Source organism: Geotrypetes seraphini, chromosome 6 (genome assembly GCF_902459505.1).
Source record: "Geotrypetes seraphini chromosome 6, aGeoSer1.1, whole genome shotgun sequence".
NCBI classification, from domain to species: Eukaryota; Metazoa; Chordata; class Amphibia; order Gymnophiona; family Dermophiidae; genus Geotrypetes; species Geotrypetes seraphini.
In genome coordinates, this window is record NC_047089.1 from 59,094,454 (window position 1) to 59,657,027 (window position 562,574).

General features: G+C 42.5%; 7 protein-coding genes across 14 annotated transcripts; 5 read left to right on the forward strand and 2 right to left on the reverse strand.

Annotated features, from left to right (window-relative positions):
• Positions 1 to 8,110: 8,110 nt before the first annotated feature.
• VPS36 (vacuolar protein sorting 36 homolog) lies at positions 8,111 to 78,620 on the reverse strand. Its single transcript, XM_033948876.1, has 14 exons — positions 77,881 to 78,620; positions 68,512 to 68,580; positions 65,488 to 65,558; positions 54,613 to 54,727; positions 51,972 to 52,061; positions 44,562 to 44,648; positions 31,860 to 31,892; positions 31,667 to 31,744; positions 31,187 to 31,321; positions 28,008 to 28,073; positions 25,942 to 26,006; positions 20,207 to 20,291; positions 9,091 to 9,167; positions 8,111 to 9,003 (listed from the first exon to the last, which is right to left on the reverse strand). The coding sequence occupies exons 1-14, from the start codon at positions 77,974 to 77,976 to the stop codon at positions 8,910 to 8,912; spliced, it is 1,161 nt and encodes a 386-aa protein (XP_033804767.1). The 5' UTR covers positions 77,977 to 78,620; the 3' UTR covers positions 8,111 to 8,909.
• Positions 78,094 to 127,078, forward strand: CKAP2 (cytoskeleton associated protein 2). Of its 2 annotated transcripts, XM_033948875.1 has the most exons (9): positions 78,103 to 78,243; positions 78,586 to 78,776; positions 82,932 to 82,989; positions 85,354 to 86,138; positions 89,323 to 89,533; positions 98,769 to 98,939; positions 106,552 to 106,618; positions 120,385 to 120,658; positions 124,357 to 127,078. In XM_033948875.1, exons 3-9 carry the CDS (start codon positions 82,966 to 82,968, stop codon positions 124,601 to 124,603), a joined length of 1,779 nt encoding a protein of 592 aa, XP_033804766.1. In that variant the 5' UTR covers positions 78,103 to 78,243; positions 78,586 to 78,776; positions 82,932 to 82,965; the 3' UTR covers positions 124,604 to 127,078. The 2 variants fall into 2 exon arrangements, with proteins under 2 accessions (XP_033804765.1, XP_033804766.1); XM_033948874.1 differs by lacking the exon at positions 78,586 to 78,776 and having other exon boundaries at positions 78,094 to 78,243.
• Positions 127,079 to 141,385: 14,307 nt separating this feature from the next.
• NEK3 (NIMA related kinase 3) lies at positions 141,386 to 175,334 on the forward strand. Of its 2 annotated transcripts, none has more exons than XM_033950517.1 (14): positions 141,386 to 141,530; positions 144,052 to 144,217; positions 145,089 to 145,182; positions 149,631 to 149,728; positions 152,382 to 152,465; positions 152,937 to 153,004; positions 153,130 to 153,216; positions 154,026 to 154,080; positions 157,728 to 157,928; positions 162,042 to 162,114; positions 167,274 to 167,429; positions 168,304 to 168,438; positions 174,137 to 174,263; positions 175,152 to 175,334. In XM_033950517.1, exons 2-14 carry the CDS (start codon positions 144,101 to 144,103, stop codon positions 175,222 to 175,224), a joined length of 1,368 nt encoding a protein of 455 aa, XP_033806408.1. In that variant the 5' UTR covers positions 141,386 to 141,530; positions 144,052 to 144,100; the 3' UTR covers positions 175,225 to 175,334. The 2 variants fall into 2 exon arrangements, with proteins under 2 accessions (XP_033806408.1, XP_033806407.1); XM_033950516.1 differs by having other exon boundaries at positions 141,466 to 141,515.
• A 15,238-nt stretch (positions 175,335 to 190,572) lies between these two features.
• On the forward strand, positions 190,573 to 261,234 carry NEK5 (NIMA related kinase 5). Of its 3 annotated transcripts, none has more exons than XM_033947614.1 (22): positions 190,573 to 190,814; positions 193,856 to 193,996; positions 196,656 to 196,752; positions 199,869 to 199,966; positions 202,427 to 202,510; positions 206,383 to 206,453; positions 211,295 to 211,381; positions 212,333 to 212,387; positions 215,120 to 215,320; positions 219,405 to 219,501; positions 223,174 to 223,310; positions 226,879 to 227,072; positions 231,287 to 231,353; positions 233,828 to 233,935; positions 242,196 to 242,279; positions 251,121 to 251,225; positions 251,795 to 251,863; positions 253,026 to 253,152; positions 253,371 to 253,505; positions 257,119 to 257,253; positions 257,965 to 258,088; positions 260,459 to 261,234. In XM_033947614.1, the coding sequence occupies exons 2-22, from the start codon at positions 193,880 to 193,882 to the stop codon at positions 260,703 to 260,705; spliced, it is 2,439 nt and encodes an 812-aa protein (XP_033803505.1). In that variant the 5' UTR covers positions 190,573 to 190,814; positions 193,856 to 193,879; the 3' UTR covers positions 260,706 to 261,234. The 3 variants fall into 3 exon arrangements, with proteins under 3 accessions (XP_033803505.1, XP_033803504.1, XP_033803506.1); XM_033947613.1 differs by lacking the exon at positions 190,573 to 190,814 and adding an exon at positions 190,860 to 191,046; XM_033947615.1 differs by lacking the exon at positions 190,573 to 190,814 and adding an exon at positions 190,866 to 191,017.
• Positions 261,235 to 272,176: 10,942 nt separating this feature from the next.
• Positions 272,177 to 288,039, reverse strand: ALG11 (ALG11 alpha-1,2-mannosyltransferase). The gene is made up of 4 exons (XM_033948177.1): positions 287,894 to 288,039; positions 282,785 to 283,012; positions 279,031 to 279,953; positions 272,177 to 274,078 (listed from the first exon to the last, which is right to left on the reverse strand). Exons 1-4 carry the CDS (start codon positions 287,932 to 287,934, stop codon positions 273,807 to 273,809), a joined length of 1,464 nt encoding a protein of 487 aa, XP_033804068.1. The 5' UTR covers positions 287,935 to 288,039; the 3' UTR covers positions 272,177 to 273,806.
• A 10,231-nt stretch (positions 288,040 to 298,270) lies between these two features.
• Positions 298,271 to 458,876, forward strand: ATP7B (ATPase copper transporting beta). Its single transcript, XM_033948176.1, is given in 22 exon segments — positions 298,271 to 298,379; positions 317,115 to 317,318; positions 317,320 to 318,364; positions 328,577 to 328,825; positions 341,144 to 341,307; positions 343,128 to 343,289; positions 357,124 to 357,200; positions 360,279 to 360,453; positions 373,666 to 373,899; positions 379,640 to 379,731; positions 381,565 to 381,692; positions 390,926 to 391,080; positions 397,493 to 397,627; positions 414,458 to 414,652; positions 417,662 to 417,844; positions 420,952 to 421,147; positions 440,087 to 440,233; positions 446,797 to 446,939; positions 449,444 to 449,647; positions 449,806 to 449,923; positions 453,494 to 453,596; positions 456,443 to 458,876. Coding segments are annotated over 21 exon segments (4,296 nt in total). The 5' UTR covers positions 298,271 to 298,379; positions 317,115 to 317,150; the 3' UTR covers positions 456,666 to 458,876.
• A 31,606-nt stretch (positions 458,877 to 490,482) lies between these two features.
• TMEM272 (transmembrane protein 272) lies at positions 490,483 to 513,045 on the forward strand. 4 transcript variants are annotated; one of them, XM_033950103.1, is made up of 5 exons: positions 490,483 to 490,727; positions 494,888 to 494,966; positions 500,915 to 500,974; positions 504,717 to 504,799; positions 512,399 to 513,045. In XM_033950103.1, the coding sequence occupies exons 2-5, from the start codon at positions 494,909 to 494,911 to the stop codon at positions 512,762 to 512,764; spliced, it is 567 nt and encodes a 188-aa protein (XP_033805994.1). In that variant the 5' UTR covers positions 490,483 to 490,727; positions 494,888 to 494,908; the 3' UTR covers positions 512,765 to 513,045. The 4 variants fall into 4 exon arrangements, with proteins under 4 accessions (XP_033805994.1, XP_033805993.1, XP_033805996.1 ...); XM_033950102.1 differs by having other exon boundaries at positions 494,896 to 494,966; XM_033950105.1 differs by lacking the exon at positions 500,915 to 500,974.
• The last annotated feature ends 49,529 nt before the right edge of the window (positions 513,046 to 562,574 follow it).

Genomic DNA, 562,574 nt, shown 5'->3' on the forward strand with positions numbered 1-562,574 from the left:
CTGATGCACAGGGGGGAAGTGAGGAAGAATTGTTGAACATGGAGGAGTGCAACAAAGAGGTAGAGAGGGGTGAGAGAAATCCTGCATATATGGTGGAGGAGAGGGAGACATGCATGGAGAAGAGAGAGGGAGAAATGTTGGACATAGGGTAGAGGGCAGGGAGATATGGTACATGGGGAGAAATATTTCACATGATAATAGAGGGGAGGAAGGGAGAGATGCTGCATGGAGGGGTATAAAGAGGTTTAACCCAGAGCATAAGGCAGGGAGAGAGAGAAAGATGGTAGACAGTGTGAAAGAATTGTTGGATACGGCAGTGGAAGGAAAGATACAGAGATGGAAGATGGATGGTGAGCACAGAAAAAGAAGAAAACGTCAAATGGGCAAGAGACCCTGGTGAGCGTGTTAACAGACGACAAACAGAAACCAGAGCCTGGGACCAACATGATTAGAATAATAAAATGACCAGACAACAAAAGGTGGGAAAAATTAATTTTATTTCTATGTTGTGATTACAATATGTCTGATTTGAAATGTGTATCCTGCCAGAGCTGGTATTAGACAGCGAGCATGAGCTATGATGTAAACGAGAGAGGAAAAGTCTTTTTTTTTTATTTCATTTACACTGCAGCGCCAGCATGGGGTTGGAGAGGGCAAAGGGTGGGTGAAGAGGCTACACAATATATGCAGCAGGATGTTTGAAAAAAACACCCAATTGGGCAGGAAAAGCAAATTGAATTGAAAAAAACAACCCCCCCTTAATGTGTTTACCTTGAATGTTTCTTTGCTTTTAAAAATTGTAGTTCTTCCCTTTTGTTTCTTGTAAGTCAGTATCAATATTAGTATTGTTTAGGTTTTCTTTGTAAATTACTATTTTTTAAAATATTTTTAATGTAAATCACTTAGAAATTATATGAGCGTTTAATCAAATGTTTAATAAAACTTTGAATAGAATCAAAACATTTTTTCCCTGAATCAGGCAGCACTACTGCATATGTCTGGAAGTGCTACAGAAATAAGCAGTAGTAGCAATTCTGAACAAAACAGGACCAAATTTTGAAAAACCTATCATATGTACCTAAGCCAGATTTCCAAACTTCCCCCTTGTCTCCTATATAATTTATTTTTCGCTGCTTATCACCAGACCCTTAACTGTACTAAAGCGGCTTCACTGTACATTATCTAATGTTTTAAATTAATCTTTGGCAAACATGCCAGGTTTAGCACTTTCTAATCTGTCATTAACCTAGTACAGTGATTTTCAATCCGTCTAGTTTTCAGAATATCCACAATAGGCATGAAATATATGTGCATACTATGGTGTTTGAAAATTTCCAACTGTGCCCTATAACTGGCCCTGAAACAGCGGACAGACTAACGGTCCTCGAAATGCCGGCCGCGTCGGCCCTGACTTTAGTTCCTGGAGCTTGAAAAAACCCCGGTCCTGGCCCTGATAGCCCGGCACGGCACAGTTAAAATAGAAGAGTGAAAAAAACAGAATACTGAAGATAAGTAATCTCTTGTTGGCTCTTTTCAGACTTTTGAAGCGGTCTATAGTTAAAAGCTCATTAGAATGTTTAATAGTCACAAGCTAGTATTAAAAAAAAAAACATTAAAAAAAGCATTAAAATGATAAAATGATATGAATAAAATATTAAATAGTAAAAAATATAATGAGCAGGTTTTTGGCCAGTGATTGAAGTATGGAGTAGCTATGTGCATAGCGTCTACGCTGATAGTGAAGAGTCGATGTGACAGCAGAGCGTAGTACTCCTTGATTCTGAGGCTTTCTCCTGCATAGATAATATGACTGAAAACATGACTAACAACAGTTGGTAAAAGTCAATTGAATATAGACCCCCTTCATTTGAGTGGTTTATTTGATATTTTTTGGCATACTATGGAGAGCACATCGGCAAATCTATCTCCTGTCTTTCATGGTGGATGAGTTGTGTCTCAAGGCCTGGATTAGGAAACACTGTGCTAGTGTGTCTCTTGATTGTCCCTATCATGAGACACTGCTGCAGCCCATTTTTATATAGACAAACTCTTTACTATACAGTAGGGCAGGGGTAGGGAACTCCGGTCCTTGAGAGCCATATTCCAGTCAGGTTTTCAGGATTTCCCCAATGAATATGCATTGAAAGCACTGCATGAAAATAGATCTCATGCATATTCATTGGGGAAATCCTGAAAATCCAACTGGAATACGGCTCTCGAGGACCGGAGTTCCCTACCCATGCAGTAGGGTCTTCAGTCATACATCAGGTGTTTTGAGATCATTTTTTCCACTATTAGAAGTATGACGTTAATCTTCTAATCAGTACAAACCAGGGAATGCATGGCATAAATAATCCTGCTCCCAGTTATTTTGGGGAAACCACATCCCAGCTTCAAGGTTTTATAGCAGGGGTAGGGAACTCCGGTTCTCGAGAGCCGTATTCCAGTCGGGTTTTCAAGATTTCCTCAATGAATATGCATTGAAAGCAGTGCATGCAAATAGATCGCTTGCATATTCATTGGGGGAATCCTGAAAACCCGACTGGAATACAGCTCTCAAGGACCAGAGTTCCCTACCCCTGCTTTATAGGGAAGGAAATGGCTGATCTGCTGTAAGGATTGCAGATTCTGATGAGACCATTGCCCGTGCTACACAGATTATCTGCCAGTGTATGTTTACCAAAGAACAGCACAGTAGGCCATTGCAGAAACTTTCCCCCAGAAGTGGTTCTTGCCATTTTCTGACAGAGAATCTAGCAAGGTTTGATTATGCCTTGTCTGGGTTCTTAAGAGGGTTATAGCTGGTGCCCCCTCCCCACAAAAAGCACCTTCCTGGATTAAAGGGGCACTAGAAAGCTTGTCCGATTCCAAATGTTCCTTCCTCCTTCTCAAATATATTATGCAGTTTCTGTAGAAATAAGAGGGCATTCATATAATTTGGACATTTTCCTATCCTGAGCCTATGCTCTCCACAATTATAGCAGAAATGCACCTGTTTAGAATATCTACAAAGCCGGGGACTCTCTCTACCTAAGGCAGCTGTGCCACTCTGTTTTCCGATGGTTTGCTCACTTCTCTTCTGAAAATACTCTTACTGCAAATCCACTTCATGTTTATATATTTCTGACACGAGCTGCATGCCAATGTTTGTATCAGAGGCTTTGTTTTCACTATATCCGAGCACATGCTCCAAATTTGAAGAGCAGCTGCGAACTTGATGAATGCCAAGGTAACAAGTATCGTAAATCCAGCTGGGTAATCAGGTTCTCCTGCCAACAACCCCATATGAACTATGTCAGGAATCATCTATAAGATGAAAGTCCAAACAAATCTATGCTTTAAAAGCTTCTACAGTAGACTAAGCAATCTAGGGTGGTTGAGGATTTATCATCCATCTCTCCCTATTTCCCCCAACCTCTGAGGCAGGGGTCTCAAAGTCCCTCCTCGAGGGCCGCAATCCAGTCGGGGTTTCAGGATTTCCCCAATGAATAAGCATGAGATCTATTAGCATACAATGAAAGCAGTGCATGCAAATAGATCTCATGCATATTCATTGGGGAAATCCTGAAAACCCGACTGCATTGCGGCCCTCGAGGAAGGACTTTGAGACCCCTGCTCTGAGATTACCAGTGGAATGCTTTCATATTTTACTCCTATATTCTGATGTCATCTTTTGCTTACCCTATCCCAGGGGTAGGCCATTCCGGTCCTTGAGAGCCAGAGCCAGGTCAGGTTTTCAGGATATCCACAATAAATATGCATGAGATAGATTTGCATCTCAAGGAGTCAGTGCATGCAAGTCCATCTCATACATATTCATTGTGGATATCCTGAAAACCTGACCTGGCTCCAGCTCTCGAGGACCAGAATTGCCTACCCCTGCACTATCCAGACTTGAGGACGGTGGTTCTATAGAATTATATTCTTTTTATTTCTTTTATTGCCTTTACAGTTCTCTTACACAGCAACCACACTACTGTTTGAATGTTGGTTTCAACAAATTAAAAGAACATTGTTTACAATTCAACATACCTTGTACAGGTTCTCTATATACTGTGCTGCAGGGAAATACTTTTAATCTTCTCATCTTTGCACCAGTAGAGGTCTGGACCTTTCATCAGTTGTCTAATTGAAACTTCCACATCTCATAATCCCGCTCTTTGTTGGATTTAGGACCACAGCTGTCACTGATAAGAAAAGGGATGATTTTGGAAAGGGACATTGGAGATATGCAGTCTACTGAGCAGTGGGTGGGGGGCAGATTGTAATGATAGGAGAGAGGAGACAAGTACCAAGTCAAGGAATAAGACAAGGGACAAGAGATATGGGAGAGAGGGCGGATAGACACAAAGGGAAGCAGAGAGTGGACTTGAAATAGGAGAGCTAGAAAGAAGGGGGGGGGAATGAGAGAGACAAGAGATATGGGACAAAGGAATGAATGCGGGGTGGGGGAAGAAAGATGGAAACAAGGTTTGGGAGGAGAGGCAGAGGGACATCTTTCATCCTTGCTAGGGTTCCTCTCTCTTCAGTGTGGATCCTCCTCTCCCAGCTGTCCACTGCTCCTTTGCCAGGGTCACCTTAGATGTAAATTCAGAGCAGAGTATTCCACCTGTAAAAATGTTGCCGATCCAAAGTACAGAATTGGTGGTCATGAACGCTGCTATTTGTAAGGTGAGCCTTCTGGAAAGTCCAGGGCTCCAGTAGACAATAGCATGTCATCCTGTTCTAACCAGACACCAAGAAGCTTAGTGCCTTTAGAAAAGTGCCAATCTGTAGTTTCAAATAAGAACATTTTAATCATATCTCAAGAGCAGCTGCTGAAGGACCAGGAATCTTCCCCCCCATATTGTTGGCTTAACCAGCCAGTGACTGTGGCTCCTTGAACATGCTCATTGCTTGATTAAGATTTTGCAGCCCTTAAAAGAAACAGCCTAGTTTGACATTTAAGGAGCTTTGTGCTAAAGGTGGGTTATACAAGTTTACCAGAACAAGATAAAACTGATATTAAACTCTGTGTCGTTCTTAGACGCTAGACCTACTTTTCCATAGCACCAAGACATTTTGGGAGTTATTTAAGAAACAGGGCATCTACAGGTAATGTAAAAAAGCACTTGTTTTGTAAAGGCAATATACAGTAGATAGCCATGGGTCTTTCTGAAATATATCTAAGAACTTATATCTAACTGCACACAAATTCATACTTGCTGTAAAGATGCAAAACTGTATGTGTGCTCTATGCATGTTTAAGTGTATTTTACAGCCTCAGCTGCACCCCTGGGAACACTTACATCAAGATTGAAAATATAGCACCTACTTTTGCACATGCACTGACTTTTTATTTGTATATGTCCTGAACAATTTGATAATAGCCATTTTCCTCTCTCTGAATGGGTTTTTTTTTTTTTTTTTTTTCTAAATAGGGAGAGGAGTTTCAGCTCTGACTAGAGCAGTAGTCGCAAACTCGCAGCCCGGGGGCCACATGTGGCCCACCAGGTACTATTTTGAGGCCCTCAGTATGTTTATCACAATCAGAAAAGTAAAATAAAACAGTTTCTTGATCAAATGTCTCTTTAGCTATAAATTACAATATTATTATTATTATTAAGACTTAGCTAAAAGGAAAGATATATAAACTATGAAGAGTTTTACCTCATGCAAAATTGTAATTTCTTTAATAAGACAATAACTATTTCTTCTGAGGCCCTCCTAGTACCTACAAATCCAAAATGTGGTCCTGCAAAGGGTTTGAGTTTGAGACCACTGGATTAGAGGGTAGTTGCCAGACATCATTACTCTACAAAGCTGAAGTATAAAGACAGCGGAAGACATGGGCTCTTTTCTTCCACATCCAATCCAGATTTACCAAAATTTTTCCCCAAATGATTGTTCTTAAAATAGCTGGACTGCAACACACCAACAGGGCAAGATAACTTAACATTATTTTATTTGTCACACTTCTAGAAGTAATCAAGGCACCGTACAAGTAACCAAAACAGTAAAAACAAAATCCACACACACCTCACACATTTAGAAAGCAAACTAGCCCTTGTCCATTTAAGTTTACTTTCATCTCCTGGCTGAATGAAAATAGTGATTTCTTAAAGTCCCTTAACACCACAGCTGTAAAATATACTCTGGCTGGGTCCTTTGGGGACGACAGCCACTTGTCATAACATATTATAGTCAATAAATCATGGAAAATTAAATTGGACAAATAAACAGATTTGGCATTAAACTGGTACCATGTTGAAACGTTTTCAAAATCTCAACATTACACACATGATGACATGAAATGTGGTTTCTGTAGACTTGATAAAAAAGCTCCCATACAGGGTCACTGAAACGTAAACTGAAAGAATACAGGTGCAGGATGCTTTCATTGTTTCTCGCAGGCAACATACAGATTGCCATGTCAAAAACACAAGTTTCTCTTAACTTCTTGGAAATAGGGCTGGGATATCACACCATCAGCCCTCAATAAGAACTACCAGGGGATTTCTTTCCCTATTTTGAATCCCCTCCCCTCAAAAATATCTAGTCTGGTCACTGCAGCGATGTTTCTGAATTGGGAACTATGCTACTGGACTCCCTCCGCTAGGTACAATTACCTCTCTGTGGAGGCTATTTATGCTGCCTCTGCAGCCTCCCCAATCCCAATAAGGCCTAGCATAAGGACCCAACTGGGGATGCTTCATACAGCAGTACGACCAAACCCATTGAGCCAGTTCTCAAAGTCTAAGGGCTCCTTTTACAAAGATACGCTAAGCGTTTTAGCACGCGCTAAGCACACACTAAACGCTAACACATGCACGTTAGTCTATGCACTAAAATGTCTAATGCATCTTTGTAAAACAGGGGGGTAAGTGTTTCTCATTTAAATTTCGGATGACATCATGGGAAGAATTCTATAAATAGTGCTCAAAATTAGGCACCACAAAGATCCGCACTAAGACATGCACATTTTGCAGTGTACTAGCTAAGTGCAGACTTTGCGTACCAGCATTTACACCTGCCATAATCTGGTGTAAATACTGGCACCCAATTTATGGCAGATAGATGCACAGTTGATAGTATTCCATAACACGGTGTCTAACCTCTGGGAAAGCCCCTTGATTCCGGAGGCTGTGATAGGAATGTGATAGGAATGCGCTTCCGGAGGTTGTGATAGGACAGAGTACACTAAGGGGTTTCAAAGAAGGATTGGATAAATTCCTGAAGGATATGGGGATTGAGGGATACAGATAGAGGTAGGGATAGGTTATGAAAGGGTACAGATAGAAGGATAAAGGGGATTAAAAGAAGTTGCCTCCGCTGGGTCAGACCAAAAGGTCCATCGCGCCCAGCAGCCCGCTCCCGCGGCGGCCCATCAGGTCCATGACCTGTAAGGTGATCCTTGTCCAAACCCTATGTTCTTATGATTCACCCATGCCCCCCTTCCATGGCCATAACCCTTGAGCTGTACGCTGTAAAATTTAGGCATGAGTGCCAATTAACACCAATTACTGATTGTTAACAGTTCATTAATTCCTTTGGTCACAGATGTCTAAACAAGCACAACTGCCAGAGGGCATAGACATGGGCAGAACATGAAGAGGTGTGTGCAGGCTGCCACTACAGAATACCATTATGCATAGCCCTGCCGCATTTGGGCACCTGCAGTTACACCAGAGTGCCCATATTCTGTTATAGAACAAGGGTTTCATTGTGTGGTATCAGGGTAGCTAAAAGGAGGTGCCCACCTTATAGAATTTCTGCCATAGTGTCAAACACAGGATTGTGGGGACATGATTAGGGTACTCCAAAGAAGGTCCCTACTATACAAGCAATAATATTTTACCCATCTATGTATGTATAGATTATACTTTTGGTTCAGAAGCAGAGAAAAACTAATAGAATTTGAGGTATTTGGTGTGTCTATTATACCTTATATGTCTAAAAATATTTACTGTATATATTCAGTAGCACTCCTTTATGTAGCAATAATTTGAAACATTTATATTTGACGTTTCAAATTAGTCCCTCAACTTTCTGCTCAATTCTGGGCTCAGAGTATGTAAGAGCTGCTGCTTATTTGGAGATAAATAATGTATATTCTTTCTGCATGCAGCTACCCTTATTTAAATTTCAGAACACCATAGGAGCCAACTTTTCACAATGATTGGGGGTGCTGAACCTATCACAAATAACCCATACTTGGACAAAGTGAAAGCATTTTATCAATATTGGGGGTGCTCAAGCACCCATAAAACTGGCTCCAATATACAGCACCATATTTGAATCACCATAAATATACAGAATTCATAAGACAGACTTCATCATTTGTTCCAGATTGGGAGCTTGCAGAATTTCTGCAGCTCGATCATTTTAGCATGCAATATCGTCCCCTACAAAGGCTCTTGGTGCTCCCTTGGACGCTGGTATTCTCATGTATCCTTGTTCACTTTTCCATGAGAAACATCACGAGCCAGTGATCTGAAACGTACAACAGGGAATATAACCAATGTAGGTTTTTATGAAGATCCAGAACTCTGGCTGTGCACACTTCTCTGGGAATGCCCGATTGGCACTCAATGCACTATCAGCTCAAGTACATGCTTGAACTAAGCACACCACTATAATTGTTATGGTCCTTCCTGCACAACCACTCACAGCATACAGTACTTGCTCTAAAAGATGTGTGTAGGCAGCTCTGACAAGTCTATTATGCCAAAACACACTCAATTTTTAAATTAAACTCGTGCCCTTGACCCTATGCTTTGTGTCATGAGATATCCAGATATTAGAATGAAACACTGGAACAGATTCATTTGCAGCTAATAAGCAAAGCAAAACCTCTCTTGTCCAAAAGCTTTCTCAGACTGCTTTGTATTGTAACTGCTATTTAAAAGGAGGGTAATCTGGCAAAGTCCTCAACTCTGTGTAATAAACAAATTTGGATAAAAGCGCAAGCCTTCTACGGAGTCATCTCTGCAGAGGTGTCCCATCTTTTCAGCCAGCAGCAGCCTAAAGAAAGCAATGGATACTGATGAGATTTCAACAGCAAGGCATGGACACAAGACAGCATGAACAAATAGAAACCTAAGAAATTACCTTTCTTTGGCCAAAAGAACAGACATTCCCACAAGCTTGGCAAACTCTTCTGATGTAAGAGAACCTTTCTCAGATACCTGTCACAGAACACAATAGTCTGTTACTATGCAGTGAAAGGACCAGCGAATGACTTTTTGCAGGAATCTAATTCCATATCACTATAAAAAGTAACCAGATGTAAGAGGTATGGATCCACACCAGAAGAAGATATGAACAGAAGATCCACGGATCATCAACACGAAGGCTGATGACAAAAAGACAGGTCCATTTTCCAAAATAATCTTTATCAGGAGTAATTGTAAGAACTTTGGTTTACGAGCATAATTCGTTCCAGAAGCATGCTCGTAAACCAAATTACTCGTATATCAAAGTGAGTTTCCCCATAGGATTAGTTCCACTTCCTCCCCCCCGCGGCCACCGGTGCTGCTCCCCCCCATCCCTGAGACCACTGGTGTGCTTCCACACCACCCCCCTGCTCGCAAATGCCACCCCTCCCCCCCCCTGCGAACCGGCATCATCCCCTCTTGCAAACGCCCGCCCGCCCAAACTGAAGCCTTACCCCCAACTGGCACCAGCACAAAACAACAAAAGGTGCCGGTGCCGGAAGATCGTGCTGCTTGCCGGACTGTGCCTTGAGCATCTGCACATGCTCAAGGCCTTCTGGCTCCATACAATACAACAGTTATTTATATACTACAAATACCTCATCAAATTAATTGTGGTTTAACATTAAAAGAAGTAGAGACAATGTCCAGAATTACAATCTTAAAATCAACATTGAATTTACTGCTCCTTTATCACATGTTCATTAAACAAATAAGTTTTTAAAGCCTTCTTAAAACTTTTATAATTATTCTCTGAAGTCAAATAGTCTGATTAATTTTTCCAAAGTTTTGCAGCTGTAGACGTAAACAATCTGGTATACTTTATTCCTCTAACCTCTGGAAATCAAAATGTAGAATTCTGTCTTAAGCCATACAATCATACTTCAGAATAGCATGGCAAGAGACATAAGGAGAAATTAGGTTCTTACCTGCTAATTTACTTTCTTTTAGCTTCTCCAGACCAGTAGAGGTTAACTTTACGAATGGGTATATATCTAATCATGACCAGCAGGTGGAGACTGAAAACAAAACTTTGGGACAGTATATCCTAGCCCCTCCTCTCTATTTCCCTCAGTCTGCCGAATAGCCAAGCAGAACCAAGAACTGGAAAACAACAGAGAGAAAAAACAATACTCCGAAAGGAGTAACAAATAACATACCCAAAATGCTGTTGGAAAATGCAGAGGAGAAATTCCCGAAGGAAGAATGTCCCCACAGCTCGCCAGATAAGCCAGCCGAGCCACAGCCGCTGTTCTTCAATTCTCCCCGGCCCTAGAAAAATACTAGAACCCGCAGCAAAAACCAAAAACTGCCCGCGCAACAGCCCCAACAACAACAACAACAGACAGGGTGGGGACCTCTACTGGTCTGGAGAAGCTAAAAGAAAGTAAATTAGCAGGTAAGAACCTAATTTCTCCTTCTTTAGCACTCTCCAGACCAGTAGAGGTTAACTTTACGAATGGGACGTACCAAAGCAGTCCCTCTCACGGGCGGGACCCCCGAAGGGCCGATACCAATACACGCTCACCGAACACCGCGTCCCGACGCGCCTGCACATCAACCCGATAATGACGAACAAAGGAATGCAAGGAAGACCAAACCGCAGCCTTACAAATATCCACTGGAGGCACGAGCGACGACTCAGCCCAAGAAGCCGCCTGACCCCGAGTGGAATGAGCCTTGAGAAACTCCGGAACAGGCTGCTGTTTCAGAAGATAAGCGGAAGCAATCGTCTCCTTGATCCAGCGCGCAATAGTAGCCTTAGAAGCGCCAGCTCCCCGACGAGGACCCGCCAGGAGGACAAAGAGATGATCGGACTTCCGGAATTCCTGGGTCCGCTGCACATAAGAGCGAAGGACCCGACCGACATCCAACTTGCGCAGCTGCCGTTGCTCAGAAGAGCCCTCCCGACCACCCAAGACCGGGAGAACCACCGATTGATTGACATGAAAAGGAGAAACAACCTTCGGCAGAAAGGAAGGAACAGGCCGCAAGACGACCCGCTCCCTAGAAAACTCCAAGAAGGGAGCCCTACAAGAGAAACCCTGCAGCTCAGAAACACGCCTAGCAGAAGTAATGGCCACCAAAAAGACCGCCTTCAAAGTAAGGTCCTTCAAAGAACAGACGTCCAAGGGCTCGAAAGGCGGACGCACCAAAACAGAGAGAACCAGATTAAGATCCCAAGAGGGAACCGAGGGCCGTAGGGGAGGCCTAAGCAACTTGGCCGCCCGCAAAAACCGAATCACATCAGGAAGAGCCGATAAACGCTGACCTGACACCAACCCTCGAAAAGCCGACAGGGCCGCAAGATGAACCCGGAGAGAAGACCAAGCCAGGCCTCTATCCAGGCCATCCTGCAAGAACTCTAGAATGTTAGGCAGAGAAGCGCGAAAAGAGGTCACTCCCCGCGCCCGACACCATTCCTCAAAGAGACGCCAAACCCGCACATAAGCCCGAGAGGTAGAAAGCCTCCGGGACCCCAACAGTGTAGAGATCACCTTGTCTGAATATCCCTTCTTGCTAAGGCGACCCCTTTCAAGAGCCACGCCGTAAGACAGAAGGGAGACGGGTCGAACATGGGAATGGGACCCTGCATCAGAAGGTCGTCCGAGAGAGGCAGAGGAAGAGGATCCGCTACCAGGTGCCTCACCAGATCCGCATACCACGGACGGCGAGGCCAATCCGGCGCCACCAGCACCACCAAACCCGGATGGTGAACAATGCGAAGAAGCACTCTGCCCACCAGCGGCCAAGGAGGGAACACATACAACAGCCCCTCCGTTGGCCACTGCTGGACCAGAGCATCCAGACCCTCGGCCAGACCGTCCCTGCGACGACTGAAGAAGCGGGGCACTTTGGCGTTGCCACCCGTGGCCATCAGGTCCATCAGGGGCTGCCCCCAAGCCTGCACTATCAACTGAAATGCCTCGGCGCCGAGACACCACTCTCCTGGATCTAGGAAGTGACGACTGAGGAAGTCTGCCTGAACATTTTCTACTCCGGCTATATGAGAGGCCGAGAGGTCCAGCAGATGGGATTCCGCCCAAACCATGAGCAGAGCCGCCTCCTGCGCCACCTGAGTGCTCTTGGTGCCCCCCTGACGATTGACATAAGCCACCGCCGTGGCATTGTCCGACAGCACTCTGACCGACTTGCCCATCAACAGGGAGTGGAAAGCCAACAGCGCCAGACGGACCGCTCTGGTCTCCAACACGTTGATCGACCAGGCGGCCTCCTCCGCGGACCAGGTGCCCTGAGCCGAGTGACCCAAACACTGAGCCCCCCAACCCAAGAGACTCGCATCCGTCAGGAGCACCGTCCACTGCGGGAGATCCAGACCCACCCCCTGAACAAGGTGAGGGGTCTGGAGCCACCAACGCAGACTGCAGCGCGCCAAGCCTCGCAGGGGAACCGGAACATCCATCCCGTGCCTCTGGGGAGACCACCTCCGGAGCAGAGCATACTGGAGAGGACGCATGTGGGCCCGCGCCCACCTCACCACGTCCAGGGACGCCGCCATCGACCCCAAGACCTGGAGGAAATCTCGCGCCCGAGGACACCGGGACGCCAAAAGCAGGCGAATCTGAGATTGCAATTTACTCACCCGGCCCTCTGGGAGGAAGACCCTCCCCAAGGAGGTGTCGAACAGCACCCCTAGGTACTCCAGATGCTGAGCCGGGACCAACCGACTCTTGGAAAGGTTGACCACCCAGCCCAGCGACCGGAGAAACTCCACCACCCGAGCAGTAACCCGGGAGCTTTCCTGCAACGACTTTGCCCGAATTAACCAGTCGTCCAGGTAGGGGTGTACCAGGATGCCCTCCGACCGCAAGGCTGCCGCGACGACCACCATCACCTTGGTGAACGTCCGAGGAGCCGTGGCCAGCCCAAAGGGAAGCGCACAGAACTGAAAGTGCCGACCCAAGATCGCAAAGCGCAGGAAACGCTGATGAGAGGCCCGAATGGGAACATGCAAGTAGGCCTCCGTCAGATCGAGAGAAGTGAGAAACTCCCCCGGCTGAACCGCCAGAATGACCGACCGCAGAGTTTCCATACGGAAAGAGGGAATCTTGAGAGCCCTGTTGACCCCTTTTAAATCGAGGATGGGCCGAAAGGTCCCCTCCTTTTTGGGCACCACAAAGTAAATGGAGTACCTGCCCGTGCCCCACTCCGGAGGGGGCACCGGAACAACTGCCCTGAGATCTAGCAAGCGCTGAAGGGTCTGGCGAAAAGCCTGCGTCTTCCCCGGAGTCTGACACGGAGAAGCGAGGAAAAAATCCGGCAGAGAGCGGGCGAACTCCAGGGCATAACCGTCCCGCACCACCTCCAGGACCCACCGATCGGACGTGATCTCGGCCCATTTGGGGAAAAATTCGCGCAGCTGAGCCCCCACCGGAACCAAAGGGGGCGCCGGCAAGGCGTCATTGTGCAGGACGGGAAGCGGGGGAACCGGCGGAGGGATTCCCTGCCCCCCGACGGGCCCCCCGAAAGGGCTGCATGCGCTGGAAGAACCGACCCCGGGAAAATCCCGGAGACTGAAAAGAAGCAGCCCCACGCCCAGGGCGATACTTGCGAAAATCCCGCAAACGCCCCCTGGCCGCACCCCCCCGAGACGTCGGGCGGGCACGGTCCTCCGGCAGACGGGGAACTTTCGAGTCCGACAGAGTCTGAATCAACTTATCCAAGTCCTCTCCAAACAAAAACGACCCCCGAAAGGGAAATTTAGTAAGCTTAGCTTTGGACGCAGCATCCGCCGCCCAAGCGCGCAGCCACAACACACGCCTTGCGGCCACGCCAAAAGCCATAGACTTAGCCGATATCCGCACCAAGTCATATAGAGCATATGAGAGGAATGAGGCCGCCATCTCAATCTTCGCAACCTCCTGATCCACCAGAGACCAGTCGTCAGACTCTCGATCCAAGACCCGCTCCGCCCACCGAAAAACGGCGCGAGCGACCAGTCCCCCACAAATAGCCGCCTGGACCCCAAAGGCAGAGACCTGAAAATTTTGCTTAAGGATGCTCTCCAATTTGCGCTCCTCAGGGTCCCGCAAGGCAGAACCGCCCTCAACAGGCACGGTATGCCGCTTGGAAATTGCCGAGACCACCGCATCCACGACTGGCGAAGCTAACGTAGCCCGATCCCCTTCAGGAATGGGATACAGGCGAGCCATGCTGCGCGCCAGCCGAAACGGCGTCTCCGGCGTTTTCCACTGCTCCAGAATAATATCCCGAATATCCTGATGCATAGGAAAAGAGCGGGAAACGGAACGGATCCCCCGTAACAGGGGGTCCCCCACACGCGGAGTCTCCGGCGGCGCGTCCTCAAAACGCAAAACCGAAGAAACCTGTTGAATAAGGTCAGGCAGCTCATCTTTCTGAAAAAGGCGCACCACGGACGCCTCGTCACTGGAGAACGGGAAATCCGACAACCCGCCGCCAGCTTCCGTCCCCTCCAGAGAGTCCTGGAACTCCTCAGAAGGGTCCAGGTCCTCCTCCAGACCGACCCGTTCCTCCGACCACAAATTCTCGTCCCACGACACCCGCGGACGCTTGGACAAGGGAGGCGGCGGAGGGGACGTCACGCCAGACGAAAGAGGCAAAGCCGCAGGGAGCGCGGAGGAAAACCCACCCCCCGAAACCCCCTGGGCGCAACCGGGACCCCCAGCTGCCTGAAAATAGGCTCTGCATAAAGAAAAGAAAAATTCAGGAGAAAAACCCCCCGAGGGTCCCAAGGGACTCCCTGCCACAGCAGGGGACCCAGCAGAACCTTGCCCCTGCATAGTCAAAACAGGGGGAAGGTCACCTGAGGTGGAAGACAAAATGGAGGGGCCAGACAGAGAAGATGGCGGTTTTCCCGCCAAAAAAGCTCCCTCCATAGCCTGAAGCGGCTGAGAAACCTGAATAGTCTCAGCCGCTAAAGCAGGCAAGCCGGCATCAGCTGTCAAAAAATCAGCTGAGAGGGAATCCTTCGGGGAATCCCTCCGTGGGCGGTTGTGGAAGACCGGGCTTCCCCACTGCTCCAAGCCGACTCGCGAGGCACCATCGGCGGGGAGCTCTGGGCGCCTGCAGCCGCTGCCGACGGAGCTCCACCACCTCACCGACCCAAACCGCCGAGTTCAGGCCGGCCGCGAGTGCCTCGCGGCTGGACTAAAATTGTGTCCTACTCCCCCGGAGAAGGGCACAATTGCTCCATACGCGACCTAGCTATAAAAAAAGTGCTGGTTACATGAAAAAATACAGTAAAATACAGTTTTCTTAAAGGGAAACAACCCTTCAGACCAGCACTACCTCAGGATTTTTTTTTTTTTTTTTTTTTTTACAGAACAGACTCCACAGGCTCTCGAAGCAATATGCCTTGCTTGACTTAGGGGGCAAGGCTTACTGCTGAGGCTCCTCTAAAAAAATGTGGGGAGGTGGAGGAAGTGGGGGGAGGGACCCCGCTCGTGACCCGCCGGGTTTGACACCCCCGAGGTCGGACGAACCCCCAAACAGAGTCCGTCCAAGCTCCGTCCGGCTAAAAACAGGGACAATAAACCCCCTAAACAAATTCCAACAGCCCTACCAAGGGAGATGGGTACAGATCACTCAACACCTGCTGGAGACTGAAAGAAGACTGAGGGAAATAGAGAGGAGGGGCTAGGATATACTGTCCCAAAGTTTTGTTTTCAGTCTCCACCTGCTGGTCATGATTAGATATATACCCATTCGTAAAGTTAACCTCTACTGGTCTGGAGAGTGCTAAAGAAGATGGTACTTCTCCTTGTTATATTTTAATCATCATACAAAAATCTTTAAACCATATTCTGGCTTCTATAGGAAGCCAATGGAGCTTCATCAAATAGGGTATAATTCTATCTCCTTTTTTCAATCTAAAAATCAACCAAATTGCAATATTTAATTAAAATAGATTTTGGACAATTCAAATAAATGATGTTACAATAATCAATCATTGACAAAAACATAGATTAGACTAACAGTTGAAAATAATGTTGATCAAAGTATACTTTCTAATTCTCCTCAACTTCCAGAACTCGAAAGATTTTTTTATCAGTAAACTGACATGAGGTTCCAATGATAATTACTATACCAAAAATCTTAATTGCTATATTTTACTGGGTAATCCATATTATCAACTAACAAAAGATTATCCTGATGGGAAATTGTGGGAGGATCTGCTATGAACAATTTAGCTTTTTCTTTATTTAATTTCAATTGAAAGTCAACCATCCACCGATCTAATATATTCATGCAATGACTTGCATCTCTCCTTATTTGATTTGTAGTACTTAAAAAGGGAGCAGTATCGTTATATCATCAGCATATATGAATGTAGAATAATTTAACTTCTGTAATTCAAAACCTAAAAGTTGTAAAAATACATTAAAAAGTGAAGGGATTCCATATACTGCTGCCAACTTCCCGACAGCATTGAGTGGATCCTAACTTTATACGATCTGAATAAAAAACCCTGAGACCTTGTTACAATATCCCCCATAATTCCAATATAAATCTAACAATCTTAATAGTAATACATGATCAACCAGATCAAGCGCACTGGAAAGGTCAAACTGTAAGATACTTGAGATCTTACATTATCTATCATTGTTCCTAAGACTGTCTCTGTATTATAACTAGCTCGAAACACAGATTGTGAAGAATGAAAAATATTAAACTTATCTAAATATGATGTAACATGTCCTTCCATAATCTTTATCAAAAATGGTATAGATGCCACTGGTCTATAGTTTGAAATGTGATCTAATTTTCCCTTTGGAACCTTCAATATGTGAACACTGTATAACCATGACCAATGGAGTCTTTACTGAAGGACTATAAAATCAAAGTGAGACTTATATAACATTATGAACTTTGGATTAATCCCTATTCTTTAGAAAATTATCAATTTATAAGTCAGAGTATGGGAGTCATATCCTTTACAGACCTATCCACTGCACTGCTTTATTTTGTGGGTGAACATGTACAGTACTTTAAAGTTATTATATTTAGACAAATATATAATTGATAATTCTATGAAATTATTTTTCTTGTGATATGATTTTTTTATTATATATTTTATGTTATTGTATTTAGTTGTATTCATAATTGTTTAATATTTATTATATTTTGCATACAATTTTTAATAATGTCTTTTACGATTATATATTTATTGATAAATCTGTATTTTGATTCTTATAGCTTCCCTCGACACCAGCAAGGTTATTTTTTTTACCTCAACCTTGATGTTAAATTATGGATCTTCTGTTTCATAACTACAATAAGCAAACATCCACACGCACTTTCATGTTCAGAAGTCAAATTGATTCCAGGCTCATCTGGTCCTGGTTTTCACCATATGGCATGAATGGACTTTTAGCGTGTAGAGAGAAATGGAAAAGGCTGGGACTGGAACAATCTATCTTTAAAAATATTAACCTTATGCTACTCTGATTCACTGAAAACTGTGGAGCTCTTTTTATAAAAAGCTTCTTTCCTTAAATTTAATAACTAACTAAATATAAACCTTCAAACATTAACCCAGCCCAAGTACAGAAAGCCCAAGGAGCTCATTCTCAAAGCACTTAACTCCCTTTTACAAAACCGTAGCGTGGTTTTTAGCGCCGGCCACAGCGGTAACAGCTCCGATGCTCATAGGAATTCTACGAGCATTGGAGCTGTTTTTGGTTTCCAATTCTTTATTCATTTTTTTCATCATAAATCAAGCAAACAATATTACATCAATTTAATTTATACATCACTTGAATTTTTCCCATTATCTTAAAAACATAAATTTACTCCCTCCACCCCCCCATCCCACAGATATTATAATTAAATAATAACATATAAACATTACATTCATATTTATTGATTAAATCCTTAATATAACTATATACCACCCCCTTCCCCTAATTATAAATATACTTTCAGTGTAAAAAGGCGTCTAATCATTACAAAAAGTTATCAATGGTCCCCAAATCTTTTAAAAATTATTATAATTTCCTTTTTGTTGGCATTGGAGCTGTTACTGCAGTGGCTGCTGCTAAAAAACACGCTATGGTTTTGTAAAAAGGAGGGGGGGTTTAGACACACAAAGTACTATAAAAAAACCTATGGTACTTTGTGTGCCTAAGTGCTTTGAAAATAAGCCTCCATGTGGTCTGACACTCAGCACCATCCTCCCCCTGGTGCTCTGTACCAGGAAACAAATCCTTGGAATATAGCAAACCTCCCTCCCTTATGTCACTTGACTAGACAAGGTTGTGCAATTTCTTAGGACAAGCTTCATGCATCCCTCTTGAGGATATGAACATTGTTTATGATGGTTTCTCCTTTTGCATAAAATGTTAGCAGCTTTTTTGTTTTTCCATTCATTGTGAAAATGGAATTGTAAGAGACAGGAACCTAGAATCTTCTGATCTTCAAAGGATAGAAAATGGTGCTAAACCTTAGAGAGGCCAATGGAATACAATGGAATCCTTTTATGGGACTCCCGTAGGGAGCCCCCAGACTCATGGGACTCCCACGGGGATGGAACCGGGGTTCCCGAGGCCTGGAAAAAGAATTAGAAGATAGACAAAAGCAGAAACGGGACCAAGATGATGGAAAAACAAAATTTCCCACCAGTTACAGCAAGGGAGATGTTCATTTTGCGAGGGGGGGGGGCTAAGTTCAAAGTGGGAGGCCCAGTCCCCTCTCATGGTCATGCCACCAATTGTGTTTAGTACAAAATGAAGTACTTGCTGAGTTTGTTTTGGGGTTTCCGGTTCAGTTTTGGCACATTTTTCTTATGCAACCATTATCCTGAAAAGTGCCTCTCTCAATTCTGCTTTAAATGATTTTGGTGCTGTATTGTTTAATTCTTTACTCATTGCTGCATTAAAAACAATTTGCGGATATTGGAAGTTATCTATGCTAGATGGTGGAACCAGATTTGTTTGCCCTACAGATATGAGCTTTAAATTGCCAAAAAATCCAACTCTTATTTCTTTTAACAAGAAATGGTCGACCCTACAGTCACATGACCTAATATCTATTCTAATTCTTTCCAGTAATGTATGCATCTCTTATTTCTGTTCACTGCTATTTGTTTATATTGTATTTTAATAAATTAAGACTTAAAAAAACAATCAAAACTGTCATAAGTAATTGATTTTTATGGGGACGGGCGGAGACAGAGGAGATTCCTCGCAGGGTTGGGTGGGGACGGAGAGGATTCCTCACGGGGATGGAGGGGATTCTGGCGGGGATGGGCAGGATTTCTGTCCCTGCGCTACTCTCTAGCTTCCATGAGTAGGATTTTTTCTTTATATTCTGCAAGCAGGGGCATAGCCTACCTAAAATTTCATCTGTTTCAGTGTGGCTGGCAGGGATTCCCAAGCCCCACCTGCCAAAGACCTCCTCCCCGCTGAAGGAATTGATATTTTGGATGCCCACTAGCTCTGTTCCTAACTGCAGTCCACTCCCTCCTTCGTGCATGCTTAGTTTTCACACATGTGTAAAACTTAGCATACGCGCATGAAGGCTGGTGGTTGATGGCAATGGCTCTTGGACAGTGCCAGCGGCCACTCAACATGCCAATTCATTTGGTGGGAAGGAGGTCTTCAGCTGGCAGGGCTTGGGAATCCCCGCCAGCATAGGTATACCGTTTACCTAGAGGACACCAGGGGGAGCAGAAATTAAAATTGGATTTATTTTAATTGGGGGATGAAAGGAGATGAAATTTTTGGCTCACTCAGTTTGCTCTCATGCCCATCCTAAATCAGCTACCTGGCTACGCTACTGTTTGCAAGCATTCCTTAAAGTACTGTATTACTGGGAAGAATAACCATCTTAACTCTGATTTTGGAAAATACCTTGAATTTGAGACTAATATTGCAAGTAGGAAACAGAAAAAGCACTGCTTCCAATGTCAGAAGGAAATGCTGAACTCTGCTTTTTGCACCTATTGTGTGCCTGATCCCCAGCTGAACTAACCAGCAGAGGAAGGGAGAGGGGAAGTGAAGTTCACGCACCGTCTCGAGAGCCGAAGCCACCATTTCCTCTTCATTGTGAGACTGTAGCTCAATCACCATCACCCCACTGTCAAATATGCGCAACCTGTAACAAACAGCAATATGAGGTAAAAGAAGGGTTTAATTAAAGGCATGTCCTTATAGAATATATACTACTCACATTTAGACCCAAACATGCAAAAACCAAGATTTTACGCTTTACAAGTAAAAGGCAGGGAAAAATTCTTCTGATACAGGAAGTGGAAGTGTGAGTGTGGTTAGTTTCATCTCCCATAGGCATTTTCCTAAATTTATGCAGCCATGAAAGCGTTCGACAAGGTTCCACACGCAAGGCTTCTGAAGAAACTATAAAGCCATGGAATAGAAGGAGATATACTAAGATGGATAGGCAAATGGCTGGAAAATAGATTGCAGAGGGTCCCCTTCCCAACTTAACTCAAGGTAGGGACAAAATACAATTGAACAGAAAATAGGTCACACATTCAATAGACGGCTTCTCGCAAGTGGAGTGAGAGCTCCCCAAAAGGGCTCCCATATCAATCAAAAATGTTGTCCTGCTGCAGAATCATGGTCCACAAATCACCTACGTTCCAAAGAGGCCTGAATGATCATTGTTGATCTCCACCGACTATAGGTCAGGGGGGGTTCACTAGAAAGCCAGCTGGACAGGATCGCCTTTTTACCCAGCAGCATAACTCGTGCAACAAAATATCAAAAGTTTTAAACCTTTTATTTCCTAATAAAGACCCTCTTTTACAAAGCCATGTGGCAAATGCTCCGAAGCCCATTCAATTCTTATAGGCATCAGAGCATTTTTCACACCAGCCTGCACTACTGGCTTTAGTAAAAGAGGGAGAAAAGAAATTTAAAAAATTTAAATTCAGATAACTGAACTATTAGGACAGGCGTTTTCAAAGAAGTCCTAGTATGACCATCATATGTGCTAAAGCACTCCTAAGGCTTTCCTATGTCTAAGCAGCGTCCCATTTATCTATGAAAAGAAGTTCGATTCATTATGTATTCAACTACACACACTCAAGGGCCATTGCAGAAAGCCATGTGGCTTTTAATGAACAATAAAAAAAATTCTGCAGCTATGCAGAAAGCAATGGGCATTTAAATTGCTGCCGCATTAATTAAAAAACATAATAGTAATTCACAGCTCAGTGCAAAATGTTCCTCTTCCTGTCACTGCATGACTAGTGACATCTCCACCCCCCGACACTACCCGATTTCCCTCTCTTCCAAAATTTTAAAAAACGAATCCCTGCAGTCTAATGGCACTACCCTCCCCCCCCTATTACTTAATAAACAATTCTCATTTGATTCTCACCCCTCAATGATTTTCCCTCTTCCAAATTAAAAAAACAACAATCCCTGGTGGCTAGTAGTGCTGCACGATCCGTGAATTCAAATCGATTCACTTTGGTGAATTGATTTGAATCTATTTGTTTTCTTTAAAAAACTTATTCAGTGACCAACCCTCCTCCATGCGTGCCTTCAGGCCACCGCAGTTTTTGATGATTGAAGAATAAAAATTGCACACCAACATTTTCACATATCTCCACTTTGGTTTGTGTGTTTTCGTCTGGATTGTGGAGTGTTTTCCTGCCTGGAGAGTAGGGGGAAACATGCTGGCGAGAACTGGCAGCAGCCATTCAGTGAGCGGTGCAGGACCGGGCGGGAGCTCAAGAAGCTGGCTCCTGCATGCTGGTGCGCTGCAAGATTGTAAGGCGAGAAGGAGGGACGCAGGGCAGGAGCGCAGAAAGTTCGCTCCTGCCCATACACCGCTGGACCACCAGGGATGCGAGAAGAGGTATGTGGGGGGAGGTTTTTAAAAAAAATTGTTAGTATCGGCTGAGACAGGAGGGATCCCTCCTGTCCCGGCCTACCACTAGACTACCAGAGGGGGAAGAGAGTACAGGGCAGGGAAGGGGGATAGGGTGCAGAGCCTGGCAAGTAGTGAGGGGGAGCTGGCTACATAACCTGGTAGGGCAGGGAGGGAAGGTGGCTGGGTTCAGAGCTTTGCAGGGCAGGGAAGGAAGGGGGCTAAGTGCAGAACCTGGCAAGTATGAAGGAGGCTGGGTGCAGAGCCTGGCAGGGAAGGGGCTTAGTGCAGAGCCTGGTAGGGGAGGGCGTGAGGGAGGAGACACTGGGTGTAGATCCTGGCAGGGCATGGCACTTGAATATTAAGCCCCTGTCTTATATTCAAGTCAACCACTTTTCCTCCTTTTGGGGGGGAAAATAGGGGTCTCGACTTATATTCGGGTATATATTGTATTTTTAATGCTGAGGGAAGGCAGTCACTTATCAGGGACTGTGGCCAATATAGAAAGGTGAGGATAAATGGGGAATTGGGGCTGGGGGAGGAAAAGCTTAGCTTTCTTGCCCCAATGGTGAGCAAATCAACCCTTCTATGCGCCACCTCAGGCCTGGTGATAATTTTCTCACATTGTGCTTGCTTAAATCTTCTCTGCATCAGGGCTGAATAGCCAATAGCTAGCTTTATATTTATTTTGATGTACTCTGTGCCGTCTAGCACGAAAGCTAACTCCTGCACCCAACCTTTCTGCACTGTTTGGCAGGTACTGTGCATACCCTACTCCTTGTTAACCATGTGCTGCTGCCTGTGGTAACTTTCTGCATTGACCCCCAAACATAGAAATAGGGGGGGGAAACAGGGACAATATCTAAAAGTTACATACTTTGATTTAGGTTGAAAGAGGATCAGTTTTTGTGTTCAAATGCCCTTATTGCTGTTTCTAATTTTTAATGAATTTACACATGACTACATAAATTTAGGAAAATGCCAAACGGAGAGGAAACTAACAAAAAAAAGAAGCAGCATAATTAATACAATTTGTTATTGCAACTAGCCCACATCAAGAGAAGAGACATCTATACAGAAGGAAATTAAACACAAAGTACACAAATGTTAACTCTGAAGAGGTAGCCAAACCAATTACACTGGCACGAACTAAGATGTAACTGCGCAAGTGAGAAGTCCTCAAAGGCCTTTAAGGACTTCTCACTTGTGCAGAGTTACATCTTAGTTTGTTTTTAGTTCTTAATCCACAAGCTTCTGTATCAGGACCTTAGGAACCCCTGATGAAGACAGTATCTTTTGAGTAAGTGGGAGTTAAATAAATTGGAAACTGGCCATAGCCCATTAGAGTGGGCAGATTTGATGGGCTATGGCCCTTTTCTGCCGTCATTTTCTATGTTTCTATCGTCGAAACACGGACCATGTTGGGTCCATATCCCCCAACACCTTGGGTCCTAGATATTTTTATGTGGATTATTAAACTGTGATTTTAATAAAACCTGCATCTTGAACATCTCCTTCGCCACAAGTTTTATGCTCTTGTCAGTTTCCAATTTATTTAACTCCCACTTGCTCAAAAGACCATCTTAAGGTGGCAAGTTATCAGTTTGGGCTACTGTTAAATTGAGTATTTTAGCAAAGGGTCCCATTTTATACAATGAGACTCTGTGCTAAAATAACCTGACTTGTGGTAAGATAACCACAGCTATGTTGATTACTTCCCTACAAAGGTACAATAAAGTTCCAGATTTTTCAGATAGGAAATTTTGTAGAATAGGGTCCATAGCAATTACCTGCATATGTGACCATTTAATACAGGAAACTTCAGGAAATATGAAACACCAAGAGCTAAAACCCAAATGTCTATTACTTATTTCACAGTTTACAGAAAAATAAAAACCATTCAAAAAGCAATTCAGTGGTATTGTAAGCATTAAAATAACTCAAGTGGGTTTCAATATACAAGTTTAGACTTCTCCTACTTTGCTGCTTCACAAAATAATTACCTTTCTCTGCCTCCACTCTTTCATATAGAAACATAGAAAAAGACACATAATGACAGATAAAGGCTAAATGGCCCATCCAGTATGCCCATCTGCAGCATTTACTATCTCCTCCTCTCCCTAAGAGATCTCAAGTGCCTGTCCCATGCTTTCTTGAAATCATAGAAACATGACGGCAGATAAAGGCCAAATAGCCCGTCTAGTCTGTCCATCTGCATTATCTCTTTCTCTCTCTGAGAGATCCCAGGCCCTCTCGAATTCAGACACAGTCTCTGTCTCCCCCACCTCTTCTAGGAGACTGTTCCACACATCTACTACCCTTCTGTAAAAAAGTATTTCCTTAGATTACTCCAGAGCCTATCACCTCTTAATTTAATCCTATGCCCCCTCATTGCAGAGCTTCCTTTCAAATGAAAGACTCAACTCATGCACATTTACGTTACGTAGGAATTTAAACATCTGTATCATATCTCCCCTCTCTCGTCTTTCCTCCAAAGCATAGAGATTGAGATCTTTAAGTCTGTCCCCATACGCCTTATGACAAAGACCACACAGCATTTAAGTAGCCTTCCTCTGGATCGCCTCCATCCTTTTTATATCTTTTTGAAGGTGCAGTCTCCAGAATTGTACACAATATTCTAAATGAGGTCTTACCAGTCTTATACAGAGGCATCAATAATACATCCTTCTTCTTACTGGCCATACCTCTCCCTATGCACCCTAGCATCCGTCTAGCTTTCGTAGTCACCTTTTCAACCTGTTTGGTCACCTTAAGATCATCACATACAATCACACCAAAGTCCCGCTCTTCTGTCATGCACGTAAGTTCTTCACCCCTTAAACTATACCATTCCCTCAGGTTTTTGCAGCCCAAATGCATGACCTTGCATTTCTTGGCACTAAATTTTAGCTGCCAAATTTCAGACACAGTCTGTTTCTACCTCCTCTACTGGGAAACTATTCCATGCATCTACCACCCTTTCTTTCATTGTACAGGAAATGGATCTAGGTCACTGTTGAGGATATGTCAAAACCCTCAGCTCAGTGTGCGGCGGCTGGTAAGAAAGCAAATAGAATGTTAGGAGTTATCAGGAAAGGAATGGAAAACAAAGATGAAAATGTTATAATGCCCTTGTATTGCTCTATGGTATGGCCATACCTCGAATACTGTGTGCAGTTCTGGTCACCATATCTCAAAAAAGATATAGCAGAATTAGAAAACATACAGAGAAGGGTGACAAAAATGATAAAAGGAATGGGACAACTTTCCTATGAGGAAAGGCTAAAACAGCTAGGGCTCTTCAGATTGGAGAAGAGATGGCTCAGGGATGATATGATTGAGGTCTATAAAATAATGAGTGGAGTGGAAAGGGTAGATGTGAATAGCTTGTTCACTCTTTCCAAAAATACTAGGACTAGGGGACATGCGATGAAGCTACTAAGTAGTAGATTTAAAACAAACTAGAGAAAATGTTTCTTCATACAACGTTTAATTAAACTTGAATTCGTTGCCGGAGAATGTGATGAAATCAGTTAGCTTAGTGGGGTTTAGAAAAGGTCTGAGAGCCTGAATGTTTAAAGGCACTTAGGTGCTCATGTTGCCTTTATACAAGAATCATAAAATCAGAACCTTTTTGGACTTCTCACATAAGCATCCTGTTATAAACCTATCCTTTTAAGAGTCTGGCAATGAAGTAATGCTGCAAGGCCCAACAAAAGAATACATCACAGGAACACAACCAGAAACTGAAGCCTCACAGATCATCTTGAAGGGCGAATACAAGAGAATTCCTGTGTGCATGTAACATTCAGAATGAGGAAGGAAAGGTACTGTGGAATCTCTCCACATGCGAACCATCACTGGTCACATCACAAGCCCAACCTCAGGCTTTTTCAAAGACCCGTACCTTAAAGGCAGCTTCAGTGATTCCAACATCTTGCAGGCATTCACTAAATCTTCGGGTGAGAGCAACTGTTACAAATGAAAGTATGATTAATGAGAGGACACATTTGAATATCACACACACTTAGATAGGGAATATATAAATTATGATTCACACCAATCCATTTCTTTCTGCTAAAATTGCTAGCACTTCATTCACATTAGCACATTAGTACGCATTCATGCCAAAAAAAAAACCAGCTGGATGATTTACAGTCTACTGATAAATATATATACAGATACTGAAGCTGAAGTGTAATTGGGTTATGCAGCAAATCAATGATTTGGGCCTAGATGCACTAAACAGACCGCTTGGCTCCACTGCAGTCCGATTTTTGGCCAATTCCAAAAGAGCAACTGATGCTCAAACAAGTTTGCATGCAAATGATTTGAGTGGAGGTTCGTCCTAATCCCTGTCCGATCCTACCAATGAATCGCTTTTAGAGCCAGCAGGGAAAGCCCTGAAACAGCAGGAAACCTTTTTTTTTTCTTTTTTAAATGGACACAGATGTTATGCGTGTTACCCATTAAAAAACAAAATAAAATCATGCTGCCTCCCTCCCCTGACCACAGTTGTCACAGCACTCCTCCCTCCGATGTTAGCTGCTCTGCGATAGTGAAGCATTCCCTCCTGCCTCAGCAACTTGGTTGTGCATTCAGGCCATCTGGACACCACCCCCCCTCACGACACTCCTCCATGCTCCCCTGACACCATCCCACCAACAAGACCCCAAATGGCAGCCCTTCTATGGGACGGGCCTTAGGGATCTGAGCCAATCAGGGTCTTAGGCCACCTTCTTAGTACATCCTGGGATGCACTGGGGAGGGGCCTAAGACTCCAATTGGGGGAGTGCTCGGAGGGGAGGGGGGGTCCAGGTGGCTCATATGCTCAACCGGGTTGCTGAGGCAGGAGGGAGTGGGCATCCCTCCTGTCTCTCTGGATGTGTCGCTGTTGTGGGGGTGGCCGTCATTGTTGAGGGGTTTGGGGACCTGCGATTGTCATCGGGGTGCCAGTTCACATTGGTTTTTTTTAATGGGGCAAATATTGTGTGTGTGTGTAACAAATGCACAACATCTGTGTACATTTAAAAAAAAAAAGGTATGATATGTTATAAATATATTAATTTAAGGGCTGAACTATGGGTAAGATAGATAAACGACTGGTCTTGACCAGTCGCTTTTTCGGATCGCTAAGAGTGATCACTTTTTTTTTTTGTGCATCGGGAAACCATGTTAGAGCATCAATCGCTCTGCTAGTTTACATGGCATTTCAATATTAATGACCTTATTTGCATGGCCGGATCAGAGAATGAGTGATCATGCACAAAACCATTTTGTGCATCGGGTCGGTAAATCTGATCGTTGCTAACTGGGCCCCAGAACACAAAAGCAAGTCTACATCTAAATGGCTGAAAAGAAATAACATTAGCCTAGTCAAACCCAATAGAGATGATATGACGGGACCATGAATGTGTCTTAATTAAACCAGTTCTGCAAAGAAGACTGAGTTAAGAATCCTCAACAGTGATGTGAAAGACAAAATATTTGGTTGCAATTATTGATGCTAAAGCAAGTTCAACCAGTTTTAAGTTTAGAGGGCTATTGCTTTTTCACATGAGTGATACGGATTTTGGATAATTTTGTTCCTTAAATAAATGAAGTAATCATTTAAAAACTGTGTTATGTGTTTACTCAAGTTCCCTTTGTCTAATATTAACTTTGTTTAAAGACTGGAAATCATACAGTGTGACCAGTGCTCTTTCTAAAGATTGGCCAGGTATGGGCAAATGTTTCTCATGTGAGCAACAAGTTCTAAACTCCAACAATTTTCTAGATTTGCAAGTATTTTTGTGAGTGATGCTCCTAAAATGTATGAGCAAGTGCTCATGTGCTTTGCTTAGAGGGAACACAGAGTGATATATATGCAATAAGAGTGGAAATCAGGAGGGGGAGGAGAGCTTGTTCACATCACTGTATTCTATTCAAACCTAAGGTTTCTTTTCTAATAAGAGAACCAAGTTGGCAATTTACCTCCATCCCACGAGCTCGATTCACTAGACAGTACACCTCTGTGAGAGACATTATTCCCCCTCGTTCCTGTGCAAACATCAAAAAATCTATTAACATTTAATACAGATCTTCATGATCCATTCAATAAAGTTAACAAGACAAGTGTGTGCCACAATACTGAAACCAAGCAGGAGCATATCTGCTGATGGGAAGGTTTCCAGAAACTCAAGGGGAAAATTATAAAGATTTTGCCTTAATTTACAGACAAGTCATTTGCCTTTTCAAGGGAAAATGTCAAAGCAAAGCTGGACACAGACTTTTATAGCAATAGAAATATAGCTGTGAAATGAGGGATCTATGAAAGACCCACAAGTTCAAAGCGGCTGCACTTATCTACAATTTCTTTTTAACATTTTGTTCAGTAAGTGAAGACATCTTACGCATATATAGAGTGAAATTTAAAACTCTGCCTGATCTTCAAGGTCCTCAAAGGAAGTAGTCCAGAGTACTTGAAGAAAAGGATCTATCTCTACATACCTCCAGGCTCGCTAAGGTCCTCCGTAGAAATAATACCTAACCACTCCCTCTCCAAAGGACATCATTCGATGCAAAACTCACCAACGAGCCTTCCCTGGAGTAGCCGCCACAGTCTGGAATGCACTCCCTGAAAGGCTTCACTTAACACAAGACTAACTGTACTTTAGGAAACAGGTAAAAGCTTGACTCTTCAACCATGCTTTTGATAGAAGAAGTAACTAACTTGATAGACACACACACACACACACACAGGAGTGACACCGACTGCATACAGCAGGACATGTTTATCCACACCTACCCTAGCTGAGAATTCTCAAGCACCATTCTGATCTCATATGCAACTTCATTAAATTAGTTCCCTTATATTCTTACTCCTGCCACTCTATGCTCCATCTTTGCTTACACCCTATGCTGTCTATTAAAATGTTTTACAATGTATTGGATCAACATTGTAATGTAGCATATCATGCTGTACTTTGATTGTAATTTGAATATTTTTACTGCTGCAAATGTCTATTGCTTATGTTTAACTTATCCTTGCTATACAATGCCTTCAAAAAGGTGGTAAATAAATACTAATAAATAAATATGCATAACCTAAGGACTAGACCAGGGGTGTCCAATGTCGGTCCTCGAGGGCCGCAATCCAGTCGGGTTTTCAGGATTTCCCCAATAAATATGCATGAGATCTTTATATATGCTAATAGATCTCATGCATATTCATTGGGGAAATCCTAAAAACCCGACTGGATTGCGGCCCTCAAGGACCGACATTGGACAACCCTGGACTAGACAAATACCCCCGAATTCTGTAAATAGGCACTAAAACTTGTGCGCACAATTCGGGCATATGCCCAAATTAACTGAACAAGACAATTAGGCCAGGATTCTGCAAAGTGCGTCCCAATTGTAGGCAGCTGTAGGCATCCTACAACTGTCTAAAAAACATAAGACAGGTCTGCGAGATATTTGGAGCTTGGAGACGCAGTATAATATCACCTTTTATTTCAATGCCCTCTAATATTGATTTTTGGGAAAATCATATGGAGCAAGATAAATCTTATTCTTGAAGTTCCCATTCCATTAATATATGGAATAATTATGTTTGAAACTTCTATAATGAATAAGAACTCTCTTAAAAAACATAAGGACAAACTCCTTTTGATAATGGCGGGTGTGGCTCTACAAATGATAACTAGAAATTGGAAGCAATGTGATAGGTTAAATTTTCCATTTTGGTGGGAAACGGTATGGACATACTATAGATTTGAAAAAATTCTAGCAGAACATAAGGGCGATACCCAGAAATTTAAAGAAATCTGGGGTCCATTAGATGATTTTGTAACACACATTCAAGGTAACTGAAGTTGTCATAAATTAATCTATTTTACCAGATCTGATATTACAAGTTATACTTCCAGTAAAGGGAGGGAGGGTGGATGGGAGGGTTTATAAGATAGGTTTATTCTAATCAATATTTGTTATATATAAGTGCTTCTATGAGATTAGTTTATTGTATTTGATTGCACTTTCTGTATGTATGTTTTTCAAAATCAATAAAAATAGAACTTAAATAAAAAATATGCTCCCCAGGCAGGCCACCTATATTGAAGGCACCTCCGGGAGCCTAGAGAGGACTGCAAGACTGCCTAAGGCTAGGTGGTAGTCTTAGGTGAACCTAGGCGGCTCTACGCATCTCCCTAGTAGAATGGAAGACGCTTACAATGTAGGCCAGCAAAATGCTGGCCTACATTGTAAGCAGATGTGGCCACTATACTTATCACAGCAAGGGATCTCCCTGCCGCGATAGGTATAGCGACCACCTGATTTCCTCCCCCCCCCACATGGTCAACAGTCTTCTTCTATTTGGCACCTTCTCTTTAAAATAACTTTCGAATCACATATGCCTAAAGCCAAATTTCAAATCTTTTAAAACATTACTAAAAACCCCTTTTTTTCCAATTAGCATTTGAAGAGGAAGAGAGTGTGTGTGTGTGTGTGTGTTAGGCCTTACCTATTTTTTAATTGAGTTCTTCTCCCATTTAATAATGATTTTATTGTAAACTGCTGAGAATTGTTGTAAGCATCAGTGGTATATCAAATTTTAATAAACAAGCATAAACATAAATCTTCCGGTAACTTCAGTCTTGGGGTTGGATTAGGTTTATGGATCTATAGGTCTGTGAGGAATCTATTCCACCCCTCTTCCCCCAGTCCTGGTCCCACTTTTGATTTATTTTGAAGACTTGTCAATAACTTTCTCTTAGCAAAGAAACTGAGAGTCAATATTTGAAGTTCTATAAGCAGGCAAATGCATGCTTTTTAAAGAAAGTGCTTATATAATGTAGTTGTTGGTGAAAGTGATAGATAGTGAGAGAGCTGCATAGTAGTATATTTTGCGATCCACCCTAACATTCTAAGGCTTAATGTAAGCCAAAAGGGAAATATCAAGTTGAATAAATAAGCAAGCCATCAAAGTTTTTTTCTCCTATTTTATCCAGTGGCATTGCTGTCCCTTAATTCAAATACACAATGGAATGTGGGGGTGACATTTCACTTTCTAAATAAATCTAATCAAGGTATTCTTTTCTAAATAATCTTTTCTGACATCATTGCAAAGACCTCAAACTGTGGATTAACATAGAACAGAGCTGAACCTTTACCTCCAGTGGTGTCTGCAGTATTCTCGCAAGCTGTTTTGCCAGTTGCATGTGGTAATGGGTTCCTGAGCCATAGGTTTCTCTGGTGACAGGGTTAGCTATGCCCATGCTTAGCAAGTATGACTTGAATCTAATAGTCTAGTGTAACGAGAAAAGAAATAAAACTTAAAAACACTATACAACCTGAGAAGGAAGAATTCACAAAGGAATTCACTTTATATATCTTTTATCCTTTCTCTCTCATGAGTTGAGGCACCCAGATGTTCAAAGTACAACTGGAGAGCATACAATTGCATATCACATACTGCATACCCAACTTTTCCTTTGGTAGTCCAAATGCATCAGAATAACTTTCAAGTTGAAAATACATTCTTCAAAAATGAAGGCTTTGATTCCATCTGTGCTGGCCTTCACAAGGAATGACAGGAAGATTTATTTTAATGAGATCGTTTGTTAATCTATAAAACCCAAACTTTCATTTACCTCATCTTCTGTGATATCTCCTTGTTTGTCTTTGATTTTATTAGCAATGGATTTGGACAACTCGACCATTTCCTTAGCCTGCCAAAAAAACAAATTGCAAAAGCAATTAGCTAGAACTCTCAACTCCTCATCCATTACTGTGGGAATAACAGAAGGTAAAAGATCCATTTATACAAAGGTGCAGAAATCATACCTTGTCCATTAGGTTACTTAGGTCTTCAAAAGCCTAGGACAAAAAAAAAAAAGAAAGAAAATTGGTATACTTTGAATAAACCAACTATATGGAAAAACACTTTAGACATTCCTCTTTTGGGAGATTCAGAAATATATTCTGTTTGCTTTCTTAAAATACAAATGTGTACACACTGAAAATACTATGCTGGATTCCCATAACAAAGGTATAGCTAATACGTAAAGGGAAACAGGCTGCATCAATGGGAAGAGGTGGTGAAGGTTTTCCGTGGGAACTTTTCTTCTGTCATCACTGCTGTGCCTTATCAGTCGGTGCTGTAGTGGCGCTAGGAAGGTCATAAGTGCCTGGCTAAAGCTTTATTTGGAGTACAAGGGTGAGTTTTGGGTTAAGCTGTCAAATATTTTGTTGCGTCTAGTCAAAGTGATATTACAGATTTAACTGTAGGGAGAGTCTGCGATGGTAAAACAGACTCAAAGAGCTCAGGTTAGAAAAGAGGAGAAATGTTTTACAAGGAATGGCAACTATGAATATATCGAAAGCACTAGCACAAAAAAATAAAGGTTGTAACGTTTTCCTGATCGTACATGATGTATGAAAAAGAAATCACAACACATTTCAAAGGTTTTAAGTCACCCTGGAGACTCAGCTAGCACACTGAGTTTTTGCATAAGTAGATGTTGCTCATGCTATAATAAAAATATTGAATATCTTCTTGTACAGCTCTGAGTAGTGTCATAAAATAATTCCAGGGTTATCCCGCACCCAAGAACACAGGGAAGGTAAGTGATTACACTGCTTATCAACCCAGTCCTCGGGATACACTCAGCCAGTCAGGTTTTCAGGATATCCACAATAAATATGCATAAGACAGAAAAGAGACTTGGGAGTTGTGATCGACAAGTCGATGAAGCTATCCACATGAGAAGCCGTCCACGCAATGTGCAACGGCGGCGAAAAGGGCGAACAGAATGCTAGGAATGATAAAGAAGGGGATCACGAACAGATTGGAGAAGGTTATCATGCCGTTGTACCGGGCTATGGTGCGCTCTCACCTGGAGTACTGTGTCCAGCACTGGTCACCGTACATAAAGAAGGACACAATACTACTCAAAAGGGTCCAGAGAAGAGCAACTAAGATGGTTAAGGGGTGGAGGAGTTGCCATACAGCGAAAGATTAGAGAAACTGGGCCTCTTCTCCCTCGAACAGAGGAGATTGAGAGGGGACATGATAGAAACATTCAAGGTACTGAAGGGAATAGACTTGGTAGATAAGGACAGGTTGTTCACCCTCTCTAAAATTGAAAGGGGATAGATTCCGTACGAACATAAGGAAGTTCTTCTTCACCCAGAGAGTGGTAGAAAACTGGAACACTCTTCCAGAGTCTGTCATAGGGGAGAACACCCTCCAGGGATTCAAGACAAAATTAGACAAGTTCCTGCAGAACCAGAACGTACGCAGGTAGGGCTAGTCTTAGTTAGGTCGCTGGTCTTTGACCAGAGGGCCGCCGCGTGAGTGGACTGCTGGGTACGATGGACCACCAGTCTGACCCAGATGCGGCAATTCTTATGTTCTTATGTATAATTAAGAGAAGTGAATGCAAATCTCTGTCATGCATATTTGTTGCAGATATTCAGAAAGCTAGACTGGCTGGGTGTACCCTGAGGACTATTGAGAAGCACTGACTTAGAACTGTACCACTGTTTCCAGACGATCATGCTTAATTCCATTTCAGGATAACTTTGCTGACAGTTTATCTCTCTGGTTTCTGAAGGGATAAATAAAGGGTACATTTATTTTCTGGAAATAGTGTCTACTGACAGAATTAAATTAAGAGTCATACAATGCTTGCACTGACAGCTCTTTACCTTCAGCACTGCCCCTATATTTGAAAGTCTTTTGTTTTTCCTATCCCACCCTCACAACATGCACACATTTTGAAGAGAATTTTCCAACTCAAATTGCAGTCAGCCCCCACACAGGGATGAATTATCACTAAGACATAATTTACAAACAGTGTTGTGCTAGCCCCATTAGCGCACATATTCCTTAGAGCCTATTTTATAAAACGGGTGGTAAATGCATACTGTTAGAAAATGACCTCCCCCCCAAACTATCCAGCAGCCAGTTATTTATAGCCAGTTTACAAAGAAAAAACTTTATCATTATTTCAGGTTCTCTTTGATACTACTCTTTTAACCCTTTCAGGACCAAGGGACATATTTGTCCCATAACTTTAAAATCCTATAAATTTTGATTGGGATAGTCTACAGTTCTAAATTTGATATGTACGGATTCCATATGATACTGCCTTTATGTAAACAAACTGGTTCCGACATTCATTCATTAGCGTCGTTGCCAGATTGACGAGAAGATTCACTTGCCACACTGTCCATAAGCCAGAAGTGTGAGTTTTTAAAAAAAAATAATAATATTTCACAAAAAAAATCAATTTTTTGGCATCTGCAAGCCCTTTTTACAATAAAAATGTCGTCAAAACCACAAAAATTGGCCTACGATCCTTATGGTCCTGAAAGGGTTAACTAATGCCCTTAAACTATCTTAAATGTTTTTATCTTTTTAAATAAACCTACCCTAGAGAATGACACAGTGACAGAATTTGTCCAAGTCCCCATGGATAACTGCGGGAAACCATCCCATGTCATTCTTTAGTGCCTATCTCAAACTTAGTTCTTCTACACCAGCATTCTTTAATGCAAGCCTTGAGGGTCAGTGGTTTTGCCCATTCATACTCCGATTCTTCCCTCACTCCTTAAAGAATGACACGAGAATGGTTTCCCGCGGTTATCTGTGGAGACGGAGATGGTGACAAATTCTGTCAACATGTCATTCTCTACTCAGCTTCATATGATCGCCAGCCAACAGTGGAAGTTTGTGTGTGAGCTGCCTGTTTTGCAGCCTCTCAGCTACTTGGAATTTTGTGGCAAGTGCTATTTTTTTTTTTAATAAATCTTTATTAAGTTTTCAAAACTAACATAAGTGCACAATATACATACATATATTAATAATCATAATAAGCACTTATAAACAATCAATAGAAATACAGAAAAAATAAAACCCCTCTCTCATCCAACACATTCATCAAGAAATAAAACCAGACAAAAGAAATACTCCCCCCACCCTCACCCCTGGATGTGTGTATACTAAAACACCGGAAAATAAAAAACACAGCTATAACAAAGCCACAAAAGACGTCAATCTATCCTAAACTAATTTGAATAACTTATTATGCCCCAGCATGTCAGCATTCATCTTCTCATACTTGTAACATAAACATAATTTCTCCCGCCAAAAAGTATAACTAAGGCGATCCCAATTTTTCCAATTACGAGTCACCATTTGCATTGCTACCCCGGTCATAATTAGGAAAAGCTGGCATTTTTTGTGGTTAGTGCTGTTTTTAGTATTTTCCTGTTCTTCTTGCTGTACTTGCCATTTTTTTAACTCAGGCTAGGATTTGAGTACAATTTTGGCAAGCTTGTTTTTACTTGTTTCAAACAGTTTATTTCCAGTCATAACTGCTGCTTGTGTACAGCTGCTTGTTTGCTGGAATTCTGCTTTGGCAAAGTCCTCGTACACGCTTTTACGTTTAACTTTGTTCTTTAGTTTAGTTTATTATCATTTCTAGCCTACCTTTATCCAAGGCGGATTACAGGATAAATGTACACAATAAATTAGTTAAAAGTACATAGACAACAATTACCCTCAGGGCTCCAGTGCTGCTTTAATTTTTTCCTTGAGACTCTAGTGCTACTTTAACGGTTAGCCAGACATCTCACTGTCAAATTTTTAGGTTTAAATTAGTTTATGCATACTCTGGGACTTTTGGCCAGTAGTTTCCATTACTTTCTTTTGAATTAGTCAGATTATAACAACATTCAGTTAGCTTTGGATGTTTTAAAGTTTTCTGAATGTTTTCCTCAAGATCATTCTTTGTACTTTTTTACATTATAGTGTAGTGTGCTTTTTTTATTTTTATATATTTTATTAACATTTGTTACATCAATAACAAAAATCAGGAAAAGAAAATTTAAAATTTCAACAATTTCAAAGAAACAATTTAAAATTCAAAATTAAGACTTAAGCCAAGTCCACATTATGTAGTGTGCTTTTAATTCACATTATAAATATGTGGAGGGGCAAAATAAAAAAAACCGTCTAAGTCTCCTTTTGGCCTAAGTCCCTAAACGTTCAACACAGAAGCAGGGAAAGTGTCCATAACCAAAACATACGTCCATGTTTTGATTATGGCCTTCCTCTGCCTAAACGCCCAATCTCCACTACGTCTAAAAGTACCCCCACAGCACGTCTACACTTTTTAACCATAATGAAACAAAAACATGCCTAGGCCACAAACGTCCAACAGAAGGGCTTTTAGGCGAAGGAGGAGCCAGTCCTTCGCCTAAAAGCTGGATTCTGTAACCGGTGTCTGTCAAAAACAACACAAGCCCTCTTGCCCCGTTGAAGCCGCGACCCCCCCCCCCTCCCGATAACATCGGGGCAAGAGGGAGCTCAAGCCTTCTTGCCCCTCCGACTCCCTGACTCGTTCGGGCCAGGAGAGAGCCCAAGCTCTCCTGGCCCAGGAGACCCCCCCCCCAACGTTACTGTACGGGCCAGGAGGGAGCCCAAGCCCTCCTGGCCCAGGCGACCCCCCCTACCCCCACCCCGCACTACATTACGGGCAAGAGGGATCCCAGGCCCTCCTGCCCTCGACGCAAACCCCCCTTCCCCCAACGACCGACCCCCCCAAGAACCTCCGACCGCCCCCCCAGCCGACCCGCGACACCGGTTACAGAATCCAGCTTTTAGGCGAAGGACTGGCTCCTCCTTTGCCTAAAAGCCCTTCTGTTGGACGTTTGGGGCTTAGGCGTTTTTTTGGTTCATTATGGCCTAAAAGTGTAGACGTCGTGGGGGTGTACTTGTAGACGTAGTGGTGATCTGGGCGTTTAGTAGAGGCAGGCCATAATCAAAACAAGGATGTTTGTTTTGGTTATGGACACTTTCCCTGCTTCTGCTTTGAACGTTTAAGGACTTAGGCCAAAAAGGGACTTAGATGTTTTTTTTTTATTATGCCCCTTCACGTTTTTTTGTTCTTCAGTCAATATTCAATGTAAATGTTTTCTGGGCATGATATCAGGATTTTGGAATAAGTTGTATAAATGAATAAAGAATTAAAAAAAAAATGCACTTGTAAGTTGTAAAAATGAATAAAGAATCTTTTTTTTTTTTTTTAAAGATTTTGGAATAACCTGTTTCACGAGCTAAAGGAAGTGGGAAATTATTTGTATTTTCACTGTCAACTGAAAACTTGGTTTTTTTCCCCTACTTTTTGCTGCTCAGGTTAATGCAAAGGCACTGGAAGTGTTATCTTAGTAGCTGCAGTTTTCTTTGGATTAACTGTTTTTTTAAAATTGTATTTCATCTTGTGTTTTATTGATTTTCATTTTGTATTTTGAATATGATTTTCAGCCTCTTTTACAAGGCCGCGCTAGCGGCTGCCCTGCGCTAATGGCCCCAAAGCCCATAGAGATTTAAAGGGCTTTGGGGCTGTTGCCATGCGGCTTTGTGAAAGAGGCAGTTTGTATTTTAAGTTGAAAAATACACCAGTTATTGTAGAGAGGGGGGAGAGTATTATATTTTATTGTTCATTTTAGAAAATAGTGGGATTGGTGGGAGGGGAGAGGGATAAATATATGTATTACACGATATAATGGTAAGAATATCAAGTGATGTTTTCCATGTTGCTGTTTTGATATTTGTACACTTGATGACAGCTTGAAAATGAATAAAGATTTTAAACAGTAAGTTGTATTGTTTCTGTAAACTATATACTGTCAATAAATCCTGAAATTATATTAAATGAATCAGCATGGAAAAACAGCCTAAATATTTAAAAATTCAATATATATCTGAACTTGTCTGCAGAAATATCTTTTTTTTCATATTATACAGTTAAAACTGCTAATAAATCACTCTAAAGTGAAGACAAAATATGTTCAAAAAGAAATATCAAAGCAATAATGAACACAAAATGATAAAGGTGTTAACTATGGAAGGGAAAAGACCTCAAATGTCCCCGTGCCCAAAGCTCATTGTTGCCCATTGAGCATTTTTTGGTTTGAACAGCTTGATTTTTTTCTTAATTAGTCTTCTTGTATGTCTCCCATTTTGCTTTGGAAGTTTCTTTAAATGCAGCATTCTGATTGTTGTGCTTGCAAGAAGAAGAGCTTTTTGTGCATTTTGTGATTTTACACATGATTACTTAAATATTTTTTTCACTTAAGCACTTTCACATATATAACACAAAGGAGAGGTTTTTGACCCATGATAATACCCTTGTTCCCTGATGTGCCCTTGAATTAAGCCATGAGCTTTGGGCATGGGGACATTTGAGGTCTTTTCCCCCTCCATAGTTAACACCTTTATCATTTTGTATTCATTATTGCCAGTGGCGTACCTAGGGTATGTGGCACCCGGGGCCCATCATTTTTTGACACCCCCCCATGTAAAAAAAATATTTTTTGTAATGACCATGAAACGGAATAAATGGTCAGAATAGAAACAGGCAGTGAAAATTTTCTTATATTCCAAACATAACATAACATAAATTATGTCTGAATTGTCATGACATCAGAAGTACATATGGAGTAGTTGCAGGTGATGCTTGGGACAGTTCTGATTGTGTTAGTTCGGTTTTATGTGTTTTTTGAATAGAAGGGTTTTTATTTCTTTTTGAAGGTTTTGCAGTATGTGGTCGATGTCAATTGGTTGTAGGGTTGGGGGTCGAGTGTTGCAGCTCGAATGGCTAGGAGGTTGTCGAACAGTTTTTTTCTTTTGACGTTTTTGGTTGGAGGGTGTGTGAATGGTGCGTGAGTTCTCCTATGTCTGTTTGAAGTGGATTGAATTATTTAGCTGAAGAAATTAGTTACCCCCTCATCCCACACACATTAATTCTCTTCCATTTTTGTTCCCATTATAAAAAACACTGATAAGTTCCCAGAAAAAAAATACATTAAAATAAGAAGTGAAAACAAAGGCCCCTACAGATGAGAACATAACATAAGAATAGCCTAACTGGGTCAGACCAATGGTCCATCATGCCCAGTAGCCCATTCTCATGGTAGCCAATCCAGGACACTAATACCTGGTCAAAACCCAAAGAGTAGCAACATTCCATGCTACCGATCCAGGGCAAGCAGACACTTCCCTCATATCTTAATAACAGATTAGGGACTTTTCCTCCAGGAATTTGTCCAAATCTTTCTTAAAACCAGCTACACTATTTGCTTTTACCATAACTTCTGGCCACTTCATTTTTAAGTTTAGATCTTTCCTTTCAAACAGAGACCTTGCTAGATGTCAAATACAGCACAAGGTAACTTCACATGGACTTAGCTGTGCAGGAAATGTGAATCTCCTCATACACCCACCATATAGTGCAAAAATGTGCAAAGGTCTGTTTTTTTCTTTCGATCACTACATAGCCTAATGCCACACAAGCAGCGCTGTTACAAACATATTCTGTAGGTCAATGCTAAGGATAACAAAGTTTCCTTCCTTGGACCAGAAGGAGATACTGATAAACCACTGGAAGAGATCCCAACACAACACCCAAAGACCCACTCAGTGTGTGAACCAGTTGAGTGGAGTGGACTAACTGGTGGGTGGAAATGGGCCCGGTTTTGCTCAGCAGAATTTCCCAGACCACCTCTTCCTCTCAACACATTGACACGCTGCCACCACCACCACTAGAAACACCTCACTGGGTAGGCCAGCTATGCTATAAACTTTATAAAACACATTATTATATTTTCTTATAAAGCACATATTTTAACTGAACTCTCTGACATCCTCAGCCTTTCCATTCACAAAAATAGAAGGAAGAAAAGTTCCCATTTCCTGCTGTTTCATGTCCCCGGCCTATACAATATTTTTTTTCTGCAGACCCTTCAAAAGTCTGACCAAATCCTCGTTTCACTTGCATTATAAAGTACTGAGGATGCCATCTCTCCCCAATCCCAGGTCCTAAAGTCTAAGACAGTAGCGCAAACTAATGCTGCCAGATTCAGGAAAAAAATTTCAATTCGATTCAGCCTATTGAATTGGTTTTTCAATTCGATTTTCCTGCCCAGTTGGGTGATTTTTTTCAAAACTCCTGGTGGGTTTTATAGCTTTTTCACCCCCTTTGGCTTCTCCTAACCACACTGGCGCTGTGGTGTAAATAAAATAAAGAAACAAAAAGGACTTTTCCTCTCTCTGTTAAATCCTAGCTCACGTTTGCAGTCCAACACCAGCTCTGTCAGGATACACATTTCAAATCTGACATATTATAATCACAAAACAGAAAATAAGATTAATTTTTCTACCTTTTGTTGTCTGGTTATATTTCAAATCTTGTTGGTCCAAGGCTCTGGTTTTCTTCTGATAACTTGCTTGCCAGGGTCTCCTTCTTTCTTCTTTCTGCGTGCTAACCATCCATCTGCCAACTCTGTCCTCCCTTTCCATTTCCCTTCCCTCCCCAGGAAGTCTGGTATCTTTCCTTTTTTTCATCTCCCTCCACAGATCCACCTTTTCTTAACTACCCTTTCATCCGGCATCTCTCCCTCCTTCCCCCACCATCCCAGAGTCCACCATCTCTCCCTTTCTTTTCCCAATTACCCTCCTATCCAGTATCTCTATCCCTCCTCCACACCATCCCCTGTGTCCAATTTCTCTCCCTTTCAGTTCCTTCTCTCCCTAAATCCCATGGTCCATCATTTCTCTCCCTCTCCTCTATTTTCAGACCCATTATTTCTTCATCCCCCCCCCAAAGTTTGGCATATGCACGTCTCTTTGAACACCCCCTTCCCTCCGTGTACCTCTAAACCAGGGTCCCCCCCAAAGGCCTGTCCCCCCTTAAAGGTCTGCCTGTCCCCCCTTGAAGGCCTGCACCCCCCTTGAAGGCCTGTCCCACCCCCTTGTAGGCCTGTCCCCCCCCCTTGAAGGCCTGTCCCTCCCCCTTGAAGACCTGCCTGCCTGTCCCCCCTTGAAGGCCTGTCCCCCCCCTTGAAGGTCTGCACCCCCCCAAAGGCCTGCACTCCCCTGAAGACCTGTCCCCCCCTTGAAGGCCTGTCCCACCCCCTTGTAGGCCTGTCCCCCCCTTGTAGGCCTGTCCCCCCCTTGAAGGCCTGCCCCCCCCTTGAAGGCCTGTCCCCCCCTTGAAGGCCTGCACCCCCCGAAGTCCTGCACCCCCCCTGAAGGCCTGCACCCCCTGAAGGCCTGTCCCACCCCCTTGTAGGCCTGCCCACCCCCTTGTAGACCTGTCCCCCCTTGTAGACCTTCCTGACCCCCCCTTGAAGGCCTGTCCCTCCCCCTTGAAGGTATGCACCCCCCCCGAAGGCCTGTCCCCCCCCCCTTGAAGGCCTGCCTGCCTGTTACCCCCCTCCCCCTTGAATGCCTGCCTGCCTGCCCACTCGCCCCACTCCGAAGGACCGCTCGTCCCCCTGGCCTCCCCGCACCACCTATGAAGCAGCACTACCTATGCTCCCGGCCTTGCCGTTCAGTCCCCACCACCACCACCACCCCCGAAGGACCGCTCGCCCCACTGACCTTCCTGCACTACCTATGAAGCAGCCGCAGCAGAATTGCGACGTCAGCTATCCCTGCGCTGCTTAGGCGCTGCTTCCTGCGCCGCGTTCCCGCCCCTCCTCTGATGTCAGAGGAGGGGGCGGGACCGCGGCGCAGGAAGTAGCGCCCAAGCAGCTCAGGGATAGCTGACCTCGCGATCCTGCTGCTTGCTGCTTCACAGGTGGTGCAGGAAGGTCAGTGGGGCGAGCGGTCCTTCGGGGGTGTGGGGGGACTGAACGGCCAGGCCGGGAGCACCCCTTCAGGGCTGGCACCCCGGGGCGGACCGCCCCTCTTGTGAGCCCACCGGGACAGATAAGGAAATTGCTTGAAGTATCTGTATGTAAACTGCTTTGAGTGTGGTTGTTTAACTACAAAAAGGTGGTACAGTGGTACCTTGGTTTATGAGCATAATTCGTTCCAGAAGCATGCTTGTAAGCCAAAGCACTCGTATATCAAAGCAAAGTTCCCCATAGGCCATAATGTAAACCCAGACGATTCGTTCCACAACCAAGGTTTGCTATGGTGGCCCAGGGAAAGGTACCTGCCTGTGGGTGCCGCAGTCCCTTCTGCGGGGTGGCTTCCTTCAGGGTCCCCGTGCGGCTGCTTTCCTGCTTCAGGCGATGCCTTTGCCGTCCGCCAGCACCTCCCTATTCAAGCCAGCCGCCATCCTGTGCAAGCATGCGCACGACCTCTCAGCTCCCGAGCCAAGCCAGCCGCTGCCCCAAAAACGCGTGCGCCACATGCAAGCATGCACAACGTCCCACACTCATCGACATTGTACATGTTTGCATGTGGCGCGTGCGTTGTCGAGGCGGCGGCTGGCTTGCCTCGGGAGCTGACAGCTCGTGTACATGATTGCACAGGATGGCGGCCGGCTTGGATCGGGAGCTGAGAGGTGCTGGCGGACGGCAGAGGCATTGCCCGAAGCGGGAGGGCAGCTGCACGGGGACCCCGAGGGAAGGAAGCCACCCCGCTGAAGGGGCTGTGGCACCCACAGGCAGGTACCCACCCCTGGGCCCCCATAGCTGAGAGCTTATTTAGCGAGTCAACATTCGGTTTGCTAGTCACAAATTTAGCAAATGTTTTGCTTGTCTTGCAAAACACTCGCAAACCGAGGTTTGACTGTATACAACTTCCAGTCCCTTTCCCTTTTTACCTCCCAGCTGGTATGAACTTTCTAACAGCCAGATTGACCGTTGTAGCTCTCTAAGTTATATGGGTAGATCCTTTGAAAAGTGATTTCATAGCTGTTACATGCAATTGTCATGAAACTTGAGATAGTCACAGGTCATGAAACAAAACCTCACCTTCAATGTAGGTAATTTTCCTTGGGTAGAAGCATAAGGGATCAAAACACTACAGTACACCAAAATCAAGGTAGAATGTGAAATAACCTGGATAGGATTTTATTATTTATACTGGATTTCAGCAAGATGATTGTTGTAGGATCATGAAATAAGTCATGATCCTGATCTAAGAATTCTCTCTAGATTTGGGAAGGAATAATGGCTGGTGAATCACGATCCTAATTTTTCACCTAACCTCTGCGCAAAACACTGCCAAAGATTTAAGCCGAGGGGGGTCCTCTTAGAAACTTCTCAGCTCATGCATTAGAGGTGATAACTGGATTAAGCATTATGGCCTTTTTCTGGGATACACCATCTGAAGAAAAATCAGATCACCCTAAAATGCATGTTGTGTGTACTTCTGTTCACAATGGGCTCTCTGGGCAAATTTGGATACAAAGGGCAGTATACACACACACCTAACAGGAACTTCCTCAGACAAACAAAAGCTTAACCAGCTGGATTCTTATCAGCAACATCCAGCAGATGCAGGAAACTCTCCCTTGGGAGTCAGGCACCAGGTCCTAAATTAGGCACTAACAGCATTCCCAGTAAAAGCAAAGGGAAAAAAAAAAGTCACGGTGCAACTAGTATTTCCCATTTGCCTTTGAACATACATATACACAAGGAGAGTTCTTTTGCTCTTTTAAAGGATATTAAAAAAGAAAGATCAGACAAATATTACTTGAAGTTCATCCAATTAACACTGCTCTTAAGCTTTAATGATAAACAATAGTCTGGGGATATAATGCTGCTATGTGCAAAGAAAAGCAGATACACTATAAAAGAGAGAACTGAAGGAGATCTGAACTGCTCAATTTCCTGGGATTTCTCATCTTTCATAAGCCCTTTTTGCCATTGCTGGACATAGGGAGAATGACAGCGGTGTACCGCCAGGGGCGGAGAATAAGAGCAAGACAGAACAGCAGCAGCAAACAGCTGGGGAGGGGCCCAAGAGAGGGCAAAGGCAATGTACAGCCAGAGGGAGGGCCCAAGAAACAAAGGACAACGGTGGTGCACTGCTTGGATAGGGAGGGCAAGAGAACAGCGGTAGTACACAAACAGGAAGGATGGCCCAAAAGTGAGAGAGCAGCAGTGGGGGAGGACAACGGCAGAGTTCAGCCAGAGGGAGGGCTCAAGAGACAGAAAGGACAACAGTAGCATACAGCTTGGGCAACAAGAGAGGAGAACAGCAAGGTAGAGAGGGAGGATCTAAGAGCAAAAGAGGTCAACCTGGTAAACAACCGGGGCAGGGGGGCAGGAGCAAGTAAAGGAAAGGATTGGAAATTATCAGGTAAGACAGAATTTTACCTTCCTTGTTGTCTGGGGCCATACTATTCTGAACGAGTAGGATGCACCCAAGCAAAACTACTGGGCAGGGGAAGACAAAGAGTGGGCTTTAGGGGGAAATGATGGCTCTGTGAAACTCTGAGCAGGTCCCAGTTAGCATGTCTAACCCTTAATGCTCCACAAAGGAGTGGAATGATGACCATGTTGCCACCCTACATATCTCCTATGAAATCCGATCACCATTATTCTACTATCTTACTTGAAATCCAGGGAATGTAAAACTGGAAAAAGTCAAATGGGAGATCAGGCAAGAGTTCATGCTCTAGTTTCTGAAAAGCAACCTCTTGACAAGCCACTTCAGCTACATAATCAGCACATTTAAACAATGTTTTTGGCAAAGCCCCAGCAGACAGCTGCCCTTGAACGCTGAACCCAACTTACCTCAGAAATATTTTTGTCAGTCTCTTTTCTTTTCTCTTCCAGTTTCCTCTCAATGCCCACAATCCCCACAGCTTTTATTCTTCCTGCCTGTGAAGAGAAAAGGCCAGGAAGGAAGTTAGTAATCCCACTCACTGGGTGCAAAACATACGGTCACTTTCTATGAGCGATATAATGTCCTAGCCTCAAACTGCAATACCATTAATTGCTGTCTTTAACTTGTAGCCCTTTCAGATATTCAAGATATTTCGTGCTCAATTACTAATTTTTTTTTAAGGGGGGGGATACAGGGGTTTACTATACCACCTTCAGCAAAGACATCAAAGTGGTTTGCAATCTAAATTTTAATATTAAAAACACTAGAATTAAAGGAAAATTAAAAAAAAAACCATAAAATAGTAAGCTTTAAGAAATATGAATGTGCCATGTTACAAAAGTCCACACAGCAAACACCACTATAAAAAAGTTTCTGTTGGGGCATATTCTTTAACTTTAAATTTTCAACTGCCATATTGTAATACTTGAGTCCCCCCATAGCTGTCACAGCAACTATAGCTTATAACAAGGGGAAGAATTTAGAAGAGCGGCTACCAAAATACAGGTATATGGAGGATGAAATTGTGAATGAAGGTGATACTGGTCATGCAAGATGTGGCAGTTGTCAGTGGTGTGCAAAAACCATTGCAGAGGAGGAATGGGAACCGCCAGGCAGAGATCATTATTAGATCCAGAACATTCAGTGGCGTACCAAGGGGGTGGGGTGGGGCGGTCCGCCCCGGGTGCACGCTCCAAGGGGGTGCACAGCCGGCCGGATCCGGAACCTCCCACACTGCTTTAAACCGCACTTCAGCGCGGCTGTCCTACTTAGAGCAGAGTCGGCAGCCGCGCTGAAGTGAAAAAGGTCTCGCGATGACTGGGAAGAAGTCAGTGACGTCGGGGGGAGGGGGGGACCGGCAGCCGCAGTCATCACGGGATCTTGCCGCAACTAACTGCGTCTGCCGGCCCAGCCCCCTCCGACATCACTTACCTCTTCCATCGGAGCAGAAGCAGTCATCGCGGAACCTTTGGGACAGAGAAAGAAAGGAGGTCAGGGTGGCATGAAAGGGTGTGGAGGGTGACAAAGGGGGGTCAGAGTGTTATGGAAACATGGTGAAGGGTGACAAAGGGGGGTGAGGGTGCTATGGAAACACGGTAAAGGGTGACAAAGGGGGGTCAGGGTGCTATGGAAACACGATAAAGGGTGACAAAGGGGGGTCAGGGTGCTATGGAAACACGATAAAGGGTGACAAAGGGGGGTCAGGGTGTTGTGGAAACACAGTAAAGGGTGACAAAGGGGGGTCATGGTGCTATGGAAACACAGTAAAGGATGACAAAGGGGGGTCAGGGTGCTATGGAAACATGATGAAGGGTGACAAAGGGGGGTCAGGGTGCTATGGAAACACGGTCAAGGGTGAAAAAAGGGGGGGTCAGAGTGCTATGGAAACACGGTAAAGGGTGACAAAGGGGGGTCAGGGTGCTATGGAAACATGGTAAAGGGTGACAAAGGAGGGTCAGGGTGCTATGGAAACATGGTGAAGGGTGACAAAGAGGGGTCAGGGTGCTATGGAAACACGATAAATGGTGACAAAGGGGGGTCAGGGTGCTATGGAAATACGATAAAGGGTGACAAAGGGGGGTCAGGGTGCTGTGGAAACACAGTAAAGGGTGACAAAGGGGGGTCAGGGTGCTATGGAAACAGTAAAGGATGACAAAGGGGGGTCAGGGTGCTATGGAAACATGATGAAGGGTGACAAAGGGGGGTCAGGGTGCTATGGAATCACGCTGAAGGGTGACAAAGGGGGGTCAGGGTGATATGGAATCACGCTGAAGGGTGACAAAGGGGGGTCAGGGTGATATGGAATCACGCTGAAGGGTGACAAAGGGGGGTCAGGGTGATATGGAATCACGCTGAAGGGTGACAAAGGGGGGTCAGCGTGGTATGGATGCGTGGTGGAGGGAGAGAAAGGGGCAGATGCTGAAGGAATTTCAGGGAAAGAGACATAAGGGGGAACGATACTGCATGGAATTGGGTTGTAGGGAGCGAAAGGGGGCAGATGCTGATGGAAGTGGGGGGAAAGAGAGAGAAGGGGCAGATGATGGAAGTGGGGAGAAGGGGCAGATGATGGAACTTGGGATAGAGAAGAGGGCATATGATGGAAGGAGAGGGGAAAGAGAGAAGGGGCAGATGATGGAAGTGGGGAGATAGAAGAGGGCAGATGATGGAAGGAGAGGATAAATAAAAGGAGGGCACATGATGGGGGAAAAGGATTGAGTTAGGGAAATACTGGAGGGGGTGGGGGAAAGAGGTGGCGAGCTGTAGGTAGACAGTAAAAAAGGAAATTGATGAGAGGGTAGTAAGAACGTAATCTAGATGGATGCAGAAAATAAATTGAAAAGGAAAATGAGGGAAGAAAGTGATTGCAGAAGAGAGGTGTGGGAGAGGGAAGGAGAGGAGAGAGATGCCAGACAAATGGGGGTGAAAGGAGAGATGGAAGAGGGAGGCATACAGTTTCTGGAAGGGGCATTGAAGGAGAGACGATGCCATATAGGGGCAAAGAGATGGCAGACAGTGGATGGAAGGAAGAGATAACAAGAAGATGAGGAATGCAGATACCAGAGAAGACAAAGGTAGAAAAAAAATTTCTATTTATTTATTGCTTTAGGAGACATGTGTCACTGTTTCTGTGGTGTTGCATTGTATGCAGAGTCCAGCTTCTTGCTGGTTCAATTTAACCTTTGTCTATGTATTTCTATTTTATCCCCCCTTTTACAAAACTGTGGAGCGTTTTTTAGCGCCAGCCGTGGTGGTAGCAGCTCTGATGCCCAGAATTCTATGAGCGTCAGAGCTGTTACCACTGTGGCTAAAATCCACACTACAGTTTTGTAAAAGGGGGAGGGGTTAGTTTGTGATGACATATTCCATACTAGGCAAAGGTGTTTTCTGTGTTCTGTGTGTTCGAAAGACATGGTTTTCTGTTAGGATTGACAGTGTAGGATTGATCTGTATTAGTCTGGCTTGTTTAGTTTTACATTGGGTATATTGATGTTGTACTGCTCACTGCATATGTAAGATGCTGCCTTTTCCTAGGTACTCATGTGTGACGTGTGGATTGTTACTAAAAATCATGTTTTTCGTACAGATGGGGTGGGGGTGCCAAAAAATGATGGGCCCCGGGTGTCACATATGCTAGGTACGCCACTGAGAACATCCACTACATGTAAATCCCATAATGTAGTTTATGCCATTATATGTCCTTGTAATTTGATTTATGTGGGAAGAACGAGCCATCAGATTAACATTAGATTAAATGAACATAAATCTAGGATTACCAACCCAATAATGCAGGCTCCACTTACTCAACATTGGCAAGACCAGGCTTATATGGTGGATGAAATTAGATGGAGAGTGATTGACCATATAAAAGAAGGGTGGGAGGGAGGCCATTATGAACAAAGATTGAATTATAGAGAACAGAGATGGATTTTCACTTTAAATACCGTGCACCATTTGGTTTAAATCAGAAAATAGAATGGATGTCTTTGATCTGAGCCCTGATTCGCTGCAGTCACATCATTACATTATGACGTTTGAATGAGGGAGGTTTAAATAAATATTTTTTTAAAAACACGGCCATCTTGATTAGGAGAAACCAACATATCGGGATGGTTTGGAAAGTATTTCAAGGGGTAATTATTGTCCAGCAAGTTTGTTATGAATGATTCTTAGACCTTTTAACACGATAGATAAAAGAACTTTATTGAACAGTATTTAATACGTTTTTAATTATGTTGTAGGGGACTTTTTCTTGAAACAGCCTTAGGGCAAAACATGTGGAAGTGACAGTCCCTTAACTTTTCTAGTATTAAATAAATTAAAGTATTAAATATTTATTTGTAAGGAGCACAGAGCACAAAAGAGCACTAAAATAGAATTATGCATGTCTTATGAGGAAGCCAGTGCCAACAAGTTGAATATTAGCCATTGATAACACTTGGCTATCAGCTGGCACTTTTGAAGACCTTGCAATGACGCTAATGTGAACACTAATAATACTGTTTAGAATTGTGGAATACAGTAACAAGGAAGGCATAAATTATTTTGTGCTCACTGGACCTTACTGAGATTATCCAAAATGGATGGAATAGTGCAAAACTATCATTATGCCTCTTTATAGGTCCTTTGTGCATCCATACATTGAGTTCTGTGTGCAAGTATGGACACCCCATCTCAAAAAGGAAGGTTCAGAGAAGGGCAAAAAAAATAACAAACCATCTTCCTTAAAAAAAAATAGTTAAACAGGTTAAGACTTCAGCTTGGAGAAAAGATGTCAGAGGGGATTTGAAAGAAGTTTATAAAAATACAAGTGGGGTAAAATGGTTAAATAGGGAATGTTGTTTATCCTGTCGCACAACAGCAAAACAAGAGCATGCTCCATGAATAAATGATCAGCAGTGAAAACAAATTGTGGTAAATCTTTTTTAGGAAGCACATAAGCTGTAGAATCTGTTACTAGAGGATCTAGTCAAGGAGACCAACATAGTACATTCAAAAAAGGACTAAAAAATCCATTAAAGATATTACTCAGATAGACGAATAGCCATTATTTATCCCTAGGAAACTCAAACATCAGAAGGGCTCTTAAAGTTATCTTTTTAGCCTATTTAATAAATCTTCTTAATGAAGTATTGCTATTTACAGTAACTAATGAGATGGATAACCTAGACATACAGATGGATAAACTGGACATACTGGCCTCACTTGTGTATACTGGACACTACAGACATTTTTAACATATATTTTCCCATAGCCTAAACTAGCTTTCCTTTCAGATGGCCCAACCTGTACTTTGCTGTCTGTGAACACATGTATCCTTTGAAATGCTAACCTAGCTGGCCTTTGCTGCCCTGCTGGGAGGATACTTCTCCAAGGTTCTGCTGAGCTGTTATCAGTGCTGTATGACTTCACATATGCAAGGCACCTTGGAAAGCCATAAAACATTTATAACAAGCAACAATCCCTGCAGGATGATGGGGGAGTAGAGATGGAGAAGCCTGAACGAGCCTGGTAACCAGGCTGGCTGTCTGTCTGCAAGTTATGGGAATCAGGCACAGCTGGGGTGCTGGAGGTCACCCTTGCCAACTTTCTGCATAAGACTATCTACAAGGTCGCCATCCTGAAGATGTACAGCGTTGTAAAACCACAAATTAGCATCTGCAAGGTGATAAGAATCTCAGAGCTGGAGGAAGAAAGTTCACGAAGAATTATCTGTTTCTGGGAGAGGCGTGGACTGGGGGGAGGAATAGTTAGGTATACATTTTTGTACCAATAGGGAAGTACATGACCAGATTCGGGGATGTACTTTTTTGGAACGAAGGAAGAATTTCTCTGAATAAAAAAAAACGTGCATCACAGGTAAAACCAGAGAGATTCACTTGCTTATGCTGCGGGGAAGTGCTAGCCCCCTGCTAAGCATATGAGTGCAAGTTCTACTCTCCATTGCATATTCTGAACTGACAATATATTTCTTTCTGCTATGTTTTTGCTGCTGTAATTTTGTAATTTCTTTCTGCTATGTCTTTGCTGCTGTAAATATTGTCTGTTTTGGAAAATACAATGCCGTTTCGTAGTTATTCCAATGAGGTAAACGAAGCAGCATTTACTTCACTAATTAAGATTGAACTTTTCCTAGAAATACTCAGCTTCTTTAACTTGTAAGCTGTAATAGAACTTGTATGGGACTTTGCGGAGTAGAAGTACTTATTATATTGTATCTATGTTTTGGGATCCACCTGGTATTTGTGACCCGGACTAGCCAGTGTCAGACAGGATGCTGGGCTTGATGGACTTTGGTCTGACTTCATGGCTTCTCTTATGGTTCCATGACCCCGGAGCTAAAGCATTTCCACTATTGTGCAGCCACACAAAACAGAAGTCCATGCTGCTGCTATTCTATGTGCTGGGACAAACTTGTGAATGTTATGGGGCTGTGGTGCCTCTGTCTGCTGCTGATACTCACAAAATAGATGGGTCATTTGACCTTTATCTGCCATCATGTTTCTATGAGATGATGGCTACTGCGGTTGGGCAGACTGCATGGGCCATTGGCCTTTATCTACCATCATGTTTCTATGTAAAATGCTCTCTTGGGCTATTTAACTTCAAGATTTTTGGGATAAGACTCTAGATTTTATTCTCTCTGAAATTTATCCTTGGTGTCAATAAATGAGTCAGAGGTTATTTTTTCAAAGCAATTTATCTCGGTAAATTGAGGGTCTGAAAAGTTGCCTCCCTCAAACCACCTGCTTAGTCAGAGAGGATAATAACATTGGGACTGTATTTTCAAACTTATGTGAATTACAGTGTATTGCAATTTCACCAGCACATAAAGAGCAAGCGCTAAGCTCAAGAGTTTGTTTTGTAGCCGCAACTCATTTTCTAAGGGGAAACGCACCTTAGAAAATGAGGGACTTCCCTGTGAAAATGAGGGACTCCCTTTAAAACAGTGATCTCAAACTCAAACCCTTTGCAGGGCCACATTTTAGATTTGTAGGTACTTGGAGGGCCTCAGAAAAAATAGTTAATGTCTTATTAAAGAAATGACAATTTTGCATGAGGTAAAACTCTTTATAGTTTATAAATCTTTACTTTTGGCTAAGTCTTAATAATATTGTAATTTATTGGTAAAGAGACATATGATCAAGAAACTGTTTTATTTTACTTTTGTGATTATAATAAACATACCGAGGGCCATAGTACCTGGCGGGCCACATGTGGCTCCCGGGCCGCGAGTTTGAGACCACTGCTTTAAAAGGTCTGCTAGCAGCACTTAGGTAAGAAATTTGAAAACTGTCTCCACAACATTCGGGAAAAGGAAAAAGTCTAAATTAATTATACATAGTTCCCCTAATACACTCAAGTAAACATTACTAGTGAACGTTAGTTAGCAACTTTGTCTTCTCCCAGTCCTTGAGGGCTGCCAACAGGTCTGTTTTTTCAGGATATCCCAATGAATATGCAAGAGAGAGATCTGCATACAGTGGAGGTAGTAGCCATATACATATTCATTAAGGATATCCTGAATACCTGACATATTGGCGGCAACTCTATTTACCTTTCCAGTGAACTGCACTGTTTCTTCACTAACATAATGAAGCTAACCTTTGGATGTAATATCTAAGAGTAATAACAGAACAACCAGAATTCTGTGCCAAAAGAAGATCCCTGACAAGACTGTTCTTCCATAGACAAAAGACCAAAGTGCAACGCAGGTCTCGGGTTCCAATTTCTGTAGCAGTGAACATGTCACATGACCTTAGACATGGATCGAAATCAGCAAACATTTCCAACACATTCTTAAGGATTTCAGAACATACCTGTGGACCCCTATTAAGTGGAAGTGCTTGTGATACAGATGTGCGCTCCCACCTCCTCTGAGTTATTTCTTCTGATAAACGCCTGAAGAACTAGACAGAAACAGAAGTCAAGGGCAAAACCTGTCTTAATGGATTCTTTATAACTGTCCTTGTCATTTTCTTCCTGATCGCTTACTCCTGCACTATGCCTGTGGAAAAACTATACAGTCAGCCTTCTACTAGCAGCTGTTGTGGAATGCAAGGGGTTCCAAGACTGTCATTTAGTAGGCTATTGTGGATTACCTCTGCTCTTTATTTCCATTCATCCTGCCCTCTGGGCAAGAAGGGAAGGAGAAAACCTCACCCAATCTGCTCAGCCACTGGTGTGATCTGTTCCTCTATGCTGTATATAGTATACTATGACGGAACCTACAGAGCAAGGCCTCTTCTCAAGAATCATGTCTGTCCCCCACGTGCTAATGCAGTGTACAGAGTACAGTCACTTTAATATGTTCCAAATCCTACAAGACATTCTACCATAACACATTGTTAGGCTAAATATATCATTGACTAACTTCTATGGAGCATAAATATGTCTGATGAGTAATCTATAACCTTCTTGGACTATTTGTCTTTCCCTGGTTTGTTTGTAATGCCAGTCTACTTCTTCCACTCCCTCTACATTTATGGTGTCATATGTACTGACACTAGGAAATCATGACTACTCCTACAGCTGAAAGAACAGCACATTAAGTTCTCTTTCTGTTATCTGTTGCTATTTTGAGAGACTTCTATCAAAAGGGCTCCAAGGATCGCCACAATAATCTTGTAACCAACCATGAAAGGAAATCATAAAATATGTAAATTTATGGGGCAATCTATAAATTAAGTGCCAACATTTACGCACTCTGCACATGTAAATACTTAGAATACTAACGTGTGTGTCTGTGTCAGCATGCTACATGACTTGATTTGAATACTTGATATACTGCTCAAAATTGAGGTGCTAGAGCAGTTTACAATTCTAAAACATCTCTTATCATAGAGTAATAGTCACATCCATACAACCCACACCAAAATACAGTAATCTTACAATTAACTTACACAGCATTTATTTGCAAGAGGGGTGTGCCTAGAAATGGATCTGACCAAAAACACGTTTTCGATAGGATGTCCAAGTCTTGAGTTTGAGTGTTTTGGAAAGGACATCCAGAAATCTAGTAGAGAATGTGTCCATTTTCAAAACTTCAAGACATCTATCTTTTTTTTTTTTTTTAAATAACCTATCTAAATGTTTTGTCCCTCGGTATGTCTATCTTTTTTGGCCATTTTCGAAAACAAAGATGTCCAAATGAAAACCGCACAAAAACAAGCTATTGGGATGTCCAATTACCCAGCATTCTTAGCAAACTGGCCAGACAGACATCTTAGCAGAGCAGAGAGGCACTCTAGGGGATACTGCAGTGAATGTCACATTTAAAAAGTCCCAGGAACACGTCACTATAACCTGCTTTTAATGTATGATGAGCCCTCCAAAACCCACCTAAAACTTACTGTACCCACCTGTATCCACAATAATAGCCCTTATGCCTGCAGGTGTCCTCTTTACAGTAGGTACAGTAGGTTTTGGAGGGCTCATTATACAATACAAGCAGGTTATATTGATATGTGTGCCTGGGACTTTTAAATGTGACATTCACTGCATTACCCCCTAGAGTGCCTCTCTCTGCTCTTCTTGTTGAACATCTGAAGCTGTAATACACGCTGGAATATATTGGCTTTTTTCACATCTTTGGGTGGTGGGAGAGGGGGCGGTGACCACTGGGGTAGTAAGGGAGGTCACTCCTTAATCTCTCCAATGGTCAGTTTGGGCACCTTTTTGATTCTTACTCATTTTTAAAACAGGTCTAGCTCCAAACATCTAAATGATGCTCTGGACATTTTGTTAAAAGCTTGATTAACCCTAAGCCTAAGCCTAAGCCTAAGACCTAAGCCTGCCCAAAACACCCTCCCCCCCCCCCCCCCCAGATTTAGATGCACTGGAGACAAAACAACAAGAAAGACATCTGGAAAGTCAGTTTCGAAAATGCCCACTTGGGACGTTTTGACTAGTAAGAAGTCCAATTGCCAGTTTATGATGTCTTTTGAATGTCTATCCTTTTGGAAAATAAGCCCCATAGTTTACACGATACTGCAAATTAAGCAGATAGCTGCCACACTTAATTCCAATATTAGCAGTGTGTAATGAACTGATGTTAGTCATGGGAACCAATGATTATATTTTTTTATGATGTGTAGTTTAGGCATAGCTTGTAAATATGTCTGTGTCAATTATTTATGATTGTACTACTGTGCTCCATTTAGAAATGTTAAGATAATACCACATTAATTAATTTAAAACACCCAAAACAACAGCTCTGTAGCTGCGTAAGTTGTCATGCCTACCTGGTTATGCTAATACTCTATTAAAGGAAAGCAAGCATCTACTTTCTTTAAAGAATGATTGCCTAATGGAAGGTGCTCTGTTATAGAATTGTCCCTTGTTTTATAAAATACCTTCTATACTATCCAAATATGATCTATTTTTGTGAGAACACAGGCCCCAATAACCTATGAAGAAAGCACACAAGAGCCACAATCACTCATTTGTAAATAAGTTTACCTCAATCTGGCCATGTTCTCTGAAGGACAGTTTGATGTACGGGTATCTGCTGACCTGGTAGGGGCCAGGCTCCTTGCCTGGGGATGGGGAATGAAGATGAACCACTATCTTGGCACTAAAGAGAAGGAAGGAAAACATTTTACAAATTTACACAGAAATACTTATACTGAACTCTTAATAAAACTCAACACACTTCTCCTATAATCTCACTTTCTTCCTCAGGCAGTGAGCTCCAAGAAAGCACTGATCTCCCTTGTTTATGTATCATAAAAACATAAGAATTGCCGCTGCTGGGTCAGACCAGTGGTCCATCGTGCTCAGCAGTCCGCTCTCGCGGTGGCCCCTAGGTCAAAGACCAGCTCTACCTTCGTACGTTCCAGTTCAGCAGGAACTTTGTCTTGAATCCCTGGAGGGTGTTTTCCCCTACGACAGCCTCCGGAAGAGCGTTCCAGTTTTCCACCACTCTCTAGGTGAAAAAGAACTTCCTTACGTTTATCCGGAATCTATCCCCTTTTAACTTTAGAGAGTGCCCTCTCGTTCTCTCTACCTTGGAGAGGGTGAACAATCTGTCTTTATCTACAAAGTCTATTCCCTTCATTATCTTGAACATTTCAATCATGTCTCCTCTCAGTCTCCTCTTTTCAAGAGAGAAGAGGCGCAGTTTCTCTAATCTCTCACTGTACAACAACTCCTCCAGCCATGCTGGGTTAATCGCTTGTTGTAGACATGCACCTATCATTAAAACACTAGGAATTTAAGACATGGAACAAAAAATTAACCAACATCTAAAAATATAAAGGCATAGCATAAACAAATATTATAGCAACTCAATCAAATAAAATAAACAAAATACTACATAAAACAGGCTTCTCAAAAGTAAAAGGTCTGTTGAAACATCTACATTTTAATACAGTGAGAACAAGTTATGTTGCCATACACAAGTGCAAAGGCATTGAATCCCACTGCAGCCAAATATTGCCTGTTTAGTAACAAGACAAATTATACAGCGCGTATTGAAGACACAACAAATATTGTTAAGATGATCACAAGGCACATTTAAACATACATGGAATAAATACATTTGTCATGTGGCCCTGGGCCATCTGACAGTAATATTTTAAAATTAAGGCCAACATTTTAAATTGAATCCCCTACTCACCAGATAACCAATGCAATCCATATAATATGATAATGTGATACTTTGGAATGACTATGAAGAGATTACATTCAAAGATACAAAACGGCTTCCTAAAATACTCCAAAGCATACTGAAGCCTCAACACCAGCCTGCCTTACCTGATCAAAGCAGCAACCCCAACAACCATAGGAAAAATAACCCAATGGCTCAATTATCACCTAAAAATTGGCCTTTTCCCTCAAATCAGGAGGAGGAATTATTTCTCTGGTTCCAGCAGATGGTGCTGATGTGACCTAGTGCAGCAGTCATGAATAGTGAGCTCCCGGGAAGGCCATAAGACCAGATTCCCAGTACAGCATAGACTGAGTCTGGAAGATGCTGTGGGCAACAGTCTCCCTCCAACAAAACCAATATGTTCAAGACCCAGAACACATATTTTTAAAATATGGCAACAAAAAGAAAGTATCCAATACCCCTTGCAAATATTATAATGCAGCATTTGCGTAGAATATCCAGGTGGGGCTGAACCCAGGAGTTTCAGAAGAGTCTATGGAACCTAACCTAAGTACAGTACTCCCTCGCGAACTCGTGGTTCCGAGTTTGTGGCCCCAGTCATTTGCGGGTTTTTTCCGTCCTCCTATTCCGCGACCCGGGACCCCCCACTGTGTGCATCCTCTGCCCCCTCTCCCCCCGATCCTACTGCACCAATTCAAACTGCCCCATCTGCTAAAACAATGCGGGGAGTGAAGAAAGAGAGTGAGAGGGCTGCAGGAGCAAGAGGTTGTTGTTAGGAGTACCTCTGGCAAGATCCAAAAAAAAAGCAGCAAAGTGTCCTCTCCTGCCTCCGATCCCAGCATCCAATATTTGCGGTTTTCCAAAATTTGCGGATACTCCTGGAACGTAACCCCCGTGAATTTCAGGGGAGTACTGTACTGCTATCAAACTACACCACTCTTGCCACATACAAACAAAACAGTCTCAGTTACGGTCTGTTCTGCTTTTATCTCTATGCTACATATTATCTGACAGTACAAGAATAATGGCTACCAATGCCTCCAACAGCAATAGTTTTCAGCTGAACTAGTTGGAAAAATATTGCCCCTTCGCTCTAACATAGAAACATGGTGGCAGATAAAGGCCAAATGGTCCATCCAGTCTGCCCATCCGCAGTAACCATTATCTCTTCTTCTCTCTAAGAGATCCCTTGTGCCTATCCCAGGCTTTCTTGAATTCAGACACAGTCTCTGTCTCCACCACCTCTTCCAAGATGCTCCAAGTATCTACCACCCTTTCTGTAAAAAGGTATTTCCTTAGATTTCTCCTAAGCCTATCACCTCTTAACCTCATTCTATGCCCTCTCACTCTAAAGTTTCCTTTCAACTGAAAGACTTACCTCATGGGGGGGCGTGGCTTAACGCGAGCACGGATGGAGGTGTGATCGTGAAGCTCCTCACCATCCAGGCAATGAAATATAAAAAAAATTTTTTTCCTTCAAGATAACTACATAGAAAATATATATTAAAAAAGCTGAACAAATGATACAAGATAAAATCCTAATTTCCTGCAGTTGAAGTGAGGTATGTGCTGACAGGAGTCGGGAAGGCAGAGAGCCGTTTGTATTTTCGGCGGTTTCATGAAACTTGAATGCAGCGCTGAGACCGCGAGGTGTATGTGAGTGACCAATAAGTTTGATTGGGAAAATGTGAAGGAAGTTTGTAATTCGACCAGATATAACTGAAACCATAAGAAGGAAAAAATAGATTATCCTTTGATGAAAAGGGGATTGAATAAAGAAAACTGAGAGAGAGGAATACCGGCATTTTCTCTCAGTAATTAAGTGCCGAAGCGCTGAAAACAAATAAATATCAGCTTATTAAAATAAATAAAAATACTGAATTGAATATTACTTTCCTCTGACAAAGCTGCGATTGGGCTTGTGAGAGAGGAGACAGAGAAAAAGATTAACGGAACTTTTTTTTAAAAAACTGAAGCAGCAAGACATCGAGGCAGTTGAGAGACGCTGTGAATAAACAGAAGACAGTTGCTTCAAATTTGTCAAAATAAGGGAAAATAACTCGATGAAGTGTTGCTCTCCTCGGTCGGGGCTGCGATTGGGCTTGTGAGAGGAGAGCTAAAAGAAAGGAATACCAAAAATTTTTTGCTCAGCGCTGAAACGATGTCTCATTAAGTGAGAGTGAATGTCAGAGATAGTGAATTAAATCTATGAAAAGAATCGACTAATCTGAGAGAGATCTAAGGGAAGGAAAGGTTGTTGGACTGAATATTCCCCTCCTTCATTGAGACAGTGAAAGGACTTAAAGGAAAAAAACCATATAAAAGGATTTTTTTCATACAGCAATAGAACTGGAAACAAATAACTGACAATTACTCTAAAGAACACTGTAATAGAAAATTTGAATATATTTAAAGATTGAGAAGGTTTAACATTGATTTACCCGAAGAAAGTGAGAAAAGTAAAAAAGTTTCAAACTGACATAAGTAAAAAGTAGAAAAATATCAAAAATAACCCTCTTGCCAATATTAAAGAGATAAATACACTAAAAAAAAAGAGTATTCAAGATTGTGACAGATACTGAGGAAAAGAAAAGAAGAAAAGAAGGTCTTAAAAAGAAAATTTTCTATTTCAAAAGACAGAACCAAATCCTGGAAGAAAAGGGATTAAAAACCTAAGAATACCAAACCTAAACCTAAGAGACTAAATATAAGAAATAAGAACAACCAAGAAAAAGAAAACAACAACATGGCAAGCACCAGACAAAACAAAAATGAGGCTGGTACATCTGCAAAAAGACAGAAACAAGACCAAATAACACCAAGCAAGATACCACTTCCTATTGAAGAACCAGACATATTAAGCAAAACAGAAGTTATGGAAGAACTAAGACAAATCAAACAAATGCTTAAGGAAACTATAACTAATATGTCGGAAATGAAAGAAGAAATTTTAAATATTCATAGACAAATGGAAGTTAATAACAAAAGAACAACTGAACTAGAATCAAAAATGGAAGCTATAGAATGTGAATCAAAAAGATGTAAAAACGACAGCCTGGAATTAAATAAATTAAAAGATCAACTGGAGGATTATGAGAATAGAGGAAGAAGGAAAAACATTAAACTTTTTGGAATACAAGAAAATTTAGAAGGAAAAAATACTATCCTTTTCCTTGAAAATTTAATTCCAAAAATATTACAATTAGACTTGAAACAACCAATTGAAATAGAAAGGGCGCATAGAATCCCAATCAAAAATTTAGAAAACAAAGGCAGACCAAGACCAATAATTTTCAAAATGCTTAGATACCAACAAGCATTAGATATATTAAATGCTGCAAAAAAAGATAAAAATCTAAACTATAAAGGATCCAGAATATGGTTTTTACCAGACTTTGCCAAAAACACAGCAAATAAAAGAAAGAGACTATTAGACATGAGACCTCTACTAAAAGAAAAAGGATTTAAATATGGTCTATATTACCCGGCGAAAATGAGAGTATCATCTGGAGACAAATCCTTATATTTTGAGGATCCTGAAAAACTAAAAGATTTTCTCTCTAAACCAGAACCTATGATATTTTAACATAAAACATTAAGATGATTTTGATGACTCTATGAAGAATTATAATAATATAACATATTGAAATATCTGAAGAAAAGGAGGAAAACGATATAAAGAAAAGACAATAAAAATTATAAGAAAGAAAGAACAAGATATAAGGAAATTATTAAATAATACACTACATATATGTTTAAAATAATTTATGTTAGAATCACAATACTAAGGAAATATAAATTAAAATATTGTTAAATGGATAATGATACATTAATGAAATGTTATGGAAAAATGATTAAAGATATAAAAGATCAATATATAGAGATAGAAGGGAAATTTGTTTGAATATTGAATATTGATTGCCTGGAGTGGGGAGAATATTCGGGTTACAGTTCCAATGTGTATCCTTAAGCAGCCAATGTATTGGGTGGGAAAGGGAGGGATAAGGAGAATATTTACTAGAATGATTAAGGGAAAAATAAATAAGGGATTAGATACATTAGGGTCAAATATGTGTGTCGTGAAGAAAATTTTTTGGATATTAAATATGAAAGAGGAGAGGAAGAAAAATATAATGAAAAGTAATAAAATGTATAATGTCTTTTAAAATATATTCTATTAATGTCAATGGCCTGAATCATGTAATTAAAAGAAAAAAAGTATTAACATTTTTAAAAAAACAAAATGCGGATATTTACTGTCTGCAAGAGACACATCTTAATATGAAGGAATCACAGAAATTATCAGGTGGATGGATAAAGGAATGTTTTTTTGCTCCAGCAGTGGGTAAAAAAGCAGGGGTTGCAATTCTTATAAATAAAAAATGTATGGCCAAGATAAAGGTAAAAAGTTCAGATCCACATGGAAGATGGATACATATTGATATAGGTATGGGAAATGATACCCTGACGTTATTCAATATATATGCCCCTAATTCGAATCAATCAGAATTTTTCAAAAAGCTACAGAATATGTTATTACCACTGGCTGCCTCTAATTTAGTGGTGGCTGGAGATTTTAATGCTGTAATGGATCCATTATTGGATAAAAAACCAGGTAAAAATATTAAATCATTAGGTCTAGATAATTTAATTCAGTCATGTGATTTGAAAGATATATGGCGTATTCTTCATTTTAATGATCAGGAATATTCATTTTGTTCACAGGTTCATAAATCATTTTCAAGAATAGATTATATTTTTGTTTCAACAAATAAAGTGCAACAGGTGACTAAAGCCTCCATTGATCCTATTATTATTTCGGATCATGCGGGAGTATGGATAGAATTACAATTAGATCAATTAGAAAATAATAGACCTCTTTGGAGATTTGATAATGCATTGCTTGTGGATGACAAATTTTTGGAAAATTTTAAAACACAAATTAATGATTTTTTTCAAATAAATTTAGTGGAAGATACATCTATAGAGAATGTATGGGATGCATTTAAAGCAACTATGAGGGGTAATATTATATCATATTCAGCTTTTATTAGGAAACAGATTAAAAAACAATATATAGAATTAGAAAAAGAAATAAAAATATTAGAAGCTAAATTGGTAAATAAATGGGAACATGAAGTTTTACAAGCTCTTTTGAAAACAAAAGGTAAATATAATGAATTAACTTCAAAAATGATAAGAAAAGATTTGTTTTCCAAGCAAACAGTGTATTATGGAAATTCTAATAAGGCGGGGAAATTATTGGCAAATTATCTTAAGGCAAAAAAAAGGAGAACTAATATTAATGGAATAAAAGATGATAATGGTATAATAACAAATCAAACAAATATAATATTAAAACAATTTTTAAAATTTTATAAGGACCTGTATTCTTCCGAACCTCATTTGGAGAAACAAAAAGATGGAAAAAATTTTTTAGATTTAATTAATGGACCTAAAATTCCTGATCATATAAAACGAAGTTTAGAAGAACCTATATCATTAAAAGAATTAGAAACAGCATTGAGATCTCTTAGAGTTGGATCCGCTCCAGGTGGTGATGGTTACACAGTAGAATTTTATAAAACATTTCAAAGTATCCTTTCCCCACATTTATTAAAATTATATCAGACACAACTTATAAAAGGTAATATAAAAGGTACTATGGCTGAATCAATAATAATTGTTTTGCCTAAGCCAAATAAAGATCCTACTTTGGTTTCAGACTACAGGCCTATATCTTTGATAAATGTTGATAATAAACTTTTGGCGAAAATTTTGGCTTTGAGATTAGCTAAAGCTCTCCCACATATTATAGATATGCATCAAACAGGTTTCGTTGCTAAAAGACATTCCTCCAATAACTCTAGACTATTATTTCACATGCTAAATTTGTCAAAAAAAATGGATGAACCGGCTTTTACAGTTTCATTAGATGCTGAAAAAGCTTTTGATAGGGTAGAATGGAATTTTATGTATCAGGCTTTAGAATGGTTTGGAATAGGTTCTGGATTTATACAAATGGTAAAAACATTGTATAGCTTCCCGATTGCAAGATTAAATATTAATAATAAGATATCTGATGGTTTTCAATTGCAGAGGGGAGTTAGACAAGGTTGTCCTTTATCTCCTTTGTTATTTGATGTTGTATTAGAACCCTTATTGTTAGCAATACAGCAAACGAGAGAGATACAAGGTATTCCATATTCAGATATGGAATATAAAATTTCGGCTTATGCTGATGATATTTTGCTTTATTTGAAAAATCCAGAGTCTACCTTATCTTCTTTATTGGAATTAATTGATAAGTTTGGCAAATTTTCAGGTTATAAAATTAATTGGAATAAATCTGAAATTATACCCTTGAATGTTCATTGTGTAAAAGGATTATTTGATACTTTTCCATTCATATGGAAAGAAGAAGGATTTAAATATCTAGGCATTCAAGTTAAAAAAACAATTGAAGATACTGTAAAAGAAAATGAAAAATATGTATTAAAAAAAGTTACGGAGTTATGTGAGCAATGGAACCCATTACATATTTCTTGGTGGGGAAGAATTCAAACTATTAAAATGATGATGTTGCCTGTAGTTTGCTACCAAATGAGTATGATACCTATTTATTTTCAGGGGTCCTTTTATAAAAAGCTTAATAGAATTTTAACAAAATTTCTTTGGCTTGGTAAAACACCTAGAATAGCTTTAGTAACCTTACAAAAATCAATTAAGGAGGGAGGGGTAAATTTTCCAAATTTCTATAGGTACCATCAAGCCTATATTCTACGTCAGGGTATGTATTGGATCCTCCCAGAACTTATAGATAATGCACCAGATTGGTTATATTTGGAATGGCGCCTTATGTTTCCCCTAAATTTAGTTCATATGCCAAGTATTAATATACCCAGAAGATATAGAGAAAATAAAATAATAATGGATACTTGGAAAACGTTGAGATTTATTGATAAATTAACACTCATCCCAATATACAAATCAACTAATCAATCCATATGGATAAACTCCAAGATCAAAATTGGCGGAGCTCAAATCCTTTGGAAGAACTGGATTATTGCAGGCATTAGATCTTTAGACGATGTTATTTCAGAAGGTAAACTGCTGGATTTTACACAATTGCAACATAGATTTGGTCTTAATAAAACACAAAGTTTTAAATGGTTGCAATTGAAGCAGGCCATTCAGGTTGGGTTCCCTGAATGGAAAACATTAAACAATCAATATAGTTTAAAGTTCTTATGTTTTAAAGCAGACTTCCTAGGACATCAAGCCGCTTTGTGGTATAAATTAATATCTGGATATTTGAATAAAAAACCAAAAAATGGTCTAAGAGACATTTGGAGCATTGAGATTGGACATCAGATTAATGCATCTCAATGGCCACTAATTTGGTCTTGGAGAATGGGATGTACAGTGTCAGCATCTATGAGACAAACCTGGTTCTTTTTATTACATAGAGCTTTTTGGACCCCTACACGTTTGCAAAAATTAGACAGCTCTAAGTCTAATAAATGCTGGCACTGTAATCTGGAACCAGGGACATTAGATCATTTATTATATCATTGTCCCTATATTAAAATCTTTTGGAATTCAATTTGGCCACAAATTAATAAATTGATGGAAAATCATATTGCAATATCATATGATACAATTTTATTTGGAACAATGATGAGAAAAAAAAGTCAAATTTCAACAGAAAATAACAAGCTTTTATTAATTATGACAGGGGTTGCCATTCAACATATAACTAACAACTGGAAAAATTACAACAACCTAAATTATACATTTTGGTGGAATACGATATGTCATTTATTTAAAATGGAAAGAACAATAGCAATACAAAAGGGGACATATACTAAATTTATAAAAATATGGGGGCCATTGACAAAATACTGTAATGAATAAATAATAAAAATTTCTTCTTCTTTTCTTCTTATAGGGATTTTTTTTTATCTTTTTTTTTTTTCATGACACACATAGAGGGGGGGTAAGGAAAATAATTTATACATAATATATTATAATATATTATACAAAATGTAATATATGAATGAAAACTAATAGAAGGGTGGGGGGAGGGAGAAGGGATAAAATTTAATTAGAACATATTGTATTAGATATAAAAATGTTATTGAATATTTATCAATTCTATTCTAATATGTTGTATACTTTCTGTAAAATTTGAAATATTATATTAAAGTAATAAAAGGGTGGGGGGAGGGTAAGGGGGAAAATCAAATTTAGATATATAATGTATTAGATATAAAAGTGATACTATGCAATTATCAATTGTATTTTAAATATTATGTACACTTTATGTAAAAATTTGAAAATAAAAATAATTGGGAAAAAAAAAAAAAGAAAGACTTACCTCATGTGTATTTATAGCACATAGGTATTTAAATGTCTCTATCATATCTCCCCTCTCCCGCCTTTCCTCCAAAGTATACAGATTGAGATCTTTAAGTCTGTCCCCATACGCCTTATGATGAAGACCATGCACCATTTTAGTAGCCTTCCTCTGGACCAACTCCATCCTTTTTATATCTTTTTGAAGGTGTGGTCTCCAGAATTGTACACAATATTTTAAATGAGGTCTCACCAGAGTCTTATACAGGGGCATCAATACCTCCTTTTTCCTACTGGCTATACCTCTTCCTTTGCACCCTAGCATCCTTCTAGCTTTCGCCGTCACCTTTTCAACCTGTTTGGCCACCTTAAGACAAAACTATGATGGAAACAGAAAACACAGCTTTTAAATTACTAGCATTTACATAGAAACATAGAAGATGATGGCAGATAAGGGCCATAGCCAATCAGGTCTGTACTACTAGTTTCATTGCACAGCACTCATTCTTTACATCTCAGTCCAACTTTCAGGCTGGCCAAGGGACAGAGGCTGCCCTAGTGGTCTTACTAAATGGCCTACAGTTAGAAGCAAGAAAAGGACAAAAGTCCCTCACAATCTTGTTGAATCTCTTGGCTACTTCAATCAGGTTCTTTTAAATCAAATTAGTGGTCTCGATATTGGGGATGTACTCTTGACATACAAAAATGGAGCAAGCTTGCAGTTATCTAATACAGCAATATGGTTCTTCAGTTTGGAGAAGAGATGATTCAGGGGTGATATAATAGACGTCTATAAAATACTGAGCGGAGTGGAAAGAGTAGATGTGAATCACTTGTTTTTCTCTTTCCAAAAATACTAGGATTAGGGGGCATGTGACGAAGCTACTAAATAGTAGATTTAAAACAACGCGGAACAAATATTTCTTCACACATGTAATTAAACTCTGGAATTCGTTGCCGGAGAATGTGGTGAAATCAGTTAGTTTAGCAAGGATTAAAAAAGGTTTGAATAATTTCCTAAAAGAGAAGTCCATAGGCCATTACTGAAATGGCCTGGGGAAATCAACTACTTATTCCTAGGATAAGCAGCATAAAATCTGTTTTACTACTTGGGATCTTGCTAGGTACTTGGGACCTAGGTTGGCCACTGTTGGAAACAGGATACTGGGCTTGACAGATCTTTGGTCTGTACCAGTATGGCAATTCTTATGTTCTTAATAATGCTCTCTAGAATTCAATGAGAAAATGTTAGCTAGGGTTGCGAATGAGCATTACATGATAGTATAGGAGGAAGGTTTGGTAGACCAGCATCAACAGGGATGGAATTAAAAATAAATAAGAGAGCTGACTAGATATATTCTTACCTTTTTCCTATCCCCCCTGCCTGCTCTTCAATGAATACAATCTGAGAAAGTGGGATGCCAATACAACATTCCTACATAGATAACAAAATACAGGGGGAAAAAAACCAAACATAAGTGACTGAAAAAAACATGCTTTATGTTTATTAATGAACTTACTATACTATTCTTCAACAAAAGACAGCAGTTGACAATAATTTATAGCTGTTGTTGGTAGTTAGTGATCATAGTTGTAAGCCAACAGCTTATGTACTCCCAGTTCCAAAATGGCAGCTGCAACCTCTTGTGGCATTCTCATAAGGCTGCCTTGGAAGTCACAGTTTTCATTTTGAATATGAAGCCACCAGATGCTCCTGCCCTGAAGAAGTCACTAGACCAACAGGGTCTTTAAAAGTTAGGCCTGTGGAAGGCCTACAGGAGACGGGGAGGAGAAGGGCATGTGGAGCTAGTGAGCAGACCAAGTTTTCTCTCAGGGATGAGAGAATGGCATGGAGGGGGGAGGTCTTGAAATGGTAATAGGGCAGGGGGCATATTTTCAGTTTTGGTTCTGGCCAAAACTGAACTGTGCATTTGGTTTCAGTCATCCTTCCAGTTCTAGTTGATTTAGAAGCCAAAAAGGAGCAGGAGTAAATTGTTTGGCCTCACAAAAATACACAAACACTATAAAATATGAAATACCATTTAAAACACGGAGTTTTGTTGTATACTAGAGTGGAAGAGTGGCTTAATGGTTAGAGCAGCAAACTGACAAGGGAAGCACAGTTCAAATTAGAGAGTTGCACGGGGACAGAAATCCCACCCATCCCCGCCAGGATCCTCTCCATCCCCACCCATCCCCGCAAGGAATTACCTCCATCCCCGCCCGTCCCTATAAAAAGCAGCAATTACTTCTGACAGGATCATCAATTCCACAGGTTTTTTTGTGTTTGAGCTGCTGTTTTCCTTGTGGAATCTCTTTGGTGGAACCCTTTTTTTGTTTTCTGTTCAGGTAATTAACTTATAAACCCCCTTTTTTACTAAGGCTGACGTGTCCATTATATTATATGGACGAACCCAGCTTCCAAAGCCTTCCATCCCCGTGGGAGTCTCGTTGGCTAGAGGGGGGTCCCCATGAGAGTCCCGTGGGCCAGAGGGGGGTCCCCGTAGGAGTCCCCGTGGGTTAGGGGGGGATTCCCGCAGGATTCCCGTGATCCCCGTTCCCGTGCAGACCTCTAGTTCAAATCCCACTGCTGTTCCCTCACAATTAGATGTACACTATGAGAAGAGACTTGAAAATTTAAATACATATACCTTGGAGACAGGGAATATGATGCACAAAAGGGTTCTTCATGGCTGCCACCAAGAATGCTATGCTAATGTATTACAAGGAGCTCATTAATATTCTAAATGCACAGCAGGGAAATGTAATGCTCCTTGTAATGCATTAGCATAGGATTCTTATTGTCTGTTACCAATGATCGGTAGCAGCCATTAAGAACCATTTTGTGCATCGGCAGGAGAGTTTCTTTGCAAATAAGACTAGTTAAAACCAGTCTTACTTGTAAGGAAACCTTTTGTGCATTGGGGCCCCAGTGAACTGATGTTTCCACACTTCTCAAAAAGGTGTCAGCTTCCCAGATGCACCACCCAAAATCCAGGAGGTTTTATTTTATAGCGTACCAAAGCCAATTTACACTTCTAGCTAAGGACAAAAACATTAAGGAACTTGGGGCTAGATGAACAAAACACAGTCATTAAAACTTTGTGAATCACTGTTGGTGAATTTTTTGGCTGACTCTGGAACAGCGGTTGATGCATCAACAAACCTCCTTGCTCAGAGTGACTGACACATGCGCAGAGCCGGTTTGGGGAAGCTCTAACAGCTGAGTGGCAGGTGAAGCCCCTCAGCTGTTGGGGCTTTTTTCTTTAATGGTACAGATGCTATGCTGCCCTCCCCCTCCAGCCGATAATGGCCTTCCCCAAAGACTCCCCTATGAACTGGCACTAGAAGACCCCCCCCCTCCATGGCAGCGAAAATCGGCAAGAGGGATGCCCATTCTCTCCTGCCATAGCGACCCCCCCTGCTCAAACAAAAAATGGCAGGAGGGATGCCCACTCCCTCCTGCCAACGGAAGTCCCCCCATGCCAGGCACTCCTCCAAACCATCCCCTACCCTCCTCCTTCACCCCCTCTAAAAGGCAGGAGGGATGCCCACTTCCTCCTGTCACTGGATGCTCCTCCGATTCTCTCCCTCCCATACCTTTGTGATAAGTTGAAAGCAGGAAAGATGCTCGGTCCCTCCTGCTTTGAGGTGCACCAGTCCAAAATGGCGGGCCTTCCCAGTGCATTGTGTGATGCACAGGGAGGGGCCTAAGGCCCTGATTGTCTCAGATACCTAAGGCCCCTCCCAATCAGACTTTAGGCTCCTCCCTCTGTATCCTGGGATACAAAGTGAGGAGCCTAAGGCCTGACTGGCTTAGACACCTAAGGCCCCTCCCCCGTTGGCAGGAGGGAGTGGGCATCCCTACTGCCATTTTTTGTTTGTGCAGGGTGAGGCCTCCGTTGGCAGGAAGGTGTGGGCAACCCTCCTACCAATTTTCTCTCATGTGCGGGGGGGGGGTGGGGGTGGGGGAGTTGCCATGGCAGGAGGGAGTGGGCATCTCTCCTGCCGATTTTCACTGGGGGGGAGGCCATGCTGATTATAAATATTATATTAATTTCAGGGCTGAACTATCGGTAAGTCACATTAGCAACTGGTCTTGACCAGTTGCTTTTTTCAGATCGCTAAAAGTGTTCAGGTATTTTGTGCATCGCAAAGCGATGTTAGAACATCAATTGCTTGGCTAGTTTAGATGGCATTTCAATATTAATAACCTTATTTGCATGGCCGGATCAGAGAATGAGTGATCATGCAGAAAACCACGCAGTGAGTCGTTTTCTGCATCAGGTCGACAAATGCATTTGCCACTAAGCCAGTCAAAACTGGTTTAGTAACAATTGTTAGACAATCACTGACTTTAGTGCATCTAGGCCTTGGTAAGTACTTACATGATTCTTCTGATCCCTCCAAATCAGTCGGTGTGTACTAAGAAGCAGAATCCCAGTGTCAAGCTTTGCCTAGATGAGCAAAAAAAGAGGCATTATTTTCCACTCACATTACATAAAATTTTATTTCTAGCCTGCAAAACCTTACGGTTCGTTGCAGGTAACAATAGTAAGAAGAAACTATACAAGCACAGTGAATTACAATAATAAAATTCCCAAATATATACAATACATTTACGGATCCTTTTACTAAGTTGCGGTAGCCGTTTTAGCGCACACTAAATGTTAAGGCGTGCGAGCATGTACATTATATCCTATGGGCGCGTTAGCACGCCTTGACATTTAGCGTGCGCTGAAACGGCTACCGCACCTTAGTAAAAGGACTAGTCAATATCACAATCTCTAAACATCTAAAAATTTTGTAAACAAATAGTTTTAAGCACTCTTCTAAAATGATAATATATTGAAATTGATAAAAGATCACGCAGTTCATGTTCCCAAAATCACTGCCTGATAAGACAGAAATCTGCCTTGATATTTCTTAAAAACACAACCTCTAACTGAAGGAAATCCAAAGAATGTTAAATTACTTAAAAAAGATGAGAAGAATTATTAAAGCAGTTTATGGATTTAGTTCGCAGCTTTTTAGCGCGCACTAAATCCATGCTACGCAGCTGGAACTAATGCCAGCTCAATGCTGGCGTTAGTGTGGCCGGCAGTTTAGCACGCGCTATTACGCGCATTAAACCGCTAACCCAGCTTCGTAAAAGGAGCCCCATATTTTAAGCAATTGCTGATGTTATATTGTCCTGGAAGAGCACTGCATTCATAAAAAAACAAGCTACTTGAAACATCAACTAAAGCGCAATATGTGTGGCAGGTGTTAAAATATGGAACACATTGATAGGGCAATTACGCCCTTGTGCTGACAGACTGAAATTTAAAAAACTATTGAAAATGCAGCGAAGTGGTAAGAAAGGCTATGAAGACTCAGCTTTTTGTAATGTTGATTTTATGCTACGTATGTTTTATATGAAAACTGTCTAGATATAGACAGTATATAATTTTTAAAAATAAATAAATATTTCTGTTGGAGCTATGTATTTCAACAATTATGACAGCAAGCAAACTTATTTATTCGGGAGGGGAAGGACTGTAAATTTTGTATCCTTTTTTTCTAATGTCCATAAGAACATTTTTTTGTTATTTCTTTATATTTTGTGTTTTAAAAACACTGTGAAACAGGATCAGTATCCTCAGGTAGGCCGAACTATGGGTGATAAGACAAAAGCAACACCATGTCAGCTTTGAGCTATCAAGATAGCTGGACCTAGTGGATGAACTATGAACAGCAAAGAAGAACTGCACCAAACTGGTTTAGAAGTTGGAGCTAGCACAGTTCAAAGAGGGGGTTAATTTCTTCAGTTGCTCAACTCAGCAACATTGGAGCCTTTGATTGAACTTTGCAAAAAACTTGCAAAGAAAAAGATTCCAATTTTTGGTGACCTGTTAAGTTTTTCACTGATGAAGCACAAATTTCAATTTGTAATGATTTTTGAAGCTGCATGCGATGACTACAACTTTGTGACACCAAGGGCTCCTTTTACGAAGGCGCGTTAGGGCCTTAATGCGCAGAATAGCGTGCACTAAAATGCCGCACGTGCTAGCTGCTACTGCCTCCTCTTGAGCAGGCGGTAGTTTTTCAGCTAGCGCGCACTAATCCGGTGCGTGCGCTAAAAACGCTATCACACCTTCGTAAAAGGAGCCCCAATTGTCAAGTACTATATTGGTAATGTTATGGGGAGGAATTTTTGGCTTCTGGAGTTGGCTGAACATGTGTCCCTTCTATGGAGCAGAATTGTGCCCCCTACTGCAGGTCAAAAATGGTGAGACTGCATCAGACAACAGAGTTGATACACACCCAACTGGCCACATCAATCAACTGACCTCAACCCCACTGAAAGCTTGTGAGTTTTTTTGCTGAAAAGAAAAGATTTGGGAACAGACATTCACTAATTCAGTTGATCTGAAGGCCAAGCCAAACTATCATACAACTGTAACCACAACATTGATAATGAACTATTAAAGAGACTGGCCTTGTCAATTCTAGACTGCCTTTGAGCAGTTATCAAAGCTCAAAAAAGTACCAAACATGCACCAATGGAACACAAAAAAATAATAAAATTGATATCATAAGAACGTTTTAATTAGTTTTTTGCAAAATTATAATAGTATCTAGAATATTTTACTCCTAATCCAATTTTAACTTTGAGCTACTTGATAAGGAAAGTGATGTTCACAATATTTTGAGCACTATTTTATAATCTAGGCATGTACTTAAGAACTCCACCCTAATGAAAAGTATAAGAATGTAAGAACTGCTAAGCTCTCTATAGACTGCTTCTACTTTAACTTTTGTCACTGAATGACCTCTGCTGGAAGAATCATGTAAGTGAAATCACATATGGAATAATCATGTCATAACAAAATTATTTTCTGGATTTTCTACAACTTAATGAAGTATTATGTTTCCAGTATTACTATCACTAACAAAGCAAATGGTGGCAGATAAAGAAAAATAGCCCATCTAGTCTAGTCTATGGCAGAAAATGCTGCTCTGTTCACGTTACTCCCTCCCCACATACCTTCAACAAGCATAGGAGCCAATTTTTCAAAATGAATGGAGGTGCTAAACCCAGTGGAAATTACTTCTCGGATTCAGGCAAGGAGATTGCTCAATATTGGGAGTGCTAACACCTCTGTTAATTTGGGCTGAAACTGCTGCTCTTTGCAGGTCTCCTTCCCCCATACCTCCATTTAGTTATGTCAATTTTGTGCAAGCTTTCTCAGAAGCACAAAAAAGTCATTTTTGAAATGACACATCACTCCATGCAGTTACCCCAATGCTTGGCTTCCATCCTCTATCTTTATCCTATGCCTTTTTGAATTCTATCACTTTTTTAAAATCTCCTTCACATCCACTGGGAGGGCATTTCAGGTATCCACCGCCCTTTGCTCCTAAGTAAGCACAATTTGAAAAAATCTTTATTTTTTGTGGAGTTTAGAGTCATGTATGCCAATGCACCTAAAATATTTATGATGACCAATAAAGTGACCAGAGATTTTCATATTGCATAAGCTCAACCAATCCTAGTCCCTACTGTATCTATAAACTAGATTCTAGTCCTGATATTCTCAGAGAAATCAAACTCTAAATCTCTCTATCTGAGGGAATAAAATCAAGAACAACATAATATGAGTATCCATACTAGGTCTGACCAAAGGTTCATCAAGGCCAGTTATCCTGTTTCCAACAGTGGCAACCCATATCACAAGTATCTGGCAAGATCTCAAGGAGAAAAATAGATTTTATGCTGCTTATCCTATGAATAAAGTAATGGATTTCCCTAAGCCATCTTAATAATGGCTTATGGACTTCTCTTTTAGAAAATGTATCCAAACATTTTTTTAAAACCCTGATAAGCTAACTGCTTTCATCACATTCTCCAGAAAAGAATTCCAGCAGTTCTAGACTCTTGAAGCAGATTCTGTGAAACATAGAGCTTTTGTTGGACACTGCAGCAATCAACTCTGGAATACAGTCTTTATACAGAGATAAAATGGGATTAATAAACCTGCTTTATAATTAATACTTCTGGCATTTGTAAAAGTGTGCAGTTGCTGGTACTTTTATGAATGAAAAGATCAGTTCCCCTTTTCCCTTTCCTTTTGAATTTTTTCATGTTTTGATTTTTTGATTTTTTTTTTTAATTTTGTGGTCTTGGATTTGTTGATGTCTTTTTTTTCTCAAAACAGGATAGTGAAAAATATATATCAACAAAAATATAACAAGTACTGCACCAAGTTGATATAAGGAGTTTTACCTATCAGGAGGAAAAGATCTCAGATATTTACCACATAGGGAACATATATGTTTTCTCCCTATATTGCTGTGGCAAGTGGGTGTCTTTCATTGATCAAAAACCTCCTTTAAGTTTTTTTAATTTTTATCATAAATATTTTTAATATAATCTTGATTTTTTATCTTTTTCAAATATTAAAGTGAAACTAACTTCATAACTAAAATAGACTATAAAGTGCAAAAAATATTACTTATCTGCTTCTTTTATGAATGTAGAAATTTCTAGGGAAAGTGCTGAGTGCATAGATGAAAGTGCTTCAATAAAGGTGCTTCGAATAAAGTGCTTTATGCCTGAATGAAAGAAATATTGCACATTAGATAAAGTGCAAATGCTTTAAGCTGCCACAAAATATCACAATAAGCTGGCTAAAAAACAGCACTTATCTCAAGAAGCTATCACGCTATGGAAGTGCAGCGTGTTCAGGAAGTCACTCAGACGCCAAGAAAACTAAAGCGCCGGACATGCTGGAAAAAGCACTCGTAAAGCAACTTTCCACTATATGTTCATTTAGTTCATACTACGGGCCCCGTTTCGCCCCAAAAGGGCTTCATCAGGAAGCATACTTAAAACATAAATGAAATAAGAATTGTTAGAGAAAGATTCAAAAGTTAAAAGTCATTATAAACAATGAATATCATATAGAGTCAAGCGTACTTACTTAGTGTCTGCAAAGAATCAATTCAGTACACATCAAACCCTAAATAAAATGGCGCTTTTATCTAGAGGAACGCCTACACATGCGCATTAGAATCACTCAAAGCATGACAAAATTTAAAGTGATATTCAATGTAGTTGAAAATTAATGACTAGTATGCAGAAAAAAGAAGAAAAAGAAAAAGAAAATCACAGTTAGATATTAGATCAGGCCATCCATGATGTGATGTTAAATAAAACTTGACCATTCGACTTTAGAGTTCAAACCATATGGGTGCACACTATTCAATCTGAAAATCCATCTCGATTCACGTTGTTTGAGACGTCCAATGCGATCTCCTCCCCTAGAAAACTTGGGTTCTACATCAATTGCAAAGCAACGTAAATCATTAAAAGAATGTCTATTTGATTGACAGTGCTCAACAATCACTTCAGAACTCTTTCCCAACTTTAGATTGGATTTGTGTTCACGCATACGAGTTCTTAAATCGCGTGACGTCATGCCAACATAAATTTTGTCACAAGGACAAATGATTAAGTAAATAATGAAGTTGGTTTTACAGTTGGTAAAATGTCTTAAAGTATATCTTTTTTGATCCTGGGGGTTCATGAAATCCTTGCATTCTTTAGTAACCTGACAAATATTACAGCTACCGCATTTGTAATGTACTACCACAATGTCTTTTGATGTAATCTTGAATGGAGACGACGAAGAACTAAGAATTTCTTTTAGATTTTGATTTCTTGAAAAGGCAATACGCAATTTACTATTTCCAAAACACGGATGAAGATTAACAATCTCCCAATTGTTTCTAATAATATCCGCAGCTATATTACTTTTTGAGCAGTATCTCATGATAAATGTAAGTTGATCTTCATCTTGAGCAGGAACGCCTTTTAGTTGTTGCAGCAGATGATCACGGTTCAAATACTTGGCACGTTTTCGAGCTTGATGGAGTGTTTTTTTGGGGTATCCTCTTGCTTCAAGTTTTGATGTTAAATCTTTTGATTGAATATTAAAATCACTCAGAGAAGAACAATTCCTTCTGATCCTCACCATTTGAGAGAAAGGGAGGCTTTCTTTTAGTTTTCTTGAATGACTGCTATCAAATTGCAAGAAAGTGTTCCGGTCCGTAGGTTTGAAATAAACTTTCGTGGAAAAATTATATTGTAAATCCAAAAAAATATCTACATCTAAAAATTGAATATTATCTGTAGAAGATTTTAAAGTGAATTGAATGTGTGTATCACAAGTGCCCAACCAAAAATAAAACTCATTTAATTCAGATAGGGTTCCTCCCCATAGCATGAAAATATCGTCAATAAAGCGATACCAGCACAGAATCTTTTCTGAGAAAGGTGAATGTTGTACCCATTCTTTTTCAAAATTGCTCATGTAAAGGTTAGCGATGGAAGGTGCAAACGCTGCCCCCATCGCTACACCAGATGTTTGTAAATAAAGCTCATTATTGAACATGAAAAAGTTTTCGGTAACGGCTAATCTTGTGATATTGGTGAGAAATTCAAAAGGGATCAACTGAGGTCTGGGCAAATTTTCCAATGTATCTTTCACAATTTGGATTGCAGCACTCTGGGGAATAGAAGTATATAAGGAAACAACGTCCAATGTAACCATGATGCATGAAGAGTGTAAATGAATATTATCCAATACTCGTAAAAAATGAGCAGTGTCTTTGATGTATGAATCACATTGTGAAACTGCAGTTTGAAGAAAAAAATCAACAAATTTGCTGAGAGGTTCCAATACTGAATTCTTAGAGGAAATAATAGGTCGACCTGGGGGATGTTGTAAATCTTTATGGATTTTAGGTAAAAAATATAAGGTAGGTGTAACAGGATGAGGTTTGTTCAAAAATCTAACATCTCTTTTTGTTAAATAACCATATTTACATCCCTGTTCAGTTAATTTCCTGATGGTATTTTGTAGTCTCTTAGTTGGATCTAACTTGATTTTGTTATATACTGTGGAATCACTCAGTTGTCTAAATGCCTCATTCATTACAAATGCGGTAGCTGTAATATTTGTCAGGTTACTAAAGAATGCAAGGATTTCATGAACCCCCAGGATCAAAAAAGATATACTTTAAGACATTTTACCAACTGTAAAACCAACTTCATTATTTACTTAATTATTTGTCCTTGTGACAAAATTTATGTTGGCATGACGTCACGCGATTTAAGAACTCGTATGCGTGAACACAAATCCAATCTAAAGCTGGGAAAGAGTTCTGAAGTGATTGTTGAGCACTGTCAATCAAATAGACATTCTTTTAATGATTTACGTTGCTTTGCAATTGATGTAGAACCCAAGTTTTCTAGGGGAGGAGATCGCATTGGACGTCTCAAACAACGTGAATCGAGATGGATTTTCAGATTGAATAGTGTGCACCCATATGGTTTGAACTCTAAAGTCGAATGGTCAAGTTTTATTTAACATCACATCATGGATGGCCTGATCTAATATCTAACTGTGATTTTCTTTTTCTTTTTCTTCTTTTTTCTGCATACTAGTCATTAATTTTCAACTACATTGAATATCACTTTAAATTTTGTCATGCTTTGAGTGATTCTAATGCGCATGTGTAGGCATTCCTCTAGATAAAAGCGCCATTTTATTTAGGGTTTGATGTGTACTGAATTGATTCTTTGCAGACACTAAGTAAGTACGCTTGACTCTATATGATATTCATTGTTTATAATGACTTTTAACTTTTGAATCTTTCTCTAACAATTCTTATTTCATTTATGTTTTAAGTATGCTTCCTGATGAAGCCCTTTTGGGGCGAAACGGGGCCCGTAGTATGAACTAAATGAACATATAGTGGAAAGTTGCTTTACGAGTGCTTTTTCCAGCATGTCCGGCGCTTTAGTTTTCTTGGCGTCTGAGTGACTTCCTGAACACGATGCACTTCCATAGCGTGATAGCTTCTTGAGATAAGTGCTGTTTTTTAGCCAGCTTATTGTGATATTTTGTGGCAGCTTAAAGCATTTGCACTTTATCTAATGTGCAATATTTCTTTCATTCAGGCATAAAGCACTTTATTCGAAGCACCTTTATTGAAGCACTTTCATCTATGCACTCAGCACTTTCCCTAGAAATTTCTACATTCATAAAAGAAGCAGATAAGTAATATTTTTTGCACTTTATAGTCTATTTTAGTTATGAAGTTAGTTTCACTTTAATATTTGAAAAAGATAAAAAATCAAGATTATATTAAAAATATTTATGATAAAAATTAAAAAAACTTAAAGGAGGTTTTTGATCAATGAAAGACACCCACTTGCCACAGCAATATAGGGAGAAAACATATATGTTCCCTATGTGGTAAATATCTGAGATCTTTTCCTCCTGATAGGTAAAACTCCTTATATCAACTTGGTGCAGTACTTGTCTTTTTTTTCTCCCCTATTAATGCTTTTTTTGTCATCTTTTTGTTAATTTGATAGTGTGGTATCTGTGTTTGAATAATTCTGCAGTCTTCAGTTTCATCTTGTTCTGTTGGGCGTGTTTAGCTCTGAGGTCCACCTATTTATTTTTAATCCAGTCTGTTTTTGGGTAGGAAATTTCTTCTGTAGCTCATTTCTTTTTGGTATCCTACAGAGATGCCTCACAATAAAAGGATTGAACCACCCACACAATTACTAGAGCAAGCTCTCTCTCTCTCTCTCTCTCTCTCTCTCTGATACCAGAGATGACATCAGGATTCTTAACAGAAGGGTATCTAGAAGTTAAGGCTAGAGAAAGGTATGTAATAATAGCCTTACTGGGTCAGACCAATGGTCCATCTAGCTCAGTAGCCCATCTTCGGGGTGGCCAATCCAGGTCACTAGTACCTGCAAAAACCCAAAGAGTAGCAACATTCCATGCTACCAATCCAGGGCAAGCAGTGGCTTCCCCAGTCTGTCTCAATAACAGAGTATGGACTTTTCCTCCAGGAAATTGTCCAAACCTTTCTTAAAACCTTTCTTAAAACTGTTCTTACCACAACCTCTGGCATTGCATTCCAGAGCTTAATTATTAGAGTGAAAAAAGATTTCCTCGTTTTAAAAGTATTTCCCTGTAACTTCATTGAGTGTACCCTAGTCTATGTAGTTTTTGATGGAGTAAAAAAAAAAAAAAAAGATCCACTTGTACACATTCTATGCCACTCAGGATTTTGGAGCCCTCATTCATATTTCCCCTCAGCTGTCTCTTTTCCAAGGTGAAGAGCCCTAGCCTCTTTAGTCTTTCCTCATAAAAGAGGAGTTCCATCCCCTTTATCATCTTGGTCTCTCTTTGAACTTTTTCTAATTTCGCTATATCTTTTTTAAGATAAGGTGACCATGGAGCAATAGAGAGGCATTATAACAGTCTTGTTTACCATCCCTTTTTTAATAATTCCTAGCATCTTGTTTCCATTTTTGGCAGTATAGTATGTCTCCGATATGTGGCAACTGCTAGAAGCCTCAAAGGGAATGTCTCACGGAAGATCTGTATGTATAGATGCACAAGGGGTCGAAAGATTTAGTGTATCAGGGCCTAGAGCGTTGAACAGACAAGTGAAACCACAGAGACTATGGCCCCCACCAATATTTTGCCCAACACAGCAACGACAACAGCTAGAGAGCTTGAGGATGGAGATTGGTTTATTTGGTTCCTCCAACAGAAAGAAAAATGTTCTACTGCCCCTGGATTGTAAAGGAGTTTTGTAGCCTGAGGATGAGCACATCCACACCCCCTTTTCTTAAGCTCATACTGAAGGGAAAGAGGGACGAAACACCGGGCGGGGCCTACCTTCTCTTCTCCGTCGTAGAGCCGCACCCCGCGCTGCTGGATCACTAAGGTCTCACCGATCTCCAGTAGGCCACTAGTCCACACGAACCGATCCATTGTATTATCGCAGTACGGACCCGGCTCCGACCACACTTCCGCGAACAGGAGGAGCCCACCAAGCCGCCACTCCTACATGGGCAGTGCGCTTGCGCGAGTCACCCCATCCCACCCCCCAAAGCGCGGAAGTAGGCCGGACTGTAGGGAGACAAAAACAATTCTCGAGGTTGGGCACAAGCCAGAACTCTACGTTGGGGGGGGGGGTCTTTTATTATGCACGGTCCATAGGAATAAAATGGGTCTTATGGAAGGTAACATGAGAAAAAGGTAAAATTAATTAAAGAAAAAGATCCTCTTGGTGATTTGAAACGTAATCTACATTCTACGCTGCGTGCGTCTGGTAGTGCTATAGAAATAATTAATAGTAGTAGTACACTAAATGGAAGAATGCACCATGCAATTCCCTGTTAATTGCACTATTTTTCTTGACAAAATCCAAGAAATATTTGAATCTATAGTAGGAAGTTTGAGTAGGATTACTGTATCTCTGCATTGCAAAAACATTAGTCTGAATCTTTTTTTTCCAAACGGGGATTGCATTCAAACGGTTTAATCAGCCACCCGCCCTGCCCCTCAGCTAACACCACTGCCTTTCGAACCTCCTCGCAGCCTCCAGCCCACCACTTTAAACAGCTCTGGATAAACGTCTCGAAGCTCCTGATTGGCCTGTTCAATTAAATCCTAACCAATCCAGTCAAACTGGGAGAGTGTGTGGCTGTAACGTGCGAGCTGCAGAGAGTCTGCAGTGGAGATCACAGCTTGTGCCTACTGGCCGTTCACCGTGAAGTCGGCTATTAAAGGTATAGTAGTAGCCTTTCCAGGTGATCATTTTTTATCAAGCTCTTGTACAGTTGGTCTATTTTCGGGCCCATACTAATAGTAGTTCCTTTGTGCTTAAGGATCTTACATGTTTGTATTTAGATAGGTTCCTCGGGCATTCTGATTGCTTGTTTAGAAGTTGCATTTATTCAGAGGGTTTATGTAAGCCGGATTACAGTACGGTTTAGAATTATTCACCGTGTACAGTATTCGTCTCTAGATGGATGGGGCTTTTAACAGTATTTTCTGTTGCCTGAATTTTCGTTAGGGGTGTAGAAACATTGTTAACAAGCCAGTGTTTACTTTCTATTTGCTGACATCTGCTCCTGCTTGAAGTAGATAATCTTGAAGTAGATAATCGGTAAGTTAAGTATGAAAATGGTACACTTTGAGTTAGCTACATTTTATAAAATAAGATGAAGAAGGTCCAGTGAATAAGATCAGAAAAAGTGAAGGTCATACTTTGAATATCTTCTGGTACTTCTAGTCCAAGGATAGGCAATTCCGGTCCTCGAGAGCCGGAGCCAGGTCAGGTTTTCGGGATATCCACAATAAATATGTATGAGATGGATTTGCATGCGTTGCCTCCTTGAGATGCAAATCTATCTCATGCATATTTATTGTGGATATCCTGAAAACCTGACCTGGCTCCGGCTCTCGAGGACCTGAATTGCCTACCCCTGTTCTAGTCCAATAGGTACTGTACATCATTCCTGAACTCTTGGGTAGTCAATCCCTTTCTGTGAGATTCTGTGTCGGGGTTGCCAGATGGCAAAAAAATTTCCAGCCAAACTCATGGCAAAGAGTAGCCCAAACAATTGCTGCTGGAAACATCTCTATTTTATCAAACAAATGTGTCATACAAATACAAAATGTTTATTTATACACTAGTCCATAATGATGTACAAAAGACCAAAACCCAAATACAAAACTTTCAGGAAAAACACTAAAAACAAGCCCTTCATGTAAAAGTCCTTCCCAAAATTAAAAACTCTTCAAACTTCTGGACATGACGGGCTGGTTTTGTATAGGACGCCCAGTTCAGAAGCTGCTTAAGTGGTTTTTGAGAATTGCACATGGGCACCCTATATAGAATCACATCTGTCCTCGCGCACAGCCGCCTAAGCCCACCTAACCAACATGATTCTCTAACTAGCATCTATGGCACAGGCACAGGCATCATGTTGCTGCTGAGCTGATCGTGGCAAGAGAATCTCCCTGCTGCAATCAATTTAGTGGTTGTGGCAGGGAACCCGTCCCCCCCCTGCAAAGATGACCCTCCTGCCGGAACCCCCAAAGCCACCCCCCTGCCTCTGAATGTCCATGGCAGGAGGAGTGTCCTATTCCTCCTACTGTCATCCCTCCCTGAGACATCACTTGGCAGGAGGGATGCCCAGTCCATTCACTTAGGTCCCAGAGTCCCTTTTCTGCTTTCCTTTGTTTTCTTTTTTAAACTGTCTTCCCAGGATCACCTATTTTACATTTTGTCCCATCTGTCTGGCATCTGTCATCCCCCCCCCCCCCAATCTCTATCTTGAGCTCTCTGTGTTCCTCGCCATTCCCCTGCTTCCATCATCCCCTCTGTCAGAATCACCCCTTTTCAAGCAACGTCCCTGTGTCTAGCTGTCCTTTTATGCCCCCGTCTCAATTCTCTCTCCCCATCAAGCATTCTTCTCCAGATCTCTCCCTCTCTGCCCAGTATTACTTCAATGTCTCTCTATTTACACTCGGTCCCCTTCTAGGATCTCTTTTCTGTTATGTTCTTCTTGGTGTGTTGGATCTTCCACCCCTGAGCCAACATCATCAAGTCCTTACCTCATCAAGTCTGCATCTCTCACTCATCCCCTCCCAGCCAGTATCTCTGTCATCCCTGTGCCCTCCAACCAGTTTTATACCCCCCCAGCATCTCTTTTGTCCCTGTACACCCCCCAGTCAGCATCTCATCCCTGTACCCCCCCCCCCCCAGCATCTCTCATCCTTGTCCCCGTCCAATTAACATTTCTCACACTCCTGAGCCAGCATTTATCACCCCATCACTCCCTAGCCAGCATCTCCTACCATTTCTCTGAAGCGATGCTGATTTCACTGGCAACCTGCCACCAGCTCTGCAGCTTTCTCTCCAGTGTCTCCGAGTCCTGCTCTAAGCCTGCACATGACTATCTCCAGACCAATCAGCAGCAGCATAAGCCATGCTCTCACTGCGTGCGTGTTCACCTCACTGCTCAGGATGGCTGTTCCCACCGGACTGGTCTCAACGAGACTTGTGAATTATCATTGGTTCAGCTGGAGCACAATGGACCAATCACAGATGACCTCAGAGTTCCTAAGGTCATTTGTGATTGGCCTGTTGCAGCAGAACCAATGAAAAAAAAATCAACAAACCCCGTTACCCGCCCAATTAAAGAAAACAATAGCCCAAAAACCTGCCACCCACCCAAGCCCTTTATTTCCCACCATTAGGCTTAAAAACTAGCCCAACTGGGAACTGTTAAAAATATAGTAAAATTGTGGAATCTCTTCATTGTGCTGTGGCATACAGTTTGAGAGACACTGGGCTAGTATAAAACTACTTCAGTAACACATGAAATTGGCTGGATAATATATACAGCTAGTAGGAATCAAGCAATGTATTTTGGTTGGGTTTGATTTTGTTTGTTTACCGAGAACAAAGCGGTAAGTTAAAAAAAATTATGAAGAGATTCCACAATTTTACTATATTTTTAACAGTTCCCTTCATAAGTATACACTAGAATAGATGACATGTACTGTATATCACATACGCAAGTCTGTCAATGTTAGTAAAGTCTGTGTGCTTAAGGATACAACTTCCCAGATAAGCATCATTCTTTGACATGATTGGTCCTTGAAAATTAACAGCAAGTAATTTTAGTTCATTTTTTATGCAATAGTTATCCTAACGAGCAACAAAGCAATCAAGGCTTTGTGACCATTTGGATCTTCTTATCTTTGTGAACTTGGATTTTCAGCTCTGACAGAAAATAAATCGAAAAAAAAGAGGACGACTACAGATGGTGGATGATGAAATGTGTGTTTGGTTGTCGACTATTGAGCAGTATTTTGAGTTAATTTGCGCTCCAAAAGCAAGCATATTCATCGCATTAACAATTCTATTCTATCTACTTTAGTTTCACCATTGTTACAGTTTCCTGTACATAGCTTAAAGAACTTTAAATAAATAACTCTCAAATTTAATTTTTGTTTGTTTTGCAATTTTATAATTGTCAGTTATAACATGCTGCAAAAAAACATTTGCTCCATTTAGTGTGCCAGAGCTAAAAATGTTTGAGCCACACTGAACTAGACTGAGAATTTATTAGCATGTCTGTAGATAGTGCACTATTACACTGCGCAACAAATTTTAACTTTTTTTCTGAGGCAAGAAGAAAACGAGGTTTACTTTATAGAATTTGACCTCCTGTGTATGAAAATAGCCTCACTCTTCTATCACGTATAGTTTCTGAGCAAATCACAAATATTTATAGCATGAGAAGTCATAATGTAACGCATTGCGCTAATTTAAGAGTTCCTATAGATATTATTTTCTAGAATCGTTTTGTTGTTGAAGTGCATTTATAAATGAAACTAGGAGCATCTCTAATTAATGTCCAACAATAGTCAGCCAGCATTGATGAATTCCATCTGCCCTGATAGCGTTTCTCCATTGTAGCAATGTCCTGGTGAAACCTTTCCCCGTGCTCATCACTAACACTACCAAGATTATCGGGGGGAAAATCTAATTTGAGGCAAACTGTTTTAATATTTCAGAGATTATTATAATGTTTACTCCAAGCATTAGAAATATAGCGAAAATATTAATTTTTGCATAATAATGCTCTTTAGCCAAAAATCAGAGGGTTATACTGAAAAATTAAGGTCAGTTTTGAGTTCAGCGACCCCAAATTACTATAGAACACCCTCTACAATTCATGCCCCAAAACCTCTGTTGCACTGTTTTGCCAGGCCAAATATTTTCTACACTTCATTTCCTAAGCTATGTGCTGTAAGCTCTACTGAGCAGGGATTGTCTCTTACATGTTTAATGTACAGTGCTGCATATGTCCAGCAATGCTATAAAAATAAGGAGTAGTAACTTGTGTGCTTCTTCTTGATTTTAGAGGAAGAGTGAGAGCCATAAAACTCAATTCAACCATGAAACCTTTAAATCTGGATTTGGTAAGTTATTAGCATTTTATTTTCTGTGTACTTCTTAATTCTTCCTGGCTATGGATATGTTACATTACATTAGTGATTTTTATTCCGCCATTACCTTGCGGTTCAAGGCGGATTACAGAAGAGGATTTCTGGACCTGTCCAGAGGTGTTACAGAATAGAACGAGTTGCTTCAGAGGATTGAAATGTTTTATACGGTATTAGTTAGTCATCATGGATTTTTTGAATAGCAGGGTGTTTATTTCTTTTCTGAAAATTCTGTAGTCTGGGGTCGCAATTAGTAGATTAGAGAGTTGGTAGTCTAGTTTTGCTGCCTGTGTGGCTATCGTACAGTTTTTTCTGTTTGATATCTCTGATTGGAGGGTATGTGAATGGTGTCTGGGTTCTCCTGTGTTTGGTTGTGGTAGTTTGGATTAGGCGGTTGTTCAGGTAGGCTGGGCTGTCACCATTTAAGGATTTAAATAATAGACAGTAGAATTTAAATAGTATTCTTGCTTGAATTGGGAGCCAGTGTGATTCGAGGTATGCCTCGGTGATGTGGTCGTGTTTTCTTAGTGAATAGATTAGTGTCAGGGCTGTGTTTTGTTCTCAGTTGTACTGTGCTTCATTGATGTATTCAGCCACAAAGGTCTGATGATATGGTAGCAATGGTCTGATAATGGTAGCAAATAATCTAAGCTAGTTAAGATGCTGCTTGGTATGTCTTGTCATTGCTTTGTGAGTTAACCACCTGTATGGATACAAAGCAAAGTTATTCCTAATGGGATTTTTCTTTAAGGACTCATGGTGATCCCATCTTACAGTACTTGAGGACTAATGCAGTAAGCTGCACTGCCTTTTAGTGCTGTAGTTTCTGCTTTAGTTGTCCTGTACTAGTCTACTCCTTGATCCTACTCCTGCTTTGAAGGGTAACGCAATGAGCATGCAAACTACTATATTAAAAATGATTCCCCCACTAAAATCTACCACAGCATTTTTTTTCTGTGCTGAATCTTTATGCTAGCCTCCCTATTGTGGGTTACCTTCTATATATTCTTTACTTTTAATTTGTAGTTCTCCCAACTTTCCTATTGTTTTATGTCGGTCAAGTACTGTTTAGTGGGTATTTGTTTGTTTTGTCACCCCATTTTTAATATAAATTGTAAAACGCTTAGAAGCTTTGATTTGCGTTCAATCAAAATTTTAATAAACTTGAAACTAGCTCAAGTCTGGCAGGAGAATACGGCACAGGAGTAGAGAGTGATCTGAGGTGAAGTGCAGCACTTTGCCTTGGATCACCACATCAGTGAAGGTTGATGGCAAAAGTGAGTGGGGAGTGCCTCCCCAATTTTAAAGGTGAAATTTTGGGGCATGGGGGTCTTCTTAGGTTTCTGGGGTAATCTTTTGGTGGGGTTGGGTAGCCCACAAGCCATCGGGGAATCATCTAGTAATAAGGGGGAGTTCAGAGTTCATTGGGCCACAAAGGAACATTTGGGGGAGAGTCTGTGGGTTGGACTCATATTTTTTTTCTGTCAGTGCATGAGCTCATGCTCTAAAAGGGCAATATTGTGCTATAATGCATTTTTACTTGCGGGGTTCTGACAGCATACAAATTACAACTGCATTAAAAAGTACCCTATTTGCTTACAGCATTGTGAAGCACAATTTTTGCATTATGCTTGGGCTAAGCAACCATGTAGAGAGCTTCAGTGCACAGCTGTAATGCAAAACAACTGCATTGACCACCCCCTTCACTTGAGAAATGGCGCAATCTGATCCATTGCTGGTTCCATCTGGATTTATAAGATGGTCCTAACTGGAAATAAAAATGGTTTGTATAAACCAGCACTTAGTCTTATTTTGCAGGTTCCCATTTTTACAAAGCTGAGATATACACATCAAAAACCCAAGTGTGGACATTTGGAAATGGAGTGTGGTCTGGACATGACTATGAAATGCCTAGAAAATATACTTTTATTCCTCATCTTAGAAGGGAAATAATGGTGGCTTTACAACTGTTTCCAAACACATTTAGATTTTGCCATTTTTAGAAATATAAGCATATGCTGGTTGGTTTTCAATCTATTGACTTTTTTTTTCTATTGACTTATTTTTTTTTCCTGAATGGATGTTTATGCTATCTACTTCTCTTGTATTTTGGAACAGTGCTTACATCAGCAAATTCTGTTCTAAAAATGCTGCTGAAACTTGAGATAGATACCCTTTCTAAAATGGGGCTAAAATCAGATACTCTAATATCTAAATGTAGACTTTTCAATTACCACAGCTATTTAAAATGTAGCAGTTTCCATCAGAATTATAAGTGAAAATTGTATTTTGGATTATAAAAATAAGATCTCAATAAACTTTTAGATAATGTTTTTCCAGGAAGACAAAGAGAATGTTAGAAAGAGACCTCCCTGGAACAGGCTAACCAGCACAGCTCCAGCTGTGCGTTCCAAGACTGTCCTGTCCACCAAATCGACCACATCTGAAAAGAATGGAAATCCTCCATATTCTGCCTTGAAAGGTAAAACTGAAACTACTGTATTTGAAAGGAAACCTCAGCGTATTTCTCACAGCCAGTCCTTCATCCAGAAAAGAACTTTAACAGAGAAACAGCTAATAGCAGAGAAGCTGAATTCAAATGATGCCTTGCCAAAGAAACTTGTGCTTGGGGTATATCAAGGAAAAGTCATTCAGTCCAAAGTAAACTCTTTCCGAAATACTTCAGTTGAGGCTAAAAAGGGTCCTTTGCAGAGCAAACCACATCCAATTACAGCTTCAAAGCCAGAAATAAAATCTCAGTCTGCTAGTGTGGCAGTTAAAGGAGTCAAACCTAAAGACACTCTCCCTTCTAAGAGCGGGCATGCTCCAAGACCCAGTAGCAATTTAGTCTTCTCAAAAGGTACAGAAAAGCATGGCCTGCACACTACATCTCATGGTATCGTAGCTCAAAAGCAGTCTGAGAGAAATGGACTCCCCAAATCGATTCCTCCTTGCAGTTCTAGAACAAATACTGTGTCTGGAGCAAAGGGAGTAGACATCGTATCCAAAAGAATATTGGGAGCATCCGCAAAGACTGTTCCAGCTACCTCGGGTGTCAGTCTGAGTCAGGACCCTAAAGTTGTTGTCTTTAATAAAAGAGACAAAGAATCTGCAGAAGAACGAAGGTATGGGCTTATTTTTAATTATGTAAACCATGTCCATTCTATATGTCTAGATATTGTAAAAGTTTTGTTTTAACTGTTTTCTTCCATGGTTGTTGGATAAAATAAAACATTAAAATATGATGATGATTTTGCTCAGGGGGTTTGGTAGTGATGTGTCAATCTCTTTATAGGTTTGCGATCTCCTCTATAAAAATTTACTATCTTAGGTTGATATTAGCAGAAAATATATGGTTTATTTCATATTGTGTGAATCTATTTCTGTAATTTTGCTTGAAAGGAGTACAAGATATTGAGGTGCAACACTTCTACACTGAAAAAGCCAAAATGTTAACATCGCCTGGAAAAAGGTTGCATCCTTGCATTCTGATTTAGTCCCTCACCTCTAAAATCATTAATTTTTAGTCCCCAGTGTAGTTCCCCAGGCCACACAGCTGCAAAACCCTAGAAAAGAGCTTGTGAGCATCTGCAGGGGCCATCTGGACGTCCTGGTCAGGGGTTTCCCCTGAATCCATCAATACGATATTTGAAGCTTACATGATTAACAAGGGCCGCATGGAACCTTTGGGGTTTGCGGCCCTGCTGGCACCCCCTCCCCTCCCCCCCCCACTGAGCGCAATTCCCCAGCAACAGTTGTCAAGTGCAAGACGGGAAAGTTCAGTCTAAGGACGACTGGGATGAAATGGGCTCTCTTTCAAAGTCTTTACTGTCCCAGTCAGGATCCTCTGTAGCAGGTGATGCTGCTTTATCTCTAAGGGGCTGGATCCAGATCTGGTGGAGGCCCCTGATCTTGGAGAGAATCCAACTGTGCACAGGCTGTTGTAAGCCTTCAGTGCTTTTGGAAGTGATCATGGAAGCCTTCCAGGAATTAAAGATAGGCTCCACAGTCTCGCTTAGGTAGATGTTGCAGCGTGGCCAGACGCCAGGTTTGGGGCATCTGTGTTGCGAGCTGCAGCTCCAGTTTCCCTTCCTTAAGGTCTGTTTTGGAACATCCCACTGATCTAGAACAGTGGGAGGTACACTATGGAAGGAGAAATTGGCTGATTAATTTTCTTTCCATTAGTCCTTTGCACTATTCCAGAGGCACTCTCTGGCATTGCTCTATGGTCGAAGCTGTGCTTCTACTGCACTGTGGATTCTTTCCTTTAATGGTGAGGAGGGAGATGATTGAAGTGGTGGTTTGACTTTCGGGTTCTGTTTCCCTCTGCTTGTCTACGTTAATACTGAAGAGCTGGGAAGGAGGTTAGGACATAACTGTCCCACTGGTCTAGAATAGTATGAAGGACTAATGGAAATAAAATTTATCGAGTAAGACCTAATATCTCTTAGGCCATATCTATATTTTGGGGGAGTTTCAGCCTTTTTTTGGGACCTTTGTAAAGGGTGTCCAACTAAATGTGAAGAAAGAGATGGTGGTTTCTGGGGTTTTGCTTGGATTCTGCCCTACCAATTGGAAAACAAATTTTGAAGACCATTCAAGGAGGATATGCTCAGCTATATATTTTGCACAGGCTGAAATCTATGTTAACACCCTATGATTTCAGATCAGTAGTACAAGGCTTAATGTCAAGATTAGATTATTGCAACTTGCTTTATCTCGGAATAGCCAAGACAAAATATAAAGCATTACAATTGCTGTTGAATTCAGCTGCAAGGCTGATTACTGGGGTCTCTAGAATAACACATATTATACCTGTTTTGAAACAGTTACACTGGTTTGTGATACAGCAGAGTGTGTAATATAAGGTGTTATCCATAGTAGATCAAGTTTTATATCGGATGGCTCCAGTGTAGTTTCAAATGTTACAAGAAATATATCGACCAGGAAGAATATTGTGATCAGAGGGTGGGATGAGATAGACAGTGTCTAGGGAATTAGGAGTGCACTATGCTGTGATGAGGGCTGCAATGTTCTTAATAGCTGGTGTAAAAATGTGGAATGCATTAACAGGGAGCTTGCAGCTGTGCTGATCATGTAAATTTCAAGAAGTTGCTGAAAACATTTGTTAATGCATTTATGTAATACAGTATATCTTAGGAGTTAGTAATGAAGATGTAAAGTAAGATGTTCTTGTCTTCAAAATGATATTTGTCTTAATGACTGTATGTTTATATAACCTACTGAATCGGTGACTTGGGGAGCAAAGCAATCTTGTCTTTCAACATTCTCATTATTTAAATGCCACTTATAGCTAGATTCACTAGCAACTCAATCACTGTTGGCCGATTCTCTGGCTGATTTTTCCAACAGTGATTGATTCATTATTAAGTTTGCATGCAAATGATTTGCACGGAGGTGGAAAAAATTTGCATGCAGACCCACCGACTCAATCGCTCAGTGAGTGATTTGAGACATGCGCAGAGCCCTGATAGTAGTGACAGGAGAAGCAGCCTCCTGTCACTGCTGTCAGGGCTTCTGCTGGGGGGTTTAAAAAGCATTTTTTTAAATGGCACAGATATTTTGTGTGTATTACATATGCAAAATATCTACCTGAAAAAAGCGCCTCCGGACAGCGCGCTCCCTCCCCGAACCAAAACAATGGCAGGACGGATGCCCACTGCCACCAGATGTTCCCCCCTCCCCTGAATATGGCATGAAGAATGCCCACTCCCTCCTGCCACCATACTTCCCCCCCCCCCCCCATTGTCTCCTTCCTCCTCCTCCCCCGTGCCGAAGAACCTAAGTATGACAAGAAGGATGCCCACTCCCTCCTGCCACCCACCCCGTACCTTTAAGTCAGGAGCAGAAGGGGTGCTCAGTCCCTCCTACTCCTCCGCCAGCCGCCGTCAGCAATGCGGCCCTTAGGCCCCTCCCCGGTGGCTGTCTTCTTTTTTCTGTCAGCGTATACTTTTTTAAAAATGCTGTGGTAACTTGCATGCCAGTAGTTTACTGTATCAGGAGTAAGAGATTCTTTTAGCATGTGCCTTAGAATATTGTGTACTGTTTCAATGCACTGCTTATTATAATGAGCCCTTAATTAAGAGGCCCCTAACTATATCCATTGTGCTCATTCTGTGGAGAGTAAGATTGATAGCTGTGGTGTTTTGATGCATAAAATAAATGTTCAAATATGTATGTAATTTGGAAAACTTAGTTTAAGAATATTAAGAGGTTTAGAATTTGTACTTGCTCAGGGATTTAAGTTGGTTTGTTCTTTTTCCTTCCCCTCTTCTTTTTTACATTTAGGGCTCGTATAGCTCAGTGGAATGCTTCAAAAGGAAGGGTGATAAAAAAAACCCCTGTCCAAGCACCAGAGGTAGCTCAGACTCAGGAAGAGGTGTCAAAAGACCCATCGGTTCAGCCCTTCTGGATCACCCTTCTAGAGGAGGATGAGCAAGGACTATTCACAGAAAAAGTTAATAAAACAATTGCAGAATGCATTAAGCTAATTGACCAGGTATAATTTATCAGCCACTTATATAAACAGATAACAGTAAATGTGTGTAACTTCTCAATCACTACCATGTATATTGTCGAGGTTTTGAAAATTTGTATAGGACTTAGGTGGGGTGACAAATGCATGATATGTACCCACACTGCTGCACATACTCATCACTAATATGTTTCCTTCTTATCCTGCCAGACAGGTTCACAAGTTTTAGTTTTATGCTCTCCTGTCAACAGATGAAGATAGTATTTCTTTCCTTATGCAATAGGCACTGGTATAATAGGTTGATAAGATTTATTTGATTATACTGCATATCATTAAAGTATCCATAAAGTTTACAATGTTAAAAAAAATTCTGAGCATAATTTATGTATACAGGTAGTCCTCGAGTTACAGATGCCTGACTTAAGTACGACTCATACTTAAGAACACAGTTGTGGCTTCATTTGATTTCACTGAAAAGTATTTCTAGTGGCATAGACTCCTACACTTCTCCTGCAAAGAAGTTAAGAGGATTGTTGCTCACCAAGTCCATCTATTGGCACTTATACAATCCTACTCCATTACTGAACAAGTGGGTAGTCAATCCCATTTCATGAGATGTCTTGTAGGAAGCCTTGTTAGCATAACATTTTGCTCCTCCTCTCTTACTTCTTAGACTGCCCTCCAACTTCCATTCCTACAAATGAGAAGCATCAGGAATCTCTTTCCTCCCCCACCCAAATATCATTCTCCTCCTTGTCCTCCACCCTCGTCTCGTAATTGATTCCCTTGCTCCTGCCCCCAGGTGACCGTCTAATCTGCCGGTTCATAATTTGTGCTGTCAGCAATTGAAGCAGGGCACTGAAAGCTGGCTCCTGTCGTGCGCTGAGGCGCTTCCCTGCTCGGCGGTGTACTGCGCATGTGGAGGCACGGAGTTTTAAGTGCACATGCGTGCTAAGGGTTTTATTATTATTGATGATCCTTTTGTGCAAATTAAAACAGATCTATTACTACTATCACATTTTCTACTACCATTACTACTACATCTACTCTCTTGTTATCTGCGAGGAAAATCAACAGTACCGGGCTGTACACTTCTCCCTCCGTATTCGCTGTGATAGGGATTAACAGAACCGCAAATACAGAAAAACCGTGAATAACTTTTTCATATGTTGTTCACTGTTTTCTATTAAAAACCATCGTGAATATGGTGAAACCGCGAATAACATGGTGGGAGACTTGGCCTGTTCATGAAGGAGAGGCAAAACACGGTGAAGAAAGTGCTGGGATTCAGCAATTTCTCTATGCAAGCTGACATAATTTGGGGGGAGGATCCAGCAAGCTAAAAACCGTGAATGCTGAAGCCGCAAATATGGAAGGAGAAGTGTATAGTGAATATAAATGTTAATTTTTATCTGACCCTCACGGACCCCCTGAAACCCATCCATGGACCCTCCAGGTTAAGAACCCCTGATCTAGACCTCATCCCCTGGTCTAGATACCAACCGTGGCCTCGGGGCATCCTCCTACACATCTTTCCTTCCTGGCCCCTGATAGACCGAATCCTTCAATTCATCAGGGAAAGATGATTGCAATTCATCAGAGAAAGATCATTCTAGTGGCTCTCCCTTCAACCCAACTTCCCTGCTCTAGACTGCTTCCTCCATTGGCCCCATGCTACACAAAACACCCCCTCCCCCATATTAAAAAATAAAAGAAATCCTGGATGGTCTAACGGCCCCCTGACTTCCTTCCTCTCACTCACAGAAATCCCTGGTAGTCTAGTAGGTACCCCTGATCCCATAGGAGGGAGCAATGACCACTCGCTCCTGTCTCCAGGTACTGTCTTCTGTGCTCTGCCCTGTAGGGTGCATCCTGGGATGCACAGGGCAGAAGGCATGTCTACATATAAGGAAATTTCTCCCTTTTATGGTAAACAGGCCCTACCTAGTGTATCCCAGGATAAGACACTAACATTTTTGCATATGACACCTGGAGTGGACATCATTTCTGCCTCCTTCCAGGTATGATATCTAGGGGCCTTGGGTTAGGGGTGGTGTGGCCTTCTAGACTACCAAGGAGTGTTTTTATGGGATGGGGTGTGGTGGGTGGTGGAATAAGTCCCTAGACTTCAAGGGAATTTGGCAGGGAGAGAGAGTAGCCATTAGACCATCTGGGAATCACTAATTTATTTATATATATATATATATATATATATATCTTTTTTTTTTTTTTTTTTTTAAATTTTTATTTATAAATTTTCCATTCTTACAATATTTGATTCATATATAATATTATCAATTATTACATAACAAAATTTTATCGTTAATAATTCATATTATTTAAAATATAATATGATAAAGATTATACAATAACATATAGAATATAAATCCCTTTCCCTTTTTATATAATATGTTTCCATTAATTAATCAGTTCCCACCCCATTCATATATAATTTTTATCATTGTGCTAAGAAACTAATCATTAGAATAATTTGTCAATGGTTGCCAAATTTTCTTGAAATTAGGAAGATTTCCCTGTTGTAACGCTATTATTTTTTCCATTTTATAAATATGACAGACAGAATTCCACCAGAACGTATAGTTTAATTTGGTATAATCTTTCCAATTTTGAGTGATTTGTTGCATGGCGACTCCTGTTAATATTAGTAATAGCTTATTATTGTTTGCTGAAATCGGACTCTTAGTTCTCATTGCAGTACCAAATAATATAGTGTCATATGAGAGTCCTACATGATTTTCTAGTAATTTATTAATTTGAGGCCAAATTGAATTCCAAAATGCGTTTACACAGGGACAAAAAAAGATTAAATGATCTAACGTCCCAATTTCTAATTTACAATGCCAGCATCTATTAGATCTAGTACTATCTATTTTTTGCAGGCGCGTTGGGGTCCAGAACACTCTATGTAATAAAAACAACCATGTTTGATTCATAGATGCTGACCTTGTAGATCTTAATCTCCAGGACCAAAATCGTGGCCATTGAGATTCAGAAATTGTCTGACCAATCTCAATACTCCAAATATCCCTAAGACCTGTTTTCTTTTTTTTATTTAAAAATCCGTATAACAATTTGTACCATTTTGCGGCTTGGTGACCCAAAGAATCCGTCTGGAAACATAGAACCTGTAGACTATATTGATTATTTAGATTTTTCCAATCAGGGAACCCTTCCTGAATGGCCTGCTTCAATTGCATCCATTTAAAATATTGTGTTTTATTTAATCCAAATTTATTTTGCAATTGTGAAAAACTAAGCAGTGATCCTTCTGATATAACATCATTCAATGTTCTTATTCCTGCATTTATCCATTGTTTCCAGACGATTTTAATTCCGCCAATTCTGATCCTGGAGTTTATCCATATTGATTGATTTAGAGATTTAAGAATGGGTTCTGGTGATAGATTACTGATATATCTCAATGTTTTCCAAGTGTCAAATAAAATTCTGTGGTCTTTATATCTTTTAGGCATTGTTATAGTTATTAATTGTTCTGGATATAAAGGGAACAGGAGCCGCCATTCTAAATACAGCCAATCTGGTACATTTTCTAAAAGGTCTGGGAGGATCCAATACATACCCTGTCTTAAGATATAGGCTTGATGATACCTATAAAAATTTGGAAAATTTACCCCCCCTTCCACAATTGGTCTTTGTAATGATACTATTGCGATTCTTGGTCTTTTCCCACACCAAACAAATTTTGTAAGAACATTGTTAAGTTTTTTATAAAATGACCCCTGAAAAAATATTGGAATCATACTCAATTGGTAACAAACTACAGGTAATATCATCATTTTAATTGTTTGAATTCTTCCCCACCAAGAAAGATGTAATGGATTCCATTGCTCACACATTTCTGTTATTTTTTTCAATAAAAGTTTTTCATTCTCTTTGAGTGTGTCTTCAATTGTATTTTTGATCATAATTCCTAAGTATTTTATACCATCATCTTTCCAAATAAATGAATATGGTTCAAATAATCCTTTGGTACAATGAACATTTATTGGGAGAATTTCTGATTTATTCCAATTAATTTTATATCCAGAAAAAGTACCATATTTTTCTATTAAATTAAGCATACATGGAATAGTAGTTTCCGGTTCTCTTAAATATAGTAGTATATCATCTGCATATGCAGATAATTTAAATTCAAAACTGGTAAATGATATTCCCTTTATCTCCTTAGTTTTGTTTATTGCAATTAATAAAGGTTCTAGGACAATATCAAAAAGTAAAGGAGACAGAGGGCATCCTTGTCTAACTCCCCTATGCAAGTTAAATCTATTTGATAAATTATTGTTAATATATAATCTTGCTCCAGGAGAGCTATACAATGTCTGAATCATTTTAATAAAACCGGATCCTATACCAAACCATTGTAAAGCTTGGTATATAAAATTCCATTCCACTCTGTCAAAGGCTTTTTCTGCATCTAAAGATATTAAAAAAACTGGATCATTTATATTTTTTGCTAAATTTAATGAGTGGAATGCTAATCTAGTATTATTTGATGAATGTCTTTTAGCAATAAATCCTGTTTGATGTACATCAATAATGAAAGGGAGAGCTTTTGCCAATCTTAATGCTAATACTTTTGCCATTAATTTGTTATCCACATTCAATAATGAAATAGGCCTGTAGTTTGAAACCAGAGTAGGATCTTTGTTTGGTTTTGGTAAGACTATAATTATCGATTCTGCCATAGTACCAGAAATGTTTTCATTCTTTATTTGATATTGATACAAATTTAACAGATGTTGTAATATGATATTTTGAAAAAATTTATAAAATTCAACAGTATACCCATCTCCACCTGGAGCGGATCCAACTCTAAGAGATTTCAGTGCTGTTTCTAATTCTTTTAAAGATATAGGTTCTTCTAAACTTCCTTTTATATGATCTGGAATATTTGGTCCAATATATGAATTTAAAAAAGTTAATCCGTCTTGTTCTTTATTTTTATAAGAATTGGAAGTATATAATTCTTTGTAAAAATCAAGAAATTGTGTTATAATATCTTTTGTGTTGGTATGTGTGTTACCTTGTGTATCTTTAATTGCAATAATCTTAGATTTTCTTTTCTTTGCTTTTAGAAAGTTTGCTAATAATTTCCCCGCTTTATTTGAATTTCCATAATATTGTACTTGTTTGTTGAAAATGTCTTTCCTCACAATTTGAGAAGAAATCTCATTATATTTTACTTTTAATTTTAATAATTCTTGTAATGTATTATTTTCCCATTTCTCAATTAATTTATTTTCTAATAATTTAATTTGCTTTCCCATCTCAAAAAATTGTTTTTTTTTTTGTTTGTTAATAAATGTTGAATATGATATAATATTTCCTCTCATAGTTGCTTTAAAAGCATCCCATAAGATCTCAGCATTAATATCATCTGATTCATTAAATTGAAAATATTCTTGCATTTTTATTTTAAAATCTTCAAGAAATTTTGAATCCGTTAGTAAATCATTATTAAATCTCCATATTGAATCAAAGTTTTCAACATCATAATTTTGAAGGTTAATCCACACACCAGCATGATCTGAAATTATAATGGGATCAATTGTTGCTTTTAGTACACGCTGCGCTATATTATTAGAAACAAATATATAATCAATTCGTGAAAAAGATTTATGGACCTGAGAACAAAAAGAAAATTCCTGATCATTAAAATGAAGAATTCGCCATATATCTACTAAATCACAAGATAGAATCAAATTATCTAAACCTAATGATTTTATAACTTTACTTGGTTTTTTATCCAATATCGGATCCATTACAGCATTGAAATCCCCTGCTACTATTAAATTAGATGTAGCCAGTGGTAAAAGTAATTGTTGAATTTGTTTAAAAAACTCCATTTGATTCGTATTAGGAGCATATAAATTGAATAAATTCAGGGTTGTATTTCCCAGAACCATTTCGATATGCACCCATCTTCCTAAGGGATCATAATTAATTAATTTAAAATCTGCATTACATTTTTTGTTTATTAGAACAGCCACTCCAGCTTTTTTTTTTAAAGCCGGTGCAAATAAACATTTAGAAATCCAACCTCCAGATAATTTTTTTGATTCAATTTCTGAAAGATGGGTCTCTTGAATGAAGTAAATGTCCGCATTTTGATTTTTAAGGAACGATAATAATTTCTTCTTCTTAATAGGATGATTTAAACCATTGACGTTCAGGGAATACATTTTTATGTCCATCTAATTAATAATTATGTTGTAACCAGTATTCTATGATAATTTACAAGATTAGTTCCCAGCACATTCAATAAAAATTTATCTCTTATCCCACCCATAATTTTCCCTCCCTCCCCACCCATTATCATATTCTGATTTGGAACACGCATTGGTCATGGAAAACCTAAATCTCCTTTCCCAGGCAACTAATAATTCATTGTATCATTCAAAAACATATTTCTAAATTCTATATATTCTTTATACTTCCACCCTTATATCATTGTAAATCATGTCCATTTCATCTATAAAATTTTATAAATATATTGAGAGTTGTGTATATTTGATTCATAAAATTAATTCAATATCATGCATATATGTAATATAAAACTCTGAATAAATAAATATATTACAACTATAGCTCTTATTCTCTATATATTCTGTTATTCATCATGTGAATTAAATATATCCATTTTTATAAAAATATTATTATTAATAATAATGCATTTCAATCATTTCTTAGATCATTTTCATAATAAATTGATTTAAATAAATATTTGAACAAAATATACATTTTTATATCAATAAATAAGTTTTATAGTAAATTCATATTTTATTAATTATCTACCAATCATTATCTTAATTTCTTATTTTTATAATAAATTAATGTGACTGAATAATTGAATTAAATAAAAATCTTATAGTAGACATCTATTTTATTAATTAATCCTGTCAATAATCAAATTATTTTCTTGTATATATTTCATAAAATTGTAATTTTCTTACACAGAATTAAAATATTGTATTTATAATAAATTAATATATTTCATTTTTCTAACTTATTCTCAATATAGCAATAATAAAATTTCCTTTCTATATTTTTAATGATATTTTCATTATAATCATTTCATTATTCATTAATCATAATAAATTAATATGCTATATAATATGCTATATAATCGAATAAATTCTCTATTTTGATTAAAATGTGTACTTTATACAAATTTCTAAGTAAATAATTCATTTATTTATATTTTAATAATTAAAAATTTTTTTTATATATTTTATTATTATTTTTTTTTAATATTAATGATTGTGGATGTTAATATTTTATTAATCCATTAATTATTAATTTAATAAAATAATATTATATTATTGCATCCACTATATCAATGAATTATTTTCCAATTAATAACATTTCTTATGTCTTAAAAATTTTTTTTTTTTTAATCTTCTTTATTTTTCCTTTTTTCCATCTTCTTTCTTCTTTCTTCTTTCTTCTTTCTTCAGCTGAATTATTCTGTTTTTTATGTAAAGATAGGTTCTTTTTGTGACAAAAATTCTTTCAGTTTTGCAGGGTCTTGAAAATATATGGATTTATTTCCACTGGATACTCTCATAGTAGATGGATAATATAGTCCATATATGTATCCTTTTTCTTTCAGCTGCTGTCTGTATGTGAGGAATTGTTTTCTTATGTTTGCTGTATATTTAGCAAAATCCGGAACTAAAATCAGTTTTGATCCTTTATAGTTCAAGTTTTTATTTGCTTTTGCCATTTTTAATATTTCTTGAGCTTGTTGATACCTTAAAACCTTGAATATCAAAGGTCTTGGAGCAGCCTGATTTACTGGCTTTCTTGTGGGGATTCTGTGGGCTCTTTCAATTTCCAACGGCCATTTTGAATTGAGCTGAAGCAGTTTAGGTAGAAGATTTTCCAAGAATTGTACAGGATCTCCCCCTTCAATATTTTCAGCCAGCCCCAAAATTCTGATGTTCTTTCTTTTTCCTCGGTTTTCCATGTCCACCATTTGATTTTTTAAAGCTGCTAGTTCTTTTTTATCTTTGTCATATTCCTGTGTAAAGGATTCAAACCTCTCCATTTTTTCTTCCAGCACTGTCATTCTCAGTCTCTCCGTTTGGATCTCTTGTTTCATGTTAAGAAGCTCATCTTTTACCTCAGATATTTTATTGGCATTTTCAGTCAGCATTAGTTTTATTTTGAATAGTTCAGTCATAATATCAGACTTTTCAGTGAGTTCTTCAGTCTCCATCGGGAACGGGACACTCGATGGTGACAGGGGAGTTACTTTTGTTCTTTTTGCTGATATTCCCGATGTTGAAGGTTTTTCAGCTTTCCCCTGCTTCATGCTAGCCATTTCCGACGTTGTTTTATATATTTTTAATATCGATATGAAAAAGTAGAAGTTTTATTTTTGTTCCGTTTGTTGCCTGGATACGGGAGCGCTGCGGTTAGGCTGCCATATCGTGCGCGCTCCAAGCCACGCCCCCCTATATATATATATATCTTTTTAAAATATCTGGTGGGGGAAGAGGGGTCAGGATGAGTGCTACTAGAAACCAGGGATATTTTCTTAGAGGTGGTGGGTAGGGAGTAAGTGTGCCGTGTCATGTGTGTGTGTGTTTTTTTTGTGTTTTTTTTAAATGTCAAACTTTCCTGTCAGTGACTCAGCAGTGATTGGCTCAGGCATTGACAGAAGTCAAGATTTAGTGTTAAGCTGTAGTTCTGTGCTATTTTAACGTGGCAATAATTTGCATGCTCATTAGATTGAGTATGCTGGGGCTATTTTTGTGCTAATGTCATGATAGATTGAGGACTAGTGCAAACCTTTGGGAGTCGGCCTCTGCCCCTTCATCCAAATGTAGTCTCATGATCACTTTTTCCTTCTCTTTCCTGTTTCCTGTCGTCTGCTGCAGCCTTTTGTCCTTGCAGTTATTGACTGTGTGAATGAAGATGGTAGCATTCATGCAAAAAAAATAAAATAAAATAAAATTATGGCCTTCACAGTGTGCAGGCAAGCAGATTTTTCATACCCTGTATATTTGCTTAGTCTCGCTGGTAATTTTATATTTAACCAGTTTGGAATTGAAGAGTGCTTTATATTGTGATGACTTTTTCTCCTTACTGAGAGTGAAGGGGTGGTTTTTTTTTTTGTTTGTTTAGTTGTTTTTTTTAGGTATTCCTCTGTCTTGTTTAGCGCTACTATTACAGCAAGCAGTTTATTTCCATGTCCTTTCCTGCTTTCCAGGGATGTCCACAGGAAGAGATACTTGCCACCTTGGAAAATCTGGTTCAGAATGTTCCAGATGCAAAAAAACTTGCAAAATACTGGGTATGTCTTGCACGTTTGGAGCAACAAAAAGGTTCCATTGAGAATGTGATTTCAATTTGCGAGAAAGCAGTTCAGGAAGGTGCTCAGGTGAGGCTCTGAATTTTTTCCACTTTTGTAAGGTTTAAGCAGTATATTACCCTTCTTAGGATAACGCATCAATTAATTTAACCAATAATAAACAACTTTAAATAGCAAAATGTGATTGATATCCAATATTTTAAATCTTTTCCAAGTTAAAATGAGGATTTTGTTTTAATAACTTTTCTGATACACTTTCAATCTAGTGTTAGAATTTGATAGTATACAGTACATACCCATCCTCTAAACAGTGGTTCCCAACCCTGTCCTGGAGGACCACCTGGCCAATCGGGTTTTCAGGCTAGCCCTAATGAATATGCATGGAGCAGATTTGCATGTCTATCACTTCCATTATATGCAAATCTCTCAAATTGCATATTAATTAGGGCTAGCCTGAAAACACGATTGGCTTGGTGGTCCTCCTGGACAGGGTTGGGAACCACTGCTCTAATAGGCAGAGTAGTGTACAAATTACCCAGGAGGTGTTTAACCTTAATGCTATCATTATAACTAAGCTGCTGTTTGTTTTCTCCCTAAAACCTAGGCCCATTCTATAGCATTTTTACAGTTAGAACAAAGCAACTTGAACAGAGCTGCTAGTTTTCTGTAACAGTGCAAACATGAATGTGCTTATTGCTTCATTCTCCATTTTCAGTGCAAAAGGAACCTGAGTCTTGATCAGTGGGTTATTCACCTCTACCCATGAGTTTTTGCAGAAGGAATCATCTACAGCTTTTCAGCTTCGCCTCCTCATGTTAGTGGGCAGTCCCCATCTCCCCAGTTTTTCCTTCTTCTCTGCAGTTGATTGATTATTTTAGAGTTTTAATCCAAAGTGCGAGGCTTCACAGTGCATCAGAGGCTCCCAGGATTTCTGGGACAGCTCTGCCTGGGAGAAGATATAGCCTCTAATTCAGACGGCTGTAGCTAGGAGGGCAACCCTTTTGCTGGGCACCTACCTAGCTGGTCTTCACTAGCTCAGTGTGATTTCCCAGGAGCTCAGCTCACCCCTGATTATCAAGCACTTGAGTGCAGGCTGAGTTGCCCAGTGTTGGTCCAGAGGGCTGTAGCGGGTGCCGGCTACTTCCCTTCCCACCACCCCCAAGACCCGTAAGTTGCTAGTGGGATCGAGGGTTTCAGGCTCTCAGAGTCTATCTAAAAGGCAGCCCGAAGAGATGAGCTTCTGGAAGATCTATGCTTGTCTGAAGCAGGAATCTTCTCCTTTGTCCAGTTGCAGTGTGAGGTGATGCAGGCACGGCACAAGACAGTTCTGTGAATAGTCTATGGAAGACTTCAGGGTGATTCCAAAACAGTAGTTTTGAGGGACTCTGGGGCTTCCTGTAGGAACCCCCACATCCAAAAACCACTTCCCTGAATTTTTTTATTCAGCTCTCCTGGGTCATTTTCTGGTGCCAAAACAGAGCCACAGCGACTATCTTAGATTTCCCAGTTTTAATTTAAAAGCTTTTATCTGCCTCAAAATGCCTCAGTTTTACTAATAATCAATTTATGTGGACTCCCCAGGCCTTTCTACCCCTGTATCATGCCAGTTTTGTGCTGGATGGCCAGCTAAGGAATGACTGTGTGTGGGGCATGTGAATGGAGGGCGGGGGAGCACTGGGCTTAGCTCCCTCTAATCTTTCCAGGGTCTTGGTGTTGCAGGAAGCTCAAATGTTGGGCTAGGGCTCTCAAATTGCGACTCAGTGTCATCAGCAAAATGCAATTGTGCAGATGTCTTGGAATTCATGAGGAAACATCAAATGTCCATGGGAGTTCCGGTTCAGGGATTTCACTCTGATTTTGTAAGTTTGTTTGAAACTTATTTGAAATATAAAGGGTCATCTGCACAGCTTGGAATTACACCAGTGACTGTCCAGGGAGTTTCCCCTACAGAACACTAGTCCATTCCAGAATGGTATTCTGTGGGAACCATAGGTCCAGTTGGAAAAGGACTGGGATAACTGGGAGTCAGGATCAATTCCTTTACTTCCACAAAGTGAATCTTCAGGTTTAGAGATCTCTGGGTCACAAATGGGCATTACCAGCCAAGATTCTGTGGCAGCCCTGGACCAGGGAGAGGCCCCGATGGTGTGCAGACTTTTTAAACCAGTGAACTTAATGGAAGTCAATACAGTATCTCTGAGGGAATTAAATTTTGGAACTGCCAGAGGCTTCCACAGCTTTTTTGAGCAGTTCTAAGACCCAATCCACATTTTTTTCCTTCGCATCCAGAAGTCACCATGATGCTGACAAGAGTATTGGGAGGCACCAGAGCCATGATAAAATTATACCTAATGGTTTCTGAGGAGGAGAGTGCATACTCCTAGGTGGTATTTTTGGGGATTGATTATGTAGCAGACGCTTTATATAACTTGTTCAGGGACACGAGCAAAGGTTTGGCTTATTCTGTCTCCGCATACAGAATGTGCTGGATCAGACAGCAGGAGATTCTGCCTTTTAAAGCTCCTTTGACCAGGTTTCTTTTCAATGGACAAATACCCTTTGGGAAAGAGTTGGACGACCTTATGGCCAGTGTGACAGATTATCGTCCTAAGACACTTTCAAATAATACCCCCCAACCCCCCTGGGGCACATGGTTTAAGTCGTGGTTCCTTTTGTGGCTACAGGTGGTCTCACCAATCATTGGCAGGTTCTTCTGTTCAGAGATCATTTTGCGAACCTGGACACAGGTTTGTGGGCTGCAGAAGAGCTCAGATGTCAGGTTTCTGCTCAACAACCACTCCCCAGAAGTCCCAGTGATGCCAGAGCCTGAGCTACACCGAATAGGAGGGAGGCTCAGCGTTCAGGGAGGCCAGGGTGAAAATTTGTGCTGGACATTATGCCAGGGGATTACAAATTTGAATTCTCTCCACTTCGCAGTTTCTTTGTGAATTCTCCAACTGGAAGACCAGAGAAGGAGGTCGAAGTCTGAGAAAACAGTAAAATGGCTTTTAGAGATTCAAGCTGTAGAGCCTATGCCAGATGCAAAATCAGCCTCGGGCAGATACTCCATATACCGGTACTTTATTGTGCCAAAGAAAGACTTGGGGTTGGATTCTCAAAACTTACTATGCCTTTAACGATGGTGACTAAACTGTTTCCAGCCGGTTTAGCATGTCAGTATTTTACCGGCCGATTTATCAGAACTACTCACTGTGGTCTTTTCCAAGCTTTCTAGCAGTCTCTGACTCTGCCATGCAAATATACTACTATTAAAATGGTAGTAAATTAAGGTCATTAATATTTAAACGACCATTCTAGGTGATTCTTTAACCTTGTGTTACATTTGCAGGCAAATTTTCCAGCAGGATCTGAGCTGTTGTAGCCTTTCTTTGCTGGATGTCACATATCAGATCACCTTTTTGTTCTGACCAGTCAGGCTAAGAAAGGGAAGCTGGGGTCAAGGCCTCAATTTTCCAGATGGATTAAAATGGCCATTCCTTCCTCATATGTGGGCTGCGGTAGAGAATGACACGGTGGCGGTTTACCCGCGGCTACTGCGTTTAGTTGCGGTTAACCCGCCAAAAACGGGGAATGAAAATTAGCAGCCTCTGCGGGGACGGGGACAAGGCCATCACCGCCCTGTGGAGCGGTGAATGGTCTTGTCACCGCAGTGAGGCATAAAGGATCGTGTGGTTCCCGCAGCCCCCACCCGCACGCCGGCTCGATCGTTTAACCAGCTTCCTCTCTCCACCTCACCTTAGTTTGCCGGCTTTCTTTTTCGGCGACCGGAACGCTTTCAAAAGAGCCGCGCACGCGCAGCTGCTCAGTATTCAATCTTCTGCTCTGACCCAACCGGAAACAGGAAGTTGCAGCAGAGCAGAAGATTGAACTTTGAGCAGCCGCGCGTGCCGGTTGCCGAAAAAGAAAACCGGCAAACTAAGGAGAGCTGGAGAGCAGTAGCGTACCAAGGGGGGGGCAGGAGGGGCGAAAAAGGTAATGGCGCCAGGCCTTGGAGCACCGAGGCAGACCGCTTCTCCCCCCTCTCAGCCGAACCCCCGCTGACCCTCCTATCTCTCCCCCCCAAGTGAACCTTTCCGACCCTCCCAGCAAAAGCAGCAAACCTCCCTCCAGTAGTGTCGGCTTTCTCCTCCCTCTGCCGCATCACTGATGACATCATCAGTGACTCGGCAGAGGGAGGAGAAAGCCGCGAAGGAGGTTTGCTGCTCTCACTGGGAGGGTCGGAAAGGTTCACGGGGGGAGGGGGGAGATAGGAGGGTCAGCGGGGGTTCGGCTGGGAGGGGGGAGAAGCGGTCTGCCTCGGTACTCCATTACCTTCTTCGGGAGCAGCAGCGTTTACAATTCGCTGCTGTTGCCGGCTTCAGGCCTTGTTCTCTGCCAGGTCCTGCCTACTTCCTGTTTTCATGAAGACAGGACCCGACAGAGAGGAAGGCCTAAAGCGGGCAACAGCAGTGAATTGTGAATGCTGCTGCTGCCCGATGAAGTTCAGGACATCGGGGAAGAAGCAGGGAGAAATCGGCTGCTGGCTTGGGGGTGAGGGTAGGGAAAGAATCGTGGAAGTGGAGAAATTGGCACGATGGCTTTGTGGGGGCTAGGGGGAGAGAGAAAGGAAAAAATAAAGAGGGGGGGCCAGGGGGAGAGAGAAAGAAAGGCAGAAATAAAGAGGAGTCAGGGGAAGAGAGAAAGAAAGGCAGAAAGAAAGAGGGGGACCAAGGGGAGAGAGAAAGAAAGGCAGAAATAAAGAGGGGGTCAAGAGGGAGAGAAAGAAAGGCAGAAAGAAAGAGGAGGGCCAGGGGGAGAGAGAAATAAAGAGGGAGGCCAGGGGAAGAGAGAAAGAAAGGCAGAAATAAAGAGGGGGGCCAGAGGGAGAGAGAAAGAAAGGCAGAAATAAAGAGGGGGTCAAGGGGGAGAGAAAGAAAGAGGAGGGCCAGGGGGAGAGAGAAATAAAGAGGGAGGCCAGGGGGAGAGAGAAAGAAAGGCAGAAATAAAGAGGGGGGCCAGGGGGAGAGAGAAAGAAAGGCAGAAATAAAGAGGGGAGCCAGGGGGAGAGAGAAAGAAAGAGGGGGGGGCAGGAGAAGAAAGAAGAAGGATCAGAAGAAGGACCAGAGACTCATGAAATCACCAGACAAAAAGGTAGGAAAAATGATTTTATTTTCAACTTAGTGATCAAAATGTGTCCGTTTTGAGAATTTATATCTGCTGTCTATATTTTGCACTATGGCCCCCTTTTACTAAAACGCAATAGCGTTTTTTAGCGCAGGGAGCCTATGAGCGTCGAGAGCAGCATGGGGCATTCAGCGCAGCTCCCTGCGCTAAAAACCGCTATCGCAGTTTAGTAAAAAGGGAGGGGGAATATTTGTCTATTTTTGTATAGTTGTTACTGAGGTGACATTGCATAAAGTCATCTGCCTTGACCTCTTTGAAAACCCGCGGAATATAAATGATAATTAACATTTTCTCTGCGTACAGCGTGCTTTGTGTTTTTAAAATTTTATTGTTGGTAGATCATTTTGACTTGGCCACAAAGGTAAGGAGAGCTGCTGAAAGACATCTAGTAATCCTTGCAGGCTTGACTGTGCAGGGAATTATTTTTGTAAAATCATGTTTTGTTATGTGACTGGCATTATCTAGACTTTAATTTCTATGAATGAATAGAATGAAAATGATATAAAATTACTTGCTTGCGGGGACCGCGTGTTCCGGCTCACACAAGGAAGGAGGGGGTGAAAGGGAAAAAGTTTCTCTTCCTTGGAAATAGATTCTGAAGTGACCTCATCAAAGAAGACCAGCACCAAATGTACAAGAAATCCCTTAAACAATGTCAAAAGAGCCCAAAATAGAAAACTGCTACTGCCTTGAGACTCCATTATTGAAGGAATCAACTTGAAATCACAGAAGAGACAGGAAAAGGTTAAATGCCTCATGGAATCCTCAGGTACAAAACACAAACCAAATTGTGAATGAAATCAGAGCAGACAGTAAGAATTATAAAATTGATGTCATTATCCATCTGGAAAAAAAGGCGTACTAGAAATAATTCCTCAGCAATACAATTTTCAGAAGTTCTATTTGCTCATGGTAAGGGAGAAGAGAGACTGCTAGTGATGGTGGGGGGACTGATAGAAGATATGAAAGAAGGGTGGTAGAAAGGAACAGATGGTAAAGGAGGGAGGGAAGGGTGGTGGTGGAAAGGAATAGAACAGACATTGAAAGAGGGTAGAGAGGAACAGACCCTGAAAGGAAATGTGGAAGGCAGAGTGGGGAGAAGACGCTGGAAGGGAAGAAGACAGATGCCAGACTATGGTGGAGCGGAGGGAAGAAGATGGATGCTAGACGGTGACGGGGCGGTGAATGGGATGGCAGTGGTGGTGACGGGGCGGTGAAAGGGATGGCGGTGACGGGGCGGTGAAGGGAACGGCAGTGACGGGGCAGTGCAGAGGATGGTGGGCCGGGGACGGTGCAGTGACGGGGACAGATTTTTTCCCCGTGTCATTCTCTAGGCTGCGGTAAGCAGCTACTGATTGCATTGAAAGCGCACTCCACTAGAAGAGTTGCTGCCTCATGGGCGAAGACTCAGGCAGTTTCACCCAAGGCAATCCTGTAGATCAGCTACATGGTCTACCCTTCATACCTTTTTACCAGATTCTATCTAGTAGATGTAGTAGCCAGGAAAGATGCTGCTTTAGTTTCTCATTTTTGAAGGTAGACTCAGTGGGTCCATCCTAGATTCCAGGGGACTACATGCGAGTAGCTATGAGCTCTATATAATATTAGTGCTGGTTGCACATAATTTTGGTATCTGTTTTGATATGTTTGTTACAGAGCAGAACAGATTTGTAGTGTCGGGGAATTGTTTCCCTCCTTCCAGTTATATCTGTCATTACAGTGCTACTCGATTTGCTTTTGTACAAACTGAGGGGGCAGGAGCAGCTTCCTGAGAAGGAGGTGGAGTTCAGAGATGATTAACAGTGTTCTGCAAGCAACTTGAGTGTTCAGATGCATAACCCTATGGTTCAGAACCATTAGACACATCTACAAGAAAGATTATCAAGGTAAGAACCTAATCTTTCTCTTTAGGCCAATCCCTCTGATTTCTCTGCTGTGGCTGAAGATAACAGGGACAGATAGCACATTGTAAATGCCCTCTGCATATGTACAGTGGCCCTCCTGAAACATATATGGACCACCAAACTGGCTGTTATATAGAGATAACTGTACAGCTAGTAACACTTTTGGTATATAATGAAGTGTGCTGTGTTGGATTTTTTTTAACTTGTGCAGGGAGGTTTTTATTCCTACAGGAATGACTGAGTTTTATGCTTCAGACTTAGGCTACCATAGGAGACTAGGTAATTGAGGGCGGAGTGGGCCCAAGGGGCTGTGGCCCCAACAATGTTTCTCCCAGCACAGCATCAGCAATCAGACAGCTTGGAGCAGGGCTGGAGATCAGTTTGTTTGGCCCGCCTCCAACTAAAAAGTGAGATTCTGCTTAATTTGTATTAAATTTCAGCCAGTCTTGTGGCACTAGTAGTAGTGTTATTCTATATGTAAGGTCTGAAGTTGAAATGTGCAAATAAACTGTGTACATACTTTTGGTGTGGCCTTTAATGTAGGTACCAGAAAATATTCTGTTTTGTTAAATTAATTTTCTCTTGTGTTCCAGCCAGTAAAAGAGCTACAGAACATACTGGCTGATCTTGCAGAGAACAAGCTTCTGAAATCTGATGCTGGTAAGTAAAATTTCTGAAGCCTGTTAGAAAGAAGGATTTTCCACTTCATAAGACACGCCCTAGATTTAGAGGAGGAAAACAAGAAAAACATTCTGAACCAAATTCTCCCTGCCAGGCTCTGTACCCTGTCCCCCCTCTGGTGGTCTAGTGGTAGGCCGGGACGGCACAGGGCAGGCCTAGTGACAGGCAGGCAGGGCTCCCCACCCCAAGGCAAGCAAGCAGGCAGGCAGGGCCGCACCTTAAACTCCCCCCGTATCTTATTTTAGTTCCTCCGGCAGTCCTGCCCTTCCCTCCAGCTGACTCCCGACAGAGCGCTCCGCTCTGTCGGGAGTCAGCTGGAGGGAAGAACAGGACCACTTTGTCAGGAGTCAGCTGGAGGGAAGGGCAGGACTGCGAAAAGCACACGCCTGCCTTTTGTCGGGAGTCAGCTAGAAAAGCAGGACTGCCAGAGGAACTAAATAAGGTAACCGGGGGGAAGGGGGTTTTTTTTTTGGCGTATTCGCTCCATAAGACGCACCCTTATTTCCACCCACTTTTGGGGGAATAAAGTGTCTTATACAGCGAAAAATACAGTGACCATGTTTTTATAAAGATGTTTTCACTTTTGGATATTTTCCTGCTTGCTAAATTAAAGAAAAGCTTTAAATTAGCATCTGTAGTGCTGCTTCTTATCTCCAGGATCCTGCAGACTATCTTTTTATCTCGATAAAAGCAACCCGTGAAGAAGTTGTTGTTTTCTAGTAGTGCTGCCCGATTCAGGGAAAAATGTTTTGAATTAGCCCATTGAATTGATTTTTCAATTCGATTCGCTTTTCCTGCCCAATTGGGAGGTGTGTTTTTGGAGGTTTTTTTCAAAACAATCTGGTGGGTTTATTTTGTAGACTTTTCACCCACCCCACCCCCTTTTGCTCTCTCTAATCCCATGCTGGCGCTGTGGTATAAACAAAATAAAAAAAAATTTTCCTCTCTCTTTTAGGTCCTAGCTTACGCTCGCTAACACCAGCTCTGGCAGGATACACATTTCAAATCTGACATAGCGTAATCACAAAACAGAAAATTAAAATTATTTTTCTACCTTTTTTTGTCTAGTTAAATTATTCAAATTCTTTTTGTTGCATAGAGCTTTTTGGACCCCAGTTCGTTTACAGAAGTTGGATAGCTCTAGGTCCAATAGATGCTGGCATTGTGGTTTAGAAGCTGGGACATTAGACCATTTAATTTTTTTCTGTCCCTATATAAATGCCTTTTGGAAGTTAATTTGGTCCCAAATTAATTCATTGTTAGAAAATCATGTTGCCCTTTCATATGATACTATATTATTTGGTACATCTATGAGATTCAAAAGCCCAATTTCTGCAAATAATAATAAACTTTTATTAATATTGACAGAGGTTTCCATTCAAAAGATTACTGGAAATTGGAAAGATTATACTAAACTTAATTATACCTTTTGGTGGAATTCAGTATGTCATATTTACAAAATGGAGAGGGTGCTTGCCATGCAACAAAGAAATTATCATAAGTTTAAAAAGATTTGGGGGCCATTGATTACTTATTCTTTTTAGTGTAAACTCAAGCATTTTTCCATTTGAAATAACATCATTTAAAGTTCGTATTCCTGCATTTAACCAATGCCTCCAGACAATCTTAGTTCCGCCAATTTGAATCTTGGAGTTTAGCCATATAGATTGATTTGTTGATTTACTAATAGGAATTTCAGTTAAATTACTTGCATACCTCAGAGTTTTCCATGTATCTAATAAAAGTTTATTTTCTTTATACAATCTAGGCATCTTGATACTGAGAATGTGACAAAGATGTAAAGGAGACAGGAGTCGCCATTCCAAGTATAACCAATCCGGAGTGTATTCAATGAGATCTGGGAGGATCCAATACATACCTTGACGTAAAATATAGGCCTGATGATACCTATAGAAATTTGGGAAATTTACCCCTCCCTCCTTAATTGATTTTTGTAAAGATACCAAAGCAATTCTAGGTGTTTTGCCAAGCCAAACAAACTTAATAATTATTGCATTCAATTTTTTATAAAAAGAGTTTTGAAAAAATACCGGAATCATACACATTTGATAGCAAACCACAGGCAATATCATCTTTTTTATAGTTTGAACTCTCCCCCACCAAGATATATGTAACGGATTCCATTGTTCACATAATTCCGAAACCTTTTTTAATAAAAGTTTTTCATTTTCTTTTACTGTATCCTCTATTGAATTTTTAATCCAAATTCCTAAATATTTTAATCCATCCTCTTTCCAAACAAAAGGAAATGAATCAAACATAGATTTTATGCAATGTACATTCAGCGAAAGAATTTCAGATTTATTCCAATTGATTTTATATCCTGAAAACATTCCAAACCTTTCAATCAATTCTAACAAACATGGTATAGTTGAACCTGGATTGCGCAAATATAATAAAATATCATCTGCATAAGCAGATAATTTGTATTCCCATTCTTTCAGGGAAATACCCTGTATCCCCTTTGTCTGATTAATAGCTATCAATAAGGGTTCTAAAACAATATCAAACAGCAAAGGAGATAATGGACATCCTTTTCTAACTCCTCTATGTAGTTTAAAACTTTCAGATAAATTATTATTAATGTATAGTCTTGCCATAGGGGAGCTATACAAAGTTTTAATCATTTGAACAAAACCAGGACCTATACCAAACCAATCCAAAGCCTGATACATGAATGTCCATTCTACCCTATCAAAAGCTTTTTCTGCATCTAATGAAAGAGCAAAAGCTGGTTCATTCATCATTTTAGTTAAATTTAAAGTATGAAACGTCAGTCTTGTATTGTTAGAAGAATGTTTATTAGCAACGAAACCCGTTTGATGTACATCAATTATGTAAGGGAGAGCCTTTGCCAATCTTAATGCCAGAGCCTTAGCCAATAATTTTCCATCAACATTAATCAATGATATTGGCCTGTAATTTGAAACCATAGTGGGATCTTTATTTGGCTTTGGCAAAACAATCACCACAGATTCTGCCATAGTACTTTTAATACAACCTTTATTAAGTTGAAATTGATATAAATTTATTAAATAGGGTAATAAAGAATTTTGAAATGTTTTATAGAATTCCACAGTATAAACCATCCCCTGGAGCGGATCCAACTCTAAGAGACTTCAATGCTGTTTTTAATTCTTTTAATGATATAGGTTCTTCTAAACTTCTTTTTATATGATCAGGAAGTTTTGGACCCTCAAGAAAATTAAAAAATTCCATACCTTTTTGAACTTTATCAACAGAAGACTCGGAAGAATACAACTCTTTGTAAAAAGCCAAAAATTGATTTAAAATATTACTAGTTTGATTATGCATATTTCCTTTGTCATCTTTTATTGCAATTATTTTTATTCTTCTCTTCTTTGCTTTAAGATAATTTGCAAGTAAACTTCCTGCCTTATTAGATTTTCCATAATACAAAGTTTTCGAAAAAAACAAATCTTTCCTTGCCATTTTTGAAGAAATTTCATTATATTTACCCTTAGCCTTTAATAAAGCTTGCAAATTTTCGTGATTCCATTTATCAATTAATTTGGACTCCAGCAGTTTAATTTCTTTTTCCAAATCTGAAAATTGTTTAATAAGTTGTTTTTTAATATATGCAGAATAAGAAATAATATTACCTCTTATAGTAGCTTTAAATGCATCCCATAAAATTTCCGCATTAATATCTGCTGAAGTATTTATTTGGAAAAATTCCAAAATTTTTAACTTAATTTCTTCAAGAAAAGTTGAATCCGAAATCAATGCATTATCAAATCTCCATAATGATCTATTATATTCACTATTATCTAGTGTAAGTGTAATCCACACTCCTCCATGATCAGACAAAATAATTGGATCAATGGAAGCTTGTGTCACTTGTTGCACCATGGAATTTGATACCAATATGTAATCAATTCTTGAAAAAGATTTATGAACTGGTGAGCAAAAAGAGAATTCCTGATCATTAAAATGAAGAATACGCCATATATCTTTCAAATTACAAGTATTCACCAAATTATTTAACCCTAATGATTTTATATTTTTGCTTGGCTTTTTATCCAAAAAATGATCCATAACAGCATTAAAATCTCCAGCTACTATTAAATTAGAAGCAGCCAGTGGGAGTATTAATTTTTGTATATTTGTAAAAAAATCATTTTGATTCGAATTCGGGGCATAGATATTTAGTAAAGTCAAAGTATTATTTCCCATGCTCATTTCCGCTTGTATCCATCTCCCTAAAGGATCAAAATCTATCATTTTAAATGAAGCAAAACATTTTTTGTTCACTAATATAGCCACTCCTACCTTTTTCCCCACTGCAGGAGCGAAAAAACAGTGTTTCACCCAATTATCCTCTAGCTTCCTGGATTCAACCACTGACAAATGTGTCTCTTGAATATAATACACATCAGCCTGTTGCCTTTTTAAAAATGCTAACATTTTTTCCTCTTTACTGGGTGATTAAGGCCATTAACATTGAGCGAAAAGATTTTAATCTCCATCAATCCAAATAATTTTTACAAAACCTCTTCCATTTATTATATCTAAACAAAAAACTGAAATCACTTGAAATGAATAAACACCATCTTCATTTATATCCCCCAGTCTAACATCCCTACCCCAATTATCAATTCCCCTTAACCCCCTCCCATCCCTCCCTCTCCCACCCTTAATATTGACTGATAAAACCTGGAACTGCACATACAAGACCAAGTAAAGCTAAAATAAAAGCTCTATACAGACTTCAATTATAAAACAATATTGTATGTAATAATCATATGTTTTAAAATATTAAAAATCGAAATAAGAAACTAAATAAAGATCTTCCACTCACATTATAATTGACAAAAGAGAATGTGAAACTCTATATATCTGCTAAAATTATCAGGCTTGTAAGAAACCCATAAATAAAAGTTAAGTATTGATAATATATTTTCTCCCTTTTTTTTTTTTTTTTTTTTTTAATTGTTATTATTTATTTTTTTTTTTTTAAATGTAAATATTTCCCTTAAATATTCTCAAAGGAGCCTACTAAACCCTAAACTAGAGTCCCTTAAAAATCTTTGCAAACAGAAATCATTTGTACTGAAGTCTTATCAAAACCTCCATTAACTCCTCATAATCTATGAACTAAATCTGCCTCTATAAGCTCTGTATATTAATATCTTATCTTCATGAATATATTAAAATAACATATCAGAGATTCTAATATCTTTTCAAGATATGTAACAGCAAAGGAAAAAATCCTTTTCACTTTAAAAGTCATCCTTTGAGAAAGAGATATTAAAGGCTCATAGAGAAATAAACTGCCTTCTTCACCAACGTTCCATTTCACCGTTGTCATTCAAATTAAAACAGAGCCAAACTGTCATGTAGCAGATTCTCAAATATATTAAAGATGAATAATAAATAAAATCAAATAAAAATCAAGAAGAATCAACCAACTCCATGAAGTGAATAAGCCAAATTAATTTGACATCGGCTGCTCCCTTTGATTTAAAAACATTTCCAACTTCACAGGCTCATCAAAGCTCATAGTTTTGTTGTCAATTGTTATTTTCATAATCGCAGGGTATATCAGGCCAAATCTAGCTCCAATGTCTCTTAACTTCAACCTCATATCTAGAAATTTTTTTCTTTTATCTGCCGTTGTTTTAGCAAAATCAGGAACGATGTGCACTTTGGCATCCTGACATTTTAAACTCGCATGTTCCTTAGCCATTCTTAACACCTCTAAAACTTGTTGGTGTCTTAGCAACTTGAAAATTATGGGGCGAGGACCTTTTAAAGTATCAGGTCTTCTCATTGGTATGCGATGTGCACGTTCAACTTCTATCGGGTATTTGGATTTGAGGGGCAGGACTTTCATCAAAAAATTTTCAACAAATGAGACTGGGTTGTTTTTCTCCACCCCTTCCGGTACGCCCAAAAGTCTCAAATTACTCCGCCTCATGCGATTCTGGCAATCCTCCACTTCCCTGGTGAGTGTAAAGATTTTTTCTCTGTCCAGTTTATATTGTCTTTTTTCAGCTTCAAAACTGTCCATTCGCATTTCCAACTTCGTTGTTTTGATCTCCAGCACTTCTGTTCTTTTATTTAAAGTCGTTACTTCTTCCTGTATTTCATCCAGTTTTTTAGAAGAATTTCCTTTATCTCTTGTATTTCTTTCCAAAAATCGATGTCACTTTTCTCTCTTGACAACGGACATGTCGACGGTGTTGCCGGCTCCGGTTTAGATCTTTTAACACTGCCGGTATTGGAAACCCCCATTTCGGATTTATTTTGTTTTCCTGAAGCCATCACGTTGTATTTTCTTTCGTTTCACACTTTAAATGAAATTTTTATTTTCGTAGTTTAAGTCATTAATGTCTGTATATGCAGAGCCTCTGCCCTACCCGTCCATCCTCGTGCACTCAAGCCACGCCCCTTGATTACTTATTCTAATGATCAGACATCTTAAACACCTTGGTATTAGATAAGGTATAGGGAGGATGGGGTTGGGAAAGATAATAATTGCTAATTGTTTTATTATTAATAAATGGGTGGGTGGGAAGGGATTCTTTTATATTTATATATTTTTTTTTTTTTATAATTCTTTATTCATTTTTAAACTTTCAACAAGTGTACAATATAAGTAATACATAGATTTACTAACATCACTTGATAAATCTATCAAGATCATAACAAAGGTATATATATCTAAACCCTTCTTCCCCCCTCCCTTTCCATACAATTATTTAATTGAATCAATCTTTGTCATATTTCTTTTTTTACATTTTTCTTTTTTCTTTTTTCATTTATATAAATTTCCCTTCCAATCATAAATAATGTTAATAAAATGGTGTTTATTCATTACAAAACAATGTCAATGGCCCCCATATTTCATTAAACCTTTTATAATTTCCATTTTGTATTGCTATTGAACGTTCCATTCTATATATGTGACATAGTGAATTCCACCAGAAATTAAAATTAAGTCTTGTGTGATCTTTCCAATTTGTAGTAATATGTTGCATGGCAACTCCTGTCATAATCAATAAAAGTTTGTTATTACTTGCCGATATCTGACTCTTTTTCCTCATAGATATGCCAAATATCACAGTATCATAAGTTAATGCTACAGGATTATCTAATAAAGAATTTATTTGATCCCAGATCGAATTCCAAAAGGCTAATATATAGGGACAGAAAAATAAAATATGATCCAAAGTCCCTACTTCAAGCTTACAATGCCAGCATCTATTAGACATTGAACTATTTAATTTTTGTAATCTAACAGGGGTCCAAAATGCTCTATGCAAAAGAAAAAACCAAGTTTGTCTCATAGATAATGACAGTGTACATCTTATTCTCCAAGACCAAATTTGTGGCCATTGAGATGCCAAAATTTGATGATTAATCTCAATGCTCCAAATATCCCTAAGACCATTTTTAGGTTTTTTATTAACCAATTCACTAATAACTTTATACCACTGTGCGGCCTGGTGACCCAGAAAATCTGCCTGGAAGCATAAAAATTCCATGCTGTATTGAAAATTTAAAGTTTTCCATTCAGGGAACCCTGCCTGAATGGCCTGCTTCAATTGCAACCATTTATAAAATTGTGATTTATTCAGTCCAAATTTATTTTGCAATTGTGTAAACTCAAGCATTTTTCCATTTGAAATAACATCATTTAAAGTTCGTATTCCTGCATTTAACCAATGCCTCCAGACAATCTTAGTTCCGCCAATCTGAATCTTGGAGTTTAGCCATATAGATTGATTTGTCGATTTACTAATAGGAATTTCAGTTAAATTACTTACATATCTTAGAGTTTTCCATGTATCTAATAAAAGTTTATTTTCTTTATACAATCTGGGCATCTTGATACTGAGAATGTGACAAAGATGTAAAGGAGACAGGAGTCGCCATTCCAAGTATAACCAATCTGGAGTGTATTCAATGAGATCTGGGAGGACCCAATACATACCTTGACGTAAAATATAGGCCTGATGATACCTATAGAAATTTGGGAAATTTACCCCACCCTCCTTAATTGATTTCTGTAAAGATACCAAAGCAATTCTAGGTGTTTTGCCAAGCCAAACAAACTTAATAATTATTGCATTCAATTTTTTATAAAAAGAGTTCTGAAAAAATACCGGAATCATACACATTTGATAGCAAACCACAGGCAATATCATCATTTTTATGGTTTGAACTCTTCCCCACCAAGATATATGTAATGGGTTCCATTGTTCACATAATTCCGAAACCTTTTTTAATAAAAGTTTTTCATTTTCTTTTACTGTATCTTCTATTGAATTTTTAATCCAAATTCCTAAATATTTTAATCCATCCTCTTTCCATACAAAAGGAAATGAATCAAACATAGATTTTATGCAATGCACATTAAGCAAAAGAATTTCAGATTTATTCCAATTGATTTTATATCCTGAAAACATTCCAAATCTTTCAATCAATTCTAACAAACATGGTATAGTTGAACCTGGATTGCGCAAATATAATAAAATATCATCCGCATAAGCAGATAATTTGTATTCCCATTCTTTCAAGGGAATACCCTGTATCCCCTTTGTCTGATTAATAGCTATCAATAAGGGTTCTAAAACAATATCAAACAGCAAAGGAGATAATGGACATCCTTGTCTAACTCCTCTATGTAATTTAAAACTCTCAGATAAATTATTATTAATGTATAATCTTGCCATAGGGGAGCTATACAAAGTTTTAATCATTTGAACAAAACCAGGACCCATACCAAACCAATCCAAAGTCTGATACATGAATGACCATTCTACCCTATCAAAAGCTTTTTCTGCATCTAATGAAAGAGCAAAAGCTGGTTCATTCATCATTTTAGTTAAATTTAATGTATGAAATGTCAATCTTGTATTGTTAGAAGAATGTTTGTTAGCAATGAAACCTGTTTGATGTACATCAATTATGTAAGGAAGAGCCTTTGCCAATCTTAATGCCAGTGTTTTAGCCATTAATTTTCCATCAACATTAATTAATGATATTGGCCTGTAATTTGAAACCATAGTGGGATCTTTATTTGGCTTTGGCAAAACAATCACCATAGATTCTGCCATAGTACTTTTAATACAACCTTTATTAAGTTGAAACTGATATAAATTTAGTAAATAGGGTAATAAATAATTTTGAAATGTTTTATAGAATTCCACAGTAAAACCATCCCCACCTGGAGCGGATCCAACTCTAAGAGACTTCAATGCTGTTTCTAATTCTTTTAATGATATAGGTTCTTCTAAACTTCTTTTTATATGATCAGGAAGCTTTGGACCCTCAAGAAGATTTAAAAATTCCATACCTTTTTGAACTTTATCAATAGAAGACTCGGAAGAATACAACTCTTTGTAAAAAGCCAAAAATTGATTTAAAATGTTATTAGTTTGATTATACATATTTCCTTTCTCATCTTTTATTGCACTTATTTTTATTTTTCTCTTTTTTGCTTTAAGATAATTTGCAAGTAAACTTCCTGCCTTATTAGATTTTCCATAATACAAGGTTTGCAGAGAAAACAAATCTTTCCTTGCCATTTTTGAAGAAATTTCATTATATTTGCCTTTAGCCTTTAATAAAGTTTGCAAATTTTCGTGATTCCAATCATCTATTAATTTGGATTCCAGCAATTTAATTTCTTTTTCCAAATCTGAAAATTGTTTAATAAGTTGTTTTTTAATATACGCAGAATAAGAAATAATATTACCTCTTATAGTAGCTTTAAATGCATCTCATAAGATTTCCGCATTAATATCTGCTGAGGTATTTATTTGGAAAAATTCCAAAATTTTTAACTTAATTTCTTCAAGAAAAGTTGAATCTGAAACCAATGTATTATCAAACCTCCATAATGATCTATTGTATTCATTATTATCTAGTGTAAGTGTAATCCACACTCCTCCATGATCAGACAAAATAATTGGATCAATGGAAGCTTGTGTCACTTGTTGCACTATGGAATTTGATACCAATATGTAATCAATTCTTGAAAAAGATTTATGAACTGGTGAGCAAAAAGAGAACTCCTGATCATTAAAATGAAGAATACGCCATATATCTTTCAAATTACAAGTATTCACCAAATTATCTAACCCTAATGATTTTATATTTTTGCTTGGTTTTTTATCCAAAAAAGGATCCATAACAGCATTAAAATCTCCAGCTACTATTAAATTAGAAGCAGCCAGTGGGAGTATTAATTTTTGTATATTAATAAAAAAATCATTTTGATTCGAGTTCGGGGCATAGATATTTAATAAAGTCAAAGTATTATTTCCCATTCTCATTTCCACTCGTATCCATCTCCCTAAAGGATCAAAATCTATCATTTTAAATGAAGCTAAACATTTTGTGTTCACTAATATAGCCACTCCTGCCTTTTTCCCTATTGCGGGAGCGAAAAAACAGTGTTTCACCCAATTATCTTCTAGCTTTTTGGATTCAACCACTGATAAATGTGTCTCTTGAATATAATACACATCAGCCTGTTGCCTTTTTAAAAATGCTAACATTTTTTTTCTCTTTACTGGGTGATTAAGGCCATTAACATTGAGTGAAAAAATTTTAATCTCCATCAATCCAAATAATTTTTACAAAAGTTCTTCCAATTATTATATCTGAACAAAAAACTGAAATCATTTGAAATGAATAAACACCACCTTCATTTATATCTCCCAATCCAACATCTCTACCCCAATTATCAAATCCCTTTAACCCCCTCCCATCCCTCCCTCTCCCACCCTTAATATTGGCTGATAAAACCTGGAACTGCACATACAAGACCAAGTAAAGCTAAACTAAAAGCTCTATACAGACTTCAATTATAAAACAATATTGTATGTAATAATCATATGTATTTTTATAAATAATTTATGTAATATTCTCAAAATATTAAAAAATCAAAATAAGAAACTAAATAAAGATCTTCCACTCACATTATTAATGATAAAAAAGAATGTAAAACTCTGTCTGCTAAAAGTATCAGACTTGTAAGAAACCTATAAATGAAAATTAAGCATTAATAATATATATTCCTTCTTTTTTTTTTTTTTTAATTATTGTTATTATTTATTTTTAAATACATATATTCCCCTTAAATATTCTCAAAGAAGCCTACTAAACCTTAAACTAGAGTCCCTTGAAAATCTTTGCTAACTGAAAACTTTTGTACTGAATTTTTATCAAAACCTCCATTAACTCATCATAACCTATGATCTAAATCTGCCACTATAAGCTCTGTATCTTATCTTCATGAATATATTGCAATAACATATATCAGAGATTCTAATATCTTATTAAGATATGTAACAGCAAAAGAACAAATCATTTCAACTTTAAAAGTCATCCTTTGAGAAAGAGATATTAAAGGCTTACAGAGAAACAAACTGCCTTTTTCATCAACATTCCATTTCACAGTTTCCATTCAAAATAAACAGAGCCAAACTCTCAGTTAGCAGATTCTCAAATATATTAAACATGAATAACAAATAAAATCAAATAAAAACCAAGAAGAATCAACTCCAACTCCAGGAAGTAAATAAGTCAAATTAAATTGACATCGGCTGCTCCCTTTGATTTAAAAACATTTCCAACTTCACAGGTTCATCAAAGCTCATAGTTTTGTTGTCAATAGTTATTTTCATAATCGCAGGGTATATCAGGCCAAATCTAGCTCCGATTTCTCTTAACTTTGGCCTCATGTCTAGAAATTTTTTCCTTTTATCTGCCGTTGTTTTAGCGAAATCAGGAACGATGTGAACTTTGGCATCCTGACATTTTAAATTTGCATGTTCTTTAGCCATTCTTAACACCTCTAAAACTTGCTGGTGTCTTAGCAACTTGAAAATTATGGGGCGAGGACCTTTTAAAGTATCCAGTCTTTTCACTGGTATGCGATGTGCACGTTCAACTTCTATCGGGTAATTAGATTTGAGGGGCAGGACTTTCATCAAAAAATTTTCCACAAATGAAACCGGATTATTTTTCTCCACCCCTTCTGGTACGCCCAAAAGTCTCAAATTACTCCGTCTCATGCGATTCTGGCAATCCTCAACTTCCCTGGTGAGTGTAAAGATTTTTTCTCTGTCCAGTTTATATTGCCTTTTTTCTGCTTCAAAACTGTCCATTCTCATTTCCATTTTTGTTGTTTTAATCTCCAGCACTTCTGTTCTTTTATTTAAAGTCATTACTTCTTCCTGTATTTCATCCAGCTTTTTGGCGTTTTTTAGAAGAATTTCTTTTATCTCTTGTATTTCTTTCCAGAAATCAATGTCACTTTTCTCTCTTGACAACGGACACTTTGAGGGTGTTGCTGGCTCTGGCTTAGATCTCTTAACACTGCCGGTATTAGAAATCCCCATTTCAGACTTGTTTTGTTTTCCTGAAGCCATCATGTTGTATTTTCCTTCGTTTCTTCAGTTAAAATGAAAATTTTATTTCAGTATTTTATGTCATTAATGTCTGTATGTACAGAGCCTCTGCCCTACCCGACCATCCTCGTGCACTCCCAAGCCACGCCCCCCTATATTTATATATTTTAAGGATTATAAGTAAGATTAGAAACATAGAAATAGACGGCAGATAAGGGCCACGGCCCATCAAGTCTGCCCACTCCATTGACCCTCCCTATCTATCTTTGCGGATAGATCCCACATGTTTGTTTAGAAACATAGAAATAGACGGCGGATAAGGGCCACGGCCCATCAAGGGTCAAGTGATTTGTTAAAAATTTTTCTGATTGATTATTATACACTTGTTGTAAGATTTGAAAATGAATAAAGATTTAAAAAAAATAATAAAAATTATTCAAATTGCCAGGGTCTCCAGCCCATTTGACTCTTTCTTCTATCTCCATGCTCACCATCCATCTTCCATCTCTGTACCTTCCCTTCCACTGCCATATCCAAAATCTCTCTCCCACTGTCTACCATCTCTCTCTCTCCTCTTCTCAATCCCCCTTCCCTCCCAGTCAAACCTTTCTCTTCTCTTCAATGCACCGTCTCTTCCTGCCCTCGATCCTGTGTCCAACATTTTTCTCTCTTCTTCATGCAAGGTTCCCTCCCCTCCACCATATGCAGAATTTCTCCCTCACCCCTTTCTGCCTCTGTTGCATATCTCTCTTCCTCTCCTCCAACCCATGTCCAACAATCCTTCCTATCTCTCATCCCCCTGTGCAGCACTTCCTATCCAATCTCCTACCCCCGTGCAATCTGAAATACTATCAGGCTTCCTAAAGCAGCTGGCTGTGAACAGGCTGTCCTGCCAAGGCTTCCTTCTGTGACATGGCAGAGAGAAGGCCCCACAGGGCAGGCCACGAGCAGCCTGTTCAGAGCGCTGCCTCTGCTTGCTGTCCACCACTGCTTCTGCTGCTGATTTAGGAGGCCCGGAGGTATGTCAAGTCTCACTGGGGGAGGGTTGGTTAATGAATCAGTGAGTCCAATTTTGGGGGAAAACGAATCAATTTGAAACGATTCACTGAGTGAATCAATTTGAATCGATTCACTGAGTGAATCAATTTGAATCGATTCACTGAAGTGAATCAATTTGAATTGGTGAAATTAGACAGCACTATTCTCCAGAACTAATATAACTGCTTGAACTGTACACCATTATAAATTATTTGGACACTTCATTGTTATGAATGGGAACTTGGTTTATTAAAGCTGCTAAATTTTGCACAATTGCTTTTTTAACCAACGCCTTAGGAGATTGTGTTAAAGAAGGGAAGACTTTGAATGATGAAGAAAGGGTAGAGAAAGTGAGAGAGAATGAAGTCCAAAAGGATTCTGAGCAGACATCAAAAGCAAAATCTGAAAGAGAGAGGAGAAGAAAAAGAGGCGGTCAAACCAGGGAGTTGAAAGGTGCTAGTAAGAGAGGAGAGGAGGAAGAAGATATAGAAGACCATGTGTCTCCTGAAAAGGAAAATGAAGAATCAAGTGTGATCAAGTTCAGTGTGCACACCACACCATACTTGCAAAGGTAAGGACTGTTTATCATTAGTGTCTTTTCTATCAAATGTAAAAATGTGAATGTAGTCAAGATAATAGATTAGTATACGGCTGTTTGGCTGACTTAACCTATATTAAACAATTTCTATTTAGTTACTCTGTGAAAATAGTTGACTTTTTTGTTTCTGTATAAATGTAGACCATTTTATATAAATGCTTAAGTTTTATTGCCTGACTTCTGTTTGAGGAGAGGGAAATTCCTCTCCCCCTCTTAAGGCTTTTAGATGTAATTGGTCTAAATTTAGATCAGCTAGAGTATTTTTGTGCCATTATGCTTACCCTATTAATTGCATTCCTTTCTAGCAAACTAAATAGACAACTCATTGCTTTCCAAATCAGTCCTTGCGTCCTTATAGCCAGCTGTGTTTTCAGGCCTTCCATAGTAGACACATGCGGTAAAGATGGCATATACTAAATGCAGCCTCTACATCTCCTTTTGAGTTACTTTGTGTTGGAGCCAAACATTAATGAAAGGGCCTGAATCTAAAAATGTGGGGGGGACGGGGGACAGCAAAACACAATGATGCAGAGCATCTGAAACAACATAAAGGGACCTGTTGGATAGAAGGAACAAAGCTCAAGACCTTTAAAAAGCCAAACAGAAAAAAACGCAAAGGAGCACGAAAGGGGTCATTTTTATATACAATTTTTATTTTGATGACTGCCAAAATTAGCATTTATATTTTCTCTCAAAGTTTCAAAGAGAAGCACAAAATGAGGGGAAAATAGCAAAAAAAAAACCATCCCACGCTTTCTTTAATTCAGTCTCCCTTTCCTCCTCTTTGAAGATTGTCTCACATTGGGTTCATGTTTCTCTATTCCTTTTAATATCGTCTCTCTGGGTAAGAGGCAAAGACAGAGTTTCCCAAATGGGGTCACGGCCTGGGTGAACTCTCCATAGGTGGGGGAGGGTTTACACAATATTATTTTCATGGGGTCATGGCCACAAAAGAATTGATTAATACTGATAAGAACTAGGCATTTCTCCTCTCAATATAACCACTATCAGTGCAACACAACCTGGACACCAGAAACTTCAAAAGCTCCCTTTCATTCCTCTTTTAATACCACCCTCCCTCCCCAAAGCTGCATACTTCCTACCTGCTCACCTTTCCTAAGATGCATGCAATATGAATGTCAAAACTATGGCACTATAAGCTGAGGGATGTACCTGGGTATCTCGCTCCTCTTCTTTATAATAGAAGGAAAGGTAGTTACTTTATTTCCTGGTATTCCCAGTTCCTCTGCTCACTAGTACACAGGCTGCCTTGTCTGTCAGCTCCTTTTGAAATCTCCTACTTGCTTGATCAAACCAAGCTGGCTTGAGTGCCTGCTATCTGCAGTGTTAAAGCCTAGATAGTTACATGCTGACAACTATTGTTCTGGGCTGTATTGGGTTCAGCTATCCACTCTTCGCTCCTGCTCCATGGGAAAGAAGATACTGAATGCCTGTATGCCTTGCTATGCCTCCCACCAAAATTTACAAGAGGACACCTTCCCCTTGCAATAGAGAGGATCCTCCTTGTTAGTCATCAGTTAGGAGCAAGGACTCCTGCATGTTCTTCCCTCAAGCAAAAGGAAAAATGCTTTTTGAGGCCCTTGCTACACCAGATTCCAGTGTATGCAAACTTATCTTTTACCTAGTCATTTGTGTATACACTGAGAAACCAGGACAGATTTGTGAAACCCTGGCTGGGCTATTTTAGATCTGCATGCAACATGTACCAAATCTTCTGGTATAAGCTAGTTTTTTGGCCAATAAGCGCTGTACAGTGTAGCTAGGATTGTCACCTGGGATTCGTGAATATTGTATCTAAAGGTTCTAAGCCCAAGAAGACCTTTAGTCTACTAGGCCAATGTAAACTATTTCACTTTTTACAATAGCAGCACAAAACTAGCCCTATATTGTAAAGGTAGAATATTTCAAACAGTTAATTCAGAATCCACCCCCCTTCCTTCCTGATATTTTGGTCTCAAGCTCAGTAGCCAAAGATGGGACTGAAGGAGGGCAGAAAACAAAATCTACCCTCTTTCACAGAGCACTGCAATGTTCTGAAAAAAACAAAACACTACAACCCTGGAAAAGGTTTTTCCAGTAGGGAGGGAGCAAAATACACCTTAAGAAGATCAATATTTCAGTTACTCGAGTATCGCACATTAAGTTTTTCTAAGACCAAAGCCAAATACAGACTACATTCAATGATAACAAAATGAAAAATGTTTTTAAGTTTATTTAGATTAGATTAAATATAAAATCACAAGACCGTTCTTATGCTACTTGTTGCATAGATATTGGGATTTCAAGAGTTCCTTTCAGGCCCAGATGGAACAAATCTATCTTTCCAGTAAAGACTGACTACAAGGTCCTGCATCTCTTTACTGGAGATGGGGTGTGAAAGTTCTTCTGCTCCTGTCCTGACCTCCCTCTCCATAGTTCGTTACCACTTCTTTTTTTATGTACAAATAAGTAATAGACATCAGATACTATAAAAATTGGTTTATTTACAGCACTAGTTTCCAACTTTTCATGTAAAGGGCCATAAAGTAGACATGAGAGAGTTCCGAGGATTACCAAAAGATTTTAGATTTGCACATGTAATTTTAAATACCAATTTTGATTCATAAGAATAGCCTCACTGGATCAGACCAATGGTCCATCTAGCCCAGTATCCTGTCTTCACGGTGTCTAATCCAGGTCACAAGTTCCCTTTATAATCTGGTCACTTTTATTTGAACCTTTTCTAGTTCTACTATATCCTTTTTGACATAAGGCAACCAGAATTGAAAGTTGAGGTTGCACCATGGAGTGATAACAGAGGCATTATAACATTCTTAGCTTTGGTTACCATCCACATTATTCTTAGCTTCTTGTTTGCTTTTTTGGCTGCTGTCGCCCATTGAGCAGAAGGTTTCAGCATATTGTCTACAGATGTTTTTCTTGGGCGCTGACCCTCAAGATGGACCCTAGCACCTGGTAACTATGATTTGGGTGGTTGTTCCCAATATGTATGACTTTGCATTTGTCCACATTAAATTTCATCTGGCATTTGGACGTCCGGTTTTTCCAATTTCTTAAGGTCTGCCTGCAATTTTTCACAGTCTGCATAAATTTTGACAACTTCGAATAGTTTAATGTCATCTGCAAATTTAATCACCTCGCTCATCGTTCCACTTTTCAGATCTTTTTATACGATGCGATGTAATCTTATTTTAATTTGTTTTATTTAGTTAGTTTTTTATCCAGTTTTTTGTAGACATGTATGTGTTCAAGGCTATATATGTTAATCGTGAGCCGCTTTGGTTAAAAGCGGATTGTAAATGTTTTAAATAAATAAATTTATTTAAATAGCACCGGTCCCAGAGCAGATCCTTGCAGCACTCCACTATTTACCCTCCTCCATTAAGAAAAGGTTCCATTTGTCCACTCATGGTACACTTTAACCAAAACAGCCCATGGTTGCTATGTTGACAACTTGCTGACATCCCACCTTTACATACCCATGAAGTCTGCACAAAACACGTGCGTTCATCCCTAATGTCAGAGGTAGGCGGTGGTCATAATAATGTGACTCAACCATGTAAAATTTATAGAGATTAGTACCTCAAGAATTTAGCTCATGTTAGTGATGCACAGCTACTAAAACCCAATTTTTATTTTTCCCTTTGCAGTGTGAAGAAGAAACTGCTATTTCAGGACAATGATCCCACCATTGGGGAACTTAAATTTTTGACTCCAGTAAGGCGGTCTCAACGTATTGAGCGCAACAGATGTCGCCTACCAAAAATGCTACAAGATCATGATCCTTGTGTGTCTTCAATTGAGGAACTATCAAAGTTGGGAACTGAAACAGATGCCTTTATCTACAGACGGAATAGTGCGCTAAAAGAAATGATTGTAGTTGGTAATGAAACATAAGTTTTATTTTGTAATTTGCACCTTGCATAGCATTGTTTTGAAGATGTGTTTGAGCTTTCTTCTAGGATTCTTTTTTAATGAGATTTTACAGTATATTCTTTAACAATGGTGGTCATAATGACACTTTTTAATTAAAAAAGAAAAAATATTTTTTAAGCTGGTATTTATCTGGCTGGAAGTTGACTTTTGACTTTCAGCCAAGAAAATTATTAATATCTAATAAAAGCTTTATTTTATTTTATTTTATTTTACATATGTTTCTAAGTTCTCCATACTTAGCTATTGTAAACTTGATGGGTTAACCCAATCTGTTAAAAATTGAACACATGGAGATCTCCTGCCTCATCCAAACAATGGTGTCCTTCCAGTTAGAGGCAGACTTGGTGAGAGACAGCTGGGGTCCTAATCCTTTCAAAACATTTCACAAGAGCTTTTTCACAACTATCCTGTTGCTTATTTTCATCTTGGCACCTTGCAAAGCCAATTTTGTTGTCCATTCTGCAATCCAATACACTTTTTTCCAAAATTTTAATATCAAACTTCTTTATAATTCCAAAGTATTCTCTACTTTTATTCTTTGATTTGATTTAATTCTTCACCCATTGAAACATGTGGTTGTGTAACTACAAAAAAAAAGACGGTATACAAGTCCCTATCCCTTATCTAGGTTGCTCACAATCAATCCAACATTTTATACATTGGTCATGTTTAAGAAGAAATACTTCCCTCCCCCCCAAAAAACAAACCCAAAAAAACAACTACTACTATCTCCTCTAGCTAATACTTGGTTCTAAAATACCTGAACAAAAAGTTCCAAGTAAAAGTTTTGAAATAGTATATAATCCTGTTCAACTCCTTAGGAAAAATACTTGAAACTTGTAGATGTGTTTCTAAGCAAACTAAACATGTTGCTTATACTTTTTACCACATGATCACTTAACTGTACTTTTTTTACTTGGGAGGTTTTTATACAGTGCTAGGAAACATCCAATCCTCAAGTGTTATGCAGCTGTTGATGTAGCATTTTCAGTGTATGAAGATATCTCATTGTGTTAATCAAAGATATCCCAAATGCTCAACCAGTGTGTGGACCTCAAGGACTAGAAGTTCCCTGTGTCTGCTTACATAGAAATATGAAGACAGACAATATAGTCTATCCAGTCTGCCCATCCATGCCACTTACTATCCCTGCCTTGCTTCATGGTTTATCTCTAAACACAAGAAAATGCTTGATGTCATAGAACTTTCAAGTTACCCAATTCAAGGAATGAGATATGAGCCTGTCCTAGATTTTTGATAGACCTATTCTGGTGCATTATGGGACTTTGCAACTCCAATTTCATTAGATAAAACCAGGGACTATAAATACCCTCACACTGCTTGAGATGTAAGGTCAAAAAAACAATTTTCATTACCAGAATGTTGTTTTGGAAATTCTTATGCCAAAAAATCTTTTGTTTTAATTATATTAATTAAATGTTCTCAACTAAGTGGTTGGATATACTAACAATCCATTAAACTACTGCATACACAATACACTTGCAATGGAAGACACGCCACAGCTCTCATTACTGAAGAGCCAATTTGTAAGGCAGTAAGGGTGATCTTTCATGATTGTAAGCAGTGTCTGTACCACAGATTCCCTTTCTAACATAACAAATTTGGGGAAAGGGAATGGGGACTTGTATACTGACTTTTTGTGGCATTCAGAGCTGATATTCAAAGTGGGGGCACTAAAGGATTGAGTGACTTGCTCAGGGTTACAAGGAGCAGCACTGGGATTTGATCTCGCAACCTCTGGGTGCCTAGGCAGCAGCTCTACCAGTGAGCCACACCTTTTTGATATCACCATATATACTAAATATAAGCTGAGATTTTTTGGGCCAAAACAATGGTTCTAAAATGGGGGTCTCAGTTTACATTTGAGTCTACTACCATAGTTGTGGGTTTGTTTGTTTTTTAATTTAGGGTTTTTTTTTTCCTTTGATTTTCTTGGTTTTGTTTATATCTCCCCCTTTTAAATCCCCCCCCCCAAAAAAAAAAAACTCTTTAACATTTGTGCCCTTAAGTAGTTTGCTGCCATAACTGATGTTAGCTGACTTTGACACCGTTATGAAAGCCACTCTTGGCCGATTTTTATTCAAATCGGCATTCAACTTGTCAAATGCTGAGGGTGAAAACTTTTACTTTGTGTCTGTCTGTTTGACTTTTTCAGAGGGGCAAGATTTTCTTTTTTAAAAATTCTTTAGAGGGCTTTCTGTTTCGCATTTACTGCTCTCATTGTATGAAATCAACATCATCCATATTCATTGTGGAAATCTTGTAAACCTGACTGGGTTGCAGCCCTTGGACCGTGGTTGCCCACCCCTGACCTGAGCTTAATTTTATAACAATGATGATTCTTTATTGCTCTAAAATTGTCTGATTTACTTGTCAGTTGTTGAATTTTTCAATTAAATATTCCAGTTTAACTGATTTTGCTTCATTTCTCTGCATCATTATCAAATAACATTTTAGGCATAGGTATCTTCCTTATATTCTCCTCAGTAAAGACTGAAGGCCAAAATTTTTTCTTGTTTGTTTTTTTTCTACTATAGCCTTATGTCTTAATGCTCCTTTTATCTGGTTATCTAGTGCAGTGGTTTCCAACCCTGTCCTGGGCAACCACCAGGCCATTCGGGTTTTCAGGATAGCCCTAATGAATATGCATGGAGCAGATTTATATGCCTGGCCTCCATTATATGCAGATTGCTCTCATGCATATTCATTAGGGCTCTCCTGAAAACCCGACTGGCCTGGTGGTCCCCCAGGACAGGGTTGGGAACCACTGATCTAGTGATCCAGGAGGCTTCTTTCTCAATATATTTAAAGTGTTTGTTTTTAAATTAAAGTTTTATATATTACTTGCCTGTGTTTATGCACTTTCTAGTATGTGGTTTTTGTGGGTGGAAACTTTTTTTTCCAAGTTTTATCTGCTTTCCATTTGTCCATTTCCTCTTATTTTTTACCTTCTTGTGTAGAAGAACATGCAAACTGCTATACTAGTGGCTCCTTTTACTAAGCCGCGTTAGGGCTTTTCCTATTGTAATAAATTTTACGTTACGCTGGTTCCAGTCGTAATTATTTTAGCAAAGTTTTGTATTATTCACCATTATCATTTATGGCTATTGTAAACATAATGTAAATAAGTCATCGTATGTCTTTAAATTCAAATATTTTGTGTTCCTGGCTCTTTATTAGTCCATACAGACTGTTTATCCACGATGGCAATGATATTTTTGGAATGTCCTGTCATCCGCAACACACGATAGGAAAAGGTTAACATGCAGAAAAGCGCGCGCTACATTGCTGTGCGTGCTAGACTTTAACGCCAGCATTGAGCTGGCGTTAGTTCTAGAAGCATAGCGCGCGGTAATTTCCTGCATGCGCTAAAAACGCTAGCACACCTTAGTAAAAGGAGCCCTAAGTTTATACCCAGTTCCCCTCATATCTAACCACAAAGCTCTGACATACGAGGGGGTGCTGAAAGTTTTCAGCCCAATCAAGAAGAGAATGACGTGGATATAGTTCAAATTGATGATCTTGAAACAATGTCAAAACATAGAATTTAATTTCTGCAAATTGGCACTCTTTTCAGCTACAGTGACAAAATAACATTCAGAATTTAGGAAGCTGGTTGGTTGGGCTGGGAACTTTTCAGCACTCTCTTGTATTGGTATTTGCATGAAGGCCTATGGCTCCCTTGTCACCCAAATCAGTCTGGATGGCAGCCACTAACTTGCTGCAGCAAACTAACCTGCCAGAGGAGGCTAAATGAGCACCTGCTTTTCTATTAGCTCTTAGATTTTTCTGTACCGTATTTCCCCATGTATAGGCTGCCACTTTGTATAGGCCGCAGGAAACGATGATTCTCGTTTTAAAACTCATAGATAAGATGCGGCGCTACTGGAGTCCCCTGTACCTTTTAAACTAGCTGCCTGCTGCCTCCTCCAATGTCACGGCCAGCAGGGCAGGAGCGATCTTTTCAGCATCCAGTCTGGCCCCGCGTCGCTTCCTCTGCCTACCATCAGTTCTCACGGACCTTGTGAGAACTGACGGTAGGCATTGAAGAAGCAACGTGAGACCAGGCTGGATGCCGAAAAGATCGCTCCTGCTCTGCTGGCCGCAACATTGGAGGAGGCAGCGAGGGAGCTAGTTAAAAGATACGGGGGACTCCAGTAGCGCCGCATCTTATCTAATGGGGTGACTTATCTATGATGTCTGTAGATAGGCCGCCCCATATAGGGAAGTCGCACCCACTACACAGGTTTGGGAGGTATTATAAAATGAGGAAGAAAAGGAAAATCTGATCAAGTATTCTTGCAAAATTGCACATCAGCTAATTAAGGAGTAACTAATGGCCTCTTTTACAAAGCCGCACAGCAACAGCCCCGAAGCCCTTTAAATCTCTATGGGCTTCGGGGCCATTAGCACAGCGCAGCTGCTAGCATGTTATCCCAGGACAAGCAGGCAGCATATTCTTTACGCATGGGTGACGTCACCGACGGAGCCCCCGGTACGGACCTTTTTAACTAGAAAGTTCTAGTTGGCCGCACCGCGCGTGCCTTCCCGCCCGACGGAGGAGTGCGTGGTCCCCAGTTTCTTCGTTTCCGCGGAGCGAAGAAGACGCGTGTTTTTTCAACGGCCGTTGAAACTACCTTTTTTGCCTTCCCGCTCGCAAATTTTCTTGTTGTTTTACTTTTCTTACCTTCGGGTTCCCTTTTATTTTCTTTAAAAAAAAAAAAAAAAAATTAAATTAATTTTTACTTTCTTTTTTCGAACTAGCCCCGGCGGGGCCTGTGGCCTCCGGGTTTGATTTTGCGGAGGCCGTATTCCCATTCATGCCCCCGCAGACAGGTTTTAAGAAGTGCCAGCGGTGTGCACGCCCGATCTCCCTCACTGACCCACACAATTGGTGCTTGCAGTGTTTGGGTCCTGAGCATCGGGCGGACTCCTGCACCCGCTGTGCCACTCTTAAAAAGCGAACACTTAAGAATCGCCAGATTCAGCAGAACATCCTATTCGGCACCGGGTCTGCGATGGAATCCTCTGCGTCAACAGCGGTACCGCCAAAATAGACACCCACCACTTCGACGACACCCGATCCGACATCGGCGCCGCTGGCGCCAGGTAAGCCGGCTAAGAAGCCTTCCTCTTCCCTCGAGCGCCCGCCAGCCACAGTGGCGGCACCGACCATACCGGCTTCACGCCGGCCCCGGAAACGCTCCACCCCGATCTCGGTGAGTGCCTCGTCATCGGCCTCCTCATCGCCGGGGCGTCGAGCGGCACCTATGGAACCGAAACAAAAGAAAGCGGTTCCGGTGCCACCCCTGGATGACCGCATCGCGGCCATCCTCCAAACACAATTACAGGAACAGCTGCAGCATCAACTTCAGCACCTGTTACCCACTATCCTGGCACCGCTCCTTTCGGTACCAGACCGGCCCGAGCCCCGCGCCGAACAACCAGTATCCACCCCATCGGTGCCACTTAATATGTCCATGCCGATTCTCTCGGCTGAACAACTCCGTGCCCATCCTGTAGTTCACTCACATACCACTACAGATCCGCCTCGGGACCGGGCGGGGCACCGTTCTTCCCGAGACCGGGACCGACACCGATCTTCCTCTCCCGGTACCGTTTCGGTGCGCTCGGGCAAGTCTCTATCTAAGACCCACCATACCGAGCCTTCCACCCCGGTTTCTCGGCATGCGCACCCGGAGGTCCGGGACCCGGACTTATGGGAAGAATCCCCCCCCGGTACCGAGGAGGATGTCTCCTCATCGGACGAGGAACCCTCAGCGCCTGATACCACTTCCAAACCTGAGCAATCCTCGTTCTCCAAGTTCCTCAGGGAGATGTCAGCGGCTTTGTCTCTCCCTCTTGAGTCAGACTCCAAAAAATCCCAAGCCTTTCTGGAGGCCCTGGATTTTGAACAACCACCTAAGGAGTTCCTCAAGTTACCCGTGCATGACATACTATGGGAAACCTTTTATAAAAACTGGGAGAACCCTCTTAAGGTCCCCGGGGCCCCCCGCAAGTTAGATAACCTTTACCGAGTTATCCCGATCCTGGGGTTTGATAAACCTCAATTGCCCCATGAGTCTCTCCTTGTTGAGTCCACCTTGAAGAAAACTCAGGGCTCCAGTGTTTATGCCTCCACCCCTCCTGGCAGGGAGGGCAAAACTATGGACAAGTTTGGCAAGAGGCTCTACCAGAATGCCATGCTGGCCAACAGGGCGAACAATTACACATTCCACTTTTCATTTTACATGAAACACCTGGTTCAACAGCTGTCCGCCCTTCAAAAATATCTTCCAGAGAGGAAGATTCCATTTTTCCAGCAACAAATTTCCAGTCTTCTTCAACTGAGGAAATTTATGGTCCGCTCTATCTACGATTCCTTTGAGCTGACCTCTCGTGCCTCTGCCATTGCTGTCGCCATGCGCCGCCTGGCTTGGCTGAGAGTATCAGATTTGGACATCAACCACCAAGACCGTCTAGCCAACGCTCCCTGTCTTGGGGATGAACTTTTTGGGGAGTCCCTGGATTCCACCACCCAGAAACTCTCGGCCCATGAGACCAGATGGGACACCCTGGTTAAACCCAAGAAAAAGGCTCCACCTGCTCGACCTTACAGGCCACAGTCCTCATATCAACGCAGGTTCTCAGCCAGACCGCTCAATCCGCCTTCGCAACAACCTAGGCGGCCGCGCCAGCAACAACACCACACCCAGGCTCGTTCTCAGTCCAACCAACCTGCCAAGCCTCTTCCACCTTCCAAACCCTCTCAGCCCTTTTGACTCTTCTCTCCAGGGCAAAGCCAGTCTCCCGCCTTCATTGCCTCTTCCTCAACCAATCGGAGGCCGTCTCCACATCTTCCTCAGCCGTTGGGAGGTCATCACATCGGACCAGTGGGTCCTCAACATCATCCGCCACGGCTACTCTCTCAACTTCCAGACTCTTCCACCAGACAATCCTCCCGTAGAGTCTGCTTCTCACTCCTCCCAAACCCCCCTCCTCCTGAGGGAGGTCCAATCCCTCCTTCTTAATGCCATCGAAGAGGTGCCTCCGGACCAAAGGGGTCAGGGATTCTACTCCCGCTACTTCCTGGTTCCCAAGAAGACAGGAGACCTCCGTCCCATTCTCGATCTCAGGGACCTCAACAAGTGTCTAGTCAAGGAGAAGTTCAGAATGCTCTCCCTTGCCACGCTTTACCCTCGTCTCTCTCAGCACGACTGGCTATGTTCCCTGGACCTCAAAGAGGCCTACACTCACATCCCAATCAATCCGACGTCACGTCGCTACCTACGATTTCAGGTACAGCACTGTCACTATCAGTACAAAGTGCTACCTTTTGGCCTCGCTTCATCGCCCAGGGTGTTCACCAAGTGCCTTATTGTGGTGGCGGCCTTCCTCAGGTCTCACAACCTCCAGGTGTTCCCCTACTGGGACGATTGGTTGGTGAAAGCACCTACGTCTCCACTTGTGCTACAAGCCACTCATCACACCATCTCTCTCCTCCATCTCCTGGGGTTCGAGATCAACTACCCCAAGTCGCATCTACTTCCCACACAGCGACTTCAGTTCATTGGAGCAGTTCTCGACACCACACTAATGAGGGCGTTTCTCCCCTCCGACCGTCAACGGACCCTGCTCCACCTCTGCCGTCAGGTGCTCCTTCATCACTCCATTCCTGCCCGAAAGATGATGGTCCTCCTGGGCCACATGGCCTCGACGGTCCATGTGCTTCCTCTGGCGCGACTCCACCTCAGGACACCTCAATGGACTCTTGCCAACCAATGGTCACAGACCACGGATCTTCTTTCTCATCCCATCTCTGTGACACCGTCTCTTCAGCAATCTCTTCAATGGTGGTTGAACTCCTCAAATCTTTCCAGGGGTCTACTTTTTCATCTACCCCCCCACTCCATGATCATAACCACGGATGCCTCCCCCTATGCGTGGGGAGCTCACCTGGGAGATCTACGCACCCAGGGACTCTGGACCCCGCAGGAGTGTCAACATCACATCAATTTCCTAGAACTCAGAGCCATGTTCTATGCTCTCAAGGCCTTCCAGCACCTTCTCTGCCCTCAGGTTCTTCTCCTGTGCACAGACAATCAAGTCGCCATGTACTACATAAACAAGCAAGGCGGCACCGGATCTCGCCTCCTTTGTCAGGAGGCTCTCAGCATCTGGACTTGGGCCACGGCCCGCAATCTCTTCCTCAAGGCTGTCTATATCCAGGGCGAACAGAACTCCCTGGCCGACAATCTCAACCGCAGCCTTCAACCTCACGAGTGGACTCTGGACCCTTCCACACTCCACTCCATCTTTGCTCGCTGAGGCACTCTGCAAGTGGACCTCTTTGCAGCACCTCACAACCATCAGCTGCCCCAGTTCTGTTCCAGACTCTTCTCTCCTCATCGTCTGACCCCAGATGCATTCCTGCTCGACTGGAGGGATCGGTTCCTCTATGCCTTTCCTCCACTTCCTCTGATGTTGCGGACGTTATCCAAACTCCGCAGGGACAGGGCCACCATGATTCTCATCGCTCCTCGGTGGCCTCGCCAACACTGGTTCTCCCTCCTGCTTCAGCTCAGCTCCAGGGAGCCCATTCCTCTTCCGGTGTTTCCTACTCTACTTACGCAACAACGTCAGTCTCTACTGCATCCCAATCTGTCTTCGCTCCACCTGACAGCTTGGTTTCTCTCGGGCTGACCTCTCCAGAGAATCTGTCTCAGCCTGTCCGTCTCATTTTGGACGCCTCCAAGAAACCGGCCACCCTCCAATGTTACCATTAGAAGTGGACCCGGTTCTCCTCTTGGTGTCTACGGCGTCATCACGATCCCACCTCTTTAGCGGTGGAAACTGTACTGGACTATTTGCTCTCTCTATCCAATGCTGGCCTCAAATCTACCTCAATCAGAGTCCACCTCAGTGCCATCACTGCGTTTCATGAGCCTATCCTCAGAAAACCTCTCACGGCTCATCCACTGGTTTCCCGGTTCATGAGAGGCCTCTTCAATGTCAAACCGCCTCTGAAGCCTCCTCCTGTCGTCTGGGACCTGAATGTGGTTTTATCAGCCCTCATGAAACCCCCCTTTGAGCCTCTTGCCACAACTTCGCTCAAACTTCTCACATGGAAGGTGCTTTTCCTCATTGCCATCACCTCTGCCAGGAGGGTTAGTGAGATGCATGCACTGGTCACCGATCCACCGTTCACTGTTTTTCACCATGACAAGGTGGTTCTGCGTACCCACCCTAAGTTCCTTCCCAAAGTGGTCTCGGCTTTTCACCTCAACCAGTCCATTGTGTTGCCTGTCTTTTTCCCGAAACCTCATTCACATCCTGGGGAACAGGAGTTGCACGCTCTGGATTGCAAGCGTGCCGTTGCCTACTATCTTGATCGTACAAGGGCTCACCGCTTGTCCCCTCAGCTCTTCCTGACCTTCGATCCTAACCGTCTAGGTCGCCATGTCTCTAAACGGACGCTGTCCAACTGGCTTCCGGCCTGCATCGCGTTCTGTTATGCTCGGGCCGGTCTGTCACTGGAAGGTGCTGTCACGGCCCACAGGGTTAGAGCTATGGCTGCTTCTGTTGCTTTCCTCCGTTCCACACCCATTGAGGAAATCTGCAAGGCTGCCACCTGGTCCTCAGTTCACACGTTCACTACTCACTACTGCCTGGATGCATTCTCCAGACGGGATGGGCACTTCGGCCAATCTGTACTATAGAATTTATTTTCCTAATGGCCAACCATCCCTCCTCCCTCTCTGTTAGCTTGGAGGTCACCCATGCGTAAAGAATATGCTGCCTGCTTGTCCTGGGATAAAGCACAGTTACTTACCGTAACAGGTGTTATCCAGGGACAGCAGGCAGATATTCTTACGTCCCACCTTCCTCCCCGGGTTGGCTTCTTAGCTGGCTTATCTTAACTGGGGACCACGCACTCCTCCGTCGGGCGGGAAGGCACTCGCGCACGCGCGGTGCGGCCAACTAGAACTTTCTAGTTAAAAAGGTCCGTACCGGGGGCTCCGTCGGTGACGTCACCCATGCGTAAAGAATATCTGCCTGCTGTCCCTGGATAACACCTGTTACGGTAAGTAACTGTGCTGCTTTGTAAAAGAGGCCGTAAATACTATTCCTGCCTGTATAATCTGGTTAAGAGGAGATCTAACATGGAAATTTGTACAGCCATTTCTCATTGGGCCTCCACACGGGGCAGGAGCGAAAAAAAATCACTCCTTCACTGCTTGACCACCAGGGTTTTGTGTTTTTTCTTTTAGTTCAATCTTTATTAAATTTTTACATTCTCCAGAGAAGTGCAATGCACAAATATATTATAAACATATACAAGAAAATTCTTAACAGAAACATACCATCTATCCATCCCACTCTCCCTAACCCAAACCCCCACCCTATCCCCTATTTGTCTGGCCCATTCTCGAAAAGTACATCCAAGGGTATTGTTTATCCAGACCGCCAGTATGTCTATCTTTATACCACATTCTCGATCAAAATTTCATCCAAGTCCCAAACGCCCAGAACAAGACCATTTGGGAGGGACCAGCATAGTGATAGACTAGCCACCCAGACATGGCAACAGAGCAGTGGGGCACCTTAGAGGGCACTGCTGTGAATGTCACAAAAAGGGTGCCACATAAATATCTCACCAGAACTCCCTTATAGGTTATGCTGAGTAGAGGTCGGAACGGAGATTGCGGGAATCCCGCGGGGTTCCCACGGGAATCCCTCAACCCACAGGACTCCCACGGGGACCCCTCTCTAGCCAACGGGACTCCCACGGGGATGGAAGGCTTTGGAAGCAGGGTTCGTCCATATAATATAATGGACACGTCAGCCTTAGTAAAAGAGGGGGTTTATAAGTTAATTACCTGAACAGAAAACAAAAAAAGGGTTCCACAAAGAGATTCCACAAGCAAAACAGCAGCGCAAACACAAAGGAAACTGGAATTGATGATCCTGTCAGAAGTAATTGCTGCTTTTTATGCGACGGAGAGGATCCTGATGGGGATGGGTGGGGACGGAGAGGATCCTGGCGGGGACGGGTGAGATTTCTGTCCCCATGCAACTCTAATGCTGAGCCCCCTCAAAACCCACTTGTCTACAACCCCAATAGCCCTTATGGCTGCAGGTGGCACCTATATGGCAATACAGTAGGGTGTTGGGGGGGTTTTCTTGTTTGTTTGGTTTTTTTTTTAGGGGGGGGGGGGGGAGTTGGTGGCCACAGATGTTACACCATAAATGTAGTGGTTAGAGTGGCTTATGGGCCTGTGTCCTCCTCTCTGTGGTTCACTAGCCCATCCCCCAGGCTATTTAAGAGACTTGTCTGCAGCTCTACTAGGCATTCCTATACTAGGTATTGATGTTCTGGAGACAGGTATGTACTTTTTCTGATCTTTGCAGGGATGAGGGGGGTCAGTGAACATGGGAGTGTGTTAGGGTCTTTACTTTGTCTGCAGTTGTTATTTACTCACTTTGAATACCTTTTGGGCACTTATACCTGTTTTTACATCATTTAAGTCACAACGTATAAGTTCAGTCCAGGAAGTCTCGTAAAACCTTCAATTATCCCTGCAGGATGACTAAGTCTAGGTCATCCCACATCCTGCCTTAATCACACCTCCAGATATGCCTCTTTTAGCTCAGGGCGCACAGTGGCATTCAAGAGGCCTAAAAAGTCCCTGGATATGTCCAAAAAATAGGTTTGATTATTGGCACTTTGATGACCTGTCTTATAGGTTGTCTAAATGCCAACTTGGGGGTGGGTTTTTAGATGTGTTTTTAAGTTTCGATTATGAGCCCCAGAGCGCATATGTTACATGGACTTACCATGGAAAAACTGAAGGCAGGAGTTTTCGATGGGCCACAAATCAGACAACTTATAAATGACCCATATTTCATAGCATCAATGAATGAAATTGAATCATGTGCCTAGTCTTTGTTCTTGTTGTGAAAAATTTCTTAGCAACAAGAAGGCAAACAACTACACACAATTAGTAGAAGATATGCTCTTTCATTTCAACAGGCTTGGCTGTAACATGAGTATTAAAGTCCATTATTTGCACAGTCACTTAGATCGCTTTCCAGAGAACCTTTGTGCCTTAAGTGAAGAGCAAGGTGAAAGATTTCACCAAGACATAAAAACAATGGAAGCCAGATACCTAGGAAGAAAGGATGCACACATGATGGGAGACTTGTTGAAATCTTATATGGGATTGTCCTGGCAGATCCCACTCTTGGAAGTCTTACAAAAGAAACTTCTGTGTCGAATAACTGGAAAGTTTATATCATAAACGTGTGCTTTTGGTATGAAATAAGTAGATTTTCATGTACACTTTTAATATGTTTCATGCTTAAAAGATATTTAAACACTACGTTCAAATATTCTGATTTTTTTAATGGTCAAGCAGAGCGTGGTATATGGTACATGTTCTATATCTAAAAAATGAGCTGAGAGGAGAAAAACTGCCATTTTTGGAATCAGCAGGTCAAATATACCCAGAAACAGGTCTAACATTTGAGGCACCAAAATGAGTGTTGGCTAGTGTAATAAGGTGATTTTAACATGTCAGATGTTGATTGGGGTATCCTTGTGGGGTCTTGTAGAAGTAGGGAGATCCTAGATTCTCTACAACGAGAACTGTTCCAGCAGTTGATAATGGAACCCACTTGGGATGGGATCATACTGGACTTAATACTTACAAACGGGGAACATGTTAGTGGGTGATCATCTGGCATCCATTGATCACCGCATGGTGTGGTTTAATATTAAGACAGGTGTAGAGAGGGCTCAAGTTTCCAAGTTTATTAAAAAATGCCAATCATACATTCTAAGCGTTTAACAGTTAAAAAATTAAAATGGGGGACAATTAACTGATTTATTAATGACACGACAGTACTTAACATGGAAACAACGGGATGGTAGGGAGAAATTCAATTTTTAAAGAAAAGAGAACAACTAAGTTTAAAACCAATAAACAGCATTTGGCATGGAAGGACACTAAGATCATTTAACATTCATAAGCGTCTTTAAATAAGAAGCTTTTAAGACCACCTTTAAATTTATCAAGATTTTCTCAGACCTTAAATGTGGTGGTAACGAATTCCATATTGTAGGTGCTATTGTGGCGAATGAGGTTGCCCTGCATGTACTGACAATTTTTAAGGATGGGACATAAAGAAGGTGCTGAGAGGCAGATCATAAAGTTCTTGGAGGATCATGAGGAATGAGGAGCTTATGAATAAAAGAAGGTTCCTTGGAGTCCATAGAGATTAAGGCAATTTTGTAAGTAATGCGATGATGGATTGGCAACCAGTGTGCACCTTTCAGCAAGGGAGTGACGTCAAATTTTTTCTTGTTGGTTATAATTTTTATGGCCGTGTTTTGTATTAGTTGTAAGCATCTGATGTCTTTTTGACAGACACCTTTGAGTAGAGAATTGCAATAGTCAAGTTTGGAAATTATGAGTGAATGAATTAAAATGTTAAGAGATTGTGGATCAAGAATGTTAGCTAAAGATCTGACCATTCTGAGTTTCCAAAAACAGTTTTTGACAACTGCGCTAATCTGAAGGTGATAAGAGAGTTTGTTGTCAATTATTACTCCGAGAATTTTGATTGAATTGACAGAGTTTATTAATGTGTCTTTGATGTTGATCGGGGATGCTAAGTGAATATTTTCTTCCCAAGGGAAGAGTAGACAATTAGTGTTGGAGATATTTAGTGAAAGCATGTTATCGCAAAGCCATTGGCTGATCTTATTAAGTTTTAAATTGACAAAGCTGATGTCATTGGGATTGGATGTGGCAATGGGATGGATAATCTGAATATCATCTGCATAAGCGTATGCGGGAAGACCAATGGATTGACATAAAGTGAGCAGGGGGGACAAATAGATATTGAAAAGAAGAGGGGAAGTATAGATCCCTGAGGGATGCCAAATTTATTTTTGAATACAGTTGCTGATGTGTTATTGAAAGATACTACAGAGGTACAGTTTGAAAAATAAGAAGAGAACCAGTCAACAATTTGTTCTGAAATTCCAACAGCAGCAAGTCTTTGGAGAACTAGTGAATGGTCTCTATGGTATCAAAAATGGCTGAGAGATATAATGAAACAAGAATGACAGATTTGTGTTGATTCAGACGCCGGCCCCGGAGTCTTCTCTCCACTGCAGCCTGCTCTAGCGGAAACAGGAAATTGTCATAAAGGGTGGGTCGCAGTGGAGAGAAGATGATGGGGCCGGTGGCAGGTTGGTGCTGCACTTTTACAATAAATTAAAGGTAGACTTGCAGCGGGTGGGGGGAAGGAGTAGATGTCGGCGAAGGAATGCGGCAGAGAGTGCTGATCAGCAGGCACACTGGTCGGTAGCAAGGTGCCTCTTCCACTGGAGTGCCCTAGAAATAAGGCCCCACCTGAAACATTTCAGATTCAGGGGAGAAGTAGAAGGTAGAGAGTGAGCATATAAGACTTGGGGGAGGGAGTGAGGGGAGAGAGAGATGTTGGACTCAAATGAAGGCAGGAGGGAGAGATGTGAGGAATAGAGTAAGGGAGGGAGAAAAAGATATCAGATTTGTTAGGGACAGGGAGAGATGGACTTGGGGACAGCAGAGGGGGTAGAAGGAGGATAGAGATAGAGGGCAGAAGTGGGACAATGAGAGATGGATTTGGAGGAGGATGGAGCAATAGAGGGAGATGGACAAAAGGGATAAATGGGGGTGGAGAGGGCAAAATAGGGAGGGGGAGAGATTTGATGGAGAGGGCAAGATGGGGAAGGAAAGATTCAGGGAGGCAGCAGAAGGGGGAGGGAGAGATGGACAACTTGGGGAGAGCAGAGGATGGAGAGGAGAGATGGACTGGGAAAGGTGGAGGGGATATGTATTGGGGGCTGGGAGAGATGAAAGATGTCAGACTTAGGATGAGGGAGTAGAAGGGCAGAAAGGAGGGATGTTGGATTTGGAGAGAGAAAAAAAAAGAAGGAAATGCTGGGTTACAACAATGGAGTAAGCAGCATGGATGGGAGATGCTAGAAATGGTGAATCCATGTGAGAGTTATCAAGGACATGAGGAAGCAGAATAATGCGTATACAAGGGTAGAAATATGGTAATGGGAAGCAGATAAAAGGGAATAGGAGGATGAGAAATGTGAAAGCTAGGGGATGAAAGAAGGAGATCCTGTTTGTCTTGTCTTAAGATTGTAAGCTCTTTCAAGCAGGGACTGTCTTCTTTGTGATTTCTTACAGCGCTATACATCTGGTAGCGCTATAGAAATAATTAATAGTAATAGTAGAGATAGAAAGTTGTTTAGATAAAAAGTGAAAAGGTATAAAGAAATGTTCCCTCTAAGCTGCGTGGCTGCACACTTTGGTAGCAGACCGTGCAGCCAGCACACTAGTACCTCTGGCCACACTCTGCTGCTTCTGCCTGTGGCTTTGTGAAGAAAGAAATGCAGCTGGAAAGAAGGAGAAGGCCTACTTGGATATTTTAGAGCCAGCCAAAACACAGGTACATATTCTTAGAAGGGGGCATTAACTTGGGACACAGAAGGAGGGGAAGAGGGGTATATTGAGACACAAAAGGGAGCATGGACTTGGGAAAAAGGGAGGAGGGAGGGGGCATTAATTTGGAACACAGAAGGGAGAGAGGGGACACAAACTTGGGACAAAGGCTGGAAGGAAGGAGGAAGTGGACACTAACTTGGGACATGGGAGGGAGGGGATGTGAAATTGGGACATATGATGGAGGGGGAGGGGGCAAGATATACTGAGGTGGGGGAGGGAATAGAAAGGGAGAATTGTTGAGTATGGGTGTGAATGAGAGGGAAAGAGTTGGTGTACATGGGGAAAGGAGAATTGTTGGGCCTAGGGAGGGAGAGAATTGTTGGACATGATGATGGGAGAGGAGTGAGTTAGAGAGATGAGAGGAAGTTATGTTGGATGTGGTGGTGGAGAGGGAACAATGGGACAGATGGAAAGGGATACAAGAGGGAGGAATGTTGGACATGGTGGTGGAGTGAATAGAGGAGATGTGGCATGGAGCTGGAGAGGGGTGATGGAAGGATAAATGTTTGGCATGGGACTGGTGGGCAGGGGTGAAAGATGCTGCATACAGTCCGGGGGATAAGAGAGGGAGAAATGTTGGAGAGATTCACCCTTGATCCCTCTCTCTCTCTCTTCTCCCTACCTCCCTTTGCAGCAAGGGAGGGAATGAGAGAGAGATGGTGGACAGTAAGAGAGAGAGGGAGACGTTGCACATGGGGGTGGAAGAGAGGAAGAAATGCTGTGCGGGGTGGGGAGGGAAACAAGGGTGTGCTTTAATTTTGTTGTTACCATTATGTATTGTTAATAAATATTGTATGTATATGAAAAATGAATGGAAGAAATGGCATTTACTATTAGTATGGGTGTGGAGCTTTGGCAGGTCTAGAGCGGAGCTTCCCCCCCCAACATAAAAGCATTCCACTGCCTTATGTGAAAAAAACAAAGGATGGCATCCAGGTTTAACTTTAATTGAAAGTAATGGAAGTAAAATCTGGATGTCCCAATCCATCCTCCTTTTTCTGAAGCTACAGTATACGTATGGCTGCTGCAGAAAGCTGTAGGAACAGAGAGGCAGAAGGAACCCCACGATGATTTTTTGGCTGGTTGGCTGGCTCTCTGTGACTTTCAAGCCTCATTCTCGGGTTCCAAGAGCTTCTTTTGTTCTATTCAAGCCTCATTCTGGTGCTCCAATAGCTTCTGTCAGAGCGTTCAGACCTCATGCTGGCTGCTCCCCTACTTCCTTCTGAACACATTGACAACGTGATGTTTGCAGCCTCCCATCCACTCAGAAGCCGCTTTTGGAAGTAAGAAAACAAGGGGTAAGATTAAATTGACATCTATTGCTAGCTGTTTTGCTTTCAATCATATATCCCTAGTATCTTGTTCTTTTGTTCCATTTTGTTTGCAAGATTGGGAAACAGACTGATTTGTAAAAGTTTCTCTGACCTAACCTCAGGCAGGAGAAAGGTGGGGGTGATAAATCCAGGACTGCACTATAGTCACCATTCACCAGGCAGGAATGTTGTTTATAAAATAGGGACTCACTTATGAAGGCATTTACAAATATCTGTGCTTTGATGCTGGTGCAGATGTGACACCAGTGTGTTTAGTTTGTTATGAAGAAATAACAGGATTTATGTTTTTGGTTGCCTATTTTATGTTAGTTATTTTAAAAAATGCTTTGCACATCTGTCCCAGAATGCATTCGATTACATCTTGTTTTAATGTGACAAGGTGGGAAAGATTAACAGTGTTGGAGCCAATGCAATAAACTTGCATTAGATCAGTAGTGCACTGACATTTATTTATTGGGATTAACTGCTATTATGAAGGAATTCACACAAATCAGTGTACAGCATAGAGAGTTTGACATACAGTTTTGTTAGGCTTGCATTAGGAAGCTGTAAATCACAGCCTTCTCCCGTTAGTGGGGCCTTGCAAAAAAAAAAGAGAAAGAGAGAGAAACTGCTTACTAGTGCTGCCTGATTTCTGATTTGAATCTATTTGGTGTTTTTTGGTTTTTTGTTTTTTTTTTTTTTGGGGGGGGGGGTAAATCTTAAATTGGCCTCCCGATTCGGTGACTGACCCTCCCCCCTCACCGGCAGTGCTGCTTTTGCTGGCACTCCTGCTTTAGGGGGGGAGGGTCAGTCGGGAAGTGCTGCAATGTTCTCCGGCTTCCTCCCTGGCCTCCCACTCTTACATTTACCTAATTGCAGCAGCGGAGCAGCCTGCAGAGAGGATCGCCGGTGCTGTATCGATCCTTGCAGGCTGCCATCGGCCTCTGCAGCTGTCGTTCCCTTTGCCACGATCCTGCCCCTGATGTCAGAGGAGGGGTGGGGCCGCGGCACAGGGAATGACAGCTGCAGAGTAGAATTGTGATCTGGGAGAGATTTGAGGGAATTCAGATCTGCTTTAAAGACTTTCCTGCTCAGCATGCTTTTAATTGTTTTAGAGGACTTCAAACCACCAATGATAGACAGATTAATAATATTTTACTTATTTATTTAATTTTTTATACCATTCTCCCAGGGAAGCTCAGAACAGTTTACATTCATTTATTCAGGTATGCAAGTATTTATTCCTGTCTGTCCCGGCGGACTCGCATAGTAACATAGTAAATGACGGCAGATAAAGACCTGCCCATCCAGTCTGCCCATTAGTTATACACATTATAAATTAATAATTAAATTATTTCTGTACTGTCCTAGGTTCCATCTGTTGGAGTTGCCGTCCAAGCTTGCTCCAGCCTATCCAACTATCCCATTATTTGCAGGAAACCTATCATAAAGTCTGGCCAGTAATGTTCTCATGGAATCCCCATTGATGCCCTCCCCAGCCCATCCTACACTGAATCACCACATATGGGACACAGACCATGCAAGTCTGCCCAGTACCGACCTTTGTTCTTTAATTTATACCATTCGTTTTCTAATTAGAAATCCTCTGTGTTTATCCCATGCCTTTTTGAGTTCCATCACTGTTTTCTTCTCTACCACCACCCACCATCCTCTTCGTGAGAAAGAATTTCCTAACATTACTCCTAAGTCTTCCTCACCACAACCTCAATTTATGCCCTCTAGTTTTACCATTTTCCCTTCTCTGGAAAAGATTTGGTTCCATATTAATACCTTTTCAAGTATTTAAATGTCTGTATCATCTCTCCCCTGTCCCTCCTCTCCTCCAGAGTATGCATATTTAGGTCTTCCAGTCTCTATCAATCTGTCTAATGTACCTGGGGCCATGAAGGGATTAAATGACTTGCCCAGAGTCACAAGGAGCAGCGTGGGTTTGAACCCACAACCTCAGGGTGCTGAGGCTGTAGCTTTAACTACTTTAATAGTAACGAATTATGACTGCATATGTGATACGCTTGCTTTAGTATGTGGGGTTTGCATTGTCCTACTGTATGTTGTCATTCTCAAATACAGACAAAATCATATGGGGGATAGATCCCTTAGGAATGGGGACAAATTTATCTCCATCCCCGTTCCTGCAAGCTTTGTCCTCATCTGCATAAGCTGCAAACACTTAAGATTTTAAAGTATTCACATCTTGTGCAGATGAGGACAGAGCTTGCTGGGATGAGATGGGAACAAATTTGTCCCCATATCAGTCTGTACTGTATTTATGTTTAATGTAGTTTTAATTTCCCTTTCATTGTCTATGTCAATTTATTATCCACCTAGAATGATAAAGATAGGCTTAGGCTTAATCTTAGCTAATGTGATTTTTTTCAGTATGGCAAGTCTCACCTAGATAATTTTTGCCTCTTGTAAATACAGTTGTAAAATGAATTGGGAGAAATAATTTGGGTCGTGTTTCCCCCCTCCCCTTTTACAGATTGGAAGGTTGGAGAGCATGCAAAGTTACTGCTGCAGTGAAGAGAAACATGGAAGGGTACAAAGTCCTGAGGGTAATTGGAGAAGGCACGTTTGGGAGAGCTCTTCTAGTCCACCATGAGAGCAGCGGTCAAGAGTATGTCATGAAAGAAATAAGACTCCCCAAGGTACCGTATGTATGTTGGAGTTGGTCCAGAAGGTGGCTGCTGCAGCCTTTGGGACAGACTTTTAAGATCTAAACCTGTTTACCCTGGAAGACAGGTAAATACAGGAGATAATTTAAATACCTTTAAAGTACAAATATCCAAGGGTCAGGCCTGTGTCAGTGGAAAGGAGGTTCTGAGACAAGGGGACATAGAATGAAGGTGAAAGGGGATAAACATAGGCGAAATCTAAGGAAAAATGTCTTTATGGAAAGACTAGTGGAGATGAGGATTATAGAAACCTGATGGCAGATAAAGGCCAAATGACCTATCCAGTCTGCCCATCTGCAGTAACCATTATCTCTTCCTCTCTCTAAGAGATCCCATGTGCCTATCCCAGGCTTTCTTGGATTTGGATACAGTCTCTGACCCCACCACCTGTTCTGGGAGACTGTTCCACACATCTACCACCCTTTCTGTAAAAACATTTTTGCTTAGATTATTCCTGAGCCTGTCACCTCTTAACCTCATTCTATGCAAGACAAGCAAAACATTTGATTAAATTTTAACTTGATATACAAGCAATGTCTTGCAATACGAGTACATACAGTATACACATCACAACTGAGCCGATGGTTCCTCTCTGTCTGACGTTGTGGGAGTGTAGTGACTGTTCTAAATGAGCGAGGTCTTCCAATATGAGTATGTATAGTATTTTGTATTAAAGTTTTTGGGTTGTGGAATGAATTGTTTGAGTTTCTATTATTTCCTATGGGGAAATTTGCTTTGATATACGAGTGCTTTAGATTACAAGCATGCTTCTGGAACGAATTATGCTCACAAACCAAGGTTTTACTGTATTTGAAAAATAAATAAGAAAGCCCTTTCTGTTCAGTCTCCAGGAGCCATCCAGAACTGCAGACAAGAAGCTGTTCTTTTAGCTAAAATGAAGCATTCCAACATTGTTGCTTTCAGGGAGTCCTTCGAAGGTAGGTACTGTACATTTTTTTTTATTTTTTCTGTGTTCATGTTTAGGGAATGAGACTTGTGAGAGTATTAATGATTGAGCTCAAGTTTATAGGTAGTTAATTTTCAGTTATATTTTTTATGTGGTTAGTCTTTTCATGGAAAGTTTTTGAACTTTGCATTATGAGAACCAGGAGAACCTAGTTCAAATCTCACTCAGCTCCTTGTGATCTTGGGCAAATCACTTGGGCCTGGATTCTAAAACCGGCACCATTAGGAAGGCACCAGTAGGTGCTCTACTTGCACCTTAATTAATTGTTTTAATTGTCTATTAACAGCGTGTTAATTGACCGCGTGGTTAAAAACCAAATTTTTAAAAAAAATCAGGCGCCACAAGGCGCTTACAAAACATGATGCCAGAATCACGTCTACATAGATGCTTAGTTTTGCCAAACATAAAAAAGAGTCATGGTTATGGGCTGAGTTGACATTCAGCACTGTTAAGCATGATTCTATGTCGAAGGTAGGTACCGGAAATGTAGACCTGTAAAACGCAGACAGCGATTCTGAAAGCAGTGCCATAATCGGAGTGACATGCGACCAGTGCTGTTTTTTCAGATGCCTGCCGATTACGGTGCCACTTTCAGAATCTAGACTTTAATCCTTCATTGCCATCAGGTACCAACTCAGACTGTGCAATCTTCAGGGACAAAAAAAAAAAAAAAAAAAAAAAAAAGCCTATTACCGTATTTCCCCATATATAGGCCACCCCCTTATATAGGCCACAGGAAATACTGATTAGGTTTAATAACTCTTATATAAGCCATCCTATGTTACTAGCCGCGGCTTATCTAAGAGTTTTAAAACGTACATTGGCCTATACAATGGGGCGGCCGAAACATCATCCCCCCCTTAAATGCCTCCTGGACGGCCATGCCTGCCTCCTCTAAACACGCTGGCTGCCTCATCCAAACATGCTGTGCAGGGCAGGAGCGATGTTTGTGATCTCAAGCCTCGTCCCACGCCCTTCCTGATTGGCTGCCGTCAGTTCTTGGCAGACAATCAGGAAGGGTGCGGGGTGAAGCTTGAGATCCAAACATCGCTTCTGCAATGCACAGCATGTTTGGAGGAGGCAGCCAGCGTGTTTGGAGGAAGCAGGCGTGGCTGTCCAGGAGGTATTTAAGGGGGGATGATATATTGATCCATGTACAGGCCACCTCATTTAAGCAAGCCGCGCCCACTAGGCCAGTTTGCAAAATTGATATATAGGCCGCGGCTTATATATGGGGAAATATGGTATACCTGAATGTACACCACTTCAATAGCTTGCAAGCAGTGTATAAGACATTAACGCTGGGCTTTATTAAGCCATGGTAGAGGTTTCTACCACGGTTCAGAGCACTAAATGCTCTGATGCTGCTCTGATGCTCACAGAATTTCTATGAGTGTCAGAGAAGTGTCTGAGAATTTAGTACCCCGGGCCGCAGTAGAAACATCTATGCAGCTTAGTAAAAGGAGCCCTAAATAAATAAAATAAATAGGTAAAAGGGACATTGTGGGGGAAATTCTGTACAGGACGCCTGTTTTTGTAGCTGCCTAAGAAGCGGCTGAGAATCGCACACCGACGTCCTATACAGAATTGCACCTGCCCTAAGGGACAGACGCCCAACCCCACCTAACCGACTCAGTTCTCTAACCGGCGCCCATGTCACAGGCACTGGTTAGAGAATCACGCCTGATCCCTTTCCATCAGCTAATTGTGGCAAGGGATACAACCCACAACCCTCCCCAACCTCGTTAAATATTAGCACTCCGCAACCTTCCTTTATATACCAGGCATACCCCATAATTCAAACCTAAACAAACATATCCAAATACTAAAACCATTCTCTATATTTATCATAAAAGAATATTGAAACTAAAAAAATTCCTCTTCTTCTTCTAAACCGCAGCACAAGTCAACCCTTCAACACACTGTTCCTAAATATAAAGCATTTTGCTAGGGGTACTTATTTCCACCTGAGCACTAAGATTTTGGTTAAATCTTTCTTTTTTTTTTTTTTTAATCTTTATTCATTTTTAAACTTATAAGTGTGATAACATATCCATACAAATAACCATAAATATATCACTTAATAATCAACAATGATACATATAATATTCTCTTATCTCCCCCCCTCCCCACCCTTATCTATCATATAATCAATATTTATACAACATGTAACAATAAAAATACCCTCCCTCCCACCCCATAATTGAACTTGTAAATTTAAGGGAAACAAGATTTTTCTAATCATTACAATACTTTGTTAATGTCTCCCAAATATCTTGAAATTTCCTGAAACAATCCTGTTGTATTGCAATAAGTCTCTCCATTTTATAAATATGACATAAGGAGTTCCACCAAAAATTATAATTTAATCTATTCCAATTTTTCCAATTACATGTAATTTGTTGAATGGCAACCCCAGTCATTATAAGTAATAATTTGTTATTATTTGTAGATATCTGACTTTTTGCTCTCATTGCCATACCAAACAGCACAATAACATATGATAATGCCACAGGGTTATCTAATAAACAGTTAATTTGGTCCCAAATTGATTTCCAAAAATTCATAATCTTTCTGATGTGTGTCTGTCTGAGAGAGACCCTGTCCCCCCCTCCCTTTACCCCCTAAAACTAAAGTAGAAGGGTTGGTCTAGGAATGCTAGAAAAACATCCATATCTTTCTCTTACAAGTCGATGATCTTATTTGTAGAGTCATTTTCTTTGCTTCTCGTGACTGCTGCAGATGTCTTGAATTTATTTTTTTGCTGCTGGGAATTGTTTCCAGAACACCAGACTATTGCTAGGGACTCTAGGGCAACTCCACTCTTTGTGCATCACTTCTCTGGCATGACGTCACTTTAGTTATCAGAGAAGACATAAGAACTGGGCTCTTAATTTCTGAACTTCTTTAAAAGTCAGGTTTTGGTGGGCCTTGATTTTTAGCTCTTAAACTTAGTCCCTTTTTTTGGGTTAGGGAGAATAGAGAGAAAAACAGGAACCCTCAACAGATAGCCACTTTTTAAGTTGCATTCTGCATGCCATTACCATTCTCAAAACTGTGTACATTCATGTTGTCTAAGCCAGGGGTGTCGAAGTCCCTTCTCGAGGGCCGCAATCCAATCGGGTTTTCAGGATTTCTCCAATGAATGTGCATGAGATCTATTTGCATGCACTGCTTTCATTGTATGCTAATAGATCTCATGCATATTCATTGGGGAAATCCTGAAAACCTGACTGGATTGCGGCCCTCAAGTAGGGACTTTGACACCCTTGATCTGAGTGTGAATTAAGTTGTATGAACCAAATTTTAAAGCAGCAGGACCAACCACACTGTCAAAATGGATGTTATTTTTTTAATCATTTCATCTTTATTGAACTTTTCCATTATACAAAAGAACTGTGTAAATAAACCTTCTTCAGAGAAATATACACACCATTAACAGCTTGGTCAAATACTGTTGACTTCTATAAAATGTGAACTTGCAGCATAATGCCAAAAGGCACCAAGACATCATTCACTATTTGCACCCTTCTCCCTTCCTCTCCCAGCTTCTAGTTAAGGCCTTTTAACATATTTCACATTTTGCAATCCGTAACTAAGAAGCCAATGAGGCAAACATACCAGAAGCAGTTAGAGCAGGAGAACAGTAACTACCATTTTATATTAGAGGAAACAACAGCAAGGAGAATCTTACCTCATCCCTTGGAAGGTGGTTTCTCCCTCTTGTCTTTGATTTTTGACTGTTTTGTACTTTCAGGAGGCTCCTAGATAAGACCCTATCATTGCAAGCTGGTAAATGGAATGAATGTTTAAGCGAACTTATCTTAAATGCTCTAACTCATCAGATTTTCAAAAGATCAGTTAAAACTTATCTTTTTGATACATTTGTTTGATTCTATACCCTCGCTGGTGTATTTATGAATGTCCTTGTAACATTGCTGTCTCTTTTTTGCTGTAAACTACTCTGATCTGTTTGAGGTACTGCGGTATATAAAAGTAAAGTTGTTATTATTATTCAATTTTAATGTTGGATTTGACCTCCATTCTTTTCCATGAAGGTCTTAGACAGTTGTGCCTCTCTTTCTCCTAAATGGCTTAGTTATTTTCTAGAGCTCTCCCCTTGTCCTTGCTCTTCATCCAGTAGAAATTTATCTTTGGCCACAAATGGGGGGAAATCAGATCTGGTTACTAGTGACCATTTTAAAACGAGATGCTAAAAAACACATTTCTCAGAATTGGCAGAAACTATTTTGAACAAATGTTAGGAAATGTACCAGAGGAGGAAGGGTTAATGGAATTATATAATACTTTTCCACTGTATTCACTTGTGCTGCATGCATTCAAGGACTGATTAACTGTCCTACAGAAACATTAAGCCCTGGTTTGAAGTAATCTCTCATTAATGCTGTTTACCTGCAGCTGGTGGTCACCTCCATATAGTGATGGAGTACTGCGATGGTGGGGACCTCCTAAAGACAGTTAAACGCCAGAAAGGAAAGCCTTTTCCTGAAGAAAAGGTGAGAGTTAAACTAGAAAACCTCTATTCCTGATTGTAAGCATTAATTTTTAACACAGAATATACAAAATTGAGTCCTAATGACCTTTCCTGCTAGTGATTGTGTACTTTTCTTTTCAAGAATAATCATTTTTTATAAGCTAACTGATAGTAGCTTCTTATGGACTTGCAGTGTAGAGTAAATGGCGCCTTTGTGACATCCTGTAAATAAAAGTTGTTAAAACTCACAATTCTGTGGACTGTTTTTTGTTGGAGTTGAGAGAGACGCCTCCAATTGTGTTAAGTGTTGCTTCAAAGATGAATTTTGGTGTTTTCTTACATTTGAGAGGCTTGTTGTTTATGTTTATTATAATTGGATATCCCACAATTTTTTTAAATTCTTTATTCATTTTCAAAACTTTCAACAAGTGTAACATAAGATACAATCATTTTATACTTTAACATCACTTACTATACCATCAAAATGTAACTCACATCAAATATCCCCCCTCCCTTATACCCAACAATTGTTCTTTAATAAATCATAAAATATTCCCTCCCCCCCTTCCCATCCTGGACATGTATGAACAAAGGGAAAAAAGTAATATTCATTCTGTACAATATTTGTTAATGGCTCCCAAATATCCCTAAATTTCTTAAAATACCCTTGCTGTATGGCTATTACCCATTCCATTTTAGAGATTTGGCATAACGAATTCCACCAAAAATTATAATTCAGCTGATCCCAATTTTTCCAGTTTTTCATAATTTGCTGTATGGCAACCCCTGTCATGATGAGCAAAAGTTTATTATTATTAGAAGAGATTTGACTCTTGGCTCTTATGAAAGTACCAAATAACACAGTGTCATATGATAATGCCACCGGATTTTCCAGTAAATTATTCACTTAGTCCCAAATGGATTTCCAAAAACTAAGTATCAATAGATCAATACGGCCTACAAAACACAAATCGCCATTATGAGCCAATCAGATGCATTGGGAGGGGGAAGCCCTGTCATTTGCAGCACATGGCCCTAAAGGCAGGAAGGAGTGAGCTTCCCTCCTGCTGTTTTCTGATTCAAAGGTACGGGGGGATATGAGTATATGGAAGGGGGGCCAGGAATGTGGGGGAGGGGGCGGAGATATCGGGGAAGATCCGAGATGACAGCAGGAGGTCTGGGGATGTCTGGGAGAGGGGTATAGGACTCCATAGCTCAGCTGACTCTGGCAGAGGGAATCCCCAACAACTGAGCTGCCAGGAATCCCCCGAAACCTACTCATCTGATGGGGATTCCTCTGCCATGATCAGTTGATGGGAAGCCTACAAGTTTTAGGGGGTTTTTTTTGCTCTTTGAGTGGTGGGAGGGGGTCGTAACCACTGGGGGAGTAAGCGGGGGGTCATCCTCCAGTGGTCTTCTTGTCAATTTGGGCACTTTGTGGAACTTAGATGCCAGCAGTTAGACCTGTTTGAGTTGCATCTAAGTTCCATCTAGGAAAGCTTTGATTATGGCTGGGGTACGTCCAGGTTGATGCACACCTGATTCCCACCCATAACACATCTCCCAACACGCCCCTTTGATCTGTAGACACGCAGCAGCTTAGAAGTGCTGCTGCATGTCCAGAAAGTTGGTTTTGATTATTGGCACTTGGACGTCCCTGCTATTAGGACGGCCAAGTGCTGACTTAGGCTAGTTTTTGGGCATTTTAAAATTTTGATTATGAGCTTCATTATATGCAGGTACTATCTCTGTCCCTAGCAGGCTCACAATCTAAGTTTTGTACCTGGGGCACTGGAGTGCCAAATGGCCTGCCTAGGGTCATAAGGAGGCAAGAATGGATGCTTTAGGACAGTGGTCTCAAACACGCGGCCCGGGGGCCACATGCGGCCCGCCAGGTACTATTTTGAGGCCCTCAGTATGTCTATCATAATCACAAAAGTAAAATAAAACAGTTTCTTAATCGTATATCTCTTTAGCTATAAATGACAATATTATTAAGACTTAGCCAAAAGGAAAGATTTATAAACTATAAAGAGTTTTACCTCATGCAAAATTGTCAATTCTTTAATAACACATGAACTATTTTTTCAGAGGCCCTCCAAGTACCTACAAATCCAAAATGTGGCCCTGCAAAGGGTTTGAGTTTGAGACCACTGCTTTAGGACGAGGGGGTAAAGAGTTAAAAGCAACCTCAAACAAATGGACTTTTAGTCTGGACTTGAATCCTGCCAATGACTGAGATAACTGATAATCAAATTTGCGAGATCAAAAGAGACTCCCAGTCATCTTATGGTTTGTCATCAGTCCAATTTTTATATATTTTTTTTGAGATTTGAAGTAGCCATACTTGTCCAAAATAAAATCTTTGTGTTCATACATAAACATTCAACAAACGTATGTTAAGCACAGTAGAGGAGCCCCTGTTGGCATTGCTATGTTTCGTATTCTGCGTCTAGGCAGACGGTCTCCTGAGTGCTGTGTGGTATTCTCCTCCATAGCACGTTCTGGCAGTGATGTGAATTTAACCAGAGTTCTATATTGCAGTACAAAGAAGGAACAGGACTCTCAAATTTTTTTCTTACCTGTTCATTCAATAGCCTTACTATATTAATGGTCTGTATTTTTTTTGCTACAGTCACTCTTCAGAGCTCCCCCACTTTTTTTGTTTTAAACAGATACTTCATTGGTTTGTACAAATGTGCCTTGCTGTGCAACACATTCATGACCAGCTAGTGCTGCATAGAGACATCAAGTCCAAGGTATGTGGGGGTGCCTGGTACGGGCTTAGTTGGAAAGAATGAAAGATGAGGCCTTCTTGTTTTCCAGCCCATGCCCCGCTTCTCTACCAAATGATTTGGTCTCATATGTTGAATTATGGTACTTTGCCTGCCCTCACTATCTTAATGAGCTCTCCACCCTCTCCCTCAGCATCCCTGATGTTTTAACTTCAGGATAAGTGGGCTCTTTTTTGGTTTTCTTTTGAGGTAATATTTTTTGCGTGCCAAAGGGAACAATTTATGATCCTGCAATAGCTTCTTGCTGTTGATTAGCTCCCTCTGTATCAACAATACCCTCCCACCCCCTCATCACACACACACACACACACTTATTATTTCTGTGTATATGAATTGTTAGGCAATCTGTGTTTTCTGCTTCCTCTCTCCCTCTCAGCCTAAAGAATCCTTAAAAGGGCCATGTAGGTTCATGCTGTGCTTTTTTTTACAATGCAGAATATATTTCTTACTCAGAGTGGAATAGTAAAATTGGGAGACTTTGGATCCGCACGGCTTCTTCGCAGGTACACAAATCTCCTTGATGGCATCAGTGATACAGATTAAATGCTAGACAGTTAATGAAAAAGCCCTTTGTTGCTAGTAATGCAGTCAGCAATTTTTTTGTCTCCCCCCCTCCCCCCCCCACTAGTTCGGTGGCCTACGCTTGCACCTATGTTGGAACACCCTATTATGTGCCTCCAGAAATCTGGGAGAACCTGCCTTATAATAACAAAAGGTAAATGACCTATGTATTTGTACCCTGGGGGAAGAGGTGAGAGAGGGGAACGTTACAGAGACCTTCAAATATCTCCAAGAATAAAGAAAAGAGACCGACCTGTTCAGAAAAAGTAAAATAGTGAGACAAAGTATAAACACCAAATGGCTATTCGAGTGTTTTCCTTTCAATATTACTGTATGACATTTATTGTACAGATCCAAGCTATGAAATTCAGCTTACCTTTCACGTCTTTTTATAAGAATGCATGTTTGTTGTCTCTTTTAAATAATGTTTATTGAACAATCAAGTATGACAACAATAAAAACTACTATATAAACTGCACAATAAGATACCCATCCTATCAAATGAACATCAAGTAAAGCACCTCAATACAACCTCTCTAATATTGTCTTTATAAAATATTCCATTACTTTGATTTCCTTCTTAGGTAACCTGTTATAAAGTTATCTCTAAAGGACAAAAGTAGGCTCCAGTCAGTGAGCCTGTTGTACACGGTCTCTGCAGATTTCACATTCTTTCTTATCTTTTAAGGGAGCGTTTGCAGAAATCTTGTACATATCTTTATACCATTTCGTCTATCTAGGCACAGTAGGCAGTGATCTATTTTTATTTCTATCTAATGAATCCTTCTCCTTTGGTATTCAGCTGAGAGTAAGGTTTCTCTAGGTATCTAGATCTTTAAGATAAACATACTAGTGGAAGAAACTGATATCTTTGTAAAACTATATGTGAAGCCGATAACAAAGGGGACAATTATGTTTATGATCTCTCTACTCTAACAGATCTTGTGATTTTTAAATCTTCAGTGACATCTGGTCCTTAGGATGTGTTTTATATGAACTCTGCACTCTAAAGCATCCAGTAAGTGCATCTTAAATCACAAAACTAAAATGTTCTCCCACTTGTTTTTTTTCTACGTTTTTCCACCCCTCTACAAAATGCTAATAGCAACGCTCAACAATTTTGTCTTATGAAATTCACTTCCCGATCTGTCCAAGCTTTCTGCAAGGTGCAATAAAGCAAAAAGATCATTTGAATGACAATGAATAATGAACAATTTGGACCATTCTGCCTTTGAACTCCAAATTAACAGTTTATTTGAAAAGACATTTTTTAAGCTTAAACATATTAGGCTTGTTAGATTCTAGGTTTTTTTATTGACCATTCTCTTCCTTTATCTAATATTGTTGCAACTGAATTATTGTATTTCATTAATGGGTCCTTTTACTAAGGTGCGTTAGCCGTTTTAGCGTGCGCTAAATATTAGTACATGCTAAACGCTAACGCGCCCTTAAGATCTGTCAGTCTCTAGCTGCCATACCAGCAGTGATCCACACAGGCACTCTTATCCCAGCATTGGGGCCTTTGCTGTGATGCAACAGGAAATTGTGTCGGAGCAAAAGCCTTGATGGTGGCAGGAGATTGCCTGCATGGATCTCTTCTAGTACAGCTAGAAACTGTAAGAAGTAAGGAGGACGATGGGGCAGAAGGGAGCGTGGGAGATGCAGGACTAACATGGAAGGGGATGGGGGATTAAAGAGAGACAGACACTGGATCAGGACTCAGAGGGATAGATGGAGGAAAAGGTCCCAATGCTGGCAAAAAAAACCTACCAAAGTTTACACATAACACATGCACATTATATGCATTTATTTTTACATGTTCATACAATTTATGTACATTATGCAGTGTGCTTATGTTCCGTGGAACATTTAGTTAGCGCCAATGAATACACTACGATCTCTTGATGTTCTTCTTGTACATATAATCTACGTGTAGGTGCCAAATATTGGCTGCTATCCTCTAGCTGAGAGAAGCAGGGTTTTTTTTGTCTGCTGACAGCATTAAAACCAGAAATTCAGTACCAGGCTTCAGCACTGAATTTGTGTTTTTCAGTTCAAATATTTTATTGGTTTTTCAAAATAAAAAAAACAAAAATATGCAAATATTAACTAGAACATGAATTTGTTTTTAAAAGCTGGCTAGCACATGACTAGTTAAGTTAATATTCAGACTTAATTGGCCATGGGTTAGCAGATAAAGATAAGATAGCTATGTATGCAGTCTTATTTATCTGCTAAACCTGGCTGATTACGTCTGAATTCTAGGACATAATTAGACTCCGCCCCCAGAATGCTGCCGACATAACTGGCTTGAAGTTCAGCACTAACTAGTTAAGTGCTGCTGAAAATAACCAGATAGCCATGAACAAGCGAGTTAACCAAGTCAGTCGTTGTTTCCATCTGGTTAACTGGCTCAGCAAGGCATAATTTATAGATATAGCAGCCGATATTCAAAGCTACCTGAGTTAAACCAGAATTTTGGGTCCCACAACAAGATGTATAATCAATGGAGGTAGTAGTCGGCTGACAATGATCAGGACAGCTTTCTCGCTTTGTTGAGTTAACTGGATGGTTATCTGGGCACTGCCACTGAATATCGGCGATGTCCGGGTAGCTCCTGGCTCTGCTCTGAATCAATTCCAGGCCACTCTGACACTAACCAGATAGTGTTGTTTATTTTATTTGCTCATTTATTTAGCCCGTCCTCCCAAAGGAGCCCAGAACGGGTTACAAGGTACATTCACACTATGGTCGAGATAGGACAGAGGTGACACAACTTTCATTACAGACATGATAAAATAAAACATATTACTTTATGCAGCATCTGGGTGAGAATAGGTAACACAAATGCATCAAATGATAAACACTGAATGGCGTTTCTGGGTGGATGTCATTAAGGTGGCGATCTCTCCAAGTTTCCAGTGAACCATCCAGTTAACCTCCCGCTAACTGAGTGATCTCCAGATTCTCAGCTGGAAATAGCTCCCACTGAATATCAATTTCTATATAGCATCCAAATACTGTTGTTTTATACTGTACGTATAGACACTGTGGACTAAATTCAGTAAATGGTGTCCAAATTTGGATGCCGGGGAAAAAAAAAGTGTGCTGAGCACTATTTTATAAACAATGATCCGAGTTGGGCGCTGCTTAGCGCCAGGATCCATACCCAACTTTTAGGTGCGAGGATTTACACCAACTGAACCCTGGCATAAATTCCCATGTCTAAATTAGGCACAGATCTCCAACATGCTATAACAGTGTGCATGTTTTAAATGAACGCCCCTGACTCATTCATTCCCTTCCCATGGCCACGCCCTCTTTTCAGTTGCTTGCTAAAAGATTTGAATAGCACGATGCACACATAAATCTAAATTACCAATTAGCACCAGGAATTAAAATAATTAGCACCCAATTATTAGTGCTAATAGGCTTGATAATTTAATTGCACGCACTCAAATTTGCCTGTTTAACTTTTAAGTGCCATTTATAGAATTCCTCTGCAAATGTATAGTAAGCACCACCCCCTCGGATTGCCCCTCCCCCCACCCTTTATTATGCATATAATTCCAGAAGTATTATGCATTTTACATCTGGAATTATACATATACCTTTGGATTCTATATAGGCTGTCCAGAGCTGGGTTCACAAATTTGGCAAGGATCCCAGATCTGCATGTAAACTAATTAGTTAATGAGCCATTAACAGTCAATAACTGGTATTATTTGTCACTCATCTGCGTTTACATGTGGATCTACTCAGTGCCATAGTCTATCAAATGTGTCTCACTTCCGGCTCACCACATATTAGCTTTCCCACGTATTCACCATTATAGGACCCCCAGGGACCCCTGAAGAAGACTTTGTGTCGAAACGCGGACCGTTTTGGGTCCTGCATCCCTAGCAGATTAGGTCCTTTAAGGCTTTTATGTGGATTACTTTACCTTTATATGGATGATTTTATTTTATTTGAATGATTTTTGTGCACCTTTGGAACTTTGACATTTCCAAATAAAGTCCATTAAGGAACATTGTCATTCCACATAGTTTCTTTTGGTTTCTTCTGGATTTTCTTTTCTGTGGATATTTTGGGGTCTTTTTTTTTTTTCCACTAAATTTTATAGCAGGCAACTCAAAAGGGGACATGGCTATGGAAGGGGCATGGACAGGTCAGGGATGTTCCCAGAAATTAGATACAATGCTATAGAATAGGGTCATTTACGGGCCCAACTGTCATTAGTTTGCATATCCAGCATTTACACCAGGTACCAGCAGGCTTAAGGTACTGCGCCCAAAGTTAGGCTCAAGATCCATACTAAGCTAGTTTTTGGTAAAGGGAGTTTTGCATAGAGTGCCCTTTACAGAATACTAACTTAGTACTGTAGTGTAGTTCTTCCCACTGTCGCATATAGAATCCCCCCCCCCACCCTAATGTTGGTGCATTTTTTTAAATGACTTTGTTCTGCACTGTGCTGAATGTGTAAACATTCTAAGACTATCAGGTCTGTTAAGTTTAACGCTTTATTATCGGATATGTTTGTAATCAAACTGAAGTTGATGGAAAGGAATAATGCAGGCCCTTATGTAACATGGGGAATAAACATGTGAACTGTCCTCATCTTCTGGCATTTCCTTTAGCTGCTTTTAAATTGATTGACCTCTTTAGTTCCAGGCAAATGGTTGGAAGAATCTCATCCTTAAGATCTGTCAGGGCTCCTACAGCCCGCTCTCAACACAGTACTCCTATGAACTGCACTACCTCATCAAACAGATGTTCAAGAGAAGTCCTAAGCACCGCCCCTCAGTGAACACAATTCTCACCCGAGGCCATCTAGCAAGGCTTATCCGAAGATGCATGCCAGCAGAGGTATGGGACCTGAGGGCACCGTTCTTGAATTGGAGAGAGAGAGGGACCAATTCAACCTCCTCTCTCCACCCCCCCTCCCCCAAGCTCCTCATTGCTGATCCCATGTGAAGCAAATAATTCCTATGTACGGAGCCACAGAGATTATCACAGTTGCCTATTTGTGCAAAGTGTTCTTTTAAGCCAGGAGTTCTCAACCCATCAGAACCTAAGTTTGCCATACTGGGACAGTAGACCAAAAGTCCATCAAGCCCAGTATCCTGTTTCCAACAGTGGCAAGTTCCCAAGGAGTAAAACAGATTTTATGCTGTCCTTCCTATAAATAAGCAGTATTTTTCTAAATCAATTTTAATGATGGCTTATGGACCCTTTTTAATGAAATTATTCAACCAACCCTGCTAAATTAACTGCTTTTACCACATTCTTTGGCAATGAATTCCAGAGTTTAATTACACATTGAGCAAAGAAATATTTTCTCTTGTTTTATTTTTTAATCTACTGATTAGTAGCTTCATTGCATGTCCCTAGTCCTAGTATTTTTGGAAAAAGTATACTCAGACTTTGGGGCACACATAGCCAGTCAGGTTTTCAGGATGCTCTTGAATATGCATGAGAGAATGCAAGTATGTTTATCTCATGCATATTGTGATAGTCTGAAAACCTGATTTACTGGGTGTGTCCCAAAGACTAGGTTGAGACTCCTACTTTAAACTTATGATTTGTACTTTTCTTAATAACCTCAAAGGATTGACTAAGTTGAAATGCTCCTTGATGGGCCTATCATCCTAACAAACTCTACTGCTGAGGTCTTGTAGTCCATCTACATATTCCTCCCAGCATTTTCCAGGGCCTTCACTCCAGCTGCCGCATGAAACATTCCATTTCCACTACTTCTCCTTTCTTCTATTTCCATGACTCCAGTATATTTTCTCCTCTTAATGCTGACTTTTCCTAATCTCTTTCTCCATCTCAAACTTCTACATTTCTCAAGACCACATTGCCCACCATCCGAATTCATCACCTCGTTTTCCCTTTTATCTTTCCAAGTTTCCAAGTTTAATAAAGTTTTGATTTTGATTGCAAAATCTTAATTCAATGCGATTTACAAGTACTAGTAAAATTGGGGTAAAAAAAGAAAAAAACACATTACTCAAACAAGACAATTCACACACCTGTATATAAGACTAACACAAAAGGGAAAAATGAAAAAAGGATTAAATACAATTTGTAAATTAAATCAAAAAGGGCAAGATAATGAAACAAAAGGATGGGGGGAAAGGTTACCTGCTCAATTTTCACTTATCAGCCTTGCAATTACTTTAACAAGTATCCTGGGGCTATAAAAATAAAAAGCCAGCTTTTCAGGAGACTTTTAAACTAACCAAGTAATTTTTCTTCCCTTATATTAGTTGGGAGTGAGTTCCAGATTTGGGGGGCCTTGACAGAAAAGATCGTGTCTCTCCTAGAATAGATGACTCTTAATGAGGGGACTAGGAGGAGTGATTTATCTTCCGATCTTAAAGATTTTATAGGAGTATAAGGGATTAAGAGTCTTTCTAAAAAGAGGAGCTTTGCTTGTTAAAATTTTGTGTGAGAATAATGCTATTTTATATGTGATTCTATGGTTAACAGGTAACCAATGCTTTTCCTTCAGAAGGGGAGTCACGTGGTCAAATTTTTTCCTTTTAGTAATTATTTTTATTGCCGTATTTTGTAGGATTTGTAGTCTGCGTATTTCTTTTAGAGTTATTCCCTTATACAAAGCGTTACAGTAGTCAATTTTTGATATGACTAAGGAGTGAATTAAGATGTTTAGAGATGTTTCATCCAGGAATGAGAATAGTGATCTAATCAGCCTTAGCCTGTAGAAACAGTTCTTTTACCTTTTTCTCTGCTCTGAAGCTTCAACATTTTCTTCCTGTCCCCATTCTGTCTGGAGTGCATCTCACCTGCAGTGCTGTCGTCATGCCTTTCCTACTTTTATCTGGCCTCTCTTGCTCTCTGCTGGGGATATCGGTCCCAAGCCTATCATCAATTCTCACTCTTTTCATGCAGGTCACACTCTCCAATCTTATTTCTGTTCCTCTCCTCCCCCCTTCTTCTCTGCCTTCCTCATGTGCCCTTTGGAATGTCCGCTCTGTCTCCAACAACAATGACCTCCTTATTTCTCAAACTCCTCCATCTGCTTGAACCAACTGAGACCTGGCTCTTCCCTGAAGCATCTTCAGTTGCTGCCCTGTGTCATGGAGGTTACCTTTTCTCCCATACACCTTGCCCAGCTGGTCACTGAGATGGTGTTGGCTGTTAACTTGTAGATTTCAACCTCTTCTTTCACCTCAGTCTCGCTGCTTTTCTTCCTTCGAAGTCCACTCCATCTATTTGCTCCTCTACCTCTCTGAGTAGCAGTCTTTTATTGACTTACCCGATAAGTCACTTTCTTTCTCACTGATTCTGACTTTCCATCTTTCTCGAACCTTCGTCTCCTTCCCTCAATTTTGGCGATTTTAACATTCATGCTAATGACCCTTCTGATTCTTATTCTTCTAGGTTTCTCGCTTTAATATTCAATTTTCAGTTGTGCTCCACTACCCCTGCACACCAGAATGGCCACTGCCTTGATCCAGTGGCGTACCAAGGGTGGGGCGGCAGGGGCAGTCCGCCCCAGGTGCACAGCTAGCACACCGACTCAGGAACCTCCGGTCCTACTCTGCCGCTGCTGCTTTCCTGAACCAGCAGCAGCGGCAGTAAACTTTACATTCAGTTATCGCAAGACCTTCCTGCACCTCCCCATGGCTGCCAATCCACCCCCTCCAAAGTCACTTCCTTGTTCCGGAGCAGAGTCGGCAGCTGCGGGAAAGTGCAGGAAGGTCCAGCGATGACTGAATTTAAGTTTACAGCTGCTGCTGCTGGGATGCATAGCCAGCACACCGGATCCTCCCATCCTACTCTACCGCTGCTACTTTCCTGAACCAGCAGCAGCGGCAGTAAACTTTAAATTCAGTCATCGTAGGACCTTTCTGCACCTCCCTGTGGCTGCCGGTCCACCCCTCTGATGTCATGTCCTTGTTCCGGAGCAGAGACGGCAGCGCAGGGAGGTGCAGCAAGGTCCCATGATCAATAACTGCATTTAAATTTACAGCTGCTGCTGCTGGTTTAGGAAAGCATACAGCAGCGGTGAGGGGGCAAGATACTCAATGGCATTGGAGTGAAGGGAGCAAGAGACTGGTAAGGAAGGGTGGTGGAGGGAGAGAAAGAGGGCAGATGCTGATGGAATTGGTGTGCAGGAAGAGGAATAAAGAGAGACAGAAGGGGAAGAATACTGGATGGAATTGGGTTGGAGGGAGAGAAAGGAGGCAGATGCTGATGGAAGAGGGATGGATATAGAGAGAGAAAGTAGTGGCAGTCTGGACAATCAAATGCCTGGATGTACAGATAGACGATTTTCAAAAAACAGAATAGTTTAGACTTTTTGAGAATGGATATTTTACCCGTGCCGACTTTGGGTGACTAATGGCCTACATCCAAATCGGACTTAGATGTTTCTTTTGATTATGGCCCTTTAAATATATACAGTACTCCCCCGAAATTCGCAGGGGTTCCGTTCTAGGAACCCCCGTGAATTTTGAAAAACCGCGAATATGGTTTTTCTTGGTCCCCCAAGACTGGAGAGGGCAGCGGGAGAGGCAGGAGAGAGCAGCTGGAGCACCGGTGAGTGAAGGAAATCATTTGTTGTATGCTCCGACCGCCTCTTCTGCACTAAAGTTGGGCTTTGACATGCAGCTCCTGATTGGTAAGGCCCGACTTTAGTGCAGGAAGAGGCGGTCGAAGCATACAACGAGTGATTTCCTTCATTCGCCGGTGCTCCAGCTGTTCTCTCCTGCCTCTCCAGCTGTCCTTTTCTGGATGGTGGTCGCGGTCGGAAAATACCACGAATGACTGGGACCGCGAACCGCTGACCGCGAATGACCGGGGGAACACTGTATAAGCAAATTTTTAAATATAAATAAACATCAGACATAATAGGGATATGAAAGCTGAAAGAATATATGGGATCAGAATAATAATTCCATCTCCAGCAGTGACAAATTGTTATAAAAATACCGTTTATGTTTTTAGATCACAGCTGAGATAGAGCAACAAGTGAAAAAGGAATGCAGAGGACAAAAGGACAAAATTAAAATGAGAAAAGGTAATAAAGCTTTTATGAATCTCCTTTAGAAACAATTAATGTTATCTTTGATGAGCTAATAACAGAATTATGTGTATATCTAATTGCATTCATTTGCATAGCTGAAGAAGGTTGAGCTTAATAGAATGATATAATTTTTAAATTCACCCAAATTACCTGTGTTTGGGCACTTAATTATCTGCAGCATCCCAGAGGATATCTTACAGGCTCTATTCACTTCACCCCATAAATTTCCTCTGGCTAGAAATATTTTCAGACTACTAGACAACTAGCAACTTCAGTTGGCTCATTTTGCTTTGGCAAGCTTGTCCGATGTAGAGCATCCAGGATCCTAGAATATTCCAGGCTTTTTCACTCGGCACTGAAATGTAAACATGATGCTGTTTAGATGACTTCATAATTTGTTAATGGTCACTTCCATAGATATATGGATGCAGAGCATGTTTACATTTCATTCATAACTGCAAAGGTCCCAGAGGGTCACGTGTGCAGTATGTCACATATGCAAACATCATCCATCAGATGTGTCCCGACTGAAAAGAAGATGAGTTCCACTGCCATACTAATGTGTATTTGAGAGAGATTCTGATTTGCCTGCCTTTCTTTTTTCTTTCCTATCACCAGTTTTGATAGGTATGTTCTGATAACCTCGACTAGTCTTTTATATAATTCTCTCTCTTGTTGAAATGTCTATCTTGGTCTAAATGCAGCCTAAAAAGGACCTTTTTCAGTTCTACTTATTCTTTCTTTCTCTACACACATTCCCTGGTGAATACGTACCAGCATACCTGACATTGATCATGTGTGTAACCTTCAGAAGGATTTTATTGTACTTTGCCTTGCCTGTTCAGGGAGTGACAAAGCACTTTTAAAAGTTTCCAAAACATGCCTATGGAGAGGCTAGACCTAGTTACCTACATTCTTTACAGAAAACAAGTTCCCTGCACTTTGTTTAGTTCCTCATGTAACATTATGACAACAGAAGGCAGTAAAGACTTGCTTTCATAGTATAAGATGAGGTGAAACTAATGTGACTCCAGACTCTTGGCTCCTTTTTCGCCCGTCTGTTTTAATGCTTTTTCATTCTGTATATCCCACCCGTGAGAGCATTCCAGATGGGGATCACTCCAGTACAAAACTGCCCTAAATGTTCACAGGCTCAGGCTACACTGGGCCATATGTTTTGGTCATGCCCGTGTATCCAAAAAATTCTGGACTAGTTTGGGACACTACACAACTTCCTTATGGGGGAAGTGTTGGCTGCCCACGCCTAGAGCACTTTTTGGGTTTTACCAGATAACATCTCCCAAGCCTAAAGGAATGTCAGGGTTTATAGCTAGAGTGCTGCTGTTGGGGAAAAAAGCCATTTTGACAAGTTGGCTGTCCACTGACCCTCCGATGTATAGTCATTGGAGGTCTTTGATGATCGTCCAAGCCTCCTTGAAGCGTAGACACTTTACAACTCTGGATGGGGATCTGGGATGTCGCTTTCAGATGATCTGGGAAGATTTTTGGATGGATCTTACTCCGCATGCCCGGGGTAGACTTTTGAATGTCTGACTTGGAGCAGTGATAGTTTTGTAGGCTCACATTCTTGCTGTGTAGGGTGGTATGGGTGGGGGGTTGTTTACTGTGCAAATTTTAAGAAACCTGTTTATTTTGTTATTCTTGTATGCGTGCACTTTGATATTGAATAAAAATATTTCAACATAATGCTTTTTCATTTTAAGTTATCATATTCTTTGTTTTAGAGGCCCTCTTGGTTCAATAGTTAATGTAGAGCTAAAAATAAAAATTACTGAATGTTTTAGAGTGATACTTAAAAATTCAAGGTCCCTGGCATTTCTAGGACTGGTGGGTTCACCCCAGGGCTGTGGAGTCAGTACACAAAACTTTCAACCCCAACTCCTTAATTTATGGTACCTCCAACTTCAACTTCTCCAATTAAAGATTTTTCTTATACTGATCGAAAGCACATAACATACAAGGAGTTTCATCACTGCCAATGTGAATCATCAGGCCACTTTGTAGCATCCTAACCCATTAAAGTTTGAGTTTAAAGGCTATAGCTATGCTGTTGTGGCTTTTTTTAAATATTATTTATTAATATTGTAGGTGCTCTTGTAGGCGTATTTTGGTTAAAAAATTTCACCCTTCGCTACAACATTTTAGTAAAAAATTCACTGTTCACTACAATATTATATTTTACCTACCTACCAATATTGTAGTGAATAGTGAATTTTTGAAAAAGCCAACTCGTTCCGTCCAAATAAATAAAATGTAATATTGGTAGGTAGATAAAATACGAGTTGTAGGTGTAATATGCACTTTTTTGGAACCAGTAAACCTACTGAATTTTTCATCACATACTTTTTCACCATCATTATCTACAACACAATAACTCAAATATTTCCTCTATCTATTATGATTTTCAAGTGTTGAAAAACTGCTGACTTTAACACTTTTTGCCATTGTGAATTTGAGTTTTTGCCATCTTTACTCTTTTATATAAATTATTTCCTGAAAATAAAAAAAATGGTTACCGTATTTTCACGCATATAACGCGCGCGTTATACGCGTTTTTACCTACCGCGCATACCCCTCACGCGTTATATGCGTGAGCACGGTATACAAAAGTTTTTAAACATAGTTCCCACCCCGCCCGACGCCCGATTCACCCCCCCAGCAGGACCGCTCGCACCCCCACCCCGAACGACCGCTCGCACGCGCTCCCACCCGCATCCACGATCGGAGCAAGAGGGAGCCCAAGCCCTCTTGCCCGGCCGACTCCCCGACGTCCGATACATCCCCCCCCCGGCAGGACCACTCGCACCCCCACCCCGAAGGACCGCCGACTTCCCGACAATATCGGGCCAGAAGGGAGCCCAAACCCTCCTGGCCACGGCGACCCCCTAACCCCACCCCGCACTACATTACGGGCAGGAGAGATCCCAGGCCCTCCTGCCCTCGACGCAAACACCCCTCCCCCCAACGACCGCCCCCCCCAAGAACCTCCGACCGCCCCCCCAGCCGACCCGCGACCCCCCTGGCGACTCCCACGACCCCCCACCCCCCTTCCCCGTACCTTTGGTAGTTGGCCGGACAGACGGGAGCCAAACCCGCCTGTCCGGCAGGCAGCCAACGAAGGAATGAGGCCGGATTGGCCCATCCGTCCTAAAGCTCCGCCTACTGGTGGGGCCTAAGGCGCGTGGGCCAATCAGAATAGGCCCTGGAGCCTTAGGTCCCATCTGGGGGCACGGCCTGAGGCACATGGGCCCAACCCGACCATGTGCCTCAGGCCGCGCCCCCAGGTGGGACCTAAGGCTCCAGGGCCTATTCTGATTGGCCCACGCGCCTTAGGCCCCACCAGTAGGCGGAGCTTTAGGACGGATGGGCCAATCCGGCCTCATTCCTTCGTTGGCTGCCTGCCGGACAGGCGGGTTTGGCTCCCGTCTGTCCGGCCAACTACCAAAGGTACGGGGAAGGGGGGTGGGGGGGTCGTGGGGGTCGGCCAGGGGGGTCGCGGGTCGGCTGGGGGGGCGGTCGGAGGTTCTTGGGGGGGGCGGTCGTTGGGGGGGGGAGGGGGGTTTGCGTCGAGGGCAGGAGGGCCTGGGATCCCTCCTGCCCATAATGTAGTGCGGGGTGGGGTTAGGGGGTCGCCGTGGCCAGGAGGGTTTGGGCTCCCTTCTGGCCCAACTACACAAAGATACGGGGAAGGGGGGTGGGGGGGTCGTGGGGGTCGGCCAGGGGGGTCGCGGGTCGGCTGGGGGGGCGGTCGGAGGTTCTTGGGGGGGGCGGTCGTTGGGGGGGGAGGGGGGTTTGCGTCGAGGGCAGGAGGGCCTGGGATCCCTCCTGCCCGTAATGTAGTGCGGGGTGGGGTTAGGGGGTCACCGTGGCCAGGAGGGTTTGGGCTCCCTTCTGGCCCAACTACACAAAGGTACGGGGAAGGCGGGTGGGGGTGTCGTGGGGGTCGGCCAGGGGGGTCGCGGGTCGGCTGGGGGACGGGCGGAGGTTCTTGGGGGCGGGCGGTCGTTGGGGGGAGGGGGTTTGCGTCGAGGGCAGGAGGGCCTGGGATCCCTCCTGCCCGTAATGTAGTGCGGGGTGGGGTTAGGGGGTCGCCGTGGCCAGGAGGGTTTGGGCTCCCTCCTGGCCCGATATTGTTGGGGAGTCGGCGATCCTTCGGGGTGGGGGTGCGAGTGGTCCTGCCGGGGGGGGGGATGTATCGGACGTCGGGGGGGGCATCAGGCTTTCAGGATGGGGACAGACCTTCAAGGGGGGACAGGACTTCAAGGGGGGACAGTGCACGGAAAGTCAGGGGGGGTGAACGGAGAGTCGGGACAGCGCACGGAAAGTCAGGGCAGTGCACGGAAGTCAGGGGGGGTGAACGGAGAGTCGGGACAGCGCACGGAAAGTCAGGGCAGTGCACGGAAGTCAGGGGGGGTGAACGGAGAGTCGGGACAGCGCACGGAAAGTCAGGGCGGGCGAAAGGAGCGTCGGGCATCATGCGCGGTATACCCGTGAGCGCGGTATACAAAAGTTTTTGTACATATCATCGTGATTTCTGCGCGCTATACCCGTGTGCGCGTTTTACACGGGTGCGCGTTATTTGCGTGAAAATACGGTAATCGAATTAGTATCTGTGAAACTGAAATGAATGCATTACTATTTACATTTAGTCGAAGTTGGTACATTTTTTTCAACTCCAGTAACCCTATAATTGCTTCCAACTCCACGACTCTGACTCCAAAGCCTTGGTTCACCCTGTGGGACTTCAGAAGGAAATAATATATCCTGTTGGGTGGGTTCTGACTGTCCAGGTGTAAATATCTCAAGCAGAGCTCTATGTTTCACAGATAGTCTGTACATGTATTGTTATTAAATAACTTTATTTTCTTTTTAACTATTTCACTTTATTGGGGTATCAAGAATATTGAAGTTAAGATTCAGGGAAATCAGCCTTCCTGTTCCTAGAATCCCAAAACCCCATGTATTCAGAACGTGGACATATTTGGAAAGACCAATGTTGATTGTGTTAAAGCATGTTTAGAAGCAGTACGGTCCTTCTTCCCTGTACTGATATGAAAGGAATCTTATGAAAGCATATAAACATTTTTTTTACACAGCACCAAGACTGGCTAATCATTTTATTGTCTGAAAAGACAGGGAAACTTCTGCAAAAGACACAAATGTCCCAGGACCTGAAAAGCAAAACTGGGACAGGGGACCTCCTAAGGCAGTTTTGAATGTCCTGCAAAATGCTTCTCTCCTTACATCCAGCACAACAGAGGAGGAAGACAGTAACGAGACACCAACAGGTACTGTATATAGTGGAACCCAGGGCTTTGGAGTCAGTATACCAAACCTTCACCTGCTACTGGTATTAGGCTTTAAACTTTTCCACTGGATCTAAAGTGCTGGCCATATTTAAATTTAGTGAACATCTCAGGTCAAGGCGACATGAAGAAAAAGATCTCGGTAAACCCCTGCAAATAAAAGCCTCAATGTCTAACAATTTAAAGCAAGGGGGAAAACATCATAGGCCAAAAAACTCTGCCAAACACAAATAATGGTAAACTTCCAATAGCTCTCAAAAAAAGACAAACACATGAAAGAAAAAAAATTAACTTTCACATACTAGTAGGGTGAAAAGTCTCCATTGTATCTTTATCCAAAGCACACTTTTCTTTGTCAAAGCATAAAGATGGTAATAATGGTAGGCATCCTCTCAAAGATGCTCCACCTAACTAGCAGGATCTAAATTGTTAGCCATTGAGGCTTTTATTTGCAGGGTAGGTGTATGTCACATGCCTACAGAGAAGCATAGAGATGTTATAGGTATTGGGGACCTTGGTTTTAGAGGTGGGAGTTATAAGAAGAAAAAAAAAAGGCCTCACGCTGTGCTTTATGGGCAAGGATAGCAGTTTGTAAAATTTTAAAATTTAATATTTTGCTACTAGGGTGGAACATAATAATTTTAAGGTGTAATTCTATGCTGTTATTGAAAATGTTATTCCATGTTCTGTATTTATTTCTTAATAAAATAGATTCCAATAAGAGGCTTACAAATAGAAATGCTATGGTTTCCAGTTTGTCACTATGGTGAAAGATTATATTTTGTATTGCCATTTGAACAGTATTTTTAAAAATACATGGATCAACATACTGCTGATTCACAAATTTGTTATTTAGGTAGCTGTGTTAGAAAGTACGGTGACAATGAGATTCGGAGGCAGTGGGTTCGGGAGCCCCCAGAAACCTTGCTGAATATATTGGAGAAAGCAGACATTAGCTTGGCGTTTCAGACCTACACTGTGTATAAACCAGGTAAACATTCAAATATGTTCACTTGTGAGTCCAGGGTTTTATGAATAAAATCGCAAAGGATGAATAGGCTTTGCTATTTTTTTTTTTATCTGCTTGTTGACAGCTTAGAGAACAATCATCATCCAACTCAAAACATAGTTATAAAAAGAACAGTGGTACAATTAGTCCTTTTTACAACAACCCATTCCATAAACTTGGGTTCTCATTTGCTACATTTTCTCTGTTTAAGTCCCCTGTTTCCCCTTCCTCCCTACCCCCAAGCAGTACACTCCAAAAGAAACCCTCAAACTCTCACAAAATTTCCTCCACTCCCTCAAAATTCATCCAGAACAGACTCTAGCATACCTCACCTCCAAACGTGTTTAGTCTGATGAGCAGAAAGCTGGAGTAGAGCCAGTGTGATTTACTTTAATGAATAGCTCACTGTTGGGTAGATGTTTAAGGAAATAGTTTTCCTGAAGCATCTTGAAGTAGAGTGCTATAGTTCACACTAGAGGTCTGCATAGGAACGGGGATCGCGGGGATCCCGCGGGTTCCCCCCCTGGCTCACGGGACTCCCACGGGGATGTCCCCTGGCCCACGGGACTCCCACGGGGATGCCCCCCTGTCCCACGGGACTCCCACGGGGACGCCCCCTGGCCCACGGGACTCCCACGGGGATGAAAACAGCCTACCTAAATTCTGGCGATGCAGGCATGCAGCTTACAAGTCCGGCGTCGCGGCGGGAAATAGCCATGCTGAGCAGTGAGCTCAGCACGTACACAGATGAAAGCCTTGCTTGCTGATTGGTCCGGCGGCCCCGCCCCGCCGTGCCGCCGGACCAATCAGCAAGCAAGGCTTTCATCTGTGTACGTGCTGTGCTCACTGCTCAGCATGGCTATTTCCCGACGCAGGCATTAGGCTATTTTTGTCATTTCGGGTGGGGGGTGGCAGTGGCAGCAGCAGCAGCAGCCTGAAAAAGAAATCATCCTGGCCAGGGTCGGTTTCATACTCCGGAACTTCTACCTCTTCCAGCAGCCCTCTCCTTTCTACCTGCTTCCGGCCACAACCCTGCTCCGCGGCTCTCTTCGGCAACTCAGCAGCAGCGATCGACACAAGCTTCTGACGTCGAGGCCTACCCTCTGCGAGTCCCGCTTGTTTCAACTTCCTTTTTCCACAAAGGCGGGACTCGTAGAGGGAAGGCCTCGATGTCGGCAGCTTGTCTTAATCACCGCTGCTGACGAGTTGCTGAAGAGAGCCGCGGAGCAGGGGGGTGTTGCCAGGTGCAGGTAGAAGGGAGAGGGCCAGATGCAGGACTCGTGGGTGAGGGAGGAGAAGAGAGAGAGAAAGAGAGAGGGGAGGGAAACAAAAGGAAATATTTCATACTGGGCTGGGCCGGAGTGGAGGGAGGGTGGAAAGATTCTGGCTACCGGGTGCAGTAACAAAGGAAAAGGGGGGAAAGCTGAAAATGGATATAGTGACACAAAGAAGAGAAAGGGTAAGCAGGACCTACTGAATAAGAATAGAGATACAGAGGGGACATGAAGAGGAGGTGAAATAGAGACATAGAAGTAATGCTGAAAAAGTGTGTGGGGGAGAAGATAAAGACATTGAAAGGGCAAATGGTGAACATGGGGTAAAGACAAGGACAGAGACAAATGAAGATTCTGAAAAAGTGGTGAGATAGGGATATAGGTGAGATGGACACAAAGAAGGGTGATGCTGGAAAATAGGTGGAATGGTAATTCTGACAGACACAGAAGGGAAATGCTGGATCAAGGAGAGATGGGGCTCAGGCTGGATGAAATGAGGAGAAATGCCTTGTTGGCCTGGAACTTCCTCTCCTACGTCAGAATTGACGTCAGGGAGCGGAATGCTGGTCAGCGCAATGCTTCTGCAGGGAAAGCTTGGGACAGCGGTGGCTTGGGGGCTATTCCCCGATGGCGGTGGCAGCAAATAGAGTGGCTTTGGGGAGGGCATGGAGAAAGAAAGAAAGGGGGCAGACAGGGAGACAGAAAGAAGGGGGAACAGGGAGACAGAAAGAAAAAGTTGGGGGAGAGAATGAGGTCTGGAGGAGAGGAAACATACAGGAGGCTGAAAGATTGGATGCACAGTCAGAAGAAGAAAGTGCAACCAGAGACTCATGAAATCACCAAACAGCAAAGGTAGGAAAAATGATTTTATTTTCAATTTAGTGATCAAAATGTGTCTGTTTTGAGAATTTATATCTGCTGTCTATATTTTGCACTATGGCTCCCTTTTACTAAACTGCAATATCGTTTTTTAGCGCAGGGAGCCTATGAGCATTGAGAGCAGCACGAGGCATTCAGCGTAACTCCCTGTGCTAAAACCTACTATTGTGGTTTAGTAAAAAGGGAGGGGGTGTATTTGTCTATTTTTGTATTTTGTTACCGAGGTGACATTGCATAGAGTCATCTGCCGTGACCTCTTTGAAAAAACCCGGAATATGAATAATTAACATTTTCTCTGCCTTTCATTGTGCTTTGTGTTTTTTTTAAATTTTATTGTTGGTAGATCATTTTGACTTAGTCATTATAAAAGTAGCTCGCAAGCCCATAAAGTGTGGGCACCCCTGCTCTAAGTCTTCTTACTCTGGGGCAGCAGACCTCCTTCATACAAAGGCCGGGAATGCAGAGTTGGTTCCATTCTCGGTAGGGGATGCCTTGGTAGACTCACTGCTCAACCACTGGGAACCCAGATTCGGTCCTGTTCTGGGTGGAGGACACTTGTGGGGAGGGGGGCTAGTTTGCGCCATCGTGCAGGCTCACCACTCTGCCTCTGCTGGCAAAAGCACAGTCTGTCCCAATCTAGGGGGAGAAAACCTAGCAGGGACCAGGCTGCACCACAATACTGGCTTCTAGAAAGCACAATGGACTGGGGGGGAGAGGTCTAGCAGTGTGTGGCACCATTTGGACCCATGTAGACTTGCACGGCCATTCAGATGCTGACCTGAGGTCCCTTTCCATCCAGCATCTGCCCCTCCTCCTCTTTCCATCCAGCATCTGCCCCTCTGTCTGCTGCTTCCACCCAGCATCTGATCTGTCTCCTCTCTTCCTCCTTTCTGCCCCCTCTGTCATCCCATCCATCATCCTTCTTTCTCCCCCTTCCATCCAGCATCTGCCCATTTTTTCCCCCCTTTCAGCCCAGCATCTGCTTCATTTCTCTTTCTCCCCCTTCTATTCAGTGTCTGCTCCATCTTTCTCTTTCCTCCCTTCCATCCGTATCCTCCCCTTCTCCTTTCCATTCAATGTCTTCCTCCCCTCTCCTTTTCTTTACATCCATCATCTGTCTTTTTCTCTCTCCCCAGGCATTCCAGCTTGTCTTATCTTTCCCCTTTCATATAGTGTGTCTGATCCCTCCCCATTTCTATCTACAGTCTGTCTCCTCTCACCTCCTACATCCAGTATCTACCCCCTCCCACCTGACACCTCAGCCACCGCCAGACTGATGCAAAGCCTTCCCTTCGATGTCAGCTCTGACTTCGGGGGAAGACTTCTGGGTCGGCTACATATGGCTTGCTGCAGGCTGCCTCCAACACCTGCTGTTATCTGGACTCAAATGAAGTGGTGGGAGTGCATTTTTGGACACAGAAGTCATGAACTGGGGAGAGAGGAAGGGAGGGAAAGAGATGCTGAGGTGGGGGAGGGAATAGAAATAGAGACTTGGGTGTGGGTGTGTCAATGAGCGGGAAAGAGAGATGGTTGTGTACACACGGCAAATGGAAGAAAGAGGAGAATTTTTGGTCGTAGAGAGGAAGGTACAGAATGTGATAGGGAAGAAAAAGATGAGAGTGAGAAATGTGGCAAAGGAATAATGGGACAGATTGAAAGGGATGCAAGAGGGAGGAATATTGGACAGTGGTGAAGGGAATGGAGGGAGAGATGTGGCATAGTGTTGGAGAGGGGTGATAGAAGGAGAAATGTTGGGCATGGGGCTTGTGGGCAGGCACGAAAGATGAGAAAGAGATAAATGCTGGACCATGGTAGGGGGAACCAATGGACAGCAACAGAAGAATTTACAGAAGATGGGAAAGCGGAAAAAAGAAACTGGGACCAACTTTATGGAAAAATAAGTCTCCAGACAACAAAGGTAAAAAACGGAATTTATTGACTAAAATATGTTAGCTTTGGGAAATGTATATGGCAGATGTCTTTGTTTTGTGTTCAAAAGAAAAGGAAATGCATTTCTGGTTTTATTTCTACAGTGTTGAAGTACTTGTTGACCCTTGCTGTGACTGGTGGGGATCCCCAAGCACCGCCAGCAGAGGACCTCCTCTAGAGATGGCCAGAACTCCCCTCCACCAAGCGCAGCAGTCGCTGGCAGCATCCATGAGCCACTGAGGTGCCAGCATCTGTGACTCAGGGACGCTACTGCTGCCTGCCAAGCTTGGCAAAAGGGACCCCCGGCTAACTGCAAAGGAAGTCCTCAGCTGACAGTTTGTGGGTTCTCATCAGCTGAGTATTTATATTTTATATTTACATTAGAGGTTCTGGTAGAAACCCATTTACAAAGTATGTATTCTTCCCAATTAATATTTCCAAATTAATAAAGTCTCTTTGCTTATTTGTAAATGGGTCTCTACCAGAGCCTTTAATTCAGTAGCATAATTAAATAAAATAACTATTTCTGAAGTTTATAGGGAAGGATGGTGACGGAGGGGATTCCTCGCGGGGACGGGTGGGAACGGAGGGGATTCCTCGCGGGGACGGGTGGGGACGGAGGGGATTCCTCGCGGGGACGGGTGGGGACGGAGGGATTCCTCACGGGGACGGGTGGGGACGGAGGGATTCCTCACGGGGACGGGTGGGGACGGAAGCGTTCCTCACGGGGATGGGTGGGGACGGGTGGGATTTTGGCGGGGACGGGTGGGATTTCTGTCCCCGCGCAACTCTCTAGTTCACACTATAGTGCCTGTTCAGTGGTGTAGTAAGGCGAGGGGGGCGGTTCCACGAGTTATCGGCGGCCTCAGGGTAGGCGGGACAGGAGGAATCCCTTCTGCCTCCTGTGCCTGCTGAAATTGACAACCACACCTCCCTCCCACCTCCCCCACGTACCTTTTGGGTCCCTGGTAGCCAGCCGGTGCACAGAGCAGGATCTTCCTGCCCTCCTGCTCTGTTCGAGGCTGCTGACTGATTGGCTGCTGTGAGTTCTTCGTGGGGGAGAGTGTGGCACAGTGGTTAAAGCTACAGCCTCAGCACCCTGAGGTTGTGGGTTCAAACCTACGCTGCTCCTTGTGACTCTGGGCGAGTCACTTAATCCCCCCATTGCCCCAGGTACATTAGATAGATTGTGAGCCCCCCAGGATAGACAGGGAAAAATGCTCAAGTACCTGAATAAATTCATGTAAACTGTTCTGAGCTCCCTTGGGAGAACGATATAGAAAATTGAATAAATAAATAGACATTTGCCATTCCCCCAGTTCGTAGGATAGAACTGAAGAAGACAAGAGTGAGAACAAGGCAGGCTCTGAGTTGAATAACTGGAAGAAACAATTCGATTTTTGAATTTTGTTCTAGCCATTTGGCTGTCAAGTTCACTAAACTTAGATATATCTGCACAATTTCAGATTTCATTAGATTTAATTACACAGTAAAGGGATGAAAGAAAAATCTACTGTCTCCTAGGGTTTGACTTTGTCTAAGAGCATCTTCAAGACTTCAGAATATTAATATTGTTTTTCTGTTGGTATTCTGAAAAGGCTCAGGTGATTGCTTGAAAGGTCCACTTTCTGCTGATACCAAAGCACCAGATGCAGCAGATGGTATTGAAGGAGACCCTGCCATAGATCCAGAGAGATTTGAGCCGAGGTCTGATGAAGAGGACACGTAAGTTCTAAATCAAGCCAGTGGAACAGAAATTGGAGGATTTGTGTTTTGTACTTATAGTACATGTACATAAGAACATAAGATCATAAGAATAGCCTTACTGGGTCAGACCAATGGTCCATCAAGCCCAGTATCCCGTTATCACGGTGGCTAATCCAGGTCACTAGTACCTGGCCAAAACCCAAGGAGTAGCAGTATTCCATGTAAGGAATGGTATGTTATTTTCTATTGAAATAAGGAAACTGTCCAAGTACTATCAGTGAACACTGTTACCAAACACTTCAGGTATTAAAAAGGAGGGGACAATAAAGGTGAAATTAAATGCTTACTGGTCATTATTCAGCAGGTATTGCTCAGCTGGAGGAAACAACTAGATTTTTAAATTTTGTGTTAACTCTTTGACTGCCTCCAATCCTTTTAGCAACCCCTTCTTTGAGCCCCTGGATCCTGAGCTCCCTATTCCCTCTCCATAGCAGAAGTCCTGCTCACAGCCCAAAACCCACTTCTCCCCCCACAGACCTCTTCATAACTCACCAGGACTTACTGGGGGAAGATCCCTGGTATCTAGTGGGATGGGGCTGTAGCAGTCCCGTTTCTGTTCTGCCCCATCAGCTCCAGCTCTGAAAATGGTGCCCCTAGAAGTAGTCCTGCAGTATTAATGCTAGAGGTCAGTACTCTTAGAAGTAGTACCATGAGATTAGCGCTTGGGGCACCTTCATTTTCAGAGCCAGAGCTTTATAAAATGACAGAGTAATTACATAGCTACCTGATCTACTCTCTTCACGATTCCCCCATCTTTTACTGAGGATTCTCTAATTAGTAAAGAATGGGAAGAATGTGAGATGTTTGGTACTTTTGTGTAATAGAACTTTCCACAATGTTTTCCAGGGACTTTGAAGAGAACGATGTGGATCCTCAAGACTGGGTGTCAGACTTGAAGGGAATGGTTGAGATGCAATAAATGCTCTGCATTTAATTTAAGCAATATGTGTTATAAAATGTAATTGGTTTAAATGAGAAATGCCTGCTTTATAGAAACTTATTAAAATACATTTTCTCATTCTCAGATGATATTGCTGTCCCTTCCCTCGGAATATGTTGACCTTTAATTTTAGATTAGTACAAAATGTGGATATAAGATTAGGAAATGGGGAGAAGGAAAAGGAAAGGAGGAAAGCTGGGTGTAGGATTAAATATAGGACTCTGTCCTCATCTACCCAAGAGTGCAGTAAACCATGGAGGAAGAAAACAAACTGACTTTGGTAAGAAGCAATTTCCAGCAGAGTGGAATAAATGGTTGGATGGGCCAGTTCTTTTCTGTTCCTGGTCAGTCCATGTTGAAAGGAAGTGATTTGAAACATCTGGAAAGTTTTTAAACGAGTTGAAAGGGACAGAGAGCTTATGGAACAAGTGAGTGACAAAGGAGGTGGGTACAAGTCTTTGAAGGGTAGAAATAGATGGAGGTGGAAGCCTGGACAGCAAGACATAAGCAAGGGGGAACGTGGAGAAGGATGAGTAGAGGCTGGAAGTGGGAAACAAGTAGGTGAGGGAAGAGGAGGTTGGGGAAGGAATGAGACAAGTGAGGAATGAGAGGACTAAGCAAATAAGAGGAGGAAATGGAAAGCTGTCATGTGGGTGAAAGGTAAAAAGAGAGAAACCAGTTGACAGAGGAGGAATGAACCTTGCTAATGAGATGGCAGAATACAAATATTATATATCATATCAAATGAAATCTAGCTATAGCTAAAAAGAGAGAAATGAGCGGGGTGGTGGAGCTATAACAGAAGAATTACTCTTGGAGAGATATAGTGAAGGAAAAGAGAATGAAAGATAACTTGGTATGAACTTAAATAGAAAACCAACAGGAAGAAGTCATAAAGAGAGATCAGGACCAGCTTCTGCTCTTCACCCATTGTTGGGGGAGTTTTGTTGGCTAAATGTTCCACATACATGATTAATTATATTGTACTGGCCAGATATTCAAAAGTAATTGTCTTCACCAGCAAATGCATAATTACCATAGCCAGGTAGGCAAGGCAGAGCAAGGGCAGGCTAAAACATTATTCAGATAGGTACCCTATTCAGCTGTTATCTGAGCAAGTTGTATGTTTAGCAGAGGTGCCAGTTCCAAACTGGAAACTTTCGGTCAGTCCTAGTTTTGAACTTATATCCAAAACCAGTGTAGTGCCTGATCCTACCAACTGAAATTAGTGCTGCAAGTCTCATAATACACCAAGATGGGGTATTAAATCCAGGACTGTCCCAAAATCCCCAGCCTGGAAATAGGTAATTTAGCAGATCTTTTTTGTTTTAGCAGAAATAGATAGATAGTGCAGCAGTTATCCTGGTATGGTCTCTCTATTGAGCACTAATACTGATATGGATCCTAATGCTGAATATATGGATTAAGTTAAACCATATACCAGCCCATTATTTCACTTAAGCTGCTAACTTTTCTGGCTGAAAATGTACTCCTATCTGCTTGGCTCATATTATAAGATTGGCCCAATTATTCAGGTCTCAAGTTTATTTAGTCTTCATATACCACACATCACAATGCATCTGTGTGATTTCCATAGAATCGACTATAATTGATAGTGAAGGAGAGGGGATGGAAGATTGAATAATAGGAAAGAAGCAGAACTACACATGATAGGACAGATAGTAGATAGCAATCGTACAGTCAGCAATCCTGAAAGGGCACTGGGGAGGGGGGATACAAAGAGAATAAAGTTTTATTCAAAGGCATCCTTAAATAAAGTTTTTAGGGATGATATAAATCTATCGGTTGAGGATTCTAATCTAAGCTGTGAGGAGAGAGCATTCCATAGAAAGGGGCTGGTTTCTGAGAAAATACTTCTGCGGGTAGATTCGTAAGTAATCTGTTTGGTAATTGGAACGATAAGCAGATTTTGTTGGAGTTCTTATAAACATTTTAGAACTCAGTTGAAAACCTATCTTCTATCAAAACACTTGGTCAAATTATTTTCCTCTGTTAAATTGTCTATTGTTTATAATCTTTTGTAAATCGCATTGAACTTACGGTTACGCGGTTAAGAAGTACGATGTTATGGAGAGTTAGAAGATCGAGATTGACACGTTTTAAATACTAATAATAAGATTTTATGTCAGTCTGTGTGTCATGGGGAACCAATGTGCAGATTTTAAGAGGGGAGTCGCATGATCAAATCTTTTTTGGCTCAGTGAATTGCAGTAGTCAATGTGGCTGATCACAAAGGAGTGAACTAGAAAGTTAATTGCTGATGGGTAAAGAAGGCGCAATATTGAGTGAATCATTCGTAGTTTATCAAAGCACCATTGCATAACTGATATTTGGGGCTGAAAGTTCAATTTACTGTTGAATGTTACACCTATGCGTTAAAGAAAATGACCATGCTAAGAGGAGAATGGGAGTGGCCAGTTCCTGAGTACCACTGTTAGAGAAATGAAGCACCTTAAATTTGGTTGGGTGATGAAGAAGATGGTTATCCTGGAGCCATTTTGTGATCTTGGTTAGATTTTGGTTGATGTTATGAATTTGTTGGGTGTTAGAGGGGGCTAGCGAGTGCAGGAATTGCATGTCGTCCATGCAAATAAATAATGAGGTACAAAAGCAAAGGTTGGCTCCATGCATCACAACCCCTTGATGCTATGTTACATAGATGCCCCCACATTCCCGCTGCCCTGAAATCCTGGCCATGTGCCACATGCTCACCTCCTCTGCAGCGGGAGAGATGCCCACACTTTCGCTGCCAAGAAATCCCAGCCACATGGCCCCCCTCCCCTCCCCACCGGGAGAGATGCCCACACTCTCCTGCTTCCCTCCTTGTGCAGATGAGGACAGGAATGGGGCGGGGACTCGATGGGAAAATGAGTTCCCTTGGGGATGGGGAAAAATTTGTCCCCATGTCATTCTCTAGTGCTATTCCTTTTTAACCAAGAACTAGGAAGTAGTGCTACCTGATTCAAGATTTGAATCAGTTCACCGATTCACTTCGGGTGAATTGATTCGAATCGATTTAAAACAACAAAAAAATCGGCCTCACGATTCAGTAACTGACCCTCCCCTCTCACCCCCTAAAGCAGGAGCGGCAGCACTTGCTGGCCGGCCGCTGCCGCACCTACTTTAGAGGGCGATGAGGAGAGTCAGTCGAGAAGTGCTGGTGTCCGGCTTCCCTTCTGGCCTCCCGCGCACCATTTACCTAATATCAGTAGCCTGCAGACTCGCACAGAAGATCGCAGTGCTAGCAATCTTGCAAGCTGCCATAGGTCTTTGGAGCTGTTTCCTCTGCTGCGATCCTGTCTCTGATGTCAGAAAAGAAATAAAGACTTTACTCTTCAAGAAATTCCTGCAAACAACTTAATACCACTAGCTCCTTCCCACTTCCCAATACCCCAAAGCAACCTCATCTCCTCTAGAAATTACCAGACATCTTCTTCATGTAATACGTTTTTTGTAATTTGCCTTGAACCGCAAGGCAATGGTGGAATAGAAATCTCTAATATAATACTAATAGTTCTTGTATCCTGTCAATTTCCACATTCAATGGTTCCAAGCAGATAAAAGACAGGAAAGAAAAAAAATCAAAGTACCAGCAAGCAATTAATCATAAACCCTTTGAACTATATTTTTAAATTCTTGAAAAAATAAACATAAGAGGAAGAGCATAGGAGCTCAAAGGGCAAAGAAAGTCAAAACTGTACAGCTTAAAAATGAAGAGAATCCTTCAGTATTTTTTAATACTTGATCTAGACCTGCAGGCTGCATAGCATTAATAACAGCATCAATACCTATTATGGCAACTGTGTAGAAGATAATTGGGTAAAATGGGATTTGTCATATCATGTTTGATATTTATATAGTCTGTGTTTGGGGAGCCTTGATATGGGAAACAGATCATTAACACACACCAACTGCAATCATTTGATTGATAGATTGTGTGGGTAGTTTGCCCAAATAATGTTAGGATCCAGTATAAACTATGTAATCCTGGTCTTACTCGCACTTTTTTAAGCACCAGCTAGCTCTTTGCATCAGGTACTATTTTGACCAGGATCTATAAAACAAAAGTCTATCGAGCTGCACGCAGAATCATTTCCCTGGGGGTTCAATCACACCATACAGTCTCTTACTTAATTGAAATAAATCATGCTGAAACTGATGAAAAATTAATAACTTGCAGTTCCAAACTTTTAAACTCAAGACATTCCTTTTCAAAGATGCCTTTCAAGGTAAAATTATGTTCTTACCTGTTAATTTTCTTTCCTTTAGAAGCAGCAGATGAATCCAGAGACCAATGGGAATAGCCCACATCTACCAGCAGGTGGAGATAGAGAAACTGATTAACAGGTGGTTATATTGGCTGGCAATCCTCCTGTCTCATTAGTATAGCTCCTTGCCCAAGCACACGTAACCAGCAATAGGCATCACATGTAAAAAACTTCTTCCCAGGAGAAAAGGCAAAGATACCGAATACAACCATCAACCACAACAAACCGCGTAAGTTGCATAAGACAAAACCGATAGACAACTACCAGAAAGGGAGGGGCTCTGGATTCATCTGCTGCTTCTAAAGGAAAGAAAATTAACAGGTAAGAACATAATTTTACCTTCCTTAGCAAAGCAGCAGATGAATCCAGAGGCCAATGGGATGTAGCAAAGCAATCCTTAATTTGGGTGGGAAGCAAACGCCGCCTTCGCAACGACCGAAGCATCAAAAAACCCCTATCGCATGTGCCCGCACATCCATGCAGAGACGCGGAGAGAAGGTACTCTCGGAAGACCTGTTAGCCGTGAGACAAATCTCCTCCAAGGCAAAAAACCTCTGGGCCGAGCCCAAGAAGCAGCCATCGCTCCAGCGGAATGGTCATGAAGTTCAATCGCCACCCGCTCCCCCTCCAGTAGGCAAGCATAAAGAATGTTCTCCTGGACCTAATGAGTGAAGTAGGCATCGGACACCGCCATACGCCTGAGGCGTCCCTTGAAGAATATCAAAAGGAGATATAAACACTAACAGTTGATAGAACCGAGCTCGCGGAGAACTCGACATACGTATCAAAAAATGCAGTGAATAATGTGCTCCTTGTTGGAGCACGCATATTGTTGGCTTTGTATTTCATCTTTTATAAAATCAATAAAACTTTTTGAACTGAAAAAAAGCACTGCTACCAAAATCCCGTCCCAGGAAGAAGGAAGGAAAAAGCGAGCCTGACGGAAAAGAAAGGATGACACCCTCTTAGAAAGAAATAGAGTTACCAGCCGAACTGATACCCCATATTTTGGAAATCAGAAATAGGAATACCCGTTGAACAAGGCATGCCACATAGAAGATTGCAGAGCTGAGGCCATGGCCACAAGAACACCCTGTTCAACGGCACAGCCCTTTGGAATCCCCAAAAGACAAGGAGGAAATAAAGCCTTCGGTAAACTGCGAAGAAATACGTGAGGAATGTCCTCCAAATCGTACTCTCCATGAGGTGCCTGAACATACCGCACTCTGTTTAGGGACTGAACTACATAAAGCTGAGAAGGAAACGAAGAGCCACCTACCCAGTCCTTGTAACAAGCCAAGAAAGGCTCCAGAAGCGGAAGGGAATTGAACGCTAAGCCCTTGGCAATACACTTGTGTCAAAAAAGGAACTCTGGAGTGGTTCAAACGATAAGAAGCACCCAAGAAAGGAAACAAACAACCTCCAAAAAGAAGTAGAAGCCACAATAGAAGAAGTCCGTAGCACCCAGATAAGCGCAGAAACAACCCGCTTTGCCTAACCAGAACAAGTCGGCCAAGACTTCCAAAAAGCTAGGTCTTAATACTATAGTAGTCCCAATATCCATGATGATTGGACCCCAGGTGAGCAACGACAGAGATACCCGGAAACATCTGTAGCCCAGCTGTCGAAAGACTTAGTAAATCCTTCTAATAAGGATGGGGCCGCTCATCCAGAGAATATACAAATACCGCTCCCGGTAGGCGAGCTCGAGATGGCCAATCCAAGCCATCCTCAGCAAGAGGCCACCACTGAAACAGAGAAGGCGGAGGCGACAAAGGAGCCACGCATCAACCCCCTATCACTGCTCCTCCCTGGGTCCGCCGAATAAGTAAGGAAGCCTAGAATCGAGAGACTAAGCTATGCGGACTAGACCCAGGAGATATCACGTTCGTAAACAGAGCAAGAACGCCTGAGCCACAAATCTCACTATCCAGGATGCAGAAGATAACACTAGTACTAACATGCCCACTCTCCAGAGTGCACCCAGCACTCTGTAACATACAAGAAATGGTCCATGCTCAGAAATCATGGAGAGTCTATCTAAACTTAGACCTAGATCTACGAAAGGATCAGCCAACAGAAGATGAAGAAGAGAGAGCATCCAATGGAAGCCGAACAACTTCGCCTGCCAACTGAGTACAACGGCTACTGCCCCAGCTGTAGAGAAATACTCCCATTCCAAATACTGATCAAAAGGACCCCCAGCGTCCTTCCTGAAGAAAGATCTGATGCTCTAGCAAAGTAGCCTGACCCTGCTCAAGAGTAGAAGAAAGAACCACTACTGAGCTGCCTCCGAAGACCTGACTCCTGGAGCTGAGGACGGAAGTCACCGAGCCGCCCCAACCCGACAGCCCGGGATGGGCGGTGGGCATAAGCTAGTTCAGTAAAGAGCCAGGCATGTCTCGAAAAGAGAAATCGCGCCGAGCCACTAAAACAAACCGAGTGAAGCAGGAGGAGCATACCAAATAATTGGAGCTCTGAGATACCGAAACTCACCAGAACAACAATCGACTGCTGTAAAGAAAGAAGGGAAAAGCAAGCCGAAGTTCCTAGTGTAGTCAGCACTATGGATCCTAGAAACTGTACAGAATCCCTTGCTCATCGTCCTGGAAAGCGAAGAAGAATGCCAATCTGAAACCGAGACCCCACATCTAAGTCTGCGGAAGAAACACCAGAGTTTCCAATATGAATAAAAACCTCATCCTGATATACATATCAATAGTACCGGAGAAAAAAACGCTGTAAATACCTCATCTGTACGTGTAACGAACTGAGGAAAAGAAAACACCCTTTTCGCATCCGACCAATGTCAGGAAGTCCTCCGAGACCAGAGGCAGACTAGAAGAAATTGGATGAATCGTCTGGTAGCGTCAAAACGGTACCACCGTCCACCTCCACCAGCGATCGTGAAGCCAAAGATAGGTGAAATGGCAAGTGCCAAAACCGAAAGCGCTGCTCCAGGAGAGGCAGGCAAACCTAGTGCCGATTCTGAGCTCATAGAGAAAAGGTAAATCGACTCTCAGGTAGTCAGCAGAAAAGTATATAGCTGCCCAATGCCCCCCGGCTTGGCCACCATGTAGGTAGTAGAAACCCAAGCACTACCAGAACCGTCCAGAGGACGCGGAAAGCTTCAGAGAGAAACATAAAACCTGAGGAGGAGGCAAAGGTGGAAGCAACCTGAAAAGTGTACACAGCCCCCTGACGTTGAAGGATAGAGACTACTCCCCCATGAGACCTGACGAGGCCCGGAAGAATTCAGGATCCCCACAGAATGCCATGCAACAAGTCAGCAAATGGCAGGATGAGGAATGGAGGAACCTTAAGAAGAAAGAAATTCTCTTAGGGGGAAAAAAAAAATCAAGGTGCTTAAAGCAACCCATGAAATAGCTCTAACTTCATATAATGTGAGTGAAATACCTATGGCCTCTAAAGGGAATACGTACTGGATGTAATCAAGACGCTGTATCTAGTGGCCTTTGAAAAACAACAGCAACGCAACAGGTATGAGACAAAAGAGTTGTGCACTGCCCTTAGGACAGCTCTTTGTCCACGAGAAAGCTTAAAAAGCTGACAGCAGAAGAAAGGATCCTCACAAAATACAGCCGTGGTCATCAAAACTTAGCTGGAGAAGAAACCGAATTTCAGCAAAGTAGACCAAAACGGAAGACTGAGAATGAATAGAATAAAAAACTGCGGCAGGCTGCAGTAACTGAAACTGCATGCCAGGAGTTCCAAAAACCAAACGCACCCAAAAGGCAACCTTGATGTGAGGGTAAAAATTTTGTACCTGGGGCAATGAAGTGGTAAGTGGCTTTCCCAGAGTCACAAGGAGCTGTAGTGGGAATCAAACTCACGACCTTAGAGTGCTGAGGCAGCTGCTCTAACCACTAGGCCACTCATGGGCTAGGGTTTTTTTTTTTTTTACATCACAGGGACAGAAAGCAGCTCCGCAGCACTACCATACACACTGCGCTCCCAAACTGCACTCCCAAGAAGAGACACCGAAGGACGAGCAGTAGAGCTAGCATGAACATTAGAAGCCGCCGAAGTAGAAGGCAAGGAAACAGGCAGTGACGGCACACTCAAAGGCTGGGCAGACTGCGAGCTCTGCAACAGGAAAGCCCGGTGCATAAGCATCACAAATTCTGGCGAAAACGAGCTCAGCCCGAACGCCGCCGACCCTGCCTGGTCCGTGCCAAAGAGTGGCGCCACCCCGCCTACTGACTCCCCGACCGCCGCCGAATTCCCTTCAGCCGTCGAAGCGCCCTGCAACAGGGCCGAGTCAACCGCGAGTGAAGGGGAAGACGGATGCCTTTCCCCAACACGGGCAATGGCTAAGTCACATGCTTGCAGGAAAGAATCTTCTGTCGGTGCTTCCGTACAACCGGCAGAGCAGAATCCCGCCAGTGTTCTGCGCTTCCCACAGCGCGAACACGGCAGACCAGCCTCTGCCTCCATGCTTCGTGTCTTTTTTTTTTTTTTTTCAAATGAGAAAGCCCGCGAACAGCCGCCGATTCCGCCCCCCAGACACCAAACAAAAATCGGCACTCGGGAACGAACAAGAGTTAACTAAAGTATACTTTAGCCATAGTACTCACCACCAAAACTCACAACTGCCCCAAAGGAAGAAAGGTAAGGCTGGTAAGTGTCACTGCAGGCCGACTTAATAAGGCACAGCACAGACAAGGCAGGCTCTTGGTTCTTCTCTTTTTTTATTTTTTTTTCAACCTTCCGAGCCAAAGTGATAGCTGCAGCTGCCGCGACGCTACCGCCCGAGAAACTAATCCACGTTCGCGCTTCCGCGAGCGGGAACGGCTCGGACCTAAGTTAGAGGAGCCTCCACCAGTGCCAAGGAAAAAAAAAAATGCGTGCTACTGGCCCGTGGCAAAAGCAAAGCTACTACAACCTCCCGAGGTACTGCCGCTTCCTGAGCCAAATATATTATGGAGGCCACCAGCACTTGAACACAGCTTCACCCCCGCGATAGCTCACAAGCTCCAGCGCGCCTCCAACTCAAAAGAAGCATACTCACATACAGAGGCTAGAGCCCATCAGTGCCGGTATATGCCGGTTGCTCAGTACCATGAGGCCCGAAGAACCCTTCATAAACTGTGGAGTCCTGATTTTTATTTTTTTTTTATAACCATGGGAAGAAGAAAAAATAGGGACTCAATCAAACCCTCTATCAATGGAGGGAGAGTGAGGCAGGGACAAGGGGGGCCCAAGTGTAACCTCTAAAGCCGGCACCGTTCAGCCGGACACCCCTGTCTCACTGAAGAGAAAATCTCAACAGGAGCAACTGAAATTTCCAGCCAGAATCCAGGAGCTATTGGAATAGCGACTTTCCCCTGCTGGGAGATAGAGCATACTAATGAGACAGGAGGATTGCCAGCCAATATAACCACCTGTTAATCAGTTTCTCTATCTCCACCTGCTGGTAGATGTGGGCTATTCCCATTGGTCTCTGGATTCATCTGCTGCTTTGCTAAGGAAGTGTAAATATCCTTTTAAGGATTTTAAATTTTTTTTATTTTTTATGAGTCCGCTTGTATTGGACTTACTTGTTTTTAACCCCACCCTTTTGTGTATACCTTTATATCTTACTTTTCTTTAATCGTTGTAGTTCTCCCCTTTTTTCCACTCGTACCCATTTGTCCAGTTGTGTATGCTATTGTTTTATCTAATTGTGTATGTTTATTTTGTTAAAGTTATGTTAAATTGTATTACCCGTTTTTACCCTATTTTAAAATGTATGACCACCTTGAAATAAATGATAAGCTTGATTTACAAGGAGGATAAGCTTGATTTACAAGGAGAATATTTAAATCAAAATTTCAGTCACAGTTTCAGTACAAAAGTCATTTTAGCAAATCCCATCAATACTCGAGGTGAGCCATTCTGGGTCCCACCCTCTTTCCTCAGCCCAGGATCACACTATCTTCCCACCAAAATTAAACACTTGTGCTTTGCTGATAAACCCACTCAAGACTCTCACCCCACTGGCTGCTGATCTTTCTAGGATTCTCTGTCAGCACTTGTGCTCTGGCTGGAGGATAATCAAAACCCCCGCTTGTGTTCCACATCAGGGAAATAGCCAAACCTTCCAGTCTGGGTAGACCCAGATTTAACCTGAGTGGGTCCTGCCCACCCTTACCCTGTACATATATACCAGTTTTCTGTTTGTTTGTTTTTTACCTTTCCCCTCTATCCCTGCATCCATCTCTCCCTCTCTTCCTTTCCATCCCCCCTGCCCCTACTCATTTCTTCACCGATATCCTCTTCTCTGCCCCTAAGCAACATCTTCTCCCCTGGGGGGGTGGCCATTGCCCCATCGGTCCATCTTTCTCTGAAGTAACCCCCCTATCCTGGTATCCCTCAGAGCGGTCACTGGCGGTGATTATTATAGGCAAACAACACCGGTCCTGCAGGCTTTCCTCCAACACAATGTTTCTCAACTCAGTCCTGGAGTACCCCCTTGCCAGTCAGGTTTTCAAGATATCCACAATGAATATTCATGAAATACATTTGCATATAATGGAGGCAGTGTATGCAAATCAAGTTTATGCAAATTCAATGTGGATATCCTGAAAACCTGACTGGCAAGGGGGTACTCCAGGACCGAGTTGAGAAACGCTGCTCTACCACTTCCCTGCCAGTGAAGAAACAGGAAGTTTCCAGGGTGGGATGCAGTAATAGAGGAAAGATTATAAGGCCAGCACAGATTGCCTATAAGAATCACTGCCAGTGATGGATCTGAGAGACATGGGGGGAGTTGCATCAGAGAAAGATGCCACTTTAGGAAGGAGTGAGGTGGCACCAATGAGGTGTCTCATGGACCATTAGACTGGGCTGGCATGAGAAAAAAAATGGGTGATCCTGTGCGCCTACATATGCTCCATACCTCCCTTTTATTCACTGTTTTCCCTTTCGTCTCAGGTCAGGGTCCTCCAACTCCACCCACTTAAGCACTCTATACTAGTGCTGAATTTTTTTTTCTTTAAAAAAAAATCAGGTTTTCCAATTCATTGACCACACCCCGACAGCGAAAAGAATGTCCTAAGCGCTGCCTCCTGCTGGCCGTCCACTGCTGCTGTTCCTGCTTTAGGAGGCCCAATGTCAGAGCTCATGGTGGTGGGAGGAGGTGTGTTGGTTGGGAAGTGCTGCAAAGGTGCCAGTGCTATGGGTAATCTTAGCTCAGCGGCTGTAGAGGGGTTCTCTGAAGACCAGCATGTTTTCCCCTTCTCCCCACCATCATCTGCCTTCCCTCTAGCCTCCCAGTCTTACTTTCAAAACTAATTATGGCCTGCAGAGGATACCCGGTGATATAGCGATTCTAGCAGGCTGCCATTGGCCTCTGCTGCACGTTCCCTCTGCCATGGTCCATCCCAGACCAAAACAGGATGTGACGTCAGAGGAGGGGCGAGACTGCAGCAGAGGGAACATGCAGTAGAAGCTTTTGGCAGCTTGCTAGAATCGTTACATCACCGGCGATCCTCTGCAGGCCATAATTAGTTTTGAAAGTGAGAGCGGGAGGCCGGGGGAAGCTGTAGACGGTGAAGAGAAGGGGAAAACATGCTGGCCTTGGGGAGGGCCTCCTGGTGTAGCTATTAGAAGTACATGGAGGGAGGGGGTCCAAAGAGAGGGACATTTGCCAGACTGAGGGTGGGGGAAGGGGAAGAAATAATGGTTCTTAAAACAGAAGAGGGAGAGAGATGGTGGACAATGGGAGAAATCCAAGGGATGGTGTGGTGGAGGGGGGATAGAAATGCTGGACTGTGGGGATAGACAAAAAAGAGAGGTGCCAGATCTGTGGGGGAGGGAAGGGGAGGACAGAGATGGAAGATGGATGGTATGCATGGAGAACTTCAAATGGGCAGGAGACCCTGGTGAGCGAGTTAACAGAAGACAAACAGAAACCAGAGCCTAGGACCAACATATGATTTGAATAATGACCAGATAAAAAAGGTAGAAAAAAAAATCATTTTATTTTCTGTTTTCTGATTACAGTGTCAGATTTGAAATGTGTATCCTGTCAGAGCTGGTGTTAAGACAATGAATGTGAGCTAGGACCTAACAGAGGCAAGATCTTTTTTGTTTGCTTAAACAAATTCTTAAACAAACAAATTCTTAAACAGTATAAAGACTATACTGTTTAAGAAATTCATAAAAAAGACCTAACACCACATATATACTGCTCAAGAAATCCCTGGAAAAAGCCCCAACACCACAAGTCCTCTTCCTTCCCTCCACTAACTCCCCAACCCCCAGAAACAACCTACTCTACTCTTTATTCTCCCTGAAAATAACCAGATATCTTCTATAATCCACCTTCTATAACCCGCCTTGAACCGCGAGGTAATGGCGGAATAGAAATCCCTAATGTAATGTAATTTTGTTTACACCACAGTGCCAGCGGGGGTAGGAGAGGGCAAAGGGGGTGGGGTGGGTGAAGAGGTCACAAAATAAACCTGCCAGGACGTTTGAAAAACAAACAAACCAAAAAAAAATCCCAATTGGGCAGGCAAATCGAATTGAAAAATCGATTAAATAGGCTGAATTGAATTGCACATTTTTTCCCTGAATCGGCCAGCACTACTTTATATACACACAGCTCTCATTAACACGCAGAAGAATCTCCTTCTGTACAAACAGAGCCATTTGGGGGAGTAAGGGGGTCACAACTAAATTAAAATATTTTAATGCTATATTATTAGGGTTATATCACTTAAACAATAATGAAAAATTACAACAAAAAGAAAAAGTGATTTGTTCCAAATTTAAGGGGGGGCCTTTGCTTGTCTTATTGCGGCTAGGGTTACCGTACAGTATTTGTGAAGACACAAAAAAGGGACACATGGCCCCACCCCTTCTCTAGGCAGTTGCCAGCTGTGTGCAGTTAGGGCCATAGCAAGCTATAATTGCAATTATCCTGCTCTAGTTTCAGTGTTTCTAAAAACATGACCCATATCATACGGAACAAGCTTTTAATTGTTTACATGTATTGGCATGCACACCCTTTTCTCTCATTAAAAAATTAAACTTCTCATTACTAACTTCTCTGATCTATCCTCATACTCAAAAGTATCTGTACTTTTCCTTTTTTAAAAAGAGAATGCAGACCAGCTGCCCATTGCTTTTTTAGACCTTTTCCTTTTTAAGTAAATGTACAATAGCACAGCACAAGCGTTCCATGAGAAATACCAAAGGATCACCTTAGACTTATTTATTTGATTTTTTTTAGCCTGTCCTCCCAAAGTAGCTAAGAAAGGTTTACAAATCAGGTACTCTACCACTACTACTACTAATTATTTCTATAGAGCTAACAGATGCACACAGTGCTGCACAGAGTCACAAAGAATAAGAAAACAGCCCCTGCTTGAAAGAGCTTACAATCTAAAAAATTTATTATATTCTTGATACTGCCTATCGGAATTATCTGAGCAGTTTACAACATAATGTTCCAAATAGAGGAGAGACAAGAATGTAGAGAAGAAAAGTAGTAAGGGAAAAGAAGGCATGGAAGGGAGGAACTACAATTGATTGGAAAGAGCACTGGGGAAACAGGGATGGGAAGGCTAACCAGCTAAGTAACCACATAATGTTAGGACAGCAAAAATGATCTTTATTCCCCTTTTATGAAGCCGAGTTAGGCTTTAAAAAAAAAAAAAAAAAAATTGCTGGCCGCAGTGGTATTAGCTCCAGTCAACTTCATAGAGAATGACAAGGTGACAAAATTCATCACCATTCCCATTGCCGCAGGAAACCATCTCCATGTCATTCTTTAAGAAGAGAGGAAAGAATCGGTATAAATGGGCACAGCCACTGACCCTCAAGCCTTGCACTGAAGAATGCTGGTGTAGAAGGAATGAGGTTGAGATAGACACTAAAGAATGACACAGGATTGTTTCCTGAGGTTATCTACAGGCACAGAAACGGTGATGAATTTTGTCACCCTCTAGGAATTCTATGAGCGTCAGAGCTAATACCGCTGTGGCCGGCAATAAAAAAAGCCTAATGAAACTTCGTAAAAGGAAGTTTATGCAGAAATTAACCAGGTGCTGGTTTGAATGTTGGCCGACACCTGGTTAAAAATGACTAATGGAACCCATATATTCCATGACAGAAAGGAAGGGCGGGAGGAGGGGTTGGGACTTGTATTCAAACTTTTTGTAGTTTTACAACCACACTCAAAGCGATTTACATACAGGTACTAAAAGCATCCCCCGCCCATCTGTCCCGACAGGATTAGGTGACAAGGAGCAGCATAGGGTTTGAACCCACAACCTCAGGGTGTTGAAGCTGTAGCTCTAACCACTACAACAGACTCTCCTCGTGAGGTACTTTGTCAAATAAACTAGAAGCCCTCAGAGAGCGGCTCTAAAACCACAGAACAGAAACAGCCCACGAATTCTGAGGATCCTGGAAATCCTGGTTTTACCCAGACCCCACGAATTAATGGATCTGTAGAAGACAACAGACTCCAAGCTGAGCGGGATCGCAGAGCAGTTCTGAATTAGGAAAACCTGCGATGAGTAAAAGCAGAGAAAACGACGCCTTAGTTCCTAATCCACGAAGGATTCTAAAACCTGTATCTTATTTGCACGAACATCAAATCAAGCACTGCCCCTTCTTGACAGTACTCTGCTGGGCATGAATTCAGCAGTGCCTAAGGCCCCCGCAGCCCCACGGCTAGCCTTAAAGAACCAAAGTCTGCCTCTTGGGGGGGGGGGGGGGCTTTATGCGGGAACAGGTCTCCTTTGCTTCACCATGCCCGAGCCAGTTTACGGCCTCCCGCCACAAGCCGCTGAGCTAAGGTGGAGGAGGGGCCCGGCGAGCTGCCGGTTACTCAGCGAGTTGGCAACGTGCAACGGCGCTCCGTAGGGACGTGAGCCTTCATTGGCCGAGAGTGAAGCGAAAGCGCTGTCGCAAAGGGAGGGGGCTGAACTGTGCTGCTGGAGTTTCTAGGGGGCGGGGATTGCTGTCCTTTTTTTTTATTTACTGTACTACAGTAGTTTATTTTAAGCTGAACTACAGATCCCGGCATGCCGTCCAGGCTTCCGGGGACTTTCCTTCTCACGCTGCAGTCAGGGCAGTCTGTCCTTGGACTCTTCGAGAGAAGGGGACGCCGCTGCAGCCCTGGCAGCGCGCACGACGTTTGGAAGCCCTGCGCGGATCTCCGTCCCGCTCGGCCCCTGCTGCCTACAAGGCAATCGCGCGTCTTCTCAGGAGAAAAGCTAGGAAGTGAAGCAAACTGTGTTTGTGCAGCGTTCTATCTCCATGGTAACGGGGGCGGGGCAAGAGGGGGAGTGGGAGAAGAATGTGTGTCATTTGACATGATATTAAATTGCAAGCATTTAAGCCTATTGCAAACATATAAAAGTAAGGTCGAGGATAATTTTCAGACACTTTCCTGTTCGCGTAGTGTGAGCAATGTGGATTCTACAGATGACCATGGGAAATTGCAGTAGCAGTGATGTTGCACTGTGAGCAGGATAAGTTCAATTTTACTTTTGTAAGTAGAAGCAGAGTCTGCCTTTTGCTATTATTGCATTTTCAATGTGTTTTTGGAAATAAAAAAATTTAAATCTTAAAAGGAGATCGGTTGTGAGATCTTGGAGATTCAGCTGTACCTGATTGTTCATTTTTCTGGTTAGATTTAATGGGTGCATTGTAACAGGGATGGATGGAGGGTACTTGGAGAAAAAGATGAAACATAGAGAAAGAGAGGAGATGAAAGAAAGAAGACAAAAGAGAATCAGAAAATGGAAAAGAGACCGAGGGAAAGATCTACAAGAAGAATATAGGAAAAGAGACCAGAACAAATCCCATTAGAAAAATTAAAGGATAAAGCAACAAAACTACAACTAAAAAGCATCTTATTTTTAGTGATTAGAATATATCAACTTTGGAAACGTGCATGTTTTATGTCTTTGTATTTTGCTCAATATAGGACATATCTGTGAAGCTGAATGCTATGCTGTCAGTAGTTTCAGCCTGCCTCTTGGTGGACTTTATGTCAGACTAACAATGTACCACCCATCTGGGCAGCAGCAAATGGGCAGTATTGGAGGCGGAGGATTGGGTTTGATGTGACAACAGCAACAACATCGAACTTATACTGCGCAGAAAAAAGGCCCAGCAATCTAATTCTCTATTCTGCCACGAAAACTTGATGATTTTCATCAAGTCACTAATCCCTCCTTTTTACTAAACTGCGATAGTGGTTTTTAGCGCAGAGAGCCGTACTGAATACTGCACGCTGCTCCCAATGCTCATAGGAACTCTATGAGCATCAGGAGTAGCGCGGAGCATTCAGCGTGGCTCCCTGCACTAAAAACCACTATTGCGATTTAGTAAAAAGGGGGGGGGGGTAGGACTTGAGCATGAGTCGATGGCAACTAACAACAATAGGACAATATGTGTTTCTATTTTTTCTGCATTCCCCTTCTGAAAGAATCTGGTTTCTCAGTTTTTCCATTTCAGTTTTAAGTGTGTGCTTCTCATCCTGATTTTAGCCCTTTAGGCTGTATGAGATTTGGGTACAAGTGACTATAGTTAGGTCCATTTGTGTTATGCATGTGAAATATTCTGCTAGTTTGTGAATGGGGATCTGTAACAGACTGGCTTGTTTATTTTTCTACTAGGAAGTGTTGATGTTCTAGGTCCTGTGCTGCCTTTTCATTGGTAGGGTTGTTGCATTTTTTGAGTCGTGGGGGTTGGAGCAGTCGTGATACAATAAAATTTTTCAGAGGCCATTTTTGCAGGAATTTGTGTTCACAGTGTCAGATAGTGAAGAAGCTTGTGTTTCGGAGGTGACACCAGAGCTTGGATCAGAAATAAGCAAATGTTGACAAATACAAGTATATTTATTTATTTTAGTATTTATATACTACTTATAGCCTAAGTGGTTTACATTCAGGTACTCAAGCATTTTTTCTTATCTGTCCCAGTGGGCTCACACACTATCTAATGCACTTGGGGCAATGGGGGGATTAAGTGACTTGCCCGGGGTCACAAGGAGCAGCATGGGATTTGAACCCACAACTTCAGGGTGCTGTGGGTACTGGGTGCTGAGGGTCGCAATTTCCCTTACCCTCTTCTTTAGGCTTAGCCATGTTTTTAAAATTATTCTTTGTTACCCTCCAGATGTTTTTTCCCTAAATGTATCTTTATCTTCTTTAAAGATTGTAGTTCATCCCTCTCTCCTTTTGTATCGGTAATTATTTGTACGTTACATTGTACGTTTATTTGTATAAAATTGTTTCATTTTTTGTCTCCTAATTTTAAATTGTCATACGCATTGAAATACTTGAATTGTGTGTACAACCAACTTTTAATAAACTTGAAACTTGAAAACTTGATACAGGTTTTTTTTTCTTGAGTTTGTTTTAAATTTGTTTTACAAACAGTATTATTATATAAGTGAAACATCAAAGCATTCCAATGATAGTCTCACATGAGGAGGAGAGGTGGGTAAGGTGAAAGACAAAAAGGGTTAGGTGGGTGAAAGAGAGAGATATGGGTAGGTATAAGAAGGTGACAAAGCAGTACAGTGTAATGTGATAGAAGACCAAGGTCTTTGTTGAGCCTTGTCTGGTGGTTGTCAAAATATTTTATCATTTTGATGTCAAAAGTCTTATACATTCCTGGATTGTCTTAAAATTTCCTTTTAGTATTCTTACCATAAAATCATTGATCCAGTGTTGTGGGTTTTTAAAGTGTTGCCCACAGAAGTGATATCCTGGTTGACACTGCAATTTTTAATATGATATCTATGTAAATTAATCCTAGTTTTTAGTATCTAGCTTGTTTCTCCAATGTAGCACCCTTTGTTACACTTTTTGCATTGCGTGATATATAGCATATTGGAAGGTTAGCATGTGAAAGATTCCCTAATGCTGAATGTTTTTTTTCCCTTGTGAATTACTTTGAGCCCCACAGTGTGGAGTTCTGTGAAATGTGTTGGAACAGTTTTCATCTTGGTATGTTTAGTGATATGTGATATTCTCTTCCTTGTGAGTTTGTGTTGGGAGTTTTTGTTTTAGATTAGATGACTGTCGGAAGGCGAATGTGGGTGGAACTAAGACTATTTCGGCAATTCATCCTCCTCTACTAGTGGTTGTAGGTCTTTTATAATTTTTCTCAGTTTTTACAGCTTTGGGTTGTATATCACCACCAGAGGGATTCTTTCGTTGTTGTTTTTTTTTTTTGACTTTGTACTGTAATAGGTTTTCTGGCTGTTACAGAAAACATCGTAAGTGGTTGTTAATCCATTGTTGTCTGGCTGAAGCAGGTTTTTTTGTCTTTTTTTTAAATTTCAGGTTGTGTTGGAAAGCTGAGCAATAATGGATAATTACGATATTATTAAGATGATAGGAGAAGGATCTTTTGGAAAAGCATTCCTGGTGAAGAGGAAATCTGATGACCTCCAGTGTGTTATCAAGGAAGTCAACCTCACAAAGGTAAAATGAAGGAACTCTGTGCAGTGAGTTATTACCAAAGAGAGGTGAATAATATAGGGCTCCTTTTATGAAGGTGCGCTAAGCGTTGTAGCACACGCACCGGATTAGCATGCGCTAGCCGAAAATCTACCGCCTTCTCAAAAGGAGGTGGTAGTGGCTAGCGCACACGTCAATTTAGCACATATTATTCCACGCGTTAAGGCCCTAACGCGCCTTCGTAAAAGGAGCCCATAGTCTCCACTCGATTGACCTAGTTGTACTCGAATGTCATTTTCAAACCTACACTGACTCTGAATTATACCCTAAGCTTGGTCAACAGATATTCACAAGATTTATGCTCTTAACTTTAGGGCCGTTTTATTAAAGCTTAGTGCACACTGAGGCCCTGATTCTACAAACTTCGTCTAAGTCCTAGGCAGGTCAGGATTAATTCGTCGAGGGCCCCTAGGCACACAAGTACATTGGGCCCCCCTGCCCCACCCCCTCCCACCATGTGCCCAGGTAGGAACAGGAAGCTGCGTCAGAGGGAAGCTTTGGGCAAGCAGCACCGCTTGCACAATTACAGTTCCTGTTGCTTGCTTGTCTTATTTTACATCGATGTGGGGGGGGGGGGGGCGTGTTACTGATCGGGGTGGGGCCCACGTTGCCAATCAATGCTGGAGGGACCCATTACCGTTTGGAAAAATCAATGTTGATGACCTCCTTCATCGGGCCCCCCCTGACCATTTTGGGCGCTAGGCACATGCCTACTTGGCCTATTGGTTAATCCTGCCATGGTCCTAGGCGCTGTTTGGTGAAGTTGTCAGTCAACTACTGGGTGTCGTTTATAGAATTGTGCCTAGTGGCACCAAACAGTGGCATAGTAAGGGAGGAAGGGGCGGACCACCCCATGCACCGTCTTGGTGGGGGGCACTGGCCCCTTTCCACCCCCTACACCAATGGTTCCCAACCCTGTCCTGGAGGACCACCAGCCAGTCTGGTTTTTGGGATAGCCCTAATAAATATGTATGAGAGAGATCTTCATATAATGGAGGTGATAGGCATGCAAATCTGCTCCATGCATATTCATTAGAGCTATCCCGAAAACCCGACTGGCTGGTGGTCCTCCAGGACAAGGTTGGGAACCACTGCCCTACACTATGCTCACACCCTTCCCTCTATACCTCTTTAAATCTTCTCCAGTGCGAGCAACTACTGCAGTCTGCTGCCTGGAAGGAGTGGGGGTGTGGAGAGGAGGGTGCGAGAGGGCACTTCCTACCCTTGCTATGCCACTTACGCCTAATCATTCTTAGGCACTGGTAGGCATTGAATGCTTAGGTGCACTGCCATTTAGGCCAGGGTTTTCTTGTCCTAAATGATTGCATGCCGCCAGCCCACAAGCCTTCCCCCTGACGTCGAGGTGGGGGGGAAGGCTTGTTGGCCGGTGGCGTGCAATTGCTGCACGAGCCTGGCCCTTACCTACCTGGAGTTGTGGCATGGGATAATTAAATGGAGCTGGCGATTGTTGGTATTATACACCAGCACGATTGCGAGCTATGTATGGGAATGGATTGGATAAATGTTGAAGAGGATGTGTAGAAGTAGGCACTTTTGAACAAATTTGGTGGTATTGTACTAAAGCACAGGTTTATTGGAATAAAGTAATTTCCTTTATTGAGGAAGTTCTTGGTATTTCGATCTCTGAGACCATGGAGTGGTTGAATAAGGGGCCAGACGCCCTGCCTTTGAAACATCAGAAATGGATACATTTGATAATTACAGCAGGACAACTTGTTCTGGCATCTGCCTGGAAACAATTAGATTTACCAGTGCTACGAGTATTATTGGTTAAAGTTCAATAAATACAACAGATGTCTAAATTAACTGCCCTTCGGAGAAATCAGTTACAGAATTATAACACCATTTGGAGTGCATATGAAATTTGGATTAATTCCCAAAATGATAGTTCCAATTGATCTTTGATATATAATCTTTTGCCCACATTTTATGAATCCCCTGCACACATCTTCCACTGGGGTTGGGAGGAGTGGATTGTGGTATGGGAGGTTGGAGATATATTAGACATCATAGATAATTAAAAAAAATCTTAGTATTTATTATGAAATAAGATATATATTGAATCAATGTATTGTTTTGTATACAACTGTATAAGTTAGATGTTTTTAAATTGCATTATTTTTCAATAAAATAATTTTTTTTTTTAAAAAGGAGCTGGCGGGTGGCGGGCGGGCGGCAGGCAGCTGGTGGGTTGCGGCGGCGGGGGTTCTAAAATAAGTCCAGATGTATATTCCCTGACTGAACACAATAACTGGGCTGTGTGAGCCAGGAGGAAGATATACAATAGGGGAAATATCTATGGGTCATTGTGAAAGTTCATGATGCCATAGCCCAAGAGAAGCTGGTTCTGATTGAGTTGGAAGCACTACAAAGAAGAAAACTGCTAGATAAAAAAATCCCATTCTCAGTTACATATATATAACTGTTGTCCTTGATTAATAACTTACCTGAAGCCATTTTGACCTTTTACCACTTTACTGCACATACTGTACAAATCATGGTAGTATGAAGCTCAACCAAGTTCTTCAGTCACTGATAAATGTATGATAGTTACTGATTAAATTTGGTCAAACTGACAGTGATGTATTGTTACCTTTCTTAGATGCCATTAAAAGAAAAAGAAGCATCTCGTAAGGAGGTTATTCTGTTGGCCAAAATGAAGCACCCGAATATTGTTACTTTCCATGTTTCCTTTGAAGGTTTGTTGACTTGGAGCCGTTAAATGCAGATCTGTGCATAATGAGCTAAAGTTATTGGAAGAGCAGAAGACTTCACTTTTGGATCGACTGATCCTGGGATGTTTGGAAGCTAGCAAGGAGCAAAATAATTGAATAGGCTAGAGCTGCCATAGATGTTTTTGACCTTAATTCTAAGTATAATTTTCAAGATTATAACTAATATGGATCACGGTTATTTACACGACCATCTGTTTCAATATTTGCCATCTCAAAGGGCATAGCTACTGTTGAGCAAGCCTGGCAAAATGCCCAGGGCTGCCCAAAGATAGGGACAACCTGAAATTGCACCCCTTCCTCTCCTCTTCCCTCTACCCACCCTGTACCCAGATTTGGCTGTCTCATCACCTTCTCCTTCCCATGTGTCTACACAGATTCAGCATCTGCCTACCCATTCCATCCCCCCCTCCCCCAGCTGGTCTTCCAAACACGCTAGCAAATCACGGCAGAAGTAGTATTGAAAGACGCTCTGTCTTGCAAGGCCTTTCCTCTGCCCTGACCCACCCACATGAAGCTGTGGCAAAGGAAAGGCCTGATTAGACAGAGCAGCTTTCAGCACTGCCTCTGCCATGGCCCATTGCAGTGTTTGGAGGACCAGTGGGGCACAGTTAGACAAATGCCAAACCTGGGCATGAAGAGAGGAGGGTGTAGAGATGCTGGATTCAGGTGTAAGTAGGGAGAGTAGAAGGAATATATATATATATATATAGAGAGAGAGAGAGAGAGTGAGAGCAAGAGAGACTGGGAACAAAGAAGTAGGGGAAGAGAGGGAGAGAGATGCTGGATCTGGAAGTTGGAGAGCTGAGGGAAGGGGGAGAGAGAGAGACCTTGAACATAAGAAGAGTGAGAGATGGGACAGATGCTGAACATGGGGGGTACAGAGGGAAGAGAGAGAGAGAGAGACTGGACTGGGGGAGAGACACTGACCCAACAGAGAGAGGGAGACAGAAGGAGATGCCAGACTGCAGAAGGTGGATGGGGGATCAGGGGATACAGGAGGAAGGGAATGAAAGAGAAGCCAGTGAAGGGGGACAGGGACACAAACGATGGAGCAAAGGGACAAGAACGTAGAGGAGATACACTGGACAGGTTGGATAGAGACACACAAGAAAGATGGATGGTAAACATAGAGAAGAAATGTCAAAAGGACAGGAGACCCTGGAGGGAGTTCAGAAAAAAATGGAGAAAATCAGAAGAGACATGAGGACCAAAGCAACTCAGACAACAAAGGTAGAAAATAATTTTTTTTTTCCTGAAATTATTAATTATAATATGTCAGCTTTGGGAAATGTGCATCCTTCCTCCCCTCCCCCACCCCCCACCCCTCCAGGGTTCCCACTACCTTGGGAGTGATGGTGTTATAGAGGGGCCCATCTCAATTTTTCAGCCCAGGGTCCTTTCAGTCCTTGCCATGTTACTAGCCATCTCATACATTAAGACCAGACTGAAATGTCTTTGCAGTTTCCTTGCTTTCTGAGATGTGACCAGTGAAGACAAGGCTGAGTGCCTTCTCTTTGTAGAATTGCCCTGCACATGTACCTGTGCTAATTGTTATGTAAAATGCAGTAAATAACTTTTTGGTGTGATAATTTCAGAAGACATGCTGGCCGTGCCCCCCAACATACAGCCTTTACACTCACCGCTGTGAAGCTTTGTTGTTAAAGAGTGATATAAGTGAAAATATTTACTGTATTTTTAGTAAAAAGAACCCTTACCATGTTATTGGCTGATATATTTGCCATGTAATAAATATTTGTTCTGTGCACTACTTGCTGGCCATGTCCCCCTCCCCGGTAGTGGAGCTAGCACATCCTGTGGTAATTTTGCATTTAGAAGGAAAAGAACCAAAGATCCCACAAATTACAAAGTTTAAGAACAAAACATAGTGGAAATGATCAAAAAATGAGGAAGGGAAATCAAAAAACTGGAAAGTCCTTTATTGGAATAGGGTGAATATAGACAATTTAGCACGGGCTGTGTTTTGGCATTAGCACCTGCACCTGGACTCCATAAGTATTGTGATGATGTAAATGTGGTAACTGGTAAAAAAACCCAAATAGATGCAATTTTCCAATTCAATAAGGTTAAGAAACAAATAGAGTGATAATTTAATGAACTAGATGGAAGGAACAAATCCCAATTACAGGAACTGAAAGCCTTAGCATGACAGCATGATCAATCTAGTATAAATATGCCGAAACACGGTCCATGTCAAGTCTGTGGGCTCCTTTTATGAAGGTGCATTAGGGCCTTAACGCGCGGAATAGTGCGCACTAAAATGCCACGCTCGCTAGCCGCTACCGCTTCCTCTTGAGCAGGCAGTAGTTTTTTGGCTAGCGCGCACTAATCCAGTGCGTGCACTAAAAACACTAGCGCACCTTTGTAAAAGGAGCCCTATATGTATTCACCTATCTGGAATTGATATGTTTTATTCCAGTAAAGGGCGTTAGTGCACATATATTATAAAAATGAGGAAACCCCCCCACCCCCCCAGCTTTTCCCCAGTTGCATTAAAAATGGGGTTAACATGCAGGAAAGACCCATGTAAGGGCTTGCTTAGCCCACTTCTTAGCACAGCTTGGTAAAAGAGCTCCTAAGTTTTGCTCCTAACATGTGGTCAGTGCAAAAATTAACCACACTTTAGGAAAAAGGCCCCAAAATGTTCAGGCGCTCTTTTTATATTATCTTCTTTTGTGGTTTCATTATTGTACTTTGCATTTACATTTTTATCTTTTTGTGCTTGTGATTATTTTATCATGTATATTTTTATACATGGGTTTTGTTGGAATTTTTTTTTGTATATTTTTATACATGGGTTTGGTGGATTTTTTTTTTTTTTTTTTTAAATTTTTAATTCCTTTCTGCCTTCAGCACTGGTTTTAGAATCTTACAAATGCCAGAATTTAAATTACTTTTAAATTAAATTCTATTACATTTTAGTTTAGGGTGGTGGTGGTGATGGTATTGTTTTGCAGTGACCAGTAGAAGTGAAAAAAAAATTATCTAGAAAACGTGCTAATAGAGCACTGTTAAATTACTGAGGTTTAAAATAACCTTCAAATTGAGCAATTTCTTCACAGAGAAAAACAAGCTATATATCGTTATGGAGTACTGTGATGGGGGTGATCTGATGAGAAGAATTAATATGCAGCGCGGAGTATTGTTTGATGAGGATCGGGTAAGGGACTGCTTCCTAAAGAATAACATATAACTAATCAGTTCCTTGAGAATGTGGAATATTTAAACTGGGAAATCTTTTCACATTCATAATTGCTTGGAACAACCATTTCCTTTTCTCTGACAGACATCTTTCCATTTTAGTTATTGTGTACTACTCACCATTAAAGGCTTTTTAGTGGTTCTTTACTAAGCAGATCAATATAATTTACTTATTTATTCATTCAATTTTCTATACCGTTCTCTCAAGAGAGCTCAGAATGGTTTACATGAATTTATTCCGGTACTCTCACCTTTCCTCCAGAATATACATATTGAGATCTTTAAGGTTGTCCCCCATATGCTTTATGATGAAGACCACCGACCATTTTAGCAGTCACCCTCCGAACCAACTCTATCCTGATTATATTTTTCTGAATGTATGGTGGTGTGGTTTGGGCTAAAATATGCACATGTGTTCCCCATTTTAGAAAGGGAATGCATCGTATGTCATAAGAACATAAGCAGTGCCTCTGCTGGGTCAGACCAGAGGTCCATCATGCCCGGCAGCCCGCTCATGCGGCGGCCCATCAGGTGCAGGACCTGCATATTAATCCTCTATCTATACCCTTCAATCCCCTTTTCTTTCAGGAAAACATCTAATCCTTTCTTGAAACCCAATACCGTACTTTGTCCTACCACATCCTCTGGAAGCACATTCTAGGGGTCCACCACCCTCTGGGTGAAGAAGAACTTCCTAGCATTGGTTCTGAATCTGTCCCCTATTAATTTATCCGAATGCCCTCTCGTTCTTGTAGTCTTCTAAGGTTTGAAGAATCTGTCCCTCTCCACTTTCTCTATGCCCTTCATGATCTTGTAAGTCTCTATCATGTCCCCTCTAATCCACATGCAAGTCTTGATATATCAGTGTTAGGATTTACTGCTGCTCCCTTGCACACATAGGGCTCCTTTTACTAAGGTGCGCTAGCAGTTTTAGTGCGCGCTGAAGATTAGCACGCGTTAACCCTGTGCTACACGAAAAATACAAAGGCAAGCTCTATGGAGGTGTTAGCGTGTAGTGCGCGCTAAAACCGCTAGCGCATCTTTGTAAAAGGAGCCCATAGATTTGTAAAAATTGCTAATTTGGGCCAGTCCTTTACATGGGGGGGGGGGATTACAAGCATTCTTTCCTTTTATTCCCTGGTGCTTATTTCCCCCATCCAATTTAAAAACAAATAAGGATTTTGAGGCCTCTGTTGTTAATCCACTGCATGGTAGGCATACCTTTGTAGGTGGAGGCATAACTTAATGGTTAGAACAGCACACTGAGAACCAAGGATTCTTGATTCAATTTCCACTGTGGCTCCTTGTAATCATGGGTAAGTCTCTTAACCTTCTATCGACTCGGTATAAATGTAGATCAGGATATTAACTAGTATACCTGAATGTGACAAAAAAAATTCCATTCTGCATTCACACATACCCTGGTCAAACAATGGGTATTTGGCTGGAGTCAGGGTTTTAATGATACATTCAAGGACTTTGGGCTAGATTCACTAAGCCCACGGATCCGATCTAATCCGTGAGTGATCTGATCCGTGGCTGGGGGGGGCTGATTCATGAAGTGTCCCCATGCAGATTATTGCAGTCGGAGGTACGACCCAAACCAACCACACGGATTGCTGAAGAGTGATCCTGATACATGTGCAGGCCATCTTCATTGCCTGAAGATGGTCTGTACATGCGCTTTCTCTCCGTGCTTTTTTTTTTTCTGCCTTTTAGCTTGTTTTGTGCAGTTTTTTTTTTTACTTGCTGTGTTTTTAACTCGCGGGTTAAACGGACTGCACTGCGGCATTTTCTGGATGTTAACAGAACACGCTGTAGTGCAGCCCCGCTTTAACCCGCGGGTTAAAACCACGGAGCCAGGGCGGCAAGAGCTGGAGAACTGGGGCAGAGAGCAGGGTTTTTGCACATGCGACTGGTCTTCAGCAGTCGCTTGTTTTTCAATTGGCCAGCCCAGTCCGTGTGCCTGAAAATGTTTTGTGAATCACTGCTGGCTACATTTGCATACCATTTCCCCTCATTTGCATGCATGAATCAGATTGATTTGGAGGTTGATCGGCACCAAGGGGGTCGGTACACGATCGCAAACACAATCGGTGGGCTTAGTGAATCTAGCCCTTTGTTACACCCTGATTTTTTTGTTTTTGTTATTGATTGTTGGGGGGGGGGGTTCCCCCATCTTGGATTGAAATCCCTAAGACATTGCTTGAGGGCGAGGACCCCAGTGTTCAGTAACATTATGAATGTAACTCAAAAGGCTCAATTTCTTTTTCATATGATCTGTGATTATAACCTCTTTTTTTTTTTTTTTTTTTTTAACCATTGCATATTGCCCTCTGGTTTGCTCCCTGTAAATTCTGCTTGAAACAGCAGTTACCTTCATGCACTAACAGTGCATTTTTACTCTCTTGAATGATAGATCCTGGGTTGGTTTGTGCAGATCTCCTTAGGACTGAAGCATATTCACGACAGGAAGGTCTTACACCGGGACATAAAGGCGCAGGTAGTAAACATGTGCTTCTGAATGAATTAAACACAGTGGGCATGATTTTCTAAAACTTTTCCCCTGTTTTGTGTCTACAGAAATGCAGCATGATTATTACTCTAGCACTGTCAGCTACAGTATGTGATCTAATATTGTTAACACACTATTTTATTGTAGGTCCTATTTTATCCAGTAGGACCTAATTACTTAATGTGCATGAGCATTTTTAGCATGTTACTCATAGTAATTCTAGCTCAGTAGTTCTCAGTTCAGGACACACCTAATCATTCAGATTTTCAGGATATCCACAATTACTATACATGAGATAAATCTACTTTAGAGCCTAACTGAAACCAGGATCTTCCATTTCTTTCGAAACTAAATCTGCTACCACTTAGATTTGGTTGAAACAAAGACAAAAACTAAACTGGGCCCTCTCTTGGACTCACCTGCTGGCATTAACCCCCTTGCAAACCTTCTCCCCAGTGCCCGACAACAGTTCCTACGCGGCCCTACTGTGACATTGGTGGGTAGTGGGCGCAGTAGGATTGTCTAGAAAAGCCTAAAGTTGGAAAATCTGTGCAAATTGAAGCATTTCCCATGAATTTGATTGTGCTTAATCAGAAAATAATTTTAAAACATTTTTAAACCCATCCTGGGGTTGCTCAAAGCCACTGATTTCATAAAGCTCTGTTTTTCTTCAAATTTGCTATTATTCTTGCTTAATGAAGCAAATTTCTTGGTGTTACAGCTGTAACTTTTTTTTAATGTTTTCACACTCGGCAATGATACATTGATAAAAATACATTTTATGCAAAAAAATCTAGCAGTATTTTATTAAATAAACCTTCAATAGCTGCACTTCATTGTGGAAAATAAGAGATTTAACATACTTTGCTAATAGCTAAATACATACACTTTGGAGTAGTCATCTACCAATGGTGTTCCAAACACTCAAGCATTCAGGCCCAGGTTCTATAAGCGGTAGTGGTGGCCGCCTAAAAACAGCCACCAATTATAAAATTGCGGCTTCGTGAAAGGTAGGTTCCAGAAATGTAGATCAGGGTTTTCAAGGCCTACATTTTTGACACTTACCTTTCACCTGAATCGCAGCTACAGTGACTTTAGGCATCGTAAAGCACCTCCTTAGACATGATACAGGTGCCTACATAAAAAAAGCTGTTATTCATTTTTAAATAGTGATTTCCATTTAAGTTAGGCACCTAACTTAAGGCACTGTTTTATACAATCTGGGCCTCAATGTTTTCTTGAGATAGTCAGGATTAGAGAATGACATGGGGACAAATTTGTTCCCATCCACACAGGAATTTAATTTCCTGGTCCCATCCCTGCAAGTTCTGTCACTGTCCCTGTTCCTGCTCAATTCCTGTAAGTTCTGTCTTAACTGCACAAGCCTCAAACATTTATGATTTTAAACTGTTTGAGGCTTGGGCAGATGAGGATGGAACTTGCAGGAATGGGGCAGGGACAGGAAAAGAGCTTGCAGGGATGGGGGAAATTTTGTCCCTGGGTCATTCTCTAGTCAGGATAAAACCTGCAATGTTGGTCAACTCCTTGCAACAAGGCCTCATGCTGCCAGTGGCAAAGTCAGTTATCAGTTTAACTCCTCGCTTGGCCATATCGTCATTAACAAGTGTTTGGAATGCTATTGGTAGATGACTACATCAAAGCGTACATGTTTAGCTATTAGTGAATTTCTGTTATTTTCTCCAATAAAGTGCAGATATTAAAAGTTCATATAATAAAATACTGCCAGATTTCTTGCATAGAATGTTTTTTATTCATTATTTGATGACAGGAGACTGTTTCTCTATTCTTTCGTGGTTGCAATACTGTATTAGTGGGGTTCTAAGGAATCTGAGCATAAGCATAGTGGAGCCTCTAGTGTTATTTCTGTAATAATTCATTGCTCTTTTTCAGTAAAACAGACTTGACATAAAGGGGGATATTCTATAAACTGCATCTAAGTCAGGGGTGTCAAAGTCCCTCATTGAGGGCCGCAATCCAATCGGGATTTCAGGATTTCCCCAATGAATATGCATGAGATATATTAGCATACAATGAAAGCAGTGCGTGCAAATAGATCTCATGCATATTAATTGGGGAAATCCTGAAAACCCAACTGGATTGCGGCCCTTGAGGAGGGACTTTGATACCCCTGATCTAAGTTAATTGAGAAATGTCTTTTTAAAATGGTGAAAAACGGTAAAAATAAAGCACCTATTGGCACCTAAATAAAAGGTGCCAGAGTCACGCCTATGTAGGTTATTTACGGCACATAGGGGCCGAAATAGGCACCGTTCAGCGCGATTCAAGTAAAATTGGGTGCTGTTTAGTGAATCGCGCTGAGCGGCACCTATTTTGGAGGCGCCCAATAAATAAGCCAGCTCTAAGCACAACTAAAAGTTAGGCGGCCATGCGAGCGCTTAAGCACGCTTAAGAGTAGCGATTCTGTAACAAGGTGCCTAACATGAAGCCAAGCCCACGCCTAACATGCATAGCGCCTATTTTTTTGAAGGCCGCCTAAATTTTTTGAGGCACCTTGTTACAGAATCGCGCTTTCTTGATAAGTTCCTATGTTTCAACCAGTGCTGATTAAAAAGCTTAATTGAGCTTGTTATTCAATTTAGATAGGCGCTTATCTAGTTGGGCGCCACCAAAATAGGTGCCTAACTTTAGGCGTTGGTTACAGAATTTGGGCCTTAATGCTACAATGGGCATGGCCAACATCAGAAGTGGTGTTAGGCACTGTAAAGTGCCTATGTAGGCGTGATTCATTGCATACCTAGACATTGGAAATATAGGTCCGGAAAACTCTGTCCTACATTTCCAGTGCCTTTCTGTCCTGGACACGCAATTTTCTCTACAACATGATTGACATGTGATCGGCAACCGCTTTTTAGGCACAGATACCAATGCCATATAGAGAATCCAGGCCAAAATGTCTTTATCAATGTATCTTTGCTGAGTATGAGAACATAAGTCATAGCTATAATATCATTACATTTAGAAACATAGAAACATGACAGCAGATAAAGACCAAATGGCCCTTCTAGTCTGCCCATCTCTCTGAGAGATCCCACGATAGAAACATTGAAACATGACGGCAGATAAAGACCAAATGGCCCATCTAGTCTGCCCATCATTGCTCCATTAAGCAAAAATAGCAAATTATATAAAGCTCTGATTTTTTTAAAATTAGAGGCTTTGAGCAACCCCAGGATGGGCTTTAAAAAATTTTTTTAAATTATTTTCTGATCAAACACAATCAAATTCTTTGGAAAAACTTCAATTCACACAGTTTTTCCAACTTTAGTTTTTTTCTGGATAATCCTAGGGCACAGGAACGATCCCTACTAACTCTGCACACAGCCGGCTTCTTCTTCAAAATAGTTTCCGAGACTTCCTGCAGCAATCCCATAAGAGTGTTGTGAGATGTCCCATGAGCCATATTGAGATTGTTCCTGCTTCCACTAGACCACCAGGGTTTCTTAAAGTAGACCCAGGAATGGCTTATGGGTGATAGGGCAGTCTGGAAGAGGGGAGGGTGGGAAGGGATTGCAGTAGGGGTGGGGAGGAAGAGAGAGTTTTGGTTCAGCTGACAATCCACTGCCATTTATGACTAAAACTTGAACCTGGATTTCAGATTGGTTATGGTGCCAAATCCCAAAACAGAATTGAAATTCGGTCAGCCTCTACTCTGCATATAGTAGAGATAAATGTGCATGTAATATCTCATACATATTCATGTAGGTATCCTGAAAACCTGACAGCTAGATGTGTCCTGAGGACTGGGAGAGACCTCCTGTTCTATCTGTATGTAGTACCAGTTGGAAATGCCACCTTAACAAATGTTTCTATCTCTGCAGAATATTTTTCTTTGCAATAATGGACTGTTAGCAAAACTTGGAGACTTTGGTATAGCAAGAGTTTTGAACAAGTAAGTATTTTTTTGTCTTTGTGTGTCTTATTCTTTTATCCAGAAATTTAATGTTTATATTTTTTATTTTATTGTCTGAATTTTGTTGCAGGGTTTATACTTCAGTTTCAGTTATTCTCTTTGAGCCTGGGGCTTTTAATAGGAATCAGAGAGGCATCAGGGGGGTAAAGAAGGTATTTGGATTCAATGACAAATTCAGTCTCAATTTTTTTTTTTTCATTTTTCATGTGGTTGAGCTACATAACTAAGCATGCCTGCCTTGGACTATATTTTGGAATTACTCACAGACATTCCCTACTACCTGTATATTTTATGTAAGAAAAAATTGGTGTTGTGTGCCTGGTAAGTAAAGTAAGACAATTTAATTGTTAGAAACGTGCTATTTGCAATGTGCTTATATATAAAACAAGGACCTATTATTCCACACAGGGAAAAAACCAGTATAGGCTGAGACTCCTTTATTCTTACCCCTTACATACCCAGAGCTGAAGGAGGAATGGTCATCATAGAAATAAATTATACATATGGAGCTACTATCATAGGCCTCAAGGCCTATTTAACAGTATCCATGGACCCAAACCTACAAAAGTGTTGAATAAAAGTAAGCATCCAGAATCCATTTCTATCATTAAACTTGGACAGGCAGATCCTCAAGTATCAAGAAATGCAGTCCAAGGATAAAAAAAATGTGCCAGATGGATACAAAAATACTTCCCATGATTTTGGGTGCCACAGGTATGATTAAAGGAATTTCCAAGCACCCTGGATAAGTTATCTATATGTGTTACAAACTCCTAGAAGGAAGCTTTTTTTTGTATAACGCAACTACTACGATGAGTGCTCTTAATAAATTAGAGGGACTGAAGTCATACTTAGGAATGAAAATCATTACTGTCAGGGTATGCACAGAACTAACCCATTTGGAGACACTGCCTCAGTGAGCTTACTGAGATAAACTTCTACATGAGAAATCCCAGTGTTGATAGCTGAAGGCATGCTGCCAACTTCTGCATTAAGGAAGCAGAGCGAGGAGAAAGGGAGTGGCTCAATCGTTGTATTTATTTGGCTGGCAGAGCTTTGGCGTCCCTACCAGCAAAGGTAAAGAGGTGCTGCAATTCTGGAGGGGGCCCAAGCCCAAAGTTCCTCCCAAGGCTACACCCCTGCCATATTCTTGACTTGGTGATCGGCAAAGGGGTCCACATCTTTGAACACAAGGCTGGTGGCATTGAGATAACATCCCTGCCATGGACAGATCATTTTGTAACCAAATTTTCTATAAAGGATACCAAAAATATAGGGGTCTGAAAGTTTGGAAAGGAAATTCAAGACATTAGAAATCTGATTGCTGAGAATTTTTTGGGAATCCTTGTCCTACACCAGGGGTGGGCAACTCCGGTCCTCAAGGGCCAGAATCCAGTCGGGATTTCAGGATTTCCCCAATGAATATGCATTGAAGCAGTACATGCAAATAGATCTCATGCATATTTATTGGGAAAATCCTGAAAACCCGACTGGATTCTGGCCCTCGAGGACCGGAGTTGCCTACCCCTGTCCTACACCCATGTGATGAAAAGTGACTACTGTGTTGAAACAGGTTGACAACTCCAGACTTTTCTGCACCATATTCACTTGCACCTTTACTACCCATCTTGCCCCATTATATATATCTGCACTTGGTCCCTCAGCTACATAGTAAGATGTTTCATTGTATGGTATGAATAGCATTATACAGTAGACTCTCTATTAACCGGAACTCAAGCAACCAGCAAAAAAAAAAATCAAAGAAATACTATAATACTTTAAATAAAAATGAAAATAAAATCAATTTCTGGCAGAAATTTAAGGGCTCCTTTGACAAAGCTGAGCTAGCGGTTTTAACGCACGCACCAGATTAGCGCGCGCTAGCTGGAAATCTACTGCCTGCTCCAATGCTGGCGTTAGCGTCTAGCGTGTGCTATTCCGCGCATTAAAGCCCTAGCGCACCTTAGTAAAAGGAGCCCTAAGTAAATAAATATGACCAGATTTAAAATGCACTGATGAACATTTCAGCACAGGAATTCCAGAGAACATGTTGAACACACCCAACAGTTATTTCTAAGCTGCCTTACGTTTTGCCGATAAGACGTGGAATGTGCAAAAACAATGCACTCTGGTGAAAGACCCCCCCCCCTTAGCCATTAAAAAAAGTGAATTAAATTAAATTTCAAGGCATTAGAAACAGATATCTCAACAGCATTTTGAACAACCCCTTGAGAAAGAGAAGGCTACTTAAAATGCCATTGGAGTGCTTGTCTCTTGAATCTTGGTTTTTTGAAGGGTAGTTTTTCCACATTTTTAATAATTGTCTCCCCCTTTTATAAAACCGTAGCATGGTTTTTAGTGCCAGCCGCAGAGTGTCGGAGCTGTTACCTCCGTGGCCAACATTAAAAACTGTGCTACGGTTTTGTAAAATGGGGGAGGGAGTGTTTGAATAAAGGATATGCTTTTTAATACAACATCAATTAATTGTTTATTAGAAAACCCGGTGGCATTGACCTAAGATACTATATTATTTGGTATGTCAATGAGAGCAAAAGGCCAAATATCATCTAAGAACAACAGACTTTTATTGATAATGACAGGAGTCGCCATACATCAAATTATGAGCAATTGGAAGAATTGGAGCTGGCTTAATTATAGCTTTTGGTGGAATTCATTGTGTGTCATATGTATAAAATGGAACGAATATTAGCCATCCAGAAAGGGAATTTTAAGAAATTTCAAGAGACTTGGGAGCCATTAGCAAAGTATTGTAGCGTCTAAGTACTATTTTTCCTATAAAAAAGCACATCCAGGAGGGGGGAAATCTGTTAGGATAATGAATTTAAATATAATGTACTGAGGTTTATTATATAAATTTTATATGTTGGGCATTATGATTGTTTAGGAGGGAGGGGGGACTAATTCTGAAATTGACATTAATGATATATTAAGTGTGATATTGAAGTATGAAATGTTGTATTTATTGTAATACTTACTGTAAGTTTGAAAATAATAAAGAATTGAGAAAAAAAAATACAACATCATCTTCTCTTTGGAGTTTAGTGAGCGTGATGCACAGTAAGGACTCGCTTTACAAAGCTGTGGCAGCAATTCTCCCAACAAATGCACCGAAGCTCATTCAGTTCCTGTGGGCTTTGGAGTATTTGCCGCTGGAGAGTCGCTGTCGCATTTTAGTAAAAGAAGCCCTAAGTTTGGTCAGACAAGTGTAGAACAAAGTTTGCCTCTTTGGACAAATGCCTGTTCTTTGTCACTATTTCATATAACATGAAGCAAGCATATAAGGCTATGGAAATAATATTTGTAATTGAAATGGAAATAATATTTGTAATTGATGCTATTATAATGCAAAACAGATTTTTTTCACTTTATATTTGTATAATGTGAGAGTAAATATGTAGTTTAAAGGGTGTAGATATCAATGTGGGCTGCCATTAAGATGTGTTATTTTACCACAGACCCATTTTATGTAATGAGATCTACACTTCCCTCTCCGCATTCGTGATGATAGGGGAAAGGCAAGGCAGCTAATAGAGAAAAACTGCAAATAACTTTTCGTATGTTATTCCCGGGTTTTCTGTAAAAAAAAAAAAAAAAAAAGTCACAAAACCACAAATAATCTGACCTGTTCCAGTGAAGAAAGTGCAGCTGGGAGTAGCGATTTTCTCTGTGCAACACCGGGAGCAGCGATTTCCTGTGATGTAAATTTGGGGGCGGGGCCTTCAATTGAAAATCCGCAAATAACTGAAACCACGGACTGCGAATATGGAGGGGTAAGTGTAGTTACTAGTAACTTAGGTTAATAGTAAAATAACATGTCTTACAGGTACATTGATAACTTCTCCCCCTAAATCATGAGAAGTAAAAGCTTTGAGGAACATCTTGAAGAAATGTCCTATAAAATATTAAGACAAAAAGATCTTTATTAAAAATATGGTAAAATCTACAATCTTTGCTATATGTATTGTAATCCATAGTTATAAGGGGGCTCATTTTCAAAAGAGAAAAATGTCCAAAAAGTGGTATACACCGGCATTTGGACATATTAATTGTCAAAATGTCCAAGTGCCGATTTTTGAAAGTAATTTTTTTAGACTTCTTGCAGGGCATTCACCTTCCAGGATGTCTAAATGTTAAGGGGGTGTTTAAAAGGTATGTTTTGGGTGGGATTTGGGCAGGCTTAGCATTCTGATGTCTTGCAGGGATAATCAAATCTTTTTCAAGATGTCTAGGGCATTATTTGGAGTTGGACCTGTTTTAAAAACAAATAAGGACCAAACAGGGACCCAGACTCACCAGATGACCACTGGAGAGATGAAAGTATGGCCCTCTCACACTCTTCCAGTGGTCACTGACCACCCCATTCCCCAAAGATGTAAATGAAACAGTACATACCTATCTCTGGAACAGCAGCACCTAGTATGGAAAAACCTAGCAGAGTAGCACACAGGTGTCTTAAGTAGCCTGATGGATGGGATAGTAAACCAAAGAGAGGAGGACCCAGGCACACAAGCCACTCCCGCTACATATAGGGTGGAAAATGTGAGCCCACCAAAACCTATCCAAAACCTGTACTGCCATATAGATGACACCTACAGCCATAACAGTTATTGAGGTGAGTTTTGAAGGGCTCTTCACTAAAAGGGGGTTCTGGTGAAATGTACCTGGTTCCCTTTATATAAAGTTCCTAGCAGTACCCTCTAAAGTACCTCATTGCCTTGTTGGGATGTCTGCGTGGTTTTCTTTTTCATAAGGCACTTGCTCACAGTAACTTTCTTCCTGTGACCACTTTCTCATGGCAGTACTATGGAATTTGCTCGGACATGCGTGGGGACACCCTACTACCTTTCTCCTGAGATTTGTGAGAATCGACCCTACAACAATAAAACGTGAGTCTCCATATCTTGGTCCTCTCAGTACTAACACTTTTATCCGCTGGTGCTGTATGCTACATCTCAGTCTATGGCAGCCATTTTCAAAGCAGATGGACTGCTGCCACTGGTGCTTTGGGGGATGGGCTTTTTCCCGGTGGTTTTTTTTTTTTTTTTTTTTGCCGGTTGTGTGAGAGTGCCGGTTGGTTGAATACCAGTTAACTGAGTTTCTACTGTACATATACTGGCAGTTGTCAACAAGTGCTTATATTTGTTTATTTCTGATCTGATGAAGAAGGGTGACCTTCAGAAGCTAATCAAGCAATGCACTAAGTTAATCCAATAAAAAAAGGTATTACCTTTATTCTTTTTGTCTTATTTCTATATATCAAGTTTCAAGTTTATTTAAAATTTCTTATACCGCCTAATCAAACCTCTAGGCGGTGTACAATAAAAATACCATATTAAAAATTAGTAATGCTAAACGATACCAGGATATATTAGTACAAACAACAGTGGACTGACATGGCTGCCACACCATTTCACTCATATATTGTCTAAGGGCTCCTTTTACTAAGGTGCACTAGTGTTTTTAGCGCACGCAGGAAATTACCACGCGCTGTGCTTCTAGAACTAACGTCAGCTCAATGCTGGTGTTAAGGTCTAGCGTGCGCGGCAATGTAGCGCACGCTATTCCATGCGTTAAAGCCCTAGCGCACTTTAGTGAAAGGAGCCCTAAATTTATGACATTTGGGATTATGGCAAGTCAGCCTGCTTGTTTAACAAATATTGGTGTAATGGCATGTTCTTTCCTACATCTGTTGTGTTCAATAAAATTGAACAAATGCAGTTTGGTTGATGTATTATGCAATGACAGATCTTCGGATTTAACGCATTTTTTTTCTAATAAATCTAGGATCTTGATTGTTAATTGCTTCTCACTAATAGCTTTATTGCTTTCTCTAACAGAGATATTTGGTCTTTAGGCTGCATCTTGTATGAGCTCTGCACTTTGAAGCATCCTGTGAGTATGCCATTGACTGGAGTGATGGGTGACGTGAGACAAAGACATTTCTTAGGTTACTGGCAGTTTGGTGGAACAGAGGTTGCTACCAATTTGTTTGGAGAGTTAGACATAGGAGTGGAACAATGCCAAAAATGAAGAATAAGACTTACAAATAAAACCAAATAACTATTAGAGACCAAAAAGGCACCCATTAGACTGATATTTTATTAAGATTATTATACAGACAGCAGCGTCCGGGCGTTTCTCTGCCGCATCACCGATGATGTCATCAGTAACGCGGCACGGAACGTCTGGGAGTGAGAAGGACAGGCCGTGATTCAGCCTGTGCTGCTGCTGCCGCCGTTTGTTTCCAGGTATTTCGGCTCGCGGTCGAGGTTCGGATAGGGAGAGATGGAAGGGTCGGTGGGGGGCGGGGGAAGCGCTGCTGCTGGCAACTAGGGCTTATTTTCGGGAGTAGGGCTTATATTAAGACCTACCCCAAAAATCACGCTAGGGGCCCTAGAGATGCACATTCTTTTGAAGGCAAAACAAGAAAAACTGTAGACACACGTACAATGATGCAGGCTAAATTTATTATATCAAATAATTGAGTGCGGTTAAAAGTGCCACCTTAAAACAAACCAAGGGACCCGACACGGTCCGTGTTTCGGTTAACATGCTTTCATCAGGGGTCCCAGGTTGATAGAGGATCAAATGAAACCGCAAACAAAAAAACTATAGCCTTCTGCAACAACAAACACCGAAAAGCAGTCTGTGTGTGAATTCCTACGTTTGTTGTTGCACAGGCTATAGTATTTTTTTTGTTTGCAGTTTCATTTGATCCCCTATCAACCTGGGACCCCTGATGAAGGCATGTTAACTGAAACACGGACCATGTCAGGTCCCTTGGTTTGTTTTAAGGTGGTACTTTTAACCGCACTCAGTTATTTGATATAATAAATTTAGCCTGCATCATTGTACGTGTGTCTACAGTTTTTCTTGTTTTGCCTTCAAAAGAATGCGCATCTCTAGGGCCCCAAGTGTGAGACAAAATATAGAAGAATCAAACACACTGTCATCGGGTCACCAAAGTGTAGGTGATTAAAGACGCGCAGGCAAGTCACAAGATTTAGGAAAATCAAATATTTATTTAAAGCAACCCTTAGAAAAATAATTAATATTTAAATATCGTGGCAAACCACAGTGTTTAAATGATCCACTTATGTTTAGCACTTCTGTCCAAATAGATGGTGGTGTTGAATATACTTGGGCAGAGATCACTAATAGTGATTTTGTGGAGAGTGGCAATATTCAGCTTCTATCCATACAGTAAAGCTTGGACAGTAGTTTTTCTGGCCTAATTTAATCCACTTAGCTAATATGGATAGCAATTTAATATTGCCCCTGGCCATATAACTTGATGAAACACCTCACTCCACCCTGACACTGTCAGTGAAAAGTTTCATCTTCATTATTCTTATAATGGTGCTGAAAATTTACAGATAGGATTGCTGCTGCCACTATACAGATCAGGCCAAAGGGGCCTCAGTGCCTGGGCCCCCTCGTGTTCAGTTCAAACCCCCTTTCTTTAATGACTGGCAGGGATGTCAAGCCCTACCAGCTGAGCATGTCTCCTGCACGAGTCCAGCTTGTGTTATCTGAGCAGCTCTTAAGTCAGTAGGTGCACTTCAAATGCTGATGCTGACATACTCACGCATATTCAGTTTGACAGTGGACCTGGGCATAAGCGGGAACACAAATGTTGGTGGCTGAAGTGTGCTGCCGACTTGGGCACTGTTTCTGGCAGCACATGTGGAGGTTCTTGCAGGAGACTTCTTCAGCTGGTGGGGCTTAATATACCTGCAAGCAAAAGTATGCTTTAATGTGGCAGTGGAGGTGGGGCAGAGAGGGAGAAAATGCCTGGTCCCCTCAGTTCACCTTTGCCCCTCCCCCCCACCAAACTGGACTTGGAACCTGAAGTGTTATAATGTGTGCAGCATGTTTGCTGTGGAATTATTACTATTTTTTATTATTCAATTATACATATATTTCAAGTACAACTACTTGTTAAAGCAATATGGAATCATATCTAACATGAAGCAAGTTCAAAAAAAAGAAGAAAACAATAATAGCTTTTTTTGGACATCAAGAATCTATCCAGTGAAGTGGTTAGAAGCACAGAATAAAATACTGAGGGAAAAATATCAGTTAAAGCCTTTTTAATTTAAAATATACTTCATGTTATTCTCTCTTTAATTTGTAGATACTACCCCTTTAATATTGTGGGGGGTCTAAGGAAGAATCTAAGCTATTATTGTTTTTTTTTTCTTTTTTTTCTCTTTTGTGGAATTATTTTATATGTAACGTTTAACACTTAGACATGATGCTGTCTGACAAATCAAACAGCTTGATTTTTCTCAGGCATTTAGTAAGGCACCTCTGTGCAGTGCATAGTATTTCCTTAATGACTACCTTCTCATTTCAAAGTGTAACTCTATCATATGTTTCCTTGAAATGATGGAGAGCCGTATTTTTAACTCTGATATTATCATGTGCCAAATAACTATAATTACAAAGCTGGAAATTTATTCAAAGTTAGGAGCTGTAGTTCTTGTGTACCATTTTGAGCATGTGTGCTTTAAGCCTATCATACAGACATGTGTTTTAATTAAACTTTAAATGAAATGTATGATATTAAAGCAGCACTAAATATTTTAATATTTGATTGGATCCATTTTTCTTTCTCTCAGTTTGAAGCTAAGAGCTTACGCCTGTTGGTACTGAAGATTTGCCAAGGACGTTTTGCTGCAATCTCTCCAAAGTATTCTTATGACTTGCGCATATTAATTTCCCAGTTGTTCAAAATATCTCCAAGGGATCGACCGTCTGTGAATTCCATATTAAAGAAACCCTTCTTGCAGAAGCGCATAGCAAATCACTTAAACCCTGAGGTAATCCTTCTATCTACACTGATTTCAGATCATGTCCTCTGGCTCTTGAAATTCCTTCTTTTTTGTGGAAAATTTCTCCATCCAGTGATTTATTGAAGCTCGTCTAACATATATACCTCTTTACCACAGAAATTTAGCAAGGGGTCCCTCATCCAACATGCAGGCTCTATATTCTTCAGCTTCAGGTAAGCTGGGGGCCCCCTATAGCCTATGTCCCAGGGCAGATGCCCTGTTTACAGCCTCCTAAAGCTGGCCTTGATTGTATGGTAATATGAGTGTGTTAGTATGCATGCAAACCAGATTGTGCATAGGCATTTCCAGGGGCATATTTTGGGCACAGCAAGGATGGAGTTATGATGTATGTGTATATTTTATAAAAATTGTGAGTGCACGTGCAAATGTAAGGTATAAGTGTGCACGTGTACTCAGAGTTTTTATAAAATATACACATACATCGCAACTCCATCCTTGCTCTGCCCAAAATTGGAGGCAATGTAAATTTGTGCAAGAGAATTTATGTACTCTGTACTAGTTTTGGGTGGCTAGGTTGCCTTTTTAGACCAGGTGCTTCAATTTATTAAACCAAGGTTAAAATCTAAGCGGTTTACAATAAAAATCTTTTGAAAAGGGGTTTGAGCAGGCGAGGCTGAGCGGGCCAGCCACTGATATTCAGAGGCATTCAACTGGGTAGTGTCACTGAATATTGCTGCTTACCAGCCATTCCCTAACCGGTTAGGTTAAGTTAGGGGTTGTTTGCGGGTGGAGTTTGGGCAGAACTGGTTAGCAGCAATATTTGGTCAGGTAACTAGTTAAGTATGCACATAAGGTTAGGATAGTAAAAACTCTGCCCTACCTTTTTGAGGTCTTTTTATACTAAGTGCACTTTGTGGATGTAAATGTTTTGTACATCGCTTAGATTTAAGCGATTCATAAATTTTTTTTTAATAAATAGCTGCATTGAACATGCATGCTTATCACAGTTTAAAATGCCTTACTGTGGGGCCTGCTCAAGCTCCTACAGTAATTTTGGCATCAGTGTGCGCTACCCACATGCTAAAAATAGTCTTTATTTTTTAGCACTGGGGGTGGACAGAGAGTATGCATGTTCTGCACCAATTGGTTAGCGAAGCTACATTGCCACACTCTAGCCAATTAGCATGTAGTTAGCACATGAACCGTACCACTTATCTAATGGGTGGTGTTAGGGGCTCACACACTAATGGGAAAGTTAGTGTGTGGCCATTAATAGAAAAAAGCAGAAATTTGACCATTTTACCCATGCCATTAAAATTGGCCTTAGCTTGTGGAAATAACCCATGTAAGCATGCGCTGAGACCATTTTTTACTGCAATTTGATAAAAGGGCCTTTTTATGCACTGGTCTGAATAATCACACGAAAAGAAAATCCAACAGAATCTGCAGTGAACAAACAGCAAGCAAAAACCAAAACAAAAACTGCAGACCATGTACAAGATGTAGGCACTGTTTATTACAATATTAATGCAGTATGGTAAATATACCACCTTATTACCAACCAGTGGTCCACTGGTTGGTAATAAGGTGGTATATTTACCATACTGCATTAATATTGTAATAAACAGTGCCTACATCTTGTACATGGTCTGCAGTTTTTGTTTTTGTTTTTGCTGGTCTGAATAATCACCAGTGCCTGATTACCGTATTTTCACGTAGATAACGCGCACCCGTGTAAAACGCGCACACTGGTATAGCGCGCGGGGAACACAAATCTATGTAAAAAAAAATTTAATATAGCGCGCACACGCGTATACCGCGCATGCTAAAACCGGCATCCTTCCCCCTGCTCGCTTACCCGCATTTTACAACTTTTTTTTTCAATCCGATCCGGCATCCCCCCTACGAACCGGCATCCTCCCCCCCCCGCTCGCTTACCCGCGTTTTACAATTTTTTTTTTCAATCCGATCCGGCATCCTCCCCCCCCCCGCTCGCGTCACCCTCCTCCCCCGTGATCCTACATCCCCCCCAGCACCGCAAAACATGTCTTACCCGATTGGGCACCAGCACCAATGCACAGGATGTGCCTGTGCCAGTGCCCGAAGATCCTCCCTCGTTGGTTTGGGTTGGTTTGGGCTGGGCTGGGCTGAGCGGTGCGGTGCAGGAGAGATCCTCCTTCTTCCTGTGCTGGGTTGGACTAGGCTTTGAGCATGCGCAAATGCTCAAAGCCTTCTGGTCTCGCTCTCTCCGAGATTATCTGCGGTGCTGGGGGGGATGTAGGATCGCAGGGGAGGGGGGGTGATGCGAGCCGGGGGGAGGATGCCGGTTCGCAGGGGGGATGCCGATCGGATTGAAAAAAAAATGTTGTAAAACGCGCTCACACGTATAACGTGCACGGTTTTGCACGGTTTGTAAAATCGTGTATAACGCGCGCGTTATATGCGTGAAAATACGGTAACTTCTGGGTTTAGCACACATACCTGGATATTCAATGCCAGGAGCAGTTCATGTCCCGACATTGAATATTGGGGTTTAGTTCAGCCTCTTACCACCATGAGCTTAATATTACCCCACTGAATGATTTTTATTCAATTCAAATTCTATTGCCTGTTTACTACAGGGCTATGCCCCAATTTATCTGAACAATAGACTCGCACTGAAAGAAGCAAATGCCCTTGGAGAAACATTAATCCCTTTTCTTACCCCTCAACCCCAAAAAAGCAAAATGGCTAGCAAAGATAGGCCTAGTGTCATTCCAAGCAGCAAAACTAGATAAGGATGTTGTCAGGATCTTAGGTACCAAATCAGATTATAGAATATTATATATATATATTTATTATATATATATATATATATATATATATATATATATATATTTATTATATATATATATATATATATATATTATATATATTAATATAGATTATAGAATATTCCAGAAAGAAAACAATATTATTTAGGAAATATGTCTTGCAATGCTAATCCAATGTCTATCTAATAATAAGCTTTGAAATGCAATTCCCTGGGAATGTCCAGATACCTCTTATTGTAATCCGCCTAGAACTGAAAGGTTAAGGCAGAATAGACATCAATAAATGTAATGTAATAAAAAAAATACCTGCAGGGGAAAGAGATGCTCTAGTAGGGGTGTTTATAATCTGTTCAGCGCGGTTACTTCAGTTCCACTTATGATCATTGGGCTAGGTATTTTTTAAAAAAAAATAAAAAATCTGAGCTGCTAAATTTATGCTCATAAGTTAGACTTCTAAATCGGCCAAACTTTGGAGTCTAAATTTCCAGTTAAAAATGAATCTTAATCTTGGAGTTTAAAAGTTTGCTTATAAATTTAAGCCTGCCTTCATTTGCCTAATTTGTGAGCCTAGAGCTGAAAATCAGTGCTAAAGGCCTGATTCTATAAAAGGTGCCTAGGTTAGTCATCTACATTGGTGGTACCAAAAGGCACCTTGCCAAATTCCACACGCAACTCCAATTTTGTTAATTGACTTTAATTGGTGTTTTAATTGAAGGCACCATTAAAAGTCCATTAAAAAGACATGAATTTAACTCTTAATTGAAGTTGCTTGAGGATTTTAGCACAGTCCCTACTAACACCTACATCGAGGTGTCTACTGGGACCTAATGACACGTTCCTGAAAAGCAGATGTGGTTAGGATTGGTATGACTTAGGCACCGGTATATTAGGCCATGGTTTTCCTGGCCTAATTTACCAGCACCTAATACTAGGATGCCTACTGGTGCCTAAGTCGAGTTAGGTGTGATTCTGTAAATGACTCCAGTAGGTGTTATTCTGTAAAGTGGCACCTAGGAATTAGGTACCGTTCATAGAATCAATCCCTAAGTGCCTAAGCTTTATTCTCTGTTTAAAATCTGTTCCTGTGTACTTCTAAATGTAGGAGTTTAGTGAGATTATGATTATAAATTTAGGCAGTCAACCCTAGCAAACTTTCAAAGAGGCCAACCTCAGAGTATAACTCTGAAAGTAAGGGATTATAGCCTTTGGATATTGGGCCTGTTGTTCCTGAAGTTGCCTCTAAATTTTGTTTTTCATGTCTTGCTTAAACGTTCCTCTGCAATGTGTTTTACATGCAGTTGATCCAGGAAGAATTCAGTCATACTGTCATACACAGAAAGAAGCCTGGAATGTCTAAGCCTGCGTTTCACTCTCCAGCAGCACGGCCTGCACATGGTAAGACTTTAAAAACAAAGGGAAACCAGTTCAGTGGCAGTGCCATTTACAAGGCCCCTGATTTTTTTTTTTTTTGTTTAGCTCATGTCTTTTCAGTGGTAGTTCAAGGCAAGTTACATTTAAGCATAGAAGGTATTTTTCTGTCCCCAGGAGCCTCATAGTCAAAGTTTATACCTGAGGCAATGCCTTAACCTGAGGGTTAAGTGACTTGCCTAAAGTCACAAGTAGTATTGGCAGCATTTGAACTGTGGCTTCCTTGGTCTAGGGCGGGGGTCGGCAACCTGCGGCTCCAGAGCCGCATGCGGCTCTTTTCCACCTTTGCTGCGGCTCCGGTAGTGTGTCACGCAGGCATGCAGCTTAAGTCCGGCGTCGCGGCGGGAAATAGCCATGCTGAGCAGTGAGCTCAGCACATACACAGATGAAAGCCTTGCTTGCTGATTGGTCCGGCGGCCCCGCCCCGCCGGACCAATCAGCAAGCAAGGCTTTCATCTGTGTAGTGCTGAGCTCACTGCTCAGCATGGCTATTTCCCCCGCGACGCTGGACTTGTAAGGTGCCTGAAAAAGAAGTCATCCTGGCCGGGGTCGGTGTCATGCTCCGGAGATCTACAGCCTTCCTATCTCCCTCTCCCTTCTACCTGCTTCCGGCCACATCCCCTGCTCCGCGGCTCTCTTCGGCAACTCAGCAGCAGCTTCTGACGTCGGGGCCTACCCTCTGCGAGTCCCGCTTGTTTCAACTTCCTTTTTCCACAAAGGCGGGACTCGTAGAGGGAAGGCCTCGATGTCGGCAGCTTGTCTTGATCACTGCTGCTGACGAGTTGCTGAAGAGAGCCGCGGAGCAGGGGGGTGTTGCCAGGTGCAGGTAGAAGGGAGAGGGCCAGATGCAGGACTCGTGGGTGAGGGAGGAGAAGAGAGAGAGAAAGAGAGAGGGGAGGGAAACAAAAGGAAATATTTCATACTGGGCTGGGCCGGAGTGGAGGGAGGGTGGAAAGATTCTAGCTACAGGGTGCATTAACAAAGGAAAAGGGGGGAAAGCTGAAAATGGAGATAGTGACACAAAGAAGAGAAAGAGTAAGCAAGACCTACTGACTAAGGATAGAGATACAGAGGGGACATGAAGAGGAGGTGAAATAGAGACATAGAAGTAATGCTGAAAAAGTGTGTGGGGGGAGATAAAGACATTGAAAGGGCAAATGGTGAACATGGCGTAAAGATAAGGACAGAGACAAATGAAGATTCTGAAAAAGTGGTGAGATAGGGATATAGGTGAGATGGACACAAAGAAGGGTGATGCTGGAAAATAGGTGGAATGGTAATTCTGACAGACACAGAAGGGAAATGCTGGATCAAGGAGAGATGGGGCTCAGGCTGGATGGAATGAGGAGAAATGCCTTGTTGGCCCGGAACTTCCTCTCCTACGTCAGAATTGACGTCAGGGAGCGGAATGCTGGTCAGCGCAACACTTCTGCAGGGAAAGCTTGGGACGGCGGTGGCTTGGGGGCTGTTCCCCGATTGCGGTGGCAGCAAACCGAGTGGCTTGGGGGACGGCACGGAGACAGAAAGAAGGGGGAACAGGGAGACAGAAAGAAAAAGTTGGGGGAGAGAATGAGGTCTGGAGGAGAGGAAACATACAGGAGGCTGAAAGAAAGGAAGAAAGATTGGATGCACAGTCAGAAGAAGAAAGTGCAACCAGAGACTCATGAAATCACCAAATAGCAAAGGTAGGAAAAATGATTTTATTTTCAATTTAGTGATCCTGTATATAGCATTAAGATAAGAAACAATATATGCAGTGTTAGATTTGTTTTATAATGGTTTTGCGGCTCCAAGTTTTTTTTTCTTTTCGAAAACGGGTCCAAGTGGCTCTTTATGTCTTAAAGGTTGCAGACCCCTGGTCTAGGGGGTGCATCGGTGAGGGGTTGGGAAGTCCCCAATAGACACCAGAGACTATTTCTATTTAATTCAGGGAGGGTGGAAGTTGAAGCTTTATTTTTAGTGCAGAGTAGGGTTACCAGACGTCCGGATTTCCCCGATCATGTTTTCCTTTCCGAGAACATATCTGGGGGGGTCCGGACGGCTTTTCAAAACCCGACATTTCCTTTCTGCCCTATCCCCACGGGTCAGCATCTCCTCCCTAGCTCCCCTCGCACCTACTACCCGAATAAGTTCAAGTTTCAAGTTTATTAGTTTTAATATACCGACCATCAAACAAATATCTGGCCGGTTAACAGTAAAATTTAATAGATAGGAAGACTAAAAAATTAAAGATAAAATAAATTGGTATATTAAATATATAGTGTGAACATAAATAATATTAACAAGACAAACTTGAGAGTGAGAGTAGATGGGAGAGGAGGGGAAAAGTTACATATTTAAGAAGAAAAAGGAGATAGTGGGGTTGGGATAAAGCATACAGGGTGGGGTCGCTTTATTAAAGCGGTTGGTTGCTGGAATGAAAAGGAAAGATGATGAGTCTAAGCACTAGGAAATGCGTCACAGAATAAGAAGGTTTTTAGGCCTGTCTTAAATTTATCTAAACGTTGTTCATCGCGAAGTTGTTGTGGTAGGAGGTTCCATAAGGTTGGTGCAGCTAGCTCATTCGGGTAAGATAGGTGTCAGGGGAGCTGGGGGAGGAGATGCTGACCCTTAGGGAGAGGGGGTGCTGCCGCTTTTACAGACCCTGGTGCAATTTTTTTTTTGCCACGGCAATAAGCTGTTTACTGTTCCTGTGAGGTGATAGAAGGCCTTGTTCCTGCTATAAACAGGCCCCATTTTTTTCCGTTCCTTTGGACTAACTGCAGTTTGCCACAGTTTACCGCAGGAACCCATCCCCTTGTCATTCTCTAGTTTAGATATTATATTAACAAAGAAAATCCTGCTTTGCTGTTAATCAGGTTATGAATCGCAGCTGCTTTTTGCAACATTTCTCATGATTTGTAAACAAGTATATAAAGTTCCAAATAAAGATAAACTAGCTAACTACGTTGGCCAAAGTGGTATAGTGTAGCTGGGGCGAACCAAGGGATTCAACGCTTGTTGGACCTTTGTTTTCAAAATAGTTTAGACTGTCATATTGTCCTAGAAACAACCAAAGCAGTTAAGAACAAACTAGGAACATCATCTATCTGACCACATGATTTTTATGTATAAACTCTTTATTCAATGCAAAAGAAACTTACAAGTCAAAAATGCAGACAACCAGAATTTTCACAGAAGAAATATTCAAGGTAAACTGGCAAATAGACGATAACATGGACAAGAACAAAACCCAGGTCTTGGTTCCTATGATCCGAATTTTGGTACACTGGAGAATACCCCATAGACCCCCTAAAGACTCCACCCCAACCCCCTCCCTCCTTCCCCCCCTACCTCGACTAGTATGAACACATGATTTTTATTTATTGTTTGGATTTAGCTCACGCCTTTTTCAGTAGTAGTTCAAGGTGAGTTACATTCAGATATAGTATGTATTTCCATGTCCCTGGAGGGCTTACAATCTAGGTTAGTACATGAGGCAATGGAGACTTAAGTGACTTGCCCAAGATCACAAGGAACAGCAATGGGATTTGAACCTTGGCTTTCCAGGTGCTGTAACCACTAAGTTACTCCTCCACTAATGTAATGCTGGATAAGCAGAAAGAGTTATCTTATACCCACCTACATTTTTCTTTCTAGTTCTGAGAGCACAAAGAGGAAGAGAGCAGGAGAACCCTCCCTCAAGACGCAGGCCAATGACTCCTGTGAGGAAAAACGAATTTCCACGTAGAATTGAATGGAAACCTCCTTCAAGAGTCCAGCCACCACCTGCCAAAGTAAGGATTCAATGTATTCAATCTGGTGACTGACTAGTTTCAAAATACACAGCAGGTTTTAAGGTCTGGCTGGTTCCATAGAAACATAGAAATAGAAACAAGATGGCAGATAAAGGCCAAATGGCCCATCCAGTCTGCCCATCCATAGTAACCATTATCTCTTTCTCTCTCTAAGAGATCCCACATGCCTATCCCAGGCTTTCTTGAAATCAGACACAGTCTCTGTCTCCACCACCTCTTCTGGGAGACTGTTCCATGCATCTACCACCCTTTCTGTAAAAAAATATTTCCTTAGATTACTCCTAAGCCTTAACCTCATCCTATACCCTCTCATTCCAGAGCTTCCTTTCAAATAAGAACTTAAGAATTGCCACTGCTGGGTCAGACCAGTGGTCCATTGTGCCCAGCAGTCCGCTCACCCAGCGGCCCTTAGGTCAAAAACCAGTGTCCTAACTGAGACTAGCCTTACCTGTGTATGTTCCGGTTGAGCAGGAACTTGTCTAACTTTGTCTTGAATCCCTGGAGGGTGTTTTCCCCTATAACAGCCTCCGGATGAGCATTCCAGTCTTCTACCACTCTCTGGGTGAAGAAGAACTTCCTTACGTTTGTACGGAATCTATCCCCTTTTAACTTTAGAGAGTGCCCTCGTGTTCTCTCTATCTTGGAGAGGGTGAACAACCTGTCTTTATCTACTAAGTCTATTTTCTTCATTATCTTGAATATTTCGATCATGTTCCCTCTCAGTCTCCTCTATTCAAGGGAGAAGAGGCCCAGTTTCTTTAATCTCTCACTGTAAAACAAATCCTCCAGCCCTTTAACCATTTTAGTCACTCTTCTCTGGACCCTTTCGAGTAGTACTGTGTTCTGCTTCATGTACGGCGACCAGTGCGGGATGCAGTAATCCAGGTGAGGGCGTACTATGGCCCAGTACAGCGTCATGATAACCTGTTGCCTTTCTTACATAGAAACATAGAAACATAGAAAGATGACGGCAGATAAGGGCCATATAGCCCATCAAGTCTGCCCACACTATTTACCCACCCTCTTAAGTCTTCTGACCCCTTAAGTATTATTGTAATTATACTGTCACTCTACTGACCCGCTCGTTCAAGTCCTAGTGACCCTATCCCTTGGCATGACCTCGTAGGGATCCCACATGGGTATCCCATTTGTTCTTGAAGTCTGGGATGCTGCGTGCCTCGACCACCTGCACTGGAAGCTTATTCCGATTTTTCAAATTAAGGGGCACCACAAGTACAAGGGGGCACTCGGAGAAATTGAAAGGGGACAGGTTTAAAACAAACGCTAGGAAGTTCTTTTTCACTCAGAGGGTGGTGGATACATGGAACGCGCTCCCAGAGGCTGTTGTAGGCAGCAAAACATTAAATGGTTTCAAAGAAGGTTTGGATAGATTCCTTGAAGAAAAAGGGATTGAAGGGTATAGATAGGTATAGACCACTTCTCAGGCGATGGGCCTGATGGGCCACCGCGGGAGCGGACCGCTGGGCAGGATGGACCTATGGTCTGACTCAGCGGAGGCAACTTCTTATGTTCTTATGTTCTTAATATATCTGTTTTGATGTGCCCTGTTTATGTGGCACCTAATTAAATGTATTTTGAGCTTAATAAAGCAAAAATAAAAACTCAGAGAGCTATTTAGCAGATCGTATTAAGGACATCCAAACTGTGCCTAAGTTCTGTCCATAGAACTCAGGTCTATCTGAAGCCCAAACTATGCTCAAAAGTAGACCTGGTTTTCATTTGTCTACAATGTAGGCATGAGATGGACGCCCTAGGTTGCTCAGCGTTATGCAAATTAATCGAAAAATGCCCATATTGAAGCCTCACCCAAACCACCCCTATTCCATGTCTATTCCGTTAGGCGTGAGTTTCCCCAATGGGCGTCCATGAAATTGTGGATGCGCCTACAAAGTGACGTCCACATCCTTTGGACGTCCATATGCCAATTATCGCTCATTAAGATCCTTAAATGGCTCATTAACCACTTAGTTTGGATGTCTAAGTCCTGCTCAGCATTAGGCAGGATATAGGCGCTCTTTATAGACTTGGGGCCTAAATGTCTAACAAGTATAAAGAATGGAGTAGAATTTGTGTGTACATGATATTTACATGTGGAGATGCTTCTAAAATAAGGACCTTTATGTTTTCAAGTTCAAGTTTATTTGACTTTGATGAATCGCTTATTTAGTTTTACTAAGCAAGATACAAAAATTAATAAAATATAAACATATATTTTTACACACTATTTAAAATTTAAAATAATGGGGTAGACAATTAGACATATAGACCAACTAATACAAAAGGGGAGAGGGGATAGAATTACAATTAAGTATTTTTAAAGTTCAGAGGAGAGACATTAATGGTAAAAACAGTAGGACGGGGAATCTAAAAAAAGAAAGGAAAGGAAAAGAGAGAGAGAAATAGAAAAAAAAAAAAAGAGTGCAATTAGAAAAAGAATTTTTGAGTATCTATTGTTAACAAAATTTCTATAAAACAAACCTATGATGTGTAAGTTATCATAGGCTTCCATGGATGGTATCATGATTTATTTATTTATTTTAAAAATTTCTATCCCGCTTATCAACTAAGTGGGCAACAGTTAATACATATATAAGAAATATCAAACTTACATTAATACATTATCAAAATAAAAGCACTTATTAAAAACATCATCTTATCTTTTGTAAGAATTGAAAATTTAATAAAGAATTTAAAAAACAAACAAACAAACAAAAAAACCCCATCATCTTATATTCAAATCACATAGAAGTGCTCTATTATTGACTGATTTCAGAACAATCAAGTAAGAAAGGCTTTTAAAAATAGGCAAGTCTTTAACAGTTTCTCAAAATATTTAAAGTCTGCACATATTCTTAATGTCCCTTTCATTGAGTTCAAAGTCTACCAATAGAGCAGCCATACTGGTTATTTTGTAATGTACTTCCTGATTCTTTTCCTCAATTAATCTCATAGTTGATTCCGACCATAAATTTCGATTTGGAGTACTATATACTTTCTCAAAATTTGAATCAGGTGCCATGGTGCTGTTTTCTTGGTCTCGCCGTGTCTGGATAGGTTGAATCAACATATCAGCCATCATGTTGTGTCTTTCTTCAGGGTATGCTGTGAGGTCTGCAGTTTGTCTTATATATAGTGGATCCACTGACCTGATTGAGAACAGGGAGGTCCATTGGTCATGATGTGCAAGTTCCATGAGTAATCGATTATGTGCACCCAAACCTAGCTCATCAACAGATGGGTTAATCATTTCAAAATGGACAAGAACTGATTGTAATTCTTTTTGTTAACATCATTTACCTAAACCTTTGGAATTGTTCATGGAAAAATACTGAGTTAGCACAAGTGGGGACCAGACAAGGTTTGGCAGTAGGTGAGCTATCTAGAGGCTGATAGTGTAGAAGCAACAGTATTTAAGGAAAGCATATATGATCAAATGCTAAAATAATTTGCAGCCCAGGATCATCATATGGTTGGTTTGTAGAGCATAGAGCTAATGATATTCTGTCCTCTGCTATTGTGTTTCCAGTATTGGCGCCCAAGAATGGAGGCAGCAGAAAGGCCAGCAGTCGCCCGAGTCCACGGACATTATGACCACTATTATGATCAGCTTAACAACATCCAGAAGGGGCAGTATGAACATGGACATCAGCAGGTGTCTCAGATCAGCAACAGAGCCGAGGAATATTATAAGCAGAAAGAAGTGCACACTCCGGCTCAGTGGTAGTTATATCCTTCTAACCTACTGTAAATGTTCAAGTCCCTGGTGATTGTGTTTAGGAATGTGGACTCTAGCTGTCAGTTTTATGTCTTCTCCAATTCCAGTATTTCGTTGCTGAGGTGATATTGTTTACAGTATTCATTTTTAGTGACTTTGTTTTGATACAAACACATCATAACAGGTCTGGGCCTAGGATCAGCTTCCTCAAGTTTCTCAATAGTAGTTCCCTGTCTTACTGAAAGGGTAGGTTTTATATGAAAAGGAAGTAGTCACAAAAAACAAACCCTCCCTATCTCTGTCTGAATCTTATCTACACATAGATTTAGATAACGAAAAAAATTATAGGGCTAGATTCAGTAAAAGGCACCCAAAGTTATTTATTTGAATTTATTAACTGCCTTTATGAAGAGATTCACCCAAGACAGTGTACAGCAAGTACAGTTTAACATAAAACTTACATTTTTGCTAACAGCAAAACAGTAGTAAAAAGACCAAATATAAACAAATACAAAATCAGCAAATTGAAACTTAATAATAGGACTACCATTAATCGTTTTCAGAAATATATATATAACATCACTGAAATTCAAATAAGAACATAAGAATAGCCTTACTCGGTCAAACCAATGGTCCATCTAGCCTAGTCTTCGCGGAGGCTAATCCAAATCACAAGTACCTGGAAAAAGCCCAAATAGTAGTAGCATTCCATGCTACCGATCCATGTCTGTCTCAACAGCAGACTATGGACTTTTCCTCCAAACTTTGTTCAAACCTTTTTTAAAACTAGCTACATTAACTGCTTTTACCAAATCCTCCAGCAATGCATTCCAGAGCTTAACTATTCTCTGAGTGAAAAAATATTTCCTCCTATTGGTTTTAAAAGTATTACTCTGTAACTTCAAGTGTCCCCTAGTCTTTGTAAAACTTGATATAGTAAATAATCGATCCACTTGTACCCATTGTACACCACTCAGGATTTTGTAGACTTCAATCTTATCTCCCCTCAGCCGTCTCTTTTCCAAGCTGAAGAACATAAGAAATGGCTTCGCCGGATCAGACTCTAGGTCCATCCAGTCCGGCGACCCGCACCCGCGGAGGCCAAGCTAGGTGTTCTCTGCTGAGAAACCTTGTTTACTCGTATCCCCCAATGTGATTTGCAAGAAGGTGCGTATCCAACTTGCTTTTGAATCCCAGAATGTTGGTCTCCATCACGACCTCCTCAGGGAGAGCGTTCCAAGCGTCCACCACTCGTTGTGCGAAACAAAACTTCCTAATATTTGTCCTGGGCCTTGTGCCCCTCAGTTTACTTGTCCGGGTCACATTTGACAATGTGAATAACGATGTTTCTTGCTCTATTTTGTCAAATCCTTTTAGTATTTTAAAAGTCTCTATCATGTCTCCTCGCAGTCTTCTCTTCTCGAGGGTGAACAATCCCAGTTTTCCGAGCCCTATCCTCTCTAGTCTTTCCTCATATGAGAGAGTTCCATCCCCTTTATAATCTTGGTCGCTCTTCTTTGAACTTTTTCTAGTGCTGCTATATCTTTTTTGAGATAAGGAGACCAGAACTGAACGCAGCACTCAAGGTGATGTCGCACTATTAAGCGATACAGAAGCATCATAAAATTCTTACTCTTGTTAACTATCTCTTTTCTAATAATTCCTAGCATCCTGCTTGCCCTCTTGTCTGCTGCTGCATATTGGGCGGAAGGCTTCAGCGTATTGTCTTGAGCACTGACCCCCAAGGTCCGATATAATACAATGTCAGCACAATACTTATGAAACAATGAATAAGTACACATCAGAACATTCAAATAACAGATATGATGCTAATGCTGTTCCACAATATAGCTTATCCTTTAGCCAAGGGGCCAAGTGCAGTTATTAGATGTGGACAAGATGGGTAGTACAGAGTCCATTGGTTTAAACAGTTGAGAGGCTAAATCAGGCAAGCCAGGATCCCAGGGACCTTTCTGACAAGGAATCTGAAGATGAGGGGTCATACTATATAACTTTACTCTCACAGAGTGAGTCTTCCCTATTGGGAGATACAGGTTCATAGATTGAGGTGAGTACGCAAGAAATGGTAGTGGTCCTTGTCCAAGGGGAAGACCCCACAGTACGCTGGCTATTTAAGCCTACAAGGCTGTTAAAACTTATTACTGATACCTTGAGGGAGTTACAGTTAGACTCCAAGCAGGCTCTGTCCACTCAGTGTTTTATCCTGAGCGGAGTAAGAGTGCAGTCCATGTCTTTCTCTGGTATCCTGATATGAGTATTTTTAGTCACGGAGCACTGGTTTCTTTAAAGGTAGCCAAAACAATGACAAAGCTGTATCCTATGACACAGGAGTGTCAACAGATGTTTACTCGGGCAGAGGTGAATTCCTTGGTGACCTAGGTGACCAAGCACATGTCCCTGCCAAGTGAAGGAGGAGTAACATTGAAAAATATGCAGATTTGCAGAGTGGATGTGGTCCTGAAAAGGCAGCGCAAGGCGCTGGCCTTAGGAATCAAGGCAACTGCAGCGGCCTCCTATGTCGCATCCTGGCAAAGCAGGGATGGATTATGTGGCTGATGTTCTCTAAGACATTATCAGAGTCATGAGTAAAGTTTAAGCTTATTTGATCTCAGCCCATCAAGTGCTCTGGATCAGGCAATGGGCAGGAGACTCCACCTCTAAGGCTACGCTCAGCAGACTTGCTTTCAAAGGACAGATGTTGCTTAGAAAGGGTCTGGATTATCTGAGAACCAATGTAGCCTATTGTCAGCTGAAATCTTTACCTGAAAGTGCATTTGACAAGAAGCATGGCTTCTTCGTGGGCAGAAGCTCAGGCAATTTCACCCAAGGAGATTTGTAGGGCAGCGACCTGGTCCTCATTGCATACATTCTCCAAGTTCTACTGAGTGGACATTGCAGTACAGGAGGACACCGTCTTGGGTCCTTAGTGTTACGGGCAGTCGTCGAGGTCCCACCCTGGGTTTCTGGGACTGCTTTTGTACATCCCCACAGTCCAGAATGACATACCTATTGTAGTAGATAAAGAGATTAGGTTTTTACCTTGCTAATATCTTTTCTAGTAGATAGGTGTGTCATTCTGGAGCCCTGCCCTGTGAGTTATTTACTCCACCTGTCTCAGTCAGAAAGTTTGAGTCCAAACTGAGATGTGAATGTCAGTCAGACCTCATGGGCAATCTATTGTTTTTGAAATTTGATGAATATAGAGAAGTTCTTAACCATAAATCCCATAATCTATATATACTGTATATAGTGTAGATTTATGTTTATTACACTTCTCTCTCCGTATTCGCGGGGGATGCGGGCAGAACATAGCCGTGAATACTGAAAAACTGCTAATAACTTTTTGCATGTTATTTGCGGTTTTTCGGTAAAATAGACCTGAAAAAGATAATAAACCATGAATAACCCAACTTGCGATTTGCTCCGTACAACGCCGGGAGCATCGAAAAATCACGAATAAGCGAATCCGAAGATACGGAAACCGCGGATACAGAGGGAGAAGTGTATAGGCTGAAAGACCTCAAGTGTGGGCTTTATGGTTAAGAACTTCTCTATATTCATCAAATTTCGAAGGGATATTTGTCTTGGACTATATTTATAGAGGATCAGTGTAATCTATTGCTTTAACACATTGGGGAATGGACAGCCATCTCACATGTTTACTACATTCCTACAGCACTACTAGATATACACAGTGCTGTACTATAAAAGACCATGTCCTGTTGTAAAATACGTGTAAGGTAGATGTCCATTTCTTGACATACTGACTTGGACATCCATGTTCTGAACTGAACATCGTTTCAAAATGCTGCTCTGTGCATCTAGTTTTGAAAATTATCCCAGGGAAGTATGGACCTATGTTTACCCCTGCTCTTTGGCATTCACAAATCTAGTGAGTGAGTTATGCACGTATGTTTGATTTTCTAACGTACGCATGTTCAATGAAAACTTTTTCCCAGCTTTGCCCTTGGGGCTGCCTCTGTTCAGTTTGGGTAAATTGCACATATGCAGGCGGTACATACATTTACCCATATATTGAAGAGCAGTTTTATAAACCTGTTTTTATGGATAAAGCACTGTTATATCTTTAGAACTGCATTTGGAAATTACCCTCCCACTGACTACGTAGTAAAAGAGCATGAAAGTGTGGCTCTTCTGATTGTTTATCTTGCAGCTGAAAATTTTTCTTTTCTACTAGGCCTGCAGATTTTCTTCAGAGACGGTGGGAAGCCCAGCAATATAAAATAAAAGTGGAAAAGCAGATGGTAAGTTTGAGTAATGGAATGAAATGTCTACAGATGGGATGCAGACATGGCGACCCATTTTTGATAGGTCATTGAGCGTGAAATTGAGGCATCCAGATCAGGATGTGGATCAGTTTCCCCCTGTATTTTGCCAAAGGCTTTGTCAAAAAAAGGAGACTTTTATAAAATACCTTGGTGGGTGCTGGTAAATGCGCATTATTTATTGGGATGCCAAGTAGGAGGAATAAGTTTACAAATCTACATGTGGTCAAAACCACCATCTTCACTTAGGGCAGGGGTAGGGAACTCCGGTCCTTGAGAGCCGTATTCCAGTCGGGTTTTCAGGATTTCCCCAATGAATATGCATGAGATCTATTTGCAGGCACTGCTTTCAATGCATGTTCATTGGGGAAATCCTGAAAACCCGACTGGATTCTGGCCCTCGAGGACCGGAGTTCCCTACCCCTGACTTAGGGGATTACGCAGGTAGGTGCTGGCTTGTATATGTACATATACCAAATTTAACAGCACACATATACTTACTGGTGCATAGATAGTGGGTTTAAAAACACCTGTATATTCAAGTGGATCTAATTATAAGGAAATAATTCTTTCTATTCAGTTCTTGAGGTGCTGGGGGTAACATGCTGTGCAACTAACAGAAGAAGATGTGAGAACAGTGAGTAATATAGGTCTGATATTCACATGATCCTCTCTCATCTCACAGAGGTTACCATCACATGTCTACATATATATTTTTTCATTTCCAGGTTCACATTCACATGGTCCTCCTTTATTTCATCTTCTGATCTCTGTCTTTCATAAGAACATAAGAAGTTGCCTCCGCTGAGGCAGACCAGAGGTCCATCTTGCCCAGCAGTCCGCTCCCGCGGTGGCCCATCAGGCCCATTGCCTGAGCAATGGTCCCAGACTATCCCTATAACCTACCGCTACTCCTATCTGTACCCCTCAATTCCTTTATCCTCTAGGAACCTATCCAAACCTTCTTTGAAGCCTTGTAACGTGCTCCGGCCTATCACAGCCTCCGGAAACGCGTTCCATGTATCCACCACCCTCTGGGTGAAAAAGAACTTTCTGGCATTTGTTCTAAATCTGTCCCCTTTTAATTTCTCCGAGTGTCCCCTTGTACTTGTGGTTCCCCATAATCTGAGAAATCTGTCCCTGTCTACCTTTTCTATACCCTTCAGGATCTTGAAGGTTTCTATCATGTCTCCTCTAAGTCTCCGCTTTTCCAGGGAGAACAGCCCCAGCTTTTTCAGTCTGTCAGTATATGAGAGGTTTTCCATACCCCTTATCAGTTTAGTTGCTCTTCTCTGGACTCCCTCAAGTATCGCCATGTCCTTCTTGAGGTATGGCGACCAGTACTGGACACAGTACTCCAGATGCGGTCGCACCATTGCACGATACAGTGGCAGGATGACCTCCTTTGTCCTGGTCGTGATACCCTTCTTAATGATACCCAACATTTTGTTTGCTTTTCTTGAGGCTGTGGCGCACTGTGCCGACGCCTTCAAAGATGTGTCTACTATCACTCCCAGGTCTCTTTCAAGGTTACTTACCCCTAGCAGTGATCCCCCCATTTTGTAGCTGAACATCGGGTTCTTTTTCCCTACATGCATGACCTTGCATTTCCCTATGTTAAAGTTCATTTGCCATTTCTTGGCCCATTCTTCTAGCGTCGTTAGGTCCCTTTGCAGATCTTCGCAGTCTTCCATGGTTTCAACCCTGCGGTAGAGTTTGGTGTCATCCGCAAATTTAATAACTTCTCAATTTGTTCCCGCCTCCAGGTCATTAATAAATATATTGAACAGGAGTGGTCCCAGCACCGACCCCTGCGGAACTCCGCTCGTGACCCAATGCCAGTCTGAGTAATGTCCCTTTACTCCAACCCTCTGTTTCATTTTTGACATTACTCACTGTTCTCACAGCTTCTCGTGTTAGATGCACATGTTACCCCACAGCGCACATATAATTTTTACACTAACTTTTCGCATTTTCCCTATTATCACCTTTTAATTAGGACCCCTGAGGAAGGAGTATGTTCTGAAACACAGATCGTGTCGGGTCCTGTGGACTCACACTTGAGACCCATTTTTAATCATTTTTATTATTTATTATTTTTGTTATCCAGCACTGATTGCGACATTGAGGGCTCCTTTTACTAAGGTGCACTAGCATTTTTAGCATGTGCTACATTGCTACGCGTGCTAACACCGTGCTACACGCCAAAAACTAACGCCAGCTCAATGGTGGTGTTTGCGTCTAGCGTGTGCTAAAACCGCTAGCGCAGCTTAGTAAAAGGAGCCCTGAATCCTTTTCCAATAAAGATTATTTGGTCATACCTTACACATCATTTTCTGCAGTTTTTCTTTTGTTTTTGGCATAGCAGTAGTGGCAGCACTCCAGCACCTATCAAAATTTAGCCTTGCAGACAGTTGCCTACTTTGGTTTTCAACAATTCTGTTTATCTGTAGGGGCTGCGTCCATCCTCTGCTGACCATCGTTATAACCTGATCCAACAGCAAGAAATGAAGCCAGAGCAACCGGTTGCTCTTATAAGAAGGAATGCGGTTAAAGAACAGGTAAGAAGAGGTCCTTTTATGTCTCTCTCTCCTATTACAAATTGTACTTCTCCCCTAATCCTCTTGTTTTCTATATGTCATCTAAGTCTTATTGTCCAATGTCTTCCCCTTTGATTTTAATAGCTATGACCTTGTACACCACTTAGACAATTTTTTTAAGCGGTATATCAAATTTTAAATAAAACTTGAAAACTCATCCTGGCTTGCATTCCCAGTCAACTACTGAAGAAAATCATTCTTCATTAGTAGTTTCAGTCATTTATTAATGAATGAAAATCATTGATTTATCATTGAAACATACTTGTGTTTTGTGAGCTAAAGACATAGAAAGGATATGCTAATACGGCCTTATCATTAATATTTAGTTAGTTAGTTAGTTACATTTCTCTACCACCTTTATGAAAACTACTCAAAGTGATTTACACTCAGCAACATGTAAACAAAATATAATATTATACAATAGTCTAAAACACAAGTAAAAATCAAATGCATACATTTATAAAATCCACAAAGTAGCCATAAGTATAGGCAGACATGACAGGCCAGTTCTACAAACAGCACCGTTATTGGCGGCCGCCAATCGCATGCCAATCACACAACAGCACCATTTAGAGAATCACAGCTATGTGAAAGGTAGGTGCCGCAAATGTAGGCCAGTGTTTTATTTATTTATTTAAAACATTTATAGCCTGCACATCCAAAATTTCTGCGGGTAATACTGATTGATACATAATTAAAAGAAGACCCAACAAATCATGAAAAAATGACAATAGGCAGCCTTGAACATATATCTTTAAAAAGATAACAGATAATTGCTAAATATTTTATCATTTTGATTTCAATGGTTTTATGTTCTTGGATTGTCTTGAAGTTCCCTTTTAGTATTCTTACCATAAAATCATTGGTGCAGTGGTCAGTTTTTCCAGTGAGAAGGATCTTAAAGCATACAAACATTGGAATTTCCAAAGAGGTAGTCATGTTAGTCTGGTGCAGTAAAAATGACAGAGGGAGGTGGCACCTTGTAGACTAACTGATAAATTGGTTATTTTAAAACATGCCACCTGTCTATGTCATCAAGTTTTGCAATGTAGCTGGAAGCAATGTTTTTTTTACAGTATGAACCACACCTACAATGGCCTTAGGCGCCCTTAGGCGCCTCTTTAGTTGAAACAAAGGTGCCTAAGGGCACTTCCATCTGTTTTTAACAACATTTTAATTGTTTTTTTAAATCGGTGCTAGACGGTATAGAAATTTTAAAAATAAATTACTGTGCCGATTGAACCAAGTAGAGTGCCTACTGCTGTCTAACTAAAGGCACCGTTTTGAGAATTTGCTCTGAAAAGTATTCCTAACCTCAAAAAAATGAATTTTTGTATCTGTATAATAAACAAGTTAGAAACGCCTGGAGCAGCATAGTGCTGAGATCCTTTATATGCCTGTCATAGGGTTGTGCTTTTTGCTTCTGCTTTTAGCATAGCACTAATACTCACTCAGATTCCCAGAACGCTTGGGGATGAGTGTACTAAGAAATCTTAGAAGTAGTACAAGTATCATTTTAACTGGCTTGTCTGATAAGCCTCCATGGTAGAAGGGACTTGCAGCAAGGCCTGTTTTGTAAGCTGCATGTTCCTGTAATAACTGGAAGTCCTAGTGGAAATGGAGGTGCTCACATAGACAGGTCAGTCTGGCAGGCTAGACTGAGGGCCTGGGAGGCTCCCTATTAATGATGGCAATAAATCAAGCTACCAGAAAGGCACTGGGGTAACCTACACAAAGTGGCACTTACAACTGTAAATAGCAGTGGTACGCATCTATCAGTCTTCCAAGAAAGCTGGGGTAACACAGAAAATGAAACAAGATAAAGATCATATGGCCTATCCAGTCTCCTCATCCATACTAACTAATACTAACTACTATCCCTTCATCTCCCATAGAGATCTCAAGTTTTCTTGAATTCAGATACAGTCGTCCTCTGTACCACCACCCCCCTTTCCATAATGAAGTATTTCCTTAGGTTAATCCTGAGTCTGTTCCATTTTGCCTTCATTCTAATCCCACTCATTCCAGAGCTTCCTTTCAATTGAAAGAGACTTGTCTCCTGTGCATTTATGTCACAAAGGAGAGTGTGGCCTAGTGGTTAGAGCTACAGCTTCAGCACCCTGAGATTGTGGGTTCAAACTCCATGCTGCCCCAGGTACATTAGATAAAGTGTGAGTCCACTGGGACAGATAGGGAAAATGATTGAAATACCTGTATATAAACCACTTTGAATACTCAGTGTTAAAGACTGCAGATTGTCCAAAATGCTGTTGTAAAACTGATATTTGGTGGTGCCTGGTTTGAGCATGCAGCGCCTTAACTGATGAAATTACACTGGCTTCTCTCTAAAGCTAGGATCAACTTTAAATTGCTTTTCTTAATTTTTAAGGCTTTATATGGTACTAGTCTTTAAGCCCTTTACATTAACGGGTGCTAGAGATTCCTCGGCTTTCTCCCCCTCCCTTTCCCCTTCCCGTCCCGTCAACCCCCTTGTTTCCCTTTGCACAGTCTCCCTGCTTCATCCGCTCCTTCTCCTGCGCGGGCCACCGGAGCAGAGAGGACTGGGCAGAGGGGGCTGCCGCCGGGGCCGGCGGAGAGGAGCTAGGCGGCTGGAGGAGTAGCAGCAGCTGCTGCCGATTGCAGCCTCCGTCCCGCCTTCGCCTCCCTGGATTTGCTAGAGTGGCCTGCAAGGTTTGCTACAGTGGCTGGCGAACCTCAGCAGGCCGCTTTGAAGAGGACCGGCAGTGGGAGGGAGGAGTCGCTGGCACACGCGCTAGCGCAGGCGCCGTGAGCACTGGCATAGAAGCACAGCTCACGCCACCAGGACTCACGGATTTTCGACAGCGCATGCGCGCTTAGCCTTTTATTATTATGGATGGGCCCTGACTATCTTCAAAAGTTTGTTTATTTATATCATCCAAAAGAACCCTTAGATCAATTCATGATATTAAATTGACAATTCCCACAGAGTCTGTACATGTCGACTAAAGAAGATTTTTAATATTAGGAAAGTGCTCTGAACTTTGGAACTGCTTGCTGTTTAATATTAGAGTTATGTGAGTTTTAGACGCGCTGTGAATTCTTGGTTATTTCAAAAGTTCTGTGGAATTTTATATTGTAATTGACTTGTAATGGACTTGTAATTGACTTTTAATGGTCTTGTAGTAGACTTGTAATGGTCTTTTTTTTAAATATGATGTTTTGCTCTGTTTTGTTTGAATGATTTATTATGTTGTTATCTGCCTAGAACTGCATTTGGTTAAGTGGAATATAAGTGTTAAACTGAATATCTCCCTTCTCCTACCTTTCTTCCAGAGTATACATATTGAGATCTTTAAGTCTGTCCTTGTAACCTGCATGGAGTTGACATAAATGAGTTGAGTATGGGAAAGCCTGATATTTAGACAGTAGCCTCAGTGTTAGACAGAATCTCAGCTGTGGAAAATAGATGGGACAATTGGTCTTTATCTGCCATCATTTACTATTGATTCTGAAATTGATATGTTTGAAAACTGGGGCTTTGCGCCTACATTTAAAATGTCTGTTTCTACTGTAAAACTAATTTTAGGCTCCTACATGTATGATGGAGGGCCAAAGAGATGCAGTTTTGTTGGAGATAGATAGTCTAGCTCTGATTTTCAGTTAATCGTCACTTCTGTAAAATGGTTAAAGTCTGGGAGGGGGAGAGGCAGACCCGTATGACTTTCCCAAGCACTTAGTATTAAAGATTGAGTGGGAAGCAGATACCTTCTCTCCTACATGCCCTTCTATCCCTCACACTAAATCCAAAAGTTAATTCGGGGGTAAAAGAAGCTCCCCAACATCTAGAATCTTCCTACCATCCTGTTTCCTTAACAATTCATCTCTACCACTCTTCCTGTTCATTTTTTTGTCCTGTCCCAAACTGCTACCTGAATCCCTCTGATGGAGATTTACCTCCTGTCTTAGGGCTCCTTTTACAAAGCTGCGTTAGCGATTTAATGCACATAATAGTGCGCGCTAGCCGCTACCGCCTCCTCTTGAGCAGGCGGTAGTTTTACAGCTAGCGCGGGGGTTAGCACGTGCTAAAAATGTGCATACGATAAAGCTGCTAACGGGGCTTCGTAAAAGGAACCCTTAGTGTTCTGCATTTCCTACACTGTTTATTTGGTTCTAATACCTCTTAGTTGCAGATATTTCTGTAAAGGAGCATTGCTTCTAGACACATTCCAAAGCTTGAATGACATAAGCAGGAGGCATCTTTTAAAATAACCAATTTATTAGTTAGTCTACAAGGTGCCACTTCCCTCTCTCGTTTTTACTTCACCAGACTAACATGGCTACCCTTTGAAAATTCCAACATTTGTGTGCTTACACATTGGAAAAACTGACCACTGCACCAATGATTTTTTGGTAAGAATACTAAAAGGGAACGTCAAGACTATCCAACAACATAAAACCATTGAAATAAAAATGATAAAATATTTTGACACCTACCAGACAGGTTTTAGAGATCTGTGCTTTCTTTCCCACTACAAAGACATTTAAAACTGCTCCAACACATTACATTACATTAGTGATTTTATTCCGCCATTACCTTGCGGTTCAAGGCAGATTACATAAGAGGTTATCTGGACAATTTCAGAAGAGATTACACAGTTGAGCGGGTTACTTCGGGGGATTGAGATGCTTCCTGTGGAGTTGGTCTGTCTTGATAGATTTCTTGAATAGCAGGATTTTTATTTCTTTTCTGAAAGTTTTGTAGTCTGTTGTCATGATCAGTAGATTGGATAGTTGGTGGTCAAGCTTCGCTGCCTGCATGGCCAGTAGGCCATCGTACATTTTTTTGCATTTGACGCCTCTGATTGGGGGTGTGTGAATGGTGTCAGGGCTCTCCTTTGCCTGGTTGTGGCAGTTTGGATAAGGCGGCTGTTCAAGTGGGCTGGGATGTTTCCATTCATTGCTTTAAATAGTAGACAGTAAAATTTGAATTGTATTCTTGCTTGTACTGGGAGCCAGTGTGAGTCGAGGTATGCGGCAGTGATGTGGTCATATTTCTTGAGCGAAAAGATCAGTCTCGGCTGTGTTTTGTACTGTTTGTAGTTGTTTTATTATGACTGCGGGGCAGAGGAGATAGAGGATGTTGCAGTAGTCTAGAAGTCCTAGGACTAGGGATTGGACCACGAGCTGGAATTGTTTTCTGTCAAAGAATTTTCGGATTTGCCTTAGGTTTCGCATGACCGCGAATGATTTCTGTATTGTATTGTTGATTTGTGGTTGCATGGTACAACTTCTGTGTATCATCACTCCCAGAAGTCATAGGGTGGGTTGAATGGGGTATGTGATTGAGTTTATTACTAAGTTTGTTATGGTTGGAGTTTTGTTTGTTTCGAGAAGAATAAATTTTGTTTTGTCTGTGTTCAGTTTAGTTTGTGTTTTTTCATCCATGTATCCACCGTTTCTAGTGTTCTATGTTGTTTGTCTGTCATGGAGTGTGTTGGTTGATCAAAAGGAAGGAGGATGGTGATGTCATCTGCAAAGCTATAAGAAATTAAGCCTAATTTGTCAAGGCAGGTGCCAAGGGATGCAATGTAGAGATTAAAGAGTGTTGGGGATAAAGGCGACCCTTGGGGTACCCCGCAGGGATTGGACCATGGTTCTGATTTTTCTTTGGTTGTTTTTACTCTGTAGGTCCTGGATTGTAGGAATCCTTGAAACCAAATCTACACATTTCCTGTGATTCTTGTTGTCTCCCACGCCTGACCTGACTCTCTGTCTCCTGCTTATCCACCCATGTTTTCCTTATATATACTGATATTTGTCAACATTTGCTTATTTCTGATCTGAAAAAGGTTACCTTCGAAAGCTCATCACAAAATGAATTGAGTTAGTCCAATTCAGTGGCGTACCTAGCCTATGTGACACCTGGGGCCCATCATTTTTTGACACCCCCCCATCTATAGGAAAAATATGATTTTTAGTAACAATCTACATATTGCACAACAAGAGTGTACCTAGGAAAAGGCAGCATCTTAAACACTGCAGTGAGCACTAGAACACCAACACATACATTGTAAAACTAAACAAACCAGATCCTGCACAGTCAATTGATCCTGTACAGTTGATGCTATCAGAAAGCCGTGTCCCTTTCATATACACAGACAGATACGCCCTCGCCCAATATGGAATAATCACAAACTAAAAATAGAAATATGTAGACAAAAGTTAAACTGAACTGCCAAGAAACCAGACTCTGCATACAATGCAACACCACAACACCACAAAAACAGTAATACATGTCCTCTAATACTGTGCAAAATATAAAGACAGTAGATGTAAATTTGAAAAAAATGATACATAACAATCACCACTTTACAAATTAACAAATAAAAATAAAACAAATAATGAGAAATAAGAAAATACCATTTTATTGGACTAATTCCTGTAAGCTCGGTCCTCATCCCCACAAACCACCTGATAACATCCACACAAGCCTTGAATTGTTTTATATTGAATTTATTATATTAAAGTATAAAAAGAAACAATATTCTGTACAATTGTCAATTTATAAATCAGCGTCTTCTCCCCACTCTCTCTTCCCCATTTCCCTTCAGCGTCCTCAGCCCACTCTCTCTCCACTTTTCTTCAGCGCACGCACATAAAAACAAGCAAGTAATTTTATATCATTTTCATTCTATTCATTCATAGAAATTAAAGTCTAAATAATGCCAGTGACATAAAAAAACATGATTTTACAAAAATAATTCTCTGCACAATCAAGCCTGCAAGGATTACTAGATGTCTTTCAGAAGCTCCCCTCCCTCCCTTCCCCTTACCTTCGTGGCCAAGTCAAAATATCTACCAACAATAAAATTTTAAAAACACAAAGCACACTGTACGCAGCGAAAATGTTAATTATCATTTATATTCCGCGGGTTTTCAAAGAGGTCAAGACAGATGACTTTATGCAATGTCACCTCAGTAACAACTATACAAAAATAAACAAATATACCCCTTCCCTTTTTACTAAACCGCGATAGCATTTTTTAGCACAAGGAGCTGCGCTGAATGCCCCACGCTGCTCTCAATGCTCATAGGCTCCCTGCGCTAAAAACTGCTATTGCGGTTTAGTAAAAAGGAGCCATAGTGAAAAATATAGACAGCATATATAAATTCTCAAAACAGACACATTTTGATCACTAAATTTAAAATAAAATCATTTTTCCTACCTTTGTTTGGTAATTTCATCAGTCTCTGGTTGCACTTTATTCTTCTGACTGTGCATTCAATATTTCTTCCCTTCTTTCAGCCTCCTGTATGCTTCCTCTCCTCCAGACCTCATTCCCTCCAACTTTTTCTTTGTTTCATCCTGTTCCCTTCTTTCTTTCTCTCTCCATGCCCCCTTTCTTTCTGTATGTCTGTCTTTCTCTCTCTCTCTCCGTGCCCCATTTCTTTCTTTCTTTCACCCTGCCCCCTTCTTTCTCTGTCCATGCCCCCTTTCTTTCTCTGTCTGTCTTTCTTTCTCTCTCAGTGCCCCATTTATTTATTTCTTTCATCCTGCTCCCTTCTTTCTTTCTCTCTCCATGCCCCCTTTCTTTCTCTATGTCTGTCTTTCTCTCTCTCTCTCCATGCCCCATTTTTTTCTTTCTTTCACCCTGCCCCCTTTCTTTCTTTCTGGATCCCTGCCCCCCTTTTCTTTCTTTCTGGCTCCCTGTCTCCCCCCTTTTTTTCTTTCTCCCTGCCCTCCCCCATGCCACCGCCATTAGGAAACATGCTGCTGCCATCGCTGCTGGGGAAAGGCTGCCACTGGCCATCGGAAACAGGTCGGCGCCGAGTTCGCCCTGCATCTCTTCCCCACGGGCCGACCAACTCTCGCTGCCCGATGTCAATTCTAACGTCAGAGAGGACGTTCCGGGCCAGCCAGGCAGCGATTGGCTGGCCCAGAACTTCCTCTCCGACGTTAGAATTGACGTTGGACGGCTAGAGTTGGTCGGCTCACGGGGAAGAGAAGCAGGGAGGGAGAACTCTGCGCCGGCTTGTTCCTGATGACGGCAATGGCAGCCTTTCCCCGGTGGCAGCCTATTCCCCGGTGAGTGGCCAGCTGTGCACCCCCTTGGGCCATGCACCCGGGGCGGATCGCCCTCCCACCTGCTCCCCCCCTTGGTATGCTACTGGTCCAATTAAAAAAGGTATTACCTTATTTCCTTTGCTTTTTTGTTTTATTTTTTTATATTATCAACAGGAATACCTGAAACAGTTAGAACAAATTCGAGAACAGTATCGCCAAGAAGTTAAAGAAATGAAAGTCAAAGCAGGCGCTTCCAAGGTAAGATAACACTTCCTTAGAAATGCTGCTTTCCTACTGTAGAGCTCACATAATTTTCCCAGCCTGCTGAGTGGCATTGTAGTATGCTACAGTACAGCTTTTATGAAAGAAAAGAGAGACCTTGAAAATGTTTGAAAACAAAGCACAGAATAAGATTTTTTAATAAAATTTAACTACATTGCTTCATACCTGATGTAAACATGAAGATTTTAGATATGGCTATAGCAATAGATATAACAACAAGAGGTTATACTGTAATGATGAATTACCCATATTTTTACGCATATAACGCGCGCGATACACGATTTTACAAACCGCGCAATAACCATGCGCGTAATATCCATTTTTTTTTACATTGCTGATACCACATTCGGTGACACCCATACGGCAGAGACGGCATTTGCTGCCCCGATATTTCCGCCCCTGCCGTATGGGTAATGTTAAATGCCACCCGACTTATGAAAAATCTTAAGTTTTGACTAAAGTTTATCCTGGGGAGGGTCAATTTGAGTTCGACTAGGTGAATAGGGGTCTTACATTCATGGAGTCGGACGACCGACCAAACCAATAGAGGAATTAAAGACCCGGGATGAATAGAAAGACCCGTCAACTATAGCCCACAGAGGTAAAAGGTATAGGGAATAATTGTAATAGGGAGTCTTAGCTGCAAACTGGCGCATTTAGGTTTACTGCACCCCAGCGTCGCCGCCGCACTGATCGCAACAGCATCGACTGTATCGTTTACGAGGACCGCTTGTTATTAGAATACGTTTGGCGATTTTTTGTACAGGTTACATAGTCACTTTTAAAGGATATTTACACAGCAGTCCAGCGGGTTACTTATAGAACATTAGAATCCCCTTCACACAAATGGGGTGGCGGGAGGAGTTTCTAGTTCATTGAGGAGCATGCTCGGTATATGCGTGGGCGCGCTATAAGGAAATTTTTTTACATAAATGCTTTGTTCCCGCGCGCTATACACGTGGGTGCGTTATACACGTATGCGCGTTATATGCGTAAAAATACGGTATATCTTTCTGTGGCAGGAAGAAGGGTCCTTAGTGAAAAATTAAAATATATGAATAGGTTTTTGAACAAGAGGATATTAAAACCAATTAGCACCAATAATTGCTTTTTAAGATCCCAGTTATTGGCACTGACTCAGTTATAAACTTCTCCCTCTGAATCCGCAGTTTCAGTATCCATGGATTCAGTTATTCACGATTTATTTTTACAGAAACAATTTCCTTTTTTGGGCTATGTTTTAGCCATCTGAGCCTCCCTGGAACCTTACCTGATAGTCTAGCGGTGAAGTGGGGCAGGAGCGATCTTCCTAAGCTCCTGCCCCGTGCAGAACCAAAATGGCTGCCGTGAGTTCCCTTTGTAGGCAACAGAAAAAAACATGTACTAGATCTTAATATGTATCACGTTAGAAAAAAAACCGGTTAAGGGCTTTGCATACAGGACCTCTCTTCAAGATCCAGCACAGTGAAGGGGAAGGGAGATCGAGTCGTCCCCCTTCACTGCACTGGAGGAGCCTGAGATCGGCGGTTTGCCCCACCCTCCAACAGCCACTTCGGCACCGGTCTGCCGTTGCAGCCCTCTTAAGGGCTTTGCATACAGGACCTCTCTTCAAGATCCAGCACAGTGAAGGGGAAGGGAGATCGAGTCGTCCCCCTTCACTGCACCGGAGGAGCCTGAGATCGGCGGTTTGCCCCGCCCCCCAACAGCCACTTCAGCACCGGTCTGCCGTTACAGCCCTCTTAAGCCCTCTTACAGTCCCTCCTTCCTCCGCCCCTCGAGCAGGAGAGATCTGCCCTGCACTGCTCATTTGGGAGCCTTGCTCTCCCCAGCCCATCCGAGTGCTACTAAAGACCAATCTTCCAGCCTGACCCAGCTTTTTTTCAGCCCACTGCGGGCCGCCGAGGAGGAAGGAGGGAAGGGAAAGAAAGGAGAAAAGAAAAAAAAATAATAATTTTTTTTTTTCTGTTCCTCTTCGGCGACTTCAAAGCAGAGGAAGGAGGAAGCCTCCTACATCCTGTCCCTCCCTCCTCCGCCCGACATCACTCGAACAGGAGTTAGCCCTGCTCCTGCTTTTCACCTAAACTCCGCTATCCATAGCCAACCCAGGAACTGCCAAAGTCGAGGGGGTGTGGCATGATCGCCACGGAGAACACACGGATGGCGTAACGGCTCCTCCTGTACACGCCTAATTCAAATAAAACTGTGTTTTTATATTTAATTTTTTTTTACATAGTCTGTTAAATTTTTGCTGCCGGAACACTCAACTCCATTCAGACGGGCGACCCAGACAACCGTTATCCCACCTAAAGAGCTTTCTTGTATATGTGTAGCCGCTTAAAAGTGCGCATCAGATAGGAATGCCGATAAGATCGGCGAAAACGCCTAAACATAAATCATCCTGCTCAATACTTAAAATGGCGACGTCACCAACTCCAACTATAACCTCGGCACAATGGGGTGATTGGGCCCAAGAAATTTTGAAAATGGTTACCGCAGCCCTGGAAGATAAACTTCTTAAATTACAATTGGCTGTAGACTGTATTAACGATCGTTTTGAAGCACATGCTGGGCGTATTGCAGCAGTGGAACAAAGGGTGTCTGAAAATGAAGATGCAACATTACAAGATCGCGAAAAAGTGATTGCCTTGCAAAATCAAGTGGCAACATTGACAATACGTTTGGATGACCAAGAGAACCGTCAACGCCGCAATAACCTACGAGTTGTAGGACTACCTGATCTCCGTGCTGATCAAGATCTCTACCGTTTTTTTCAGATTTGGCTCCCAAAACAACTTGGTCTGGTGACCCCTGAGACTGGTTTTCTATGCGAGCGGGCACACCGCTTGGGCCAACGCATGGAGAATAACAACCGCTTGCGAGCAGTAATCGCTAGATATATTAACTGGAAAGACAAAGAACTCATCATGCAAGCCTATCGGAAATATGGTCGTCTTGAATACGAAGGTCAAAAACTACTATTATTTAACGACTACTCCTTACATGTATCCACCCTTTGCAAGGCGATGGTGCCGCTATGTTCCACGCTTCATCGTCGAGGAGTGAAGTTTGCACTTATGTACCCGGCATCTCTACGCATATGGAGAGATGGGAAACCACATACATTCACAGACAAAGTAGCCGCACAACTATTTATAAACTCAATGCCTGAGACTATGATCAATAATACCCCAACGATCTAATTCTACTTGACATCAGCCGTGCAGGTCCTTGTTTGATCAAATCAATTCCAATTTTGATATTTTAGACTGTGCCAATAAGCTCTTATCTCAATGTTCTATGTAATGAAATACATAATTTTTATAGTCTGCTAAGTTAAGCACACTAATCTCACATTTTATATCACTGATTAGGTGTGAACTCTGTTAGTTACTTCACATGTGTTATTCTTCTGTGCTCATAAGAGCACCCTTAAAATATTTTAAGATATGCATGATAATATGATTTATTTCTTTTCTGACCATATATTATGCTGACATTACTGACTTCTTCTTTCTTATTTTAATGCTCTTTCTATTTTTCTTCTTAGACAGGAGTGTCTACCTAACCTTACAAATATATCAGTTATTTTTTTTTGATAAAGGGGATATACCTCGTATTTCACCACTACATTTCATATATTATGGCTGACCTACATGTCTTTTCCTTTAATGTGAATGGCCTGAATCATCCCATTAAAAGAAAAAAGATATCTAATTATGTGTTTAACAAACATCCAGATATAATTTTCCTACAAGAAACCCACCTCCCACCCGCTGCCGCCACGAAATTTCAACTAAAGGGATATTCCGCTCACTTATACTCCCCTGCAACCAATCAAAAGAAAAATGGTGTTTCAATATTTCTTAAAGATAAACTATCTCCCACTATTCATTCAATTAAAACAGACACGGAGGGAAGATGGTGTCTGGTACATGCTGCGCTGCACTCAGTGGATTTCGTTCTTCTAAATATATATGGCCCGGTTAAAGATCACCCGGATTTTTTTAGAGATATTCAGCTTGTGCTAATTGAATTCAGTTCTTGTTCTCTAATATTGGGAGGAGACTTTAATCAAATCCAAGACTTATATATTGATAGATCTTCTTCTTGTAAACCCTCCAAATCCAAGTCATTCACAGCTCTTCAGGCTCTAAATGATGCCTTCTCCCTCATTGACCCTTGGCAATTACTTCACCCAAAAGGTAGAGAATACTCACATTTTTCCCCACCTCATAATTCCTACTCGAGAATTGATTTCTTTCTCATATCCTCTTCTCTCATTCAGGATCTTACAAATGCTATTATACATCCAATCTCTCTTACGGACCATGCTGCCATTTCTTTATATATTTCTATCTCGGCTCCGCGTAAAGAATCTCCTTCTTGGCTCTTAAACAACGCCCTACTCTTAGATGAAGAAACTGTTGAAAAAATCAACTCGTTCACAGTGGAATTTTTTGAAAATAACTCTAAAGATCCTGAAATTTGTCCTTCCATAGTCTGGGAAGCTTACGAAGCAACCCTTAGAGGTGAATTGATAAAAATTGCTTCTTGGGAAAAAAAACAGTCCATGATAAAAGAAAAAGAATTAGAAAACTCTATTAAAACATTAGAACTACAACATATGTCTAATCACTTACAAGACCCAATTATTCTCCAAAATATCCAAAAACTTAAATATGAATATAATACTTTAGTTTCATGCACAGCCAGACGTGATATCTTCATCTCCAATTCTGGCCATTATATGGGAGATAATCTTATGGGTCGCCCATTGGCCAGATACCTTAAAATTAAATCCAAAAGACTACATATCACATCTATCCAAAACCCAGCAGGACAATTAGTCAAAACCAGATCTTTAATTTCTTCTCAATTCGAAAATTTTTATGCTTCATTATACCAATCTGATTTTGCGGCTCCTGATTCAGATATAGACTCCTTTCTTTCCTCCTTATCTCTTCCGACCATATCGGACTCTGTTAAATTGGAATTAGATTCTCCGATAACTATAACAGAAATAGAAGCTGCCATATCTTCTCTACCGACTGGAAAAGCCCCTGGTCTGGACGGTTTTACTAACAAATTTTTTAAACAATTCCGAAACATCTTAGCTCCTCATCTCCTTACATACTATGATTTCCTTCATTCCACTCCAGATAAACAATTTAATTTCACTGAAGCCACCATTGTAGTAATTCCTAAACCTGACAGGGACGCCACCTTGGTTAAAAACTTCCGTCCTATCTCTCTCCTTAATTTAGATTACAAAATAATGGCAAAAATACTGGCACTTAGACTTACCAAAGTGATTCCACATCTTATACATAAAGATCAAACGGGGTTTATTAAACAAAGATATATAGGAGATAACCTGCGCCTCTTTCACCATATTAATGCTCACGCTAAAACATTGACAGACCCAATAATAGGCCTAGCTATAGACGCTGAAAAAGCCTTTGATCGAGTGGAGTGGCCTTTTCTTTTTTGTGTCCTGAAAGGGTATAATTTTGGCTCATTTTTCACGAAATGGATAGAAACATTATATCACAGTCCATCCGCTCGTATTCTAATTAACAATTCTCTATCCAATAAATTTCCCCTTCATAGAGGCACTAGACAGGGCTGTCCTCTCTCACCATTATTGTTCAATTTAGTGTTAGAGCCTCTTCTCTCTGCTATTCGACAAAGCCCCTTAATTAATTGTATTCCCTCCTCTGATCGAGAATTTAAATTAGCAGCCTATGCTGATGATGTCTTAATTTTTCTTAGGAACCCTCAATCTTCTCTTCCTCATCTTATACATATCATCAAACAATACTCTCGCTTTTCCGGATATTCTGTCAATTGGGAGAAATCAGAAATCTTTCCTCTGAACAATAACATTCTTCAATCAGATTTGGCTAAATTTCCATTCACATGGTCAAATGAAGCTGTGAAATACTTGGGGATTCTAATACACAAGGATCCGGTCCTTGCTCAAGATCTTAATATATCTAAAATCAAAAATTTAGTTCTTAACACTACATCTAGATGGTCTCCATTTTATTTGTCTTGGTGGGGTAGGATAGCATCCATCAAAATGACTCTAGCACCTCAAATAAATTACATTCTCTCTATGCTTCCTCTTCTATGCCGTAAATCATTCTTCTATTGGCTAAATAGGAAGCTATCTGAATTCATATGGAACAAGAAAAAACCTCGAATTGCTCTAGCCAAGCTGAAAGCCTCTAAAATTAACGGTGGTCTTAACATCCCGGATTTCTACCATTATTATATAGCTTCATTAACTAAATATGGAGCTTACTGGATTAATGATTCCTTTTATCAAGACCCTCCTACTTGGTTTGAAATGGAATGTTTTCTATGCAAACCTTTACACATCTCCTGCTTACTAACGATATCAATACCCAGACATTTGAGAAAGTATTCTCTGTTAAGTTCAACGCAGCATGCTCTCCATTATTTAGATAATATAGCTGAGATCTCAATTAGTGTTAGCCCACTCATGTCTCTTTGGAATAATCCCAAAATCCAAAACCAAGGCAAATCCCTTTCATGGAAACGGTGGCAGCGGGCAGGTATATGGTTTGCTCATCAACTGTCTACTCTCACTACGTCAATTCCTTTTGATATACTTTGTTCCACATATATGTTGCCCTCTTCTGCTTATTCACAGTGGATCACACTCATTGAAGTGCTGTCTTCTGTGCACATACGATATGACTTCATGTCTTCCAAAAATACTATCTGCCATTGGTCTTTATGGTCTCTAGCAAAAGGAAAAGCTATATCTTTTTTTTATAATATTCTGAGAGATCATTTCTTCACTTTTTCAAACCATTCTATGAAACACTGGGATAATATATACTCATCACTCCGCTTTCTGACATTGACTGGGAACTCTTTTGGTCTTCAACAAACCGCCCACTTTTATCTGCTAGAGTTTCACAATCAATGTTCTTTATTATGTGGAACGCAATATGGACCCCATTTCGCATGTGGAAAGCCAAATTTGAAAGAGGAGGGAACTCTTGATCACATGTTTTTACATTGTACTTTGGTCCGCTCTTTTTGGACCCAAATTTGGAACACCATACAATCTATCACTAACTGCTCAGAAGAGATTTCTATGGACATTATAATCCTTCGATCTCAACATCCCTGCTTTGCGCAATCAAATTGTCCTCCTAGACTCATTGATACCATGTTGGTAATTGCCCTCATGCACATTCTGAAAAATTGGAAATCATCTTCGCTATTAGATTTTACGTTTTGGTGGAACTCTTTATGTATGTATCATAGATTTGAATCATATGCATATGAGAATAAAATTACACACCGAATCTCTAAGAATTTGAAAAGCAAAAAATCACCCTGGTCATTATTAGATTCATATGTACGCTCTGACTTGTAGACACTCCTGTCCCCCTTTCCTTTTCTTCACTTTTCCTCTTTCTTTCCTTTTTCCTTAACTTTTATTCTGTTCTATCTCATCTTTTTCTCATACAATCTTCACAAATAACTCCATTACTCTGAGCTTTTCTTAATACTATGATCCTTTATAGTTTATTCTATATTTATAAACCATATATATATACAAAATGTTATATTATTTTTTATGTATTTGAATTGCTCTCTGTATTTTTTAAAATACTCAATAAAAAATTTATTGAACTAAAAAAAAAAAAAAAGAAAAAAAACTGGTTTCTAAACATCTTCCACTGTAATTATGGAAATTTAACCTGTAACTGTACATTATGTATATTGGTATTATAGTTTATTGATTTATATCACGCTTTATACAAAGCGGGTTCCAAAACGTAATACATAATAATATCACATCACATACAATTAACAAATTTAACAAACAAAACATTTCAGCGACCAGCGCCTACAAATATATTAAAGCTTCAATTCCCATATTTCATCTTACAAAACAAATACTTTTTCAGTATTAGATCCCTAATGTGTGTCTAGTTAGGATAAAAACTTGTATTGAAAAACTTCCACTGTTAAGGATAACTATGGCAAATTGTAATCTGTGATCTCTGTGTTTATTGATATTAGACCCCTAATATATATTGAGTTAGGACGCAACCTTGTATTGTAAAATTAAGAACATAAGAATAGCTTTACTGAGTCAGACCAGTGGTCCATCAAGCCCAGTAGCCCGTTCTCTAGGTGGCCAATCCAGGTCACTAGTACCTGGCCAAAAGCCAAGGAGTAGCAATATTCCATGCTACCGATCCAGGGCAAGCAGTGGCTTCCCCCATATCTTTCTCAATAACAGACTATGTTATTTTCCTCCAGGAACTTGTCCAAACCTTTCTTAAAACCAGCTATCCGTTCTTACCACATCCTCAGGCAACACGTTCCAGAGCTTAACTATTCTCTGAGTGAAAAAAAATTTCCTCCAATTGGTTTTAAAAAGTATTTCCTTGTAACTTCATCGAGTGTCCCCTAGTCTTTGTAATTTTTGCTAGAGTGAAAAATCGATCCACTTGTACCCATTCTACTCCACTCAGGATTTTATAGACTTCAATCATATCTTCCCTCAGCCGTCTCTTTTCCAAGCTGAAGAGCCGTAACCGTTTTAGTCTTTCCTCATACGAGAGGAGTTCCATCCCCTTTACCATCTTGGTCGCATCTTGTAACTGTCATATTGTAAACTGTTAACTGTATTTTATGTACCGTATGTTTAACCTGTAACCCATTCAGAGTTCCTTAGGGAAAATGGAATAGAAAACAAATTAAATAAATATAACATGAGGAGAAAAATTCATGTTGTTGATTGCGCTATACAATTTATTTTAGGAAGCCCCAAAGATGAATCTAGAAGAAACGTACTTAGTAAAACAAGGCAATGATGGAGAGCAACTTGTTGTCACAGATGGACCTGAAAGAGAGCAGTCTGATCAGGTACCAAGATTTCATTTGGTTGTTGTGAGACAAAGGGCTCCTTTTACTAAGGTGCGTTAGGGCATTAACACGCGGAATAGCACGCGCTAGACCTTAATGCCAGCATTGAGCTGGCATTAGTTCTAGCCGTGTAGCGTGCGGTAATATCCTGCGTGCGCTAAAAACGCTAGCGCACCTTAGTAAAAGGAGCCCAAAGTGGTCTAGTGGTTAGAGCAATAGACGATGAGCCAGGAAACCAGGGCTCAACTCTCAGTTTCCTAGCTGATGCTCCTTAGGGCCTGTTGCTATTTCTCCTGGGGTTTTTTCAGTGTTCACTGAGATTGTAAGCTGTTTGGGGTAAGAAATTATATCTGAATTGCTACTAATACCTTGAGCCACTTTGAGTGTCTTTTATAGAATCAGGGCTGAAACGTGTGGTAAGCTAGTTTTGTAAAGTCGTTCTGCACAGAGCACTGTATACAGCATACTAGTTTAGCACACATCATTGTGGTGCCTGTATGTAGGCACCTGTTTTTGTATTTTCATGGATTTCTGATTATGTTAATAGATATTTAACTTCTTTTATTCAGGCTGGAGTCAAATTTGAAATAAATTTAGATGGGCCCATTATTGAAGAAAACATTGGCCTCGAATCTGAGGTAATAATTCACTTTTAAGGGGAAAGGGAATGGGATTTGTATACTGCCTTTTTGTGGTTACACATTCAAAGTGGTTTACATATATACAAGTACTTATTTATACCAGGGACAATGGAGGATTAAGTGATTTTCCCCAGGGTCACCAGGAGCAGTGCTGGAATTCGATCCCATAACCTCTGGGTGCAGAGGCAGCAGCTCTATCACTAGGCCACACCTTTAATGATAGCAGGTCGTGTTTTTATTGTATATTCTTTGTTCCCCAGAACACACTGTTGACATCTCATTCAACCGAGGCAATATCTAACAGATCCTAGCCAGCAGTGTTCAAAGCACTGAAGGGGTTGGTTTTATTTTCTTACCATTCATCCTCCTGGTCTTCACCCAAGCAGACTTTGGCACCGCAGAGAGCCCTAGACATTCTCAGAGGATTCAGAGCTGTTTAGCTGTATGTTACTTTTGCTTGCCCTACCTGGAAATTCAGGAACCTGAACAAAGGACTCAAGTGCCTGCAGGGAGGGTCTATTTCAGGGCACCGCTGTTAATAATAGCAAAGTTACTGTCTAATTTCTTTGACCCTGATGTTGTGGGTTCAAATCCCACGCTGCTCCTTCTGACCCTGGGCAAGTCACTTAATCCCCCCAAAAATCCTATATACAGGAATGAGAAAGAAAATCAAATCTATATCCTATAACTTTCTCACTTTGTACTCAAAAATAAATTAAATTTCGCCACAAGTTCATTGGAAGTTTCATTCACATCAAAACTTAATCCCCCATTGCCCCAGATACATTAGATAGAGAAACATGCTTGAGTACCTGAATGTAAACCACTTAGGCTATAAGTGGTATATAAATACTAAACATAAAATAAAAAAATATTTCTTCTGTTAAACATTGTGTTCCCCTTTTCCTATGCATATATCTCGTGCCCAATGAAATAGGCACTGCTGCTAGACCTGAGGACTTGACAGAGTTTCCTACAAGATTTCCTGCAGTGCTATGCTGTGTCCCTCAGGGGTCACTGCAGTAGAAGCAGCTGTCTTTTTCCCCTCCTCACGCTCACTGTATCTCTTCTACGGTGCTCTGCCAGACCCTTCAGATAGCAAATTTGAGCACAGCTTTCCTCCTCCACAGTACTACATTTAGTTTTCCATTTATTTCAGGATATGGATATACTTAATGACACATTGACTTTTGAAGCTGGCAGGGAGCTGGAAGAGAAGGATTGGCAGAAGCTGTGGGAAGATCAAAGAGAGAGAGGTCTGGAAGAAATTCCTTACCAGGAATCAGGTACATCAGTCAGCAGAAATCTAAGTGCTTCCTTTAAATAATTCATGCTCACCTGGGCTCACTCTGCACATCCCAGGGCCAAATTTTCTGTAAGTTCCAGCATGCAAATCTGCAGTTGTTTATGATATGTCACCAGAGAAGGGAAAGGGTCATATTAAAAATACATTTAAGACAAAACAGCCAATGAATTTCCTTTTCATGATCTCACTTTCTTGTAGATGTTGACAAAATGGAAGACAACGCCGAAGGAAACAGAAAGCATTGGAAAGCAGGAGCTCCTCAGACTCTCCTTCACTTCCTGGCTGGGGCAGACTTGCTCTCTGCCTGCCCTACCATGGCTGAGGGGGAGCCCGGTATGAATTCAAAGGCCTCGTCTTCAGTGTTTGATTTCTTCAAGTTTTAAGGAGGTCTACCGGTTCTTGTTAAGAAGATATTATACACAGCTACAGTAGCATAGCGAGGGTGTGAGATGCCCCTCCCCTGCCCTCATGTCTGCCCCCTCCTACTGCGCACACGTGCCCCTTCCCTCATACCTATAGTTCTTCACTGCTGCGAGCAGCAACTTCATCTTGCTGCCCGCGTTGGCTCTCCCTTTGATGTCACTTCCTAGGCGCCTGGACCCGGAAGTGACATCAGAGGGAGTGCTGGAGTAAGAAGTTGCTGCTCGCAGTGGTGAAGATCTACAGTTATGGGGGTGGGGGTGAAGGTGCGTGCAATGGGGGAGGAGTGAGAAGGAGCAGGGGGAATGGAGAGGAGGAGGGGTGCTGGTGACCCCCCCGCCCCCCCTTACTATGCTACTGCACAGCTATGATTCCCAGAGAGCAAAATAGAATCCAATTCCTAACCTCCCCTTAGTAAAATTACTGAAGAAAAGTACTCAGTTCCTCTCTTATCACATTTTCTCCAGCAAAGCACAAAACAGCAGGAAAAATGCGATGGAGTCTGGCAGGAGTAAGATACCAATACATTAACCTCATTCTTTTGAAAGTTAACAGCTTTAGACAGGCATGGCAAAGCCACATTTATTGCCTTCCAGTCATGCTCTTTGCACTCGGCACCTAGCTCAGCTTTGCATTTAGCTCTATGAGACAGATCAGTGGGCAGTCTGAAGTTCATTTACATGCATTACAAAAATCTTCCAGGTAAATGTTTTCCCACATGACAATAGGCTTAATAGATTTAAAAGTTAAGAAATAAGTGAGCTGCAAATGCACAAAACAATCACTTGGTGGCAATTGATGATAACGAGCCAATTCTTCAAAAAGTATTAAGTCAGCGTCGTCAGAAAGTTGCCCCAAGTAACTAACTGCATCAGTCGTCACTGCCTGAAGAACCCAGGGCTTTGATCGAGTGAATAAAAAAGGTTATCCATAATAGGCGAAAACTCTGATAACTGAAAATCTCAATCTCATTCTGTGAAATCCCAAACCTAAACAGTATAACAAGTAGTGGAGTGGTAGTCATGTTCCCTGTCTTGTCCAGTTTCTCTCCTTTTTGGCCCTGTATCTATCTCCCCTCCCCCATGTTCAGCATCTGCCCTATGAGTCTCTATCCTCCCTCCATGTTCAGCTTCTCTTCTCTCTGTCCCCATCTTATTCTCTCTGTCGCCCATCTGTATCACTGTTCCTATTTTCCCTCCATGCTCAGTATATTTTCTCAGTGTCCCTGTTGCTTCCTATGTCTAGCTTTCCCTTCTCTTCCTCCTGCACCCACATCCCTGACCTCCTCCTTGCATTGGTCCATCATCTCTCTTCCCTTCAACCCCTATGATTCGGCATCTCCTCTTCCCCCTACTCTCTTCTCCAGGTCTCTCACTCTATCTTTTCCTTCTGCTTTCACTCTCCACCCCACACAAGTCCAGCAACTCTTCATCACCTCCCCCTGTGGGTCCAGCATCTCTCTGTAGGCTCTACCCAACCCCATCCTCCAACCATGTGACAGTTGGTTACCAGCAGAGGCAGTGATGACAACAGAATACCTTTGGTTGACTTTATCAAAGCTTTTCCTATGTGGTGTCCCAACCATAGGAGGTTGCATCAGGAAGGCAGGACACCATACAGGAAAGGCCCTTGTGGGGCCAGCTGGAGGCAGCCTGTTTTGGAAGACTGTTGAGGGTGGGGTGGGAGTTATAGAGAAATGCTGGACCTTTGCAGGGGGCACAGGAAGGAAGAGATTCTGGCCTGGAGGGAGAAGGGTTCAACTGCAGGTGCCCCTACCACTGGTAGCCCTGGGCATTTTGCAAGGCTCACTCAGTAGTGGTATGCCCCTGGCACAGAGGTATACTAGTTTTGATATATAAATGGATCACTGCAGCTCTGTCAAGATTTATAATATTTGTTTTAGTTTTGTGTTCATTTTTATTATACATCTTTTTATTAAATACTATAAACAAAACCTTTCACAATATTGATATTTGTATATATTTTATTTGAAGCTTTTATTTTATATACTGTAAGATTTTATTTATTCATTTCAAAACAACTTTGAATGGCTTATCTAGGAAGGATCAATGTTTTCAACTTTGAAGCCCCTGAGAACTGGTGTTCCATAGGGTCTGTACTGTCAGCCTGCCTATTTAGTTTTTGGCTCCGAGAGCTCAATGTATATTATTAGTTTTATTTTGATGTCGAGTTTTTCTTTTACTGTGACTTGACTATCTACGAAGCAAGTAAAGTTTAGTATTGTTTTAGTTCTGCTATATCTAGATTCTCATAATAGATTGTCATTGAATCTGGACAAGGCAGAAATTATTTTTTTACAGAGAGCTCTCTATGCAGAAATTTCAGGCCAGATTCTGTATAGGACTCCCAGTCTCAGAAGCCGCCTAAGGTGCTTTTGAGAATCACACACGAGCGTCCTATGTAAGCCCGCCTAACACCATCATTCTCTAACTGGTGTCCATGTCACAGATGCTGGTTAGAGAATCGGGTTGCTGCTGAGTTGATTGCAGCAAGGGAATCTCCCTGCCATGATCAGTTTAGTGGCAGGTAATCCCCCACCCCCCACGAAGACTACCAGCAGGAGGGATGCCCAATCTCTCCTGGAACCCCCGAAGCAACCCTCCACCCCCCCCCCCCCCGAATGTCCGCGGCAAGAGGAGTGCCCAATTCATCCTGCCACCACCACCCTAAGACATCCCCCAGTCCCGAGGGGGTGGGGGTGGAGTTCTGGCAGGAGGGACTGGGCATCCCTCCTGCCGGGGAATGTCTCGGGGGGAGGGAGTGGATGGGTTTCTTGGCAGGTGTCTTGGGGTGGTGGCGCAGGAGGAATTGGGCACGCCTCCTGCTGCAGATATTCAGGGGTGGAGGGAGCGGCTATTGGGGTTCCGGCAGGGGGGACTGGGCATCCCTCGTGTTAGTAGTCTTTGCAGGGGGCATGGGTTCCCTGCCGCAGTCACTAATCTGATTGCGGCAGGAGATTCCCTTGCCGCGATCGGATCAACGGCCACATCTATCATTTCAGACGCCTATCGCAGCCCTAGGGAGATTCCTAGGACCGCCTAAGCTCACCTAAGGCTACTTCCGGGCAAAACCATGCCCATGCCTAGCCTTAGGCGAGCTTAGGCAGCCCTCGGTACCTCCCTAAGCTTGCGAAAATGCCTACAATGTAGGCAACCCTCGGGACTTTTTTTTTCAAAAACATGCATCCCGTTGGCTGGCTAGACAGCGGTAGGACACCTACCGCCGCCTACAATCAGGACGCCGTTTATAGAATTTGCCCCTTCAAGTGTTGTGCTTGTGGATAACATCCCAGTAAAAGACCTAAATGAAGTAAGAATTCCAGGTGGATTCTACTCTAAATGAAACCCAGATCTATGCTATAGTTCTTTTTTCTGCCTTGAAGCCTAGGATATTCGGATGTCTCAAATAACTCCTTTTTGTTGAAGATTTCAGTCAGTTCTTTAGACTTTATTGCTAAGTAATGGAAATAATGAGTGGATTGTACCTTGCTACCTGTGTTATGCAGAGTGTCAGGTTGGTCTAAGAGAATCTCCAGGAAATAGGAAACAGTGGAATCCAATAACTCCAGGGACATTGCTGAATGCACTGGCAGAAGCAGAGTTGACTACGGACTCCTTTTTTCAGGCAGAAGACATCTTTGGTAATTTTTGTCACCTATATAGTAACTGGATATGTAGAGTATAAGTTTATTTGTATATTTGTTTTTCAGTGTTCTTACAGATAATTCTGATGCAGACTGGAGCTGAAACATGGCCGCATCAGGTTATATGATGGTTTTATTTCAGCCTACTGTGGTTTTTCTGTCTATTTGGTGGTATTTTCTATCTACCTCTGTGTTTCTGTTTTTTTTCTGACTGGTCATGTAGAGCAGTGGTTCCCAACCCTGTCCTGGAGGAACACCAGGCCAATTGGGTTTTCAGGCTAGCCCTAATGAATATGCATGAAGCAAATTTGCATGCCTATCACTTCCATCATATGCAAATCTCTCTCATGCATATTCATTAGGGCTAGCCTGAAAACCCGATTGGCCTGGTGTTCCTCCAGGACAGGGTTGGGAATCACTGATGTAGAGGACATATTTGAAAGCAGGAGACACAGTTGAATGTATTCGGTTTTTGTGACCATGTCTTTAATTCTCGGAGAGGACAGTTGTCTTCCCCCAAGTGCTAGGACCACAGCTGTTAACGTAATATTACCACTCACAGAGCTAGTAGAAATGTTAATACTGATCACCAAAATTTAATTATTTGCTGTAGTTTTCAGTGGCTTCAAAGATTACACATTTCTTTGATGTTTTTAGAATGGGCAATTTTGAATTTAGTAAGCCCTTCTTCATTTTCTTTTTAATAAGATGGGACACTATCACCATGGCCTCCCAGAGTAATCCCTAACGAGGAAGAGAATGAAACAGATGTGGCCTCTGATACTGAAATGGATAAGGAAAGACTGGAGCCCAGATCTGATGATGATGACACGTAAGTCAGTGACTGAAAATATTGAGATGTCTTATACTCAGCCACAAGATGTCTTATACTCGGACGTTTCAGCATGGCCCTTTCAGAGTGGTTCTTTCAACATGGTACAGTTCATCCCAGCTGTTTCATCATGGCCTTTTCAGTGTGGGCTGTATCATCTCTTAATATTAAGATGCCCTCTCAAAGTCAACCTTTTACCCTGGAAGTCTTACCTCTGGACAACTTTCTGTTCCAATATACTACTACTACTACTATTCATAATAATAATTATTATTTCTATTGCGCTACCTGAAATATGCAGCGCTATACTGTCATGAAGAAGATGGTCCATGCTCGAATGAGCTTACAATCTAAACAAGACAAGCAAATAGGATGCCATGGAAAGTTAAGGGGAATGGTTAATCACTGGTTTGGTTGGTGGGCAGTGGGGAGTAGGGTTATAGATTGAAGGCTATATCAAAAAGGTTTTCAGTCTGCTTGGCAGTGGTGAAGAAGGGTAACGCTAAGAGCGACTTATCTGAGGAACGGAGTTCTCTGGGAGGTGCATAAGGAAAAAGAAGAGAGGAGAGATATTGAGGGGCAGCAGAATGAACACACTTGTAGGTCAGCAATAGAAGATTAAACTGTATGCGAAGGTGGATAGGGAGCCAGTAAAGTGATTTAAGGAGAGGAGTGACATGAGTGTAGTGAGATTGGTAGAAGATGAGTCGTATAATATACAATATAAAGGGAAACCTTATGATGCGCCTGATCTGTGATGATGTCCCCCACTCCTTTCAAACCTTGAAATCACCAGATGATACGGAAGCAGGAAAAGAAGACCACAGGTAGGTGAAGAGAAAGGAAAGAAGCACCAGTGGAGGGGCAAGGGGGGGGCTATGCCCCACACTTTCAAACCTTAAAGTCACCAGATGATGAGGAGGTAGGAGAAGACCATGGGTGGGTGAAGGGAAAGGAAAGAAGCATCAGTGTGTGTGGGGGGGGCAAGCTAAGTCCCTCCCTTTCAAGCCTTGAAGTCGCCAGATGATGAGGAGGTAGGAGAAGACCATGGGTGGGTGAAGGGAAAGGAAAGAAGCATCAGTGTGGGGGGGGGGGGGGGCAAGCTAGGTCCCTCCCTTTCAAGCCTTGAAGTCGCCAGATGATGCAGAGGCAAGAGAAAACCACAGGTGGGTGAAGGGAAAAGAAAGGCTATTCCACCCCCCCCTCTCTCTTTCAAATTTTGCAGCTTCAGCAAGGTAAGCATTGCCAATACAGTGGCTGCAATTAAACAACCGTGGTTAAATGGTCATGCTGAACCGAGCTTGCTAAAACTGTGCTGAACTGGCCGTGCTAAATCATCCTAGACCTGACATGGAGAGCTTTGTGGACACTGAGCCCAGTTATAGCTTGCCACATCAAATGTCATTTTCCTGTTTGCATTTCTTTGCATCAAAATTCGTTAACATTATAAGATTTTTCAAGTTCTTCACTGTTCCTCTTGTCCCAACTCCACCTGATTATCTTTTTTAAGGTTCTCTTGCCTTTGTTTCTTTTTCACATTGTCTGTCTTCATGTTCTCTTCTTCTGGATTTGTTTTATTACTTCCACTTATCTTCTTCCTATGGATGTGGCGTTACTGACACAATCACTGTCACACCCACTTACATGTGTGTAGTGTGTCAGGTATACTGAGAAATAAATTAACAAATAGGTTGTGTGGGTGCTTGTTTGTTTTCTTGATATATAAGGGAATGCTAAAAAGTTATCAGCCCAACCAAGAAGAGAATGACGTGGATGTGGTTCAATCAATGATCTGAAACAATGTAAAAAACAGAATTTCCCAGCGTCACAAGGAGGATGCAGTAGGAATTGAACCAAATTCCTCTGGTTCTCTGGCAGCTGTACTAAGGTACCTTCTGGGACCCTGTAATATGGGCTCTACATCTGGTCACCTTAACAATGGCCATAATTCCTTTCCCCTAACCCCACCCAGAGCTTGTAAATGCTACATTTGTAGCATCCTCATCCCCAGTTTGCCCATCGTATGAAAATCCTAATCCAAAAATCAGATTAGGAACCCTCCTCATAGCAATAGGCGGTCCATACTAGCTTTTTGTTTTAGATGTTTGGATATTCTACAATTTCAATTTGGGGTATTGTAATTTTCTGGTGTCCCCTTAGACTGTACTTCAACTGAATGTGTGAAAAGCTGATGGCATATAATGTTCTAGCACAAAATGGCTGCTCCCTACTATCACACAGTCCAGACTTGAAGTCAAGTATCAACCAAAAAATTGTACTTGCCATCAAGTCTAGCAGGCATTTTCACCTGGCTGGACACCACGGCTTCAGGTATTGAGACTCTATTCTTTATGCTTCCATCACTTTTAGGAATTTTGAAGAATCTGAAGATGAGTTGAGGGATGATTTGGTGGAATCGCTAGAAGAAATTATCTCCTCTGAAAGTGAGGGGAAGAAATCACAGGATGAACAGGAAACTGCCACACAGCCCACAGAAGAAGCGGAGAAGCTTCCAGGAGAGAGGGTGAAATCAGCATGTGAAACATCTGTGAACACTAGTACTAACGTACAGAATAACCCTGTTTCACCTAATACCCAGATATGTGCTGTGGAGTAAAGGGTAGGAGTCACACTGAAAGCAAGGCTGATGTCCAGAATGACATGAACACTATGAACCGAAAAGATGCATTTCTGTTACAGTGTTCTTTTATTGTAAAACAAAAGCTGCCAGTCTCTTTGGCAAGGTTTTGGGTGAGTAAATCACTTTTTTCCAAATAAGTTTGAGTGGACAATTTATAGGAGCTTCCATTTCACTTCTGCCAAGGCTCCTCTTGAACTGTCTGTGGATGAGTCTACCTCTTGGTCTTAACTTAGCCCACCTAAATAGAAATGCTCCTTGCAGGCTGTGCAGTGAAATACCTACCAAGCTGCTGTCAGAGAAGTTTATATGGAATACCAAAGGCAGGGCGGTCTGCTCCAGGTGCAGGCATTGAGGGGTGGTGCTGTCCAATTTGCCGATTCATGGTGAATCAATTAGAATTGATTCGTTGTCTGATAAAATTGGACTCACCGATTCAGCAACCCCCGCCCTGATGAGACCTGCCATACCGAGGCCTCATAAAACAGCAGTACCTATCCTTCCACCATGAAACCTGACATACCTCCAAGGCCTAAAGTGGCAGCAGCGCTCTGAATGGGCTGCTTTGTGGCCTTCCCCACTGGGGCCTTTCCTCTGCCGCATCACTGATGATGTCATCAGTGATGCAGCAGAGGGAAGCCCTAGTGGGGCAGGTCACAAAGCAGCCCATTCAGAGCGCTGCTGCCGCTTTAGGAGGCCTTGGAGGTATGTCAGGTTTCATGGTGGGAGGATCGGTGGGGTGGTGCTGCACAGGGGGATGGGTGGGAGAGGAGGAAAGATGCTGTTCAGGGGGATGGGAGGGGAGGAAAGATGCTGCACTTGGAGGAGAGAGGAAGAATTGGGGTGGATGAGAGGAAGGGAGAGATGAAACAAAGAGGTAGAAAGGGGTGAGAGAAATCCTTCATACGGTGGAGGGGAGGGAGATATACATGGTGAAGAAAAATAAATGTTGGATAAAGGGTGGAGGGCAGGGAGAGATGGTGCATGGGGAAAGAGAAAGAAATGTTGCACATGATAATGGAGGGGAGGAAAGGAGAGATGCTGCATGGAAGGGAATAGAGAGGTTTGATCCAGGGCACAAGGCAGGGAGAGAGATGGTAGACACAGTGGGAAAGAAACAAAAGTTAGATACGACAGTGGAAAGTAGAAAAGAATAATTTTATTTTCTATTTTGTGATTACAATATGTCAGATTTTAAATGTGTATCCTGTCAGAGCTAGTGTTAGGGAGCATGAGCTAGAACCTAATAGAGAAAAAGTATATTTTGTTTCAGTTCAATGCAGGTTACATAGCAAAAAGAACTGTACATATACAATGAATTACAATAAATTACAAAGCCAAACTTAGGCCCTCTTTTACTAAGCTACAATAGAGGTTTCTGCCATGGTCCAGGACGCTAAATGCCCCCATGCTGCTCATAGGAATTCTATGAGCATCGAAGCAGCGTTGGAGCCTCCAGGCTGTGATAGAAATCTCTACCGCATCTTAGTAAATGGGAGGGAATTAGTCATTAGTAATAGTATCAAAATAATATCATTATTCTAAAAACTTCCAAAACAAGCAAGTTTCCAAAAGATTCCTAAAATGTAGATAAGAAGTAGATAATATTATTAAAGAATGTTTCTCTAGTTCCCAATGAGAAGCCTGATATGACAATGTTTGCTCTCTATATTTTTTAATGTATACTGTTCTTTACTGAAGGATACCTCAAAAAGTGAAATTATGTAAGGAATACTGGGAATTATTAAAAGATAAAAGATCTAGATTCTGAAGCTTGACCATGGAGCACCCTGTAACATAAATAACCAAATTTAAAAACAATCCTCGCTTCAAATGGAAGCCAATGTAATTTGTGGTAATAATGGGTTACATGGTCAAATTTTCTTAAATGAAAAATCAAACATACTACTGTATTCTGGATTATAGATGTTTTTGATAACATTCAAGATAAACAATATTATAATAATCTAAAACTGACAAAATTAATAACTGTACTAAAAACTGAAATGATAAATCATCAAAATATGATCTAACTGAATGTAACTGCCAAAGTCTAAAGAAGCTTATATGAGCTACAGTATTTACTTGTACACTCAGAGTCTGATTCTGTATAGGATGCTGGTCTCGGCGGCCACGAATCATGTGTCAATCATATAGCAGCATCCCATACAGAACTACATCTACCTTAAGGCATATATGCCTTACCCCTGATCCTTTAACCAGCACTAGTTAGAGAATCACACCTGCCTGATCACAAAGATAGGCAGCTCAGCTGCCTATTTTGCTGAGGGATCCCTTGCCATCAATTGATTTTGGCATGGGAATTCCTGATCACCTGAGCTGGCAGGACCCCCTGAAACTGTGACTTCAGGGAGTCCTGCCAGCTCAGCTGATCAGGGGGAAATTCCCCTTCCATGGCAAGCAGAGGACCCCCCGCTACCCACCCTCGAGATCAGCAGGAGGGATGCCCACTCCCTCCTGCCACCGGGTCCCCTCAAACCCCAACACCCTACCCCAAACCTCCAACACCCCCCATACCTCTAAAGGAAGACCAGCAAGAGGGATGTCCAGTCCCTCCTGCCAGCAGGCCCGCCTCTTCAAAATGGCAGACCTTTCTGGTGCATCCTGTAATTCACTGGGAGGGGCCTAAGACTTGGCCCAGATACCAAAGGCTACTTCTAAAATATCAGCCATAATTGTGACCTCTTCATTTTCCACAATTCTCTTAGGATCATGATCCCAATGCTTTTCTAGTACACTGATCTTGTAATGCTTAGAGTTTCCAATGAAAGATGCACAACCCTGTTGTGCCTTTCTGTATAATTTTTTTCTGCCAGTAGTACTTGGCAGCCAGCCACAAGATGAGTAACTATTTATAGTTCTTATGGAATCTACAGATATCTATTGTACCATAATATGTGGAGATTAGTATAGATGCACATTGGCTGTTTATCCAGAAGTGGGTAGGTGCTGGGTGTGACGTGGGTGGAGAGGTGGTTAGCTGTGACAGCTTGTGCACAGGTCCGAATGGTACCCTAGCTGTCAGGACTGCTAGTAGTATGGCCTCAAGAGGTGATAAGTGTAATTGTGCTAGCAGCAGTTGGGTAGTGCAGCCGCTGTCATGCCAGCACCCCTTCCTTTGTACATGTATCATTCCCTGACCCCCTTCCCAAGGACATACTTGAAATTCCAATCTAGAAAATGGCATGGGGACAAATTTCCTGTCCCATCCTCGCAAGTTTTGTCACTGTTCCTGTCCCATTCCTGTAAGCTCTGCTTTAACCACATAAGCCTTGAACACTTATGATTTTAAAGTGTCTGAGGCTTGTACAGATGAGGACAGAGCTTGCAGGAATGGGACAGGAAAATAATTCACTGGGACGGGACAGGAAAAATTTGTTCCCATGTCATTCTCTAGTCCAATCCTCCCTATGCACAAATCTTGTCTCCCAACAGCAAAGCCCTACCCCTGGAGCTCCCTGGGACCTATCTGGAATCAACATTGCCACCAGGGACTATTGCATCAACAGTGATTTACCCTCAGCTGCCACTTATGCCAGTGTAGGGATTTAAAATGACATCACTGACCTCCTAGTTATAGTCTCATGCTACTACTGCTAGGGAGTCATCCTTCCAAATCTCAGGATGACCCCTAGATTGTACCACAAGACTACTGCTAGGGGTTATCAGCGCCATTTTGGATCCTGGTGCTGACTCAGATGGCAGCAAAGAATTGCTGCTACTGGAGAATGCTGCACCAATATTGACCCCCCAGGTAGGTCATAGAGGATGGGGGGTCTTCTTATAGGTATACAGTTTTGTATGGGAAGGGTTGATTCAGACCTTCAATGTGGGTCATGGAGAGATCCAATGAGTGTAAGGAGGGTTTGTGGGAATAGAGTAAGTGCAGGGAAGATCACCTATGGAGGGAAATTGGATAAAGGGGGGAGGGGATAGTGGGCCCTGGATCAGGGATTGATAGGGGAGTGGATTAGGAATGGGCTGCAACACCCCAGGCAGTTGTCATTTTGACAGTGCTTGGGCTGATAGCATTGGTCCTCTGTACTAATCAGCTCAGGCATGTAATATGATGCCCTTGTGGATTATAAAGATATGTTTCATTTCAGGTAACAAAACTGGCTAGTGATCCTCAGCTTCACTTGCTTTTGTCTACTCTAATTCATAATAGTCAAGTTTCTTCGTGAGGGTGGCCAGACGTGAATTCCATTTAGAATAAGGGCTTCTTTCAGCTGACTATTATTGTAAGTAGCCTAGTGGTTAGAGTGACGAGCTAGAGTCCAAAATCCTGACAACCCTTGTGGCTTTGGACAAGTTGATTTAACTTCCATTTCCTCAGGTACCCACAAAAGGTATGCCTTCCCCCTTCAACAGAATTCACTGATTCTGCATCTATTGTATTATTTCTAAAGCTTAATTTAGACAAAAACCTAATATAGAAATATACAAAGTCCCTATTCCACCTCAGCATTAACCTAACCTTCCCCTCCGTTTAAGTCTTCCCTAGCCCTCTACCCCCTCTCCTACTGAAAGTCAAGCCCTCTAGGGCTACAGCGTGAAGTCCTTCCAACTACCTCCCCCACCTTGAGCAGTGAAAGATATATGACCCCAAACACACTCAAACCTGAGAAGTAATATATTTAGTTATACCAGTTCAGCAAAGTTGCTCAGCAAACAAAACCAAAACCCCATGATGCGGTAGATACACACACTCAGTACCTGACTGTCCAAAATGGCCACAAAGCCAGGCATTCAAATCTTCATCTTCATGTTGGCCCAGCTCTCGAGGTCTAGCCCATCCCAGAGTGACACTGGAGATACCGACCCTGATGCCATCTCTGGAATAATGGAGTTTGTCTGCAGATCTGCTGCTCTTGACGCTCATCCTCCATCTGCTCACTCCAATGTTTCACCTCACAACACATCTTGAGCTTCTTGTAGCTTAGTAACTTTATGCGTGGCTTTAGCGCAAAGGACAATCCAAAGGGATAGTGCCAACAGTATCTAATAATATGATCCATAACACATTTCATGACCGGTCTGAATTCCTGCCTCTTATGTAATAGCAGACATGGCAAAAATCTCCACCTTGGCACCGTCCTATTGAATGGGACCGGCTTTCCTCGCCGCTGCCAGGATGCTCTCTTTAATGGGGAAATATATCTTTTAGCCGCCCCGGGGTTGTAGGTCCCAGTGCTAAATGTACTCTCTCCAACTCCATGTGTGGCCACTCCACATCTGGATTTGCTAAACTCAAAAAGTACTCACAAATTGCCATCTTGCAATTGCGGGAAAACCCTCACCCTCAGGTTGTTGCGAAACACCTGTTATCCCAGGACAAGCAGGCAGCATATTCTTTACGCATGGGTGACGTCACCGACGGAGCCCTCGGTACGGACCTTTTTAACTAGAAGTTTCTAGTTGGCCGCACCGCGCGTGTGCCTTCCCGCCTGACGGAGGAGTGCGTGGTCCCCAGTTTCTTCGTTTCCGCGGAGCGAAGAAGACGTGTATTTTTCAACTCCGTTGAAATTCTCTTTTTGCCTTCCCGCTCGCGTTAGTTTTTCGTTTTATTCACCTTCGGGTGCTTTTTTCTTTCTGTTTAAAAAAAAAAAAAAAAAAACTTTTTCTTTTTTGCTTTATTTTTTCGTTCCTGCCCCGGCGGGGCCTGTTGTCACGATCCAGGCCTCGGGGTTCGATTTTGCGGAGGCCGTCTTCCCATTCATGCCCCCGCAGCCCAGTTTTAAGAAGTGCCAGCGGTGTGCACGCCCGATCTCCCTCACTGACCCACACAATTGGTGCTTACAGTGCTTGGGACCAGAGCATCGGGCGGACTGTGCCACTCTTAAGAAACGCACTTTGAAGAATCGTCAAATCCAACAAAATCTACTTTTCGGCACCGGCCCGACTATGGATTCGACCTCTTCACCTGCGGCACCGTCGAAATCGGCACCGACCACTTCGACGACGCCTGAAACGACATCGGCGCCCCCGGCGCCAGGTAAGCCGGCTAAGAAGCGCCCTCCCACCTCGGTGGCGACACCAGTCCTTTCGGCTCCACGCCGCCCCAAAAAACGCTCCGCTCCGATATCGGTGAGCGCCTCGTCATCGGCCTCCTCATCGCCGGAGCGTAGAGCGGCACCCATGGAACCAAAGAAGAAAAAAGTGGTTCCGGTGCCTCCCCTGGATGACCGCATTGCGGCCATCCTCCAGGATAAGTTGCAGGAACAACTCCAACAGCAACTTAAGCAGCTCTTACCCTCTATCTTGGCACCGCTGCTTTCGGTACCAGACCGGTCCGAGCCCCGCACCGTCCAACCGGTATCCACTCCATCGGTACCTATGGACTCCTCCATGCCTATTCTCTCGGCACCACATCTCCATACCCATGCCGAGACTATCGCCTTGACGACGACCGATCCTCCTCGGGACCGAGCAGGGCACCGGTCTTCCCGCGACCCTGACCGGCACCGTTCTTCCCGGGACCGAGACAGACACAGGTCTTCATCCCCCGGTAACGTCTCGGTACGCTCAGGCAAGTCTTTGTCTAAAACTCACCATACCGAGCCTTCCACTCCGGTCTCTTGACACGCACACACCGATGTCAGAGACCCGGACCTATGGGAAGAATCCCCTCCCGGTACCGAGGAGGATGCATCGTCGTCGGACGAAGAGCCTTCGGCCCCCGATACCACATCTAAACCTGAACAATCTTCCTTCTCTAAATTCCTCAGGGAGTTGTCGGGGGCCTTATCTTTGCCTCTAGAATCTGACTCTAAGAAGTCACAAGCTTTCCTGGAGGCATTGGATTTCGATCAACCTCCCAAAGAGTTCCTAAAGTTGCCCGTGCATGATATCCTGCGGGAAACTTTTTATAAAAATTGGGAGAACCCGCTGACTGTCCCTGGGGCCCCCCGTAAACTGGACAGCCTCTATAGGGTTATACCAATCCCAGGATTTGATAAACCCCAACTGCCTCATGAGTCTCTCCTGGTGGAGTCCACTTTAAAAAAGACTCAGGGCTCTAGTGTTTATGCCTCCACCCCTCCTGGCAGAGAGGGCAAAACAATGGACAAGTTTGGCAAGCGACTCTATCAGAATGCCATGCTTGCCAACAGAGCTAACAACTACTCATTCCATTTCTCATTCTACCTGAAACATCTGGTCATGCAACTCTCCGCCATGCAGAAGTACCTGCCAGAACACAAAGTTCCTCTATTTCAGCAGCAGATCTCCAGCCTGCTCCAACTAAGAAAATTCATGGTGCGCTCTATCTATGACTCTTTTGAGCTCACCTCCCGTGCATCTGCCATCGCTGTAGCTATGCGCCGCCTGGCCTGGCTCAGGGTCTCTGATTTAGATGTCAACCATCAAGACCGACTAGCCAACGCCCCATGTCTTGGGGATGAGTTATTCGGAGAGTCCCTGGATACCACCACGCAGAAACTCTCAGCCCATGAGACCAGATGGGACACTCTCATAAAGCCTAAGAAAAAGGCTCCACCTGCTCGCCCTTACAGACCACAGACCTCATATCAGCGCAGGTTTTCTGCTAGGCCGCTCAATCCACCTTCACAGCAACCTAGGCGAGCACGCCAGCACCAGCACAACCAGGCTCGTACCCAGTCAAATCAACCTGCCAAGCCTCTTCCTCCTGCCAAACCATCTCAGCCCTTTTGACTCCTCTCTCCAGGGCTTAGCCAGTCATCCACCCTCATTGCCTCTTCCACAGCCAATCGGAGGCAGGCTCCACATTTTCCTCAGCCGTTGGGAGGTCATCACATCGGACCAGTGGGTTCTCAACATCATCCGCCACGGCTACTCTCTCAACTTCCAGACTCTCCCACCAGACAATCCTCCCGTAGAGTCTGCTTCTCATTCAACTCAAACCCCCCTCCTCCTGAGGGAGGTCCAATCCCTCCTTCTTCTCAATGCCATCGAAGAAGTGCCTCCGGAACAAAGAGGCCGGGGATTCTACTCCCGTTACTTCCTAGTTCCAAAGAAGACAGGAGACCTCCGTCCCATTCTCGATCTCAGGGACCTCAACAAGTGTCTCGTCAGGGAGAAATTCAGAATGCTCTCCCTGGCCACACTTTACCCTCTTCTCTCTCAACACGACTGGCTATGTTCCCTGGACCTCAAAGAGGCCTACACTCACATTCCAATCCATCCAACTTCACGTCGCTACCTGCGATTCCAGGTGCACCATCGCCATTATCAGTACAAAGTGCTGCCTTTTGGCCTCGCTTCCTCACCCAGGGTGTTCACCAAATGCCTCATTGTGGTGGCGGCCTTCCTCAGGTCTCACAACCTCCAGGTGTTCCCCTACTTGGACGATTGGTTAGTGAAAGCACCTACGTCTCCACTTGTGCTACAAGCCACTCATCATACCATCTCTCTCCTCCATCTTCTGGGGTTCGAGATCAACTACCCCAAGTCGCATCTGCTTCCCACACAGCGCCTTCAGTTCATTGGAGCAGTTCTCGACACCACACTGATGAGGGCGTTCCTCCCCTCCGATCGTCAACGGACTCTGCTCCACCTTTGTCGTCAGGTGCTCCTTCATCACTCCATTTCTGCCAGACAGATGATGGTCCTCCTGGGCCACATGGCCTCGACGGTGCATGTGCTTCCCCTGGCACGACTCCACCTCAGGACACCCCAATGGACTCTAGCCAACCAGTGGTCACAGACCTCGAATCTTCTTTCTCATCCCATCTCTGTAACATCGTCTCTTCAGCGATCTCTACAATGGTGGTTGAACTCCTCAAATCTTTCCAGGGGTCTTCTCTTTCATCTGCCCCCCCATTCCATGATCATCACCACGGATGCCTCCCCTTATGCATGGGGAGCCCACCTAGGAGATCTACGCACCCAAGGTCTTTGGACCCCACAGGAGCGTCGACATCACATCAATTTCCTCGAACTGAGAGCTATGTTCTACGCTCTCAAGGCCTTCCAGCACCTTCTCTGCCCTCAGGTTCTTCTCCTATGCACAGACAACCAAGTCGCCATGTACTACATAAACAAACAGGGCGGCACCGGGTCTCGCCTCCTTTGTCAGGAGGCTCTCCGCATTTGGACCTGGGCCACGGCCCGCAGTCTCTTCCTCAAGGCTGTCTATATCCAGGGCGAACAGAACTCCCTGGCCGACAATCTCAGCCGCATCCTTCAACCTCACGAGTGGACTTTGGACCCTCCCACGCTCCACTCCATCTTTGCTCGCTGGGGCACTCCGCAGGTGGACCTCTTTGCAGCTCCTCACAACTATCAGCTGCCCCAGTTCTGCTCCAGACTCTTCTCTCCTCACCGTCTGGCCCCGGATGCATTCCTGCTCAACTGGACGGATCGGTTCCTCTATGCCTTTCCTCCACTACCTCTGATGTTGCGGACTTTATCCAAACTCCGCAGGGACAGGGCCACCATGATTCTCATCGCTCCTCGGTGGCCTCGCCAACACTGGTTTCCTCTCCTGCTTCAGCTCAGAGTCAGGGATCCCATTCCTCTTCCTGTGTTTCCTACTCTACTTACGCAACAGCGTCAGTCTCTACTGCATCCCAATCTGTCTTCGCTCCACCTGACAGCTTGGTTTCTCTCGGGCTGACCTCTCCAGGAAATCTGTCTCAGCCTGTCCGTCTCATTTTGGACGCCTCCAGGAAACCGGCCACACTCCAATGTTACCATCAGAAGTGGACCAGGTTCTCCTCTTGGTGCCTCCGTCATCATCACAACCCCACCTCTTTAGCGGTGGAAACTGTTCTGGACTACTTGCTCTCCCTGTCCAACGCAGGCCTCAAGTCTACCTCCATCAGAGTCCATCTCAGTGCCATCACGGCATTTCATGAGCCTATCCTAGGGAAACCTCTCACGGCTCATCCTCTGGTTTCCCGCTTTATGAGGGGCCTCTTCAATGTCAAACCGCCTCTGAAGCCTCCTCCGGTCGTCTGGGACCTAAATGTGGTTTTATCAGCCCTCATGAAACCTCCTTTTGAGCCTCTTGCCTCAACTTCGCTCAAACTTCTGACATGGAAGGTGCTTTTCCTCATTGCCATCACCTCTGCCAGGAGGGTTAGTGAGCTGCATGCACTGGTCGCAGACCCACCGTTCACTGTTTTTCACCATGACAAGGTGGTTCTGCGTACCCATCCTAAGTTCCTTCCCAAGGTAGTCTCGGCTTTTCACCTCAACCAGTCTATTGTGTTGCCTGTTTTTTTCCCGAAACCTCATTCACATCCTGGGGAACAGGCATTGCACACTCTTGATTGCAAGCGTGCCCTGGCTTACTATCTTGATCGTACAAGGGCTCACCGCTTGTCCCCTCAGCTCTTCCTGTCCTTCGACCCTAATCGTCTGGGTCGACCGGTCTCTAAACGGACGCTATCCAACTGGCTTGCAGCTTGCATCGCGTTCTGTTATGCTCGGGCCGGTCTGTCACTGGACGGCGCTGTCACTGCCCACAGGGTGAGAGCTATGGCCGCTTCTGTTGCTTTCCTCCATTCCACACCCATTGAGGAAATCTGCAAGGCGGCCACCTGGTCCTCAGTTCACACATTCACTACTCACTACTGTCTGGATGCTTTCTCCAGACGGGATGGGCACTTCGGCCAATCTGTACTTCAGAATTTATTTTCCTAATGGCCAACCATCCCTCCTCCCTCTTTGTTAGCTTGGAGGTCACCCATGCGTAAAGAATATGCTGCCTGCTTGTCCTGGGATAAAGCACAGTTACTTACCGTAACAGGTGTTATCCAAGGACAGCAGGCAGATATTCTTACGTCCCACCCACCTCCCCGGGTTGGCTTCTTAGCTGGCTTATCCTAACTGGGGACCACGCACTCCTCCGTCGGGCGGGAAGGCACTCGCGCACGCGTGGTGCGGCCAACTAGAAACTTCTAGTTAAAAAGGTCCGTACCGAGGGCTCCGTCGGTGACGTCACCCATGCGTAAAGAATATCTGCCTGCTGTCCTTGGATAACACCTGTTACGGTAAGTAACTGTGCTTTTTTCACCATCCTCTAGCTTTGCTAGGAGATCATCCTGCTTGGATTTCAATTGTTCGCACCTTTTCTGCAGCTCGATTAAGTCCCCATCATGGTCGATCACTTTTTCTTCAAAGTCGTTCATCCGTTGGCCCATATCCTCTACTGTTTTGTGTAACCCATCACAGTCGGCATACAAATCCTAATGCATCATTTGCAAAGCAGTTTTCAGTTCGTTAATCCATTCATGGAGCGCTGCACACAAAGCCTGTGAAGACCCCTCATCGGCAGGGTCAGCAGTTTCCATTGCGCTCCCATCGGCCGTTCCTCCTCGTGGCGCAGGGCCACAGTTTTCACCTGGGCGCTTGGAAGGCAAACACTTTCAAATTAGGCCGCTGTTTTTTGTAAGCCATCTTTTCCGGTATAAAACTGTCCCCCCTCGTATCTTTTGCGCCTATTTTATACCGCGCAATACTGTGTATTATTGCTTAATTAATCAGGGTGGCCGGGAGCTCGAGAATCAGGCTGCCATCCTGCCACTGACATCATCGGCACTCCCTGTATTTTTCAGTTATCATCATTATATAACAGTATAAAACAGATCTACAAGGATGGTGGAGTCAAATTTCATCCTGACAATAAACTTAAATTGTAAACCCTCAGGGAACAGGAGAACACCTACTGTACCTGAATATAATTTACCTTGAAAATGAGTGAGCTAAATCCTAATTGCTGCTAAATCTATGATCCTAGATATGCAAAATGTGGAGACATGAACAATAAAGGGAGTCAATCTATCACAATGCCATGCAACTCGTTCACTTACAGGACCAGAGACCAACCAAAGCTCAACAGAACATGACTGGGGTGTACAGCCTAAAAATGTTGGTTTGGTTTAGTTTCCCATGCTGTTTATAGGAATTTCTTTTCTTTTTTTTATCAGCAGCATTATTGATACCAATACGTACTCATCTGATACACTGTACATAATGCACAGACTGCATACTGCTGGGAAATAGTACATACTCTTTCAGAAAAGTGATCGCAGTTTTGTATATACTTTTTTATATTGTACCTGTCAATTGATATGATTTACATGCATATGTTTTTATATAGACCCCTGATACAGGCAGATATGCCGAAACATGATCCGTGCTGGGTCTTTCAATAAATGGAAGTTTGACTGCTCAGGACTTGAAGGCCCTTTGTGCTTCATGCTTGTTTTGTACTTTTGTCTCCCTCTCTATTTTGACTATCTAGGTAAAAAAAAAGTTTTTTTGAGGGGGGGGGTTTATCCTGTTGTTTCAGGCTAAAAATGACAAGTGCTGCTCATCTATATTGGCACAAATGATATTAGTGGGTATCCCTCTAGAAATATAAAAAATTAGTTTCATGGCTCTGGGAGAGAGGGAAGTACAGGTAACATTCTGGATGATCATCTATGTCAAGAGTAAAACCTGAGGAGAAAAGGTCTACATCCAGATGCCTCTTTGCTGATACCAGAATCTACAAAAATATATGCAGGATAGGGGCTGAGCAAACCCATACATAAAATTTAAAGAATGCCAGTGGAAATGTTTTGAATACCATAAGAATACATCTTCCCAATACTGAGAGGAAATAAGACTGTAGTGTACTACACCGTGTTACTTTCAAACTCAAATCCTGCCCTTTTGGTTTGACATTATTCTAGTTTTTTTTAAATTTGATGGTGACAAGCCAACAGTACCAATTTAAAAACTTTGTTGGGAACTGTTGATGAATTTTTAATGCAATATATACACACAGGTCTAGATTCTAGAACCAGGGGTGTTGACAATAGTCTTTCATTATACAGGGGATCCAAAACAGATTTCCAATACTCCTGCCTCCCAAGGAGACATTTCCAGACACTCATTACAGGAAAAGTTATTCGGTAATTGTACAGATTTTTCCATCCTGCTAACTGCAAAGAAAAAATTTAAAATTTATGAAAAAGTGATTTAGAAAAAATGTATCTATTTAGTTTCCCTTATCTCACTTCATAAAAAATATATTTTATATGTACACATAAATAATATCTATCTTCATCCAGAGTTGCATTCCATTTATATAAATAATTGTTCCACAGCAGCCAGAAAATTGGTTTCAAATTCCTGATCTGAAAACCTATCCACAGACTGGCGAGCATTTTGCCGGATGCGTAATCTCTGTTGTGGAGACAGTGAGAGAATGTGAGCGATAGCTGCAGCGTAGCTTTCTTCACTATCTGCCAGAAATCCAGTGGCACTGTCTTGATATGGCACCACGATATCCAGTTTTGGGCCTCCAGAATTGTGAGCCAGGATGACTGTACCAGCTGCCATGCACTCAACAATACCTACAGAGAAAGAAGAGAGGATACAGTCTTAAGCAAGTCCCTCCATGAGGAAATGTTTCAGTGGTCGCTATATTTCAGTTAACCATGCAGTTTCCTCCAATTTAAAAACTACTTAAAGAATCTGAAGCCATCCCTTATTGACTATAAATAAGGTTTCAGTCTTGCACAGACATGCCACAGTTGCTCTGAACTGGGTAAGCCAGTGCTGGTTCTTAGATATCCCTGAAGTTTGTGCTAACATTTTCCTCAATGCAAAAGTTTTCCTCCAAAAGCAAGGAAGACTAGAGTCCTTACTTAGAAGCTGTAAATCTGGATCCAATAAGGTTCAAATCTGACTAGTTGCATTTGTTGTGGCTAACCTTCCTTCTTAATCATCTGTTATCTCAACTCCTTATTCAATCTGTTCAGTATCCATGCTGTTTAAATCATTCCCATAATAAATGAAACTCCCTAATCCTTTATTTTTCCAGTTTATCTGTATTGACAGTTTACAATCTTTTATATGTTTGTATACAGTGTTGCATATGTCTAGTAACACTACAGAAATAAGGAATAAGTGCCAGAAGGCTCTTAAAGAAATATGAAACAAACCGCTCCACTTTGTTGTGCCTCAAACACTGTAGTCCAATATGAATTAGAGATATTCACAATCAGTGCACCTGGATGCCTTCTCTACCACAGTACATGTAATCTTATTATAAAATTCAAATTTAAAAAACAACTCTTTATTAATCAATCCACCAATATATCTGAGGATTCGCTAAAGACTATTGAAAGACTTTCCAGCATGAAAAGTTCTCTCAAGCTCTTCCAAAATGGAGACATCTCACCCAACTATGTAAAAGTGGATATGCCACAGCATTCAAACTGCCTTATCAGCTCCAGTTTCACCATCCACGGATTTCTTCAGGGAGCATCATACTAAAACAGACACATCAACCATTAATAAACAATCCAACCACTATGCTACATTGCAAATTTATAAAAACGTTGAATAGCACAAAGCAGCACTGCTAATTCCAGGTACTGGGGCAATACAGCAAAGATCCAACAAATGCTAGCACATGCACCTGCATTTTTTTAATCTGTGTCATATTACCCCAGTATGCAAGATGAGTAGCGCTTCCTTGTGACATTGTACATTTTTATAAACTTGCAATGTAACATAATGGTGGGAGCTGATCAGGCAGTTTGAATGTTAGGGAATATCTTCGTCCATATGGTGGGGCGAGACTTATCCTTTGTGCATATTAAAAATTTAAAAAAAGGAGAAGTCTTTACAAAGCTCACTAAAAAGCTGTATGCCCATGGACAAAACCAACCCAAGTGTTCATCATGATGAAACTTATTCATTTTATATTGTTTCACATCTAAAAGAATTTCAAAGGTTGAGAGATGAAATTTCAAACAGTTGCTCTTCAGCTGTTTCAGTTGAATGTCCTGAGAGCTGAAAACAGGTTTTTGATGCCCAAATGTGTACAATGACTATGTATGAAATTTATTTACATCCAGGGGCTTTAGTTTAAGAACAATTTTATACACTGCAGCCACTTTAAAACCATGTTTGCTTCAGTGTTCAAGGAATGGTGTTTAAAACTCTTACAATTCAACTGTAAACAGCTCTCGGTTATTAATTAGCTCAAAATCCCTTAGACAGGTTCCCTACAGGCAAACATATCTGCAGAAGAAAATAGAGAACATGATGGCAGAAAAAGATCATAACGGACAATCCATAGCATCTGTTTAGCTTTCCTCAGTGCTTGTCCAATGCCTTCTTGAGTTCCAATACTATCCCTGTCTTTACTACTGTTTCTGTAAAAAAAACATTTCCTTAAGGTGTAGAAAGAGCCTCCCTCCTATACTTTTATTTGCCATGATAGCTGGTAAGTTGGTTTTGACTAGGTACCAGTTAACAATGTGATAAAGAGAAAACAAAAAGCAGATGAAAAGTTGCATGACCTTGTGACATCACAGGCCATATAGTAGCTAGGACAGAACCAACAGAGGCAATGGTATCAGGCTGGTAGTAGCTCAGTACTGTCCTCATGGGCTTCAGCTGGCCAGCAGTGAAAGTCCAGAGACTGAATGCTATTGCTGAATAATTATGCAGCAGTTTACATGAACCCTTGAGAAAACCAGTAATTGTGGCGAAACGGGTCCCATCGGGCTGTGGCTTCCTGCAACATTTAAGATAAGTACCTTGAAGATAATGAACATCATTCACATGAATATGGTTTTAATGAAGAAGATTTTAAGATAAATCATTAATATAATTATTAAAATTACTATACACTTCCCCCTCCATATTGCGGTTTCCGTATCTATGGATTCATTTATTCCCGATTTTAAACCTAAAATTCCTTTTTCTTTTTTTCGATCTTCCCACGCTCCTGCCCCGTGCAGATCGCTCACAGAATATGGCTCGAGAGACTACGGGAGCTCAAGGTAGCCATTTCCTGTGAGCGATCGGCATGGGGCAGGAGCGTGGGAAGATCGTTCCTGCCCCAAAAACCCGCTAGATCACCATGTAAGGTTTAAGGGGGGCTTTCAGGGCTTAAAATAGATGGGGGAAGCGGGGGTTAGGGGTAAAACCGGCCCGAATATTATTTGCGGTTTTTTAATATTTGTGGGCCGGCTCTGCCCCTAACCACCGCAAATACGGAGGGGGAAGTGTAAGTAAAAAATAAATAAAATAGGAAGAAGGAGGTTTTTCAGGATTAATGAATGAAACATGGAACCTTGTCAGACTTGGCTGAGGTTTATTGCCCGTCACCAAGCAGGTTTGTGAGATCCTTTTCCTCCTCCTGTTTATACCCTATGTTTTGAAGAGTGAGATTTTTTTTTATCAATTTGGAGTTTTTCCGGTTGGTCTCACTCACCATCTTCAGTGTATATCGGTGTAAAATAAATTGGGTCGTAAAAAGTAATAGAAGAAGGAAGAAAGGTCCAAAAACAGCAGTTGAGAAATTATATAGTATAAAGGAAGGGTTAGCAAAAGAAGAAAGGAGCAAACTAAGATTTGTCGAGCAGCATGGGTAGGAAAACAAAAATATGTTGGGAGAGACTGAAATCTGCAAAAGGGGAGACAAATAGAGTGCCATTGAGGACTGTCAATGTGGAGATTAAAGTCACGAAGTATAATAAGGATGGCCAACTTGGTCACAACTTCAAACAAATGATTGGGTAAGATTGTCAGAGTTTTCAGAATTAAATAGCAGCGGGAAATGGATAAGAATATGTAAAGGAGGATTGGTGACACTTTGCCCTCCTTTTGGGCAATCGTCTGCATGCTCTGCTGCTGTTGGAGCGGAGGGACGTATGTCACAGCCTTTGCCGCAAACCGCAGTTTCTTCAGGTTTGGGACCCCTATCTCCAATCCTTATCACTGAGGGCTCGGAGTGACATTTTGAATACCTTGTAAACCTCTCAAGGGCCAAGGTTCTGAGGATTGTTAGTGCAGTGGTGTCCATGGTGCGTGAGAGGACACAATTTTCCCTTTTTTTTCTTCTCTCTCTCTACTTCCTTCTTTTCTTCCTTTTTTGGTCCCTCTGTTGGTCTGTCTTTCTTTTTTGGTCTGTCTTCTTGGGGGGGGGGGGCGCTGGGAATAAGGTTTCACTTATTGGCAGTGGGCTACTGCATTGTGGTTCATCTTTTGTTTCTGGGGCGGGGGTAGGGACTGAGATATTGGGTTTAGTTATTCTGTAACTGGTTTTCTTTCACGGTTGATAATATGTTGGTTGGATTTTTTTCTTGAAAATAAAAATTGATTCAACATAAAAAAATATGTAAAGGGGTCTGCAAAGGTATTTTTTAAAAAAGGAGATATTCTGGATATGAAATAGAATACATTTATTTAGTTGGAAGAGAATCAAACACAAAAATTGCAACCCCTCCCCCACGATGAGAATTTCTACAGGCAGAATATACTGAATAGTTTGCAGGGAGACACTGTGAGAATGGGTTTTCCACCCCTACTCATCCAAATCTGTAATACAGCAAAGAATTGGTTTGGAGGTTAAGAATAAATCATGAAAACCAGTAGTTTTCTGTCTAACAGATCAAGACGTCAGTTAACAAAAAAGTGATTTAGAGGGTGATGAAATAATGATGGTTTGAGAGGGAAGGGCAGTCGACACAGATAACTGGTGATAAGGGAGAAGGAAAAACCTTTTAGGAAAAGAATCTTTAGATATATAAGGAAATATACGATGGCCCCAGTGCAATGAGATTGGAAAAAAATAGAACAGAAGACATATTTAAAATGGTAACATAAGAATTGCCATACTGGGACAGACCGAAGGTCCATCAAGCCCAGTATCCTGTTTATAACAGTAGCTAACCCAGGTCCCAAGTACCTAGCTACAGCCCAAGTAGTAATAGGAATAAGCAGTGGATTTCCCCAAGCCATCTCAAAAATGGCCTATGTACTTCTCTTTTAGGAAATTATCCAGACATTGCCACTGAAAACTGGCTCTGACCACTATGGCTGTCTGGTTAGTGCCAGGGTGGACTGTGGGCAGAGCCAGTCTTAACCATTAATGACAATATTCAGTTTGCTAATTGGTTAAGTATAGGCAATGAAAACGCTATCCTAACTTTATCCATCAAACTAACAGCACACCAGTGTGAATGTCAACTAGTACTTGGTTAGCTTCCAGGTGACCTCTATAATCTGGATATTCAATGCAGGTGCCCAGACCTGGCCCGTCATTGACTATCTGGGTCAGTGACTTAAAACCCGATGGACTACCATGGGCTGAATATCGACCCCCATTATTTTTAATCCATTAAATTGAGCAAATAAATTGTAATTATATATTAAAATTTGCATCATGTAGCGATTGTCACACACAATTGATCTAGATGCCAAAACCTTTGCACATAACTGTAAATACATACATGCTATATGAGCAACAATTGATTCAATGTATCTGAGTATATAACCCACTTACCAATCCCAAAATGCTCATTCCACATGGTGTGTAGACCAATGGTGGAAGCAGCAAGGTACTTCTTGAGTTCTTCAAAGGGAATATTTATTTTAAAGTCCACACTGACACCTAACTCTTTGCAAAGGTTTTTAAGCTGAGATACCCTCTGCTCGTCTTCTTTGTTCCGACAGCCTCCAATTAAGATGAGCTTGATTCGTGCCTTCTGCTCGGCACTCTTCTCATTCAGAAAGGTGCTGAATGCTCGGATCTGCAGGGCATGGTCCTTTTCTGGCCTGAACTGACCCACAGATACAATGGAATGCTCTGTCTGAGTCTCCTCATTTAGCTCAACATCAAGGAACATCTGCACATCACAAGGTGGATATACAATACAAGTGCGATCTCCAGCCTGCCACAGACACAGAATGTGGTTCAGGGTCCATGTAGAATTGACCATGATGATGTCGCTACAAGACCCAACCCACCCATATATGTAAGCAAACATATAATAATAGGCCAGTTTCACTTTGCTAAGGACAGGATGGTTGGTAATGAAAGCAGCATTGTTAAAGCGGGCATCTTGATTTCGCACCACAGAGAGCATGTCAGTACTTATGGTAGGATAGTGAACGTAACAACCCACACGACAGTTTCCGAGATACTTAAAGAGAGGAAGTGTGAAGGCAAAGCCCATGGAGTCAATATATATGTCAGGTACACATTTTACAAGGGCCTCCCAACCAAGGAAGATGGAACCAAGGCTTTGGCCTAGTAAGGTGAAATGGGGGTAGAGCTGAGCTTCCACTAAGTAGCGCTTTTCTAGGAAAATGAATTTCACAGGCTGAGTCAGCTTTATATTAAATCTTCTGAATGCACCATTGATAATCTGCTCTCCGATGATATCTTTATCACCCGTGTAAACAACATAAGTGGCATCTTTGTACCTGTAAAGATTAAAGAAGTTTGAATGAAGTTCTTTCCACAACAGGAAAACTCAATGGCTATGGTAACAAAGACCCATTTTCAGATTGTTAGATTCAATAGGTAAAGCACCAGGAATACAGGTTTAGTTAAATACTTACAATATTTGCTAATTTATGCACTGCATGTATAAGTTAAAGCAGCACTGCCATTTACAGCAAGCGTTGCTAGAATACCCAAAACATTTCAGTGGATGTTACAGTATATAAACCTACGGTTTGGCTGATCCTTTCAATTCCAGACTACCATACTATCATCTTCATTTGCCTCACACAGTGTTACTCTGATCTTTGGGAGATGTTCCCACATTCATACTGTCCTGTCATGTAAATGAAAAGCTACATAGAAGCCTTCTGAGAAAAATGATCAAACGCTTTGGTAGGACTGAATCTTCCAGCTTTTCACTTTTGTGATTACCAAAGTCAGCTAGTTACAGAATCCTAAACTAATGCTCTAAGATGAAATGTAAATCAAAGAAACTTAAATGGCAGAAAAATAAACATTTGGCAGGCATACGCCAAAAATATAGGTTAAGACTCACATCTCCTCTACCTCTCACCATTCTATTTTGCCCTCCTCTCTACTATTTGCTTTTCCACCATTCTCTCCTCTTCATGATCTCCATTTCTCATTCCTTCATCTTTCTCTCTATCCATCTGCTTCTTAACTTTCCTATGTGTGAAAACTGTGGTATTAGCAGTTGACTCTGGGGGAGATTTATTAACCTCAGCAACCATCTGTGATAGGAGGCAATTAAAGTTAACATCATTATCACATCATAGATTGTCATGCCCCACTAAAGGTTTAAGAGTTAAGGAGACAGTTCAATGCTTTCTCAAGGTTGTGGTAAGAATGGATAACGTTGCTGGTTTTAAGAAGGGTTTGGACAATTTCTTGGAGGAAATGTCCATAATCTGTTATTGAGAAAGACATGGGGGAAACCACTGCTTGCCCTGGATAGGTAGCATGGAATGTTGCTACTCCTTGGGTTTTGGCCAGGTACTAGTGACCTGGATTGGCCACCGTGAGAACGGGCTACTGGGCTTGATGGACCATTGGTCTGACCCAGAAAAGCTATTCTTATGTTCTTATAAATCTACTGAAATCAGATTGTGCATACTTTGACAACTTTCCAGTCAGATGTGGTAGAAGGATGCCTTGGTGACCTTTCTCCCTAGACTCTTTCACAGTAATTTCTTTGGGCTGAACTCCACATTATAATCCAAGATTCTACAGTCTTCTTGCAGCAGACAAAACTTGACCTCAGAGCAGTAAAGCAGGCAGAGAAATGGAGAGAATGCAGTCAATATTTCAGCGATTAAGAACAGCAGCAAATGCAATCCCAACTTCACTCATTTTCCTACCCGTGAGATTTCTCTTTCTTCTACTAATCACATTACATTTTGCTGCATGCAGGAAACACTACATAGCAGCAAATCCTTCTGGCTTTTATTTTCTCTCTACGTTTTTCTAGATAAGAGGAAAAGCATTGGTCAGGGCCTTTTACCTGTTGAGTTTAAGCCAACTTCTATGAAATGAGAGTCTGAAAGTATTCTCTGACTGCAAGTAGGGGATTCAGGGGTTTCTAAGTATTCAGCCAATATTTTTAAAGAATATATGCACTGTAAACCTAGAGAATCAAAGGGTACTGAAGTTCTGCTCTGAAATGGATAAATCCAATGACTTGGTCATTTGCATTACAGAACGCTAAGATTTGCTTCTCCAGTTCATTATTACATGATTAAGGACTTTTAGAGGTAAGCAATCATATCCCAGGAGCAGGATATGCCTGATACTGCTTCTGCGGAGCTGCCCAACAACAACTTCGTGTGTTAAGAAGGCTAACAACGAAGACCACCAGACACAAGACTGGAGAGTTCAGGGGACTGGCATGAGTTCATAGAGCCTTTTACTTCTGGGTTATCAATTAAAATCCAGCTCACGCTGTCAGTGTTTTAAAGTCATTGCCACCTGGATGCCACCGGATGATTTAGTAATTGGGATGTCTCAGTCTAGCTTCCAGGTGATGAGTATGGCATTAACTGGCAACCCTGCTGCAGACTCAGCAGATAAGCCCCACAGAGGCTGAATTATCTGCTCAGCACATTAGGACAATAGTAAGGAAAAGTTTGTACTCTTGTTGCTTGTACTAAAGAGGGCTCTGTCAATCTGGTACCTTTCCCAACCACTAAGGGCCTGATTCTACAGTGTCCTAATCACGGATGCCTAGCGATGCCTAATTAAAATTTGGATACAATTTTTTTTTAATTGGCATGGTAATTGACCACACCATTAAAAACCGATTTAAAAAAATTAGTTAATTAGTGTTGCGCTGAATACCGCACAGCATCTACTGGCACCTACCTGAAAAGTTAAGCATGGTTAGGGGCAGGCATATCTAGGCATCTGTGTAAGGCACCAGTAAATTAGGCCAGGAAAACACTGGACTAATATCCCGGTGCCTACCACAAGAACACCCAGTGTTTACCACAAGGACACCTAAGCACCGCTAAGCGTGATTCTGTATGCAGCATCTAGCGGTTGATTGACAACTGCACCTATCAAGCTCTAAATTCATTAGAAAATAGAAACTGTCAATGTACCATCACTAACGGGCCATACGTTTTTTGTCTTTATGAGCAGATCTTGTGACTTCTCTCTGGCAATTAATCTGATACACACACCCATATGAAAAAGTGGCAAAAAATTAGATGATCTGAATCTTCCCCAGCTCCCACCACCACAATCTTCCCCCAACATCTCTATAGTATTTTGAACTAAAGTGAGCAGATACCTTTTCTGAAGGGTTCGTAAGGCGCACCACAGCACTCTCTCCCCTCCACCACCAGCATTGCAATATGGATGGAAGAAAGCAACCACTAATGGCGTTTTGCAATCTTTTGCTGTGGCTGCAGACTGTTCTTTCTTCTTTTGTTTTAGCCACAGTCGAGTAACCCAGATTAAGCACAGACAAGCAGCTGTACATACTAATAGCCCTGGGATGAACAAAGAAACCAGCAGACTAGAACAGAAAGAAGAAAAGAAAATGCACATAGTTACTTAAACAAAATACCCATAAACAGAAGTTTTACAGATTTTATAGTAACTTCAAACTACAGGGGTTTTTGTCCATTTACTTCAGTCTCCTACCAAATGCCATGTCTGTATTTAGCTAAACTGATTCAAATCCAATTACTATCTGGGACACCAGGGTTCAAATCCCACTGCTTCCACTGACCCTTCTTGTGACTATAGATAAATAACTTTACCCTCTGCCGCCTCATACTGAAATTTAGATTTTAAGCCAGTGGTCTCCAGCGCATGGCCCCAGAGCTCCTCTTCTGCAGCCCTCAATTGGCTGAAATGCTCTTCAAATCCAGTAAATGCATTAATTTCTATCTTATTCACTTGATATAGTAACTGCAAACAATCTCTTAAAAGTATGTTACTCAGGTATCTCGATTATGAAATTTGCAACTGTTGACAATCCAAGATAAAGTGAATTTTATAATATATCCTTGAAGTGTTGTAGAATTAATATTAGTATTAATTTTTAATACCTACTCTAAACAAGTAGGTCAAGGTGGTTTACAAAATTAGAACTATGTGGTAAGCTTCAAAACTTTTGGTGGCCCTTAAGAGCTTTCTCGTATTCACACTACAGCCTTTTACATGAAAAAGGTTAGAGACCACTGTTGTAAACCTTCCAGGCCAGAAAATACTATTGTACCTGAATGTAACTAGCCTCAAGCTCAAGTTTCAAAAAGGGTGTGCAATCAAATCTAAATTCAACTTATTTTTCACATTCTGTAAATATGGGAAAGGTCTAAGGAGATTAAACAGGTGCTGCTTTTCTCAGATTACGGTATATTTTGAGTCCAAAGTATGTATATAAGAACTCATTATCATTACACATGATTTTACCCGACAGACCCTGTAATTTGTTTTCAGGAACTTTAAATATATTTTGGTGATTATAATTAATTGCTAAGGGAAATAGCAAATTGATATCAGAGCAAGTAGTTGTGCTAATTATGTTGACAAGATTAAGAAAAATGCTCTTTGGATCTGGGTCTGAAATTCACTGAGAAAGCCTGGGATACTTTGTTAAAACATATGGAGAAGGGGGTGGACTAGTGGTTAGAGACATAAGCTGCAACCCAGAGAAATCAAGTCTCAAGTCCTGTATCTTTCAGTCACAAGCTTGGTTTTGGATTTAGATTTACGGCCTCTTTTACAAAGCTGTGCTAACGGCCCCGAAGCCCATAGAGATTTAAAGGGCTTCAGGGCTGTTGCCACCAGCTTTGTAAAAGAGGCCGTTAGTTCAGGCCTCTTTTGATGCAGCTCTAGGCAAGTTACATTCAGATACAGTGGATTTTTCCTGTCCTTGGAGGGCTTATAATCTTGAATGTTGTACCTGAGACAATGGAAAGTCACATGATTTGCCCAAGATCAAAAGGAGAAATAATGGGATTTAACCAGGATTTCCAGGATTTCTCAGCTTTCTGCTCTAACCATTAGGTTATTCCCCACCTACAGGAAGGGGGACCTAATTGTCTCTGTATTACTAATAATAGAGACAGGCTATAAACTCCAAATTATACATTAACATTCTAACCCCCTGCTTATTTAGCTACAATGAAGGCTGCATATTTTCTGTGGATTTTTTAAGTCCTTGTTTTCTTCTTTGGCAGACAAATGTTCCTATATTACTAACTAATAGCAGGATTGCTTTCAAAATACCTGATGACTTCACATGTTCTAGCTTTACTCAGATTACAATTAAACTGGCCTGTTTCTCTATAGGAAACAGTGTGCACATGAAACTGAGTTCTGAGTCATATGATGCAGGACTTTTATTGAAACTGGAAGGATGGTTCAAAAGTCAAAAAGAATTCCACATACAGATATATTTATAACAAAGTTTCATATTTAAAAGATAAATGAAGACAGTTTTATTCATTTAAAATTGGACTAATTAAACCAAATATAAGGGGTCTGTTTAGGATAGTGTCATCAATTTTTTATGCTACTGATTTATCAATGGACCCCTCAAGAGGAATTACCTTCTTCTACAGAGATAGCTCATTATTTTGATAATAAAGTAAAATCTTTAAGATTGACTTCTCAGATAATACAATATTTTCTTTCTCAGAGGTATCATTAAACTCTTGTTTGGTGAACCTGCATTGGGACTCATTTGCTTTTTTCTATTGGTCCCAATTTAAGACTCTCTATGATAAATATGTAAATTCTTCAAGTCGGTTGGATTCGTGCCCTTCTTTTATTATGAGGACAGCTAACCTATCTTTTCAAAAAGAGCTTTTTAATTGGTTAAATTACATGTTAAAAGAGGGTGAATTTCCAAAAAAATAAGGAACATAATTACTCCATTGGTTAAAAACAAAAAAAAGTATATTTCTGATGTTACTAAACTACAGACCAGTAGCTTCAATCCCTCTGTTTATGAAATTAATGGAGGGATCTGTTTACCAACAATTTCAAGATTATTTGGATTAGTATCCCTTTTTACATGAAACTCAATCAGGTTTCAAGTCTATGCACAGTTGCAAAACACTTATATCTCTTTTGAACTATCTTTATGTTCTGTTTAGCAAAGGAACAGGGGCACTTTTATTACAACTTGATTTGAGTTGCACATTTGATTTGGTCAATCATAACATCTTATTAAATTGCCTAGATGCAATGGGAATTTCTGGCAGGGTACTTAAGATGGTTTAAGGATTTTTGGAAATCGAACATATCAAGTCTTTCAATGGAGAATATTCTGACAAATGGGGTAGTCCATGTGGTGTTCCACAGGGATCTCTTTTGTTGCCATTACTAGTCAATGTTTATTTAGCGACATTGGGTCAAAGACTATCATCACATAATTTAAAATTATTTAGTTATGCGGATGACATCACCATTGTTATTCCAATTAATGCTACTATTTCTTCTTCCCTCAATCAGATTCAAGATATATAGTTCATGTAGTGGAAAACTGGATGAAGGAATTTAGATTAAAACTCAATACCGAAAAGACTAAGTTTTTTTTGCTGCCCCATTTAATCGTATATTAGAAAATCAATTTACATTAATAACATATCCAATAGTTTCCGAATTAAGAGTGTTAGGAATTTATTTAGATCAGACAATCCCTATGAAAATATTCACCAATGTGACAGTTAAAAAATGCTTCATATTATGGAAATTGCAGGCAATCAGATCTTATTTTGATCAATCATTATTTAGATTGTTGGTCCAGTCTTTGGTGCTCAGCATCTTAGATTATTGTAATTCTGTCTATTTGGCAGGTTATTATAAGAATCTAAATAGATTGCAAAGAATGCAGAATGCTGCTGTTCACCTGATCTTCAATATGAAGAAATCAGATCATATTTCACAATATTATAGAGTTCCTCACTGGCTTCCTCTTGAGGCAAGGGTTATGTTTAAGTTTGGAATTTTATGTTATAAAGCTCTTTAGGGCCAAATTCCATTTCTTTACTACAAATCGCCCTTTATGGTTTACTTCAATTTTTACTTTTCCATCGGCAAGAGGATGCATCTATAAGAATTTTTTGCATTGACTGATCTCTTTTCAGGCTGCTAGCTGGGATGTTGAATTTCGTAAGCTGCTATCGTTGGCATCTTCATATTTGCAATTTAGAAAGTTGTTGAAATCATCATTGTTTACCAAATTTATTGGTAATTGAAAATCTGGTAATTTATTGAATAACTGAAACTTTTTGCTATTTTATACAAATTATTTTGTAAGTCACTGTGGTTTTACAGTTTCTTCATTCATTAAACATCTGCTCCTCTCTGAGCAGGCAGAACAGTCCCTTTGAACTGGGATCTCTGACACCACACAAAAATTCCACAAAGAAGCAGAACCCCCCCCCCCAAAAAAAAAAAAAAAAAAAAAAAAACAACCCACAATAAAAACAGAACAGATCAGAAAGATACCTTCATGCTGGCTTTCAGAAGGAAGAACTCAACAGGGCAGCAAAGACCATTGGGAAGGAGGAAGAACTGAAAGCTATGATTGACATTTTCTGCAGTATGCTCACAAGCACAGATGGATAACCCTAAGGTTCAGCATACCATCCTATTTGCACTGGAATGGTGGCTGTATAGGACACCTGGACCTTTACAAAGTAATACAAGTATAATGAAAACGAGTGTAGGAAAAATAAGATTGGCTCTGCCTAGTTGTGATTCATGTGCTCTGGTTAGATAATCACACAAATTCCTTTGGTCAACCAGTTCCATACCTTTATGTCTTGACTTTGTCAACCCTTTCCCTACCTCTACCCTCTAAAATTGGTCCCATGCTAGACAAAGGATAATTAAAGTGCAGGCATGTCTTGCCCTGTTAGGCCATTTCAGGCCTTTACCATATTGCATTATGATTCGCACACTGAAGGGGTAGCTTACTGGTTGGAGCAGCGGGCCAAAGCAAGGAAGATCAGGGTTCAAATCCCACTAACGCTCCTTGTCACCTTGGGGAAAACATTTAATCCTCCACTATCTCAGCTAAATCTTAGGGGACAAAACTCAGAACGATTTAACTCCTGCTCATTTGACTCGTGATGCATAGGCCAGCTCCAGAATTTCAGCTGCAGTTATCCACACCAGTGATATTCAGTACCAGTGTCTGCAAAACAAACTTGATATTCAGGACTGCACGAAATCACCTGTTGAATACCGACTCGTTAGACTTAGTAATCCTTCTGGGACGAAGCCCAAATTACAACACCTATTCCTGCTGTTTACAAGATAAACCCTGCAAAAGCCACAGCTGCCGCTCACGTAGGCCCGTACCTGCAGGCACCCCAGAAGCCCAGTCGTGAAAATTCACACACTCAGGGCCCTCGTCCGACAAGTTCACACTTACCTAAACAGCGAACACACGCACGACGCCATTTTTGACAACATTGCTTAACCTTTGCCACAGGAAGTGATTCTTCTGAGCCCGTCTCTCATTGTGCCTTTAGCGACAGAACCCCATTCACACAAGCAAAACATGCTGACGTCAAAGTCATCAGGACTCACGCGCCTCTCAGCGTACTGCTGATTGGTTGCATCTATTACCTTAGGAAAGTAGGCGTGTTGGTTTACTCAGAACGTCGGTAACTGGGCGAAATGCGATTGGTTGAAGAACGAACCAATGAAGGTGCTGGTGACCGAGCTTTCGTAATTAGACAGAATCATGTGTGGGTTATTCGAGTGTACGTGGTTGTGCCGTCTCTGTGGAGTCATGCTGCAGAATTTTAAACAGACTAAAGGGGAAAGGGATGGTTTATTTGAGGAGGTCCTTGGAATTCTTGTCATACCCCCCCCTCCTGTAATGTGGCACGGTCCCAATCTTTAATCACAAGTGCCAGTGGCCACTGCAGTTTATAGTTGTGCATGTTCTGGCCGGCCACTGAAATGTGTTGTACTTTTTATGAACTATGGTCATTTTTTAAATTAGATTACGGTCAGCGTCCAAACTAAAGAATGTGTATGAAATGCACCACGGCATTACAAAAGTCAACACAACAGGCATTCTACAAAGGCAGTAAATACATGCTTAGGAAAAATACATAAAAACAAGGTATGGAGAGAAGGGGGGGGGGGGAACCTGCTTTTGGGCAAGGAAAGATCATGAACTCTATGTGGCTTGATATTGATTGACTCTGGTTCAATCGAGTCCAGAGTCCATGCTCTGCTGAATATCCTATACTATAAAAGCAACAGCGCGCTGTAGCTGGAACAGCAGGGGAGTTGACTAGGTAGTTAATCAACTTTTCTATCATCTTTCACATTTGGTACACTTAGATTCAAATATTTCTAACCCATTTCCGCATGCATTTAAAACTCCTCTTATTGACTTACAAGTGCATTCACGCTGCAGCTCCTAAAAATCTCTCTCTTTACTCCGCTCATCAGGTAAGTCCTATCTGTACCCCACCTTTAAGCTGTTTATATGTTTGCTGATCCTCTCTTGGGCAAAATATTGGTGGGGGCTTTATCCCAGTGACTCACCCCATTCTGCTACTTATGTTGACTTGACTGTGAGTTGTACAGGAGTTATAATATGGGCCATTGTACTTTGAACTGCCTTTTGTGAAGCAATATTTGTAAATCTACATTTGAAATGATTGACTTCAGTGTGATCAAGATTCAGTTATTTTTTCCTTCAGTTTAGGTGTGCAGGAGAAGAAGGGAACAACATTAATTGATTTTCATCTGCCACCACCCCCCAAAAAAAAATAAAAATTAGAACATAATTGTGTTTGAAACAAAAATAAGAAGTAATACCAATTGTCAACTATTACATATGTAATTATAAGTCAGTTTTACATACAATATATTACAAATTATTATTTTCAAAGCAATATATTCCAGTCTCTACAATGGAATGTATTGCCTTTTGTTTCTATTTTACTCCAAGCATATATTTGTTATTTTACAGTTCTCTTTCTCTCTTTTATTTTCTCCTAACTCCTTTTTCAGATTCTTCTTCCCATCTTCATATTGCCTTTCATCATCTTTTCTATCATTCTCTCTTTTTCATCTAATTCTCATCATCTCTCTAACCTCTCTCACCATTTGTTTTCATAACTTTCACCTCAATCCCTTTGTCTCCCTTTCTCCTATCCTTCTTACCATCATTTTCCATTTTGCCCTCCAATTAACTCATTCCCTCCTCACTATTTTTGGATTTACAGTACTTGACTTTTTTTTCCCCAAATCTGAGATCACGGTGAGTTACAAATAAGTCCAGGTGGATTTATAATCTAAATTGCACTTGAGACAATAAAGGATGTAAGTGATTTGCTGTAGGTCACAAGAAGCATCAGTGAGAGAAGCAGAATTTGACTCCTGACTACCCTGGTTCTCAGCCCACTGCTTTAACCAGCAGAATAGTCCTTCACTCCACTTGATCTTTCATTATCCTTCCTTTCTCTGTCTTCACTTTCTTCCTCACTCTGCATATCTCACTTACATATATGAAGAGCTGATTTAATGCATTTGGAGCATTTACTTAAACCTTATTTGACAAGTACCCTGCTAAGACTGTGCTGCATACTATGGGCTTGTTCAGGGATGTATTGCGGCAAAGAACCGCTGCAGTCCACCTTCCCTTACTCTTTTTCATCCTTTCTCCCTACCACCATCTCTTTTTCCATTTATTCTCCCTACCTTAAGGCACAGCCTGCTGTTCCTGGTATGTGAGTAGCAGCTTAGATGGAGTTGCGCCTAGTGAGTATTCCTGATAGAACATAAGAATTGCCATTGCTGAGTCAGACCAATGGTCCATCATGCCCAGCAGTCCGCTCACGCGGCGGCCTTCTGGTCCAAGACCAGCACCCTAACTGAGACTAGCCCCACCAGCGCATGTTCCTGTTCAGCAGAAACTTGTCTAACTTTGTCTTGAATCCTTGGAGGGTGTTTTCCCCTATAACAGCCTCTGGAAAGCCAGCTTTCTACCACTCTCTGGGTGAAGAAGAACTTCCTTATATTTGTACGGAATCTATCCCCTTTCAACTTTAGAGAGTGCCCTCTTGTTCTCCCTACCTTGGAGAGGGTGAACAACCTGTCCTTATCTACTAAGTCTATCCCCTTCAGTACCTTGAATGTTTCGATCATGTCCCCTCTCAATCTCCTCTGTTCGAGGGAGAAGAGACCCAGTTTCTCTAATCTTTCGCTGTACGGCAGCTCCTCCAGCCCCTTAACCATCTTAGTCGCTCTTCTCTGGACCCTTTCGAGTAGTACCGTGTCCTTCTTCATGTACAGAGACCAGTGCTGGACGCAGTACTCCAGGTGAGGGCGTACCGTGGCCCGGTACAGCGGCATGATAACCTTCTCTGATCTGTTCATGATCCTCTTCTTTATCATTCCTAGCATTCTGTTTGCCCTTTTTGCTGCCTCCGCACATTGTGTGGACGGCTTCATCGACTTGTCAATCAGAACTCTTCTTCATAGCCAGTGTTGGCCATTATGTCAGCTTTGTAGCCTGCACTAGCCTCTACATACTACTAGGCCTCTCATGGGACTTTACTTGCTGCTAAGATTCTCCTAGCTCAGCTAAGCAGAGGTGCATCTGGATAGATGCCATCATCTTAAAGGTGCAGAGGCTCTTAGGCTAGTGGCCATTCTAACAGGACCCAATGCATTGCTTGCATTATTGTATTCCCCACAATGGCTGGGGTAAGTTTGTTGTTATAAAAGGGTTGTACTTGTATGATAAAAAGTGGGTTATTAGAAATAATATATCAACTACAATAAAGAGGTTAGACACTAATGTGTAGAAAATTTATTGAAGTAGATTTTGTATAAATTATCCTTTATATCCCCTTTTTCTCTTTGATTGACACTGTCGCGAGCAGCAGTTTGGGTTTGCTGCTCATGCTGGGAATGTTAAAGAGGCACGGAGGAAGGGAAGGGGCACGTGCGCACAGCAGGAGGAGGTGGGGAAGGAGCAGATGGGGGTGGGGAGTGGAGAAGAGGGCGAGGGAGGGGCAATACTGCCCCTGGCGCATCTCACCCTCACTACACCACTACCCTGGACGTTTTCTAAAATGTTCAATTTTTGCAGAAAAATGTCTAGGTCATAAGCCTACCCTAGTCTTGCCCAAACCATGCCTCTGACATGCCCCTAAGAGATTTAAATGCCCTGCAGTCAATCGCCATAGACATCTGTGTAGAACAGTGTATCGCAAACTGTGTGCCATGGCAAGATTCCGGGTGTACCGCGAGATATCAGTGAGGAAGAGAGGTGCCGGTGCTGGCTGATCTGCCTACAGTGTATACCTCTCATAGTGAGTGGCATGTCCTGCAGGCAATCAGCTGGCACCAGCGCCTCTCCTCTCTGCACCTCTCCACCTCTTGCACCCCCCACTGGTATCGTAATGACAAGCTCAGGACCCCTTCTGGAGGAACTTCGCGCATGAGTGGATATTGATGTGATGACATCACACATGCACGCGACATCATTATGTCGACATCCGCACCCTCTAGGCACGAGTTTAGTGTGCCATGGCTTCAAAAAGTTTGCAAGACACTGGTCTAGAACATGGGTTTCCAAAATACCAAGTTGGAAGGGTTTATTGAGAAAAATATCCATCTGCCTCTTTATGCCACATTTTGGATGTTTTTCTTTTTTGAAAATGAGCCCCTATTTAGTGTCATTTTGGAATTGTATTAGCTATACTCCAGACCAGATTTTCATCTAGCTTCATTTTTTTTCTGTCTAGCTTCTGGTTTCTAATTTTTTTATCTCCACAATAGTTTTTGGCATGGGTGTCGGAACAGGAGTGGCCACAGGGGCCATGGCGCCCTCCCCCAAAAAACAAAAAAACAAAAAAACTTGGCTGTCAGAGGTCAGAAGAGTTATGGCTCTCCTGCCTCCCGCATCCACCTCTTCCCCGGTCGTTGTCATTTTAAATCTTCGGTCAGCGGCAACAAGTGAGCCTGCTGTCATTGGCGTGCCATGGAAGTCTTCATTTTGCAGCATGTTGCTGCTGATGGCTGCCCAAAGATTTAAAATGACAGCGGCCAGGGAGGAGGTAGCTGGGGGAGCCAGGAGCCGGAGAAAGAGGTCTAAGGCAGAGCTTTTGGGCCCTCCACAAACAAAAAGCATTCCGCTGCTTATGGTTTTTGGACTTTGTAGTGAGATAGCAGAAGTTGGTTTACTATGGTTTCCTTTATTTTATTGTTTATAATTTTATTATTGCTGATGTATCCCATTTTCATGAACAAGTGCATTCTTGTGAATTAATTTCAAATTTTATAAATAAAATAAAAAATCCAAATAACATATTGCTTCTAGTTTATTAAATATTGTTTGGCTTTCTTTGTTTTATAGGGCCTGGTGTAAGAGCTTCTTTTTAAACCCTCATATTTGCTTGAATGCTGGGTATTTAGCAAATGGAACACTGGTATCAAAATATTCAATATGTGATACATATTATTCAATAACACAAACTCAGTCCTATCACACCAATTCAAATTTAAAGTGAAAACAGGATCCTCAGATGGCCCAATGAGTTTGAATGCTCTTTAACACAAGAATGAACAAAATCTTCATCAATCCAATAACTTTTTTAAATTTCCTAAACATTAACTTATGTTTTGATAATTTGCATCAGGGTTGAGGCACCTAAAAATAAAAACAAATGTGAGAATCCAATTCCTATAGACCAGGGGTGCCCACATTTTTTGGGCTTGCGAACTACTTTAAAAATGACCAAGTCAAAATGATCTACCAACAATAAAAAAATTTTAAAAACCCACAAAGCACACTGTACACAGAAAATGTTAATTATAATTTATATTCTGGGGGGGTTTCAAAGAGGTCAAGGCAGATGACTTTATGCAATGTCACCTCAGTAACAACTATACAAAAACCACAATAGCAGTTTTTAGCGCAGGGAACTGCTCTGAATGCCCTGTGCTGCTCTCGATGCTCATAGGCTCCCTGCGCTAAAAAAATACTATTGCGGTTTAGTAAAAGGGGGGACATAGTGCAAAATATAGACACATTTTGATCACTAAATTGAAAATAAAATCATTTTTCCTACCTTTGTTGTCCGGTGATTTCATGAGTTTCTGGTTGCACTTTCTTCTTCTGACTGTGCATCCGGTATTTCTTCCCGCCTCTTGTATGCTTCCTCTCCTCCAGAACTCATTGTCTCCCCCAACTTTTTCTTTCTCTCTCCCTGCCCCCTCCCCTTTCTTTCTCCCTGCCCCCTTCTTTCTTTCTGTTTGTCTTTCTCTCTCCATGCCCCTTTCTGACTCCCTGCCCCCTTTTCTTTCTTTCTGTCTCCCTGTCCCCCTTTCTTTCTGTTTCTCTTCTTTTTTTCTGTCTCACTGTCCCCCCTTTCTTTCTGTCTCCCTGCCCCCTTTCTTTCTGTCTGTCTTTCTCCATGTCCTCTTTCTTTCTGTCTCCCCTTTCTTTCTGTTTCCCTTCTTTCTGTCTCCCTGTCCCCCCTTTCTTTCTGTTTCCCTTCTTTCTGTCTCCCTGCCTGCCCCTTTTCTTTGTCTTTCTTTCTCCCTGCCCTCCCCCAAGCCACCGCCTTTGGGGAATAGGCCCCCAAGCCACTAAGTTATGAGCTGTCCCTGCTTCCTGAAGCGGTAAATAGAAGCGCCGGGCCGACCAGCCTTCCACCCGACGTTAATTCTGACGTTGGAGAGGAAATTCCGGAACTTCCTCTCAGATGTCAGAATTGACGTTGGGGAAGGGGGGGGAAGCTGGTCAGCCCGGCGCTTCTGTTTACCACATCAGGAAAGCAAATGTCCATAGAGAAGCAGGTAGAATGCGAAGGCAACGCGAGTCTATCACGGAGCCCGGGATGGGCTCCACAATCGACTTGCTTTGCCTTCACGATCTACTAGTCAATCGTGATTGACTTTTTGGGCACCCCTGCTATAGACCATATAATGACATCTTCAGGCAAGCAAATACATTTACCAGAGGCTAAAATCAATCATTTCAGTGGACGATAATAATCTCTAGGTCCATACTGAGGTTAGTATTTTCAGTTATCTTTTAAACAATTTTTTAAAGAGCCAACATTAAACAAACACACAGTATGTTATATCACTCTCCACCATAACATGTACATAAACAAACAAAAGAAACTTACAACCAGACTGTTGGGGGCCAGACTATAGTTTGAAAATAAAAAACCATGAATGAATTCAAATGTACACTGCACATATAATAATAATAATAACAGCTTATATACCGCAATACCGTGAAGTTCTATGCGGTTTACAAAGATTAAGCAAAGGTACAAACTGATTGACTTTAAGAGGGGAGGAAGAAAGAGGGTTAATAGGACAGGAAATCCATTTTTGAGGAGAGAGTGATCAATAGAACAAGTTAATCGCTATAGAGGAGAGAGAGAAGAGAGGATCAGTTGTCCAGATACTTTAGGAACAGGTGTGTTTTCAGACGTTTCCTAAATTCCTCATAAGTAGTGGGCGAAAGCAATTGTTCTAGGTCTTTACCCCATGATGCTGCTTGGTGCAAGAGAAGATGTTCATGGTGTTTTTTCAGTTTACAACCTCTCACTGGGGGTAAACGAAGTTGGAATGTGAGCTTCTCTTGTGTCTGTTGGCTGAGAAGACGAAAAGGTCAGTTATATATTTAGGGGCAAGTCCGTGTAGTGCTTTGAAGCAGAAGCAGGCAAATTTAAACTTTACGCGCGCCTCCATTGGCAGCCAATGCAGCTGCCGGTAGTAGGGTATCACGTGGTCAAACTTCCTCAGCCCAAAGATCAGTTTGACCGCTGCATTTTGCATCAATTGTAAACGCTGCATGTTCTTTTGGGAAATTGCTAAATAGGCGATGTTACAGTAGTCAAGTAGACTCAGTACGAGGGATTGGACTAGGATTCTGAATGCCGCTGTATCGAAATAAGCTTTAATGGATCTGAGTTTCCAGAGAGTGAAAAATCCCTTTCTGATCAAGGAGTCCACCTGGTCTCTCATGGATAGGCACTGATCCAAAGTTACACCTAGTATCTTTATGGTGGGTAATTAAGATTATTGATACATAGTGGTGATTTGGTGTCAAGCGGATGTGGCGAAGCAACGAAGAAAGTTGTCTTTTCTGAATTAAGTTTGAGCCTAAAGGTTGTCATCCAGTGCTCCATCACGTTTATGGCTTCTGAAGCTTTAGGAATAGTTTCAGAGATAGAATTAACGAATGGGAAGATGATCATAAAATCATCTGCATAACTAAATAGTTTTATCCCTAACTGGGTTAGCTGCGTGCCTAGTGAGGACATGTAGACGTTGAAGAGCAATGGAGATAGCGGAGACCCTTGTGGCACACCGGATGGATTGCTCCAGGTATCTGAAAGTTCATAATTAAAACGTACTTGATATCTTATTTGTAGTGCAAAAAAACCATGAAAGAACAATACAATATTTAAAATGAAGAACAATTTTAACCAAGACAAAGAGGCACTTCTTAGGCTGTTTTTTAGGCTTAAAAAAGTGACCTTTATGGATGCTAAGATATCCATGTTCCCAGATGTTTCAAAGTTAACACAGACCAGAAGGAAAGGGTTCCTACAATTGAGACATTCTGTACTGTCGTTGGGAGCTAAATTTCAGCTTAGGTATCCCTGTAAATGTTTGATCCTTTTGGATCAACATTCATATTTTTTTTGACCCCTCTCAGTTATGGTTTTCCTAGAGGGGAAAGGAGTAATTCCTTAAAATATTGTAGAAGATGTATCACTGCACTATTGATATTATTTTTTTATGTTACCTTTGATATCTATCAGATCCCATGATGGAATATGAATTGCTTCTCCCATAATGTGGGCTTTATTAGAGAGACTGATAATCTCATATTGAGTTTTATTTTATCTTTTGTTTGTTTCCTGTTTAACCTGTGTGTAAAAAACCAAAAACCTTTCATGACAGAGTCCCACTTCAGTGATTTACAACACAGCTTTTGTTGGTGGATAAGGCAGTGTATGGCTATTGGATATGAATGGCTGTGTTTGTCCATCTCTTGGTTAATGCGTGCAACCACTCCTTCCATAGACCGCACCATGCTAGGAGTACCATCAATTGTCACACTGGCTAGTTTAGCCCAGTCCAGCTCCAAATCATTCACAGTTTGGTGAACCTTTTCAGAGATATCCTCTCCTGTTGTTGTTCCTTTGATGCTTTGCAGTGCAGCAAGCTCCTCTCTAACTTTGAAATGATCATTTGTCCCACAAATTAAAATTAAAAGTTGTGCAGAATCACATACATCATTGCTTTCGTCGAGTGCCAATGAAAAATAGCAAAGTTTTTTTGAGGAGTTTTGCAAATGCTGATGCAAATTGTCCCCATTTCTTCAGTCCTTCATGCAATAGTAGGTCCTGAAAGACTCGCTGTGCTAAATAAATCAGCCTTCTCTGGGCACATCTCTTTGGCAACAGAAAGAAGACATTCTTTAACAAATTCTCCCACTGCGAATGGACTGCCAGTGCATGCTATTAGCTTGACAACTTGAAAACTTGCTCATAGTGATGAAATAAGCTTCACAAAATCATTTTGCTGAGTTGTCAATCCATTTTTCAGTTTTAATATTTTGTCTTTTCTCACTTATCCTACTAAACAATCATATTTGTCTTTATGTCAAGTTTCGTAGTATGGCACAAATTGTATTCCTTGAACACAGCCACTGAATCCTGGCATACCAGACAAACAGCTCTCTCTCCTTGTACTGCATGAAAATGTAATCGTAGGTCCACTGTTCTTTGAATATCCTGGACTCGGAGTCAATTTTTCTTTTCCTTAACATAATTGTTTCCTAGGAATGCACAATAGCTACTACTTCTTTGGGATGGCTGTGCATATCTATCATATCTGCTGCTGGCCTGTGCTTCTGAGTACGGTGTAGCAAGTGGTAATGAATCCACAAACTTTTTGTTGGTGCTATGGGGCTCTGGTTTAGATCCAGGGTGTGGGCAACTGATCGATTTTGGCCTGCTGGTGTGGCCTGAGCTCAGAGCCTGACTGGTGGCATTGCTGGCCCGCTGTTGTGTAGGCAGCTAGTAACTGAGGGAGAGTAGGGGCCTTGCTCTGAGCCTGGCTACTACTTGTCTGCCTCAGCGTAGTGATGGTGGTTCGGCATGCCCTCGGCCCCAGCGCGTCACATCACCGCATCCCCCCGGCTGACGCTAATGATGCTGAACGCAGTGGTGCCCACGACTGCAGCAGGGGCCGAGTAAATGATCTTGGAGGACTGTAATTTGAGGACTCCCAGTTTAAAGAATAGCGCTAAAAGCCAATTTTTTTGATGATAATTGTTTTGGTGACATAAATAAAATTTACCCCTTAGTGCTGAAAATCAATTCTGTGCTCCTAAGTTTTCTTCCCTACTTTAAATTCATACTGTTGTCATTCAGTTTTTATGCTCCTAAATTTAGGGATGTAGTGAAATTTTGACTATAAACTTAGGCACTCAGCCCTAGTAAAATTTAAAACTCTCAAAATTAGGAGCGTAAATCCTTTGGGCCCAGAATTCCAGTGCATTTCTGAATTGTTGACAAGCATCCTGTCATGTTAGTCCTTATACAGGGGCCCACTCTCCTTCCAAATCTTCTTCCCAAAACTAGCCCTGGACATTTTCATTACTTTAATTAGTTTGTAAAGGTGATTCATATTAACAGAAACATATTTCAGCATAGGTATAACCTATTTTAAAACACATCTATGATTTGAATCAGTTTCACATTTCATTTTATTTTTCAGCCAATCTTGGGTGAAAGATGTCAGAAAGGCGGTTTGCCAAGGAGTACAAATGTATTGCTAATGAATCTCCAAAGTGGAGGCGAAATCATATAACTCGGGACTTTCCACAGGTCTGTGCTGGCAATAATGTAAGATGATTTTTGCTTAAAAATTATTTGAATCAGTTTATTATTATGTAAAAATGGAAAAGAGATACAAAAATTAAAGCAACCAAAGGAAATGTTAAATTTGTTTTTTCAGCAATTAAAAACTATAATTGAGAATGTCTTTCTGAAGGAAATGCAATTTAAGTTTCAATGTTGCATTATCAAGGCAATTTTATAAACTAAAGTAGATGCTAATTTTTATGCACATGTTACTAGCATGTATATGTGCACTTAGGTGCGTAATTGCTAGGATGCTATCCAAGCGCTATTATGTACCAATGTACATAACTTGCATTTTGCGTAAGTGCAATGTGACATACAGAGGAGCAGAGCACTGACAGAACATAGGCAGGGCTCCCAACTATGTATATAACTTATATAATACTCATAGGGCTAGATTCTTAAAACTTTGCGGTAAAAACTGATGGGCTGCTGTCACAGCCGTTATTATAACGATTTCAAAAAGGCGAGTCATTCTCCAAAAACCTTGCAAGCAAATGAGAATGACTGAGAGTAGCGAAGATTCAATAAATTTGCACGTGCCCATCGCTGGTGATAATAATAATTTATTTATATACCGCAAAATCGTGAAGTTCTGTGCAGTTTCATAGCAATGGGCACATGCACAGAATGAAAACAAACAACCAACCAAATTGAAGATCAGCAGGAGGGATGTCCATTTCCTCCCGCCACCGAAGTCAAGCAACCACCTCCCACACACATAGCAGCGGGAGAGATGCCTACTCCCTCCCGCTGCCAAGCAATGCCCCTGACATCCCTCCCCTGGCAGTGGGAGATATGCCCACTCCCTCCCACTGTCAAGCAACGCCCCCGACATCCCCCTTGCCTCTGACAACACTCCCTTCCCTTGTTTACGATAGCTGGCTGAAGGGATACCTACTTCCTCTGGCCAGCAGGCCTGTCTCTTCAAAATGGCGGGCCTTCCCCTCCCCGGTGCATCCTGATTGGCCCAGGTTGTTTAAGGCCCCTACTATAGGTTCCTGACAGAGGGAAGTTTCTGTCACAGGCCAGCAGAGGGAGCCTGAGCAGTGGTGTGTAGAGCTCATTTGCATAAAGATCTTACAAAGGCTGCTGGAAGAGGTCAATTCACCTTAAGTGAAGTAAAGTGCTAAAAAGGACAGTTCCAGAGCAGTGAACTGAGATGGGGGGGGGGGGCTGGTGCAGTAGAGGAGCTGCCCAGTTCTTACTGGTGCTGACAGGGGGCATGGTGCAGGAGAGAGAGAGAGAGAGAGAGACTCTGCCCTGTACTAGCCTATCTGGTAGAGCTTGGAGTGACTGGAGAGCGCTCAGGCTCAATGACCAGCAGAAGGCCCAGTGAAAGAGCATCTGAGGGCCTAGGAGAGTCCTCAAAGAGAGAGTGCCTGAGGGACCAGACCTCAAGGAGTGACTAGAGGGTCTGAGGAAGGTGGATTCCTGGCTGACTGTGGCTTGTGGAAAGACCAATGGGGAAGACTGGTGGTGACCAGCTGAGGAGTAAAGTAGCTGGAGGACCCAGTAGAGATGGAGAGACTGGAGAGCACTCAGGCTTGATGACCAGCATAGGGACTAGTGAAGAGCAAACAGGACTGGTGTGGCCCCACAAGCAGCTGGAAGAGTTCAAGGTACAAAGGCTGAGGGGATTGGCAAGGGACCAGTAAATGGTACCGGGATCTTTCAGAGGACCTCTGATAACCCAGAGAGGTAGACCGAGAGTGGGTGACCAGTGGTGACCAGAGGGACCGGTGAAGAGGTGGCTCAAGAGACCAGGGAGGTCATGTTTGAGAACAGTGTGACTGAAATGAGTCTGGAAGAACAGAGTGAACAGGAAAGAAGATTGGAAGCACCTGGGGAATGGAGAGGTGACGGGTAGTGACTGCTCGGCCTGATCACAGCGGGCTTGCGAGTGGCTCATATTTTTTAAAACTAGACAGACAAGCACATATTCTCTTAAATAGCTTTTGGAGGTTAAAACCTCCTTACATAGGTCAGGACAATCAGTAAAAAATGCATTGTTAGTACAATTAAAAAAAAGACAACCATAACACTTTATGCTAATAAATAAATAAATAAATAATTATATATATATATTTATTTATTTATATAAAATTATATATATAATTATTATTATATATATTTATATTATATTATATATATATATATATATATTATTATTATATATAATAATAATATATATATATATATATATATATAAAAAGAGCCACTACCACCACAATGTTGGATAGGCTGGATGCACAACTCAATCCCAAAACACTTCAATTCCAGTCACATTATTTAATTGCACAGTAATATTTTATTTTCTTATTTCTTTATCTTTGATGCATTATCAATGGGAGGCATTCAATATACTGTAACTACATTCCTTAAGAGGGATTTTATATTTCTCATGTCATTCTTTTTTTTTTTTTGGGGGGGGGATCTTCAGAGACATGAATCCATGTTTTAATCCTTCTTCAGGGTTGAGATGATTTCCTTAGAGCTTCACTGTTCCCACCAGCATGAGACAGCCACTGTGGAAATGTATTTCAGCATTGGGAGGGAGAGGTATTGAACCTATGGTCAGGAAAGAGAGCTAGTTTCCCTGGCTGTGCTTTGAAATAAAGCCCACAGAGCCTGCTATTTGGTGTTTGTAACTGCCCCTGATGCTTCAGATCTGTTATAACTGGAGGACTGTTTAATGTCGTTTCCACATAGTTATCAACTCAAGTATTTTATAGACTCTCAACTGAAAGTCTGATATATCATGGGCGAAGTACAAGAAAGAATAGGGAACGCCATGGAGGGCAAGCCCCACAGAGTGCAATTATACTGTAGCTTGCTGCGACCCTGACTGCACACAGCAAGCAATGGCCGAGGGGAGGGGGCCATGTGTCCTCTTTTTTTGGCTTCACCGATAACCCTAGCCAAAATCCCAAGCGGCATCTTATCTGTCTAAAAATTTTGAAAGTAGACTGGATTATGATTTTGGCACCCTTTATCATCAGCACCATGGGCCAGGCCCTCACCTGGTCCATAGAAAGCCATCATTGCAGTTACCGCAAGTTAGCTTGTCCAAAGTAAAGTACCATATTTGTATTCATTCACACAGTCTGGACAGCACTCGCATACGGAAACAGCCGTAAATCATGTGGGAAACAGCTAGGGACAAATGAACAGGGCGACAGAATCAATTAGGTAATTAAAGAAAACCAAGGTGTCATCGAATTGATACCATCTTCCCTGCCAAGTAATGAAAGAGAGCGTGTTTGTAAATATGGGTAATGCTTGCGCCTCTGCGCACAGAGGAACAGAGCGCCTTGTGCACAGCTGGCACAGCACCAGCCGCTGACAGTGGGACTCCCATCCGCGAGCCTCCAGGGGAGTGCTGTGTGCAAAGCGCAGGAGCAAGGGCGACGCTTATTGGTAGGAAGGCTTGAAGCGGAGCGCAAATCGGTACAGCCGGCTACGCTTATAAAAGACTGCGGCACGGGCGCATGCTTGGCAGTGAAACTTCTAGCGGGAGAAATGGGAGATGGGGAGAGAATGGAGCAGTGGCGTACCTAGCATATGTGACACCTGGGGCCCATCATTTTTTGACACCTCCCACCCCCATCTGTATGAAAAACATGATTTTTAGTAACAATCCACACATCACACATGAATACCTAGGAAAAGACAGCATCTTACATACTGCAGTGAGCAGTACATCAATAAACCCCTTGTAAAACTAAACAAGCCAGACTAATATAGATCAATCCTACAGTCAATCCTAACAGAAAACCATGTCTTTTCGAACACACAGAACACAGAAAACACCTTCGCCTAGTATGTAATCACAAACTAACTACTCCCCCTTTTACAAAACTGTAGTGTGTTTTTTAGCCACGGTGGTAACAGCTCAGATGCCAACGCTAAAAAACATTCTACAGTTTTGTAAATGGGGAGATAGAATAAAAATACGTAGACAAAGGTTAAACTGAAGCACCAAGAAGCTGGACTCTACATACAATGCAACATCACAGAAACAGTGATGCATCTCACCTAAAGCAAAAAAAAAAAAAAAAATAAATAAATATAATTTTTTTTCTACCTTGTCTTCTCTGGTTTCTGCTTTCCTCATCTTTTTGTCACTCTCTTCCTTTCATCCACTGTCTACCCTCTCTCTGCCCCTTTCGGCTCGGCAAGTGGCTGAGCAGCAAGAGGAAAGCTAGCAGGAGCAGAGAGCTAGCAGGAGTGGAGGGAGACAGTGGGCAAAACAAGGAGAGAGCAGGAGAGAAAGAGACAGAATCGGCAGGAGTAGCAGCGAGAGTTAGCTCCGCCCACCCACCACCGCGTCGGCAGTCACCACCCAAGCTCCCCCTTAAAAGGGGTGGAGCCAATGGCGTGCAGCCGTTCGGCACGCGTTGAGCGCCTTTAAGAAGGGCCGAGGTATCAACCTAAGGACAGCAAGGTAAGGACGCCAATAAATAACACACCTAAATAATCAAATAAGTACATAAAAGTCAAAACACAGCAAACGCAGAGGGCACACACATACGAAACAACAGCTGGATGCACACAAACTGCTGACTTAAAGTTAGGAACACCAGCACTGACCAACACAGAACACCACAACACTAGTCAACGCTAGTCAAACACGGCACATTGGGAATGCATACAGGGAAAAACATATAACTAGGGAATAGGGAAGTAGCAAAAAGGTACCAGTGTAATAATAGAGAGTACCCCAAAGAGGCGGACAACAATGGAAGCAGAGGGAATCCAGAAGATGAGTTTTCCAGTGTTTTGCAGTCTGCCATATGTATGACTACCTCCCCTCGAGGAGGCAGTCATATGTATGCGGTTGGTATCAGAAGCTGGGAAGCTTGAAGGAGGAAGTTAGGCAACTGAAGGACAGGATACAGGAACTGGAAGTATTTTAAATCGCAGAACCATTCAAGACAGCTGACAACTTCATGAGAGAGAGACACATTGAGGAGGAAGTCAGGGAGCTCGAGGAGTTCATGGAGGAGGCCTATAGGAGGAGGGTGGAAGAACACGAACATCAGAGGAAAGAAGAGACGACACCCATATGGAATGGAAAACAAGAGGAAGATGACGCCAAGGAAGAAACCCACAGAGGAATCCCACAGGAAAGGGAGGCAATGACTTGCTGATGCCTATGAAGAAGCAGTGAAGCACACCGAGGACATAGACCTGCGACCGGAGCAAAAACTGAAGAAGGGGAAGTCTGTGATCCTAGTGGGAGACTCAATCCTAAGGCAAGTAGATAGCCACATAGCAGGAGGAAGAGAGGATCGACTAGTGACCTGCCTCACAGGAGCGAGAGCAAAAGACATCATCGACAAAATTGAAAGGATCCTAGAAGGAGCAGAGATGGAAGAGACTACAGTGTTGATCCACATCGGGACAAATGATGTCAACAGGAGAGACTACAGTAGAAATGCACTGATCGAACAGTTCAAGATTCTGGGAAGGAAGTTGAAGATGAGGACTCAGAAGATAGTGTTTTCAGAGATCCTACCAGTACCGAGGGCAGATATGAAGAGACAGATGGAACTACAGTCAATAAATGCATGGATGAGGAGATGGTGTGAGGAAGAGGGTTTCCACTTCATGAGAACTGGACAACGTTTTGGGGCAAGAGCTAGCACTTCAGGAGAGATGGACTGCACCTGAGCGCGGCGGGAACTAGACTTCTAGCAAACAACGTCAGGAGAGGAATAGAGCAGGCTTTAAACTAAGAAGAAGGGGAAAGCCGACAGTCGACCAAGAGTCGACGATTCGGAAGAAGGTATCCCGTGAGGAAACTGAGTGGGAAAAATACTGGGAAGACACAACGGGCAAAAAACAAGAGCTGACGGATCAAGAAGATGATACCAAGATTGTAGCGCAGGAAAAGAAAATAAAGACAAAAAAATATCAGGTCTTAAATTGCATGTATACTAATGCAAGGAGCCTAAGAAATAAAATGGGAGAACTAGAAGTCATGGCCAAAAAGAGAACCTAGACATCATTGGGGTCTCTGAAAAATGGTGGAACAAAGAAAACAAATGGGACATAGCACTGCCGGGGTACAAACTCTATCGCAAAGACAGGTCAGGTCAGAAAGGAGGAGGAATAGCCCTATACATAAAAGAAAACATACACTTGAACAGAGTGGACACAGCAGCGACAACCAACAAACTGGAGTCACTATGGGTTAAGATACCGGGAAGGAAAGGGCCCAAGATAAAGATGGGCCTGTACTATCATCCACCTGGGCAAACCAAAGCAAACGATGAAAACATGAAAGCCGAGTTGAAGCGAGAATGCAAAAATGGTAACACGATTATTATGGGAGACTTCAACTATCCCGGGATAGACTGGAGTCTTGGAAACTCACAATGCGTTAGGGAGACCGAATTTCTGGAGGCTATACAGGACTGCTTCATGGAGCAGCTTGTCAGAGAACCTATGAGAGGGAATGCCACTCTGGATCTAATCCTTAATGGGCTAAGAGGACCTGCAAAGGAAGTGAAAGTAGTGGGACCGTTGAGAAACAGCGATCACAATATGATCAAGTTCAAAGTTGAAGTAAGAATATCGAAGGGAAAGAGAACCACAGCGACAACTGATAACTTCAAGAAAGGAAACTACGAAGCGATGAGAGTAATGGTAAGGAAGAAACTTAGGAACAGCTCGAAGAAATCGCAGACTTTAGAGCAAGCCTGGTCTTTATTCAAGGACTCGCAAAATCTGTATATCCCCAGATTTAGAAAAGGATGCAAAAAGAGCTGAACAAAAGGACCCGGCATGGATAACTAAAGAAGTGAAGAAAGCGATAGGAAATAAGAAAATTCATTACAGAAATGGAAAAAGGACAAAACCGGGGAGAACTGGAAAGAGCACAGGAAGCATCAAAAAGAATGTCGCCTCGTGGTTAGAAGAGCAAAAAGAGAATATGATGAGAGGCTAGCTAGGGAAGCACGAAATTTCAAACCGTTCTTCAGATATGTTAAAGGGAAGCAGCCGGCAAGGGAAGAGGTGGGACCGCTAGATGACGAAGATAGGAAAGGAGTGGTGAAGGAGGAAAAAGAAGTGGCGGATAGACTACACATGTTCTTTTTGTCAGTATTTACAAAAGAGGACACATCTAACGTGCTGGAACCTGAAAAAATCTTCAAAGGAGATCAAGCAGACAAATTAACATCCATAGAGGTAAGCCTTGAAGATGTACATAAGCAGATAGATAGATTAAAAACTGACAAATCCACCCTAGGGTATTGAAAGAACTAAAGGAGGAAATAGCGGAACTACTACAGCAGGTTTGTAATCTAACCCTGAAAACAGGCGAGATCCCGGAGGATTGGAAGATAGCTAATGTTACGCCCATCTTTAAAAAAGGATCGAGAGGTGACCCGGGGAACTATAGACCGGTAAGTTTGACTTCGGTTCCGGGGAAGATGGCGGAAGCGCTGATAAAAGACAGCATCAATGAGCATCTAGAAAGGAATAAACTGATGAAAACAAGCCAACATGAATTCTGCAAGGGAAGATCGTGCCTAACGAACTTATTGCACTTCGAAGGAATTAACAAACAAATGGACAAAGGGGACCCTATATATATACTTAGACTTTCAAAAAGCCTTTGACAAGGTACCCCATGAATGCCTACTACGGAAACGCAAGAACCATGGGGTGGAAGGAGACGTACATAGATGGATCAAAAATTGGTTGGCGGGTAAGAAGTGAAGGGCCACTACTCTGACTGGAGGAGGGTCACGAGCGGTGTTCCGCAGGGGTCGGTACTCGGACCGCTGCTGTTCAATGTAAACGATCTAGAAACAGGGACGAAGTGCGAAGTAATAAAATTCGCAGACGACACCAAACTATTTAGTGGAGTTGGGATAAAAGAGGACTGTGAAGACTTACAAAGGGACCTGAACAAACTAGAAGAGTGGGCAACGAGATGGCAGATGAAGTTTAATGTAGAGAAATGTAAAGTCTTGCATGTAGGAAACAGAAACCCGAAGTACAGCTATACGATGGGAGGGATGGTAATGGGTGAAAGTACACTAGAAAAAGACTTGGGGGTAATGGTGGACAAAACAATGAAGCCTTCGGCAAAGTGCGCAGCGGCCTCTAAGAAGGCGAATAGAATGCTAAGTATTATCAAGAAAGGTATTACAACCAGAATGAAAAAAGTTATCCTGCCGTTCTATTGGGCGATGGTGCGCCCGCATCTGGAGTACTGCATCCAATATTGGTTGCTGTACCTTAAGAAGGATATGGCGTTACTCGAGGGTTCAGAAAAGATTGATAAAAGGTATGTAAAACCTTTCATATGCTGAAAGGTTAGAGAAACTGGGGCTCTTTTCCCTGGAAAAGCGGAGTCTTAGAGGGGACATGATAGAGACTTACAAGATCATGAAGGGCACAGAAAAAGTGGAGAGGGACAGATTCTTCAAACTTTCGAAAACTACAAGAATGAGAGGGCATTCAGAAAAATTAAGAGGGGACAGATTCAGAAGCAATGCTAGTAAGTTCTTCTTCACCCAAAGGGTGGTGGACCCCTGGAATGCGCTTCCAGAGGGTGTGATGAGACAGTGTATGGTATAGGGGTTCAAGAAGGGATTGGATGATTTCCTGAGGGAAAAGGGGATAGAAGGGTATAGATAGAGGATTCCTGTACAGGTGAGTGGACTGCTGGGCACAATGGACCTCTGGTCTGACCCAGCAGAGGCACTGTTTATGTTCTTATGTTCTATATGGCATCTTCTCTCTTTCTATTCCCCTACCAGAAACTTTATACAACCCCCTTCCATTTCTCCCTTCACCCCAATTAGTCTGGCATCCATCTTCTTCCCTTCCCTCCTCCAATGGTCTGGCATCTCTCCTCTTCTTCCCTCTCCCACACCCACATGGTCTGGCATTTCATTCTCTTCTCTCCCTTCCCCCCACTTCCATCAGCATCTGCCCCTGCCCCCTTTCTCTCCCTCCAACCCAATTCCATGCAGTATCCTTCCCGCTTATGTCCCTTTCCCCGCAATTCCATCAGCATCTGCCTCTTTCTCACCCTTCACCATGATTCCATACCACCCTAACCCCCTTTCTCACCCTTCACCATGATTCCATACCACCTTGACCCCCTTTCTCACCCTTCACCATGATTCCATACCACCCTGACCCCCTTTCTCACCCTTCATCATGATTCCATACCACCCTGACCCCCTTTCTCACCCTCCACAGCCTTCCATACCACCCTGACCCCCTTTCTCACCCTTCATCATGATTCCATACCACCCTGACCCCCCTTTCTCACCCTCCACAGCCTTCCATACCACCCAGACCCCCTTTCTCACCCTTCACCATGATTCCATACCTCCCTGACCCCCTTTCTCACCCTCCACATCCTTCCATACCACCCTGACCCCCTTTCTCACCCTTCACCATGATTCCATACCACCCTGATTCCCTTTCTCACCCTTCACCATGATTCCATACCACCCTGACCCCCCTTTCTCACCCTCCATACCCTTCCATACCACCCTGACCTCCTTCACCATGTTTCCATACCACCGTGACCCCCTTTCTCACCCTTCACCATGTTTCCATATCACCGTAACCCTTCTCACCCTTCACCATGTTTCCATACCACCCTGACCCCCCTTTCTCACCCTTCACCATGATTCCATACCACCCTAACTCCCTTTCTCACCCTCCATACCACCCTGACCCCCTTTCTCACCCTTCACCATGATTCCATACCACCCTGACTCCCTTTCACACCTCCATACCCTTCCATACCACCCTGACCCCTTTCTCACCCTTCACCATGTTTCCATACCATCCTGACTCCCTTTCTCACCCTTCACCATATTTCCATACCACCCTGACCTCCTTTCTTAACCTTCACCATGTTTTCATACCATTGTGACCCCCTCTCACCCTCACCATGATTCTATACCACCCTGACCCTCCTTCCTCACCCTCCACACCTTTCCCTGCCACCCTGACCCCCTTTCTCACCCTTCACCATGTTTCCATACCACCCTGACCCCCTTTCTCACCCTTCACCATGTTTCCATACCAACCTGACCCCCTTTCTCACCCTTCACCATGATTCCATACTACCCTGACCCCCCCCTTTCTCACCCTTCACACCCTTCCATACCACTCTGACCCCCTTTCTCACCCTTCACAATGATTCCATACCACCCTGACTCCCTTTCTCACCCTCCATACCCTTCCATACCACCCTGACCACTTTCTCACCCTTCACCATGTTTCCATACCACCCTGACTCCTTCTCACCCTCCTTACCCTTCCATACCACCCTGACCACTTTCTCACCCTTCACCATGTTTCCATACCACCCTGACTCCTTCTCACCTTCCTTACCCTTCCATACCACCCTGACCACTTTCTCACCCTTCACCATGTTTCCATACCACCGTGATCCCCTTTCTCACCCTTCACCATGATTCCATACCACCCTGACCCCCCTTTCTCACCCTTCACCATGATTCCATACCACCCTGACCCCCCTTTCTCACCCTTCACCATGATTCCATACCACCCTGACCCCCCTTTCTCACCCTCCACACCCTTCCCTTTCTCACCCTCCATACCACCCTGACCCCCTTTCTCACCCTTCACCATGATTCCATACCACCCTGACCCCCCCTTTCTCACCCTCCATACCCTTCCATACCACCCTGACCCCCTTTCTCACCCTTCACCATGATTCCATACCACCCTGACCCCCCTTTCTCACCCTCCACACCCTTCCCTTTCTCACCCTCCATACCCTTCCATACCACTCTGACCCCCTTTCTCACCCTTCACCATGATTCCATACCACCCTGACTCCATTTGTCGCCCTCCACACCCTTCCATACCACCCTGACCTCCTTTCTCTCCCTTCACCACCGTACTGTGCTCCTTTCTTTCTCCATCCCAAATCAGCAAGGTCCCGCGATGACTGCGGCTGCCGGTCCCCCCCCCCCACGTCACTTACCTCTTCCAGAACAAAGGCGGTAGACGGCGCAGTCATCGCAGGACCTTAGTTCACTTCAGCGCGGCTGCCGACTCTGCTCTGTTATAAGTAGGGCAGCAGCGCTGAGGTGTTGTTTGAAGCAGCGCGGGAGGTTCCGGATCCGGCCGGCTGTGCACCGGGGCGGATCGCCCTCTCCCTCCCTTGCTATGCACCGCCCCCCCCCCCCCCTCCCTTGGTAGCCACTGGAACGGAGGCAGCGCGGGGTGGTCGCACCTCGGCTTGGGCTTCTTCTTAGTCGTTTCTTTGTCGTAACTTTTGCGGCAATGGAAAAGAAAACGGTGGACACGCCGCTGGGTGGTCGCCCGTCGTCCGTCGCTGGTTTAGCGGATAAAAGCATAGTCCTGCTCTCGTTTCATAAGCGCCAGCTCTCTGATGTCCCTCCTGAGGTTGAGGAAGACCAGAGCTCCTCTGCGGCTGCTCAGGAAGTCGGCACCGAGCAAGTAAGTGTAAACCGGGGGACTCGGCGCAAAACTCGGGGAAAGAGAAACTGTTCTTCTCAACAGGGTGTTGGGATAAGCAGCAGTTTCCAAACTTTAAAGACCACAGTCGCCGAAGCTGTCCAGAGCAGGGAACACGGTAAAACCAGGATTTGCAGGATTCTCAGGAGAGTAGATGTGCTGTAGTGTAGCGTAGCTCAGAAACAACCATTTTCAGTATCTATAGAAAACCAAAGCTACAGAATTCTTCTCGGTGTAGAATGCGAAACTGCCTAAATTTGATGTTAAAATATTTTCATTATTCTTTGATATGCCACGTGAGACTGTTGCTGCGGTTTAGAGCAGGGGCGTTTTTAATACTAATTATGAAAAAAAATTTTTTTAGTCTTTTAATCTTTTACTTATCCCCGTTCCCTTATGTTTTTCTATATATAACAGATGTAATCTTCCCCCCTCTTTTCCTCCCTTTTCAAGTTTGTCTTGTCTTAAAATTGTCGTTACTGAGTTTTAATTTGTATCTTTATATTTTATTCTTTTTTATTGATGTACATCGCTTTGTAAACAGATTCAGCGATAAATCAAATATTAATAAACCTTGAACCTTGATTTTAGTGCAGAGCATAATTTATTTCTTACCATTAAAAAGGAGCTGCTTAAAATCTTATAGTTCTGAGGGTAGGTAAAGATCTGTGGGGTCTGTTCGGTCTGCCCCAAAGTCCCATTCATTATTAAGGCAATATTGAACCAACAATCTGGTAAAAAAGGAATGCATACTCGTATTTTATGTGTGCGTTTTCTTTGCTGCTGTGCGAAAATCTTGTGCCCACAAATACAGGGGGGTTTGAAAAATTTGGTGTCAACGTGTAAGTTAAACAATGTAGTCTCCATCAAAGGCTCCAGCGGGTTTCCAGCCTAATACTGTTTTTCCTTTGATATTGTGCCCTAGCACTATTCACATAGAGGGGCATAACCAAAACATACGGCTAAACACCCAAAATCGGCACTAGGAAAACGGCCATTCTCAAAAGGCAAATCACTATATGTCAAAAAAAACATATTTTTTTTCCCTCGAAAATCGTCTGGACGTCCAGGCCGTTGATCATCCAGACCACCAGAATGTCTGACATCTGGAAAAACACAAATCTTGTCTAATAAAAGCAAATTCCAATGCATGAAATATGGTAGGTCTTCAATATCAAGTCTCTCTCCTTTTCAGGAGGAGAAGTTGCTATCAAACACTTTGCAATATAACAAATTATGGAAAAAGCTTCAAAACTTGTCAAAGAATTTGCTTCATAATTAGTTCAGCACTGCTTTTTTTTTTTCTGCAGTCAGACCTACAAAGAGCACTTGAAAGTGCTGTTTTCTTTAACTAACATCTTACTGTACAATACACAAAGCATTTTCCTGAAATAAAAGACTTTTACCAAAGCTGCTTAGAGTAATCCCTATTTAATTAAACCTTAGGGGTATATTCACATGTAACAAACATGTACAGTGTACTGCTCTATTTCAGTGTGAATGCACATATGTGCAACTTTTATAGGTAAGCATATGTTTGGATATAGATCAGAAGACTTCCAGTAGCACAGTATAGAAATAAATACATTGAAGATGAGGCAGAGAAAAAAAATTCCCTGATTATTATGGTTCACATTGTAGAAGCTGGACTGCTTATAGAATGTGTTCTTTTATGAAGCTTTTGTTTTTCTCTTCAATTCTCTACCAATCTGGATAGATAATCTTGAAGTTGCCATACTTAGGGGTTCTTTAAAGTGTGTTTACTGCAGGTTAAAAAGTCATTACTGTGTGATGCACTTAGGCATCTTGCAGTAGTTCATGGATTGGGCACACTTCTCATAATCTAAAAAAATAGATTTTATTTTTAGCATGGGGAATGAGTTAAGTGTAGCGTAGATGAGCCTGTGCTAATTGGTTATCAAATGGACCTTGCTGAGTGCTAACTGATTGGCATAGGATTAGCGCAGGAGCACCTACAAAATGGTGGTAAGGGCTCGTGTACTAATTGGGAAACTAGCATGTGACCGACCATTTTACAGCCACGTTAAAAGCATCCTCAGTGCGTGGGAAACCCACGCACCAATAATAGCACAGGCCACTTTTTAGCATAGCTTAGTAAAAGGGTCCCTTAGGAAATGTTGTGTGGCTTTTACATATTACATGAGAACATAAGAATTATCATACTGGGTCAGACTAATGGTCCATCAAGCCCAGCATCCTGTTTCCAGCACTGGTCAATTCAGAGTTCAAATACCTGACAGGATCCCAAAAACTTATTATGAAGCAAATTCTTTGATAAGTTCTGGAGATTTTTTTTCCCATAGTTTGTTATATTGCAAAGTGTTTCAATAATACAGTATTCCCCCGAAATTCACGGGGGTTCCATTCCAGTAACCCCCATGAATTTTGAAAAACTGTGAATATAGTTTTTCGCCTGTCAAAAGGCGGGAGAGGCAGGGGAGGGCAACTGGGGCGCTGGTGGGTGCAGAAAATCACTCGCGCTATGCTCCGACCGCCTCTTCCTGTTACTAAAGTCAGGCTACACCAATCAGGAGCTGCTTTGACATGCCAGAAAGCATGTCAAAGCAGCTCCTGATTGGTGTAACCATGACTTTTTAGTACAAGGAAGTGGCGTTTGGAAAATACCATTAATTACTGAGTTTGCGAATCACGACTTCGCGGGGGTTTGTTGTATTATTGTTGGTGAAGATTCTAGAATTTGTGTTCTGCTTTTGTTTAGACCAGTGGTTCCCAACCCTGTCCTGGAGGAACACCAGGCCAATTGGGTTTTCAGGCTAGCCCTAATGAATATGCATGAAGCAAATTTGCATGCCTATCACTTCCATCATATGCAAATCTCTCTCATGCATATTCATTAGGGCTAGCCTGAAAACCCGATTGGCCTGGTGTTTCTCCAGGACAGGGTTGGGAATCACTGGTTTAGACCACTATAAATAAATATTGCAGGGTGGGATAAAACAGTATTGGGGCAGACTCACCATTGTGATGATAGGGCTGTGTCTGAGGGACCACTACAGTAGGAGGCTCACTGTCCTCTAGCTTTCATCTAGTTCAGTCTTTGATAGGTGGTTAGGGCCTGGGGGTCCAGATCAGTGTTCCCTCTAAGGCAGTGATTCCCAACCCTGTCCTGGAGGAACACCAGGCCAATCGGGTTTTCAGGCTAGCCCTAATGAATATGCATGAGAGAGATTTGCATATGATGGAAGTGATAGGCAAGCAAATTTGCTTCATGCATATTCATTAGGGCTAGCCTGAAAACCCAATTGGCCTGGTGTTCCTCCAGGACAGGGTTGGGAACCACTGCTCTAAGGTGAGCGCATGAGCGATCGCTCACTATTTTCAGTGGCGTCGCTCATGCTTCTTCTGGTGTCGCTCACTCGAGCGGAGGTGAAAGGAAACGGCGGCGGTGGCGGTCTGCCCTGCTCGCCTAAGATGCAGCAGCAGCGGCTCCTTTCATGATCCCCGCAATCAGTGGCGTACTAAGTGGGGGGGCGGTCCGCCCCTTGTTTTCATTGGTGTAACGCCGGCCCTGCAGCTCCGGACTTCCCCACACCTGCCCCCCCCTTCGGATCGCTATTATTTTAAATGTTATAGCGGCGGCGCTGTATCCATCAGTGGAGACGTCTAACCTCGGCCTGCCCCGGAACTCTTACTGCAACAGTGACTTCCTGTTCCTGCCTAGACGGGCGGCTGCTGCAGTAAGAGTTCCGGGGCAGGCCGAGGTTAGACGTCTCCACTGATGGATACAGCCCCGCGGCTATAACATTTAAAATAATAGCGATCCGGGGGGGGGGGGGGGAGAAGGTGCGGGGAAGTCTGGAGCTGCAGGGCCGGCGTTAGAGGGAGTAAGAGTTGATGGTGATGCAGGGTCCCGCGGGGGGAGGGAGGAAGGAAGAAGAGGAACCAAAGCATGGCAATTTTGGGGGAGCAGGTGTGGGGAAGTCCAGAGCTGCAGGGGAGAGTGTTGCGGTACCCAGCTGGAGGGAGAAGGAAGATGAGGGAGGGAATGAAAGGAGATGCCAGGGCTTGGAGGGAAGGAGGAAGGTATGCCAGACTAAGGGAAAAGGAAGGGGGGAGATGTGAGAGCATGGAGGGGGAGGGAAAGATGGAAGAAAAGGAAAGGAGAGAGATGCCAGAGAATCAGGGAAGGGAAGATACCAGACTATTGGGTGCAAAGGAAAGAAAGGAGAAGAGAGAGATGCCAGAGCATAGGGGATGGGGTGGTGACAGAGAGAAAAAAATGGAGAGGTGGCAGAGCTGGCTGGCTTTGGGGGTGGGCAAAATCTGGAAGGCAGTGGGGGCACAAAGGACATGGGAAGGAGGCACTGGGGGCACTATGGACACGGGAAGGAGGCACTGGGGGCACTAAGGACATGGGAAGGAAGGAGGGAGGGAATAGAAAGGGACAATTGTTGGGCCTGAGTGCAGAAAGAAAGAAAGGATACACAGTCAATTAATAGATGTCCCCTTTTGATGAAAAAAATAAATGGTCACGTTACCACTGACTTACTTTCTCTTCAGCAGAGTCAGCATCCGCGCTGAGGTGCAGGAAGGTCCCGCAATGACTCGTCTGCTGGCTCTGCTCTGGAAGAAGTAAGTTACGTCGGAGGGGGTGGACCCGGCAGACGCAGTCATTGCGGGACTTTGCCGCAACTCCCTGCGTTTGCCGGGTCCACCCCCTCCAAAGTAACTTACTTCTTCCAGAGCAGAGCCAGCAGACGAGTCATTGCGGGCCCTTCCAGCATGCGGCTGCTGAGTCCGCTCTAGAGCAAGTACGTCAGAGTGGGGTGGATTGGCAGCAGGCAGCTACAATCATCGCGGGACCTTGCTGCGTGAAGGGAGAGAAAGGAGCAGGACTGCTGGAATGGAAGAGTGGTGGAGGGAAAGAAAGTGGGCAGGGTGGTATGGAAGGGTGGTGCTGATGGAATTGATGTACAGAGAAAGGGGAGAGACATAAGGGGGAAGAATATTGGAGGGAAAGAAAGGGGGAAGATGCTGATTGAAGAGGGGTGGATGGAGGGAGAAAGGGCAGACATTGGATGGTAGTGGGGAGCCTATGCTGGATGGAAGTGCAGATGGGAGAGATAAGGGAGTAAATGCCAGAAGGAAATGGGAGGAGAGAAAGAGGGGAGCAGATGCAGGATGATAAGTGGACAGAGAGAGGAGAAGGTACTAGATGGAAGGGTTGGAGAAAGAGGGTACATGATGGAAGGAAGGGATAAATAAAAGGAGGACACATGATGGGGAGAAAAGGATTGAGTTAGGGAAACACTGGAGGGGTGAGGGAAAGAGGTGGCAAGCTTTAGGTAGACAGTAAAAAAGGACATTGATGAGAGGGTAGTAAGAACATAATCTTTCTAGACAGATGCAGAAAATAAATTGAAAAGGGAAATGAGGGAAAAAAGGGAAAGGGATTGCAGAGGAGAGGTGTGGGAGAGGGAAGGAGAGGAGAGAGATGCCAGAGCCAATGGGGGTGAAAGGAGAGATGGAAGGGGGAGGCATAAAGTTTCTAGAAGGGGCATAGAAGGAGAGAAGATGCCATATAGGGGAAGAGAGACGGCAGACAGTGGATGGAAGGAAGAGAGTTACAAGAAGATGAGGAAAGCAGAAACCACAGAAGACAAAGGTAGAAAAAATTTCTATTTATTTATTGCTTTAGGAGACATGTGTCACTGTATCTGTGAAGCATTGTATGCAGAGTCCAGCTTCTTGCTGGTTCAATTTAACCTTTGTCTATGTATTTTTATTTTATCCCCCCTTTTACAAAACTGTGAAGCGTTTTTTAGCACCAGCCGTGGTGGTAGCAGCTCTGATGCTCAGAATTCTATGAGCATCAGAGCTGTTACCTCCGTAGCTAAAATCCACACTACAGTTTTGTAAAAGAGGGAGAGGTTAGTTTGTGATTACATATTCCATACTAGGCGAAGGTGTGTTCTGTGTGTTCGAAAGACATAGTTTTCTGTTAGGATTGACGGTGTAGGATTGATCTGTGCTGGTCTGGCTTGTTTAGTTTTACAATGGGTGTATTGATGTACTGTTCACTGCAATATGTAAGATGCTACCTTTTCCTAGGTACTCATGTGCGACGTGTGGCTTGTTACTAAAAATCATGTTTTTCGTACAGATGGGGGGGGGGGGGGGTGCCAAAAAATGATGGGCCCCGGGTGTTACATATGCTAGGTACGCCACTGCATTATGTAAAGATACCAGAAAGCTGGCGAAGCAAAAACTTTAAGTAAATTGTTATTCTTCTAAGTTTTGAGTATTTAACCCTCCCACAATCTCATTGGCACTCGTTTCAAGTTTATTGAGATTTTGATTTAAACGCAATATCAAATATTTTCAATGTGTATAACAAAAATAAATTTTGGGAAATAAATAAAACCATTTGAACAATAAACATACAAACATATCCATAGATGATTAAAAATACATAAGGAGTACAAGGATAAACTACATTTGTTTAAAAATGTGTCCTCCGTGCCTGCTCATAAATTTGTGGAATATGTAACTTGTCGCTTATTAATATTTTTTTTTTTGCACACACCTTATCAATCCTTAGAGGGAACATTGGTCCAGATCACTGTCAGCTCCCCCCCCCCCCCCGAGCAGTATAAAGCACTGAATGTATCCTAAGACACACAACATTTCTATCATTTCATAGCTGCAGCATCACTTTTGTTGTCCATCTCTAAGGCTTTTTGCAACTCGGATCATATGTTTTGGTCCTGTCCACATATCTTGAATTTCTGGTGCCAAATATATACTCATGTCTTGCAACTGTGGAGGTTTCAACTACTTGTCAAACCAGACCTATTTTTCACAATTTTGATGTCTCTTCTTCCATTTAGTTTTTGTGCCTCCTCTGCACTGATGACTACTAACTGCTTAGTGGTATACGGTGTATTACTAATAATAATATTATAGTGTTCAATGGGTTTCAGAACACAAGTGTCCCATACTCTTCTTTGTTCAAAACAGTTGGGAGAGTAGTGCTTCATATTATAAAATAGAACTTTAAAAATATTTGCTGCCCAGTGCAAATAACTTTTTTTTGCTGAATGGTGTTTATTTGCAAAGTTATCCGCTGATAGTAAATATAAAATAACTCTGGGATTACACATTTTTGCAATAAATTAAAACCTCAAAATTGTATGTATGTTGGTAGGATAGTTTAATACCTATCTTTTTTCTTTTTAGGTCTTGCGAGAAACTTCTTATGTACAAGAACAAACCATGCCAGAGAAGTGTGGCTTCGACAATGCTGCTTATGAGGGTAGTCTAGATAGCTTATACCCTTTACCAGTTGACATGAGTACTGCTGTGATCAATATTGTGGGCATGACGTGTCAATCTTGTGTTCAGTCCATAGAGGGCAGAATTTCCAAAGTGACTGGCATAGCAAAGTATAAAAGTGTCCCTAGAGCAGAACAATGCTGTGATAAAGTATCAACAGTCTGCAATCAACCCACAACAGATTTGTCTGGAAATTGAAGACATGGGCTTTGAAGCTGGCATAGATGAAGATACGCTGACATCATTATCTCAGAAGACTCCATCTGCCATTGGTGAAGCACTGGTTAAGATTAGAATAGAAGGCATGACGTGCCAATCGTGTGTCGGCAACATTGAAGGAAAGATTGGGAAGTTACAAGGTGTGGTGAAAATCAGAGTTTCCCTTAGCAGCCAGGAAGCAGTCATTGTTTATCAACCAAATGTTATTCAACCACTTGATCTCAGGAACCAAATAGATGACATGGGATTTGAGGCCACAATTAAGAGCAAACCAGACCCATTAAAGCTTGGAACCATTGATATAGAGCGTTTGCAGAGTACAAGCAAAAAGAGCAATTCTGTCCTCAGTCATAGCAAGGATGTCAATATCAGGCCAAGGACAAAGACATTAAATGGTGTCATAGCTATAACACTGGGAGTGAAAGGAATGCACTGCAAGTCTTGTGTCCTTAACATAGAAGGGAATATATCTGACCTTCCTGGGGTCCAGTCTATTAGAGTCTCCCTTGAAAATGAAAATGCTATTGTGCATTTAAATCCTGACATAATTACACCAGCCTCTTTAAAAGAAGCCATTGAAGCCCTTCCACCAGGTGACTTCAAAGTGTCTCTCCCTCTTGGGCTGGAAGAAAATCATAGGCTAAATATCTCAAATAACTTGTTATCCTCAGCCTCATCCCATGTTCTTGAAAAAAACTTTGAAAAAGAAACACAAATCGCAACTTGCACAGCAGTGATCCACATAGGTGGAATGACCTGCGGCTCTTGTGTGCTCTCAATAGAAGACATGATATCACAAAGGAAAGGGGTACATTTAATAACGGTATCTTTAGCAGATGGAACTGGAAATGTTCACTACGATCCCACCACAACTGATGCAGAAGAATTACGAGCTGCTGTGGAAGACATGGGATTTGAAGCCTCACTCGTTACTGGTACAGATGAGTACTTAAAAAATTATTTTAGTAGTTATTTTTAGTTAATATTTGCTTGTCTATTTGTCTTGTGTTGTAGAAACATTAAGAAAGGCACAATGTTCAGGTTGATTCCAAGTAAGATCTCTGGGTACTAATTCCCTAAACTCTTCTTGTTGTTATAAATGTACTAATTTTTGAAGCTAATTACTCCTGGTCTTGAAACTCTGATTCCTGAGACTTGGATAGTATGTATGATGATGGGACACATGCCTCTCCTTTTAAGGAACAGAATGTTTGTTTGGAATAGCAACACTAAAATTGTACAAAGCAATGGGCCTACATGAAATGTATCCTAGGATATCAATAGAGCTCAGCATTTCTAGCAGATCCTTACATGTCTGTATTTCCCCAGTAAATTATAAACTCTGTGGAACAGGGACCATCTCTACTAAACATCTGTACAGTGCCGCATACATCTACAAGCACTAAAGAACATAAGAATAGCCTTACTAGGTCAGACCAATAGTCCATCAAGCCCAGTAGCCCATTCTCATGGTGGCCAATCCAGGTCCCTAGTACCTGGCCAAAATCCAAGGAGTTGCAACATTCCATGCTACCGATCCAGGGCAAGCAGTGGCTTCCCCATGTCTCTCTGAATAACAGACTATGGTCTTTTCCTCCAGGAAATTGTCCAAACCTTTCTTAAGACCAGCTATGCTATCCCGCTCTTATCACAACCTCTAACGATGGTTCCAGAGCTTAACTATTCTCTGAGTGAAAAAATATTTCCTCCTATTGGTTTTAAAAGTATTTACCAGTAACTTTGTGTGTCCTCTAGTCTGTAATTTTTGATGGAGTGAAAGATCGATCCACTTGTACCCGTTCTACTCCACTCAGGATTTTGTAGACTTCAATCATATCTCCCCTCAGCCGTCTTTCTTTTTTTATTTATTTTAAAACATTTTATTGAAAAGATAAAGAAATACAAATACTTAAATAAAAGCACAAATCAGTCGTATCATGGTTCTTTAATACAATGCCTCTATACACATTATTCAAATGTAAAGAAACCCCTCCAACACCCATACCCACCCTTAACCCCTAAGGGTTCAGTGGAAGCACCACTAATACTCTGCCAATTACCCATGGGCTCCTTGAGAGTCGTACCAGGTAATATATGGCTTCCTCAAAGTTAGGAATATACCCAGTCTATGATGTTTCAATGCAGTCAGCTTAGACAGACGAAAAACATACTCAGTCTTACTCGGGACCTAGGAGCAAGATGGAATCGTCACTTGGCGCCAGGCTGCTGCTAGTACCAATCTCACTGCCTTAGCAATGGTTGCTATAATTTTATGGAACTTATTGGAAATACCCAATGGTTGCTTATTTAACAGAGCACATCCCGTATCCTTTTCAATGATCACCCCACATATATCGGAGAAAATCATATCGCAAAATACACCCACTTTGGAACAGGTCCACCAAACATGTTGAAACGACTCTTTTCCGCCACACTGCCACACTGTCAACAAGTGTCGGATGCTAGGATTAATCCTATACATCTATACAGGTGTGAGGTACCACTGATACAGGAGTTTATAGCCATTTTCAACCATATTGCTCGCTATAGATACTTGCGAGTAAAGAACGCAAAATACGCTGCCATTGTGGTGGTGCAATGGGAAAAGTAGCATTCAGATGGTCGTTCATAACATCACATCACATGATACATCTAGAGATACAACCCCTACCACTGGAAGCAGACCAGACTCTATCCCATTCTTTATTTTCCCTAAGCAAGTCTGGAAAGGCCTTTCTCTTAAATCAATGACTTGGTTATATTGTAGTACCTCCAAGGCAGAAAGTCTATATTCCTGTTGCATCACCTATACCGAGACCAATTGACCATCCACCAAAAATTGGCCCAGTGTCGCCAACCCACCAGCCACCCTAGTTCTATACCTATGATCTGTGTTCTGGTATGAAATACTCTGCCACTACCACTGGCATTTGGCCAAAATAAACCTGCCCTTTAAATAAGTGGCCCTTGGCAGAAATCCAGAGACTCAAAACAACCCTTATGAGTGGATTAACATGCTGCAGAATAGCCTGTAAGTGGGGCAGCAGAAGCCATAGAAGATGAGAACGCTGGATGTCTCCTATAAAACAGGCCTCCACCTGCACCTAATTTTTCTGGAAATCCTGTCATACCATGAGAGAGTGTAACTGCATAGCTAAATAGTAATAATAGAAGTGGGGCACCATCATGCCTCCCCTGTCACGCAATTGGAACATAGCTTTTTGGACCCGCAGGGGTCTACTTTTCCAAATGTATGAGAAAATTCTACGATGCAGAGTCAAAGAAGGATCTAGGAAGCAGGATTGATAGTAGCCATCTCTTTTCTAAGCTGAAGAGCCCTAACCTTCATAGTCTTTCCTCATACGAGAGGAGTTCCATTCCCTTTATCATCTTGGTCGCTCTTCTTTGAACTTTTTCTAGTGCCACTGTATCTTAAGATAAGGAGACCAGAACTGAACACAATACTCCAGGTGAGGTCGCACCATGGAGCGATACAGGGGCATTATAACATTCTTAGTCTTGTTATTCCTTTTTTAATAATTCCTAGCATCCTGTTTGCTTTTTTGGCCGCCGCTGCACATTTAGGTTGGTTCAGTTTTCTCGATAGTGGAGGGGATATTTGGGGAAGGGAGACAGGAGTCTTGTTGATCCTTGCTCTGTATTTGCGTTTATAAAATGACAGTTTTACAGAATATTGTTCCTTTTTATACTTTAATAAAATAAGTTCAATATAAAATCATAATTGTTTGAGGTTTGTGTAGAAGGGATCAGACAGTTTGCAGGGATGGGGACAAATTTTTTTTTCCCTCGTGTTCTCTAGTAGATGTGTCTTGGAGTCCTGATGCCCGCACCCTGTCGGAATTCTCCTGCTTACTGCCTTGGATAGAGTGTATTTCCACAGCTGGAGATCTTCTCAAATGTTAAACAAACAAACAATCCCCCCCCCTCTCAGAGCTCCATAAGTGTTATTGTTGGTTGCATTTTAACAGGTGGGTTGTTTGTTCCACCTGGGTTTATGTTATGGGTTGATTAACTTGGTTCAATTTTGTCTTACAGAGCAGAACAGAAATGTATTATTGAGGATGTTCCCCGTACCCCTCCTTCCTATTTCTTATGTTGTAGTAGTGATCAATTGCTTTGGTAAAAACTGAATGGGGTACTACAGCCATTGGAGAAAGAGCAGAGTTGAAGAATGTAAATTTCATCCTTCTGCAACACAACTCGCGATTTGGGGGATATTACCTTTAGTCAGAAAGAAGATTATCGAAGTGAGAACCTAATCTTCCATTATAGTATTAGCAGATCATCTTTCAGGGTGGAAAAGTCTGTTTTTAATTCCCTTAATGCAGGGAAACACAAGAATAGAGCAACAATAGAGTTCACTATGCCAAATCAATTGGCAACTAATGGTATATGGCAGCTTTGAGACACTGCCAACATAAGAGGTAATTAAGAATTCTGGGATAATGACAATCTGGCTAAGCAGCCGTACATTGTTTGTACACTGCAAGAAATAATTAGGTTTTTTGCAAGGGCAGAGCAAGTAATCCATGTGACATATTCACTATTCATGAGCAAATATGCTATGCAACAGCATTTCATGCACAGGGGGAAAATTAACAATTCTATGTAAAGCAGCAGCGGGGAGGGAGAAGTCTGTTGGGGTGGAGGATCCTTGGCAATTGGGCCATTAGTTTCAGTTTTCAGGATATCTGTCATGAATCTTCATATGGGATGGAGAAATACCTAGATAAGAACATAAGTGTTGCCATACTGGGACAAATGGAAGGTCTATCAAGTCCAGTGTCTGTTTCCAACAGGGGCCAATCTAGGTCACAAGTACCTGGGAATATCCACTGCTAATTTCTAGAATAAGCAGCATAAAATCTGTTTTCTTCTTTTGGAATCTTGCCAAGTCCACCTTAATTTCTTATGGACTTTCAGGAAAATAGCTAAACCTGCTAAGCTAACTGCTTTTACCACATTCTCTGGCAATGAATTGCAGAGTTCACTTACACATTAAGTGAAGAAATTTTTTTTTTCTCTAGTTTGTTTTAAATTTACTACTTAGTAGCTTCAATGTGTGCCTCCTAGTATTTTTGGAAACAGTAAATAAATGATTCACATCTTTCCGTTCCACTCCACTCAGGGTTTTATAGACTTCTGTCGTATCTCCCCTGAGCCATCTCTTCTCTAAACTGAAGAGCCCTAGTTCCTTTAGCTTTTCCTCATAAGGAATTCTTCCCACTCCCATCCCCTTTATCATTTTCTTTGCCCTTCTCTGTACCTTTTCTAATTCCAGCTATATTTATTTGAGATGCGATGACCAGAATTGTACACAGTGCAGTATAATCTCGTTATAACAGACTTGCTTATAACGGAATATCGTCTAGTGGACAAGGTCCACTGATCCCAGCTGTACGCCTTTACGAACATGCAGAAAAGCACCTCATATAGCGGACTTGCATATAATGGAATTTCACATATAACAAACAAACAATTTGGTCCCCAGAGTCGCTTTTAGCTGTAGTTTTGTTTGGCTATAACGGACATGCGGGCTCTGCCTACAAGGCATGCGGTGTGCCGGTGATACAGTATCAAAATGCGTACATCACTAAAACATACAAAAATGCAGCCCAGAAGAAAATGACAGATTATTTTTTTTTCCAGTACAGTACGACATAATGCTTTAAAACATCTTTTAGTGTTCTGGTTTTGCAATCATATCGTGCCATACCAATGTTTTGCTGAGTTTTGTTGCTGATATGCTTGTGCAGTGACTGTTGTTCATTGATTGTACATTGTTTCAAGTTGACCTAAATAAAGCTTTTAAAAAATGCAACTCTGGATATAACGGACTGTTTTTCCAGACCTGTTATAACGAGATTATACAATATTTGAAGTGCAGTTGCACCATGGAGCAATTATAACATTCTCATTTTTGTTTTCCATTCCTTTCCTTTCCTTCCTTGCATATTCGCATCAACGCAGGTGCCATAAAGCGGGAAAAGGGGCCAAAAGAGACTATGAGGAAAAAATAGCCAAGGAGTCAAAAAACTTCAAGCCGTTCTTTCAATATATTAAGGGGAAACGACCCACAAAGGAAGCGATGGGACCGTTGGATGATTGTGGAATAAAGGGAGTGCTAAAGGAGGACAAAGCCATCGCCGATAAACTGAACACATTTTTTGCGTCTGTATTTACCAAAGAGGATATACACAACATATCGGAACCCGACAGGCTATACACTGGAGGCGAAGATGGGAAACTGACAAGGTTGACAGTCAGTCTAGACTCTAGAAGAAGTAAGCAGGCAGATTGATAGGCTTAAGAGCGACAAATCCCCGGGACCGGATGGCATCCATCTGAGGGTCATTAAGGAACTGAAAGGAACTATAGCTGAACTGCTTCAAGTAATAGCCAATCTGTCGATCAAATTGGGAAAGATTCTGGAAGACTGGAAGGTGGTGAATGTTACGCCGATCTTCAAAAAAGGTTTGAGGGGAGATCCGAAAAACTACAGACCGGTGAGTCTGACCTAGGTACTGGGAAAGATGGTAGAGGCTTGACGGACATGATCTGATGGAGGACCAGTCAGCACGGCTTCAGCAAAGGACGATCTTGCATGACGAACTTGCTGCACTTCAAGGGAGTAAACAGGCAGATAGGTAAGGGTGACCTGGTCGACATTATATATCTGGATTTTCAGAAGAAGTTCAATAAGGTTCCGCATGAACAACTACTTTGGAAAATTGAGAGCCATGGCATAGAGGGTGAAATACTCACGTGGATTAAATACTGGCTAGCGGATAGGAAACAGAGTGGGGGTAAATGGACAATACTTGGAATGGAAGAACGTCACCAGTGGGGTGCCGCAGGACTCGGTGCTTTGACCCGTGCTTTTCAACATATTCATAAATGATCTGGAAATGGGTACGACGAGTGAGGTGATTAAATTTGCAGACGATACGAAGTTATTCAGAGTAGTGAAGACGCAGGGGGATTGTGAAGATCTGCAACGCAACATAACCACACTCGAGAAATGGGCAGCGACATGGCAAATGAAGTTCAACATGGATAATTGTAAGGTAATGCATGTCAGTATCAAAAATCCCATACACGAATACAAGATGTCTAGGGCGGTACTTGGAGAGACCCCCCCAGGAAAGAGACTTGGGAGTACTGGTCGACAAGTCAATGAAGCTGTCTGCGCAATGCGTGGCAGCAGCGATAAGGTCGAACAAAATGCTAGGAATGATTAAAAAGGGGATCACGAACAGATCGGAGAAGGTTATCATGCCGTTGTACCGGGCCAAGGTACGCCCTCATCTGGAATACTGCGTCCAGCACTGGTCGCCATACATACAGAAGGGCATGGTACTACTGGAAAGGGTCCAGAGAAGAGTGACTAAAATGGTTAAGGGGTTGGAAGAGTTGCCATACAGTGAGAAATTAGAGAAGCTGGGCCTATTCTTCCTTGCAAAGAGGAGACAGAGAGGGGACATGCTCGAAACATTCAAGATAATGAAGGGAATAGATTTAGTAGAGAGAACGTGAGGGCACTCTCTAAAGCTAAAAGGGATAGATGCTGTACAAACGAAAGGAAGTTCTTCACCAAGAGAGTGGTAGAGAACTGGAATGCTCTTCTGGAGTCTGTTATAAGGGAAAACACCCTCCAGGGATTCAAGACAAGGTTGGACAAGTTCCTACTGAACCAGAATGAACGCAGGTAGGGCTGGTCTCGGTTGGGGCACTGATCTTTGACCTGAGGGCTGCTACGTGAGCGGACTGCTGGGCGTGATGGACCACCGGTCTGACCCAGCAGTGGCTATTCTTATGTTCTTATGTATGTAAACTGCTTTGACTGTAGCTCAGAAAAGCAGTATATGAAATCCATGATCCTCTTCCATTTACCCTTCATTTGCATATTTATGTAAAAGTCTTGAAAACTCAGATCTGTCTGCAGGCCTCCAGGAGTGCAGTTGAAAATCCTTGGTTTAAAGCAGACCTGCACAAAAAATTGCCCCCGGGCCGCATGCGGCCCAAAATGGCTCTCACTGCGGCCCAGATCTCACTCCGTTCTCCTGCTCTTCCTTCCTAGTCTCACCTTTAAAAGCGCCACCGCTGCCTCTTTTAAGGACCAACAAGCTAATTATGGCAGCCTGCAGAGTGAACCTAGCAGGCTGCCATCAGTCTTCATACACGTTCCTTCTGCTGTGGTCCCATCCCTGACGTTAGAGGAGGGGCAGGACTGTGGCAGAGGGGCGTGCTTCGAAGACTAACGGCAGCTTGCTAGGTTCGCTCTGCAGGCTGCTGTAATTAGCTTAGCAGCGGACCGCGGAAGACGGCCTCTTGCTGTGTGCAGGAAGCAGTAGAGGTAAGGCCCTGCTCGTTGTGAGGGCCCCGGCAGGACACTGGATTTGGAGGGAGAGAGAAAGAGAGAGATAGACAGAAAAGGACCTTGAGGAGGGATGGGAAAATAGACATGAAGACAGGGAAAGACAGGGCAGATGCTGGACTATGGGAGGTGCAGACATAGTGGGAGAGACCCTGAGGAAGAACAGAGATAGAAGATCAAAACAGAGGAGGGAAACCTGGAACAAAGGTGGTGGTAGGTACAAAGAAGAACTGATACTGGATCTGGGGAGGCTAAGCAGAGGGAAAAGAGATAGACCTGGACTCAAAGGGGCTGGATTGTGAAAGAAATGTTGAATGCACAGTGATGAAGTCCAACCAGAAGCTAATTAAATCACCAGACAACAAAGGTAGTAAAATTGATTTTATTTTCAATTTAGTGATCAAAATGTGTCAGTTTTGAGAATTTATATCTGCTGTGTGTATTGTGGGTATATGAAAAATGAAAGGAAAAATTGCATTACAATTAGTAAAGGGGGCAGGATCTGGGGCATAGCTTGGGAGGTCTATGGTTGGGGGTACATAGCTTGAAGTAGTTGTGAAACACTGCTGTAGGCAATCAGTGGCTCCTCTCCTGCCCTCTTCCCTGCTGGTATCCCCTACTGGCATCTCGGGGCCTGTCTGGAAGGCCTCTGCATGCATGGATGTCAACGTGATGATGTCTCACATGTGCGTGATGTCATCATGGCAATGTCCGCACACTTCGGGTGCCTTGAGCTGTGGCCAGTACCTGCGGTTTTTGCCATATTTTCCAACTTCGTTTTGGCCCCGGATCATTTTTGAGTTGTGCAGGGCCTGGTTTAAAGCATTTATCATTTCTTTGTTTCTCGGCTGTTATCAGAGATCCATTTTGTAGAAACAAGCATGCCCTTGCTCATATGGTTACTATTTGGTAGTTTGAAGGCATTTTTACCTCTGGCATTCAAACTGCAACATAAGAAAGCACCACCTTTCCTGCTTTGTTTTTCATTCTGTATATGAGAAGACACTTGAACTGTTGAGAACATATTCAGTGAACCTAGTCTTATTGTTATGCAAATCCTGCATTTGGCAGCAAACCTAAAACTTTCTTGAAGTTTCTTTTTACAAGCAAGGGCTTGCCAAGTGCACAAAAGGTGCTGGCCAGTTAATAGAACTCGGTTGATCCATTTCAGGAAGCCTTTAAGTCAGCTTGTCTGGTCATACATATTGTACATCTTCTTGGAAGGGAATAGTGTGTTACACAAGTTTTTTGAAATGATGCTTTGATCATACATATTGTACATGACATGTTTTGTGTCCATCAGGGACTAGCACAACAAACATAAGAAATGCCATTGTATCTTGGACCAAAGGTCCAGCATTTTCTTTTAAGCAGTGTCTACTCCAGGTCACAAGCACCCAGGAGTATGTTTACCTTTCTTTGTGGTGGGGAACTCGGACGTTTCAGCTTGAAGGTTTCTTAAAATGGACATCCATAGGGTTCTCTTCTATAACTTGCAGGTGACAAAATGTGTTTTGTTCTTGGACCATGTTTGTCCTATTCATGATCCCTGGAGGGGATCATGCAGCTTCCAAGGCCTCTATTATGAGGTAGGTCGAGGTGGCTATTTAAACTGCCTACATTTCCAGGAATAAGGCAGCGTCTTTCAGGCTTCAAGCTCATTCAACTTGACATCGAGTGACTTCTTGGGTGGAGGCCTGAGGATATTTGTCACCAGAGGATAATTTCACCAGAGGATAATTTCACCAGAGGATATTTGTCAGGCGATGACGTGGTCATCCCTGCATTCTTTTGTGAAACATTACAGGCTTGATGAGCAAAACGGAGCTTGTTCAGACATTGGTAGTGCTTACATTCAGGGGACCTTGTCTCGAGTCTGCTTGGGTACATCTCGCTTGTTCAAGACAGTATGGCCCAGATGACTAGGAACGTGAAATAATGTCGTACATGTTAGTTTCTTTCCTTTAGTCAGACCATACTGTCCTTTGACCTACCCTCAGAAGACTTGGGCTTGGGGCTTGTTCTGCTTTCATTCCAGGTAAAAAATAAAATAAGGGAAAGGGATTGGGACATGTATACCACCTTTTTGTACAACCACACTCAAAGCGGCTTTACATACAGGCACTTCAAGCATTTTCCCTATCTGTCCTGGTGGGCTCACACTCTATCTAATGTACCTGGGCCAGTGGAGGATTAAGAGATTTGCCCAGGGTCACAAGGAGCAGCATGGGGTTTGAACCCACAACCTCGGGGTGCTGAGGCTATAGCTTTAACCACTATGCCACTGTCATGGATGTGGTGTTGAAGCACATATTCCAAATAAGGCTGCAGTGATTAATGGGGCATGGGTGTTCTCTATTGGAGAGACCTTGTGCTGCTTTCGGAGATGCATTCTGGAGTTTTCTACCGAGCACCAGCAGGTTATACTGGTGAGTCCACTGGAAAATATCAGTTTTCTCTACCTTCATTTGCTGATAGGAAGGGATAGCACCTGCTTGTTCAGGATGGTATGGCCTAACTAAAATTAAGAAAACTAACAGGTATAACATAATTTTACATTTCCCTGCAGCTGTAAAGTTTTTCAGATCATTCTGTGTCAATGGAAAGTCTTTATTGAATACAATCCCAAGTCATTTGGTTCTTTCTAAGGTTTCCCCAATAAAACTTTATGAATATCTACATGTATTATCTAATTCTGTTTGTTTCTTTATATCCTATATTTATTGATTTACTGTATTTTCTGTTCTAGATGCTCTTAGTTCTAAGGATCCCATCATAAAATCCAAAATTCAGCAATCATCACTCCAGAGGGTAAACAGTGTTACTTCTAAATCATCTCAGCAGGATTACATTTTAGAGTTTCTTCCAAAGAAAACACACCCAGATTCTCCTGCTTCTCCTACAGCAGTGCCCGCAGAAAAATGTTTTATACAAGTTACAGGCATGACATGTGCTTCTTGTGTTTCAAATATTGAAAGAAATCTTAAAAGAAAAGAGGGTAAGCTCCATTTTCACACACAATATGATATAAAAAAAAAGATTGATGCCCAGTGGCGGCCATGGTTATTTTTTATAACTGCTGACCACTGCTGGTTAATTTAGACCTGGATATTCCGGGCACCAAAACTGAATATCCAGGTCAGTGGAAGTATCTGGAAGTTACTCAGATATGGTTGATATTCAGTGATGCATCTGCATAGCTAACTGGGAAAAGATAAAAGTGCTGTTTATGTGGTCCTAGATGCCTATGGTAACTGTCATAGAATATCGATGGTTTCTGCATAAGTCCTAGCTCTACTCAGATTCTGTACTTGGATTGCTCTGGCACTCTCTGGACAGTGACGCAGTGGTCAAAATATTTAGCAGTACTGCCCTGTTAAATGTCATTGAATATTCCCTACTGCTCACTACAATTTAACTGGACAGGAACCTCTTGTTCTCTGTTAAAATTGTTTTGAGTATTGGGTTCAATGTTCCTTTATATAATACCCTGGTAATATGCACCATTGGTAATTCTGTATGTGGTTTATCTGTAAATGAGGACTTTTCTTCCTATATTTTCTGTCTACTGCTATGCTGTAACCCCTAATAACAGCTTTATCGTGATTTTTCTCAGCTTTTTAATAATAATAATAATTTTATTCTTATATACTGCTAAAGCCATAATAGTTTGAGGCGGTTTACAACAAGAAATGCTGGACAATCGGGGAATAAAACACAATATAAAATCATCAGTATATACGTACAATGTGAAAGTACATAAGAACATAAGAGTTGCCGCTGCTGGGTCAGACCAGTGGTCCATCATGCCCAGCAGTCCGCTCACACAGCGGCCCTTTTGGTCAAAGACCAACGCCCTGAGACTAGCCCAACCAGCATACGTCCTTATTCAGTAGGAACTTGTCTAACTTTGTCTTGAATCCCCAGGAGGGTGTTTTCCCCTGTAACAGCCTCTGGGAGAGTGTTCCAGTTTTCCACCACTCTCTGGGTGAAGAAGAACTTCCTTACGTTTGTACAGAATCTATCACCTTTCAATTTTAGAGAGAGCCCTCTCGTTCTCCCTATCTTGGAGAGGGTGAACAACTTGTCCTTATCTACTAAGTCTATTCCCTTCAGTACCTTGAATGTTTTGATCATGTCCCCTCTCAATCTCCTCTGTTCGAGGGAGAAGAGGGAGTTTCTCTAATCTTTCGCTGTACGGCAGCTCCTCCAACCCCTTAACCATCTTAGTCGCTCTTCTCTGGACCCTTTCGAGTAGTACCATGTCCTTCTTCATGTACGGCAACCAGTGCTGTACGCAGTACTCCAGGTGAGGGCGCACCATGGCCCGGTACAGCGGCATGATAACCTTCTCCGATCTGTTCGTGATCCCTTTCTTTATCATTCCTAGCATTCTGTTCGCCCTTTTCGCCACCACTGCACATTGTGTAGAAGGCTTCATTGACTTGTCTATCAGAACTCCTAAGTCCCTTTCCTGGGAGGTCTCTCCAAGTACCGCCCCAGACATCCAGTACTCGTGCTTGAGATTTTTGATACCGACATACATCACTTTACACTTATCCACATTGAACTAGAGAGTTGCGCGGGGACAGAAATCCCACCCGTCCCCACGAGGAATCCCACCCGTCCCCGTGAGGAATCCCCTCCGTCCTCACCCGTCCCCGCGAGGAATCCCCTCCGTCCCCACCCGTCCCCGCGAGGAATCCCCTCCGTCCCCGCCCGTCCCTATAAACTTCAGAATTAGTTATTTCATTTAATTATGCTACTGAATTAAAGGCTCTGGTAGAAACCCATTTACAAATAAGCAAAAAGACTTTATTAATTTGAAAATATTAATTGGGAAGAATACATACTTTGTAAACGGGTTTCTACCAGAGCCTCTAATGTTTATAAATTTTTATCAACACAACTAATATACTACTTTATCCTGAAGCAAAAAAAAAAAAAAAGAAATAGAATTCCTTTCCTACCTTTGTTGCCTGGTTTCTGCTTTCCTCATGTTCTCATTCAATTCCTTCCATCCACTGTCTCTCTTCCTTCTGCATCTTCCATTTGCTCTGTTACTGTGCCTCTCCCTTTCTTCCCCCTTCCAAATTGGTCTGGCACCCATCTTCTTCTCTCCGCTCCCCCCATAGTCTGGCATCTGTCTTCTTCCCTGCCAGCGTCTTCTCCCTACTCTCTCTTCCTCATTTCCTTTCAGTGTCCTTCTCCCCCCCATCTTTCCCATGTCCTTTCAGCGTCCTTCTCCCTCTCTGTCTTCCCCATGGCCTTTCAGCGTCCTTCTCCACCCCTTTGTCTTCCCCATGTGCTTTCAGCATCCTTCTCCCCCCTCTGTCTTCCACAAGTGCTTTCAGAGTCCTTCCCCCCTGCCCTTCCCATGGCCTTTCAGCGTCCTTCTCCACCCCTTTGTATTCCCCCATGTGCTTTCAGCGTCCTTCTCCCTCCTCTGTCTTCAAGTGCTTTCAGAGTCCTTCCCCCCCTCCTGTCTTCACCATGGCCTTTCAGCGTCCTTCTCCCCCCTCCTTCTCTACCGCCCCGGGTGCAGCACAGCCGGCCAGGTCCCCTTACTTTTGTGGCACTTCCCCGACCGACCGACAACAGCCCCGGTCCGACAAACCTCCCTGCCCTTAACCGCGAATCTAAATTACCTTCTTACAGCTGCTGTAAGAAGGTAATTTAGATTCGCGGCTACAGGGCAGGGAGGATTGTCGGACCCGGGCTGTTATCGGTCGGTCGGGGAAGTGCCACAAAAGTAAGGGGACCTGGCCGGCTGTGCTGCAACCGGGGCGGGGCGGACCGCCCCCCTCCCTTGGTAGCCACTCGAACCGCGAGGCTACTCTCCTTCTCCTTATCTGTCCTGCCTGCAGCTCAGAGCCGAACGGAAGTCTTCCCGACGTCAGCGCTGACGTCGGAGGGAGGGAGGGCTTTGTTTAAGCCCTCCCTCCCCTCCGACGTCAGCGCTGACGTCGGGAAGACTTCCGTTCGGCTCTGTGCTGCAAGCAGAGAAGGTAGGGAGAAGAAAAGCCGCGTACATCCAGCGTACATCCAGAAGACTGAGTACATCCAGCCCCGCAGGAGCCCCGCGACCCTCGGAGGCGTCCCCACGGGATCCCCGCGACCCTAGGGGGCATCCCCACGGGATCCCCGTGATCCGAAGGGGGAACCCACGGGATGCCTGCGGGTCCCGCGGGATTCCCGTTATCCCCGTTCCCGTGCAGCTCTCTACATTGAACCTCATCTGCCGTGTCGATGCCCAAAAAACCGTAAAACCTTAACTTACAAATCGATTAAATAATTTTGTTTTTACTAATTTTCTAAAACTGAAGTAGGATGAGGAATGCATAATTGACCATTCATTCAATTTACCTTCCTGGAAAGCAAGAGTTCTATCTAAATCTTTTATATCGACAGGCCTTTATTGTAGGATAAGTGAACATGTGAATTCCACGAGTAGGCCTGTTAGAACAGTTCAGTCTAAAATGAGAGACCAGATAGGGGTCAACCCAAATATTGATTTAAAACAAAGACAAGAGAATTTGAACAGAACTCTTGCTTCCAGGGGCAACCAGTGCAATTTTTGATAATAGGGACTTGTCCCATGTCATCTTGCAATTTGATATCATTCTGCCTCTAATGTTAAGATATGGTGGTTACCTCAGGACCTGCTCTCTTGTCGCACATCACATCACTTCCACTTGTTCTTGTATTTCTCTGTCAATAAGCAGGATAAATAAAGATGCCTAGTTCCAGGCTGGAGACTAAGGCCAGTCCTGGTTTTGAACTTGCATTCCAAAGTATTGTGGGATTTGTAGTGCCTGATCTCGCCCATTGAAATCAGTGCTGCAAGTCCCATAATGCACCAAGATGGGATGGTCAGAAACATGTGAGCAAAGAACACCGCAGACAAGCTAAACTAGCAAAAAAATGCTAAGGCTACTTCAGCTTGTCTGCAGTGTTCTTTGCTCACATGATTAAAGACAATAGACTGTTTTCAGCCCAATTCTTTATATGTGAGTTTGCAAACCATTGGACCCCTGAGGAAGGTGTGTTCGCTGAAACACAGACCGTGTAGGATCCGGTTGGATTTTTATCACTGTATTTTTTATCATTGTACTTTTTAAAATTGAATTTTCATGGTTTTATATGTCAGTGTTTAATTATCTCCAGAACATCTGTATCCACAGTTTTTTTGTTTTTGTTTTCATTGGTGGATTGTTTTCACTGTGGATCATTGGGTCTCCCCATTTTTCTTTGTTGTGCTACTCTTCTTGGATGCCATTCTTCTAGCGCCTGGCTTCTTCTGAAAATAACTCTTAGCTCCTGTTGTCTTCAGCTGAGCTTGGGGATATCCAGCTGATTGGTGCCAGCTTTAAGGGCTACACTTGGGCCCCTCCAGGTCCCTTCCCTGCAGTTGAGGGGTTCTTTGTGTCTGGGGGGGTGGGTTCTCCTTTCCCATAAATGTGAGAAATAAGACCAGCTTTTGGAAAGGTAGTTGCAACACTGTCGTTTCCTAAGGAACCTTCAGGTACCAGTGCTGCCAGGAACTGATTTCTTTAGACGGTAGCAGCAGTGTTGCATAAGTGGTGTGTTTCACTTTAAATTTTTTATTACTATCGGCAGTTATTTTTAGACAGTGTGTTTTTGCTTTTTGTTTTTTTTAATGATGGCTGAAGTAGTTAAGTGGGAAGCGGCAAACTCCGTTGGGGGTTTGTTGGGCCGGCTGCTTGGACGTATCTGCTTAGGATTCCATCATGGCGTTGGAGGGTTCTTAATTTTCCCGCACAGATGAAGCACTATCTCCTTCCCACTCGGCAGCTCCCTTAACTTCCCATGCCTCATCTCTGGTTGATGAGATAACTGACTCCACAGCTGTTTTCCCAGTGTTTAGGGATGGCTGTTTTTCAGGGATTGTCTGGCACATCTGTGGCTCAGTCTGTGGACTTGGCTATGGCCTTTTCTCCCTGAATTTGTGCTCTTGTTGCACAAGGCCTCTTTACTTCAAGCCTCTAAGCCTACTCAGCCTGTGACTGGTTTATTAGGGGACTTTTCACAGACTATTGCTGACCAGCCTTCTCTTAGCTCCAGGCAGAGTCAACAGGGGCCTAAATTCCACAGAGTGGTCTTCATAGCTGAGGGGAACCTGCTCTTGAGCCCAGACCTCTCTGCCTCACTCTCTTCTTTTCCCGGGCCTTCAGATGATAATTTGCAAGATTTGGATTTGGGGGAGGTACTGGTGAGGGAGCCAGATGATCCCACGGCACTTAGCCTATTCCATAGGGAGGAGCTGACCAGTTTTATTTCCAAGGCTTTACAGAGTCTTAATATTTCACAAGCTGAAAGTCTTCTACTGCTACTATCCCTCTCATGGCTGGCATGACAACCTCCCAAGACACTCCCTGTCCATGAAGCCATGCAGGAGCTCATTTTGGCCCAATGGTCCATGCCGGATGCGGGTCTCCAGGTGACTAAAGCTATGAAGCACTTATATCCTGTGGCTCAGGATGAGCTGGATACGTTTAAGCTACCAAAAGTGGATGTGCTAGTGGCTGCAATCACCAAGGAAACCACCTTGCCCTTAGAGGGAGCGATGGCACTGTAAAATACCCAGGATAGAAAACTGGAGACCGCCATGAAGTTGTCATTTTGAGGTTCCAGGTTTAACTTTGCAGGCTGCTGTGTGCAGCTCTTATACAGCATGTACTTGTCTTCAATGGATTCATCAGATTATGGATGGGATGGTGGAATCCAGAGCTCATCTTCCTCCTCGGTTCCCAGATATTGAGACAGGTTTGGCGTACCTGGCAGATGCTTTGTATAATATCATTTGCGCCTCGGCTAAACAAATATCTTTTACTGTGATTTCTCGGAGATCATTATGGCTATGCCATTGTGCCGCGGATACTGCTTCTAAGCAGCATCTGGTATGGCTATCTTTTAAGGGCCAATTATTATTTGGAGAGGACTTGGGGAAGTTGGTTAAGGATTTTGGTGATTCGAAATCACAATGGTTGCCGGAAGATAGACTGAAGGGTCCCTTTAAGGCTCCACCTCCCTGCACCTGTTTTAGGGACACCAAGCATTATAGGTCAGGTAAACTCACTTAAAATTCCAAACCTAAGTTTTTTGCAGAAAAATTTTGTCCTTCTAAAACTTTCCTCCCAGCCCATCCCCATGCTTTGTGAACCTCCCGGAACCCTCCGCTGACTATATTGGGGGACGGCTGTCTCTCTTCCTGGTGGAGTGGGCCAAGCTCACATCCAATGAGTGAGTTTATTCAAAGGTTGCAAGTTAGAATCTGCGACAAAAGAGGAGAATTCTTTCTTGGTTTCTCCATGTTAGGGCACAGCCAAGGAGGTATCAGTAAAGAGAACCCTCAAAGTGCTGATGAAGCTCATGCCAGTAGTCCCTGTTCCTCCAGCACAAAGGGGCCAGAGAAGATACTCCATTTACTTTGTGGTGCCCAAGAAAGGAGGTTCAATAAGGCCTGTTCTGGATCTCAGGAGGGTCAATCAGTTTTTCAACGTCGGACGCTTTCGGATGGAAATGGTGAAATTGGTCATTGCAGTGGTACAATCAGGAGAATTTCTCACAGCACTTGATCTCAAGGAAGCATACTTGCATGTTCCCATCTGGCCACCGCATCAGTGCTTTCTTTGGTTTGCCATTCTCAGGCAGCATTTTCAGATTTGCGCTGTGCCTTTCGGCCTCGCTACAGCTCCACGTACATTTTCCAAAGTGATGGTAGTGGTGGCAGCCTTCCTCTGGAGAGAGGGAATTTGGGTGTACCCTTATTTGGACAATTTGGTTAATTTGAGCCTCTTCTCATCAAGAGAGCTATCAGGTAGCCCAAAGAGTGATTTTATTTGCGACTGCCTACACCTTGCATGCATGAGGCCCTTCCTGCCTGACATAGGCTTGTGCTTCCTCAGTTCTTCATTCTTCGTGGAGCGGAATGTTTTCTGGATTTCAGTTGGCATGTCTTCAACCCACGTTTCAATTTCATGTACTGGCCTCTGGCCTGTTTTTCGTTATCTTTTCCCTTTTTCTTAAAAAAAATTATTTATGTTAATTTCCTCACTCAGGATCTTGCCCCAGTGTGGGTCTTTGTTCATTTTGTGTAAGACCCTTTTTTTTTTTTCTAATGGGCGGTTCAGCCTTAAGTTTATTTCCTTTTTTTTCCTCAATTCTAATCATTGAGTTTAATTTGGCTGATGCTATATTTCCATCCATGTTGAAGCCATTGACGGGTTTTAAAAGTGCTGTTGGAGCCAGTGACCTATTTCCATAACTGACCGCCATAGCTAGTGTTTAGTGTCTAGGCCCTGAACATTGGGTGGCATCCTGTCTGCACTGCTGCACCTTGTAGAAGTGCGCATTGGAAGCTCATCACATTCAACAGGAAAAACTCTTCGGGTTGGCTATGGAGCAACATTTTGAGCCTGCGCTACTGGTGGTACCAGCATCAGCTTCTATATCTAAGGAGATGCTAGCTAGGAAGCCATCGGGGAAGCTAGCTAGGAAGCCATCCTAGGTTGCAAGACTCTTCAGTATCAAGTCCCTCAATGTAGGCTAAAAAGCGATTTGTCATCGCTCCCCATCTTTGAAGGTTGTCTCTCCAGGGTGTGCATCCTCTTCGAGGTCACCAATCCTTAGATATCCGGCCACTCCGATGGTACCAGCTATTGAGCCAAGGATACTGGTGCAACTGCTCAAGGAGCAGTTAATGTTCAAGTTACATGCAACACCACTGCTTACATCAACTGCCCAACCTAAGCATAGGACGTTGATACTGCAGGGTACCACATCTGGATCACTGTTGAAGCATCGGTCTACTTCGCATTGATCTTCCAGTGGGCAGCGATGCTCTTCATTGATGCATCATCACTCTGCATCGAGACATTGAAGTACTACTTCAGGGCATCATCAGTCTCCATCAACCAGATGATCCTCATCGAGTCATCGTAAGTCTACTTCACATAGTTTTTCTGCTTCGGTACGGAAGAGACCTGATCATCGTTCTTCTTCGTCCTTATCGGAGTGGTACTGGAGACATTGTAGACCATCTTGTCAATCCCACCATTCTCCTTTTCACTCCTCTTCATACAGGGAATCACCTATGGTACCTGTAGAGCAGGTATCAAAGTCCCTCCTCGAGGGCTGCAATCCAGTCGGGTTTTCAGGATTTCCCCATTAAATATGCATGAGATCTATTAACATACGATGAAAGCAGTGCATGCAAATAGATCTCATGCATATTCATTGAGGAAATCCTGAAAACCTGACTAGTTTGCAGCCCTTGAGGAGGAACTTTGACACCCCTGTTGTAGAGGATTCTGACCTCTCATCACCAAGTGTGAGCCTACTCTATCAGCGCTGGAGTCATATGGGATACCATTAGATCCATCACTTCCTCCCCCATGAAGGTCTCCCCCTGAAGACTTTGTCTTTCACTAAATACGAGATATTAGACAGCTGGGGAAAAGCTCTGCCAGTCAAGCTAAAATTGGGCACTGAACCCATGGCATAGCTTCTAGATGCTTTAGACTATGATGAACTACCTATAAAGCTTTTAAAGTTCCATTACATTTGTTTCTTTTGTCATCTGAAATGACGGAGGTGATCAGTGGAGTGCCCCTAGGCTCGGTCTTGGGCCCGATCCTGTTCAATATCTTCATAAGTGACTTGACAGAAGGGCTCCGAGGTAAAATAACATTATTTGCCGATGACACCAAGCTAAGCAATGTAGTGGGCAAAAGCACAACGGACAAAAACTCAATGCCCGACAACATGATGCACGATCTAGTCTTACTGGAGTGCTGGTCTAGGACCTGGCAACTCAATTTCAATGCCAAAAAATGCAAAGTTATGCACTTGGGTAGCCAAAATCCATGCAGGACTTATACCCTTAATGGTGAGATCCTAACAAGAACGGTAGCAGAGCAAGACTTAGGGGTGTTCGTCAGTGAGGACATGAAGGCTGCCAATCAAGTGGAGAAAGCTTCATCCAAGGCAAGACAAATCATGGGTTGCATACGCAGGGGTTTCGTCAGCCGTAAGCCGGAGGTCATTATGCCATTGTATAGATCCATGGTGAGGCCCCACCTGGAATACTGTGTGCAATTTTGGAGGCTGCATTATCGCAAGGATGTGCTGAGGATGGAGTCGGTCCAGAGAATGGCCACCCGGATGGTCTCGGGACTCAAGGATCTCCCGTACGAGGAACGGTTAGAAAAATTGCGGCTATACTCACTCGAGGAGCGCAGAGAGAGGGGAGACATGATCGAGACGTTCAAGTATCTCACTGGCCGCGTCGAGACAGAGGAAGATGTCTTCTTTTTCAGGGGTCCCTCGGCAACAAGAGGGCATCCATGGAAAATCAGAGGCGGGAAACTGCGAGGTGACACCAGAAGTTCTTTTTTACTGAAAGGGTAGTTGATCGCTGGAATAGTCTTCCACTTCAGGTGATTGAGGCCAGCTGCGTGCCTGATTTTAAGGCCAAATGGGATCGACACGTGGGATCTATTCACAAGGTAAAGGTAGGGGAGGGTCATTAGGGTGGGCAGACTGGATGGGCCGTGGCCCTTATCTGCCGTCTATTTCTATGTTTCTATCAATAAAAAATGATTTGAACTACTATTACATAATCTCCTTAAAGAGGCTTTTTATCGAAACTGGGAAAATCATCTTTCGGTCACTGCAGCTCCAAGAAATATTGATTCTCTTCAGAATTATTTCTTGTCCAGGACTTGACAAACCGCAGCTCCAACATCAATCGCTGTTAGTAGAGTCAAGTCCACCAGCAAGATGCTTCATCTTCATCTCTATCATCAGTGCTCAATTATCTTCATCTTTCCAATTCTGGACTAAAAACTACTTCGGTCAGAGTTCACCTCAGTGCTATTGGTGCTTTTCACCTTCCTGTCAACAATAAATCTCTGGCCTCTCATCCTTTTGTTTCCAGGTTTATGAAAGGACTTTTCGATTCCAAACCTCCACTCAGGCTACATCCGATGATCTGGGAACTAATGTAGTAATAACCTCTTTGATGAAACCACCATTTGAACCAATGGCTTCCACTCATCTCAAGTTTCTCACTTGGAAAGCAGTCGTCTTAATCTCTCATGTGTGCCTGTAGAGTGAGTGAACTCCAAGCCTTGGTGGTAGACCCACTGATCATAGTATTCCATCATAAGGTAGTCCTCCGCACTCATCCTAAATTCCTTCCAACAGTGGTTATGGAATTTCATCTCAATCATTCTATTGTGCTACCCGTATTCTTCCCAAAGCCTCATTCTCATCCTGGAGAAACAGTTCTTCACACTTTGGACTGTAAACATGCCTTGGCTTACTACATACAGTGAACTAAACCATGTAGGACTTCACCTCAATTGTTCCTATACTTTAATCCTAACAGATTGGACTAACCATTTTTGGCTTAATTGACCATGTTTCTAGCAGCCCCCCAGAAACCCTGGAAATTCAAAGCAAGTCCAGCATTGAATTTCTGGGTTTGCTGCTGACCATGGGAGATAGCCGAGCTGCCTCTGGCGGTCTCATTATTGAGCCCCCATCTGTTGGATGTCATGATAGGGTATGCTAAATGTCAGTTCTATAATAGCTCTTATTAAATTTAAATCGATTTATTAAACACTATTTATTTAAAATTTCAGCATATACATAATACACATAACATCATTACATTCTTAAGAATGCAAGCTAAAATGCTAATTAAGATGCTGTGTGGGAGATCACTGGTAGCAGTGGAAAACAAATTTAGAAGCATTAAGGCTTCAGGAGAGAAAAGTTGTGTTTTTTTGTTTGTTTTTTTAAGTGGAAGTGGTTCACAAGCACTGAACACTGAGTACTTTATTTTTGAATTGGGACTTGGCTGCACTTAACAAGAAAAGTAATCCGGACAAAAGAAATTTCTGAGTGGTAAGACTACAATGGACTGTGAAAACTGAACCGTTGTAATTCAAGGACTGAAAAAAACTTTTTCTGTTAGTCTTACAGAAACATGACTCTCTTCTACCGACTGTGGAGAAATTAAATGAAATTGATGGCAGGTCTGAGATAGCAGCCATTTATAAGTATACACAGCACTTTAATTAACACTTCAGCTTGCACTTTATGAATGTAATGATGTTATAGCATTAACAACAATTATAGAATTAACAACAAAAATGGGATGATTTATCTATCTTTCTGACATTCATTACATGACAATAAATATATAATGCCCTCTTAAGGGCTCCTTTTACAAAAGTGCGTTAGGGCCTTAACGCGCGGAATAGCGCGTGCTAAATTGCGGTGAAATTTTATGGTGAAATGTGGTGAAATTTTAAATAAATAATTTAATAAAAAAATTGATTTAAATTTAGGGCTCTTTTTACAAAGGTGCGCTAGCGTTTTTAGTGCACACACTGGATTAGCGTGCGCTACCCGAAAAGCTACTGCCTGCTCAAGAGGAGGCGGTAGCAGCTAGCGTGCGTGGCAATTTAGCAAGCGCTATTCCGCGCATTAAGGCCCTAACGCACTTTTGTAAAAGGAGCCCTTAAGAGGGCATTATATATTTATTGTCATGTAATGAATGTCAGAAAGATAGATAAATCATCCCATTTTTGTTGTTAATTCTATAATAGCATCAGTGCACACAGTTGTCATTATAGAATATAGGTATAAGACCAAAGATGTGTTCATAAAGTTTAGCACACTTGCTTATGCCAGATAGGTAGTGCTTACGTGTGCACAATTATATCTACCAATCATCTACTTAGCTTGTAGTATTTAGTCTGTTACTCATTAACATGGACCATGCCAATGTTCCTTCCATGCACTGCCAACAGGCATGCACATACACACACAAATGCCAATTATGTTAGCACTTATGCGCCTAACTACATGTGCACCATTATAGAATTGCTCAGTAACCATTTAACTTTACTCAGGAGTAGGAAGTGGGCCTGGCAACCAGAGCTGTTTTCCTGGTTAAAAAAAAGCTGAACATCAGAGGACTTTGACAAAAGAAGTCATGAGTTTCTAGGCTACCCTTCCCTTGGACAGAATAGCAGCTTTGCATAGCACCCTGGAAGTTATTTAAACACAGCCAGCTTTCAATCAGCATTGGTAAAATGCCATGAATGGCAGAGTTCACAGTGAAAAGGACTCGGATGGAATGGTCTGGATTTGATGTAATAATACTACAATTGTAGTAGCTGTTTTTAGCCATTTTTATTTGATATACCTTATCACTGTTATAATAACACTTCTCAACATATTAATTTTCTTTCAGAAGTAACTCTGCCTACTATTGCAGGTATAATTTCAGTGTTGGTAGCACTGATGGCTGGTAAAGCAGAAGTAAAGTACAACCCAGACAGCATTCATCCACTTGAAATAGCACAGCTGATTGAAGACTTGGGCTTTGGGGCAACTGTCTTGGAGGATTACACAGCTTCAGATGGCAACATAGAACTCACTGTGAGTACAGAACATTCCAAGTAGCTTTTCAGACAAATATGCAAAGTGATTAAGCGGGAGGAGATGCTCCAGGCCACTTAAAATTTTCTATTGCCACCTTACCTCCGATATTCAGTGGCACTAAAGCTGGCAGTGCCATTGAATATTGCCTAGAAAAGGTGAACAGGTTAGGGGTGGTGGTGTTAAGGAGGAGCCTGGAGTTAGGCGAGTACCAGCAGTATTCAGTGCTGGCACCTGCGTAGCTAAGCAGGCAATTTAGGACAGCTCAAAGCAGTCCTAATTTGACCTGCTTAGCTTTGTGAATACTGGCACAGAATATTGGCTGGCACTCGGATAACACTTTTTTTTTATTTTAGTGCTGTGATCCCATTCCCAGACCCCCCCCCAGAAAACCCCTCTAGCCCTCTTCCTGTATCATAAGCCCCTACCACACCCCAGCACATTACTCTCAACCTCCCTGTCAGCCTAGGGGGTTGGGAGTAATGTACCTATCTCTGCTCCCTGGTGGTCCTGAGGGGGTGTTAATGGCAGAAGCACAGCCCCTGCCTCTTGTGACCCGCCTGAGGAAATGGTTGCTGCGATCTCTCAGGGCAGCCTCGTGGTACCACACAAGAAGCAGTTTAACTGATTTGGACTAAGAAAGGAACAGAATTTTACAGCAAGGAAAAGGAAAGGATCTGTTAAACAGGCAAAACAATGGCACACGAGGAAGAAAGTAAAAGTGAAGCATGAGCAGTAAAAGAATCGGGAAGTGGAAAGCTCTTTGGGTGCCAAGGCTCTGGAAACAAAAGATGCTAAAATTCTAGGTGTATTGCAAAACTAATATGTACATAGACGGGTATTTTCGATAGGATATCTAAGTCTGAGTTTGGATATTTTGGGAAAGACGTTGAGAAAATATCCGTTTTCAAAACAGCAAGACATCCCTTTTTTAAATGACTTATCCAGATGTTTTGGCCCTTAGTATGTCTCTTTTTGGCTATTTTTGAATACAAAGATCCAAGTGAAAAAATGCACGTAAACAAGCTTTGGCAGCCGAGAACAATGCTTGAATGTTTCTGCCTTTGGCCCTGAAGCAGTGGACCAATTGCTATACCCACGAAACGCTGGCCGCGTCGGCAGTTGTCTGGCAGCAGATAATGGCAGTTGTCTGGCAGCAGATAATGAAGCATACGACAGCACACGCAGTAATGCTGAGATAAGTGCTTAGCTGCCAGTTTTTTCAAACTAAGGAAGAAATGCATCCATAGTCATAAGAGTTATTTAAAGCATTTAAAATTATTTATATAAAAAATTATTTAAAATATTTATTATAAAAATTATTTGAATTATCAAAATTTATCCTCCAGGTTTTTCTGGCCAATGACTGGAGCTAAGGAGCAAATAAAACTATGCTGATGGTTCAGTCTGTGATAGGACTTTGCGTAGACTCCAATTCTGAGGCCTTTTCCTGAGTGAATTTTCTAGAAGATACTATGAACAAAAGTTTTTTTGGATGCACCCTTCTTTAAAAGTGGTATTATTATATATATATTAGGTGGCAACACATGCTACCATTGAATATCAGGTAATCTGTTTGTCATTCCCTTTATAGTCCTCTACACTGTCCGCCTTATCATTCCCCTTGTAAATCCATACCTGAACAGCATGTAAAGATTCACCCTTTTTGTCCTGTGTGTCAATTAGATTGTAAACTCTTAAGCAGGAATTGTCTCTTGCCTGTTTAATGTACAGCACTGTGTGAGTATGGTAGCACTATAGAAATAATAAATAGTAGTGGTAGTAATGTGATATTCATAGATTGTATTCTTCTCCCTCAGATTGCTGGGATGACGTGTGCTTCCTGTGTGCACAACATTGAATCCAGACTGATGAGGACCAATGGGATCTTATATGTATCTGTAGTACTCGCCACTTGCAAAGCACATGTCCAATTTGATCCTGAAGTTATTGGCCCTCGGGACATCATTGGGATTGTTGAAGTAGGTGATGGGGGGGGGGGTGAAAAATGTATGGCACTGTGTAATACATAATTCTGCAAAGACATCACTTAGCAGCAGCTATTGGTTGCTGGAAGATGCATTGAGAGCACAAGATTTCAGCATTCCATAAGGCTGAGCAATTTGTTAAAGACAATGTCAGAAAAATTTGAAAACACTAAGACGAGACTCTTGAGACTGAAAAAAAGCAAACATTTGTCAATGTAAGGGGAAAAAGATATAAGGTCCTGGATTTGATATATTGCCTTTCTGTGGTACAACCAATGAGTTGCCGTACAGTGAGAGATTAGAGAAACTGGGCCTCTTCTCCCTTGAAAGGTGGAGACTAAGAGGGGACATGATAGAAACATTCAAGATAATGAAGGGAATAGACTTAGTAGATAAAGACAGGTTGTTCACCCTCTCCAAGGTAGAGAGAACGAGAGGGTACCCTCTAAAGTTAAAAGGGGATAGATTCTGTACAAATGTAAAGAAGTTCTTCACCCAGAGAGTGGTAGAAAACTGGAACGCTCTTCCGGAGGCTGTTATAGGGAAAAACGCCCTCCAGGGATTCAAGACAAAGTTAGACAAGTTCCTGCTGAATCAGAACATACGCAGGTAAGGCTAGACTCAGCTAGGGCACTAGTCTTTGACCTAAGGGCTGCCACAGGAGCGGACTTCTGGGCACGATGGACCACTGGTCAGACCTAGAAGTGTCAATTCTTATTTTTGCATTTATTATATACAGGTACTTTCTCTGTCCTTAGTGAACTCACAATCATAAGTTTTGTACCTGGGGCAATGGAGTGTTGTGACTTGTCCCCTGTCCACTTCTTCTTGATACGCTTATGGTAGATTTTGGAGGGAGTGTGAGTCTGGCCTCTTTGCCTGAAGCCACTAAGAAAACAGAAAGAGGAAGTCTGAAGCCATTAACGAGGGACTATAACAGCACATGAGAACATAAGATTTGCAATACTAGATCAGACCAAAGCTTCACAAAACCCAGTATCCTGTTTCAAACAGTGGCCAATTATGTCACAAGTACCAGGCAAGATCCTAAAAATTGGCAAGATTCCATGCTACCAACCCCAGTAATAAGTAGTGGATTTCCCTGCATCTACTTTAAATAGCAGACTATTAATCTTTCCTCCAGGAACTTACCTAAATTGTCATTTTAAATTGCAATTGTAGAATTTTTTTTTTTTTTTTTTTGCAAGCTGTGGGATCTGTAGTTGGAGAATGTGATCAAGGCAATCAACAACAAGATTCAAAAGAAGATTGGACAAGCTACAATTATTAGTCAGGGAGACTTGGGAGACCCATTGCTTATCCTGGAAATGAACCATGAAAAATAGATCTACTTTTTAGGATCTGCTGGGTCCTTGTGACCTGGACTGGCCACTGTCAGACAGGATATTGAGTTTAATGGACTTTGGTGTAACTCATCATAGTTTTTCTTGTATAGGTCTTTGGGGTTTAGATCACTTGACCCAGGCATCCTGGGTATTAAAAATATATGTTGTACTAATCACCTTTGTTTTACTTCAAGCACAAATTACAACACAAGTTGATGTGGTTAAGTGAACACTCGACCCACAGCTGAGGTCCGGTGAAACAAGTTCACGGAGCAGCTATTAAGGAGACCATCATTGTTGTTCACAGTCCCAGCCCCAGCAGGATTAAACAATGATATTGAATGGTTTCAACTTTAATCTTTCACTCATGATGTAATGAGTGATGATGTAATAGGTAGTAAGGGGAGTGTATTTAAAGCGTGGCCTGCTGGGAAGTTCCTCTTGTCAGAAGTGCGTGTGTGAGCAGTATGGAGTGTTTGTGCCGGTAAGTTGCAGAGAGAGTGTTTATATTGAGTATTTCAAAATGTATTGTTTATTAAGTTAGCAAGCTGTGTGGTGTAGTGTTGATTTGAGTCATCTTGTAATTGTAGTACCCCTCCTGAAGAAGCCAGCGGGTGAAACCTAGGTTGGGGGGTCGGTATTGTGAATAAACGGAGGAGCCCGGAGCAGTTATGTGTATCATCCACACCATTCAAAGTTAAGTTACTGTCAAATTTATTTTATTTTCTTCAAGTTTATGTGCTGTTATTTAGTCTTTGTTTGGTGGAGGAGACTGAACAACAATGATGGTCTCCTTAATAGCTGCTCCGTGAACTTGTTTCACCGGACCTCAGCTGTGGGTCTGAGTGTTCACTTAACCACATCAACTTGTGTTGTAATTTGTGCTTGAAGTAAAACAAAGGTGATTAGTACAACAGTGATTTATAAGTATCACCTTGGATAAAAATATTCCCTTGCTGTTTTTTTATTAAAAATATATGCCTTCAAAAACATTTGGTTATCTTCAGAGGATTGTATTATATTTTTTTAGACAGTAACAGTTGGCATTCATATTCTGAGTCATTGAATCGGTGTAATAAGGCTTGTTTTCTAGGAGATAGGGTCCTAGCAAATTTTATATTGTTTGGATTCTAATTGACTATTGTAGGATATAACATAATAAAGGAAGTACGTGAAAGGGAGCATCTGTGTTTGAGTGAAGCTGAGTTAGACAGGTTACTTCAGGTTGCATGTGGCGTCAATATTGGCGCCTAACTTAATTGATTAATAGGTTTAATCGGTGACGATATCAGCACTCAACACTTCACAATCGGCTTCTGTTGGGACTTAAACTGAAAGTTTGACGCCTAACTCAAAAACCTTGATTCTATAAAAGTAGGCACCTAGCCCAAAGTGGCTATGCTAAAAGTGGGCATAGTTACGGTGGATAGTGGGTGTGTTTTTTGAGTTAGGTGCCTCTTTGTGAATTAAGTGCCATTAGGCGCTGATATCGGTACCTAATTTTAGGTGAAGAAAATCCTGGTATAAATTGGTAGCGCTATCTAAGCATGCTTAGGCAGTACTAAACGTGATTATTACATCTACTCCGGATATCGTCGAATGGTGTTCAAGCCCAACCCGCAAACCAGGGTGTTGCTGAAATGATGCTTACAGCTTTCAGCACCTCCCACATTGCAGTGTAATATAGTGCCCCCTTTTAGTTGTGGGTTTTTTTTTTCCTGAAAGTGAGCCATGCAGAGTTGTTTCTGATCTGCTCTGCTTTGTTTTTCCTTTTTTCCGTCAAAAGTTCATTCTTTTCGTTTGCTTTGGTGCCTTGAGACCCCTTTTTTCAGGGGATCTCTGATTGGGGAAGGACACAGGTTCTGTGGAGCTGAACTGCAGCTTCACAGAGCAAGCCTTTGGGTGGACCTATGGGGCCAGCCTGCTGTGTGCCACTTCAGTTCGGGGTCCATTCCCCTGGGAGCCAGCTTGCCTTCTGACTTCTTCAGAGGCTTAAGTGTGCAGGCTGGGGGCTACCCTGAGTAAGAACCCCCAGGGTATCAGGGTGCCAGCTATGCGTTTCCCACCCCCATTGCGCTGCAAGGTTCCGTGGGGGTGGAGTTTTCTGTCAGGGTCCGTCTGACTGGCAGCCTGAAGATTTCAAGGACTGGAGTCACTTGGTGAAGTTTCTGAGGCATTGCACAGAACTATGAGTTACAACCCCATTATTTCCTATAGGGAAATCCAGGAGAGGGGGGAGGTCAGTCATTTTTGAGGGTTTCCAGTTCAGGTCTCCCATCTCAAAAACCCCTATTTTTGAGGGCTTTTTTTTTTTTTTTTTTTAAATTTGATCTCCATGGGCTGTTTTTGGAACAATTTTTCTGGCAGTGGCTATCTTGGATTTTAACCCTTTAAAAAAAAAAAAAAAGCTTTTTTTGTGCCTCAAAACCCCTCAATTCTTGCAAAAATTAATAGGGATGGACTCCTCAGCATGTGCTAGCACAAATCCATAGTGTCCATGTACCGTATACCATGGCACACATGAGAAGGGGGCAGGAGCTTTGAGCTTGGCTCCTTCTATATCTTCCAGGGTCGTGAAACTGTCCTGGGTTTGGGAGGTGGGGAGAAAAACCCGCTCGGTATTTGAAACTTACGAGGGCGTGAAGCGACTGCACGTAGAGCCTGTGGATCCCACAAAAGCATCACCAGAGGTCAGTTTTGCCCCTATGCAAGGCTGCTTCTAGAATTCATCCATCTCACGTGGAGAGCTTTGTTAACGAACCCAAGCTGTGCTCTGCAGTCTCAGGGTGCATCAGTGTTTCCAGGATGAGTCATCTCTTTCTGAGCTCAGTGATCTGGTTTCCAGTGCCAATGGCCGGGTTGGAGGACAGATTCCATTCATCTTGGATGACTGATTCCTTTTTTGGGACTATCAAGCAGGAGTCCTCTTTTACCCTTGATCAGGGTGATGACCCCTCTATACACCTCAAGTCACTTGATCCACCATTTTATTCCGGATGCAGTCAAGGAATTGAAACTTGAAATCCAGCCTTTCACTTCTCAGTGTACCATCATAAGCTGCTCCAGTACTCGGACTGCCTTTTTTTCAAGCACACCTGGACATCACTGCTCTAGTCACAAAACAGTAGGAGACCCAGGAAGGATATTTAAAGGTGGCAAAAGCATGTCCAGATTTTCTCATAGCCTCAGAGTTTCAGCAACTGTTTGATTAGCCAAAGGTGGACTTTGCAGTGGGTCAAGTTACAAAGCACACAGCCCTCTCTAGTGATGCTGAATGATTTGCAGGATCACAAGGTCGACATAATACTTCAAACTGCTTCTTTAATACCATCTTTGGGCATCAAAGCAGCAGCCTCATTTGTTGTACAGGTCTGTCACACGAGACTGTGATGGGTACCCTCGGCGGAGGAGGATGCCTGCCCCCAGCTATTGCTGGAAAGGGTAGATTATATTGCGGATGCCTTGTATGACCTCATTAACCTCATTAGGTCCTCAGCAAGTCTCATCGTATGGGGTTTTTGCTCACAAGATGCTCCGGATTAGACAGTTGGTCAGTGACTGCATCTTAAGTGACCTTGAGCCCTTCAAAGTGCAGATGCTTTTTGGCAAGAGCCTTGATGAACTGATGGCCAGTGTAGCAGACTGCCACCCCAAGTTGCTGCCAGACAGCAGATTCTGCTGCCCTCCTGGGAGGAGTCAGTAATTTTCATCTCTCTCACTGGTCCTGTCAAAATAACTCGCTCTGCTGCCTAGAGATCCTTCCAAGGGTACAGACAGCTCTATAGCAATCCCAGATGCCAGGAAACTTCTGGGTCTTGTGCCAACCCTTCCAAAAAGTCACAATGACGCCAGGCTTGGAACTGCAGCTCTGTACATTGGGGGGGGGCTGGGAACTGATTTCCTCAGCCCAATGGGTGCTGGACATCATACAAGAGGGGCACAAGATAGAATTCTTTACCCCCACTTCCCCTGGAACTGTTTCTAGATTCTCCAGCTGGGAAACTGAAAATAGAGGCCAAGGTCTGAGCCATGCTTCAATGGCTCTTTAGACATTCATGCCATAGAACCAGGCTTCCACTGATACTCTTTATTCTTCATCGTGCCCAACAGAGGTAGGTAGTGCATTTATAAAGATTCCATGTTTCCACATGTAAACAGCCTGATTGGTGATTGGAGTGGTGGCTCCCAGAGAATTTCTGGCATATCTGGATTTAAGAGGCCTATTTTTACATTCCCATCTTCCTGGGTCACATGAAATATCTGAGATTTCATTTTCTTCAGCAACATTTCCAATTTTCAGCCCTTCCCTTCAGACTGACAATGGCTTCCCGCACTTTCACCAAAGTAATGGTGGTAGTAGCTGCTTACGTCTGTAGAATGGTGGTCCCAAGTACACCCCTACCTGGATTATTGGCTCATCAGATCTTTGTCCCAACTGGAGTGCGAACGAGCAGTTTGGAAGCTTGTGACTCCTGAAAAAACTGGGCTGGATTGTCAACTTCAAGAAGAGGCAGCTAGCACCAACTCAGAGATTGGAACCTACATTTATTTATTTATTCATTCAATTTTCTACAGCGCTCTCCCAGGGAAGCTCAGAATGGTTTGCATTAATTTATTCAGGCACTCAAGCACTTTTACATGTCTGTCCCAGTGGGCTCACAATCTATCTAGTATGGGGCAATGGGGGGATTAAGTGACTTGCCCAGGGTCACAAGGAGCAGCGTGGGTTTGAACCTACAAACTTAGGTTGCTGAAGCTGTAGCTTTAACCACTGCACCACACTCTTCCCCATATGGGCATTCTATTCGAAATGGCACAGAGCTGCATTTTTCTGCGCGAGTCATGTAAACAGAAGCTCCAGAAACAAATCTTAGACCTATTAGCTCTTCCGACCCCACAGCCTGGCACTACCTTCAGGTATTGGGCTCCATGGCAGCCTTGCTGGAGGTTGTTTCCTGGGCCAGGGCACACAAGTGGCCCCTCCAGGAGTCTCTCCTGTCTCGGTGGTCACCTCAGCATCATTCTCTTCAGATGCAGCTCCCATTGACAGACAGCAATGAATAACTTATGCTGGTGGCTTCAAGACACTTCCTTGTTGAAGATCACGGAGTGGATGACTTACAACAGATGCCATTTTTTTGGCTGGGGAGCCCATTGCTGAGACCACTCAATCAAAAGGGGTGGTCTATAAACTGTCTAGTGCTCCAAGCCATCAAGCTAGTGTTAAGAAATCTGGAGAAGACTCTGGAGGTAAAGGTGGTAAATGTTTTTCCAACAGCGCAACCGCAATGGCATATGTGAATGGCCAGGGGGACACCTGAAGTGCTCCATTGCCTCTGGAAGCACAGATGCTCTTCTGGTGGGTGGCGGACACCTTCAGGTTCTCTGACTGTGCATGTGACAAGAGTAGAAAATGTTCAAGCAGACTTTCTCAGTCGACAAGTCCTGGACCCAGAGGAATTTGCTTTTTCTCTTTCGTCGTTGGGACAGATCAGCAATGGACTTGATGGCTTCTGCCAAGAACTCAAAAGTCAAGCACTTCTTCAGTCAAAGAACCAAGCCCGGAAGCTTAGGGCTGGATGCATTGGTTTAGCCCTGGCCAAGCCAGAATCTCCTTTACGTCTTTCTACCTTGGCCCATGGTGGGCTGGGTCATTTTCAGGATCACAACTTATCCAGGTCTCATTTTAGTGGCCCTGGACTGGTCTCACTGTCCATGGTATGTGGTAGTGCTGCCTGATTCAGGAAAAAAAATTTCTATTCAGTTCAGCCTATTAAATCAATTTTTAGATTCAATTTTCCTGCCAAATTGGGTAGGGTTCCCCCCCCCCCCAAACATCCTGTGGGTTTATTTTATAGCCTCTTCACCCCCTTTGCCCTCTCCTACCCACACTGGTGCAGTGGTGTAAACAAAATAAACAAACAAAAAGACTTCCTCACTCGGTTAAATCCTAGCTCACATATAATAATAACATATTATAACATAATATATAATATAAATGAAGAATAGAGTTACCCAGATATCACTTTCAATATTTACATCCCTCCCTCTGACCCCAACCCCCAAAATTTTGAATGATATATATGTTACCTGTATAGATATTAGCATCAAGAAACTTATTTACAAGGGTAAAATGGCAGTATTTCATAAAAAAGATATTTCAGAACTCTCCATGCAATACATATAAACTATTGTGATAAAAAGTATGTGAGAGAATTATGTTTGTCTATAGGATTAACATTTGCAGGTATGTGCTTTGTATTTATATCTCTTGCATTTTCAGGTTTGTCAAGTTTACCTTACATACATACTACCGTATTTCTTTCATTTGTATGACACTCTTTTAGATTAAAAATCAAAGATTAAAAAAAAAAAAATCCTAGCTCACGTTCAAGGTCTAACACCACCTCTGGCAGGATACACATTTAAAATCTGACATACTGTAATCACAAAATAGAAAATAAAATTATTTTTTCTACCTTTGGTTATCTGGTCATTATTGAAATGTTGGTCCCAGGCTCTGGTTGTCTTCTGATAACTCGCTTGCCGGGGTCTCCTTTCTCCGTGCTAACCATCCATCTTCCATCTGTCTTCCTCTTCCATTTCCCCAGGATATGTGACACCCGGGGCCCATCATTTTTTGACACCCTCCCCATCTGTACGAAAAACATGATTTTTAGTAACAAGCCACACGTCACACATGAGTACCTAGGAAAAGGCAGCATCTTACATACTGCAGTGAGCAGTACATCAATACACCCATTGTAAAACTAAACAAGCCAGACTAGTACAGATCAATCCTACATCGTCAATCCTAACAGAAAACCATGTCTTTCGAACACAGAAAACACCTTCGCTTAGTATGGAATATGTCATCACAAACTAACCCCTCCCCCTTTTACAAAACTGTAGTGTGGATTTTAGCCACAGTGGTAACAGCTCTGACGCTAAAAAACGCTCCACAGTTTTATAAAAAGGGGGATAAAATAGAAATACATAGACAAAAGTTAAATTGAACCAGCAAGAAGCTGGACTCTGCATACAATGCAACACCACAGAAACAGTGACTCGTGTCTCCTAAAGCAATAAATAAATAGAAAATTTTTGTTCTACATTTGTCTTCTCTGGTTTCTGCTTTCCTCATCTTCTTGTTACTCTCTTCTTTCCATCCACTGTCTGCCATCTCTCTGCCCCTATATGGCATCTTCTCTCCTTCTATGCCCCTTCCAGAAACTGTATGCCTTCCCCTTCCATCTCTCCTTTCACCCCCATTGGTCTGGCATTTCTCTCCTCTCCTTCCCTCTCCCACACCTCTCTTCAGCAATCCCTTTCTTCCCTCATTTTCCTTTTCAATTTATTTTCTGCATCCATCTAGATTCCTTTTTTACTGTCTACCTACAGCTCGCCACCTCTTTCCCTAACTCAATCCTTTCCCCATCATGTGCCGTCCTTTTATTTATCCCCTCCTTCCATCATGTGCCCTCTTTCTCTACCTCTTCCATCTAGTACCTTCTCTCTCTGTCCACTTCCATTGTCTGCTCCCCTCTTTCTCTCATCCCATTTCCTTCCTGCATTTGCTCCCTTATCTCTCCCATCTGCACTTCCATCCAGCATAGGCTCCCCCTCTACCCGCTACACTACCATCCAATGTCTGCCCTTTCTCTCTCCATCCACCCCTCTTCAATCACCATCTACCCCCTTTCTTTCCCTCCAATCCAATTCCATTCAGTATCCTTCCCCCTTATGTCTCTCTCCCCTTTCCCTGTACATAAATTCCATCAGCACCACCCTTCCATACCACCCTGCCCCCTTTCTCTCCCTGCACCACTCTTTCATTCCAGCAGTCCTGCTCCTTTCTCGCGATGATTGTAGCTGCCGGTCCACCCCACTCCTACGTACTAGCTCTGGAGCAGAGTCGGCAGCCGCGTGCTGGATGGTCTGCAGGCTTTGCTCCGGAAGAAGTAAGTTACATCAGAGGGGTTTGACTCGGCAAACGCAGGGAGTTGCGGCAAGGTCCTGCGATAATTGCGTCTGCCGGGTCCACCCCCTCTGACGTAACATACTTCTTCCGGAGCAAAGACGGCAGATGAGTCATCGGGGGACCTTCCTACACCTCAGTGCAGCTGCCGACTCTGCTTTAGAGCAGTGTTTTTCAACCTTTTTACACCTGTGGACCGGCAGAAATAAAAGAATTATTTTGTGGACCGGCAAACTACTAAGACTGAAATTTAAAAAACACATTTCCGCCCCGGCTCCGCAAGCTCAGTCCCCCAAAACCATCTGATCCCACCCGTACAAGTCTCAGTTATGATTTTATATTGAACATATTTTATTAAAGTATAAAAAGAAACAATATTCTGTACTATTGTCATTTTATAAATATACAGAGCAAGGACCAACAAAACCCATGTCTCCCCTCCCCTTCACATATATCCCCTCTACTATCAACAAAACTGAAGAAGCTGAATTATTACAGAATGCTACACAGAAATATCATGCTAACAGAATACTGCAGTCACACATGACAGGAATAGTGTTAGGGGAGTGCCCCCTGGTCCGAGAGCTCTAAGCTAGCTGGAAGCTAAAGAAGCACTGCCTGGGCTTTGCAGTCCCCAGTTATGTCTCTAGCAAGATATATATTTCAAATCTGATATATTCTAATGACAAAATAGAAATAAAATGATTTTTTTCTACCTTTTGTTGTCTCTGGTTTCTGCTTTTATCTTCTTTTCACTCTTTTCCTTCCAGCGTCTGCTCTGTCTCTTCAATCCAGCATCTACCCGTTCCATCCACTGTCTGCCCCTTCCAGAAACTGTCTGTCTCCCCCTGCCATCTCTCCTCTAGACCCTCCCCCCCCTTTGGTCTGGCATCCATCATCTTCCCTCTGTTCCCTCATGGTCTGGCATCTTTCTCCTTTCATCTCGTTCCCTCCCCCCCTGTGGTTTTTAGCATCTCTCTCTCTCCATTTCCGCCGCTCAGATCTGATATCTGTCTCCTTCCCCGTTCTCTGGCATCTCTCTCTCTTCCCTTTTCTTCTCTGGTCTTCCTTCTTTATTTTCTGCCTCCGTCTAAATTAAATTCTTTCTTACTATGCAGTTCTCAGTTTCCCTCTTTTCACTGTGTCTACCCACAGCATGCCACCCCTTTCCTTCACCCCTATACTTTCTCACTAACTCTATCTTCTTCCCCCATCCAGCATATGTCCTTTTTCTTTATCCCTCCTTCCAGCCAGTATGTGTTCTCTTTCTCCACTTCCATTCAGCATTTGCTCTCCCTTCTCCCCACTTCCATCATCTGCCCGCTTCTCTCTCCCCACTTCTCTCCACTTCATCTACCCCTTCTCTTTCTTTCCCCCACTTCCATCATCTGCCCTCTTCTCTCAATCTCTCCATCCACCACAGGCTCATTTCACTCCCTTCCTCTCACCTTTCCGATTTTGGCAACAAGATCGGCAACGCCCCCCCCCCCCTTCCCTCCCGGATGACACTTAAGATCGGCAACAGGCCTCCTTCTCCTCCTGGCATCAACAGCACTTCAGATCGGCAACGCGGTACTCAATCCAAAGCTTCCCTCTGACTGAACTGCCTGGGTGGAAACAGGAAGTTGTGTCAGAGGGAGTTTTGGGTTGAGCATTGCATTGCCAATCTGAAGTTCTGTTGATGCTGGGAGGAGGAGGCCTGTTGCCGAACTTGAGTGCCGTCACAGGGGGGCGCGCCGATGACGCTCATGCTCATCGCTGTTGCAGCCCAGAGACTGTCGATGGCCCAATCCAATCTTGCCAGCCCTGCGCGGACCGGCAGGAATTTTCTGCAGACCGGACCTGGCCGGCTGTGCACCACCCCTAAAGCTGCACCCGGGGTGGACCGCCCCTGTATTTACCTTCCTTCTCCTGGAGGTTCCTTTTTTCATCTCCATCCATAGATCCACCTCTTCTCAACTACCCTATTGTCCAACATCTCTCCCTCCTTCTCCACCACCGCATGGTCCATCATCTCTCCCTTTCTCTTCCCAACTACCCTCCTATCCAGTATCTCTATCCCCCCTCCACACCATCCCTTGTGTTCAACTTCTCTCCCTTTCTCTTCCTTCCCTCCCTAAATCCCATTGTCCGCCATCTCTTTCCCGCTCCTCTGTTTTTAGACCCATTATTTCTTTCCCCCCCCATAGTCCGGCATATGCACATTTCTTTGAACCCCCCTCTTCCCTCCCTCCCTTCCTCCATGTACTTCTACACCAGGGCCCCCCTCCCCTGAAGGCCTGCACCATCCCGGCCTGTTCCCCCCTGACCTCCCGCGCATCCATTTACCTAATTCCAGCAGTGGAGCAGCCTGCAGAGAGGATTGCTGGTGCTAGCAATCTTTGCAGGTTGCCATAGGTCTTCGAAGCTGTCTTCCTTCTGCCGCGATCCCGTCCCTTCTCTGACATCGGAGGCAGGATTGCGGCAGAGGAAACAGCTCCAGAGACTAATGGCAACCTGCAAAGATCACTAGCACTGGCGATCCTCTCTGCAGGCTGCCCCGCTGCCGGAATTAGGTAAATGGATGTGCAGGAGGCCGGGGGGAAGCCAGACACCAGCACTTCCCGACTGACCATTGCCCTCTAAAGCAGCAGCGGCCGGCCAGCAAGAGGCAGCGCTGCTGCTCCTGCTTTAGGGGGTGAGGGGGAGAGTCAGTCACCAAATTGGGAGGCCAATATTTTTTGTTTGTTTTTAAATCGATTCGAATCGATTCAAATCGTGAATTGGGCAGCATTAGTATGCAGATCTTGTCATCTTCAGTGGGACAAGGGCCTCAAGTTCCCTCCTCATTGTGATCTTCTCAGTCAGGGCCCAGCTCCCATGGACAATCCCCAGTGCTTTGGTCTTATAGCATGGTTCTTGAGCACAAGGCCTTGTCTCAGAGGTTATTCAGATGTAGTCATTGCCACCCTTCTGTGTACAAAAAAGCTCTCCACTATAGCAGCCTGTGCCAAGGCTTTTCAACAGTGGTGTGAAAGGGACCAGGTGGAGCAGTTACAAGTTCCCATCTCGGTGGTCCTAGTGCTTCTGCAGGCCAGTCTGGCGAAAGGCCTGGCAGTAGCTTCCCTCAAGTTGCAAGTGACAAGTGTCTCATGCTTCAAGGCACAGTGGAACCTTTAACATTTGTTTTGAAGGGCCCTTACTAAAGCCCCTTTTGAGCTGCTCATACACATCCCTTTTGGAAATTATGATCAAGGCAGTGTTCCTAGTGGTGATCGTCTTGGCAAGACGCATTTCAGAAATGCAAGCTCTTGTAGAGAACCCTTTCTCAGGATCACAGAAGCAGGTGTAATGCTCTGTGTTGTTCCTTCTTTCCTTCCAAAAGTTGTTTCCAATTTCCATGTCAACTAGGTTTGTTTGCCTGCTTTTCAACCCATGGGGTTGAATAAGCAGGATAGGATATTACAGAAACTGGATGTGTGAAGAGTCTATCTTCACTGCTTAGATAAACCAATGATTTTTGTCTCTAACCATCTGTTTGTGCTGACTAGTCAATCCAGGCATGGTAAGCTAGCATCTTCCAACGTCCATGGCCTCTATTGCCAGATGGATTCGCATGGCCATTTGGTCATCGTACATTGCCTGTAGAAAGCAGCCGTTGGTCTCTCAAGGCGCACTCAACCAGCTTCATGGACTGAGTCTCAGGCAGTCTGTCCAGCTGAGATTTGTAGGGCGGCTACTTGGTCTTCTCTTCATATCTTTTACAAGGTTATATCAAGAGGATGCCGCCAATGGGGCCTCGGTTTTGCAAGCAGGCTTTTCTGTCCCACCCTAGCCATTGCTCTGGTATGTCACCATTCGTACGGAATCTGGAGTAGATGTAACAGAATGAAAGATTAACAGAAAGATTATTCAGGTAAGAACCTAATCTACAGATTCCATATGGCCCACCCTCTGTCTATTCTGTATCACCTGTCTTGGATATTTCTCATTTCAAGGCTTGAAATTCTTCTGCCAGCCAGACGGCCATGTATAAGTATATAAGTGCATTGGTCAGCCTCTGGCTACTTTGATGTTAGTGCTTGTTGCACACAGCAGGTTGGCTCTTATTGCTGCTATGTTCCTTGAATGTTTTCATGTTTATTACTAATTCTTTGTTCCTATGAGTTGCAGAGCAGAACTATTTGATGTTAGTGGGGAAGTTTCCCGTACCCCTTCGTGTTTTTGTTCCAGTGATGATCGATTGCTTTGGGACACAACTAAAGGGGGTACTATACTACAATGCAATGTGGGAGGTGCTGAAAACTGAGTGTCACTTCTGCAAGACCTTGTTCACGGGTTCACCATAAGTATTTTGTAGTGGATTAACAGAAAGATTATTATCCAGGTAAGAACCTAATCTTTCATTCTGTAATGGGTACCAACATTTTATAGAATTGATGCTGATTTTGGTGCCTAACTTTTAGGCAGATATATAGAATCAGGGCCAGTGTTTAATTCTTCTTTGTCCTTCTTTAAATAAAAGAGGCTTGGATTTCAAGCTACCTTAGCCAAGAGGAATCCAGCTACTCATCTCTTGGACCACAAAGAGGAAATCAAACAGTGAGTACTAAGCTCATTTCCTGCTCACAATTTTATATTGCTTCTGGAAAAGTGCTAGCTTTCCTAACAAGGTTGTTTCTCTTATTTCCTGATTCTCTTTTATGAATTCAATAATTTTATACATTTTCAGATCTGCATAATAATTTTATAATTCTGCAAGTCAAATGGATGTAAAATTAGCTGTTCACCATTGCTTTGTCATTTGAAATCCTGAAGACCTGAGGCACAATGCCTTTATAGGTGTTCAAGTAGGCTGAAGACTTGAATACCGAGGTCAAAAGAATTGCCAGAATGGATTCTCTCTCGCACATGATTGGGCTAGAGACTCCATTCTGTGAATTCAAATAACAGACGAGGAAAAGCCATGTAAAAAACAAATATGTTTTATTGACAGAGCTCCCATGGTCTGGGAAGAGCAAGCCCTCAAAATTTCAGTGCTCTTCAAAGAGAGAAAATAAGGCAAGCAGTGTCTCACTTCTGGCTCACCACACAATTGTTTCCCACGTATTCACCTTTATAGGACCCCTGAAGAAGACTTTTGTCGAAACACAGACTGTGTTGGGTCCTGTATCCCTAGCGGACTAGGTCCTTTAAGGCTTTTATGTGGATGATTTTAGTGTACCTTTGGAACTTTGACACTTTCAAATAAAGTCCATTTAGGAACATCGTCACTCCACAGAGTTTTTTTTTTTTGTTTTCAAACAGATTTATATCCTATGGGGCTCATAATCGAAAGAGAAAAATGTCCAAAAACCGGCCAAAGTCGGCCCTTGGACGATCATAAATGAAAGACGTCCAAGTGCTGATAATAATCCCGGGTTTTGGACGTATTTCTAAACGACCTAGGCCTTCATAGTGCTGCTGAACGACCATAGCTAAACGGGGGTTTCTGGAGGAGTGTCGAGGACGGGACATGGGCAGGCTTAGACTTGGTTGTATAGGATGTATAACTGAAAGTTTTACAACAGAGCCTAGACAGAACTTGGATGTTGTGACTTAGACCATTTAAAACATGGTCTAAGTCACAAAAACCCACTTAAAGTCACCAGATAAGCACTGCAAACACATAATACAGACCCCCCCACCCCATAAAAATTGAAATCACACATGTAAAATTCAGCCTCCAGAACATCACCTGGCAGCCTGGTATAAGAAAGCCTTGTCGTTCTGCACAGAGGCAGCTTAAGTCATCTTGGGGGTGGGTTAGGGACCCATAGAGAGGAGACCCCCATGCCCATAAGCCCCTGTAATCACTGCATTGTTACTGAAACATGTACACTCCCCTATACACCCCCAAAACCCTTTTGTACTGGCATATAAGTGGCTCCTGCAGCCATAAGGGCTATTAGGGTAGTAGATAAGTGGGTCTAGGGGATTCTGGAGGTGGTTTGTGGAGCTCACTGTGACCTATATGGCAGCTGTAGTGAGATGATGACATGGCACCCTTTTTGTGAAGTTCACAGCAGTGCCCTGTAAGGGACCCCACTTTTTAGGTGCCTTGTCTGGGTGTTCAGTCCATCACTTTGCAGACCCCTCCCACTCCAACAGGGCTTGTTCTAGGCATTTTTGACTTGGACAAAAAGTTGAACGAAAATGTGATATAAAGATAGACGATTAAACAGCTTGGACGATCCTATCGGCAGGACGTATAGTTAGACGATTTTCGAAATGAAAAAAAATTTGGACATATTTTTAAAAAATGTGTCCTAAGCTATTTTTTACTTTGGACGACTTGCGACTTGGACGAAAAAGGACTTAGACATTCCTTTCAATTATGCCCTTCCACATGACATCATTTCTAATAATTATCATGCTTTAGAATACATTGGCACAATTGATCACATGACTTCCTTTCCAAAAATGCCTTACGTCAATGTTAACATTAAAAGTCCATTCTGTTAAGTTTTTAAACCCAGCAGTTGGCAGTGTTTCACTTTTCTTCCTAAATCACTTTTTGATCTCTGATCTTTTTCAAATATCAATCATGTCAGTAAAAAGCCCTACTTCTGCAGATTCTAATCTACAAGAAACAGATTCTCTGTAAAACACCCAAATTTCCTGTTTCTCTGATAACCTTATCCCCATGGATGTATATGAAGAATGGTACATAAATCTATGGGGTCTTTTTATCAAGCCGCGCCAGCAGGGTTAGCGCGTCTGACATTTAATCACGCGCTAACCCCTGCGGCAAGCAAAAAAACTAACGCCTGCTCAATGGAGGCGTTAGCGACTAGCACGGCAGGCGGTTTAACGCACGATATTCCGCGTGTTAAACCCCTACCGTGCCTTGATAAAAGGACCCCTATGTCTCTTAAGAATCACAAAATCAACCAAATCAACCTTCTGAACTTCATAACATTATCTGAAATGTAGAATCAGCAGTTTAGACAGGGAATGCCAATCTGTGAGCTTAATGTCTTTATTACAAGTCCTCAAGGCTGAGTTTACAATGTAACGTGCAGGTACTGTATTTTTTTAATTTATTCACTTAAGTTTGATTCATTCACAATCTGTTTTCATATCATTGGTGACAAACTGTCACACCTGTAAATTCCAGGAATCTTCAACATAGGGTAGAGCCTATACTTTTTTAGCCTCTGTCTCTATCTAATAGGCATAACCCAGGGAGCATGGAGTGATCTGTTAGAACTAAAGGAAAGAAAATTATCTGATGACATAATTTCTCTTTATCAGTCTTATATACCATCTAAGACAAATCATCAAAAAAGTTATAATCATCAAAAAATAAAAAATGAATAACATATTTATATCCATTTCAAAATAGGAATGCAATAAGCAGGGAATCCAGTATATGTTAGGTTACCATTTTTTTTTTTTTTAATTAGTGCTAACTTGATTTGTCAAGATAATCTAAAAAGGGAACTAATTTCCCTGTAACAGTGCCACTGAATTGAAAAAGCTGGCATCTATTGTTCCAGTTTTGTTTTATTCAGATAATGTTTCATTGTCTTATACAATTGACCAATAGAGGAATGTGTGTTCTTTTCCCTACACACTAGGAAGTAGCACTGAGCAGGCCAGGTGTTTCAAAGTTACTATCTTTCTTTTGGTTTTCAGGTGGAGGAAATCCTTTTTGTGTAGTCTGATATTTGGCATCCCTGTCATAGCTTTAATGATCTTCATGTTAATTACCAGTAGCCATGAACATCTGTCCATGGTGCTGGAGAAAAATATTATGCCTGGATTATCTATATTAAATCTGCTTTTCTTCATTCTCTGCACCTTTGTCCAGGTAAGTGTACATTCCAGAAAGAACGTATTTTTTCTATTCTTTTTTTTCTTCCAGTTACATTAGTTTTTTAAAAAATTTTATTTATTTGGATATATGTATATTCTTAGCTTAGTGCAAAAACAGGTACCTCATTTGCCAGTGGTCTTGAATGCAAGGCCTGCAAGCCAATGGCAGCTCGTAGAGACCTTCACAGTTATCTGGAGTCCCCTCCCCCCCCCCCCCCCAAGATCTGGTGGGGAAGGGGAGAGAGAGGGAGTAGATGAAAAACAGGAATGAGAGGGGTAGGGAAGGGAAGAGATTGAAGAAATGCTATTTATGGATGGATGGGAATAAGGAAGAAGAAAGATGGAGGGGAAGGGCAAAGAGTGGGAGAAGAGTGTGCACATAGATGGGAAGGGAAAACATGGAAAAGTAGATTTGAGAAGGAAGTAGATAGATTTGAGAATGGAAGAAAGCTGAATGTTAATGCCAAGGATGGATGTAGGGCAGAAAGTGTTAAACAGTAAGGGAGTGATTCTATAAACAGTGCCTAAATTGGTTGGCTCCTTAAAAAAAATGGCGCTAGCCATGTGTCAATCACACTTAGGCACATAGAATCACAGCTAGTGGCACCTGAAATGTAGATGAGGATTTTAAAGGCCTACATTTCAGGTGCCTAAGTTTTTGGAAAATTACGCTTAGCGGCGCCTAACTCACACTCTGCATGTGGAAATGCCCACTTAGGCACTGGGCACTGCTAAGCGCCATGCGGTAGGTGTCTGTCGCCCAATACCTATATTAGCAATTACTGATCCTATTAAGGGTATTTTACCAATTAAGTTTGATGCCTAAGTGACACCTAACTTTAGGCACACTTCATAGAATCAGCCCCTAAATGGATAAGACTCTCAAACAGAGTTAAGAGCACAGACAGAAGGAAGTGCAACTAGAGACTTGGAAAATATTAGAAAAATAAAATCGGAAAATAACCCGATTTGTGAGGTGTAATCTCTGGGAACTGTTTGCTGTGCCTGGATAGCAGTGCTCATTAACAGCTGAGCAGGAGACTTCGGGTGCTGAATCTCGGGGGCACCCGCGGAGACAGATGCCCTGACGTCACTCGGGTCCTGCACCCATGAGTGAAAAGGACGCTGCGACTATAGCGCGTGGCCAAAGGGGTATGCTAGGCCCCTTGGAGACACTGGAAGACACTTGTATGAAATTTGATTTTTGATAAATTATGGGGAAAAGGGAAGGCAAAAGTTTCCATACCTATTATTGCTGGCCCCATAGATAGACACCTAGTGTTCACCAGTGCCTTAGGCCACAGCTGGGGCACCAATTCACTATCAGGGGTGTCTCTCAGTCCCCCAGAAAGAATTCTCCCCCTCCTACACCAAATATCACTGTTGGTCTGGAACCCAAGAATGGTTCCAGTTCTCAACCTGTGGGAGTATCAGAGCAACAGGTATTATCCTCATTAGTTAAGGGAGATGCCTAAAGCCTTATCCTTCCAGGAGGAGGCTTTAGTTGTAAGAGAAACCCAGGTAGAGCCACAGGAAGTTTCCTTTAAAGATTTATGGCTTATTAATACTAGAGTGGAGGGGGTTATTAATGTCAGTGGTGACTCAAACTGTAAAATTTTCACAGGAAGTAGTTAAGTTGGAAAATGTTGATTCAGATTTGAAGATTATGGAAAAACGTATCACAACAACAGAGTCTCATGTAGTTACATTGCAAGAAGTATCTTCATCAGCTGTTAAAGATTTTCATATTACCCATACGAAATTTGAGAAAATGGAAAACATTTTAAGGGCAAAAAACCTATGATTGATCAATTTCCCCAAAACTCATTTAATGTCCCCAGACATTTTAATTTGGAAATATTTTAAGGAAGTATTGGGACTGGCCGACGAAGAGAAATTACCTATAACAAATCTATACTGTATCTGACAGAAAAAAAAAAGTCCTGCAGACTTGGGTGTAGACCAGTTGGAACAGATAGTTTGATTTAACTGGTTTCCTGGAAGTCTCACAGGATATAATCCAAAACTAGATCTACCCTATTGATAACTTGTGCAAGAGAGATAGATAAATCTTTAATTATGAAAGCTTATTTTCAGAATAAGCTTCTTAAATTTTGTGGAGATAATGTACTGATCTTTCCAGATGTGGCCCAAGAAGAAAAGCTTTCTTAGCTTTGAAACCAAGGGTGTTGGCTTTGGGAGCCACATTTTATTTAAAGTTTCCATGCAAATGCCTAGTTAAATTTAAAGAATGTGAATATGTATACTGGGACTCTATTCAATTGGAACAATTTTTACAACTTCATGAAACTTGTAAGGCCGTCATCTGATTTACATTACGGTTCAAGGCGGATTACATCAAAGTTATCAAGAAATACATTAAAAGTTTAATTTAATAGTAGTTTGGAGTTTAGATTATGATGCACCATAAATATTTGATTTTTTGATCAGGATTATGTTTGAATGTATCGATTAGTTAATATCAGGATATATTCTTCCATTATGTGGATTAGAGGAGATAGTGAATTATATTTGAAATGTTTTATTTTTCTGTAATTTTCCTTTCTTTATTATTATCTGTAAAAATGATGATGAAAACTTGATAGATAAAAAAGAAAGAAAATCACTAGACAAAGGTAGGGAACATTTTTATTTTAAATTTATTGATTGACATATGTCAGTTTTGAGACTTAATATCTGTTGTATATCCCCCCCCCCTTTTTATCAAGCTGCACTACAGGTTTTTAGTGCAGGCCAGCAAGGTAAGTGCTCCGATGCTCATAGGAATTCTACTAGTATCTGAGCATTTTCCATGCTGGCTTGCACTAAAACCTTCTAGTGCAGCTTGATAAAAGGAGTCCTATATTTTGCACTGTTCAGGAAGAAATGCATTTCTTTCTATTTCTCTGCTGTTGTACTGTATGCAGAGTCCTGGCATCTTAGAGTTTAGTTTGTGTATATTATGACTTAATTTGTGGTCCTGTATTTGCATAAGGTTCATCTGTTCTGCACGTGTAACCAAGGCCATGTATGATGTCATGGCCCCAAGAAGGAAGACATTTGTCAAAATGGCCCTCGTTTAAAAATTAGCAAAGACCACTGTCATATGCATTAGATTTTTAGTTAAACATTGTAAAGGCAAATGAAAAATGTGAAAATTATTAATTTTATATTTTTTTAATTGATGAGGTACAAAAGAACAGCAAAATCACACTAACACATATTAGCCTGAAAAGGTTTAAGATGAAATACATCATCAGGTACCAGAATTAATTATTTTCTCCGTCCCCTGACAGGATCCCCTTCCTGCTTCCCCATCCTTCCCCCTCCCCAGAAACACTCCCAAGAAGCCAACCATTTCAAGATCTCTCTGGAGTCAAGGTCTGTACTCTTATAACCTCCACTCTGACTCTGGATCAAAATGGAATTTGCCCCATAATCCTCCCCACCTCTCATCGCCATCCAGTTTTCTTGCTCTCTTCATAAGGTGTTTAAAATTAAACTGCATGCCCTTTGGGGTAGAGACTGTAGGTGTATGTATTGGGTGCCATTGACTCTGGTTCAGGTTCTAGCGATTTGATGAGTTAAAGAAGTCTGTCAAGTGCTAGTCCAACAAGGTCCTCCAGCATCATTCCCATAGAAGTTATCAACGTATCCAGCCACCTAGTTGCATTTTGTCCTCTTCACCTTTTTACTTCAATCTTCCCAGAAACGCATCTTTCTTGCACACTTATTTAGAGACTATAGGTAGAAATAATATTTGTTACATCTACTCCGGATTCCGTATGTGTGATGATCAATTCTGGATTTGCAGAAGTGAGAATACTTACAGCTTTGAGCACCTCCCATCTAGAGGCAGAGCACAGTGCACCCTCTAGTTTTTCTTCTGCAAGTGAACTGTACAGAGGGGTGTCTACTCTGCTTAGCTTCTTTCTTTTTTTCAAAATTTTACATAATGGATGTGGTGGCTCCAGAGGATGCCACTTTGGGTCCTCTGTCTTGTGTGCAGGCTCTTCTGTCCTTCCCTAGATGTCAGCTACTGCTTTGGTGTGTCACCATTCATATGGAATCCGAAGTAGATGTAACAGAATGAAAGATTAGGTTCTTACCTGGATTATAATCTTTTTGTTAATCTACTACAGATCCCATATAATCCGCGCTCTGTATATTCTGTATCGCCTGCTTTCTGCCTCGAATGTTTTCTGTATTCTAGGCCTGGAGTTCTTGTCAGACAGATATCCAAGTGTAAAGAAATCTAATATAATTAAGTTTATTCCTCAGTCTCTGGCTCCTTTATTGTTAGTGCCAGTTGCATACAGTAGGTTGTTTCTCTATGGTTGTTTTTCAATTATTATTAAATGTTGTTCTAATTCCTTTTTTTCTGAGTTACAGAGCAGAACAGAATTGTTTATTGTATGCAGGGAGGCTCCCCTTACCCCTTCTTTATATTTTATTCCAGTGGAGCTCAATTTGCTTTGAAATGTAACTGGAGGGTGCAGTGTGCTCCACCTCTAGATGGGAGATGTTTAAACTAAGTATTTTCACTTCTACAAGACCAGTCCACAGGAACAGATAGATTATCACACATATGGAATCTGTAGTGGATTAACAGAGAGAAGATAATCCAGGTAAGAACCTAATCTTTCAATCAAGAAAAAATTGCTTTTTGTGCTTGTATTTGAGTCCTGCCTCTCTGGCCTCCCAGAGAAATTCACAATTAGTAGGCTATGCTTTAGTTGGCTCTGTAAACCTGGAAATTCAATACCGAAGCCCAGACACGGCCCAATATTGAAATTCCAGGTGTAATGCTGGTGGAAGTCAGCATAATGCTGAGCACCATCAACTAAATATTGACCCCCATAAAGTCTCTTAAATTACTAACACAAAATAATCCTGACACCATAAAATTTATCCTTTTCCCTCTAAGATACTGTAAGCCTTTTACCACAGCCAGTAAATATTCAGTGGAATAGAAGCACATAAAGGTTTACAAATTTATCCATATATCTGTATGTAGTAGACATCTCATAAAGGGGTGAAGCTGGTCCCAGAGTCCTATACAAAATAAGAAAAAGGCTGACAGGCACTTTAAAATGATAGGGAGAAAGGGAGAAACATCAATAAGCAGTATTAGTACATAAGATAGATTAAAAGGGATCTGGTAGATAGGATTTGCAAAAGATCAGGGTCTAGCCGAAATGACAGCAGACAAAAAAAGACAAAGGGACACTCACTGTAGGTGTATTAAAATAACATACATTTATTGATAGTTGGCACAAATGTACATACAGTTCAGAAAAGAAAAAAAATGGCAAATCCAGTAAAAAGCCCATTTTAGATAGATCATCGAGACTAGGGGCTCCTTTTACTTAGGTGCGCTAGCGTTTTTAACGCAAGCAGCAGATTAGCACGCGCTAACCCCGTGCTACGTGGCTAGAACTAACGCCATTGTAGCATGCGCTATTCCGCGCATTAATGCCCTAACGCAGCTTAGTAAAAGGAGCCCTAGAATTGAGAAGTCCAGGTTGGGGTGTACTCAGTTTTCCCTATATTACACAAAAGGCTTTACCATATGTGAATATTAGGATTGAACAGGTTAGAAATATGTATAAAAGGCAAGAGAGATGTGCAGATCAACCAATGGTTCTGTTTATTTATTTATGTATTTTTAATTATTCATTTTTGAAATGAAATACATAGTGCAAACAGTTGAACAATCAAGTAAAATAACATATTGCACTCTATTCCAACAAATAATATAGAAGGAAGAAGGTGTCGATGCCCCTGTGCAGGTCATTGGTGAGGCCCCACTTGGAGTATTGTGTTCAGTTTTGGAGACCATATCTGGCGAAGGACGTAAGAAGATTTGAAGCGGTCCAGAGGAGGGCGACGAAAATGATAGGAGGCTTGCGCCAGAAGATGTATGAGGAGAGACTGGAAGCCTTGAATATGTATACCCTAGAGGAAAGGAGGGACAGGGGAGATATGATTCAGACGTTCAAATACTTGAAGGGTATTAACTTAGAACAAAATCTTTTCCAGAAAAAGGAAAATGGCAAAACTAGAGAACATAATTTGAGGTTGAGAGGTAGTAGATTCAAGAGCAATGTTAGGAAATTCTACTTTATGGAGAGAGTGGTGGATGCCTGGAATGTGTTCCCGAGAGAGATGGTGGAGAGGAAAACGGTGATTGAGTTAAAAGAAGTGTGGGATGAACACAGAGGATCTAGAATCAGAAAATAATATTAAATATTGAACTAAGGTCAGTACTGGGCAGACTTGCAAGGTCTGTAAATGTATATGGCCGTTTGGGAGAGGGTGGGCTTGGGAGGGCTTCAGTGGCTGGGAGGGTCTAGATGGGCTGGAGTAGGTTTTGACGGAGATTTCGGCAGTTGGAACCCAAGCACAGTACCGGGTAGAGCTTTGGATTTTTTCCCAGAAATAGCTAAGAAGAAAGAAATTTAAATTGAATCAGGTTGGGCAGATTGGATGGACCATTCGTGTCTTTATCTGCCGTCATCTACTATGTTACTTTTAACCCCCCTTCCCCCTCCACAACCTAACCCTGCCCCTCCTGGATGTGTATAACAATCTTTCATGAATCAAAGGGAAATAATGTTAATAATAATAATAGATCAACCAATGGTTCTATTAAATGATTTAATAAAAGTCAATAAACAGTGCCATTGGTTGATGTGCGCAATCTCTCTTGCCTTTTAGATATATTTCTAACCTGCTGAATCCTTAATATTCTCAGTGGATGATCTGCTGAGCTGAAGCTAATGCCCAAACAAATCTCTTTTAGGAAATCACTAAAGACATACTTATTTAGAAAAGCTTATGATAATAGCTGAGATACTGTATAGACCACAGTCTGATACTGTATAAAAAGGCAGATATGAAAGTCATGTTAAGATCAGTAAATATATTTGCAGAGTGGGTTGTAATGTGTGTGTTTGTTTTAATTGTTAAAATGATATGTTCTATATTTTAGGTTTTAATCTGTATACGAGGGAGTGCTGAAAAGTTCTCAGCCCAACCAAGAAGAAAATGATGTAGAGAGATGGCTCAATCAATGATCCCAAAATGTCAAAATATAGAATTTTGTTTCTGCAAATTGGCATTTAACGAAATAAGAACACTATTTTCAGCTACAATGGCAAAATAAAACTCAGAATTTAGGAAGTTGGTTGGACTGAACTTTTTAGCACCCCCTCGTATGTATATTGGTACCAAAGAACTTGGGGGCATTTTCAGTATAACTCGCCAATCACACAAGGTAAACTTGTTAATGTACTTTAGTATACGAATACCCAATTCTGACAAATACACTAGATACTAAGGTGTATAGACTTAAAGCATAAAGCATGCCTAAATAGCACTTTAATATAAACAAGCCTCAGCATAGAAAGAACGGTACTAACACCAGGCCTCCAATATCAAACTGCTATACAGCTGAATCTTGCAGCAATTATGCTGCCCTGCTTCAATCATTGGCTCCTCTTACAACCAGTGGTCTCCACTGAAAAAACTCCACCAGGAGAAAAAAAAACCGTGAAACCACCAGGTGTAGAGACATTTAAATTTAAGAACTATGCACCGAAGTGGACTTTGTTACAGTACTTACTGGACGGGTTAGAAGCATTATATGACGCAGGCAGCATCAAATACTGACTGCATAAATGGGTCTGAGATTCCCTCTGATGATTATAAACACAGCCTCTAGTAATTTTATGGCTGCAGAATTTGATTCTCCATGCATAACTAGGATTTTGGTGCATGGGATTAAGCAGCAGCCGTGTTGGTTCTGGCTCTTGAATTTCTCCCCTGTCCCCCAGCTACTAATCCTGATCCAGACTTGATAGCCTAAGAACAGCAATAGCAGTAGTTTAGGATGCGCCTTCTTACTGTGCATCTGACCTGAGAGCTGCACATCAATTTGATATTGCAGTTTGGGCTGCAAGAGTAGGGATAGAGGCCCTAGGTGCCTTGGCAATTAAAGGATGCTTAGAACATAAGAACATAAGTACGGTAGTCGCCTCCGCCGGGGCAGACCAGAGGTCCATCCCGCCCAGCGGTCCGCTCACGCGGCGGCCCATCAGGCATATTGCCTGAGCAGCAGTCCCTGACTAATTTTATACCTACCTCTACACTTATCTCTAAACCTTCCACTGCTCTTATCTGTACCCCTCAATCCCTTTGTCCTCCAGGAACCTATCCAGGTCTTCCTTGAAACCTTGTACATGTACCATGTCGTGTCTACCATCACTCCCAGGTCTCTTTCCAGCTTACTGACCCCTAGCATTGATCCCCCCATTTTGTAAGTGAACATCGGGTTCCTTCTCCCTATATGCATGACCTTGCATTTCCCCACGTTGAAGCTCATTTGCCACTTTTTCACCCATTCTTCCAGTGTCGTAAGATCCCTTTGGAGATCCTCGCAATCTACCGTGGTTTCAACCTTGCTGAATAGTTTGGTGTCATCTGCGAATTTGATGACCTCACATTTTGTTCCCGCCTCCAGGTCGTCGATGAATATGTTAAACAGGAGCGGTCCCAGCACTGACCCTTGAGGAACCCCGCTCGTGACCCCCTTGCCAGTCCGAGTAGTGGCCCTTTACACCAACCCTCTGCTTCCTGTCTGACAGCCAGTTTTTGATCCATCGGTGGACCTCCCCTCGCACCCCGTGATTCCATAGTTTCCTGAGCAACCGCTCATGTGGTACCTTATCGAAGGCTTTCTGGAAGTCTAGGTAAATTATGTCTATGGGTTCACCTTTGTCCACCTGGCTATTTACCCCCTCAAAGAAGTACAACAAGTTTGTGAGGCACGACCTACCCTTGCAGAACCCATGCTGGCTCGACCTTAGCTGTCCATTTTTTTCGATATGATCACAGATGCCGTCCTTAATCAGCGCCTCCATCATCTTTCCCGGGACCGATGTGAGGCTCACCGGCCTATAGTTTCCCGGGTCGCCCCTTGAACCCTTCTTGAAGATGGGCGTGACATTAGCTATTTTCCAGTCCTCCGGGATCTCTCCAGTTTTTAGGGATAGGTTGCATATTTGCTGAAGTGTCTCTGCTATTTCATTCCTTAATTCCTTGAGCACCCTTGGGTGAATGCTGTCCGGACCTGGCGACTTGTCGCTCTTTAGCTTGTCTATCTGCCTGAGGACATCCTCCTGGCTCACCTCTAGTTGGACCAGCTTGCTATCTTGATCTCCATTTTCTATTTCCTCTGGTTCCGGAATGTTGGATGTGTCCTCCCTCGTGAAGACCAACGTAAAGAAGTCGTTTAACTTGTCAGCTATTTCTTTTTCCTCCCTCACTACTCCCTTTCTATCCCCATCATCCAAGGGCCCCACTTCCTCTCTCGCTGGTTGCTTTCCCTTTACGTACCTGAAGAATGATTTGAAATTTTTTGCCTCTCCCGCTAGTCTCTCTTCATATTCCCTCTTTGCTCTCCTAACCACTCGGTGGCACTCCTTCTGTTTTTCCTTGTGATCCTTTTGGTTGGCCTGCGTTTGATCCTGTTTCCATTTTTTGAACGATGCTTTCTTGTCACTGATCGCCTTTTTTACAGCAGCCGTTATCCATGCTGGGTTCTTTATTCGATTTTTCTTGCACTCTTTTCTGAACCTGGGGACGTACAGGGTTCCTTTTACTAAAGTGCACTAGCGGTTTTAGCGCTAAACGCTAACGCCACCATAGCGCTTGCGTTAGTATTTTTCATTTAGTGCGCGCTAAAAACGCTAGCACACCTTTGTAAAAGGAGCCCTTAGTAATGCTAATGTTGGCACCGCTGGTTCTTTAGGGGGTAATTTTATAAAGGCTTTCATGCAATGACAAGAACGTGTATACTTTTATACGACTTGGGGTTTAGGCGCATTCGTTGCATTGTTTGGGTAAGCATGGGTGGAGTCATAATTTACATGCATTGCTCATAAAGGGCCTTTTTAATAAGCTGTAATAAGCGGTAACACGTGCTTACCACAGTAAAAAAAAAAAAAAAGATCACCACAACATGCACTGAAGAGTCCCATAATAATTTTTGGATGTGTACGCTGCCAGTCTTTCCTCATATTCTCTCTTTGCTTTCCTGACCTCTCGATGACATTCTTTCTGGTGTCTTTTGTGCTCTTCCTGGTTTTCCTTTGTCGGTTCCTTTTTCCATTTCTGACAGAGATGGCAAAAAATAGTTAACAAAGCATGGTAAAACCATAATAGGGACAAAACATGGTATGGTGAGACGCAGCATAGCGAGCATAGTTCGGCAAAACTTAGCATGGTAAACATAGTATTACAAAGCATAGCTAATATAGTATGAAACAAGACCATTTGGACATGGGAGGGGCCAGTCCTGTAATGGACTGGCCACCTAGACATAGCAGTGGGACGCATTAGAGCAAGGGTCTCAAAGTCCCTCCTTGAGGGCCGCAATCCAGTCGGGTTTTCATGATTTCCCCAATGAATATGCATGAGATGTATGTGCATGCACTGCTTTCAATGCATATTCATTGGGGAAATCCTGAAAACCCGACTGGATTGCGGCCCTCAAGGAGGGACTTTGAGATCCCTGCCTTAGAGGGTATTGCTGTGAACTTCACAAAATGGGTGCCAGATAATCTCACCAGAATTCCCTTATAGGTTATGGTGAGACCCCTCCAAACACTTCCAAATCCCACTATATCTACCTGTCTACAACCCCAGTAGCCATTATGGCTGCAGGTAGCACCCATATGGCAGAGTAGGGTTGTGGAGGATTTTGGTGGTCTTACATTTTCCACCATGAATGTAGTGGCTAGAGTGGCTTATGGGACTTGCTACTCCTCTCTCTATGGTTCACTAGCCCACCCACCAGGCTACTTAAGACACCTCTGTGCAGCTCTATTAGGCTTTCCTATACCAGGTGCTGATGTTCTGGAGACAGGTATGTACATTTCTATTCTGATATTTGTGGGTATGAGGGGGTCTGTGAGCACTGGGGAAGTGTGGGGGTGTCTTACCTTGATGTATGCAGTGGTCATCTAGTCAGTTTTGAGCACCTTTGTGGCACTTAGACCCTTCTGAAACAAGTCTAGTTCCAAACATATAAGTTCTGTCCAGGATGTCTTGCAAAATGTTTGAATATTGCTGTAAGACGTCCATGTCTAACCTGGCCTTGACACTGCCCAAACCTCACCCATAACATGCCTCCACCATGCCCATCTCGTGCTCTGAACGTACAGAAAGACAGTTTTGATTATCGATACTTGGACGTCTTGGCGAATAGGACGTCTAAGTGCTGATTTAGGTTTCTTTTTGGATGTCTGTTTTTTTGATTGAGCCCCAAAGTATGGTAAATATGGTGTATAGTAGGACAAGGATGGCGAACATTATGACAGTGTGGTAGAACGTTGTATGACAAAAGCATGGCATGGTCAGACATAGGACAAAGCGCACCAGCGTTTGAGATTTGAGACAGTGGAGGGTTGGGGCCCTTTTGACAGAAGGTCTGGGGAATTTGGATTGGCGCACTCTCATAGAGGGTCAGGGGAAGAGGTGAGTTTTTATTACTGAAGTTCATGTTTTGTTGCGTAATTGCATCTAAACCTTTTCTAAAAGGTAAACCAAAACAAATCACAAAAACATGCCAGAGTGCATAATTTCATTTATCTAATGAAGGGTTCCTTTTACAAAGCCACAAGTAAGCAAGTACTGGCACAGCAAATGCAATGAAGCCATTCAGTTTCTATGGACTTCGCCTCATGTGCCATATTGGGAATCACTACTGTGGCTTTGTGAAAGGGGCCTGAAATTTGTAAGGGAGGGGTGATCGTATCAGCAGTCAGCATCGCTAAATATTTATAGGTATCTGCTCCGACCTGATGGTTTTGCCTGCAAAGGCTATATCAAGGAGCACTTTTGCAACCATGTTTCTTGATAAAGCTGTTGTAGGCAAATCCAATGGCCAGGCCAGAGCATATAGATGTTTAACAATGCTAGATGAAAATATTATCACCTCTCACTTTTGAATTTTATTAGATAAGTTATAATATACATTCTGTTTTACAGTTTATTTCTGCCTGCCCACAACAGGTAATCAAAATGGTTTATTAAAAGAACTTGATAGGACAGAAACATATCACACCCATATAAATTTTCATTTAAAAGAGAGAAAATGCATAAAAATAACAGCAAAAGTATACCACGTTGTCAATAATAACTTCTTGTATCCATGTCCTCTCTACACCTACCCCCCCAGGAAGCAAGATTGCAAAAGCCTTCTGAAAAAAAAAGTCTTAAGCATTCTTCTAAACTGTGGCATTGACTGCTCCTTCCAGAGCTCTTTTAAGCAAAGCATTCCATAACACTGGTGCCAAATGAAAGAAGGCCCCCTTTATGCTTCCAACTGGGCCTTTTATTGTGATTTTAGTTTTCTTGTGTGGTGTTACCTTTTTAGACATTTTAAAGTTCAATTAAAATATTAAACAAAAAACAAATAGGCAGGGACTGAGGCGGTGATGAAATCTGTACTACATAGATTACGAGGGGGTGCTTAAAAGTTCTCAGCCCAAATAAGAAGAGAACAACGTGGATATGATCTGAAACAATGTCAAAACATAGAATTTTGTTTCTGCAAATTGTCACTTAACAAAAGAAGATGACATTCTTTTCAGCTACAATGGCAAAATAACGCTCATAATTTAGGAAGTTGGTTGGTTGGGCTGAGAACTTTTCAGTACCCTCTCATAGTGTCTCAGATTTGGGTGTTTGAATGAGTGGTTCAATTGATGTCAAACCTCCTGCCCTTTGCTTAATATTTAAATACAATATATTGGTGCTTGTATGATAAGTATGTAACTTTATACCTGCCCCTGATCATTTTACCTACAATTTCTGAACGATTTGTGCTGGTATTTTATCAGGACACTTGGGGGCCCTTGGCATCTTTATAAAATAGGCCCAGAATAGTTGCTTGCTTTCCGTCACACATAGAAACATGACAGCAGATAAAGGCCAAATGGCCCATCTGGTCTGCCCATCTGCAGTAACCATTATCTCTTCCTCTCTCCAAGAGATTTATAATAAAATTGTTCCCCACTTGCTCATTGTAATAATGCCCCAGATATGAATGAACTGAACTTTTAAAGAGATTTCTTTCCTAACACTAATTTCTTTTCATGCAGGTTAAGTACCATGTCGTTTTGTCTCTCTTTATTGACAGTTTCTTGGAGGATGGTATTTTTATGTTCAAGCCTATAAATCACTGAAGCACAAAGCAGCCAACATGGATGTGCTGATTGTCCTGGCAACCACCATAGCTTACATATACTCTGTTGTGATCCTAATAGTGGCCATTATTGAAAAGGCTGAGCAGAGCCCCATTACGTTCTTTGACACACCACCCATGCTCTTTATGTTCATTGCTTTGGGGAGATGGCTGGAACATATAGCCAAGGTGAGCAGTGGACTGCAGTAATATGCACTCTCGAGTCAACATTCATTTGGGGTGATCACCATTTGTTAAACACAGGGTGCCACAGCTGAAATAAATCCAGATATTTAGTGCTGGTACCTGAATAGTAGCCAGCACTGAATATTCAGATTCAGCAATGACCATTGGCACTATCTAACTGACGGCAATATTCGGTGAAGGGGGAAGGTACTAATGTGCATTGTGGCAGTGCACAAAATGCACATTTTCCTCTTAATGTGTGTTAAATGGCAATGTGAATTATATAATCATGATGCATGCTAACTAAGTTACTGTGGGATACATAATGAGCTGCAAAGCATGCAAAACACCTCAACACTATGGGCTCCTTTTACAAAGGTGCGTTAGAGCCTTAACGCGCAGAATAGCGTGTGCTAGCTGCTACCGCCTCCTCTTGAGCAGGTGGTAGTTTTTTGGGTAGCGTGCGCTAATTCGGTGTGTGCGCTAAAAACGCTAGCACACCTTTGTAAAAGGAGCCCTATGTAACTTGAATAACAGCTTGCAGTGAACACTGCACGCTATGTCTATTCCAGAAAAAATAACTCCAGGTCAAACTGGCATTATTTCTCCTGCCTGGGAGCATATCTTAAATCAGGGATCTCAAAGTCCCTCCTTGAGGGCCTCAATCCAGTCAGGTTTTCAGGATTTCCCCAATGAATATGCATGGAAAGCAGTGCATGCACATAGATTTCATGCATGTTCATTGGGGAAATCCTGAAAACCCGACTGGATTGCGGCCCTCAAGGAGGGACTTTGAGACCCCTGTCTTAAATGGACTGGGGCTAGAAAAAAGCAGCAGCAGCTCTCCCTATTCCTTCCTCTCCCCCCTCTTCCTAGAGATGCCCCTTACCCCTCCTGTAGATAACTTATACCCCCTATGAAGATACCTTTGCACCATCCCTTGAATACACATTTTTCCTGATGGCCAAACCCTACCCAAACAGCAAGGCTTTGAACCTTTTCTCCCTTAATGACCTCTCAATTAGAGTTACCATATCGCTCCAGGAAAAGGAGGATGGATTAAGAAATTCGGGTTTTATTTCCATTGAAAGCAATGGAACTAAAAACCAGATATCTAGGTCCCTTTTTGGGAGCCATATGGTAACCCTACTTCAATATCCCTCCCTGTAAATCCCTCCTGGGCCTACTTTTCTGGTAGTACAGGACCATGTTTATCAATTTCTCCAAGCCATATACTTCCTAAGTCAAACTTCAGTATTCCCCCGTGCTTTGATCATATCTGACAAATGTACTGTTTGTTCTAAATAGCTACATGAACAGGCTTCCTACCCCCTAAGCTCTTATTCTATCTCTAGAGGAGGTCAAGGAAAAAACTACCAGACAGAAAAGTGTAGTTTAAATATTCAAGGCCTTGGGAGTTTCTTGGCATCCTATTAACTGGTAGGAATTCAAACCAAGAATCTCTCCGAATTACAAGTGACTGACCATTTTATTGAGATCAACATCATCAATTAATTCATTATTAAACATACATAGTTGTACATCTTCCAATTAGATTAAAATTGCTTCATTAAGATCCAATGATAACTTGCATACTCCAAGTTTCAAGTTTTTATTAAAATTTGATATAAATGCTTATCGGTTTTCTAAGCGATATACAACTTAAAAATAGGGGCTTAAACAATCATAGACAAATACAATCCGTACTTCACCATTGGGTCAGGAACTACAATATAATAAAGTACAAAAGAACATGTAGGGAAAACAAATTAGGAAGGGTAATTGGTTGGAACCATAAGTACGGGACTAGAATAAAAAGTGGTCCTAAAAATAGAGAGAAGTTTCTTAGTGTTCATGTTCAATTTCTTAAAGTTCAAATGCATCTTTAAAGAGAGAGCTTTTTAAAAGATCCTTTCAATCTCTCCAAAACTGTATCCTCCCTTAGATAAGCCGGCAAAGTGTTACACAGAGTTGGGGTGCTGTTGCTGAAAAGATACTATTAAGTCGTATACTGATCGCTTTCAATGATGGAACAGATAAAAGATGTTATTCATTTGATTGAAGTGTTCTGGATGAGGATAAGGAATGATAAATTTATCTAGGAATATGGGTGCTTTAGATCGAATTTTGAATATTATTAGCGCTGTTTTGTACATTATCCTATGGTTTATTGGGAGCCAGTGAGCATTCTTAAGAAGAGGTGTGACATGATCATATTTTCTTGTGTTTGTAACGATTTTAATAGCTGTATTTTGGATAATTTGAAGCCTTCATATTTCTTTTTGTGAGATGTCCTTATATAACAAGTTACAGTAATCTAGTTTGGAGATTACTAGAGAATGGATCAGGACATTTAATGAGTCTGGCTCTAGGAACTTTGCTAACGATCTAATCATCCTGAGCTTGTAGAAGCAGTTTTTAACAACTGAACTAATATGATCATGGAAGGACAATTTTTGGTCAATGACACCTAATATTTTAATGTTAGTGACCATTTTTAGTTGGGTGTTATCAAGATGAATTAGAGAAGTCATGGACTATCCTTATTTCCATGGAAATAACATGGCTCTTGTTTTTGATGTTTAGAACCAGCATATTGTCTTTAAGCCACTGACTAATTTTCTAGATCTTTTGGTTAATGCTCTTAATATCGTAGGGGCTTTCAGTGTCTAATGGGTGCAAGAGTTGAACATTTTCCACGTATGTGGAGAATCCGATTGACTCAGTGCCATTAGTGGCACCAAGAAGATATTAAAGAGGAGAGGAGATAATGTATAGCCCTGTGGGATTCCATATGTATTGGTATATGTATTGGATGATATATTGTTGAATCTTGCCTTGTAAAAGCAATTTGAGAAGTAGGAGCAAAACCAGTTCAAGACTTGTCTGGAAATGCCTATAGAGGTTAATCTATTGAGCAGTAATTGATAGTCTATATGGTATCAAAGGCAGCCGATAAATCTAGAGAAATCAGAATGACAGACTTATGGTGAAATAGGTGATATAAGATAGTAGTTGTCAATCCAATCATAGAGTGCTCTGTTGAGTGATTCTTTCTGAATCCTATCTGATTTGGATGACGTACATTAGTTTTGTATACAAAATCTGTTATTTGATTAAAAACTACCTTTTCTGTGATTTTAGCCAGAAATGAAATGTTTGCGACATGAAACTTGATTTTTCTTTTGGACATATTTTGTGATCGGACGGATGAGACTATAATCATTTTTTGTAAGTTAATCATATTTCATTAGTAATTTTCCCTAGCAACAATAATGACTCGGGTATCGCATGCTATTGGTTTTATCCCTTTTCAGAAAAAGAAAGGGGTAAAACCATGTTCACTTAGGCCATAATGATCTGAGACCTAGGACTCGTCTATTTCCCAATCTTACAGGAAATAGTAGCTGTGACAAACATCTAGTTTAAAACTTTAACATTTGCTAACCAAGCAATATTATTTTTACTGTAACTGTGACCTATAAGACCAAGGAATGGGAGAGGCAACTGGGATTTCTATTATGAGTCTCGGTCGCCAGTAATATGGTTGAGAACAGTTATAAGATGCTCTACCAATGATATTATATCCCAGTGCACCTAAAAGCTACTTTTGGAATGGGTTCTGAACAATGTTGGAGAACCTATAGGTCCCAGGGTTCTTTTCTCCACATTTGGTGGTCTTGCCCTAAAGTTAGTGTTTTAAAAACAGGTTATGGATTTTGTCTCTGAGGTATTGGGCTTCCCTGTGAAAAAAATTGATTGAATGCTGCCTGTTGAATGTTTCCCCTCTGGTATTACTGACCCGCCATCGCAAATGGATTACTCAAGTATTGACGGCTGGCTGCCTTGTATTGGCGGCCACCTGGAAAAAGTGAGAGCTCCCCCTTTTGGATGGTGTTCTTGAGAGAGTTACCACATAGCTTTGATGTCAAAATTAACTGCCCTTCGTAGAAACAGGCTCTTTCATTTCCAGAAAATCTGGGCTCCCTTTCTTGCTTTGAGCGAGACATTTTAACCCATGCTACTTTAGGACTTTCAACTATTGCTGACGCTCTCACTACCCCCACTAATCATTTTGAGATTTATACCTGCTGGGGGGCTTGGGTAGTGTTAGGGGGATGCTTTAGGAATTGTTTTGTTAGGTTTATAGGATCTCTCTAGAAGGCATTGTTTAGCCATGTACTGAAGAGTGACAGTACATCATAAGTGGAACCCATGGTGTTATGTTGGTTGTACTTTTATGACCTTTTGCTATTTTATAAGACAACATTGTTTGTTTGGGGGGGGTTTGTCTTTTGCTTTATATGGTTCAATAAAATTTATAAACTTGAAAAAAAACAAAACAGTTTCTTTCCCCTCCATGCTGCCTACCTGTTGCTTCCTGGACTCTGTGGCTCTAAGTAAACCGAAAGCAGGTGAGGCCATAGCTTTATATGCACCTCTGGCTCCTGCCAGTCCCGCTCTCAATGATGTAACTTCCTGTTTTGGAGGGGCAGGTCCAGCTTGTAGCTATGTAGTCCAGGAGACAGATATTCAGTTTTATACAGTAGGAACAGACAACCCAATGTTCAGCCAGGGTAGTTAGAATATTTATAAATGCTGGCTGCCATGGCTGAATTAAATCTAGATATTCAACTTTGGTATCCAGATAATGGCCAATGATGACTGCCAGCACCATCCAGATAGTACCTAAAAGCAGCCTGCTATCTGAATAACTAACCTGATGGAGTTAAGGCAGCCATTTTATTGTCCTAATGTTATTCAGTTAGCTAACCAAACAGCTCCACTATACCCACTGACCATCCTGTCAATAGTGCCAGATAGTCTAATAATTTTCAGCAACGTTAGGTAGTGCGCTGAAAATTGCTGACTGGCCCAAGTCAGTGACACTCATCTGGGTAACTGGTTCTGCTACCAGGATAAATGCTTTTGAATATTGGGCCAAAAGTTTATTTTCTATAATACAGTAGTATTATTTAGGGAAGCATAGTTATTCAAAAGCCCAATTAATTTTATTTCTATTTATGTAGCAACTTTTTTTTAATGTGCTGTGCCACAATATGAGAGTTTTTGTACAATATAGTATCCTTGTGTGATTGTATAATAGTCTGAGCCAAATTAAAAGGGTAAAATTTCTTTCCCCTCTTGATCTCTTGAATTTCCTCAATACAACTTTTCAGTAATATTTGAACTTAGTGGAAGGCTTCACTAATGTTTGCATTTGCATTTAAATTGTCTCTGGACACGCCTCTCAAGGGCTGTCTGGATGGATCTGACTGAAATTTGGTAACATAGTAACATAACATAGTAGATAGGAATAGTTCTTGCTGAAATTCCAGTATGCTTGCCAAATTTCAGCCAGATCATCCAGTGAAAGGACCTCTGAAAGTACCAGGAGAATAGGGCTGTTCTGTTTTTTCAGATGTAGCTAGCAAGAGTCAGTGCCATAAAACAAGGATGCTAAGAAGAATCTCTAAATGTGTTCCATCTCTAATATGTTACTTTTTATTTATTAGTTGGGGGGGGGGAAGGGAGGAGGAAAGAGTCTTTTCTGTGAAGGAAAACACTGAATTGTGCAATTATAATAAAACAACTGTGCTTGGTAAAACTACAACTGTGCTTAGTCCCAAGCATACTAAAATTGTAGGACAGCAGTGAAAAGAATGCTTAAGCACTGGGTTTGATCTGGTTAGAAATTGGATTTGGTCTGGTTATTTCAAACTGTTTCTCTGTCTTTTTGTAGAGCAAAACATCGGAAGCACTTTCTAAATTAATCTCTCTGCAAGCTACAGAGGCAACTATTGTAATACTTGGACTAGACCACTCTATCCTCAGGTACTCAATAGTTATTGAGTTATTTTGCCCCCTAATCTTATCTTTGTCCTGTCACTTTTTAGTGCCATATTCTTTTTCAACTTCAAAACAACCTTTTTTTTTTTCCAAACAGTGCCCTCTTCTACTTGATATTTGTCAAAAATAATTCATTATTTAGACAGTCATTTTCAAAGCCATTTCCACACAAGAGATCAAACCGGCTGTGTCCCTTGAAGCCCAAATGATGAAGTTATGACTGTCTTTGGTCACACCAACAGAAGAGAGTAATCGCTGGAGGAGGACATCATGTTTGGGAAGATCAAAGGAACCAGGCGAAGATGGTTGGACCCGTTGAAAACAACTATGGGGATGACACTAGAGGACCTTTCCGGACTAGCACAAAACCAAATTCTTTTTAAATCTGCAATTCCTCAAGTCGCTAGAAACTCAAACACGAGGCGATGGTGCCTAACAACAACAACAAACATGTATACCAAATAACACACATTAACTGGAGAAATTGTACATGGTTTGCCCTTAAAGCATGATATTTTAGTGCAAAACAAGTAAAGTAATGAGATGCAAAATATGGAAATCATGAGATGCAAAATATGGAAATCATGGAAAGCAAATTTGTTCAAAACGATTTATACAGTTTGTATTTGACCTCACAAGCATAATTATGCATGGAAAGAGCTGATGTTATCTTTTCTGACCAGGAAAATGTGTGGCCTGATGTGCTTAGGGAGCCTTTTAAAGGAACTGATTCTGTAACGAAAATAGCTCCCCACCCCTCAAAAGCCCCTTTGCAGAAACCCCCATACCCCCCAAATCCTCTTCTCACAAATCTCCTCATTCCCATAGTCTTCTCACCCCCCCCCCCCTCCCTCGGCACCTACAGGGAGATCCCTGAGTGGATAATGGAAATAGGGGCACAGGAGCAATCCCCATTTGCTCCTGCACCATCAGTGCCTGAATTCTAATTGGCATCCAAAGTCTCTAGTGTTAGTCTCACAGTACTATCAATAAGGGTCAAGTTGCTAAATAGGGGAATAGCAGGCATAAACTAAATGAATGGTGCCAGTGCAGTTATCGCTGAATACATATATTCAGTGCCACTAGTTATATGGATAGCAGCACCATAATACCTGGTAAGCTAGGCACTGGGGGCCAACACTTAAGAGACTTATGGTGCCAGCTTAAAATTTACCCCTCGATATCAAAATGGCAATTCAAACCTGTTCCAAATACTATTTGCAAAAAATGCTGAACCGCTCAAACTTATTCGTCAATTCCTGGTCAGTGTCAACCAGAAAACTAGAATTGCTTCAACTACTCCTTCCATCTCCCAAAGGGGTTAAATACAAACACACATTCGACTTGCTCTTCATTTACCTTGGCACCAAGACCTGGAGCAACCTCCCGACTGACAGGAAACTCTACAACAGGAAACACACTACAACAGGTTCCGAAAAAAAAATTAAAAACTCTTCCTTGGAAGCATACACACCGTAGACAACTAATGTGAAATACTTAATGTCACTAAATCATATACTCATCCCACATGTTATACCAGTGCAGTCATAGAACCTCCACTCTCCCTCCCCATTACTCCATAACTTAGCCCTCCTCAAATTGCTATAATATATACATTCTGCAATTCCTTACATTGCAAGTCATCTTGAGCCTATTTAGGCATAGCATGACTCAGAAATACTAGATTGAAAGCTATTTTGAGCAGGATCTTGTCTCTTAACAGGGTTGTGTACAACTGCACATGCCTAGTAGTGCTGTAGGAATGATTAGTAGTAATAGTTTCCTTTCACATAGATTTGCCTGTATTATATATTGCAGAGAAGAACAGGTGGCAGTAGACTTGGTTCAGCGAGGAGATGTAGTAAAGGTGGTGCCTGGTGGCAAGTTTCCTGTTGACGGAAAAGTCATTGAAGGCAACTCTATGGCGGATGAGTCTCTCATCACAGGTTAGTGTCTTTACTTGGTACTACTGGATACATTGGGGCTGATATTCAGACCATGGGGTGGGGGAGGGGGGCAGGCAAACAGGGCAACTGCCCTGGGCCCCAAAGTTCTGAGGAGCCCCCTGTGGGCTGTCATGTTATTTTCCTTCTATCTTCACAAGTCTGTCGGCCTCACTTTTGGTCATGCTGACAAAATCACTTTTGTTGCAGATGGAGGGCGATGTTGAACCAGCACAAATAAAAGGGAGAGCACATGCTGGGCCAAGGAAGCCCCCTGGACCAGTTATTTGTTGTTGTTTTTTAAAGTATAGCAGGGGAGGGGGGGTCAAAGAAGTGCCAGACTGGGGGTTGCGGAGGTGAAGGGGAAGAACTTATGGGGCTAGAATCGGGGGGGGGAGGGGGTAAGGGAGGAGGCATGGTGGACAATGGTTTTGAGGGAGAGAAGAAAAAAAAGAGAAGTTGGATGTGGGATGGTGTGGAGGAAGGGGGAAAGATACTTGAAGGGAGGACAGCTGGGAAGAGAAAGGGAAAGATGGTGGAACTTGGGGTGGTGCAGAGAGGGAGCGATATAAGATGGGAGGATAGGGTAGTTGGAAAGAGGGAGAGATGGTGAAGAAGGGAGGGGGAGAGTAGTTGGGAAGAGAAAGGGAGAGATGGTGAACCTGGGGAAAGGAGAGAGGCAGGGAGAGACATAGAAACATGATGGCAGATAAAAGCCAAATGGCCCATTTAGCCTTCCCATCCACAGTAACCACACCTCTCAGATCCCACACCTTCTTGAATTGAGGCACAGTCTCTGTCTCCACTACTTCCGCTCGGAGACTGTAAAAAGGTATTTCCTTAGAGTACTCCTGAGCCTATTACCTCTTAACTTCATCCTCTCATTCCAGAGCTTCCTTTCAAATGAAGGAGACTCGACTCATGCACATTTATACCACGTAGGTATTTAAACGTCTATCATAGCTCCCCTCTCCTGCCTTTCCACCAAAATCTACATATTGATCTATAAGTCTGTCCCCATACGCCTTATGATGAAGACTACGCACCATTTTAGTAGCCTTCCTCTGGACTGACTCCAGAATTGTACACAATATTCTAAATGAGGTCTCACCAGAGTCTTATACAGGGGCATCAATACCTCCTTTTTTCTACTGGCCAAACCTCTTCCTATGCACCTTAGCATCCTTCTAGCTTTCGCCAACACCTTTTCAACCTTAAGATCATCACATACAATCAAACCCAAGTCCTGCTTTTCTGTCATGCACATAAGTTCTTCACCCCCTAAACTGTACTGTTCCTTTCGGTGTTTGTAGCCCAAATGCATGACTTTGCATTTCTTAGCATTAGATTTTAGCTGCCAAATTTCAGACCATTCTTTAAGCTTCTCTAGGTCTTTCTTCATGTTGTTCACCCCATCTGGAGTGTCCATTGATAAGGGAGGGGGAGGAGAGAGCGAGAGTCCTGTGTATATACAGGTGAAGATTAAGTGCTCTATGAAACTAGAGGTGAAGAGCCCCCCTGAAATCCCCTAACATAATAGGCCAACATTATTAAAGGCCTAAGATGGCTGAAAATGCCCTGACTAAAGCTGTCAGCCTTTGCACAATCTATGCTTGCTGAAATCAGCAAGCCAAGCGAAACTTATGCTAAAATGAGCAAGTGAAACTAAACTTATTCTTTTACATGGCAACTGGTGTCACATCTTCTGTAGTGCCATAAGAACAGGGAAGTGAACATAAGGATGAGGACATGTTGTGACCAAGAATATAAAAATACATTATTTGTAAGACATATCCTGTAATGGGCAGAGCCTTATGGGACCCTTAGCTCAAAATTGCTGCGTTGATATTAAAATGACATTTGACGGGAATAGATAGTGATTTTAGTAAACAGGACACGCATACAGTATGACATAGATAATGTTAACCAATTAATAAACTGATAATGATGTTTGTAACTGACCAATAAAAGCTAACAATATGATATGCACCAACGTGGGCCAGGGCTATCGAAGCATATAAAAGATACCTCTTTTGGCTATAAGGTAGGACAGACATCCAGTTATACTCAAGCGCTTGAGGCATACTATCTGTCAGCTCCATATGCTGTAAAGATTTGCTCTTGTAACCTGTTATTGATAATAAAATATATTAATTAAACCAGCATATTGGGTTTCCATGAAGCCAGGTATTGAAGGCCGTAAACTGGCGGCTCTTCACTATTATATTGCAGATTTTGGTATCTGCCTCTCTACGGATCTTACCTGACACCCTTCAGAGATTTCACTTATAAAATTGTTAAAAAGAATAGGCCCAAGAACAGAACCTTGAGACACACCATTATTAATATCCCTTTCTTCAGATCGATCTCCATTGACCACTACCCTTTGTCGTCTTCCATTCAACCAGTTCTTGACCCAGCCTGTAACTTTGGGGGCCCATCCCGAGGGCACTCAGTTTATTTATTAGATGTCTGTGTGGAACACTGTCAAAGGCTTTGCTAAAATCTAAATACACCACATCTAGCGCACTCCCTCTATCCAATTCTCTGGTCACCCTATCAAAGAAATTGATCAGATTTATCTGACAAGACCTACCTCTAGTGCAGTGGTTCCCAACCCTGTCCTGGTGGCCCACCAGGCCAATTGGGTTTTCAGGATAGTCCTAATGAATATGCATGGAGCAGATTTGCATGCCTGTCACTTCCATGATATGAAAATTTCTCTTATGCATATTCATTAGGGCTAGCTTGAAAACTCGATTGGCCTGGTGGTCCCCCAGGACAGGGTTGAGAACCACTGCTCTAGTGAATCCTTGTTGCCTCTGGTCCTGTAATCCACCGGATTCCAGAAATGTCACCATTCTCTGTTCTGGCCTGTAATTCTCTACTTTTTTCTTACTTCCACCTTTGTGTAGAGAGACCACATCCACCCTTCTCCAGTCCTCCGGTACCACTCCTGACTAGAGAAGCATTGAAAAGATCAGTCAGCAGAGCCACCGGAACTTCCCTAAATTCCTTCAACACCCTTCAATAGGAGGATAGTTGCAAAGAGAAAGGGAGAAAAGTTGGATCTGGGGATGGAAGGAAAGTAGAGAGGAAGGAAGAAATGTTAGGTCTGGGGGTGGAAGGGTGAGAGAGATGCTGCATCTTTTCCCTTCCATGCCATTCAGCATTAAGGGGAGAGGGAAGATGAACAGAAAAGAGTGAGAAATGTTGGACCATGGGGAGAGGGCAGGAGAAATGGACCCATGGGAGGGCAAGAGAGATTGATTCATAGGAGGGCAGGAGAGAAGAGAGGTAGGATGAAAAAATGCTAGAGAAACAGACAGGAAAATATTGCCTGCCAAGAGTGGAGAGAGGGAAGGGGATTCTGAACGTGATGAGCCATGTGGAAGAGGGTCACAAGGGGGATGACAAGAAGATGAGTGAGAACAGTGAGTACAGTGGTAGAAATGTGGTAATGGGGTGTAGATAGAAGGAAATAGGAGACTGGGAAAGAAGTGAGATGAGAAATGGGAGAGCTAGGGGCTGAGGGCTAGATGCACAAAACACGGTTGCTAAGGCTGTGCAGGTCGCTGTGGGCCTTTTTTTTTTGGGGGGGGGGCGATTTCTAAACAGTAATCTATTTTCAAATGGCTGCTCATGCAAATTAGTTTTGCAGAGGGCATTCGTAATCTCATCCTATTACTTGCTTAGAAACCAGCTCTCACACAAGCGCAGACCCAAATAGTTGAGTGGCAGGGCAATCCCCAAAGCAGCTTCCTGCCACTCAGCTGTAGGAGCTTTTTCCTTTTTTTTTTTTTTTTTTTTTTTTAAATGGCACAGATGTGCATGTATTACACATACACAATGTTTGTCCCCATTTTAAAAAATGCAAGCTGCCCCCCCCCCCCCCGACGACCTCTGAAACCAAAATAAGGGCAGGAGGGATGGCCACTTCCTCCTGCCGCTGCAAAACCCCCATCCTGCATTTAATTTGTAGTGCTCAAGAAGGTAGGTACTTTTTGGCCCATCCTAAATCTTAAACAAGTCAGCTATGCTCTCAAGGTTCTGAGACTCCACATGGAGACTCTTAGATCTCTGATGTGGCTTGTCAGTCTTTCCACACATCTGTTCAGTGGCGTACCTGGCAGGGTGGGAACCTAGGGCACAGCACTCCCTTGTCTGCCTGGAACATCCCCAGTGCGCAGCTGTCTGCTCTGCTGGTTCCCTTCTCTGGAACAGGAAGTTGACATCAGATGAGTGGGGACTGATGGAGCCGGCGGCCACACACAGGCAAACTAGAGACCCATGACAGCTCTGGCACACCTGGGCTCACTGAACCTGGGGTGAACCGCCCTTCTGCTCTACCCTTGGTACACCACTGCATCTGTTTTAAATATTGTCTTTAAAGTCCATCAAGGTCTAGAAGCTATTTGAACTTGGACTGTCATGCTTTAATGAGAAGATAAGAATTTTTTTTTTTTTTTTCCTTTTGGGCTGTCAATGTTTTTTAATAAGAAGCGCCCAAATAGCTCTAATATTTGCTGAATTTGTCTTGGCATGAAGCCCCATTTGTTGTAATGAGTTACAGCACAAATATTTTTCTTGCCTGATACATATTTTAAATTTAGTTTTGAGTTTAATCACATTGTTATAAATTAATCTTTTCCATCAGCTTCGTATTCAATTATTTTTAGTTTTACTACAATTCATTACATCTGTCACACTTTACACTCAGGGGCAGATTCTATAAATGGTGTCCTGATTGTAGGCAGCGGTAGGCGTCTTGCTGTCTAACCAGCCAATTGGGATACATGTTTTCCAAAAAACAAAACAAACCAAAACCTGAGGCAGGCCACCAACACTTTAGGCATCTGTCAAGGGTGCAGGGAGATGCGTTGGGACACTTAAGCTTGCCCAAGGCTGGGCATGGGCATGGTTTTGCCCGTAAGTGGCCCTGGTTCTCCCTAAGGCCACGATAGATGCTTGAAATGTAGGCCAACAAAATGCTGGCCTATGTTTCAAATAGACGAGGCAACTGAGCTGATTGCAGCAGGGAATACTCCTCCCCCATTAAGTTAGCTGGCAGAAGAGATGCCCACTCCTTCCTCCTGCCACCTCCCCCCCCTGCCCATACCTTTCGAGATGAAAGTCCAGCCAGTGCAATGCATACTCCCTCCAGCCGGCAGACCTGCCACTCCAAAATGGTGGGCCTTCCCCTTCCCGAATCTGGTGGGGGTGCGCAAATATTGTGCTGCTTGTGGTCAGACTGGGATGACTAATTCAAATGCTTGATATACGACTGAGCAGGCATCCTCCAGCCGGGTCTTGGCTGAGATTAATGGCTCTGGTGTTGCTGTTATGGAGCAGTCGCTGCAGTTAGAATCAGTTTCCCTTTCCATGGCTCTGCTGGCTGGAGGAGCACAGTAGGAGCCCTCTGGGGTGTAATTTCCAGCTGATTTCATTTTGGCCATGTACAAGGCCTTTTGCTTCCTCAAGTCAAAGGCTGGCAAGAGCAAAGAGCATGTTGGGGTGGCCCCTCCCCCCTCTTCAAGAGATGATGTTTGGCATAGTAAAAAGGAAGAAATCCTGGAGACTAGCTCCCTTACTTTTGAGGAGTACCAGGAGTGGAACGAGGAGTTTGTGAATCAGGAGCAAGTTTTAGAAGAGGATGCCTAGATGAGAGTTGCCACCAGGGAAGGATTCATTGATTATTAACATTTTTAACAGAGAGGAGTTTCAGGGACATAAGAACATAAGAATTGCCACTGCTGGGTCAGACCAGTGGTCCATCGTGCCCAGCAGTCTGCTCCCGCGACAGCCCTTAGGTCAAAGACTAGTGCCCTAATTGAGTCTAGCCTTATCTGCATACGTTCTGGTTCTGCAGGAACTTGTCTAACTTTGTCTTGAATCCCTGGAGGGTGTTTTTCCCTCTAACAGCCTCTGGAAGAGCGTTACAGTTTTCTACCACTCTGGGTGAAGAAGAACTTCCTTACATTTGTACGGAATCTTTCCCCTTTTAACTTTAGAGAGTGCCCTCTCATTCTCTCTATCTTGGAGAGGGTAAACAACCTGTCTTTATCTACTGAGTCTATTCCCTTCATTATCTTGAATGTTTCGATCATGTCCCCTCTGTCTCCTATTTTCAAGGGAGAAGAGGCCCAGTTTCTCTAATCTCTCACTGTACGGCAACTCCTCCAGCCCCTTAACCATTTTAGTCACTCTTCTTTGGACCCTTTTGAGTAGTACTATGTCCTTCTTCATGTAGGGTGCCCAGTGCTGGACACAGTATTCCAGGTGGGGGCGTACCATAGCCCGGTACAGCGGCATGATAACCTTCTCTGATCTGTTTGTGATCCCCCTTTCTTAATCATTCCTAGCATTCTGTTTGCCCTTTTTGCCGCACATGTGCGGACAGCTTCATTGACTTGTCTACCAGTACTCCCAATCTCTTTCCTGGGGGGTATCTCAAAGTACTGCACTGGACATCCTTTATTCGTGTATAAGATTTTTGTTACCGACATGCATCACCTTACACTTATCCACATTAAACCTCATTTGCCATGTCACGACCCATTTCTCGAGCATGTTTGTCATGTTGCAGGTCTTCACTACTCTGAATAACTTTGTATCATCTGCAAATTTAATCACCTTGCTCATCGTACCAATTTCCAGGTCGTTTATAAATATGTTGAAGAGCACTGTCCAAAGCACTCCATTCATGATGCTCCACTTGTGACGCTCCATTCATAACACTTTTCCAGTCTGAGTATTGTCCATTTACCCCACTCTGTTTCCTATCCGCCAACCAGTTTTTAATCCATGTGAGTATTTCACCCTCTATTCCATGGCTCACAATTTTTTGAAGTAGTTGTTCATGCGGGACTTATTACATAGGTTTCTAATATATTGAAGTTTGAAGTCTAGACCAAGTAGCTCAGTGCTTGTGGTCACCGGAGGAGGCTTGTTAGTTAGTCAAACAAGCTGGAAACCAGAGCAATCTATCTGGAATTCTTGGACCTTCTACAGGCAAAAACAATTCAAGTCATATTGGATTATAGCACAAAAGTACCTACATAAATCATTAAGGGGGTACCAAAAGTCATCTGGTAGTGATGGAAGCAGCCCTACTCGTGGTCTGTGCAGATCATCTGGTGGATCTCTTCGCAGATAGCAGACTTGAGAACAACATTCAGGCAAATATCAGTAGTAGGAATGTTCTAGATAGCAGGGAGTAGAGCTTAGGACAGATTGCCTCCGACATCATGAGCAAGTGCCAAGGGTCCCTGATTCTTCTAATGGTGATTAATTTGGAAGGGAAAGATACTCTAGTTCAGGAATGGCCCTCTCTGGATCTTCTCTGTGTTCTCTCTATGGCCTCTCCTGGGCAGAATTGTTCAGAGGATCGAATGCTGTGGAGATCCAGATAGTGCTAGGGTGGTCTAGGATTGGAGCCTGGGTACAGCTGGGAGTTACCTGGATCTTCTTTGTGTTCTCTTTATGGCCTCTCCTGGGCAGAGTTGTTCAGAAGATCGAACACTGTGGAGATCCATATAATGCTGGGGTGGTCTAGGATTGGAGCCTGGGTACAGCTGGGAGTTACCTGGATCTTCTCTGTGTTCTCTTTATGGCCTCTCCTGGGCAGAGTTGTTCAGAGGATTGAACACTGTAGAGATCCAGATAATGCTGGGGTGGTCTAGGATTGGAGCCTGGGTACAGCTGGGAGTTACCTGGATCTTCTTTGTGTTCTCTTTATGGCCTCTCCTGGGCAGAGTTGTTCAGAGGATCGAATGCTGTGGAGATCCAGATAGTGCTAGGGTGGTTTAAGATTGGAGCCTGGGTACAGCTGGGAGTTACCTGGATCTTCTCTGTGTTCTCTTTATGGCCTCTCCTGGGCAGAGTTGTTCAGAGGATCGAACACTGTGGAGATCCAGATAGTGCTGGGGTGGTCTAGGATTGGAGCCTGGGTAGAGCTGGGAGTTACCTGGAGACCTGTGATATTCAGCACTGGCATTTGAATAATTTGGGAAAGCAAAAATGTTCTAAATTATCTAGATGGTTATCTAGGTAACAGCACTGAATACTACCATTATCTGGATAATCATGCTTTACCTGCCCAGATATTCAGTGCTGACTACTCAGGTATAACTTCAAATACAGCAGCTACTGTAGAATTTAAATGTAACACTGACCTCGGAGTTTGATTGTTGATATTGTAGTTGATAGCCTTTGCAGAAAAAAATACGAAACTGGCCTACAAACTTAGGGTTCGATGGGCTATGCTCACACAACTGAGGCTATAGCAATTGGCTGTTTTGAACAGCTGGTGCTTTAAAAAAAATTGTGATATGCAAAGCTGGAGCAAAGATTGTACAGGAGGCTATCTAGTGGGAAGTTGGACAATATAAAGAAGCATTTGGAGCCTCTCCAACTCTGAATTGTGAAATGCATTATCAGTTTCATGAGTAGGAGGAAATAAGAGAAATCCAATTTAGAGAAGAAAGCATGGTATGATTTTCAGCAGACATAACCCTGTCTGTGGAATTGCTAATGTGATGCGATGATGAGAATGAAAAACTGCCTTGTGGTGCAAACCATAGGGCTCGTCTCATCATTCTGAATAAGGCAGGGGTAATGGAAAGCCATTTTATATGGGGGTAAGGACAAATCACCCAACCTGTTCCCTTTCTCCTCTGTCTCTACTTCTTGCCCCCGCAACCTTCCTCTCAAGACCCTGTTTTTCTCTTTTTCAACATTCCCTTGAATCCTCTTTCCCTGGGTCATGCTTTTCTTGCCACCCTACCCAGCAATTATGTTGCTCCTTCCCTCCTCCTGACTCCCAATGAGCAGAAGAACCTTATGCTTTCCTTCCAGTAAATAAAAACTAATTTCAGTTCAGGTCTTTTCTCCTCCTTACCAGTGTACTAGTATAGGCCTTTGGGCAAGCAGGTAACCATATGAAGCAACAATTAGAGGAAGTAGTGATTTTCTGGCCAGCAACTGATATAATAGTGGAGAGGAGAGGCAGCATGTTTCATGCATATATTGCACATGTCCGTCTCCCATGTTCTACTACTGTTAATTTCTAGAGCACTATCAGACACTGCTAGACCTCTAATTTGCTGATCTGCCAAAAATTGGTTGGGCTATGGCCAAGGCAGCCCACCTGTGGCCTATGAAATAAGGAACCCATGATTACATTTGGTTATTAAATGCTTCAGAAGTTTTCACTCCCACTGTTTGTTTCTTTTCAGGAGAACCTATGCCAGTCACTAAAAAGCCTGGATGCATGGTTATTGCTGGGTCCATAAATGCACATGGCTCAGTTCTTATTGAGGCAACTCATGTTGGCTTTGAAACCACTCTGTCCCAAATTGTGAAATTAGTGGAAGAAGCTCAGATGTCAAAGGTAAAAATGGGCTGCTGAACATAGTATGTTCATAATAACTTTGCTTGATGCACCTCTTGGCGACTTTGTGCCTGTGGCATCTTTGCCTACTGTGATGCCAAATCTTGCAGATGCAGTAATCATAGTTCCAAGAGGGAGTCTCAGTCATCAAAAACAGTAACACCTCCTGGCTGGGCTTAGGACCCTGTTTAAAAAAACACAACAACCAAAAAACTGTCCCTGCAAAAAGACTATTGGGAGGAGAAATTAAATGAAACAAAAGAGACAATTTCATTTCATTTGTGACCTAATAGCATCTTGTTTTTTTTCATTCACTAAATCAAAAGTAATAGCTAACAGATTAAAAATAATAAACCTGTAACCTCTGGTACCACCTTCCATTCAGGACGAATGGAGGCTAGGGGAAAGGAGGAAGGTGAAGGGCTTTTGTGGGATGGGGAGAGAATTCTCTTCAACTTCAACTCCAGAGCCCAATGCTTAGTGGCTGTTTCTTTCTTTCAACAGTCAAACAAAGCACTTAATCCATGGAGGCTGCAATTAAGTCTAGGTTTCAACTGAATAACAAGTAAATGAGTCTTTGGAGTTCATTTTGCTAGTGTAGACCTGTGAGTCTTCCCCTTACCAGCATATGGAGGTAGCGAGAAGATACTTTTCAGGAACATCACCAACATAAATAGTGGTGCAGCCTGGAACTTTTCAGTATTTCTTTACCTCTAGTAGATAGTGCGGGTTGAACGGCTGTAGCTGGATTCTTTCATTAAGCCTGACTCTTGAGTCCATAGTTTATGGCTTGTGGCTTAGCGGTAAAGTCCCTTGTCCTAGTTGTCTCCTAGGGATTGGTCTGTGGACCTTAACCACAGTGGAACCTAGAGGGTTTTTTTTTCCTCCAGTACCCCAAGCCTTAACCCATAGGCTTTCATTTGGTAGGTTGGGCTGGCAGAGGTCCCATGGACACCTGCTAGTGGCCATGTGAATCCTGAAAGGTCCCCTTCCCTATCTCTCCTAGCAGAACTTCCTCAAAACCAAAGGGGTGGAAGCATGGGACAGCCCTATATTGCAAGACCAAGACTATCCAGATAATAAAGCTTACAAAAAAAACAAAAAAAAACCTGACAGAGGAGAGCCTTTGTACTGTGGTGGCTCATTGCAGGTACAGAATGTGAGACTGTGCAAGGTGAGGCAAAAAAAAAAGTAAACCCCTAGAGTTTTTTTTGCTGTTTACTCAGCAACCACTTGGAATGGTTTTTCAGAGATTAAAATCATCAGAGGACTGAGATTTTTTGGTATCTTCCAATTTTCAAATGGTAGTACTTGCCTTAATTTTCCCATTCGATTATTGAAAAAAAATATTTAGGAGCCTTACAAATTGCACAGTACACAGTAGCAAGGGTTCTAACAGGGACAGTGAAATTCGAGCATATTACTCCTAGTCTGATGAATTTACATTGGTTACCAATTGAACAAAGAGTTATGTTCAAACTTCTTTGCCTTGTTTTTAAAGCTTTAAAAGGATTAACCACCAATTTTGGCTGCAGTTTTGAAATTACTGTATATCAACCTTGAAGAGCTGTTAGGGCAGCAAATTCTCAGTTGCTGGAGTTTCCCTCCTTTCATTCTATGAAACTTGAATATTATAGGAAATTCTTATTTCAGGTTGTAGGATCCAGTTTATGCAAAAGTTTGTGAAAATTTGTGAAATATCTAATTATCCTAGAACAAACAGGCAAGATATTCTCACATGTGGGTGATGTCATCCACGGAGCCCGGTATGGGCAGTGCTAACGTGTAGTCACTTTAAGTTTTCGTGAAGCTTTGAGACTGCCCGCACCACGCATACATGAGTGCCTTCCTGCCCAACATCGGCTCGCGGTTCCTCAGTTGTTCGATTTTCCGTGGAGCGAAGAAGTTGTCTTTTGGACTCTGTCCAATCAAATTGCCTTCTCAACTTAATTTTTGCCTTTTCAGCTTGTTTCTTTTGTTTTATTTATAATTAACTTTTTTATTTGGCGAGGCCTTCTAGCAGGTTCAAAAAGTGCACTCGTTGTCAGCGGCCTATCTCCATTACTGACCCATACAACTGGTGTTTGGGGCCGGAGCACTTAGTAAACACTTGCATCCACTGTTGTACCTTAGAAAAATGCTTTCTTAAGGCTCGACGTATCCAGCAAAAGAAGATGTTTGGATCAGCCGTGGCCTCCAGTGATAAATTGATGCCATCGTATCGAAGCCGCCTTTGACGTCGGACTCAGTTCCTGCATCAGTTAAACCTGCTAAGAAGTCATTCTCTTCACATCCAGCATCGCAGGCATCTTCAGCATCAAGTCCCTCGATGCATGTCAAGCGTTGATGCCATTGATCTCCTTCTGTGTAGGCTGTATTTTCAGGGTGTGCTTCCTCATTGAGGTCACCCACCCCTTGACACCCTGCAGCACTGGTGATAACCTCGTCCTCTTCCAAACCCCCACCACAGAAAAGGCAAAAATCGCAAATGACTCAAAAGCCAACTCAATCTTTTTAACATGCTTCTAGAGAGCATAGCTGCAATTTCCCCATCGCAGCCACTTCCCCAACCCATCAGAGGCCGACTTCTCTTATCATCAGTGCTGGACTTTAATTACCATAGACACCTGGGTCTTCAGAGTCCTACAAGAGGGTTACTCTCTACTCTTATCACCATTCCTTCAAACAACTTTCCAAGAGAATCTTCTTTAACATCTCAATAGATTTCCCTTCAGAAAATTGAAGCTCTACTTCAACTGAATGCCATGGAAGTAGTATCCCTTTCTCAGGAAAATCAAGGGTTCTACTCCAGATATTTCCTAATTCCAAAGAAGATGGGAGTTCTTCATCCCATTCTCGACCTCTTTGCTCTCAACAAATATCTAGTAAAATAAAAGTTTTACATGCTATCTCTGGGGGCTCTATTCCCACTTCTAGAATGAAACAATTTGGCTGTGCTCTCTAGACCTCAAAGAGGCCTACACACATATTCCCATTCATCTGAACCACAGAAAATTTCTTTGTTTTCGTGTAGGTCATCATCTTTGTGTAGGTCATCATCTTCAATACAAAGTTCTGCCATTAGGCCTTTCTTCATGTTCAAGAGTATTCACAAAGTGCCTAGTGGTGGTAGCAGCAACCTTACATTCCTACGGGTTTCAAGTGTTTTCTTATCTAGACGATTGGTTGATAAAAGCTGCATCACCTCAAACAATGCACTCAGTTACATAAGTGACCATAACTCTTCTCCAGCTTCTGGGCTTCAAAGTCAACTTTCCAAAGTCTCATCTTCAACCCTCTCAAGTGATGGAGTTTATAGGAGCAGTGCTCAACATGACTCTTATGAACTTTTTTACCACAGCAAAGACAAAATGTCTTGCTGCAACTTTGCAATCATGTGTCCACTCTGCAACACATCTCAGCAAGACAAATGTGTCTCATGGGTCACATGGCATCCACAGTTCATTAAAAACTAAAAAACTTATCAAAAAAGACATCCATGTCAGGTAGCCCATTGAGCAAAAATAGCTATTAAACAATTGGTCTCAAAGTCCACAAGACAAATCAGCGTCTCCAGGTGCAAATAAATCTCCTATAAGGGGTACATATTTTGATCCTAGACCAGCTCCTTAGGTTGGTATTCTGGAGCTGGCCTAGGATCGAAATATGTACAGAATCGGGGGGGGGGGAGGGCGCACCAGTTACAGAATTGCACCTGCCTGATCGAGAGAGCCCTTGCCATCAGCTGATTGCGGCAAGGGAATCCCTGATCAGCTGGGCCAATCGGAATCTTAAGATGCATCGAGAAGGAGGCCTAAGGCCCCTCCTATGGCAGAAACCCGGAAGTGACGTCTTGAGAGAGCTGATACCGACGTTGGCAGCAAGTTGCTCGTGCGGGGGAAGGGAAGGGGCGCATTCGTGCAGCAGAGACTGTTGGGAAGAGGATGCTACAAAGACAGCACCAGGGGCAGACTGCCCCCCCTCATAGATCTTGAGAAGTATGCCACTTCATAGATCCATGGTAACCTATGAAATTTTGTAAGTCTAAGCACTTTGAAAAAGAGCCCCATTGTTAATTGTATTGTTTGAGTGACATTATTTTATTATGTTTTTAGCTTGAACATTTTTTTTTACGTGCAAAAATTGCTAGGTAGTAATGTTAAGATGGGAACAGGAGTTGGCTAAAGATTAGTGCCACTATCATTCATCTAGAACAATGGTTCTTAACCTTTTTTCTGTTGTAATATACCTGACACAGTGTTCATTTGTGTGACAGATTGAACATTAAAATTCATAGCTGAACAGAAAAAACCCCCACTTTATTTACCTTATATTTTTAACAATGAAACATGTAAACAGATTTTATTTTGATTTATAAACTGTTAATATTAAGGGCTCCTTTTACAACATAAAAGGAGCCCTTAATATTAACATTAGGGCCTTAATGCACAGAATAGCACACGCTAAATTGCCACGCGCGCTAGCCGCTACTGCCTCCTCTTGAGTTTTTCAGGTAATGCACACTATAGCGTGTGCTAATCCGGTGATTGCGCTAAAAACGCTAGCGCACCTTTGTAGAAGGAGCCCTAAATGTGTTTTTTCTTAGTTTTAATCACTTATCAGTGAGAAATCTGGAATTGATGTGTTGCAAACAGTTTTTTTTTATAGGGGCTTGAATGGTACACAAACTTACATTAAACTTACTGTCAACATCAAGAAGCTTTTATCCATTCTAGAATCAATACAGAGCATGTAGCTAGAATTTTTCCTTCGTTTCATGTAAAACAAATATATTTTCAAATTCTGATGCCACCTCAGTAACAGTAACATAAAATCCCTCTACTTCCAGACACTGAAGCAACACAAAACCTTTCAAATAACCGAACATATGGACAATAGACCTGAACATTTTTCATTTGGGACTGGTTGCACCAGTCGTCATTGGGGGTAGTGGGGAAACAGAAATAGGGACTAGTTGTGGATCTTTGATCTTCTCAGCTTGTTGGCACAGGAGGTTAAGGAAAGCACAAGCTTATTGTCTATGCCAAATTTTGGTCACAAAACTTCCAGCACTTTCTACCTCTTGGGGAAACACCAGTATGTCCTAACACGCTGGTTGAGAACTATTGGTATAGAAGGTCTTTATGGGGCACTGCAGCACCCAACAGTCAGAAGTAGTTCTCTTAAGAAGTACGATGAGATAGGTGTGGTGGGTGGCCACCATCTCCTTTGCTGTCCCTAAAGGACCCCGGCGGGCTTTTCCTGCCCTTGTACAGGTAGGAGGCAGGCTCAGCCTCTTTTCCCAGGAGTGGACCACTGGGTCTTAGAGGTTATCCAGCAAAGCTATGCACTAGAGAATTTACAGAACCAATGTACAGTAAAACCTTGGTTTGCGAGCATAATTTGTTCCGAAAACATGTTTGTAATCCAAACACTTGTATATCAAAGCGGATTTCCCTATAAGAGATAATGGAAACTCAAAAACTTTAATACAAAATACTGTATGTACTCGTATTGCAAGACCTTTATTGTTTAGAACAGTCACTACATTCCTGCAATGTCGAAGAGAGAAGAACCATCGGCTCAGTTGTGGTGATATGATGTGTGTATACTATATGTACTTCAAGACCTCGCTTGTATATCAAGCTAAAATTTAATAAAATGTTTTGCTTGGCTTGCAAAACACTTGCACACCAAGTTACTTGCAATCCAAGGTTTTACTGTATGTTTTTATGGTGTCCCCCCCTTTGGCTTGTGCCTTAAATATTGAGCAGCCAGGTAGATTCTGCAGCAGATATTGCAGTTGGAGCTTTAGAGTCTCCTCTGGCTCAGAAGCAGGGGCACTATTCCATTTACTTTGTAGTCCCAAAGAAGTCTATCTAGCCATCTTGAATCTAAAAATCTGGGCATTGTCTCTTTTCAGTCTTCAGTCATTTGTCTCCTCCTTTGACATTCGTAAGGGGGAAGCCATCTGCGTAGAACCACATAATATAGCCAACTGCTGCCAGGGATATGGTCATAACTCTTGCAGCACTTAAAAAACATTAGCATCAGATATCTAGATAATGTCTGAGGCCAAAATATAATCAAAAGATTTGTAAGACGCTTCTCTTGCTATCCCTTACATATGTATTCATTCTTATCTGGTATTTTTTTCAGTTAATTAAATGCATATTTTTTTATCTTGTTAAAATAAATTGTATATTTTTATATAAACAATTTTTTATTGATGACAACAATGAAACAGAACAAGTAATGCCAACGGCGGATAGACAAAGTCAGCTAACAGAAGAACATACAGTCCAGGTCATCCCCCCCTCCCTCCTAAACAGCATAAAGAAAACATCACAAAGGTACGCAAATCCCGAACACCCACCCCCCTAAATTGTATGGGTTTTTTTCTCATTTCTAGGCACCAATCCAGCAACTTGCAGACAGGATCAGCGGCTATTTTGTTCCATTTATCATCATAATTTCAACAGTGACTTTGATAGTCTGGATCATAATTGGCTTTGTCAATTTTGAGATCATTATGAAATACTTCCCTGTAAGTAACATCAGGTGAATTATATCAGTTTCTTGAGAAGTGTGTACTTGGGGCTCTTTTATGTAAGATGTTTGTTAAAAATAGTGACAGTTTATAAACTGTCTGCAGTGGGACATGCACTGTCTGCATTGCTCTATGCTTCTAAATGAAACTACATTCATACTTTCATTTTACAACTTTTCATAAGTACCATGTACCTATGGAGATTGCATGTGAGTTATTGCTTAGTTTATTTGGGAGCTCATTTTCAAAGCACTTAGACACACAATATACCATAAGTTTCGATGGTAATTTGTCTGTCTTAAGTGCTTTGAAAAATGAGTCCCTTTACATACTACTTATAAATACATTATCTAAGCCAGTGGTTCTCATACCCAGCCAGTCAGGTTTTCAGGATATCCTTAATGAATATGCATGAGACTGATTTGCAATAATGGAAGTGACAGGTAGGCAGTCTCTCTCATGCATATTCACTAGGGATATCCGCAAAACCCAGCTGGCTGTGGGTCCCCCCAGGACAAGTTTGAGAACCACTGATATAAGCGGTTTACAATATTTAAAAACCCAATGATTAAGATCTGAAAATGGAATCTACATGAGAGATTTCCCTCTCCTAAACAGAATCCAGTTGATACTCCAAATGATTTAACCATCCAGAAATGGATGTTGATCGTTTAAATGGCTTCTTCAGGGCTATCCACTAATTTTCATGGCACTTAACCAGTTATCACTACTGAAAGTTAGCAGTTAGTACCTAAGCACTTAACTGGCCAGAGTAAACATATAAATAGGACCACATAAACACAGTCCTATCTTTATGCAGTAAGCCATAGCCACTTAGGGACATATTCTATAAACAGTGCCTTAAGCTAGGCACCTAACTTAATTGGCAAAATCATTAAAAATGATTTAAACAATTTTTTAAAATGTAGGTGCCTACAAAAAATGGCACGTTCATCGCGTCTATGGAGGTGCCTTAGTAGGCGTAATGAATTCCAGAAACGATTTTAGGCGTTTTTAGACACCTCCCTAGATGTGATTCACATCAAATCTAATCTAATCTAAACCTTAAGTTTATATACCGCATCATCTCCATGAGAATGGAGCTCGACACGGTTTACAAGAACTTAAAATAGTGGGTAGAGAAGAAGAAAAAGGATTACATGAACTTATGTGTAGAAGGGGGGAGAGAAAGGGGGGAAGGATAGAGCTACAATTTGCTGAAAAGCCAGGTTTTCAGTTGTTTGCGGAATAACTGAAGGGAGCTCAGGTTCCACAGCGGGGTGGTGAGGTCGTTCCAAAGACCTGTGATTTTGAAGAGAAGGGATTTTCCCAGATTGCCTGAATAGTGGATGCCGCTTGGAGAGGGGAAGGCTAATTTAAGCCTTTGGGCAGTTCTGGAGGAGTTGGGACTGGAGGAGTTGAAAGACAGTGGGATAAGAGGAGGCAGGATTCCGTGAATGATCTTGAAAGCCAGGCAGGAACATTTGAAATGAATTCTGGAGATTATTGGGAGCCAATGAAGTTTGGCAAGGAGTGGGGAGGCATGGTCAGACTTGCGTTTTGAGAAGATCAGTTTGGCTGCAGTATTCTGGATTAGCTGGAGTCTTAGAATACTTTTTTTTGATAGATTTAAGTAGATGGCGTTGCAGTAATCTAGTTTGGAGAGGATGATGGATTGGACAAGGATGGCAAAGTGTTGTTGGCCTAAGTAGGATCTAGCTTTCCTCAGCATGTGAAGACTGAAAAAGCATGATTTTGCCAAGGAGTTGAGGTACCAGAAATATAGGTACCAGAAATGTATGTCCTCAAAACCCTGACTTACATTTCTGGTGCTTATGTTTGAGGTAGCTGCGATTCTACAATCGGTGGCTGTTTTTTAGGTGGCTGTTGATATTGGCGCTGTTTGTAAAATCCAGCCCTTAAGCTCTGAACCTAATTTCTTTGTCATCTGTCCAGACTGACACAGAACGGATGAGTTTTTGCTCACCTGCCAGCAGGTGGAGACTGAGATGTTGACCTTTAGCTACAGTACAAGTGGGCTAATCAGTCTGTTCTCAGTCTCCAGCACATGGAGTGGTAAGCTTGTGCAGTCTGTGCTGAGGCTTGTTAGGACCCGTTGGATCTGATTAGTGAATCTTTCTTGTCCCTTTTGCTGTCGGGACAGAGCTTGGGGGGACCCTCTTGGGGGCTCCTATTGACCTCGGGGATGCCATACTCGAAAGGTTGAGTATCTCCCCCCATTTCTCCCACCTCCCATTATGTCTTTGCTTTAGAGGAGCCTCAACTGTACACCTGACCACCTGTTGGGCACAGACTACAGTATAGAGAGCCAGTGGGGGTCTGCTCTCTTGAGACAGCTGTTGAGAAGATATTTAAAAAAATAAAAACCCAAAAAGAAATAGAAGGGGCATAAGAAGGGCCTGAGGCTGCCATTTTTATACTGCATTTTTGTGTGTGGGTCTTCGGCACATTCGTTATTGGCACTTCTAGAAAGCAAAAAGTATGGTGTTTGTGGGTGCCGAGCAGTGTTTGCAGCTGGCATATGCAAGAAGTGTTCGGCTGCCTTAAGGGAGAACCAGCGTCTGGTTCAGGTGTCAGCATGCAGGGCTCCCCCTGCTTCTGCTTCTGACTTCTCTCGACCTGACGGAGGCCTATCTGCATGTTCTGATTCGGGCCTCTCATCAGCATTTCCTTCACTTTGTGATTCTGGGAGAGCATTATTAGTTTTGTGCACTTCCTGTTGGTCTAGTCGCATAACAAGACTGTGTTTTATTTTGTACCCCACCTAGAATTGTAGGATAGAGCTGGTAATAAATATTTTAAATAAATAAATGAAGTGCATTAAACCATAATGTAGCTTCTATAGTGCATATAAATGGAGCTGTGGCTATGGCTGACAAAATAGTACATGCACAACAAAGTTGCATTTCCAATAGAAAATGTAAAAAGAAAACTCTAACAATGAGATCTTACAATAGAAAGAAGATCTCTGGCACCATCCCCAAAATGGCACCCCTAGAAGCAGTCTTATACAAATACAACCTGGTCAATAAGGAGGGGAGATTTAGAAAATCAGATATTTATCCAAGTAATATATGCTTATTCTTCAACAGAAGGAAAAGAAAAAACACATCAAGTAAAGTCTTGCCTTGGTTGCCTGGCACACTTTTGTGAAGAGACTTTATCCCACTGATTTCCAATTAGCTTGTAAGATACCAACACAAATGAAAACACCAGAAAGCACTCAAAATAAAATTGTATTCTTAATCAAGAAATTAAAACCCACAAACAACATTTCAAGGTATCATCAATACTAAGAAAAGTTACCAAATGCACATTACATTGCGTAATGGTCCTTTAATAGAAATGAGTTTTTTAAATTAAATAATACATTCCTGACCTTTTGTACCCAGAATGATACTGGCTGTTCCCAGTAAGTAGCAATAATATGCCTTGCAGCCTGTAGCAGATGGTCTACTATTTGTATACCTTTATTAGGTTTAAGGTCAAACCACTCCAAATTACTTTCTAAACTAAACTAAACCTTAAGCTTGTATACCGCATCTTCTCTATAACAGTAGAGCTCGGCAAGTTTTACAAGAAATTAGAAAGGAGAACAGATACAGTATGGAATTGGAATAGTATGGAGAGGAGCAGAATTTACAACTTTGAAAATAGCCAAGTTTTCAGATGTTTTTGAAATGGTTGGAAAGAGCCCAGATTGTGCAATTGAATAGGAAAATCATTCCACAGCTCAGTAATTTTGAAAAGTAGAGACTTCCCTAATTTGCCAATGTAGGTAACGCCTTTCAGCATAGGAAAGGACAATTTAAATTTTTGAGTAGATCTGGTAATGTCAGACAAGACAGGGGAATTAAAGGAGGAAGGATGCCATGCAAGATCTTAAATGTTAAGCAGGCACATTTAAAATAAACCCTGGAAATTATTGGAAGCCAATTAAGTTTTTGCAGGAGAGACGTGATCAAATTTACTTTTTGCAAAGATCAGTCTAGCAGCAGTATTCTGGATCAGTTGAAGTCTTTGAAAGCTTTACTTGGTCAAGCTTAAATAGACAGAATTACATTAATGCAGCCTCGAAAGGATGATTGATTGAACAAGGACAGCAAAGTAACATAGTAACATATAGTAACATATAGTAACATAGTAGATGACGGCAGATAAAGACCCGAATGGTCCATCCAGTCTGCCCAACCTGATTCAATTTAAATTTTTTTTTTTTTTTTTTCTTCTTAGCTATTTCTGGGCGAGAATCCAAAGCTTTACCCGGTACTGTGCTTGAGTTCCAACTGCCAAAATCTCTGTTAAGACTTACTCCAGCCCATCCTCCTCCAAACGGCCATGCACAGACACAGACCGTACAAGTCTGCCCAGTAACTGGCCTAGTTCAATCTTTAATATTATTTTCTGATTCTAAATCTTCTGTGTTCATCCCACGCTTCTTTGAACTCAGTCACAGTTTTACTCTCCACCACCTCTCTCGGGAGCGCATTCCAGGCATCCACCACCCTCTCCGTAAAGTAGAATTTCCTGTTGTTGATGATAGAAGCAGGATCTCACTTTCCTCAACATATGGAGACTAAAAAAACTTTTTTTTACCAGAGAATTAAGATGGTCGGTGAATATAGTAACATAGTAACATAGTAGATGACGGCAGATAAAGACCCGAATGGTCCATCCAGTCTGCCCAACCTGATTCAATTTAAATTTTTTTTTTCTTCTTAGCTATTTCTGGGCAAGAATCCAAAGCTTTACCCAGTACTGTGCTTGGGTTCCAGCTGCCAAAATCTCTGTTAAGACTTACTCCAGCCCATCTACACCCTCCCAGCCATTGAAGCCCTCCCCAGCCCATCCTCCACCAAACGGCCATACACAGACCGTGCAAGTCTGCCCAGTACTGGCCTAGTTCAATATTTAATATTATTTTCTGATTCTAAATCTTCTGTGTTCATCCCACGCTTCTTTGAACTCAGTCACAGTTTTACTCTCCACCACCTCTCTCGGGAGCGCATTCCAGGCATCCACTACCCTCTCCGTAAAGTAGAATTTCCTAACATTGCCCCTGAATCTACCACCCCTCAACCTCAAATTATGTCCTCTGGTTTTACCATTTTCCTTTCTCTGGAAAAGATTTTGTTCTACGTTAATACCCTTCAAGTATTTGAACGTCTGAATCATATCTCCCCTGTCTCTCCTTTCCTCTAGGGCAGGGGTCTGCAACCTTTAAGACATAAAGAGCCACTTGGACCCGTTTTCGAAAAGAAAAAAAAACTTGGAGCCGCAAAACCATTATAAAACAAATCTAACACTGCATATATTGTTTCTTATCTTAATGCTATATACAGGATCACTAAATTGAAAATAAAATCATTTTTCCTACCTTTGCTATTTGGTGATTTCATGAGTCTCTGGTTGCACTTTCTTCTTCTGACTGTGCATTCAATCTTTCTTCCTTTCTTTCAGCCTCCTGTATGTTTCCTCTCCTCCAGACCTCATTCTCTCCCCCAACTTTTTCTTTCTGTCTCCATGTTCCCCCTTCTTTCTGTCTCCGTGCCGTCCCCCAAGCCACTCGGTTTGCTGCCACTGCAATCGGGGAACAGCCCCCAAGCCACCGCTGTCCCAAGCTTTCCCTGCAGAAGTGTTGCGCTGACCAGCATTCCGCTCCCTGACGTCAATTCTGACGTAGGAGAGGAAGTTCCGGGCCAACAAGGCATTTCTCCTCATTCCATCCAGCCTGAGCCCCATCTCTCCTTGATCCAGCATTTCCCTTCTGTGTCTGTCAGAATTACCATTCCACCTATTTTCCAGCATCACCCTTCTTTGTGTCCATCTCACCTATATCCCTATCTCACCACTTTTTCAGAATCTTCATTTGTCTCTGTCCTTATCTTTACGCCATGTTCACCATTTGCCCTTTCAATGTCTTTATCTCCCCCCCACACACACACTTTTTCAGTATTACTTCTATGTCTCTATTTCACCTCCTCTTCATGTTCCCTCTGTATCTCTATCCTTATTCAGTAGGTCCTGCTTACTCTTTCTCTTCTTTGTGTCACTATCTCCATTTTCAGCTTTTCCCCCTTTTCCTTTGTTACTGCACCCTGTAGCTAGAATCTTTCCACCCTCCCTCCACTCCGGCCCAGCCCAGTATGAAATATTTCCTTTTGTTTCCCTCCCCTCTCTCTTTCTCTCTCTCTTCTGCTCCCTCACCCACGAGTCCTGCATCTGGCCCTCTCCCTTCTACCTGCACCTGGCAACACCCCCCTGCTCCGCGGCTCTCTTCAGCAACTCGTCAGCAGCAGTGATCAAGACAAGCTGCCGACATCGAGGCCTTCCCTCTACGAGTCCCGCCTTTGTGGAAAAAGGAAGTTGAAACAAGCGGGACTCGCAGAGGGTAGGCCCCGACGTCAGAAGCTTGTGTCGATCGCTGCTGCTGAGTTGCCGAAGAGAGCCGTGGAGCAGGGGATGTGGCCGGAAGCAGGTAGAAGGGAGAGGGAGATAGGAAGGCTGTAGATCTCCGGAGCATGACACCGACCCCGGCCAGGATGATTTCTTTTTCAGGCGTGCACCTTACAAGTCCAGCGTCGCGGGGGAAATAGCCATGCTGAGCAGTGAGCTCAGCACTACACAGATGAAAGCCTTGCTTGCTGATTGGTCTGGCGGCATGGCGGGGCGGGGCCGCCGGACCAATCAGCAAGCAAGGCTTTCATCTGTGTGTGCTGAGCTCACTGCTCAGCATGGCTATTTCCCGCCGCGACGCCGGACTTGTAAGCTGCATTCCTGCGTGACACTCTACCGGAGCCGCAGCAAAGGTGGAAAAGAGCCGCATGCGGCTCTGGAGCCGCGGGTTGCCGACCCCCGCTCTAGGGTATACATATTCAGGGTTTCCAGTCTCTCCTCATACGTCTTCTGGCGCAAACCTCCTATCATTTTCGTCGCCCTCCTCTGGACCGCCTCAAGTCTTCTTACGTCTTTCGCCAGATACGGTCTCCAAAACTGAACACAATACTCCAAGTGGGGCCTCACCAGTGACCTGTACAGGGGCATCAACACCTTCTTCCTTCTACTGACTACGCCTCTCTTTATACAGCCCAGCATCCTTCTTGCAGCAGCCACTGCCTTGTCACACTGTTTTTTCGCCTTTAGATCTTCGGACACTATAACCCCAAGGTCCCTCTCTCCATCCGTGCATATCAGTTTCTCTCCTCCCAGCATATACGGTTTCTTCCTATTATTAATCCCCAAATGCATTACTCTGCATTTCTTTCCATTGAATTTTAGTTGCCAGGCATTAGACCATTCCTCTAACTTTTGCAGATCCTTTTTCATATTTTCAACTCCCTCTTCGGTGTCTACTCTGTTACAAATCTTGGTATCATCTGCAAAAAGGCACACTTTTCCTTCTAACCCTTCAGCAATGTCACTCACAAACATATTGAACAGGATAGGCCCCAGCACCGAACCCTGAGGGACTCCACTAGTCACCTTTCCTTCCTTCGAGCGACTTCCATTAACCACCACCCTCTGGCGTCTGTCCAACAGCCAGTTTCTGATCCAGTTCACCACTTTGGGTCCTAACTTCAGCCCTTCAAGTTTGTTCAACAGCCTCCTATGAGGAACTGTATCAAAGGCTGCTGAAATCCAAGTAAATTACGTCTAGCATATGTCCTCAATCCAGCTCTCTGGTCACCCAATCAAAAAATTCAATCAGGTTCGTTTGGCACGATTTACCTTTTGTAAAGCCATGTTGTCTCGGATCCTGTAACCCATTAGATTCAAGGAAGTACACTATCCTTTCTTTCAGCAACACTTCCATTATTTTTCCAACAACTGAAGTGAGGCTCACCGGCCTGTAGTTTCCTGCTTCATCCCTGTGACCACTTTTATGAATAGGGACCACATCTGCTCTCCTCCAATCCCCAGGAATCACTTCCATCTTCATAGATTTGTTGAACAAGTCTTTAATAGGACTCGCCAGAACCTTTCTGAGCTCCCTTAGTATCCTGGGATGGATCCCGTCTGGTCCTATCACTTTGTCAACCTTCAGTTTTTCAAGTTGCTCATAAACACCCTCCTCTGTGAACGGCACAGAATCTACTCCATTTTCTCGTGTAACTTTGCCAGACAATCTCGGTCCTTCTCCAGGATTTTCTTCTGTGAAAACAGAACAGAAGTATTTATTTAGCACATTTGCTTTTTCCTCATCACTCTCCACATATTGGTTCCCAGCATCTTTTAGCCTAGCAATTCCATTTTTTATCTTCCTCCTTTCACTAATATATCTGAAAAAAATTTTATCTCCCTTTTTTACATTTGTAGCCATTTGTTCTTCTGCCTGTGCCTTCGCCAAACGTACCTCTCTCTTGGCTTCTTTCAGTTTCACCCTGTAGTCCTTTCTGCTCTCCTCTTCTTGGTTTTTTTTATATTTCATGAACGCCAACTCTTTCGCCTATATTTTCTCAGCCACTAGGTTGGAGAACCATATCGGCTTCCTTTTTCTCTTGTTTTTATTGATTTTCTTCACATAAAGGTCCTTAGACATTTTTATCGCTCCTTTCAGCTTAGTCTTTCCACTTCTCTTATGTCCTCCCATCCTAACAGCTCTTTCTTCAGGTACTTTCCCATTGCATTAAAGTCCGTACGTTTGAAATCTAGGACTTTAAGTATCGTGCGGCCGCTCTCCACTTTAGCCGTTATATCAAACCAAACCGTTTGATATAACTTCCCAGGTGAGCACCCACTCGAACATTAGAGAAACTCTCCATTTGTGAGGACCAGATCCAATATCGCTTTTTCCCTTGTGGGTTCCGTCACCATTTGTCTAAGCAGAGCCTCTTGAAAGGCATCCACAATCTCCCTACTTCTTTCCAATTCCGCAGACGGAACATCCCAGTGTTGAATCTATAATGACACCCAGAGCTTTACTTGAGAATTCAATCTGCAGTGAGGATCCTGAAGGCAACAGAATGGACGAAAGTAGCTGCTCTAATTTAGGGCCAAGCCAAAGTAACTTTGTTTTGGACTCATTCAGTTTCATTTGTACAGTAAGGGCCCAAGACTGAAGTTTCATTATACATTCTATTATATTCCCAACGAAGTTAGTGAGGTTCAAGTCAATCTCGAGGAGAACAAAGATGTCATCTGCATAAGTAAATAGTGTTTCGCAGGGGGATAAATGGAAAAGTTTCAAAGTGGTCATGTAGATGTTGAAAAAAATAGGTGATAAAGGTGATCCCTGCGGGACTCCGCAAAAAGGCTTCTAAGAGAATGACATGGTGCTGTTCATATTAACAGTATATGAGCGCGATCGTAAGAATTTTGAAAACCAGTCTAAGACTGTGGAATCGATACCTATCTCAGAAAGTTGGTAAATCAAAATATCATGGTGAATGATGTCGAAAGCCGACGATAGATCAAATTGTAGCAAAATTGCAAACTTGCATGCTTACAATTGCTAAACCTTAGAGATTAGTGAGATCAGTAGAGATTTGGTACTAAGATTAGGTCTGAATCCATGTTGGCAAGATAAAAGAATGGCAAATCTCTCTAAATATGATGAAAGCTGAGAGGATATAATGGACTCTGACATTTTGGTCAGTAGAGGAATATTCGCTATAGGTCAATAGCTAGACGGTGAGGATGGATCTAAGTCAGCTTTCTTCAATAGTGGGAACAGAACAATGTGATCCATCTCTGCAGAACAAAGACCTAATGATAAGGCAAAATTAATAAGTTTGGTAAGAGATGAAATGGCCTTAGTAGGAATTTTCTCATATAGATATGAAGGGAATGGATCCAAAGCACATTTGCAGGATCTTAATTTATGACACAGGTTTGCAACCTGGGCCTCAGATACAAACTCAAAGGCTTTCCAGATTCTATCGTCTGGAATTGCGATTGGATAAGTATCACCCAACAACAGAGAATTATAAGAAACTAATGATGGAAAAGAGTTTCTTATAACAGCAACCTTTTCGTTAAAAAATTTGCTAAGTCATCCGCTACTGGGGAGGAAGGGTGTATTGACGGTTCATTGTTGGTAGTTAACGAGCGCCAGATATTAAACAAGGTGCTACTTTGATTGTTGGATCTGATAATTTTATCACCATAGAAATTTTTCCTAGCTTTTTTTAATGTTGCATTATAAGACCTGATACTATCCCTCTATGACTGTCAGCAGGAGATCTTGATTTTTTCCAGCATTAGGACAGCTGAACTGACAAGTAATGAACAAGAGGTAATCTGATGTGTCTGAGATCAGTTTAGACCAGAAAATTTGGGGTTAGGGGCAGGCCCACTGCATGTAGAACAAGGAGCATGTCCCAGTCTTCAGCAGTGAAGGGATAAAATGCCTTTTATCCAAATATTTATTTCATTTTCTATCCCATTGTCCCCAAAGATCTCAGAATGGGTTGCAGGTTAAACATACATAATAAAGGTTACTATTTTGCTATAACTACAGTACAGTTTACGATACATCATTATATCCTACCAATATACATAATATACAGGTTATAGATTGTAATTTGTAATTGGCGGGGGGGGGTGGTAAATTTTCCAAATTTTTATAGGTATCATAAAGCCTTCATTCTGCGTCAGGGTATATATTGGATCCTTCCTGAACTCATGGAGAATCTTTCAGACTGGCTGATATTAGAGAGTCATCTCATGTCCCCATTACATCTGAGCCATATCTTGAGTATCAAGTTGCCTAGAATATACAAGGATAATAATATTTTTTTTCCACCTGGAATACATTAAAATTCATTAATATTTTAACACCTACTCCAATACAACAATCCACGTGTCAGTCATTATGGCTAAACTCAAAGATACAAATTGGCAAGTCTAAAATCCTCTGAAAACATTGGCTGCAGGCAGGTATACGTACTAGATCAGTGTTCTTCAACCACCGGTCCATGGACCGGTGCCGGTCCACAGAAATTTCCTTCCAGTCCACAGGGCCGGCACATGCATAAGGCCCAAAACAGTGTTCTTCAACTGCCGGTCCATGGTGCGATTGATACGGCGTTATCTTCGAGTCAGCTCCCTCTTCCTCACTGATTAAGTGCACAAAGTCATGGGCAGTGGCTCCTATGCACGTCCTGTGCCTGAACCAGAAGCCTTCTCTCTGACGTCACAACGTCGGAGGGAAGGCTTCCAGATAAGGCGCGGGATGCGCAAGGAGCCGCTGCCCGCAGCTTTGTGCACTGCATCATTGAGGAAGAGGGAGCTGGCCTGAAGATAACACCAGGGGTGACATAAAATGGCCAGGCAGGAGCAGGCCAGAAGGTAATGCATAGCATGAAGGGAGGGAGACAATAAAGGTACGGGGAATGATTTTATTTTTGAATTTTGCAATTGAATTATGTCAATTTTGAGAATTTACATCTGCTGTCAGTGCGCTTTGTTTAATTTTGTGGTTAACCAATATGTGTTGTTAATAAGATTATATTGTGTGTATCTATGAAAAATGAATGGAAAAAATAGTGTTACAATTAGTACTATTATGGGGCGGAGTCTGGGGTGGAGATTGGGTAGAGATGGGCGGGGTCTTGCCCACGACTTAGCCCAGTGTTCTTCAACCGCAGGTCTGCGGACCGATGCCGGTCCACAAAATAATTCTTTTATTTCTGCCAGTCCATAGGTGTAAAAAGGTTGAACACTGCTTTAGATGATATGATCTCAAATGGGAAAATGCTAAATTTATTACAACTGCAACAATCATTCGGCATATCAAAGTCTCAAGCTTATAAATGGTTGCAGTTGAAACAGGCCATTCAGAAAGGGTTCCCTGATTGGCGCAACTTTATTTATTTATTATTATTATTTTTTTTAACTTTATTGAATTTTAGACGATGGCAGTACATTACAGATATTATAACATTAAAAGCTTGCATAAAATGCACCTTAATACACAAAATATAAATGAAACAACCATTTTCCCCCCTATCATCCAAACAACTTTAAAAATCAGTATAGCCTGCCGGGCCTATGTTTCCAGACAGATTTGCTAGGGCATCAGGCCGCCAAGTGGTATAAATTAATATCTGAATATTTGAATAAAAAACCTAAAACAAGCCTAAAAGACATTTGGAGCATTGAGATAAAGCAGCAGATTTCTGCTACTCAATGGCCACAGATTTGGACTTGGAGGATGAGATGTACAGTGTCAGCATCTGAGACAAACCTGGTTCTTTTTGTTACATAGAATTTTTTTGGACCCCAGTTAGTTTGCAGAAGTTGGATAGTTTAAAGTCTAATAGATGCTGGCATTGTCATCTTGAAGTAGGGACACTGGATCATTTGTTGTTCTGTTGTCCCTTGACACTCAATTTTTGGAAATCAATATGGGGACAAATTACTATGATACTGGAAACATCGATTCCGTTGACCTATGATGTGGTCATTTGTGGGACATTGTTGAAAGCTAAAAATCCGTTAGTGTCCATATTTCTGCACTTGATAACGATCTTGTTGGAATATGGACTACATTATCTTTCCAGGTCCATATTTAAAAGGAATATTCTCCCTATATTTATTTGTTGTCTTGCATATCTCCATTCTACCTGGTTGATAGATTTTCTATTGCATCGTACCAGTGGCGTACCTAGGGGGGGGTGGGGGGGCGGGCCGCCCCGGGTACCAGCCCTAAGGGGGTGTTCCCGGCCTTGCCGTTCAGTCCCCCGCCACCCCCGAAGGACCGCTCGCCCCACTGACCTTCCTGCACCACCTGTGAAGCAGCCCGCAGCAGGATCGCGAAGTCAGCGTCAGCATCCCTGCGCTGCTTCCTGCGCCGCGATCCCGCCCCTCCTCTGACGTCAGAGGAGGGGCGGGACCGTGGCGCAGGAAGCAGCGCAGGGATCGCTGACGCTGACTTCGCGATCCTGCTGCGGCTGCTTCATAGGTGGTGCGGGGAGGCCAGGGGGGCGAGCGGTCCTTCGGGGTGGGTCGGGGCATCAGGCCTTCAGGGTGGGGCGGGCGGGCAGGCAAGCAGGCTTTCAAGGGGGAGGGGGTGACAGGCAGGCAGGCAGGCCTTCAAGGGGGGACAGGCCTTCGGGGGGGGTTGCAGACCTTCAAGGGGTGCAGGCCTTCAAGGGGGGCAGGCAGGCCTTCAGGGGGGTGCAGGCCTTCGGGGGGGGGTGTAGGCCTTTGGGGGGGTGCAGACCTTCAAGGGGGTGCAGGCCTTCAAGGGGGGGAACAGGCCTTCAAGGGGGGAAAGGCAGGCAGGCCTTCAAGGGGGGGACAGGCCTACAAGGGAGGGGACAGGCCTACAAGGGGGGGGGACAGGCCTACAAGGGGGGGTGCAGGCCTTCAAGGGGGGGTGCAGGCCTTCAAGGGGGGTGCAGGCCTTCAAGGGGGAGACAGGCCTTCAAGGGGGGGAAAGGCAGGCAGGCAGGCCTTAAAGGGGGGACAGGCCTACAAGGGGGGGGACAGGCCTACAAGGGGGTGGGACAGGCCTTCAAGGGGGGGACAGGCCTTCGGGGGGGTGCAGACCTTCAAGGGAGTGCAGGCCTTCGGGGGGGGGGGTGCAGTCCTTCAAGGGGGTGCAGGCCTTCAAGGGGGGGAAAGGCAGGCAGGCAGGCCTTCAAGGGGGGGACAGGCCTACAAGGGGGGTAGAAGCTACAAGGGGGTGGTACAAGCCTTCAAGTGGGGGACAGGCCTTCGGGGGGGTGCAGACCTTCAAGGGAGTGCAGGCCTTCGAGGGGGGTGGTGCAGGCCTTCAAGGGGGTGCAGGCCTTCAAGGGGGGACAGGCCTTCAAGGGGGGAAAGGCAGGCAGGCAGGCCTTCAAGGGGGGACAGGCCTACAAGGGGGGGGGGGAGAAGCTACAAGGGGGTGGGACAGGCCTTCAAGTGGGGGACAGGCCTTCGGGGGGGTGCAGGCCTTCGGGGGGTGCAGACCTTCAAGGGGGGGACAGGCAGGCAGGCCTTCAAGGGGGGGACAGGCCTACAAGGGGAAGGGACAGGCCTTCAAGGGGGGTGCAGGCCTTCAAGGTGGGACAGGCAGACCTTTAAGGGGGGACAGGCCTTTGGGGGGGGGACCATGATTTAGAAGTACACGGAGGGAAGGGGGTGTTCAAAGAGACATGCATATGCCAAACTTTGGGGGGGGGAAGAAATAATGGGTCTGAAAATAGAGGAGAGGGAGAGAGATGATGGACCATGGGATTTAGGGAGGGAAGGAACAGAAAGGGAGAGAAATTGGACACAAGGGATGGTGTGGAGGAGGGATAGAGATACTGGATAGGAGGGTAATTAGGAAAAGAAACGGAGAGATGGTGGACTCTGGGATGGTGGGGAAGGAGGGAGAGATGCCGGATGAAAGGGTATTTAAGAAAAGGTGGATCTGTGGAGGGAGATGAAAAAAAGGAAAGATACCAGACTTCCTGGGAATGGAAGGGAAATGGAAAGGGAGGACAGAGTTGGCAGATGGATGGTTAGCATGCAGAAAGAAGGAGACCCTGGCAAGCAAGTTATCAGAAGAAAACCAGAGCCTTGGACCAACAAGATTTGAAATATAACCAGACAACAAAAGGTAGAAAAATTAATTTTATTTTCTGTTTTGTGATTATAACATGTCAGATTTGAAATGTGTATCCTGCCAGAGCTGGTGTTGGACTGCAAACGTGAGCTAGGATTTAACAGAAAGAGGAAAAGTCCTTTTTGTTTCTTTATTTTATTTACACCACAGCGCCAGTGTGGTTAGGAGAAGCCAAAGGGGGTGAAAAAGCTATAAAACCCACCAGGAGTTTTGAAAAAAATCACCCAACTGGGCAGGAAAATCGAATTGAAAAACCAATTCAATAGGGCTGAATCGAATCAAAATTTTTTTTTCCTGTATCTGGCAGCATTAGTTTGCGCTACTGTCTTAGACTTTAGGACCTGGGATTGGGGAGAGATGGCATCCTCAGTACTTTATAATGCAAGTGAAACGAGGATTTGGTCAGACTTTTGAAGGGTCTGCAGAAAAAAAATATTGTATAGGCCGGGGACATGAGACAGCAGGAAATGGGAACTTTTCTTCCTTCTATTTTTGTGAATGGAAAGGCTGAGGATGTCAGAGAGGTCAGTTAAAATATGTGCTTTATAAGAAAATATAATAATGTGTTTTATAAAGTTTATAGCATAGCTGGCCTACCCAGTGAGGTGTTCCTAGTGGTGATGGTGGCAGCGTGTCAATGTGTTGAGAGGAAGATGTGGTCTGGGAAATTCTGCTGAGCAAACTCCGGGCCCATTTCCACCCCCCAGTTAGTCCACTCCACTCAACTGATTCACACACTGAGTGGGTCTTTGGGTGTTGTTTTGGGATCTCTTCCAGTGGTTTATCTCCTTCTGGTCCAAGGAAGGAAACTTTGTTATCCTTAGCATTGACCTACAGAATATGTTTGTAACAGCGCTGCTTGTGTGGCATTAGGCTATGTAGTGATCGAAAGAAAAAAACAGACCTTTGCACATTTTTGCACTATATGGTGGGTGTATGAGGAGATTCACATTTCCTGCACAGCTAAGTCCATGTGAAGTTACCTTGTGCTGTATTTGACATCTAGCAAGGTCTCTGTTTGAAAGGAAAGATCTAAACTTAAAAATGAAGTGGCCAGAAGTTATGGTAAAAGCAGATAGTGTAGCTGGTTTTAAGAAAGATTTGGACAAATTCCTGGAGGAAAAGTCCATAATCTGTTATTAAGACATGGGGGAAGTGTCTGCTTGCCCTGGATCGGTAGCATGGAATGTTGCTACTCTTTGGGTTTTGACCAGGTATTAGTGTCCTGGATTGGCTACCATGAGAATGGGCTACTGGGCATGATGGACCATTGGTCTGACCCAGTTAGGCTATTCTTATGTTATGTTCTCATCTGTAGGGGCCTTTGTTTTCACTTCTTATTTTAATGTATTTTTTTTCTGGGAACTTATCAGTGTTTTTTATAATGGGAACAAAAATGGAAGAGAATTAATGTGTGTGGAATGGGGGGTAACTAATTTCTTCAGCTAAATAATTCAATCCACTTCAAACAGACATAGGAGAACTTGTGCACCATTCACACACTCTCCAACCAAAAACGTCAAAAGAAAAAAAACTGTTCGACAACCTCCTAACACTCGACCCCCAACTCTACAACCAATTGACATCGACCACATACTGCAAAACCTTCAAAAAGAAATAAAAACCCTTCTATTCAAAAAACACATAAAACCGAACTAACACAATCAGAACTGTCCCAAGCATCACCTGCAACTACTCCATATGTACTTCTAAAGTCATGACAATTTAGACATAATTTATGTTATGTTATGTTTGGAATAATGGTTACATATATGAGGTTCAATAAAATAAAATTTTCACTGCCTGTTTCTATTCTGACCATTTATTCCATTTCATGGTTATTGCAAAAAAAAAAAAAAAATTTTTTTACATGGGGGGGTGTCAAAAAATGATGGGCCCCGGGTGCCACATACCCTAGGTACGCCACTGCATCGTACAAACACAGTCAATCTCATGCCTTGTTTAATTTTCCCTTTGTACAGGGTTGTAAAAGCTAAAAAATTTTTTGAACATACTTTGGCATTTTAGGTAGCTTCCCATGGTAAAGAATTTTGATCGTTATTACTTACTGCTTATTCCTATAAACATTTTAGGACTTTGTTGAAAACATCCTTTTTCAAAATACTTGGTTAAATGATTTATTCTGTTTCCAATAATATTCTTTATTTATAATGTTTTGTAAACCGCATTGAACTTACAGCTACGCAGTTAATAAGTACGACGTTATGTTATTTTTGTTTCATACTGTTTTTTATTTTTATTTTCAGAATCACAGTAAAAATATCTCCCAAGCAGAAGTGATCATAAGGGTTGCTTTCCAGACTTCCATTACAGTTCTCTGTATTGCATGCCCTTGTGCTCTAGGCTTGGCCACACCTACTGCTGTCATGGTTGGCACAGGAGTTGCTGCACAGAATGGCATTCTGATCAAAGGTGGTGAGCCACTGGAAATGGCACATAAGGTTCATAGCACATACTTCATTTATTCTGTGTTTGTGTTGATATAGAACAGAGGTGTCCAACCTTCTGGCTTCCCTGGCCGAAAAAAATGTTTCTGGGGCTGCGCAAACGCTGCAGCTAGACAGAGGAGGAAGCCGGCAAGATGATAAACACCCGGGGGCAGCAGAGGAAAACACTGCATTGCCCTCAACCAGGGCTGCACAAAATACTTCACAGGGTCGCATGCGGCCCTTGGGCCGCAGGTTGGACACCCCTGACATAAAACATTCTAATACGGTTATTTATTTTTCAATATGTCTAGATTTGGGGAAGAATGGACAACAGTACCTTTCCATTGTGATTACTTGTGAAGTATAGTAATAGGGGACATTATCAGGTGACAGTTCTCACCAAACAGGGACCCATTGTTACAGAGAATTGTTTTAAGAAAGGTAAATAGCATGCCGAGTGTGGGTACATAAATGGCTAGGAAAATCTTAGATATATACTTGCAAAACATGTTTTAGCCATTCCATTGAAGTGGAGAAGCTGGATTCGGTGCCATTGGTAGTGGCACTATATATTTGGGGTACTTTAATATAGATTTTCCACCTGTAAAGCCTGTCGTATATGCATTTCAAAAACTTTTAAAATCTGTGCAATCGTGTATGTTCATTAAAAGTATGTGCATGAAAAGTGTGCACTTACTTTTACATAATATGGGTTTAGGTGTCCTTGGGGGCACAGTGTGGGTGTACCAGAGGCAGAGTTGCAATACAACACACTTATTTTATAAAATAGGAGGCCATTCTATAACAGGGTGCCCAGAGGGTGTGGTGGTAGAAGCCTGTTCTACATAGTGTCTGGAAAAAAAACAGGACCTCTTACATAGTTTCAAAGTACTTTGCAATTGTTTAAACATTTAGTATAATCTTTGAAAATACATTGGTATGAATTTTTTTCTTAGTTAATTCATAATTTGTGTTTAAAGTGTTCTCCATGAAGTCTTCAACGCCACTGAACTGCTGGCTCAATGAAATATTTCTGAGTTCAACTCAGAAATATTTCATTGAGCCAGCAGTTCAGTGGCGTTGAAGACTTCATGGAGAACACTTTAAACACAAATTATGAATTAACTAAGAAAAAATTTCATACCAATGTATTTTCAAAGATTATGAAACCCTAGAAATATCTCAAATTTCAGACATAAGTTTCTGCTGCATTAGGATGTTTTTGGGTTATTTGGAAAAATGTTGGGGTTCCTGTTTTTTTCCAGACACCGTTTATAATGGAACCTAGGTACCTAGTTTCTATTGTAGAATGCTAGCATAACATCTAGGCACCTATAGAGCTGGGTAGACTGGATGGACCACTTGGCCTTTATCTGCTCTCATGTTCTACAAGTATAGGCACCTAAATGCAGCAGGGGTGCATGTAACTTTAAGGATTCTGTGTAAGTAAGAGCTTTGTCTGTGTCCCACCCATGCTCCACTCCTGTGTATGCCCTCTTGCAAAATGCGCTTAGTCAGAATATTGACATTTATGCATGTATGTACACAATTTATGCATGTATGTACACAATTATGTGCATATGTATCACTATTCTAAATGTTTGCACACCTGTGTGCGTAAATGTTAGCATCTAGTTTTATATAATTGCTCTTAACAAGGAGCACCTAGATTTAGGTATTGAGAAAGTGCCTATTTGAAGCCTATTCTAAAAGGGGAGTGTGTGGTGCAGTGGTTAGAGCTACAGCCTCAGCACCCTGGGGTTGTGGGTTCAAATTCCGCACTGCTCCTTGTGACCCTGGGTAAGTCACTTAATTCCCCAGTGCCCTAGGTACATTAAGATAGTGTGAGCCCGCTGGGACAGATGGGGAAAATGCTTCAGTACCTGAATAATTTGTAATCTGCATAGAATTGTAGGATATGCAGAATATAAATAAATAAGAAAAAGAAAAGTAAACTCTTAAATCTGTATAGAATACTGGCCCAAGTCACCTTACATGTTCCTCCTACCTTGTGTGCATGGCCATTTTACACTAGCCTTAGCACAGTATAAATACTCACACCTAGATTGCAGAATTTGCTTAGATTATAACATTTTATAATCTCTTTGTATGTCATACCTATGCTCCACCCAAGCTCTGGCCATGTGAAAGCCCACTTGCAAAGTATGAGCTATTGCATCTTGGTAAATACTTGCAGAATCCTGTAGTCAGAAAATTGATTTGTACACACATTTATAAATGATTAGAACATTTGCATTTATCTCTCTCTCTCTCTCTCTGTGTTGCAGTATATCTTCATATAGGATTACTTACTGATACATTAGCGCACGTGAACATATTTACACCAACTTTGGAGCATGTGTAAAATGTGTATGCTAGCATTTGTATACTAGGGGGGCTAATATTGGGTTTCTATTTTATAAAGTCCCTCTGATTGACAGTTTTATTGATCTCTGATCCAGGTTTACCAAATCATCCAAGATCTTCTGCACATTGTAAGCAGGTTTTGTTGCAAGTGATTAGACATGTAAACTTTCTAATAATGCACCTAGGTGTAGTATCTCTGGGTATTTTCAGCAGGAAAATTTTTCCATTTGAAAATTATGCCAGCAAAAGGAGTTGCAGAGATTTGCCCCTATTTGTGCAGGTACTTTTCCCATGTAAACTTATGCTTGTGCCACTGTGCCTCCAGGAATCTCCTGCCTATCTGTGAGTAAATCTTATGCATGCGGTGGACAACATGTATAAGTATACCCATAGATACAAGTAGTATGGGTAATTTTTATAGACTGCATGAAATTATGCTATATTCTTAAAACACCTGAAAGACAAAAGTAATATAGTAAGAAAAAGGGGTCTGCCAGATGAAAATTAAGGATATATTTATAACCACACCAAAAAATTCTGTATCCAGTACAACTCAGAATTGCAAAGGCATATGTGAAAGGTTCTTATAGAGTTGAAAAAAAGTATGTCAGGACCAAGCTGATGATAATACTAATGTTAAGTTTTTCCCTGCAGATCAGAACTGTGATGTTTGATAAAACAGGGACCATCACCCATGGTGTTCCTACAGTCACGAGAATCCTCCTGCTAATGGACGTGACTAGGATGCCTCTGAGGAGAGTACTTGCTGTGGTTGGTACTGCAGAGGCCAGCAGTGAACATCCTTTGGGAATGGCCATCACAAAATATTGCAAAGAGGTATTTTAAAAAATAGTTTTTGAACTGGCAGTTTCCTCTTGCTCTGTCACTCGGAACCAGGGCTGGGATCTGGCATCATGAGTCTTCATTTGCAACTACCTTGCGGTGTTTGTTCCCATGGCCCAGGAGCATCAGTTCACGCAAAGCCATGGCCCAGTGCTCCTGGTCTGCAGTGCTGGTTCTCCCCTCCATGGACCTACGCCAGCCACATTCACCGTTTGAGCACACAATGAACACTTTTTCCCCTTTAATGTGCTCATCGCAAATCACAACAAAGGAAAAAACAAAACCACAGGTTAGCAATAAACTTCTATTAAAGCTAATTAAAAGCTCCCCTTCAGATCAGCACTGCCTCAGGATGTTCCCTCCCTCCCCCAAGTATAACTTTAACGTACTCCCCTTTTACTAAACCACAATAGCGGTTATTAACGCAGGGAGCTGCACTGAATGCTCTGTGCCACTCCTGGTGCTCAAAGAGTTCCTATAAGCGTTGGGAGCAGCACGGAGCATTCAGCGTGGCTCCCTGCACTAATAACCGCTGTCACAGTGTAATAAGGGGGGGGAATGAGCAGACTCCACAGGCTCTCAAAGCTATATATCTTGCCTGAACTGTGGCAAAGCTTACAGCTGAGCACCTATAAGCCAAAAAATTAGGGGAGGTGGGGGAAAATAGGGGGAAGGACTCGATCAGTCAAGTGTGGCACTCCCGAGGTCAGACAGACCCCTGAAAAGGTCCCCCCCAAGCTCTATCTGGTACCCACAAACAGGGACAAAAAGGCCACTAATCACTTCTGACAGGCTCACTCTAAGCAAAAGAGAATCTGCACAGGCTTTCCACCTCCACCTGCTGGAGACTGAGAACAGACTGATTATAGATGGGACTGCACAGTCCACTTGTACTATAGCCACAAGTTAATATCTCAGTCTCTACCTGCTGGCAGAGTAGTGTAAACCCATCTGTTCTGTGCCGGTCTGGAGGGACTAAAAGAAAGAAAATTAGCAGGTAAGAATCTAATTTATTCTTGTACCTGAGGTTCCATCTCTAAGCTCCAGCAAATGTATCAGTGTAATGAGAAAGTGTAGAAATTATACATTCAATAATTTATCTACCCGAGTATGAAATAAAATAGCAAGTTGAAACAAGTCTATGCATGTTATGATGTGTCTTATGGTTACTCATGCACAGTTGTGGTTGAATGTGAGTATAACATTCCAAGAGACAGGATATCAGGAGAGTCCTCAGGTGATTCAAGTAAGAAACAGCTAGCTTTGAAGCACTGCTCAATGATAAAATTTCTCACAAAAGAAGGGGAAAAGCCAAAGGAGATCCATGAATGTATGACTGCAGTTTATGGTGAGTCTGTCCCATCATCCTACAAAGTAAAATTTTGGAGCAAGCAGTTTAAACTAGAGAGTCATAGAGATGATGCGGTATATAAACTTAAGGTTTAGATTAGATTAGATTAGATTAGATTAGTCCATTGAAGATGGCCCTCACACTGGAAGGCCTGTGGAAGCAACTTCTATAGAAATGTGCAACAAAGTCGAGGATTTAATTTTGTCAGACAAATTAAGGTTTCCAAAAAAGCTGAAGAAATTAGTATCTCAGCAGGTATAGTTTGGAAAATAATTCATAAGAAGTTGGGCAAGTCCAAGGTTAGTGCAACATGGGTTCCAAGAATGTTGATGCCATTTCAGAAGGCCACGAGGCTCTAGTGCTGTTAGGAGAACTTGGAGATGCTCCTTGAACACCAAGTGAATTTTTTTCATCGTTTGGTGACGGGAGATGTGACTTGGGTTTATCACAAGAGATCCTGAGTCTAAAATGGAAGTCAATGCAGTCATTCCCCATCCCAAAAATGTTTAAAAGACAGAAAAATATGCAGGCAAAATCATGGCAGCTGTTTTCTGGGATGATAAAGGAGAGGAATCGGCATTCAAAGCAGGAAGGATGTGATTCACTACCCTTCTGATCTCGATCCATGCATGCAAATGAGGGGAATCGGCATTCAAAGCAGGAAGGATGTGATTCACTACCCTTTTTTCTTTACACACCGACTGGCTGGCCGATCAAGAACAAGCGACTGGTGAGGACCAGTCGCTTGTGTAAAAAAACTGCTCTCTGCCCCGATTTCTCCTGCTCTGGCTGCCCTGCTAAAAGTGCTATTTTTTTTCTGTCTGAGGATCCACTTGGAGTACTGCCTGCGCCAAATTTCTCTCTCTGGCTCTTCCGACTCTCCTGATCTCTGCTGAGACCTGCTCTCTGTCTGTCCCGACTCTCTCTGGCTCCCCCGACTCTCCTGCTCTCTTGCTGCCCTTTCCTGCAGCATGAGCCCCATGGTTTAAAACCACAGGCTCGCACTGCGGGGAAGGGCGGCAGAGAGCAGGAGAGTCGGGGCTAGTAAAAAAAGTTAAACAAAATAACTAGACAGAAAACACATGCGCAAACCATCTACAGGCAAAGTAGATGGTCTGCGCATGCGTCAGGATCACTACCTAGCGATCCAGGTCAGTGGGTGGGGGCGTGCCTCCGATCGCCCCCCATTTGAATGTTCTTGGTTCCTGAATCAATTGGCCCTGCCCGGATCGGATGCGGATCGTCACGATTGGACAGGTTAGTGAATCTAGCCCTTTGTCAAGGAACTTGTATGTCAAGGAAGCTGTGATGTCCTGGTTTGAAAATCAGACTGATTAGAGATCTTCTGTGTTCATCCCACGCTTGTTTGAACGCTTTATCAAGGAACTTGTTTGTCAAGGAAGTTGTAATGTCCTGGTTTGAAAATCAAACAGAAGAATTCTTTTCAAAGGGGTTAGTCATTGTAGGAAAAGTGGATGAAGTGTATCAAGCTATCAGGAGACTATATTGGAAAATAAAACAAAATTTTGTTGAAAACTTTCCTGCTAAGGTAGATAAATTGAATGCCTCTAATAATTTGCATATTTACTGCCTTTCCTAAATACAATATCTTAAGAGATATAGCACATTTCCCAGAATGCATTTCTAATTTGATGAGAGAGTTATTTTTTTACTTTATTGAGAGTGTGTTCAAATGGACAAGTAGAAAGATGGACAGAGTGGTCATCAGCCTTTGTTGCTGTCTTTCCAGGAGCTTGGCACAGAAACACTAGGATACTGCACAGATTTTCAAGCAGTCCCAGGCTGTGGAATTAGCTGTAAAGTTCGCAATGTTGAAGGCGTCCTTGCTCTTAGTGAGCAGAGCTTGAATGAGCAGAACTTATACCTGAATGGTCTCAACTCTTCTTTGCAAGACAGCTCATTAATTATTCTACCAGAGTCCGAGGGTATGTCCATTATTTCTTTCTTGCTTTCCTTCAAAATTGCTTACTTGACATTATCAAGGCATTTGTGTACAAGACTATTCTGCTAAAAATGGCATTAACAGGAGTTGGAAGTAAAGTCTTAGGGGGTGTACTGGCACTGATGCATGTGAAGTATGATTAGTGCATGATTAACTGTAAAAGTCAGTATTGTGTTACTGCGTACTGATACTAATAATTTATATAGTACTACAAGATGTACAAAGACGTAACTATAATAAAAAGGAATATACCCTTTTCTCTGAGGATAATGAGGCCTGAATTCTCATGCATGGTGACGGAGTCTAGCATAGGAAACAAAACCCCAGCAACTTTTCATGAAGTGTTTGGGTTGTCCCACTGCACATGTACAACTGTTCTCACTTGCCACTGTTGTGCAGGTCCTCCTCAGTCTAATCTTTCTGAGTAACTGATCATACCTTTTTATTTTTTTTTTTTTTAATCACAGTTGCCTTGGTGTTTCACATTATTTTGCCTAAGAATCTGCAACTCATGTTGCTATCAAATGGCGTTAATTCAGTAGTGCCTTCAGTTTACTTCAAATTTTTAAGCTTTTTTCTTTTTTTTTTTTTTTTAAGGGCTACAGGATGATTAAACGTTTTAATTGTGATTAATCACAATTGATGTGTTTTCTTTAAAAATATCTTATATAACACCTAAAGTTCCTGGAATCAAGCATAAACCACTTGTTTATCTTGTCACAGGGAAGTCCCCGTGAGCACCAGCAGACATCTGGAAGAGCAGGCTGCTGGTAAAATAGCTGTGCCAACACCACATCCCATGATAATAAACCTGTGGCTATGTCTAGAAACCAGAAACATATGTGAATAGGCACACACTGGCATAATTAGCACCACAAACTTAGTGACACTATTTAGTGCTCAGAGAACCGTTTTTGCTTATGAAACCAATGGGTAAAGCACAATTCAGCCCACTACTAACACAGCTCAAATTCTCAATCATTGCACTATAGTCTATATGCTAAACCAGGGGTGTCCAACCTGCGGCCCCGTGAAATATTTTGTGCGGCCCTGGTCGAGGGCGATGCAGTGTTTTCCTCTGCTGCCCCCGGGAGTTTACCATCTTGCTGGCTCCCTCCTCTGTCTTGCTGCAGCATTTGCGCAGCCCCAGAAATTTTTTTTATCGGTCAATGCGGCCCAGAGAAGTCAAAAGGTTGGACACCCCTGTAAACTTTTTGATAAATTTCAGACTTTAAATTAATTCACCAACTATAAATAACTTTAAATCTTCAAATAGTTAAGTAAACAGACTTAGCTTTTAAGTGAAGGGGTTCAACGGGTTCTGACGCATTTCGCCGTGCTGCCTCAGAGAACCCACATTAAGAACATAAGAACATAAGCAATGCCTCTGCTGGGTCAGACCTGAGGTCCATCGCGCCCAGCAGTCCGCTCACGCGGCGGCCCAACAGGTCCAGGACCTGTGTAGTAAACCTCTATCTATACCCTTCTATCCCCTTTTCCAGCAGGAAATTGTCCAATCCTTTCTTAAACCCCGATACTGTTCCCTGCCCTATAACGTCCTCTGGAAGCGCGTTCCAGGTGTCGTCCACACGTTGGGTAAAGAAGAACTTCCTAGCTTTCGTTTTGAATCTGTCCCCTTTCAACTTTTCCGAATGCCCTCTTGTTTTTTTATTTTCTGAAAGTTTGAAGAATCTGTCCCTCTCTACTCTCTCTATGCCTTTCATAATCTTGTAAGTCTCTATCATATCCCCTCTAAGTCTCCTCTTCTCCAGGGAAAAGAGACCCAGGTTCTCCAATCTCTCAGCGTATGAAAGATTTTCCATCCCCTTAATCAGTCGTGTCGCTCTCCTCTGAACTCTCTCGAGTAACGCCATATCCTTCTTAAGGTACGGCGACCAATACTGGACGCAGTACTCAAGTTGCGGACGCACCATTGCCCGGTACAGCGGCAGGATAACTTCTTTCGTTCTGGTTGTAATACCCTTCTTGATTATACCTAGCATTCTATTCGCTCTCTTAGCAGCCGCTGCACACTGTGCCGTCGGCTTCATTGTCATGTCCACCATTACCCCCAAGTCCCTTTCCTGGGTACTCTCAGTCAATAATATCCCTCCCATCGTATAATTGTGCCTCGGGTTTCTGTTTCCCACATGCAATACTTTGCACTTCTCAACATTGAACTTCATCTGCCATCTCTCAGCCCAATCCCCTAGTTTGTCCAAGTCCCTTTGCAATTCTTCGCATTCGTCCGAGCTGCATTAAATAGTTTGGTGTCATCCGCAAATTTTATTATCTCGCACTTCGTTCCAGTTTCTAGATCATTTATGAATATATTAAAAAGCAGCGGCCCGAGCACCGAGCCCTGCGGAACACCACTCGTGACACAGGCACAACTCTGCCCCCACCAAGTCTTCAAAATATAAAAACAAATATCAACAATATTCTTACCAACTTTCTACCTATTTTTACACAACTTCTGTTTACTTAACTATTTGAAGATTTAAAGTTATTTAAAGTTGGTGAATTAATTTAAAGTCTGAAATTTATCAAAAGGTGTAGCATAGAGACTGTAGTGCAATGATTGAGAATTTGATCTGTGTTAGTAGTGGGATGAATTGTGCTTACCCATCGGTCTCAAGCAAAAAACGGTTCTCTGAGCGCTAAATAGTATCGCTAGCGGCTACCCTGCGCTAATGGTCCCAAAGCCCATAGAGATTTAAAGGGCTTCGGGGCTGTTGTAGCGCCGCTTTGTAAAAGAGCTAATTATACCAGTGTGTGCGTATTCACATATCTGTTTCTAGTTCAATACACCTGGGGTAATTAATTATTCCTGAATACAGTGGTACCTCAGTTTACGAGTGCACCGGTTTGCGAGTGTTTTGCAAGACGAGCAAAACATTTGCAAAATCGGTGCCTCGGAAACCGAGCATGGCTCAATTTACGAGCGCTCCCCCGCAATCCGGCACCCTCCCCCCCGCGATCCGGCACCCCCCACCACGATCCGGCATCCCTCCCCCTGACGCGATCCGGCACCCCCCCCCCGACACGATTGGGCACCCCTCCACCACGATCCGGCACCCCCCGCCACGATTGGGCACCCCCCCACCGCTTCTTACCCTCATCTGGGCATCCTGAAGATCGGCTTCCTCGTCTGCTGAGCCTTGAGCATCTGCGCATGCTCAAGGCCTGCGAGTTCACATGCCGGATCGCGTCGGGGGGGGGGGTGCCCAATCGCATCGGGGGGGGGTGCTGGATCGTGGCGGGTGGGTGCTGGATTGCAGGGGGGCCTTCGAGGGGAGCAATGCCGGTTCTCGGGGGGGGGGGAACGCATCAAAGCAAGTTTCCGTTATTTCCTATGGGGAAACTCGCTTTGATAAACGAGCATTTTGAATTACGAGCATGCTCCTGGAACGGATTATGCTCGTAATCCAAGGTACCACTGTATATTTGGATATGTCTAGAAACCAGCAGGGAAAGGTGGCACACTCAGCTGGGACATTGAGAAAGGAACATGCCTAATCAGATGCCTATTTGCCTTTTTCTAGGCAAGTGCACAATAAGCTTAAAGCCAGTGCAGGGAGACTCCTGTGAGATAGGAAAAGGTAAACCTAAGGTTGCTGACATTAAAGACTTGTAGGGCATGGACAGCAATCGGGTTTAAAAGGGCTCACAACTCTTAAAGCCAAGCTTCAGCCAATCAGGGAGAAGCCCTAGCCTTAATTACCTTAGCAGGGCTGGAACAAGCCGCTGAAACAAAAACCAGAAACCAAACTATGTTTGCTTTGGGAGCAGAACACAGTAGGGAATGGTCTGCAGGATAGCCTGGCTTCAAAACCAGAGGTAGTGTACCCTGAAAAGGAAACTCAGGAGGAAAGTATGTCTGTGTGCTTTGATAATGTAGTGCAAATGGCTAGTAAAGAACCTATAGCCTATGTTGAAGGCTGTTCAGAATATATTCCCATAGAAAATATGATGGAAAATTGTTAAACAATTGAAAATTTACTGCCTGAAGAGGAAGTAGTTTGTGCTAAAGCTAGGGTCCAGATTTTCTGGAACTAAAATCTGAACCCATGTGGAAATCCAAACGTCTGGTAACCCTAGCTAAAGCTATATTTCTGGTAACAAGTATTGAAGCTGCTAGCCAAGCCATAAAGCACTAGCTACAAGATAAAGCTCTCCTGAATGGATAAAAGGTCTTGATTTTGATTGCATGATGAAGCTAGGAAGCTGCAAGGCAGAAAACCTACCTCTTAAGGTGTGAGAGAAATTGCAAATGAGGCATAGCTTGCCTAAACAGAAATGTAATACAGAACCCTTTTGTGTTAAAAACCTGAATGGGATTGGGTGGGATTACTACATCTGGTCAATTTGGAGGGTATAATCCCACACTATAGTGATAAAGGTGGGAAGATTAAAGAAAGACAAAAGGCTAAGAAGGTGTTTGCTTGCCATTTTCTGAAAAGATTGCTGGACTAAATTGAGAATGCCAGAACCAAAGTGTGGTTGTAAGTGGTTCTATGAAAGAAAAGTGAGTTTTGTTTTAAGCATTGGAACAGTGCCTGGAACTGAAGCAATTGACATTAAGATCCAGTTATCTGAGTGGGTCCAGTTTTGTGTTGCTATGTTTGAAATGTTGAAAAGCAAGAGATTTACCTTAATAAAAGCACTTGTTTGAGAAGCACAGTGTTTGTGACATTAAAACTTCTAAATCTTACAGTACTATACTCTCTGCCACCTCCAAACATCCGCTAGGTTTGGAATTTGAGCTGGACAAAACAGGCTAGTCTCTTATAACTCAGCCCTACACCCAGTCACAATCTCTAATTTCCTCTCTATCTTTCACCTACTACCCGGTTCCCCATTTCTTTTCTCTATACTCACCCTCTCAGCTCTATCATGGTCTCTCCTTCTCTTGCTTCCAGACTAGCGTGTCTCCTTTTTTTTCTTGACCCCCTCATATCCATCCAGTATCTCTTTCCCTACCTCTTTGCATCCAGTTTCCCCCTTCTCATCCTCAACCCCCCCCCCACTGGATCTGTTTTCTCCCTGCCCCCTCCCTGAATTCAGCATATCTCTCCCTGCTTCCCCACCACCACCACCACGAATGCAACACCTCTCTCCCTCTTTGCTCGCTCTCTTTTTCCTTCTTTCCCCGATGCAGCACCTCTTGCCCTCCGTGCCCACCCTCGGTCTAGTGCTTCTTTCCTCCATACTGGCAGTGTTGGGCACCAGACCGCAGCTACTACTACTACTTATCATTTCTATACTGCTGCTAGACATACGCAGTGCTGTACTTTAAATATATATGAGGCGATCTATTTGAGGTCAAATCAATAAAATATTGGCAATTCCATTGGCACTGGCATATGATACAGTGCTGTTTGGTACATTTTTGATGGCCAAGAGTCCCATAACATCATATAATAATAGATTACTTTTCATCACGACGGGAGTTGCCATGCAGCTTATTTTGAAAAATTGGGACAGGTTAAACTATAGTTCTTTAGCACTCTCCAGACCAGTAGAGGTTAACTTTACGAATGGGTATATATCTAATCATGACCAGCAGGTGGAGACTGAAAACAAAACTTTGGGACAGTATATACTATCCTCCCTTCTCTATTTCCCTCAGTCTTCTTTCAGTCTCCAGCAGGTGTTGAGTGATCTGTACCCATCTCTCTTGGTAGGGCTGTTGGAATTTGTTTAGGGGTTTATTGTCCCTGTTTTTGGCCGGACGGAGCTTGGTCGGGCCCTGTTTGGGGGTCCGTCCGACCTCGGGGGTGTCAAACCCGGCGGGTCACGAGCGGGGTCCCTCCCCCCACTTCCTCCACCTCCCCACATTTTTTTAGAGGAGCCTCAGCAGTAAGCCTTGCCCCCTAAGTCAAGCAAGGCATATTGCTTCGAGAGCCTGTGGAGTCTGTTCTGTAAAAAAAAAAAAAAAAAAAAAAATCCTGAGGTAATGCTGGTCTGAAGGGTTGTTTCCCTTTAAGAAAACTGTATTTTACTGTATTTTTTCATGTAACCAGCACTTTTTTATAGCTAGGTCGCGTCTGGAGCAATTGTGCCCTTCTCCGGGGGAGTAGGCCACAATTTTAGTCCAGCCGCGAGGCACTCGCGGCCGGCCTGAACTCGGCGGTTTGGGTCGGTGAGGTGGTGGAGCTCCGTCGGCAGCGGCTGCAGGCGCCCAGAGCTCCCCGCCGATGGTGCCTCGCGAGTCGGCTTGGAGCAGTGGGGAAGCCCGGTCTTCCACAACCGCCCACGGAGGGATTCCCCGAAGGATTCCCTCTCAGCTGATTTTTTGACAGCTGATGCCGACTTGCCTGTCTTAGCGGCTGGGACTGTTCAGTCTTCTCAGCCGCTACAGGCCATGGAGGGAGCATTTTTGGCGGGAACTTCGCCATTTTCTTTGTCTGGCCCCTCCATTTTGTCTGCAACCTCAGGTGACCTTCCCCCTGTATGGCGAACACAGGGGCAGGTTTCAGCATGGACCCCTGCTGGGGCAGGGAGTCCCTGGGGACCCCCAGGGGTTTTTTGCCCCCAATTTATTTTCTTTCTTTGTGCGGACTTTTGGGGGTCCCACGTGCGCCTGGGGGGTTTCGGGGGGGGGTTTCCCTCCGCGCCCCCTATGGCTTTGCCTCCCTCTTTTCGTTTGGCGTCCCCTCTTCCTCCTCCCTCATCCAAGCGCCCGCGGGGGGGCTTGGATTGCGAATTGGTGGGCGGAGGAGCGTGTTGGCCTGGTTGAGGACCTGGCTGCTTTGGCGGGCTTCCAGGATCCTCTAGAGGGGACGCCTGTTGGCAGCGGGGCGGCGGGTTTCCCGTCTTCCAGAGCAGATGCGTCCGTGGTGCGCTTTTTTATTCAGAGGGATGAGCTTTTAGACCTGTGTAGCAGGTCTCCTTGGTGCTGCATTTTTGCAGTGGCGCCGCCGGAGACCCCGCGTATGGGGGCCCCTCTGCTTCAGGGGGTCTGTCCTGGTTCCCGCTCTTTTCCTGTGCGTCAGGATTTGCGGGATTTGGTGTTGGCGCAGTGGCCTATGGGCGCAGTTTCGTTTGGTGTGCGCCTTGGCTCTTGGGTATCCCGTCCCGGAGGGAGGTAGGGCTACCTTAATTTCGCCAATGGGGAACGCGGTGGTCTCGGCACTTCCTAAGCGGCATACCGTGCCTGTTATGGACGGTTCTGCTCTTAGGGTCTCGGAGGCGCGTGCGTTAGAGACTCTTCTTAAGTATGATTTTGATGTCTCTGCCTTTGGGGTCCAGGCGGCTGTTTGTGGGGAGCTAGTCGCTCGCGCCGTGTTTCGGTGGGCTGAGCGTGTCCTGGATCGGGAGTCTGATGACTGGTCTCTAGTGGATCAGGAGGTAGCGAAGATTGCGATGGCTGCCTCGTTCCTCTCAGATGCTCTTTATGACTTGGTGCGGATTTCGGCTAAGTCTATGGCATGGCCGCGCGGCGTATTTTGTGGCTGCGCGCTTGGGCGGCGGATTCTGCGTCCAAAGCTAAGTTTACTAAAGTTCCCTTTAGGGGGTCTTTTTGTTTGGAGAGGAATTAGATGAGTTGATTCAGACTCTGACGGACTCGAAGGTGCCCCGTCTGCCTGAGGACCGTGCCCGCCCTGCGTCTAGGTGTGGGGCTGCCCGGGGGCGTTTGCGGGAATTTCGCAAGTATCGCCCGGGGCGTGGGGCTGCTTCTTTCCCGGCTCAGGGTTTTTCCCGGGGTCGGTTCTTCCAGCGCATGCAGCCCTTTCGGGGGGCCCGTTGGGGGGCAGGGAATCCCTCCGCCGGTTCCCCCGCTTCCCGTCCTGCGCAATGACTCCTTGCCGGCGCCCCCTTTGGTTCCGGTGGGGGCCCGGCTGCGCAAATTTTTCCCCAAATGGGCCGAGATCGCGTCCGATCAGTGGGTCCTTGAGGTGGTGCGGGACGGTTACGCTCTGGAGTTTACCCGCTCTCTGCCGGACCTTTTCCTCGCTTCTCCATGTCAGACTCCATGGAAGACGCAGGCTTTTCGTCAGACCCTTCAGCGTTTGCTAGATCTCGAGGCAGTGGTGCCGGTGTCCCCTACGGAGTGGGGCACCGGCAGGTACTCCATTTACTTTGTGGTGGCCATAAAGGAGGGGACCTTTCGGCCCATCCTGGATGTCTCTCGATCTGACGGAGGCCTACTTGCAGGTTCCAATTCGGGCCTCTCATCAGCACTTCCTTCGCTTTGCAATCTTGGGGCGGCACTTTCAGTTCTGTGCGCTTCCCTTTGGTCTGGCCACGGCTCCTCGGACGTTCACCACGGTAATGGTGGTCGTCGCGGCAGCCTTGCGGTCGGTGGGCATCCTGGTTCTCCCCTACCTGGACGACTGGTTGATTCGGGCAAAGTCGTTGCAGGAGAGCTCCCGGGTTACGGCTCGGGTGGTGGAGTTTCTCCGGTCGCTGGGCTGGGTGGTCAACCTTTCCAAGAGTCGGTTGGTCCCGGCTCAGCGTCTGGAGTGCCTTGGGGGTTATGTTCGACATCTCCTTGGGGAAGGTCTTCCTTCCAGAGGCCCGGGTGAGCAAATTGCAATCTCAGATTCGCCTGCTTTTGGCGTCCCGGGGTCCTCGGGCGCGAGATTTCCTCCAAGTCCTGGGGTCAATGGCGGCGTCCCTGGACGTGGTGAGGTGGGCGCGGGCCCACATGCGTCCTCTTCAGTATGCTCTGCTCCGGAGGTGGTCTCCCCGGAGGCAAGATTTGGATGTTCCGGTTCCCCTGCGAGGCTTGGCGCGCTGCAGTCTGCGCTGGTGGCTCCGGACCCCTCACCTGGTTCAGGGGGTGGGTCTGGATCTCCCGCAGTGGACGGTGCTCCTTACGGATGCGAGTCTCCTCGGTTGGGGGGCTCAGTTTATGGGCCACTCAGCTCGGGGCACCTGGTCCGCGGAGGAGGCCTCCTGGTCGATCAACGAGTTGGAGACCAGAGCGGTCAGGCTGGCGCTGTTAGCTTTCCACTCCCTTTTGCTGGGCAGGTCGGTCAGAGTCCTGTCGGACAATGCCACGGCGGTGGCTTATGTCAATCGTCAGGGGGGCACCAAGAGCACTCCTGTGGCGCAGGAGGCGGCTCGGCTCATGGTTTGGGCGGAGTCCCATCTTCTGGACCTCTCGGCTTCTCATATAGCCGGGGTAGAAAATGTTCAGGCAGACTTCCTCAGTCGTCACTTCCTGGATCCAGGAGAGTGGTTTCTCGGCGCCGGAGCGTTTCGGTTGATAGTGCAAGATTGGGGGCAGCCCCTGATGGACCTGATGGCCATGAGTGGCAACGCCAAAGTGCCCCGCTTCTTCAGTCGTCGCAGGGAAGGGCTGGCCGAGGGTCTGGATGCTCTGGTCCAGCCGTGGCCAACGGAGGGGCTGTTGTATGTGTTCCCTCCTTAGCCGCTGGTGGGCAGAGTGCTTCTTCGCATTGTTCACCATCCGGGTTTGGTGGTGCTGGTGGCTCCGGATTGGCCTCGACGTCCGTGGTATGCGGATCTGGTGAGACACCTGGTGGCGGTTCCTCTTCCTCTGCCTCTCTCGGACGACCTTCTGATGCAGGGTCCCATTCCCTTGTTCGACCCGTCTCTCTTCTGTCTTACGGCGTGGCTCTTGAAAGGGGTCGCCTTAGCAAGAAGGGATATTCAGACAAGGTGATCGCTACACTGTTGGGGTCCCGGAGGCTGTCTACCTCTCGGGCTTATGTGCGGGTTTGGCGTCTCTTTGAGGAATGGTGTCGGGCGCGGGGAGTGACCTCTTTTCGCGCTTCTCTGCCTAACATTCTAGAGTTCTTGCAGGATGGCCTGGATAGAGGCCTGGCTTGGTCTTCTCTCCGGGTTCATCTTGCGGCCCTGTCGACCTTTCGAGGGTTGGTGTCAGGTCAGCGTTTATCGGCTCTTCCTGATGTGATTCGGTTTCTGCGGGCGGCCAAGTTGCTTAGGCCTCCCCTACGGCCCTCGGTTCCCTCTTGGGATCTTAATCTGGTTCTCTCTGTTTTGGTGCGCCCGCCTTTCGAGCCCTTGGACGACTGTTCTTTGAAGGACCTTACTTTGAAGGCGGTCTTTTTGGTGGCCATTACTTCTGCTAGGAGTATTTCTGAGCTGCAGGCTTTCTCTTGTAGGGCTCCCTTCTTGGAGTTGTCTAGGGAGCGGGTCGTCTTGCGGCCTGTTCCTTCCTTTCTGCCGAAGGTTGTTTCTCCTTTTCATGTCAATCAATCGGTGGTTCTCCCGGTCTTGGGTGGTCGGGAGGGCTCTTCTGAGCAACGGCAGCTGCGCAAGTTGGATGTCGGTCGGGTCCTTCGCTCTGATGTGCAGCGGACCCAGGAATTCCGGAAGTCCGATCATCTCTTTGTCCTCCTGGCTGGTCCTCGTCGGGGAGCTGGCGCTTCTAAGGCTACTATTGCGCGCTGGATCAAGGAGACGATTGCTTCCGCTTATCTTCTGAAACAGCAGCCTGTTCCGGAGTTTCTCAAGGCTCATTCCACTCGGGGTCAGGCGGCTTCTTGGGCTGAGTCGTCGCTCGTGCCTCCGGTGGATATTTGTAAGGCTGCGGTTTGGTCCTCCTTGTATTCTTTTGTTAGACATTATCGGGTAGATGTTCAGGCGCGTCGGGACGCGGTGTTCGGTGAGCGTGTTCTGGTATCGGCCCTTCGGGGGTCCCGCCCGTGAGAGGGACTGCTTTGGTACGTCCCATTCGTAAAGTTAACCTCTACTGGTCTGGAGAGTGCTAAAGAAGGAGAAATTAGGTTCTTACCTGCTAATTTACTTTCTTTTAGCTTCTCCAGACCAGTAGAGGTCCCCACCCTGTCTGTTGTTGTTGTTGTTGTTGGGGCTGTTTTCGCGGGCAGTTTTTGTTTTTTGCTGCGGGTTCTAGTATTTTTCTAGGGCCGGGGAGAATTAAAGAACAGCGGCTGTGGCTCGGCTGGCTTAGCTGGCGAGCTGTGGGGACATTTTCCTTCGGGTATTTCTCCTCTGCATTTTCCAACAGCATTTGGGTATGTTATTTGTTACTCCTGTTCGGAGTATTGTTTTCTTCCTGTTTTCCAGTTCTTGGTTCTGCTTGGCTATTCGGCAGACTGAGGGAAATAGAGAAGGGAGGATAGTATATACTGTCCCAAAGTTTTGTTTTCAGTCTCCACCTGCTGGTCATGATTAGATATATACCCATTCGTAAAGTTAACCTCTACTGGTCTGGAGAAGCTAAAAGAAAGTAAATTAGCAGGTAAGAACCTAATTTCTCCTTTTTGGTGGGAATCCTTGTGCCAAACTTATAAATTTGAACATATGAGTGCAATACAATTGGGACATAAGAAATTTAAGGAGGTTTCGGACCCATTGACAAAATTTTGTAAAGATTGATTGTTAGTTTTGCCCGTTGATTGTACACATCCAGGAAGGGGGTGGGGGGATATGTACTTCATTTTTAAATTTTAATTTGTTTATCTTGGTCATTTGTATTACTCTTGATTATTTTTATGCTGTATGAAAGGGGGGGAAGGGATATGTACTTATTATATTAATTGATGGAATTAAGTGCTGTTTATTTTGTAAACTGTTTGATAAACTGTTGCACTTGATGTTGGTTATTAAAATGAATAAAGGCATTTCTGCCTGATAGAGATTACAATCTAATCAAATAACACAAACAAGACAATAGGGGTTAGGGAATTTCTCACAGAGGGAATGATGAAAAGGAAATATGTATAAGATGGAAAGAATATTAGTCATGCAGAAAGGAAATTTTAATAAATTTCAGGAGGTTTGGGGACCATTAACAGAATATTGTAATGAGTAAATAACATTTTTCCCTAATTGGTACAATTGCAAAGTATAGGGTGGGGGGAGGGTTTTCTAATCTTATATTAAATTTTAGAAAAATAGAAAAGATTGTATATAAGTATTAAATGACATATGTAGTTACATCTAATATAATAAAACGGTAAGCGCGCATGCGCACTCGCGCCGCGTGTTCCCTGATCTGTCGCGGCGGCACGAGTGCGCATGCGCGCCAGACAAGCTTCCCTGCTCTCCACCTCACAATAGGGCCCTACCGGCCAAAGTGTCTTTAGACGCTGCCGCGGCAAGGCAGTACGGAGCAGCGGCTGATGGGAGGAGGCCGCGGCGGCTTGAGGCGAAAGGCGGTGCGGAGCGGCGGCTGCCAACCGCTAGCACCCCCTGCCCTCTTCGTCGCGGTTCAGGAGAGACGTGGCAGTGCAAGGCCTGGATGTCACCGCCGCGCGATGCGACGCCTGCGCGTTGCAGTAAGGACTCTAGAGGAAGTGGCTAGAAGTGCAGACACTTCCCGCCCAAGCCCCAGTGTATCCCAAGCACATGAAGAGAAGGATTTTGAGAATTTTGAAAGTATGTTTGCCTGTGAAGAGTTTTATGATCTTACTATGCAATTTAGAAGCAACGCAATGTTTTTAGCTTGATTTGAGATGGTTATTGAATGGGGAGGTGTTTGTTTTTTTCTGGTTTTTTTACTTTTTTTATGCACTTTTCCCAGAGAGGTGGTATTTTGAGAGAGGTTTTGGATTGTATAGTCAATGGCAGAACATCACTATGTATGTAACACAAGTACTAAAGAGGTTTTGTAATATTTTGAGATCGTGTATCCTGTAGTGTCTTCTAAAGATAGAGAAAAAGGGTATCCATTGAAGGACTGCAGAAGGGAGGAACTGATGGGGAGACCAGAAGAGTGTTCCTCAGAGACCTATTGAAAGGCCAGAGGAGTCACTGAGAAGACTGCCATGATATTTGAGCAGGAAACAAAACTGTTTGTGTGTGGCACTTACTACTTTTTACTTTTCCTACCTTTTGTTTGGAGATGCCTCATTTTTGACATACATTGAATGAAAGTGATTTTAAGAAAAATGTCCCTGGAGTGGCCTTGAGTATTTTTTTTGGTGGTGGTGGTTAAGGCATTGAGGCCGAGGCCGTGACCTTCCCCCTACCCCCAGCTTTCTAGATCCCCCATGTTTAAGATTGTACAACTTCTTTATTTACTCTCTAGCAAGACCATAACCCTCACCTCACCAAAAGAAGGTGGTGTATATATATATATATATATATATATATCTCATCATATATAATAAAACGCTAAGCGCGTATGCGCACTCGCACCGCGTGTTCCCTGATCTGTCGTGGCGGCACGAGTGCGCATGTGCGCCAGACAAGCTTCCCTGCTCTCCACCTCACAATACGGCCCTACCGGCCGAAGTGTCTTTAGACGCTGCCGCGGCAAGGCAGTGCGGAGAGGTGGCTGCCGGGAGGAGGCTGTGGCAACTAGCACCCCTTGCCCTCTTCGTCGCGGCTCAGGAGAGACGTGGCAGTGCAAGGCCTGGACCAGAGTGAACTCACGCTGCCACCCAGAGCTCCCCCACCTCTGCTGATCTTGCCCCTGCCTGTCCCACAGGGCACCCCTGGCAATCCTGGCCCACAATAGTCGGCCCAGACCCAAGGCAGAGGAGACACTGGAACACCAACAATGCAACAGGTACTTTAATGATGCTGGATGGGGTGGAAAAAGGTGGAAATAGGAAAGGTAAAAGGGGAAATGGGAATATTGGTAGGTAAAAAGAAGGGAGAAGGGCTACTGCTGGACAGGGGGAGGTAAAAGGAAGAGAAAAGGGCTACTGCTTGACAGGGGGAGCAGGAAAGGGGTTCTGCTGGACAGAGGGAAGGTAAAAGCAAGGATGAAGGGCTACTGCTGGACAGGGGGGAGAGACAGAAAGAAAGGGGGGCTGGGAAAAGAAAGAAAGACACACATACAGAAAGAGAGAAAGAAATGCCTAAGTCTACACATCTATTCTAGCACCCGTTAATGTAACGGGCTAAAAAACTAGTTTGAAATAATAAGGTTGGGAGGGAGGGTTTAAATATTAATAATTTAAATTATGATAGATAATCAAGTGATATTGTATAAATTCAAATGATATATTATGATGCACTTGTTGTAAGATGTTAAAATGAATAAATAATTTTAAAAGAGGACATATGTACTTTACAAGTGAGAAGGAGTTAAAAGCAGCCTCATTAAAAGTGGACTTTTAGCCTAGATTTGAATAGTTTTAGTTATATTAAAACTTGATAAACTGCTTGTTCTTATGAGGGGTCCAAATGGTTTACATCACTAAAATACAATAAAATACACAGAAAAGAACAACAATAGGACAGACCTAAATTAAGAATCGGCCATAACATTTACTCATTCATATACAAATAATTTTCTGATGTCAATATTTTACAAAATTCTAATGAAGAAAGAGCCTATTTCCATAATTCTTTATATACAAATTTTCTGCTGCAACAGAATTCTCTCCAAATACCTCTTGAAAGAAAAAAGTTTTTAGCATAGCTTTAAAAGCCTTAAAATTCCCCTCCAATCTCAATTCCCGTGGTAGTTTATTCCATAATCTTGGTACTAAAAGCTTTACTTCTTGCAGAGACGGAGCTTGACGCTGCAAGAGGGACGGAGCACATCGAACACAATATAGCAAAAAAGCACAAAGAACCTCAATAAACAGGAACTTGTCTTTGACCCAATACAAGCCATGTTTGTGTACAACACCTGCATCAAGGGTCAGCCAATGAGCAAAATGCAATTACCAGACTTTGGGGATCAGAATCGGTCCTTAAGGAGCCACAGAGCAAAATGCAATTACCAAACTTTTGGGATCAGAATCGGTCCTTAAGCTGGACTGCAGAAGGAAATCTCAAAGACCTGAACCCCAAAGTTTGGCAATTGCATTTTGCTCATTGGCTGACCCCTGATGCAGGCAACGTACACTGAAACACGGCTTGTGTTGGGTCAATAAAGACAAGTCCCTGTTCATTGAGTTTTATGATCGCACCATGCCAATGGTCGAATTGCAGTCCAAGACATCGGTTGCAAAACCATTTCCCAGTCAGTCCTCTGATCTGCCAGCAGATCGCTGCTAGTCCGGACCAATGTTCCCTCTAAGGACTGATGAGGTGTGTGCAATAAAAAATATGCATGAGCGACAAGTTACATACTCCACAAATTTATGAGCAGGCGCGGAGGACGAGTGCCCGTGAGATTGTGGGAGGGTTAAATACTCAAAACTTAGAAGAATAACAATTTACTTAAAGTTTTTGCTTCGCCAGCTTTCTGGTATCTTTACATACAGTGGCGTACTTAGCATATGTAACACCCAGGGCCCATCATTTTTTGGCACCCCCCCCCATCTGTACGAAAAACATGATTTTTAGTAACAAGCCACACATCACACATCAGTACCTAGGAAAAGGCAGCATCTTACATATTGCAGTGAGCAGTACATCAATACACCCATTGTAAAACTAAACAAGCTAGACTAGCATAGATCAATCCTACACCGTCAATCCTAACAGAAAACCATGTCTTTTGAACACACAGAACACAGAAAACACCTTCGCCTAGTATGGAATATGTCATCACAAACTAACCCCTCCCCCTTTTACAAAACTGTAGTGTGGATTTTAGCCACGGTGGTAACAGCTCTGACGTTCATAGAATTCTGAGCATCAGAGCTGCTACCACCATGGCTGGCGCTAAAAAACGCTCCACAGTTTTGTAAAAGGGGGATAAAATAGAAATACACAGCTTCAATGCTCTAGCTCAGGGGTGCCCAAACTTTTTGGGCTTGCGAGCTACTTTAAAATGACCAAGTCAAAATGATCTACCAACAATAAAATTAAAAAACACAAAGCACACTATACGCTGAGAAAATGTTAATTATCATTCCTATTTTGGGTTTTTTTCAAAGAGGTCAAGGCAGATGACTCTATGCATTGTCACCTCAGAAACAACCATACAAAAATAGACAAATATACCCCCCTTCTTTTTTATTAAACCACAATAGCAGTTTTTAGCGCAGGGAACTGCGCTAAATGCCGAGCGCTGCTCTCGACGCTCATAGGCTCCCTGCACTAAAAAACACTATTGCGGTTCAGGAAAAGGGGGTCATAGTGCAAAATATAGACAGCATATATAAATTCAGACACATTTTGATCACTAAATTTAAAATAAAATCATTTTTCCTACCTTGTCTGGTGATTTCATGAGTTTCCGGTTGCACTTTCATCTTCTGACTGTGCATCCAATCTTTCTTCCCTTCTTTCAGCCTGTATGCTTCCTCTCCTCCAGACCTTATTCCCTCCCCTAACTTTTTCTTCCTCTCTCCCTGCCCTTTCTTTCTTTTTTCTCTCTTGATGCCCCCTTTCTTTTTTTCAGTTTCCCTTCTGTCTCTCTGCCTGCCCACTTTCTTTCTTTCTCCCTACCCTCCACAAAGCCACTGCTGCCACCATTGGGGGAAACAGGCCCCAAAGCCACTGCCGCGGCTGCCCCAAGCTCTCTCTGCTTCCCACCGTCGGGCCGACCAGCATTCCCCCGACGTCAATTCTGCCGTCAGAGAGGAAGTTCCGCCCAGCCAGGCAGCGATTGGCTGGCCCAAACTTCCTCTCCGATGGCAGCTTTAGTGGGGGTACACAGCCGGCCAGATCTGGACCTGGCCGGTTGTGCACCCCCCCCAAGGCTGCACCCGGGGCAGACCGCCCCTCCCCTTGGTACGCCACTGAAGATGTGGCAGCGGCTCCTCACGAATCCCCACCTGCGTCGGAAGTGCGATGCAGTCGGGGATCTTGAGAGGAGCCACCGCTGAATCTTTCAACTTAAAATACACTAAGGCGAGCAGGGCAGACCGCCGCCGCCGCTTCCTCTCACCTCCGCCCGCCCTCGATTGAGTGACACGAGAAAACGTATGAGCGACGCCACTGAAAATAGTGAGCAATCGCTCATGCACTCAGCTTAGAGGGAACATTGGTCTGGACTGCAACTGAAGAGTAGCATGCCAGGTCCACAGTCTGAAAGAAGCTGTGGTGTCAGTGTCAGTATATTCCTGTTGCCCCTGGCTTTGTCTGACCAAGAAACAGTAAGCTACATCATAACTTGATGTAACTTTCTTTATCCAGGTCAGACAGAGCCAGTGGAGGTGAGCACATGCTGACACCGATAACACAGCTTCTTTCAGAGCAAACACCCCCCAAAAAATCCAACAAAGTCTGCAGTACACCAAGCAACAAGCAAAAAAACAAACTGCAGACTGATATGTACAAGATGCAGGCAATGTTTATTATACCAAATATTTAATGCAGTTAATGATACCACCTTATTACAAACCAAGGGACCCGACACGGTCCGTGTTTTGGAGAACATGCCTTCTTCAAGGGTCCTAATGGATATAAATATCAATCCTGAGCACATGCAGTTGATACATAAAATTAATACATAAATAGGTACAAAATGGTGTGCCAAAATAACCAAGTGATAATTCATTTATACCTCACAAAACACGACATCAAATAACCATATACAATTTGAACATATAGAGTTGAAGTATAGAATATATGGGAAAAAAATGGAAAGAGGAGATAAAGATAAATGTGGGTGTGAAAATTTAAGTGTACTTGCAAATCATGTGAATGGCCACTAGGATGTGCTTCAATAATATACAAAAGTACTAATAATGCAAAAGTGCTGATGACCAAGGGTGTATAGAAATGCAAAGACTGCAATCAAATGAGTGAAGTGAGCCAGAAGTACTAGTAATGCAAAAAAATATACTAATGGCCAAGAGTGTATAGAAGTGCATCATGCTAAACTTAAGTCACAGCAGAGACTGTTGCAGTTTGACCGTCGGCATTGTGTGAGCATAAAACTCGATGATCAGGGACTTGTCTTTATTGACCCAACATGAGCAGTGTTTCAGTGTACAAGGGGCAAAAAGCTGCTAATCTAATCAAGAAGCATAATGACGCCCTTAAAACCCTCTCCAGACCCACTTCTAGGAGGTATCGGAGGGCAACTGAGGTCCTATTACTCTCCATATGTATAGGTATCCTCCATAATACCACTTCCAGTCTTGACCGGGTTCTCCCATTAGAATTCATTTTAGCTAAATGGGCATTCCACTACTTCCTAGATTAGGACTCCTGATGTGACAGTAGCTTAGGCCAGAGTCCTCCAGAATCTATTTGGAGTTTAAAATCCAACTCCATCTCCAACTCCAGCCTCTCTAATCCCATCTCTTTCAATTTTAAAGTACCTGCCAAAAAATATATGAATAAAAATGAGGAAAATAATTAAATAGCCCTATTGTGCACCACTTGTTGTGTTGTATCCCCTTTTTCTGGTGAAAGCAACCTGTAGCTAGGGTGTCCCATGCATGAGGATTAACAGTCCTGCTTGTCCTCGGAGAATTTGAAATTATCTGTAGCAGGTCTTCAAGTTATCTGATAGCAAGACTTCAGTCCTCATAATCCTCCCATCTCTCCAAGATGCTGTGTACTTCTAGCTAGTAATAGACTAAAGAGGTCCCACGCAACAGCAGTAGGCAGGAACAAGTGCATATGCATTATGAGTCTGCCCAAATGCTTCTAAAAAAGTTACTGGGGAAGGTTCCCAGCTCTCGGTTCCATCAGTGACATTATACATTCTTGAGGATTTAAATTCTACCATCCTCAGGGAGCAGCTATTACAGGTAAGTCACTTCATTTTATTGAAAAGATATATTGTGACATAAAAATAAGAGACCTCTAAATAGCATCAAGAGGAAGCAATAAGACCAGGTTTAAAAGCAAGTTGATATTTTGAGCATTCTAGCCAGTGCCGTTAGTTTAAGAGTGATCAGAAAATCTCTAGCTATATTAAGATTGACATTGGACTTATTTATGCCCTGCCTACACTGTTAGTATCACTGAGCTGGGCTAAGTTCAAAGTATTTTTGATCACAGACCCCTGTAGTAATGTAGAAATAGTTGTAAACCAGGAAATAATGGATGGGTTATGCCTTTGTGTGCTTCATAAAAAAATGGCTCATTTTTGTTTTCTAAGTGAATATTGTTTGAGTGCTATATCTATTTTTGTGCTGTCTTTGAATGGCAGGTGCTGCTGTATCACCTGTGTACTCTGTTCTGATTGGAAATCGAGAATGGATGAGGCACAATGGTTTACATGTTTCTAATGATATTGATGATGCTATGACTGATCATGAAATGAAAGGACAAACAGCCATTCTGGTGGCAATCGATGGTAATATATTCTTTACAGTAATATTTACTTAGGACATACAGAAAACTTACAAATACAGTATTAACTTCTTGGTTCTTAAGTGAAAACTTTGTAGACAATAGACTTATTTAGCTACACGATATCTCATGTAATAAAATAATGAAGATGAAAATTATTTTTGCAACTTTGTGCTAAAAAGTTACTCCAAGGAGTTAATTCTTTACAGGCCACCTAAAGTATGTGCACTGAGGGCAAATTCTACAATGGCAATTTATTGCTTAATTTCTGTTATAGAATACTAGCATACATCCATAGTTATGCATATAACTTTAGGCGTGAACACAGATCTCTGGCAGGTATAAATAAATGCTTCTGCCTAAATGTAAGTGGCATTATTCAAAAGGATAGTTCATACATGCTTGGCATGCCTCACCCATGTCCCTTCCACATCTACGCCCCTCTCGCAGTTGTGCACGTAACTGCAAATTAGGGCTAATTAGTGCTAATTCACTCCAGTAATCACTTATTGCTTCATAGAGCCAATTCTCACCTAATTACTAAGCCTTTAATACATAGGGTGATTGACTATATTGTAGACTCATTCTGCACCAGGACTGCAAAGGGGTGCTGAAAAGATTTCATAGAAACATAGACTAAGACGGCAGAAAAGGGCCTTTGGCCCAACAAGTCTGCCCACTCAAATAACCCTCCCCCCTAAGTTTTTCTTTGAAGTGAACCCGCATGTTGATCCCATTTGGTTTTAAAGTCAGTCACGTTACTGGCCTCAACTACCTGAAGTGGAAGATCATTCCAACAGTCAACCACCCTTTCAGTGAAGAAGTACTTCCTAGTATCACTATGAAATCTCCCGCCCCTGATTTTTAGCGGATGCCCTCTTGTCACCGTAGGGCCTGTAAGGAAAAAGATGTCTTCTTCCACCTCAATACGACCAGTAATGTAGTTGAACGTCTCTATCATGTCACCCCTCTCTCTCTGCGTTCCTCAAGAGAGTAAAGCTGCAATTTACCTAGACGTTCTTCATATGGGATATCCTTGAGTCCTGAGACCATCTTGGTGGCCAATCGTTGAACCGATTTCATTCTCAGTACATCCTTCCAATAATATGGCCTCCAAAATTGCACACAGTATTCCAGATGTGGTCTCACCATGGACCTGTACCGCAGCATTACCACTTCGGGCTTTCGGCTGACAAAACTTCTCCGGATGCAACCCAGCATTTGTCTAGCCTTGGATGAGGCTTTCTCTACTTGATTGGCTGTCTTCATATCTTCACTAATGATTACTCCCAGGACCCGTTCTGCCACAGTTCTAGTTAAGGTCTCACCATTCAGAGTGTAGGTTCTGCATGGGTTTCTGCTACCAAGGTACATAACTTTACACTTCTTGGCATTAAAATTCAGCTGCCAAATAGTAGACCAGTGCTCCGGTAAAAGTATGTCCTGTGTCATAGTGTCGGGCACGGTACCTCCGCCCAACCAGCTTCCTAAATTCTGAGCATTAATTTTGCCACTGTAGCTGAAAAAAGTGTTTATTTTGAAAAGTTCCAATTTGCAGAATTGTAATGCTATGTTTTGACATTTTCAGATCATTGATTGAACCATGTCAATGAAAAGTGTGGAATTTTCAAATGTGGAATTCTAAGCTACCGATAAAAAAAAAAAATTAAAAAACTGGATACAGATGTTCTGGAATTGATTTATGGTACGCTGTCATATAAAACTATAAAAATACAATGAGAAAAATCCAAACAGATCCTACACGGTCCGTGTTTCGGTGAACACGCCTTCCTCAGGGGTCCAGTGGTTTGCAAACGCACATATAAAGAATTGGACTGAAAACAGTCTATGATCTTTAAATGTATGAACAAAGAACACCATAGACAAGCTAAAGTAGCATTAAAAACTCTAAGCTGTCATGAAGTTCCTGTTCCTGCAGAAGAAAACACCAAAGGAAATCCATGAATGTATGATGCAAACATTGACTGACAAATGCCCATCATACGCAACAGTGGTATGCAAACTTTCAGCGTGGAGATTTCAAGACCGAAGACGCATCAAGATCTGGGAGGCCTCGGTGTCGACTCCTGAAATTGTTGACCATATCCATGACCTGATTTTGGCAGTGGCAAATATCAGTTAAAACAATTGCTGAGACACTATAGATATCTAGGGAATGTGTTGGGTGTATAATCCATGAGCAGCTGGGTATTCAGAAACTGTCAGCCAAGTGAGTGCCCAAATGTTTGAATGCTGATGAGAAACAACATTGAGTGGACACTTCCAAGTTGATTCTGCAGCATTTTCAGCGAGCTGGTGCCAACTTTTTGGAACCAACTAATTACGTTTTTTGGGGTTTTTTTTAATTTATAACCTTTTCATTATTACATACCAAGCAAAAAACACTTGTGCAGAAAGTGAGGTAGTCTGAATACAACTTCATAAAGTGTAAATCATACCTTAATACAATTTACAAAGAAAAATAAAAACTGAGGGGAAAAAAATGATTAACTCACTCAAGTTCTCAACCTAGGATTCCAAGATTACACATAGGTGAACAGTAAAAAAAGAAAATACAACATTATATCAAGATGAGATGCAGATAGTGCTGGGGTAGGAGCAACTTCATTTACTATTGAGCACTTGATTTTCCTTCATCTAGCCGGACATTGCCAAAAAAGCACTTAATTGTTGGGGTTCAAAGAAAACATATGTAACTGAACGGTGGCAAATACACTCGCAAGGATGTCTCAAATAAAATGTTGCCCCCAGTGAAGTGATCCTTGGTCTCAAGAGAAGAAATTCTCTCCAACGCTTTTGAGTTTCTCTTGAAAGATCAGGAAACATTTGAATTTTACATCCAAGAAACTCTTTCTGTTTGTTTTTAAAGAAAAGCCTCAATAACCACATTTTATCAATTGAAAGAGCTACTGTTAATATCATCGTAGATGGTATAGCAATGTCCGAAGTTTCCAAAATTTCTGGAATATTTAATAATGTTTGATCAGTCAACTTTGTCTGTAACTGGTTCCTTCCTTTATTAGGCAAATAATACACTTGGGAAAAAGGTGGCAGAATTTCCTCTGGAACTTGTAAAATTTCCACCAGGTATCTCCTAAGCATTTCCCTAGGAGTTACCATTGTTAATCTTGGAAAATTAATTAATCTCAAATTATTATTCCATGCATTGTTCTCAAGTATTTCTAACTTCTTCACTTGATCCTTAACTAGGGACTGTTGTACTTGTTTATTTGATGATAAATCCTGGTCAAGCTTTTGAACTGAGGATTTTGAAACAGTCAGAGCCTCTTTTAAGGCTTTAAGCTCTTTAGTATGTTGAATCAATTTTGCTTCAACATATTGGAAATTGGGGCTAATAGTCTTTTGTAAAGTTTGTAATTAAATCCCATAGAGACACCAGAGTCACTTGTACTGGCTTATCCAAAATTAAAAGCCTTTGCTGTTTATAGAAATGCTCACCGTCCAAGGAAGGAGATTCTTGGCTTTGCTCCAATTGGATATCTTCTCCTCCGGTAGCTGGATCTCCCCCGGTTTCTCCTAGTGACACCCTGAACCTGGGGCTCTGTCTCCAGACTCTCCGATGGTGAACTTCTCGCCTCAGGTGAAAGTTCCTCCCCCATCTCCGGGGTTTCCTCTTCCCCTGGAGAGCTGGTAACTCGGGGTTGCAGAGATGGGGCTCTCATGTTGGGGCTGAGCGTGGTATCCAGCCCAGGAGAAGAGACACTGGTCTCACCCTGTTCAGGCGCCCTCAGCAGGCTAGCTTCCGGTGTCGCGGCTGCAGCTCCCTGAATCCGCCGCATCAACTCTTCAATGTTGACAAAGGTTGGCACATTGGATCATCGTAAGGCGCTAGCAGCACTCTTGCCTTTCCTCTTCGGCATTAGTAAAGATAGGCCTCAGGAGCCGTCAGTAAGAGAGAGAAAAAGTTTTGAGTAGAGTGGCTCAGATGCGTTCCTCTCAGCGCTTCTGTGCTGCGGCCATCTTGGAATTTAACGTTCCTGAAAGCATCGGAACAGACTAGTTACTATTGATGAAACATGGTTACACATGAGACAAAACTGTCCATGCAATGGTGGTACTCAAATTCTTCAAGGCCAAGGAAATTCAAGACCCAAAAGTCAGCAGGCAGGGTCATGTACATAGTGTTTGAGTTAAACAGACAAAACAGGAGAATCACCCCCACAAGTCAGTAATGCACAATCACTGGATATGTCCAAAGACAGTGGTATGCTCGATTTAATTCAGTATCACTGCATTATTGATTGTATGACTTGACATGCCTCCAATCCAACAGGGGCTTTGGCATTCCATATCGCTGCTCTTTCAGCTGTGAGATTCACCTACCATTGAGAGGAATTGATAATTCTTTATTCTTTCATCCAATCCAGACAAGTGGGTTATGTCCCTCTGCCAGAAGGTAGAGCCAGGAAAAGACAGCTCAGAGCTAAATTTACTCTCCTTATAGAGAGCTAATGTTATCTTCAGCTCTTCGGTATTTCTCTGGCTTCAGCATATGGTAGATATATGTGGCCTGGTGGAGGAACTACATGTAGGCCACTCCCAGAAAGGCTGTGGGCCCAAATCACTATGGAAGATTGACTAGGCTATGCTGCAAGCAACAGTTCTTTGGGCCTGATATCCCTCCCCCTTTGCGAAGAGATGTGGCAGCTAGTCCAAAGAGCCCTCTGCCCCCCCAATCCTTTTTGAGATTGTGGCTGCAGAATATATGTCTGTGTGTCTTTTTATTTCTGTCTCTCTCTCCCTCCCGCTGTCTGTCTGTCTCTCTCCCTGGCCCCCTTTGTCTGTCTGGCTTTCTGTGTCTCTCCCTGTCCCTGTGTCTTTCTTCTTTTCTTTCTATCTATCTGTCTCTCTCCCTGCCTCCTATGCAGCAATACTTCTCTCCCACCACTTCCCTGTGCAGCAACATTGTTTCCCCTACCCCCCTTTTCCTTCCCGCAGTCTGGCCGGCTCCCTTAGTCCCTTACCGCCCCCCTTCCCGTGTTGCCGACAAACCTTCCAATTCCAGCAGCGTCTGCAGCACTCTACACACGCTGCTTCAGGGCCTTCTACTGCCCAGCAAATCAGGGCAATAGAAGGCCCCGAAGTAGCGTGTGTAGAGTGCTGCAGATGCTGCTTGATTCGGAAGGTTTCAGGACCCGCAGCCCTTGCCGGACCCGAAACAAGCTCTGGAGGGTTTTGGGTTTTTTACGCGGGCCCAGCCGGAGCAGGTGGAGAAGCCTGGGAGCCAGGAATTAAAGTCCATTGGGGGAGGGGAGGAGAGCAGTTCCTCTCCCTTCCAGCTCCGGTCCGGCCCCCGCTGATATCGCCCTGGCCAGTTCACACTCCGAAGCCGCGGGAGACGTGGCGCTGTACGGCCTCTTCTTTCTGCTGCTGCGAACGTGGGCCACGCGCATGCGCACTCCTACCTGCGGGTCCCTACAGCGGCACGGAAAACGGGAGCACGCAGGTGGGAGTGCGCATTCTCGCTTAGGACTTTATTATATTAGATATAAATATATGAAAAACTCTCACTATTGTGGTATGGAGTACATATATGCTCTAAAGAATCAGCATGCCATTTTTGAAACTCGAAACCAACCAATGCTTATTTTCAATTCATCTGATTGTTCTCATTCAAAGTATCCTTTCATTTCATTTCATTTAAATTCTCTGACATTTCATTTCCCTTCTTTTTTCATCTATCCTACAGCTCATTCAATTTCCTCAATAGTTGAAAGTGCTTCGAGTGCTTAAAGTGCGTAGTAAAAAGTGCTCATGTGCTATAGATACTTCAGCTTTTCAATTCATTTCAACTTGTACTTCATATGCTATTTCAAGTACTTAGCTCAAATTGCTCATTGCAAAACCAGCGCCGTTGCTTGTAACTTATCTGATAAGGCCTTCGTTTCGCGGGACAAACTTATAACACCCGCTGCATCAGGGATGTAACTTAAGCAATGCTTATTTTAATCTCCATGACTGCGTTGGCTTTTCATATATTTATATTTTTAAAATAGTAAATTAGGTATTTAAATTATTTAAATAATGGAAATAAAATTTGTAAGTATTTATATAATAAGGTTGATGCAGTTTAGAAGATTAATTAATTTGGTAGGGAGGTGGGGAACAAGCTGGTGATGTTATAAGGAGGCAAGAGAATAAGACGCTTTCCTTCTCTTGAAGAAGTCCCAGTATGGGAAGATGTACTCCTAAGTCTGAGGCTTGTCCCCGCAAAATTTAAATTAATAATATCTAAGGAGTCTATGTTCATTTTTGATTTTTCAATGGTCTCTAATATATATTTATTATACAAATAAATGTAAACATAAACCATAAGTCCAGTTTGGAAGAGTGAGGTCATATTAGGGTAGGTATATACTGTATTCTGGTCCTCCATTTTCACCATTGTAGCACTATATGGTCTCCCTTTCAGATTTGAGAGTAGCAGAACAACAGCTGAGGTCCTTCTGTATGGGCTCACACATCATCCATCTTGGTTATACCACATTTTCAATTATTTTAATGCTTGATTCTTTTCATGGGTAGGTGTGCTAAGTGGTATGATCGCAATTGCAGACACTGTGAAACAGGAGGCAGCTCTGGCAGTCCATACACTGAAGAATATGGGTGTGGATGTGGTGCTAATAACTGGGGACAACAGAAAAACAGCCAAAGCTATTGCTACCCAGGTACACTTTTGAAATCTATGCATTATTTGGAAACAGTTGGTTCTAAGGGAGGATCCTGATATACAATGAATGAGTGACCACTGGAAATCTGATACTGTCACTAGCCACTGTTTTGATTACAGTTAATGATTCCATTCTTTAAAGCAGTGTTTCCCAAGTGGGTCCTGGAGTACCCCCTTGCCAATAGAACTTGACTCGGTTCACATATAATTAAGACTAGAGTACATAGCAGAAAACATAGGAGAAGGAATAACTAATTAAAAAAACTAAAGTACATAAGAAAAGCATAAGAAAAATAACTATAATATTATCATTTCGTTGAGACTGTAGTTAAACCACAATGAATATTAATAAGATTAATTTGCATACAGTGTCTCCATTGTACACAAATCTCTCATGTATATTTATTGTGGATATCCTGAAATCCTGACTGGCAAGGGGGTACTCCAGGACCCACTTTGGAAACACTGCTTTAAAGGATTCAGCTGGAGGTCCATGGGACAGGAGTGAACCCCAGTTGCTCCTGCCCCTCATGGTTTCTCTACAACAGTGTATTGCAAACTGCTGTGGTGAGATTCCGGGTGTGCTGTGAGATGCCAGCAAGGAGGAGAGGTGGTGGCTGACTTTTTACAGGATGTGCCTCTTGCAGCGAGAGAAACGTCCTGTAGGCAGTCAGCTGGTGCCACTGCCTCTCCTCCTCACCGCCACTTCTCCTCCTCCTCCAGTACCCCCCACCGGCATGATAGTTGCAGGCTCAGTGTCCATCTGGAGGGCCTCCACACATGTGCAGACGTCAACGTAATGATAACATACATGTGAATGACACCATCACGTTGACTTCCACGCATTTCCGGATGCCCTCCAGCCATGGCCCCGAGTTTAGTATGCTGCGGCTTTAAAAAGTTTGCGGGACACTGCTTTACAACAATGGCCATTCTGGAAGTATTGTGCTAGTACTGCAAAACTGCCACTAGAGATCATGCATGGAGGCAATTTTCATAGAGGAACTGCAAAAGGCTGGAGCAAAGTAGACCTGGGGGGATGATCTGCTGGGGCTCGAGGAGACACGAGGCAGTTCTGTGGCTGATTGAGGAGCTGGAGGATGGATATGTGGTCACCACGTATGCAGGTCTTGGCCAATGTTCAGCCAAGGCCTGTAGAAGTATGTAGATCTCAGCTGAATATCAACAAGAACCTGCTTAAGGCTATCTTCAGTCCAGTGAGACCTCAGTATTCAATGCTGGTGCCTGAACATGACCTGGTATTAAATATCATGGCCTAATTCTGCATGCAGCACTCAGTGTTTTTGTGTTTTAAAAAACACTGACCACTGCAAGCTAAATATTGACCAGTATGGACCCAATTCTATATATAACACCCAAAAAGTCCGCACCAGCTAGAACAGCGTTCAAAGTGATTCTATAAAAGGCACATGCCGTTCTCTAGGAGATGAGAATCTAGCATGTTTTTCAGTGGCACTGACTTATCTTATACGGTGGGTGGTCTTATTATGGACCTTGTTGGTTTACATTTGGGTTCCTTTGTTTTCTTTGATCTGACCTGCTCTATAAACCAAGATTGTACTTTCCTGGGTGGGAGGTGGAAGTTTCTTCAAGATAACAAAATGGATGACAAAGAGTGCTGTGGTTATGTTTGTTTATTGTTCTGTACTTGTCATCAATAAAAACCGTTGATACACAAAAGGCATATGCCATATATAGAATCATGCTTAACAGCTGTATGTTTCACTAACATTTAGGCCAAGGAAAGCCAGGCCTATATACCTGCATCTAAGTTAGCAGATTGGGCATATTCTATATCAGTGCGCTTAACTTTCAGGAACACCCATGATCCACACATGCTCTTCCCTTGGCCATGCCCCCTTTTCAGATTCACACATTAGAACCGACACGCACCGCTTTATATAATGCACCAAGCTGTGTGTGTAACTTCTAATTAGTGTCAGTTTTGGGTGTTAATTGCCAATTATCAGCACCAATTGATCTTATTAAACAAATTGTCCTGCAAATCAGCTGCATGTACAACATATTGACTGCATAGAGAATTTGGGGATATATATGTGTAGGGGTCTCACTTCAGTCAACCATGTGTATAAGTTGAGCCTATTAAAGAGCAAAGCCCCCGAAAGGTAGTTTTACAAATTTTCGAGGATAAAGGGGAGAAGTTTGTTTAATCACAATTACTCTCTCATTCACTTTCAAGCCCTGTCTGAAACAAGCACTTTGATAAAACTTATGCTCGCTTTGGAGGCTGAGCAAAAACTAACTGGGAAATTTATGTGCATTCCAGTCATTCCAATTTGTAAAATGGGAGATATATATCCTTTTTTAGCCCGACTTATGCCCCCTTTGAATGTGTATTCCAGGCTTCTAAACATGGAAATATTGGCATTTACATGTGGAGATTAGCTACAGATGACCTACTAAAGTCTTGGTCTTAGTATGCACCTATACCTTTTTAGTGATATGACATTTTTCTTATAGGTTGGCATCAAAAAAGTCTTTGCCGAGGTTCTTCCTTCTCACAAGGCTGCAAAAGTCGAGGAACTGCAGAGCAAGGGGATTAGGGTCGCCATGGTAGGGGATGGTGTCAACGACTCTCCTGCCCTGGCCAGAGCAGACATTGGCATTGCTATTGGGACCGGTACTGATGTAGCCATTGAAGCAGCTGATGTGGTTCTAATTCATGTATGTTCAACACCGCAGACTAATCCTTCTGTCAGTTTGCATTGCAGTGACCTGAACAGAGTGAAAAGGTTGCGCAGTGGTTTGGGGTGGTTGTTTTTTTTTTTCTCTCAAAAAAGGAGAATTAGCATATGGATGGCCCTGCATTTTCTGTTTTGCAGAATGATTTGCTGGATGTAGTTACAAGCATCCATCTATCGAAAAGGACAGTCCGAAGAATACAGATAAATTTTGTCTCTGCACTGATATATAATCTGCTTGGTGTACCCATTGCTGCAGGTGGGTAATTCTTTTCAATAGAGCAGGAGCTGACATTTACAGCAAAAGTTATATATCTAGGTGCTTTGTAATCAATATTTGGAACAAAATTCAATTGCAGTAGGGAGCATTTTTTTAATTGCTGGCCATGTCATGTAAAGTAAACATCTAGTTAGGCCGCGTCACACTAAGATCACCAACCGTGATATCTGTTCAGATAGTGGCAATATTCAGACATTTTCCTGCCTTAATTTAGACTGTGTAGCTGTGTGGATTAGTAGCTGAATATCGCCACTGTCCTTACAGCTGGGCAAAATTCTCTTGCTGCTCCCTAGCACATTTCCCTAATTTAGAAACTTGCATAGCCTATTTTACACTTAGTGCAGAAAATTGTACATTCAGGTTATAGAATACTGCATGTTGTAGGCATAAATAAATTGTTAAATTAGTTACTAGATGGTTGAGAGCTAGTGGGGTATGTGTGTGAGAGAGAAGGGCAGAGTGGCTGAGGGCTAGTGGTGTATGTGTGTGAGAGAGAAGGGCAGAGTGGCTGAGGGCTAGTGGGGTATGTGTGTGAGAGAGAAGGGCAGAGTGGCTGAGGGCTAGTGGGGTATGTGTGTGTGTGAGAAGGGCAGAGTGACTGAGGGCTAGTGGGGTATGTGTGTGTGAGAGAAGGGCAGAGTGGCTGAGGGCTAGTGGGGTATGTGTGTGAGAGAGAAGGGCAGAGTGACTGAGGGCTAGTGGGGTATGTGTGTGTGAGAGAGAAGGGCAGAGTGGCTGAGGGCTAGTGGGGTATGTGTGTGAGAGAGAAGGGCAGAGTGGCTGAGGGCTAGTGGGGTATGTGTGTGAGAGAGAAGGGCAGAGTGGCTGAGGGCTAGTGGGGTATGTGTGTGAGAGAGAAGGGCAGAGTGGCTGAGGGCTAGTGGGGTATGTGTGTGAGAGAGAAGGGCAGAGTGGCTGAGGGCTAGTGGGGTATGTGTGTGAGAGAGAAGGGCAGAGTGGCTGAGGGCTAGTGGGGTATGTGTGTGAGAGAGAAGGGCAGAGTGGCTGAGGGCTAGTGGGGTATGTGTGAGAGAGAAGGGCAGAGTGGCTGAGGGCTAGTGGGGTATGTGTGTGAGAGAGAAGGGCAGAGTGACTGAGGGCTAGTGGGGTATGTGTGTGTGAGAGAGAAGGGCAGAGTGACTGAGGGCTAGTGGGGTATGTGTGTGTGTGAGAAGGGCAGAGTGACTGAGGGCTAGTGGGGTATGTGTGTGTGAGAGAGAAGGGCAGAGTGGCTGAGGGCTAGTGGGGTATGTGTGTGAGAGAGAAGGGCAGAGTGACTGAGGGCTAGTGGGGTATGTGTGTGTGAGAGAGAAGGGCAGAGTGGCTGAGGGCTAGTGGGGTATGTGTGTGAGAGAGAAGGGCAGAGTGGCTGAGGGCTAGTGGGGTATGTGTGTGAGAGAGAAGGGCAGAGTGGCTGAGGGCTAGTGGGGTATGTGTGTGAGAGAGAAGGGCAGAGTGGCTGAGGGCTAGTGGGGTATGTGTGTGAGAGAGAAGGGCAGAGTGGCTGAGGGCTAGTGGGGTATGTGTGTGAGAGAGAAGGGCAGAGTGGCTGAGGGCTAGTGGGGTATGTGTGTGAGAGAGAAGGGCAGAGTGGCTGAGGGCTAGTGGGGTATGTGTGTGAGAGAGAAGGGCAGAGTGGCTGAGGGCTAGTGGGGTATGTGTGTGAGAGAGAAGGGCAGAGTGGCTGAGGGGCAGGTAGGATATGTGTGTGAGAGAGGTTGCACATTGTGACCAATTGTATTTCATTTTCCCAGAGAAAAGATGAAACTACATTGGTCACTAATGGCAAATTTTGTGGAGGTCTTCCTTTTCTTATAAATAAGCCCCGTCTAAGTGTCACTGTTTTAGTTTGTAAGAATGACAAATCACCTGTCAAAGGGCCAATTTATACGAGCAGAATATGTACTGAAATACAGCAGAATCTCAGTTAACCTGTACTCACTTAACTGGCATTCTCACCCAACTGGCAAAAAAATTGCTAGGGGGTGGGGGGAAGTTCCTTGAAGCGGCAGTGGCCCTGAGCCGCGAACCTCCTCCCTCCTTCAAGCCCCGAAGCAGTAGAAGAAGCAGCAGTCCTGAGCCATGAACCCCACCCTCCCTCCTGACTAGAAGCACTAGCGCAGCAGTGATCCAGAGCCGCAAATTCCTCCTCCCTCTCTCTAGCCCCGAAGCAGTAGAAGCAGCAGCAGTAGTTCTGAGCTTCGAACCCCCCTCCCATCCTGAAGCACCAGCGCAGGGTTCAAACCCACGCTGCTCCTTGTGACCCTGGGCAAGTCACTTAATCCCCCCATTGCCCCAGGTACTTTAGGTAGATTGTGAGCCCGCCGGGACAGACGGGGAAAAATGCTTGAGTACTTGAATAAATTCATGTAAACCATTCTGAGCTCCCCTGGGAGAATGGTATAGAAAAGTGGATGAATGAATAAATAAACGAAGAAATGTATTGAAGAGAAACGCCTCCACACTGGTTAACAGGGTGCAGCACACCTGAAAGATGTAATTAATTCCAAATGTTGTCAGCTCCCTTTAAAATTCACAAATATGTTGTGAGTTTGTATTTTAGCAGATCTCCTTTATCTTAGGTAGAGAATGACACGGGGAAAAAATCTGTCCCCGTCACCGCCCCGTCACCGGCCCACCATCCTCTGCACCGCCCCGTCACCGCCGTTTCCTTCACCGCCCCGTCACCGTCACCGCCATCCCTTTCACCGCCCCGTCACCGCCACTGCCATCCCATTCACCGCCCCGTCACCGTCCCCGCTGCATCCATTTTCCGTTTTCATCCCCTTGGCCCAGAATCCTTTTCCCTTTCACTCCCTCTTACAGTTTGAGCCGGGAACACGGGTGATCGCACGGTCCTCGCAGCCCCCACCCGCCTGCCCAATCGATCGTAATGATTAGCCAGCTCTCTCCCTTCTCCTCACCTTAGTTTGCAGGCTTTCTTTTTCAGCGACCTGCACGCTTTCCCAAAGAGCCGCACACGCGCGGCTGCTCAGTGTTCAATCTTCTGCTCTGCTGCAACTTCCTGTTTCCGGTTGCGTCAGAGCAGAAGATCGAAACTGAGCAGCAGCGGCTCTTTGATAGCGTGCGGGTCGCCGAAAAAGAAAATCTACAAACTAAGGTGAGGAGAAGGGAGAGAGCTGGCTAAACACTAGAATCGATTGGGCAGGCGGGTGTGAGCTGCGGGGACCGCGCGATCCTTCATGCCTCACTGCGGGGACAAGACCCATTCACCGCCCCGCGGGCGGTGAATGGCCTTGTCCCCGTCGCCGCAGCGACTGCTAGTTTTCTTCCCCGTTTTCGGCGGGTGACCCGCGGCTAAAATGCGGTGGCCGCGGGTAAACCGCCACCGTGTCATTCTCTAATCTTAGGTCTCTTGCCTAAAATTAGTTGAGAGCTAATAGAACAGTTGTGAAAATATAATTTTTATAAGACTTGCAGTATGCTTTTGGGACCCAATTGACTGTTTTCTTGTGTCATGTTTTCTTTATTTCCTAGGCTACCAGGATACTAATGCCTTTTCTGCTCCCTGTTTCTCATTCCTGCTAGGTGTGTTCATGCCTGTGGGTTTGGTCCTGCAGCCCTGGATGGGGTCAGCTGCAATGGCAGTTTCCTCAGTCTCGGTGGTGCTTTCTTCACTCCAGTTGAAATGGTAAGTGGCAAAGTGCTTTAAGCTCTGGCCAAACCTGTAAATGAGCCCTACACAATAGCAACCCCAATGTTGTCTGTTCAGATGAGTGGATCTGACATCCAAAATTTCCTTAGGTTCTGGACTGGTCTAGTGAGAATGCTATCTGTAGACTATATCAAGTTTTAATAAAACTAAAACTAATGGATAGAGACAGAAAAGCAAGGGTCCTGTGCTCTTTGTCCTATAAGGGCTCCATGCAGTATGAGTGCATTAGTATTTCTCTGGGCCAGATTAAGAACATAAGTAGTGCCTCTGCTGGGTCAGACCAGAGGTCCATCATGCCCAGCAGTCTGCTCACACGGCAGCCCTTCAGGTCCTCTATCTATACCCTTCTATACCCTTTTCCTTCAGGAAATCATCTAATCCCTTCTTGAACCCCAATACAATAATCTGTCCTATCGCACCCTCTGGAAGCGCATTCCAGGTGTCCACCACCCTTTGAGTGAAGAAGAACTTCCTAGCATTGGTTCTGAATCTGTCCCCTCTTAATTTTTCCGAATGCCCTCTTGTTCTTGAAGTTTTCGAAAGTTTGAAGAATCTGTCCCTCTCCACTTTCTTTATGCCCTTCTTGATCTTGTAAGTCTCTATCATATCCCCTCTAAGTCTCCGCTTTTCCAGTAAAAAGAGCCCCAGTTTCTCTAACCTTTCAGCATATGAAAGGTTTTCCATACCCTTTATCAATCGCGTCGCTCCTTTCTGAACCCTCTCGAGTATCGCCATATCCTTCTTAAGGTATGGGGACCAATATTGGACGCAGTGCTCCAGATGCAGGTGCACCATCACCCGATACAACGGCAGGATAACTTCTTTCGTTCTGGTTGTAATACCTTTCTTGATAATACCTAGCATTCTATTCGCCTTCTTAGAGGCCGCTGCGCACTGTGCCGATGGCTTCATTGTCTTGTCCACTATTACCCCCAAGTCCTTTTCTAGGGTAGTTTCACCCATTACCAGCCCTCCCATCGTATAGCTGTACTTCAGGTTTCTGTTTCCTACATGCAAGACTTTACATTTCTCTACATTAAACTTCATCTGCCATCTCGTCGCCCACTCTTCTAATTTGTTCAGGTCCCTTTGAAAGTCTTCACAGTCCTCTTTTGTCCCTACTCCACTAAATAGTTTGGTATCGTCTATGAATTTTATTACTTAGCACTTCGTCCCTGTTTCTAGATCATTTATAAATACATTGAACAGCAGCGGTCCGAGTATCGACCCCTGCGGAACACCACTTGTGACCCTCCTCCAGTCAGAGTAGTGGCCCTTCACTCCTACCCTTTGCTTCCTACCTGCCAACCAATTTTTAATCCATCTAAGTACGTTTCCTTCCACCCCATGGTTCTTCAGTTTCCCTAGTAGGCGTTCATGGGGTACCTTGTCAAAGGCTTTTTGGAAATCTAAGTATACAATGTCTAAGACTCTGACACAGGGTATAAAAAATGTCATAGTGGGAGCAATTTTTCTTTTACCGCTGATTCTCAATAGCATGCAAATTATGTGCATGCTATTTGTGCAGAGAATTGTCAATAAAGGGGAGAAGGAACTGTGCCTGCTCAGAGGAGTAATCGCTAGGTACAGCTCTTCCCTCCTGTCAAGGCTGGTCTCCCTCCTCTGATCAACAAAGCTGCGTGTCTCCACAAGTCCTGCTGGCTCAACTGATTGATTTGCAGGGAGAGCAGCAGAAGAAAAAGCCCCCCTCTTGCTACTGCCCAGCCCTCCTGACACCCTGTACAAGATCAGCAGATCAGCAGGAGCGGTACCCACTCCCTCCCTCCTCGATTGCTCCTGGCCAGACCCCCCCCCCCCATATACACACTCACATCCCTGTGCCTTGGCAGAAGGGATGCCCATCCCCCCCTGCTGCCAGGGTCGATCATCCCCCCCGTATCTTTAAGTTGAAGGACGGCAGGAGGAATGCCCATCCCCCATCCCCTCCTCATCAACATGGCGGGCCTTCCCCTTCCTGGTCATTTATAGAATCAGCCCCTTATTACTACAATAGTGGGATTTGAAAGTTCTAGGTAAAGAAAATTATATCATTAAAGGCAGATGGAATGCACTTACCCCTGTCTTTTACCAGTAGGGGTTGCCCAAGCTGTGAAGTACCATCAGATTTGTACTTTACCCCTTCTTCCCACCTCTTTCACTAAAGTACATTGCTATAATCCAGCTAATCCAGAACGCCGTGGCCAAGCTTATTTTTGCTAAAGGCAAGTTCGACCATGTCTCCCCACTCCTGTCCAAACTTCACTGGCTCCCAGTTCACTCCAGAGTCCTCTTTAAATGTGCCTGTTTAGCTTTCAAGATCCTACATGGCATCCTCCCTCCTGTCATCCCACTCTTCTGGAACTCCTCTAACCCTAATTCCACTAGATCCTCCCAAAAACTGAAACTATCATTCCCCTCTGCAAAAGGTATATCCCGTGTAGGAAAACTAGGAACATCCCTCCCCTTTAGAACCACAGAACTCTGGAACAACCTCATATCCCCGCTCAGAATTTCAAGCTCCCTCCAATCCTTCCTCAAACACCTGAAAACTTGGCTCTTTTCAAAAATCTAACACCTCCCACTCTTTGGTACCCTGTCCCTCTTTATCTTCCTAGCTCCTTTCCTATAACCCTTCATTGTAGCTCCTTTTCAACTTAACCCTGTAAACCGTGCCGAACTCTACACTTGTGGAGATGGTGCGGTATACAAACCTAAGGTTTGGTTTAGTTTAGTTTATAATACACTTTCAGATCATTTTGTATGTGAACATATAAAGTATAGTTCATAACCAATTTATCATTCTTGTAATCATATTTTTCTAGTTATCGGAAACCAGACGCTGAAAGATATGAAGCCAGAGCACAGGGTTGCATGAAACCACTTACTCCTTCCCAAATAAGTGTCCACGTTGGTATGGATGATAGGAGACGGAACCTACCTAAGTCAAGTACCTGGGATGAAATCAGCCAAGTGTCTTTTTCCTCTGTTACATCAGACAAGCAGGCTAGAAATAATGTGTTCCCATGCGATGGCCATGACAAGTAGTCACTACTAACCAGTGCCACAAATGAGGATCAGTACATGTGAAATCTTGCACATACATTTCTTTGTTCCTTGAACATAGACTGGTGATCATGCTAAAAAGGAAGAGGATCTTGAAGAGATAAAAGTACTTCCTTTACTGATGAGGTGTATCCTCTATCTGTTGTATGGTGTGGATTATCATACCTGTGTTGTATTGAGGGCCAGGCATGACTAGGCAGTTGCCTAGGTCAGCAACTTAGGCAGTGAATGAGGTGAATCATTTGGGACCATGGCCCGAGCATATTTTGCCTCGCACATCCTCAGCATCTAGAAAACTTGGGAGTGGAGCCAGAGATTTTGTTGGACCTCCCTCCAATCAAACGTGTGTTCCACTCTCCCTGAAGTATTAGTTGCCAACCCTACTGACATTGGTTTAAAAAAAAAATCCTCTGAACAGCAGTTAAGTGGTAGAGATCTTCACTACACTTGTTCAAACTTTATAGGATGTTCTTATTCAAATTATTCAAGTGTTCCTTGCCTGCTACAAGTGTTTTGAACCCAGTCAGGCAGAAGCTATACTAAGTCCAGACTGTTCCCAAGAGTCGGCATTAGTTGTGTTCAAACAAAAAATTGTGATTGTCTTGTTAGTTCAGATATATATGTGCACTCGGAGATTTCAGCTGATTCCTTCTTGTTGAATTAAATATATTGTATTTGCAGTTAGTTTCAGAGAGCCATTCCTGACTTCACAGGATTGGTATAGAATGAGCTCATCTGCCAAAACCCCAATAACAAAGGTATAAATCTGAAAAGCTGATCACAGATTAAGGGCCTCTTTTACACAGTCGATTAACGCGGGCTGGTGCGGTAACTGCGCTGAAGCCTATAAGGATTTAAAGGGTGTTGGAGCTTTTGCCGCATAGCACTCACTAGCATGACTTCGTAAAAGAGGCCCTAAATTAATTCTATGTATAGGCCATGCTTTTTGCCCTGTTTTCATACTTGCATTCATGGAAAAGGCAATTTTCCAAGACATTTTCTTGGGTAAAATAGCATTTTACCAATGGCAAATGGGGTCTTTAAAACTATCCAGATCTGCACTGAAATATTCACAAAAAGGGAGCAAACCAAACAAATAATATAAATGTCACAAATATGACTTGCAACAACAAGATGCTCAAAGTACCCAATAAGGAAATCTCCGTTTCGCCACCAAAGCTGCATCAGGGGATAGTATTTCTTCAATTCACACCATGTCAACTCACTGTCTTCTGTTTCTCACAACATGATGGCTTAGTGGTGAAATGGGGATTTCCCTGTTGGGTACTTTGAGCATCTGGTTGGATTGGACATGCTTTCTCAGCGTTTGACTGCAGAAATGGATGTATAAGAACAGCTGAGGATCCTGTTCACTTTTTGATGAATCTGCCTGCAGCTGAAAGTATTCAATTGGAGAAGCGGCAGAGTATTTATCACCTGTCTGTCATTAACTATTGTTTTTGATGTTGGTGACTTAGCTTTTTGAGAGTTTTCTCCTTGATGCCAGCCATTACTATTTTTTTTCAGGAGTGGAGGTCTTTTTCAGACCCATGAAACCTATGGTCTTTTTCTCCACATCTTAATTTTTGTTTAATTTGTCTGAGTGGTTTATCAGTGTATTCAAGTATGGCTTGTGGACAGAGTGAAAATACTCATAAGCTAAGGTTTACATAACTGAGAGTGTATGATATTTGTGAATTGTTGGTTGAACATGCTTGGGTCTCCAGTTATTATAGTAGTGGAGCTAAACAATCCCTGTGCCACAGGGACCCCCCAAAAAGCAGTTATGATTCCAAGACAGTTGCCATAACCGCTCAGATAGGAAGAAGGTTAACGGCTTATTGGGATGAATGGGTGAAGGTTACCACAGACAGCTGGGTGCTGGATATTATTTTTTCATCCCCTCCCAGACCTGTTTGTAGACTCTCCTGGGGGAAGACCGGAGCAAGCGGTCAAGGTCCAAGCCATAATGCAGAGGCTATTAGACCTGGCAGCTAGCAAAGCTGTCAAATAAACAAACAGAAGAGCACCTTGCCTTAGGCTATATACAATCAAACAAAAAGGTAAGGTAGGAGTTTTTCCAACCAGTGGGAAGAGCGATGCAGTCTACAACCTCAGAACCCTGGGGTTGTGGGTTCAAACCCACGCTACTACTTGTGACCCTGGGCAAGTCACTTAATCCCCCCGTTGCCCCAGGTATATTAGATATATTGTGAGCCTGCCGGGAAAGACAGGAAAAAATGCTTGAATACCTGAATAAATTCATGTAAACTGTTCGGAGCTCTCCTGGGAGAACGGTATAGAAAACTGAATAAATAAATTTATGATCAAATATATTTTATTGAGCTCAATGGAAAAACCAGAAATAGGCAAACAATACAAAAAACAAGCTCAAGATATAGAAATTATCCCACAACAGCCAACAACCCATCCCTCCCAACTAGTCCCTAAGAGAAACAGTATTACAGGATAAAGAAACAATGATATACAGAAAGGGAATACTGCAATGTAAGGAGCATAACAGTTAAGCAGGCGGTTAAGTACCATAAGGCGGTTAAGTACCATAGGCATCATGGAAGTCCAAAAGGGGTCCCAGGTGTGCTGAAACGAGCGCCCCGGGAGAGAGGAAAAATCCAACACATCTCATCGTTCCCTCATCAGAAGAGTAATCATCCGGCACCGCCAGAGAGAGTAGTCCGGCGCATCCTGGTCACGCCATTTGAGCAAGATACATTTCAGTGCAAGAAGAACTGTCCACTTGAGAAAGGCAGCTGCCCCCCGAATCCTGGGGGAAAAGTGGGGGATAGCGCCAAATAAAACTAAGGGAGAGTGGCGGATAGTTATCTAAGTTAAGAGAAAGGCCAGAGTAGAAGCCAAATTCAGAAATGAGGTCTAATGCCACAGGGAGAGAGTCTTCCGGCCTTGTAAGAATCAAAAACAGGTCGTCAGCGAAGGCCAAAGTCTTCAATTCAATCCTGGCGACAGTAAGTCCCCGCACCTCCCCAAACCCACAAAGAGTACAGAGTAAAGGTTCCAAAGATAAAAGAAAGAGCAAGGGTGAGAGGGGACATCCCTGCCTTGTACACCGAAGAATAGGAAAGGAATCCGTTCACATCCCATTAACCAACAAAGAGGCCCTCGGGGTAGAGTATAGAGAACGCACTGCATTCAGATAGAAGCCACCCAGCCCAACATGTTCAAGGGTACAAAACAAGAAGGACCAGTGGACCCTATCAAAGGCCTTGGAAGCATCCAAACTGACATACAGCTGGAATATCGTGAAACCGACAGTGAGCTAGGACTAAAAGGACCTTACGGATATTACAGACTGATTGATGACCATGAAAGAATCCCACTTGGTCCTCTACAATAAGCGTTGGAAGGTGCGGAGCAAGACGGTCAGCTAGAATATGAGAAAGAAGCTTAAGATCCATGTTAATCAAAGAAATAGGCTGATAAGAACTGGGGACATCAGCCTCTTTACCAGGTTTCAACAATAAAGTAATAAGCACCTCATTAGCATAGCGAGGAAAGGAGCCCCGGGTAATAGCTGTGTTGAAATAAGCCAACAAAGGGCCACAAAGACGAGGAAAAAGAATGCAATAAAATTCTCCAGAAAAACCATCGGGACCCGGAGCCTTACCAGAGCGGAGAGCCTTAATAGCAGATTCTAATTCCACTGCTCGAAAAGGACTATTAAGAGAAGACACAACGTTGTCGGGGAGACAGGGGAGTCCTGAGGACTGAAGATAATCCACCATGAATTCTATAGAAGCATCTTCAGGAACGTCATACAACTGCTGAAAGAAATCAAAAAGGACCCCAGAAACATCCGATGTACACGTCACCCGGCCCCCACCCGGGGTTCGAAGAGACAAAATCAGTTTCCTACTGGAATCAGTGGTTACTAAGCGTGCCATAAGTTGCCCCGGCTTGTTACCAAATTGGTGAAAACGATGTTTATAATAGGCCACCCATTTCTGGAAACGCAAGTGAAGAAGAGAGTTAAGTGCCTCCTGAGTAGACAAATAACGTTCCCGAGTTTCCTCCGAGGGAACCGAGTGGAAAGATCGCGTAGCAATACGTAAGGCTCTCTCTAAGGTGATAATCCCTCTAGAGATGCGTTTATTTCTCGCACTCAAAAAAGAAATAATCTGATCCCGAATCACCGTTTTAGCAGCCTCCCAAAACAAAACAGGATCATCCACATGAGTGACATTATTGGTAGAATAATCATCCCACTGAGGTTTGAAACTCTACGTCTTGTGCAAGATAAAACGGAAAGCACCAAGAAGGCGAGCGAAGATAGGCGACATCCAAATAAATGGCTGCCCATATGGGAGTATGGTCCGAAATATTCAAGGGACCAATTTCTGCCGATGTGACAGACGGAAACAACGCTGGAGACATAAAAATATGATCAATCTGAGACCAAGTGTTATGAGCCCGAGAAAGGTGAGTATAATCACGAACTTCAGGATGGAGCAGGCGCCAAGGATCCACCACAGAAAGGGTATCACAAAAATCAGAAAGAAGACTCCCAGGGAAGTAGAAGAGGTTCCCAATTTGTTCAAGGTGGGGTCTAGGACCAAATTAAAATCTCCCAAAAGAAGAAGCAGGTCCCCCAAATAACAAGAGCAGAGCTGTTAACCGCTGCAGAAAAGTAGATTCAGATGAATTGGAGCCATAGACCACCAACAGAAGATATCTCTGGCCACTCAATGTCAGATGTAAAAAAAGGTAACGACCATCAACGGCTTTATCGAGAATCTGGACTCCAAGCGGTAAAGATTTACGGAATAACACAGCTATACCACCATGACAGCCTGAAGATGAAGCAAAATAAACCTCCCCCACCCAAGAACGACGCAATTAAGGTGTTCTGCGTCCGTTAAACGAGTCTCTTGTAAACAGGCAATATCCGAACGGTATCGCTGCAAAACCGCCAGTATTTTAGATCTCTTTACCGGTGAGGTAATGACCCCCACATTCCAAGAGGTGAGTCTATAAGGAGTGTTCAGGTGAGAAAGTCAGAGAGAAGAAAGGAAAAGTACAGAAAAAGAGAGAATGGGAACCCCAGGAGCCCAGCCACCCCCCCCCCCCCGAGGCAGTAAAAACAGATTAAGCACAGAACCTAATAAACAGAATAGAAGCTGTTCAATCTCCCAAAAATCCAAAAGCAAGAACCGAAGGAGGACCACCCACCCCCCCATCCAACAACCCAACCCACAAACCCCCAAACCCCCCTACTCCCGACCAAAGCCCCACACAAAAACTCGCCCCGCTCCCCAAAGGCAGAGCAGAACGAGGGAGACACACAACAATGTAAACAGGACCCCAGGACCCCCCACCCGACTAAAGGAACATACAAAATAAATGGAAGGATACCAGCAAGCCCTGAGAAAAATGAAGAATAAACAGCCCCTTCCACATAGCCAGATGGACCGAGACCCCCCCCCCCAATACGCAAAACACAAAAACAAAGACCCTTCAACGGCAAGCACATTCTCAGTCATACAGAAAAAGAAAACCCCAAACCATGTCAGTCTAAAAAAAAAAAAGTCAACGGTGGGTAATCCAAAATGGGTTCCCCGCCCTAAAGGGTAGCACCCCACTCAAGCCTACTACCCACATACATTAGAAAGAGAAGAATGTAGATAAAAAGAAAGGAGAATCCACTGAACAGAAGTGGGGGTGAGCATCAGCGTTGGACTCATCACAGGCTCCAGGACAAGGTAATACAGAGAGAGAGCCCAGATGTAATAGAGATCCCTGAGTCATGTACCAATGAAGAAAATAGAAAAAGAAACACTCGCCAACCACACCACACAGTCAACACCCAAGTCACCTACATCATCTCACTCCCCCCAAAGAAACTATTCACCAGTCAATCACACCCAAAGAAAATGCCCAACACAAACCGCACACAAAAATAGAAATTCCCAGTTTACAAAAACCAAGCCTCAGCACAAATGGGGAAAATAAGCCCCCCAGCAGATTAACACAGAGACTTCAATGAGCCCCAGCAACTCAGCAGTTCAGGTCAATGATGCAGCTGCAGAGCTTGTTTCAGCAGATATAGAATCCACGTAGGCTTGAGCCGATTCCACCGAGTCATAGGTCTTCCACCCGGTGCCTGTCCAAATCTTTAGCAATGCCGGGTACAGCAGCATGAAGTGATGTTTGCGGGCAGCAGGTGCGGAGCACAAAGGAGAGAAGAGCTGTCTGCACTCCTGGAGGGATGGAGAATAACCCTGGAAGAGCTGAATGAGTTCCCCTTCAAAGGTCAAAGTATTCCTCTGCTGCTTATCTGTCGCATCAATTCAGCCTTATGGGCATAGTGGTGAATCTATAATATAACCACTCGGGCCTGCGTGCGATCCTCACGCTGTCTGCCGAGGCGGTGTGCTCGCTCTAAAGTTAACGGTCCCATACCCTCGGGTAATGGAAATTCCTTCCTCAGCCAGAATTCAGCACAAGAGAGGACTCCTGAGTCATACCATTTCCGGGAGACCCACCAACCGTAAATTGTCTCTCTGGGAGCGATTCTCAAGATCATTCAATTTCTCTACCTGCCTCCGGAGCATGACCAGGTCTGCTGAAGAAGAAGCATGGGCGTCTTCAACCGTGGAGACCCGGTTTTCCAGGTCTCCGGTGCGCCTCGTGGTGTCTGCAAGCAGATTCTCCAGAATAGTAAGCTGCCTCAATAGTTGGTCAAAATGAGCGTCTAGCGCTCGGACCACCAAAGCAGAAACAGTTTCAATATGTTCAGCGGTAAGTTGAATTGCGGGGCCCAAGTTCGCGGTCGCAATCTTGGGATCAGATTTTGTGGAGCACACAGTCTTTTCCTTCTCAGACCTGGTGGCTCTGACACTCTTCGTTGTCAGGCTAAGATGTTGGACAAACTTGTCCATACACCGCCCCTACCGTGAGCAATTCTAAGCAGTAAATAGGAAGCAGATTATGGGTGTAAAAGGGCCTGGGGCCCCGGAGCATGAGTTAGGCACATCCTGCTCTGCTCAAAACATCACGTGGTCCAATAAATAAATTTATTAGAAATACTGGTCCCAGATGAAGAATTAGGATTGGGCAGATACACCATATTCTTCATTGTACCAAAAAAAAACCTAAGAAAATTGGATGCCAATTCTAGATCTGAAGTCTGTAAACGCTGTCCTCAAGGTCCTATGCTTCTGCATAGAAACAGTCAGGTCAATCATTGCCTCGGTGATGCCTCTCTAGATCTAACAGAGGCTCCTCTACATGTTCCCATCTTTCCGTACCACAAGACATTTTGCTTCATTATCTAGAAGTGATTAATGAGTTTCAGCTGTCGGATCAACTCTTTTGTGTTACTGGGCACTAACCCCTGGGAACAACTGGCTTCAAAAGCGACCATTTCCAGATTGGTTTGAAAGTTCATTTATTTAGTTAGGCACAAATCATTATAGCCTGAGTGGTAAGATACCGTCAACTTTCCTGAAAGCCTACTCCACTAGGAGATTAGATTCCTCCTAGGCGGAGTCAAAAGCATTGTCCACAGAAGAGATTTGTAGAGCGGCCACTTGGTCTTCTTTTACAAAATATTACAGGTGGATGGAGTGGCAAAATTGCTTCAGTGTTGTCAGCAGGCTCATTTGTCCTACCTTAGATGCCAGGACCTGCCTTGATACGTCCCGCTAGTTCAAGACTGACATTCCTTGAACTAGAAGGGAAGATTATGTACCTATCTTGTTAATCTTCTTTCTAGGAGATAGGACAGTCAGTCTTGAAGCCCGCCCTGTCAGATGGTTCTTGGCTTGCCATTCTGTCTTGGCCTCTAGCAAGAGCTAAGAGAGGCTCACCTATCTCAAGAAAGCAGGGGGTCCTATAGAACCCTGTGCCGGTTAGTGCAGGCTACACTCAAGTAGGTGACTTGTGTTCTGCCTTGTTATGGGTCAAATAGTCAGTGAATAATAAAAAACAGTCAATTAAATTAAATCTTCTCAAATTCATAAGTTCATAAATTCATATCACCACTATGTCTCCGTTCATCAATCAATCAAAGATAAATAGTAAAAATCATGATAGAATGCTAAGGAACCAATAAACGTAGCTGAATCTTCCAATTCATAAGTTCATGTTGTCACCATATCTCCATAAAGCCAGCCTTCCACATCTAGCTCTTCAAATCAGAGGTAACCCAGACAGCAGAGGAAGCAGACCCAGCCACAGTAGGGTTGTCTTGAAAACCCTAAATTTGGGTAAAACTGTGCAAATTTAAGTTTTTCCCATGAATTTAATTGTGCTTGATCAGAAAATAATTTTTTTTAAATGTTTTAAAACCCATCCTGGGGTCCCTCAAAGCCACCGCTTACATAACTCCATTTTTCTACAAAAATTGCTGCTATTTTTGCTTAATGGAGCAAATTTCACGGTATTATAGCTATAATTTTATGTTTTCACACTTCTATACAAGTTTCAAGTTTTATTAAATTTTAATATACCGACCATCAACAGGTATCTAGCCGGTTTACAAGTTAAAATAGGATAAAAGTAATAGTAATATTTAGAGTGGGGACGTGAACATTGAGACTTTGACTACAATTATGTATAAAGCCAGTTTACAACACAGCAATGATGCTAGTATGCAAGAACCTAGCAATGGATGGATGCGCAAACAGAAGTGCCAAAAGCAGCAATGAATTGTTGTTAATCAGCATTAAACTGGAGAACAAACAAATCCCCTGTCGGGGCAAGCGCAGATACTCTTTGGATGGTCAAAGACTTGCAGCATTGGTGGCTGAGAGAAAAACATGTCTGGTGTTATTAGTTTTGACACCAGCCACAGTACTCCTAATTGAAGTATTATGTCTCGACCACAATGAAAATAAATGCAATGTCTTATTTCCAGGTCTTTTTGTGCAGGATTTAAAGATCTCTTCACCAGACTCAAAAGATGGAGGAAATTTGAAAAGAAAATGAGTAACGTTTTTTTTTTTTTCCGATGGAAAAGAAGATTTAGATGTGTATATTTGTCCCACTAATAACTTGATGCAGGGAAGTATGGATACTCTAGCTTCTAATGGTAGTCAATTTAAGGGGGTGTCATGTGAATATCAGGCATTATGGAACCAATACGTAGATGCCAGGCCTCTCCCTAAAGCTAGGTGAATAAATCAAAGCCCAAGTTTCAGGTTTATTAAAAATTTGTTCTACACGCAATGTCAAGTACTTCAATGTGTATAATAATTTTAAAATAGGGGACAAAAATAAAACAATTGTATTACAAATAAACTTAAGGTATAAACGTACAAATTTAATTACTGATACAAAAGGAGCCCTATGTAGGTTCAAAATTAGAAATGCTAATGTGTAATTATTCTAAACTAGGAGTTCTTAAGCCAGAACTTGGGACACACCCGGCCAGTCACATAGAAGCTTGACAGCAGATAAAGGCCAAATGCCTCATCCAGTTTGCCCATCCACTATCTTCTCTCCCTAAGAGATCCTACAGACCTGTCCCATGCTTTCTTAAATTCAGACAGTCTTTATCTCTACCAGAAGACTATTCTATGCATCTGCCACACTTTCTGTAAAAAAAGTTTTTCCTTAGATTACTCTTGAGACCATCACCTCTTAACTTCATTCCATGCCCTCTCACTTTGGATTTTCCTTTCAAGTAAAAGAGACTTGCCTCGTGTGTATTTATGCCGCATAGGTATTTAAACATCACTATCATATCTTCCCCTCTCCCTTTCCTCCAACGTATTCATATTGAGATCTTTACGTATGTCCCTGTACACATTATTACGTAGTCCACCAACCATTTTAGTAGCTTTCCTCTGGACCAACTCCACCCTGTTTATATCTTTTTTTGAAGGTGCAGTCTCCAGAACTGTACACAATATTCTAAATGAGATCTCACTAGGGTCTTATGCAGGGGAATCATTACTTTTTTTTTTCCTACTGGACATTCCTCTCCCTGTGCACCCAAGCATACTTCTAGCTTTCACCGTCATCTTTTCAACCTCTTTGGCTACCTTAAGATCATAAAGTCCCGCTCTTCGTGCACAAAAGTTCTTCACCCTTGCGTCCAAACAGTGCTGTAACCTCAGAGTTAAATGCATGACCTTGCATGTTTTAGCATTAGATCTTAGCTGCCAGATTACAGACCATTCCTCTTGCATGTTTGTGAGTATCCTGAAAACCTGACTGACTGGGTGTCCTGAGGATTAAATAGAAAGTGTCTGGATACATTTTGGCCCTTCTTCAGTTCCTCCAGGGTACTCATTTTAGATAGATAACTTTTAGCTGGATATCAAGTTGTACAACTGAAAGAGATGTTTGGTGGGCCCAAATTTTTAGCATGCTACTTGCATACATATTTTTGAACATCAGTGTTAATATTTGTACCATCTCTCGTTTTTGGCTCTAATATAAAAGGAAGAGCATCAAATTTGGTGTTCTTATCAAAGTCTTTCCCTCTCTAACATCTGTCCTAGATCTATTAGCATACGTGGTTGTCTTATCTATCTCCAGATGTGACCGTTCAGTTTGCTGGTTTTAGCTGGACTAGTTTTTCAATATCGCTGTAAATATTTTTGTAGGAACTCTTGCCACAAATGTGTTTCCTGACAGGTGCATATATCATTTCTCTAGAGGATGTTGTGAAGGTAAAAGGGCAAAAATTTGTGGTTTCAGTTTCAGCATAGTCATTCTCCCATGCATGCCTGGGAATTAATCTTGTACAAGCTTATAAAAGCCATTATTTTACTGTTCTGTAGATGGGGAGGGATATTTTCAATAGGATATCTAAGTCAGAGTTTGGATGCTTTGAGAAAGACGTCTAGAAATTCAGTAGTAAAAATGTGCATTCTCAAAACTGCCACCCATTGAGCAGCCAGGATTGCTCATAGGTATGTAAAGGGTACATGAAAAATGGCACATGACGCAAAAGGGTCCAAAAACAATTATTGAGTTTATTTCCATAATTAATTATCAAAAGATGAGTATTTGCGTCATCTGGGAGATCTTTACAGACGCCAAACGCTGGCAGTTCTAACAAAAATCTCAAATCCTATAACCGTTATTCATCAATATATATCTTCAGTCCAATTTGACATCATTGGCTGTCAGCCAATCCACTAACAGAGGCTGTCCTTTCATCCATAGATCCACACAATATATTTAATTCATATTTAATGCCAAGAAAGCTTTTCTTCTATGCCCAGCATTGAAATGTGAAATCAAGCTACCCAGCTCAAGCACATCTGTTATCAATTAGACCAGGGGTGTCCAACCTTTTGGCTTCCCTGGGCCGCATTGGCTGGAAAAAATGTTTCTGGGGCCACACAAATGCGCAAACGCTGCAGCAAGACAGAGGAGGGAGCCAGCAAGACGGTAAACACCCAGGGGCAGCAGAGGAAAACACTGCATTGCCCTCCACCGGGGCCACACAAAATACTTCACGGTTGGACACCCCTGAATTAGACCATGATGACCATGGCGGGAAACTGCACAAAGACGCAGAGAGAGAGAGAAAGAAACAAGGAGGCAGTTTAATACCTCTAGAAGTGATTTCCCTTATGGTCTTGCTCCACCGAACAATTCACATAAATATGAAATTCCCATTTTCCTATGCTACACATCGATTTCCTGGTCTTTTTCAAAGTTTTAAATGTGTTTGCATGTATATAAGACCCTCTGATCAGGACTAGGAAGGTCTCTGTCTCGCTCTGCTAATGCTTCTGCATACTGTGCGCCAAACCAGGCCTCTTCAACATCTCTCTTTTTTTTTTAATTAACTATGTTTTATCCCTTAGTATGTCTGTCTTTTTTTTTTTTTTTTTTTTTTGACATTCCCAAATCTAAAGATATCCACATGAAAAATGCATAAAAGCAAGCTGTTTGGATGTGGTACCCAATTGTCCTACCCTGTCAGAACAGCTTGCCATCTGCTGATTGCAGCAGGGGAATCCCCATCAGCTGAGCCAGTTTTGGGGATTCTAGCTGGTTCAGCTGATGGGGATTTCCCCCGGCCAAGATCAGTTGACTGGGCAGGGACATTCCCCTCTCCCTCCCTCCCAGGAACTGATCCCTCAGCCCTCTCCATAGATAGCTCCCCCCGCTACCTTCGGTACAAAAATTGGCAGGAGGTATTCCCACTTGCTCCTGGGCCCCATTGAGCACTGACACTCCACCCTAAACTGTGGCACTCCCTGAACCCATTGCACGCCACCTTGACATCCCCTGACCTTGTACCCCACTTTAACACCCCGATCCTATTCTGCCCCACTCTGACACTCTCCTACAACCTCATACCTTCAGTGTCAATCCAGCAAGAAGGACACCTCTTCATAAGGGTGGGCCTTCCCCTTCCTGGTTCATAAGGCTCTGATTGGCCCAGGTGCCTAAGGCCCCTCCCACCTGGGCCAATCAGAGTCTTGGGTCCTTCCCAGTGCATCCCAGGATGCATTGGGAAGGGAAAGGCATGCCATAAAGAGGCAGGCCTGCTGGCAGGAGGGAGTGAGCATGTGTGCCACTGGATTGACACTGAATGTATGGGATTGTGAGGGAGGGGGCAGAGTAGGGTGCTACAGGGTTGGGGGATGTCAGGGTGGCATGCAACAGGTTTAGGTAGCACTGCAGGTTTGGGGTGTGTTGCAGTATGGGGTGGTGTGTCAGGGTTCGATGGGGCCCAGTGGCAAGAGGGAATGGGCATCCTGTTGGTGTTTGCACTGAAGGCACAGGGGTGTAGGGGGATGTCAGGAGTATGTGGGGATGTTGAGGGAAGGGGTGTAGTGTGGGGGCTCTCTGTGGAGGGGGCTGGGGAATTGGTGCATGGGAGGGAGGAAGGGAGAGAGGAATCTCTGCTAGTTCAGCTGATCCTGGCAGGAGGAATCTCCATGAGCTGAACTGGCAGGAATCCCTGAACCTGGCTCAGCTGATGAGAAGCCTACTTGTGTGTGGGGGGGGAGGGGAGAGGGGGAGGTCCCTCCACAGGTGGTGAAGGGGTTATGACCACTGGGGGAGTAAAGGGGGATCCTGCTTTCAATCCTTCAGTGGTCAGTTTGGTCACCTTTGGAACACTTAAACATATGTAAAGCATATCTAAATAAGTTCTGCCTTGGACCTCCTGGGAAAGCTTTGATTATCCCTGTAGGCCATCCAGGTTTAAGCCCGCCTATATAACACCTCCCACCACATCCCTTTAGGAAAGTTGGTTTTGATTATTGATTATATGTCCAAGATATTAGGATGTCCAAATGCTGACTTAAGCTGATTTTTGGACTTTTAAATGTTTTGATATGAGCCTGATATTTATTCTGAACTACTATCATTAATAATTTGTATACAATTGTACATTGATTTTTAATATTTTAGCATTTGTAAATTATGAACCTGGATGGATGTATTAAAATTATTTATATAACTAAATAATTAACATCTAAAATGTGCAATAAACCTTCTAGTCTTTTCTTTTTTATTACTCAATATAATTCACAAAGATAACTTTGTAAAGGAATAATAACAATGTTACATATGATATTATTAATCCTCAATATATAGGCTAATAATAGAAAACATTATTATTGTCTAGGCCACATTAAAGGGGAGAACAGTTCCAACATACCAAGAGAAGACTAGTTTGATATAAGAAAAAGAGAAAAGCAAGAAATCTGCAAATCTTTAATAATGATAATGCATCATAATTTAACATTTTACACTGGTTGTGCTACTGCTGCTTTTGTAACTCCTATACTCGCAAACTGTAGCTGAGGAGGATAAAAAAAGGCATATTTAACATTTTCTAACAAAGTAACACATTTGCAAGGATATCTCAACTGAAAATTTACTCTAAAGATAAAACTTGATCTTGTAAGTCCAAAAACTTTTCTTCTTGTGTCCATATGTATCTGGAAAAACACTATGCCCCCCCCCCCCCCCCCCCATTACTAAGCCACATTAAGGATTTTTATAACCGGCCACTGCAGTGAATGCTCCAACGCTCATAGAAATTCTATGAGTCTTGGACTTTTTACTGTAGCAGCTGGTGATAAAACCCCCTAAATTTAAAGTAAAGAAGAAAGGGCTATCTAGATGATGTAAGACAAACCATTAAAATGCCAATTTTATAATTTGGATGTTATAATGACAATGTAGATTAGTGTTTTGAATATAAAACATTTTTTTCGTATATCTATTAATTTTGATTTTTATTCTCCCTGAGCGATTTTAACCTAGGGTGGGCATATCATCTCATACAGACATCAATCTTCAGAACCTCTTATGATATATATAACATTTCAAGTTCCTGTCTTGTTTATATTTTATAATCATCTATGCCCACCACCTCCTACCCTTTTTCTACCTCATCTTTATTTGTAACCCTTAAATTAATTACCCACAAAATAATAACTATAAATGGCTTCCTTCAAAATGTTATAAAACTTGTGAGACAAAATACTATAAAGCATGTGAGACAAATCTCTCCTAATTCTAATTGAAAGGCACCATCAAATTTGTGGTGGATCCTGCCACCATCAATGTTGACAATCAAAAACCTCCTGACATCCTCTGTTAGGACGTTTCAACCTAAATGGGTTTGCTTCGGGGGAATAATGGACATAAGCTGTCTTTCTAATAATGCTGGCATTTGGCTTGGAAGTGTTCAGAAAGGGTTATTCCATTTTAATGGTTTGTCTTACATCATCTGGATAGCCCCTTCTTCTTTACCATAAATATATGATATATGGGGTTGATGCTCTTAAGGCTTTTTTCTGTAATATCTTTATGATAAAACCCCCTAAAGCAGCTTGATAAAAGTGGGGCTAATTTTCCTCTCCATAGATCTACACTCAGTACGAAAAAAAAAAAAAAAAGTTTTTAACATGGCCTCTCTGTCTTGAAGAAAAACATGCAACAGGTAGTGTGGCTCTTTTTACTACTTCCACAGAACTTTCTACTAAATCTAAAATATTGAGACTGTCTTAAGAAACTTCCATGGGTTTCTGGGCCTTTTGCAAAGCCCCTTGATTAGTAGGAATGCAACATTTTATGCAAAGGAGGAAAATTAATTTCTTCATATTTGAAATATTCCTTAAAAAACCAAACACACCAATAGATTAATTGAGGCAACATCCCTATGAAGAAAGGCTAAACCACCTAAGGATCTTCATGTTGGAGAAGAGATGTCTCAGAAGCAGTGGCGTACCTAGGGTATGTGGCACCCGGGACCCATCATTTTTTGACACTCCCCCCCCCCCCCCCCATGTAAAAATTTTTTTTTTTTTTTTTTTTTTGCAATAACCATGAAATGGAATAAATGGTCAGAATAGAAACAGGCAGTGAAAATTTTCTTTTATTGAACCTCATATATGTAACCATTATTCCAAACATAACATAACATAAATTATGTCTAAATTGTCATGACATTAGAAGTACATATGGAGTAGTTGCAGGTGATGCTTGGGACAGTTCTGATTGTGTTAGTTCGGTTTTATGTGTTTTTTGAATAGAAGGGTTTTTATTTCTTTTTGAAGGTTTTGCAGTCTGTGGTTGATATCAATTGGTTGTAGAGTTGGGGGTCGAGTGTTGCAGCTCGAATGGCTAGGAGGTTGTCGAACAGTTTTTTTCTTTTGACGTTTTTGGTTGGAGGGTGTGTGAATGGTGCGTGAGTTCTCCTATGTCTGGTTGAGGTGGATTGAATTATTTAGCTGAAGAAATTAGTTACCCCCTCATCCCACACACATTAATTCTCTTCCATTTTTGTTCCCATTATAAAAAACACTGATAAGTTCCCAGAAAAAAAATACATTAAAATAAGAAGTGAAAACAAAGGCCCCTACAGATGAGAACATAACATAAGAATAGCCTAACTGGGTCAGACCAATGGTCCATCATGCCCAGTAGCCCATTCTCATGGTAGCCAATCCAGGACACTAATACCTGGTCAAAACCCAAAGAGTAGCAACATTCCATGCTACCGATCCAGGGCAAGCAGACACTTCCCCCATGTCTTAATAACAGATTATGGACTTTTCCTCCAGGAATTTGTCCAAATCTTTCTTAAAACCAGCTACACTATCTGCTTTTACCATAACTTCTGGCCACTTCATTTTTAAGTTTAGATCTTTCCTTTCAAACAGAGACCTTGCTAGATGTCAAATACAGCACAAGGTAACTTCACATGGACTTAGCTGTGCAGGAAATGTGAATCTCCTCATACACCCACCATATAGTGCAAAAATGTGCAAAGGTCTGTTTTTTTCTTTCGATCACTACATAGCCTAATGCCACACAATTACCCTCCAGGTACTTTAGTTAGATTGTGAGCCTTCGGGACAGTAAGGGAATTTTTCAAGTACCTTTCTTATTTCTAATCTTAATGTATATTTTCTGTAAACCGCTTAGAACCTAACGGATGTAGCGGTATATAAGAAATAAATTACATTACATTACATTACAAGCAGCGCTGTTACAAACATATTCTGTAGGTCAATGCTAAGGATAACAAAGTTTCCTTCCTTGGACCAGAAGGAGATAAACCACTGGAAGACATCCCAAAACAACACCCAAAGACCCACTCAGTGTGTGAATCAGTTGAGTGGAGTGGACTAACTGGGGGGTGGAAATGGGCCCGGAGTTTGCTCAGCAGAATTTCCCAGACCACCTCTTCCTCTCAACACATTGACACGCTGCCACCATCACCACTAGGAACACCTCACTGGGTAGGCCAGCTATGCTATAAACTTTATAAAACACATTATTATATTTTCTTATAAAGCACATATTTTAACTGACCTCTCTGACATCCTCAGCCTTTCCATTCACAAAAATAGAAGGAAGAAAAGTTCCCATTTCCTGCTGTCTCATGTCCCCGGCCTATACAATATTTTTTTTCTGCAGACCCTTCAAAAGTCTGACCAAATCCTCGTTTCACTTGCATTATAAAGTACTGAGGATGCCATCTCTCCCCAATCCCAGGTCCTAAAGTCTAAGACAGTAGCGCAAACTAATGCTGCCAGATACAGGAAAAAAAATTTTGATTCGATTCAGCCCTATTGAATTGTTTTTCAATTCGATTTTCCTGCCCAGTTGGGTGATTTTTTTCAAAACTCCTGGTGGGTTTTATAGCTTTTTCACCCCCTTTGGCTTCTCCTAACCACACTGGCGCTGTGGTGTAAATAAAATAAAGAAACAAAAAGGACTTATCCTCTTTCTGTTAAATCCTAGCTCACGTTTGCAGTCCAACACCAGCTCTGGCAGGATACACATTTCAAATCTGACATGTTATAATCACAAAACAGAAAATAAAATTAATTTTTCTACCTTTTATTGTCTGGTTATATTTCAAATCTTGTTGGTCCAAGGCTCTGGTTTTCTTCTGATAACTTGCTTGCCAGGGTCTCCTTCTTTCTGCATGCTAACCATCCATCTGCCAACTCTGTCCTCCCTTTCCATTTCCCTTCCCTTCCCAGGAAGTCTGGTATCTTTCCTTTTTTTCATCTCCCTCCACAGATCCACCTTTTCTTAAATACCCTTTCATCCGGCATCTCTCCCTCCTTCCCCACCATCCCAGAGTCCACCATCTCTCCGTTTCTTTTCCTAATTACCCTCCTATCCAGTATCTCTATCCCTCCTCCACACCATCCCTTGTGTCCAATTTCTCTCCCTTTCTGTTCCTTCCCTCCCTAAATCCCATGGTCCATCATCTCTCTCCCTCTCCTCTATTTTCAGACCCATTATTTCTTCCCCCCCCCCCCAAAGTTTGGCATATGCATGTCTCTTTGAACACCCCCTTCCCTCCGTGTACTTCTAAATCATGGTCCCCCCCCAAAGGCCTGTCCCCCCTTAAAGGTCTGCCTGTCCCACCTTGAAGGCCTGCACCCCCCTTGAAGGCCTGTCCCTTCCCCTTGTAGGCCTGTCCCCCCCTTGAAGGCCTGCCTGCCTGTCCCCCCCTTGAAGGTCTGCACCCCCCGAAGGCCTGCACCCCCCCGAAGGCCTGTCCCCCACTTGAAGGCCTGTCCCACCCCCTTGTAGCTTCCCCCCCCCCCTTGTAGGCCTGTCCCCCCTTGAAGGCCTGCCTGCCTGCCTTTCCCCCCTTGAAGGCCTGTCCCCCCTTGAAGGCCTGTCCCACCCCCTTGTAGCTTCTCCCCCCCCTTGTAGGCCTGTCCCCCCTTGAAGGCCTGCCTGCCTGCCTTTCCCCCCTTGAAGGCCTGTCCCCCTTGAAGGCCTGCACCCCCTTGAAGGCCTGCACCACCCCCCTCGAAGGCCTGCACTCCCTTGAAGGTCTGCACCCCACCCCGAAGGCCTGTCCCCCACTTGAAGGCTTGTACCACCCCCTTGTAGCTTCTCCCCCCCTTGTAGGCCTGTCCCCCCCTTGAAGGCCTGCCTGCCTGCCTTTCCCCCCCTTGAAGGCCTGCACCCCCTTGAAGGACTGCACCCCCCCCCGAAGGCCTGCACTCCCTTGAAGGTCTGCACCCCCCGAAGGCCTGTCCCCCCCTTGAAGGCCTGTCCCCCCCCCCCTGTAGGCCTGTCCCCCCCCTTGTAGGCCTGTCCCCCCCCCCTTGTAGGCCTGTCCCCCCCTTGAAGGCCTGCCTGCCTTTCCCCCCTTGAAGGCCTGTTCCCCCCCTTGAAGGCCTGCCCCCCCTTGAAGGTCTGCACCCCCCCAAAGGCCTACACCCCCCCCGAAGGCCTGCACCCCCCTGAAGGCCTGCCTGCCCCCCTTGAAGGCCTGCACCCCTTGAAGGTCTGCACCCCCCCCCGAAGGCCTGTCCCCCCTTGAAGGCCTGCCTGCCTGCCTGTCACCCCTCCCCCTTGAAAGCCTGCTTGCCTGCCCGCCCGCCCCACCCTGAAGGCCTGATGCCCCGACCCACCCCGAAGGACCGCTCGCCCCCCTGGCCTCCCCGCACCACCTATGAAGCAGCCGCAGCAGGATCGCGAAGTCAGCGTCAGCGATCCCTGCGCTGCTTCCTGCGCCACGGTCCCGCCCCTCCTCTGACATCAGAGGAGGGGCGGGATCGCGGCGCAGGAAGCAGCGCAGGGATGCTGACGCTGACTTCGCGATCCTGCTGCGGGCTGCTTCACAGGTGGTGCAGGAAGGTCAGTGGGGCGAGCGGTCCTTCGGGGGTGGCGGGGGACTGAACGGCAAGGCCGGGAACACCCCCTTAGGGCTGGTACCCGGGGCGGCCCGCCCCCCCCTAGGTACGCCACTGCTCAGAAGAGATATGACAGAGGTCTATAAAATACTGAGTGGGTAGATGTGAATCACTTGTTTACTCCTTCCAAAAATACTAGGACTAGGGGGCATGCAATGAAGCTTTTAAATAGTAGTAGTATAAAACAAAGCAGATAAAATATTTCTTCCCTCAACATGTAATTAAACTCTGGAATTCATTGCCTGAGAATGTGGCAAACGCAATTAACTTAGCAGGGTTTAAAAAAGGTTTGGATAATTTCCTAAAATAAAAATTCACAAGCCATTATTAGGATGGAAATCCTCTGCTTATTCTTAGGATGAGCAGCATAAAATTTGTTTTACTACTTGGGATCTAGCTAGGTACTTGGGACCTGGGTTGACAATAGTTGGAAACAGGATCCTGGGTTTGCTGGACCTTCGTTCTGTCCCAGTATGGCAACTCTTATGCTCTTACGAGAGCTGATGAAAAACCTGAAGATAAATTGAAAGCTTGTATACAAACTGTAGGAGTTGCTTCTTCAAAAAGCTAACACTATATTTCAGGATCCCCTGCAATGCGGCAATAAATTGGAAAGACGAAGTAGAAGAGGTATGCTCACTTAGAAAAATACTGTCACTGATATAAAAAAGAATACAGAGGCGATATAATTACAGTGATTATGTAATATGCACACCGCTCAATTCCCTTTATCTTTTTTTCTCCCTCTGTAAGGTAGAGCAATAGGGAAAAAGCTGCCGCTTCAAATATTTAACCAATGTTGCATTATGTGTAAAACAAAGCCTCTTTGATGCAGTTCTTAATTGCTATGTTTAGAGCTAATGTACCATGTTAGCATTTACTTAGTGGAAGGGGAATATTTTTCATAATCCTCACTAATCTATTTTTTTGGTCCAATCCATCTCTCTTTAAGCCACAGTGCTACCCTGATTAGCAAAGCGTAATGGCTATCATGTATAAAACCCCTTAATCAGTCTTATACATTAAAATTAATGCAAGAATTGCTAAGGATGTTTAACAGTTCCAGACACTTTACTGAAAAGAAAAAATAACCCAAACCCAAAATATTTGTGTTCCAGAATTTGATGTTCTCCATGTTTGTTCCTGCAATACTTTCGCTGTGTTTTCTAACAACCCAGCTTTAGAAATACACTTCTCCCGCAGTATTCACAGGGGATGGGGGCAGAACATAGCCATGAATATCAAAAAAATGCAAATAACTTTATGCATGTTATTCGTGGTTTTTTGGTAAAATAGACCTGAAAAAGATAATAAACCATGAATAACCTGACCTGCGATTTGCTCCCTACAACGCTGGGAGCAGCGATTTCCACCATGAACCACCGGGAGCAGCGATTTCCAATGTGAAATGCCAGGTTCAGTGATGAAAATTAGGGGGCGGAGTCAGCAGCCAAAAAATCGCGAATAAGCGAATCCGCAGATACGGAAACCGCAGATATGGAGGGAGAAGTGTATGTTATGTTTGCAAAGTAAAAATTCTGCATAGAGAACATATCCCTAGTCACTGATATCTCAGAAGCTGTGCACATCACCAAGCTAATTGAAGACAGAACCCAGGCAAGACCCCTGGCTCAATGGTTATGCTGTATGCTGTGATATAGAAAGTTCCTGGTTTGATTCACAGCTTGGGTCTTCTGCTCCACAATGCTGCATGGGTTTGGGGATGCCACAGACAAGAGGTGTAGCAAGCTATAACTGTACCCTTTGTGACTTGCCTACCATGGCACCTACAAGCCTTCTAGAGTATCCATCTCCCTTACCTAAAGATCCCCCCCCCCCATGCAACCATCTCTTTGCTCCAAGGTACCCCCTTTGAAGGATGCCCTGTGATTTATGGTACAGCAACAGCTGCCAACTGTATCTTAGCACCAGGAAGGGGTGTGGATGCTCTTTGAGGTTTTAATGTGGCCTTTGGGTAGGGAGCTTTTAGGAGAAGGATGGATGCCCTCAGAGAGGAAGGGAACACACAAGAACTGGTATCACTGACCAAGTTTTCTCTTGGTTTGTATCTTATTTCTCAGATCGTACTTCTTCTGTTATTTTTAATGATTCAAACTCCAAAAGTTCACTAATCGCACATGGTATTCCTCAAGGGTCTATTCTTTCGCCGTTACTTTTCAATATCTTTCTTGCCCCTTTGATGACTGTGTGTCAATCCATAGGTTTTCATGTATTCGCCTATGCTGATGACATTCAGCTCCTACATCCTTTGGATCCCAGGAATACTTTGGATATCATAGCAATTAATAATAAACTTGAACAAATTCATCAATGGTTAGACACTAATAGGTTAGCTCTTAATATTGAAAAAACAAAGACGATGCTTTTCCCATGGAAAGAAACTCCTAATCTTATTACTCCTATTTCCTTACAAAATATTCCCTTGCAATCGGTTAACACTATTAAAATTCTAGGAGTGATTTTTGATAATAAATTAACCTTTCATGATCATATTGGTAGTATTATCAAATCATCTTTTTATAGACTTCGTCAAATTCGATCCCTTTCGCAATACCTCTGCCCTAAATCACTCAACATTCTTATCCATTCCTTGGTGATTTCCAAAATCGATTATTGTAACACCCTTTTTAAGGGAATTGCACAAAGTGAAATTAGATGATTACAAATTATACCAAATACTTCCATTAAGCTTATAACAAAAACAAAGAAATTCGATCATGTAACACCACTTCTTAAGAATGCACATTGGCTTCCGGTATCTCATAGAATAACTTATAAATTATGTTTACTTACTTTCAAATCCTTACTCTATAAAACTCCTGCATTTATTTTCAAATTATTAATTCCTTACATCTCGAATAGAATATTACAGTCAAACGAACAACATCTATTGACAATTCCTTCTCTCAAGATCATCAATACTAGACGACAATATATTTTTTCTGTTACTGCCCCTCAAGTCTGGAACTCTCTTCCTATCTACTTGAGAGAAGAACACAATTTCGATAAATTTAAGACTAATTTAAAAACATTTCTTTTTAAAGATGCTTTTGATTGATAATTTTGCGTCTTTGAATTAGTTATTGAATTGATTTTGATTATGGAATTTTACATCCCTTACCTTGTGTTTTTTCCCTGTCTATTCTATTTTTAATATTTTGTAGTTCAATTCCCTCTTTCCCCTTTTTTCTTGTCTGTAAAGTTTGTTAATAGTCCTGTTTGATTTTAAATTTATGTTAAGTATTGTATTACTCCTTAATACTGTAATTTTAATGTTTATTATTTATGTTCATCGCTTTGAAGTGTGACTAAGCGATTAATCAAAAACATTAATAAACTTGAAACTTGAAACTTGAACTGCCACTGTTGGGTCAGACCAGTGGTCCATCATACCCGCAGTCCGCTCATGCGGCAGCCCCTAAGTCAAAGACCAGTGCCCTAACTGAGACCAGCCCTACCTGCATACTTTCCAGTTCAGCAGGAACTTGTCTAACTTTGTCTTGAATCCCTGGAGGGTGTTTTCCCCTATAATAGCGTTCCAGTTTTCCACCACTCTCTGGGTGAAGAAGAACTTCCTTACGTTTGGACGGAATCTATCCCCTTTTAACTTTAGAGAGTGCCCTCTCATTCTCTCTACCTTGGAGAGGGTGAACAACCTGTCCTTATCTACTAAGTCTATTCCCTTCATTATCTTGAATGTTTCGATCATGTCCCCTCTGTCTCCTCTTTTCAAGGGAGAAGAGGCCCAGTTTCTCTAATCTCTCACTGTACGGCAACTCCTCCAGCCCCTTAACCATTTTAGTCACTCTTCTCTGGACCCTTTCGAGTAGTACCATGTCCTTCTTCATGTATAGCGACCAGTGCTTGATGCAGTATTCCAGGTGAGGGTGTACCATGGCCCAGTACAGCAGCATGATAACCTCCGATCTGTTCGTGATCTCCTTCTTAATCATTCCTAGCATTCTGTTTGCCCTTTTCGCCGCCGCCACACATTGCGCAGACGGCTTCATTGACTTGTCAACTAGTACTCCCAAGTCTCTTTCCTGGGGGGTTTCTCCAAGTACTGCACTGTACATCCTGTAGTCGTGTATAAGATTTTTATTACCAACATGCATCACCTTACATTTATCCACGTTAAATCTCATTTGCCATGTCGCGGCCCATTTTTCAAGCGTGTTTATGTCACATTGCAGGTCTTCGCAATCCTCCTACGTCTTCACTACTCTAAATAACTTTGTATCATCTGCAAATTTAATCACCTCACTTGTCATACCAATTTCCAGGTCGTTTATAAATATGTTGAAGAGCACTGGTCCAAGCACCGAACCCTGCGGCACTCCACTCATGACACTTTTCCAGTCCGAGTATTGTCCATTCACCCCCACTCTCTGTTTCCTACCCGCCAGCCAGTTTTTAATTCACATGAGTATTTCACCCTCGATTCCATGGCTCGCAATTTTTCAAAGTAGTCATTCATGCGGGACCTTGTCGAACATCTGGAAATCCAAATATATACAATGTTGACTGGGCCACCCTTGTCTATCTGCCTGTTTACTCCCTCGAAGAAGTACAGCAAGTTCGTCAAGCAAGATCTTCCTTTGCTGAAGCTGTGCTGGCTGGTCCTCATCAGATCGTGTCCATCAAGGTGCTTGGCATCCTACGATAAAGAATTTCAATCATTATTGCTTACAGCTTATTGTTATTGCTTACAGATTTTAGAACTCAGTTGAAAACCTATCTCTTCTCAAAATACTTGGCCAAATAACTCTTCATGTTCTTCATAATATTAAACTACTAACTAAGCCTTAAGTTTATATACCGCATCATCTCCACGGAAGTGGAGCTCGACACGGTTTACAAAGCTTAAAAATACAAGAAGAGAGGGGAGAGAGAATTTACAAGAGCATATGAAAAGAGGGGAAGTAAGCAGGAGATGTTATATATTAGAGAAAAGCCAGGTTTTCAGTTGTTTTCGGAACAGTTGGAGGGAGCCCAGGTTCCGCAGCGGGACAGTGAGATCGTTCCAAAGGCCCGTGATTTTGGAGAGGAGGGATCTTCCCAGTTTGCCTGCGTGGAGGATGCCATGTAGAGAGGGGAAGGATAGTTTATGTCTGTGGGCTGATCTGGTGGTAGCAGGCGTTAGGGCAAGGAAGGATAGAGGGATTAGTGACGGAAGGATGCCATGAATTATCTTGAAAGCCAGACAGGAGCATTTGAAGTGAATTCTGGAAAGTACAGGGAGCCAGTGAAGATTGGTAAGTAAGGGGGAGACGTGATCAAATTTGCGTTTAGCAAAAATCAGTTTGGCCGCAGTATTCTGGATGAGATGGAGTCTGTGGAGACTTTTTTTTGTTAGGCATAGGTAAATGGCATTACAGTAATCAAGTTTGGATAAGATGATGGATTTGTACCAGGACGGTAAAGTGTTTTTGGTGGAAATAGGATCTAACTTTCCTCAGCATGTGAAGGCTGAAAAAACATGATTTTGCCAAGGAATTCAGGTGATCGTTGAGGGAGAGGGAGGAATCGATAATGATGCCGAGGACCTTGCTTGAGAACTCAAGGTGAAGAGCAGGACCTGTGGGTAGAGTGAAGAGGGTGCCCACTGGGCAGGTGTACTAACTTTGGGCCGAGCCAGAGTAGTTTTGTTTTTGTCTATAATCTTTTGTAAACTGCATAGAACTTATGGTTACGCGGTTAAGAAGCACGATGTTATGTTATGATGGCCAAGCAGAGAAGGCAATGGATTAGGTGCAATTTTGACTTCCTTCTGTGCATTCACTGAGGCCACACATATCTTGCTATGACCCTGGCCACAGAGACAGTGTTTTACAGCCCCTGGGTGGGGGAGTAATGGGAACTGTAGTTATTAATAAGGGTTGTAATTAGTGATCAGACTTACAGTTCTTGTTAGAGGATCCTGGTGTATGACTCCCAGCCTGATGACCAAACCAGGAACTAGAAGATGCTGCCAACTACTACTATTTATCATTTCTATAGCATTGAAAATCATATGCAATAGACAGTCCCTGCTCAGAAGAGCTTACAATATTTTTTTTTTTTGGGGGGGTGGGGTTTGGGGAGTTTCTTACAGAGAATGATAGGATGGACATAGGTAATTTTATGTTGAGTGGGAGTTGGGAGTTGAAAGCAGCATCAAAAAAGTGGGCTTTTAACTTGGATTTGAATACTGCTAGTGACAGCGCCTAACGTAAAGACTCAGGGATTGTGTTCTATGCATTTGGTGCAGATCCAGATGACTGGTTCCAGACTCATAGGACAGAGTTGATCCAGTTTACCTCAGTGCATGCTGGGAATTGTAGTCTTGCTTCTCCTAGGAAATGCAATGGAGAAATCAGAACTACAAGCTCCTGCTTGCAATGGGGGTAAACCCAGGCATGGATCAACCCCATCCTGTAAATCTAAATCTATTAAAATAGCAGAAAAATCACCAGGTGGTGACAAATGAACTCATGGCACTAGGATCCCAGCACTAGTTCTATCTGATGTGGAAGACAAATCAAAAATGCACTTCAGCCTTCTCTGTTCTTCCCACCCCCCATGGAAAAAGGGTCAATATTTTAAATAAATAAAAAAAATGTGTTCAAGCCAGGCTGGGAGACTTGAACAGTGGGGCCAACAGAATTACCAGAATGGACTCCCTCTTCCAATATAACTGGGCTAGGGATTCCGTCCTGTAAATTCAAATAATAGACATGAGAAAAAGCCATGTAATACGGTAATCAAATACATGTTTATTAATGCCTTTCATGTCTGGGGAGAGCCATACACATCATCAGATTTTCTGCTCTCCAAAGGAGAAATCCAAGTCATAGAATTATATACCATATGTTAGAATACAATGGCACAGTTGATCACATGACTTCCTTCCCAGGAATACATCATGTCACTTTACATTTAAATCCTAAATTTGCCAATATTAAGCCCAATTTTTAAACCCAGCAAGCGGCAGTATTTTACTTTTTCTATCTTTATAACTTCTGTATGAACTTTCCTAATTAACTTGTGTGTTTTAATCTATAAGGAAAACACTTCCTTTTTAAGGCCTAAGTTTCCTGTTTTTCTGGGAAACCATGCCAAGCCTTTTCCAATTCTGTACAGCTGCCTTCCTTACAGTGGGATCATATTATTTCAATCACTCCATATACCAAACACAAATTAATCCCTAACAGGTCTTAACATAAGCTTTTCCTTTGTTTTAACTTTATGTATGTCAGCATGTTTTTTTCCTTCCCTAACCCTGCCCTGGGCTTATTTTTCCTTTCTGAAAATTTCAGCTTACAAAACTTTAATATTCTTATTCAGTTTGATTCTATCATCGCCAATTTAAAATAGCCTTTTACAGACAGCCCCTAACAATTTCAGACCTGAGCCCCCCCCCCATACATGCTAGTGATGCACTAAGAGGAGCCTAAGACACTGATTGGCTCAGGCACCTAAGGCCCCTCCCCCAGGCGCCTACCTATGCGTGGCACCCAGAAGTGACATCAGCGGGAGAGACAATGTGGTCATGAGGAGCATGTTGAAGTTGTTGCTTGCGGCAGTGAACAACTAGAGGGATGGGGGGAAGGGGCGCGCATGTGGCGAGGGGAGGAATGGGAAGAGGCAGGGGGTAGTGAGGAGGAGGGGAGCTGCCGCCCCCACCAACATGGCGCCCAGGGCGGACCGCCCCATTCCCCCCTTACTACGTCACTGTCTGAAAACTTTGTAAGTCGGTGTAAAGAGTTTGAAAAGGATGAGTTGATTTGACAGGGAGCTAATGGTGTTTTTTTTTTATTGTATATTTAATTTTTCACATCAGAGAACAAAATACTTTGACAAAGAAAATAAAATGAGATAATAAAGAATACGAAACCCCCAAAAGAAAATTGGTGAGATAGGGAAAAACTATCCCACTCTCATTTACTAATACCATGAACATAGTCCACAATTGGGGAGAAAAACCATACTCAATCAAGAGAAGTTGAAATTAAGACTATTTATAACAAGAAATACAGAGATCTTTTGGATTAATTAATTAATAGCCTGGATTGCAGGTGTGCTGGATGATTCTGGAGTTCTTATAACTGCCTTGCATTCCAGGAAGTATTGCAATTGATCCGGATCATAAAAAAATGTATCTATTACCCTGGTATTTTTGAAGTAAAGGGGAAATGCAGTCTGATCTACTTGTATAAGTTAACAGTAAAATAGCAGTATTTTGTACTGACTGCAGACGTTTCAATTTTTTAGGGGGTGCAACCTAGGTAAACCATATTGCAACAATCCAGTCTAATAATGAGTAATGTCAAGATAAGGGAATGAAAAATATCTTGGTCAAAGAAACTTCTGACAGTTCTCAACTGCTAAAGAATATAGAACCCTGTTTTACATAGAAATCTGCGGTGTGAAAGTGAGCTTTGAATCAAGAGTGATACCTATTTATTATTTGTTTTGATTTCTATCCCGTCCTTCACGTAGCTCAGAACGGGTTACAACAAAACATGGTGTACATAAGAGGAATGATGTAAAGTGGAGAGTGTCTGCTAGTGTCTGTTCAGTTGAAGAGGAGGGTCTTCACTGCTCTTTGGAACGCCATCAGTGAATCCTGTGCTCTTATCTGTACAGACAGCTGGTTCCATAGCCGAGGGATAAAGTGGCTGTAAGAGTGTCTATGAGCCGTTTCCATCTTGAGAGATCTTCCTGAGGGGGATGCATAGTCGTCTCTCTGCTTCAGAGCGGAGGGGTGGTTGGGGGTGTACTGGTGTAGTTTGGATGTAATGTAAGTCAGGGTTATCAATATGAATAACACTGGTCAACAAGCATTTTGCTACTGGAGTTCTGTCACCTGTATCTTAACAAGGGCCACATGCTGACTCTAAATCTGAAAACAGTTTTCGTCTTATCACATTCTGTTTTTAAGTTATGCTTCAGTTTGTGTTTATATCATTTTCGTCAATAACGCTACCGTGAAGCGTCGGTATTTTACCGTTTCTGTAACACAATATTGCATTTTAGGACAGCTCATCGATCACATATACCAGGAATTTGAAAGTGATTGTGCTGCTTTTTCTACCTGTGAATTTTTAGATTTTGTTTGGTTTTGTCTAAGATATTATAATTATTATGAACAGACGAGGTTGTGTTAACCATCCTGATAATTTCTGTTATGCCTGCGGACAATTTACTGCACAAGATCAGCGAAAGAATCTGCCCAGCAGATTTCAAGGTGCATACAAGCATTATTTTGGCTGCAAAGTTGGCGGCCTAGATAAAGCGTGGGCACCTCATGTGTGCTGCGCAGTCTGCTATTCCAGATTAACACAGTGGCTGAATGGGAAACGGAAGATGCCTTTCGCTGTACCCATGGTGTGGCGTGAACCAAGAATCATCACTCAGACTGTTATTTTTGCATGACAAAAATTGCTGGATTCACAAAGAGGAATAAATTAAAAAAATTGTATATCCTGATTGCCTGTCAGCAATTAAACCTGTTCCTTATGACTCGGAGTATCCAGTTCCAATTCCTCCTTCCACGTCTGCAGCACAATGTGCCGAAAGTTCAGATGAAGAATGTGCCTCTGCTGCTGTGGAGGAGTTCTATGAACCTGAAGTGGATGGAAAACAACCTCACCTGCTAACTCAAGAAGATCTTAATGATCTGGTTAGAGACTTGTCGATGTCAAAGGAGAAAGCAGAATTGCTGGGTTCAAGTATGAAGCAATGGAGTCTTTTAAGGCAGGATACCAAAATATCTTTTTTTCCATGATTATCACACCATCCTGGCTTCCTTTTATCAAATGGATTTGATTCTGTACTGATATTAATGGTCTCATGTGTGAACTGGGATGTGAACATGTTTCTGATGAATGGAGACTATTCATTGATTCAAGAAAAGCAAGCCTTAAAGCGGTACTTTTACACAATGGAAACCGTTCCTGTTGCTCATGCAGTTGGGTTGAAGGAAATGTATGAGTCGATAGAGACACTTTTAAAACTCACACACTATGCAGATCACCAGTGGAACCTCTGTGGTGATCTCAAAGTTGTGTCACTCCTTCTGGGTCTGCAACTGGGGTACATCAAATACATGTGCTTCTTGTGTCTTTGGAACAGTCATGATGATGCCAACCACTACAGGCAGAAACAATAGCCAAATCGAGATGAATCCGTACCTTGAAGATACAATGTGAATCACCTGCCATTAGTACATCATGAGAAAATCTATCTTCCAGCACTTCACATAAAACTGGGTCTGCTGAAAAATTTTGTCAAGGCGATGGACAGAAATGGTGATGCGTTTCAGCACCTAAGAAGTGCGTTTGGTTTCGAGAAAAGTGAAGCCAAATTCAAAGAAGGTGTTTTGTTGGACCTGAACTCTGTGAACTGATCCTTGATGATGTGTTCAAACAGAAGCCGATCCCAGCTAAATCAGCAGCATGGGAAGCATTTGTGCTGGCTGTTCAGAATTTTCTTGGTAATTACAGATCAGAGAATTATGCTAAGCTTCTGGAGAACATGCTGACAGCATATCAGTTAATGGGTGTCAGAATGTCACTTAAAATGCATTTCTTACATTCTCACCTCGATTTCTTCCCACCCAATCTTGATGATGTCAGCGATAAGCATGGGGAAAGATTTCATCAAGATATCAAGGTGATGGAAAGCTCAATCCCATGAGAGACTATTGTTGGTTCTTGCAAAAAGAGACAAATGTACAGTGTAAGCGTAAAAGCAAGTGTCTGAAACATTTCTGAACATGCTGACATCACTTTTGTGCGAGTTAAGAGAGGCGTAAATATATACTGTAACATGTCTCCTTATTGTCTTCCTGTTTGTTTTCAGAGTAAACTTCTTAACACAAGTTTGGTGGGACACAATATTGTTACGATATGGCAAACTGTCTAAAAAGTCAGTTACGTGTATCTCAGAAACCTGATGTGCTAGCTGAATTTCAATTACAGATCTGAAATCAGCATCATTAAGGGGGTCTTTTACTATGGCACGCTATCCAATTTACCGTGTGCTAAATGAAAATGCGCCCATTATATTCTATGGACACGTTAGCATGTAGCGAGCACTAAATCAGCTAGCGAGCCTTAGTAAAAGGCTAAATTAACTGTGAAAACTTCTTAAGTTCTCAGTAGCAAAGAAAATCTTTTTTTTTTTGTCGACCAGTGTAATCGATTTTCCAAAGAGAGTTAGAGGAGAAGTTGGAGTTGGAAGATTCCTGAGAACCAACAAGCTGAAGCTTTTTCTTTATTTAGAATTAGTCGATGATTGCGGTGCCAATATGAGATTAGATTCTAACAGTCTTGAAGTGGTCCAATGGAAGGAGAATAGGGATTTTTTGGAAAGATCAATAAAATGTCATCCGCCTAAAAGTGAAAAGAAATACCTGTGGATTGAATGAGTGTAGCAAGTGGACTCAAGCAGGGCAGGATTAACCAATAGGCCAAGTAGGCATGTGCCTAGGGTCCGAAATGGTCAGGGGGGCCCGATGAAGGAAGGCATCAACATTGTTTTTTCCAAATGGCGATGGGCCCCTCCAGCATCGATCGGCAACGCGGGCCCCCCCCCATCGACGGAAAGTAAGACAAGCAAGCAACGTGGGTAAGAAAGGCAACGGGAACTGTAAATGTGCAAGCGCTGCTGCTTGCCCAAAGCTTCCCTCTGATGCAGCTTCCTGTTTCTGCCTGGGGGCATGGAGGGATAGGGCAGGGTAGGGGGCCCAGTGTACTTGGGTGCCTAGGGGCCCTCGACGAATTAATCCTGCCCTGGACTCAAGAATAAATTAAACCAGTGGTTCCCAAACCTGTCCTGGAGGACCCCCAGGCCAGTTGGGTTTTCAAGATAGCCCTAATGAATATGCATGACAGAGATTTGCATATAATGGAGATGCCAAGAATGCAGATCTGCTCCATGCATATTCATTAGGGCTATCTTGAAAACCCGACTGGCTTGGGGGGTCCTCCAGGACAGGTTTGGGAACCACTAAATTAAACAAAAAGGACAGGACTGTTGGCGGTGTAGATGGAGAGCTTGAAGAACCCGTTTCAACTAAAGTGCAGTCAGAAAGATAGGTGAACCAATCAAGAACGGTACGGGATAGAGTAGACCAGGGGTGTCCAATGTCGGTCCTCGAGGGCCGCAATCCAGTCGGGTTTTCAGGATTTCCCCAATGAATATGCATGAGATCTATTAGCATACAATGAAAGCAGTGCATGCAAATAGACCTCATGTATATTCATTGGGGAAATCCTGAAAATCCGACTGGACTGCGGCCCTCGAGGACCGACATTGGACACCCCTGGAGTAGACCAAGTGATGCTAGATGAGAAAGAAGGAGCTCTTGATTTAACAAATCGAAAGCCACAGAGAGATCTAGAGCAGGGGTAGGGAACTCCGGTCCTCGAGAACCGTATTCCAGTCGGGTTTTCAGGATTTCCCCAATGAATATGCATTGAAAGCAGTGCATGCAAATAGATCTCATCATGCATATTCATTGGGGAAATCCTGAAAACCTGATTGGAATACGGCTCTCGAGGACCGGAGTTCCCTACCCCTGAGCTATAGCCTCAACACCCTAAGGTTGCAGGTTCAAATCCATGCTCTGCCTTGTGACCCTGGGTAAGTCACCTAATCTCTTCATTGCCCCAGATACATTAGATCAGGGGGTGTCCAACCTGCGGCCCTGTGAAGTATTTTGTGCGGCCCCGGATGAGGGCGATGCAGGGTTTTCCTCTGCTGCCCCCGGGTGTTTACCGTCTTGCCGGCTCCCTCCTCTGTCTTGCTGCAGCGTTTGCGCGGCCCCAGAAACATTTTTTTTCCGGCCATTGCGGCCCAGGGAAGCCAAAAGGTTGGACACCCCTGCATTAGATAGATTGTGAGCCCGGACAGACAGGGAAAAATGCTTGAGTACCTGAATAATTTCATGTAAACCGTTCTAAGCTCCTCTGGGAGACCAGAATATAAATAAATAAATTCGAAACTATTTTCTCTAGGACCTTAGAGAGGAAGTATGCCTTAGACTGGTCAGTAATTTGATGAGATAAGCGGATCCAAGGATGGTTTCTTTAAAATAGGGTGGATCACTGCAGTAGCCTCGCCAGAAACTCCACTATGCACGGTGTGCAGTGCTGCTTCATACAGGAAGGACCCACTACAAGCTCGGTGAGTATGCACTGAATGTGTTTACCTCTTGCACTTAAGAATTTGCCTAGAGCTATGCAGGAAATGAAATCGTTGGACAAAAGCTGCACTGTTATATTATGTAAACAAATGGATTCTTCCCCCCTCCCCCCCTTTTATGCAAAACATAATTAAGCCCTATAGTTTTCATCACTCCTCAAACAGGAGGACAAGAAGCGTTTACAAAGCTTTGACTTTTGCAATGGTGCTTTCAGGGACGGACAGTTGACCAGCACCCTAGGTCTGAGTGAATGCAGGGAACCTGCCTATGATTTTGATAGTCCACCCTGTTACACAACTTGCCACTTTTTTAAGAACTCATAGACTCTTCCCTCTCTTTTTCTAATTGTGGCAGAGGTGTGCTTGTCTGTCAAAAGACATTTATTGCTGAATTACACAACTCCCTTTCTTCTTATACCAAAAACTTGGTCTGCGTTGTTAGATTATTGCAAGTCTGACCTTTGATATCTGCCTTATTGTCTCATTATTTCATGTTCTGTATCATTTGCTGAATTACCTATATTGGAATTCCTCTTATGTTTACTTCTCTTTCCATATACCCCTGGCATGTGTATTATGACAACTCTCATATCCTTTACCTTTCATCTTTTGTTATCCCCTACCCTTTGATTATGCATGTACCGGCATAAGATTATCACTTTATTGTTCGATGCACTTCACAAGTGTTAATGCTTGTTATATTATTTGTTTCCCCTTTAGGGAACATTCACATTGTATTTGGTTTCACATTGGTATTGTACCATTTTATTATACAAAAATCAATAAAACTTATTGAACTAAAAAAAAAAAAAAAGACATTTTCTTGGAAAAACAGAGAATGGTACTTTCAAACACTCCCTCCCCCCCCCCCCCCCCACGCATGCACACACGTGTGTTCAGATTTGTAACAAGTAAGAGAAAAGAAAGTTTTGTGCAGCTATTAGTTTTCACTTTGAGAGAGAAGGTGGGAGGGATACCCGGAAGCAGCAAGGGGGAGATAAGCAAAAGAATTACATTCTCCAACAGATCTATTTAAAGTGAAATCTCTATTTATTTATTTATTTATTTAGATTTTTGTCCCGTCCTCCCAGTAGCTCAGAACGGTTTACAAGTAAACATTCACAATGGAGTGAATTGGACATACAAGATTATACAGTAGATTTAAATACTTGGACATACCAGATTTTTGGCAGAATATTAGAATGGAGAAAGAAGGGTAGAGGTGGGGTTTAAGGGGTTGGGTGTAGACTGAGGGTGACCTTTAGTTGAAGAGGAGGGTCTTTACCATTTTCCGGAATGTCATCTAGCATGCTTTCATATAATGCCACACAAAAGGCAAAAACCAAGCAGGCAGCAGCTGTATTGCCTACAAACACCTGAATGAATTAAAGAGTTGGATGTTGCTGCCTCCTACTGGTAGTGCGAAACCCTGCCCGAGTCGAGGATTTTGCCTGGTCGTGAGGCGTCGTATGTGTGGGAGTAGGAAACAGCGATGAGCACTTTTCCTGCTTAACAGAGAAAGAGGAAATAACCCGCCGCAGAGACTGAAGAAGATGGATTTTAAAGAAATGAAGTTAAATCGACAGCCGACATCTAAAACCTGAAACCTGATTGCACCTTCCAGCATAAACCGTTTTGTTTGCATGCCTGAAGACAGTCTTTCATTGCTGCTTTGCATTACCTTAAAAAGGTACGTTGAAAGAAATACTATATCATCTTGACAGATGAGGGAAAAAAAAATCTATCTTGATCGGTGTCTTGGGTGAACTTTCTACTGAACGATTTGCAGGACTGTTTTCAGTTGCAAAGAAAAAAAATTTTTTTTTTTAAAGGACAGGAATTCTGCACTAAAGAAAGTGTTAAAAAGACCAGGGCAGTCTTGAAAAGATCTTTCCATCACCCTTTTATTGCTTTCTGAATAATCTTTGTGAATGTTCCCTGCTTCTGATCAGGGCATATATAACCTCGTTTTAGACTGATCCAGAGAGAGCATTGCTCAGTAAAAACATGGTCTGTCTGTCTTATGTCTAACTATGTAAATTAAGGCAATCAGACCTCATCAGCCCAAGTGATGTCTTCTATACTGTACATTGCATGCCTTTTTTTTAAAGGTGTATAAGAACTTTTAAAGTTGCTGTAGATTATGTGATAAAAACCAGGTCTGAGTTAGCTGTTCACACTGACATAAATGTTGTTTTAAGCCAGCTTGCCTGTTAGATTTAAGGCTTGCCTCCATCTGATTGATAAGGTGTATGCAATTTTTTTTTTTTGTAAATCTTTATTAAATTTCCAAACGACCATAATGCAAACAAACAGTTTCAATATACATATGTTTACACGAAATGCACATTAAACTTATAGACATTAATATACAACTATTTCCCCCCCCCCCACACCAAATAATCAGAAAAAGTACATACCTACAGGAAACCCTCCATATATATATTTTGTCTGCAATTTTTTTTTTTAAAGACTGTTTAGTGTCCACAGATGCATGTATGACTGCTTGTTTCACAAGATCTCGTAACCATAGCTGTGTGCATGGAATCTTAACCAGTAAAGCACACGCTCTGCAATCTCTGCTTTTGTTTTACCTGACGGACCTCGCGGATCTAAACCCGCACGTCCTTAAAAATCTGAGGTCCGTGCCACTTGTAGTTAGTTTCTGGCTCTGACAGACCTCGGTGACAATTTAGCGCTGACGGATCCGTCTCAGCATAGGGAGGGAAAAGAATTAGGATCCGTCAGCGCTACACTGTCATCGAGGTCTGTCAGAGCCGCGGACCTCAGATTTTTAATTTACTGGGGCTGCAGGAAACCGGTTTAAAGGATTCGTTTTAGAGCCGCTCCAGCACTAGTCTCTGGCTCTGACAGACCTCGGTGACATTTTAGCGCTGACGGATCCTAATACTTTTCCCTCCCTATGCTGAAACGGATCCGTCAGAGCTAAATTGTCACCGAGGTCTGTCAGAGCCAGAACTAACTACAAGCAGCACGGACCTCAGATTTTTAAGGATGTGCGGGTTTAGATCCGTGAGGTCCGTCAGGTCCGTATTTTACCCCTTCACTGATCTTATTTGTAAAAGTGGCAAGTGATGATATGCAGCCTGCAGCTGCATTGAAACCTGTGGAGCAGCAGCAGCAGTAGTCATGGCATCCAATGGGAAATAATTCCCGAAACCAAACAGTAGTTATTAGAGCGTTACAAGTGTTTCACGCCGGTCCTGGGGTCTGAGCTGCGGGGCAGGGGTGGGACACACTCTGGAAGGGATGCATGGGATCCCGAGCAGGGAGGTTATATGGTCACTGCTGCTATTGCATCCCCTCCCTTTCTTTTGGAACTGAGAAAAATATAACTCGCCTCCTTCCTCAACACTTACACTAGCTCTCAGAGACTTCCGGATATGCTCTCTGGGTTGGAGGGGAATACAAAGTCAAAAATACAGGTGCTACAGGTAGTGAAGAACACAGCTGCAAGAATGATCACCGGGCTATTCCCGATATCAACATATACCCCCAGCGTTCAAACAACTACGCTGGCTACCTGTAATGTTCTGCATTGAATATAAAATCTCGACAATTCTACATCAAGTCATTTATGGGAAGGTGCCTTGGTACCTAATGCAAGTCATAAGAAAATATTTCCCATCTTGTTCTTTGAGATCTGAATCTGCCATGAGGCTGAGCCTTGGGAATGTAGGTGAGTTACCCTACAAAAACAAAACAAAGCACGGAGGGCAGCAATTTCAGTAGCAGGGCCTCGATTATGGAACGAATTAAATGAGTCATTGAGAATATGGGCTCCTTTTATCAAGGTGCGCTAGCGGGGTTAGCGCGTCGGACATTTCATCCCGCGCTAACCCCTGCAGCAAGCCAAAAAACTAACGCCTCGTCAATGGAGGCGTTAGCGACTAGCGCAGCAGGCGGTTTAACGCGCGGTATTCCGCGCATTAAACCCCTACCGCACCTTGATAAAAGGAGCCCTATGTCAAGATCTGAAGAGTTTTTTTTTAATCTCTGAAAATTCACCTTTTTGTTAAAGCTTTTTTAAGCAGATAGCTTTTACGATGATGTTGAAATGTGTTTATGGTATCGTCTTTTCTACTTTGTATGCAAATTGTAATCCGCTTAGGTTATTAAGTGGAATAGAAATTAAAAAAATAAAATAAAATTGCTCAAGTACCTGATGGAAATATGTAGAAATAAACCAAAGTATAAAGGAAAAAAATATAATACCTTTTTATTGGACTAACTTAATGTAGCTTATGATTAGTTTTTGAAGTTAACCCCTTCTTCCTCTGATCTGAGGAGATTACCTTCGAAAGCTAATCATAAACTACATTGTTAGTCCAATAAAAAATATATTGTTTTTTTCCTTTATGTTTTTATTTCTGCATATTACCTTGAAGAGTGGATTAACACGGCCACCACACCTTTTCACTCAAGTTGCTGAATACACTTCCCCCTTCCCAATCGCGGTTTCTGCACTCGCGATTTCACATAATCGCAATTTTTTTCTCAGGAGGGGGAAAATTTTAAAAAAACATATTTTTTACCTCCCTGCCGCCTTCCCGGCCTTATCTGGTGGTCTAGCGGGCTTTCGGGGCAAGAGCAATCTTCCTACGCTCCTGCCCCGTGCAGATCGCCATGAGGAAATGGCTATATGGAGTTCCCGTCATAGTCTCGAGAGACTATGGGAACTCACAGCAGCCATTTCCTCATGGCGATCTGCACTGGGCAGGAGCGTAGGAAGATCGCTCTTGCCCCGAAAGCCCTCTAGACCACCAGGTAAGGCCGGGAAGGCAGCAGGGAGGTGGGGGTGGGTCAGAGCTGGATAATTGCATTTTTTTCGCCATTCGCAGTCCGGCTCTGCCCGTATCCCCCGCGAATAACGAGGGAGAAGTGTAAATTAATGTAAACCGTTCTGAGCTCCCCCGGGAGAACGATATAGAACAGTGTATCACAAACTGTGTGCTGTGGCACACAAGTGTGCCTCCTGAGATTTCAGGTGTGCTACGACACACTGGCGAGGAGGAGAGTCTTCCATGCCGTCTGACTGCCAACAGGACGTGCCGTCTCATCTAATATGCTTTGTTCCCCCTTCTCATAAATCCAATTGTATTCTCTTACAGTACATACTGTATGTGCTCTGTATTAGCCCTTCCCTCACCTAAATTGTCAATGTAAACTAGTTTTGACCTTTCGATTGCCTTGCTATGTTCTTCTTTTTTCAATCGCACTATATGTAATTCATCTATTTGTTGTGAACCGCCTAGAACTCCCTGGGTATGGCGGTATACAAAAAAATAAATTATTATTATTATTATTATTATAAAAAGGGGGGAGGGATGTGGTCCTAGCTTTATTCAGTTAGCTGTAGGGGCACAGCACTGAATATCAGCCATACCCACATCATTTCTGTGCGCTGCTCGGACCCAAATCTTTAGGGCCTCTTTTGCAAAGTCGCAGTAGCGATTCCTGCATGGCATCACATTTGCCATGCCGGGACTTGCTACTGCGGCTTTGTTAAAGGAGTCCTTGGGGGTCAATGCTCAGATGTGGTCGGCACCAAATATCCAGGTCTAAATTAGCCAATGTATTAGCAAGAGGTTGCGAATGCTATAACATACACCGTATGTCAATACCCTCGAGCTCTGAAGGAGGAAATGTTTTTACCATGCTATTAGATTTCACTGGAATAAAAAGTCTTTTAGGAGCAAAAGCAAAATGTTCAATTTTATTACCAGTTTAAAAAAGAATCACTTTGCTAAGTGCAGCAGGGAGAGCTGACATCAGATAAGTGCATTCCGTGTGAAATTTTAATGGATTTTCTATGTGTTTTTGTGCAAGCACAACAGAAGACGGGTCACAATGTCAGCCAGTTTGGAGAAAGCTTGTCACCGCTGCGTTTCCAAAATTGCCAGCAATGGTAAGTTCCTGTTCCAGCCACAGCATGCCGTCTTTAATTTGCAATTTATTGCCAGTAGAAATGATCATGTAAACTCTGTGTGTTCCATGTTCAGCGGTTTATGGGAGATCAGCCTTTAAGTCTTGAAACACTGGCGTTAGGAGCTTACACTTCCTCGCCTTTTCAGGAGCTCTAAATTCTCTATGTAGCCATAATTCCCTGCTAGCTCGTCCAGCAAGCCTGGTTAATCTGAGATTCTAGTTTCTTGGGTTGATATTGAATGGCAAATACATGCATGACTGCAGTACTTTACAGAAACATTTTATTAAATAAAGGGAGCTGGGGGGAACAGTTAAGGCTGATAGCCAGAATGGGGAGCAATGGTTAAGATTAGAGATATAATGATAGCAGATAGCCAGTGAAGGGGAAGATGCTGGTGATATTTTTTAATTAATTCTGTTAAGTTCAGATACAGAGGACATTTCAGCTAAGATCACTGATTGCATGAATAGAACTGGAGATTGGGCTTCTACTAATAAGTTGAAATTGAATGTACGAAAGACAAAGGTTCTTTGGTTTCATAATTCACTATCTTCTGTTCCATTTCTTACTCTATTATCTGCAAGTAGATAAAATGTCTAAAGTTTTGGGTATTCTTTTAGACTCTTCTCTTACATTTGAAGATCAAATTTCTAATTTATGGAGGAAGATTTTATATATTACTAGTCTTTAAGCCCATTACATTAACGGGTGCTAGAAAGCAGATCCCTTTCCCTCTCCCCCTCCAGTTCCTCCCTAACTGTCTCTCTGTGGCCCCCCTTTCTGTCTTCCCCCCCTAAGCAAAATGATCTGCCTCCCAGCACACCCCTCCCCCCGAAGCAGCCCCTTTCCCTCTACCCCTCCAATTCCTCCTTGACAGTGTCTCCGTGGCCCCCCTTCTGTCTCCCCTCCCAAGCAAAGCTGTCTGCCTCCCAGCACACCCCTCCCCCCCAAAACAGACCCCTTTCCCTCTACCCCTCCAATTCCTCCCTGACTGTCTCTCCATGGCCCCTCATTTTGTCTCCCCCCCCAAGCAAAGCTATCTACCTCCCAGCACACCCCTCCCCCAAAGCAGACCCCTTTCCCTCTGCCCCTCCAGTTCCTCCCTGACTGTGTCTCCGTGGCCCCCCTTCTGTCTCCCCCCAAGCAAAGCTGTCTGCCTCCCAGCACACCCCTCCCCCCCAAAGCAGACCCCTTTCCCTCTACCCCTCCAATTCCTCCCTGACTGTCTCTCTGTGGCCCCCCATTTTGTCTCCCCCCCCCAAGCAAAGCTATCTACCTCCCAGCACACCCCTCCCCCAAAGCAGACCCCTTTCCCTCTGCCCCTCCAGTTCCTCCCTGACTGTGTCTCCGTGGCCCCCCTTCTGTCTCCCCCCCAAGCAAAGCTGTCTGCCTCCAAGCACACCCCTCCCCCCCAAAGCAGACCCCTTTCCCTCTACCCCTCCAATTCCTCCATGACTGTCTCACCGTGGCCCCCCCTTCTGTCTCCCCCCCAAGCAAAGCTGTCTGCCTCCAAGCACACCCCTCCCCCAAAGCAGGCCCCTTTCCCTCTTCCGCTCCAGTTCTTCCCTGTCTCTTCGTGGCCCACCCGATTTTCTCTTCTCGCGGTCTGGCCAGATCCCCTAGTCCCTTGTCGCCGCCGCCACCCCCTTCCCTTCCCGTGGTCGACAAACCTCTTGGCTCCAGCAGCGGCCGCAGCACTGTAAACACGCTGCTTCGCAGCCTCTACTGCCCCGATTTGCTCTGCCGCGTCTCTGATGATGTCATCAGGGACACGGAAGAGCAAATCAAGGCAGTACAGGCCGCGAAGCAGCGTGTTTACAGTGCTGTGGCCACTGCTGGAGCCAAGAGGTTTGTCGACCGCGGGAAGGGAAGGGAAAGGGGTGGCGGCGGCGGCAAGGGACTAAGGTAGCCGGCCAGACCGCGAGAAGAGAAAATCGGGTGGGAGGCTCAACGGGGATTGGGGGGGGGAGGGGCGAAGACAAAGACGAAGACGCACTGTGCCCTTGCTTTCTCCCTAGCTCCCAGTGCCCTACCGGGCTGTACACCGCGATCTGGAGAGCAGGGAGTTCAACGCTTGTGGCTGGAAAGCAATGCAGCTGGGAAGCAGTAAGGCTGGGGACTCGCGCATGCGCACGTCTGCAAAGCCACGGACATACATCTCACAGATCAGGGATTCAGATCACTCAGGTCTGAGTGCGCATGCGCGGCTAGCGTTTTATTATATTAGATGAGGAAACTTAGGCTTGTGAAGTTGTGCTTTTTTGAACAACATCTTGCACTGATGGTTCAGATGTTAGTGTTTCCTCAACTTGATTACTGTAATTCTTTATATTTGAAGTTAACTTCAAAACTGATTTTAAAAAAATTGCAGTTACTCCAGAATACTGCAGTTAGATTATTTTTTGGTCTAAAAAGATATGAAAGAGTTGCATTGGCGTATAAAAATCTTCATTGGTTATCAGTTGAGAGGTGAATTAAGTTTAAATCAGTTTGCATAATTCATCATATATTACACACTGACTCTTCAGATAATCTGATTTTGCTTTTTATTTTTATTTGCATTATTCTTCCTCTACATTTTCCACAGATTAGAGGAGTACGGTATGAATGACAGCTCAACTCTTCTTTTGCTTATGCTGCTATTACAATTTGGAATAATCTACCTGTTCACATTAGGACTGATATTAATTTTGTAAAAATTTTAAAACTTTTTTTTTTTAAATTAAAATTTTAAAACTTTTTTATACGACTTGTAATATTCTTTGCATGATGATATTTTGATTATTGATTGCTTTGGTATTTGCCCTTAGATTTTATGACTTCTTTGGATATAAATCACCTTGAACCTTTTGGGTATAGTGCGATTAATAGATTGTGTATTAGATTAGAGATATATTGGTATGGGGTAGAGGAAGGGAGGGCTCAGACATGGGGGGAGGGGAGGATTGAGTGATAACAGGGAGGCAAAGTGGGGTTGTGGAGGAGACAAGAGGTGGGAGATGTGAAGGGGCTAAGGAAAGGAAATAATAACTAAGGGATGGGCAGGAGAAGGATATGAACTTGATCTATGTTGGTAAAAGAGTCTTATTTCTTATTTATTTATCATTTCAATACATCCAAAATACATTGATGTAAAAGGAAATACAAAAGTATAACATCACTTAGTTATTCAGACTAAGCACCATGAAATGAAATAATGAAATACTTATCATAATACAATCCACAATCTGGTGAGAAGGAACAAAATTAAGGAAAACCCCTCGGGAAAAAGAGAAATAAAGAATAAATAAAATAGAGCAGCAGTTGATGAGTTAGAGTAATGGGGGTGGGGTGGGGAGTGAAGGCGAGCGCATGGCGGGGGAGGAGTGGGAAGGAGCAGAGGGAGGAGAGGTGCTGGTGCCCCCATCAGGATGGTGCCCGGGGCGGCCTGCCTCCCTCACCCCCCCCTTGCTACATCACTGGTCCAAGTGCCAGTTTATACTTTCTCTTGGATGTCTATCTTATTTGAAAATGAGCCCCAGTGACTTCAATTTAAATGCGCTTGTATTTCTTTTAAAATTCTACATGGTATCTTTAATCCTCTTATTCCTTTATTTTGGAACGTTTACCGATTCTCCTTTGCAAGAGGTATCCAACAATTTAAACTCTCCCTTCCTTCTAAAAAAGGGATTAAAGGAGTCAAGATCTTCAGTCAATTTTTGGTCTTTAAACTCTCTCATCTCTGGAATGATCTCCCCCTTTTTTTTTTTTTATATTTAAATATATTTATTGATTTTCAAATCATATAATCAAGAATACCTTGTACAGAAAGCAAATTAGCAATTCTACATAAAGCAAGAAACATTCCAATAACATTAAATCATGTATTAACTAAAATGCTCAAGTCCTCAAATTGGATCCAAGATTTCTTATAAAATAAAACAAAAATAGAAGAATTGAACTTAATGTACACTCTTTCATAAAGTTAGCTGGAAGGCTGATTGCTGGGATTAACCAATAGTCATAGAGCTTATGATTTTTCTACCTCCAATCGGGAGAGCGCTAAAAAAGAAGTCAACTGATTAGGCTCAAAGAAAACATATTTAACTGATCGGTGATGCACTATACATTTACAAGGGTGTCGCAAATAAAAAGTAGCACCCAAAGATATAACACCTGGCTTCAACAAAAGAAATTCACGACGACGCTTTTGCGTCTCTCGTGATAAATCAGGAAATACCTGCACTTTACAACCCATAAATTCTTTCTGTCTATTTTTAAAGAACAGTTTTAACAACCATACTTTATCAATAGAGAGAGCTACTGTTATAATCAAAGTGCTCGATTCTACAACCTCTTTATCTGATTTTTTTTTTTTAAGGAGTTCCAGTTCATTTCAATTTTTCCGTAAATCTTTAAAAACGACTATTTGCCAAACATTTTGAAAATTAATTATTTTGAAATTTTGCTATTATCTTCTATTTATCATTTGTAAATCATTCCCTGTTTATTTAATTGCTGTAAACCGAGTCGAGTCTTCTCAGAATGATGACTCGGTATACAAAGTTAAGTTTTAGTTTAGTTTAACCATACCATACATTTTTCTTCTATACCGTAAATTTCAGCTGGGATTCAATACGGTTTACAAAAGATTAAGTACAGGACATGAACATTGAATAAAGGATAGGAGGTAGGCTCCTGAGATTTCATTATAGGTCCAAGGTAAAAAGATGGGTCTTAAGGTTCTTTCTGAAGATGTAATGTTGGCATGGTTGCCATTCCATTTCTTGGGTCACTGGTACACAAATGTTGATTCCTGCAGCTTCTTCCTATGTATGCATGAAGGAGGGGGGAGGCTAGTTTGTACCATTGGCGTGTCCTAGCATTGAGGAAGGAGTGCGTAGCTTTGATATCTGTGCTAAGTCCTGCAGAGTTTTCCCCATGGATAGCCTTATAGACCATGCAGACTATCTTTTATTGCATTGTTATTTAAGAGCTATAAATAACTCAGAGCGCTGTTTGTAAAATAACACGCCACACAGATTTTTTTGTGCCAAATTTTGAATGTGATTAGTGAATCCAGCCCAATATACATTATTGCATATGTCTCCCCGCTCCTGACCAAGCTCCACTGGCTTCCGATAATCGCCAGGGTCCACTATAAATGCGCCTGTTTAACTTTCAAAATCCTATATGGTATCCTCCCTCCCTTTATCCCTCTTTCTTGGAATTCCTCAAACCCTAATACCACCAGATCCTCCCACAAATTAAAACTATCCTTCCCCTCGCTAAAAGGCATTTCCCACACAGGAAAGCTAGGGACCTCCCTCCACTTCAAAATCACTGAGCTCTGGAACAACCTTACCTCCCCTCTTCGGAACTTGAGCTCTCTCCAAGTTTTCCGCAAACATCTGAAAACCTGGCTTTTCTCAAAAAATGTAAGTCTCCCTCCAACTTAGGAATCAAGGAAACTCTTATATCTTGGCATCCCAAGTCCTCTAAATTTTCTTCACACTTCTACCTCTAACCCTCTGTTGTAGTTCCTTCCTATTTCTCCTACTGTAAACCGTGTCGAGCTCTACGAACGTGGAGATGATGCGGTATACAAACCTAAGGATTAGATTAGATTAGTTAAACAAATAGACCCCTAACATTCTATCCTTATCATCTCCTGTGTTAGAATCATGTTCTATTATATTCTTTCCTTCTCATTCCTTTTTTTTTTTTTTGGGGGGGGGGGATTATAACACATCAGAGAAGTTACACTTTGCTCCTATAACATGCCTGTTAAAAATCCTACTGCTTATACATTTTTCTTTAGGGAAGAAGTCATTGGTGGAAGGCTATTTTTCCTTTAATAAGGGCATAGCTTTATTCTTACTACTTGTAAATTTCTCTACTGGTTAAGGCTTCCAATCACAAGATCACTTTTTTTTTCTTTCCTGCAGTTTGCTTTCTTTTTGCACTTGTTGGCTTTCTCACGCTACCACTGTCCATGGCTTTTACAGGTAAGGTATCCAAAAGTAGAGATGGTCTTTGGTCTTTCCTGAACAGCATAAGTTACACAACAGTGGGTCTTATTCAAACATGTTTTCTCTTCTGCGTCTTTGGGGGAAAATTCTATTGAGTAATACCAAGAAAGTTCATTGGCATTTTTTTTTTTGTAATAAAGAGTAGATTGCTAAAACAGACCTAGAGAACTTAATATGTATGCACTAGAGGAAAGACAGGAGAGAGAGGATGTGATAGAGATGTTTAAATATCTCCGTGGCGTTAATGTACAGAATGTTTACATATCTCCGTGGTGTTAATTAAGGAAAATTCCAGAAGGAGAGGGCATAGGATGAAGTTAAGAGGTGATAGACCCAGGAACAATGTAAGAAAATACTTCTTTACAGAAAGGGTGGTATGTGTGTGGAATGGTCTCCTGGTGGAGGTGATGGAGATGAAGACTAACTGAATTCAAGAGAGCATGGGCAGGCATGTGGGATCTCTTAGGAAGAGAAGATAATGGATTGTGGGGAAGGGCAGAGTGGATGGGCCATTAGGCCTTTATCTGCCGTCACGCTTTCTATGTTTCTAAAACCAAGAAATTTATCAATTAAAAAAACTTTAATTATAAGCTGTTTGGTTTTGAATGATCTACTGTTTGTTACAAAAAGAATGTCAATGCATTTTTCTTGTACTATTCAGTATAATTTTTCCCCAAAGGTGCAGAAGAAGAAAATATTATAAGCAAAACCAAAGATGCTCATACAGTAAAACCTTGGTTTGCGAGCATAATTTGTTCCAGAAGCATGCTTGTAATCCAAAGCACTCGTATATCAAAGCGAATTTCCCCAAAAGAAATAATGGAAACTCAGACGATTCGTTCCACAAACCAAAATCTGTAATACAAAATACTATACGTACTTGTATTGCTCATTTAGAACAGTCACTACACCCCTGAAGTGTCAGAGAGAGAACCACTATCAGCTCAGTTGTGATGATGCGATGTGTGTATACTGTATGTACTTGTATTGCAACACATTGCTTGTATATCAAGTTAAAATTTAATAAAATGTTTTGCTTGTCTTGCAAAACACTTGCAAATCAAGTTTCTTACAATCCAAGATTTTACTGTATTTGCATTTGGTAGAGTATAACAATCAAGTCAAACTTCCATGGTATACATCTCAGGGTACTAAAAGAACTCAAACATGAAATTGCTGAGCTGCTTTTAATGTTCTGTAACCTGAAGATTGGAGGGTGGCCAGTGTTACATCAAATTTTTAAAAGGGTTCAAAGGGAGATCTGGGAAATTACAGACCGGTAAGCCTGATTTCAGTGACAGGCATAATGGTGGAAACAATTATAAAAAATAAAATTATGGAACGCATAGACAAACATGATTTAATGGGACAGAGTCAGCATGGGTTCAGCCAAGGGAGATCTTGCCTCACCAATTTGCTTGACTTCTTTGAAGGTGTGAATAAACATGTGGATAAAGGTGAGCCGGTTGATGTAGTGTATCTAGATTTTCAGAAAGCTTTTGATAAAGTTCCTCATGAGAGGCTCCTGAGAAAATGAAAGAGTCATAGGATAGGTGGCAAAGTTCAGTTGTGGATTAGGAATTGGTTATCAGATAAAAAACAGAGGGTAGGGTTAAATGGTCATTTTTCTCATTGGAGGAGAGTAAACAGTGGAGTGCCACAAGGATCTGTACTGGGACCAGTGCTATATAACTTATTTATAATGATATGGAAATTGGAATGACGAGTGAGGTGATTAAATTTGCAGAGGCTCAGTGCTTCCTAGCTGTTAAGCTCATGTATCACGAATCTTGTAAATGTTTCCAGTGCCAATGCAGACTGTGTTGAGTGATCAGCAACAGAGGGTCAGGCTTCTGCTGCTTAGTTAAACAGGCTGATGGCTGCTTGGGAGTGAAAGAGAAGAGAGGAAGAGGATGAGCTGGGGGAAGAGGCAGAGGTTACTGGCTGGTTGCGGCAACGACTCTAATAGGAGGTTTCCTAGTCAACTTCAGGTAGTGTGTGAGTTGCTGCCACTGTTGCCAGCAACCCCTTGAAAGAGAGGCTGGCGAAGGGAACTGGGAGAGGGAGCTACAGGATCGCAGAGCCCTGTTTGTAGTTATACAATTGCTGAGTGGGCCCAGGCCCACCCATGCAAAGCCACCAAATTAGAGGACGGCTTTTCTATTGGCAGTGCCAGGCTCCCCTTAAAGGCAGAGCCCAAAGGAATTTTGGTCCCTGTGCACCCCCCTTGCTGAGCCTGCTATGATCTATGAACTGATTTCTGATCGGTCCTGGGTTCCGACCCTCTCCTGATGCATTGTGGTACTTGTAGTGCTAACAGCTAACAAATACCGCAACACACTGGAATGAAAGCTCAAAAAACAAATGTAGTTATAAAGTCTTCCTGCAAAACCTTGGTCACGGCATATCCCTGTGTTCATTAGTGAGCTCTTTCTGCACCCACTCTGTGATGTCTGGTGCGCAAACAGCTCATGTAGCAACGAAGAAAGAATTTCTCTCAGCACACTATTGGGTGGGACCATTTTTTAACAACACATTGGAATCTTTTGTGCCGTTCAGTCATTGCCGGGTCTGCAACAGCAGATCTAGGAGAGACTGAGCAGCACAAAGGATTTTGATGTGCTAAATGCTTTGCCTTTGGAATCTGAAAAGTTAATGGGGTTCATATTCTTATCCATTGACATTTCTATCTGTGAGTGCAAGTGTCTGCGCAATAGCACCTAACAGAATTGCCTTTTTTATGTTTATGATGTTCAGTTTGGATTTTGACCATGTCTCCTCTATACTTTCTCATTCTCAAAGTACCTTCTGCTTGGTCCCTTGCTGCTGTGACAGAGAATTAACCGCTGTTGTATGAACTTACCCATCCCCCTCTTTTACAAAACCCTAGCACATTTTTAAGCACTAGCGCGTTTTTAAGCATAGAATTCCTATGACCGTCGGAGCTGTTACCACTGCGGCTGGTGCTAAAAATCGTGCTACAGTTTTATAAAGGGGGGGGGGAGGGGTTAGTGATAGCAGGGCCCCCTTAATCTCTAGCTGGCATCATTTGGAGCTTCAGGTCTTCCTATGGGTAGAGGTGTTCTGTAAATTCCCATTTTCTAATGATTTGTAGCACTAACTAGTTTCCAAGTTTATTAAAATCTTATTATCCCGCTCCATTGACAGTTCTTCTGGATGACTTACAATCTAAAATCTGGTATTGCATATAATAGCATTCACATACAGAAATTTAGGATAACTTGAACTACAAAATTTTATAGTAAAAAGGGGTAGGGAAACACAGTTTGACCCTCAGTATGAATCTTAATATTTATCTTACATCTTTATGATTTATAAGCGTCTTCAAATAAGGTTTTAAGGTCGTTCTAGAACTTATCTAGAGTGGTCTAATTGATACAGGCAAAAAAATTCTAGAGTTTGGGACCTGTTACTGAAAAAGTAACAGATAACCGCTCTGAACTGCTTGTAGTATTGCGGTATACAGAAAAAGTTATTATTATTATCTCACATGTTCATGTACAATTTCTTGATATGATGGGCTTCTAAGGCAATTTTGGGATTCTGACCTTACAGATCTTAATTGTATGAATGTGCTCAATAAACGTATAAGATACAATGGCTCTCCTGTGTTTAATATTTTAAAAAACGATAAAAGGGTTTTATAAGTAACTATTATTATGGTTCTACGTAACTATTATATATTTTTTACTCTTAGGAATGAAATTTATGGAAGATTGCCCAGTTCAACCTCTGATCCCTTTGTATTTGCTGATAGGAGGAGTGGTCGGAAGTTTTAAGGTAACCTACATTGTCTCGTAAAATATTCTCACTGGCATGTGCTAAATGTGACCTGTGGGTCCATCCTCCATTACAAAACTGAATGGAAAAAAATAACATACAAGGCTGTTATATTTCTTTGCAATCCACTTCAATAAAGAATTGGGGGGGGGGGGGGGTGCATTCATTGAAACCCTCCTCATTGAATATTATTTTTAACCAAAATGACAGGAATAAGCCCTGCAACATTTCAATAAAGGGATAGGGATATATATTTGTTTGAAATCCTTATTCATTTCAAATTGTTACTAATCCAGAAATAAACCATTAAATGACACATTGATTTCCAGGGTTATTCAATTTCAGCTGTTTTTCCTATTGTTCATAGCAATCAGGCACCAGCCAGCCTTGAATCTATTACTTTCAAGTTGGAAAGCAGCTGATTTTCAGGATGATATATTATTTTACTTGAGAGTCTAATATAGCTAGCCCATTCTTATTTGTCTTGTATTTCTGGTAATCTTAGGTCCTATTTCCTGATTGGCTCTTTGCTTTCATAATAATTGTGTGTCCTGTTGTGCTGGATGCACTTCTTGGAGGTACAAAGGCATTAAAATTTACCTTGATCAATCCTAGTCATTGTTTTGTTCTAGTCTAGTATTCAAGCCTCAGGAGTCCTTGCTAGGAACTCTGGCAGAATGAACCAGTCAAAGTAAAGGTACTGAAAGACTGACTCAGCCATCCAAATATAAAAGTTGATAGAAAAACTCAGCTACATTTGAGTCTATCTGCAGTTTTTTTTTGCTATGAATTTCAGTATTTATTTCCATCATTAATCATTCAAAAGCCAGCCTTGAACCTATGACCACTGAGTTTGGAACCCACTAAATACTCAGTAATTAGGGGAGGTAGAAAAATCTCTCTATTCCAAAACGAGGCATACCCTATAATACTCAAGGACAGAATACAGATAATTGTGAAGTGAAGGAGGGACTTCAGGAAGGACTCATCCAACTCTGAAAGCCACTAATTTGAAATTGCTTCCACTGTTGCAGGCTGTTCGTGGTGCTCTCCTTACATCATAGTACCTTCCAAGTGCTTAAAAATAAATGTATTTTAACCCATAAACCATAAATATATCTATATTTAATCCATAATAACATCATAAGCACATCAAATCCTTCACAGGGATGCCATATGCATATAAATGTTCAAAAAGGAGGGCTGAAACCCATCTTAAATGATGATGGGTCACTGCTCAACAGTTTCGATAATATCTTCCTTAGGAGCAGTCCCCCAAAAGCTAATTCATTCTTGAACACAACCCACAAAACATCGGCATCCTCTAGTGGCATTTAAAGATGGAGTGCCCGGTTCACATGTTCCTACAACCTTGGCGGAATGATGTCATTAAGAGAACTTTATTCATATAAATAATGTCAAATCACTGCCGGCCACTTAATGCTGTCATTCAAACCTTTCCGTTTAAAATGAAAAATCCAGTATTCTTGTACAATCCCAACACGTTCTTGCAGTTCCTGGGACTGGAGGGTAATAATCTCCTGTGGGTTTAGTGCTGACTGCAAGCTCTTACAATCCCCAGTGGGCCTCGCTGGCTCTCATCCACAAAACTAAACTTTAGCGTTCGCCTTCAGTTTTGGCCAAAACCAGGTGATAAGTTTCGGCGGCAGTTTTGGTTGAAACTGTTCAGACAGTTCCAGCGGCGGTTTCGGCTGAAACAGAAAAAAATGCAATTTTCCTTCAGTTGGCCTCTAACTGAAGTCTTTCTTTCACTCCACAGTTTATTTGGCATGATCACTATTTGTCTTCTGTCCTTGGGTATTATATAGGGCAGGTCTTGTTTGGGAATACTTTAATTTTGGAAGGCAGCCACCTTTCAGGAAGACCTACAGTCAGCTCGTACCTAGATATAGCTTGTATTTCTAGTACGTTTAGTTCTTGTTTTTTCAACCAGCAGAAATCAGCTCAAGGCGGGCTTGAGCATTTCTGTTCAGCCTCTGGGCTTCTTTCCTTTTGGTTCAGTGCTGTTCTTCTCCAGTGTAACCTAAAAAAAATTATAAAAACAGAACTAAGCAAAACAAAGCACAATGAAAAAGCTTGCAAACGCCACAAGAAACTAAATAGAATGATGTTTTTTAGTCTGCACATCACTAGAAGGCATTCCTAAAAAATAAGATAAAGAAAAGATTCTGGCTAATTGGAACAGGTTTGCTATGGCTTAGTCTATATGAGTGTGGACCCCCTCCAACCCCTCTGCTACATAGCAGGAAGCACTGGATTCTTTGGTGGGGGGGGGGGGTAGCAGAAATCAGTGGGAGGAATTGGAGTAGGGTTACCAGAGAGACGTGAGTTAACTGGTCGACATCTATTCCCAGCCAGTTAATTTGTGCGTACTCTGCCCACTGTATGTTAATTTGTGCGTACTCTGCCCACTGTGTGTTGCTGTATTTAGGATAACAGCTTGGTCTAATATAGGCAAACTCAGTGGCGTAGCGAGGATGAGAGGCGCCCATCCCCGATCCCGCATGCCATGCGCACCTCCCCTTCCCCAGTACCTCTAGTTCAAGTTGTTGCTTGCAGCAGTCTACAACGTGCTCCTTGCGACCCCATCGGCTCTCCCTCTGATGTCACTTCCTGTGCGCAGCACCCAGAAGTGACGTCAACAGGGGAGCTGATGGGGTCACGAAGAGCACGTTGTTGACCGCCACGAACAACAACTTCAGCTGGAGAGGTATGGGGGAAGGAAAGGGGGACACGCTCACGGATAGGACGGGTGTGTTGGCACCCCCACCAATATGGCACCCAGGGTGGACCGCCCCCCCCCCCCTCGCCGCCTCATACTACACCACTGGGCAAACATACAGCTGCTTCAGAGCATAAAGGAAACAGTTCACTACTTACACATGAATTGCTGTAAGACATAAAAGAAGGGCAGTTTCCTGATGCAGAAGACATGACAGATAAGAAAAAGCAGATACAGATATAGAAAATATTACACCAGACTCTTAGTTCATCATCAGTAAAATAATATGGCTCTTGATATTAAGTAAGACCAAGATCAGTCTAGCCCTTCATCTTGTCTCCTATTTCCAACAGTGGCTCATCTGGATCAAAAATAGCAAGACATTAGATCAATTTCTCATAGCCTACTTCAAGCAGTAAGCAGTGGTTATGGAATAAACAAATCAAATCCAATGCCTTTTTGGACACTTGGGGAAAGAGTCCTGTAGAAGCAGGTGCTAGTAAGGTTGAGCAACAGACTTACATGCAAAAACGCCATGAAAATATCTCATCAATGCACCTAATGGCCACTATATGGCAGCAAATGAACACGCATGATCTTTTTATATACACTAGATTCCTTTCCTCTGTAGAAAACAATTATGAATATTGAAAATTACATCAGTTAATTTGTTGATATTGGAGCACCAAATATGATCTGTCAGATCAAAAGTGCTATTTTCTCATGTAATTATTGCTCCCTGGAAAGACTCTAAAGTAATTAGAGAATGCTAGTGCCTAGCATTTGTTAATATATGTACATTTAGCTCAAATTTTATTAAAATGAATATGCAAAATGAACCCCAAATAGTCCAAAAACCTAGGGAAAGCCCAGGTAAACCAAATCAAACTGAAATTTTTTCCCCTCTGCCCACCTCTACTTAGCGTCATGTAGAGATGCCAGAGATTTTATCCAAAGTCCTTTACAGAAGAGTCACATAATTATTCTACCCCCAGATGCAGCTAGTATGTACTTTGGGAGGATGAAAGACTTCCACCAGGATTTGGGATCAATTTGCATCGTACGTGCATGAATCAGAGAGCAGAGCTCCTGACTCTAATTACACCGTGCAGAGAGGAGACAACTTGAACACTTAGGAAAAGTTTATTTACTCATGTATTAACACGAGGGTCAATGCAAAGAGCCACACACTAGAGCTGTGTGCAGATGACTATAAGCGTCAAATTGCACTATGCAGATAGCAAATGTTATGAGTGCAGAACTTGTGCGCTGATTAGAAAATGCTTGCTGGGCACATGCGCTCAGAGATTCAGCTGCTGTTCTGCACATTAATATTATTTATCCAGTTTTCTATACTGTGCTCCCAGGGGAGCTCAGAATAGTACTCAAGCATTTTCCCTGTCTGTCCTGGTGGGCTCACAATCTATCTAATGTAGATGGGGGAATGGGGGGATTAAGTGACAAGGAGCAGTGTGGGTGCTGAAGCTGTAGCTTTAACCACTGCACCACACTCTCCCCTTAATAGAAGATATTCAAAACATACCTGTAAAAGGGGAAGCACTGATAATAGGTGATTTTAATATGCTGGGTGTTAATTGGGGGTATCGTGACTGCGAGATCTCCTAGAAGCAGGGAGATCCTGGATTCTCTATAAGGAGAAATGTTCCAACAGTTGATAATGGAAGCCATGCAGGATGGGGCCACATTGGATGTAGTGTTTACAAATGGGTAAAGTGTTTCTTATGATATAATGGGTGGCCACAGCTTTTACAGATCAGTTAATTTCCGACTGGCATTTTTATCCACGTATCTTTACCATAGGACTTCATAGGGATCCCTGAAGAAGACATTCTGTCAAAACACAGACCGTGTTGGGTCCAAGGTCCAAAGCTTTTCAGCGGACTGCGTCCTAGAGGTTTTTATGTGGTTTGCCAAGATTTAATATTATTTTAATATTAATAAAGTTCATCTTAGGAACATCATTTTTCCACATTGTTTTTTGTTTCTTCGTGGTTTAATATTAAAACAGGTGTAGAGAGGGTCTTTCAAAAGTGAAGGTTCTAGACTTTAAAAAAAACAACCCCAAAACTAACTTTGCTCAGATGGGAGATTACATCAAGGAATTGCTGTCTGGAAGGGAACATCTGGAAGTAGGAAAGCAAGGGCAACAAACCATTTTGTAAGTGAGAGGAAAAGAAAGCTGCTTTGGTTCACCAAAGCTGCAGTTGAAAAGGTAAATATTAGACTCAAAATAATTTATGTGCAGGACAACGGCCTCAGACGTATGTTGGCTTTATCTTTTTTGTTCAGACAAGCGCACATTATATTGCTGTTATCTCCTGTCTGTTTTAAAAGTTTTAAAGTTGCAAATACTGTTCTGGCTGGAGAGGGAAAAAAAAAAGGAAAAACGATGCATTTTAAATTACATAAAGGGCACAAAATCATCCTAAACAACTCTTCTCTGCTACCCCAGCCCTGATGAAAAATGTCTTGCATTGTGCATGCATCAAAAGTCACTGTTTCCTGCCTCGTTTACCATTCATTTTAATGTTGCATGCACCTTTGTCTTCCAAGTGAGTTAACATTGACGCTCAACTTCTCTCTGGGCTCTCAGTAGCACTCTGCATTGTCCTCATGGATACACATTTTTGTGCATATCTCTTGTTTCATGAGTAAATCGAGGAAAAGTTAGTTGTTTACCTGCAATAACATCACTTTTCCAGAGATAAATTAAAAAAAAAAAAAGATTTGACATCGATATGTGAACATTTCTTACGAAAGAACTGAATATTTCATGGGGATGTCCTCATTTTTTCACATGACTTTACATAATATGCAAACAAACAACATATAGCTCAGATTTTAACCAAAACAGTAATGTTTACATCTCTCAGTAACATGATGTTATGAAGTTACTGTATCAATTGTGAAATCCTCCTTCCTTTACCTCTCTCTCTTTTTTTTTTTTTTTTTTAGTTCAATAATTTTATTGAATATTATAAGAATTATAAACAGAAAGCAGCTCAAACACATAGAATCATAATAAAAATCATGTATCAAATGTTTGTATCTACAATCGTTTGAATAAAACTAGATTAATGAAAAGGATCCAGAGTATCTGGAACTGCTTAGAAAAGGAATAGAAAAAGACAGAGAAACAGGAGGGATAAGAGAAAGATAAAGGAAGAGAGAGAGAAAGAGAAATAGAGAGAGATAGAGAGAGAGAGAGAGAGAGGCAGAAGTGTCTATAGAGCAGAACGAGCATATAAATCTAAGAATGACCAAGGTGATTTGTTTCGTGTCAAGTTTGTAGAGGATCGAGAAAACAATCTCTTTTCATATGCATAAGATTCAAATTTGTGGTACATACTTAAAGAGTTCCACCAGAAGGTGTAATCTAGTAATGAGGATGATTTCCAGTTTTTCAGAATATGCATTAGAGCTGTCACAAACATGGTGTCAATGAGTTTAGGCGGGCAGTTTGATTGTGCAAAACATGGGTGTTGAGAACGAAGAATTATAATGTCCATGGAGATCACTTCTGAACATTTAGTAATAGATTTTATGGTATCCCAAATACGGAGCCAAAAGGAATGAACCATATTTCTCAATCTCAGGTAGGTAGTGCATGACTGCAGGCTGATGGGTAATCCATTCCATAGAGTGATAAACAGGAAAGAGCAAGAACGGAAAGCTTGACTGAACACCTTGAAAAGATGGAAAAGACAGCTTATAAGCAGTAGAAGATCTATGGCCAGTTTGTCGTGGCAGACCTAAAGGCCCATTCGAATTTGACGCTTGAATGAATAGAAAGCCAGTGTAGTGATCTCAAGAGGGGCGTGACATATTCCAATTAATTTTTGTTAAAAATCAGCCGAGCTGCAGTATTCGCCATTAGTTGTAGCCATTTCAAATTACCTTTACTAATCTCACAATAAACTGAATTCCCAATAGTACAACTAAGCTAATACAGTCCACTGAACAATTGTGGCAAAATGATGTTGATAAATAGAGCTATATTAGGAAGTTTCGGACAATCGGGCCTTAACCACAACAATTTAGTCCAATGTCTATTAATGTTGCGTGTATGTTTCTAATCTTATTTTACCACTATCTTTATTTTTAATTCTCTACTATTTACTAATTGTTCTTCTCAGGTACTTTAGTTAGATTGTGAGCCTTCGGGACAGTAAGGGAATTTCTAAGTACCTATTTTATTTATTTTATTTTATTGTATTCCTTAAGGTATATTTTCTGTTAACCGCTTCGAAACCTCTCGGTTATTAGCGTATATAAGAATTAAATTAAATTAATTCACAAACGATTTAACATGGTGCAGAACAGGATATATGGACTCCTGAGGAAGGTATGTTACCGAAACACGGACCGTGCTGGGTCCCTAGTATATCCATTCCGTCTGGATTTTGCTGCCTCATTCTTTTTAATAAAGTGGCTTGATTTTGGACTCCTGCTCTCATCCTATTTGTGGCCCTTCCACCTTTTGTATTTTGGGTTTGTTTTTTGTGGTCTGCCATTCCTTTGTTTTTCAACTTGGCCACTATTGGAAACAGGGTACTGGGCTTAATAGACCTTTGGTCTGTCCCAGTATGGCAATGCATATGTTCTTAACTGTTAGTGCAGCAGATAGCATAGAGCAGTTTTCATCGTCTCAAGAGATGTAGCTAACTTCATCACGCATTATCCAACATGCAGTTAACACATGGAGGATACTCTTTTCTCAGCATCAAATACTTGACAGTCCTAAAAATGCTGGTAATGTCCCAGTAGTTAGTGAAGTTTTGCATACATATTTAAAGCTAATGGTTGTCTTCTCTCTCTCTCTCTGCTATGTGCAGGTCATCTTTCTCTTGTATGACTCCACCAGAATGCGCCAGCTACTCTCCAAGTCGGTTGTGATTGACGACGATGACGATGACGAATATCCGTGGAGACTGAATGCCCATAAATACTACATCCACCTGACTCTCAGCCTCTTCCTCTCCATCTGGTTCATACTGGGCAATTATTGGGTGTTTTCAGTCTATCCACCTAACTTCATTCCGCCTTTCCGCCAGCCCCAAGATTACTGTGATAAAACCTTGTACATCTTTGCCCTCGTCGTTCTACTGCTGAGCCATGTGGTGCTGTTTCTGGTGCTGTTGTGCAGCTGTGTCTTGTATTGGTTTTCCAAGCAGATTTACGGTGCAGTGGAACAGGACTGAAAGCTCCATTTTCTCCCTCTCAAGCCTTGTAGCATGAATCCGCATTACCTGTCCAAAAACCCTGCCCTGACAAGCCAAAGGTTTAAAGTCAAACAGAAACTGAGATGAAGAATGCACAACACACATAAAGCGTTCAAGACACATTTCGATGTGTTGAACACACAACTCCATTGTGGGAATTTTGTTTGTGTCAGTGACGTACCTAGGAGGGGGGTGGGGGTGGGGCGGTCCGCCCCGGGTGCATGCCCCAAGGGGGTGCACAGGAGAGAGCTGAACGGGGACGACGGAGGACCCGCGGGGTTAAATATAACTCAAGCCGCGAGGCTTGTCTTCTGCTCCTACCTGCCCTGCAGCTCACATATAGCCGATTGGAAGTCTTCCCCGATGTCAGCGCTGACATCAGAGGGACGGCTTAAGCAAAGCCTGCCCTCCGCCGTCAGCGCTGCCGTCGGGGAAGACTTCCGGTCGGCTATGTGCGCGCAGCAGGACAGGCAGGAAATAGAAGACAAGCATCGCGGCTCGAGCTCCATTTTGCTGAGAAAGTTGCTAAGATGGGCTGGGAGGCAAACGCAGAACACAAAAGGGGGGAGGGAGTGTGCTTTGGACACAAGGCATGAACTTGGGAGAGAGGAAGGGAAGGAAAGAGAGGCTGAGGTGGAGGAGGGAATGCGATTTTGGACACAGAAGGCATGGACTTGGGAGAGAGGAAGGGAAGGAAAGAGATGCTAAGGTGGGGGAGGGAATGCTTTTTTGGACAAGGCATGGACTTGGGAGAGAGGAAAAGAGGGAAAGAGATGCTGAGGTGGGGGAGGGAATGCATTTTTGGACACAGAAGGCATGGACTTGGGAGAGAGGAAGGGAGGGAAAGAGTTGCTGAGGTGGGGGAGGCAATGCGTTTTTGGACACAGAAGGCATGGACTTGGGAGAGAGGAAGGGAGGGAAAGAGATGCTGAGGTGAGGGAGTGAATGCGTTTTTGGACACAGAAGGCATGAACTTGGGAGAGAGGAAGGGAGGGAAAGAGATGCTGAGGTGGGGGAGGGAATGCATTTTTGGACACAGAAGGCATGGACTTGGGAGAGAGGAAGGGAGGGAAAGAGATGCTGAGGTGGGGGAGGGAATGCATTTTTGGACACAGAAGGCATGGACTTGGGAGAGAGGAAGGGAGGGAAAGAGATGCTGAGGTGGGGGAGGGAATGCGTTTTTGGACACAGAAGGCATGGACTTGGGAGAGAGGAAGGGAGGGAAAGAGATACTGAGGTGGGGGAGGGAATGCGTTTTTGGACACAGAAGGCATGGACTTGGGAGAGAGGAAGGGAAGGAAAGAGATGCTAAGGTGGGGGAGGGAATGCTTTTTTGGACACAAGGCATGGACTTGGGAGAGAGGAAAAGAGGGAAAGAGATGCTGAGGTGGGGGAGGGAATGCATTTTTGGACACAGAAGGCATGGACTTGGGAGAGAGGAAGGGAGGGAAAGAGTTGCTGAGGTGGGGGAGGGAATGCGTTTTTGGACACAGAAGGCATGGACTTGGGAGCGAGGAAGGGAAGGAAAGAGATGCTAAGGTGGGGGAGGGAATGCTTTTTTGGACACAAGGCATGGACTTGGGAGAGAGGAAAGGAGGGAAAGAGATGCTGAGGTGGGGGAGGGAATGCATTTTTGGACACAGAAGGCATGGACTTGGGAGAGAGGAAGGGAGGGAAAGAGTTGCTGAGGTGGGGGAGGGAATGCGTTTTTGGACACAGAAGGCATGGACTTGGGAGAGAGGAAGGGAGGGAAAGAGATGCTGAGGTGGGGGAGTGAATGCGTTTTTGGACACAGAAGGCATGAACTTGGGAGAGAGGAAGGGAGGGAAAGAGATGCTGAGGTGGGGGAGGGAATGCATTTTTGGACACAGAAGGCATGGACTTGGGAGAGAGGAAGGGAGGGAAAGAGATGCTGAGGTGGGGGAGGGAATGCATTTTTGGACACAGAAGGCATGGACTTGGGAGAGAGGAAGGGAGGGAAAGAGATGCTGAGGTGGGGGAGGGAATGCGTTTTTGGACACAGAAGGCATGGACTTGGGAGAGAGGAAGGGAGGGAAAGAGATACTGAGGTGGGGGAGGGAATGCGTTTTTGGACACAGAAGGCATGGACTTGGGAGAGAGGAAGGGAAGGGAAGAGATGGTTGTGTACACGGGGAATAGAAGAAAGGATAATTTTTGGTCATAGGGAGGGAGTGAGGTACAGACAGTGGCATACCAAGGTGGGGGTGGGGGTGGTCCGCCCCGGGTTTACGCCCCAAGGGGGTGCACAGCTGGCCACCCTCCAGTGTTCTCCCTAGGCCGGCAAACTGCGTCTCTTTAGCCACTTGAGTGCCACTGCTGCCATCGGGAACAGACCGGCACCAAGTTCTCCCTGCTTTTCCCTGTGGAGCCGACCAACTCTCGCCACTCGCATCAATTCTGACGTCGGAGAGGACGTTCTGGGACAGCCAATCGCTGCCTGGCTGGCCCAGAACGTCCTCTCTGATGTTAGAATTGATGTCGGGTGGCAAGAGTTGGTCGGCCCCACGGGGAAGAGAAGCAGGGTGAACTCGGCGCCAGCCTGTTCCCGATGGCAGCAGTGGCAGCCTATTACCCAGTGGCGGTGGCAGCATTTTCCCAATGATGGTGGCATAGGGGAGGGCAGGGAGAAAGAAAGGGGGCAGGGTGAAACAAAGAAAAATGGGGCATGGAGAGAGAGAGAAAGACAGACATACAGAACGAGAGGGCATGGAGAGAGAAAGAAAGAAAGAAGGGGGCAGGGTGAAACAAAGAAAGAAATGGGGCACGGAGAGAGAGAGAAAAACAGACACACAGAAAGAAAGGGGGTATGGAGAGAGAGAAAAAGAAAGAAGGGGGCAGGGTGAAACAAAGAAAAAGTTTGGGGAGGGAATGAGGTTTGGAGGAGAGGAAGCATACAGGAGGCTGAAAGAAGGGAAGAAATATTGGATGCACAGTCAGAAGAATAAAGTGCAACCAGAGACTGATGAAATTACCAAAGGTAGGAAAAATGATTTTATTTTCAATTTAGTGATCAAAATGTGTCCGTTTTGAGAATTTATATATGCTGTCTATATTTTGCACTATGGCCCCCTTTTACTAAACTGTAATAGCGTTTTTTAGCGCAGGGAGCCTATGTGCGTCGAGAGCAGCGTGGGGCATTCAGCGCAGCTCCCTGCGCTAAAAACCGCTATCGCGGTTTAGTAAAAAGGGAGGGGGAATATTTGTCTATTTTTGTATAGTTGTTACTGAGGTGACATTGCATAAAGTCATCTGCCTTGACCTCTTTGAAAACCCGCGGAATATAAATGATAATTAACATTTTCTTTGCGTACAGCGTGCTTTGTGTTTTTAAAATTTTATTGTTGGTAGATCATTTTGACTTGGCCATAAAGGTAAGGGGGAGGGAGGGAGGGGAGCTGCTGAAAGACATCTAGTATTCCTTGCAGGCTTGACTGCAGGGAATTATTTTTGTAAAATCATGTTTTGTTATGTGACTGGCATTATTTAGACTTTAATTTCTATGAATGAATAGAATGAAAATGATATAAAATTACTTGCTTGTTTTTATGTGTGTGCGCTGAAGGAAAGTAGAGAGAGAGTGGGCTGAGGACGCTGAAGGGAAATGGGGGAAGAGAGAGTGGGGAGAAGACGCTGATTTATAAATTGACAATTGTACAGAATATTGTTTCTTTTTATACTTTAATATAAACAATTCAAGGCTTGTGTGGATGGAATCAGGTGGTTTGCGGGGATGGGGACCGAGCTTACGGGGATTAGACCAATAAAATGGTATTTTTTTTATTTCTCATTATTTGTTTTATTTTTATTTGTTAATTTGTAAAGTGGTGATTGTTATGTATCAGTGTTTTCAAATTTACATCTACTGTCTTTATATTTTGCACTGTATTAGAGGACATGTGTTACTGTTTTTGTGGTGTTGCATTGTATCCAGGGTCTGGTTTCTTGGAGGTTCAGTTTAACTTTTGTCTACATATTTCTATTTTTAGTTTGTGATTATTCCATATTGGGTGAGGGTGTATCTCTGTTCTGTGTGTATGAAAAGAACATAGTTTTCAGTTGGCATTGACTACAGGATCAATTGACTGTGCGGGATCTGGCTTGTTTAGTTTTACAATGTATGTGCTGGTGTTCTAGATGCTGCCTTTTCCTAGGCACACTCTTGTTGTGCGATATGTAGATTGTTACTAAAAATCATATTTTTCATATAGATGGGGGGGGTGTCAAAAAATGATGGGCCCCAGGTACCACATACCCTAGGTACGCCACTGGTTTGTGTTAATTTATATTTCTTAGAATAACAGCGAGAAGGTACGTACCAGTTCAGAAACAATAACGGAAAACAACATTAACATGCACTATAATACAAAGTGAAATCTTGTCAGGTGCAAAAACAATGAACAAGGAATAACAATACTTATATATTTTTTGAGACCCCTTATTCTTCTCTCCCTTTCCCATCCCCCATCTAGCCATTTTTAATAAAGCAATCACCCAGCAGCCTTATATGGGAGTCTGGACACAGCTCCATTATTTAAGGAAGTCCTGCACAGTTGGGTTTTGGGCGTAGACAGGAACCCTTACTTAGAAAAGTGTTGTGAATTTCTGTTCTGATAGATGACTATCTGCCCCTTCTAGCTGAGTTAATATTGAAAATCATGCTTACTGTATCAAATGATCTTGTTTACTCTTTCCAAAAATACTAGGACCAGGAGGCATGTAATGAGGTCACTAAGTGGCAGATTGAATACAAACAGGAGAAAATATTTATTCACTCAACGTGCAATTAAACTCTTGAATCAAGTGCCAGAGAAAGTGGTGAAAACAGTTAGCCTAGCAGGGTTTACAAAAGATTTGGATAACTCCCTAAAAGAGAACTCCCTAAGATGAATGTGGGGAAATCCACTGCTTATTCCTAGCATAATCAGCATATCATATGTTTACTTTTGGGATCTTGCCAGGTACTTGTGACCTGGGTTGGATACTGTTGGAAACAGGATACTGGGCTTGATGAATCTGAGGTCTGTTCCAGTATGGCAATACTTATGTTCTTATCTCAAGGCATGGCAACCTCCAGGCATATCACCCCTTTTCTTGCATGGATGGTTTTTGAAGTACAGCAATCAGTTTGCAGTGTACTTTCACATTCCTCACGTTTTATAAGGGAAATTGATTTTTTTTTCTTTTTTTACAAATTCAAAAAAATATAGCACACATACACACAGACCTTGTTAAAGTCTTTCCTCCCTGTATACACAAAAGTAGAATCCATTTCAGGAAAATAATAGCAAACTGGCATTTGTTCGACGAGTTGTTTTCAGATCATCTTGGAGATTTTTTTTTCTGGTGGGAATTTGGTATTTGATAATGCACTACTTAGTAAAGTAAGAACATAAGAATTGCCGCTGCTAGGTCAGACCAGTGGTCCATCGTGCCCAGCAGTCCGCTCAAGTGGCAGCCCTTCGGTCAAAGACCATTTTCCTACTTGAGTCTAGACCTTACCTGTGTACGTTCTGGTTCAGCAGGAACTTGTCTAACTTTGTCTTGAATCCCTGGAGGGTGTTTTCCCCTATAACAGCCTCCGGAAGAGCATTCCAGATTTTTACCACTCTCTGGCTGAAGAAGAACTTCCTTACGTTTGTACGGAATCTATCCCCTTTCAACTTTAGAGAGTGCCCTCTCGTTCTCTCCACCTCGGATAGGGTGAACAGTCTCACTACTAAGTCTATTCCCTTCAATATCTTGAATGTTTCGATTATGTCCCCTCTCAGTCTCCTCTTTTCAAGGGAGAAGAGGCCTAGTTTCTCTAGCCTCTCATTGTACGGCAACTCCTCCAGTCCTTTAACTATTTTTGTCACTTTTCTCTGGACCCTTTTGAGTCCTTTTTCATGTACGGCGGCCAGTGTTGGATTCAGTATTCCAGGTGAGAACGCACCATGGCCCGGTACAGCGGCATGATAACCTTCTCTGATCTGTTTGTGATCCCCTTCTTAATCATTCCTAGAATCATTCTGTTCAGCCTTTTCGCCGCCGCCGCACATTGCACAGATGGCTTCATTGACTTGTCAACTAGTACTCCCAAATCTCTTTCCTGGGGGCTCTCTCTAAGTACCGCACTGGATGTTCTATATTCGTGCATATGATTTTTGTTACCAACATGCATCACCTTGCACTTATCCACGTTGAACCTCATTTGCCATTTCGCGGCCCATTCCTCGAGTGTGTTTATGTCTCGTTGTAGGTCTTCGCAATCCTTCTGTGTCCTCACTACTCTAAATAAATTTGTATCGTCCACAAATTTAATCACTTCACTCATCGTACCAATTTCCAGGTCGTTTATAAATTTGTTGAAGAGCACGGGCCCGAGCACCGAACCCTGCGGCACTCTACCTGTGACGCTTTTCCAATTCAAGTATTGTCTATTTACCCCCACTCTCTGTTTCCTATCCACCAACAAGTTTTTAATCCACGTGAGTATATCACCCTCAATTCCATGGCTTGTAATTTTTCAAAGTAGACGTTCATGCAGGACCTTGTCGAACACCTTCTGAAAATCTAGATATACAATGTCAGCTGGGTCACCCTTGTCTATCTGCCTGTTTACTCTCTCGAAGAAGAAGTGCAGTAAGTTTGTCAAGCAAGCTCTTCCTTTGTGGAAGCCATTCTGGCTGGTCCTCTTCAGATTGTGTCCGTCAAGGTGATCAATGATGCGGTCCTTTATCAGCGCCTCTACCATCTTTCCCGGTACCGAAGTCAGACACTGGTCTGTAGTTTCCCGGATCTCCCCTCGAACCTTTCTTGAAGATCGGCGTAATATTCGCCACTTTCCAGTCTTCCGGAATCCTTCCTGATTTGATCGACAGATTGGCTATTAGTTGAAGCTATAACCCATTGCCTATTAGTTCAGCTATAACCCATTTCAGTTCCTTGATTACACTCATTGAACAGATTAGTCAACTCTTTGGTGTTCATTTCACAAACATCTTTTTCTGTCCGTAATTTTTATTTGATTGTATCTTGGTTTTCTTGGAGAAAACCAAAATGCAGAAGAATGGATAGGGTTAAGGTAAAGCAAAACCCTCTTGGCTTTAGATCAGGGGTTCTTCTGGGACAAGCAGGATGTGTCAATCACATAAGTAATTTCATCCAAAAGCTCCCATTAGACGGAAATGCTCTCCAATAGCTTAGATTTTTTTTAAGATCCCTCAGAGCATGTGCAGTAACTATCCCTGCTGGGCGAGTCCGGCCAACCCCACTTCTTGCCTCAGTATTTCCTATCTGCCTTCCCAGATAGATGGATCTTCCTTCTCTCCATAACCTTTTATTTTACATTGCTTTCTTGTGTTATTTTATATTGTTTTTCTTTATATTCCCACAAGCAGCAGCCCTCCAGGGAATTTCTCCCTGGAGACTCAGCAAGGACCCAGCTCACAAGCCACAACATGTTGCTGCAAGAGCGGGACATCACGTGATGATGTCATTGGAGCAGCACACCTCCGTCAAAAATTACAAAGACTAGGGAACACTTGCTGAAACTCCAAGGAAATATTTTAAAACCATTAGAAAGAAATATTTTTTCACTCAGAGAATAGTTAAATTCTGGAATGCGTTGCCACAGGTTGTGGTAAAAGCAGATGGCGTAGCTGGTTTTAAGAAAGGTTTGGACAAATTCCTGGAGGAAAAGTCCATAGTCTGGGGGAAGCCTCTGCTTGCACTGGATTGGTAGCATGGAATGTTGCCATTCTTTGGGTTTTGGCCAGGTACTAGTGACCTAGATTGGCCACTGTGAGAATGGGTTACTGGGCTTGATGGAACATTGGTCTGACCCAGTAAGGCTATTCTTGTGTTCTTATGCTCCCCGAACCCTTTAGGCCCTGGGCACATGCCTACTTTGTCTAAACCTGTCCGCCTGTGGGAGAGGTCCAAAACATGGCATGGAATTGCTCAGGATCGGGAAACAGGAGTCATGCTGAGACTGATCTGTGTTCAGCACTACACTCATAGCCTGAGTCTGCACTGAGCAGAATGAAAGTAGCTGAGACTGACATCATTGGAGTAGAGCAGAGTGAATAGTAAAGTTACTTACCTATAACAAAGGTTCTCTAAGGATAGCAGGATAAGTAAGCCACATATAGATGATGTCATCCAACAGCTCCATTTGGATGGAAATGCTCTCCAGTAGCTCAGAGAGATCTTTTTTTTTTTTAAGATCCCTCTGAGCATGTACAGTAGCTATCCCTGCTGGGTGAGCCCGAGAAACCCTGCCTTGGTCAATTCCTAGCTAGGGACAGATCATCCGAAGAAGGGAGGTGAGTGGGTTGTGTGACTGACTTATCCTGCTGTCCACAGAGAACCTTCATTACAGGTAAGTAACTTTCCTTTCTCCCAGAAGAAACAGGATGCTTCAGCCACAGATAAGTGACTCATAAGCCAAGGGGTGTATGGAGAGCTGTGGTAGGAGGATCCAGCCTGACCAGGAAATGCAGGGAGTGAAAGAAAATGTGCATTCTCCAGGAAGTAGAACGGATTAGGTTTATTGATATTCAAGGACCAATAAGGTCAGTAGTAAAGATGACTCTGTAGGTACATTTGACTTCAAGTGTAGCAGCACTCGATCAGAAATGACACTTATGAAGTGGTCTTGTGGCTTCCTCTGTGCCTTCCCTAGCTCTTAAGTTATACAGAGGAAGGGTGTGGTTCTTTGTTATTCAGAGAAGTGGAAAAGTCATCTCTCCAACTCAAATCTTGAGGGCTGGCACTTCTGGTGAGTGGTGATTAGTGAAAACAAAATTTTCCAGATGTGTTGTCCTCAAAACAAGTCTTTATTGAAGAAATATAGGAGTATCATAAGAAAATATCACCACCCTTATTTATTACAGGGTCTAAGGCTGGTTTGGTGCTTCAGAGCCTAAACCACACAGGGACTTAGGCTGTAGGCTTCTGGATAGTGGCAAGGAGGCAAAACATGAGCTGTTATACACTTCATAACATCATCTAATCTCTGCCCGTGACCTTCCAGATATGGAAGCCATGTGCAAATAATTAGTTAGGTGTCATCGACTCATGTTCAAATCCTAGCAACTTGATGAATTACAGATCTAGAAAGAAATTGGTTTTGTGCTAGTCTCCATATGGTCCTCCAGCGTCATCCCCATGGTTGTTTTCAATGTGTCCAGTCATCTGATTGCAGGTTGCCCTCTTCACCTGGTTCCTTCGATCTTCACAAACATGATGTCCTTCTCCATTAATCTTTCTCTTCTGATGGTGTGACCAAAATAAGACAGTCATAACTTCATCATTTGGGCTTCGAGTGACTTAGCCGGTTTGATCTCTTCCAAGGGTTTCCAGGCGTCCGGATCTTCCCGGATGTGTCCTCCTTTTTGAGGACATGTCCGGGAGTCCAGACGGCTTTTCAAAACCCGGCACTTTGTCCAGGTTTTGATAAGCTTCCAGCTAGCAGCGACGTCTTGACGGCATCTGTGCATGTGTCACACCAGCGCATGCGCAGATGTTCTCCTGTTGTTCGAGGCTTGGGTACCTTCTTTCCTTTTTCTTCCTGGCAAGCAACCAGGTTGAGGGGGCAAGGCTGGGGGCGGAACGGGATGTGACTCAGGTGGAATGGAGTGGGGCCACAGGTCCGGATTTTTGTTCCCGAAAATCTGGTAACCCTATCTCTTCTAGAATCGATTTGTTAGTTCTTCTGGTGGTCCATGGCATGCATAAAATCCTTCTCCGCTTATATAACAGTGGCAGATACTTAGCAATTGTGCCAACCTACTCAAATCTTGTATATATGCCAAAAATACTAGGTTGGAATGCCAGAAATTTTTTTCTCCAATAGGACACCTCAGCCCCACCACTCCACCGCTATAACTTTCTCAACAAACAAAGCGGGAGATTTATGTGGTGCCTCGTCATTGGTAGTCCATCTTAAAGTGCTGTGTAATAGTGCTTTCATTCACAATACTGTAATATAAATAATTAAATAGTTCAAATATAGAAAAATTTAAAGAGCTTGTATACTTAGCTTAAACACAGCCGAACCTGGGAGTCTGACCCGACAGGTTTCGCACATATAGTGCTGTCTCAAGGGTCTCCCGAGGTCGCTGAGGTCTTTCACAGAACACTTACTTGTGAGTCGGGTGACTACGGCGACCTCGGGAGACCCTTGAGACAGCACTATATGTGCGAAACATGTCGGGTCAGACTCCCAGATTCGGCTGTGTTTAAGCTAAGTATACAAGCTCTTTAAATTTTTCTATATTTGAACTATTTAATTATTTATATTACAGTATTGTGAATGAAAGCACTATTACGCAGCACTTTAAGATGGACTATCAATGATGAGGCACCACATAAATCTCCCGCTTTGTTTGTTGAGAAAGTTATAGCGGTGGAGTGGTGGGGCTGAGGTGTCCTATTGGAGAAATACATTTCTGGCATTCCAACCTAGTATTTTTGGCATATATATAAAATCCTTCTCCAGCATCAAAGCTCAAATGAGTTAATCTTTCTGTCTTGTTTCCATAGTGTTTTGCTTTCACATCCGTAATTGACCATCTCGATATACCTCCCATCTTATAATGCGCACAGCCACTAGGGCACGCAGCACAGAAACACATTATACCACCAGACACTGAGGGCCAGATTCTCAAAACTTTAATGCCATCACTAAACTGTTTTCCAACGGTTCAGCCTGCGCGCATATCAGCGGGGGATCATCAAAACAGATTATCTCTGTCTGTAGCGAGATTTCTAGCAGTCTCCGACCATGACATGCAAATGTGCTATTCAACACTGAAATGAGCACTCCGGTAGATTATTGAAAATCGCCGAGCCATTTTCTAAGAGCGGCGTCGGCTTTGGGGACAAAAATCAGCCACTGGTCCGAGGTTGCCAGTATTGTGCCAGCACTGTTAAAAATTCATCTTGTGTTTTACATTGTGTAATGAAAAAAAATAAGTTACATGATTCTCACAAACTGTAGTTTTGTTTTTTTTTTCGTAGGAGAGATAAAAGCACGCTTCTTGAGCGCGTGAATGATACCCGCGTCTTATGTGTTTCTGGCTGTGGTTCATGATAAAATTTTACATTAAAACCAAATTACAAGATTTACCTGAATTATAGTAGTTTTGGGGAGAGAAAGGCATGTTTTATGCGCGTTTGTTAAAAGCCGGCGTTGCTTTTCTCCTCCTCCCTTCCTTTCTTTCTTTCTTTTCATGCTGGACTTTGCAACACGAACTGCTCACGCTGTGCTTATTGCATTGCGTTGCTTTCCCGTCACTTGCGCACATTCTCGCCTCTTAACTGCACATGTGCCGAACACTATGGCAGCGACTCAACGCATGTAAATTTAGCAAATTTTAGTTACTGTCCGCCAACCTCATTTACATGTGTGATTTTTTGAGAATGACTCGCGCTTTTGAATTCGCTACAAGTGACAGAGCCTTGTCGGTTTTTAAAACATGATTTTTTGTGAGAATCCTGGCCTCAGTGAACCACACAGCTTCCTTAATGGCTGCTGTGTATACTGTCTGCTTATAACTTGTTGCCATGGGACAATGACACCTACGGTTAAACTGCGGTTTCTATCCTTTGAAATCTTTTCACATTGACATTACTACACTAGGTTTCATTTTACAGTCTTATTCTGCTTTCCCCACTTGTTTTCTTTATTGTACTCCCTCTTTTCAAGTGGACAGGCCACAAATCAAAAAGAAGGGGGAAGTCCTGAATTTCTTTACAATTGTGGTAATGTCTCTGCAATTGTTTATTAGATGTTCAAGCGTTTATCTGACTCACAGACTACAAAATGATCTTCCTGGGCAGGGTCACAGGGTTTAGATTCTGTGCTTTTGTGTACTGAGCAAAGCTTTCTTATATGAGCTGGTCTTTTAACTCAGTAAATTTGCTGGAATTTGCTCTATAAATTCCTAACCTGAACCATCCGGGTCAGTCCACCTATTAAGATTAGCAGTATGGTGGTTTCTCTTCATTGCAGTTCTGGGTTAGGATGCAACGAATGTTTCTCTTCCCGTAGTAACCCTTTAATCCTTGTATGTTATTTGTCTTCCTAACAAATGAAATGCCGGCCCTCTTGTCCATTTTTCATAATGGTAAACCACCCCCGTTTCCCCCTTTTTGTGGATCTTGAACAAACCTCGGCCCAGCCCCCAAACAAATCAGTAGAAATGTATCCTCAGGAACTTGCAAGGCTCCTCAGAACTCTCACACAGTTTCTTAACAGGTCAATGTTTTAGACCCTGTGATCAGTGGTTTTGGTAAGCACCAGCTGCGGTGTTAATCATTCAGAATTTCAGATATATTTTGCACCACTGTCCTTGCAGTCAGTGGCACTGTTGAGCTATATGAGTAAAGACAGTAATTAGCTCCTATCTGTATAGGGAAGTGCTTTAATTAGGGCAACCCATTCTAGAATAATATATAGAAATAAAATAAAACATAATGAAATAGTCCAATGAAAAAAAGTATTGCTTTAATGCATTTTTTGATTAAGAACATATAAGAACATAAGCAATGCCTCTGCTGGGTCAGACCTGAGGTCCATCGCGCCCAGCAGTCCGCTCACGCGGCGGCCCAACAGGTCCAGGACCTGTGTAGTAAACCTCTATCTATACCCTTCTATCCCCTTTTCCAGCAGGAAATTGTCCAATCCTTTCTTAAACCCCGAAACTGTTCTCTGCCCTATAACGTCCTCTGGAAGCGCGTTCCAGGTGTCGACCACACGTTGGGTAAAGAAGAACTTCCTAGCATTCGTTTTGAATCTGTCCCCTTTCAACTTTTCCGAATGCCCTCTTGTTTTTTTATTTTCTGAAAGTTTGAAGAATCTGTCCCTCTCTACTCTCTCTATGCCTTTCATGATCTTGTAAGTCTCTATCATATCCCCTCTAAGTCTCCTCTTCTCCAGGGAAAAGAGACCCAGGTTCTCCAATCTCTCAGCGTATGAAAGGTTTTCCATCCCCTTAATCAGTCGTGTCGCTCTCCTCTGAACTCTCTCGAGTAACGCCATATCCTTCTTAAGGTACGGCGACCAATACTGGACGCAGTACTCAAGATGCGGACGCACCATTGCCCGGTACAGCGGCAGGATAACTTCTTTCGTTCTGGTTGTAATACCCTTCTTGATTATACCTAGCATTCTATTCGCTCTCTTAGCAGCCGCTGCACACTGTGCCGTCGGCTTCATTGTCATGTCCACCATTAGCTGAGGGGGAGATTGGATTGAGGTCTACAAAATTCTGAGTGGTGTAAAATGAATACAAGTGAACTGATTTTTTTTTTTTTTTACTCTTTCAAAATTACAAAGACTAGGAAAAACTCAATGAAGTTACATGAAAATACATTTAAAACAAATAGGAGGAAGTATTTTTTCACTCAAAGAATAGTTCAGTTCTGAAACTCATTGCCAGAGGATGTAGTATCAGCAGTTAGCATAGCTGGGTTTAAAAAAGGTTTGGACAAGTTCCTGGAGGAAAAGTCCATAATCTGCTATTGAGACAGACATGGGGTAGCCACTGTTTGCCCTGAGATTGGTAGCATGGAATATTGCTACTATTTGGATTTCTGCCAAGTACTTGTGACCTGGAAACAGGATAGTGGGCTAGATAGACCACTGGTCTAACCCAATATGGCTATTCTTGTGTAACCTTTCTTCATATCAGAGTAACTGTTTACACATTTAGAAGTTAGGTGCCAGCACTTAATTCTAGCCATTGAGCTGAGGTAGTTGTTAGCATCCAAATGCTATTCTGTAAGTTGCATGTGTTAAATTTGTGCCCTGACCATGCTCCTTATGTGGCAGGAATTTGAATGAATTTAAATGAATATTTTCAATGGTACCATAAAGATAGATGTAGGACAGACAGACACATGAAGGTAGTATAAGGCTGGTTTCCCTGGAAAATTAAGCTAAAAATCTCCATTCTTTCTAGTACCATATGCCACTTTCTCTTTTCCCAACCATTAGTTTACTGTATTTTGCCAGTCTGCCAACTGTGGAATATTTATTTTGGCAAACATTTTCTGTGTCAAAAGAAAAAAATGAACAAAAAAACAGTGTATTATTTTTGGTAACTGTAACATCATCTATACCAGAGGTGTCAAAGTCCCTCCTTGAGGGCCGCAATCCAGTCGGGTTTTCAAGATTTCCCCAATGAATATGCATGAGATCTATTTGCATGCACTGCTTTCATTGTATGCTAATAGATCTCATGCATATTCATTGGGGAAATCCTGAAAATCCAACTGGACTGCGGCCCTCGAGGAGGGACTTTGGCACCCCTGATCTATACCCAGGGCCGGATTTAGATGAAAAGAGGCTATTCCACTTATGAGGCCCTTTCACCTCCCATTTTTAAGTTTGTAAATTACATGAGAGATAATAAAATACGTCATGACTGTGATATATATCAATATGTTAAATGAAACATGTTGTTACTGGTACTAACCTTTATAAAAAATGTGATAGGGATAATAAATTAAAAAAAAGTCGAGAACACTTATTTGGACATTTATTCTCAGCACCATATATAGTACTTGTAACAATAACTAATCAAACATAACACACAACATTGCCCCTTCCTATGTCCATAGTGCCCCCAGTGCGTCCTTCCTCACCTCACCCCCCCTCCGATGCCCGCCTGCCTCCCATCCCCCTTCCATTGAACACCCCCCATGCCATCCTGCCTTCCATTAAACCCCCCCCACCCCCCTCTGATGCAAGCCTGCCTGCCTCCCATCCCCCTTCCTCCCCCCCCCCCCCGATGCCAGTCTGGGCAGCCCTGTCCTGACAGATCCACGTTTTGCCTCTCTCCCCGCGGGGCTGAGCTTTGCCCAGCTGTTTCCGGACTGACGTCTTTCCCTCCCCGATCTTCCTCCCAGGGCGAGAAAAAGAAAGGGAGAAGCCGAGTTGGCGCCCCGTTGCGGCCGGAGCCGGTTCTGATCCCGAAGCGTAGAATTTCTCCTTACTTTCGGTTCAGTGTTTTAGTGTTCACTGTTTTTAGAATAGTGTAATTTTAATTTTGCTAACAATTTGAATGTAGGCCCCTCTTGATCTTGAGGCCCTAGGCTGAAGCCTAGTTAGCCTATAGGAAAATCCGGCCCTGTCTATACCAGACTCATTGGAAGATGAAGAATAGGCTGTTTACTGAGGCTCAAGGAGCAGAGACTGTTGTAGGGCTGGCAGTCTCAGTTGCTGCAGCCAAGTGGTCGTTTCTTTCAAGATATGTGCAGAGCTCTCAAGGACCACATTTGCACTCCAGATTGAGGAAGACAGTAATGTACTGAGTGTTGGAGACTGGTGTCTTTTTGCTATTGGATTGATACCTACTGCCATTTCTTTGGGCATCGAATCTGTAATTAATTTGCACCAGTTCCTTCTCTTTTAACTCTCAGTAGCTTGCTAGCTATGTCCCCTCCAGCACAGTAGACCCCCGTTGTTCCCACCCGGTTTACAATTTTTGTTCTACCTGCCACTCATTTATTTATTCAATTTTCAATACCATTCTCCCATGGGAGCTCAGAATGGTTTACATGAATTTATTCAGGTGCTCAAGCATTTTTCCCTGTCTGTCCCAGGGTCACAAAGAGCAGAGTGGGTTTGAACCCACAACCTCAGGGTGCTGAGGCGATAGTTTTAACCACTGGGCCACACTCTCCCTTCCACCAATCTTCTTTGTGGAGTAGTATCAAAGGCTTAACTCTAATCCATACAGGACTCATCAACTGCACCCCCTTGATCTACAACTCTGCTTACATACCGTAACGCAGCCCCCCCCCCTCCCCCCACAATTAACGGAAAGTAAGACAAGCAAGCAACGCGGGTAAGAAAGGTAACGGGAACTATAATTGTGCAAGCGGTGCTGCTTGCCCAAATATTCCCTCTGAGACAGCTTCCTGTTTCTGCCTGGGTGCATGGTGGGGTGGGGTGGGGCAGGGGGCTCAGTGTACTTGTGTGCCTAGGGGCTCTCGATGAATTAATCCTGCCCTGCTCATGTGCTAGGTCCCTGCTGCTTCCCTGGGTGTGAAAGGAGGCTTCCGATGGCAGGCAGAAAGCTCCGTTGTCTCCTGCTTCTGGGCTGGGTTATCACATTAATTCTGCTCTGCCGGCCACAGGGAACAGCTTTCTGCCATGTGGTGCCTATGTAGGAACAGGAATTTACTTCACAGGAGGTGGAACACAGCAGGATGGAGGACCTGTGGCTAGCAGAGCAGAAATAGTGTGAATAACCCAGCACAGGAGCAGGATGCTGCACCAGCCTGCCACTGAAAGCCTCCCTTCTCTCTCTATTGCTGCTGCAACAAGTAGAAGATGGGGGTTGGAAGGGAGGGAACGATGTTGGCATCACCTTGGAGGCCAGGCCTGGAGGAATCTTGTCACCCCCCTTCTCGGCAGACTTGTCCTGAATTAAGCCACAGCATGACAGCTGAAAGATTGTGTCCACTTATTTGGATGTGGTACAACCTAGACAGCTGCAACAATCTAATCTAATCTAAGATTTGTGGATCGCACTATGACTATACAGTATAGGTTCAAGGCGATTTACAATGCAAGAGCCCATACAATACATGGGAAATTTACATTTACATTAGTCAGTTAGGATTGCCTAAGTTATAGAAAAGGTTATTACAGAACAATATACCCAGAGCAGACACAAACAAATATCAATAGTCAGTAATGTAGGATATCGAATGTGTAGTATCAAGGGATAGTGCTATAGAACACTGGTTCCCAACCCTGTCCTGGAGTACCACCAGCCAGTCAGGTTTTCAGGATAGCCCTAATGAATATGCATGGAGCAGATTTGCATGCCTTTCACCTCCATTATATGCAAATCTCTCTCATGCATATTCATTAGGGTTATCCCATAAACCCAACTGGTTGGTGGTCCTCCAGGACAGGGTTGGGAACCACTGCTATAGAAGGTCTAAACCAGTCAGGAGACAAAATCTTTTCCAGTTTTCTTGCACAATTTTAATTGCAAAACACAGAAAAAGAAGCCATGGTTTCTGGGTGAGAACCAGAGCCCCTATAAGGAACTAGCCAAGCCAAGCCAATTTATGATATTTTCAGTGGTAGGAGGACAGCTCTGGAACTCTCTTCCTGGGGTTCTGAGACTATGCCAAGGTTGGGTGTGCTTTAGGAAACAACTAAAAACTCAACTTTTTGTTGATGCATTTAGGTAATAGGCATAGTTTAGAGATGTTTCTAGAATGTATTGAGAACTCATCTCTTAGTGCATTTCGATGATTCAGAGTATTTGTACATTGCTGTAATTTGATACTGCTTTGCACCTATGAGTTATTGAAGGGTCCTTGTAAAATAAGCGCGAGTTCCATTTTGGTAATTCTGCCATGTTGATGTAATTCTGTTTGATGTACAGGTAATTGTCGACTTACGACCTATCCAAGCTACAACTGTTTGACCTTACGACACGACTTCTGCTCTCCGAAGAAAGAAAATGTTGTTAACAGATTGCTTTAAGATGATTAAAATATCATTACCCAGTCTAATATTCTTGCCTTAATTTAACATAGGCCGACTTACGTCCTGATCCACTTACGACCTAGCAGTCGGAACCAATTGCGGTCGTAAGTCGAAGACAACCTGTATGTGCAGTTTGTTACTGTATTATGTATGTTTTGTACACCACTTTGATTTAAGGCAGTATATATATATTTTTAAAAAATAATAATAAAAATAGAACCAGAATAAGCAACTGAACGAGTGGGGGAGGAGAGAACAGAATAAGCTATTTACACACCTGGATAATTATCCACAATAAAGCCGTTAGCAGGAGAGCAGGCCACTGCCAGAGGGAAGACTGGAGTCCCAGTTAAGTCTCCAGATGCATGTGAAAAGCTAACACAAGCCCAACAAATATTTGAAGAGGAAGGCAGTCTGTTGTCTCTGATAATTGCTTTCTTAACCATTGCCAAACTGTTGGTCAGATAGTGGTATCATTGTAGAGATACCATAAGGCTTCAGAAAAAGGAGGATGGATTGTGATATCCAGGTTTTACTTTCATTGAAAGCAATGAAAGTAAGGAGGACAGATTGAGACATCTGGGTTTTACTGGGTTTGAAGGCATTGGAAGTAAAACCCAGATGTCTCAATCCGTCCTCTTTCTTTCTGGAGCCATATGGTAACCCTAGTTGTATGTGGAGAGTGTGTGGCGCAGTGGCCTCAGCACCCTGAGGTTGTGGGTTCAAATCCCATGCTGCTCCTTGTGACCCTGGGCAAGTCACTTAATCCCCCATTGCCCCAGTCACATTAGATAGAGTGTGACCCCACCAGGACAGATAGGGAAAATGCTTGAGTACCTGAATGCAAACCACTTAGGCCATAAGTGATATATAAATACTAAAACTCCAGAAGCTGACCAGGCCAGTTTTAGTAGATAATCTCACCCTCCATTAATTTATCCTCCTAAAAAAAAATTATTATTTTAGTTTGTCTGCCTTGCAACTATAGCCAAAACCACTTTCCACATGCTATGTGGTTGTTTTGGCTACTGTACAAACTTGAAAGAGGAGTTGACACCGCTGAAAGAATTCCTGCTTTTGCAAGTGGAAAAAAGTGTCACAAAAATAAACTGAAACTTTTATAAAATATTTGCAGGCATATTAATCCATTAGCTCAGAATAAGACAACTTTACAATGCCATAATTATAATCAATTACCACAAAGTTACATAATGACCAACAGTGTAGAAAGAAATATCAGAATTTAGAGACCTTTTTTTCTTTCATGAGTCATCAGATTTCACATAGGTTAGATATTGCATGGAGCCTGCCTTCAAAGTTTATGTTGGGCACAGGCATGAGCTCCCCTGGGAGAAAGGTATAGAAATTGAAATAAATAAATGCCTCTGTTTGGTTTGTAAAGACATACAGTACTTCCCGAAATTCACAAGGGTTACATTCCAAGAGCCCCCCCCCCCCCGAATTGTGAAAATCCGTGAAAAATGGATGTGGTCCAAAAATGCTCGATCTCTTTTAGGGCCCGCCTCCCCACTCCATTTTTGGCTTCTCCATTTTGGTCGCCGTCGGCTGGAAGGCTCCATCGCGTGTGCGCGCGCTACCGCTGCAGCTGCCACCGATCTCTCTCTCTTCCCCCTCCCCAATCTCCCTCGCAATGGCCACGCTAATAATAATTGATGGTGAAAGCAGCAGGAGGACTATGAAACCCCCCCACGAATGACTGAAGCCGTGAACTCCGAATTGTGAATTTGTGGGGGAGTAATGTATATATCATGTCAAGGCTGGCCCAGTACTAGCAAACTACATAGCTGCCTAGAGTCGCACAAGTGTAGGGGTGGTAATCTCTCCCATTCTTCCCTGGCTGCAGTTTAACATCTGACCATTCACGTAAGCCAGTAAATCCCCCCTCCCCTCCCAGTGCACCTTCAAATTTGTATTTATTTCTAAGTATTGTTGGCAGTGGCTCTGGAGACATTCCCTCTGATCTCCCACTGGAAACAGAAATTTACAGCATCAGTAAAAGTCCAGGGTGGCTTCAGGAATTGCTGCCTGCCACTGTCAGCAATATTTAGAAGTAAATGCATGTTGGAATGTACACCAAGGGGGTGACTTACTAAAGCACGGGGGAGGAGAAGGAGAAGGATGGACAATAAGAGGGAAAAGAGGCTGGACAATAAGAGCGAGGGAAGAGAGGAGTAGATGTTGGACCATAGAGGGTGGAGGAGGGAGAAGGAGAGAGTGAATAGGGAGAGAGAGAAAGAAGGAAACAAGAGATGGGGGTTTCTGATATGAAGTGGGAAAGAGTAGGGAGATGCTGCCAATGATGGGAAGAAGAGAGAGAGAGAGAGAGAGAAGGAGATGCTGCATTGTTGGTGGGAAATAGGGAGAGGAGAGAACAGGAAAAGGGAATATGAAATATGGAACAAAAAGATACAAATGTGGGAAAAGAAAGAGCGATGGATGGGAGAGGGATGGAAGAGAAGAGAGGCTGGACCCTGAGGGAGGGAGGGAGAGGCACTCCCACACAATAGGGGGAGAAGAGGTGGAGAGATGCTGGGCTTAGTCTCATTTTATAACAAATTTATGACACTCTTCTTCTGATGTTAATTTTAGAACAATTAATGAATGAGGGCAGAAAGTGTGGGGGGAAGGGTCACTTGGTGGGGTGCAGAATTGGGGGGCGGGGAGGGAAAGAGATGTTGATAGTGGGAAGCTTGGCATGGTGAAGGTTTGTCTGGGGCATCAGATCCTTTGGGCCAGCACAGTCCTGATGGGGGATAGAAGAAAAGAAAACATGTTGATTGTTGTTCATTTAGCTCTGAGAGCATAACTGGCTGGCAGGTTTCAGCAAGCTAAAAGGTCCTCTGTGTACAGAAAAAAAAAAAAAAAATCACAAATACTATTGGCACGTTAAATAATAGCAAGGAAGACACTGGTAAAGGTAGAGACATTTCCATCCATATGAAAATCCCACATGTTTGGGCCTCTTGTGGTTGGGCTTACTGAGGCTCTCCTCTAGGGAGCCTCAGTTGCTAGCAGCCCAGCTGCAACAAACATCTGGCTCAGAGGGAGATTGTGCCTTCAACTCAGTACAGCTTGCACTGCACCTATTTGCATAAGAAACGAGTGCAGCTGCTGACCTTTCCATTTTTCTATTGTAGATCGAAAACCTGTCCCTATATATTTGCCATTAGTTAGCATGTGGCCACCTGCTGGCACAGAGTAGAAGTTAGTTCAACTGCTGGAAGAGGTTTAAACCGAAATGCACCTAACTTCAGATTTTCTTTTAATTCAGTGCTTTTGTGAACAAAGGCTGCACTATATTAGGAATTTCTGTGCCCTATCTTAAAGGGCTTTATTTCTTTTTAAGTGAGAAAACACGCACCAGTGGCCTAGTTCTTGTGTAGTCTTAAAGGAAACAGCAGAAAACAGACATATACATACCAAACAATTGAGAAGAATTATTATTATTTTTTTCTTCTTCAAGGCGGTGCTTTAGGGCTACTGGAAATGTATGTGCCTGAATGCTAGGCACAATTTCTGCCACTTATGTTAGTATTTTATAAAAGTGAAAAGTCTAATGGACTCTCAGAGCGACTCACTCGGTCTACAGCACTAAATATTAAATCCAAAATACAATATAATATGTGAGGAAGGGGTCCTCAGTGTGAAGGATAAGCGAAGGGAGAATTCTCCATCGCTTTACACAAAGTGGTGAATGTATAATAACCTCCACCTCCACACCATCACTGGACCCCTCTGACGTGCTCAAATTAATCACACAACAGTGAATGAAATAATTAAGTGATAAAATAATCACAACACTATGGTGCTAAAGTAAGGACAGAGTGAGATGCTCTGAGAGTCCCCGCCAGAGTTAAGTTCAATTCGCTCTGGGAGTTCCCCAGCCGACTCCTAGATGAAAAAGCAGTAGACTTAGCTTGATGGCATGGTCCGAGAAGCTGGAAGCAACGGCGGGGCAAAAGAAGAACCATCGCCAGGGTAAAGTTCAATTCGCTCTGGGAGTCCCCCAGCCGACTCCTAGATGAAAAAGCAGTAGACTTAGCTTGATGGCATGGTCCGAGAAGCTGGAATCAACGGCGGGGCAAAAGAAGAACCACCGCCAGGGTCAAGTTCAATTTGATCTGGGAGTCCCCCAGCCGACTCCTAGATGAAAAAGCAGTAGACTTAGCTTGATGGCATGGTCCGAGAAGCTGGAATCAACGGCGGGGCAAAAGAAGAACCACCGCCAGGGTCAAGTTCAATTCGATCTGGGAGTCCCCCAGCCGACTCCTAGATGAAAAAGCAGTAGACTTAGCTTGATGGCATGGTCCGAGAAGCTGGAATCAACGGCGGGGCAAAAGAAGAACCATCGCCAGGGTCAAGTTCAATTCGCTCTGGGAGTCCCCCAGCCGACTCCTAGATGAAAAAGCAGTAGACTTAGCTTGATGGCATGGTCCGAGAAGCTGGAATCAACGGCAGGGCAAAAAGAAGAACCACCGCCAGGGTCAAGTTCAATTCGCTCTGGGAGTCCCCCAGCCGACTCCTAGATGAAAAAGCAGTAGACTTAGCTTGATAGCATGGTCCGAGAAGCTGGAATCAACGGCAGGGCAAAAAGAAGAACCACCGCCAGGGTCAAGTTCAGTTCTACCAAGCCCGGTTTCGGGGACTCTGGGTCCCTTCCTCAGAAACCTGTTGAACAAAAACGGACAGTGATCATTCAGCCATGAACAGCACAAAAACAAGCCAGCCGGCGGGAGAGAGGAAGAGCTAAAAGAGCAGCACGCAAAACGCGCTTAAAAACTGAGCAGGAAAACAGTATCATCAGAAAACACTGGCATATTTTAAGCTTTCATGATAGCTTCAAAGAATCACCCAGAATTGCTTTTTCTTACCCTAAGAACTTAGGTAATTTATTGAGTTAATCGTATGGCAATAATCCTCAGGTTCAAGGCAGTCATAAACCTTGTGGTCACTGCAATGTGTGTTTTAATTCTCTTTCTATCTCTACATGGTGCCATCCTATTACCCAGCACAAATATAAGCTAAGGCAACCTGCCTATCTCAATGGATGGTCTATGTTATTACCTGCCCATGTATATGTGAGACAGACCAGTCGCAAGATAAAAATCAGACTTGCAGAACACAAGAGCCGGCTTAACACCTCCACCATTTCTATCCCTATGGTCCCCCATTGCTTGAACAAAAACCATGCATTTTCTGATCTTACCTGGTTCATCATTGAACAACTTCCTGCGGACTTCAAAGGGGATAAATCTGACCACCTTCAACTGCGGGAACAATTTTGGATCTTTGAACTTAATGCTGTTCATCCCCACAGCCTTAATGAATGTATGGAGTGGAATACCATCGTGTAGTCTATTGGTTGGTGTCATTGGGGCTCTGATTGACTGTCTATTCAATACATCTTTTTCTTGCTCAGTTTTTAAGCGCATTTTGCGCGTTGCTCTTTTAGCTCCTCCTCTCTTCCACCGGCTTGCTTGTTTTTGTGATGTTCATGGCCCCGCCGTTGATTCCAGCTTCTCAGACCATGCCATCAAGCTAAGTCTATTGCTTTTTCATCTAGGAGTCGGCTGGGGGACTCCCAGAGCGTCTCACTCTGTCCTTACATTAGCACCATAGTGTTGTGATTATTTTATCACTTAATTATTTCATTCACTGTTGTGTGATTAATTTGAGCACACCAGAGGAGTCCAGTGATGGTGTGTAGGTGGAGGTAATTATACCTTTACCACTGTGTGTAAAGCGCTGGAGAATTCTCCCTTCACTTATCCTTCACACTGAGGACCCCTTCCTCACATATTATATTGTATTTTGGATTTAATATTTAGTGCTGTAGACCGAGTGAGTCGCTCTGAGAGTCCATTATTCTTTTCACTGCTGTATGTGGTTTCTATTTAGTATCTTTTTGCAGTATTTTTTTGGAGTTATTGTGTGAGTATTTTATAAAGACATGTGGATACCTACTCATTATAAATATACTGTCTGAGTAGGCACCTCCAGGCGTCACCATCAGATTTTAATAATAATAATAACTTTATTTTTCTATACCGCCAACACCCAAAAAGTTCTAGGCGGTTCACAGAATAAGAAGGACTGGACATTCCAGTGATAATACAAAGCACACAGAAAAGCAGTACAATATTTCAATATTGAAAAATACAGTATGAAACTATGACATAGTTATCAATCAAGTAACACATTTTTTAAACAAATAGGCCTTAAACAGTTTTCTAAAAGTGCAATAAGATGCAGATTGTTGAATCAGATCGTCTAAACCAGTGTTTTTCAACCTTTTTACACCTATGGACCGGCAGAAATAAAAGAATTATTCTGTGGACCGGCATCGGTCCGTGGACAGGCGATTGAAGAACACTGGGCTAAGTCGTGGGCCAGACCCTCCCATCTCTACCTAATCTCTACCCCAGACCACGCCCCCATAATAGTACTAATTGCACCTTGCACGTCCCGTGCCTCATCTGGAAGCCTTCCCTCTGACGTTGCAATGTCAGAGAGAACGCTTCCGGTTCAGGCACAGGATGCCCGTAGGAGCCACTGCCCGTGGCTTTTTGCACTGAATCAGTTAGGAAGAGGGAGTTGGCTCGAAGATAACACCGCATCGATCGCACCGTGGACCGGCGGTTGAAGAACACTGTTTTGGGCTGGATGCATGTGCTGGCCCTGTGGACCGGCAGGAAATTTCTGTGGACCGGCACTGGTCTATGGACCGGTGGTTGAAGAACACTGGTCTAAACCATACTTGACTTTTACCTGTTTGATAAGCCAAAGATCAATCAAAATACTTTTTATAACTGCAATTTTTGGGATTAGGAAAAGTAAATAAACCCGTAAGCCAAGTAGACCTAGTCGAACAGAGATAGATACTACAGTTTATCCACAAGGGTTAAACTGTAATAACTGAAATATTGTCATATTTCTCTACCAATACTTGGCAGCACACATGGCAACCAGTAGGAGACAGCTCCTAGACTGTTTTCTGACTGCCCTGGGTGAGGGAATTTGGCAGAGATGCTTTGGAGAAGGGAACAATATTGGATCTTTAAATGGCAAACTGTGGTGCCATGGGGCCTCAATAAAGAAGTTGAATGGCAGGCATTTTTACATCATGCATGATTCCCAGTTTGAAGTTCCTGCGTGTCATTTCTGGTGCAGCGGCTTTTTAATTCTGAGAGCGTTCTCTGGCAGTTAATTGAAAGAATTCCTAGAAACGCTCGTATTCCCATTTCATACCCAGATTATGGCACATCGTTCCCCCATCTGTCAGATATTTAAACAGTCTATGGAACTTCAGGAAGGCCTTGAAAACCTTCCTCTTTACAAATCCAGCTGCTTAGCTTACATCTGCATCCCTGACTGACCCTTATGTCAGACCACCGGACCAAAAACCCACCATACTTCAATGATGCACAAACTTACAAAGCTATTTTACCTTATGTTAGGCTATGTCCATATGGAAAATGATGTAATTTAAACCACCACAGGCTATGGCTTTTCGGAAAATGCTGCAATTTGAAACACCCTATGTCCACTAAGTCTATATTTCCAAATCTGAATGTATGACTATACTGTAGAAGCTGAAATTTATACCTCTAGCAGGAGTGTCCAACTTGCGGCCCCGTGAAGTATTTTGTGTGGCCCCGGTCGAGGGCGATCCAGTGTTTTTCTCTGCTGCCCTGGGGTGTATACCATCTTGCCAGCTCCTTCCTCTTTTTTGCTGCAGCATTTGCGCAGCCCCAGAAACATTTTTTTCAGCCAGTGCAGCCCAGGGAAGCCAAATGATTGGACACCACCAATGTTTGTCCTGCTTATACTGTGAATGTACTCTTGTAACCCGTTCTGGGCTCCTTTGGGAGGACGGGCTAAATGAATAAATAAATATGTCACTGTCTGTGTGCGAAGGTACTGCTTGGCGTTCCATGATTGTTTTGTATGAATTTTTGACTGATAGCTTTGTGTTATGTAGATTGTAACCTTTTTATTTGTGTTTTAGAGTCACATTTGAGCGTTGCTGTACGGGTTCTTTGATACAGCTTCGGCAAAACGCGTTAGAACCCAAAACGTGTTTCTGAACCTTTTTACATCCACTATTAAGATAAGTTTACACTTTCTATTTATTTTTTTTCTATCACAAATGATTTAAGTTACCACATATTTTCACAGTGCTATGATTAGAGGTGACCCTTCAGATGTTCATCTGTGCAGGCTTGTCCCGGAGTCTGAAAACTTTATCTATGAGCACAAAAAAAGATGCAAAAAAATGATTTGTTAAATCACCTATATTGCATTTCTGTGTTTTGCTTTGCATTTGCTACCTTTGGAAGTGGGCCAATCTAAGATATATTCTTCCCGTGTCTTTGGGTAACCAATAGAAGACTACACTGTATAGTCACTCATTACAAAGACTAGGGGACACTTGATGAAGTTACAGGGAAATACTTTTAAAACCAATAGGAGGAAATATTTTTTCACTCAGAGAATAGTTAAGCTCTGGAACGTGTTGCCAGAGGATGTGGTAAGAGCGGATAGCGTAGCTGGTTTTAAGAAAGGTGTGGACACGTTCCTGGAGGAAAAGTTCATAGTCTGTTATTGAGAAAGACATGGGGGAGGCCACTACTTGCCCTGTATTGGTAGTATGGCATATTGCTACCTTGGGTTTTGGCCAAGTACTAGTGACCTGGATTGGCCACCATGAGAACGGGCTACTGGGCTTGATGGACCATTGGTCTGACCCAGTAAGGCTATTCTTATGTTCTTATTGTACCTAACTTTTTTTAAATAGTTGCTATATCATTCACTATATCATTCTTATATAGGGATGCATACAACCTGCAACATCCCAATTTCACTCAGATTGCTATGAAGAAAGAACATAGCTTCCCCCTCCCTCCCCCCGTGCTGACCTTTTTTGTTCTTTACTATTACAATTGTAGTTCAACCGTCTTCCATTTGTTTCAATAAATTCTGTAATGTTTTTTTTCGTCTTAGTTATGTCTCCCCAACGTTTTTAAAAAAAATTTATACTCCAGTTTTGTGGACCTCTTAGATGATTATTTTAAGCAGTACAGTATATCAAATTTTAATAAAACTTGAGACTTTATTTCACAGTAGAATTTACACACGTGTGAAATGCACATCTGAATCACTGAAAATCAGCCTAGTAGGCATAAGTGTGTTGCAGGAGTGTGTGTGTGGGAGTGGACAGAAATTTTTAATTCATACAGGCACAAGATGTAGCACAGTGACTTGGCAACACAAAGAACACCATTGTAGACATCTGTAAGGAAGTTTAAATTTAAACAGTTTCTTGACATATCTCCAGTACTGCATATCTTCTCCATCTCCTTCATCAATTCTCTGTCTGTGTGTGCGTGGGGGGAGGGGGGAGAGATAGGAAATGTCTCATTAATATGGTGAATAGTTTTCTGTAGAGATCCCAATATTTCTTTGAAACATCTCCAATGAGAGATGCAAAAAACTGAAGGAAAAGGTAAAAACTCACATTTTAATATTGATATCTAGGGCTCCTTTTACCAAGCTGCTACAGCTTTGTAAAAAAAGTAGGGGGAGAGGGGCGGATAGTTTTCCAGATTGCCATTCTCTTATGTAGCATATTTTTAGAAAATAAGAGCTGCAGTACTGGATCAGATCCAACGATTCCTTCTAGCCCAGAATCCTGTTTCCCGTAGTCCAGTCTAGATCACAAGTACCTAGTAAAAACCCAAAGTAAAGAAGCTTTCATGCTCCTTAACCCAGGGATAATCAGTGACTTTTCCTCCAGAAACTTAACCAAACTTTATATTAATTGCTTTTTCCACTTGCATGTGTAGTGTGAGTTCCAGAGATTAACTATACACTGAGTGAAATTTAATTTCTCCTATTTGTTTCATTATGTGCCTTCAGAGTATGCCCTAGATTTTGTACTTCTTGAAAGAGTAAACTATTGATTCCTATTGATCCATGCACTATGGGCTCCTTTTATCAAGCCGCGCTAGCAGGTTTAACGCGAGTGACTTTTCATCACACGTTAACCCCCGCGCCGGTCTAAAAACTACCGCATGCTCAAGAGCAGGCAGTAGCGGCTAACATGGCCGGCGGTTTAGCGCACGGTATTATGCGTATTAAACCACTAGCACGCCCTATGTCAACATGTTTCATTGTAACGTTTTTTTCAAGACAGCAAATCCCCCTAGTTATGTTGGCTAAATAAAGGGGGATTTGCTGTCTTGAAAAAAACGTTACAGTGAAATATGTTGACATAGTACTTATCCCAAAACTGACCCCAAAAAGCTAAATATAATTACTACTTTAAAATTATTGTATTTTAAAAAACTATTTATGAAATGATTTAATATTTAAGGGTATTGTACCCATGAACTGAAAATATTTAAAATAATTTAATACATAAGATAGGATCCTGTGACGAAGTGACATACTAATCACTGGGTAGATGATTGATTTGACCCCATTGTGTCATCTCTGAGGATCAGAAACCCAACGTTTCAGATTGGGTCCTTAGGGATGGTGATTTAATCGACTCCATTTATATAGCCTACTATACAGCAGGCAAGGTTGAAAGTCACAAGAATGGGAGATTTTTCTTGTACTGGTCCGGAAGCGTGGAATGCTATTCCATTGTATATTAGAAAGCAAAAAAAAAATGACTCTTTTTAAGAGGCTTTTGAAGAGACATCTTTTTTGCGAAATGAAGCATGGGTGCTGAGCATTTTCATTGGGTAAATTGTATATGCTGATGAAATTTATACATGTGCATCTTATGGCTGTTTGTAATGCTTATTTTGAATGTTGTATTGTAACCCACCTTGTTAAAGGGGGGGATATAACTAAATAAACTATAAGCTTTGTGGTTGACCGTCTCCACTATATCTTTTTGAGACGCAGATACCAAAATTGTACACAACGCTCAAGGTGTGGGTTCACCATGGAACAATACAGAGGCATTTCACACCGCTGACCCTGTTCCAAGTCAGATTGAACGTTTTCCCATCCCTTCTGATGTACACTTCCTACTACTATAGAGGCAAGACCTGTTCAGCCTTGCAGGATGCTTGCATGACAAGCTGCGCAACAGATTTCTTTTCTTGACTGAAATATGAGTACAAAGCAGATTGGAATGTGTTTCACACACTGACAGGTTCCAACATGGCTACGGCTGCTGCTGTACAGGAGTTTGCTAATACAATATTCTCTTTCTGTCGACAGCCTGGTTTTGACTTCATGGGTGTTTGGAGCTGGTCTTCCAATTCTGCATGAGTTGCTCATTCTTGCTACGATACGATTACCAAAAGGAAATTATAGTAGGCCAATTCATAGCATAGTGAGCCCAGAGGTTTGCCTTCCCCAAGGGTCTGCAGAGGGCAGGCTGGAGAGCCCAGTGGTGGGAAGGAATTTTGCTAATATTGTTGTCAGTTGTCCATTAGCTGCCCTGGTGTTTCGGCATTTGGCCCTAAAACCAACTCGGGGAGTGCAATGATTTAAACACTGGGAAGATCCAATGGTTAATGTACACCAATATACTACCGATCCCATCCCTTATTTTTCTTTTCTTTATACATAGTTTTATATGTAAATTACCTTAGAAGTGCTCAGAACCCTCAGGTAGAGGACCCACAAATGGGGACTAGCCCCAAAATGTGTCCCCCCCCTTGGTCAATCACAGCACTTCAAACAGTAATACATTTTTTTTTTCAATTTATGCTAATGTGCATTGTGCTACTGTGCATAATGCTACTGTGTAAATTCAACACTGTTAGTTAATTTAACCGCTAAAAGTCCATTCCTTTGTGAAACAAAAATGGTATTTTAGATGTTTAAGCCGAGCCCACCACTTCTTTGCAACAACCAAGAGGACACCTCTTTACCATAGAAACATAGAAAAACACGGCAGAAAAGAGCCATAGCCCACCAAGTCTGCCCATTCCAAATACCTGCCCCCCTGATTTTACTCCCTTAGGGATCCCATGTGAATATCCCATTTTTTCTTAAAATCTGTCATGCTGTTGGCCTCAATCACCTGCAGTGGGAGTTTGTTCCAATGATCCACTACTCTTTCAGTGAAGAAGTATTTTCTGTAGTCGCTATGGAACTTCCCTCCCCTGATTTTCAGCGGATGCCCCCTGGTGGTCGAGGGTCCTTTGAGGTAGAAGATATCTTCTTCCGACTCAATACGACCCGTGATATACTTAAACGTTTCAATCATGTCTCCCCTCTCTCTTCGTTCCTCAAGTGAGTACAGCCGTAGTTTATTCAGTCTTTCTTCATACGTGAGATCCTTGAGCCCCAAGACCATCCTAGTGGCCATACGCTGAACCGACTCGATTCTCAGCACATCTTTCCGGTAGTGTGGTCTCCAGAATTGAACACAGTATTCCAAATGAGGCCTCACCATGGACCTGTATAGCGGCATCATGACTTCAGGTCTCCTGCTGACAAAACCTCTACGGATACAACCCATCACTTGCCTTGCCCTGGAGGAAGCCTTCTCCACTTGATTTGCAACCTTCATGTCATCACTAATGATCGCCCCTAGATCACGTTCCGTCGTGGTCCTGGCCAAGGTCTCACCATTTAGTATGTAAGTTCTGTGCGGGTTTCTCTTTCCCAGGTGCGGGTTTCTCTTTCCCAGGTGCATTACCTTACACTTTTTAGCATTGAAGCCTAGCTGCCATGTTGTTGACCACCGTTCCAGCAGCAGTAGATCCTGCGTCATATTATCAGGCAATGTGTTTTTACCTACTATGTTGCAAAGTTTGGTGTCGTCGGCGAACAGCGATACCCTTCCTCTAAGTCCTTGGGTCATATCTTTTATGAATAAGTTGAATAGAATCGGGCCCAAGACTGACCCCTGTGGTACTCCACTGATCACGCCTGACGTTTTGGATGGGGTACCGTTTACCACCACCCTCTGAAGTCTACCACTCAGCCAATCCTCAACCCATGTAGTTAGAGTGTCCCCTAATCCTATCGACTTCAGCTTGTTCAATAACCTTCGGTGTGGGATGCTATCAAAAGCTTTACTGAAGTCTAAATATACTACATCCAGTGACTCTCCGGCATCTAGTTGTCTAGTAACCCAGTCAAAAAAGCTGATTAGGTTAGATTGGCAGGATCTGCCCTGGGTGAATCCATGCTGGTGGGGATCACGTAGGTTTTCTTCGTCTAGGATTGTGTCAATATTTCTTTTGATCAGTGTTTCCATGAGCTTGCACACTATAGACGTGAGACTCACCGGTCTGTAGTTTGCCGTCTCTGTCCTGCAGCCCTTTTTGTGGAGTGGGATAACGTTGGTGGTTTTCCAGTCCAAGGGGACTCTTCCTGTGCGTAGGGAAAGATTGAAAAGAACAGATAGTGGTTCTGCCAGGACTTCTCTCAATTCCCTGAGCACTCTGGGATGTAGGTTGTCTGGTCCCATGGCTTTGTTTACTTTGAGTCTTGATAGTTCATAGTAGATGCTACTGGGCGTGAACTCGAAGTCTTGGAACGGGTCCTTCTGGCTGTCTCCCATCTGAAGCTGTGGACCAGCTCCCGGCGCTTCACAGGTGAAGACTGAGCAGAAGTATTCGTTTAGTAATTCTGCCTTGGCAGAATCTGATTCTATAAGGTTACCGTCCGATTTCTTCAGGCGTTCTATCCCATCCTTGTTTCTTTTCCTGTGACTAATATAGCTGAAGAAGGATTTATCCCCTTTCTTAATGTTCCGTGCTAGATCTTCTTCCATTCTGAGTTTGGCCTCCCTGACTGCTATTTTGACAGCTTTTGACCTGTCCAGATAGTCTTTTTCCGCCTCTTGTTTTCCTAAATGTTTGTAGGTGATAAATGCTTCTTTTTTCTTTTTAACGAGGTCCGAAATTTCTGCACTGAACCATTTGGGTCTTTTGTTCCTCCTGCGCTTACTTACTTTTCTTATGTGGCGGTTTGTTGCTTCGTGTAGGATGGACTTCAGAGTCAACCACATATCCTCCACATTGTTAGGTTGTGCTTGTTTTTGTAACTCCTGATGGACAAAAATTCCCATGCGGTCGAAGTCTGTGCCTCTAAAGTTGAGAACCCTCGTTGCTGTGTTTGACCTTGAGAAACCTTTCTTGAGGTTAAGCCATACCATATTATGGTCGCTGGAGGCCAATGTATCTCCAACTGAGACATCCGTGACGCTGTCTCCGTTGGTGAGTACCAGGTCTAGTATCGTCTGGTCCCTGGTGGGCTCCAGTACGATTTGTTTGAGTCATGCACCCTTTATGGAGTTCAAAATTCTTTTGCTGCCACACGTAGTCGCGGAGAGTGTGTTCCAATCTGCATTGGGCATATTGAAGTCCCCTAACAGCACTGTGTCTCCCCGTAGAGTGATGTTCTCTATGTCTTCGATTAGTTCTATGTCTTTGTCTTCCTGTTGTCTTGGAGGTCTGTATATCACCCCAAGGTATAGGCATTTTTCATTTCCTCTGGCCAGATTTACCCAGAGGGATTCCCCCCATGTATCTAATATCTGTAATTTTGGTAGTTTTGATGTTATCCTTAGTGTATAGTGCTACCCCTCCCCCTAACTTGCCCTCTCTGTCGCGACGTAGTAGGTTGTAGCCTGGTATAACCATATCCCACCCATTAGAGTCCGTGAACCAGGTTTCTGATATTGCTACCACGTCTAGGTCAGCGTTTATTATCTCAGTCTCTAATTCTAGAATTTTATTGCCTAAGCTTCCGTTCTTGTCCCCGTTTGCGGGGCCTCTACCTGAGGGTTCTGAGCACTTCTAAGGTAATTTACATATAAAGAAAAGAAAAAAGAAAAATAATAGAAACATAGAAAGATGACGGCAGAAAAGGGCTACAGCCCACCAAGTCTGCCCACTCTTCTGTCCCACCCCATTGAGTCCGAGTACTAATGACCCAGCTCCTTAGCTCGACCCCCGTAGGGATCCCACGTGGATGTCCCATTTATTTTTAAAGTTGAGTACACTGGTGGCCTCGACCACTTGCACCGGAAGTTTGTTCCAGTGATCTACTACCCTTTCTGTAAAGAAACACTTCCCGGTGTCACCATTAAATTTCCCTCCTCTGAGTTTGAACGGGTGTCCCCTTGTGATCGAGGATCCCTTGGGGCAGAATATATCGCTTTCCGCCTCGACACGACCTGTGATGTACTTAAACGTCTCAATTATGTCTCCCCTTTCTCTACGCTCCTCAAGAGTGTAGAGCTGCAGTTTGTTCAGTCTTTCCTCGTATGGGAGACTCCTGAGTCCGGAGACCATTCTAGTGGCCATTCGCTGGACCGACTCAGCTCGAAGCACGTCTTTTTGGTAGTGTGGTCTCCAAAATTGCACACAGTATTCCAGGTGAGGTCTCACCATGGTTCTGTAGAGCGGCATTATGACTTCAGGTTGACGGCTGATGAAGCCTCTATTGATACATCCCAACATTTGCCTTGCCTTGGATGAGGCCTGCTCCACTTGTTTGGCAGCCTTCATGTCTGAACTGACGATCACACCCAAGTCCCGTTCTTCTGAAGTCTTAGCTAGTGTTTCTCCATTCAAGGTGTAAGTTTTGCATGGATTTCCGCAGCCGAGATGCATGACCTTACATTTCTTAGCGTTGAAGCCCAGCTGCCATGTCGAGGACCAGTTTTCCAACGTGATCAGATCCTGCGTCATACTATCCTTAAGATTGTTTTCACTTACTATATTACACAGTTTGGCGTCGTCGGCGAACAGTGTTACTTTACCCCGAAGCCCTTGGGTCAAGTCTCTTATGAATATGTTGAAAAGAGATGGTCCCAGGACCGAGCCCTGCGGCACTCCGCTAGTTACCTCCGATGTCTAATGGAGGGGATCAGTAATATATTGGTGTTTGGGCATTTGGGACACCTTCATGGAGGCGTGCGTCAGTAGGACTCCTATGTACACGTTATACTGGCTTTGGAATTTGGGACAGTGATGTCTGTGGAACCAGTATATCCAGTTTAATTTTTGGCATGAAGAAACAAAGATAGTTGAGGTGTGAGGATTTGAACTGGACCTTTATGATTATAATTTAAAGTTCTCAATGGGTAGGAGGGGGGTTAGTATGAAAGGAGTGGGGTTTAAGAGAAGACAAGGTTTAGGTAGTGTAGTTTGATAGGTGGTATGGGGGGAAGAATATGTGATCTCTTCTTAAGCGAGGAGCAATGGTGAACAACTGAAGGAAGATCTGGAACAAACCACTGCTTACTACCGGATATAAGTAGTGTGGAATCTACTTTATAGATCCTGCAGGGTACTTGACTTGGATTAGATGTTGCCCTTGAGTCCAGTATGATTGCCTTGTATTTTCTGTTTAAGAACATAAGAATTGCCACTGCTAGGTCAGACCAGTGGTCCATCGTGCCCAGCAATCTGCTCACGCAACGGCCCCCAGGTCAAAGACCAGTGCTCTAAATGAGTCCAGCCTCACTTGCATACATTCCAGTTTAGCAGGAACTTGTCCAACTTTGTCTTGAATCCCTGGAGCGTGTTTTCCTCTATAACAGCCTCCGGAAGAGCGTTCCAGATTTCTACCACTCTCTGGGTGAAGAAGAACTTCCTTACGTTTTTACGGAATCTATCCTCTTTTAACTTTAGAAAGTGACCTCTCATTCTCTCTACCTTGAAGAGGATGAACAACCTGTCTTTATCTACTAAGTCTATTCCCTTCATTATCTTGAATGTTTCGATCATGTCCGCTCTCTGTCTCTACTTTTCAAGGGAGAAGAGGCCCAGTTTCTCTAATCTCTCACTGTACAGCAACTCCTCCAGCCCCTTAACCATTTTAATCACTCTTCTCTGGACTAGAGAGTTGCACGGGGACAGAAATCCCACCCGTCCCGCCAAAATCCCACCCATCTCCACCCATCCCCACGAGGAATACTTCCGTCCTCGCCTGTTCCCGCGAGGAATCCCTCCGTCCCCACGAGGAATCCCCTCTGTCCCCACCCGTGTTCGCCTATCGCCCATCGCCCCATAAAAGTTACCTGTCCCCATAAAAAGCAGCAATTACTTCAGAAAGTTTTGATTTTTTTAAAGCCTTAGTTTATTTAAACCAACAATAAAATACAATCTTTTTTTTTTCTTTAACACCCCCCTCCTTTTTTAATACCCCCTCCTCTCTATAAAAATATATTTTTAATAATAATCCATGAGTCACAAAGCAAGGGTGCACATAGGAAAAGGAAGCATCATAAACACTGCAGTGAGCATTAGAACATTAATATACCCATTGTTAAACTGAAGCCAGATTAATACAGATCGATCGCTAAAAGAAAATAGTCCTTCTCATACATACAGAACACAACCTCCTTACCCCTCATACTTGCCCACTTGCTTCCTTGTCACCATCATCACACTCTCCCTACCCCTGATCCTGTCACCATCATTTCTGTACCCCCTTATGCTTGTTCCTGTCAACAGATTCTCTCCCTTCCCCTTCGCCCCATCCAGCCTGCCACTTTACTCTCCCTACATCTCTCTCTGCCCAAGGTGGAAGGCTATCACCTTGGCTGGCCTGTCTGCCACCTTATTATCTAGCCACCTGTCATCCCATGCTCCACGTCACCATTACCTCATTCGCTCTAACTCTCATGATGGTCGTCATCTGTCCCTTTTGCTAATTCTCATATTAGCTATACTGTCTGCTTACTTGTTTCTGCTATCTTGTGCCCACCCCCTTCTCCCTGTCACCTCACTCTCTCCCTTCATGCTAGCTCTCACTCTTTCTTCTCCTTACCCTGGCCTGCCTGTCACTTCTCTCTCCCTTCCCTCTAGCTGTCCCCCCACAATCCCAAGCCCACCCCTGCCTAACCTGTGGACCAAATTGACTCTCCTCTCTCTCCTCCCCCACCTGTCACATGCAGGCCAAGTCCCAGCACTCACCATGCCTTTCCCCCTTCCCCACCCCCACTAACATAACCTCAGCAGCACCAGCCAGCTCCTGCCAAGTGGTTTGGCAAGGGGAATAGGCCCTCTCCCAGCCAGCCCACCCCAGTGCCCAGGAGCTGCAGCCATCTTCACTACGGAGCGGAGTGCCATGGAGGGGGAGGTGCAGGATTCTGGTCTGACCCGCCCCGCCCCCAGACGTCCTTCCCTTCTCCAGACCCAGTGCCCACACTTACCCCGTGCAACTTTGGCCAGCTCAGGTGGGGGCAGGGCAGAACGCAGCTGGAAGCCAGAGAGCCATCCTGCTCATCGTTTGGGCGGCTGCACAAAGGCAACGAAAAGTGAAACACCGCAGCTCCCCAGAAACAGCAACTCGGCCGTCTGCTCTCCCTCTTCTGCACCTCATCACTTAGGCAGTAAGCTCAACACAGGCACACATTGGTTCAGCTGCAGCACAATGGGCCAATCATAAATGACCTTAGAACTCTGAGGTTGTTTGTGATTGGCCAATTGTGCTACAACTGAACCAATGTGTGCCTGTGTTGAGCTTACTGCCTACGTGATGATCTCCATGCCTATGTGTACATGCTGCTGATTCGTCGGGAAAAAGACCAGCACCGGACCAGAAATAAGGTAGGCCTCGAGTTGGGATAGGAAGGAATCTCAGTTCCATCCCCGTGGGAGTCCCGTCGGCCTTGGAGGGTCCCCGTGGGAGTCTCGTGGACCTGGGAGGGATCCCTGTGGGAGTCCCGCTGACCTAGGGGGGATCCCCACGGGATTCCTGCGGGATTCCTGTGATCCCCATTCCCGTGCAGACCTCTACTCTGGACCCTTTCGAGTCTCAACTGGGATCCCAGTTTTGGCAGTATAAACTGCTTTCTTCAGGGGATATACAGATGCTAAAAATTAAAAAAAACATGTAAAACCATAATGAACATTTCAATATAACTTAAAACACAAAAAATTTTGGGCATAAGAAACCTAGGGCTCCTTTTACTAAGCTGCATTAGCGTTTTTAGTGCACGCAGCATTTTAGCGCACGCTAAACCCGCACTACGTGGCTAGAACTAACGCCAGCTCAACCAAAAACACAGATAGTTAAATGCATAAGATGCAAACAAAACAGCATAAGGCAATAAATGCATAAAACACAACAGAGCTCAAAACATGAATTAGTGACTACTAAACAAAGGTAGATAACCAACGATAATGGAAGATATGCACCGAGTCTACATGTGCTAAAAAAGATTAAGCGAGCAAAACGTATCCAAATGAGCACTAATGAAAGAAATAAAGGCAAAAACCAATGTTGTGTAAAATTAAAGCCGGTAGAAAATGAGAGACCAAGAAATATAAATATTTTCTATACAGGCTGTACAGAAAACATACCAGTCACATTGTAGAAATCCTAACATATACAGCTCATATCACTTTCTGCCAAAATCTTTTTTTAATTAATGAACCTATTTGATTCTTCCTAAGTCTCACTTATCTGTCTTTACATGTGCATTTTTTCAGATATACTTAGGGCTCCTTTTACTAAGGTGCATTAGGGTCTTAAGGCGTGGAATAGCGCATGCTAAATTGCTGCGCGCGCTAGACCTCAACACCAGCATTGAGCTGGCGTTATTCTAGAAGCGTACCGCGTGGTAATTTTGTGCGTGCGCTAAAAACGCTAGCGCACGCTAGTAAAAGGAGCCCTTAAAGCTCAGTACCCTACATCTGTTGTCACTCATTAACCCTTTCAGGACCAAGGGACATATTTGTCCCATAACTTTAAAATCCTATCAATTTTGATTGGGATAGTCTACAGTTCTAAATTTGATATGTACGGATTCCATATGATACTGCCTTTATGTAAACAAACTGGTTCGGACATTCATTCATTAGCGTCGTTGCTAGATTGATGAGAAGATTCACTTGCCACACTGTCCATAAGCCAGAAGTGTGATTTTTTTAAATAAAAATAATGATATTTCACAAAAAAAATCAATTTTTTGGCATCTGCAAGCCCTTTTTACCATAAAAATGTCGTCAAAACCACAAAAATTGGCCTACGATCCTTATGGTCCTGAAAGGGTTAAGGGGTCCTTTTACTAAGGCACACTAGTCGTTTTAGCGCAAGCTGAACGCTAACGTATTCATTATAGTCTATGGACGCTTTAGCGTTTAGTGCGTGCGCTAAAACGGCTAGTGCTTCTTCGTAAAAGGACTCCTAAATCGCTGAAGTCGGTTTTCTGTTCCTGTAAAGCTATCAAACATACAATGGACTCAAGCATTATCACAGATTTATTTATTGCATATATGGTATATACATACATATATATCTCATGTATCATGAAAAGACAATGTAAGGTTTCTGGTGACATGACAAAATTAAAAGACTGTTTCCTAAATATGAACATTTACAGCTTACAGAATGATAAAATATATTACACAAATATAGAAAATTAAAACATTGACATTTTAACAATCTACCTAAAATCTGGTCCCTTTTCAAGTGGAGCACATTCTTCTGTCAACAATGAAGAAAATTTTTGTCACTAAACAAATTGTAATTATAGCAGCTTCTTTCCAGCAACAATGAAAGGGACACACCACTTTCCTGAAATCTCTTGGACCTGTACAGAATGTATCTTGAAAACAGCATTTATTAATTAGAAATCAGAGAAATTCTTTCATATATAAAACAGTCACATAGGGCTCCTTTTACTAAGCGGCGATAGCGTTTTTAGCACACGCATTTTAGTGCGTGCTAAACCTGCGTTACGCGGCTAGAACTAACGCCAGCTCAATGCTAGCATTAGTGCCTAGTGCACGCGGCATTTTAGTGCGCGCTATTCTACATGTTAATGCCCTAACGCAGCTTAGTAAAAGGAGCCCATATATTTTGACTACCTAGGTTGAAGTTCTATTCTCAACCAGAAGGATGGGCCATAATAGCATCATGTGCCTTTCAGGGGTGCCCTTGGTTGAGGTGAAGGCCATGTTCAATAGAAGGGCCAGTACTAGAGCCTTTCCTTCTCATTTGTGAACACTAGGTGGTAAATATAAAGAAAAAGGGTTAGAGATCTGATGAGTAAAACCTTCGGCCTAGTTATTCTGTATCTGGACAGCAACTAAATCCAAATGTTATGAACTGAACTTGCATTCACACCAGTAGACTGTGCCTTGTAGTTAAATAAGACCCTGGGTTGCATTCACTCTCCTCCTTTCCCAATTTGATCAAAACAGAAAAGAAAACTCTTTACAAAAATGCAACAGGGACAATGCATTAAAAACATGAACTGAACAATGAGTCAAACGGCTGAATCCATCACAAAATACCAGATCTTAAGTTACTTTACTTACTTTCCAATTCTTACAGCTGGGAATATCCCAGGAGAAACGGACGCGTTAGCATTTAGTGCATGCTAAATCGGCTAGCATACTTTAGTAAAAGACCCCATAAATGAATTGATAAATTAACCATCAATCCAATATTCTCTAAACAAAAATGTTATAACTGTTCTTCTAAAGGAACAATCTGTTAGGTATCTAGTTTTAATAGGAAGGAATTTCAAATGATAATCATTTGATACACAAACGAAAAGTTAGCATGCTTATGAGACCTAATCACCGATTGTCAGCAGACATCTGGTTCCTAAGATAATAGTGAGAGCTACCATGAGATGTAGAATAGAGAATGACACGGGGACAAATTTTTCCCCGTGGGCACTCATTTTCCCGTCCCCGCGAGTTCTTTTCCTGTCCCTGGTCCATTCCTGCAAGCAATGTCCTCAACTGCACAAGCCTCAAACACTTTAAAATCATAAGTGTTTGAGGCTTGTGCAGTTAAGGCAGAGCTTACAGGAATGGGGTAGGGACAGCGACAAAATTTGCGGGGACGGGAGAAATTGAGTTCCTGCGGGGATGGAGACAAATTTGTCCCCGTGTCATTCTCTAATGTAGAATCCATAAAATACTTTGAAAGCAATCATAGAGATCTTAAATTTTATATGAGCCTCAGTGATCTGTTTAGAACAGGAACAGGGCTGGATGTTTTAACATTAGGCATGACCTTTCTTTAAACAGAAAGCGATCTTTGACCAGCATTTTGTATGTGTCAAACTGCCACTGACAGACATTCCTATTTGGCTCACAAGGCTAGGTACAAATCTGATTCTGGACACTCTCGGAATGTTTCACAATTTCATCCAAGACCAAAAACTGAACAGGCCTCTTCATGGAGCAGGGATATAAAAGTATTTTATATGCAAGTTTCCTGATCTGGGTACGAGAAAATTCATGAGTAATAATACTGATTATATAAGAAAATGTACTAGTATACTAATTACATCCATTTACTAGTACTTCTGATTTCAGAAACTTAATTATTTACAGAGGCTATATAGAGTTGGCTGAGGTCCAACACAGCTCCTGCCTATGCCAATATTTTTATTAACAGATTTGACAGGAATGTAAGCTAATGAGAGACTGTGTAACATAGCATAAAATGATCATATTTGTTTTGCGATTCCCAAAAAAACTGTTGGTCAAATGTATTTAAAATCAATACATAATATAATGAAATTCACAATGAAGGGTAGATCAATCTAATGCTCTTTAGTCTAGTCCAGAGGTAGGCAATTCCGGTCCTCGAGAACTGGAGCCAGGTCAGGTTTTCAGGATATCCACAATAAATATGTATGAGATAAATTTGCATCTCAAGGAGGCAGTGCATGCAAATCCATCTCATACATATTCATGGTGGGAATCCTGAAAACCTGACCTGGTTCCAGCTCTCGAGGACCGGAATTGCCTACCCCTGGTCTAGTCAAAGGCAGCTAGTACACATTAAGGACAACATACATCAGGCCAACAACTGTGAATAATTTATTGTTAGCATAAGGCCTCCACCCCTCTTCTAGGTACATCTGAGCTTCGGTATAGCACCCAAGTCTTTCAAGGGTTAAGGAAATTGTGTTGGGGAAGGTTTGGATAAGTTCCTGGAGGAAAAGTCCATAGTCTGCTATTGAGACAGACATGGGGAAAGCAGCCACTGCTTGCCCTGGAATTGGTGGCATAGAATGTTGCTACTATTTGGGTTTTTGCCAGGTACTTGTGACCTGGATTGGCCACCGTGAGGTCAGGCTACTGGGTTAGATGGGCCATTGATCTGACCCAACATGGTTATTCTTATGTGATCAATGACCGGTGAGAAATGAGCCTTTGTTGAAATCATGTCAATCACATTTAATTTAGACAGGTAAAAAGGCAAACAGGCTTTATTGGCTGAAACAGAAAAAGAGCATTCAATTCCATGCATTTTGTGAATATGTTAGCAAGTAGCTAAATATTTACAAAAAAATATTTCAACTGTCTACCTATAAGAGGGGGAATCACCAAGGACAGATTTTAAATTAGAAATGATTACTATACATGCCTTGAAATCTCCTGTGTTTACACCATTCTAGTAGCATTATTAGGAAATGCATTAGAATGATATGCGACCAATTCGGGCAAAAATTGCCATTAGGGACTTTAGAGCTTTCCTGTTGAAATAGCCAAGCAGTAAGGCATATTAGAAAAACAAACAGGCCACATAGCCCTGAAGCTTAGGTCAGGCTTTTGTCTGCTGCATTCCACGGAAACTGTCCTTACTAAAGTTTCCAATGATCTGTTCCTGGCCAGATCCAAAGGCCTCTACTCTATCCTCATCCTTCTTGATCTATCTACTGCCCATACTGTTGATCACCACCTTTAATACGCTGTCTTTGATGGGATTCCAGGGTTCTGCTCTCGTCTGGTTTTCTTCCTACCTCTCCCATCGCACCTTCAGTGTACGCAACAGTGGTTCCTCCTCCACAGCCATCCCACTATCAATTGGCGTGCTTCAAGGCTCTGTCCTGGGACCACTCCTTTTCTCAATCTATACCTGCTCACTTGGAGCGCTGATCTCCCATGGTTTCCAGTATCAACTATGCTGACGAAGCCCAGATCTACCTCTCTGCACCAAATATTTCTACTGAAACCTAGGCCAGAGTCTCAGCCTGCCTGTCCAACATTATTGCCTGGATGTCCCACCACCATCTAAAACTGAATATGGCTAAAATGGAGCTGCTCATCTTCCCACCTAAACCCACCTCCCGACTTCCCCCATTCTTTGTCTCGGTGGACAACACTGTCATCCTCCCTGTCTTGTCTACTCGCAATCTCGGGGTCACCTTTGACTCCTCTTTCTCCTCCTCTGCCCAGATACAACATATTACTAACACTTGCTGCTGCTTCCTCTATAACAGTGTTTTTCAACCTTTTTTGGGCAAAGGCACACTTGTTTCATGAAAAAAATCACGAGGCACACCACCATTAGAAAATGTTAAAAAATTTAACTCTCTGCCTATATATAAAGTAATTCTCTTGAATAGGAATCAAATAAACACAAAGAAAGTATTTTATAATTACTTTATTACGAAATAAAAATTATAAAATACTTTATTCAGTGCGAAACCTGGGCCTGTTTGGCTGAACACAAAGCTGATATTCTGGCTGGAATGGAAGAAAGACACACACGTAGCTCTTCGTCAACAGCTCTCAGTCTCTCTCTGTATTTGGTTTTTATAGCATACAAAAATAGACAAATATACCCTCCATCCTTTTTATTAAACCACAATAGCAGTTTTTAGCGCAGGGAGCTGCGCTGAATGTCCAGCGCTGCTCTTGACGCTCATAGGCTCCCTGCGCTAAAAACCACTATTGCGGTTTAGTAAAAGGGGACCATATTGTAAAATATAGACAGCAGATATAAATTCAGAACTGTGCATAGTAAGTGAAGGGAAGTTTTCATCTCTGGGAATTTACCCAGTTAACTATTAAGTTATTTGGGCAAATTCCTTTGAAAACTGTGGTAATACTGCCTCCACTTTGCTAAATTTAAAATAAAATCATTTTTCCTACCTTGTCTGGTGATTTCTGGTTGCACTTTCTTCTTCTGACTGTGCATCCAATCTTTCTTCCCTTCTATCAGCCTGTATGCTTTCTCTCCTCCACACCTCATTCCCTCCCCCAACTTTTTCTTCCTCTCTCCCTGACCTTTCTTTCTTTTTTTCTGTTTCTCTTCTTTCCTTCTGTTTCCCTGCCTGCCCCCTTTCTTTCTTTCTCCCTGCCGTTCCCCAAGCCACTGCCACTGCCGCTGCCATCGGGGAACAGGACCCACCAATGGATAACAGGCCCCAAAGCCGACGCCGACGCATGCTCTCCCTGACGTCAATTCTGCAATTGGAGAGGAAGTTCCGCCCAGCCAGGCAGCGATTGGCTGGCCCGAACTTCCTCTCCGACTGCAGAATTGACGTCGGGGAGAAGAAGACTTATCGATTAGATCGCCAAGACAAAGTGAGTCCTGGGTGATCGACTCACTTTGCCTTGGCGAGCTACTGGCGCCCCTGCCTCGGGCCCCCTGTCAGCTCCGGGCCCGGCGGCCCTGCGGCACACCAGGCAAAATCTCGCGGCACACTAGTGTGCCGCGGAACAGCGGTTGAAAAACACTGCTCTATAATATTACCAAAATCTGACCCTTCCTCTCCGACAACCCTACCAAAATCTTTACCCATGCCATCAACGACTCGTGCTTAGATTACTGTAACTCGCTACTCTCAAGTCTTCTGCTCGGCTATCTCTCTCCCCTTGAATCCATCCAGAATTCAGCTACACAACTCTTATTCTGTGAGAGCCACTATAGTCACGTTACCCCTCTCCTAAAGTCACTTTATTGGCTTCCCATCCGTTTCCGAATACAATTCAAACTCCTCTTACTGATCTGCAAATTCATTCGCTTGGCTGCCCCTCACTATCTCTCTTCACATATCTCCCCCTATGTTTCTCTCCATGAGCTCTGCTCAGCTGGTAAGTCCCTCTTATCTGTGCCCTTCTCTTCTGATAACTCTAGACTCTATCCCTTCCGTCTTGCTGCGCCGTATACCTGGAACAAACTGCCCAAATCCCTATTGCGGGCTCTCTCTCTGACAGTGTTCAAGTCCAAGTTAAAAGCCCACCTTTTCGAAGACTGCTTTCAACTCCTAACGCCTCTCACCTTAGTTTCTGCATCCCCAACCCTACAGTATATGTCATGTCTGTCAGCTCTTCCGAGAAGGGACCATCTATTAAATATCAAAATGTACAGCGCAATGTAGACCTTTCAGCTCTATAGAAATGATAAGTAGTAGGAGTAGTACCTAAGCACTGATCAGTTCACGTTCGGTAATCTAATGCTCCTACTACATCACAGTTACCAAATGGCCCTTTTACTAATGCAAAATGCTGTGCACCCTATTTATACTTACGGGCCATGTGGCACTTGGCGCATACTAATGCCCATTACCATACACTATACTTTAGTAACATGGATCCCAAATCAATTACATTTATGTAAAAAAAAAAAAAAAAAAAGGAGCAAGCAAAATATTGACCCTCGATGCTGCCACAGAATCAAAAGTCTGACGAAAACAAAAACACTGTGGAGAAGGTGATGTTCAAAGATACCTAGGACCCAAGTTGTTAAGAGGACATATCCCAGATAGGGCGATAATACTGCTTACTCCAAGTATACACTTTCTGGTTATATCAACTAAGAACAATGTCGAGAGTAAAGAAAAATGAATTTGTGCAGTTTTCTGGAAATCTGTCTCCACCATGGAACAAGTTTTCATCCATTGGCCTGAAGAGGGACTTGAGAGAATAAGTTCCAGCCTCTTTCTTGATTATCTGAACGGATACTGGTCTGATCACTGTATTTTGAAGCTGTGGGTTTTTAAGTATAACGTGAATGATACCATGATTATGTCACTGATGAAAATTAAAGAACTATGATGCCGAGTTTACAAGAAAGTCCACAGGGAGCATCAAGATTCTCTTCTTTCCATGGACTTTTTATTTACACTATGCATTCATTGGATTTCAATGATAACTAGGTATTTTTTTGTGAATGATATTTTTTTTTTAGTTTTCATGGTCTAAGACACTCAGGGCCAGACTCTAATTGGCACCTAAAAAGGTTAAGCACCTACAGTTAGGAGCCTATTACATGTCAGTCACACTTGGGTGAGCTTTACAAAATCACGCTTAGCAGCGCCTAACTTAAAACTTAGGCGCCTGTAATGTAGGCCAGGATTTTAAAGGCCTACATTATAGGTGCCAAAGCCCTTTAGAGAATTGTGCCTAGTGGTGCCTAAGTCTTTCTGTACCCCCCCTAAACACGGTGTTAGGCACCTATCTTTTTAGAATGGAGACTAAGTTTTTCAAGTTTTATTTAAAATTTGATTGATCGCTTATCCTGGATTCTAGGCGATATACAAAAAAAAAAAAAAAAAAAATGGGGAAGTACAAAAAATTAAAAACAAAGACATGTACAAACAGAATACATCGACATGACATACAACTGAACTAGAGGGGAAATGGTTGAACTACAATAATTCTAGAAAAGAGAACATTAAAAGGAGAAAACAATAGGAATAATGGGGAACAGGCGCCTATCTCCCAATTAATTTTGTTCAGTTATGAGCTTTTTAAAGGTCATTATTGAAGCTAATTTACTAATTAAGATAGGTGTCTAACTTTAGGCACCTCTTATAGAATTCCCCCTCTTAGGGTTCTACAATGATTTAACTTTTTTCTGTATGGCATGATTGAGAATGATCAGCTGCACACCCAGTATTATTGCAGCTTGTACTCCTCATAATATACTTTTGTTTCACTTACTGATATTATACTAAAAATTACGGCAGTGTAGCCACCTTGTGAACAGGATAATTTTAGTATAATTTAAATGTAATGGAAAATGCGCTAGGGTGGGGAGTGGGGGAGAATCAGCCAAATTTCTCTCAGAGGTTTTATGGGAAATCCAGGTTGATCCAAAAAATTGGAAATGAGTCATATCGTACATTGTAGATTTTGCCACAATTTTGTGGGTTCCCCCCCCCCCTTTTATAAAGGTTCCTCAAACTGATGACTAACATGGAATTTTTCTAGATTCACTGGATGGTGAACTCTTGCAATGTTCTAATTTTTGCTAGCCCATGTGCGCATGTGTACAGCCTCAACTCAATGTGTGCAGTGTAATCTATATTCACAATAAAGAAAGCCAGCAAGCTGTTGTGCACACACGCACACAGGAAACACTGAACTCTGACCTGTTTCCTGTGATTAGTAACCATTTCACCATGAGAGTAAGAACAAAGAATCAAGGCCTATGTTTACACAAGATACCTGTGTGACATGACTTGAATTTAGTAATCATTTGTGAAATAAAGCCTTTTTGGCATCACATGTTTGAAGGCAGACTGTTTGACAAGAAGGATCTTTTTATTCTTAAACACCAGGACTAACATATCTGAAAAACATTTTTTTTTAGGCCTATGAAAACTAAAGGAAATGTAAACCTGGGTCCCAACTACAGTCCTCTATAAAGTCAACGTTCAGTATGTTTGCATAGTACAGGGGTGTCCAACCTTTTGGCTTCCCTGGGCCGCATTGGCTGGAAAAAAATGTTTCTGGGGCCGCACAAACGCGCAAATACTGCAGCAAGACAGAGGAGGGAGCCGGCAAGACGATAAACACCCAGGGGCAGCAGAGGAAAACACTGCATCGCCCTTGACCGGGGCCTCACAAAATGCTTCACGTGGCCCTTGGGCCACAGGTTGGACACCCCTGGCCTAGTATCACAGATTAGCTCAGTGTAGTCATACTTTTATAATTTAAGGATGGGTCATTTCCAAGGGACTTCCATTCATTCCTAGATCTCATCTAATAAGGAAAGAATTGACAGTTTCTAGACTGCATTTAGCTATTAAGATGAAGAGGATGTAGAAACTGTTCCTACACAAATCTATGCATCACTGGAACATATTCATTTTAACAAGAATAGATATATATTGTTTAAAGACCCCCCCCCCAAAAAAAAAAACCCCAACCCCCCCTTTCTTCCAAAAACACTATACAAAGCTTGTTTTCTGCATAACTATTCTGCCCATGGCAGCATTATACTAGTTTTTATGGTATAGCTCTAAAATGTGTTTAATGCTATTCACTTCCTAAAATGTTAGCGTTGCAGTCATTTCCTGCCCTATGTGAGCAATGCATTGTGTGTAATGTAGTCTCATACGTACTGCAATCCAAACAAACAAACTCGAATGATGCGTTTCTGAATCATAGAAATGAAGTACCAAATCACGGAAAACACGATCAACTGTTTATGTTTAAAGCAAAATTGAGTCTGCACGTATCATGCGGATCATCGCTAGGTGATGGTGACATCATCTAGGTGTGGTGGTCAGTGTGAGTGAGTGTAGGCTTATTGCAAATTTATTTATGGTGATGCATTCCAAATTTTATTGAAATTGGCCAAGTTAGCTTTGTATATATTTTTTCTCTTTGAAACAGTGTACATATACGTTTGTTTTTTTTGTTTGTACAGTGAAAACATTTGGCTGCAAAATGGTATTGGATTGGCAATTCAAGAAACTAAGATTCCCCATCTATGGGGACCAAGCACAACGAAAAGTACTGCAGGCTTCCTCAAGACGTCAACATTATGCCTCATGTACCACTGCTCACAAGAGCACAGTAATTGAGTGGTCGAGCAGCTCAAATTCTAGGTCAATTGGCCTTCTAGAGTGTTAGTTGGGACAGTGGCTCTAGTCTTGGACATCCAATAAAGTAACAAGAAATTCACTAAAGAGGACTCATGTAAATATCAAGCTACTGTAGACTGCTATTCTGTGACATGGTTGTATGACAATGTCATATAAGAATAAGCCTATTTGCTTGTACCTACATAGCTATTCGTAGATTGTAGTTAGTTCAAAATACTGCTGCGGAACCGATAGCTGGAAAGAAGAAATCAGACCATGATACACCTTTATTGGCTGACCTGCTTTGATTACCCATTGCAGAATGAATTACCTTTAAAGTTTTATGTGTGGATGGGCATAATCAAAAGGGACGTCTAAGTCCGTTTACGTCCATCTCGCAAGTCATCCAAAGTTAAAAAGAGCCTAAGACACATTTTCAAAAGATACGTCCAACTTTTTTTGACTTTCGAAAATCGTCTAATTATACGTCCTGCCGATCTGAAAGTCCAAGCCACTACATCGTCTATCTTTATACCACATTTCCGTCCAACTTTACGTCCAAGTCCAAAACGCCTGTTGGACGTGGGAGGGGTCTGCAAAGTGATGGACTGCACACCCAGACATGACACTTAAATAGCGGGGTACCTTACAGGGCATTGCTATGAACTTCACAAAAAGGGTGCCATGGCTTCTCCTCACTACAGCTCCCTTATAGATGACGGTGAGCCCCCCAAACCACCTCCAGAATCCCCTAGACCCACTTATATGCCAGTACAAAAGGGTTTTGGAGGTGTATAGGGGAGTGCACATGTTTAAGTATCAATGCAGTGATTATAGGGGCTTATGGGCATGGGTCCTCCTCTCTATGGGTTCCTAACCCACCCCCAAGATGATTTAAGCTGCCTCTGGGCTGGACGACTAGGCTTTCCTATGCCAGGCGACCAGGTGATGATGGTCTGGAGGCTGAATTTTAAAGTTGTGAATAAAATTTTTATTGTGGGGGGGTTTGTGATCACTGGGATATGTGTTTTCAGTGCTTATCTGGTGAGTTTAGGTGGGTTTTTGTGACTTAGACCATGTTTTACATGGTCTATGTCACAACGTCCAAGTTCCGTCTAGGCTCTGTTAAACTTTTGGTTATACATGCTGTACGACTAAGTCTAAGCCAGCCCACATCCCGCCCAACTCCCACCCTCGACACGCCTTGCTTTGGACGTCGAGTGGCACTTTGAAGGCCTAGGTCATTTAGAAATACGTCCAAAACCCGTTTTTATTTTTGGCGCTTGGACATTTTTGAGAAATGTTCGTCCAAGTGACGACTTAGGCCGGGTTTTGCATGTTTTTCTCTTTTGATTATGAGCCCCTTAGTGTTTAAAGCTTTAAAGTAGAATGTTTCAAAGTGTTTGTCAGATAAACTAAGTATATATGTAGTACCAATTCATCTCTTACGTTCATCTCAAAAGCACTTGCTTCAATTACCATCACTGGACAAAGTGAGATTGATTGGAACATTTTGTTATGCAGGATCTAGTTTGTGGAATAGACTGCCAATTGAACTGCAATCCATACAAAGCTATCTGAGCTCTTGGAAGTCATTGAAAACGCGGCTTTTCACCGAGATGCTATAGTAAAATAGTTTTATTGACATTAATGAGTGGCTTTGACAATGAGGGTTGCAATTGAACAATTATTTGGGATAGTATTAATTATTATATATTTGGGGTAGGTTGTATTGATGTAAGGGTTCATTGTAATGACAATCGCTATTGTATGAGGATTTTTTTAACATTGTAAACTACTCTAACACTTCGGTTTGAGTGGTATATCAAGTATTAAAATCAAATTAAATTAAGAAAAGTCACTGAATGTTACAGTCTTCCCAAAAGTGTGTGTCTATGTTTATTAAAACATTTACTATACTGTCTACTGAGATTAACAAACAGGCTAATTATAACAGTAGGAAAGGCATGCCAACAAATCTAAGAGGCAAGAGTATCAAACTGTAAAATAAAAGAAAACATCTAGATCGCCTCAGCAGTCTCCATAATTGTTAAAGGCCTTCTGAAAAAGATGGGTTTTTAGGCCTATCATAAACTTGTAGTATGAAGGAATGTTGCTTTGCTGTTGGAATCAATTTCTGTGAATTAGGATCTGTGTTGAATCCTGGATTAACCAATTTTATGAACGGGCTTTAGTGATCAGCTTCATTGATCACATACCACAGATCTTATCGTGGTTAGTGCAGTCGAGTAATCGCTTATTTTTTTCTTAGCCTTTTCTCCTTCTCATACCACATCCCATTTCCTCCAGGTGTCCTAAGAAAGAGATTTTGGAAGAGTAATTTCCTCTGGGAGTAACCTCTCCATATTATTTTGGATCCAGGTTGTAGTGCCAAAGCTGCCTATAGAGAACCATTCACCTCATTGGCCTCAAAATACTTTTGCTTACATGGAAAAGAAATGCTATAGATTCCCCAAATTGTAAAGCTACCATTTAGCTATGGTGCCAGTAACAACCCAATAACCTTGTGCTTTAAGTTAACCTATGCCTACATGTTTTATTTTCAAAAGAACTGCCCCACAGATCATGTGATGATGGGCAAAACAAGCAGGCCCACCATTCCTTGCAAAATCAGATTTTCTTCAGTAATATTGTTTTAATCCTATCATTTAATAGTGTTTTCTTTTGCCTGTCTGGACTTTTTTGTAATAAAGGGGGCAGTACCGACA

What these genes read in the sequence shown, in the direction of transcription:
- CKAP2 (XM_033948874.1), top strand. Translation starts at nt 78,212, where the DNA reads ATGGGTCTTATGGAAGGTAACATGAGAAAAAG. An exon ending in GAAGGTAACATGAGAAAAAG is followed by an intron (nt 78,244 to 82,931) that starts GTAAAATTAATT and finishes TCTTGATTTTAG; the next exon opens with AGGAAGAGTGAGAGCCATAA. An exon ending in CAGTTCAGGAAGGTGCTCAG is followed by an intron (nt 98,940 to 106,551) that starts GTGAGGCTCTGA and finishes CTTGTGTTCCAG; the next exon opens with CCAGTAAAAGAGCTACAGAA.
- VPS36 (XM_033948876.1), bottom strand. Translation starts at nt 77,976, where the DNA reads ATGGATCGGTTCGTGTGGACTAGTGGCCTACTGGAGATCGGTGAGACC. An exon ending in CACTTAATAGGGGTCCACAG is followed by an intron (nt 44,649 to 51,971) that starts GTATGTTCTGAA and finishes TTCTCTTCACAG; the next exon opens with GCAGGAAGAATAAAAGCTGT. An exon ending in TACTGCAGACACCACTGGAG is followed by an intron (nt 28,074 to 31,186) that starts GTAAAGGTTCAG and finishes ATGTTTGCACAG; the next exon opens with GAACGAGGGGGAATAATGTC.
- ALG11 (XM_033948177.1), bottom strand. Translation starts at nt 287,934, where the DNA reads ATGTTGTCAAAAATGGCGTCGTGCGTGTGTTCGCTGTTTAG. An exon ending in TGCGTGTGTTCGCTGTTTAG is followed by an intron (nt 283,013 to 287,893) that starts GTAAGTGTGAAC and finishes TTTCTGTTCTAG; the next exon opens with TCTGCTGGTTTCTTTGTTCA. An exon ending in GAATGAGCATTTTGGGATTG is followed by an intron (nt 274,079 to 279,030) that starts GTAAGTGGGTTA and finishes CTTTCTCTGTAG; the next exon opens with GTATTGTTGAGTGCATGGCA.
- NEK3 (XM_033950516.1), top strand. Translation starts at nt 141,475, where the DNA reads ATGTTTGCAGCCTCCCATCCACTCAGAAGCCGCTTTTGGAA. An exon ending in TTTCAGGGAGTCCTTCGAAG is followed by an intron (nt 145,183 to 149,630) that starts GTAGGTACTGTA and finishes GTTTACCTGCAG; the next exon opens with CTGGTGGTCACCTCCATATA. An exon ending in AGCCTTTTCCTGAAGAAAAG is followed by an intron (nt 149,729 to 152,381) that starts GTGAGAGTTAAA and finishes TGTTTTAAACAG; the next exon opens with ATACTTCATTGGTTTGTACA.
- TMEM272 (XM_033950102.1), top strand. Translation starts at nt 490,681, where the DNA reads ATGCCTGAAGACAGTCTTTCATTGCTGCTTTGCATTACCTTAAAAAG. An exon ending in TTCCAAAATTGCCAGCAATG is followed by an intron (nt 494,967 to 500,914) that starts GTAAGTTCCTGT and finishes TCTTTCCTGCAG; the next exon opens with TTTGCTTTCTTTTTGCACTT. An exon ending in ACTGTCCATGGCTTTTACAG is followed by an intron (nt 500,975 to 504,716) that starts GTAAGGTATCCA and finishes TTTTACTCTTAG; the next exon opens with GAATGAAATTTATGGAAGAT.
- NEK5 (XM_033947614.1), top strand. Translation starts at nt 193,880, where the DNA reads ATGGATAATTACGATATTATTAAGATGATAGGAGAAGGATCTTTTGGA. An exon ending in TCCAGCCACCACCTGCCAAA is followed by an intron (nt 223,311 to 226,878) that starts GTAAGGATTCAA and finishes TTGTGTTTCCAG; the next exon opens with TATTGGCGCCCAAGAATGGA. An exon ending in TCAAAGCAGGCGCTTCCAAG is followed by an intron (nt 242,280 to 251,120) that starts GTAAGATAACAC and finishes AATTTATTTTAG; the next exon opens with GAAGCCCCAAAGATGAATCT.